Below are 559,017 nucleotides of genomic sequence, written 5' to 3'. Positions count from 1 at the left end.
CGGAATGCTTTTCATCCCTGCTGATCATTGATACCAACTTTGTAACTTTGAAGAACTAGTGCTTGAATGTTTGTTTTTCCTCCTCATCTTTCCCTTTTGTGGCCCCACTTACACTAAACATTTAAAGCAGTATCATATCACTTTAAACAGTCATGGCTTCCTCCCAAAAATCCTGGAAATTGTAGTTTAAGGATGCCGAGAGCTGTTATGAGACCCCTATTCCCAGTGTTCTCTGAAAAGAGGGATTGCCTGTTAAAACCACTCTGACAATTGTAGGTTTATGAAGGGAATAGTGGTCTCATAACCACTCTCAGCATCCTTAACGAACTACAGTTCCCAGGATTATTTGGGAAAGCCGTGACTATTTAAAGTGGCATGATACCAGAGCTTGGAAGTAATTACAAAAAAAAATCACTTGTAATTTATTACTTTTTTGAGGAATGAGTGGGTAATAATAATAATAATAATAAATTTTATTTTTTGAGTCGCCTATCTGTCCGGGTTAGCGGACACTCTAGGCGACTTACAATATCATAAAACACAATATACATCAACAACAGTCACAATTAATTTAAAATCAACTTCAGTTAATACAACAGAGAAACTAATCCACCTCAATCTTATAGGCCTGCCTGAAAAGCCAGGTCTTTAAGGCTCGGCGAAAGCCTATCAAGGAGGGAGCATGTCGAAGATCAAGGGGAAGAGAGTTCCAGAGGGTGGATAATTCCTTCACATTTTGATTGTAATAGAATAAGGAGTAATTTTATTACTGTTGGGGAGTAATTGCAATGTTTCTAGCATTACTTTTGGGTATTACTTGGGGGGGCAGCAGGGGAAGTCTTCTGCTCCTCTGATTTGTGGATGAAAATCATGTGCCTCAAACTGGGCTTCTGTGCAGTATCGCTCTTCCATCATGCTCTGTGGGTGGGTAGGAGGCAATGAGGGAGGAGGTGGAGAGCGAGATGGGGGTGGAGTGGAGAAAACAATTGTTTAAAACCGATAGAGGACAACTTAGTGTGCAGTAGCCAAGGTCAGCACCTTGTAGGCACTCTAGTTTTTTTAAAAGTAACAAGTGTAATTATAGTGATTACTTTTGAGTAATGGTAAAGTAATCAGTTACTTTCAGAACAATTGTAATGGTAATGGTAATTTATTCCTTTTTGGGGCCACGTAACAGTAATTGTAATTTATTCCTTTTTAAAAGTAATCTTCCAAGCTCTGGATGATACTTGTTTAAATGTATAGTGCAGATGGAACTTCAGTCATGTCTTTTAGACTGTAAGCTTGAGGGCAGGAGCTCTCTCTCTCTTTTTTTAATTGATTCATATGCCCATGTGGGAGTTTTCTTAGCTGAATTATGGGGCAAAATTAAATATATAGATAACCACTGGTCCCTGAGTGCCACCCAGGGAGAGAGCTAGTCAGTGAGTATCTGGCAGTGGCTCCTTGTTGTTCCATACTGTCAGTGTTATTTGCTTACTTCCCCACTTGAGTGGGTGGGTGAGCGACTAGCTGCCATTTCGGGGCTTAGAGTATCATAAAACACAATATAAACAAGGACATAAGGTAACAAGAGCCACCAGCTCTTTGGGGCAGCAAAAGGATGAAGAGGAGAAGACACTGCTGTTGATGATGCCTATGTCAAGAAACTAGGAGTGCGTCAAAAGTCAGTAGCCCCATTGAAGAAATCTTGCTCAGAGCACTCTGCCTTGAACACCTGGTGCTGGCTTTGAATGTTTAAATGAGCCTTGTGATGGTTTAGACTTGAGGACTGACTGATTCCTTTTCACGCCTGAAGCCCCGTAAGTAGGTGGAAAGGGTTACTGTTCAAGGATAGCATATCTAATAGGTTTGTCTTTTGTACTCTCTTTGCTGTAATGAAAGTGCCCCAGATCTTGGCTAGAGCAGCCCTTGAGGGAACGACATCTCATGGTTGTCAGAGCAAGCTGGTTTCTTTTTGCAAATACTTTTTCAAAATGCAAATCGTCTTTGGTATGTTATGTGAGGGAGAAAGGCTGGTGGAAGCAGAAAGGGATAATTCTTTAGCCTTCTGTGGTAACATAGAGAAGTAGTTCTACTATGATCTAAGAGATGGATTAACTACATGCTACCCAAGACAGCAAAGGCTGGTAAGTTTCAAATTTCTTCTGTTCTGAAAAAGAAAGCAAAACAAATGTGGCCACCATCGGTCTGCCTATATCTTATCTTAAGGTCAGTTTCTGGGGCCTTCTCTGAGTGCTCTTGCTGAATGAGGTTTGGTGGGTGGCTACCAGAGACGGCCTTTTCAGCAATGGCACCTCAGTTTTGGAACACCTTCCCCAGAGAGGCTTGCCTGGTACCTTCATTGTGGTCTTTTTGGTGCCAATGAAGACCTTTATTTTCCCAGACTTTTTAATTCTTGAGTTTTCAGCTTTAAAATTTGTTGGAGCTTTTACTGTTGTTCTCCCTTGCTAGTTTTAAATCTGGATTTGTTCTGAGGATGGTTTTATTTTGTTCTAAATTTAATGCTTATGTTTCATTATATTTGATATTGTCTTTTGATGTAAACAGCCGAGAGAAGTTTTGTTTTTGGGTGGTGTGTGTGTAAAGCATAGAGAGGTTTCATCATTTTGTAGTGCTAGCATAAACAAACCAAATGGAAAACCCAGATAGTACCATGGACTAGGTTTGGATACTGCTCTGTTGAGGGGCAGGATATTTTTTAAAGACATTGTTACAGGGTGTTGATTTTTTTTCATTCAAATAGCTTGCAAATGGAAGCCTCTCTGCCATGTACAAGCCCTGACATTTGGATTGAGATGAAAGTGGTTCAAACTTTTTTTTAAAAGGAAGCGAATACAGTCTTGCAAATGCATTTACACAAGTTACTAGCTTAGCAAAATTCTTACTAGCCTGCCCACCCACCAGTAAATACATGAATTAAAAAGCAAATTAAAATTAAAAACTGCTGCATATGATCCATGCCCTGCTGTAGCAGAATTCCCACAGAAAAAAGAATGAAGATAAAGAGAAACAGACATCCCCGTGTACGGAGAGAGATATTTTGTTAGTTTTTCAGAAAGACTGGTGATTTGTAATAATAACCCGAAGAGTTATAGTGTACTGTGCCCCTACATTTTACTGTTTCTATTAAATTCCCCACCTCTAGACAGTATTTCAGTGGCTTCTAATCTGAATTTGTGTTCTTGGTTCATTGATTAAATGTTATGTATCTGCATCCACTGGGTGTCCAAAAGCCAGGACTGGTTGTCTATTTGGACACAGAACTATTCCTTAAAAAATGCCTTGTTGAGGGGGAAGGAGAGTAGTGTTTCTAGATTCTTTATTGACAATCCATTTTATACAGGCTTGTAGAACTTAAGAGCTGACTGATGCATAAGGCTTCTTACTGTGGTCCATCAGAGGCTGAGGAATCATGCCAATCAAGCACCTACCAGGTCACAAAACATAGGTATGATGTTTGATGTGATAGGTCACAAGTCTTGACCAGTACTAAACATGTTCTTCCTAGGACTGGCGTCTATGCTATCTTCAGCTAGTCGTGCCAACCTAAAATTAAAAAGTCACAAGGCTCTTGCGATGGAGTTGAACTGGGAGTCACAGCTGCCAGCATAATAGTCTTGAATTGATAATACTCTGCTTGTTTGTAAAAATATAAACGTCGGTGGCGTAATGGAACAGAGAGAGTCTATACTGTAGTAGATAATAAAATGGGAAGAGTAGGATGCAGCTCCATGGTACTGTTGGCAGCCCGCGTTTCTGAGTTCTGCTTTCTTTTTCCAGTGCGTGATGGAACAGCGCCCTTACTGGGCAATTGGGGCATAGCGGGGGGGGGAGTTTTGCCCACAGCCGAGATGGCGCTGCGAGCATCAAGGTCCGCTCCCAGACTGGTTCTCTCCATATAGAGAGAAAAAAGTCTCTTTTATACTCTCTCTCTCTCTCTCTCTGCACCTCCAGCTCTTCCTGGTAGCCGGCAAGGGGCCGGAACCGGAAGCGAGCTGTCAGGAAACTGAAGGAGCCTCGGCGGCTGAAGCAGGAAAGGAGCGTGGCGGTAGTTTACAGGTGCAATAATTGACACAGTAATCGCTCGAGGAAGAGCGGGAGGCTCTCTGGCCAAGTGTTGGCACCGGCGCCCTCGCCCTCTGCGTGGTCCCCGAGCACGGAACGGGTGAGTGGGTGTCTCGGCGGCTGGGCTAACATCTGCCCTCTTCTTCAGTCAACGCGGCTTCTCCTTTTACAGGCGCTCCTGGGGCGCGATCGGAGGAGATGGCTATAGGAGTAAATGCTGCAAGGATTTATGAAAGCGGTGAGGAGAGGTCAGGGTGTTGACTGCAGGCAGCTGCTACATAAAGTCGGTGCTATTGTTTCCAGTTTTCCTTTAGTTGGTGATTCAGGCTGCAATCCTAACCGTGTCTGCTGAGTAGTAAGTCCTATTAAATTCAGTAAGGTTTGCTCCCAGGTAACTGTGGTTGTAGCCTAAACTCTGGTAATTTTTTGGTATGGTCTGGTTTCTTTTTTCACGAGTTTCAGACAGAGATACGGCTAGCAATTGAATGCTTATTTGTTGAACTTCCTGGGTCTTTACAGAGAAGTAACATTCCAAAACTGTGTACAAGCAGAAGTGCATAGCACAAAGATTTAGTTAGCTAGTGTTTATGAATGCTACAGGACTCTTAATCTCATTGTTGTAACAGAGGAACATGGTGGTTGTTCTGACCATCCTGATTAGGATTTCAATTCAGATCATGCAGATCTCTACTGTGGAGTACAACAGTTATGTTCAGAGCAGACAGTGTAGTACCTCATGCCTAGTAGGATGCATTTGGTCTAGTGGGAGGGCCTTGTTTAAAAAAGAATCTTGGGTAGCAGGGATGAGAAGGATCCCTCTCTGCTGGAGACTTTGGAGATAATAGGTTAGATAATGATGACCTAGATGGACTGGTGTCAGTCTCAGCAGCTTCTTATGCAATTTCTGCAATTTCATTTGTTACCTTTCTAGTGTGAAGTACAAGTGATGCAAACTTAATCTGTTCTGGGGTGCATTTGGTTACCTGAAAACTCAATTTCTTTAGCCCTCAAGGCAGCTTCATTTTTTAAAAATGGTCAGCTATACTTCATGTTCGTATGTTGCACCCTGTAAGATGTGAGGCAGCTGTGTCCTTTTATATTGTGCTTAAGAACATAAGAAGAGCCTGCTGGATCATGCTAATGGCCCAGGTAGTCCAGCATCCTGTTCTCACAGTGGCCAACAAGATGCCCATGGAAAGCCCACAAGCATGACCTGAGTCCAGTGCAGTTTGCACACTGCCTCTTACTATGGAGGCAGAGTGTAGCCATAATGCCTAGTAGCCATATGTAGCCTTATCTAGTATGAATTTGTCTAATCCTCTTTTAAATCTATCCAAGTTGGTGGCCATAACTGCCTCTTGTGGGAGTGAATTGCATAGTTTAACTATGCACTGTGTGAAGAAGTTATTTCTTTTGTCTGTCTTGAGTCTTTTAACATTTAGCTTCATTGGATGTCCATGAGTTCTAGTGTTATGAGAGAAGGAGAAAAACTTATCTCTATCCCACATTCTCCATGCCATGCATAATTTTATACACCTCTGTCACATCACCTCTTACTTACCTTTCCTCCAAACTAAAAAGCCCCAAATGCTGCAAGCTTTTGTCATAGGGGAGTCGCTCCATCCCTTTGATCATTTTGGTTGCCCTTTTCCAACTCTACAGTATCCTTTTTGAGGTGAGATGACCAGATTTGTGCTTCCCGCAATGTGTATACCTGGTGAAAATAATTGTAATTATAATAGTAATAGTTATTTATTAAGTGCCTACATTTTCTAAATATTGTTAAAAGGTAAGACAGTCCCTGCTCACAGGCTCACAATTTAAAAGACCAGGCTATGGTCTGAAGGCACATAAGGCCAGCTCCCTGGGTCAGGTCGGGTCAGTGCCTGGATGGGAGACCATCTGGGAACCATATGTAAGCCGCCTTGGGTTTCTATCATGAAAAGAAAGGCGGGCTAGAAATGTAATAAATAAATAAATAAATAAAAGCTGTGATACAAAAGGAAAAAAGAATGAGGAGGGAAGAGAAAATCAAGCATTGTAACACTTGCCCATTCACTGGCTGATGGTCTCCTCCTTGTCATGATGCTGTTCCTGGGAGGCAAGGAAAATAAATTCATATACCATGATGTGTGTTATGTGCTAAAATGAAGCTGCTCAAAAGGCCAACAGATGCTGGTGTAGTTCAGGAAACTAGGGGCAACAGTGGATGAGAGGTGATCATCCTGAGTGGGTGGGTGAGGATCACCCTTGTTTTTTCTGACATCAGTTGTTGTTAACATGCATACATAAGGAGAAAGCAAACTTTTTCCCACCAAAATCAACTTCTCTTGTTCATAGTAAGAGTCCAATAGCATAGAAAACTGCTTTGAACACACATGAAACTTAGCAAAGTGCCTACCAAAGGATTAAAGGCTTCACATAGGAGCAGTAAACAAAAGCAATGCATGTACGGGCTAGAAGACTTATCATGGTTTCATGTCGCACACATAATAATAATAATAATAATAATAATAATAATAAATTTTATTTTTCAGCCGCCTGTCTGTCCGGGTTAGGGACACTCTAGGCGACGAACAACGTAGGAACATAGAAAGCTGCATTATACTGAATTAGTATTGTCTACACTGACTCACCTTGGTTTCAGGCAGGGGATGTTCCCAGCCCTATCTGGAGATGCTGGAGAATGAACCTGGGATATTGTATATGTAAAGCAGATGCTGTACCACTGAGCCCTGTTATTTATTTAGATTTATATCTTACATTTCATCACTTCTGTGATCCCAGAGCAGATTCCTCCAGACATTGACATGCTGGGGTGCATCCAGAGGAAGGCAACCAGGATGGTAAGAGGTCTAGAAACAAAGTCCGACTGAGGAATGATCGAAAGAGCTGGGTGTGTTTAGCCTGCCGAAAAGACAATTAAGGGAGACATAATAGCTGTCATCAAATATCTAAAAGGCTTCATGTAGAACAGTGGTTCCCAACCTGGGAGCCATGACCACCAAGGGGGCTACGAAGTAATCCAAAGGGGTCGCGTACAGTAAAGAAATTATATATTTTTTAAAAAAGTCTTCACTCCCTGAATGCTGTCTGCTCCCTGCTGCCACTGCAAACACCTCTTCCTTGCTCCAAATGAGAGGGAGGACTTTTGCTGAAGCAGCAGGGCATCTTTCAGGCATGCTGAGGGCCTGTAAAACACATGGCAGACACCAAAGTAGAATGAGGATGGAGCTACCGGGAAGAAGAAGGAATTGCTATCGCTAGCTCCCATCTCTTTGCACTACCACTGCTGACAATGCCCTTGCTCAGAATGAGAGGAGATGCTTTTCTTGAAGCAAAAAGAAGCAAGGCTGCAAGGAAAGGCTGCTTTCCCCCTTCCTTCCTTGCAGCCAGCGTGCCCTTTCTTGGCTGCTGCTTCTCTGCCACTTCCTTTTAAAAATTATTCTTATTTGCGAGGCTGCCCAGATCTCGCCTTCAGCCCAGATGAAGCCAAGGAGCAGTGAGAAAGCCCAGGACTTGATCGCCCCCCATCTCTGAGGCTGTGTGTGTGCCAGTGTCCCCCTTTTTTCCACTTACATTCTACCCCCCGATCTCTCTCTCTCCAAGATGCTGTGGCAGTTGAGGGCTTCCCCTCTCCCACATGCCCGAATGCATGCAGATGCTTGCAGGAGGGCAGGTGTGTTTGTGTGTGCGCGCGTGTGCACACATGCTGAGCTGTCTTCTGCTCTGCTTTCATTCTTTAAGTGCACGCTAACCAAGTCATCAGTTCTGATGATCATTCCAAGGCCTAAAAGCACTAACCGCCCAACTTAATCCATCCACAATCTAGCATCCCCATCACCACCACATTGTTGCGGAATTCTTGTTTCGTTTTTTAAAAAAGCTCAGCAGCTCAACACTGTCACCCACTGGTGTTAGGAGACAGGACTGTACATCTTCAAACTGTGTGTGGGTGTCCAATTTGTTTGGACCCTTGCATTAAAAAAAGAAAGCAACACCCCCCTGCAGATAGAAGATTAGCATATCAGGGAGCTTCTAATGCAATTCATGATTCTGGGTTTCTGTCTGCAGGGAGCTTTTAATGGAAAGGGACATTTGGAGATATGATGTTTGCGACTCGCCGTCTGAAGGAGTGCACGCCACTTCTACCGATTCAGAACTGAACATAATAACAAAATCACAGTAGAAAACATTAGAAAGACTAAAGAAGGAGGCTCAGCGAATGTAGGATGAACTGGGAAAAGGCAAAACTGAAAATCAAATTTGCTAGGAAGTCATGAAGAGGGAAGATAGTCAGGTACAGAGGTGAAAGCACTGACACCCCTCCTCAATCTATCCACTCTGTTGTCTTCACAATCTAGTATCCCCATCACTATGTTTTTGCTGCTTCTTAATTATTATTATTATTATTTTAAAAAAACTCACCAGGATGGCTGAGGCTGGGGCCCACATACTGCAGCTGAAATGTATTTATTTATTTAATTATTGCATTTATATCTCACCTTTCCTGAAAGTTGCTCAAGGTGGTGCACATAGTCCCACCCCCTTTCCACTTTTATGCTTACACGAAAGCCTGTGAGATAGGTCAGGCTGAGAGACTGTCTGGCCCAAGGTCACCCAGTGGGCTTCATGGCTGGGTGGGGATTTGACCCTGGATCTTAATTCAACGCTGTCACCCACTGGTGTTGGGAGACAGGACTGTACATCTTCAGAATGTGGGAGGGGGATACCAAAAGGGCCGGCTCTAAAGGGCAGCCAGGTAGGGCCCTGGCTGAGGGCCCCTGGGGCTACAGGGGCCCCTTCCACAATCCACGGCAGGATTGCTGTTGCGGATCGCAGGACAGGAGCTTCCAAGCTGCCCGCCATTCCCCCGCTTCACCTACCTTTCTGATTTTTTTTGCGGCTGCGCGCACTGTGCATGCAGGGTTGCCATCAATCAAGATGGCGGCCGAGGTTTCCTTAAGGGGCTGAAGCCTCTGCCGCTATCTTGGTTGATGGCAGCAATGAACGCGTGTAGCAATGCACGCAGTGAGCGCAGCCGAAAAAACAACAGAGAGAAAGGTAAGAAGACCGGGGGAATGGCAGGCGGCTTTGGAGCTCCTGCCCTGCGATCTGCGGTACCAATCCTGCCGCGAATCACAGAAAGGGAGTGCTAGGGCCTGGGGCAGGCTGGGGCCGGCCCTGGATACCAATTTCATTGGACCTTTGCATCAAGAAAAGAAAGCAACACCTCCCTGTCTGCAGGGAGCTTTTTATGGAAAGGGATATTTGGAAATGTGATTTTGCCATGCACCATTTTTTCAATTAACAGAGACTAAAATTACAATTAGCCTGGGGTGGGGGGGTGTCATGAATTTTTTTGAGCTTAAAAAGGGGGTCCTGTAATCATAAAGGTTGGGAACCACTGATGTAGAAGATGTTCTTGTTCTCCCTTGCTCCAGGGTTCAGAGGAAGGGCCATAGTCTAGTGAAAGAGCATCTGCTTTTCACGCAGAAGGTCCCTTGTTTAATCTCCAGCATCTCTAGCTAGAACTGACTTTCAGTGACACTTCCAATTCTATAATCCATGATTGAAACAAACATTAACATTTCCAGAACTGTACAATGTTGCAGTGAAATGTCCATCTGAGACAGTAATCATAATCATGTTTCCACATAAAGAAATATATATTGAAATACAATTCTTAAGTTAAATGTCTTCATTCTTTTTCAGGTTATTTTACAAAATGGGAACTCTAACTGCACTTATTGGAATCTGGGTGAGCTTCTCCTTGGTAAAAGCAGATTCGAAAGCAGTGACAACATCTCTAACTACTAAATGGTCTTCAACACCTTTATTGCTTGAAGCAAGGTAAGAATGATGGCTAACTAGGGGTTTTTTAATAGCACTTTACATACATTATCTCAGTAACTCCATGCAATAGTCTCATAACATAGACCAGTATGGTCTAAGATTCCTATATTACAGATGAAGTGGCTTGCCTAAACATACCTAGTGAATTCATAGCTGAATGAAATTTGAACCAAGCAATTGTGAATTGCAGTGCAATAGGGTTTTTTAAAAAAATATAAAACTTAATCTAATTATTCTTCCTCCCACTTTCTTCAGTGAATTTTTAGCAGAAGAAGGTCAAGAGAAATTTTGGGATTTTGTTGAAACCTGTCAAGACTTTGGATCATCTAATTATAATGGTAATAACTGCTTTCCTTGATTGCTTTGCTAGTCAGATACAGAATTTTGTGCTGAATGTTGGAGGCTTTTTGTAAAGGCTCATCAGTATAAATGACAAACATTTAAGGACTTATTTGTCTCTGTTTCCATTTATAGCATAATATTAAATATAAAAATAGTAAAGATTGCCATTTATGCTTTAAAACTGTTCCCTCCCTCACACCTTAATAGAAAATGGTAACCAGTCAGAACTGATGCAGATATTATTTTGCCCTTTTAAGACAGACCTACTTGGTGACTGACCAAGCCAAATCAATCCACTAGCCACATTTTTCCCTCTCACGGGCTTAATAAGTCTACCTGTGTTGTTGCCTTCGTCAGACTGCAAAAATAGAATTGTCCAGCTCTGACAACACTCATCTTACTGAATCCCAAGTTGTACAAGCCTTCTTTAAGGGATCATGAGCGAGCTGTAGGATCATATGCTCTTTCCTTCTTACAAGTTAACTTCCCTTCGCACCTCACCCTTTACACTGGCACCAGCACTTGGACTGTGGACACCATTCCAGCCGTAATCAGGCCCATGTGTATTTGCATTGGTTCATTTCTGTTGATACTGTCATCTGATTACGAGATACAGCACAATTAGTAATGGGTAAGAATACTGAACAATTTTATTTTGGAAAGCAGCAATAGAATACCTCTGAATGTACCAGTGTTTCACAGGGGTGGTTTTGAATAGGTGATAGGTAGCATAATGGTGGGGATCCCCTCTGGCCTGTGGGTCAGATGCAGCCCATGAAGCCTCTCAGTCTAGCCCACCAGACTGTCCCCAGACCATGCTCCTTACTCACCCTGTTTCATGCCTGCTTTGAGCACCGTGTGATTGGGCTGGTGAAGCAATGTATTATGCCTGCTCCACCAACTCCATTTGGTCCCTATTGGCTGTAGAGAAGTGAAGGCACTTTTCAGCAGCCAGCATGGAAACCAATCAGACTGGTGGAAGCAGTGACAGTGCTGTGCTTTGCCACCCTGGCTGGCTATCATTTCTGTGCTGAGCGGTAAGAAGGAAAGCCATGGAAGTCAAGCAAGCTTAATGTGTGAGTGAGTGAGGTATGAATGGTGTGAGAAAGAAAAAGTGGTTTATAGGGAATGTGGTCTTTGCGGAGGTGGGGGCAGTGAGAAAGTTCCCCACCTCTGTACTAGAGTTTAATGCCTAATGGCCGTAATTTATTCTTAATATGACTTTGGAAGGGTAATGTGCTACAATAACATAAGGCATGCCATTATTATTCATGGAAATCTATACCATTTTGTTGTAACATAATTTAAACAAACTGCATTCTATTGAGAATATCTCATAAAACAGATCAGATGCATTCCAGAAGTCATATCTATAACGGACATGAATTCTAAATAGTTTGTAAATGTGCTTTATTGTAGTGGTGACCAATGAGTCTGAATTATCATGTTCAGAGAGAGAGTGTTTCTGCATGCAACTTCAGAGGGAGGCAGTCTATGTTCACAGTATTGACCATCTTGTAGTCATAGATTTCTGACTTGATGTGACTGCACAGGATGGTGATGCATTGCATTGTTTGGAATTGTGTTACTTGTTGCAGACAGTTACAGTATAAACCATGACAATTATAGATGATTTTTAAAATCCTCTCCTCTTCCAATAAAAACTAAATAGTTTACATTGTGGCTTGACAGGTACTGATTATTCCTCTTACTATGCAATGCTGCAAGCAGCTTCTCAGAACCTTTCACCTTTACAACAGAACTTGTTGAAATTTGCCTTGTCTTTGCGTTCTTATTCAGCTACAGTTCAAGCCTTTCAGCAGGTTAGTACATTGCTTTTGCAACATTTTATTCTTGGGTTTCATATGGACAGTAGCAATGCAAAGGGAAATGATAGGCATGTGCTCGCCTTGAACTAGCACCTTACCCCTTGTACTTGACAGTATTACAATGACTAGCACGTCTTTGGATATTGTGGTTGGAGCACTGGCTGACCTTGGGCCAGTCACTGCCTCTCAGCCTCATGAAAACCCTATTCATAGGGTCGCCATAAGTCGGAATCAACTTGAAGGCAGCACGTACATACATACATAATATACTGATGCACCATATTGAGCTGGTGGATAATATCCTTTCCCCCAGTTGCTTACCAGCCCGAGTACCAAGATTAGATGTGGTTTCTAGGCATCAGCAGTCTTCCACTTCTTAGCTGACCACTTCGCAGAGAAGTATTGGGCATTATATCAGTGCTGAAAAAAGTTAGTGTGGATACTTTCATTCTTTTTTTTAACTTAAATTTAGAACGTTTTATAACTGCAAAGAAAACAGCTTCAACATCTGCCCACCTACCATTCCTCATTAGCCATTAAGCCAACACTACCAATAAACACAAAACAAGACTGAGGGGAGAGAGATTGGGTGGGGAAGGAAAGGAAAGAAAGTTACTGTAAGATTATCCCTCTTTCTTTCATTTAGCTCCAAGACAAGAGACCTTTCTTGACTGATTTTAAAATGGAGTGATCTTTATTGTGTGTGGTATGTGTCTTTGGAAGAATCTGAGAAGTTTTATATACTTCCCTTGCTGGTATCTGGGCTGGAAGCAGAAAAGCAGTGCAAATGCCTTCATTCCACAACTCATGGCCAATTTTTTGATGGGATTCAATTACTGTGATATTATTTATTTATAATGGTTAAAAATGGCAATGCACAGATTATAGAAGCGGAGCGTCTCAAGATTCTGTTGCTTTTACCATGATGTGATTTGTTTTTCCCACTAAGGAAGGTTGATCTCCTATTATAACAGATACATTTTAATACAGATAGCAGCAGATGAACCCCCACCAGAAGGATGTAATTCTTTCTTTGTTGTACACGGAGAGAAGACTTGTGAATCTGCCAAACTCAAAATACTTCTACAAGCAGCTTTAGAAAGGTACTTTAATTTTGTACTAAGCCATCAACTATTCTTTTTATTTTGTTAAAGTGCGGTGATCTAATTGTGCATCAGTAATTTGTTCTGTTTTTTTATTTTATAGTTTTATGATGTTTTAATGATTTTATTGTACATTGTCTTGATATTCACTTTATTAGTTGGCAGTTTATAAATATTCTTATAAAATAAATAAAAACGGGCTTAATGAGATGCTTCTTTAGACATACTCTAGCCCTATTCTGTCTTCATCATTTGAGAGAAAGAGCTTGTGGGACATCTTGCCATTACATCATGTGCTGGCCCTGCCATTGGTGAAGTCTGAAGTGAGGAGCCTGCTGTCTGGAGTAGCCTCCCCACACCATTTAGAACCTTGATCACGCAGTGTTCTGAATCTCTGCTTCAGATGTTCCTGACTAATGTATGGGCTCTTGCTTTGCTCTCTCCTATACACTTTTACTCTTGTGAAAGAGCAAAGTTTGGGATCAAATGAATCCTTTTTTTAAGTTCCTTATTCATAAATCTTTAGTCTCCTTAGTACCAGAGCTTGGAAAAGTTACTTTTTTGAAGTACAGCTCCCATCAGCCCTAGGCAACATGGCCACTGGATTAGGCTGATGGGAGCTGTAGTTCAAAAAAGTAACTTTTCCAAGCTCTGCTCCTTACCCTAGCAACAGAACTTCTCATTGGCTTATCCCTAAATAGTGCTATTATGATAACTTCTCTGTACAAAAGTCTTTTTTTACAAAGACATTTGATGTTTTGCAGAATGCTTCCAAAAAGGATCATCAATAATAATATTTAAGCCTGTCTGATACAAAAATTATCTAACATGATCTTCATTACTTCAACTTCATGTGCATTTCACTAACTTGGGGCCAGAGCTTGGAAAAGTTACTTTTTTGAACTACATCTCCCATCAGCCCAATGCAGTGGCCATGCTGGCTGGGACTGGTGGGAGTTGTAGTTCAAAAAAGTAACTTTTCCAAGCTCTGCTTGGGGCTAAGGATCTCCTACATGATACAGGCCCTGTTTCCTTTTGGAGTCATTAATTCTAATCGGAGGATTTGCATTCCAAAAAGGAGTGCTGGTTATTTATTTATTCATTCATAAAATTCATTTCCCACCTTTCACCTTAAAGTCCCAGGGTGGGTTACAATGGTAGAATATACAATTATAAAAGCAGATAAGACAATTATAAAACTCATAAAGCCATTCCAAATGGAAAAGAACAGGATAAATTATGCCATTTTAGGAATTCCTTCAATTCCCTAATTTAGGGATACAGAGCATTAAGGGGCTGGAAGTTCCATATGAACATCTTATTTTAATTCTTTACAAATTACCTTTGACTGATGTTGCAACCTTCAGAATGAAGACTATCATAATTACAATTTAGATTTATTTCATGTGTTCAGTTATGATCTGCATGCATTGTATAATTTTGTTAAAGTACATCATTTATATTGGTGTGTTTATCTTATTCCAGGCCAAAGCCTTTTATATTCAAAGGGGACCACAAGTACCCAATTTCAAACCCTGACAGTCCGGTTGTAATATTGTATGCTGCAATTGGCTCTGAGGAGATGTCTAGATTCCACAAACTACTTGTATCAAAAGCCAGCGCAGGAGAAATCACCTACATTCTCAGGCACTACGTTGCTGTAAGTATCTATATGATTTTAGAAAAGTACATGTGATTTCAGGAATCTTTTTGGGAACAATATTTGTTATTGAAGTGGCATTTCAAAAATGTTTTATGAGAGATCTGAGATTGTAGGTGCTGTTCTTCTAAAAATTAGGCAGCAGTGCAAAGTCAGATTATTATTACTTGAAATATTGTGACATTTTGTGTGTTTTGAAGAGGGATTTCCTTTTATGATTATATTCAAAGATAGTATCTCCCTCTGTTCATAAAAAGCAACTGGGAAGTTGAATGTAGACTGACTGTTTTAAAGATCTAGAGCCAGTTAAGGTTCAATTTAAAGAGGTAACAAATTCAGGATATTTCTGGTTAGAGTTCTTCTTTTTGTCTGCCAGACTATTCTTATTGCCCCATATGACTTTTGTGGCATTCTCTTTGATGGCTCTCATACCAATTAGAGTTTTAGTAAATTAGCAGAGTTTAGCTTAGTGTAGCTTGCTCAGCCATTCTGTGCTGCTTGGGTGCAACTTTACCTGAGACAAAGCAAGCTTTTACCTTGCTTTAAATCACTCAGACTTAGACGTTGTTTCAAAATAAGAAGAGACTGCTTTATTAATAGAAATATATACTGGATAGGAAAGGTGGTACTTCTATCTAGCTATCTAAGTTGGAGGCTGCAATGACCATGTCTGGACATTACCCCTCATGCTAGAGGAGAGGAGACAAAGAGAACATGGCTCCTTCTCTGGTGGTCAGCAGAGAAGAGAAAAACAGGAAGATGAGTCAGAGGTGTGAAAAGTTCCCTGAGACATATCAGTTTACACAGAAGGAGGACAGATAGAAAAGATGACCACAGGTCAGAGGTAGCCTAGCCAGCTAGGACTATCTTTCTGTTTTCCCATGCAGAGAGGACTAAATGGGAGTTGCTGTTGTCATACTTCTAACACCCTTTACTACACTGAAATTTTTTAGCCAGCTCAGATTCTAGATGAATAAACATCAGCATCTCTTCCAGCTGAGAGGTGCTTTCAAGAAAGCAGGAACCTCTAGTTGAGCTTGTAATACTCAAGCCACACTTTTCATCCTCCTATCTGTCAGATATCTGAATTGGGCTGCAACTTTCTTATCTCGGGCAGGGAGGGTGTTTATGGGTGAGCCACAACACTTTTTGCTGCTTGTTCCAAGTTTAAGGTGGGATGGTCTACCAGGCATGGCCTGGCAAAGCTAAGAGAAATAAACCTAGTAAATGCCTTGTTTGGGCAATGCTTCCTTGCTTTTACCTCTTTCTACCCTTCCCTCTCTCTTGTAGAATCCAAGTAAAGAAAAAGTCTACTTGTCAGGCTACGGTGTGGAATTGGCCATTAAAAGCACAGAATATAAGGCCAAGGATGATACCCAGGTGAAAGGTGAATTCCTACCTTAAGAGCAGTAATGGTTCCACCATGAAAGGGAATATATTCCAAAGTTGTTTTTAAAGTTATCTTCATATGCTATCACAGTTGTTCTATTTATGACCAAATTACTCTTTCAGGGTGTTTTAATGACATACTGCAGTAATCTAAAGCATTCAGATTTCTTTGTATTTACTATCTTACCATAATAAAATTCTGCTCAAAGTGGCTTACAACAAACTGAATTACAAATGGAAAACCATTGAGCAGCAATGTCCTCAGTATTGAGAAAAAGTATCACCTTTCATTTTCTGTCCATCTGGCATTGGTCACATGTTGCCAGGATCCGCTGGAGCTAGACTGGGGAGCCTTTGGGTTGATACTCTGCTGTCTTGTGTTCATGATTATACTGATGTATTAGAGTGAGACAACTTGCCCAGACAACCCATTAGCTTCCCTTGACATGGCAGGATTGTGTAGGTTTCCCATTCAGGCTGGAGTAGGAAGGTTGTCCAGGGCTCCTTGACTCTGTGTATGGACTTGCTTTGGCTGTTAGCATGCTGTGTGCATGACATCCCCCAAGGCCCCAGTCCCAGGGAGTTACCTCACGCTTCTTGCTTTCCTCATGAGGCTGCCCAAGGTCTAATATCAAACACACATGCTTAATTGCCCTCTACAGTCCCCTCATTTTCTGACAATAAACACTGGTGTGTGAAAAGCAGCAAAGGTTCTAAATAAAGGAAAATCCATTGTAGTTTTTATCTAGACTCTATGCATCCTACTTAGTGCTAATACTCCCCCAAACTATAGCTTTCCAAAACATTTCTTGGAAACATAATGGGTATGTGCTAGTTCCAAATGCTATTTCCTTGGCGTTGGCTACTATGCAAAAACATGCAGTGAATAGCCCACTGTTCCTATTTTGTCAAGAGGCAGAAGAAGGGAGTGTCGGCATCATTCTGTTGCTTTTTGTGCAACAAGTGACTGCTGTTCTTTGGAGAAAGTATTTGACTTTGGCTGTCTATAGAGCCAGAGTGGGAGAGAGATCTAGGAAGCAGGAGGGAACAATCACAAAAGGTTTGGAGACTGAGAGGTCTCCAGTCCCTTTTAGAAGTTTGCATTTATTTATTTATTACATTTATACCTCACCTTTTCTCCAAGGAGCTCAAGGTAGCGCACATAGTTGTCCCCCTTCTCATTTAATCCCCACAACAACCTTGTGAGGCAGGTTAGGCTGAGAGGCAGTGTCTGGCCCAAGGTCACCCAGTGAACTTCATGGCTGAGTGGTGATTCGAGCCCTGGTCTCCCAAGTCATAGTCCAACACTCTAGCCACTACACTATACATTGACAGTGTAGAGCACCATCAGAATCTTCAGTGGGTGATAGAAATAGCACTGTAAGATCCTTGAAGAATGGGGAACATGGATTTTCAGGGCGATGTGGCTGCCATCCTTCACCAGGGAATGGCCCATTACACTTTGGTGCCTATTTTAAGAAATTACAGCAATTGTCTACTTATCAAATAAATAGGATGCACTCATTCTTGTGGACATCTGAAGTATTAATATTGTGTGCTGAAGTCTTGAATAGCTTATTAGACTCTGTGTTGTTTCCTGAATAGTATCATAATCGGTGTTACTTTCATGTTTCTATAGGTACAGATGTGAATGCAACAGTAATAGGTGAAAATGACCCCATTGATGAAGTGCAAGGATTTCTCTTTGGAAAACTAAGGTACATCATTATCTCGATAAATATGTTAATTTTTCTTTGCTTTTCCACCTAAAATGTTCCAGAAGCTGACTTGTAAGCAAGGCTGTAGCTCAATTGCAGAGCGTCTGCTTTGCATGCAGAAGGTCCCAGGTTCAATCCCTGGCATCTCCAGGTAGGCTGGGTGAGACCCCGCCTGAAACCCTGGAGAGAGGCTGCCAGTCTGTGTACCATAGACATTACTGAGCTAGAGAACCCATGGTCTGACTCTGTATAAAGCAGTTTCCTATGTTCATTGTAGCTGTACTCTCAGGCTAAAGGCTATAAGATATTAGGAAAAAGGACCCAAATCCACATCTATTAGGGACAGTTGGTTTTGTCTCATAATTTAGGTTTTCTGAATTCATTTTTTTATTTCAGGCAGTTGCATCCTGATTTGAAAGAAGAGCTGAAAGAATTAAGAAAACATCTTGTTGAAAGCACCAATGAAATGGCACCCTTAAAAGTGTGGCAATTACAAGGTAATACACCCATATTAGATCCTCCGCCCCAGCAAATTTGAAAAACTTTTAACTTGCTAGAAACTCTTAAACCGTACCTGTCTCATTATAAATTCACTGAAGATATTTATTGCGGTGTGTTTGCTTGATTTCATTGTGAAGTGCTCTTGTGTCAGCAAAGGCATTTATAAATGCAAGCATCTCTGGAACGGATAAAAAGTATGGGCACTAAGACACTTCCCATCTGTACCCCATTCCAAGGCAATTCCCTTCTGTGCAAAATCTTGCTTTTGGAGAGAGGGGAGGGGAAATTGATTGCGGTTGCATTTTTTTTACAGCTCAACACATTTTGGAACACAAGTTCCTTCAGGAATAATCCTTAAACTTTCAAATTGCATAAAATAGCTTCCTCGTGGCACCAGATAGGCAGCAATATTTCAGTTGTTCTACATATTTTGAAGAAAAAACCTGTGTTCCTAAAAGCATTTACCATTAATAAATCCTCTAAGACTGCAGTCCAACCCCGCATTGCGCCTGGCTGGGGTAGTGGTGGATTGGGTCAAGGTGTATCTCCCCACAGTGTGATGCCAGCATCAACCACCAGCTCTCCATTCAGGAGCTCAGAGCCCCCAAATGGGGTGTTCTAGGCAAGCGGCTGTGCCAGCCCCACTGCTGTCACTTGATGGCTCCAGGCCCAATCATTGCATCAGCTCCAGGCTGTTACAATGACTTGGCAGCCCCTTCTGCCCTGCCTGTGTTAAGCAAGAAGGCTGCAGATGTAGTGGTGGCGCTGCTGCTCCATCATGCCAGGCTTTGGATTGTCCTGGTAGTTGGCATTTATAGGAACAAGTTTCTCTTTTTTGCACTTTTTCTCTTTTCTGTACTTCCCTCCTGCCCCCGCCCCCCCCCCCCAGTTTTGCCAATTGCATTCTTTGCAGCCACATTATAGTTACGGCTCCTAGCTACATTATGGATACTCAAGGTGGCTAAGGCTGCAATCCTAAACACACTTAGGAGTAAGCTCCATTGGATACAGTGGTAATTTCTTTTGAGACGCATGCATATGGTCTCCCAGTAAAACTCCAAAGTCATTCAGATTCCTTTCCAGCTGATGAATGTTCTTCAGTGTAACCTTTTTTCAGATAAAAATCCAGTTGTGTGAATTGTGTACTCTGCTAAAAACAAATCAGTGGAGCAAAGTGGTGGATCCAAGGAAGCCCTTAAACATGAACCCAAGTTCAGCCATGTGATCAGTTTCAACCATGAGAGGGAATATTTGCATATTTGAGAGCTCCAAGAGATTAGGCTGATGATCTCAGCACCGTACAGAGTTAAGCTTTACAATGTTTTAGTTTTGAAGAACTGGCTTATGATTAAACTGTATTTTAATTTTAGATCTAAGCTTCCAAACTGCTGCCCGTATTCTGGCTGCACCTACTGTGGATGCGTTGATGGTCATGAAAGATCTAAGTCAGAATTTTCCCACAAAGGCTAGGTAATTGCTGCTGCTGCTGCTGCTGCTGCTGATGATGAAAGGGGTGGGGGGAATTCTGGTTGTTGAAACTTGAATCAAACTACTTATTTAGTTAATAAACTGATGGTAAGATACCCTTTGCATATTTGAAAGTATTAAATCTGGCCATCTTGGGTGTTCTCTAAAATTGGAGAGAGGTGCTGTGATACAGTAGGTACAACTGGAGGATAGAAAGAGGTTTCTGTGTTCTGTTCACATATACAGAAAAGATGCTGAAGAGGGAGAAAAGGCCTCGGTTCAGCAGCTAGGAATAAGAACACCATTGGTCACATTTGGGGGGAATGGGGAGAGAGAGATAATTAGACACTAATCTCTTCAGTGCGGGGGGTGGGTGGTATCTTTGAAAAGTCAGCATCTCTGCATCATCAGGACAATAGCATTCTTAATCTTAGTGTTAGAATGTTTTCTGTTTAAATAAGAGATGTTGAGACCATGATTGACTCAGGTTTTGCCTCTTTTAAGGGGTAATAACTTCCTGCTGAAATATGTCCTTTTGTATTGAAAAAATAAAAGGACGTTATTGTTGTATGATCATTTTTGGCACTAATTTTGAAGAGCTGGAGCTTTGCAAGGTTTAACATGTGTGTATTTTTCATTGATTGTGGTAGAGAGCTTGGATGGAATACATTTGTTGTTGACCTTACAATTACAACTTAATCTATATTGTATGAGTTGTACAGCATCCATTTACTTGTTGTAACTAACAGCTGTATGCTGTAGTGAGACATATTGGAGTGGAGCAGGGGTTTGTGTAAAACAAAACAGGAGATAAGACAGGCTATTGATTATAAAATGTGCATATTTTGGTTTCTGTAGGGCAATAACAAAGACAGTTGTTTCTTCAGAACTCAGATCAGAAATTGAAGAGAATCAAAAGGTAATTGTATGTGTTGTGTTTGAACCTCATGGTTGAAAAGGAATTTGAACCCAGATCTGCTGTTCTGACACTAGGCACTACACCACAGTGCCTCTCTGTATAACACAAACATTTTTTCTGAGTTCTAAATGCTTTAAAATGAACCTTTTGAAATGGTAGCTTTGCTTGAGGAACTCAGCTGAGTCTTCCAGCAAGTAATGCTCATGGTTGTGTTTCCTGCAGTAGCCTGTCTGTGTCAGACATGTTCCTGCCACACTGACTGCAAAATGGTGGCCGTATGGCCTATGGGGATCTGAAGAGGGAGGGATAGAATAAAACGGTTGGCTTTTGGCAAAATGCTGTACCTCTTTGTCACTTTCCCCGTGGACTTGAGTTTCTGCTTGTTCTGCAGCAGCTGCAGCCTAGGATAGAACCAGGAGGGAAAATAGTTGGTGGTCCTAGAAAAAAACAACCAAACCCGAAAGCTGTTCTATGCAAGGTTGTTAATTCTAAAACAGAGGTTCCCAAATTGTCATCCATGCGCTTTGTTCAAGTGTTCTGCAGCATGTCTGCAAAAGTACAATTGGAAGTTATACTGAGCACAGCACAGTACAATTGCTACAACAGGCAGAAAAACCATTAAGTAGTTCTCCAAGACACTTGGCAATTTTCAAATGGTCTGTGTGGGAAAAAGTTTAGGGACCTCTGTTCTGAAAGCTCAGAAACGGTGAGCCAAGTGGCTATTGACTGGTTTAATCTGGATTTTTGCCAAGGAATAGTAGCAAGCAGTTACTCAGGGAGAACTTGGTCTTGTGTGTTTTGCCTTTGCTTTTGAATGAGTCCCAATGTGTGTCAGACTAGCGGTTAAGTGGCTCCTGTGAAGTGTTCTGGGAATTCAACAAATATAAACTTTAATAATTGGCATAGCAGGAGCTATACAATCTCCTTAATTGACGTCATTTATAATTTCTCTGTTTAAAACTGAAACCACAGTGTAACTGGTAACTCCTGCATGATATCTCTTTTACTTTTTATCTTTAAGGGAAAAGTACATTACCTAAAACACATCTATTTACTGTAAGAAATGTTAGTGTGAAAGTGCAAAATATCAAGAAAGCTGTCCTACCAAGCTCTCTGAAGAGTCTCATTCTAGAAAATAACTACCTCAGAGGAAATGGGTTGTCACAACGAGAAAAGAAACCATGGAGCAAGCATATAGAATGTTGTTCAGAAACTCAATAGAATATGAACAACCACTTATAATTAAGTATAACAGGCTTTAACAGTGCAATCCTTTACATGTCTACCCAAAAGTAAGCCCTGCTGAATAAGGGGGCATAGGATTGCAACCTAGATTGTTCTAAATTTAGATTGAGGACTGAATTTGGGATTTAGGTGGCACAGACATGGAGTAGAATTACCTTTTGGTTTATCTGATTCTCAGTCTTGAGAGTCACTTGGCTGAAAGTAGAGAAGTAACTTAATGAGATTTTTAGTTTTGCTTCATTTAATCTCCAAATCTCATTGACCTGTGACAGCTTTGTGTCCCCATTTTGATTGCATCTGAGCATGAATAAAAATGGTGGCCACAGATAGTGGCCTTCATATTTCGCTTATAGTGCCTTAATTTCATGGGTACAGCATCTCTTCTTGCATCAGTCACTGTTGGACTTTCAATCAGTGACCCCTGCCCCACTCATATCAGCCATAAATAAATATCTCATAATGGCTAGTTTGATTCTACAGTATGATAAAGACACTTTGTTTAATTTATTTATTGGTCGAGTGTGTGAGGACAAGTTATTAGCTGATCCATTTCACTTTCCCTTGTCTTCATCGAAACTAGAATCCTTTAAAGAGGAGCAGTGATTCAGATGGAAGCAAAACTTGTAACTGCTCTGCATCACCACAGAATGGGCAGACAGCAAGCCTAGTTTTGTTTTCCTAATTACTTTAGTGCGCAATACAACCCCCTGGCAGTCAGCAGCAGGGCGCAATGGAGTGCAGAGCTGTTGCTGCATCTGGAGCCCCTCCATTAAGGTATGGGGGTTAGAAAAATATTGTGTTTCGGGGACCAATTCCAGCTTGGTGCAACAGAGAGGCCTGAAGGCAGCTGAACTGGCTTAGGATCCAGTGAATCCTTCGCTGGCTCAGCTCAGTTGAAAGTTTGGTGGTAGTGAAGCCCTCCTACTGGCAGAGCCCAGCATAGGCAGAGGGACACTTCTGCCTTATCTAGACTCCCTCCAGTGTGGCCGATCAGGTGTTTGGATTGCTTTGTTAATATCCTGTCATTCTATCCTTACAGTAACCTAATTCATACTGCTGCACAGATTAATAATGATAGCTGATTTGCTCTCCTGTAGCATTCTTGTTCAGTGGTAGGAAAACAGTCAAAGGATTAGCTCTTCCAAATCAAGACAGAGCCAACAACTTCCATCTCCTCAGGGTTTCAGTTAACATTTCAATGCACATCATTGAAATATTTGATCTGAAGTTATGTATTTAAAATCTTGCATAAAATATGATCAAGTGTAGTTTTTAATATTCTTTTAATGTCTTTGTTGCACATTTTTCTCAGTACTTCAAAGGAACCTTAGGTCTACAGTCTGGGGATTCTGCCCTGTTCATCAATGGACTGCACATAGATCTAGACACACAAGACATATTTAGGTATGAACTTTTCAGATTGTTCTTGTCTTAGATTATAGTATAACAGTGTAATAAAGTATATTGGCAACTGTGTTTTAAAGTTTTGTCTGATCTGTGCTCTTTCTAGCTTGTTTGATGTCTTGAGGAATGAAGCTCGCGTTATGGAAGGGCTGCACAGTTTAGGAATTGTGGGTCTTTCCATGCACAATGTATTAAAGCTAAACATCCAACCATCAGACTCTGACTATGCTGTAGATATCAGAAGTGCTGCCATTTCAGTGAGTATGCCTGATAAGATTTCCATCAAAAAGCAAAAAAAAAATCCCTTCTGAATTTGATCTGTTACTTGTCCCTCATTAAGGAATGTATTAAAGTATTTGAACTGTATAGATTCATATGTGGAACTGAAATAAGGTATAAGACTTTCCTCAAAGTATTTACACGTTAGCAGAAAATGTGCTCAAGTATAGCAGGTGATAACATACAATGAAAGGGAATCTGTGTACTGACACTAAATTGCTTGCATCCTGCATGAAATTCCAGATAATGGGTGGTATCCAACTAAATAGTTACACTAGTGTGACTTTTAGCTGCACAATGTAACTTCCTTGCCCTCTCCCCCCGCTCCCCCCCCCAGATCTCTGAGGGTTGGAGAACCCCCGTAGCAGATTTAGGGGTCGTGTGGAAGAGGAGAGGGCAGGGAAGTTATATAGCTAAAAGTCATTGTCCTAACAATTGCAGTTGAATTGCAATGGCAGTCTAAAGTAAAGCAGATTAGGGATAATTATCTTGTAAAGGAACTTGTAAAGGAACTTGTAAAGGAACTTGTAAAGGAACTAAGGTAAAGTTCTTGTTGAGCCAAAGACCCATGATGTGCTGAGCAGAAGATAGGATTATGTGCAAGGCTTTCAGTGCCCATTGTAAAGGGGCCACTTATTCCCTTGCTTCAGTACCCTGAGCTGTCCTGCCCATTTTGTCAAGGCTCACAGGAATTGGTGATGATGCTCAAGCACAAATTTGAGGTGGCCATTCTTATCCTATTCTGTAGAACTCCTAGCATTGCACAGCTATAGCAAGGGGATTTTACCTTATGGTTAGGTAATGCAATGATAAGATCATGCTGAGCTTCATTCCTTTAATTCATTGTTGGCCTGTACATTTGGCCTCTACTCAGCTATAGAGAAAAATATCAAAATGAACAAGATTTGTGCTTTGAGTTATTAATACAAACAGTGAAAATGAAATGCTATATTGTTGATGCATGTTTTTCATTTAGTATTTATCATGGCTAATTGTTTCGCTACAGCAGAATCCCTAAATTTTATGTTTAGGAAAATGGCAGTCCTAAGTTAATTAGCAGTAGCTTCTAGTAGTTCAAGCAACAACATTTTTATTTATCTTGTTTGGGTTTTTTTTAGTGGATCAATAATCTTGAAGTTGACAGCAAATACAATTCTTGGCCTTCCAGTGTCCAGGAGCTGCTGCGCCCTACCTTCCCTGGTGTAATCAGACAAATAAGAAAAAATTTTCATAATCTTGTAAGTATAACTTAGTGATTTTGCTCTTTTAGTCACTCTAAGTCTTCCAGAGTTGAACAACTTTAGATTTTGTTTATAACCATTTTTTTATTCTGAATTGTCACTTTATGATGGTTGAAAAGTTGGGCTTGGTGTTAGATTATAACATTTTATTTATTTATTAGTGGTATGCATTTATCATTTAGGGCAGATTACCGTTTTAAAAGGAGTAATCTTTTTTACCACTTTTTAAAAAAATGTAACAGAGGTAGGTAGAGAGTGGATGTCATTCAGTGAAACAGTTGAATGGAGGGAGGTGCCCAGAATGACGAAAAAGTTTGAGTAAAAAGTCACAGTTTTATTCCATTTATGTGGAAAAAGCCCTGGGCTTTTTTTATACAATTTTAATTTACATAAATGGAATAAAACTGTGACTTTTTACTCAAGCTTTTTCGTCATTCTGGGCACCTCCCTCCATTCAACTAAAAAAATGTAACAACATTTTTAAATAAATTTGGGCAGAACAGAAAGCTTATGTTGAAACCTCACATTAAAGGCCTAACTCCGGCAACTGAAAATCAGTCCAGATTAAAAAGACTTGCAATTCTTTTGAGGAGTGTTTGGGTTTGACGTGTTTTCAGCGGTTGCAGAACTGTCAGCGAGTTGCAAAGAGTGCCTTTGTTATGACTTCATCTGTGTGCCAGATCTGGGGAACAAAGCTGTGATTAATATGAAATCACAGTGGGAGAAGGAGAAAGCAGCTTCTGAAGTGTATTGAGCCATTTAGAGGTTTATCAGTTAAAAGCAGGACTTTAATGGGGAAGCAATGCGAATGCTGTACCCCTTGTTTGAAGTGCTGCAGTGCATTGCTACTGCTTAAACATCTGAACGATCTTCCATTACAGCCTCACATATAGTGTGCTACAATAGACTTTCACTTGTAAAGGGCTAAATGCAGCTGAAGAAACCTGATGGTTGTCACTGGTTTTGGCTTCCAGCTGTATTAAAGAGTGGCCGAATCCATTTAAATTTTGCAGTGCCTTGGTTTGCTTCAGTTAGACGTACCTGTATCCTTCAAGTTGTAAAGAAATTGGTCTAACTCTTCTGAAGTGATGAAATGGCATTCGAATCCTTATTTTATTACCATTTTCAGGTACTCATCGTTGACCCATCTCACGAGAGCTCGGCAGAATTGCTCAGCGTGGCTGAAATGTTTCTTAGTAATCACATACCACTGAGGTAATTTTTGCAATTTTGTGTGTGTAGAACTTAAAATGTTATCTTTGAGGGTTAGTAATGTTTGTAATTTACTGAGAAAAGTACATGTTTGGTGTGATGAAGGTCTGCTGAGCATTCATGCACCTCCCCTACCCCCTTTTCCCAACCACATGAGACCTTTCTGAGTCTAATCCTAGATAGGAGCTATATGGAAGTCCTGGTGGATACCAAGTGGATATGGGAAATTAGATGTGGGGCACATACTTGTGACTATGAGGTGGGATTTGCACACATATGCAATATCACTAGGCAGAGCTGCTGTTTTACCATGCTGCTTCCCTCATGGAGGGATGCTATAGATGTAACATTATACAATCATGTACTATAGTCCTTCCTGCTTGTGCATGAGTTCCTTGCACCAGCCAGATTCATAGCTCAGGCCATGGCTGCACCAGCATCATCCATGGTTAATACTAATCAAATTTTGCTCCTAACCCAGGATTTGAAACCAGAGTTTGATGTTGAATCCAAAATCTGGTTAGGAGTGAACCCTGGTTAGCATTAACCGTAGCTTAATATCAGTATATACATAACAGTTAACCTGCCTTAACGTGTGTGTGATGTGGGAGAGTGATTGCAGGAGAAGGAGCTCAGCCTAATAGCTCACTCCTATATTCCTTTGATCACTGATGGGTGGCACTGAGCGGCAGCCAATGCTGCTTGGTCATGTTCATGAGCCCAAAGACTTTCACTACAGTGGTTGTGCTCTGAATATTTGATTTGGATTTTAATCGTTGTTATTATTGTTGTTGTTTTTATTATTATTATCATTATTAGGATTGGTCTGGTTTTTGCGGTTAATGACTCTGACGATGTTGATGGGTTGGAAGATGCTGGGGTTGCCCTCCTTCGAGCCTACAATTACATTGCACAAGAAGTCGATAATAATTATGCCTTCCAGACAATTATATCAGTAAGTGGTTTTGGAGAGAATTAATGTAGCTATATTTGTGTATGTCAGCCTCCATGCTGTAGCAACAAGAGGAGACACTCAGTTTGCCTCTTCAGAATACATGGGTTAATGATGATGAAAAAGGTAATGAGCCTGCTGTCAGTGATATAAGGCATGTTCTGTTTGTGCATTCTTGACTGTCTTTCCTGGAAGGACAGCCCTATTGGGAGCTCCCAGAAGGATAACTTTTTTTTTGCCAAAGCCACTCTTCTCCCACTGCTCTGTTCTTCACAGTAGGCTGTAGAGTACCAATTACATATATCCCCCTTGTACTGTTTCTGATGAAAACCTGACAGAAGGGCTAGGTGGAGAATGATCTGAAACATTACTGAAGTGCATTTTCATGTGTTCTTTTCCTCACCCTGGAACTATAGTGATGGTAACGTGGGACTGGAGGAAAAAGAGCTGGGTATAAATAGTCCTTGGCTCCATGAGGAGACTGTGCCACTTCCTCCCTGCTCCTCTCTCCACCCTGGAACCTCTCCTTGATTGCTGCTGTACCTATGCAATGGAAGTCTTGCTTTTTCAATCCTTATCCCTTGGCCAGTGCCTGTATGTGTTTTAAAAAGAAATGAGTCAGAGTGGCTTACTCCATCCTTCCATTCCTATTTGTGTGCAGTGTAGCTTCTTCCCTTTGCTATTCTCACTGTTATTCAGTTTTAGCCTTCAACTTGATTGTAACAAATTTGGTTGTAATGGTGAATGGCTTTTTTAGAGGCTTTCCATACCACCATCAGTAATTCATTCTTTCCCCTGGTGAGATTCTGCGGGGCACTCAAACATTCTGGGTAAATAGAGATATTGAGAGAACTAATGATAAAACTTCTCACCATAAGAACCTGCAAAAAATTATAACCAAAGTAGTTTTCAATACATCCATCCATTCATCTTTCTATATATATAGATGAATATATATTGCTCTATGTATATTCCTCTTACTGTTATATATATATGTTCCTCTTACTCAGAGCTTGGAAAAGTTACTTTTTTGAACTACAACTCCCATCAGCCCCAGCCAGCATAGCCGCTGGATTGGGCTGATGGGAGTTGTAGTTCAAAAAAGTAACTTTTCCAAGCTCTGCTCTTACTGCAGACATCAACTTTGCACTTCTAGTCTGCACCAAGTATTGGGATATAGTGGTATTACGTTGCTCTGTGAAGTTCTGCACATAAGCAAACAATGACAGGGTCTGTCTCTTTTGCTTATGTTACTACAATTTAGGCTTGGGGATGATGGGATGAAAATACTAAGTCAAAGGCTCTGTAGATTATGTGGATTTTGAAAGTGGGTTTGAGGGAAGAGAGAACTGGCACCTCCTAGGTGTTCTGGGAGGGAGTACTATGCATAAGGAGTGGCAGGGGAAAATGGGGGAATGGTTGACATACTGATGGTCTTCTGAAAAATAAGGAGAAGAGGTAATGTTTTTAATTGTGTGTGTGTGAATGTTTTCTTAACAGATATATGGCAAAGTAAACCCAGGAGAAAAACTCAAGGTGGAGCACGTGGTAAACACACTTGAGAAGCAGTATCCCTATGTAGAAGTGAACAGCATCTTAGGAGTTGACTCTACCTATGATCAAAATAGGAAGGTAAGGCATTCATGTGTACAGCTTATGAGTTTTCATACCCCATAACTATCTTTTTTTAAATACCTTTGTAATAAAAATTCTGGATTGGGTCTCTCTGCTCCACTGACAAAAGAGGACACAAACTGGCATATGGTTGGTGTCTTATGCAAATTTATATCCTCTTTTGCAGGTGGGGTGGAGAGCCCAAAAATAAATCAGGGACCACACATAAGTAATAAGATGTCTTGATGGACAGAATATCAGCAGGTGAAGCTTGTCCCATAATTGTATTTCCATACATTGATCCATTAAATTCCTGCCTGCCATACAGCTGTTATAGCTGCAAGAGCACTACTCTTCTCCAATGCCAATTCTAGACAATGCAAAGAACTTGAGTTTCATGCATTGTAAACCAAATATGTTTCTGTAGGTTTTTCATCTCAGGCTGGCAATACCACATGTAGTGCTAGACCAGACATCTTGCATGTATCAGATGGTGGGGGTGGGGTGGAGGTCAGAAGAGACTTAAGATTTATATCAACCAAAGTTCAGGTGCCCATGTTTGGATAAATTCATAACTGAATTCTTAAAAAGTGTATTCTAAGAGCATCTGTTATGGTTATTTATTATTTAGCCCGATTTATACAAGGTATAAATAGTCACCTTTTAAATTTTCTTTTCATGAGCAAAACGGATTTGAACCTTTGACATGAATCATTTAAGTGTTTATACCTGTAGTAACAATGGCCCTCCCAGGAAACATGAAGTAGAAGGGTCAGGATTGGACCTTGAGATTGATAGACAAGTGGTCAAGGAATACCTAATCACTTTGAATGAGTTCAAATCGGCAGGGCCCGATAAACTGCATCCTAGAGTATTGAAGGAACTGACTGAAGAACTCTTAGAACCGCTGTCTATTATCTTTGCGAAATCATGGAGGACCGATGAAGTGCCGGATGACTGGAGGAGAGCTAACGTTGTCCCTATCTTCAAAAAGGGCAAGAAGGAGGAACCAGGGAACTACAGACTAGTCAGCCTAACATCAATCCCTGGAAAAATTCTGGAGCAGATAAAGCAGTCAATCTGTAAGCACCTCGAAAGCAATGCAGTGATTATTAGGAGCCAACATGGATTTATGAAGAACAAATCCTGCCAAACTAATCTCATCTCATTTTTTGATTGGGTAACCTCCCTTGTAGACTGTGGGAATGCTGTGGACATAATATATCTCGACTTCAGCAAAGTGCCCCATGATACGCTGATTAGCAAGCTAGCTAAATGTAGGCTGGATGGAACAACTATTAGCTGGATCCACAGTTGGCTCCAGAATTGTACTCAAAGAGCGCTTATCAATGGTTCCTTCTCAAACTGGGTGGAAGTAACGAGTGGGGTACCACAGGGCTCGGTCCTGGGCCCAGTGCTCTTTAACATTTTTATTAATGACTTGGATAAGGAGGTACAAAGTATGCTTATCAAATTTGCAGATGATACAAAATTGGGAGGCATAGCTAATACCGTGGAAGACAGGAACAAAATTCAAAGGGACCTTGATAGGCTGGAGCATTGGGCAGAAAACAACAGAATGAAATTCAACAGGGATAAATGCAAAGTTCTACACTTAGGAAAAAGAAACCAAATGCACAGTTATAAGATGAGGGATACATGGCTTAGCAGTACAACATGTGAGAAGGATCCTGGAGTTGTCGTTGATCACAAGCTGAATATGAGCCAACAGCGTGATGTGGCTGCAAAAAAGGCAAATGCTATATTAGGCTGTATTAACAGAAGTATACTTTCCAAATCGCATGAAGTACTAGTTCCCCTATTCAGCACTGGTTAGGCCTCATCTTGAATACTGCGTCCAGTTCTGGTCTCCGCACTTCAAGAAAGATGCAGACAAACTGGAACGGGTTCAGAGGAGGGCAACAAAGATGATCAGGGGACTGGAAACAAAGGCCTATGAGGAGAGACTGAAAGAACTGGGCATGTTTAGCCTGGAGAAGAGAAGACTGAGGGGGGAGATATGATAGCACTCTTCAAGTACATGAAAGGTTGTCACATAGAGGAGGGTGGGATCTCTTCTCGATTGTCCCAGAGTACAGGACATGGAATAATGGGCTCAAGTTGCAGGAAGCCAGATTTCGACTGGACATCAGGAAAAACTTCCTGTTAGAGCCATACGACAATGGAATCAATTACCTAGAGAGGTAGTGGGTTCTCCGACACTGTAGGCATTCAAGAGGCAGCTGGACATCCATCTGTCAGGAATGCTTTGATCTGGATTCCTGCATTGATCAGGGGATTGGACTCAATGGCCTTGTAGGCCCCTTCCAACTCTATGATTCTATGATCCCCTCCCCCCCTCATATTGCTGCGATCAACTTCACAGTTCTTCCATCTGCATTTCCCTAAAAAAGCCCAAGAGACTAGATGACAACACAGAACTACACTGCGGGGTTGTCATTTACTACTATTTCTTTCTCACCTCCCTACCCCATGCAATATTAGTACACCAGCACTGAACTGCTTTGCAGGAACTATGTAACCTACATTTCTGAAGCACAATTCCTCTGGGCCATCTGGCTCTGGGCTTGATACAACAGCAACCCCTGTACTCTACTTTACATAGCTTATTCTGAAAACATGGAATATGTTGCAGTGAAGTTAGCAGAGATGGAGAGAGAATAAACATATCCGTTTTTTATGTGTGTGTGTATTTCAGGAAGGACGTGGTTACTATGAACAGACAGGTGTGGGCCCCTTACCTATTGTGCTTTTTAATGGAATGCCCTTACAAAAGGAAAAACTAGATCCTGATGAACTAGAAACTGTGACAATGCATAAAATACTGGAAACCACCAGCTTGTTCCAAAGGGCTGTGTATATGGTAAGCTATGTTGCTTATAAACAGGAAATTCAAAGATCTCTTCTATGGTTGCTGAGTGCCAAGATTCAAAGAACTGTGCAACTAGTTCTATGCTTCTAAGCAGGCTATAGATTTATATTTCTTAAACAGCAATCCCTATTGCCACACAGGAAATCATTTTTGGGGGGGAAAGTTAAGAATTTCATAAAAAAGAGAATGACATGGCATAAATCTGCTGTTCTAAGAAATATCAAGATCGAAAGGGTTGTACATAAAAAGCAATTCAGCATCTTACAAAATATTGAGATACAATGTGTCCTGATATTTTTTGAAAATGACCTCTTTTTAAAAAAGATGTTTTGGCCCTCTGAGAGAACAAAGAATTAAATAAATAAATGACTTGACTTCTCAAGATTATTTTGATTTTCCAAAACATGTTTTTTGAGGATTTAGATCTACATTTTTGTTTTTCAGGGCGAATTGTCAAATGATCAAGATGTGGTTGAATATATAATGAACCAGCCTAATGTTGTTCCAAGAATCAATTCTCGGATCTTGACGTCTGACAGAGAATACCTGGATTTAACTGCAACTAGTAAGGCACACTGGCTGTTGAACCAATACAAATACAAATATAAAATTTTGTTAGTGTACAATAAGACTTGGTTTGGGCAGCATGCTAAACCCTAGTTTGTACTGTCCAATCCCCACCCCTTTCTAGCATAGTCACAAGGAGATCTGAAGTATCTGCTTTTATTTTAAACTAATCCCAGTTTGCTCTTTTGTCCAAAATGGGACAAACTGCAGTTTGTTTAGATCAGAAACCACAGTCTGATTAGATTTTAAAAGCCAGCATGAAACTGTGTTTCTTATCTAAATTAACTGCAGTTTGTCCCATTTTGGACTAAAGAACAAACTGGGATTAGTTTAAAACAGAAGCAGAAAAAAAGCATGCTGGCTTTTTAAAACAAATCAAAGTTTGCCCTGGTTCCGTTGAAATGACAGGCTGTTCTTATTTTAAAACAGAAGCAGATGCTTTCAGTCTCCTCATGACTCAGGACAGGAGACAAGGGAACACACAAGCTCAAGGCTCCCACATGCAACACTAAACTGTGGTTTAGCATTGTGTCCAAAGCCCCCTAAAGAGTTTGAAAGTCTTCACGTATTTTGTAGTGGAGAATGGATTTGCTTGGATATTTTTCTATCATTCCTTATTTCTAGCCTCTGTTACTTGACCTTGCAGTTGTTCTTGTCTATGCTTTATCTTTCTTTGCCTTTTCTCAGCCCTGTCCTTGGCCAAATACTATGAATTCTGTACGAACGTGAACATTGCAATCAGATAAAATAAGTGATACAAACAACATTTGTGCATAATGTCTTCTGAACAAGACTATATTTATGTCCTTGTGATACAACATTTGAATTTCTCCTGCTGCAATATTAGCTGTGGTGAAAACCAAAGCTAGGTGTATTTTATTTACCACAGATCTGCTATCCCAGTGTGGAATCTGTTATCCTGCACAAAATTTGTCATCCTCAGTCTCTGCTCTCATAGGTTGGTTAGGCCACAGGTTGGCTTTCAACAATTCTCCACTCCTTGTGTTTGTTTTTTTCCAGATCTACACATGTTGCATCACTTTTTCCTCCTCAACTTATTTTATGTAATCTTACCTAGACTTTCCTCTTGCTCTTCTTCCTTCAATTTTCCTTTTAATATTTGTGGACTAGATCACCAATTCTTCCCCTACACCTGCTTGGCTTCTACAATTTCTTGAAGCCATAATATAAATGGATGAAAAGACAGCTTGGATTCATCTGGGCAATGGCTGGAGAAGGCTCAGAAAAGAGACAGATATGTTGCATGCATGCACATTCCGTATATGGAACCCCCTCCCTCATTTTTACTCCTCCTCTGGTGGCCTTCAGGTGAAGATCTTCCTTTTCCAGTAGACCTGAAGCCATTCTGCCACCCCCTTAAATTTAATTCTTTGTCTGCATTCCCTCTGTCTTTAGTGTGGCATTTTTTTAAATTTTTTTTAAAGTAGTAGTTTTAAACATATTGTGAACTGTCTCAAGTATCTGGAAAAAACAGCAGGACATAAATTTTAATAAACAAATAAATACTACGTTCCTAGGGGAATTTTTAACTTGTGCGCCAAAGTGTTTTCGGTGTTGCAGTTACGTAAGCTTAGGCCTCATCTCAATAGTTGTGCACGAGGGGGAGGGCTCTTTAAACGGCCATATTCATTATTTCAGTTATAAAGCACACAATTATTTTCCCCCAATCTCCAGCTGCCATTCCATGCTTTATAGTTGCTTCTGCATTCCTAATAAGAGCAAAAAGGAGTTTGCTAAGCCTCATTTTAAAAAAGGAAGAAATACTCTGAACATGTGCAGTTTCACATTTTAAACTTGCTTAAATCATAGCACTGTTATGACTATGGGAATAAAATGGAGTTTGCTTCTGCTGCACTGAAGCTAAACACATTTTCTTGGGAATATCATTTCTTTATAGAAATGATGATATATTTTTAAAAGCAAAATAATAAAATGAGCCTCTGTAAGCATGTACATGCCAAGCCAGACATGCCCTGACTATAAAATTCTTTTTAAAAATAAGAAGAAAGGATGCCACAGAGACCAGCATCGGTCCTCCACATCCACACTAGCACAGATGCCAACATGGAGCCCATTTGCTTCTGCTTCCATCATCTGCCCCATCATATGTGGCTTGTCATTTGAGGAGGCTGGACTGTGGGGCTCTCGACTTTAGTCCCCAAGGTACAATCCTAGCTCTACCACTGGATATTTCAGGCCCCACTTTCCCACTGCAGCCCCTTGCACTTCTCCCTGTATTGCCAAAACTAATTTTGAAGGTTTGGAGGTTCCCCAGTGCAGTACAAGGAACTTTATCCGAAAGGGTAAATCAGTAAAGCCTTCATGTGTGCATTGATCCACGCTTGACATGTGAAAGAGTTCTTTGGATCCCACCTATTACTTGCAGGTGGTGCAAGCATGTGTGCATGCACACACACCACATACAGTATTGATGATAGCATGGTCAGAGGTGTGTAAATAAAATGTTAAAATATTGGTATATATCCTTGTGTGTATGGCTTTAATTCAATGACTGGCCTAGCATTCCTTTTCTAATCAAATCAGGTATTTGATTTTAAGTGGTGGTTGTTGATGAGTTAATTTTTTCTTTCAGATCATTTCTATGTAGATGATTATGCTAGATTTACCTTCTTGGATTCTAAGGACAAGGCAGCTGCTATAGCCAACAGCATGACTTACTTGACAAAGAAAGGTACAGTTATGGGAGTCCTGTCTCTCTTCTTTTTGATACTGCACGTAATGCTTACTGTGCTATTTCTTTTAGCTAGGATTCCTTTTTTAAAAAAAAACACAGCAGGCCATTTAAATATTTCTGGTGATGCTATATTACTGCTCCTTCTTTATGCTAGTGTAAATCTCATTTTGCCCTCTGGTTGATCCTTTTAACGTGTATGCATCCAGTTTTATTCAATCGAGTTCTTTGGTTCATCATGAAGCATGAAAAGACACCATTGATTTAGGAAATCATTAGGTTTTATTGTTTTAAAAGTCAAGTAGAAGTAAATTGCACAGGAACTGGACAGGATCAGTACAGATTGGTTCATAACATAAATATTTGCACAATATTTCTTTATCCTGTCTAACTTCCACACAGCATCAGATTTACTGCCCTCTTACTTGATTTCCCCTCGTAGCTCAGTCTATGTTTGTAACAGAATGAAGTGGTACAACCCTAAGGTGGTAAATTTGATGATAAATAAGGTGGCAAAGCTGAAGCCCCTGGTAAGTGCTGCAAGGACTAGGACCCCCTGACTCCAAAGAGAGGCTGCAGTCAATCTTCAGCGTCTTGCATCAGTTCCTGGCTGGGTCAGGGGGCATAAAAGCACTGCTGCCCTTGGGTGGTTGGTCTGCCGCCGGCGGGATCGCCACTGAAGGGGCAACACCAAAGGGGATCATCCCTTGAGTGTTGGCAGTGGTGTATCGTTAGCGTGTGCCCAGCTGGATAGAGCAAGTTGAAAGGATACCCACACACAGGCCGTTAATTGTTAAGAGTCTTTTACTGACAGAATTTCTAACAGGAACGGTTACAATACATATATGAATACTTTCCTTTACTCTCCTAACACCCCCACACCTTGTAGTTTCTTTTTCAAGGCTTTATAGACTGGGTTTGCACTGTGCCAGCTGCAGCCTCTGCTGTGAGCTGTCCTTGAGCTGCTGCACACCTTAACCCTTTACTTGTCTTTCATTTCTGTCTTTCTGGAAAACTAGACATATAGACTCCTCAGCAGCCTACATTGAGGAGTCCCGAGGTCGAAGGCGCTACCTGTTTCTATTTTTTTTAACCAAACTGAAGGAGATTGGTAGTGGGAAGGGTGTGTGGTGCATGTGTGGTTCCTATGCAGGGTGAGAGCCTGTGCAGTAAACTGAATGATAGGAGAAAGTCACCAGATGCCTTCAGAATGAGAGTCTGCAACTGGCAGAAGGCTGGCCCTCCTGGGTGTGAGATGGGGGAGAGTAGATGTACCCTGTGTGAAAGATATTGAGTGGGTTTGACTGTTTCCAATTCTCTCAGAGGCCTATTGGGATAACTGGGTCAGGTAGGTTTTGTTGGTAGGTTTCTGTTGGGTCCATAGCAGGTGTTCAGGAGGAGTCTTAATAAGGAGGAACATGGGTGATACCATCCCAATTTCAGTGATCATGAGTAGAGGGGAGGTACAGCCATGGGGAGGTGGTGAACTACCACAGAAGATGAGGGCAAGGCTATCTACTCGATGGGTTTCTTGTTGCTCATCTACTGTGCCCACTGGCTTGTGTGTGGTGTTGTTTAACACCAGATCAGTACACAATAAGACCACACTCATCCATGATTTGATTGTGGATGAAGGTGCCAGTTTGGTCTGCATTACTGAGACCTGGGTGGGTGTGCTGGGAGGAGTTGATCTGACCACTCTACAGGTAAGGGCCTCCTGCAGATACCATCTTATCAGCAGGTTCATTCCGCACAATATAGGAAACAGACCTTTAGTGTAGTGGCACCTACCCTTTTGAATTCCCTCCCCTTAAATATTAGATAAATGCCATCTCTGTTATCTTTTTGGTGCCTACTGAAGACCTTCCTCTTTCAACAAGCCTTTTAAGTAGAGACCTTATCTCAGTCTGTGTCTGTGTTGGAATTGCTTTTTAATATGTTCTTAAACCTTTTTTTAAATATATTTTTAAAGATTTAAAAAAATGTTTTGCTTAAATATGTTTTAAAGTGTTATTAGTGTTTTTGATTGCCACCCTGGGCTCCTACTGGGAGGAAGGACAGGATATAAATCTAATAAATAAATAATAAATTAGAGAACTATTTCGAATTGCATGTGTGTAATATTTTTGAATACTTCCCCATGTTTAAAAAAATTCCCAAAATGGTATCTAAGAAAAAAAATAACAAGGTGAGAGGCTCTTGCCCAGCCCACTCCCTGCTATGGTAGTTTTTTTTTAATTTGTAGAGAGTCTTTTCTGCCACGTCACACCACAGCCTTCACCAACCTGATGCCCTCTAGATATTGGCTGTGTTGCCTGGGGCTGATGGGAATTGTAATCCAAAATATCTGGAGGGCACCAGGTGAGTGAATGCTCTTAGAGTCTTCCCTTCTCTTGCCCTGCTGCATTTTCTATGAAGACCCAACAACAGTCAAGGCCTGGTCTTGTTTATTTTATATGGATATTATTATTTATTATTGAATTTATATCCTGCTCTTCCTCCCAAAAGGAGCCCAGGGTGGCAAACAACAAATGATAAAACAATACAAACATCTTTTAAATAAATCTTTAAAACAATTCAAATACAGAAACAGACTGGATATGCTGGCACTATGTTTCCATAGAGAAAATGGAAGTGGTGACTGCTTTCGAAAATAACACAAGAGCAGCTATTGATTGTTGGTAATTGTTGGGAGTAACATAGTATTGTGGCTACTGCAGATACATTACCACGCACAGACATATATATCCTAAAACCATTAATTTTCATTTCAGCACCACACTTCTATAGAAGCTTGGGGGATCCCCCCCATATTAGGGGTGTCCTTGGCCTCATTTTATACAGTGGCTTCTTGGATGAGTTTCAACTACTGAGATCTGGGGATGTAGGTGAAAGCCTTGGAGTAGTCTGGCCAGCAAGCAATCTGTGCTCTAGAACCTTGCCCTTTTGAGGCAAATGCTGTTCTGGGTTCCTTTACAATAGCCACAGTTAGGCAACTTCTTTAAAAGCTTCCTTGGAACCTTTTAGAGTCTGATTAGACCCTTGCAATTATGGGCCAATTTAATTTGTATTTTCTGGTCATTGTGATCAAGCAGGTAGTAGCTGCACAGGTCCAGGTTCTATCAGATGATACAATTCAGACTACAGACTTTATTTTGTCACAGAAACTGTTGTGGTCGCACTAGTTGATAATCTTTGCTCGCAGATAGAACAGAGTATCCAGTACTGTACTCCTTAATGGTTTTTAACATCAACTTATGGTATCCTCATGGTAGGAATGGAAACGAGGAATGCTGTTTTTACAGTTCCACTTAATTTGTTAGGTAGTCTGCAGAAGGTAGTGCTAGGGTGCTCTTTTGGGAATTCCCCTTTAGGGTAGTGCAGGATTCTCTTCCATTACCTTTCCTTTTTGATATCTACATGAAACTGCTGCAAGAAGTCGGGTGGAGATTTTGAGTTCAGTATCTTCAGTATACCGGTGATACTTGATTATATCTTTCCTTTTCTTGAACCTGAATGAGGCAGTTCTCAACCAGATGTCTGCAATTAGTAATGGGCTGAATGAGGTTCATTAAACTAGAGATAAATTCAGATAAGGCCGAGTTGTCAGTAGAAGACTCTCTTGAACAGGAAGGAGATGAGTGGATGTAGTTGCACCTCTCCTGAAAACCTGGAGATGCTCTTGGCCCCACTTTGTTTCAAGTATTGGATGCTACCCGTAGCTAGAAGTGCCTTTTTTCTTGCTTTGCTTTGTGCTCCAGCAATGCCCTCAGGAACCTGCTTTCATAACACCAGAACTCATGGATATTCAATGAATCTGAAAGTTGGAAGATTCAGGACAGACAAAATGCACCATTGGTCTCACCTGAAGGGTGATTTTCATAGGAGGTAGGCCATCAAAGTGGGTAGTGACTCCACCTATCGTTCGAAGGCAAGAATGTTTCTGAAGTCAAGACTAGGGACATCAGGCCCCTCCCACTCTCCAGTTCATTCGCAGCAAGTCCAAAGAGAGATATCTAAAAATGCAGGAAAAAAGGCCAACGGGCCTACCAGCAAGAACATAGCACAATAGCAACATTCATAATAATATGATTTTAACATAACCGTAATAGGAGTCTTGACTTCACTAATAAACATAATAAAATAGTGTAACATACAGGGATATCAAAAACAATCCCCAAGACTATCTAGACATCCAGGTTTCCTCCAACTGGGAGGGTCATGATGGCCTACCTCCTATGAAAATCACCCTTCAGGTGAGACCAATGGTCCATTTTCCATAGGAGGTAGGCCATCAAAGCAGGATGTACCAAAGCAGCCCATAACAGGGAGGGACCACCCACATGCTAATCATCATTAAGAACCTGTTGCAACACTCATCTGCCAAAAGAGGCATCGGCAGAGGCATAACGATCTATTTTATAATGCCTTATAAACGAGTGTGGGGTAGACCAAACGGCTGCTCTGCAAATATCAGCAACAGGAGCATTAGTAGCAAAAGCAGCCGTAGTGGCAGCTGACCTAGTAGAATGAGCTGTTACACTAGGTGGAACAGGAAGCTTAAGGGACTCATAAGCTAAGGTAATACATGCTCTCAACCAGCGGGATAAGGTAGAATTAGCAACTTTATGCCCCATAGAACGTGGATTAAAGGATACAAACAAAGACTCAGTCTGTCGTATATCCTGGGTCCTGGAGAGGTAGGTCTTGAGAGCCCTCCGAACATCCAACGAATGCCAAGCCTTCTCTAGATGATGGGTAGGATTCGGACAAAATGAAGGAAGAACAATGTCCTGGTTGCAATGGAAAACTGAATTGACCTTGGGGCGGAAGGAAGGATCAGTTTTCAGCACAACAGAATCCTTGTGAAAAACACAGAGATGGCGAGCAGAAGACAATGCACCCAGTTCCGACACTCGTCTCGCAGAAGTGATCGCAATCAGGAACAGGACCTTGAAGGACAGCAGACGTAAAGGCACAGTCCTGAGAGGCTCAAATGCAGGGCGTTGTAAGGCCTGCAGAACCTTTGATAGACTCCATGAGGGAAAATGGTGGACTACAGCCGGTGAACGTAGAGCAGTACCTCTGAGGAAGCGTTTGATGAACGGATGTGAGGCAATAGGGGCACCAGTGGAGGACACTGAAAGAATGGACGACAGAGTGGACGCGTGTCGACGCAATGTGTTGGGTCTAAGTCCCATCATGAGGCCCCTATGAAGATATTGCAGTACTTGTTGTACTGTAGCTTGTGAAGGATCTAGGTGCTGAGTCTGACACCACCTGGAAAAGGCCACCCAAGTATGTTATATATACGGGTGGTGGATGGTCGTCTCGAGGCTAGAATAATGTCAATGACAGCGTCCGACAGTCCAGCCGACCTCAAATGTCGCCATTCAAAAGCCACGCTGTTAGGTTGAGCCACTTGGGGTGCTGATGACATACTGGGCCCTGGGATAGGAGGTCTGGTCTGACTGGTAGTGGCCAAGGATCCATCACCGACATTGCAAGGAGATCCGAGAACCACAGGCAACAGGGCCAATATGGTGCTATCAGCACTAGCCGTGCCCTCTCGCGCCGTGCCTTCCTCAAGGTTCTGGCTAGCAGTGGAATGGGAGGGAAGGCGTACAACAGGCCATACGGCCACGGTATTGACAGAGCATCCACCGCTTCCTCTGTCATGTCCAGGTATCGTGCGAAGTACCTGGGGAGCTGGCAATTGCGACTGGAAGTAAACAGGTCGACTAAGAAGAGGTCGAATCGACGCTGGAGAAGATGGAAAACGGTCGGATGAAGTTTCCATTCTCCTGGAAAGACTTGTTGTCTGCTGAGCCAGTCCGCTGTCATATTCCAAATACCTCTGAGATGCTCTTCTTTCAAGGACTGTAGATTTTGTTCTGCCCAGTCGAAGATGAGGTAAGCTAGATCCTGCAGGGAACGCGACCTCGTTCCTCCTTGTCTGTTTAAATGTGATTTCGCAGACGTGTTGTCGGTGCGAATGAGGACATGGTCCAAGGGGAACAGAGATTGAAAATGGAGCAGAGCAAAGTGGACAGCCTTTAGCTCCAGCCAATTGAGCTCTGAGTTTGTTCTGCTGCGGTCCAAACCCCTTGAACAAACTGAGAGTTGCAGTGGGCCCCCCAACCGAGGAGACTGGCATCTGTGGTGATGACAGTCCTGTGGGGTTCTCTGAACGGAGTGCCCCGGGTGAGATGTTTTACCGTCGTCCACCAGCGGAATGACAAACGCAGTGTGTGGCTCAATGGAATTGTTCGATGGTTTGAGCTGGTAATGTCGTGTTGGAACGGCAGCAAGGCCCACTGTAGCTGGCGAGTATGAGCTCGAGCCCATGGAATAATATGAATGGTGGACACCAACATTCCTAGCGCCCTGGCTAGAAGCATGACGTCTGCGGATGTTTTGTGCATCAGAGATCTTGCGATGTCTGTGATAGCAGTTATGCGATCTGGGGACAGGAACACAGTCGCTTGCAGGGTGTCCAACATTGCTCCTAGATGTTGCAGACGTTGGGTTGGTTGTAGATGGCTTTTGTCGAAGTTGACTAGCCAACCGTGGGCCTGTAAGACATGTAGCGTGAGTGTTAAGTGACGATGAGCCCGCTCCCTAGAATTCGCCCGTATTAGAAGATCATCCAGATAGGGGTAGATGTGGACCCCTTGAAGCCTAAGGTAAGCCACTAGTATGAGTAGCACCTTGGTAAACACTCTCGGGGCAGACGAGAGTCCGAACGGCATGGCGCGATATTGGAAGTGCTGGGAGCCAAAGGCAAAACGAAGAAATTTTCTGTGGGCTATGCAAATAGGCACATGGAGATACGCTTCCTTTAGATCGATAGAAACCAGGAAGTTCCCTCGTGCAGGCTGTCTGTAATGGAGTGGAGGGATTCCATTTTGAACCTGCGATACTTTACGAAACGGTTAATGAACTTGAGGTCCAATACCGCCCTCCATGAGAGATCTCGTTTGGGCACAGCAAATAGGAGGGAGTAGACCCCTTCCGACCTCTCTGTAGTAGGGACTGGCTCTATCGCCGCTATGTCCAAGAGGTGATGTATCGCAGTCTGCATGATGCAATGCCTGGCTGGTGCCCTGGGGCAAGGGGAGGGATGAAACTTGTCTGGAGGTATTGCCCAAAACTCAATTGCATATCCATAACAAAAAAGATCTCTGATCCAGGAGATCTGAGTCAGACGTAGCCAATGTTTGCCAAATAGAAGAAGTCTGCCCCCAACTGGTATTATATCAATAGTGTCTGCGCTGTCGAGACCCTCCCCTGTATGAGGACGTTGAGGAGCCTCTGCGGCCCTGGTACTGACCTCTACCCAGGAAATGTCGGTTCCAGCCTCCTCTGGAGGAGCGGAAATCATATGTTGGGAACTCACGGCCTCATCCCCCGGGCTGCGTTCCTCGAAAGGGCTGAGACGTGCGGTACGAAGCGAAGCATCTAAAAGGTCTGCGCTCAATGTTTCTGACAGTGGCCAAGACAGGTTTTCGAGTGTCCTTAGGGTCAACAAGCACCGCCTTTAGTGCCTCCTCGCCGAAAAGTAATGACCCGGCATAGATTAACTCTGGCAGTAGAGTCAGCCTGCCAGTGACGGAGCCAGAGGGTCCGTCAGGCAACAACCTGAGCTGCCATGGCTCGTGCTCCTAGCTGATTTGCGTCCAAGGTGGCGTCGGCTACGAAAGCAGCTGTTTTTCGCAATTTTAGTAGCGATCTTCGCAGAGAGACAGGATCTGGATTGGGATCGTCGATGAGGTCATCCAACCACATCATCTGCCCTGGCGAAAATAGAGGCTGATGTAGATTCACGCATAGAAAAGGCGATGGCCTCATGGGTCTTGCGTAAAGCAAAGTCCAGTCTGCGTTCAGTGGCATCCTTTAAATGAGATTCTCCTTCTCTTGGCAAAAGAGATCTGGAAACTAAGCTGGAAATTGGCTTGTCTATGCCAGGGACGGCCAGTCTGGTAGAAAAGTCCGGGGCCAAAGGATAAAGTCTGTCTGCAATGTTATTAAATCGGCGTGCTTGTAAAGGGTGAGACCATTCGTCCTTGGCCAACTTAGCGATTGGGTCTGGCACCGGAAGAAAGTTTTCTGCTGGCGTGGGGGATTTCAAGACCCTGGCCCCTTTTAAAGCGGGAGTGGATTGAAGGCCAAGGGTGTTCAATGCTCTGCGCGCAAGGGGCTGGTAGTCCGAGGCATCGAAGAGGCGATAAGTTGTATCCTGCTCATGTTCCGAATGGTCACTCCATTCGTCTCCTTGGTCTTGAAGTGCAAATACGGACTCCTCCTCACAAGAGGCGTCATCAATAAACCTGCCCCTGGCAATGTCAAACAGGTCTGGGGAACCTGGTGGGATTGTTTCACTGTGTACAAAGTGTTGCCCACTGTGTTGAGGAATAGCGGGAACTTGTGATGGTGACTGTCTCTGAGCGAAAAATGATAGCATGCCCTGAAGTTGTGAGATGAACTCGTGGGACAGCTGCAGACCTGGAGATGTAGATGGTTGTTCTTGGATAGGCGGAAGTGCGGAAGGCCCCACAGGTAGTGAAGAAGAGTAAGCCCCAGATTGGCTGACCATTGGTTGTACAGGAAGGTCAGGAAAATCCTCCTCATCAGAGGAAGCAGCAGGAGAATGAAATAGGGTAGTTAACTGTGCATGGTTTGACCCCTCTGGAACTGGAGCAGAGACATAGCGGGGCCGCTTGGTTGTGCTGTGGCTGGCAAGATGCTTAGTTTTGGCGGCCGCTTTAGCATGCTTATGTTTGACCGCCTTAGTTGGTTTAGGCTTGGTCATCTGGTTTGTCTCTGGCTGTTGTTTCGGCTTGATTGCCTGAGTTGTCTCTGGCTGTTCTGCCACCATATACTTTAAAGGGTAGCAGTGCACGGCACACGACTGGGGCAGAATGCACAGACCCGAACAGGCTCAGTACACGGCACACGACTGGGGCAGAATGCACTGGCTGCTGGCTAAGTACACTGCCACGATGGGGCAGAATGTACACTATGAACAGACTTAATACACAGATGGGGTGCACGTCCAGATAGCGATGTAATATTTGTACAGCTTTGCAGAGTAACAACGGCACTAGTACTCGGCCACGGATGGGGCAGAAGGTACAGTTCAAACAGCTTTGTATGATATCAACAGCCTTGTACATGGCCATGGGTGGGGCAGAATGTACAGTCCAGACAGGGTTAATATGGTATCAAAACCTTGCACACTAGGTGTCAGATGGTCTGGTGCACAGTCAGTGTAGTATTAATATAGATGAAGCAGCCACAGGTTCAAAGTCCTTGTAGCAATCACAGTCTTTGTACTGGTTCAGATCTCAGCAGTAATCAAATAGCTGTCAGGGTCAGCAGCAGAAGAAGAGTAAATGGACAATAAGAGCCTATCTGCCACACACACACAAGGGGCACTTCATACAGTGGAAGCTGACAAAAGGTTTGGGCTCTGTTATCCACAGCCCGTGGAAGGGAGACCCCCCCCCGTTAATAATACTAATAGGCTAGTAGAAAGAGCGGGAAAATTTTGAGAGCCAAAATGGCACCCGCGAAAAAGGGCGGGAAAATTGGCCAATCAGGAAAGGCTTGTGGGGATGAAGAAGCAATGGCGGTCCCCTAAGAGCACTAGCGAACGAAAGAGTGGCCGCCAAGTTGAAAAAAGGAAAAGCTCTGGAGCCGCATATGGAAGGCTCGATCACGGCTGTAAAAGCCAGGACAAGGGGTCTGCTACGGAGACGGCCAGCAGAATCCCCAGTAGATTGAAGGCTTAGGAAGCCTGATTAAGCCTCAGCCGCAGCGGCGGGCGACGGGCGCGACGAGATTTAAAGCTGCCGCAGAGCGAGCCGGGGGGGCGGGATAGTTTAAATGAGATTCTCCTTTGGCAAAATGAAAAGCCGCAGTAGCAGGCGCTAGGATGAACTGCCGCGACGGAGAAGCCGCAGTCGAACTGGGGAGGCAGCGACCCAAACGGCCAGGAAAAAGGAAGCCGCAAGAGCAGGCTCCTGAGGGGGACGTGAATAGAACTGGTAAAAAATAAGCGGCGAAATCAGCCGGGAGCTGCAGCCGCAAGCTCCCGTTGAGGAAAGAGAGAACCACAGCCGCGGTCTCTCTGAGGGCCGTGATAGTAAAAACTGAACAGAAAAAGGAAAAAACAGCCCAGGCAAGGGAAAACCTCCCCCAAGGATTCCCCAGGAAAACAAACAGACGACGTAAAAAGCAAGACAGAGGGAAGGGAAGTGTGAAATACACAGACACTGAAAACTCCACACCCTGTCAGCCAAAAGACACAAACACAGAAAACACAAACGACTTAGCTAGACTCAATGCTAGAAAACTCAAACTTGTTCGGTACGAAGGCAAGAATGAACTGGAGAGTGGGAGGGGCCTGACATCCCTAGTCTTGACTTCAGAAACATTCTTGCCTTCGGACGATAGGTGGAGTCACTACCCACTTTGATGGCCTACCTCCTATGGAAAAGAAACTACTTCTTCATACAGTGCATAGTTAAACTATGGAATTCGTTTCCAGAAGAGGCAGTGATGGCTACCAACTTTGATGGCTTTAAAAGAAGACTAGACAAATTTGTGGAGGATAAGGCTATCATTGCCTACTAGCCATGATGGCTGTGCTCTGCCGCCATAGTCAGATGTAGTATGCTTCTGAAAACTAGTTGCCACAGGAGGGGAGAGTGCTCTTGCCCTCAGGTCCTGATTGTGGGCTTCCCTGGGCATCTGGTTGGCCACTGTGAGAACAGGATGCTGGACTAGATGGGCTTCTGGCCTGCTCAAGCCGGCTCTTCTACTGTTATGTTTCCATGACTCACTCCTTAGGAACATCTAGCTGAAGACTACTGTACACTCTTTCTACATGGGGCTGCCTTTGAAAACTCCAGAAATTACAGCTGATGCAGTATGAGCTCTATGCAGTATGAACAGTGAGTTCACTCCTGATACAAGCTGACCATAGTGCTCATGTCTGTCTTTAAAGAGATGTACTTGTTAGCAACTGTTAAGTGGACACACTGCAGGAAGCTGGTTCTGACCATTAGAGTCCTGCATGCCTGAGGGCCCTTTTTACTTACGTCTGTCTTCCCCAACTTGGTGACCTCCAAAGGTTTTGGGCTACAACTCACATCAGACCCAACTATGCTAGCCAGGCTGATGGGGATTGTAGTCCAAAACATCTAGAGGGCACCAGATTGGGGGAGGCTGACTTTAAGGAACAATACCTCATGTACCAAGATCTTCCAACAATGTCCTTTTAAAACTACCACTGTCTGAGGTATGCCAGGAGCCTGTGAAATCTGGGGTCACCATTATGATGGTGCCTATTTATGGAATAGAGGCAAAGAGAATCCTGCCTATCCACTTTCTAAAGGCAGAAAGGAAAGCTGATTTGAACATATATTTCCCAGAAGGCATTTGCCTTGCTGGAATGTAATTAGTGTCTTATATGGCAGCTATATTTTAACTGGAGAAATGCTGTTTTTAAAAAAATACTTGCCTTGGATTTTGGGGTGTGTTGTGGTTTTGGTTTTTTCATGTTAACTGCTTTGCGTTTAGAAGTGGTGTGTTAATTTTAAATAAATAATAGGGCATGTGATCTGTTCAGGGCAGGTGTAAACAATCGTATATGTCTTACCTGTGAAGATTCAGATTTTCCCCATAGTGTAGGACAGTGAAGTGGAGCTGAGAGACTCTAATTGCTGCATTCTCTTACATTAGATTAGACATGAAGTGGCACAGGTGGATTGGGGTATCTGGAAATTCAGGTGTCACTTGGCAGGTATATCAACTAAGGCTGCAATCCAGTATTCACTTACCTGGGAGCAAGTCCCGGTGAATCCAGTGGAGCTTACTTCTTAGTAGACATGTATTAGATTACAGCCTAAGTTTCTATGTAATGAGGACAAGGCATGACAAAAATACTTAATTTAGAATGGGTGTATGACTTCTTAAAATTAGAGAAATACTAAAGTTGTTCGTCTGTTTTCTATTACTGGGAATGAATTTATTCTGACATTAGTGGCTGTTTACAAGGTTCATGCATAGTTGTGGCTCTTGGATACTTATGAGGTGTGTTTTATGAACTAATTTTATCTTTTCCCACTCTTTCCTGTTTTACTTCTGTCAGGAATGTCCTCCAAGGAAATTTATGGTAATGAGCTTGAGTGTTTTTCTTCTTTTTTGCGTTATAAACCTTAATACTTTAAAGAATACTCATACCCCTTAGTTATTGACCTCAGAACCCGTAGGGAATGAAAAATAGATGCATGTTTTTTTAAAAATTTCTGGGTACATAATTTGAATCCATATAAAAAAAATTCATTTATTCACTAATGGGAAAAATCTTAAATGAGTATCTAAATAAACCGCACATTAGAAACAGAATTATGCATGTGCCTTATTTTGTGTACGTTCAAAAACAAACTTAATTTAACATTGTGTGTATATACATACTATTGTCTTTGATAAATACTAATATCACTGGGATACTTTGGTGTTTTGCCTGAATGACTTTTCTAAACACTCCATGTACCCAGCATGAAATTGAAATGCACATTATGATATGATCAAGAAGTTCAATTTCCTTCATTGAATGCATTGTTTTTCCTTGTACAGATGATTCTTTTGTTAGGCCAGTAACTTTTTGGATTGTTGGCGACTTTGACAAGCCATCTGGAAGGCAGCTTTTGTATGATGCTATCAAACACCAGGTACGTAGCAGTCCTTGCTGAAGAAGGGAAGGAAGGGGAACAGTATTGTCAGCATACCTAGGGAACTTGATTTTTTTTTACTTTTAGAGACAAGTATGAATAATTGCCAAGTTCTGTGTCTTTAAAGGAAGAGTAGCCATGGCTCTTTCCTACCACCATACCTTATTGCAACCTGAGACCTGAGTACCAGGCTCCGCCTAATTTAATTAAGGCTGAAATCCTGTATACACACTGACTGAGGAGTAAGCCCCATTGGACGTACTTCTGCAGATCGGTCAATTTAAAGTTAAAAAAAGCCCCACCCTAATCAAAATGCACCCTTGAAGGCAAAAACAACTGGATGAATACCTTGTGTCATGTCATATGTTCAAAAAAGGCAAAGGGTAGTATTCAATGCAAATCCTACTCAGAGTAGAGCTATTGAAGTTAATAGACATGACTGATGTGGGTTCATTAATTTCAATGGGTCTACTCTGACTAGGAGTTAGGTGAATACAACCCAAAATGATTTCTGTGCCATTATGGCCAAGGCTTTTATATAGCAAACTTCCATAACCACGTTGCTTCTGATTATACATATTTGGAAGACATGCTGCTAATAATCAGAAAGGAACACGTGTAGATGTTACAATTTTGATGTGGAGTTCCTCTTTGCTATAGTACTCTTAAACCATGTTTGCACATTATGGTAAGCCATAAATCATGGCTTACCATGCACAAGTCGTTTGTGCCCACTTTCTCCTTCCCACCGGTGCTGGAGAGAACAAGCCATGATTCCCAGTTTAACATTATGTTTCAACCAGTGTTCATGGTTTGTTTGACTCTAGACAAGCAAAGATTGGTAAGCTAAGAACAGACCTTGGTTTATTGTGGTTTGTTTCACTTGAAACAAACCACAATTCTTGGCTCAAACATAATGCAAGCCCAGGGATAGTAGTTTGTTTCTCCCCAGCGTGTGCGGGACGGAGCAAAACAAGCATAACTGGCTTACCTCTGCAGATACTGCCTCATTTGCTGGCCTTCAGAGCTTATAGAAACATTGTTTTAATGCACATTTCATTGTTATGCAGAAATCCAGTAACTATGTCCGGATTGGTGTGATTAACAACCCCAGTGAAGATCCAGCAAGGGACAACACAATCATTGCCAGGGCCATATGGACAGCCTTACAGACGCAAACATCTAACAATGCCAAAAACTTCATCACAAAATTAGCTAAGGAGGAGAATGCAAAGGTGTTGGAGGCTGGAGCCGACATTACAGAATTTGCTGTTGGAGTAAGTGTACAAACTGGCTTCTCCTGTGAGGTAGATTAGTAAAATAGGATAGCAATACTTAACTGTTCCCTTTTTAATCTCTTGTTTTTCTTCTGACATCATCACAGTTCATTTGTACAGATACATGTCTTGTCTCTTAACCAACTTTTACTCAGGATAATTTTCTCCTTCCAGGGTATGGACATTGATACTTTCAAAGCAGCCTTTGATTCTCCTAAAGTGGATTTCATTCTTTCACATACCATGTACTCAAGGGATGTTCTTAAACTGAAAAAAGGACAGAGGGCAGTGATCAGCAATGGAAGGGTAAGCAAACTGGATTTTGAAGAGGAGAACTTTTTCACTTGCAGAAAAAAAATGTTTACGTGTTTAGCCCATGCTGTTCCTAGTGCTCATGGAAGTTTAGAATTTTAATCTTACAACATAGCCAATAAAATAATATTAAAATCAAATCCTTTGGTCTGAGATGTGTCTGAAGATTAGTTAGAATTAAAAATTACCAGTACCTGATAGGTCTTTGTTCAGGGTGGCATTAATAGCTGAGCTACTCCCCAGATTTTATTTATTTATTTAAAGTCCTGTTATGGAGGGCCCCAAAAAGAATGAATGGCCTCAGACTTAAAATTATGTGATTTTAGCGGTTTTCTTTGGGCAGTGAACAGAGCTTTTCAACTATTTGAATAATGCGTCTCGGTCCCAGGAATTGTCTTGTTTATACCCCTTTATTTCGATAAAGCCCCAAACTTTCAATTTTTTGTTGGTAATTATTCAAGGTGGCTTTCACAACAGCATTCCGCTTCTGAGAATGAAACACTTTCCCACAGCAATTTTGATTAATCTCCCAGTACTGCATAACTAATGGATCCAAAGAGCACTTTGGTGACTATACCGTTCTTTTTTAATGTGCTTCATTTGCCAGATATCTGAATTGTAGGATGCATAGGCAACTGTATAATTTATAAAGGTTGGAGGGATACTGTTTTGCTTGCTCTGGAATTCACTTTTTTCTTAACTGACTGGCAGTGAAATGCTTTGTATCATATGATATCATATCATATGTGTGGATTTTTTGTATTGCTTGCTTGCAATATTTATATCCTACTGTTCTGTCTATCAGTGGCCCCCAAGGCTAGCAACAATATCAACAGGAATAAGTTTATCACTTGTTAGTGAATTAGGCCTTTCACAATATTAGTAAAAACAAGATTTAAAACTATTGCAGCTAATGAGCAACCAACCAGTAGATTGATGCTGCCACTAATAAAAACAAATGCATTTTCTATTATCATTGGACCCAAATACCCTCTGAAAAAGCAACATTTCCACTGTTTGTTGAAAGTTAAGCACCTAGAGAGCTAAACAAACTTGTTACAGGAGAGCATCACAGAGCCTGAGTGCCACCACCAAAATGGCTGTTTTGTGTGACTGCCTCACTTCACATCCCAGGATAACACTAAGCAACACCCCAGATGATGAATGGCTAGGTTCATATAGCAGGAAGCAATTGATACTGTTGCTAGCACAACTAGGGACAATGTGACTGTTCGAAGCTCCAAGAAGCCTTGTAAAAGGTTTTTGATTTGTTAAACTCTCAACTATAATGTGAGTTGGAATACTGTCCGCGTCACAGAGGTGTGTTGTTCTGGTCCCTCCAAAGTTTGCTTTGCTATAGACTTGTCTGTCTTAACTGCTCTAATTTTTGTTTTGTTTTTAGATCATTGGCCCATTGGAAGATGGTGAGCTTTTTAACCAGGATGACTTTCACTTGCTAGAGAATATTATTTTAAAGACTTCTGGACACAAAATAAAATCTCACGTTCAGGAGCTAGGAGTGGAGGAAGATCTGTAAGTAAAAATGAGCAAACTGCAAACAGTTTGGAAACGGGTTTCCATTTGTTGATTTAATTTCAATAATTGTTCTTGTTGGCTGGTAGAAACACAGCAGATGAAGGAGGGTGTTTTTTTTTTTTCATTTTGTGCCAAGGCTCACTTTGGAAGTTTTTTGTTTCCAAGTAAATTCTCCTCATAATAGGTTGGTTCCTATGAACTGAGGTCAGTCTTCATCTTGCGGATGAGGGTCTTTTTGCTTTTCCCCCTTTGAGGATCTGTGAATCTTCAAATGGGGTTTGCAGTATTGGGTGGTGGTGATGTTGGCAGAAGTTGGCCACTCTTGCCCAAGTAGAAAGGTGGGATCATTCTGTTTGTGCCTGGTACTCCTGGATGTAAACCAGTGACTATTTTACCTTCTCCTAAAGCATCTAGTATATCTCTAGTTCCTATATTAAAAATATCACGAAAGGCACGATATAAATGTAATGAATGAACAAATGAGGCATGGAGAGCCAATACATGAACAAATGAAATTTCTTTCTTTAGCGCAAGTGATCTTGTAATGAAGGTGGATGCTCTTTTGTCTGCTCAGCCCAAAGGAGAGGCAAGAATTGAGTACCATTTTTTTGAAGACAAATACAGGTAAAAAATTACATTGGTGGTTCTTTGACATTTATTTATTTGGGCTGTGCAAATTCACATGCTCTATAAACTATTGCAGATAATTTGAAAAAGAGCTAAACATTTACTTGGATTTCTTTACTTGCTATCATTAGAGTGTGCTAAGAAATCATTTGGGATGTAAGCCTTAAATAGGTATTGACAATTCAATATGATTAATATATTAAGCGCTCCTTGATGAGGGCGCGGGTTGGTGATATTTATCTGATAGTCCAAAGGGAAAAAAATACTCTAACATGGATGTATTGAATTGTCTTCTTTCTTTAGCGCAATTAGAATAAGACCAAAGGAGGGAGAGACATATTTTGATGTCGTGGCTATTGTTGACCCTGCAACCAGAGATGCACAAAGACTCGCTCCACTACTTATGGTGTGAATTTTCTATTGGTTTGTAGTAGTCTAATCAGTAGTTGAAGAACAATTGCCCTTGAGCATTTTCTTGTCTATTACTCTCCCTCAGCTCCCTCTATTACGGGAGGCAGGCTAATCATAAGCATGCTGTATGTGAAGCCTTCAGTGCTACAGAATAAATACCACAGAAGGGAGTTCATGTTTAAAACTCAAACACTTTAGCATTCTTTCATAAGAATGCTTTTAAATTATACAAAATGTTGCCTTTCCTTCCCTTGATTTATTAGCTTGTTATAGTAATTCTTGAAAATATGTTGTCTTTTTGGTGTAAAACTTAATGTCTGGAACTTAAGTTGTTCCATAATGGAAAGTAATTGTGTTTAATATGGAGAAAGCTAAAATATTTAAGATTGCTACTTAAATTAGATATGACCTATTTAATGGGAACCTCAGTTCATCATGTAACAAGATTTTCCATTTTTCCCATCTTGTCTTTTTTTTTTAGAGATCCACGTAACCATGCCCTTTATCCCAGATTGTGTCTAAATAACCATAGTATGATTACTGCAGAGAAAGTGATCTGAACATATGAACTTTAGCGAGGCAGTAGAGACACATTTGGGGTTATGGGGAAAGCAGAGCATCGCAAGAAGTGTACATGCTTAGCTGTGAATTTAACTTTATATGTCTGTTGTTGTTTTAAAGGTATTGAACAAACTAATAAACATGAACCTCAGAGTTTTTATGAATTGCCAGTCCAAACTCTCTGACATGCCTTTGAAAAGGTGAGGAATGGCTAACTTTATAAAACATAATAAAATGGGAAGCAAAACTATACTGCTTTTTAAAAATGCTATCAGTTTGTCTCTTGATGCTTCTGTCAGAAAGCTGTAGGTTCCAACTCTGTGTGGGCTGAAGTATGTGGACTTCAAGAAAGATGCATCAGCCACCACTTCAGTTGATGTGTGACTTCCATTTTGGAAGGAATGTTGTCTCTGTGTATATCTTATGTCACCTTAGGATTACCTTTATCACTGCAATGAAGTCTATGTTCAGTCAGCTTAGAAGCAGAGTTGCAGAAATTACAAAAATTAATCTGGTGAGAGTTAGGCCGATGCAACTGTCAGGGTGGAGGGGCACTTTCCTCTTCAGGCTGAAGGGTCCCCTGATGTTCAGGATGGCATTTCAAGAGACACAAGAAGGTTGTTGCTGCATGGGAGAGGGCGAGAACCTTACTGATCAATATGGTTCCTGCTTCATTTTGGTCTTCTCCTTTCTGTACTTCGGTGTCATTAATTCATTTCTCTAGTTTATGCCCCATTCCTTTCTCTTTTTGATAGATGGATGGAAAAGTGAGGAAAGGAATAAATGATATGAGACGTGCATAATTTTCCAAAATGTGTGGCTTGAGTTTTGTTGAGAAAAGGAAGAGCTGAAGCTCATCTTGAAACGCTGGAATCTAGAAGGCTGGTTGATTGTGGAAGTCCAAATATATTTTTTCCAAGCACTATGTTTTAAATGCTAGGCACATAGATTGGGAATGTGGAGGTTCTTGAGGTTACAGACTTAAAAGGCATAGCATAAAGACAACTGACTTGGCAGCTTTGGGGTTTGACATTTAAATGTTCTCATACTTGCCATTTTTAAATTTCAGTTTTTATCGCTATGTTTTGGAACCAGAAATCACTTTTACCACAGACAAACTTCTGGTTCCTGGCCCGGTTGCCAAATTCTTGGATATGCCTCAGTCCCCCTTGTTTACTTTGAATCTTAACACTCCTGAGAGCTGGATGGTGGAATCTGTAAGAACATCATATGATCTTGACAACATTTATTTAGAGGAGGTAAGTCCCAGTCAATGTGTATATCCACATTTGAAGAGGAGGGTTTGTTTCAGAATTTGAACTCTGCAGACAAAATAGTTTCATCAACAATAGCTTTACCCAAGGTTAAAACTATTTTGATTAATTGGTGTGGCTATGTTTGGAAGGCAAGCTGTACAGACACACTCCCTCTCTCCTCTGCCAAATGTTGGTTTTTGTTTCAGGGCAGACCACTGTGCCTTTCCTTACAGCCGTAAGAACCACAGACATCTTGAGGCTGAGTTCTCAGTTGCAATCAATGTGAAGTCATCTTTTGCATAAAGATTTCCTATCATATTTATTGGAGTTTAACTTATTTAAGCCATTTTGCCTCTCATGTATTTAAGGCAGGATGAGGAACCTGTGGCCCTCCAGATGTTGGATTCCAACTCTCTTCTGCCTCAGCCAGCATGGCCAGTGGTCAGGGATGATGAGAGTTGGAAGTCCAGTAACACCTGGAGGGCCACAGATTCCCCATCCCTGTAAGGAGTTTTTAATATCCAGATCCCCAGATTAATAAGAGGAAAAATGTTGAAGGTTAGCCTCACCTAATAATGAGTGATAACTTAGCTTTAGTAAAGCTATGCTGTTCCTCAATATCCTCCCCCTCCCCCCCAGATGCTTTGTTGAGGTTTTGGTAGTTATGAACATAATGACTTCCATATTGGTCTAGAGAGGTGGTTTTTGATCAGTTTGCTAAGATACACTTTGAGTGGGTTGCAATATATCTTTGTTCTTATAGTAATCCTGTGAGGTAAGTTAAACCTGAGAAGCCTTGGATTCTGTTACTTGTATTTTAGCACTGCAAAGAAAGGTAAGAGCCATTTTGGATATATTAGCCTAATGTGAGGTCAAGAACATAAAAAGATACCTTATTCCATCATTTTACAATTAATCCAGCAGTGCCTGTAACTTGAAGTAGAAATATGGTCACAGAGTTGAGAATTAAGAGCTTTCTTTACCATGCCTGTATCTTCTAAAAGAAATGGAACGTCCATATCTAAATTCCAACTGTGAAATATTGTGCATACAGGATTATAGTGATGATGCGAAGCCAAACACTGTCTTACTAGTCATATGTACTGTGACTAGAATACTTCGTTATCAAAGGTTGCGAGATTCAGAATCGAGCACTGTGACTTGTTGCTCATAATTTGTCCTGTGTTTCAGTTATATTCCTGTGTGACTAATTTTTTTGCTTGTTATGCTTTTTGACTGCTTCAAAAAGTGGTGGTTTCTTTTCACAGGTGGAGAGTGTTGTGGCAGCTGAGTATGAACTGGAGCACCTCCTTTTGGAAGGTCACTGTTATGATATCACTACAGGGCAGCCCCCTCGAGGGCTTCAGTTCACACTAGGAACGTCAACAAACCCTGTGGTTGTGGACACTATTGTCATGGCTAACTTAGTAAGTGCCTGCTTTGCTCACCAAACTAAAATAGAATGCCTGTTGAAACAGATCTGTAAATACTCCAGTTGGCCAGTCAGGTGACTGACGCATTAATATGGAAAATCAAGGCCTTTGTTGGAATCCTGAGAATCTGCGCTATATCCCATCCGCAGGCAGAGATGACTCATTTTTTCACATAATTTCTCCCAGGATAAATAAAAAAAATAACTACCGTACCCTTGACTTCATATAGTACATTTTTGGTTGGATTATGTAAATGAGGTAAATTCAGAAAGGTCTTGTGTCCAGTTTATTCCCCTACAAACAGCCTCCATCCTTTTGATTCTAAGTTTAACAAAGAAAGCCGATTGGGCTATTTGAAATATGGGTTTTTCCCAAGTGCAGTTCTTTGACCAAGGGCAACAGGATATTGGAGAATTATGAATACAAATTAGGTATTTTCTAACAAGATCAGTGGGAGGAGAACAAATTAACACTGTGTGAATTTCTTTAAGATACTAACCCCCAAATCACACTCTCTCAAATATATCACCTTTTGTTACTTATTAAAAAAAGAATGCTGCATATGTAGTTAAATGGGCAACTAAATTCACTTGCAAATTTCTGTGGAAGACTGGAATTATTTATGAATAAAAATAAGTATATGGTAGCTTATTAAAAGAACAAAATTATTGGTATATCCATAGTATCAAGCCCCCAGCTATAGTATCTAATGTGGTTGAGAACTACCTGGAAATACGGAAAAGAGGAGACTTTATTTACTATTGGTAGTCTTGTGGGTATGGTAGGGAACAGGGGGGGGAAATATTGAAAGCCATCTCTCATGGAGGAAAGAGTGATATTGGGCCCCAAGATAGTCTTGTTAGCAATGTTAGAAAGAAGAACATGCAGGCGGGCCCCGCTTATAGGACAGGTTCCATTCCAGACTTCTGCCGTAAAGCGGAACCCCATTGAGTATAATGGGGCATGTCGCGCGAAAATGGTGCAAAAGCGGCAAAATCAGCTTTAAAATGGGGAATGAAAGCTGCCACATTAGCGGAACGCCTGTAAGCGGAGCACCGGTAAGCGGGGCCCTACTGTATCCAAGAAAAAAAAGAAGGAATCTTTTTCCATGTGATTGTGGAGCAAGGCTCATATACTCTAAACAATGGGAAAACTCCCAAGTATCAAAATTGAGATAATGGTATTATGTTAAACTGTGGGATATAGTTGTATTAAGCAAACTGATTTGGGCATTATGGATAAAACATGGGATGCATAATAATAATGATGATGATGATACAGTAGGGCCCCGCTTATACGGCGGGTTCCGTTGCGGACCCCTGCCGTAAAGCAGAAATCACCGTAAGGCGGAACCCCATTGAGTTTAATGGGGTGCGTTGCACGAAAATGCTGCAAAATGCTGCAAAAGCGGCTTTTAAAGAGGGGAGGAAAGGCGCCGCATTAGCGGAACGCTGGGAAGCAGGGCCCTACTGTAATAATAATATATTTATCATCGTCACTGTCTTTTTTTTTTTTTTGCGAGGAGAGGGGAGGAAATTCAGTATACATTATTGGAGCCCGTAACAGAATATAGTAGTTGGTAATCCTTTTTCACTTTTGAAGGAATATTAATTTACTTCTGTGATGTAACTTTATGAGTCCTTCATTTTTCTTGGTTTTTTTCTGACATGTCTGGATTGTCCTTTCTCTCTGTGTTATGTATTTGGCCAGTTATGTTTTGTATTTTATAAATTAAAAAAAAACTTCAACAGAATATGGCAGATACAAAACAACAATCAAATAATGAAGATAATACACCATCCACCAGATAGACCAAACACTTGCTGATACAGCAGCAGGGTTTTCACAGAATTCACAAAGGGACAGGGAATTCCACATCCTGGACATTGCCAGTCTGGGCATGGCCCTCTGAAGCATCCCAAACTATTGCAGCTGTGATGATTTATTATTTATTTATTTGTTACATTTATACCCCGCCTTTCTTTTCATGATAGAAATCCAAGGCGGCTTACATATGGTTCCCAGGCGGTCTCCCATCCCGGCACTGACCAGACCTGACCCTGCTTAGCTTCAGCAGGGAGCTGGCCATGTGCCTTCAGACCATCTGACCAAATAGGAAAGTCCATGCAAAAGGAGATTAAATATCCTTGTCCGAAGTTGTTTAGGGCTTCTTAAGTAATCACCAGCACTTTGAATTGAGCTTAGTAACAAATCAGAAACCAATGAAGCTGATACGATAATGAATAGCATGTTCTAAGAAGGGCTGTAACTCAATGGAAGAGCATTGGCTTTGCATGCAGAAAGTCCCAGGTTCACTTTCCAGCCTCTTCAGGTAGGGCTGGGAGAAACGCCTCCCTGGAATTCTGGAGAGCTACAGCCAGTCAATGCAGAGCCAATAGTCTGGATCAGTATAAAGCAGCTTCCTATGTTCCTGAGAAATCTGCTCTGATCACAACATTTTGCACTGGTTGCAGTTTCCAGTTGTAGCTTTTCACATGCATCCTTTTGCTCTAAAAATGAGCAGCACAAATCTGCATAATTCAGTGTGCTCCTTTGCGTCTCATGACAGTCCTGCAAACCCCGGGGTATATTTTTCTGAAAATTATTCCCAGACCTCTTGATTTCAGCAAAGTTTATATTTTGCTATCAAAAGTATCAGAAACAAACAGGCAAGCCTAATGTTTCTGGTGTTTGAAATGTCTAATTCCTAAGGTCTAACTTGGGTCAATGGAACATCTTAGCTGATTGCAGGTTGGCATTCATCATATTCTTGGGAGCATCATGTTTCCTGTGCAACTCTTTTGTATAACCTGTTAGCAGAGGCATTTAAATCTGTCTCTTCATGATGTGATGCTTAATACTAAACAAACTGCCTATCACAGGTCTAGGACGCTTGTCTTTTCTCTTTCCCCTTTACAGGGCTACTTCCAGTTAAAAGCTAATCCTGGTTCCTGGTTTCTAAGACTTAGAAAAGGAAGGTCTGATGATATTTACAGAATTTACAGGTGGGGTGGTAATAATAATTATTGTTTTTTCCCCAGGTTTTTTTGCTAAAGTGGCATTGGTTATGTTCATTGGGGGTTTTTTCTGACTGCCAGTATATGAGAGTTCAATAGCTCACTTGGCTTCCCTTCACTTTGCTGAGCTAACAAATTAGCATTTGAGTGAAATGTGTTTCATATGTAAATATGTGTTTGTGTTTTGGTTTATGAATCTTTCTGAAATACTTGGGAGCATAGACTGTTTGTGAAGGAAAAGCATTGTTGACCCAAGCTCATGATGGAAAGAGTACTGAAACTAGCAACAGAACAGCACTCCTCCTGAAGTGTTGGAGCTAAAGGTTTTTCGTTATTGTTATCCATTTTAGCCATGATGGTACAGATTCTCCTCCAGATGCTAGTGAGGTTGTCGTTGTTCTCAACAATTTCAAGAGCAAAATTATTAAAGTGAAGGTGAGTTTAAAAATGACACAGTAAAACTCATATGTTCAGTAACATTTGCGGTTGTTCTCCTATATAATAGTGGGTCCTATGGGCAAAACAAAGAAATGCGGTCCTTTATAGTTTTGGGTAATTTAGCAAATGAGATGACATCTATATAATATCCAAGCTCAGTAATACATATCTTATCAGCCCATTAAAAAAGCAAGGGAAGTTTCATTTGGCCTCCTTAGGTGTCCATTAGGTGTGTGAAACTGCCCTCCAAGCATACTCCCAACTCATAGAAGGGCTGCTAATAAGGAGAAAGTGATCAGCGGAAGAAAACCAGGCAGGCAGAACACTATGAACTGGAGGGGGTGGGGAGGATGCAAAGAGCGGCAGCCTCTGCATGTCCTAGAATATCTTTAATAACCTTTTTGTGTTTTAATATAGTTGCCAAACGTGCATTTCTGAGTTTAGTGTATACATCAGAGATGGCAGACCTGTGGCCCTCCCAATGGTTGTGGATTCCAACTCCCTTTGGCTTCAGCCAGTGTGGTCAGGGATGATGGGAGCTCCAGGCTTATGTGCATCTGGAGGGCCACAGGTTCCCCATCCTTAGTATATATTAAAGAGGAAATGCATTCGTTTAGTTTTCTAATATTTCTCACCATGTGAGGTAATCCAGAAGTGATACTGTAGATGCAAAACGATATGAAATCAGTATGTGCCTGCATGTTTTTTATCTGTAGCTGTTTACCCCCATGTAATACTGTCTCCTATCCACACCCTGTATAGTACTTCTGGCTCCTAATTTGAATCTGTTGTTCTTGACTGATTTAGTTCTTATATTGCAGTCCTACTTCATTTGGAAAGCCTTGGTGATTTGCAAGATTTATTTTACTGTAGCTTGCAATTTGTATGACGCATGTAATTTAATGTTTAACCTCTTCAAGTCTTACAGCTAGCTAGGATTTTACGTGACTGATTTCTTAGTCAAACATTTTTCTCTCTCTCTAGATATTGTCTTAAATTTAGTTGATACTGTGGCTCATTTCTAATTGAAAAAATAAAACGTATCAAACCAGGTAGTTCAGAGAGCCAGTGTGGCATAATGGTTAGAGTGTTGGACTACGACCTGGGAGACCAGGGTTCAAATCTCCCATAGCCATGAAGCTCACTGGGTGACCTTGGACCAGTCACTGCTTCTCAGCCTCAGATGAAGGCAATGGTAAACCCCCTCTGATTACTGATTACCATGAAAACCCTATTCATAAGGTTGCCATAAGTCAGAATCGACTTGAAGGCAGTCCATTAGGTAGTTCAAAAGTAGGTTTTAGTCAGAAGCTTAAGCTTCTTCTCTTTATAGGTTCAGAAGAAACTGGATATGTTAAACGAGGATTTATTAAGTGATGGAACAAATGAAAATGAATCTGGATTTTGGGAATCTCTTAAATGGTAAACAGCTGTCCTATTCTTCACTGTCCTTCCAGTTTTGGAAGCATTCCTTCATACTGTAATTGCATGTGCTGTAAAATACCTTCAATCCTTATGTATCTCATTATAATGAAATACCATATCAGTACATTTAGAATCATTTTTAATTATCTGAGTAAGAATTTGGGGCATAGATCCACTCAGATCTGAGCGTCTACTTGTTAGCTGGATATCATCCTTTGATAGGAGTAGGTCTTACATTGCAACTAAATTAGAGTAGAATAGTAACATTAGTTTTTATATTTCTGCAGAAAAATTCATTGTTTTTCTGTAACAGACTGACTAATGTTAGGTGGCATGAGCTGTCATTGGCAAGTGCTATGAAATTATGCATTTGTTTTTGATCTGAATGTTTCATGTTCCAGAAAGCCTGAATCTTTTGTCTTCAAGTTTTGGGCACTATGCTTTTTCATGTTTCATGTTACCAGCATATTTTGGGTTATCAAAGACCTTTTGTACTTGGAATCAGTTGACAATACTAAGCATGACGAAGACAAGACAGCCAGTGCCTGCAGCAGTCCCGACAAATGTTGGTTAGGTGTAGGACATAGAATGGAAGTAGAAACCTCGCTGTTGTATGTGACATTGCAGATTGGTGTATAATCATTGGGGGGGGGTTCTCCACTTTTTCCTTTTTTAAGGGGGTTTACAGGTGGACAGAAGAAAGAAGAGGTGAAGCAGGAGAAGGATGATGTGCTCAACATATTTTCTGTGGCATCAGGGCATCTGTATGAGAGATTTCTCCGGTTAGTCCAGAATCAATAGTACATTACCAAATCCACTCTATAGATAGCCTTCATTAACTACATTTCTTTGCTTTGCACAAGCTCTATCAAAATATCCAAATTTATAATAGTTTCCTACTGCTGCATCAATACTAAATCTATGTTCTTCATATATAAATGGCTTTGTATATATATGGAGCAGCATGCATCTGATTCTATCCCTTGTACAGACAAGGTAGAAGGACACAGCATGCACTTAAGGTTTCTCTGCAGGTGGTAATGAGAAATCCAGAGTGCTTTCATCCTTGAGACTGATAAGCATTACCACAAGACTTCAAATAATACTGCAATAGATTTTCACCAAATTCTTCATCAGGTGTTTTCTGTTTCAGTGCATGTGGAGCTAGGAGAACTTTGAATTTCTCAAAAAGTGGGGTAGTTTTAATTTTTCTAGACTTTCACCCAAATCTCTTAATGATGCAATATCGCCCCCCCCCAAAAAAAATCATAGGTTTATCACTTGCAGAAATCTCAGATACTGAAAATGCAAACCAGGAGGTTTTATTTAAATTCAGTAACTCACTATTTTGAATGTTCTATACAGTAGGGCCCTGCTTTACGGCGTTCCGCTTTACGGCGCTTTGTTCATGTGGCGGTTTTCAATTAGGGAAAGGCCCTGCTCTTACAGCGCTTGTCCCGCTAATATGGTGGGTTTTTTCCGTCGTGCGCCATTTTGATGTCATTTTTGTGTGACGCGGCCCGTTATAGTCTATGGGGCCCCACTTTACGGCAATTTCCGCTTTACAGCGGGGGCCTGGTCCCTAACCCGCCGTATTAGCGGGGCCCTACTGTACTGTTTTGGAATTAGACAGGGTCCATTTGCTTGTTTTCACTCAAATTCCAAAAAATACTAGCCACATTGTTGCAGTGCAGTTCCTAGAGCTTATCATGATGGCTTTCTCTCCAGATGTTTCTACAAGAGCAACTTCAAACTTTCAGGTTTTCATGTAAGAGCAATTTTATGTTTCAGTAATTTTGCATTCAGTAAGAACATAAGAAAAGCTTGCTGGATCAGGCCAGTGGACCAGCATCCTGTTCTCACAGTGGCCAGACAGACTCCCATGGGAAACCCACAAGCTGGACCCCAGTGCAAGAGCACTGTCCCCTCCTGCGGCTTCCAGCAATTGGTTTTTGGAATCATACTGCCTCTGACTATGGTGGCAGAGCAAAGCCATCATGGCTAGCAGCCATTGATAGCTTTTTCCTCTGGGAATTTGTCTAATCCTCTTTTAAAGCCATCCAAGTTGGTGGCCATCACTGCCTCTGGTGGGAGCAAATACCATAGTTCAACTATGCGCTGCCTGCAAAAGTACTTTCTTTTGTCTGTCCTGATTTTTGTGATTGTCAAACTCCTCCAGAGGCCGTTTGTTTTAAAATATTTATAGCCCAACCTTCATCCTAAGATCTCAGATTTGCATAAAAATAAAATCACATATAAAACATTTAATCCATTAATTCAAGAACAGATGAAATAACATTATACACCAACTCCAGCTCATCTAAAAGCTCCAGCAGAACATTAAAAATTACCATAGGCTTGAGAAAATAATGGTGTTTTTAAGCTGGCATCTAAATGAAAATAAAGTAGGCACCAGCTGAATTTCAGAGGGGAGGGAGCTCCACGGAGAAGGCTTTGTCTTATCTCACTGCAATGTATAACACCTGGTGACAGAACACTCAAGATCTGTCAGGGAGGCTCTCCTGGCATCCAGGCAGGGTTGTACAGGAAGAGATCCTCCCACGTATGTAGACCCCAAGTTATTCAGGGCTTTACAAATCAGCAGGAATACCTTGAATTTGGACCGGAAACGTATTGGTAACCAGTGCAATTCCTTGAGAACCACTGACGCTGTACAAGTATGTGGTGTGTAGCAAATACCTTCCAAATGTGGTTGATGCTGATAAAAATATTTTCATTTTGTCAGTTGCTTTTTACAACAAAAAGTCTCAAAGCAACTTGATTAATCTCCAGATAAGGAGGGAACAAGATTATGGGTGGTGTCCAGCTAATCAGTTCCTCTAGTGCAACGAGTTTTAGTTTTAGTGGAATTTCCTCCTCCCTCCTCTCCCCTTGTGCCCCCTGCATGCCCCGTAAATCTGCTCTGGAGGGTTGGGGAAACCTCTGCTGGAGTAGATTGGGGGAGGGTGGGGAGAGAAGAGGGCAGGGAAGTTTCATTGTGCAGCTAAAATGCCTTGCACTAGTGGAACTGATTATCTGGATACTGTCCTATATGTGAAATACACAGCTCTTGGAGCAAAATCATACTTTGTTTTACAAAACCCTTTTACTTATTTATTAGCCTTTGTCCTTGTTTCATTTATAAAAAATAGAAGATTATTAGGTAACTAATGTAATGCTTTGTTATGACTTTGTTCACATAATGTATCTGGAATACAAGACCACACATGTACATACCCTCTGTGGTTTATTTTCTATATGAACATAGCTGTAATGCAGCACAAAATACAGACTTTGCCTTATGGCATATATTTTTAAGATACATATTTTTTAATTGGGCAAAGTATTTTTATAAGCAAGGTTGGTATATTCTTGATTTTCTTGTACAGCCATCAATAATTTCATAAATACAAATTACATAAAGGACTGAGATATAAGAGCATGACACTGTACACTGCTGATTGGTGTTAGTTCTAGATATTTAGAAGACTTTATCTCTCTCTGTCTGTTGCCTTAACAGTATAATGATGCTATCTGTGCTGAAACATACACAGACTCCAGTGAAGTTCTGGTTCCTGAAGAACTATCTGTCACCTACATTTAAGGTTTGTTGCAAGAAAATGCTTAATATTGTCTTTTTTTAAAGCATTTCTGCCACCCATCTGTTCCGCCCTACCCTAGTATGACTGTTTATTGATTGATCAGTTAAAATAAATGCATGTAGGAAAAAGGCATGGGAAGGGAAAAGGAAAACAAGCAAACACAGGAACTAATTCTTGAAGTTACACAGTAATTCTTATAATGATCAGCTTGCATGGAAACAGTTATGGGAGGAGAGGAGCCAAATTACAGCTGGGTTTCAGCCAAGTTGACTGAGTCTTGCTATCTTATCTCTCTGCTCAAGCCAGGTAGAATATACGTCGTATAAAGCGGCTTTAGTCCTCCTTCAGAGAGGCATTCTATTGGCAGTGCCCTACCCTGAGCTCCTGCAGATATTGCTTCATGGGCACATAGCGTAGAAGAACCTAGCAGTGGGACCCTATGCACTCTGCTTTGAGAGTAAATCCCACAGAATTCAGTTAGACATAACTTTCAAATAAATGTCACAAAATTGGGTTTTAAGTTGCTACCCCTGAAAGTAAATGTAATGCTTATTGGGACAATTTCTATGAAGGAATTTAAGAATATTAGAAGAATCTGCTGAATCAGGCTAATGGCCCATCTAGTCCAGCATCCTGTTCTCACAGTGGCCAACCAGACGCCCATAGAACAGTAGAGCTGGAAAAGCCCAAAAAGGTCACTGAGTCCAACCCTCTGTTCAAAGCAAGAATCCAACTTAAAGCATGCCTGACACTTCATTGGCTACCAAGCCCTGTCAAAATTTGTGGACTTCTTCTCTTCTGGTGCTTGTAGTTGCACCATTATTGATGGGAAACACCACTATCGTTATTATTATTAAATTTCATGTATGCCTTTCTCAAAACAAGACTAAAGAGAACTTGCAAAACATTTACAATATACAAAACCTATTATTATTATTATTATTATTATTATTATTATTATTATTATTTCAATTTATATTCCACTCCTGCTCCCAGAGGAGTCCAGGGCAAAATCTTAGTAGCAGTAGCAGTAGCAGTAAATAAGTTATCTGATAAAATATCTGATTTCTTTAAGGTTGATACTGTGTTTTCTTTTTCTTTTGCTATAAACATAAAGTGCTTTAAATATCGTTTTTATATCAGAAACTCTTAGAACCATTAACCATTGTTTTGTTCCAGGAATTCATCCCATACATGGCTGAAAAGTACAATTTCCAGTATGAACTAGTTCAGTACAAATGGCCACGATGGCTTCATCAGCAAACAGAGAAGCAGCGCATCATCTGGGGTTACAAAATTCTTTTTCTGGATGTGCTTTTCCCCCTTGCAGTTGATAAATTCCTGTTTGTAGATGCTGACCAGGTAAGTGGTCTTGAAGCCTTAAAAAGTACTAGGTCAGTGCTAATAAAATTTATGGGTGACTGTATTATAAATTATACCGATCTCCTCCCCTTCCTTCCTGTACACCTTGCTAGCATGCGCAGGAGAGCACTCTCAGAAAGTAACGTAACAAAGTCTCACCCAGGGGAATTTGCAGCTGGAAGCAAGACCTTTGGGGGGCAAAACGCAGCAAGTCTGAACTGAATTCCCTTGTGACTTCAGCAGGTGGTAGACAATCCCATATCTCTACTAACACCTGTTTGCAGTTTCCAGCAAGAGCTGACATGAATTTATTCAGACCCTTCTTCACAGAATGTTCTGTTCTAAGACTTCAATCCTCATTTGTTTGAAGATAAAGGGCAATAGTTGCTCTGCAACTATTTATAGGCCCTCTTCTCATATTCCTAGAGAATTTATTTGAAAGAAAGAAATAGATCAGAACAGGTTAAATTAAATGAATTACTTAAAATATATGCACTATGCTGTAGGTCTAGGCCATCTTTTATTACATTGCTTCTGCTATCTGATTGAGATGAAGGTGGACCTCCCCCTGTTCTCAAGGCAACTTCAGGGCTTGAGAAGTCAGGCAGTGTGTTTCTGATGCCCCTTTTCTCCTCTCAGAGCCCATGCTAGGATGGTGGAAGAGGGCAGCAAGTTGCTGAGAGAGGGGAGGGAAGTGCTTCTTACTACTTCACGTCATGTTCAATTCAGAGGAAGAGAGGGCAGATCCCGATTTGATAAAATAGGTGTGGCCTTGTTCCCATCTCTGGCAATGGCCTTGATAGAGGATGGGAGAGTAGAGGGTAGGGTTGAGGAACTAGGGCTGTCTTCTGTATTCCACCTGTCAATCTTGATGGGTCTTTAGGTAATAACTCTCATAACATCTGGAGGTTCTAGTCCCAAATTATCATCAGAACTGAAATTGAAGGTAGGGTATAAACTACTTTTCTTTTAGATTGTGCGTACAGACCTCAAGGACCTAAGAGAGTTCAACTTGGATGGGGCACCTTATGGTTACACACCATTCTGTGAAAGTCGCAGAGAGATGGATGGCTACAGATTTTGGAAGTCAGGATACTGGGCAAGTCACTTGGCTGGAAGAAAATACCACATCAGGTGATAGATGTTTGTTCTTCCTGATACTGTGTTAGCTGTTTCTTCAAGTACTTGAAAACAGTACATCACCAACTGCTGCTGTCTAAGTGGAGTTTGTGCAATTGTGTTGAAATGTACACACACTGAGTTTGTGTGTAGGATTTGCATATTTTGTGTTTCAAGTTCCATCACAAAATGTAGAGTGTCCGTTTGATATTTTAGGCAAGGGAAGCTTGTTTCCTATATGCTTTCTTTTTATAATAGTGAAGCTTTTGTGGCTATAAATTAGTTTATCAGAAGACATGTGGGTTTCCCTTCGACAGGAACAAATGCCAATAGATGATACATTCTAAGAACGTTCTTCCAATTTGCCCACTTGTGATTATATGTATTCTGAAAATACAATCTGAATGTATTTTGCATTTTACCTCTTAAGGTAGCATGAAATACAGTGACTCAAACAGCTGCTCTCTCTGTTCTTAGTGCTCTCTATGTTGTGGATCTGAAAAAGTTCAGGAAAATAGCTGCAGGGGATCGGCTTAGAGGCCAGTATCAAGGACTTAGCCAGGATCCCAACAGTCTCTCCAACCTTGATCAGGTACTTGTTATGCTTTCATTACAATAGTATTTTTTTAAGAACGTAATTTTTAAGGCATCTGCAGAGTTAGAAAACTGCAAAATTGGCACAAAGATAAGATGGGCAAGTGAGGAGATGATCCGAAAAAGCAATTATTGAGGCTAAGGAGGAGGACATTTTGAGAGGAAGAGGTACATGTAAACACTAGTTGTAGGTGAGTGGACAAATGGAAAACAACATAAATAAACTGAAGGGACCCTCCATGGTATGTGGGCTCTAGGATTGGTGTGGTAGAACCAGAAATGCTAGCTGTGGGACAGGAGAAAAGAAGGACACTTAACTGGGATTTTGTAAGTATGAACAAGTAAAAAAGAATGCAATACAGTTAGAGCTTCTTGGTTTTTGATTGACAATTTATGGCTGTAGACAGTTGCCAAGCTTGCAAAAAAAGAATAACTACTAGATGTTCTACACTGCTGGCTTACAGATTCTCACTTGGTCCAGTGTCTTCATGTTACAATTGTAATCCATGATCCTTGTCTTTTGTTCCTGAATCTCATGGACTGAAAACCACATGGGGTGATATTACTGATATTTGTGTTCCACAATATAATTTGTTGCCATGTATTTACTGTTAAGTTTGATCAGTCATTTGTTGATGTTATTGTCTGTCCAGAACTTACTGTGCCTTCTACTAATGTTAGTTCACATCTCATTGTAGGTCTAGTCAAAAGTCTTCTGAAAGGGTACTAAGGAAACAAGTTTACTGTGTTAAAAGAACTGCAATTTTGTTTTCCTTCTGACAGGACTTGCCAAACAACATGATCCATCAGGTGCCCATTAAATCACTCCCACAAGAGTGGCTTTGGTGTGAAACATGGTGTGATGATGCTTCAAAGAAAAGAGCAAAAACCATTGATCTGGTAAGGCTCCTTGTACACAACAGAGCAGGAGGGGGCACATGCCACACTTTAATCATATATAAATGTGTTTAAATTCTATAATGTATCAAAATAGTAAGGATATTTTTCCTATTTATGTTACTTTCATATTTTTCCAAAGAAAAGTGTTATCACTTAGGTGAGGGATGTCCAGCTTCTGTATTCTCAGGAGATATTTTAATTTCCAAGCGCTGGTCTGGGAGCCAAATGCAACCGTGACCTCTTAATAAAGTTGTTGCCCTCTAGCAGTAAGTGCTTCATAATTATGGACCATATGCAACCTGGCATAGCAATGCATAAAATATGTTCAGAGACCCCATAACCATTTCCTTAATTTTATGGAACTTTTCAAAGTTTGTTTAATCTGGAAAAATTGCAGTCCTTGCCAGTGGCCTGATTCTATCAAACTTTATGCTTCACATTAAAACAATCTGTGGTTTCTAGTAACCAAGGTTTGCTTGGAGAGAAGCAAACCACAAGCCCAAGTTTAGATATCACAACAAGTCAGACTTTGGTTTGATTCCCAGCAGTGAGCCAGGAGCAGGGGAAGAGTAGAGCAAGAACTTTTCAGCAGCATGCACCAGCATTCACCAGCATTCACATTAAACCATAGTTGGTTTTTAACTATGGTTTAATGTGACATGTGAACCAGACCAGTAAGAGTTAAATTTAAAACAAATAGCAGTATAGTTTTCATGTTGAATCATATTCACGGCTTAAGTTACACATCCACTATTCAGTAAGTTTTTCCTGTATGTGTGAAAGGCCACATATTTCTTGACATATGTGTTGCATTTCAGTGCAATAACCCAATGACCAAAGAGCCCAAGCTGCAGGCAGCTATGAGGATTGTCCCTGAGTGGCAGGATTATGATCAAGAAATTAAACAGCTTTATAGTCGTTTCCAACAAGAAAAAGAATCAGGATCACTTTTTACAACAAATGAAACTAAACAGCAAAGTCGAGAAGGTAAGTTCCCTTGTACAGCTTTTAAGATGCATCTGTTGTTCACACACTGATGTCAGATGTGCCTACTGAAAGTGTGGAATGGCATTAAAGCTGTTATCTACCACTTCCCAAGATGCAAAACTTCCTATGGTACATTTTAAGGCATAACTGCAGGGGGAAAAATACACTGTCGTGGTCTATCTAAGCACAGTGGAAAAGAAATGATAGGAATGCTCTTTACTTTGTTTCTTTACAATCATGAACTTATCCTATAACTTTAAATATATGAGCTTGAAGTTATTCTTTTCCTTTAATCCTTGCTGCGTTCAGCCTTTGCAAACCTCTGTCTTGGTTATGGAAAGAAACTTATTAGCCATGAGTAGCTGCTGTTGTGACAACTGACTGTGCAGGTTTTACTGTGTCGAAGATGAGACTTTTGCATCTTTGACCTTTGGCAAAATAGTGGCTTTTTAAAAATAGAAATCTGGGTTTAGAGCTACGATGATATATTTACATGTACCTTTCATACTGATTTTTCCCCTCCTCTCTTCTACAGAAATGGCAGCACATGTGGAATTATGATCCATGGTGACCAACCAAGTGAGACTATTTCATACAGAATTTTTCTATGAAATGCTAGTTTTTTCTAGTATGTTTGCAAAACTGCTGAGAAATGCTGAAGGGGGGTGACGAGATATATTACTTGCGATTTGATTTTGGCAGATGGAATAGAATCTAGATGATTGAGATTAGCATAACTGGTTTTCTTTACACCTGCAAGAGATGGAAGAGCCCATGGAGGAATATAGAATTTTGGCAATGATTGATGTATGCTGAAAAGCAGCAAGTCTCGTCATCTAGTTTTTGGCCACTATACCACTGGACATCAAGATTCTGGGTCACCTCTATCTTTCTCAAGAGCTCAGAAGAAAGATACCACTTTAGAGAGGGTAAAACACTGAGAATACCCAGGCACTTCCCTCCCTTGTGGTTTGAGGTAGAGCTAACTCTTTCAGGTTTGAGCAGGGCTTGTTATCATGCCTTGAACTGGCTGACACAGTCTCAGATGTCAAATGGATTCAGTTTTTTTTTCATTACCCCCTCAGTTCTGGGAGGAGAACCACAGTTACTTTAATTTAAAATGCATTGTGAATATCACAGATAACTTGCAATGACCAAAACGTCAAGGCAACCCAACCAACTTCAAAAATATACGTTTGCAAATAAATGTTTATTTTAATGAGGTGAACACTGTGTGGCACCTAACCTTTTTTTTAATTGCAAACCTAAGAGAGTTGTTATTGAAGACTGCAAAATTAATAGGGCATTAAGACTTCTGTGATTTTGTGGCTCTCATGAATGTTCTTTTGTTTATGCAAATATGTGGAAGCTTTTTGATTTATGTAAGTTTCTTAAGATTATTTCTCCTCAAACACAAGAGTGATGTCAGGTCAATAAAGCCTTAGAGTTCCTATATCATACTCTCTAATCCTCCTCTCTTGGGGTCCATGCCCTTCTTAATCACTTCATTTGTATTTTCCGTTAAATATTTTTTACTATAAAATGTCAGACTTCACACTTTCCAGATTCATTTCCAGCCAGGTTTTCCACTGCAGAAAACATTTTCCTCTGAATGAAAGACCTTTAAAGGGATGATTAACCTTGTGATTTCCTCAGTTCTCCTTTTCCAATAGCTTACCCCCACTCGCATCCCCCACTTTCATATGAAGTAGGCAACTCCAGCACAAAAGCACCATGCTTAGGATGCACTGAACAGCTGTTTGTAATTGTGAAATCACTACAGAAAATGTCAGAGAGGGTCAGTCTTTTACCTTTGCTAGGGGCAGAAGCTCTTCTCCCTCTCTGTCTAGCCCTATCTCATGACTAGGAAGCTGGTTGTTTTCAGAGTTCCTGCACCTTCTGTCTTGGGATTCTGCTTTTTCCTCTGATTTCAGTTTTTTTCCTGAGTACTTGCTATAGTTTCTTCCACTATCTTGGTGGGACCAGATGAAGGGGGGAGGGAGAGACATAGGGGGGTATCCCTTTTTTAAGAACTTTAAGTTGGCTAGAAAGCATCTTCCTCTTCCTTCATTTCTCCCTCTGCCCCAACTTTTCCTCAGCTCTAGCAGAGAAAACTGGGCTGGACACACCAGCTGCTTCAAACTTATCTGGGAGGAGACAAAGCTTCTCATGTTGACACTCTACCTACAGTGGCTTCCACTTTAGCTTCTGCGGGTCTGAGGCAGGAAGTGCAGCATCCAAGTAGGCCTGGTTTTCCACCTCTACCCCTGCCGAGGGTCCAGGTGCCCAACAAATAAGTTGTTCAAGGGTGGCAAGTGCCCCCTTTGATTGAGACGGGTTACAATAGCCTTTTGATCCAAGCTGCAAATTCCTCAAAAGGAAGAGAGAAGAAACTTGATAACAGTGAGCGTAACAGGCATTTCCAACAGAAGTCTTTAGCCACCTTTTGGCTAGAGTTCTGTATCCTTCAGCTTCCAGAAGATCAAGCGGGGCAAGGAAATAGATGCCTCTTTGCCTCATCTGAAAGGGTACAGGGCAGTGTGTGTACCCCCCCCACTTCACCTGGGGCCACCCAAGACATCTATCGTGCCCTTAACACACATGCCTATAAAAGCTGAGGACTGGCCAAAAACACCCAATGCCAAATTGGATAGACTACCTTCTGAACTCACAGACGAACGAGAATTTATTCTAAGTAAAAAAAAAGGGGGAGGAAATCCATCTCTGTGCAAGGAGCCCTTTACACAGCTGGGACGTACAAGAGCAGCAACATCCCTAGGATAAGGCTGCCCATGTGGTGGGCTGCAGCTTCAGGAACTCAGTCCCTCTATGGTATGCTCCGCCCAAGCACAGCATCTGCAAAAGGCATGCCTTGCCACTTCAGGGCTATGGCACGTGCCCTTGGCTGAACTGTATCTATAAGAGAGAGACTGGGGAGCAAGACTTCTGTGATAGAACAGGCTTCTATGGACCATCCTTGAACTGTGGATGAAAGATTTCTCTGTCCATTGACAGAGAAGGATGGCCTTCAGCTTCTCCATATTGGGGAAAAAAAGCAGTAAATAGTGTTTCTCATGTAGCCTGTAATGTAGAATGAACTGCAGCACTCCCCAGCACTTCACCTTTGTGAGGCATCACTCAAGATGGGGCTGTTCATCTCAGTTTTCTGAAAGTGAAAATAATTGCACTTCACTCTATACAGCATGGATACTGTGTCACCTTGCTACCAACGGCCTTTCTGGTCGATACCTGATTGTGTACATCGCTAAGCGTGCTGGGCCTAAGTGGCTCAGGATTAGGGCTTTCCAATTTTCAGTGAAGACGATTCAGCTGGCACACAATTGATTATTTGTACAGTACAATTTATAGAAACATCAGGAGGGCTGATGGTAAATGAGGTAAACATATTTACCATCTGAAATATGGTGTATGTAATGCAATGTGAAAATTTGTGGATGTCCTAATCAGAATGATATGCCAAACCTCTGACTGGGAGTGATTATTTTAATTATCAAAGAAATGTGTAATTTCTAGCTATTGAATGAACCGGAGTGACATTTTTTAAAAAAATTGAACTGCAGTTTGACATATGTACCACCAATGGAGCATAAAGCGTAACACTTGCTGTACATTTTTTTTAAAAAAAAATTATGGCACTTTGAAAGCTATTTATTAAATTTGCCGCAGCTATTGAGACAGCTTTATGTGCCTATTTAGCTTCATAAAGAGGATTAGTTTAAGTTCGACATGTTGTATTTTCCAGTTGTGTGTGAAGTAGCTTTGGAATAAAAAAATGGAAGTTAAAAAACAAGTAAATAGATACAGATATTTTCATAACTGGTGAGATGAGGATTTTTTTTAAGATTGGCAGTTTGATTTCCCCCTCTCTCTTTGCCCCAGCTTTTATTTAATACTCCTTTGCCCCGAATTAGGGTGGTGAGCATGTTATGATGGTCTGTGCTTAGATTTGTGGAGCCTCTTGGATTCTGAAGCTCTCTGAGGGATGAGAACTGCTTTGTCAGAGGTTTCACAACTTGAACTAATGAAGAACAGAATAAGAGTGGCTATTGATGCTGTTGCCTCTTTCATGTTCTCTCTGCTGCTTCAGCAGCACAGGGAACCTGGGGCAACGTCAAAGTAGCTGGCTCTCATTCAGATTTCCTCAGATTCACAGGTACTTTGATGGCCCACTATGAGACTGAAGATCAGCAGAGTTTCATCATTCATCACCTGTGCATTAAACCCCTATTTGACGAGGGCTCTCCCCAACTGAGAGAACTCTCTTTACCTGAAGACTTTGCCAGTACATCCCATTTGAGCATCTTCCAATCAGTGCAGAATCTACATATTCAGGCTGACTTTAAATTGTTTTATTTTAACATATTTGCATACCTTAAGCCTTGGTGCTTGGGTGGATATTAAATCTAAATTTCTAGGGGTTTTAAAGTATTTTCTGAAGAATAACTATAGCACATTTCCTATTAATTAAATGCTTACTTCCTGTGAATTTATCCTGTGAATATAGTCACCCTATATTTGGTGACTTTACCCACTAAAAATACTTAGCTAGGCTACTGCACCGTGGCCATTGGCTGAAGGAGGAAACTTCTGCTTAGATAGTAAGGATTCCAGTGGTGCGTGGCACCGCAGAATAGCAGAGAGGCAAATTGACACCAGATCCTATATAGAGTATGAGAGATCAAGGATGAAATGCAAGGACCCTAAGCATGGAAGGAAAGTTAAGAAACCTGGAGTAGTTATGCCAGTCAGGAGGCCCATCAAGTAAGGTGGGTTGGATCAGGTACTGGAGGCATGAGATGGGCAACAAAGCTAAGGGGTCTGGTTGGCTGTATTGAGCAATTTGATGTATATTAGGTACGTGCCTAATGCCAGCCTTGTTCCTCAACATGTCTGCTGTACCCGAAGAACTGCGGGCAAGTCAGCCTCTTGTAAAAGTAAGGTACTACCGGTTACTTTGAATTCTGTACACTGTTTAGACTGGCTCATTTTTTAGGCTTCCCTGCTTGCTATTCCTGGAAAATGGCATTAGTAATAAGAGTATAATTAAATCCAATTGGATAACACAATCGTTATTGCATCTGCAACACATAGAGACAGATCCCTCTCCATGCTGCTGATGCACTTGAGACTGAAATAATATCAAGTCAGCTTACCAAGCTATGTTTTGAAAATAATAATAATAATAATAATAATAATAATAATAATAATAATAATAATAATAATTTATTTCTAGGCCGCCTATCTGGCCGAATTAACTGCCACTCTAGGCAGCGTACATAGACTGAAATATAACGTAGAGTAAAATATAACATATAATACAAAACAAAACCCCAGTAGTCTATAGACATCCCAAGCAGCAGGTTCACGCACACATACACACACACGGTCTCTGGCCCCTTCAGCAGTTGCTGCTTTTGTAGCTGGAGAAAGACAGGGCCCCGCCCTTCCAGGCCAGGTGGAAAACAGCCAGAAATGCAGGGAGCAGGTCTTGCAGAAACTCACACAGGTAGATGGTCTCTGGCCCCTTCAGCAGTTGCTGCTTTTGTAGCTGGAGAGAGACAGGGCCCCACCCTTCCAGGCCAGGTGGAAATCAGCCAGAAATGCAGGGAGCAGGTCTTGCAGAAACTCACACAGGTAGATGGTCTCTGGCCCCTTCAGCAGTTGCTGCTTTTGTAGCTGGAGAGAGACAGGGCCCCACCCTTCCAGGCCAGGTGGAAATCAGCCAGAAATGCAGGGAGCAGGTCTTGCAGAAACTCACACAGGTCGATGGTCTCTGGCCCCTTCAGCAGTTGCTGCTTTTGTAGCTGGAGAAAGACAGGGCCCCACCCTTCCAGGCCAGGTGGAAATCAGCCAGAAATGCAGGGAGCAGGTCTTGCAGAAACTCACACAGCTAGATGGTCTCTGGCCCCTTCAGCAGTTGCTGCTTTTGTAGCTGGAGAGAGACAGGGCCCCGCCCTTCCAGGCCAGGTGGAAATCAGCCAGAAATGCAGGGAGCAGGTCTTGCAGAAACTCACACAGGTAGATGGTCTCTGGCCCCTTCAGCAGTTGCTGCTTTTGTAGCTGGAGAAAGACAGGGCCCCGCCCTTCCAGGCCAGGTGGAAAACAGCCAGAAATGCAGGGAGCAGGTCTTGCAGAAACTCACACAGGTAGATGGTCTCTGGCCCCTTCAGCAGTTGCTGCTTTTGTAGCTGGAGAGAGACAGGGCCCCGCCCTTCCAGGCCAGGTGGAAATCAGCCAGAAATGCAGGGAGCAGGTCTTGCAGAAACTCACACAGGTAGATGGTCTCTGGCCCCTTCAGCAGTTGCTGCTTTTGTAGCTGTAGAGAGACAGGGCCCCGCCCTTCCAGGCCAGGTGGAAATCAGCCAGAAATGCAGGGAGCAGGTCTTGCAGAAACTCACACAGGTAGATGGTCTCTGGCCCCTTCAGCAGTTGCTGCTTTTGTAGCTGGAGAAAGACAGGGCCCCGCCCTTCCAGGCCAGGTGGAAAACAGCCAGAAATGCAGGGAGCAGTTCTTGCAGAAACTCACACAGGTAGATGGTCTCTGGCCCCTTCAGCAGTTGCTGCTTTTGTAGCTGGAGAGAGACAGGGCCCTGCCCTTCCAGGCCAGGTGGAAATCAGCCAGAAATGCAGGGAGCAGGTCTTGCAGAAAGTCACACAGGTGAGTTATAATAATGGCTTGTATTATAGTAATTTCTGCTACCCACCCCTAACACACACAGGATGAACATTAAAAAGGATAATGCTAAAGCTGTTTCAGCCATCCACCCCACCTTTCCCTTTTTTTGAAGCATGGACGCAAGACATGGAAGTAATTGTTAGCCAGCCATTCAGCTTAAAATTGGAATGAACAAAGATTTTTGAGGAATTTATGTACCTTTTCTCTCACACACATATCCCCCTGTTCACTAGCACCATGCTGAGTAAAGCTCCTGATATCTGTTGATGTACAAAATGTTCAGTATCTACTGAATGTTACTCAAAATGAGGTTACAATTTATTCTCACAGGTCTGCTTGATACAATAAAGCCTTTTTCATCATTCGCCTTTAACTAATGTCTGATTTCTGGGGTTCCTATAAATGTATTAAATTTGGGGTCTGCATACTTGATTTTGTAATGTCCTACTATATCTAGAAAAGGCTTGTGGTGTGTCAGGGTTCTCGGTTAGCAACTGAAAAGTCATACAGGGTGTTCTAGTATTTGGAAGTGTTGCCCCTCCCATTATATCAAAAGATCTTGGTCATTTCAGGTGACAGGCTTTGTTTTTTCTATGCTGTGTCATGGGCTCAGGGGGAATACGTGACGCAGAGTCTAATATCCAAATGAGTAGATGGCTTGGCAGAACAAATGAGGGCAGATTTCAAAAGACAAGAAATATATACAGATACAAATTCACAATTGCACCTGCTCTTGCAGGAAGTTCAAATATCACCATGGGGTTTTCCATCTAGCTATTTACTCAGATGAACTGGGAGTTGAAAAGAGATGATTATTTTAATCGCATGGTACTGCTTAATGCCATATTGTACCATTTCAGACTACAGATGCTAGCCTTCTCTTTGAACCAATAGTTTGGTACGTGCAGGATTTGGTTGTCAATAGGAGGCTATTTAAACAAGCACCTCCCCTATCTGCAGCCAATGGTACAGCCATTGCGCCTTGTAACTCTTCTTATTACATATATTGTTTGTACACCAGACTTTGCTACTTTCAGATCATTATATGTGTGCCTGAAAACTAGTCCAAACCATTCTGCTGTGAGCAGGGAGTCTATATCAAGAACTGCCCAGTCCTGGTCTCAACTTGCTAGCTTTTTTTCTTTTTGAAAGGGGGTTGCAGTTTTCTCAACCAATTCAAATAAAGCTTATGGATCCTCCCTGTAGGTAACCTGGATCTTACACCAATCCTTATAGAGGGAAAGACCTAAAAGCATCAGGTATTATTAAATTATTTACTAAAGATGTAAAAACAACGGAAAAAGCTATCAAGTCATGAAAACACTCATTATTATGGATGGCAAGGATGGCAACTGTCAAAACAACTCAAAATGACTTAGCTCCTATTACATATTACAATGCCAAAGTTCAAGTTTTGGGGAAAATATGGTTAAAAATAACCATAATAACATATTCAAAGAATTGGGTGTTGTTGTTTTCTTATATTACATTCCCCAATATTCCATTCTCAATTATGTGTAGCTAAGGTCTATCTGTCATGCTAATATTTAAGGATGTATAGATTTGCAAATAGCATCCATGTCCCTATTCTGATGAAATGAAACCCCACTCCTGCTACCAATTATCTAGAGACGATACGTGGAAGCCCAGGATGCCTGTTCCCAGGCTCAGATGACCGACCACAGAAAGGTAACCATACACAACATGTTCTGTCCAAGGAGGCATGTACACAATGAGGCACTAGTGTACTGGAGAGACTTTGAACAAATCTTTAGCTTGTGTTACTTAACAGAGATATGCTTTACCATAACCTGGGCCTCAGCTTACTACAGTAAACTGGTAGGAAGCCTGTTCTACCGCTCTGGTTAGTCAGAGGCTGGAAGCAGTGCTGCTTATTCATTTTAGAGTTTTAAATACTGCAGAACAGGAAAGAAGGGTTTCCCTAACACAGTTTTTTTTGTTTGTTTCAGAATCCCAGACACCAGTATTTACGTATATGGCCAATTACGGGGGGGTGGGGGGAATTGCCTCTTTCATTCCCACTAGTTTCTACTTCCATTTTCCAGGTTGAGGAGCTACATTTATCATGTAAATGTTAGGTTACATGATATGTAAATGCATGTACATTTATATGCACTCCATCTGGTTTGTGTGAGTTCGCTGATATTTCCTGCTGATCATTAACTCCCTACCATACCTGATTCCTGGCTACATGTCAGCATGTCATCTGTTCAATTATCTAAATTCCAATGAGAACTGCTACACTTTGAGGACCACCATGGGCGTAAAAGGAGAGGAACAGAAAAAGTTACAGGCTAGTAACTCTTCAGTTTCTGCTTGTTTGAAACCTGTAGGTGGAGCACTTAGACTGTTGAAAGATTCTCTTCCCCAACTGTTATTCCCAGCAATGTTTTTAAACTGGGAAACATGTTTGTTCCATGTGGTTTGAAATGACATTTCATTTAGGAAAATTAACAGAGAAGAAAGGAAACTGGCACTTGGTGATCTCTATCAAAATTAGGCCTCGGTATGGGATATGCACAGTTCTTGCGTTTCATAAGGAGCCCCTAGAACTCCCTCTATGAAGGTTTGCTGCATGCTGGTCTTTAAATATGGGTCAATTAGGTTCAGGGGTGGCCACTGTGAATTACAGCTTTTTCACTACTTGCCTGGGGTGAGAAAGTGCAAGCACCATCCATAAAAACAAGAACCAGTGCAATATCATTACTGCCTTGTAAGTAGCTTTGGGCTCCGTTACCAAATTCTTCCAAGCTACACAGGAGGTGGATTGGATTGTGAAAGACCAACCCAAATTGTGTTTGCATTTGGAGAAATTTGTAGGGCAGTCCAATATCTCAGAGAGGAGGTCAGGTCTCCTGCTCCCCTGGTGCATTCACTATAGCTGCCCAATTTCCCTGCTTTTTAAAGTTTGATAGAAATATCTGTGGGCTATAGGTACGTTCTTAAAGTTTTTTGCCTATTAGAGAATTTTATTGTATTCCATAGAATTCAAACTGTAATATAATAAAATACATAGAAGAAAAGAAACAAAATCAATATGAATAGTTAATGCAATGGATGTGCTGTCACCCTTCTTCAACCACAAATCCACAGACATGCCATGGACCACCTGAATGAGGCTCGCCGACCACAGTTTAGGAACCCTTGCTCTAGACTTGCACTTTTGAGTGGTTCCAAGATGGATGTTAGAATAAGAACTGTGTTAAAAAGAACCAAAGAAATAACAACTGGTTTCATTTCATTTTTCTGATATAGCCTATACACGTTATATCTATCATACTTAATTTGGCCCTGAATTCACTCAGTCAGTCACGAAGTGGTATTTGGTTCCCCACCACCACTACTACTGGATTGTACCAGAGTCTTTGCTTCCAGCCTCTCTCTAGGAAGTTGGTGGCTACAGTTCTACCTTTTCCCTTTCTCTTGGCAGTTTCAGTATACACACAGTGTGTTAGCCCCAATGACTAAGAAATTACAAAATGCACAAGGGGCTATCTTTTGTTGCAGGTCTAGGGAATTGTTGGCCCTGAAACTAGAGCTTCATGCTTGCTAGGGCAGATGGGAGCTGAAAGTCAGCAACATCTGGAGGGCCAAAGGTTCCCCCCTCCTGTTTTATTGGGTCAGCTTGCAGATGTCTGAGAAGAACAGGATTCTTCTGAATCTACCTGACAAAGCGTTGCCTAACTCCAAAGCTTGCATATTTCTCTAAAGATTCGACTCGCATGTTAAGTGATAGTGCATGAGATTGTACCATCACAGAATGCACATGTAAATCACATATTTGGAAGTGTTTTCAAGTTAAAATCTCCCTGCTTGTGCTAAGGGAGATAATTTTCTAGCTTAGCTGTGAAATGCTAATTTTACATATTATGACAGGCTTTGCATGAGAACGCATTCAAGCCCATGGCCTTCCACAAGACACTGAGGAGCTACAGTCTGCTTCCTGAATATCTGTATCAGTGTTTCTTACTGCTTTGCATCTCAAGAATTTTTTCCCCCAGCTACTGTCTTTTGTGGAGAAGTTGACCTTTGTTGTTAGTTGCCATGCTGACAGAGGAGATCAGATTCACCTGGCCAAGCAGCATACAAAATGACCAGATAAAAGCAGTCTCTGAAGTACAAGCTAAGAGCAAGGAAAAACCAGCGGGGGGGGGGGGACGACAACGACGACTAAGGTCACCATTGTGGAAGCAAAACATTTGTTGCCTCCTGGTGGATACATTAGTTATTTCTATTATTTACGACCTGTCATAATTCACTTGTGGACAGCATTTGCTGTGTCACTGGAGAATTACAAGGTCATTAATAACTCATAGAAATGACTAATATACTTGCAGGTGCCCCAATAGAATTTTACAGCTGTCTGTGTGGGGTAGCAGCTACTTATTTACCGTAGACGTTTTGTAAAGGGTAACTTTGAATGAGGTGTGCAAGTGACTAGGAAGAACAGCTGCTATTGAAAACCAGTATCTCTTGCAGGCTAGCATTCCTCCAAATGCCCCAAATGGGAAAAGTGCAGTGTCTGGTGCAAAACAAGGGGATTTCATCAGGAAACAAAGACTGATTATTTCACTGTGTTTAACTTCTACCAGAGATAGACTAGATTGACATAACTGCAACTTAAGAACGTTTGACAGACTGGTTCTATAAGCTGCTGCTGCATGAAGCCAGCAGGACCAGGAGCCAGGATCTAAGTGCCAGAACAAGAGGGAGGACAGCCAATCACTTCTGCAGCTGCTGTGGGACCCAAACAGGATACTGGCAGCCCTAGTCTACCAGCTGTCATTGGTACTGGCTCATGAGTTGTTAACAGCTTTCCTTACAATTAAAATATTTCAATAGAACACCAAAATAAACATTAAAAACAGCAGCTGCATCATGAGATTCCCATAAGTAAGTAAGACTAGTAAGTAACAGTTGAGTCAGTATGCAGGGGAAGACCCTTGGAAGGATAGTAAAATGCTTTCGCCTCCTAGCAGACGATATGCAGAAGGCTTGCCCCGCAGGTTTCCTTGGACAGGGAGCTCTAGAAAATTGGGTGTTCTTTCCAATTCCTACATGGTTTATCTGTGGCTGCCCCATGTAGGGACAAGGAGGAAATTCAGTTTGGTTCGCATTTTGAAGCTACCTAATTCATGCTTCCCAAAATTATATGTCAAGAATGCCTGGTTTCTAAAATGGTACTGTGGCAAGGAATTGGGGGGGGGGATCTTGCCTGAATTAGGGCATCTGAGGCCATGAGACAGTCCTCACAGCTGAACTCAGTTAATTAGGCAGTAAGCAAGAACACCTGCTTTATCAGTCCGAGACTGGTAATTCAAGGCCAACCGGCTCCAGAAGATTTCATCATTAGAAAACCCTCTGATTGGCTAATTAATTCCTGGCTGTTGCTGGGCATTTTCCCTTAAGAATAGGATCAAGAGCTTAGGTCTTTGTTCCTCAATCTTCTTTGGTGCTACCTGATGTTGGGGTTCCATCCTCCATCTATTATTCAGGCTATACATCTCTGGGGAGATGTGGAACCATGATGTTACTCTGCTAGTTTACCAATCTTGTGTAAGTATAGATTAGGCTAGACAGCTTTGTTATTTTTATTTGTGATTTGAACTCTCTGTATTTTACCTAGCCCTTGGGGGTGTTTGGTTTAAGGAACCATTGTGTTGCTATACTTTTTGCATTTATATTTTATTCTAATAAAGTTACCTCTTATCTACTAGTGTGTGTTCATTTCAGGGGGAACTTGGCTCTGAATCCAGCACTTTGGCCAATTAGCCACGGACTGCCATATATTGGGGTATTTTGCCTTAAGTCTTCAAGACAAGGAGTGTATCTTTGGCTCTTGTCTTCTGGAATCCTTGGCAGGTCTATTTCTGGCACTTTGGGTTTCCCCTTGGCCCAGAGTGGGTGACCAGGTTTAAGGGGTGATGGTAGTCCACCTACCTTGCAGGGTTGTTGTTGGTTTACTCAGCCTTGGTAAGGGAGGCACGGGTTGTGTCCAGCCAGGATCAAGTGCCCTGGGTTTGGGAACTGAGTCCTGGTGAGAACTGGCAGCAGTTCTTGACACTATATGTAAACCAAAATGCAATTTTTACTCAAAATTTACTCAAAATTTATGCCTCTGAATTTTGCGTTCTCTAGCCCCAAAATGCATGTACTAGTGAAGACTGCTTGTAAAAATGTGTATATTAGGAGAAATGCACACTAAAATGCTGATAAATTTTCATGAAGACTCTAAAAAAATTGCAAAGTGATGTTTAAATGTGGCGAACTGAACTTAAGAATGAAAAAATGAGAAATAGAAAATGGCAGATTTGTCCATCCTTACCTATACAAAGAAATTTTTGGTGGTAAGAATGAGGTGTAACAAATCGGGAGGCAGTGGTCATTGGCAGTCGTATAAAAGGGTTGATGGTGGTTGTATCTTCCCTGGGTTCTTTACTTGGTACAGTGCTATGCCAAGGATTTGTAGAAATAGGGAGAACTTACGACTTTTCCTCAGCAAGTTGGCTCTCTAATATATGATGCTACTTTGGCTATAGTAGCACTGGAAGGGGCCCTGCAATTTGGTATCTGTTTTCAAAAGGGAATCTGCTAACCTAACAGTCTGGGATTGCTTCCCAAAGTTATAATATTTTTATGTCTGCATGAAAGAGGGAGAAATGGATTCTTATTTTGGACTTTCTTTGCTGTGCAAACATCTTTGTATGCACTATGGAAAAGGTAAAAATATGCCATAGTTGCATTGTCCTCTTTTGCAAGGCAAGGTAAACTCCTTTTATTAGACTTTTAAATGAATGATTTAATAATAATTTAATGAAGAGCGGAGCAAGTGATAAGATCAAGCATGATGTTGTTGTCAGCAAGGCTTGAGCTACCAAAGCGTTTATAACAAAAGAGATGCACAAGTACGGGGCCCCTCTTAGTGCTGACTCAGCGACTCATTATCTGCAATTAAGAATTAAAACGCAAAACTGAGATTGCTACTGGACACCAGGGTCTTGCTATCAGTCAAAGGTCAATCGCTGAGCACTTTCAGGGCAGAGCTGAATGTTTACTGCTAAAGAACTAGAGAACCACAGGGATACGAACAGCTGTACAGAATAAATAGACTGTCATTTTAAAAGAGATCCAATATACAAAACAAAGAAAATATCTTGATTTCTATCAAAATCTTTAACAAAGGATTTGGAATTGAGTTCAGGTAATGCCTACTGATAATGGAATAATTAATTATTAATTGGTGATGATAGATTGGGCCCCACTCTTGTGCTGAGCCATACCTATGAGTAATGTTTCCACAAGTCCATGCTGAACCGTCATTTTCATTACCAACCTAAACAATAAAAGGCTTCTGGTCATGGAGGCCCAGTGGTGATTATTAGGCGGTAGGGTGGCCCGGTGTTCTACTTTACAGATGACATAATAAAGAACAGTAGTGTAGTGGCAAATTCAGAAGTGCAGGGTCCCTTCATATCAGTCACAGCTACACACCTTCTAAAATTATATAACATTCTAAGATTGTAGAATAATCTGGCCAGCCTTGAATATTACTTCTCTATCACTGTCACCATTTGATTGTTCTGTCAGAGAGATTGCTTGAATTACTGCATTACCTCCAGGTTGAGCTCTATGTGGGGCTGCCCTTGAGGTTGGTTCGGAAGCTGCAGCTGGTGCAAAATTCAGAAGCACGACTGCTAACTGTTGGCAGGGTATCGCCAACATGGAAATCCACTGCTGAAAGAATTGCACTGGCTGCCTATTAGCCACCAGGCCAAGTTCAAGGTTCTGATTTTGGTGTACAAAGCCCTACAGAGCTTGGGACTAGGATACCTGAAAGATTGTCTTACCCTTTACATACACCGTGGACCACTGCACTCTGCAGGTGAGGGCCTCCTGCAGATACCATCTTATCAGGAGGTCCATTCCTCACAACATAGGAAGTGGACCTTCAGTGTAGTCGCACCTACCCTTTGGAATTCCCTCCCCTTAAATATTAGACAGGCACTATTTCTGTTATCTTTTTGGCGCCTACTGAAGACCTTCCTCTTTCAACAAGCCTTTTAAGTAGAGACCTTATCCGAATATGTGTCTGTGTTGGAATTATTTTTTAAGATGTTTTTAAAGATGCTTTGTTTTAATATGTTATAAAGTGTTGGACTACAACTTGGGAGACCAGGGTTCAAATCCCCACACAGCCATGAAGCTCACTGGGTGACCTTGGGCCAGTCACTGGCTCTCAGCCTCAGAGGAAGGCAATGGTAAACCACCTCTGAATACCGCTTACCATGAAAACCCTATTCATAGGGTCACCATAAGTCGGAATCGACTTGGAGGCAGTCCATTTTCATTTTTTTTCCAAAGTCTTTTGTTTTTAAGATGTTTTTTAGTATTTTTGTTTGCCACTTTGCGCTTCTTCTAGGAGGAAGAGCAGGATATAAGTTAAATAAATCAAAATATATAAATTTATTTAGTGTCTACACTTTTATCTGCTGCTGCTACCAAACTGCTTGATGATGTAGATGGTATGCTATCATTAGGATTCACTGTCTCTTCTTCTGCAATTTCAGAATTCTCACTCTTCACAACTTGTCTTGGCTTTTGGAGTAGGAACTAATAAAGGCTTACTTGCAGTTGACACTCACTGGGACTCTTCTCAGGGCTAACATACTCCCTTTCATGCTGATTGGCTCGTAGGACTCTGAAGACATAGGGACGCAGCTCCTAAAAAATTAAGAGGTCTAAGACCCTGTGGGACCCTGGATGACTATACCCCTGAAGGAGCATTTAAAGATTTAAAAAACCAAACAGAAAAATGGATGCTTTCCATCAACCGTTGACACCTAGAACAACAGATTACAACTTATGGTGACCCTATGAATCAGTGACCTCCAAGTGCATCTGTCATGAACCACCCTGTTCATATATATATATATATATATATATTGTGCAAGTGTGCACGCACATACACACACAGATATGATGCCCCCCCAAGCTACAGGTCTGGAAAGAATTGTTATCAAGAAAATATACACACATATAAACGCACACTCTCACACACATGCAGATATTTGTCCACTTTTTGTGATGCATTTCTTCTTGGTGGCAAGTGGCCATCCAATTAGACAGTTTTCATGAGAGTGGAAGAACTTTCCCTCAGAGAAAAAACATTTGGTTAAAAGGAGGGGAAGAGGGAATTTTCTTTTAAAAGATGGAAATGTATCAGGAACCACAAGGAAATAACGGTCTACTTTTATAAACATAAAGACAGCTGTACTTCCTGTATCTACATACTGGCTTCAAAATCTATGAAATCAGTGCTACTTTTTCCCTCATACAGATGTGCAGTTTTGTAGGCCATGTGCTGGAGTGCTGCTCATATCAGAATGAGAGGCAGTTCTACTAGAATGCTTAGGTTTGCTTGCTAACCTGTAAAGAGGGATATGCTGATAATTTTTGTGTTTGTTTTGCTGTTTTAGTATGTAAAACTTGTTCCAATAATCTTAATTTAATGCATGCCTGGAGAAGCATTTTGTTGCAGAAAGAAACAGGTCTGTAGACAGCCTAAAAATTCAGGGGGGCACAAAAAAGTGTGTGTGGGGAGAATTTTTTCTGTAATAAATTTAATTATTTATACACACCCCAAGCTACAGATCTGGAAAGAATTGTTATGAAGAAAACATATGAACCCTGACTTTAAGATATGTCTAGCCTTCCAGATGTTGATAGAGTCTAACTCTCAAAATGGTCAGGGAAGATGGGACTTGTATTTATTTATTTATATCCCGCCCTTCCTCCCGCGAGGAGCCCAACTACTGTTGTAGTCCAACAGTACCTGGAGGGGCACAGGTTAGCCACCTTTGTTCTAGATGATCAGTGATGCTGGACTTTACTTTGTTTTATCCCTATGCAGTAGTCTTCCATGTCCTAATCCAATGACTTTAATAGTAGTTCGCATTATAGCTATAATGCCCTCTGGGCAATTCAAAAAGAATGGTGAAGTATCCAGGCATCACATGATGGATGGCAGGATAGCTGTGTTTCTGTTTACTCACACACTTTTTAAAAATTAGGATGAGTAGTCTCCTGACAGGCAGGGGGAGCGTAAAGACAAGCTGCAAAGAACAAAATAAAAGAAGAAAGGGGTTAATGAAACAGCAGAATACTGCCGCAGAGTTGGGCTGTGTGGTGTTTCTCCTCCCCGCAACTACCTAATGACTGTGTGCCAGTTTTGGGTAAGGTAAAAATATCTTCTCATTAGATTGGGCTCCTCCTTGCAGGTAGACTGATACCTCCTTAAGCTGGGGCAATGGTTACAGTACGAATATTTCAGCACAGCTGCTCTCATCTTGTGAACAATGTTATGTTCCTGTTGGTAAGTAGCCAGTATCAACTGAGCAGGTCTCATTTATCTAAGAGGACATGTTGCCTTTAATAATTCTAATATTTAGTTAGAGTTATGGCTGTAATGTCCTCTGGCTATGTTAGTTAATGGCCTCTTGTCAGACTATTAATCATTACTCACATGGAACTGATTGTAGTCCCAAAAGGTGAATTCTACCTTTCTGAAAGTTTTGATTTTAAGTTTTAAGTTTTCATTTTATGTTGGAAGCAATCCTAGAAAAGGTATTAAGCCAACACAAGCTAGCTAGCATTATAAGCGTATAGCCTCACCTCATAATATGATGAAAAAACTTTTTTGGGGTGGGGAGAGGAGCTCGTCCGAGCATCTGGAGATATAATAAATCTGACAGCCACAGCAGTCTAAGAATCAAGCACAACTTCATTAGAAAAATGATTTTCTAATTAACTCATGAGAAAACCTTGTGATTCATTCACTGTAATAAGAGTTTGAGAGTTCAGACTTCCTCATCAGTGTCATAAAGTTATTGTCCTTTATAAATTATCACTTTCTCTACAGAGAATAACTTGCTAGATTAATTGGGTATTTAAACAGATAACTCTAATAATGATCTTTACATTTTGACATGCACTAATGTAACTAGTTTTAAGCAATGCTTAAGAAAGCTCTTTTGAATTAAATATAATTTGATTCAGGGGAATCTTCTTTCTTGAAGCTAACTTCAGTATTGATCTTTTTCTGAAAACGGAAACATTTGTTAACCTTCAGCCCTGCCAAGATCAAGAAATTTAGTTTTCCTCTTGTTAAAACCTCTAGACAGGTTTGTTTAGTCATATTGTTGGACAGAATTAAATGCTTTTTGGGTATGTATAGAGAAAAATCATAGGGTTTTCGTGCTAAGAGGTATTCAGAGGTGGTTTACCATTGCCTTTCTCTAAGTTTGGATGCATCTTAGTCTGGTGCCTCAGCTTTGACCATTCCGCCTTGGGTGACCCTGCTAGGAGTCTAGCCTCCTGATGGCATTGCTCTCAGCTTCTTCAACATTCTCAAACCCCTTCACCACATAGAGGTGTGATTCACTAGAAAAGACAATATTGCTGGGAAAAACAGAAGGGAATGTAAAAAGAGGAAGACCAAACAAGAGATGGATTGATTCCATAAAGGAAGCCACACACCTGAACTTACAAGATCTGAACAGATGCTAATGGAGGTCACTGATTCACAGGCTTGCCGTAAGTCATAATCGACTTGAAGGCATATAACAACAACAACAATAGAGAAAAATCACTGGAGCAGAAGTAAGGGAGGAGACTCAAATTTTTACTCCCTTGCACCATTGCAATTTTTGGTGGGTGGGTGTGGGGGGAGCTGTTGCTTTTGGCCAATATTAGAGGCTGTCTGAAAAACAAGACTTACTGATTCTGTATGCAATGCAAGGGGATAAATGTACTACCACTGCCCATTAACCTTTCAAGAGCTCTGCTTGAAAGACACCCACACCTAATGAGGTTCTCGCATGGAAACCAGAAATATATATTTTTAAGTAGATTATGATTAAAAACAAAGATTGGCAACAGAAGATTGAGAAGTTCCATACTTTGTGCAAAAACAAGACCAGGAGCAGACTGTGGTACAGATCATGAACTGGTCTTATCAGTAAAGCTAAAGAAGACCAACAAACCAATCATAATGCCAAAATACAATTTAAATAACATCCCAGAAGCATATAAAGATCAAATAAGGCTTTAAACTTAGTTGACAGAGAACCAGAAGAACTATGGAATGAAGTCAGCAACATCAGGGAAGAATGCAAAAAGACAATGCCTCTAGTTAAGAAGAGAGAAAGACTGCAATGGATGACTGAAGAAACTCTTAAAATGGTTAAAGAGAGAAGGAAAGCAAAAGCAAAAGGAGATAGAAACACAGTCAGAACCCTAAATGCAACAATGCAGCGACTAGTATGTAGGCACAAAGAGAACTATTACAATAGTTACTGTATAGAAATAGAAGAGGACAACAAAAAGGGTAGAACAAGAGCCCTGTTCCAAAAGATTAGAGAAATGAAAGGGAAATTTAAACCAAGAGTAGGGATGTTGAATAATCAACAGGGGAACACACTGACTGACTGAGATGAAATAAAAGGAAGATGGAAGCAATACACTGAAGAACTCTATAAAAGAGATGCCAGGATGACATATTCATTCATGGAGGAACCGTATGATGAAGAACCAGAAATTTTAGAATGTGAGGTGAAAGCTGTTCTTAAAATACTTGGAAGAAACAAATCACCAGGAATAGATGGCATACCAATAGAATTGCTACAAGCTACTGAGACTGAATCTGTCCAAATTTTGACAAAAATCTGTCAAGAAATATGGAAAACTAAACAATGGCACACAGACTGGAAACATTCAATATACATCTAAATTCCAAAGAAAGGGGATCCCAGGGAATGCAGTAATTATCCCATGCAAGTAAAGTAATGCTCAAGATTCTACAACAAAGGCTCTTACCATATATGGAGCGAGAAATGCCAGAGTTCCAAGCTGGATTTAGAAAGGGACAAGGCACCAAAGATATCGCAAAAATACGTTGGATAATGGAACGGACCAAGGAATTTCAGAAGAAAATCACCCTGTGCTTTATAGATTACAGCAAAGCCTTTGACTGTGTAGATCATGAAAAACTATGGAATGCGTTAAAAGCAATGGGGGTGTCCTGATGCACAACCTATACTCTGCACAAGAGGCTACTGTAAGGACAGAATATGGAGAAACCAATTGTTCCCCATCGGAAAGGGTGTGAGACAGGGGTGTATTTTATCACCCTATTTATTTAATCTATACGCAGAACATATCATACAGAAAGCAGGATTGGACCAAGATGAAGGAGGTGTGACAATTGGAGGGAGAAATATCAATAATTTAAGATATGCAGATGATACCATACTACTAGCAGAAACCAGTAATGATTTGAAACGAATGCTGATGAAAGTTAGAGGAAAGCACAAAAGCAGGGCTACAGCTGATCGTCAAAAAGACTAAAGTAATGACAACAGAGGATTTATGTAACTTTACAGTTGACAATGAGGACATTGAACTTGTCAATTGGCACAGTCCTTAACCAAAATGGAGACAATAGTCAAGAAATCAGAAGAAGGCTAAGACTGGGGAGGGCAGCTGTGAGAGAGCTAGAAAAGTTCCTCAAATGCAAAGATGTATCACTGAACACTAAAGTCAGGATCATTCAGACCATGGTATTTCCAATCTCTGTGTATGGATGTGAAAGTTGGACAGTGAAAAAAGCGGATAAGAGAAAAATAAACTCATTTGAAATGTGGTGTTGGAGGAGAGCTTTGCGGATACTGTGGATTGCGAAAAAGACAAATAATTGGGTGTTAGAACAAATTAAACCAGAACTATCACTAGAAGCTCAAATGATGAAACTGAGGTTATCATACTTTGGACACATCATGAGAAGACATGATTCATTAGAAAAGATAATGCTGGGAAAAACAGAAGGGAGTAGAAAAAGAGGAAGGCCAAACAAGAGATGGATTGATTCCATCAAGGAAGCCACAGACCTGAACTTACAAGATGTGAACAGGATGGTTCATGACAGATTCTCTTGGAGGTTGCTGATTCATAGGGTCGCCATAAGTCGTAGTCAACTTGGAGGCACATAACAACAAACAACAACAACAACAGATTATGATGATTTAACTTTTAAGGCCACATTCACACTACACATTTATTCCACTATTATTCTACTTTAAAAAGTCATGGCTTCTCCCAAAGCATCATGGGGAAGTGTGGTTTGCAAAGGGTGCTGAGAGTTGTCAGGAGATTCTTAGTCTCCTCACTGAGCGGCAGTTGCCAGAGTGGTTTAACAGTCAATCCCTCTTCACAGAAGGAGGGAATAGACATCCTTCTATTCACAGCTTTTAAAAAAGTGGGATTGGAGGAGTCTTCCTGTCCTTGTTTGTACACTGATGAGAGAGATTTTTTTTAAAAGTCTGGGTCAATAGATGGAACAATAGAGTTGTGGGGCAAACCTTGCTGCTGTTTTGAACTTAGATGAAGGCTGGGTGAGTGCTCCAGCACAGCAGGGGAGCAAAGATACCAAATATTTTAAAATTAAACTGTACAAAAATAATCAAATGGCACGCTCTTGTTGGTGGGAGTCAAGGTGTTTAGCAGTAATGCCACTGCATACAGTAAAAAACCAGTGCAATTCCATTCCTTATGGGGTTCCCGACTGCAATTACAGCATCATAGGGAAGGAAGAATGCATTTTTCCCAGTTAAAAATGTGCTCTGATTGGCAATTCATTTTCAACAGCTACCCTGTTCTTAACTGAGCAATGACTGAGGGGCCAGGAACATGGGATGTGTGTTCACTTACATATTCTTTGGCCAAGCAGAGGCGACCCAAGGCATTTTGCACTAGAGATGAAGGACAAGTTGCTACCCACTCCCTTCTACATACAGAAACTGACTTGACTGACAACTGAATTTCATTTCAGCATTCATGATGGGACAACTTCCTCCACTAAAAATGAGAGCACAAATGAGAGCAGTAGGTCGATTTAGGGAGTGCAGGCCAAGGCCACACAGTCCTGTTGTCCAACAGACGGGAGTGGCCAGGGAAAGAAATGGTCATGGGGTGGATGGCCCCCACATCCACCTCATCAGGTAACTGCCTCACTGTGCTGAATGCTAGGACTGGCCCTGAGTCCAACATTCAGGCACAGGACTTTTTGACCCTTTCCTCCACAGTAGTAACAGAGTTGACTCTGGCAGAGCCCTCACGTACACCTGCACCCCAGCTGCTCACTGCCATTTGCTTGTGTCATGCCAAAGACACAAAGATAGCCTGAATACTATTGTCCACACACTGGTAATCTCCAGGCTGGATTACTGTAATGTGCTCTATGTGGGTCTGCCCTTGAGATTGGTCCAGAAGCTGCACCTGGTGCAAAATGCAGTGGTGAGACTGCTCACAAGGGCAGGGTATCTCCAACATGTCACCCGCTGCTGAAAGAATTGCACTGGCTGCCCATTTGCTACTGGCAGGGCCAGCTCCGGACATGCCGGGGCCCTTGGGCACCAGCCTGCCCCGGGCCCCTCTGCTCCCCTTCCGCGATCCGTGGCAGAAGCGCGGATCACAGAACAGGAAATTCTGAACCGCCTGCCATCCCCCCGCTTCACCTACCTTCACCTACCTGGTGTCCTCCAGATGTTTTGAACTACAAATCCCATCAGCCCCAGGTTCATTTTTGTTCTGACTTTAGTTTTTGAACTTCCCATGATTCATTGTGGTGCTGTTTTTGGATAGGGCAGATATAACCTGTGATCGGTGCTTAGTTGTACCTATAGCCTGAATGGAACATATATACAAAAAACATTTTTGCGATAACACTAGTATTAAAAGATGCAATGATCTTCTGCAGAAACATGAGAGTTATAGCTAGCTTATGCCTTATTGTGTTCAAAAGGATACAGACATAACTTATTTTCTTTGTTTTGCGGCCATAGCCTATGCTTGCATGTCCCATATATTACCTCTCTTCTGTGTCAACCAAGTTGCTCATTCACATGCATGTGCACTTTTTACTGAAAAACAACAAACCCCCCCTCCCCCAGACAATCCTGCCTTCTTTTCCAGATATTTTTTGGCAATATCACCTGCTCCAGACATGAATAAGCTTCACTAGGTACAACAGTATCTTAGGCCACAGTAGTGGACAGCACGATGAAAATGTTGACCCAGTGTGCGGCAGCTGTGAAAAAGGCAAATTCCATGCTAAGGATAATTAGGAAAGGTATTGAAAAATAAAACAGCCGCTATCATAATGCCCGTTGTATAAATCTATAGTGCGGCCGCATTTGGAATACTGTGTACAGTTCTGGTTGCCTCATCTCAAAAAGGATATTATAGAGTTGGAAAAGGTTCAGAAGAGGGCAACCAGAATGATGAAGGGGATGCAGCGATTCCCTTATGAGGAAAGGTTGCAGCATTTGGGGCTTTTTAGTTTAGAGAAAAGGCGGGTCAGAGGAGACATGATAGAAGTGTATAAAATTATGCATGGCATTGAGAAAGTGGATACAGAAAAGTTTTCTCCCTCTCTCATAATACTAGAACTCGTGGACATTCAAAGAAGCTGAATGTTGGAAGATTCAGGACAGACAGAAGGAAGTACTTCTTTACTCAGCGCATAGTTAAACTATGGAATTTGCTCCCACAAGATGCACAAGAAGCTTGGATGGCTTTAAAAGAAGATTAGACAAATTCATGGAGGACAGGGCTATCAATGGCTACTAGCCGTGATGGCTGTGCTGTGCCACCCTAGTCAGAGGCAGCATGCTTCTGAAAACCAGTTGCCGGAAGCCTCAGGAGGGGAGAGTGTTCTTGCACTCAGGTCCTGCTTGCGGGCTTCCCCCAGGCACCTGGTTGGCCACTGTGAGAACAGGATGCTGGACTAGATGGGCCACTGGCCTGATCGAGCAGGCTCTTCTTATGTTCTTACAGAGAAATGTAGACTAGGATCTCCCTTGCCTTCTCCATTCTCCCAGAGGCATCCACTTGGTCCCAAACCAGGAGTTTTTAATGAGGCAGCGTGCTGGTGCCCTTCTCCCTGCAGGTATCCTGCTGCAGCTATTAATTTACTCTTGTTCCTGAGCAAGGAGCTTTTGCTAGCCATTAGCAGAAGCCAGATGGTGCTTTCATACTAATGAGGCCTTGCATTCTAGAGGAACAGAGAGCAACCCCTGATTCCACATGTATTTATTTCTTAGAAGCATTGTCGGCCAAAGCAGCAGGGATAGTGATTTTTTTGCCTCTGTCATGCACATTTGCACAGGATGCATAATATCTTGGTGGGACACTCTTTTTTAAATTGACATGTTCAGAGTGTAGATGTATTGCATTGCAGTACCTCATTGTACTGAAACATCCTTGAATACTGAACAGTTTTTTCAGAAGTGCTCACGAGTGGTCATTTTAAAAATGTCTATAGAAAACAGTTGTCATATTTGATGGCGAAGACATAGAATGAATATATCAAATATACTACCTCTAAGATTTGAATGAGAGCCAGTGTGGCATAGTGGTTAGAGTGTTGGACTACGGTTCGAATCCCCACACAGCCATGAAGCTCACTGGGTGACCTTGGGCCAGTCACTGCCTCTCAGCCGCAGAGGAAGGCAATGGTAAACCCCCTCTGAATACCACTTACCATGAAAACCCCATTCATAGGGTCACCATAAGTCGGGACCAACTTGAGGGCAGTCCATTTCCATTCAAGATTTGAATGTTAGGTTAAAGTTTATTTTCGTTATCACTTTTCAGCCAAAAAGTCTCTCACAGTGGGGCACATAAAGTTAAAATAAAACAACCCACAAAACAAAAAAACCCAGTGTCCACAGACGCACCCACCCACAAATATAAATTTATAAATGTTCACGTTCCAACAGCATTATAATGAGGATACTGCCTAATTCTGTTTTCTTCTAGCTTGTACAATTCTGCACCCATACTCTTTTAAAGTAACATATTTCTCTCTGCCCTGTACCCAACCCAGGGCAACTTTCATCACCTGTAATAGAACAAGGGGAATTTATTATACTTTTGAACAAGCCAAATCAATAGAGATCAGAGCCTGGAGAGACAGAACAAAGATAACATGTACACACCAAAGAATATTTTTTAGGGTTTATTTTAATCTGCTAACATCCAGTCTTGACAAAAAAAGAGAGAGAAAAACAGAATCAGGTGACTGTCCCTTTACTTTGCATTGTCCATTTTCATAGTAGTTGTTGAGGAGGAGACACGCTTCCTTCTCAGTAACACTTCTTAAAAAAGAAGCTATAAATAAATATATAAAGCTTTAAATGTTGCTTGGTTCAAATTAAACATTGCTTTTAGTTCCTGCAACGAACATGCAGACCTTACAGATTCAGTCCACTGGAAAACAATTGTTGAGATGTTCTCAGTGATGGTCAGAAGAGCGAGCTTTGAGATCTCAAGTGGGATGAAAATGTGGGGGTTGCTTTAGTGAGAGAGAGCAGAACTCTGTTCCTTGACAGATAAAAACACTCAAGGAAGGGAAACGGGTCCTGTGTATGAATTGTCCATGCAGTTCCTAATGCTTCTTATGCAGCAGTGGGAAAGCAGGGACTACATGATCAAAGCAAGCAACGTTAATAAAGATAGATGTCATTTGATTCCAAGAGTCCTGGTGACAAAGCCTGGCAATGCTGGAGAACATGGCTGGTGATTGACACAGGTATAGGAACGTCACAGTGAAAGTGTTTTTAAAAAGCACTTTAAAAGCAGTTCAAAAGATAATAAAAATAAGTTAAAAACATACTCCAACATGTACAAAACAAATCATCCTTTGAAAATAATTTTAACATAATATTTTGTCATAGCTTGGCTCTCAAGTTCAGCATGTGGAAGGGGCACCTGAGAAGGGGAAAGAGTGCAGGAACTGCAGGGCGGAGGGGAAGGGAGGCTCGTTTGCATATCATTTCCTTTGAGATGTTATTGGAAACCAACATGTTGCCGCAGGTAAAGCAAAACGTTAATATAAGGAAAAAACTGGTCTCCTTTCAGCACGAGGGCATGCAGTCAAGTCTCAGTGACAATTATTTGGTTGGAAAAATGCCCTGTGCCTTAAGAGACTTTAATTCAACCCTTGAATTTTGTTTCTCCTGGTGGAATGTGATAATGCATCATTCAACAAAAAGGAAAACTGAGAAGAGTGGCAATCTGAGGTGGAGGAAGTGGACGGTATGAAGATTCCTGTGGTGCTGCCATCACTTTGTTACCTTTTACCCTTCGCTATAGAGAGCTGCATGGCTCAAGTGGATTTTAAGGCTTTATAGAATTCCTAACCTCTCAACTTAGGAGCCTGATCAGAACTACCCTCAAAACACAGACCATCTACATGTTTAAACAAGACTGACATCCACATTACAATTAAGGTGCATCTGCATGGGAGCAACACTCACTTCCAGTCTGATGCTTTAGCACTAAATTGGAAGTTCTAATCTGCCCTTCCCCTAGACAGGTATGGTGTGTCATCAGGAGATGGTCTCATGTGGACATTGCACAGTACAAAGTGTGCTATTAGCCATGCCCATCATTCAAACAGCTGAGGGATCAGAGTGAGCTGAAGAAGATCCTGGAGGGTGTGCATTACAGGTGTCAGGTGCAGCTAGTGTCCATGATCCCCAAAGAAAGCCCTTTGCAGAGGCACCCTGAACATCTTTGTGACATAACCAGTAAAAAGCGTGGGGCTTGAGAACTACAGTGGACACTGTTGTGACCCTTTGCCTTTGGTGTAATAGTTCAGAGGTTAAACAGGTTACCTTGCACTGGCACGAGCGTGTCAGCCTACCAACGTTTCATCATTAAGAAACCACTGCGGCTTTTAAAATGCACAGGGCATGCTGCTGTATCGGGAAAACACGACTGACTCAAGGCAGAGACAATCTGTATAGGATGGAGAAACTGCCCCTGAGAAATGGCAATATATGCCCACAGTACTCCACCTACTCTGACTGGCTGAACAATGGCTAAAAAACACAACAGCCTTTCCAGAAATCATGGCATACTGAAAATTTAATTTCAGCTTAAACTGGGTTTTACAGTATTGTATCAAAAGTTTTACATAATTATATTGTATTTTAATTTCATCATTGTATAATCTACTCTTATTATATTGTATACAATGGAGTATATTTTAACATTGTCAAAGCCAATGGCTACTACAGTAATACTTTTTTGATGATGATATATACTGAAAATTATATTTGCTTGGATGGTAAGAATTGAAATTGGTCTGTTGCCCAGGTGTGCTGACTCCTGTGATTTCCCCAAATGCAGGAGACTTGACTGCATAATTTGTGATGAAGGCTTTAACCCTAAAACCACCCATAGTTCCCAGAAAAATCCCTATTAGCAGTTTCAAGTCTGCAGCCCAAATTGTAACAATATTAGACAGATGTCTATCAAGGCTGCCAGGGTGGAGACATCAAGCAATCCATGAGGTCAGGGTGGGTGCATAGGTTGGCCTAGTTCCTTCCCTCCACCCAGGAGCTAGGCCAAGGTTGCTACAAAAGCCTTACAGGCAACACCTTCTTCCTTGGATCAAAGCAGACGTGTGCTAGCAAGAATGCTGGTAGAGTGAAGAAGGAATGTAGCAGGTTATGAGAAAGAACTTATAGCAGATCAGACTCTTGGTCCATTTAGCTCACTAGTGTGTACACTGATTTGCAGCAGCTCTCCAGCAGAGGTCTTTCACATCACCATCTTTTTTTTTTTTTGAAGTGGAAATGCCAGGGGTTGAACCTGGGACCTTCTGCATGCAAAGCATGTGCTCTGCCATTGGTCTATGGCCACTTCCGAAGTCAGTGCCTTTGCTCAGCTCGAGACCCATAGGAACCCGGTGGCCTTTTTTCTCCCATGTTCTGCTAGTTAGAGTGTGTGTGTTGGAATTGCCATTATCCTGCATCTGCTCTAACACTCAGCTTGTGCGCTAGACCCAGGAGGAAGTGAGGCCCATAGCTTACCAGGCTGCATAGTAATCTGATATTGCATGGACCTCCTCTGCCTTGATTTGCTTGTTGCACAGATGGATTCCTCCTGCGGGAAGGTAGAAGGAGAAAAGGCTATTTGGCTTGGTGATAGATGCAGAGTCTAGGACTGAGAACTTTCCAGTTAACAGTCCCAGCCACTGCCTTCTGAGTGCCATTGTAAGGGAGAAGCCTGAAGAACTGGACCCACATCAGATGACATAACTAAGGACCTTCATCAGTTCAGCCCCGTTTAGTTTCTTGGTCACACAAGAGTGTGACAAAAAGACACTGGCTTTTACATAAATGATTTTCAAGCCAGCATCAGTTACTTACTCTATGCTTTTCAAGATGAAAATCAAGGTGCCTGATTTTTCATGGTCTGGAAACCTGCATCCTCTGTACAGCCAAGGGGAAACTTCTATGAAATCAAACTTTTCTACTGATACCGAATGTACTATTTACATTTAAACATATTTGGTGGGTCAGTGGAAGAAGATATTCACACAAGTGCCACGACATTGATAGGGCACATCTAGGTGTTCTGCACATACCTCAAGGGCCTGTGCCAGTCCCCATAGGTTGCAGTTTCTTAGCAGCAGTAGTGTAGTGGCAAATTCATAAGTGCAGAGTCCTTTCATGATAGTTACAGCCACACCCCTCCTATCCCCTTTTTTGTTGCTGGGTTGAGAATTAGATCCTTGTTAATTCTTTTCCCACAACAACAGACGCCCCTAGGAGCAAATCATCATGAAACGGAAGAATGTTAGCTACTAAGAAGAGTCTTCTCAGTGGCTGACTCACTTCCTTTCACTCTGATTGGCTCTAATCAGCAGGAAAGGATAACGAAGCATGTTAAAAACATGATTGGCTCATAGAATGCTGAAGACATAGGGAGCCTGGTCCCAAAAAAGTAAGGGGTCTAAGCCCCCCCCCAAGTCCCTGGATAACTACACCCCTGCTTACCAGCATGAGAACCACCCTGATGGATGAGACCAATGGTCCATCAAGTCCACTATCTTGTTTTCCACAGTGGCCAGCCAGATGCTTCTGAGAAGCCCGCAAGCAGGACATTAAGTCAACAGCCCAAGAGTGCTAATAATAGTCAGAGGTAGACTGCCTCTGAACCTGGAAGATCTGTTTATCATGACTATGAGCCATTGTCTCATCCCCTATAACAGTGGCAGCCAACATGACGTCCTACAGATGTTGTTGGACTCCTATCAGATTTGAATGTTAGTCATGCTGGCTGAGGCTGATGGGAACTGGAATTCAACAACACTTGGAGGGCACCATGTGGGCTCCCCCTATTGTATAAGGACACAAGAATCAGTGCAGGCCACCAGAGCAAAAGAAAGACACACACCAAGAAAAGGAACATTTAGCACTAATTTGTTCTCCAGGCTACTTAATACTTGTGAGGATTCCTCATCTCCAGCTTTTCTGTTTGGTACTCCCATTGCTGGAGAAAGCTGCCTTCACCTTCATCCAGTATTGCTACTCACCTGAAAGCATTCCTAATGATACTTCTTCTGGAAAAAGACTTGCAACTATGGCAGATTTGAAAGGCATCTAATACGTCTTGTGTTATGAAAAAGTCTTTGCTAGGCTGGGGTCTGCTCTATCTCCTCCTTAGTTCCCTCAGAGCCCTTTCATTGACCCCTTGCTCTTCAAAACGGCTGGCACTTCAAAACCCTCTTCTGTTTAAAGTCTAAGGGCTGCAATCCCTAGAATGCTTTGAGCACTACGGGAGAAGAACCGTGTGTGCAGCTGGAAGTGTTTTTCTGTGGCCTACAGACGTTGTAGTATATATGTGGTTGCTGTCAAGATAGGAAAACTTCAGCAAATGACATGGAAAGTGGAAGGGTGGAACACCGTCTCCAAAAATGTTTGAGACCCATTGAAGTCTAACGAAGCAATTCTCGTGCAGCAAATTTAAAACGATGCACCCTGTTTTAATTTTACTGTATTCGTGAAACATCTGGGGATCACATCAAGTAACAAGTCAATATAAATGACAGTAAAGTATATTCCCATTATGTTAAAGAGTTTTCTTAAAAAGCCACCAAAGAAAAGCCATTTGATGTCAGAGCAAAACTCTACCACACTCTTTTCTCCTCAGCCCTTGGGTTAATTTAGAGGACACCTTGGGCCCGTTTCTCTTGGCTTCCTACACTATCACAGCTTCTTTGCCTCTTATCCTGAGTTCCTTCCACAGAACCTAAATGTTTCAGTCCAAAGAAATATGACATGCCTACTAGTAAATGTCTTTGTAATGGGCTTAGATCAATGCTTCTGATTTGTATATAAGAAAATTCAGGTGAAGGGGATAAATTGGCAGAGCTGGGACCTGACATTGAGAGCCTCACCCCCAACCCCTACAGCTCAAGTAATCAAGATCTAAGCACAAAAGATCACACACCCATTCACCTTCCTTGGGCAGATTTAAGTGAAGCTGATAAAACATTATTCAGTAGTTTTATTTCCTTAGCTTATTGTTAAAACAATGTTACACATAGAAAAAGTTGGAGAAAAGCTACTGCTGACATTCCTAGAGGTCTAAGGTACCCACAGGGAGATCCATTAAGGTTCATTCAGGTTGTTGTGGAAATTAAATTTAGACACAACAAATAAATACTTAGCTTTTATCCTTGACCACACAATATGCGGAAGCAGATTTTGGCCTTCAGAACCTGCTAACAATTGTACAAAGTATAACACAGCAGGCTCTCCAGTATTCACACTATGAATATGGATTAGTTGCTGCAATCATTTTTATATTATAGATCCATAAGTATGAATGCACAGCAGAAAGCCTCTAGGTAAAGCTACATGTTCTGCATATAGAACAGCTGCTTCTTTATAGCGCACATACATTTTGTGGGAAAAGAGAATGTTAAATAGCACTTTTTAAAAGGGGTTTTAGTTACAGAATTGTATGGGCGTCCTGGGAATTAGCAAACTCCCATTCGTTCCCAAATGTAGGATTTTTAACATGCAGTCCACCCCACACCCCAAAATAATGTTTTTTTAAGAAATTCCTAGGATGAGATAAGTTTTCCTTGCCTAAACCTCAAGTGCATATTTCTGGCCAGCTGTGCACACTCAAAAGAACAGGAAGGCCTTCTTCATAGAAGCATGCCAGGCCCATACAAGGGATAACTCTAGCAGTGATTGACAGAAAGAACTGGCAAAGTACTTAAGAACTTGTGTGTCTTTCAGTGTGTGAGTAATTAGGAGCACTTGGGCATTTGGGCCGATCAGATAAACACTGAAACAAATGGGCCGGTTTTTCAATCACCCTGTAAGGAGTTGGATTTTAACTGGATTTTTATTTCCATATCATTCCAAGCCCTTTTCATTGACTGGCCTCTGAGAATACTTAGACATAGCAAACTATATGTTTAAATCAGGCAGGCTTCTATACAAGAGACATGACCTCCCTCCTTCTTGGGAAAAAAGCATGCCGCAGTTTGAAAACCAAAGCTTTGGCAACTGTGCAGACAACAGTAGGCTAGGAGAAGTGAAATCAATTAGAAGTCATGGGAAACATCAGTGCTGTATATCAACCTCTCATTCTACATTTCCAGTGATATGCTGAGTCCATCTTTTGAGTATCAGCCTGGTGCCAGCTTATTCAGACTTTCTCAACAACCTAGCCATTTACATCCTAGGGGGTAAGTAATAACAGAGAAAGAAGGCGGCAAACACAATTTGTGTGAGGTTTCCTCCCCTTTTTTAGACTAACTCTTCTGGAAAGGTTTAGCAAAGAAAGAAACAAGCTTTGGATGAAGGAGATCAAATTATCACTGGATGCTCTCCACACAAAACTTACATGGTGCAAAAAAGAAAAGGAATATTGTGGGTATTAAAGGCTGGTAAATGACATCAGACAGAGCCTGAAGCAGAGGATCAGTCAAGATGCCCAGTTTTTCAAATGTTACTGCTTTGTTAAAAAAGACAAAGGCCAGGCAGACTGTGCCTGTTCTGTAAAACAGTGGTACGCAATATTGCCTCTTAAGTTCAACAAAGCAGCATTTCTACAGCTGGTGGATTCAATCCAGCAAACATTAGTTGCATCTAAATCCCATTGAAATCAATGGAGCTGCTGCCTAGTTGAATACTTAAGTGACGCCCTACTTAAAAGCACACAACCTTTACTCTATAGCACTCACTGGTGCTGATGACAACATGTAATGCCAAACAATGACCATTTTGTATGTGTAATATCTGTGTCTAATTAAATAAAATGCCCTCACTGGAAGCAAAGGGTGTTTTGAAGCATATGCAAACACAAGCAGGAAATCAACCAACAATGAGATGATCAGGGAACATCATGGTCTCAGCAGACCATCTCCTTTTAAATGTGAGGGATTGGTGCACCTCCAAGCTATCTCTAGGAACAGATATGTATGTGAATATGTGAAAAGATCACCCATGTTTGATTTTAAGTGGGATTTAGTTAGCAGCTGAGTAACTGCCTGCAAGGCAAAAGCTGAGAATATTTGTGCACAAATCCACTAGTTGTGGTATTGCAGTGTGTAGGAGTGTGAGTGTGTGCATGCAAGTCACCAGTGTCATGTATCCAAACGTCTGTGCTTGATATGCGGTCCAGGCTGAATTCTGTTTGCTTAAATTTTTCTTTTTCTCTGTTTGCTTGTTTTGATGTTGTTCTTTCTCACCATGGTTTCCATTCGAAGCCAAGCAGCTGAAACCGAAGGGGTGAAGTCACTGTCTAGCAAATTCACAGCCATTTATTATGACTTTCACAACTGAAAACCTTACTTGTGCAAGGGAGAAAACATTGACAGTTTTGAAGATCAAATTACCCTTGCAGAGGGAGAAGAGTGGTTTCAAAGCCACTCTAGATTTGCATCTAGGAGGATACGAAACATTACACTGTATTTGGCATCAGAGCTGCGGGACCTACACTTGTGCATTTTAAACTCTGAGCTCTCTAGGATTGATTCCTTAATTTTTTTTGTTTTATTTTATTTTATTAAAACCCAGTTGGTCTTATAAGAAACAGTAAAAAGACTCTTTGTTTATAGAAGCATTCTACCTTCTGTTTTACAGACTGTGGTGTTTTTTTTTTAAATAAGAGATGTTTTTAATTCCATGTTCTTTTATTATGGAAACCCTAAAATCCTGTTCTCAGTATAAAAGTCTGTCAAGGCTACCACTTTTCTATAATATGGCTCATGTAGTCCTCTGTAGGCAAGCGTCCTTGCTCTTCTGTTTCTTCCTTGGGAAGTGCCTCATTAGACCGGTGAAGAAGCCTCTCTTCCCGATTCTTTATCCTCTGCTCCATCCTCTCCAGCTGCCGCTTGTACTGGTATCGCTGTTGGAAAAGGTCTTTTGCATAGTCGTACAGCTGCATGTCCAAGTCATTAAGTTCTTCGATCCTCCGTATGGTGTTGTTGTCCACTTCCACTCCACCTGCCCTTGTGCTGTTGTACTGCATGAACGGCCTGATGAATTTCAGATTGAAAGTCCTCTCAAACAAGTACTGTGTTTTCCTCTGGAACTCTGTCAAGCCAAAAAAGGCCATGTCTCTGAGATTCTTCTTGGCGCTTTCCAGCAGTATCTGCGCTCGCTTGTTTTCTGGTATGAAGGACATATTATAGCAACCCACCAAGCTCAGGTCAGCCAACATCCTCACTTGGCGATTGTTGGCTAAGTTATATGGGCAATCCATGAACTCCTGAAGAGTACAGCCTGACCAGTCTGTGCCTTCATAGCATGATGGCAACTCTTCGGGAGTTGGTGTCCGGCCATCACACATGTGCAAGGAAGTTTTCCAGGTAGCTCCTCGCTGGACATGCCTCCATTCACTGAGGTAACGGGATACAGGATCTCTCAGCAGAGTGATGTAATAAAACTTCCTGCAAGAAAGAAGAATTATATATAAGGATTCTATACATAATATAATTATCTGGCACTCTGAGACAACAGTCAATGAGTTGGTTTGCATGTCACTGTCAGCCACACTTAAAAATGTAACTATGGTTTACTGTGAATGAGCAGTATACAACTGCACACTGCTCATTCATGCCGCTTGGGTTCTCACTCACTCCTCCTTGTCCCCAGCCAGGAGGAAGCAAGCCAGAGTTCTGGCTTAGCATTACATGTGAACCAGTGTTAGTGGTTTGTTTCCTTCAGAGTCCAGACAATCCATGAGTGGTAAGCCAAGAACAAGCCTTGGCTTCCACTTATGGTTTGCACGTAACAGTAAGTCAGCACTCTCGTTTGCTTGCTTAAACATAAGAACATAAGAAGAGCCTGCTGGATCAGGCCAGTGGCCCATCTAGTCCAGCATCCTGTTCTCACAGTGGCCAACCAGGTGCCCGGGGGAAGCCTGCAAGCAGGACCTGAGTGCAAGAACACTCTCCTCTCCTGAGGCTTCCGGCAACTGGTTTTCAGAAGGATGCTGCCTCTGACTAGGGTGGCAGAGCACAGCCATCATGGCTGGTAGTGGATAGAGAAAAGTTCTTCTCCCTCTCTCATAACACTAGAACTCGTGGACATTCAAAGAAGCTGAATGTTGGAAGATTCAGGACAGACAAAAAGAAGTACTTCTTTACTCAGCGCATAAACTATGGAATTTGCTCCCACAAGATGCAGTAATGGCCACCAGCTTGGATGGCTTTAAAAGAAGATTAGACAGATTCATGGAGGACAGGGCTATCAATGGCTGCTAGCCATGATGGCTGTGCTCTGCCACCCTAGTCAGAGGCAGCATGCTTCTGAAAACCAGAATTACAACCTTGCTGGAACCTCTTCTAGCTTTCAACATAGTACAAGATTTCCATCCAACAAGAACATTCTTAATAGATTAGCTCATCCAAGTGAGGTACACAGACAATTAACAGAAAGTTAGATGAATCAAGTGCATGTCAGTGCTTTTATATAAAGAAATAACACATTTTTATTGTTGTTGTTTAAATATAAACCCAGTCTTCCTCCCAGTAGGAGCCCAGGGTGGCAAACAAAAACACTCTAAAACAACATAAAAACAGACTTTAAAATATATTAAAACAAAACATCTTAAAAAACATCTTTTTAAAAAAGCTTTAAAAACATCTAAAAAAGCAAGTCCAGCACAGCTGCAGACTGCGATTAGGTTTCTACTTAAAAGGCTCGTTGAAAGAGTAAGTCTTCAGTAGGCACCGAAAAGACAACAGAGGTTGCACCTGTCTAATATTTGAGGGAATTCCAAAGTGTAGGTGCCACTACACTAAAGGTCCGCTTAGATGATATCTGCAGGAGGCCTTCACCTGCACAGTGTAGTGATCAACTGGGTATATAAGAGGTAAGACGATCTTTCAGGTATCCCAGTCCCAAGCTGTGTAGGGCTTTGTACACCAAAACTAGGACCTTGAACTTGGCCTGGTAGCAAATGGGCAGGCTGTGCAATTCTTTCAGCATGTTAGAGATACCCTGCCCCAGTGAGCAGTTGCGCTGCCACATTTTGCACCAGCTGCAGCTTCCGGATCAACCTCAGGGGCAGCGCCAAGGGTAGCCCCACACAGAGTGCATTACAGTAATCCAGTCTGGAGGCTAGCAGTGTGTGAACAACAGTGGTCAGGCTATCCAGGTCCAGAAATGGCCACAGCTGTCTTACCAGCCAAAGCTGGTAAAAGGCACTCCTAGCCACTGAGGTCACCTGGGCCTCTAGCGACAAAGATGGATCCAGGAGCACCCCTAGACTACGGACCTGCTTTTTCAGAGGGAGTACGACCCCATCCAAAGCAGGCAACTGATGAATTATCTGAACTCGGGAACCACCAGCCCACAGTGCCTCCATCTTGCTAGGATTCAGACTCAGTTTATTGGCCCTCATCCAGCCCACCACTGAGTCCAGGCAGTGGTCCAGGGCTTGCACGGCCTCTCCCAATTGAGATGTTACAGAGAAATAGAGCTGGGTATCGTCAGTGCACGGCCTCTCCCGATTCAGATGTTACAGAAAAATAGCGCTGGGGATACCTGATAATCAGTGTACTGACACCTCACCCCAAATCTCCTGATGACCACTCCTAAGGGCTTCATATAGATGTTAAACAGCATCAGAGGTATGCTGCAGCAGCTTGATAGTACCCCACAACACAACTGCCAAGGGGCTGAAAGAGAATCACCCAATGCTACTCTGAAAACAACTCTGGAGATAGGAACAGAACCACTGTAAAACAATGCCTCCGATACCCATCTCACTAAGTCGGCTCAGAAGGATACCACGGTCAATGTATATATTGTAGATTTTACATGTGCATGAGCTACTTATGCTTCCCATAGTGGCCCGGTAAATATTATTTTCTATCTCCTACAGTAAAAAAATAACTACTGTGGAGGTACAGATGTTAGTATCTCTGATAAAATAACCCAATATCCATTACACTCAGTACAGGGAAAGAAAAATAGGTTCATTCATAATCTTTTAGGTGTTAGGCCTTTGCAAGCTTCAAAACAGTGCTTCAAATAGCGCTTTAAATTTCTAGACACTGACATAGTGTGATTAAGTTACAAGTAATGAATTACTTGTTTTATTACTTTTTTGAGTAACGAGTGGGTAACTTCATTACATTTTGCTGGCAATAGAACGAGTAGTAACTTCATTACTTTTGAGGAGTAATTGTAATGTTTCCAGCATTACTTTTGCACATTACTTGGGGGGTGGGGAGCAGGGGAAGTCTTCTGCTCCTCTGATCTGTGAATAAAAATCATGTGCTTCAAATTGGGCTTCTGTGCAGCATTGTTCTTTCTTCATGCTCTATGGGTGCTTAGGTGACGAGGGAGGAGGTGGAGAGCGAGACGGGGTGGAGAAAACAATTGTTTAAAAATTGACAGGAGTGGAAGGAGAAAAGAGCTGGAGGCAATATATATATATACAAAAAATATGTGTGTTGGGGTATCATCATTGCTGGGGGTGGGGTGAGGGGATGTGAGATTCTGTTATGCCATTCTGTTAATCTTATGGATTAAAAAAATATTCTACTACCCTCTCTGTGTGTGTACGCTTATTTTTAATGTTGTTTCAGGCTACTTAGATGTGCAGCAGCCAAGGCCAGGACCTTGTAGGCATTTTTTAAAAAAAGTAACTAAAATGTAATTGTAGCAATTACTTTTGAATAAAAGTAAAGTAATCAGTTACTTTCAGAACAATTGCAATTGTAAAGGTAATTACTACTTTTGGGGGACCATGTAATTGTAATTTATTACTTTTTAAAAGTAATTTTCCAAGCTCTGTATCTTTCTCTAGTATCTTAAGTGCCTTTAGCGATGAGAAAGCTCTCCGGTACAGCACAGGAACTGCGGTTGTAAACCACTTGACTGTACCACTTACGTTGTGGGCATGTTTTGAAAAAATGGTCCTATATGGGGTGGTGGGAAGTCATGGGATTTTCCACACAGGCATTATAGGCTGAAATGCTTCATTGGGTGACAAGAAAGATTAAGAAATGTCTTGTCTTTCTAGCCCAGGGTGGGGAACCCCAGGCGTGGGGGCCAAATGTGGTTCTCTCTGTCTGGCCCTTGGAACTCTTCCCAGGCCACACCCCCTCCCCAGGACATGCCCCTCACCCTCCTCAAATGCTTTTGCCTGGCTGGAAAATGTCCTTGAACTCTGATCATGCCTGTAGCTTGCCTGGAGGGAGAATGGAGAGATGCCGGGTGTGTATGTGAAGAAAATTTGGAATTTGTGTGACTGGAGTATAACCTATTGAACAAAGGTTGACAGTCACACTAGTTGCTCCACTCACTTGTTGCCTCTGGCCCTGTCCATCGCTGGCACATAGCCCCTGGAAGGTTGACTATGAGGGGATGCAGCCCTTGGGCTAAAAAGGTCCCAATCCCTGCTAAAGACTTTCTAATATGGCATGAAAATGGAAATGGATTGCCTTCAAGTCGATTCCGACTTATGGCGACCCTATGAATAGGGTTTGCATGGTAAGTGGCATTCAGAGGGGGTTAACCATTGCCCTCCTCTGAGGCTGAGAGGCACTGACTGGCCCAAGGTCACCCAGTGAGCTTCATGGCTGTGTGGGGATTCGAACCCTGGTCTCCCAGGTCGTAGTCCAACACCTTAACCACTACACCACACTGGCTGTCTCTGATATGGCATATCCAGACTGATTTCTCCTACTAATAGTATGCTACGGCTGAAAACTTGCCTGAAGAATGCAAAGAGGAATGAACAGACTCAATGCTGAAGCAGACCGAGACAATATGATACTATTTGGAAAAAAAACTAAGGAGAGGTTCACACCTGCATATTCATCAGGCAATGAATGCAACATCAAGTAAAAGATCACCTCGTGCTTTCCAGTGGAGGCACTTCACACATCTCATAGCAAGTTACGAGATATCAAGTGATGTACATGGATTATTCAGCCCTTGATGCCCAATTTTAAAAAATTAAGTACAAATCTGCCCTTGGTAAAACCAGCAGGCAAGTATTTTTCCAACTGTTCCAATATGATATTTTCTAAATAGGCAATTCCCACGATTGCACAAGGCAGACATTTCATTTAAAAGTGCATCAAAGGAACTGGCCAGGAAATCAATCTGGAAACAATGCTCAGTCTTTACTTCCTAATAATTCACCAGGGGCCTGAAGGCAACCCCCCCTGCCCCCGAAGTCACACTGAGAGAAATTTCATTTCATTTAATGGGCACTGGAGGAAGTCCAGAGTGCATGTCTTCCACCTTCTGCTTTTGTAAGCAGAGCAAATAGAAATGTCTCCTATTCAGGCTCTCCCAAGCCAAAGATGTCACATTGTCTAATAAGGAAACATAGAGGGGGATCAACTTCCCTTGCATTTCTTCTTCTTTTCATTTATTTTAATAGCAGCCCATAATAATAATTCATCTTCCCTGACCAGGATGCAGCTATGATTTAAATGATCAGAGCTATGAAACCCCTAACAAAGAGGGATAAGATATGACAGCGGAAGGCACCGGGAAATGATGACTGATGCCAGATGTTCCAGAGAGCGAGCGACAGATTCTAAACATGATAGCCTTTCAATTTTAAAAATGGTGATCTCTGGTGGGTGTATCTTTTTTTAGACTAGAGAAATTCCAGATCTCATTTTAAGATCCCCCCCCCCTCTTTCCAGGAGGTAGTATTTTATTCTAACTGCAGTATTGTCTAGAGTTAGGGCTCTCAGTCACGAAATGTTGACTACCTGGAAGTGGATGATGATTACAGTTGCACAAGAATCCAAATCCTTTGTCAAGAAAACCCAAACGCTAAATAAAATATAAATTCTATATATTAAAAAAATGTGCAAATTCTTTGCTTCTGTCCTAATTTGCATGACTTGCTCTGAACTAGATATGGAAGTTCTGGCACTGAATGATCTGGTGCAGGATGAGGGGCAGTTGGGTTTACTAGAAGCTCTAAAACAGACAGGTACCCACAGCAGGATACAGAAATTCTGGTCCTAGCTTTTTCTTGACATTATCTGAGCATTTCTTCCACAAGTGTTACGCCTAGGAACTTGTTTAAAAATTGAATATCCTCAAGAACCCGTATGATATGTCAGACTTCAGAGATGTTTATCTGCATAGCATCATTAATAGCGGCCTCGATAACAACATAGCCTAGTGTAAGGAAGGGCCACAGCTCAGTGGCAAAGCACGTGCTTTGCATGCAAAACATCCCAGCTTGAGTCCCTGGAATCTCCAGGTAAAGCTGAGACAGACGCATGAAACTCTGGACAGCTGTTGCCAGTCGGTGTAGACAATACTGACCTAGATGGACAAATGATCTGACCGAGTGTAAGGCCGTTTCCTACGTTTGATTGATGGATCCCAAATTTGTTGGGATATTTTAGAACAGGTTTCATCCCAGTGGGACAGCCAAGGCTGCCTGAGCCCCCATTTAGATTGGCTTACGCAGTGAGCCCTTCAGTGCCTGGTTAAAGGCAAGGGGATTAAGGGCTCTTTGAAGCGACCTGCGTTACACCACAGAATGGTACTCCCAAATGACTAGCCCATACTGACAATGAAATCAGTTATAATAGAGATATAAAAACCAAACGTTTCTTTGTTTATTATTGTTATTATTTATTTATTAGATTTATAGCTCACCCTTCCTCACAGTAGGAGCCCACGCACCCAATGAATTGCTGGAACCCAGGATTCAAAATATTTGCACAGTGTATAGCTTGTGTGGTTTTTTAGCTTGATGCAGGAAATGGCGTGGCTTGCCCATGTGGGCAACAGGGTGTGTGTGTTGCCTGGGAGGGGGCTCCCGCTCCATGAACTGTGCTGGCATCAGGGGGGGGGGCACACCCTGCCACCCGATGCTGGTGCAGATTGCGGAGCAGGAGGTACACCTGCCCAGCCCAGCTCCAGCAGCAGGTGTCCCTGTCAGCTGCTGGACCTCGGCGTGTGTGTGTATTTCACACACATATGCACACACTGAATTGCTGGAACCCAGGATTAAAAAAACACATCAATTTGATAATTTCCTATTATATCTTTCATGGTAATTCTGTTTCCATTAGTCTTTGATTACTTGCAAAAGCTATTCTTGTAATCATAGGGACATATACGACTAGGGTTTTCAATGGATACATAATGTAGCTTTTATAAGGTTTCCAACAGTCTGAAATGGAGTGTAATTGGAGAAGGTTTTACAGAAAACTCAGCTGAAGAGGAATTTTGCACCCTTTCTGTATAGAAGATGGGCAATTAAATCAGCTGCGATATAAGCATCACTAGAGGACACCAAACTTCTGTCCATCTCCTTAAACATTTCTAAATTTAAGAACTTACAGGAATGGGCATTTTGTTGCTCAAATCCCATGGTTTAAAAGATACCAATCAAAGCATGTTCTTCAGCGATGGCAGGGAAATACATTATTATTAACCCAGGCAACACGAAACATTTAGGAGGGCAATCCCAGGACTAGGCAGGTGATCTGGAAGTAGTAAAGCAGAACTTGAAGCAGTTGCTTCACATGAATCTCTCATTAAAAAACACACCCCAGTCCACCATTGAGCAATACCTTTATAAGGACCAACCAAAAAGTAACAAAAATGTGGCAAGCTTTTGGGTTCTCAAATACTTCTGAAACACCGTGCCTGAGAAAGAACTGAAGAACATGAAAACTTGCTGCAATTTTGTGACTTTTTTGTTAGTCCTAATAAAGGCAGTGCCCATCATGTATTTACCAGGTTCTCCCAGCAAAACCAAATATGTGCTAACTTGGGACTTTAATCCCAGCTGAGTAAGAGGCAGAGGCAGCAGAAGGATCCCTGACATTAGCTTGGACCAAGTGGCCTTTCGTCTTTCAGACAAAAATGGCATTTTGCTTCTATGTGGTTAAGGACATGAACAGAGACAGGCATCTGTCAGGAACAGCATTAGATTTATGACCACTTACTTCTCTCATCAACAGAGGTAAGTGCACTGACAGCTGATGCAGTTGAGTTGTTGAAGTGGACAAAGGATTGTGGTTAAGCTCTTTCCACCTTAACCACAATCTGTAACTAAAAACAAACATCCTAAAATCCAGCTCCAAACACTGTACTGACTGAGAGTGACAACAGCGCTTGAACACAGAACAACAATGCAGAGTCCAAATTTCTAAGACATCAGTCTAAAACCTCAAATACTTCACTGTATAACAGGCAATGTGACTGAAGTTGCTAAAGCTACAATCCTACCTGCTTATCTGGGATTAAGCTCCATTGAACTCAGCGGATTGTATTCAATGTAGTGCTAAATCAGGGTCCTGTTAGCGCAAGGATTACCACTAGCACAACAGGAGTTTTCCCCTCTCTACTTCCCCCGTGTCCCCCTAAATCTGTTCTAGGGGCTTCTCCCAATCCTCTGGAACAGATTTGAGGAGGGCGCAGGGTGTACAGGGGGAGAAGCCTTGTTGCGCTAGTGGCAATCCTTGCACTAACGGGATGAGTTAGTTGAATACTGCCCAATGGGATTTACTTCTGAGTAGAAATGTACGGGATTGCACTTAGTGATGGCTGGTACCTACTTAAACTGGTGGGGCTGCTAAGAGGTCACAGGGGTGTGGCCAATGAGAGGTCACAGTGACATGGCCAAGTTGTTTTGGTTTTCTCCTCATCCCTTGCAAAGATACTGTAGACACTTAAGCATTGCTGTTTTGCAAATAGTTAGCACCTAACTAAACTGAAATATGTCTTACTTTGGTTCAGAAGGGGACCCAGCTGTCACAGCTGCTTCTCTGCTGAACTTTTCTGGAGAAATATGGTGTGACCTCCACCTGTTCTGGCTCTCTCCCTATCCTCCTCCTTTGCAAAGAAACAGTGGACACTTAAACATTGCAGTTTTATTACTATCTAGCATCTGGGACTGCAATCCAATACATGTCTACTGAGAAGCAAGCTCCATTGGGTTCAATGGGACTTACTTGCAGTTAGCGTGTATTGGATTGCAGCCTGTCACAATTTGTAGTGTAGATTTATGCCAAAATAACCATACATTACTCATAGGTAAAGCCCCCATTGAATTCCATGGGGATTGCTCCCTGGTAACTATATACAGGATGGTGGCCTGAATTGGTTAGTCTTAAGGGTGCCACACAGGACTGGGTCAAAATAATCTGTTTCATCCAAGAGTACTTGCAAATGCTGCGCCACAACCCTCTCAATCATCTTCCCTAAAAAGGGGGTATTTGCAACCGGTCAGTAATTGTCACAGACCAATGGGTCCACGGTGGGCTTTTCCAGGAGCCGTCAGATCACCGCCTCTTTCATACATGTGGTTGTATCAGCAGGGCTGGACTCTGCCCTTCATTATGCTGATCTTTCAGATGCACCCAACTGGCTCCCCAAATCTTGCACTGCAGTAGGACAGAGAACTGGATATTCAGGATGGTTTAGCACCAGTAAGCCTTTTTTTGTTTGCTGAGGGGCTATCTTTGATGTTTGTCTTTTAGTTTTCCTTGTTTTATTGTTTATGATTTGGCTTTACTGTGTTTGATGTTATTGTGGTACACTGCCTTTGATTCCATTTGGATGCAAGGTATATGAATGAACTCTACTACTGAGCTATAGCCCCCCAGCCATTCTCTCTTTTGGTGGCCTGCAACTATAGCCCTATGATGCTCTGTCTTGTTAAATGTTTCCACTTCAGACTATCAGGCCTGCCAAGAAACAGGGACGGAAAGGGAAGTAGCATCAGAGGATTTGCAAACAGATAACCCAGAACCTGCCAGGATGAAATGCCTCAATGTGATGATCTCTCTGCTGACTTAAAACACTGACATCCTCAGTTCCCCATACTTGTACTGACTAAATTAAATAAATAGGACACTTACCTATATAAACCTAAGCTTTGTTTAAACAAATATTAAGCATGCTAGAATATATGCCTGGGAAGGAGTCAGCCTTGTATGCCATGCTCAGCTTTGCCTATATCACGACTTACAGGGCATTGCTTTAATCCACAATGTTTCTTCTTGGTGCTAATGGCCCGTGATTAACAATAAAACATAGCAGGACTTAGCTGGTCTAAACTTTTGCAAAAATATGCTGGGCTTTGAGTATCTAGAGAACAAGCTTCCTTGTACTCCTCTTTCTCCCAACAAAAAAAGAACATGACGAAACCTCTTGCTGTTTTGCCTAATTGGTTCTTTAGCTTCATGTACGCAATCAAGCAAATTATTGTGCTTTTATCGATCCCTTCTCCAAAGTTCTCCCTGCACCAGGCACAGTGTCACTTAATGAGCCATTCACACAGGAGGTCACCAATCGGCTACAGAAAGGGGGGGGGAAGGATTATCCCTGAGTTGACATTCAGGCAGCCTGCCATTCTAATGGAATTGAACATTTTACTTATTTATTTAGAATAATTTCATCATAATGATCTCAGGGTGGTATACATCTATACAAATATCCCTAAAACATAAACATACAGTAGTGTTTGAACAACAATAAATCAGAGTAATAAGGATATAAATAACATGACCATCTCCAAACTAACACTGCAAGTTATATTTCCTGCATAAAGCAAGCTAACCAAACTAACACTCAACAAAAGCCTGAGCATACAAATAAATTTTTATTTGGCACCAAAACGAAGAAACTGCACTTCTGTTGCTGTTATTTGGGGATTCTCAAGAGGTAGCCTCCACAAAGCAATACTTCTCCTTACATCTCCCAAATATGGGGGATTCAAGCCCACAACTCCCATTTTGCATTGCATGCTTCTTTCCCAATAAGCTACCTTGCAGGACACAGTGCCACCTCCTTTGACCTTTCTGGTACAATAAGTGTGTGCTCTCCTTGGCCCAACAGGCCCACACATCTCTCTCCTTCACAATATGCTTTTTCATCTCACATAGTTGCTTACCGGGTCCAAGCTTACCAGCTGCTTACCGGGCCCAATTCAAGGTGTTGGTTTTGACCTTTAAATCCCTATACGGTTTCGGCCCAGTCTATCTAAAGGAGTGCCTCCAGCATCATCAGCTATGCCGCCCAACAAGATCAGCCTCAAAAGACCTTCTCTCCATCCCATCAGTCAAAACAGCCAAACTGGTGAGGACTAGAGAGAGGGCTTTTTCAGTTGTGGCCCCCACCCTGTGGAACTCCCTCCCAAATTATCTCCGCCATGCCCCTTCCTTGATGAGTTTCCGCCAGGCCTTGAAGACCTGGCTCTTCAGGCAGGCTTTTGAGGGTGGCTAGATTTTATCTTCATTGTTTTTAGATTTTTAATGTCTAGGTATTATATGCCTATTTTGTACGTCGGCCAGAGTGGCTGGACAGCCAGCCAGATGGGCGACTAATAAATTCAATAAATAAAATTCAATAAATAAATAAATAGACCTGAACGTTGTGTGCATAGTATGGTAAAAAATTATTTTTACAATAATATGTAAAAAAAAATGATTGAAATTTATAGCAAAATTAGCGACCAGTGTTAAGAGGTTATTCATCTTTATGGGCCTAACATGGGTCAAATCATCCATATTTCTTGCCTGCCTAAAAGAACAGCAAAAACCTCACGTTATGCTTGCAAATGTGATATGGGGATACACACCAGCTAGCAAGAAACAGTCAGTAACTTACTCCCAGTAGATGGGCATGGCATGATAAATTACTACGAGGAATGAATCTAAGCAACACTGATATCAGTTGAAACCATGGCTGCAGTGTAGTGGTATGCCAAAAAAATGCACTGACCTGACACACATACTAGTTATCAAACACAAACACTGTACTTAATAAACATATCAAAGAGAGACATTTTAGGTAACATTCCATTCTAGCTGGATTGAAGGTGAACAAGACATAGTTCTTGGTTCAAAAAACTGGCAAGGAACGTATTGGGAACATGGCAGGATGGAATCGCTTCTTGGTGCATACAGTTTTTGACCGAAATCACTCTTCCACGCACAGGCACTGTTTAGCAAGTCAGAGCCCTCTTGCTTCTGTGTTATAGAGCTTCTTTGAGAAGTAGGAAATGGACTCCCCTATAAAGAAAGAGTCTGTTTGAAAAAGCCACTTCTCTAGAAGTCTCCTTTACCTTTTGACACCACACAATTTGATTTCCATTTTTCTCTTCCAATCTTACCTAACATGCTTTCTCTGTTGGAATGTAATTTAATATGTATATAATGATAGGTAGCAAATAGGTCTAATTTTCCTCAACCTGTTTCTTCTCATATGGCACTTATTAAACCTCTTCCTGTCCCCTTCTCCCCCCCGAATAAAAGCAAACGCTCAGTCTTTTGAATGTCACCAGTGAAAAGAACACACACATACATACACATTTCCCTGTATATGTGTGTGCTTATTATGATTATTATTTGATTTATATCCCGCCCTTCCTCCCAGCAGGAGCAAAACAAAGGTTGCAACACAAATTAACAAAAGCCTGAATAATTCAGTCCTCTTTTATTTGGTCATGGGGTGGGGACAGCAGCAAATAAGTCTCTATGCTTTTTATGTTCCCAGCAGTCACGGCCTTCTGCATATCAAGTGAACGTGTGCTTTGGTAGCTGCATTTATTCTGCAAGTCCCCTTTTTTAAAACTTGATGGATGGTACCCTTGGGAAGTTAAAAAGATGAATTGTTTATGATGTGAAATGCTGAGCAGCTTCATGAACGCGCTCTTCTGCTCACAGGTCATAACTCATTGAATGTTTTCTGTGGCTCTGTCACATGCCATATACTGATCCAACAGATAACACTGATCCAGTAGCTGTTTGCATGGCAAGCATGTCAAAAGACCAGGACTGTAAAAGGAAAGTAAGCAGCAATACAATACTGAGGGACGACAATTAATACTTCAGTAGAGTCATCCCAATAACAATAAATAAATAAATCAGATGCTATTGGACAGCAGTTGATTGCTATACTTTCAGTAAGTCAAACAAACATCATTTTCAAAGAAAATCTGTTTGTTGCACTTCAAGACTGTTTGCTGCAATTCAAAACTCCTGTAATAAAACCAATGTTTATTATTATTTTTAAAATATCTGTGCCCAATGAAGAACCCACTGGCAGCTAAGAGTTTGCAATATTCACAATACTAGGTGGTCTGATCAAAGCCGTAATTTTATCTCTTTCTGGCCTAATGCAGACGTAACAGGAAAACATGGACTACATGAATGAGTTGTGGTTCATGTGCACTCCTCTTGAATGTCAGAAGAGGAGACTGGAAGCATCTGCTTCAAGTTTCAAATGAATCACAGTTCCCTGGGTAATCTGAAATAGGGATATTGTGGTTTGAATAAACACTAGTACCGAGTCTAGTTAGTGCACAAACCAGAAACTTTTGAAAACGTATGCCACAATAATTTCCTAATGTTTATAAGGTGCTGTGTTGTTTTTGCTGCAACAGGCTAACAGAGCTATCCCTTTGAAATTTTATAATTAAAATTAGCTGCAGCTGCGATCCCTAATTACTTGGATCCAAGTTAAGCAAACATCATACTTAATTAAAGGTAAGCAAAGCAAAACGAAACAGAAATGAGAAAAGGGCCACTTCTGAGACATATATAGAGCCTGTATGGTGCAGTGACTAGAGCATGGGTAGCCAGCATGGGCTCTATGTTGCTTGACTACCACTCCCATCAGTCACAGCCAGCCCAGCCAATGGTCTGGGATGACAGGAATTGTAGTCCAACAACAACAACAAAAACTGGAGGGCACCATGTTGCCTATTCCTGAGCTAAAGCATCAAACTTAGGCTAGGGAGACCTGGGACCCTCTCAGTTGTGAAAGCCACTGCATGACCTTGGCCAGCTACTATCTCTCAGCTTATCCTAAGACTTGATCAGATAGATTAACAAGGAGAGGGGGAAAGACACAGCGTATGCTGCCCTGAGCTCACTGAGAACATAAGAAGAGCCTGCTGGATCAGGCCAGTGGCCCATCTAGTCCTGCATCCTGTTCTCACAGTGGCCAACCAGGTGCCTGGGGGAAGCCCGCAAGCAGGACCTGAGTGCAAGAACACTCTCCCCTCCTGAGGCTTCCGGCAACTGGTTTTCAGAAGCATGCTGCCTCTGACTAGGGTGGCAGAGCACAGCCATCACGGCTAGTAGCCATTGATAGCCCTGTCCTCCATGAATCTGTCTAATCTTCTTTTAAAGCCATTCAAGCTGGTGGCCATTACTGCGTCTTGTGGGAGCAAATTCCATAGTTTAACTATGCGCTGAGTAAAGAAGTACTTCCTTTTGTCTGTCCTGAATCTTCCAACATAAACATGCAAGTGCAGGTACCAAAAGTATAAAGAACCGAAAGCAGATAAAGAAGTATGGCTCGGGTGGAATGCAGACAGAATGTCAAGTCTTGGGCCATCTCCCTGCTCTTGGGTTGCTCATTTTCTTTCACATTCACTTTACTATCCATTAAATTGGGAAGATTAGTAACGTCTCACAGTGGGCTGTTGTAAGGATGAGCCAGACACAGATATTGTGAAGCACTTATTATTTAATTACCACACTGACTTGTGGAGAATCACAGTGCTGTAGCATCAGAGAAAAAGAAAACACATTCATGTAGAATTAAAATATTCTATTCCAAAATAAAACAAAGGCTGGGAAAGGGGGATAGATTTGCCAGATGGTGCTGTAAGTCATGCTCTGTCTGCTTCCGATTTCCCTGGCTAGGATATGTTCCTGAATGATTTACTATAAAGTGACTCAAACAACAGTCATCTGTAAATCTGCAGTAAAACACACCAGTTAACACAGCTGTTTGCAGAGAGTGCATTGAACTGATCACTGCCACTGCACAACATCCGTAAGTTACATTGGACCATGCAGAAGCCTCATTGAAATGGATGGAAATGAAGCAGCAGAGCTTAGTGGAATCATGTACCTCAGAACTACATTTGCTCTCTTTGAGAGGCTGATGTGTAGCAGCTGTACACATCTAGGCTTGCAGGAAGCAGGTGGTGAGAAGAAGACAATCTCCAGCAGCAGGGTGGAACTTCACCTTTTTGGAAGAAACCAGACACAATCTTATCTCTTATCAGTGTGGTGTAGTGGTTTGAGTGTCAAACTGGGACTTGGGAGGCCAGAGTTGAAATGCCCGCTTGGCCATGAAGCCCACTGGACCCTTTGGTCCAGTCACTGTCTCTTAGCCTAACCTACCTCACAGGGTTGCTGTGAGGATAAAATTGGGAGAGGGAGAACCATGCTTGTACATGACCTTGAGTTCCTTGGAGGAAAGGTGGGATATAAATATGATCATCATCACCACCACCACATCTCCAGAGAAGAAAAATGCGTAGCAATGCTCTGTGCACCTTAAGTGTGAACGATGCCTTTGCTGTGAACGACACCTACAGAAACTGCCAACACTGAAGTGGTTTTGCAAACAGGGGAGAAAAACATCTTGAAGAGATGGTCAAAATGGTGGCTAAAATATGTTCTTAAAAGTGCAACAGGAAAATGGCTCAAAATAGGAGATTGCTGTGCAGAAGGCAAGCGGCATGGAAATACACTGCAGATTGATCGTGGCAAAACTATTCATTATTCTAGTAGACTAACCAAGACCACTGCATTCTGGAAATGCAACATGAGACTTTACGGGCCTCATTAATCTTTTTTCGCAAACTGCTGATCTGGAAACAGCAGGGCAATTCGTGGTTTCAACTTCATTTGCCCAAAAATACCACAGCACATTTTCTCTGGAAATTAAGGGTCTCCTCCTGGTTTGCAGAGAATTTGCAGTGCACAATTGCTTTATGCCACATGGTCCCATGGTATCAGGGTAACTGAAGCATCTATGATAATGGTGCAGACATGCCTAATGGCTAGCAGAATAACCTGCAGTGGCTATTTAAATAACAAAAGCAATTATTCCAGTGTGGAAATAATCACATCCAAACACTTATCTCAAATATCCAGTAATGTGATGGCAAAATTGTTTAGCTAACCAATTTTAAGAGTACAGGAGCCGTCAAGCTGAATCAGACAAGTGATCCATCCAATCCTTTGCTCCTGTACATTTATTTCCAACTTTAGGATTACTTGCATGGCAGAAAAAGCCTGTACCTATAAGAACTGGGCTAATGGACTTCAGTAGAGAATTAAATCTCTCCATTGCAAGCAGTTTGAACCATTGGTCACAATTTCTTAACTGTTCAAAACACAAAGGATTGTACTTTCTCTTCAGCTACAGAAGGGTATTTCATAGGGGTTTCTCTCCTTTCTTACTTGCTTGTACAATTTCCATGTAGCAAACAGGAGAGGCAGACCAGGTGGCTGGTACTGGTATAAGCTAGATGGAAGACAGAAAGCTGACAATGCACAGTGAGCTATGTTTCGTTTCTTCCATAGGAACCTGAGAATTTTGCTTCTTTTCCTTCTAGGAGTGAACATCAGGTGCTCAGAAGGAAAAAATGAAGCCCTGTTGACTTTACTTTCTAAGTGTGACAAAGGTAATTTGTTGAGGCCAGAAAAAAATTAATTTACTCACAGAGAGCCCCTTTGTTTCCGATAAAAAATAACAATAGCCATAGATTTGTAGGAAACTGTACAGGTCTTTTTATCTGAGTTTAGAAATGTATGCCCCTATCTAGTACCTGGCCATGCACATTCTAGACTTTGACATCAAAAGTTACCGGGCTTGAATTCCTTTATCCTCCAATTTCACTGTTGCCATCTGTATAGGTTCCTTTGACATACTGTTCACAATTATGCAGTTGAATGGTATTTTACACTCCTCCCTTCCTAAAATTCACACTCATTTTCATCAGAACCCACTTCCGCTGCCCTTTCCCTTAACTTCCTTTATATTTTGTAATCCAGTCCTTTTCACAGATTGCAACTTTTCTTTTCTTTTGCTGTCAAGAAATTACACAATCTTCCCTAGGAAAACTCCTGTGCACTTTTGTAAGATGGACATGTTAAGAGTAATATGGTGGAAAAGCATGCGTGCATTCATACACTCTATACTTGCTTTTGTTTTACCCTGATACTCTTGACTAATATGGGCATGGGGCCTTTTTTCTGCATTGAACAGTTAAGCAAGTCCAAGTAGAATATCTGAAATTAGTTCTTCACAGCACCTCTTGCTCTCTCTCAGAGTATGTCCTGCTAGCTAACTCTGGAAAAAAAGAAAAGACAAGCTGTGTCTTAATCAGTTTGGTTTGATTCTTAAAAACCAAATCGCAAACAGGAGTTGGATAGTCTGATAGGAAGTGTGCCTAGCTTAGGAGTCACCAACCTTTTTGGACCAGAAGGCACACTTCAAATTCCGAGAGTGCTGCGGGCACTAGTCACAAAATGACTGCCATGTAGAACATGGCATAACACAAAATCAGAGAGAAGACATGGTGAAGCTTTTCCCATAATTGTATTTCCATACTAAACAAGACTTGATCTGTTGAATTTCTGTCATACAGCTGTTAAAGGCACAAGAATCCTGCTTTTTCCCAATGTCAACCTTAAACAACAGCCTAGGCTGCCATCCTGTATCCATTTATGTGGAAGTAAGTCCCATTAAGCACAAAGGGACATGTATACCATTGTACTGTAAGTTAACAATACAGTGAATTCTTAATGAGCCTCTGATCTCTATTTCTTGCACAGTAGGACGACATGCTTAAGCCTATTTACAAAGTTTTCACATTTGCCTTGGGGGTTAGGGGATTCTTTAACATTCACCTACGCTTTTTGTGTAGTAGTATTTGCAGAAAATAACTTCAAGGCACTACTTGATCTCAGGAGAACCCAGCACAAGAAAGATGCATTCTGGTTGCTAGGGAAAAAGGAAGGGCAAACTATGGACATTCCAAGGCCTAGAAAAAAAAGGCAAAGTGGGAAAAGCTCACTAAAAGGAAGGGCAAAGCAGCAAACATTTAGGACCCCAAGGATTCCTATTGCCTGGTGTCCAAACAGCTCACTTATCAATCACAACTCATTGGTTAATAATACTGACAGCAGGAGCAGCCAGGTTATCTCATTTCACATAAATTGCTTAGAAGGATACCAGCACATTATGCTCCATAACGTTCTTTCTAGGAGGGCTAGAGGCTTACTTTTTTTTTAAAAAAAAAGAAAGGTCAGATTCTGGCCTGCCTGCTGGGGTGCCACTGAAGGCCTTCACAGGTGCCATGGTGCCCACAGGCAAAGTGCTGGAGCAGGGCCGGTGCCAGAGGGCAGCCAGGTCGGGCCCTGGCTGAGCGCCCCTTTAGCCCAGAGGAGGCTGTCCTTAGGGTGGAAGTGCTCCCGTTCAGTGATCCACGGCAGCATCAGCTCCTGACCCTACCTGCGGATCAGAGAGGGAGCTCCCAGGCACCCCCCATACAACCGTACAGGCCTGCAACACCCATCTGCAAGCCCCACCTACCTCTCCTGTTGCGGTGAATGCTGTGCGCGCTGTGTGCCCATACCTGCCATCAACCAAGATGGTGGCCGAGGCTTCCCTAAGGGGCTGATGTCCTTGCTGCCATCTTGGTTGATGGCAGGCATGTGTGTGCATGTAGTGTGCATGTGTGCCATCAACTAAGATGGTGCTGGAGGCATCAGCCCTTTTGGGAAGTCCCTGCCGCCATCTTGGTTGATGGTAGGCATGTATGTGCAGTGCACCCAGAATTCACCACAGTGGGAGAGGTAGGTGTTGCATGCGGGCAGGTGCTGCTGGCCTGGGCAGGCTTGAGCCCAAGGGCCCAGGCATGCCTGGCACCGGCCCTGAGTTGGAGACCCCTGGCCCACTTTCTGGATTGTCACCTTGTAGTGGTGAGTGGGCTTCCAAAGCAGCTACTTTACTCCCAACTTAAGGATGGAAAATGGTATACCGGTGGACAGCAAAAGAGGTTTAAAGATGCTCTTAAAGATAATCTAAAAAATGTAACATGAGCATCAAGAACTGGGAAGTTTTAGCCCACGAACATCCCAATTGGAGGTCGGCTATTATCAAAGGTGCTATGGAGTCCGAAGAAGCACGAGTGCAGGGCGAAAAGGACAAACAAGCTAATCATAGAATCACAGAATCATAGAGTTGGAAGGGGCCTTGTAGGCCATTGAGTCCAACCCCCTGCTCACAGCAGGAAATCCACAGCTAGAGCATCTCCCGCACATAGCTGTCCAGCCTCTGCTTGAAGACATCCAGTGAAGGGGATCCCACCACCTCCCTAGGCAGTCGGTTCCATTGCCGAACTGCCCTTACTGTCAAGAAGTTCCTTCTAATATCCAATCTGAATCTACGTTCCTGCAACTTAAAACCATTAGACCTAGTCCTACCCTCTGGGGCAGCAGTGAACAAATCTGTACCCTCCTCTATGTGACAGCCCTTCAGGTACTTAAAGAGTGCAATCATGTCACCCCTCAGCCTTCTCTTCACCAGACTGAACATGCCAAGTTTCTTCAACCTTTCCTCATAAGACTTGTTCTCCATACCGGCTATCATCCTTGTCGCCCTCTTCTGAACCCGCTCTAACTTGTCTATATCTTTCTTAAAAGGAGGCGCCCAGAACTGAACACAGTATTGCAGATGAGGCCTGACTAATGTAGAATATAGTGGGACTATTACTTCCCTCGACCTGGAAACTATAGCTCTGTTTATGCATCCCAAAACTGTGTTTGTCTTTTTTGCCGCAGCATCACACTGCTGGGTCATGTTCAACTTGCGATCCACTACAATTCCAAGGTCCTTCTCACACGCACTACTGCTAAGCCGGGTATTTCCCATCCTGTACCCGTGCATTTTGTTTTTGTGACCTAAATGCAGAATCCTGCATTTGTCTTTATTGAATGTCATTTTATTAATTTCAGCCCAATTTTCTAGTCTATCCAGGTCCCTTTGGATTTTATTCCTGTCTTCCATTGTGTTAGCTATCCCTCCCATTTTCGTATCATCCGCAAACTTCATAAGGCTTCCCTCCACCCCATCATCTAAGTCATTGATAAAAATGTTGCTGTCCCGTCCAGAGCCGAAAGAATGAGGCTGGAGTGTGTGTGCAAGTAAATCTCGTTTTATTAGAGTAATGGATACATCAAAGGCATTGCGCTTCATAGGAAACCCTACGCTAACTCACTAGAGTCCCTAACTATACTCTAGACATGCTCTGCAGCGTGTGAAGGAAGTTGACTCAACGACCCCCCATTGGGAGCGGCAGGCTTATATAGGAAATGTTTTCGAACGTAATCTCAGACTCCTTCGTAATTCCTGTCTTTGCCCTGTCCGTTTCTCGCGGCGACGGGAACAAGGAGACAGGGCATCCAACAGCTCATCTGAAGACACCTGCTCCCGAGCAACGGGCTCGAGGTCAGGGGGCGGTGCCACACTGGAATCCTCCTGGGAACTGCTTGGTAAAGGAGGAGCTGGCACTGACTCTGAAGCTTCCCCCTACAAGTCCTCTGCATCAACTGGGGTCGGTGCGCTCGGCTCCTCGGAAAGGGCGTTACTCGTGGGAACTGGCTGGAAAACAATCCCCAACTCTGCTTCTTCTGGCTGCGGAGGTGCCTGAAACTCATGCCTCCCCCATTCCTGTCCCTTCTGAGTTGGCTGCAGCGCAACATCATCCCCCCCTCCATGCTTTAACCCTTCCCACCCCTGAGGTCGGTTTCTCTGGATAAGCCTCATGGAATTCTCTCACCAAAGTCGGAGCGTGCACATTCTCCTCTGTTTCCCAGGAACGTTCAGTTGGATCGTACCCCTTCCAATGAATCAGGTACTGAAGACGCCCTCGGCGTTTTCGCGAGTCCAAAATCTGTTCTACTTCTGTTCTACCAAAATCTGTCCTCCCCCTCTACCAACAACGGCGGTGCGGGCTCCACTCGCGGACGGTGAGGGTCGGGGGCAGTGTCCTTGGTCAACAATGCACTGTGGAAAACTGGGTGCATCTTGAAGGTGGGTGGCAATTTTAGTCTGTAAACCACAGGGTTAATCTGAGCCTCCACCTCAAAGGGCCCTACATGCCGATCTTGCAGTTTATGACACCGGCCAGGCATAGCTAGGAAACGTGTAGAGATCCAGACCTGGTCTCCCACTCGTATGAGGTCCCCCTCTCTCCGATGCTGGTCAGCTGCACGTTTGTAATCCGCTTTGGCCTGTTCTAGTTGCTCTTGGAGTAGCTGTTGGATAGCGTGAAGTTCCTGCAAGTAATCCTCAGCAGCTGGGACTGAGAGACTGTCTTTTGGGGCAGGGAAGGCTCGGGGGTGGTAGCCAAAATTGGCGAAGAAAGGAGTCTGTTGCGTGTGCGAATGCACACCATTATTATAGGCAAATTCTGCTAAATGCAGGTAGGACATCCAGTTGTCCTGCTGATACCCCACAAAACAACGTAAATATTGTTGCAACACTGCGTTGACCCTCTCGGACTGCCCATCCGTTTGGGGATGATGGGCAGACGACAGTCTCAGCTCACTTTGCAGCAACTTCCACATCGCTTGCCAAAAACGCGAGGTGAATTGTGTGCCCCGATCAGAAACCAGGCTGTCTGGCAGACCGTGCAGCCGATACACATTTTGCACGTACAACTTGGCAGTGTCTTGAGCGCTTGGGAGCCCTGCACACGGAATGAAGTGAGCCATTTTTGAGAAGGCATCAACGACCACCAAAACTGTGGTTTTCCCCTGCGAAGGTGGAAGGTCTGTTATAAAATCCATAGTAATCATTCGCCAAGGTCCTCCTGGAGTAGGAAGGGGTTCCAGTAGCCCTGGTGGCTTCCCAGTGGCAAGTTTAGCCCTCATGCAAGTGGGGCAAGAGCGAACGTAATGCTCTACGTCCTTCTTCACCTTGGTCCACCAGAACTCCCGAGTGACAGCTTGAATGGTCTTAAAAACCCCGAAGTGGCCTGCTGTGGGGGCGTCATGGCACTGACGTAGTACCCTCACTCGCAGTTCTCCGGGGGGCACATAAACAGCTTCCTGATGGTGCAGTATGCCATCCTTCCATATAAGGTCCTTCTGTTCTGCCTGGGGTGACGCGCCCTCTTCGACCCACTGGTCCTGCACGAAAGGGTCCTGTTGTTGCGCTTCACGAACTTCAGCTTCCCAAGAATCTTGGCAGGCCCCTACTACTCCCCGCTCGGGAGGGATTATGTACTGTAACGGTCTTGGGGTGGGATCCCTCAGAAATTCTGGCTTCCTTGAGAGGGCATCAGCTCGCTTATTCTGTGCTTGGGAGATATAATGAATTTTGAAATGGAACCGTGCGAAGAACTGAGCCCAGCGCACTTGCCTCTGATTGAGTTTACGGGCGGTATGAAGACTCTCTAGATTACGATGGTCCGTGTGCACCTCAATTTAATGCTTCGCCCCTTCCAGATGGTGTCTCCAGGCTTCAAAGGCATCTCTAATGGCTAATAGCTCCTTTTCCCACACAGTGTAGTTTTGTTCAGAGTCGGTTAACTTTCTGGAAAAGTAGGCACAAGGCATCAGTTCTCCCCCTTTCTTGGCCGGTTGCAAAAGAACCCCTCCGATCGCGACATCCGACGCATCCGTCTCTACCACAAAAGGGAGCGCCGGGTCGGCATGCTGTAGTATGGGTTTGGTAGCAAACCTTCACTTCAGGCTCTCGAAAGCCTCTTGTGCAGCTTCTGTCCATTGGAAAAGTCCTGAGCCCTACAGGCAATCCGTGAGCGGTGCGGTCTGATGGGAGTAGTTAGCTATGAAACGATGGTAGTAATTCGCAAAGCCCAAGAAGCGTTGCAAATCCTTCTTGGTCTTGGGGGGTTGCCATGTGAGTACACAATGAACTTTTTCTGGGTCCATTTCTACTCCTGCTGGAGAGATCCGATACCCCAGAAAGTCCAACGTGGTTAGGTCAAACCCACACTTTTCCAGCTTCGCGTAAAGACGGTGTTCCCGTAACTTCTGCAGTACTGCACGCACATGTGCGTCGTGTTCCTCGGGAGTATTCGAATAAATCAGGATATCATCCAAATACACTATCATAAAGCGGTCCACAAAGTCCCAAAAGATGTCATTCATAAAATTTTGGAAGACTCCAGGTGCTCCCGACAACCCGTATGGCATCACCAAATACTCAAACTGACGGGTCTTAAATGCAGTCTTCCATTCATGACCTGCCTTAATCCTCACCAAGTTGTAAGCTCCTCTCAAGTCCAGTTTCGTGAAAATTTTGGCGGAACGCAACGTCTCCAACATTTCCCTAATGAGCGGCAGCGGGTAACTATTGGGGATAGTGAGCTGGTTTAGGGCTCGATAATCATTACAGGGATGGAGCTCCCCCCCTTTTTCTTCACAAACAGCAGGGGTGCACCAGCTGGGAACTGTGAAGGGCGAATGAAGCCTTTCTTCAAATTGGCGTCCAGAAACTCCCTTAACGCTGCCAACTCTGGTTCAGATAGAGAGTAGATCCGCCCAGCAGGGATGTGTGCCCCAGGCACCAAATCAATGGCACAATCATAGGGCCGGTGAGAAGGGAGTTGCTCCGCTTCCTTTTTATCGAAGACGTCCCGAAAACTCCCATACTTGGTGGGCAAAGTTATCTCCCTTGGGGGAGACGCCCCTGCCAACACCTGTGGCTCCTCTTCAGGCTGGCAATGTTGATGGCAGTACTTGGAGGTAAAAACCACCACAGCTTCATCCCAAAAGATTGTGGGGTTGTGCCTAACCAGCCAAGGCATACCCAACACCACTGGGAAACGCGGCAAGGACGCCACATAGAACGACAGTTCTTCCTGATGCCCAGGGACCTTCACTTCCATGGACTCAATCACCCAAGTCACCCCCCCAGACTTCAGAGGCCAGCCATCTATAGTTTCCATTGCCAACGGCTGACTCAGTTCTCTTGTGGGAATAGCGTGGTGTAGCGCCAACTCTCGGTCTATGAAACAAGAGGATGCTCCGCTGTCGATCATAGCCTTGGCTGAGAAGCTGTCGCCTGAGAATAGGGTGATGCGAATGGGCAACAGAAGGGCTCCTTGGGAGGGAAGGGGTTGTAACGGAGGCTCAGTGTCTGTAGCACCCCCCAACTCTCTAGCCTCTACGAGAGCTGGGATGTGAAGTTTTCCGGCGGCTGGGATCTTCCAGTTTTGGCTGCACAATTTCTGGCAAGGTGTCCAGACTTTCCGCAATAGAGACACAGCCCTTCCCTCCGGCGTCTTTCCCTCTCCTCCTCTGTCAATCGCGGTCTAGCCCCCCCAATCTGCATGGGCTCCTCTCCCGAGACAGTAGGGATGCCAGGATTGGGCACAGGGCGCACACGGGGCAGCGGAGCAGCAACCTGACTCCGTGAAGGCTCCATTCTTCGCTCCAACTTTCTTCCTTCTAAGCTGCTGTCTATCTGCAAACTCAGTTGAATCAAACCCCTCAGTGAGTTGGGGTGTGTGGAGCGCGCCAGTTCATCCAACACTTCTGGACTCAGTCCATTTCTGTAGAAGTACATCAAGGCTGGGTCATTGTACTCCGTCTCCTGAGACAAAACACGAAAAGCATTTGTGTATTGCCCTAGAGACCCCCTTCCCTGTCTCAGGGTCCCTAACTGGCGGGCAACCGTCTCCTTCCTCTGGGGGTCTCGGAACATGTCCCCCATCACATTCTTGAAGGCGTCAAACTGGCGCAATATCTGGTCATTGTGAATCAAATACGGGGTGGCCCATTTTGCCGCTTCCCCTTCCAATAAACTGATGATGAACGCCACCTTTGCGTCATCAGTTGGGAACTCAGCTCTGCACACTTGAATGTACAACTCACATTGGGCTAGAAACGTGGCAAACTGTTCACTCTGGCCCCCGTATCGCACGGGGAGCCCCACTGGAGACTTCACAGGGGCTGCCGCCCCGGGAGGCGCAGCCTGGACTTGGGCGACCAAGGCATGGAGATTCTGGTTATCCACTTGCAAGGCTTGCGTTGCGGCTCTGAGGTTTTGGTTCTCGGCTTAGGGCTTGCGTAGTCACTCGGAGGTTCTGGATCTCGGCATACAAAGCTTCCATGGTGATAGGTACTCCCCCTCTTGCTCCGTTCTGGTCCATGTCATCTGCCATGGGAACAGGTTTGAGTAGGGATGGTGGTTGAGTCAATCTGTCCCGTCCAGAGCCGAAAGAATGAGGCTGGAGTGTGTGTGCAAGTAAATCTCATTTTATTAGAGTAATGGATACATCAAAGGCATTGCGCTTCATAGGAAACCCTACGCTAACTCACTAGAGTCCCTAACTATACTCTAGACATGCTCTGCAGCGTGTGAAGGAAGTTGACTCAACGACCCCCCATTGGGAGCGGCAGGCTTATATAGGAAATGTTTTCGAACGTAATCTCTGACTCCTTCATAATTCCTGTCTTTGCCCTGTCCGTTTCTCGCGGCGACGGGAACGAGGAGACAGGGGACGCGCATCCAACAGCTCATATGAAGACACCTGCTCCCGAGCAATGGGCTTGAGGTCAGGGGGCGGTGCCACACTGGAATCCTCCTGGGAACTACTTGGTAAAGGAGGAGCTGGCACTGACTCTGAAGCTTCCCCCCACAAGTCCTCTGCATCAACTGGGGGCAGTGTGCTCGGCTCCTCGGAAAGGGCATTACTCGTGGGAACTGGCTGGAGAGCAGGCTGCCCCCCTCACGCACGATCCTGCTCAGACACAACAATCCCCAACTCTGCTTCTTCTGGCTGCGGAGGTGCCTGAAACTCATGCCTCTCCCCTTCCTGTCCCTTCTGAGTTGGCTGCAGCGCAACAGTTGAAGAGTATCAGCCCCAGGACAGAACCCTGTGGCACTCCACTCGAAACCTCCTTCCAGTCCAAAGCAGAGCCACCGACGACCACTCTTTGAGTACAGTTTTCCAACCAGTTGTGAATCCACCTGACAGTATTTCCATGTAGTCCGCATTTGACGAGTTTGCTAATCAAAAGGTCGTGGGGGACTTTGTCAAACGCTTTGCTGAAATCTAGATAGATGACATCTACAGCATTTCCACCATCTACTAGGCTAGTGACCCGATCAAAAAAAGAGATGAGATTAGTTTGACAGGATTTTTTCTTGACAAACCCATGCTGGCTCCTTCTAATCACAGCATTGTCATCTAGATAGTTGCCAATGGACTCTTTTATTATCCGTTCTAATATCTTTCCCGGTATTGAAGTCAGACTGACCGGCCTGTAATTCCCCGGATCTTCTTTTTTACCCTTTTTAAAGAGCGGGACGACGTTTGCCCATCTCCAATTCTCCGGCACCTCTCCCATTCTCCAGGATTTCTCAAAGATGATGGCAAGAGGTTCCGAGAGTACATCCGCAAGTTCCTTCAATACTCTGGGATGCAGTTCATCAGGCCCTGGAGATTTGAACTCATTTAGGTTAACTAGGTATTTTCTGACTATCTCCTTATCAATCTCGAACTACAATCCTGACCCCTTACTGAGATTGCTACTGATGCAAGGTTGCACACTGTTCCCTGTTCAGGAGAAAACGGAGGCAAAATAGGCGTTGAGCAGTTCTGCCTTTTCCTTGTTATCTGTCAACATTTTGCCATCCTCATTGAGCAGCAGTCCCACCATTTCCTTGGTCTTTCTCTTGCTTAGAACATATCTGAAAAACCCCTTTTTGTTGTTCCTCGCTTCCCTCGACAGCCTCAGCTCATTCTGGGTTTTAGCTTTCCTTACGCTATTCCTGCAAGCCCGAGCCACTCGTCGGTACTCTTGGTGATGCGTCCTTCCTTCCATTCTTTATACATGCTCTTTTTTACTTTTACCTCCTCCACCAGTCTTCCGTGTAGCCACATTGGCTTTTTCCGATGTCTTCCGTTTTTCTTTCTCTTTGGAATTGTTTGCAATTGCGCTAAGCGGAAGGCAAGTCAAGAAAATCCTCATCGCGACTGTCTGCCATCTGGAAACTTATGTCCTCACTGTGGGAGGCTATGTGGATCTAGGATTAGCCTCCACAGTCACTTATAGACCAACCGTTAAAGACCTTATCTTGGAAGACAATCTTACTTGGTCACGAGTGATCGCCAATTAATGAATGAATGAATGGAGACCCCTGGTCTAGCTTGACCACCATTGCATTATTGTGTGTTTCTGAATCCTGTATTTGTAAATTGTTTTTGCAATTCCACAAAGTAATTATTACATTTGGGAACTAAATCACTGTAGAGGCTCTACCCTCTCCTATAGGAAAAGAGAGTACAACGGTATATTTTAAATGTAACAGGAAAAACCATTTTTTTTCATGACAAGCCTAATTCACAACTTAAGCCAGGATACCTGAAAGATCGTCTTACCCCTTATATACTCAGTCGATTGCTGCACTCTGCAGGTGAGGGCCTCCTGCAGATACCATCTTATCAAGAGGTCTTTGCAGGAAATAGTTGGACACAAATGGTCTGATCCAGCAGGCTCTTCTTATGTGAGTGAGAAAATCCCAGTTATTTTCTCTTGTCAATTTCCAAAGTGAATTATCATCGTGCCCTCATGTAGTGACACTTGGGATGCCATTGTGGGCCATTGTGTGTGTGTGTGTGTGTATATATATATATATATATTAACCATGTAAAATTGACAAGATGAAATAATTGTGTGATGACTAAATCATATCAGAAATGAGGTCAGTAGTGGGCTTTAGCACCCTTATAACAAAGATTTATTTATACAAAAAACCCAAACAAACAAACCTTCCTGTGAAGGGAATTTTGTAGTTTGGTGGACTAGGGGTCCTTGAGTAAAATGGAAGAACACAGGCTTGCAGCAAAAAGGTAGGCCTTTATTGGATGTCAAGCATACGTTTTGTCAGTCTCCCTCTTAGTGAGTGGAGAACTGCAACATGGCACTGTTGCCTGGGGTTTTTATACATTTCAGGACAAAGACATTAGCATCTACCAATCAGGAGGTTACACATCAGTATGACACAGTATGACATAGGCATTACAGTATTGCACAAGCATTGCACAGGTGTTGCACAGGCATTGCATAGGTACTCTACTTTCTGCATCATGTTCTAGTGAATTTGACAATGTTCAGTACTTCACACATAAAAGTACATTTTCACTGTGAGCTAAGCATTCCAGCTAATGCAATCCTTCCTACATCCTGGACAGCACAAGGATGTTCAGAGATGTTCAGTGTCTATTCAGTGTTATCATAATAGTTTAGAGTTCTAGCTGTTCCATACTAACCAAAACAGTCAAGGAAGACAGCTCCAAGAAGAAAAGGGTTCTGGCTGGATACTAAACTTATTAAATGTTAAACTAAACTATTAAAATATTATAAACCTTTATAGCTTTATAAAAGAATATATTTTGCTTATTGTTTGCATATAAAGAATTTCCTCAACACCTGGGCACTTTTGTACAAAATCAACCTCAGTGTAGCATGAAACAATAGTCACTTGGTTATGATGCTGCAATTCATACATACATATTCTAGTTAATGCAGAAGCAGCCAATGTCTCTGTTATTCTGTGAAGATCTGTGCATGAAAATAGGTTTTCATATCCCTAACAATCACAGAATGATAGGAATAAAGTAATATTAAACCAAGTAAGACTGACACACCCAGAAAATCTTCACCCTGAAATGCCCCCATATATGCTATGGGGCAGAGCAAAGAGTGCCTTAAAGGTCTGGTGATTCTGGTGTGCTGCTATTTAAGCAACAATCCACTAGATGGCACTTTGTTACTGTGGAAAGCTAGAAGTTGAAAAGAAACACTCCGAGAACATATTATAGTCTAAGAAGACCGTAATATTTCATATTATTACAGTACATCTACTCCAGTTCCCATGAGGGTTTCCTATGTCTCTTACATATTAAGGTCACAAGTGGATGTGTGTGTGTGTGACAATTGTGAGTGCCTCCATTTGCTGTGTAGGTCTCAGCTACAGGATGTGAGTGAGCTGATAAGGATCGGCAAGCAGAACCAACTGGGGTCAGGACACATCTGGGTACCAACTGCATGCTCTGCCAGCAAAGGTGGGCACATCAAGCCAAACAAGAACATCCTCCCCAAGAGGGACTTCTTGGCATATTACAGAACCTCCCTTCTGTTGTGCAGAATTCACAGGACATGCCACTGGTGTTCATGTTATATTCACATTTGAAGCTTGCACAACATATTCATTGCTTGCTAAAGCAGGGTGGACACAGATTTTTCAGCACAAATGCCCAAGTATTAGCATTTTAAATGTGCTGAAGCATGCATGTGATAGCTAAGCAGAGCAATTTCTGGAATTTTAATAAAGTACTTGAAATGGAGTGAGAAAAAATAGCAACAAAAGTGAGGTCCTTTTGTAGCTTCTATACTTTGAGCCAGTGAGGGTGCTGGGAATAATAATGCCTGCAAAATTTAGGGAAACCCCCATTCCTGGCCACTGCTTGATGGCAGTCTGTCCAGAATCCCAACAACACTGTCTATTTGGTTCAGAAGCACTTCTCTATTATGACTAGCATAATAAAGTCTCTTTTGAGCTTGTTTTAAGTACACTGCACATGGCCTACAAGAGGAAAGACCCTCTTTGCTTCCTCCCAGGGTTCTAACAGCTCTTTTACACTGTACTGGCAGAGAACAGTGATAAGGGCAAATCCCAGAGATGAGTGGAGGTTCTCAGTCAATAGCTGTATGCATGGTGAGCTATATGCATAACCAGTGAGGTATAAAGGTTAGAGTGTCAGACTAGGGCCTGCTTGGCCATCAAGCTCACTGGCTGACCTTGGGCCAGTCACCAACTCTTAGCCTTATTACTATTACTATTACTATTATTATTATTATTATTATTATTATTATTATTATTGTGTGTGTGTGTGTGTGTGTGTGTATCCCTGCTATTTATATATTTGATATAAACATATCAAATAAATAAGTATGGCACGAGCTTTGAGCCCTACTCGGACTTTCTTAAATTGTATTAGTGGAGGGGGCACAGACTCACATGCACTGCCCCTGCCCTTCCATCTTCAACCTTCCTGCACTGAGCAGGAATTAGCCTGCTTGATTGAGCATGCTTACAAGCCTCTCCTGATTGGGGACTCTGATTGTACAGTGTTCCTGATCGTGGGGAGGACCTTCCTGCATCAGGATGAAGGCAGTGCTTCATGCACCCTCACATCCCCTCCACTGATGCAACTAAAGAACTCTCGAATTTAGGTTTAGTCTTCCCTATAGGCAAAAGGCCGCTAAAGCATGCAGGCTTCTCAATGCAATGTGCATCATACATAAACATATAGATTATGATCCTCTTAAGCTCTATGTAAACACTATGTGAACTAATAAATAACCTACAAACCTTTGAAATAATAAAGAGACTTGGGCCAATGCATACAAATATGGCAGCTGCCATGTGGCATTGAAGGGGGGCTCCTTACATCTCACCCCATGGCAGCTGTCTCTACTATGGTGTAATGTTTGTGTTGAAGAATAGGTCATAATTGATTGTACACATGTCTCCCTTCACCCCCAGGAAAAGGCCATTAGAAGGATACAAGATTCCACTTAAAGTCTGCTCACAGATCTTTATTTAAAAATACGTGGGGATGACAATTCCTGATTTAACATTTAACATGTGTACTTCTCTGCAAGAATAGCTCCAAAAGAACTCATGGTGAGGCAAACACTGGGAAGAATAACCCGTGGTTAATAGTTGCAATTATAAAAGTGGTTTTCTGACTGCGATGATATACTACAGCTTTGAAATGTTGATCTTCAGATAAGGGGCCCTGTATCTGCAGAGCTACTGAGTTACTGCAATATTGATTTTTTTCTGTAAAGGAATTTATTTTCTTTCAGGTTAAAGCTTCTGGAAGTAGAGTTGTTCAGATCTCGTCCTTTTACTTAGTTACTAGTATAATTAGATATTCCACCACCCATGCTCCAAATGTTAATAGTTTTGAGCCACACAGTGAATATGTATTTACAGAAAGGCAGAATATTGGAGATGGTCAATATTTTACTATCTCTAAAGGGAAGTACGGATTAGTCAAGATAGCATCAAGCGCTGAAGAGAGGAGACCTGAGTTAAAATCCCTGCTCAGCAATGAAGTTTACTGGGTGAATGCTCCAGGCCAATTGCTATCTTTCAGTCCAACCACCTCCATCAGAGAGTGGGGACACAGGTTCCAGCCTTCTGGCCTATCACTTGTGCCTGTCCTTCCTAATAGCCCTGTTTTGGACTTCGCCCCAGGCATCAAGATGTGGAGGGGAGTGCTTAGTAATGCCAGGTGTCATTTTCCTCCTTTCCTTGTCTTGCAGAGGTTGGCTAATGAGGCATCAGGTAAACCTATGCATTGGCGCTGACCTCCACCTTCTTAAAGAAAGGACAGCATCTTGCATATATATATGGAGGACCTCCAACATCTTGCATGACATCCAGGGCCTGGAAAGAGGCTATCGCTGCCTTCCTTGCTTCCTTGGGCTCTGACTGAAATGTGCCGTGGCCACTGCGGTGCCCTTGGGCTGGTGGCTGTGAGTCAGGCAGTTTCATTACAGAGGTCCTGCTCCTGGTCAACCTCAGAAGGTATGCCTAAAATTGAATAATTACCTGTTTGTTGCTTCCCTTGAGTTCTGCGCAGGAAATAGTTGGACACAAATGTCATAACAATATTTTAACATCCAAACTGATGAACATAACAGGCCCTTGGTTTAATTATCCTTTTGATTCAATTACATTTCTTCCTATTGCTAATATATTCCAGCAAAGAAACTATGTGGGAAAATATATAGTATCAGGAGTTTGAATTGAAAATCTCTTTGCTTACATTTTCCTCTTTTGTCCCTGTGAAAAAAAGATTTTGGGAAGGCTGCCATGCCTCCTGCTATTCAGCCATAAAAAAAGTGTGAGAGTATGACGTGGAGTTGAAAAACACTAAATATCTTCCCATCAGTGCTAAGATGATCACAAGCCTCACAATGAAATATATATTCCCAGATCGACATATCGGAAGTGGGTGTTGTTTCCTTTGCATCTAGGTCCCAGGGTCATTCTGAGAATTCAAATTTGGGTGACCCACATGGCACTCCACTCAGGGAATGGGAGCTCTTGAGACCTCCTTCTACATCACACTTGCCTGAGGCTATCCCATCATCCTAAGCCTCTGGGGATGACTCCCCTGTGGCTTCTTCTGTTCCATGGCCACACAGGAGCATGTGAGTGCAGAATCAGTTATGGACCCTTTAAAGGTTGGCCCTCTCCAAGGGGGGAGGGTGCAGCCCCTGGAAATAACGGTGGTTCTGGCCCTTTGCTGAGACAACAGTGTCCATAGCTCAGCCAGCAGGAGCTGCCCAAGGTCCTGATCTGCCTGGCCTGGAAGAGGCTCTGGTAATTGTTATTACTTCTGCTGAGAGCTCCAAGTCCTATCAAATCAGAACAGCATGAGGGATATAGGATGTTCACACAGAAACAAACAATATTCATGGAACTAGTCCTGCCAACAAGCAGAGAAGAGACAGCCCATGTATAATAAGGTCCTCATGAGGAAAATGCTTTAGCAGCAACAGTTAAAAAAATTAAAACATATTGTCTAGATTTAAAAAATTTAAACTACTGACTGCAATTACGTTTATGATTAAAAGATCTACTAGAAACATACTTAAATTCATTAACTCAGTCCACACTTGCTACCTCAGGATAACAGCTGTTCCCTGAATATTGGGGCAGCAATATGCAAACTACATCTTCCTTGTGTTTGATCTAAATCTTTTGGAAGCTTCAGTGATTTGGCTGTTAACATCTCTTAGGTGATAATTAGCCTCCAGGGGCAGCAAACAATGATTGGGGGAGCAAATGCAGAGTGGAAACATTAAGTAGTGCAGTGTTTTGCTTTGGGAAGGATTTGTTACTTCTACAGATTAGGAGAAAGGAACAGTGGAATAGACAGAACCAATTCCAAACAGAAGCCCAGGTTTGCCTAACTGTGTCAGCAATTAGAAGCAATAAGTAGTAGCCTAGCTGGATGTAAACTGTTTAGGCTTTGCAAAACAGGGTTCACCTCTGGCCCTTCTTGCTTGAATGGCTCCAGTCCAATGGCTAGTTAGTATGACTGTGCTTTGTAATCTGCAGCTTGCTTTGGGCTCTGACCAATATTACACCATAATTGAAGGAATCGATCAATTCATTCATAAACTGCAGTCTGGAAAGGTAGGCTTTCACTGAATTTTAAGCCGAACTGTCTTTTGCAAAAGGCTATTCCATGCTAAGGGGTGTCATTATGAAGAATCAGTATTCATGGCTTGAGCTGGGTAAGGAAATTAACAAAAAATTTGCTAGCATTATTTATTCAATCCCCATTAAACATGCAAGAAATACTGGTTACACGGAAGTCCTGTAATAATCAACTAAAAATCATTAATCCATTGATAGCTATAACTAATAGCAGCTGCATTTCCAGAAGTTCCTATTGCAGATTTCATGTTTGCCTCTTCACCACATTCCATTTCTCTGGTGCTCAGAGTAGTTCCATCTCTAAAGCTTTTACCTCGATGGGAAATTTCCTGCCAACCCAACATATGCCGGTTTGAGAGCAAGGGCAGCATACAAAAGTAACCAACAAAGCCCTAGGCAGGTCCCTTTAGAGACACCTCAGGAAAAATGAGACTGTCAAGTTTGCCTGCTGGAATCATGACATTACAAAAAGAAAGTAGTAAGATAATGAACAGATTCACTGCTGTTTGGAAAAGGTGCTCATGCCCTTTATGACCCTAGTCATCCTATTCCCACTGCTTCGCAGAAAAGCTAAGCAGCATATCTGTGTTCATAACTGAGCTGGTATGAGAGGTGACAGCAAGGTGGATAGGAATTGGTATCTAAGGATACAGGTGTGCCACCCAGGATTTTACCAGGACAAAGGTGGGAATGTTGCAGAGTAGCAAATAAGCACCTGAGTGAGCTTTGTGTATTCAAATCCCTGCTAAATATTACACTTCCTTGGAATTACTCACACTGAGACTAAGCTTCAAAGTAAGAGAAAATTACTTAATTCTGGAAGTACATACCTGATAGAAAAGAGTTCTACTAGCTAAGTGGCAGATGTAAACACTAAGCCCAGTGTTTACCTTCATGCTGTGAGGAGAGAGACAGACAAAGAGAGGATGTCTTCTTTCTCTCTCAAGAGAAGAAGAAGCCGGAAGATGTGGTCAGCATCCTAAGAATAACATTTACACCAGGAAGGATTAGCAGGAGATCAAAGGACAGGTATAGCCTAGGAATCAGGAGGTCTCCTCTCTAGCTACCCTTTTTAACCTCATGCAGACCCAATCCACCAGTACGAACTGAACCACATATTCTAACAGGGAAAGCTTTCCTGAGATGGGATATCCTCTCATGGACCTTCTAGTAACAATGCATATTGAATAAATCGATATTCAGCTTAAGGCTTCCCTGCTGGACATTAGATTTTGTTTTTGCCTCTGATAAGACTCAAGCAGGACCTACTCTTCTTCAAGATTTATTCAAGACAGAATTAATGAGATAATAGGAAGATGGACTATGCATGACCACACTCTCCTATGGAAGGATAAACATTTATTAAATGAGAATACTCCTAATATGCGCAGTGGGATACTTAAACCAAGAGCAAAACCTCCAAGCTGTTCTGCTGCTCTATTAATTTCCTTTCAATGAAGACAAGGGACTGCCTCCCCTTCCACCTGATTGAAAGGGCTTGAGAAAATATTCAACAAATGTCTGTTTATTGATGGGTCTCCCACTCAATTATCTTTTGGAGTCTATCTCTACGGAAGTTCCTGTTTTCCTAGCCCCTCTGCTCTAGACAGACCCTTGCTTCCCAAGCATGTTAAAAACTCTTTTTGTTAGAGCATGCTGCATAAATCCGTTTATTTAATGCTGATCATTGACAATGACAATGAAGGTGGTATGGGAAACCTTGTAGGAAACATTCATCAGCTCCAATCAGAGTTTTTCAAGGTCCATGGGGTCCCATGTAGGAATTTTTGTATAAGTCAGCTACTTCTTTGACACTGATGATCTTTTGCTTTGGAGATTTTCTTTCTGTGTTGGAAGAAGATGTGGGAATCTTTTAAATGCCCCTTCTGTCTTTTTAGAATGATTGCTCCCATTTGCTCTATGGTTTTATAAGAAAATGTTTTTTTCTAAATGTAAAAGATCCAGTTCTATGTTTCCTCTTTGTTTATTATGTTAAATGAACTAAGAGAATTTTTGACATGAATTCCTGCAGAACATAGTCCTACACAGATCAGCCCCTTAAGCCACAACTGAATCTAATTCAAATTGGCTCTACCTATTGGGGACTTTTAAGAAGCAGAATCAGGTACTGTACAAATGGGAAAAGGAAAGAGATAAACAGGGCAGGATGAAAAAAAGTGTGTGTGTGGGGAAGCACTTGATGGGATATTTTCAACCAGGAAAGCTAGAGGACAGGAGTTAGGAAGGGCCCACTTCAAGAAGAAAGGGAAGGGAAAGGAATTCTGAGCAAATGGTGAAGGGCATAAGAGCATATGTTTTAACAGTTCATAACAAACTGATACGTTTATGTTACATATTAATGGCCTGTGTCATTTTGCATGTTTACATTTATTTGATTTATAAGTATTACATTTTTGCTTTGTGATTAGTAGCTATCTATGATTGATAGTGAAAGCTGATAAACAGACTGACTAATAAACTTTGTAGAGAAGAAATGGATTTGCGTTTCTGACAGTATTCTACTCTTGATGCTAAGGCACCACTGTGCAAGCTACAGAACATTCTGCACCCCACCTGTAATATTGACTGCTGTAAACTTTGTATAATAAATGCCACAGAAGACTGGCCTTTGTGGAACAAAGTTTACTTAGCGTTATGCTAGTCTGAGCACTAATACTGAATTTAAAATGGCTGCTGACCAAGGTTTAAGGTTTCTACTGATGTTTCCCACAATTGCTTCCCTGCGTGTACCTCTTCATGGAACACTTTGGTGCAAATTTGCCTTGGAGTGACCCCACACTGGGGTCCCACACTATATAGCCCCCATATAGACCCCACACTATATAGCTGGTTACTTCCAAAGTTCCCTCAGGATAGCTGGTGATCATTAACTGTGGAAATTGGTAATCTGACCTCGGTATGGGCGGGGGGCAAAAGACTCCTTCCACTCAGGATACTTTCTTTCTTACTATCATCACATCTTCTCCCCCTTTAGAAAATAATCCTCTCTGTGTTTGATTCTCTTTTTTATTTTGCCTCCTAGTGTAAGGTTAACATAGCCTCATTCTTTTTATTGATGGTTTGCTCTTTGTTCTTGTCCTTCTTCTAAAGACCGCAGTACAGCATACGTGTCCCCTCCCACCCCACAATTTTCCTCTCACAGCAATCCTGTGAGATAGGTTAGGCTGAGAATGACTGGCCCAAGGATGAAGGTTTTAACCCCCTCCCAAAGCCATCTCCCTAATCTAAATCTCTGCTATTGCTCCTGAAACAAATCATGTAGGCAGGTACCTGTACATTTATCCCAATGCAGCAAATAGTATATTGAAGGCAATTTAGATGGGAGAAATGGTGTGTGGGGAAGGGTTAAATACTCTCTCCCTCAGCATCACTACTTGGATCAGATCTGGAGGCCTGGAAGGCTATTTTTATGGAAAAACAAGAACACTGGAGAAACCAGATCACAGATTTTCCACATCTTGCCTCTTTGGGGCCTTTACAACTACTTCAACTGCTTTAATGTTCTGGCATTCAAGAAAACTCACTATCCTGGGCCATCTTTCTTAATGGTGTTGTCACTGTTGCTGTATTTGAGGTAAACTTTGCCAGATAAGCAACTATTCACAGAAATATTTATAGATTAACCTTGTTCTTTAGGTAAGCTAGGTATTTCAACCATGACACCTATTTTGGTTTTAACTCTGCTTTGGTTAACATATGTTATCTCTGACACTGCAAATTTGGACTTTCTGTGATTTAGTTCCAAGTTCTTCTCTTGACACTGGCCTAGAACCCCTCCAGCTTCTCATTACATTCTTCTTTGGCCTTTCCCCACTAGTAGCAACCCTGATTTTCAAGTCTCTACTAGTGTTCCCCAGTAATGAACCTTTTCAGAGAAAAGTCTGGTACTAGAAGTACTATCCCCATGTCTCCTTCATCTGACTGGAAGGAATGTCATCTTGAAAGAACAAGCAGGTTATTCCCTCTCATCCATGTCCTCGAACAAAGAGGCAATGCATCATTACAGAGCTATTATCCTGCATTAGACTAGCTAAAAAGGACAAATTGGGCTCTATACTTTACCAGTACACAAAAGAATGCTGCCTCATAGTCAGTACACGTTTACTCAGATGGTGGCTATTCACTCCAAGACAAGCACACAACGTCTGCTTCCATTAACAGAATAATATGCTGGCATGAAGAGAATTCTCAATGTTTATCATAAAAATGTGATCAAGCCTTTTGTTTCAGTCCAAACGAAGTCAACAGAGACTCATTCTCAACTGTAGCAGAGATGGCTCCAGAATAAAGTATTTTCTTTAAGTGAAACACTGGAATGGTTTAATTTATTTTGCTTGAGAAGAGAATTAAAAAGGTAGCCAACTCTCCTCCAAGAACCAAAAGTCGTGTGTGTGTGTGTGTGTGTGTGTAAGAGTTACTAATTCAAAAGGATTTTACTGTGTTGTCCCTGATGTTCAGCCCTAAAGTTGTCAGTGATGAGAAAATATATTTTTCTATGAGTAGGAAATTGCCTTCTTTTCAACTTGCAAACTGTCTCTGAGAAATGCATGGCCCTGGTAAGGGCTTTAGTATCATGCTCACACACACCAGGAAAATTCAGAAATATTTGTGTATTTATCACATTTCTATCCTGCCCTTCCTCTAAAGCGGTGGTTCTCAAACTTTTTTGGTTTGCGGCACACTGTAAAACATATTAAAAGTTTCTGGCGCACTTGGTGTACAAAATTAAAAATATATTAATATATTTTAAATTATGAATAAAAATAAACTATAGAAAACTATTACTTACCCTATACAAATGGGTTTCTTCTCATTTTTAAAATATACTTTTATAATATTTGAGGCACACCTAGTCACCTCTTAGGGCGCACCAGTGTGCCTGGGCGCACCATTTGAGAATCACTGCTCTAAAGAGCTCAGAGCATTCAGAGCCCTCCCCAGTCTCATTTATCCTCAGAACAATTCTCTGAAGTAGGTTAGGGAAGTGAAAGCGATGGGGCCAACATCACACAGTGAGGGAGGATTTGAACCGAGGCTTCCCAAATCTAAGTCTGCTATTTCTATCTGGTGCAATTACAGTGGATGCCATGAGATAAAGATATACAGAGCAACTGAATTCCCTTTCTAAAAAAAAAGTAATGCATGCCATACAGATGAGTTGGAAAAGTTAGTTTTTGCAAGAGCCTTGCACCAAAGAGGGAAAATTCTTTTTTGGTAGCTCAGTTTTAACTTAAAGGTGTAAGTTAAGAATACCAGGAAGGATCCCATTAATGAAAGAAAGCTCAGACCCTGAATTTTCAATCAGAGCCTAAGGCATACTAATTCAAAGTAAGGGTCTATTCATCTTACTCCTTTCACCACCAGAAACACTAGGTTGCCATGATACCTTGCAGACCAGCCATCACACCTGATGGAACATGCTTTATAAAACTAACATCCATTTTACACCTGAGTGAGCCTCAGCATTCTAACCATATCCCCCTTTCTAAGATGTTTCAGGATGCTGAGTATGGAATACCCACATTTCACCTTTGACAGCCAGCAAGTGTCATATTTGTTAATATGTATAATTTATTTAAAGATTGTGCTGGTCCTCCACCTCAGAAAGAGACCCTGACTTGCCAAACCCTACCTATGAAATACCATTTTTAAAAATCAAAAGCTAAACAACAGAATGAGGAGACTCAACAAAAACAAACTCTTGCAGAAGAGAAAAATGGATTTAAGATTTTAAAATATTTTTTAAAAAACCCTTCTAATCATCAGCTTAGAGGTGAAAAGCATTGCTTTCCATATAAATGTGTGTCTGTATAGGGGTATTTTTACATTATTGTCATAGATGTGTAAGTGTGGAAATATATTGAAATTGGTCCTTATAGTAGATTTTTTTCAGAGTAGGCAACAGAGTACTTATTGGATGTTCCAGGAGCAGACTTTCTCCTAGTTCTTGCTCATGGGATCTTCTCAGAAAATGGATGGCCAACTCTGAAGGAATGTTTTTCACTTGTTTTTGCTCCAAGTTATTCCAAAAGTTCTGTTATGAAGGTACATTTTATCTTGCAAGAAGGGAGATAAATCTGGTTTTGTAGGGAACCATTTAGGACACCAGCCATTTCTATACAAGCCCCAATGAAATCAACAGGAGTGGAATAAGAGCATGTAAAAAACCTATCAATGAAACTTTATATCAGGAAAACCTCCAACTGGATTTTTTCCTTGATTTTTAAAGAGTCTGACTTCTAAAACAAACCTGAATGTCTGGCTGTGATAGATGTTTTGTACTAGCCAATCCAGTAGTGTTTAAGAGTGGGGCTCAGGTGTTAATGAGGAGTCTGAAGAGCCAGGACTGGCTCCATTCCCCATGAATACAATCCTTTAGTAAAGCTGTGACAACCTCCTCATTTTAATCCTACAGAATAATCAGACATGGCTGACATCATTCACCTCTATGGACTATACACGGAAATAATGGTGCAGTGGAGACAAGATTAGTCTCTGTGGTGTTATTGAAGACCAAGACACCCAGAGAAGATGGGGGTCTGGCTATAAGGGGTGCACTGTCTAGCAAATGCCCTTTGTGCATACAGTGAGGAAAAAACCTTCATCAACAGATCAGGGCTTGCATGAAGATGAACATCTGCTGATAGGATGATGATATATAAAGCATATAACTTATCTGATGTTGACATAAACGGGGGGGGGGTTATGGACATGACCATGAAAAATATACTCCATGAAGAAGTAGAACACAAGACATTGCTATGTATGGGAGCTTTAGAAGTGGCTTAAGACCTAAATATAATCTTAAGGATGCGTTTTGTATACCCATTTATTAGGATTTAGACGGTGTTCTGCTGAACGTACTATAGTGGTTTGCTGGCTTCACTGGATTGGTTTGGATGACCTCAGGACTGCAGATGGCATTGTGAGTGGCTTGCGTCTCTGTTTCTTGCTGAAAAAGTATAAAAGAAATAGCTAGCAGAGGGACATTTCTAAGTGAGAACTATCTAACACAATTAGCTTCAGTTGTGATAAAGACTGTTGGGGTTTAAAAACTGAGTCGTACTTATTCACTTTTATGTCTGAATTCCTGTTCCTGTACAGCCCTGATGAGGACATGTGTCAGTGCTTACACCTTGCACCTGCTCTCTTCTCATCCCTCCCACTGTAATGGCAGGCATTTTGCTAGTACCAAATATGAACTGCTTGAAACCCAACTTTTATTCTAAAACTTGTATTTCCTTTGCTTTGAAACAGCAGCATTGTTCTATAAAATGAAAAATGTGGTTCTTCTGTTGAGGTGGTGCACTCATTGCTATTTGGTTGCTGTGAGAAAGACCATCATGAAAGAATCATGGCTATTCCTACTGCACATAACAAAAAAAAAGTTTATGAACAATAGCACCCACCAGGCCCACAGTGATTTCTTCCTTGTTGTACCACTCCATTTTAAAAAGGTGTTAAGCATTAAGCCCAAGCAAAACTACCCCTTCCCTTGCACTCTGCCACAGCAATGTCCCACAATTTATGAACTTTTTGTTGTCCTTGTAGTTTTTTGAAAGTGCTGTGTTTCGTCTCTCTGTTGCGAGAGTGAAGATCTGGTCTGCCTCCATCCCTTCCATGTGGATTGGATAGTGCATTACTGCCTGAATTGGGATGTGAGGGACTTTCTGTAAAGCGTAACATCTGTTTGGGGTACCGTCCAGGTGTTCCATTATTCTCTCCTCTTCCTTTGTCTTTTAGTGACAGCGATATTCCACTGGTACCGGCAGCCACAAAACATTCAAACAAGAGTAATACAGAACAGCTAGTGTGATTGAAATCATCATGGGGGAAAGGCACACACGTGTTAAGGCCAATGAATTCAAATCCTACTGCTCCCAATAGTGATCATCAGATGTCTTCAACTCTGAACAGTACCATTTATTATTATTACTTCTCACGTTCAATAGTGGGTTTTTGCCAAGCGGCTTCTAGGGCATTAGGCTGTTGAATGAAATGAAAAAGCCTATTTCCGATTCCAATGTGGAACATCAACAATTATAATAGAAATCATATTGTGTGTCCTTATGAAGTACTGAAATCTAGCTGTCTCAATTATTACAGCAGCAAAACAGGCAGCAGAGAATCTGGTGTAGGCCACATAACAAATGAGGCCACATCATAAAGAGGGACAGGCTTGGTTGGGGTCATTGTCAACCTGGTGTTTAAAATTCACATCTGACATGTAGGAAAGAGGTATCTACAAACTGAAGCCACCAGGACTCCCCTGTTGAGAAGCTGCCTGCAGGTTTCTCCCAAGATCAGTGACTTCCACCTTAAGTAATGCAACCCCTGGTGCATTTAGTTCTTCTCCCTCCTTCAGAGAAGGCCACTTTCAACATGGCACAGGATCATCGTTCATCTTAGCATGAAAATAGCAACTGCCACAGTGGTACAAGAAATCAAAATGAGTTTTCAGACTGAAATCATACAATGTACCATGTCCTTTTATAGCCAGAGAAGGAAATACAACCCTTGTCTTGAAATCCCGCTTCTACCATGGGAACAGAACCAGAGTTCTCTAAGGCCAGGCTTGCTGCTTTTGTCTCACTGAATATTTTTTCCCTCTCTCTAAGGCTGGCTTTGAAAAAGAAATTGTCTTTCCTAAACTGTGTGTACATCACTTTTCTTATATAGCTAGAATCCCTTAGAGGTGTAAAACTAACAAGGGCATCCAGGGATGAAGAGGTGACTTTACTAGCATGATAAATTATTATCAGTAATGGGGCAGAAGATGCATGGAGTCAGTTTGTGGGCTTTCACCTCCAGATGTTTCCCTTCCTACAGCTATTAAGCACATTAAAGCTAGATGGAAATTGGTTTATGCTTTTCAACGGGATCCCATCTTGTTGCTGTGTAAAATTAAGTAAGAAAGTTTGTTTGTTCTATTGAAATATCAAGTTGCAACTGTAAAAATAAAGAATGCCTCACAGGACCATTAAGAAAAAGCAGGGGAATGTTTCACTTCTAGATCACTGGTTTAAATTAAGACCAGATCAGAATCCACAGAAGATAGTCATGATCTTAATTGCTGATGTTTTGTGCTATTTGAATGTTATTTGAATGGAATTTTGTTATATTGTTGTAGATGTTGTTAGCGTATAGATGAAAACCACCCTGCAAGGGTATATATACCCTCAAAGGTGGGGTAAAATGAATTTAACAACAAATATGCAGGAGCAGTGTCTCTCACTTCAGCTCAAATTTACAGCAAAGCAGCATTCTCTCTAAAGAAGCCAAAAAGCATGCATCAGGACTGGAAAGAACTGAAATACATTGGTTAAGCAGACTGGGAAATTTTGTATACTGCTGGCAATGCTGTATTTATTCAGAGACTGATGATCAACCAGCATCCCATTCAAGTGGACTGCAAGCAGATGCAACTGAAAGTCAGGTTTCTGCAATGAGAATAATTTTTTATCTAACTACAGAATTTTTTCAGCTCCATTGAAATGACTACAATAAAAGCTTAGATCAATGAAGATGAACTGCATGGCCAAAGTGTGATACCTGTTTAATGGCTGGAAGTAGCATATACAGGGATGAAGCAACCAATTGGCTCCTGAACCCAAATAAAAGATCCCACACCCCTTTTGTCTATCAATACAGCTGCTGCTGCTTCAGCCCTATAGAAACCACCATTGTCATTCTGTGGTATTGTACTTTCTGCAGTGAATGTTCTGAGGCCAATTGGCTGAGCAGGCACCATTTTGTCTGTGGATATTCCAGCTGCTTATGAAAGAAAGCTGTGAGCAACAAAATGATCTCTCCAGGTTCTGTGAAGGAAGGGAGTCCATTTGGCTGGGATTAAACCTCACACAAACCCTAGAGAAGGAATCATATGGGGAGGCTAAGTACTGGCAAACTGACTGGAAGGAAGCCTCAGAAGGTAGAATGCATAAAGGGCAGTGTCTAGAAACAGGCTGGCTGAAGAGAGGGACAGAGTAGGCAGTGGAATTCAAAAATCTGAGGAAGTGCAGATGGAAGAGACAAGAGGCCTGATGAAAAATGTTGGTGACTATATGATAAGGATTCAAGGAGGTATAAGGTCACCAAAATAAACGTCCACATTCACACCATACATTTATTTCACTATTATTCCACTTTAAATAGTCATGGCTTCCCTCAAAGAATCCTGGGAAGCGTAATTTGTGAAGGGTGCTGAGAGCTGTTAGGAGACCCCTATTCCCCTCACAGCGCTACAATTGTCAGAGTACTCTGGGAAGAGGGACTGACAGCTAAACCACTCTGGTAACTATAGCTTTGTGAGGAGACTAGGAGACTAAGTGTTGAGATGGTCCTTAAGAATAATTCTGTGTTCTGCCTAAATGGGCAGTGAGAGCCAAAAGAAATGGAATTCATTTTGATTTGACCTCAGCTGCCATTTTTTTTGGCTTCTAACCAGACATTTATTGCCTCTCACAGTATCTTCTGCTACAAACTCATTAGCTTCCATGTTCCTGCCCTGCTAGCACTTGGCAGTACCAGAAAGCTAGGCAAAAATGCATATGAAGAAAAGGCTCAGATATGGTTGTTTAATGGAGTAGTAGAGTGCAGTGAGAGTATGTATGAAATGGAGATTTAAGAAAAAATGTTTGGGGAGGACTCATATTTCAGTGGCAGAGCACATACTTTGTATGGAGAAGGTCCCAGATTCAGTCTCTGGCATCTCCAGTTAAAAGGGTCACATAGCAGGTGGTGTGAAAGACCTTACAGTCAGACATTTACAATAAATTGTCAAGTATGTGAATTCAATATATGGCTAGAAGGGAACATCAGCTATGGCTCCATTCAGCCGCTCCCCCTAGTTATGCTTGTAGGAAATATGCATTACAATGATGTGCTGATCTAAGTAATGGTAGCCTCCTTGAACAGGCATGCACATTCTCTAGATAATTAGACCCTTTAAGAAGCTGAATCCTCCAAACTATTGTTGTAAACAGCAGCATTTGACATGATGACCTAGGACTGAAATAATCTTGAACTCTGGTCTGATTAAACATCCATGACTTAGAACTGCCTCAGGCTCCCAGGCAGAAAAGGAGGGGGGAACCCCAGGTTGTCAAAAGGAAAAAACGTAGCTGATGAAGTTCCAAATGGATTTAATAAAAAAAAAAATTAAAAGAAATGTGCCCAACCCATTTCGGCTAGACAAATCTCAGCCTTTGTCGGGCAAATGTGGAATCTACGAAGTCATTCAATAGTCAAAAAATATACAACTGGAGCAAATAGGCTATGACTTTTATGTGTAGAGTCATAGCCTAGCTGCTCCAGTTGCATATTTTTTGACTGTTGAATGACTTCATAGATTCCACATTTGCCCGACAAAGGCTGAGATTTGTGTAGCTGAAATGGGTTGGGCACATTTCTTTTTTTTTTTATTAAATCCATCTGGAACTTCATCAGCTATGTTTTTTCCTTTTGACAACCTGGGGTTCCCCCCTTCTTTTCTCACCTCTGCCTCTTTGGATGCCATCCACTCCTGCTACCAGTACAAACACACAGAGAGATGAAGATGCAGGTGTAAAATCAGGGGGCATGTTGGTGTAATTTGAAGGATCTGGGGACACATTATATACACAATTCACACCACAGCTTTACACATGTGCATTGAATATCCTTTTGTCCCAGAAACCACTATATTCTACAACAGTGTTCTTCAACCTTGGGTCCCCAGATGTTGTTGGACTACAACTCCCATCATCCATGGCCATCCCATTGGGGATGATGGAAATTGTAGTCCAACAACATCTGGGGACCCATGACTGAAGAACCCTGTTCTAAGTTCTGTCTTTTATAACATTTTGTTTCCAATTTGTCCATTAAAAAGCCAGGATTTGCCCTATGTGTTTGCAGCCCTCCGCCCTCTGTGTTGTTGTTTTGCAGTGGAGAGTGTCCTGGCTGATCAAGCTGTTGTTGCCACACAGTGGAGTGGATGAGGTTGGTTGCTGTCTTTTGTTGGCTGCAATGACGAGGAGGGGCAAGCAACAAATGAGGGAGCATCTGAGCAAATGGCTGGTGGTAGGAAAGAAGCAGAAAGGGGACACTGGACTATCATCACCGACCTCACAGCACTGCTTCATCATCCTTTGCCTTAGCTGCTGCCTCCTTTTTTCTTTAGGCAAAAAATAGTTGCTTGTTTCATTGCTTTTTTTCCAACCCATCCTTGATCTGTGGCACTAATTGGTGAAACTAAGAATCTATTGTGTGTGTTTTATGTGTGGCATGTTGATTTAGGCTAAGATTAAGCTTGATTTCTTTGTCCCCCTTTGGAGGTTTAGGACTTTTGCAACTCAAACGATGGAGACCTATCACCACATTCTGTGCCGTTCTCTGCCCACTCAGTGTGAAGTGGCTGCAAAAAAGGCAAATGCTATTTTTGGCTTCATTAACAGAAGTATATTTTCCAAATTGTGTAAAGTGTTGGTTCCTCTCTATTTGGCACTAGTTAGGCCTCATCTTGAGTACTGTGTCGAGTTCTGGACACCACACTTTAAGAAGGATACAGACAAAATGGTTCAGAGGAGGGCAACAAGGATGATTTGGGGATTGGAACCAAAGCCCTATGAGGAGAGACTGAACAAACTGGGCATGTTTAGCCTTGAGAAGAGAAGACTGAGGGGAGATATGATGCCACTCTTCAAGTACACAGAGGAGGGCCGGGATCTCTTCTCGATCATCCCAGAGTGCAGGACACGGAATAATGCGCTCAAGTTGCAGGAAGCCAGATTTTGACTGAACATCAGGAAAACTTCGTAACTGTTAGAGCAGTACAACAATGGAACCAATGACCTAGGGAGATTGTGTGCTCTCCAACACTGGAGGCATTCAAGAGGCAGCTGGACAGCCACCTGTTGGGTATGCCTTAATTTGGAGTCCTGCACTGAGAGGGGTGGTGGTGGACTAATGGCCTTATAGGCCCCTTCCAACTCTATGATTCTGTGATTCTATGAGTGAGGGGACACTTTTTGGAAGGGGGCATGGAGCTGCTTTTTCTCCTTTCCTGCACTTCTGCCCAACACCATAACTGTTCCAACCATATCTGAGGCATGCACATCCCCATTCCCCATTGTCAGTTTTGTGTTCAATAAAAAATGCCGCAAGACTCTTTGGGAAGTATTCAATGAATAACAGCATTAGTGAAGGGATTTGTGCTATGGCAACGTGATATTTCACCCCTCTTCTCCCCTTGCATGCCATCCTTGTGCTAGCACTATTCTTTCATTGAATACCACCCTTTGTATTTTGACCCAGTCACACTTGGTGAGGCTTGGACACAGCCTTTTTTGAATTCAGAGGTGGGGTGGAGCACATCTTAAAAAGCTAATCCAATTTACTGGTCTTCCCCACTATGGTGAATTCTAGTAATTATTGCTAAATTTTCAGCTACAAATACATAAATTAGCATGTGCAAATTTGTATCCTCTTTGATCCTCTTTTTGGTGATGAAATCTTCTTTTTTGGCAATGTGTAAGTGGCCACCCTTCTTCACCTGCAATGAATGCTCTGGTCCAGCACATAGGATGTGGATTCTGTGATATATATGTCTGGTTGTATGTATGTGTATGTGCATGAGTACATGTATGCATGTGGTGGAGGGAGAGGCTCTGACAGAAACCAACAGTAATTACACACATAGGAACCCTGCTTGCATCAGGCCAGCAGTCAGTTCTCACAGTGACCAACCAGATGCCTATGGGAAGCCTACAAGCAGGACATGAGTACAGTAGGAATCTCCCGCACATGTTTCCTAGCAATTGGTATTTCATTTTAGAGATAAGATCTATAGTTCCTTGTCTTTTTCTTAATTTTAAGGGATAATTATTGCACAGTAGAGATGATATGCAAACAAATGAAACTATACGGAATGCACAGCACTACATTTGAAAGATGAGAGGCATCAGGGCTCAAATATTCCTGAAAGTCTTGCTTCTTAGTCCCAGATCTGTGGAAATGATTGAGATGATTCAATAGTGTGGTAACACACTGAAACTATTAGGGCATTTTCCAGATAATACTAGAAATGTGATAGGTACCATCCCACCCCAATATTGGCTTAGTCCTGGCTCAGATAGAGCCCTGAAGACAAGAAACTCTGCTCATTGTGCCTCAAAATGTATTTGGACTCAAAACTTGTGGACGGTTGTACAGTTCTGTGGTACAGATTTCAAGAGCCAGCACATATTGGCCAAACCATACCTGAAGCATTATTTGTACCTAAAGTGCAGGGTTTTTAAAATACAAGTTGCATCAGCTGGGGTGGTTGATAATTAAAGAGATCATAGCTAGCATAGACAAGGTATGTAACCCTTCTCTCCTCTGCGGTGGTTGAAAGAAAAATCCCTCTTCTGAAACTGGTATTTGTTTTGAAGGGAAATCCCCCCCACTGGCCCAAACTAGACATGGTGCTGAAGACAAAACCTGATCAGCCATCCCATTCAAACTGGGATGTGGAACCCTTACATCACTACACAACATGTTCCTCTTGACCTTCTGGAAACCTCCTAAACATAAAATAACGCTACCAAAGATCACAAAGAAGCCTGAGTTCTGCAGCAGCAACAGCAGCCATCTATGGATAAACATCCAAATCTGGAATCAACTAGATGAAGCTAAAATATTAAACATATAAATTTGAGCTCAAAGCCCTATGCAGCTGCTTAAAATGCTTTTTGAGCAGCCAGTCATTTCAATAGTTGCTTTGTATTGCTTTTAAATGCTTTTACATTGCTATATACCAACCTGATGTTTTGCAAGAGGGTGGTATATAAATACTTGTATATATCTACGTATGCATAAATAAATAAGTCTGCAAGGGTGAGATTGTGCTGGGACCATCAAGGGGCAAGCTTTTCCACCTGCTTTGCTCCCTCATCCCTTCTCTTAGTGACATTTTTCTGGGGACTGTCCTTTACCAGGAAGATGAATGCTTCTGGTTTTTAGCTGTTGTTGCTTTTTAGAAATGCTAGGATTTTGTTGGGTTGAATTTTTGTAAATTGTATTGTTTTATTTGTATTTGTGTTTTTCTATTTGCGAGTAAGCTGCCTTGGGGGCCTTTTCGGCCAAAAGATGGCCTAGAAATAAACCATAACAGGACATAAATAAAATGTATTAACTTCTAGTGAAGGCAGTTTGTTCTGTCTTATTATTCTTGTCCCTGCAAGGACATGGCTCTCCCTTTCAACATTCTGTTTCAGCTCAATAAACCTTCTGATGTTCCCTCAGAAGTACCTTCAAAGCTGCCTGACCTTGATAACCTGTTTGATGATGTTAGGTCACATGAATATGGAATCGGCAGCAGTATTTATCCATGCGCAAGAGCATAGGGAGATTAATCAAGCATTCATTTGCCCCAACTAGAATAGTGAGTCTCTCAATTACACCTGAAGGCTTCACTGATCCCCCCCCTCCAAAAAAGCAGGTCTTTCTCTGTTCTATCAAGGTTAATGCTGATTTCCACAAAAGGGCCATACTGACCACTGAAACATAAAAGAAAAAATGGTACACATGTTGAACTGCATTTACCACATAAAAGAGGTGACGTCAAGCTTTTCATAGACATCTGTTGCTTTAGAATAATAGCAACAGTTCATAAGGAGCCTTGGCATACTTTTTTTTAGGTCCATAAATATCATTACCCGTAGGAGGACGTTAGTCTCTTTCTTTCAGACTTGAAGCAACACTTACTGTGAAACCCTCTTGTCTCATAAACACTGTACAGTGAAGCTGAATAAGAATCAAGGGTGTCCCACAGAGATAATCCACTGTCATGTATATTTCCTGAGGGGCTGAGGATTAACATTCACAATAAGTGTGTAGGCCAACATTTTCCACCCTCTTTGGTAAAACTGCAGTTGTTGAAAGGATACTATGCATATGAAGTCATATACTGTTGCCTGAGGCACACTGTCCAGGATTTTTTTTTTTTTAAATTCTAGACTGTCCTTCATCCAGATGGTTTCTAGGGCGATGAACAAAAACAAGAGCAGCAGTAGCAACAATACGGTATAATAAAACATCACATCAACTTCGCTTATCTTTCATAAATATAAAACTGAGAGGCAACTATCAAACTATAAAGCAGGCAGAGGTGATAAAAACCAATTTAAAATGTTTGGGCAAATAAAAATGTCCTGACTTGGTGCTAGAAATATGCCAATGCCAGTCAAACTTCTTCAGGGAGGGTATTCTAGAGATGGGGTGCTGCCACATAAAAGGCCATCTCTTTCACAGATGCATAACAAACTTTCCCAATTAATGGTACTCAGAGAAGGACCTCCTTTGATGATTTATTATTTATTTATTAGATTTATATCCCACCCTTCCTCCCAGTAGGAGCCCATGATCTTAATGCATGGTCAGGCTGGTATGGGAGGATGTGGCTCTTTCAGGTATTTGGGTCCCAAGCCACTGAGGGCTTTAAATACCAAGACATTGAATTGAGCTTGGAACCAAATAGGCAGCCAATGTAATTCTTTAAGAATTGTTATCATATGGCTCCTCCTAGCTGAAGCAGACAGAATTCTAGTAGCTGACTGAAGCTTCTCAGCCCTCTTCAAGAGTAGCCCACATATAACACATTAAAGTAACCAAACAGAAGGTTACCAGACCATGAATTACTGCAACCAAGCTATTGCTGTTTAGAAATGGCTGCAGTTGACAAACCAGCTGAAGCTGGTAAAAGGCACGCCATGACCAGGGCCTCTGAGAGGAATTTTATCAGGGGGTACAAAGTTTCTTTTGGGCCCCTTTCCTTCTCCATTAGTCATTCTGTTTTTATCCACTACGGTTTTATGCCATGAGCTGTAGCCTGTAAGGTAAAAAAGGGTATGGAAGACGAGAGAGGGGTGGAGTGGAGCGCTCTGTTAATTTTCTGCGTTTAAGGCCTTATGCTCTTATACTCCCTCCATGATAAATATAAATAAATATAAGTAAAATAAAAGAGGATCAGAGATAAGAAAGCACATTTGATTTGAACATCTTTGTTTATGCTACAATACAGATAAGGAGAAAGAATTCACCTTGAAACAAGGTAGATAAACTTACTATTTACTTTAAAGAAAGAGCTTTCCTGGCCTTTTTTTGTGAAAAATTTTGAATCACAGCATGAAAATTAATTGTTCTGGAAATGTTTGATTTAATACTTAGCCTGGCCAAATCCACAAGATGTTCCTGAGACATTGTAGACCTTAAATAATTCTTAATTAGCTTAAGTTTGCTAAATGACCTCTCTCCAGAAGCTACTGTTGCTGGAATTGTTAATAGTATTCTTAAGCTAACACAAACATTTGGAAACAGGTCACCTGTTACTCTGTTAACAAGTTCAACAGATCTAATGGCTTTAACTGTGCATTTACAAAATTTGCTTTATGTACTGAGAGTAAATGTTGCATATCTTTTCCAAAATCATCACCATTAAGGTCAGCAGGATATTGCTCTGATAAAGATAAAGCTTTTCTCTCCACATCACTTTCGGACATGGTGAGATATTTCCACAAGAAATCAAATTTTTCTGCCAACTGCTTAACAGAACTGAAGCGGACAGTTAATCCTGCTATAACATTGTCTACCAAAACGTAAAACACACACTTTCTGAAGTAGGCCTCTTCTGGAGTATCATCTGTGTCATTCATTTCTTCCAAGTTAGCATCAGGTGTGCCTTGCCCTCTTGCGCCTAACTCCATCACATCTACGGGAGAGTTTTATTTCTATATTTAGGTTTGATGCAACCAATTTGGCTTCATTCCACATGCATTTCCAGTTCTTTCGAAGTTTTGTCAGTCCTGTGAGGAGAGTTTCTATGTTTGCTACTTCAACATCCAGTGTGGCATCTCTACCTTGGATGACCTTGTTGCAAATATCTATGCCAGCTAATATTTTGTACCACACGGCTGACATTAACACACAGGCAAAAGATGTCACATATAATAAAACTCCATGGACTTCATTTCTTGGTTTGGCCGTCAAATTTAGTTCTAGGAGGTCTTCCAGTGCTAATTTAATGCCAGGCAAGTGAGCTGCAAAAGGCTTTACACATTCAACACGATCTGACCATCTTGTTTCAGACATACCATGAAGAGAACAGCCAATATGGTTTTGTAGTAATTCCCACCGCTTAGCACTGGAACTGAACAGGTGGTACACAGTTTGAATTGTTCCGAAAAAGGTTATTGCTTCAGGTATGCATTCAGCAACGTCATTTCCACATAAGTTGAGTGTGTGATAACCACAAGGTAAAAAATTGCTGTTGAGCATTGTTCTTGTATTTTTGCTTGTGCGCCATTGTATTTTCCGGCCATATTTGCCCCATTATCGTAGCCTTGAGCTCTACAATCACTGAGAGGAATAGCATGTTCTTTCAATGTATCAGTTATCAACTGAGCAATTTCTTCCCCTCTTTTGTTGCTACAATCTGCAAACTTGAGAAATCTTTCTTGAATCTCATACTGTGTTTCTTTTAAAAGTACGTATCTCAAAAGAAATGTTGTTTGTTCAATATTGGAAGAATCTGGTGTAGAATCTACTATTATTGCAAAGTACTTTGCAGATTGCCTCTCAAGCAAAATGTGTTGTTTCACAAGATTTGAGCATTCTGCAATAAATTCATTTTGTGAGTCAGGGGACAGATAATGAACTTGAAGCTACTCACTCCTTTTCTGTGACTCCTCTACACTGAAGGATGGGGTCCCACCTGGAGAGCAGTTCAATGAGTCCTAAAAAGTTTCCATTGTTTGAATCACAAATTCGATGGGATGAACCAGTAAATGCTAGACCACGCTCTCCCAAGAAGAGTACAACATGGATGATGCGCTTTAAAAGGTTGCACCATTTCACAGCTTCAGTTTTGATTGACGCTTCTAAGATGATGTCAACTCCTGTCTCAGACAGCAGGCGCCTTTCTAGTTCTCGCCAAGCTAGGTAACATTCTCTGTGACTATTGCCTTTTTCATGTTTTGGGATCCTGTAGGAAAGTTTCCGCCACTTCCCATTAGAATCCCAGCCTTCAGCAGATACCAGTGCAGACTTAGACGCAGAAGTGCTAGTCTTGACTGTCTTGTGCCAAAATAATTGAATGAAAGCAATATAAAGCTTGTTTCTGTTGACTCCAGACAAGCCAGTCTCTTATATGTAGTTCTCCATTAGTGCTTTGAAATTTCAGTATGCTTTCTGGGAACACTTGATTGCAGGTGTCTTTTGGGAATGTTTTAGGCAGAGGGATGTGACCATTCGTAACATACTTTTCTATTTCCTTTTGAGATGGAAACTCCGTTGTGATACATCCAATGTCAAGGCCTACATTATGATTACTCCTCTCATCTTCCAAATTCACTTCCACATGCGTCTGTATGTGTTTCTTTCTGTTTTCCATTTTCATTTTCTGCATCTGCCCCTTCATCAAAATACCGTGCATGATTACCCAAATCAACTGCTCCTTGTTTGGGGATGAGGTTTCCAACAGTTTCTTCTTGCTCCAATTCTGTAGGTGAGTTCAATGAAAAATTTTTTGAAGCCGCACTTAATCCAAATTGAAAAAGTGTTTGTTGACCCCTTTTTTCATTTTCCTCTCGTTCTTTCTTGTCTTTTCTGGGCTCCTGATTTGTGAGAATACATTTTGGAGAGATGATTTTCTCATTGTGATAGGGTTTAAAGGTTCACACTGCTTACCTTATATGAGCCCTCAAACCGCATTTTTCCTTTCATACTAAAGGGGAAGGGTTAATCTAGCTTCCTAATGACCACACCCTCTTAAGGTCAAAGTATCTCTTCCTCTTGTTACCTTGGCCACCAAGCATGCTCAGTTTCTTCCAGAGTAAGTTTAATAAAAAATGAAAAAAATCCTCAAGTTTGATTATTTGTATTTTCAGAATCCAACAGAAATACAAATATTTGTTTGAACAATGTTATGCTTTTTTGCACAAGTTAGGGGGGAAAGAAAAAAAAGCACCATTTGTAGCAGGTTTGCAGAATGGGAGCCAGCAGGAAATGACATAACAAAGAGAGGAAAAGGGAGCTCCCCTCCTTTGGCTCCCGGGCCCCCTTTTTGACCCCGGGCCCAGGTAAGATGTACCCCCTGCACCCTCCTCTCATGGGCCCTGTCCATGACACCAAGGCCACATGGGTCTCAAGTGACCATGATGGATGAAGAAGCATCCCCAAACTGCAAACAGAGCCACACTCCTGTCTCTCTCTCCTGACCGAAGCTTATCCATCAGGGTGACCAAGGCTTTTTCAGTGCCATACCCTAGTCTGTACCTGGATTGAAACGGGTCCAGATAATCCATTCCATTCAAAAGCATTTGGAGTTGAACTATCACCACCTTCTTGAGCACCTTGCCCAAGGCTTGTCATATATTCTAAATCAGCACAAATAGTTGGAGAAATGGAAATGTGTGATGGGCTCATACTCTTCTACTCTTCCCATTCCGATTTCCTCCTCATTTCCAGGTTGCCCTAACCACAGTTTGCTGTGGTGTCTGAATGGGGAAACGACAGTTAGTACTAGCTTCCAAAAATCTGCAAACCCACTTCAAACCATAGTTTCAAACTTGGGGTGTCACAGCAATTTGGATGTCATAGCAAATGATGCCCATAGCAAGCTACATAACTAGGGTGGGGAGGGTGAGACCTGGGAGTTTTCAAGTGTCATGACCCTTGAATCTAGCAATGATCTGGACACTGAGTGGGTGGCTGCAGGGGCATCAGATAGGGAGCCAGTTAGGGTCAGGGCTCAGAGATGACTGCTGACAATAGGAAGACCACTGCACCTGAAGCTGTTGGACAGGAACACCCAGAGGAACCTCCCAGACAATCAGGGACCATAGGGGCAGAGCCTGGATCCTCATGGGCACCTTCCCCTGAGGAAGCAGATGCACATCACCAGTTTGGTGGCACAGGGAGTGCACCAGGAGGGAAGCTATGGAACAGAGGAGGAATGCCCATCTTTGGGCCAGAGAGTTGGCCCTTTAAGGATCTGAAGTTCTCTACAAGGGGGTGGAGCTTGCAGCAGGTTTGCTGGACCCAGGAGCTTAAAAGGCCTCAATCTACTTCTAACCTTTGTTGGAGCAAGTTGTTCCATGGTCTCTAGCCCCCCTCCCCAGCTATGTTCTCTGTCGGATCTGTCATTGGTAGTAGAGGAAAAAGAGGGTTTTGCTGTAAAACCATAAATATCATACACCAAAAATGATGAACGTTGTTGTATTTTCTTTTATTTTATTTCTTTCTTCATAAAAAAACTTTTTCTTCATAAGACTGCCCAACGCGTTTCGGCTTTGGTTAATAGCCTTCGTCAGGGGCTACGACATAAACATATTTACACATATCATTTTTTTAAAATTTTTTACACATAATGACAAAATATTTTTCACTTTAAAATTACTTACACTTCACTTCCCCTAGTGACGTCTCTTTCTTACTGTTATTCACTTCATTCTTACTATTCTATTATCTGAAGATCTCTTATAAAAGGCTTCGTTTTACATACGAATCACTACTCAGCTGTTTTGTGTATTCCTTGACCATTGCTTGCGTTTCTCTAAAAGGGAGCGTCTCCCAATTCATTTATGTTTACAAAAGAGGAAGAAAGTCTATACCTTCGTTTAAGCCTGAAGGGGATAAAGTTTGTAAAGTTAAAATCCACCACATTTCCCTTTTTAAAAGTAGTTTGTTGTCTTGTTTTCGTATTTTTTCTACACCCCAAAAACTAAAGTCTTTTACTGTGTGGTTATACTCTGAAAAATGTTCAGCCAACGAAGATCCCTGTCTTTTACATCTTATATTACTTAGATGTTCTCCTATTCTTGTTTTTAAAGACCTTGATGTCTGTCCTACATATAATTTGGGGCAACTGCATTTTATGATGTATATCACTTGTGTGGTTGTACAAGTGGTAAAAAGTCGTAGAAAAAATTCTTGTTGATTTAAAGGGTTTGTAAAAGATAATTTCTTTTCTGTAAATTTACAATAGTTACAGTGTCCACAGGCATGATGTCCTGTGGGCATTGTGGCATCAAATATAGTTGTTTGTATTTTTTGATGTTCTGTATATGTACTCCTGATTATATGTTCTTTTATATTTTTTGTTCTTTTGAATGAAGTTATTGGTTTTGCTGCACATCCAGGAACATGTCTCAAAATATCCCAATATTTTCTAATGCTATGTTGTAGTTGTTTGGTGACATGATTGTAAGTTAAGCTACAATGCATTTGTTTTGTAACTTCTTTAGTTCGTGGTTTTAAAAGGATATTGCGATCTTGTTGTGAGGCTGCTTTGAAACTATTTTCTACTTTTTGTGTTGGGTACCCTCTGTTTATTAATTGTTGTTTAAGGGACTGTGAATGATTTTCAAAATCTTTTTTGTCAATGCAGTTTCTTTTAATACGTAGAAATTGTCCATATGGTAAATTATTTTTCATGGTTGTTGGATGTGAGCTTTCATAATGTAAATACGTATTCCTGTCTGTAGATTTTTTGTACATATTTGTTATTAATTGTTGTCCACACTTAGTTATTTCTAAATCTAAAAAATGTACAGTGGTGTCATCATATACAGAATCAAATTTTATATTGGGGTGTCTGTTGTTTACCCATATGAAGAATTCTGCTAATCTTTGTATTTCACCTGTCCAAACAAAAAATATGTCATCTATATATCTCAACCAACTCTTTATATTTAATGTAAATACACATGAATTCATAATTTCCCATTCATAGTCTGCCATAAACAAATTGGCTACTTCTGGTGCCATGGGACATCCCATGGCCACACCTGTCTTTTGCCAATAAAAGTCGTTGTTAAACTTGAAATATTTTTTTTCTAAAGCTATTTCTGCTAGGGTACACAAAAAGTGAGATGGTAGATGTTTAACAGATCTTTTTTCTAATGTTTCTCCTATAATTCTTATTGCTGATTCCTGAGGAATATTTGTATACAAGGAACAGACATCCATAGTCACCAATTTGTCTTCTGGTTCAATTTTTAAGTTTTTAATCTTATTAATGAAGTCTGTTGTGTCTTTTACATAAGATGGAATTTCTTGCACAAAAGGTTTTAAAAAGAAGTCTACAAATTGTGACAGTGGCTCTAGAATCGAATTACATCACGAAACTATGGGTCTTCCAGGTGGTGGTAACTTGTCTTTGTGTATTTTTGGAAGTGTATAAAAGACTGGTATTCGTGGATTTATATTGTGCAAAAATCTTTTTTCTTCTTCATTGATATATCCCATGATCAGTCCTTCTTCTAATACTGTCTGGATAAGATTTGAAATATCTCGAGTAGGATCGGCTACGGATCTGTCATTGGGCCAGAACAGGACAGCAGGGCATTAGTTTAAAGTATCATCTAAACTGAGCCACTATGATGTTAATTCTAATCCACCTCTACCTCTACCACCTGTGTTTTTGAACTGTATATTTAATTTTGTAAACAACCCAGAAGACAACATTGTCCTATAGGGTGGCCTAGAAATCTTCTAAATAAATAACACAACAAGAGGAAGAGCAAGATTGACTGGGCTTCTATCAAATTATTTCCTTATTCACGTATCTCTCACTAAATACCATGCTTTTCTTTGTTTATAGCAATATTCTACAGTTTGGGTGTATGTGGAGGAAGAACAGCCACCAGAATGTCCTATAAGGTATGCATAGTTTCCCCCATTTTCCCGTGGCACTATCATTATAACCATATCATTGATTATTTAATTTCAAAGCTTAAGTTGATATATTTTGCATAACATGGACAGTCTTAGTTTTTAGTCCTTACTAATTATATTAATCAGAAAGTCTTTGACTCCCATTTTATTGCTTTCCATTGTTGTCGGATAGGTACAAAGCTATGAGCTGCTACCTGTTCTGTCATTTGCCTCTAGACTATAGCCAGATTTCAGCACTCTGCCAGACTTGCATAGTAGGTGTGCTGGCAATTACCCTAAAATAAGTACTGTTGGATTCCATACGGGAAGGTGAGAGAAAAAGCCTCATGATCTTCAAGTTTCCGCAATGGATGGTTAAGGAGATGAGCATGAATCCTCACTCGGGGGTTTGAATTGCCACTCAGCCATGAACTCACAGGGTGACCTTGGACCACTCATTGTCTCTTAGCTTAACCTACCTTTAGAGTGGTTGTGAGGATAAAATGGAGACGTACACAACAAAGAAAATGTAGCAAATAAATGTAATAATAGCAAAATAGGCAAAAATAACAATGTAAGAAGGGTGGTTTTTTTCTTGACTGGCGCGGAAGATGGGCACTATCCCAAACAAATCTTTAGCTTCTTTAGTGGCAGGAAACTACTCAGCTCTTGTGACAAGCATTTGGCAAAACTGCACCTCTTACACTGCTAAGCAGTGCAGACATAAGGTAATATCATCAAGGGTACATCGATTTTGCAGGCCACTCTCAAAAAGGCGAACATGTATTATAAGTACAGCAACAAGTTTCTTGTATTTATGTTACAGTAGATGAGGCACAAGGGACTGCCACTTCAATTTCAGCATATTCAAAAGCATGCTAAAATCTCTACCAGTTGAGCTAAACTGAAGAGAGTTTGTTTGTTAATCAGAACAGTAAGAACATATACCGAGTCAGACCATTGGTCCATGTAGTTTAGTGTTGTCTATACTGACTGGCTGTGACTCTCCAGAGTTTCATACAATGGTCTTTCTCAGCCTGGGGATTGAACCTGGAATCTTCCACATGAAAAGCATGTGCTCTACCATAGAGCCAGGTCTCTTCCCTCTGTTTCTCACATTATAGATTAGAATGCACCACAAAGTACATAGCAGTTTAATTTTTTAAAAATTATTTCTTATATTTTTATCTTACTTTTCTATGCACAGTATCCAAAGTAGCTTTACAAGAAGACAGAATATATCACAACACTCAAACAAGATGAACAAAATTTAAAGTCTAACACCTTAGGTTTTCACTGGCTACTTCCATCCATTTCATCACACCTACAGTTACTGTAACGCCCCATGAAGCTCTGGCCAGCTACATCAAGTCTCTACTTGTTTCTAATTAGCTAGTACAGATTCTTAGTAATGTTCAATGTAAATCATAATATTCTTAAAATAAGCCCCAGATATGTTTTGCACCACCCAACTTTTGTACATTGGTTGGATGCATTTTGAAATGTTTCAGAACGCAAAATAAAACAGGGGCTTGATGCTTAAAAATAAACCAAGGTGCAGGCAAATTAATGCCCTTTAATATCCAGACAGGATGTTAAATGGGAATGAACTTTGAGCATGAGCCAAAAATAAATGAGAGTTCCTGACAGATCTGTCACTGGAAATATTATACAGATAATCAAATACAATGCAACTTTCCCATATGTGCATTCATGGAATACAGTATATTAAAAGTCATCCCATAAGTGCCAAACTGCACTGGAAAAGGCCCACATAATTAAAAAAACCATCCATCTAGTCCAAATATGTGCACTTCAACTGGATGCTGTTAATTTGGTTGTCCCTCCCACTTTCCTCTTCCTGATCATGACCTTCAAGATTATTTTTCATGTTAAGTTTTCTACTTGCTGTTAAAAATCTTAGATCTATGCATGATAGTGACAGCAAAGTTACCTTACCTGCAGCACAGATAATTACAAAGTACAGAGGATGGTGATTTCAGATCCACCAGGAGGACAAAGCCAGGCCAAACATGTGAAAGGAAAAGGAGAAAAAAATGTTAGTTTTTTTTAACAGTAACCAAAGACAGATTTTTTAAGAAGTTCTAAAAAAACATTCAGTTAATGAAATATAGCAATAAAAGACTAACACAACAAGGAGGGGTTGTTGTGAGTGTGAAATGTTTTTTGCTTCTACATAGGTAGGAAAAAAGTTTGGTGACTTCTAGGGACAATGAGGAAAGGCCCTTGTGTGTTTAAAACTTTACATATATTATTGAGTTGTAATTGAGAATGAGGTATCTCAATATAAAAAAGGGAAATTGAGGTAACGTGGCTATTGCTTTCTCTTATACTCAGTGGAGAAACTGACTTCTCCTGGGCACGCTGGAACCTGCTAGTTGATAGAACAATAAAATTTGATTTTGATTAATAGGCAACTCACTGCAGCAGGAAGGCTTAAAAACATTTTGTCCAGTTGGAATGCAGGTGGAATATGCCCACTATACCCAAGTGAGGGAAGGGGATGGAATATATTTTCTAATCATGTGTAAATCTAGTAAGAGATCCTTTGAGAAACAGTTTTGGGAGCTTGTTGTGCTGACTAGAATTTGGAGGACCTAGAATGCTGCTGCGGTGGATGAGCACTCTCAGTGTTGCACCTTTAGCATATTGGCTCATAGATGTTTTTTAAACAAAGCTGTATGCTTTCAATCCCTATCCTCCAAAGGGTATCCTGAGTTTCCCAATGCGTGAAGAAGGAACAAGAAACAATATATGCTTCAATATTCTTCCACACGTACATATTCATGCAATAGTGCTGTGGTTTCTTGGTAATAATCCCATGTGATGTTAATCACGACGGTCACCGTTTAATTATTACAATTACATTTAATCAACTGATGAACTATCCAGTTCTAATAAATAATACAGTGTCACGATACAGAGGCTATGTTGACATTATTTTATGAAGCATCCATATCAGGGTCATGGAAAAATATTTGAGAATGTGTGTATAGTGTCTGATGAAGGCTCTGAGGCCCCATCTGCACTATACATTTAATGCAGTAATATACCACTTCAAACAGTCATGGCTTCCCCTAAAGAATCCTGTGAACTGTAGTTTGTTAAAGGTGTGGAGAGTTGTTCGGAGACCCCTATTCCCCTCAGAGAGCTACAATTCCCAGAGTGGTTTAACAATCAATCCTTCTTCTCTGGTTGGATAAGTTCAGTCTATGGAAATAGTAAGAAAGGTGGAGGCAGTATATTTATTAAATAAACACTAGCTATGATCTCATTCTTCTTGAAGTATTTTAAAAGAATGATGAATGAGATATAAAAGAACTGTAATGAGATATGCATTATATTGGGTTCACGGGGTCACTGAAATAAGCAGGAGTGTAGACTATCTTTATGACTCATAAGAGAAAGCACGTCAGCCTTCTAACAGGGTGCCGGCTAACATGCCATTATTCTGTGACAGATCAAGTTCTCTGGTGGAGGTAATTCATGCAAACCCTACTGAGAGTGAATGAATAAGGGGGAAAGCAGTTTAATAGCTCTAGTAAATGAAAACCCAGTGCTGTAAAGTGCTGAAGAGGATTGGACTGGGTTAATTTGGGAGCTCTCAATTCTGCATGAAAACAAACTCAGGGGAACCAATTTACTTTGCTCAATTTTTTTCCAAATAAGAGCTAACATTTTTGAGAAACTTAAGAGGGTCTGTGCAGTACTGCATATTATGCCTTCCCTGGAGGGTCCCTGTACACCTTTCTTATTATCAGGAATTGTTTCCTCTTAACACTCATGAATCATGAAATCAGGATTCCCCAGATTTAATAACCGTGTCCAGGCATTCATTCTGAACAAGGGAGTTGTAAAACAAGGGAAGGGGTGAAGGGAACACATGCAAGCCCTGCCCCCTATGTTCAGAGCTTGGAAGATTACTTTTAAAAAGTAATAAATTACAGTTACATGGCCCAAAAAAGTAGTAATTACCATTACAATTACAATTGCTCTGAAAGTAACTGATTACTTTACTTTTCCTCCAAAGTAATCACTACAATTACATTTCAGTTACTTTAAAAAACACCTACAAGGTGCTGGCCTTGGCTGCTGCACATCTAACTAGCCTTAAAACAACATTAAAAATAAACAAACACATACAGAGGTAGTAGAATAATCATTTTTATTCCTAAGATAGCAATGGTGGTCTCTCCGCTGGTAAGGGTGGTGGGGAGGGAGGCTGAGGCCACTACTCAGATCTTTGCACGTCAAACCAAGTGCAACCCCCCCTCAGCCAGCCAGCATAATCTCTCTCAATTAACCACCTCCCAGACCCTGCCCTGCCACCAACTAAGGGACACTCACCCAAGCAAACATTTTCCCATGAGATGCAAAAATGTTAAAATACTGCAAATGCAGCACAGTAGCCAGAGAGGGTGGTGGAGGCTACTTTGTGTGCCAAGTGCAAACACAGTATTCACACACACACACACACACACACACACACACACACACACACACACACACACACACACACACACACACACGTGTCATCTTTCGCCTCCACAGTTCTTTATCTCCATTCTGCTGCTGCCTCCTCCTCCTTTATCCATGTTCTTGACCTCCCCTCCACTCCATTCTTCACCACCACTATCCGTTTTTTTTAAATAATTGTTTTCTCCACTCCACCCCGTCTCACTCTCCACCTCCTCCCTCGTCGCCTCCTACCCATCCACTGAGCATGAGGAAAGAGAGACTGCACAGAAGCCCAGTTTGAGGCACATGATTTTCATCCACAAATCAGAGGAGCAGAAGACTTCCCCTGCCCCCCCAAGTAATGCCCAAAAGTAATTCTGGAAAAGTTACAATTACTCCACAAAAGTAGTAAAATTACTCCCAGCTCTTTTACAATCAAAATGTAAAGGAATTACCCACTCGTTACTAAAAAAGTAATGAATTACAAGTAATTTGTTACTTGTAACTAGTTACTTCCAAGCTCTGCCTATGTTCCAGTGCATGCTGCCCTGTGCACTCAGTCCCTGGTCTCACCCTTGTTGAGTGGGGATGGTCTGAAGGGGGGTTACTCACATTTGCTTGAATATGAGTAGAACCCTCTGTGTGATCAGAGACCTAGCTCACAAAAGCAAGTAAAAGATGGGCTGCTGCAGAGCTTTGGCTCACCTTGGTTAACTTTACAAGGTCCCACTTGCTGCAAGCCTCTTGCAAGCTTCCTGGCCCAGTTGCATATCTGAGAAGGCCCATGGCAATGATGCTATGTCATTGCCATGGACATCCCATGCAATGTGGCTGGGCTGGGAGGCTTGCGGATGTAATAAATAGCAATGAGACTTTTTTCTAAAATGCGGAAAGTGGGTGGAGACCCTCAGTGACCTTCCCATAGGAGGAAGGGCAGGATAGAAATTTAATTAAAGTATTAATTAATTGCTTAATTAACTGAGGCAATCCAAAAAAAGTCCATCCTGAAAACTTCAGAAAACTTTGCTCACCCTCCAAACACAACTGAAAATCCTCTCACCTTTGCAGATGAATTTGCAGGGGGGAGGAGTTTGATCTTTAAAGCCCTTCATGCCTTGACCCAGGGCACCTATCTTTATGGAAGGCTGTCTGTACACCAGTGGTGGCTGGTGGCTCCATGTCAGTGAGGCAGTAGAATCTGCTCCAGGCTTTAGTCTGAACTTTCGAGGTGCTTCAGCACCTTGGATAGCTCTTTGAAAAATCAGACTAAAACTACTGCCCCATTGACATGGATTCACTGGCTGGTACTGCGGTACATTCAGGGCCAAACGACAGATTATGGTAAATGCATAGCATTCAGCTTCATCTTTGGTTTCCCTTTAATTAATTACAAGTGTTGGAGCCTTATCAGGACTGCAGGTCTCAGGGAGGTGAGGTTTATTCTTTCTCTCCCCAGCTGTGATGCAGACAAGAATCCCATCCTTCTGTCATTACCGCCCTGGGCTCCTACTGGGAGGAAGGGTGGGCTATAAATCTAATAAACAAACAAACAAACAAATGAATGAATGAATAAATGAATGAATGGACAAGGCTTAGGAAAAATGTTTCCTGTGCCGCCAATGGAAACTTCTTTCTAAATCCCATAGTTGCCCGTGAGAGGAGGAGACTTAACTTTGAGTAAACATGTTTAAAATTGCATAACAAGGCTGCAACCCTATGCCTGCTTAGCTGAGATGGTGGGACTTACTTTCAAGCAAATATGTTTAGGATTTTGCCGCACTTCTAGGCCTCTTTTGCATTATTTATTTAAAGTAATATGAAACAATTTTAAACAGTCATGACTTTCCCCAAAGAATGCTGGGAACTGTAGTTTGTTAAGGGTGCTGAGAGTTGTTAGGAGACCTCTATTCCCCTCAGAACTACAATTCCCAGAGAAGACAGGTCGACTGTTAAACCACTCTGGGAATTGTAGCTCTGTGAGGGGGTCTCCTAGTAACTCTCAACATCCTTAATAAGCTATAGCTCTCAGCTTTCTTTGGAAAAGCTGTGACTGTTTAAAGTGGTATAATAGTGCTTTAAATGCATAGTGCAGATGGGGCCCTAGTCATCCTACTGCAGGGAGCTGATCTAGATGACCTTTGGGAATACAAATCTATTGGTCCAGAAAGTAAGCTGTTGTATGATCAAGTTTCTTTGAAGCTGGAAGAAACTTTCAGATCATCAATGATGGAATTAGCTTCTTACATACATTATTACTTGTGAGACTTAATAACAGCTTAAGTAAGAATGCTTTGCTTTCCTGCCCACTCTTAAGACCATGCCTGCATAGTAAATAAGAGTCTCCATGCAAGATACTATGGACACAAATGAGTATTATTATTGGGAATGAGTCACAGAAATTTTGCATGTAAAGAGCTAAACTCTGTATGTTTTGTGTTCTTGTATGCAGAGGCCAATCTCTTTCTGCTGACAAAGCCAAAAATCTATCTTTACATATCAAAGTTATTGCAATATCTTGAGCAACTCTAAGCGGTTCATCTAAAAGACAAGCTTGCACAAAACAGACAGCTTTCTGTTTGTGTACATGTTATTTGGAGCCCACTTCCATTAGCTAGGTCATTATTCACACCAGTCAACTGCCGTTGCAGGACATCAAGATGAAAATGCTCTCTGAACTGTCTAAGGCGAACAGGATAGCTTGTCTAATGTAAAACACAGTATTTTTCTCCTCTCACTGGATATAAAAAGAAAAACACAATAAAACAATAATGATGATCATATTTGGAAGAAGAGAGAACTAGCTCAATAAATGAAGTGTAATTATTATTTTTAATCACATGATCTTCTATTTCAGCTTTCAAATAGATCCTACAGCTTTGCCCTCTGAAGCCTTACTGTTTTTTTAAAATGCAATAATGAATAATTCAACACAGCTGCAGCCGAGAGTTAAAACACTGCCAATGGTATCAGTGCTGTGATAAATCTACAGGCTGCCCCGCTTCAAAGTTCCCAAATCTGCCTATTAATCACAACACTTCTTGCATTTTTCTAATTTCACAGGCAGCAGCTTGTGTATAGCACTGAACAATTCCCATTTGCCCTAATCTGTTCTACCAATGTTCAAAGGACAGCCTGACCCTGTACAACATGGCACCATGGAAAAGGTACAAAGTTTGTTCAGGTATGATGACTATTCTCTGAGATAGCACGCCAGGCTGTCAGTCATGGGGCTGAGAGGAGAAGGCAAGTGTTTGAAGAATGTGCCTGTGGGAAATATGCCTAGTTATAACACAGTGTGTAAGATGAACGAGAGAGGGCTTCTGTCTTAAGCAAAGGATGTAGTATTGATTTCCTGAAAACTGAATATCATGCTTAGTATGGAATCAAAGATATATGGCTTAAGTGAAGGAAGTGCAATTGGAATTTAAAGAAAGACTAAGATCAGCTTGTTCCTGATCTACATTTCCATGTGATCTTTACACTTTTGTATATATACCAATATAAAAACATTGAGAAAATATCCCACCACAAAATTTACATCCACCACCACCACAAGATATACCGTACGTAACTCCAAATATCTATCTGTTTTGAAAACTTCTTCCCGGGGCAGTAAGGTGGGTGGGAAATTCTGTCCCTTTCTCAGGATTTCACAAAGTATTTCACTCTTGCAAAGCCTTTCAAATTATTATTTTTTAGCTAAATCTGTATGAGTTTTTATTTGTTTATATTTTGGTTAACAATGCTAGAAATATTTATAAATGATCACAGCTTTTTAAAAATGAATATTTAAATATTACACTGTTAACTAACATCAAGTATCAGCTACATTGTTCTATGTTAAGACTAGGCTTATATATTAATGTCCCTGTTATTAAGGCAAATGGTATACTTTGGGATTATTATTTTATCTTTTGAGACATGTTTTATACTTTAAAGAGAAAAATCCCTTTGAAAAAGCTGGAGGTGAAACATTTAGGTTTAACTATTGCACTGCTTTTACTGCACAGTCTCACTTTGGTGGTGCTGTAGTCATCACGGCAACTGAACCTTGGCAAGAGGGATAAAGGCATTTGGCTGTCTCCTGCCAAGACAAATTCCCTACTCAGGGATTCCTTTACTATGAATAAAACCATGCACAAGTCTGTGCCTGGTGGTCCTCCACATCTTGGACTCCAACTCCCATCAGCGCTCAGCTGTCATGGCCAATTGTCAGGGAAGATGGGAGCAACATTTGAAAGGCTGCAGATCCCCCACCACTGTCTTAGTGCACAGCAGCAATGCAGAGTCCCTTTGTCTTCAATGCTGCCCACCACTGCTATTCAAATGCCTTTATGTAGCATACCAGTAAACTGAAGGTGCCACCAGGGAGCCTTGCTAGCACAGAATAAAGGTAACTTTTCCCATCTGTTTTCAAGAGCCAGTGAAGCAAGCACAGCAGCTCAAAGTATTAAGCTTTTGCGGTGAAGCAATTTCACTTTCTTCCATTACTAGCTGCTCTTTCTCTCTTTCTGCTTCCTATGTTGCTAACCCATTGTGCCTGAGGATCTTCCAATGGATGTCTTGTGGAAAATGCAGGAAAGCATTGTTTTATCCACTCCATGCTACTTGAAGCATTCCAAAGACGCAAGACTCCATGATGAAGAGTCATTGCCTTCTTTATTGCTTGCCTACAGTTTTTGTGAGCCTCTATGGGCTAGAAGCAGAAATGACACACTTTCTTTCTAATCAAAGGCAGAATTCTGATTTATTTATGTCACTCCAGGGCCTATGGCTGTATGTGGGAGTGGGGGGAGGAAATAACAGATCTCAGGATGTGACACTGAACTCTACTGATTTGTATTAATAACAAATTTTGTTTAATTATTTGCTTGATTAGAGTGAAAAAGAATACTAGGCCTATTTTGAATCCATAGTATAAATGAACTAAAATTACCCTGCTTGTGTGCTGAAATGCTGACAGTAGAATTACTTGTGTGTGTGTAAAGAGAAATGCTAATTTGCTGAATTGTAAAAGTATTGTTTGTGTAAAGCTGTGTCTGCAAAATAGATAACTGTGTTCTCACAGGCTTTTAGTTGCAAATGCACCTGTGCCGAAGAAAGTATCAGACTATGTTGCAAACTATGTTGCACATGTACAAGGTCAATATGAACATAACAAGTTTGGAAAAACAACTTCTAAATATGGTTATTAGGAGGAAATGGGCATGGATTAATGATGTAGTTATGATGTAGATGTGATGAAATTGATGCATGAATAATTAGTAAAACAAAGCTTATAAAAAGGCCAGCACAGCAGAGTTTGTCAGAACTGGCTTGGCCCTTCTCCACGTGCACGTGTTAGAAATAAATATACTCCATCCTCCATCTTGTTTCGTTCGTTCTTGAGCTCTATTGGGTGAGTATTTGGGAGCGAATCCTCAGCCACTAGAACCCTAAAAGGGACTAGGGCGTATTGTTTATAACAATTTGGCGTTACTCCGCCGGGACATCATCTTGTTGGCATTCCTCTTTGCCTTGGACGTGGTCCCTGCAGGGGGTTGGGAATAGCGCTCCAGGCTATATTCAGCCTGCCCAAGCCTGTGGGAGCGGATTGGGGCGACGAGGTATTGCCATGATGACTCCCTTTTAAATCGAAACAAGGTTGGAGAGGATTGGAGAAGAGCAGGGGGTTTCAACGTTCCAACGTCTCTTCGAAAGGGGTAAGAGCCCACTGGGCCTAAGTGTGGAGAGAGTGGTGTGTGAAAGTGTGTGCATGAGACAGGGCTTATCCGCAGCGGTTTACCCTGAAGCGAATGTGGACCTCTAATTAGTGCGTTTCTCATGTCCTCGCGAGAGGCTGAGCCACGAACAGAGGGAATCCTAAGCCACTAGGACCCTAAAAGGGACTACGGCGTATTGTTTATAACAAGGAGATTCACAATAAAATTTGAAGCGTTTGACAGTCCCATTCTTTGACACATGCTGCTGTGTCCCATCAGGGAAGACGCAGTGGGGAGAGTGAGCAAGAAGGGAGCTAGAGATGAGAGAGAGAGTGTGTGTACAACTATAACCTGGTGAAAGAATGTCTGTATCTGTGTTTAGTGAGGGAAGGCTAAAAGTGGAGTTTTCAAAGAGTTCTAGACGTGGGGAAGGTTTGCAAGGTATTTGCAGCTTATAGGGGAGGGGGGGAGAAGAAGGGTCCTACTGTTTTAAAATTATGCACTAAGCAATGGGCCTGGCTTCCATGTTGCCTTTTGCCTGTCACATGGCTTTGAATCAAAAAGCCATTAAAAATACACCTATTCCAATCAGAGCCTTTCCTGTCACAAATACCCTGCATTTTATGCTGAAGTGACAGCAGTTCCCTTCCACCAAATATGCATGTATGCCACATGCAAGTGACACATTCAGAGCAGAGATGAAAAGTGGGGAAGGGAAGTCGCAAGCAAGCCCATTTAACTGCAGTTGCAAGAAAAGAGATCTCTGTGTCACTGAAGAGCAGTCTCTTGCCCTCCTGGGAGTGCTCAGGCCATCCTTTAAATGGGAAAAGACAGGCTGGCAATATCATACACATATAAAAGAGTTTGCCAAAAGTGATCATCAGTTGTTCCTCTTGAAGATTATTAATTTAATTCCTTCATAATAATCTCCCGAGAAATGGGATTCAGCTGCTCTACAGCATAAATTAATGAACATGGCTGAGTCTGCAGAAGAAAATATGGAGCTTCAAACAACTTTCTGGGTTGTTGCTGTTTTAAGTGACATGTTTTAATCTCTGACTTGAATCGTCCCATTTGTGAGCTTCAGAGGGGTAATTGTGACAGCATTTAAAATTGCTTGCCTCATTCTCTAAAACTATGATCGATGTTCTTTTAATAAAACTAATAAAGTATTGGTCAGTTGAGACACAGAAGAGAAAGGAGATTAGGATTATTGAAACTCCATTGGATCCCCAAACCACAGGTCACAAGGCACTCCCACCTATACAAGAGGGACTGCAGAAAATCTAGTTTGGGTGAGTGAGACAATCTACAAATACCCTGCAAATAACAGCTGGGGGAAGTGCAAGCAATATTTTGTGAGAGTGCCTGCTATCCCTGGCTACACTTTTGATTAATCCCCACACTTATTATACACAACAACATTGATTTATTATAATGGCCTGGGATGCATTTCAAATATTTAGATACTACCAGCCTCATACATGGTGTTGCTTGGGAATTATAAGAAACAACAACAATAATAATTGCAGTTCTGAAATCAGTGGTTAAAACTGTGCAGTTTTGATTCTGACTACCATCTTGATTCAAAATGGCATCTAATTGTATCCAAACAGACAAAAACTTGCTTCATGACAATTATGAAAATTTTGGTTATGATATCTTAAGAGGTGTCCAAATGCATAGCAAACAAACAAACAAACAAATTTCCACAATATATAGTAGATAAATGCAGGAAAAGAGTGCCATTGGTTGCAGGTTGATACTGAAATAGTATTAACACAGGGAACAAAGAGATTGGGATAACTGAACTCTGGAAACTATAGCCCTACCATGGCTTAGCATGAACACGTCAGTGTGCGGGCTCTGAGAGAGGAGATTGTGGCCGCTTTGCTCCTGCCTGGACTTTCTTCTATTCACTGCACTGAGCTAAGCCATGGCTTAGATTACCAATGTGTCATCTGAACCTGTGCTCATGGCTTAGCTTTCTCTAGACCAACCACAAGCTGTAAGGTTTGTTGTTATGGGTTATGACTCATGGTTTGTCTGGGAGAACTAAACCATGAGCCCAGGTGTGGACGACATGCTAAGACAAACCATGGTTTATCTCAGCACTGCACAGCAGCAGAACAGGAGAGCTGCTGGGATCTCATCTCCCAGAGTCTTTGTCTCTTGTACATACATGCTAAGCCATGGTCTGGCTTTGTATGATGTGCAAACCAGGCCACTGTGTGGCAGCTGGATGTCTTGCAAGTAATACTGTGCCTACTGCAAATAAGCACCCGATCCAAATGACAGGCAAAACTGATATATTAGTTAAACATAATTGGCAGAGAGAGAGAGAGAATATGAAAGAAGGTACAAATGAGTGGTTTTGAAAGGCAATTGAAACATAACCCTTCATTTGTAACTGGCTGCATTTTAGTTTTAAAAGGAAACTATTGGTTTATGCATGCCTCTTCACTTGTAGAAATTAAGCTGGAAAGGCCGGAGAACTGATCAGAAACATTTCCCACAGATAATAAAGATATGTGAATCACCTTAGCTACATTTCCTACCCCCCTGAGCCATTTGCAAGGGAGCTTTCTAGAATATTACAGGCCAATTTCTTGTTTTTTCTCTCCAGAATATTTAACTTTCCAGGTGCTAGTTTATTTTATTTCACATACTGCTTTAAGTCTATACTTTCCTTGCTGTTACATTACCAACACATTTTTTTAGGGCCTGTAAGACCTTGTTCAGGTTTTTTTGGGTTCATTTTATTCACACAATGGAGGCCTGTATCCAACATTTTGTCATGTAAATTCCAATGCATGCTATTCTTTCCCCCTTCCACCTGGATATCCAAACAGCAAACCAGCCTCCTTTCATTACCTTCTCACTAGTCTTTTCCTCTCTCCAATCATTTTTCTTACAAATATGTCTGTGCCTTTCTCACCATGTTTTCACCTGACCCTTTCCATATCTCTTCCCCCTGTCTGCCTACATTCTTGCTTATCTTTCCCTCTTCCTACCCTTTCACTCTAGTGCATCTCTTTCTCCAGGTCCAGCCCAAGAGGCTTTGCTGCCTGAGGCAAAGGAAAAGATGGTTCCCTCTAACCTGTCCTCAGATGGATCCTCTTAGCCTCTCCTCCTACAGAAGCTGGCTGGGTTGGTAGCTGAATCTCACTTTGGTGCTGGGAACGAGAATCCATTCTCCACCATCCCTGAGATCAGTAGGCTAGTTTAGGGGCACAAAGCAGGCTTCGTGGCACACAGTTTGTTTTCTTGCAGAGGGGAATGGCTTGGGGTGGGGTGGGGGTCAGGAAGAACAGCTCAGCTGGGACGGCTATCACTGCTGCCCCCCACCATCTGATGCATGAGGCAGCCACCTCACTTTGCCTAATGATAGGGCCGGCCCTCTCTCCCCACTCCTCTTCCTGTGTCTCTCCCAATTCCTCCCTGATGCATGGGCCATTTATAACAAAACTTCACCACAAAGACAAGACACGATGTGTTAATATGAAAGCAAGATGGGAGGAAGGGGTGGATAGAGGTGTATATCATAATCATGTCATACCATTTTACTAGCAATTCATATTTTTGAATTCTGGATGGTGCAATGGTCTGCAAGCAGAAAGACACAGTCTGCTTTCTCTGATTTATACACAAAGGAAGTGCCACTGTTGATACAGACTGATGTTTCTGGCAGCAACTTGTCCTGTTGCTCTTAAGGACATTTCCATGTTTACAGCTACATCCAGAGCTTGTCCAGCCAATCGCTATCACATTTTTTATCTACAGTCCAACCGAATATATATATTCTTCACATTTTCACATTCCTTTCAGTCTGACAATCTGGAATCCGACTGTGTGGAAAAAGCAGAACTCAGAAGCCTCTGCTTGCCCTTATTTTTTCTCCCAGGAGAACCATGGCCTTCCTTCAGCCAATATGTGATATTGCAAAAGTGGTATGGAGAGGTGGAAACAAGCCCAGATTAAACAAACCAGTATCTTTCTTCCCATAAGTGGACTCCTTTTTATCTTAAGAATCATCAATAAACAACGGCAAACATAAACAAGCGATAGATCATCTTGGAGATAAACTGACCTCTAAACTGGCAGGCCAGCCATCCCTGAAGAAATCTACTGCAGACGAGCAATACAGTTTATTTCAATTCAAACCACTTTGCACCAGTTCATCAACAATAAGAACAAGCTGTTTGAAAACTGCCAGACAAATGGGCTTTGTGAAATCTTCCTGCTTTGCGAAGTAACGCTTTTAGGCAGCTAAACTGAGGAAATCTCCCCAAACCAACTAACTAATAGCTTGCCATCAGCTGCAGCTTACAGCAGTGCTTCAGGATAGAAAACCCTTTTCTCTCCTGACTGTCAAAGGGAAAGCATTACACTTAAACTGGAGGAGAATAATGTTAAAGAAGGTTGTGTATGTTTGGCTCCTAATTATGAAACTTGTTCACATTATATAGAAATGTTTCTGTTTTTATCTGTCTAGAGGTAGATCAGGATCTACTGGTAGGTCTGGCTGATTTGCAGTAGTTTGGTAAGGTTTTCTGACACACAATAGCTCAACAGCAGCAAATTACAAAACAACAGCAACAACAGACCCTCTCTCATAGCTAGCCTTCTGTTAATCACTTATCTCTTAGTTTCAGGGTTCCTCATCTGTAAATTATGAGTATTAATGGGTTTCCTTTGACCAGGTCTTTCTGTAGCTTTGTTGACCAGTTTTGGAGTTTTGAGTGAGAATCCCTGACCTGCAGTAATTCAGATGCAGATCTGTAGTCTGGTTATCCCAGTTTGCAGTTCATGATGATGAGTAGGTAATTGAGATTACAACCCAAATCAGTGGTGTATATGTGTGAGTGTGTGTGTGTGTTGGATTATACAAACCAGCTCTGCCAGCCTCTACTTATGGAGTGATGCTAGTGTCACTCCTCTGGCGTGGAGCTCCCCATTCTGCCTGCTGACAGTGTAGGTGGTGGAAGCGCCACCACTGGAATTTCTACCACGAGTAGCCTGCGTAAATCCCAAATCGAGGTGTTCCTGGGTGGGTGAGGGGCTGAGCTGGCCCAAGAGGCACTGGATCCTGAGCAGGCCCCACTCCCATCACTTGATGGCATTAATCACTACGCCAGCCTTAGGCTGTTATAGCATGGACTGGGGTTTACTTGCTCTCGCCTTCCACTCCAGCCAGTGTGAGTAATGGGGCTGCAGAAACGGCAATGGCTCTGCCACTCAGTCATGTGTCACTGCTCTCTGGCTAGGGTTAACATTGTGATTCTGCCCCCAGAACTACCATTTTGCACCCTGCAAAGCCATTATTTTGCTCTTGGCTCTGGTCAGTAGATCTCATGGTTCTAACAAATAGTGACTACCCACCCCTGCTCTACAGCACTTTGGCATAAGTCTCCTCCTGCTCCGACAAGGGATTCTGCCTGGTCTTCTGGCTGCCCTTCCCGGTTGAAAGTAGTGGGGCATGGAGGGACAGGTGTGCGATCTCCTTGCTGTTCATTTATTTATTTCATTTATACTCCACCTTTCTTTCATGCTAGAAACCCAAGGCAGCTTATATATGGTTCCCAAGCGGTCTCCCATCCAGGTACGGACCAGACCTGACCCTGCTGAGCTTCAGCAGGGTGCTGGCCTCACGTGCCTTTAGACCATAGCCTGGCATTCATGGGCATCTTTTTTCATTTCCATAGGCCCTGGAATGCCTATGCTGGCAAGTAGGTATAGGGACTCTGGTCCACCATGCAGCAACATCTTACTGCTTGATGAGAGTCTGACAATATCTGTATCTCTTGATAAGAGCCTGACAGCTGTATCTTCTGAGTCATAGGACGTTTTTGAGCTATTAACAACTGATAAGAGATGCATGATAGAGGCTTGTTACTTTCACCTGTTCATAGCCTACACAGAGCTAAGTCTATTTAAATATGCCAACATATTGACAAGTTGAGAAGAGGGATAGCCACTGAGAACAAATTTCTGGAAAGGAGGTCTATTAGTGGCTATTAGCCAAGGAACTTCCACGTTAAATAGCAGTATGCCACTGAATAGTAGTTGCTGTGGGACAACAAGGGGCCCTGCTTATAGAGTTTTCAAGAGGATCTGGCAGGCCATTGTTAGAAGGGGGGGAAGATGCTGGATTAAATGGCCTTTGGTCTGATTCACCATGGCTCATATGTATTTATGTCAAGTGAACTCTCAGAGGACTGAACTCCAATCGTAAAAAAAAAGTCTCGTGTGAGCTTCCTGTCAGTGACACTATGAGAGAGGACAACACAGGGCACAGCTTTATTATATTGCTTAAAATTAATAGGTAGGAGAAGATTAAATAGTTATTTTAGAAGGTTAAATATTTTTATTCACCTACCTTGTACTTCCTTATGGTACAATAAAATATAGATGTAAAATGTTGTAGAAATTTCAAAATATTAAAATATTTAATATGCAACAAAATATTGCAGCATAGACTGCTCCTGTTCAAGGTTCTAGCCAGCCAAGCCAGCTGTGTTGCCCTCTTCCAAGATACTACATTCCATTTCTACCACCACTCAGGTTTTCAGTTCCCCCACAACAGTGAATCAGAATTCTGTTCCCACTTAACATAATTCAGCAGTTCCATTGAGCTGTTTTAGGCTTGTTGTTGTTTTTGTACTCTTGTAAACCTTGGAGTTTCTCCAAGCCTTTTATTATCTTCCTCTTGTACATGGATGATGACATTTTGGCTACATAGGGCTTGACACTCAGAGAATGAGTTTGCTATTAGTACATAGGATGTAACTGGATGACATAGATACTTGATTTATGAGAACGTTTCATGCCTCCTCTATTAAAGCCAAGTCACACAGTAAACTTCAAAGGTAGCCTGGAATCTCTTCTATGGAAGATATCGGAATTCTAGGATTACACACATACACACAATGGCTCAGAGTATACATAAATAGCACAAAAAATACTTCAACCTAGTAGTATTTCCCTTGGATCCACCCCTGCGTCACAGCAATTAAAATATAATAATATGTTACAGTTGCTTGCTATTATCTGACACTGAGGGGAACTTAATCTAATTCCCAGCTAACAGGTGTCTATTTGGGATCCACAGCAAGTATGAGACATGAAAAATAATAAGAAATCATTCATACTTTCAGGTTACAACCTACACCTTAGCTGCCCTGGGCTCCAACTGGGAAAGGGTGGGATATAAATCTAATACATAATAATAATCTCAATGATATCACTGGCAAAACTTCATTTCCAATCCTTCCCAATCTTTAGGGATCATCAAGTGAGAAACCAGCTTATCCTCCAAAGTGAGGCATCACCAGAAAATGAACTGTTTCCAGATCTATGATATCCTTTTGAGGTGAGGTGACCAGAACTATACACAGTATTCCAAGTGTGATCACACCATAGATTTGTATAACGGCATTACGATATTGGTAGTTTAGTTTAGAATGTTGTTTAGAAGGCTAGGACTGGCAAGGGCAGCTACGAGAGACCTAGAAAAGGTTCTGAAATGCAAAGATGTATCACTGAATACCAAAGTCAGAATAATTCAGACCATGATTTTCCCAATCTCTATGTATGGATGAGAAAGTTGGACGGTGAAAAAAGTGGATATGAGGAAAATCAACTCATTTGAAATGTGGTGTTGGAGGAGAGCTTTGCAGATATCATGGACTGCAAAAAAGACAAATAATTGGGTGTTAGAACAAATTAAACCAGAACTATCATTAGAAGCTAAAATGATGAAACTGAGGTTATCATACTTTGGATATATAATGAGAAGACATGATTCACTAGAAAATACAATAATACTGGGAAAAACAGAAGGGAATAGAAAAAGAGGAAGACCAAACAAGAGATGGATTGATTCCATAAAGGAAGCCACAGACCTGAACTTACAAGATCTGAACAGGGTGGTTTATAACAGATGCTATTGGAGGTTGCTGATTCATAGGGTTGCCATAAGTTAAAATAGACTTGAAGGCACATAACAACAACAAGCATGATTTTACAGGAGAAACTCCCTTTGAACATGCATGCAAATGATCAAACCTGCCCTCTCCTCCTCCTATCCCCTCCCTTTTGCCCCTTCCCTCCCCCCTTCCTTCACTCCTTCACGCCCCCTTCCCTTCTAGTCCCCTTCCCTCCCCCACCTCCTTGGTCACTTTCACCTATTCTAAGCATAATTGCACAGGAGTAAATCCCATTGAACTCAATAAGCATGCAAGGGTCAGACCTGCCTTTCACCTACCTTTCCCCTTCCTCCTCCCCGTCTCCTCTCCTTTCCCCTCTCTCCTTCCCCTCTCCTCTCCCTTCCTCCTCCTCTCATTCTCCCCTCCCCTCTTCCTTCTTCCTCCTTCCCTGCCCACTCCAGCCCTCCCTCTCTCTTCTCCCCCCCAATGATCAGTTTTACCTATCCTAAGCATGATTGCACAGGAATAAATCCCACTGAACAATAAAAATGCATATGATCAAATCTGCCCTCCCCCTCCTGCCTACTCCCACCCCCTTCTCCCCTCTTTCCTTCCTCCCCTACCCCTGCCCTTCCTCCTCCTCCCCTCCCCATCCCCGTGTGGTCCATTTCACCTATCCTAAGCATGACTGCATGGGAGTAAATCCCACTGAATTCAATAAGCATGCAAATGATCAATCCATTCTCAGCAAACTTGCACAGGATCCCATTTCTTACCTCTCAGATTAAAACACAGAGAAATTCACTAATAGACAAAAAAACCTTGTGGTTTAAGAATGTATCTATAGCCAACAGATATTTCTAACAAACTTTAAAAAGCAGGGAAATTGGGCAGCTATAATGAATGCACCAGGGAAGCAGGAGACCTGACCTCCTCTCTCAGATACTGTACTGCCCTACAAATTTGTCAAAATGCAAACACAATTTGTGAATTGCTTGCAAGGCACTTGGAGGGTAAAGTTGCTCACCTCCATAGAAATCTTGATGCCCCGTCTGCATCTACTATAGTCCCCAGTGAGGTGTTCAGTGCAATGTCTGTTGTAACTTCTTGGGATCATTTTCAGTTGATGTGGCCTGATGACATGGATAAGGCACTTGTGATGATGCGATCAGCAATGTGTCCTCTTGACCCTTGTTTTTCTCAGCTTATTAAAGCTTTCTAAGGGAGTATGACCAAGTGGATCCAGGATGTGGTCAATGCGTCTTTGTGGGAGGGAGTGGCCCCAACTGCCCTGAAAGAGCTGGTGATCCGACTGCTCCTGAAAAAGTCCACCCTGAACCCATTGGCTTGTGACAACTACCACCTGGTCACAAATACCCCCTTTTTAGGGTAGGTGATTGAGAGGGTTGTGGTGCAGCCATTGCAAATACTCTTGGGTGAAACAGATTATCTTGACCCATTCCAATCTGGGTTCAGGCCTAGTTGTGGGACAGAATCAATCTTGGTAACCCTGATGAATGACCTTTATTGGGAGAAGGACAAGGGAAGTGTGACCTTGTTTTTCTTTTTTGATCTCTCAGCAGCTTTTGATACTATTGACCATGGTATCCTTCTGAGCTGACTTAGTGAGATGGGTATCAGAGGCACTGTTTTACAGTGGTTCCGATCCTACCTCCAGGGTCATTTTCAAAGAATATCATTGGCTCATTGTCTTTTGGCTCTCTGGCAGTTGCACTATGAGATGCCACAGGGTATCATGTTGTCCCCAATGCTGTTTAACTTCTATATGAAGCCCTTGGTCAATCTCTGGCCCATTGGCTTAATTGTATATGCAGCACAGCAATGGCTAAAACAACTCAATATCATCAACCAATGGCTGGAACCATTGAAAACCATTGAAAACCATTAGAAAAAGGCCACATCACCCGTCACAGTACTGGCTGTCATGGTGCTGTGAGCAGGAGGTTGGCAATGGATGTCTGCAGCTCCCCTAGACAGGCCTTCAAATTCCCTCGCAGCCCAAACAGTAGGAACCTGCAAACAGTTTGTTAAATTACTACAAGAAGATGTGATATTGGTGTGACAGAAAAGCCCTCCCTCCCTCCATTTTTTGTTAACACCATCCATCTTTTATAAAACCAGGCAGGCTGACAGAATCATGTACCTAGAGTAGCACTACTAGGAAATGTGTATTTCAGAGTAATTACCAAGATGTCCTTTGGTCTAGAAATCACTTGCTGAAGGTGCATGTCAGATGCAAATGACCATCCTTGACCAAAACATTTACCCTTCTCTTATCTTAATTGCCCATCCATTCCTTTGAAGCTGTAAACTCTGCAAGTCTAGACTCTTTAATCTTATAAAGAACCATGACTGAGGAAAGTTTTTAGCATACTAAGTGAAGGTTGCTTTCAAAGGAAATAGTCTGAGTCATCAGAGTGTGGAGGCCTTGTGCAATGGTTTGGGATAAAATTAGCATTTAAAATTGTTTCAACACCACTCCCACCTCCAGAAGCTATTTGGGCCAGTACTCCAAAGGCTAACTTCCCTTTCCCTAGAAAGAAAGACTAACCATGTTATTGTTGTAGCAAATAGCAAAAACAGAATTTTGTTGACTAACAGAATCTAGAGTCAAAGATGGATACCGGATGGAACCAGCAAGGCAGCTGTTCTCTATTCTTTTGTTGATTAATGTTATGTTCCTGTTTTAGCTACTGATGCAGTTATCTAAGCATCTTTTAAAATGTCTATTCATTGATCTTAGGATGTTTACATCTCAACAGAGGTATCCCAAAGATCTAGAAATCACTTGCATAAGATGCTTGTCAAATGCAAATGACTATTCTTGAACAAAATATATACCCTTCCCTTATTCTAACAGCCAATCCATTCACCCTTGGCCAATCCTGGGAGGGGGCTTTGTGCCAGTTGTGAATTTGGTGAAAAATGTGTGAGGCCACTTCTTACACCTGTACAGGACACACAGCCTCCCTCCTCAGCTGATCTATCTGGGGAGGGAGCAATTTGCATCCCCAACTTTTCTGTCCACTCTAGTGTCATACCTTGCGTTTGTTTTTGCAGCCACTGCCAAAATTGGTACGGTTGGGATGGAGGGGGGGGATTTTGCTTAGGGGCTGGATCAGCCACCCTTAGTCTACAGGGGCCTGTAACAAAATGCTGTACTGCATCCTCACCTCCCAAATTTCAAATTTCAAAATTCCAGCCAGCCATGCCCTCCTTTAGGATATTTACCCTGGCCTTTGACACCTGAGAGGAATACTTTTAGGACCCAGCCTATTTTGTGATCGTAGGTTGTTTTTGGCTGTTTTAATGCTGTATTTTAAAATTGTTAAAATCTGCCCTCGGACCTTTGGGTGAAGGACGGGTAATAAATGATGATGATGATGTCCACCACCACCTCCTGTAAAAGGCTCAGGAAGGGCATGCCATTCTCGGCTCCCACACCCTGGTTTTTCTTTTCAAATTTAGACTCAACACTCTGTGTCTACTAAACATGTTCAGTCCCCACTAGGTTGGGGGTTTTGGGTGGGAGTGCGTGGGATTTGATTGCTTTATATTTCAAAAAGGGATTTCATACTTCTGTAAACCTTGGGCTCTCCTGAGCATGGTGATGCCTCCTTCTTTTTTCTGTGTTCCTATTTTGGCTCATTTTCCATTGGTAGCATTCATCACCAGAATTTGCTGCTGGAGGAAATCACATGACATTTTCTGTTGCTATTATGCAGTCTTGCTTTTATCCTATCAGTTAGATCAGAGGGCTTCCAAACTTTTTTCTCCAATGGACCACTTGAAAATTGCCACGTGTCTTGCTGGACCACTTAATGATTTTTCTGCCTGTAGTAGCAAATTGTAATGCACTGTGCTAGATGCTGTATAATTTTTAATTGTATTTTTATTGCTACTTATATATTGTATTTTATTGTATTCCACAGAATTCAAAATCTAATACAATAGAAGGAACAAAATAAGCAATTGACACACAATTAAAAGTCAATATGAATGTTTAGTGTGATGGATATGCTGTCTCCTGACTTCAACCACAAATCCACAGACACGTTGCAGATCACAACTTGCAGACCACTGGTAGCTCATGGATCCCAGTTTGGAAACCCCTGAGTTAGATAAACTGATGCTACTACAGATCCCTCATTGTCCTATTTCAGAAGTAGCCAATGGGGTGTTCTCCAGATGTTCTTGGACATTGATTCCCATTAGCCAATTAGGAGGTGTTTGCATCAGTGAAAGCAGTTTGCTTATTGGAAGATACTTCTTGCCAGCCCCTGATGAAGGCCTAAATACACAAAGGCTGAAACGAGTTGCACTTGGATTACAAATAAACTCTTATTTTTCTAGCATTTTGGTTTCCTTCCTCATATTTCCCCGGGAGTTGTAGTCCCAACAACATCTGGAGGACATGACATTGGCTACCTCTATCCTATCCTATTGTTCTTCCAGTTCTTGCTGCAGCTGTGGTTAAATCTTTTGCAGCTACAGTATTTCAGCAATTACTCTTGACAAATTTGTCCACACAATAGGAAAGAGATTTGTTGTATATTATGTAATATTCTTTCTCTCAACATTTTAGTTGGCAAATATCTAGCATTCTTTTAACCCTCCCGTGGAGATATTAAAGTCAAGGTTGAGACAGGACAGCTTTTCTCTTTTGGCACCATTAGCCATTTGGGGAGTTCTGTCTCAGAAACAATCAGTACAAACGTAAGTATTAAAAAAAAAAGCTAAATAGCAAATACTCTGAGAAGAAAGATGGGCTGCAAACAGATCATAACTTTAAAAGGAAATAACTTAAAGTTTTCAGAAATGCTGCACTGCTCCTGCAGAAAAGGACTTCTCAGGCCAGGACAATCAAGAAACAATCACAACAATTGCTTTCAATAAAGTGTAGCATTGTGAATCTGAAGTTATTTCTGTGAGTGACAACATAACGGGGTAAATGGTGTATGATGAGTTAGTACTTGATTCTGTGATAACATAGCAAACTAATATAAAAAAAGCAATTGCCATTCATCGTGGGAACACTGGAAAGGAGAAAAGGTGCATTTATTGCCTATTTTAAAAAAGTTGGTTTCAGATGTAGTGGCAATAGTCTATTTTTGTGCCATTATTTTGCTAATGGTCTGATCCTATAGCTTCTGTTCAGACAAGCATTTAGGAAAGAAAGGTGAGGGCGCTTGTATGTAAGCCTAGAGATTCAATAGTAGTGGCTGCTTCCAGTGGCCAGAGCAATAGGAACAGGGACAGCCAATGGAGGAGTGATAGAAGGTGGGCAGATCCCGTGTGTGTGAATGACTGGGGTGGAGTTTGCAGCAATAAAGTTAGTCTCCTCCCCGCCACCCCCGCTAAGATTTCTGGTTTACTGAAGCTTAAGCAAATGGAGGTTAATAGTGTTTCAGATTACTTTCCAGCTGACTTTCAGGTCTCTGGCAGCTGGCGAGCTGTTGAAAGCACTCATTTGGTGGTGGTACAACAAGCCAAAACATTCCTTTTAACTGAGCAGAGGATTTTTAAAAAATCAAACATAATAATTCCATGGTCCCTAACTACCTTTAATTTGAAACACAGCCTGTTGATTGCCTGGTGGGATGGGTGAAAGACTGGGGTGCTGAAACAACAGAACACTCTTTTCTCACAGCAGAAACATGGAAGAACATACTCTTTCTCCTTTGCTTAAAAGAAGAACAAAGTGACACGTGACTGCTGTTCCTTTGCCAAACTGTAAAATACAAAGTCTTACGGATGAAATAAAAACCTGAAAATAAAATATTTGCCACTGCTATGTTCCTTTAAGCATCCTCAGATAACTCAGTCACAGAAACTCTTCAAATAAATTTGATTTGATCATCTGGAATTCATCCCATTCTTTTTAACAAAGCAGAATACTTAGACAGTATTTGGCTTGTACCATTTAACAGTAGAAAATACCTGGAAGTCATCCTTTCATTCATGGAGAAGCAGAAACTTGAAATGTTGGCTTCTGGCCTATTTCAGACATCTTGCACCATGTAATATTTTAAATGTATGAGTAGGCAGCAATGTTGAAAAATGCATTGGGTTCCTAAAATGCCAGTTATGCCAAGCACCATAAAAGTGAGTTGGTAACCAGGGCTGTTTTAAGATGAATGAATACTCAATCCAAGTTAGTTACCTGTAATATAGCAACACTAATAATCTGGGTATATTGCTACATTTTCAAAGGCAACTAACTACTCATGTAATACAGGCCCTGTAACTAGACCCATTCATATTATATATATAGTGTACTCAGCAGGTGGATATAATTAGTGAAAGCAAATTGATCTTAAACTGTTTTGGAGGGGCCAGGTGATGTATGGACTCTGCTGCTGTCCAGTTGCGGCTGTCTGCCACAATTCAACTAAAAGCCCATGCAGAAATGCAATTCATGGAGGACAGGGCTATCAATGGCTACTAGCCATGATGGCTGTGCTCTGCCACCCTGGTCAGAGGCAGGATGCTTCTGAAAACCAGTTGCCGGAAGCCTCAGAAGGGCAGAGTGTTCTTGCACTCAGGTCCTGCTTGCGGGCTTCCCCCAGGCACCTGGTTGGCCACTGTGAGAACAGGATGCTGGACTAGATGGGCCACTGGCCTGATCCAGCAGGCTCTTCTTATGTTCTTATGTTCTAAGCCATTCCCAAGCCAACAAACAGATTCAACACATTTAAACATCCATCTCCCCTTCTCTCTCTTGCATTTATGTAACAAAATTGCAAATTTTGAATGTAATTCTTGAATGATTATAATTTGTGGGCATTTTAGTGCTTAAAACTATAAACTATACATACACACACACACACGAGAGAATGATTATTTCTATCTGGCTCTTCTTACAACATTCTGCTAGTTTCCTCTAATATTACCTTCATTCACATTCTATTCCTTGGGGCATTTTAGTCTCCCACCTGATTACAACTATTTCACCTTCCTTGTTTCATAATTTTACTCAAGCCATGCTGAACATGAATCCAGGATCTTCTAAAGCCCCCAGTTCCCTTAACTGCAAGCCAAAGGTTTGGTGTGCCAGTAGACTTTTTGTGCTCCATAGTCACATTTCTCTACCTACATGAGGTAATGAGGCAAGGGATACATATTAATTTTGTCTGGAATATAGTCATTTATTCGGTCCTAGGCAACAGGCCAGTGATCCCTAATTTGTGCTATTACCCCAGTGCAGTGCGTTCACGTTGGATACATGATAAATTTGTGAGCGACATACATGAAGGGAGGTCTGGGGCTGTAATCTGATGATGCTTTATAAACTGGAGGGTACCACACTATTTTGTTGAGGAGTTCCACTGAAACACTGAAGCTACACGACTTCAGAATGCATTTTCGTGGTCATGAATCTCAGCATGCCTATTAGACAGGTAGATCCTTCTAAGAATGCCTAGTTTGTTGTAACTGGAAAACACAGAGGCTAAATAGAGATTTTGACTCTTACCTGGGGGACGCTAGCTATTAGCCTAAATGGACTTAAATCTGCTTAAATCCTATGTGTTAACAACATACTGCAAACGATGTGTGAGCAAACTATAATCAGATAATAGGGAAAATATGGAGGGAACAAGTACCAGTTTGAAACAGTCTGAGACAGATTTCCAAAAGAAAACTACTGTAAGTCCTGAAATGTGTGATTTCAAATGGGGATAACATTATTTTTTGTTTCTAGAAGATCCTTTTTGGCAAGATATTTTGAAGGTTATTTAACCATTCATAGCTCTTTCTGAACCTAAGATGAAAATGCTGTAAATGCAAACTATTCATTCACTGTATTAACTAAAGGATGGCAATATAGCTACAGATATAATGGTCACACATTACATATTAATGTATTATAATTAATTCTCTCGAGGACTAATGCAGGCTTGGCCTGGAACTAAAGCAGCTGCCTAGAGGGATTCTCTGCATGGTATCCCATTTAAATAACCTAGAAGCAGATACTTATCCACTTTTAGTCCTTTCATAATGTTTGCATGGAAAAAAAGTGAAAGAGGCAATGGTGGAGGTGAGGGGTGCACAGCAGAAAAGAATAAAAACAAAAACAAAATGTTGTCTGGAAGTTAGGAAAAGTGAGTTTCCCGTAGCACAGCTCCAGGGGTGCTTTCTGAGTTTCTCAATGAGGACTGAAAGAACTGGTGCTTACCAGAGGAAACCAAGCTAAAGAGATTATCAGAGTTTGCAATTGTATGTAGGGTTTGTTATTTTATATGCTGCTTCCCATGTCCATCTCTATGCCAGAGATGGCAGGGGAAAAAAACTTCCTTTGTTTGCTGCAGCCAAGGAAACAGGGGACAGAGATCGAGTTTGTATTAATACTGTAATGCAAATAACACAAAAGCTCTCTCCAAGACACCCCCACTGTTTTATCTAGTTTACTGAACTATTCCATAGGAACACTTATGTCTTTCAACACAGTCCTCAAACTGCGATTTAACAAACTATCAAACTATCCTGCTTAGCTAGGTACAGACTTTTGGCATTATGGGAAAAACAACAACTGTAGCTCCTTAAACAAAATCGGTGATTAGTAAAACCTACTACAATGATCCTTCGTGGCGCAGAGTGGTAAGCGGTAGTAATGCAGCCGAAGCTCTGCTCACGGCCGGAGTCCGATTCCAATGAAAGGAGGAAGTCGAATCTCCGGTAAAAGGGGTCGAAGTCCACTCAGCCTTCCATGCATCCGTGGTCGGTAAAATGAGTACCCGGCATATGCTGGGGGGTAAAGAAAGGTCGGGGACGGAACTGGCAATCCCACCCCATATATATGGTCTGCCTAGTAAACGTCGCAAGAAGTCACCCTAAGAGTCGGAAACGACTCGCACTACAAGTGCGGGGACACCTTTACCTTTACTACCATTGGGATTTCATCCTAGATAAACCTGCTAACCTACTGTGTACTATCAAGACCCAGCAGACAAGACATCTGGGCCAATGTTTGCCCTGATGCTATTGGTCTGATACTTAGAGCAGTGATCACCTAGACATGGAAATTGGTGAAGATCTGAGGTGTAAAGGGACCTGGGCTATCAGGAGGCATCCAGCATAAGCCATAGCTACATTTGGAGCTTGCCTTCAAAAGGTGGGGCCAAGAAAAGTTTAGATATTCTCCTAGTGTATCAGTCACCCTGCAGTTCTGGAATTTCCTGAACAAGCTATCAGGTCTGGTCTTTGGGGCTGAAGTTGTACAGACTTTTTTCTTCTGAGTGATTTCAACATCTAAACTGAGGCTATTGCATTAGCATTGGTTCAGGACTTTATGGCCTCCTGGGGCTACACCAAATTAATTTTCTACCCTTCACATATGAAGGAACACACACTGCATTTAAAGTTCTCTGCTGACCTGGAAATAGGTATGGAGAGTGTACAAAAACTATTGCCTTCTTAAGAACCTAGATTGTCGAAGACATTGTTCCAAGGAGTGGCAAACCAGTTAGAATGGTCTGCACAGAGACTTAGAGCCTGTGAGATTCTAGAATTCTCTGGAGATCTTTTGCAGACTGTGAAGCTCTATATAATGTAGTGGTGACAGGTGCTAACAAGTCATTTTTTGGTGCCATTTCAAATGGGAAGTCCCACCCAGAGTGACTGTTCCAGATACAACACAATCAGGTTACAATGGATTGTCAGGACAAGTGCTGTAATACATTTGCTACAGATTTTACAGGTAAAACCACTTGTATTTTGTTAGTTTGGAGTTTTGGCTCTATCATTTATCTGTTTTTATTGTGATAGTGCACAATATATATTTTTAAAATGCAGGTATGTATACATGTTATTGATCTACTGCTTGTATACCACACTCAGACATTGGATTAGCTGTATAAAAATGCCCAACTGTTTCCAATTACCTCATACTTAAATCACTTGTGGTGGTAAGAGAGGCATGAAAGCGTATTAGCTAAATACTTAATTCTGTTGGGGAGAAAATGTTGGTAACTGGAAGGTAAGGTGATGCTATTTCCAAAATACTGCCTCTCACCTTTAATAACAACAAAGTTGGCCACTGCTTTTCCTTGGATGATGCTTCAGGGGCTCTCAGCCAGGATTGTGACACCCAAGGAACACAACATATCTCTGCTTTATCATTATGAGGATGCTTCAAAGTCCACCCATTGCCATGCTACCAGTATTGCTGACAGCCAAACCCCAGACTCATCCTCTCAGCACCAGGAAGAGCAGTTGTAGAAGGCTTGGGTTGAGGCAACCTCCTTAGCTGGAAAATTGACAGTTCTGTGGCTTTTGTTGGGCAGCTCCCAATGTCCAGCCTGAGGCCTTCATGCAGATTTCAAGTGCTTGGGATAGGATAGAGAACACATAATCTGTTTTATATCAGACTAATTGTCCATCTAGCTCAATATTATGTACTCTGACTAAAAGGTTTTTTTCCAGGACTCGGGCAGAGGTCTTTCACATCCCCTGTTAACAGATTATTTCAACTGGAGATGCCAATTGGAACCTTCTGTATCTAAGTATATAAGCTCCGCCCCCCCCAATCTGCTTCATTCTAGTTACTCTGACCCTTGTCTCTAGGGGCTGCCAACACTTTCCTGTACAGGCCTGGTGACCAGGTTAGGCCCTAGCCAAGGGCCCCTGCAGCCCAGAGGGGCCCTTGAGGTGCCCCTTATTAGGGTGGGAAGGTGGCACTCCTGCACTGAAATCTGCAGCAGCATAAGGTCATGCTACATACAGACATCCGTGATATAAGCAGTGTGGGCTTCAGTAGAACCATCCGCTCCACCTACCTGTCGTATTAGTGAGTCAGTATGTACACATGCATGCCATCACCAAACATGGCAGTGGGGGCATCCCTAAGGGGCGGACGCCCCCACTGCCTGTATTGGGAGGGGGTGCTGGTTGTATGGCACTGCTTGTCCAGAGCAGGCTGGTGTCCAAGGGCCGAATCATGCCTGGAGCCTGTATTCCTCACCAGGAATTGCCTCCGTTGTCTCAACCACACTCCTAAACCAGGACATGAAGTTTACATTCCTGATAGGATAAGAAGAGTGGCTTATTCTCTCTCTCTTTCTCTATTCAGTGTCAGTATTTGGGGCTCACAGAATAAAGGTAGCATCAACATTGTTAGGGCACTTCTCAATAAACAAGTGTCCTGAAATTTGGTATTTGTGTAGTCCAAGGGTCGAGTGAGATAGGATGTTAAAGGCATCTTTGTATTTAACATGCAGGTTTTAAAAAATGCAAACGGAGGGGGGGGAGGGAGAAAGCCGATAATGATTACGATCACTGTATAATACAGGGGAAATTTAACCTTTTGCACTGCTGCTGTGGCCCTAAAACTGCCCTGAATTGATTTAATGTCACATCTAGCTTGGCCCCAAGGCATTCCGATTGTTGATGGTTGGGGTGGAATCAGAAAACAGGGCATTTGGAAGTTCTTCTTCAAAACAGGGGTCTTTTTTGGACCTAAGCTTCTCACAAAACAGCTCAGCACTTGCTGCCTACATATGCCTAAAAATAGAAGCTCCACATGCTGTCAACACACTTTATTCCAAAACAAAATAAAAACAATTACAGAACAGATACCTAGAAATAATTTGCATCCTTCCAGCTGGTGTTTTATTAACAAACCATTACTGGCACCTTCACATTCTTTCTATTTCCAATTTCTGGGCAATCCACATTATTTATTAGGAAATTTCCGCTCTATTAAATTTCCCATCTGCCAAGTTTTATAAATCTCACCACTATGTTCCCTTGCTTTCTCTCCAGTTCATGCACCTGTATGTTTGAAAAGTTGTCCCATCTTTATGCATGTACTAACATACTAGCCATTCTATGATTTGTGGCTATATTCCAAAGCAAAGGTCAAAGGTCAAACAGCTAATGGTTGTTAATAGTGAGCTATCTTAGACTAAACCAACCTAGTAATTTCTTTATGCCAGAGATGTCAGGCATTTCATAAAGAAATTAAGCAGATGAAACTTTTTCTGGCATGGAGGTAAAGTTAGAGGGAAAGCTTCACCCACTTAATTACTTTGGGAGGTATTCAACTAATCCATCTTGTCAGCAAAAGGATTTCTGTTTGCACAATGGGACTTCCACCCCCTCATCCCCTCGTGCACGCCCCACATCCTCCCAGATTTGTTCCAGAGGGTTGAGGGACCATATTTAGAACATATTTGGGGGCTGCACTGTGGGAGGAAAAGGGGGGTAAGTCCCTCTGCGCAAGCAGAAATCCTTGAGCTGACAGGACACTTAGTGGTACATTGGATACAACCTACTATGTCAGGATACTGTTAAGGTGCAGGAATAATGCCAGTATAAGATAGGGACATATCTAAAGTTCTGCACTGCCACTTTGGTGGTTGATGCCAAATGTGGCAAACAAACAAAACCCTGACAAGAGGTTCCCTATCATATAAATTTTGTTCCTGTTTACCGAGGTTGAGGAGTAGTAGAGGGCTAACTGAGGATTAACACATTATCAACATAGTTGCCACATGGCTTATGGGAAGTGGCTGTGTTAAACTGGTATCCCTGAACCTGCGAAAAACACTATGTAGACATGTTCCAAGAACAGGGTTAGCCAACACGGTGCCCTCCAGATGTTGCTGGACTATAACTCCCATCATCCTTGGCCAGTGGCCATGTTGGCAGGGGCTGATGGGAGCTATAATGTGGCAACATCTGGAGGGCAACACATTGGCTTACCACTGCCTTAGAGGAAATCACAGGACCCCAACAGAAATACAGCACGCTTTAAAATGACATGCACGTTCTTTAATCTAGACAGAATACAGACTATCCAGGAACATTTTTTAATAAGACCCTATAAAGATGACAATAAATCCTCCTCTAGTCAGCTGGCACTGCAAAATCTGCCTGAGGGGAATGGTGCAGAACAGAAAGACATTTACCTTTGCCACTGGAGTATACTAGAACAAGACATGTCCACCACGCCGCGTCACACTCCCACCCTGAAGGCCAGACACGCTATGGACCCTCCCTGCTCTGCTGCCCTGATGAAGGACCAATTTCTATCAGTGAACTGACATAGAGTCTCAGTCTTAATAATAATCCTGTCCTACACTTCAACTTGATTCACAGTCCCAGGCGGAAGATTAATCCACTAAGCCTCTGAGCTCCTAGAAATGATACAGGCAAGAACCATTCTCAGCCATCCTCCTTCTCACATGATAAATACAAAAAATAAAATAAAAATTATAAATGCTAGTATTTGGCTTCCTACCTTACAAGTAGGGTAAAACTCTGATCAAGTTAGTATGGGCTATGCCAAGCCTTTTCTTCATGCCAGTTTTGGGGTGAGGGGGAAACAGAGGAGTGGGCAAAATGACTCCTAGAACAGTGTGTTCTCTGTGGGAACCACTTCAGAAAAGCAACTGGGAGGGGAGAGACGAGCATGTAACCTTTCCCTGCCAGCTCTTCAACCTCAAGGATTTTAAATGAATACTTGCCATCTCATGTTTTTTCAAACCTCCACATCTCAAACCCCATGGAGGGAAAAGTTGCTTGAGGTGTGTTTCAGAGAAAGGGTGGGCAAGGAAGGATTAAGCATCTCTGTCTTTCTGTAATCCGAACTGCTTCCTTTCAAAGTAACCTCTCCAGTTTAAAAAGTGTTGTTGGGCTACTGTTCTTGGGTGTCTGTAGGGATTTTTTCAGAGGGTGTGTGAGCAAAGCAGAACACTGAAAGGGAGAGCAGACTAGTTTCTTACAAAAAAAACCTTCCTGAACATTTTGCCCCATAGCTCATGTTCTACAAATGCTAGATCCTTTTTTTTTTTTAAAGAAAGCTGGGAATCTGTTGATTATGGTTCATGGGGGAACAACTGCTTCCTCATTGCCCCCACTGCTGTGGACACACATGCTACCATTTAGTGTGTACATATGTAACTTGGCCTGAAGTAGTGCTTTCCCCAAAGGGTCCTGGGAAATGTAGTCTGTGAAGGGTGCTGAGAGTTGTTAGGAGACCCCTGTTCCCCTCACAGAACTACAATTTCCAGAGTTCTCTGGGAAGAGGGACTGACTGTTAAACCACTCAGGGAATTGTAGCCCTGTGATGAGAACAGGAGTTACCTACAACTTTCAGCACCCTTCTCACGAACTACCCTTCCCAGGATTCTTTGGGGAAAGCCATGACTGTCTAAAGTGGAAAAATAGTGTCATAAATTTATGGTATGAATGTGGCCTAGTAATTTGGAAGCATAGATAATACATTCCTGGCTATCCTATGGCCAGTCAGTGTGAAGACTAAAGCTGTGAGCATGCTAGTCACCTATAGCAAAGTGTTTCCATTGGCCACACCTGGAGGGGCAACAGGCTGATCTGCTGATCAGTTGCAAAATCTGTGTGAAGCTAAAAAAAAAAAATGCACTCAAGCTGATCCCACCAGGTTTTACAGTAAAAAGAGGCAGGGTTTGACTACCCATTTTCAGAAGAGAACGGTGTAGATACACTGGAACAGGCAGAACAATAAGTGTGTCTCTACCCTGAGTTAGACGCGTGAAAAGAATTGACCTCTCATAGCCCAACATCTTACTCTATCTGTGTCAAGCAATGTTACATTGTTGTTGTTTTACAGATAACGTATTGGGGAAACTGTCAACCGGTGACGGTATTATTATGTAGTAAGTGTTTGCAGAATTGTATACCAGTATCTACATGACAATTTTCTCCCCCCCCCAATTCATTGTAAGTTTGTTCTTTTTGTCTAAGGTAGGCACAAACAGAAGAGTTAAATTCAGTGACTCAATTAAATAGAGGAAGGGTCAGTGACCTGGCTGAAGAGAATGAATGATTCGTTGAACCCCAGAGGTCAAGAATCAAAGCAACAGGGAAAGTGGAAAGGTCCATGTCTTAATAGAACAGTATCTGCAAGATCATTCTTAGCAATCTCTCTCAGCTGGGAAGGAATGGGGAGACCAACACAGGTGGCACCAGAAATGAGCAAAACAAATACTTTTGCTTGCCCTATTAATAATATGGCTGCAAACAGTAAAATCATAAGAATGTAAGAAGAGCCTGCTAGACTAGGCCAATGTGTTCTCACAGTGGCCAGCCAGATGCCTATGGGAAGCCCGCAAGTAGGACCTGAACATCTCCCAAAGTGTAACTGCAACTCCACTGGGATTGCATATGCCTATAAGCTGTTGGCTCAGTTACCTCCAAATGAAAATGAGGCTGATGGGGAGAGGAAGCGAGCATGAGCAAGAAAGACAAGTGGCAGAGATATAGGAGTGTAGGAACTGAACAGAGCAAATACTGTATCTAACTGAACGGAGGCGACATGGCAACATAGCTGTCTAAACTAGCAATATGGTTTCTTCAACCCTTGGGCAAAATGAGGTGGTGGAATAAGGAGGTAAAATATTACTATATTCCAGATTCAGAAGATAAGCCTTCTGCCCCCACCTTGAATGGAAGAATCACTAGAAGCTAGTGATACATTCACATTGGCATACAGTTGCATATCCCTTGAGTCAAGCAGATCTCTTAATGTGCTGCAGAGTCCTTGGAGTAGGATGGGCTGTATGGCTGAACAAATAAGTAAACAGACACTGCTGCAGATTAGTTTGAATTTCTTGAGAGCTAAATCAGACTGAAAATACGTTTAGGGAATTGGCAAGCTTAGTCAAGACATTTATTTCTGAAAAATTGATACAATAAGCCATAAGCAATAAGCATGACATACCTTTCCATCTGCCTTCTCCCTTCTCCCATCAGTTTGAAGGGAACGGAACTACAATAATACTTCAGAATGGAATATTATGTAAGGCCCCTGAAGAGCATGACCCGGGCAAACAAAGACTGCATGGTTGCAATTTGCTCTAATTAATTAATTTCTCTGTAAATCACTCAGAAGAGCCTCGATTATTTCAGCACCTTCCTAATACTGCCTGAAGGCAGCTTACGCAAGCTCACATACCCTCCCCATTAGCTGTCTGAACAATCATCTATCTCACAAAGAACAAACTAATCTCTGACACATCCTCCTCAACCTCAGTTCCTTTCCCAGAAAATTAAAATTAAATTGCTGTATATAGTCTTTCACTCCTCTCTTGCCAGAGCTTTTCCCATACATTAAGAATTATATTCATTAATAGGCAAAAAAACCCTTGCTGTTTAAGAACATACCTATAGCCCACATATATTCCTATCAAACTTTAAAAAGCAGGGAAATTGGGGAGGTATAGTGAATGCACCAGGGGAGGTGGAGACCTGACCTCCTCTCTGTGATATTGTATTGCCCTACAAATTTGTCAAAATGCAAACACAATTTGGGTTGGTCTTTCACAGTCCAATCCACTTCCTGTGTAACTTGAAAGAATTTGGTAACGTGAATTTATCTGCTTTTTAAACCGGGAGGTAAGAAATGGGATCCTGTCTAAGTTTGCTGAGAATGGATTGATCATTTGCATGCTTATTGAGTTCAGTGTGATTTACTCCCCTGCAATCATACTTAGGATAGGTGAAACTGACCACAGGGGATGGGGTGTTGAGCCTCGGCTCTCCCTGAAGGAGCAGGGAGGGGAGAGGCATGAGTTTCAGGCACCTCAGCTGCCAGAAGACGCGGAAGACCAAGGAGTTATTGTCTCTGCTCGGGGCCTTGCGGGGAGAAGTGAACTTGAACTCCAGCCAATTCCCACGGGTAGCACAAGCTCCGTAGAGGAGAGTGCGCTGCCTCCAGTTGTTCCCAAGGGCCCGTCAGGGGACGCCCCAGAGGTTGTACCAGCTCCTCCCTTGCCATGCAGTTCCCAGGATGCTTCCAGCATGATGCCACCTCCTGACCTCGAGCCTGCAGCCCAAGAGCAGGTGTCTTCTGACGAGCCATTGGAGACACGCCCACCACCATGAAAAACGGACAGGGCAGAGACAGGACTTACGAAGGAGTCAGAGATTACAATTGAAAACGTTCCCTACATAAGCTGGCCTCTCAAAGACGGGAGTCGCTGAGTCAACTTCCTTTGCATGTTTATTGAGTTCAGTGGGATTTACTCCCATGCGATCACACTTAGGATAGGTAAAACTGACTGGGGGGAGGGAGGGCTGAAGTGGGCAGGGGAGGAGGAAGAAGGAAGAGGGGAGGGGAGGAGGAAGGGAGAGGAGAGGGGAAGGAGGGGAAAGGCAGGTCTGATAATTTGCATGCTTATTGAGTTCAATGGGATTTACTCTTATGCAATCATGGTTAGGATAGGTAAAACTGACCATGGGGGGAGAAGGGGGAGGGGGAAGGAGCAGATTGGAGGGGGCAAAGGAAGGGGGAGGGCAGGTTTGATCATTTGCATGCTTATAGTGTTCAATGGTATTTAATCCCATGCAATCATGCTTAAGATAGGTAAAACTGACCATGGGGAGGGGGAAGGGGAGATTGGAATTGGATGGGTAGGGAGGGGCAAGAGGGAGGAGATAGGAGGGAGGAGATAGGAGGGAGGAGAAGGGAGGGTGGGTTTGATCATTTGCATACTTTTTGAGTTCAATGGGATTTATTTCTGTGCAATCTTGTTTGAAAATGGAAATGGACTGCCTTCAAGTCGATCCCGACTTATGGTGATCCTATGAATAGGGTTTTCATGGTAAACAGTATTCAGAGGTGGTTTTACCATTACTTTTCCTCTGAGGCTGAGAGGTAGTGACTGGCCCAAGGTCACTCAGTGAGCTTCAGGGTTGTGTGGGGATTCGAACCCTGGTCTCCCAGGTTGTAGTCCAACACTGACCCAGGGAGGGGCGGGGAGAGTAGGAGGAGGGGGAGGGGATTGGGTGGGTGGGCACTGGGCAGTGGAGAAGCCCCTTTCCTTTCCAAAAGGAAAACATTGTGAATAGTATCATTGCTTTTTTGTTTCCCCCACCTTTTTATTCTACATCAGGTACATGTAGCCTCCCACCCAAATTTAAACCAAAGCTGGCCCTGGCCACATCCATACCAGACCTTTATTTCACTTTGGAAAGTCATGGCTTCTCTCAAAGAATCCTGGGAAGTGTTCTGAGAGTTGCTAGGAGACGCTCTGTTCCCCTCACAGAGCTTCAATCAGAGTGGCTGACTGTTAAACCACTCTGGCCACTGGAGCTCTCTCAGGGGAACAGGAGTCTCCTCTCAGCACCTTTCACAAACTACGCTTCTCAGGATTCTTTGGGGGAAGGTATGATTATCTCACGTGAAATCAAAGTCTGGTGTGGGCTTGGCCCCCTGATTAGCCAAGCCCAGCAGCTGTAAGTCTGGCTTTTAGAACACTGACAGTTGGTTCTTACTGAGCATGCCCAACACGATCATTCAGTCTAATGCAAAATTTCTTAAATTAATTAAACATCAGCCAGGGATTTTTTTAACTTTTAAGCTGCAGAAGATGAAGGTCAGAGTATGGGGCAACGTCAGTAATAGGATTACAGGTACTCTGTGAACATGGCTGATTTTTAATGAATTTCAACAGATTATGAGAACTCTTGACAGAAAAAAGTCCAAAAGGGCTCTCAGGGTTTTTCCTCTCTCTCGATTCTCTCTGACTGTTTTGTGTATTGCCATGAAAATTTAGAGGGTTGTTAAGCAAGCGTTTCTGAGTTCAGGACTATAACTTTTGTAAGGTTTTGTTTTGAAATAAGCTTATGGGAAGCATCAGAATGGCATGGGGGTATTTGCAATTTAATATTGCGGAATGTGAAAAATCCACTCTCGTGGGTGTATAATATTGCCAAGACTGGAATATTACAGCGAAACAAAAGTTTTAAACTTTTCTCCCATATTCTGATTTGGTAGCTTCTCATTTGAAAAGCTATTATTTTATTCTCAATTTCCTTAAATGTAAGGAAAAAAACTTTATGGAGGACATTTTGTCAAAGAACTAAACCTATGAAAATGAACCAGGTATAGCTCATTTGTATGTAATATTTTGATTAACATCTGGCAACATGTGGAAACGAGAAATGATAGGCATGATTGACCACCGCTCACTTGGTCAAGTCACTTAAACATTATTCTAACCACACAGGAGTCACCAACAGAAAAGGTACTTGCACTTGACATTTCAAGCACCCTCTACAGAGGTGACTTATTTTATGTTGGGTACTAGTTTCAATTTCTCTCCAAGTCTGTCATTGCTAATATCTGAACCAAAGGTATGCTTTCAAAGGCTTCTCTTCTCACCTCCCCACAACAGTTTCTTGCATTGCATTTTGGGGTGGGTGGGGTGGGGGTGTTTCTAAAACTGCCCTGAAACTGGTGGATTTGTTTATTCATTTCATTAATATGCTGCCTCTCTTCCATGGACCTCAAGGTGGCATATATCCTCACAAGTTTTATCTAGTGGTGGTCTGCGGGGAGGGGCACAGTGGTGCTCCTGGTTTCCCAACACTCATCACTGCTGTTTACCAAGAGGCAGAGGGACAAGGAACTCACTGGCGCAGGTGTGGCAGTGAAGCAAATCTGATGCTCCTGCCACTGTGCCTGCACCACACTGAATTCCCCATGGCTCATCCCTGCCTCTTGGTAAGTGGCAGTGATGCACTGTGTCAGGAAGCCAGGTGCTTAACATTGCCCTGCCTGTGCCACACCGCCAACTGCTTCTTGTTTTATCCCAACAACCCTGTGAGTCAGGTTAGACTAAGATTGTTTGGCCCAAAGTCACCCAGTGTGCTTCATGGCTGAGTTTAAACCATAGCTGAGTGGGAGTCTCTCCAGTTCTAGTGTCCAACACTTAACAACTATACCACACTGGACCCTATTCTCAAGCGAGTGGCCCGTAGGTTAGGTGGGTTGCTACTGAAAGGAGGACAACCAGAAGTCCCACTTCATGCCTAGAGCTTGTCAGCACACAGCCCTTTGACTTGGGGCCAAAGTGGGCCACACCTTGTTAAGTGCCTTAACGTGGAGTCAGCATTGGGTGGGGTGAGATTTGCAATATGATATAAATTCCCTCAGCTGTAAATGGAAGGATGATACGGAAACTAAAAGGAAAGCTAAGCAAGAGCATTCCTCTCTCTACATCAGGGATTGAGAACCTGTTGGCCTCTAGATATTATTGGACACTAATTCCCATCAGACTCAGACAGCATGGCCAATGGCCAGGGATGATGGGAACTTGAGTCCAGCAATATCTGGCCAACAGGTTCCCCACCCGTTCTAAATGAAATGCATTTCCTAATCAGCATGAGCCTTCATTTATGTGGGTCATCCACTATAAAAACTGATACCAGTGGCTCTGAAAGAGTGGGCTTGCACTTGGCAACTGGAGAACTAAGGAGAGATTGGATCCAATTTCTACTTGACACCTGCCACCTGAGTTTGCATGCAACTCAGCAGGGGGAGACACCTGCGAAAAACAGAAAAGAAAAAGCTTGCGACTCCTTGTCTGAAGAATAAGAAGACGCTAGTGCAGCATGTCTCACTTAACAAGAACTGATGGTCTCAGAGCAAAAACAGATGGCACTTCCTCCATCTCCCATAAAAGAGGCAAAAGGAAAATGATTGTAGCAATCAGCTCTTGCAGTTTATATGGAAAACATTATTGCATGAAAGGGAATGGCCATAGCTCAGTGGCACAGCACATGTTTTACATGCAGAAGATCTCCAATTCAATCCCCAGATCTCCAGGAAGAGCTGGGAAAGATTCCCTGACTGAAGTCCCAGAGAAGCACTGCCAATCAGTGTTGACAATACTGAGCTAAATAGACCAATGGTCTGACTCTGTATAAGATAGCTTTCTTTGTTCTTATGCATTCCCTTGTGTCCAGTGACTAGCCTCAATTATATAAGTGTGACACAAGCAGAGAGGAGTGAAAAAGGTGTGGTCTGGTGCAAGGAATAGTTTTAGTCACATAAACCTTCATGGCTCTACCATGCCCGTCTACTAGCATTTCACAATAAAATGGGATGTCCCACATTTTCTGTCACTCCTAGTATCAGCTTCAGCCTAAGAAATCCAGACCTGACAAACAGAGTGGCCATGTGTCCTACTTTACAGAGGGTAATCCTCTATTTGAAGGTCTGCCTGGTACAAGGCCAGTTTAAAGATCTGTAAGAAGGGAGAAGAGGAAACCAGGCCTTGAAGCACCTGGACAGCAGTAGGAGCAGCCCCACAGTCTACCTGGCCAAAGTCTTCTGCTCTATAATGAGACTGATTATATTTCCATTTAAATGATAGTAATTATTTCTAAGTTTGCATATACGCATATAAATTAGCATATTCAAATTTCATGCAAATCCATGCCATCTTTTTTGGCAATGCACAACTTACCACCACACTGAGAAACCCAAATTTACTATATTATTTGTTACACTGCTGTAACATGCCCCATACCTTGTGATGAAGGCTGCATAAGAAATCTTATAAATAATAAATAAAAATGGAAATGGACTGGCTTCAAGTCAATTCTGACTTATGGTGACCCTGTGAATAGGGTTTTCATGGTAAGAGGTATTCAGAGGTGGTTTACTATTGCCTTCCTCTGAGGTTGAGAAGCAGTGACTGGCCCAAGGTCACCCAGTGAGCTTCATGGCTGTGTGGGGATTTGAACCCTGGACTCCCAGGTCACAGTCCAACACTCTAACCACTACACCACACTGGAAACAAGTAAATAAAATGTTACAAATTAGGCTTCACTCAAAGGAGATTATGTCAAAACCTTGAGAGTTATATTACTAATGAGATCTGGGGTCAAGTGCTGTCCTATTCAGATAGTCCCACGTGTGAGATTCCAATCACATGAAGGGGAGATTCCAATTGTATGATGTGCTCCCTGGCCCTGTCCTCTCTGTTACATCACTGTCACTGGTTTTGTTGCCCTCCACGCACTGGTGGCTCAACTTCTGCAATGGGAAGCCTTCTCTACTCGTGTGGGGTGCCTGCGTGATTTAGAATTTTGGTTAAGAGATTAGAAGTGGGCTAGAGTATTGAACATTCTTTCCACCTAGTCTGTGGTGGTCTCACTGTTTTCTCCAGAAGGTTCTGTGTGTGTAATACGAGGTCAAATCAGTTTGTCTCTATATGCAGGACTTTTCAATGCATTTGTCATTTTAATAGCTACTTCATACAAGGACATTAATTCAAGGAATATTTGGATAGTTGCTTTCTGTGGTAATTTTAAAATGTGACCAGATTTTCAATACATTTTGTGATTAGAGGCTGTAACTGACATTCATCTGTTTGGTGTACAAATGACAGCTGTGTTGTCCTCTCACATATTTGATACAATCATGAGCAATTATATTTTTAAAAAAGAAAAAGAAAGGGGAAAAGGTGTGTTTGCATATGTGGGGGTCTGACAACACCTTGAGGATTTTATCCTAGCAACATGGATGAGGAATAGGAGCTAATTACTAATGGATGTTTCAAGACATTTGTTGCTTTACAATCTTCAGCTCTGGTTTTCAGGAATCAGGTTAATGGCAGATTTAGAAGGGGACCTTTGTGCTCTTTAACACTGATCTGCAAGCTTGTTTTTCTGTTGTTAAGAGGACAAATAAGCATTCATTCCTCCAATCCTAGCTCCTTTCTGACAAATAGGGCTTTAGCAATAAGTTCAGATGTGTTACTTTTTGTGAAAATGTGCTGCAAGACAAAGCTCTGGCCATTTGTAGCATATATCTGTTAAATAATCTGTCTACCTTCACCCTTCCTTCTCTCAGGGCTCACCAAATTTCATGGGAATTTGGATCAGCATAAGGCCCGCACTCTTCAAGTTTGTTCTGAGCAGTGGTATAGTTGTCCAGGGTCTCAGGGAGTCTTAGACCTCTTACCTTTGGGGGAGCAGGGTCCCAGCAGGGTCCCTATGTCTCCAGCAACTTATGAGCCAATCAGCATAAAAGGTTAGCCACAGAGAAGAGTCTTCTAGCATGCTTCATTGTCCTTTCCTGCTGATTGGAGCCAATCAGAGTAAAAGGAGGTGAATCAGCTACTGAGAAGACTCTTTTCAGTAGTTAACACTCTCCTCTTTTGTACTTATTGGCTCCTAGGGACGTCTGTTGTTGTGGGAGAAGGCATTAACAAGCATTTCATTCTCAACCCAGCAGCAAAAAAAGAGGGAACAGTGTGGCTGTGGCAATCATGAAGGGGCCCTGAATTTGCCACTACACTACTGGTTCCAAGCAAGGAGCCTCCCCATCCTGATTTTAAAAAAAACAACTAACAGAATAGTCTCATCTGCCCTTCAAATGTGAAAATCCTGGCTTTGAATTTCAATCATATGTTATTGGTTTTGTGTTAGCTACTGTAATAGAAGTATATGCTATCTATTCTCTTCTTTCATTCTTCCACAATCTACCTTGTATGCTGAGCAGACTCCTCCTTTCCTCAAAAGTATCTGATGCATATACTGAGTCACCCATCAGCTTTATGAGATTCTGATCAAGAGATATAGCCTGTCTTTACAAAGCAAGTGCCGCTTTTCCTAAACTAAGCTGCCGGGCTTCTGTAGAAAGTATGGTATGTGGCGCAGTGTTGGAGGTGATGCTTGGAATGGGACATTCAGAATATGAACTTCTCTCATTCAAAATGCTGCATATGCCTTCCAAATTTAGGCCTTGGGTTGTATTGCCATGCACTGGAATTTGCCCTTCACTGCTGCTTATGCCAGCCAGCCTTTCCTTCCATCTCCACCTCAACTTCCCCTTTCCCAAACTCCACCTCATTGTTGTGGAGGAGAGACAGTACAAGGTCTGTCTGTCTCTCTCTCTCTCCCCTTTGTTCTCTGGCATCTAGAATGGTGCAACAGCATACTCAGAAGCCATTTTGCAGGCTTCATGGGGGTTGCCTAATCCATTCACTTTTTGAAATCCCTTATGAGTGCTCAAAAAGACTGTAGGATTGTTTTGAACATGCACAAGGAAAGATCACAAAAAGCAAGCGGACACCAGGGCAAGCCATATTCATCCACCACTAATGTACAGTGCTATTCATATCATATTGCCATATTAACTAAAGTACTACGGATGGAATAACTGAAAAACTCTGTGGGCCTTTTAGCAAAATTATTACAGAACAACAGCTCTGAACTGGGGTGAAAACTTTCAATAGTGTTGAGCCACAATTGAACATACTGAACTGCGGTTAATTGTGAGCTGAATTATGCACTTCTCTAATGGTCACCAGACTTCAAAAGCAGGGAGGAAGCCCATATCTCTGTCCTAAACGGAGATTAATGACTACAATGACATGAATCTTTCTGGAAAGTACCTGCATATGGTTAAATAAAAGGACAGTTGTATAATCCAAATTGAGGAATATCCTCTGCCAGAATATAAATTCACTAATAGGAAAAAAACTTTTGTGGTTTAAGAACGTACCTATAACCAACATATATTTCTATCAAACTTTAAAAAGCAGGGAAATTGGACAGCTATAGTGAATGCACCAGGGGAGCAGGAGAACTGACCTCCTCTCTGACATATTGTACTGCCCTACAAATTTGTAAAAATGGAAGCACAATTTGGGTTGGTCTTTCACATCTGCAGTTTAATGTAAAATCAGACTGATTACAGTATGTTGCTACTTAAGAAATGACTCTTGCTATTGGAGAAAATCAACTTGGCCTGTCGAAGATCATAGAATCATAGAAGAGTAGAGTTGGAAGGGGCCTATAAGGCCATCAAGTCCAACCCCCTGATCAATGCAGGAATCCAAATCAAAGCATTCCCGACAGATGGCTGTCCAGCTGCCTTTTGAATTCCTCCAGTGTTGGTGAGCCCACTACCTCTCTTGGTAATTGGTTCCATTGTCGTATGGCTCTAACAGTTAGGAAGTTTTTCCTGATGTCAAGTTGAAATCTGGCTTCCTGCAACTTGAGCCCATTATTCCGTGTCCTGCACTCTGGGACGATTGAGACGAGATCCTGGCCCTCCTGTGTGTGACAACCTTTCATGTACTTGAAGAGTGCTATCATATCTCCCCTCAGTCTTCTCTTCTCCAGGCTAAACATACCCAGTTCTTTCAGTCTCTCCTCACAGGACTTTGTTTCCAGTCCCCGATAATCCTTGTTGCCCTCCTCTGAACCTGTTCCAGTTTGTCTGCATCCTTCTTGAAGTGCAGAGATCAGAACTGGATGCAGTATTCAAGATGAGGCCTAACCAGTGCTGAATAGAGGGGAACTAATACTTCACGCGATTTGGAAACTATACTTCTGTTAATGCAGCCTGATATAGCATTTGCCTTTTTTGCAGCCACATTGCACTGTTGGGTCATATTCAGCTTGTGATCAATGACAATTCCAAGATCCTTCTCACATGTTGTACTGCTGAGCTAAGTATCCCCCATCTTGTAACTGTGCATTTGGTTTCTTTTTCCTAAGTGTAGAACTTTGCATTCAATTGTTTTCAGCCCAGTGCTCCAGCCTACCAAGGTCCCTTTGAATTTTGTTTCTGTCTTCCACAGAATTAGCTGTGCCCCCCAATTTTGTATCATCTGTAAATGCTGCAGAGCACTGGGTCCAGGATCAAGCCCTGCGGTACCCCACTTGTTACTTCTGCCCAGTTTGAGAAGGAACCATTGATAAGCACTCTTTGAGTACGATTCTGAAGCCAACTGTGGATCTACCTGATAGTTGTTCCATGCAGCCCACATTTAGCTAGCTTGCTAATCAGAATATCATGGGGCACTGTCAAAAGCTTTGCTGAAGTCAAGATATATTATGTCCACAGCATTCCCACAGTCTACAAGAGAGGTTACCCCATCAAAAAACGAGATAAGATTAGTTTGGCAGGATTGGTTCGTCATAAATCCTTGTTGGCTCCTAGTAATCACTGCATTGTTTTCAAGGTGCTTACAGATTGACTGCTTTATACTTTGCTCCAGAGTTTTTCCAGGGATTGATGTTAGGCTGACTGATCTGTAGTTTCCTGGTTCCTCCTTTTTGCCCTTTTTGAAGATAGGAACAACATTAGCTCTCCTCCAGTCATTCGGCACTTCATTTTATTTATTTATTTATTTTTATTTATTTAATTACATTTCTAGACTGCCCTATAGCAGAAAGCTCTCAGGGCGGTGTACAACAGTCCTCCACGATTTCACAAAGATAATAGACAGCGGTTCTGAGAGTTCTTCAGCCAGTTCTTTCAATACTTTTGGATGCAGTTTATCGGGCCCTGGAGATTTGAACTTGTTCAAATTGATTAGGTATTCCTTGACTGTTTATCAATCTCAAGCTGCAATCCTGCACCTTCAACTTGTACTTCACTGCCAGGAGGGTTATAGACCCTCTTTTGGGAGAAGACTGAGCCAAAGTAGGAATTGAGCACTTCTGCCTTTTCTTTGTCATCTGTTATCATTTTGCCATCCTCACTGAGTAGCTGTGCCACCATTTCCTTTCTCTGTCTTTTACTATGGACGTACCTGAAGAAAGCTTTTTTGTTGCTTTTAGCATCCCTCGCTAACCTCAGCTAATTCTCAGCTTTAGCCTTCCTGACACCATCCCTGCAATTCCGTGATACCTCCCTGTACTCTTCCTTTGTTGCCTGGCCTTCTTTCCACTTCCTGTACGTGTCCTTTTTTGTTTTCAGGTCATCTCTAAGCTTTTTGTGAAGCCATATTGGCTTTTTCTGCTGTCTTCCCCCTTTTCTCCTTGTTGGAATTGCTTGCCATTGCGCTTTTAGAATTTCCTTTTTTAGAAACTCCCACCCTTCTTGGACTCCTTTTCTCATTAGGGTTACTTGCCATGGAACCGTACTTACCATTGTTCTGAGTTTATTAAAATCAGCTTTCCTGAAGTCCAGGGTGTGCATATGGCTACTCTCAGCTTTTGCTTCCTTTAAAAACAAGAATTCAAGTATGGTGTGGTCACTTTCCCCCAGAGTTCCTGTAACTGCCACTTCATCCACCAAATCATCTCTATTGGTTAGAGTCAAGTCCAGGATAGCTGATCCTCTGCTTGCTTCCTCCACTTTCTGTAGGAGGAAGTTATCTGCAACACAAGTCAGAAATTGCTTGGAGTGGCCGTGTTTGGCAGAGTTTGTCTCCCAACAGATATCGGGATAATTGAAACACTGGCAATTTGCTTTTCAAAAGTTACATTCTCGTCTTTTCCTTGATTGCGTGGTCGGTAGTAGACTCCAAGCACCACATTCCTTTTATTACTTGCCCCATTAATTTTAATCCAGATACTCTCGGTGGAGCTACTAAGCTCATCTTCCTGTATTTCTGTATTGTTTTCAGCATGCATGTGTTCACCCTGCTGTGCTTAAACCACTCCACTTAAGAAAAGGTGGGCATGGTCAATTAAAAACATAAAGCACACCTAGAATTTTGCTAGAATATATTTCACCTCCCACTGTTTTATGTTGTGCAAACTGAGACACTCCTCATATCCACTGGAAACTATTCTGCAGAATAGTCAGTGCCATTTTTCCACAATTGTTTTTGGAGGTATTTTAGTGTTGCAAAGTGTTGCTGTACTTCACATATTCACAGAAACAGAAGCAAAAGAAAATGATTTACTAAGAACTCTATAAAAGAGATGACAGGAGGACAGATTCATTCACGGAGGAACCATATGATGAAGAACCAGAAATTTTAGAATGTGAGGTGAAAGCTGCTCTTAAAATACTTGGAAGAAACAAATCACCAGGAATAGATGGCATACCAATAGAGTTGCTACAAGCTACTGAGACTGAATCTGTCCAAATTTTGACAAAGATTTGTCAAGAAATATGGAAAACTAAACAATGGCCCACAGACTGGAAGCGTTCAATATATATCCCACTTCCAAAGAAAGGGGATCCCAGAGAATGCAGTAATTACTGAACTATTGCCTTAATATCCCATGCAAGTAAAGTAATGCTCAAGATTCTACAACAAAGGCTCTTACCATTTGCAGCCTACCGCCGAAATAAAGCACAGACACCATTCATTGGGTTGAATCATGGGCCACTTTATTAAACAGAATCAATTAGAGTAATGAACCTGCAGAGGGAGAAATAAGTGTGGGAGCATTCTGCTGATCCAGGCAAAGCCTGCTTGCAGCTAAAGGGCAACCAAACCCTGCCTGAGCCCGGGGCTGCCCTGTGCCAGGCCCCAGGTCAGGCCACACCGTGAAGATGTGTAGGGGGGCCAACCCGCGTCACCACCCCCCGGAGCCCTGAAACTCCGAGTGGATGAGGCACGTTGGCCCCAAAGACGGCCCATGTTCTGCCCCCAAGCAGTATAGCCCTGAGCTGCAGGCTCCCAGACCACCTATCACCCACAAAGGTGCCTAAAGGTGTCACCTAGCTGCCCTTTCCCTTTTAACCTTTCCCCCGCACTTCCTCGCCACAAAAGGGGGACAAGCCTCTGCTGGCCAGTATGGCTGCCCATGGTGCGCCATCTCCCCTCCCCCCACAACAGCTGGGGGTGGGCATCTACCCTCCGCCCTGGGGGCCTTGCCCTTCCCTTTTGGCCCCCCTTGCCCATTCTTGGATGGCATCCTTAGCTGCCTTGAGTAGTTGCTGCTGCCGCAAGGCCGATTCCCAGTGGAGGGCCTCCCATGGCAGAAGCCTCTCCGCCGCAAGGCTGCTGGGCCTGGAGCCTTGCTGCTCTTGCTGCCACCGCAAGGCCGCCCCAGCCGAAAGCCCCGCTGCCACGGCTGTTGCCGCCAACGCTGCAAGGCCTTGCCGTGCTGCAGGCCTTGCTGCACCAGAAGCCTCGCCACCAAAATTCAAAAGGAGGGGAGGAAGCTGGCGGCACGTCCTTAAATGGCCTTCCGCCGCCCCACCCCCTATCGGTGTGCCACGTCAGTGCGCCACGCACTGTGTGCACGCACCCCCCCAGAACATAGCAGCCCGGCTACGGCTGCAGCCGCAAACTCGCCCCTTCACCTGGTAAGTCCCGGGCGCGGAACGGGGATATGGAGCAAGAAATGCCTAACATCCAACCTGGATTTAGAAAGGGAAGAGGCACCAGAGATCATATTGCAAACATACGTTGGATAATGGAACGGAGCAAAGAATTTCAGAAGAAAATCACTCTGTGCTTTATAGACTATAGCAAAGCCTTTGACTGTGTAGATCGTGAAAAACTATGGAATGCTTTAAAAGAAATGGGGGTGCCACAGCATCTGATTGTCCCAATGCGCAACCTATACTCTGCACAAGAGGCTACTGTAAGGACAGAATATGGAGAAACCGACTGGTTCCCCATCGGAAAGGGTGTGAGACAGGGCTGTATTTTATCACCCTATTTGTTTAATCTGTACGCAGAACATATCATATGGAAAGCGGGATTGGACCAAGATGAAGGAAGTGTGAAAATTGGAAGGAGAAACATCAATAATTTAAGATATGCAGACGATATCATACTCTTAGCAGAAACCAGTAATGATTTGAAACGAATGCTGATGAAAGTTAAAGAGGAAAGCACAAAAGCAGGACTACAGGTCAACGTCAAAAAGACTAAAGTAATGACAACAGAAGATTTATGTAACTTTAAAGTTGACAATGAGGACATTGAACTTGTCAAGGATTATCAATACCTTGGCACAGTCATTAACCAAAATGGAGACAATAGTCAAGAAATCAGAAGAAGGCTAGGACTGGGTAGGGCAGCTGTGAGAGAACTAGAAAAGGTCCTCAAATGCAAAGATGTATCACTGAACACCAAAGTCAGGATCATTCAGGCCATGGTATTCCCAATCTCTATGTATGAATGTGAAAGTTGGACAGTGAAAAAGGCGGATATGAGAAAAATCAACTCATTTGAAATGTGGTGCTGGAGGAGAGCTTTGCGCATACCATGGACTGCGAAAAAGACAAATAATTGGGTGTTAGAACAAATTAAACCAGAACTGTCACTAGAAGCTAAAATGATGAAACTGAGGTTATCATACTTTGGACACATCATGAGAAGACATGATTCACTAGAAAAGACAATAATGCTGGGGAAAACAGCAGGGAGTAGAAAAAGAAGAAGGCCAAACAAGAGATGGATTGATTTCATAAAGGAAGCCACAGATCTGAACTTACAAGATGTGAACAGGGTGGTTCATGACAGATGCTCTTGGAGGTCGCTGATTCATAGGGTCGCCATAAGTCGTAATCGACTTGAAGGCACATAACAACAACAACAATAGAAAACGTAACTAAAATTGCGAAGTAAAACAAACATATTTAAAGTGACTATCTGAACTATACCAACTGTCTTAATAATGTAGCTTCCTCCCTGCTAAAAGATCAGCACAGCACATATCTTGTTTCTGTTATTTGGGCTGATTGCAAGCATGGCCACCACTCACCATATGCTCAGAGGCACATGTGACCAAATTCTTCCAAGCTACACAGGAAGTGGATTGGACTGTGAAAGACCAACCCAAATTGTGTTTGCATTTTGACAAATTTGTAGGGCAGTACAATATCTCAGAGAGGTGGCCAGGTCTCCTGCTCCCCTGGTGCATTCACTATAGCTGCCCAATTTCTCTGCTTTTTAAAGTTTGATAGAAATATCTGTGGGCTATAGGTATGTTTTTAAACCACAAGGTTTTTTTTGCCTGTGAGTGAATTTCTCTGCTTTTTCATCCAGGAGGTAAGAAATGGGATCCTGTGCAGGTTTGCTGAGAATGGATTGATCATTTGCATGCTTATTGAGTTCAATGGGATTTACTCTTCTGCAATCATGCTTAGGATAGGTAAAACTGACCATTGGGGGGGAGAAGAGGAAGGGAGGGCTGGAGTGGTCAGGGGAGAAGGAAGAAGTAAGAGGGAAGGGGAGGAAGAAGGGAGGAGAAAGGGAGAGAAGAGGGGAAGGAGGGGAAAGGCAGGTCTGATCATTTGCATGCTTAATGAATTCAGTGGGATTTACTCCCATGCAATCATGATTAGGATAGGTAAAACTGACCATGGGGGAGGAGGGAGGGGAGGGGAGAGGAGAGGGAAGGAGGAAGGGAGGGAAGAGGGGAGCAGAAGGAGGGGATTGGAAGGGGAGATGGTAAAGGAAGGGGATGGGAAGGGGCAAAAGTGAGGTGATGGGAGGGAGGAAGAGTGGAGGGGGGTTGACAATTTGCATGCTCTCTGAGTTCAGTGGGATTTACTCCTGTGCAATCATGCTTAAGATAGGTAAAACTGACCAAGGAGGAGGGGAAGGGGAGAGGGGAGGGGAAGGAGTGGATTGGAAGAGGATGGAGAGGGAGCAAGACGGAGGAGGAGGGCAGGCTTGATCATTTGCATGCTTTTTGAGTTCAATGGGATTTACTTCTGTGCAATCATGCTTAGGATAGGTGAAACTGACCTGGGGGATGGGGAAGGAGGGGGAAGAGGGAGGGAGGGGAAGAAGTGGGCAGGAAGGGGAAGGAGAGGAGAGAGGGAGGGTAAGGGGCGGAGATTGGATGGGTGGGCACTGGGCAGTGGGGAACCCCTTTCCTTTCCAAAAGGAAAACACTGTGAACAGTATCATTCTTTTTCAGGGTTTCCCCCACCTTTTTATTCTACAGCAGGCACATGTAGCCTCCCACCCAAATTTAAACCAAAACTGGCCCTGGCCACATCCACACCAGACCTTTATTTCAGTTTAGACAGTCATGGCTTCTCCAAAGAATCCTGGGAAGTGGAGTTAGTGAAGGGTGCTGAGAGTTGCTAGGAGACGCCCTATTCCCCTCACAGAGCTTCAATCAGAGCGGCTGACTGTTAAACTACTCTGGCCACTGGAGCTGTCTCAGGGGAATAGGAGTCTCCTCTCAGCACCCTTCACAAACTACACTTCCCAGGATTCTCTGGGGGAAGCCATGACTGTCTCAAGTGAAATAAAGGACTGGTGTGAGTGTGGCCCCCTGATTAGCCAAGCCCAGCAGCTGTGAGTCTGGCTTTTAGAACACTGGCAATTGGTCCTTACTGAGCATGCCCAGGCTTATCATTGACTTCAATGCTAAATTTCTTAAAAAATTAAAAATCGACAAGGCATTTTTTAACTTTTAAGCTGCAGAAGATGAAGGTTAGAGTATGGGGCAACGTCAGTAACAAGATTAAAGGTACTCTGTGAACATGGCTGATTTTTAATTAATTTCAACAAATTATGAGAACGCTGACAAAAAGAAGTCCAAAAGGGGTCTAGTTTTCTTCTCTCTCTTTTTACGCTTTGAACTCTCGATCCTCTATGACTGTTTTGTAGAGCGCCATGAAAATTTAGAGGGTTGTTCAGCAAGCATTTCTGAGTTCAAAAGTATACGTTTTGTGTTTGAAATGAGCTTATGGGAAGCATTGGAATGGCATGGGTGGGTATTTGCAATTTAACATTGTGGAATGTGAAAAGTCCATGCTGGCTATAGTATACAGCCACTCTTGTGGCTGTATAATATAATCAATTTGGAATTATCTCTTGCATGCACCTATGGTAGGAGGCTCTTTGCGGGTTTGCTTCTCTTCTTCCCTCCCTCCACTTCCATGGAGGTTGAACCTTCGAATCCTTAAATTGGGAGCCTCTATTCCAAAAGATCAATCAGTTCCACTAATCCCACACCTTTCTGTTTCAAAATAAATTATATACTATCAGAAGTCTCAGTTTGGTAAGCTCCTCCCAATAGTATTAGTTCCTATACAAATCATTAGAGCAACTCAGCCCTATTAATAAGATATTCCTTCTGCTTCCTCTATCCCTTAAAGCAATCACAGCAATTAACTGTATGGATTATATTATCATAAAAGTGCAGCTTAAGTTGGATAATTGTGAGAAGTGGTACAAGCATGTTAACATTTAAAAGGGCTAAAAAAGGCAGTGAAATAATGGGCTTAGTTCATAGGAGTCAGCATTACAGCCCTCCTCCAACAACTCCATTTATTATGAATTCCCTTCAGTACTTCCATCTAACAAAGCAAGACATCCCAGCAGAGAAATATAAAAGAACAGAAGCAAAACCTCTCTCTTAGAAATTGTTTTGAATTCAAATAGTGCTATAAGAAGCTGCAAACAGCAAGTTTTAAATGCTGAAGTGCTCTGATAATATAAAGAATGGGAGTAAATAAATTGAGATGCCGACAGGGATTTCTTGTCCTGGTACATAATTTCTTCCATCGCTTAGGACATGTGCATGCACACTTGAGATTACAGGTTATTAGAAATCTAGCAACAACCACCCTGTGCCCCAAAGGAATATAGCCCTTTCATTCACTGTTTGTGTTGGTGCCGATATGCAAGAGTGCTATGTCTCCCATCAGGCTTTTTCTTCCCATGATGCATATTCCTCAAAGAAGAAAGAAAACCAGCTCCCCCCTTAACCATCTCCTTTGGCATCTGGCAAGGAGGGAAAAACCCTGGGGATAAGCTCCTTGCCTCTTCTCCCTTCTGGACCTCACACACATACATAACAGATTGCATTCAACTAAAATCTATTCAGAGTAGATCCATTGAAATTAATACACCCAAGTTAGTCATGTCTATTACTTTTAGTGAGTCTACTTTGAGTAGGACTAGCATTGAATACCATTCAATATCACCAAACCAGTTATGTGTGTGCACCTTAAGTCCATGGGCTCCTTTATCCTCAACATTCTGTTTAGTGCAAACCATAGTTTGCAATTATATCCAAACCGGCAAACTATGTTTTTAATTGATTTTTACAGCAAATTTAACAAAGAAAGAAAAACAGAGAGAGAGAGAGAAAAGAAGAAGAAAAGAAACTATGGTATAAGCTTGACTTCCGAAATGGAATTGGATGGCCAGGGCTTGATTGTGATTTCCTATTCTAGTTTAAAGGACAAGTACAAATCATACATTGTTGATTCAGATGTAATAGCAACCTATGCTTTGTGCTTAACCTTAAGTAAGGAAGGGAATCCTGAGCTCTGTTAAACACATAGCTAAGAGATGGGGAACCAGTGGCCCTCCAGCTTTTGTTGGATTCCATCTCCTGCCAGCCCCAGCCAGCATGGCTGATGGTCACAGAAGACGGGAGTTGTAGTCCAAAAATATTTGGAGAGCTACAGAATTCCCATCCCTGACACAGATAAAGCAATTTTGTAGAATCCAGTAAATCCCTGTTGGCAATCATTAAAGGAAAGAAAATCATTCTTGCATGTGCTTCACATAGAAATAAATAGGTATGGAAGAACAGGGCAGCTTATGTGGGGGGAAACCATGCAATAAAAATGAAATTCTCTTTGGCTGTGGATAGAGCTAGCTGTAAAAATTAATTAATTAATTAATTGATGGTGATAAGGTAGCATGTCATTCTCTCTAACTCAAAGAAAACTCTCTCTAACTCAAAGACTTTCCTTTTCTCCCAGGCATTTTAACAGCATGTGCTGAGCTCTGACCCCAGAGCTTTTACCTAGTCTATCTGTGCTTCATGGTTTTAAACTTTCTATGGTTTTTAAAATTGTATATTTGTTTTTAATGTTCAGTGTTTTTAATTTTTGTAAACCGCCCAGAGAGCTTTAGCTATGGGGCGGTATATAAATGTATATACATGTATCGTGCAAAATGCGGCGGCCAGACTGATAACTGGGACCAGGCGGCCCGCATGCACTGGTTGCCTATATGTTTCCGGGCTCGATTCAAGGTGCTGGTTTTAACCTATAAAGCCTTGTACAGCATGGGACCACAATACCTGATGGAACGCCTCTCCCGATATGAACCTACCCGCACACTGCGCTCAACTTCGAAGGCCCTCCTCCGGGTGCCTACTCAGAAAGAAGCCCGGAAGGTGACAACAAGAAAAAGGGCCTTCTCAGTGGTGGCCCCCAAACTATGGAATATTCTTTCTGATGAGATATGCCTGGCGCCAACATTATTATCTTTTCGGCGTCAGATAAAAACCTTCCTCTTCTCCCAGGCATTTTCAGCATTTTAGTAGTATTTAATATGCATTTTAGTGTGTGTTTAATTATGTTTTAATTCTTGATATTTTAACTTGTTTTTAAACTGCTTAATATGAGGTTTTAATTGTATGTCAGATGTTTTTTACCTGTTGTAAACCGCCCAGAGAGCTTCGGCTATGGGGTGGTATATAAATTGAATGAATGAATGAATGAATGAATAAATAAATAAATAAAATGCGTAAAGCTGAAGGCTAGTCCCCATACTCTTCTAAGCTTTTAGGCATGATTCCTGAACACGAAATATCTACTTGTGTAGGGGGTACAGGGATTTGTATGTCATCCCCAACATCCCTGTTCCTGCTTGCTCAGTCCCCAACCTTCCTGTATTGACTGAGGAAGATCTGAAAGGGGCTTCTGTCCATGTTAGGTTGAACGTGAATAGGGTCACAGGAACATAAGAAGCTGCTTCATACCAAGTCAGACCATTGGTCTGTCTAGCTCAGTATTATCTACAATGATTAGCAACAGCTCTCCAGGGTTTCAGACGGGGACATTCCAAGCTCTACATGGAGATGTCAGGGATTGAACCTGGGACCTTCTTCATGCAAAGCAGATGCTCTGCCATTACGCTATAACTCTTTCTCTTAAAATAGTAAGCCTCTATGTGACTGGGAATCCTGCTGTGCCCTATTCAACACGGGAAGGCTAGGAACAGAGAGGGTGGGGCTGGCACATATGGTCATGTGCATTCTACCTAGATTGATATTTCTTGTTTTGGCACAATGCATTAGTACTTTAGAGGGGCAGGATTGGAACTGAGGGACCAGGGGAAGTATGACTGCACGGGACAGATCACTGAAGTGAGCCAGAGACTGCAGATGAATGGCAGCTCTCCTTTCCCTGTCTGTCTACATGCACCATTGGAGATTGCTAATTCCTTCTCTTTTTGGAAGTAGGTTCCAACAGGGAACTTTCAATCTGCTGAATAGGCTTGACTTGTAATTCTTGCACCTAATTAATGAATGGTTTATAATGGGAACTTTGAAATCTCAAAGACTTATGATACATAACAGATCTTCACCAAACCTGCTAAAGGGACACCTTGGCTTTCCCAAAAGTATTATTTGAACAACTCAAGGGAGAAAGTTCAGCTATGTTTTGGGTATGCATATACCAGAACTAATACCAGATGCTAATCCTTAAATGAAAAGTTTTAGAACTACTTTACTCAGCCATTCTTTGTGAGAATTTCTTGAAATTTAATCAAATTATACTCCTTACAGGGTAGATTCTCCATGCCAAATTCCCTACTGACAGGACCAATTGTATTGTTTATTATTAATAGAATTTTCAGTCTTTATAATGACAAAAATTTGGGGGGGCGGGGAGGATAATTCACTTATCTTAATTATAGTGTGACTCCTGCAGCTCTAAAATATGAAACATGCACGCAAACTCTGGCCCTGCTTTGAGGGATTTGTGTGCCTCATCATGCTCACAACTTTTGAGCTAATAAGCACCATCCTGGGAGGCAAGGCGAGGGAACAGGCTTTTGGCAAAGAGAGCATGACAAAAGAGCTCAAGATTCAGCAGGTAACTTTGTGGTAGCATTGGACATTTTGTGCTATAATGGAGTTGCCTGCATAAATCCTGGCAGAAGGTAAAGTGGAAGTCCCTAACTTCAGAGATGTGTGCCTGGGCTCCCTAGCTGTACCAGGCAGTTACCCAAGTTGCCTAGGTGTTGAACCTGGCCCAAACTCCAGCAGACACAGAGAATATACTCAAAAAGAATGTACTTAAATTATCTAGAAATGATGCAACCCCCTGCAGCGGTTACATTTTGCGTCACACTGCAAAAGGTCACAAAGCTTTCAATGCAAAATGTACAATAATCAGCAACCTAAAAAAAGAACTCTATTCCTTTCCCCATAAACTCAGGAGGGACTGTTTCCAAGGTGAAAAAACAAAGATTTATAAAGTAAAATTTCTCCCTGTATCTTTAAGTGGGGTGCCAATATATGATTATACTATATATGAGAGCCGAATTTTGGGCTCTGACTGTATATATTACATACACTTATCCATTGATTTCTGGCTATTATATTGTATGCATTTCCAATACTTACATGCATTTGTAAGAATACTGAGCTATGGCCATAATACTAAGCACATATTGAAACAAACTGAACTTATTTCCATTTAATGAACCTGGATCCAGTGTATATGAAGTGTGCGAATCTCTGGTCATGAAGAAGCTCTCCCCTTCTCTCATTTGAGCTGCATATGTTATGGTATGATTTTATCCTATGCAGAGAATATTCCTTAGCTCATAGAAAAAACCTACCTAAAGCTTGTGGCCATTGCTATATGTAGTAAAGATACAAAATCAGTTATAACTCAACTGTGGGCCAGGAATGCTGCAACACCATTCCAATATTCAATAAAATCAAAACAATGGTGTCCAAAAATCCTACAAACAGGTTTTTTAAAAAATAAAAATAAAAACACATGTATGTTCAGAGTAACACTGAAGCCGTGAGATACCAGAAAACGGAGATAAAGATAAACCTATTGCGGAGAAAGATCAGACAACATGAAAATAAAGGATTAAGCTTGGGAATACATTGAGGCCTTCTAAAGCTACTGGCAGAAATTCTGATCTGATACCCCCTTCTCTGAAGTCTTAATGTTGCTGCCCAAGTGAAAAATGGCAGTTTCAACTATAAGGGGTATAAAAGGCAACACAGCAGACCCACTTCCACTTTATCTAATATGGAAAAATTAATTGTACACATTTAATCTGTATGGGTCTCATTTCCCATATAGGTCTTTCACAAGCAACTCCCCAGATAGGAAGCACCAGTAGAAGGAGGAAATACAGCCTATTGCATATGCAAATATATGTGTGAATTTGCAGTGGACGGGTGGGAAGATTTGCAGCTGAACAGGTTAATGATAAAACCACTTGCATTATTTTCCACCAAGCCATACAGCTGAACATGCCAGGAAGCTTGAAGGACAGACGGGAAGGAGAGATTAAAAAGAACAAAGGCATGCTGGCTTCTTAAAATGTTTCTGGCCAGACTGATAGCAGCACTGGTTACAAAGCCAGGTGCTGCAGTATGAGAATCTTGAATTTGTGTCTCCTTAAAAAAACAAATCCAAGCTGTCACCGCCCTGAACCATTTGGGAAAACAGACATTTGGGAGACAGGGGGGAAAGAAGAGGCCATTCCTCTGACTGGGCTTTGGGATCTGAATTAGAGGATTCTCTGCATTGTTCGAGGGGCAGAAAAGAATGAGGACTGTATGAAGGAAACATGCAAATAAGAAAAAAAATAGACTAAAACTCTGCAGCAGCAGCAGCAGCAGCCCCCCTTCATTTTCCTTCCTTTTTCCCCTCCTTCCCATTTCTTAAGACACAACTAAGCACTTTGAAAAGGCTTTTTGTTAAGAACTTCTGTGCAGATGGCTTCTTATCCCATTCGGAGGCACTGTGGTTCTTAATACAGCTGTCACACTCCTTGCTGCTTTAACAAAAAAAGGGGGTGGGGGTGGAGAGGATAATACTAATAAATTTCTGCCTAACAGAGCGCACCGCCACTGACAGCCACCCACTGGGGATGTGGGCTTGCTTCGGACACCCTGCTGGCTCCAAGAGAGGCCCAGGACTTTAAACTGCTTTCACGCCACATTAACATCCTGCCTGGCAGAGGCAGAGCAGAAGAATCCAGTGCTGCCTGTCTGATCCCCAGAGCTATCAGGAATAGGAACAGGCTGTTTTCCTCTCTTACCCATCCTCCTCTCTTTGTGGAAGTACCAACGAACAATAGGTTTCACTCAATCCAGTGTGGAAGAGGATTGGGAGAGGGAATCACCCTAAACTCCCCCTTGGTGATCTCAAGCAAATGATAGTGAAAACCAAGGCCCATCTGTGGATACTGAGCAGATTTTGTCCCAGTTCTTCAGGCTCATCTATAAGCCTACTTTAGAATCCCTGCGATTTAATGCATCTTTAAGGAGTGTCATTGCATTACTTCTCTCTTAGTTTACCTTCCCCTTCTTGCATTACCAGCTGTTTTCACCAAAAGCCACATTTTATTTCATATTCAAACATTCTTTAGATTTTGTTTCAATGAACATATTTTTATTATGCTGATATTATAAAATTCACATGCAGGCACATGCGTACACACACACACACACATGCTCACAGCTCTCTGCTATAAATATAAGTTCCAGATCTCTCTTCTCATATTATTTAACTCTCCTCTGCATTAATATACTGCACTGCCAATGTGCCATTTTGAGCCAATGCATAGCCTGTTTTCATGTGGGGGCATCATACAAAATTCTGTTATAACAATGGCAGATTCTGTGATTGTAATAAATATGTAGTAGCAAATTTAAACTAATTTACACAGGGATTTGATATTTTGGGTGGGATTCAATGCTAGTCCTCTTCAGAGTAAACTTATTGAACTTAGTAGACATGACTAACTTAGGTTCATCAATTTCAATGGGTCCACTCTGAGTCGGACTTAGTTGAAGACAACCCTACATGTTTAACTTCTTTTTTTGTCAAGAACTAGGATTGAAAGAGAAGTTCAGTTAAATTCCAGGGACAGAGATGATGATATAAATACTCAGGAGTTATCTAGGGCTTTTCCCAAGTGTTTAAAGTGCTTCGCACACACAATCCCAGCAACTATTATACAGTGCATCTGTTGGGCCTAATCATTGGTCAGAATTTAAGGGGCTTAAAAAGTTTAAGGAAGACTATGTAAGGCAGACATGAACGCCTGAAGACCTTTCTCAATCGGTATAAAATCATAGCCAATGACAAATGTTAAGTAGAAGGATGGGTAAATAAACTGAAACCCAGCCTTAAATAGCAAACTGCTTGTTTGGGGCTTGAAAAAGTGTTCTTAAGTGACAAACTAAAAATATTGAAAAATATTTTGTTGCATCTCCCTTGAGTGCTTTATAAGTATTAATGACCACTTCTTTCTAAGTATCACTTTTAGAAGCATCAGTTACAATAACAAAGACCACACCTACATTTCCATCATATTTATCCATGATCCAGAGTGCAGCTTAATATTAAAGTAAGCACCTGTTTGCTGAGAATACCAGCTGTCTTGTTTTATAACTGAACCTAGCTCCTTCAGAGGTTTTGAGTTTCTGAATAGTATAAGAGGAGCCAAATCTATATGGACCCACCCAAAAACCCCTAGATGTGTGGGACCAAAAGCTACAATGTGGAAGAATTGTGCAGCTACTGAGCCACCCTTGGCAGGAGCACAGAACAGGGCCTTTTCTACTGTGGTTCCCCAATTATGGTAATCCGTCTCAAATGAGATCAGACCACCCGCATCTCTTGTGAATTTCAAACTGGCCTTCAAGACTCATTTCTTTATCACGGCCTATGAGAATGCCACATGTTGATCTGGATGGGCTATTTTTACGTCTTGGTATTCCGATATATAGTACTGTATGGAAGTGGATATTTAACGTGCTTTAATTGTTTTTTTTGTGGAATTTAATGGACATATGTATACTGGGTTGAAAACTGCTTTGGAAGGCAATCTGCCTGAAAAGAAGCCTCTTAAATAAATCAGAGGGAGTTTGAAGAACCACTTTATAATGCAGTGCATGGAATCTGGGGAGGAGGGGGAAGAGTCAGAAGCTGTCGCAGATGCCTGAAAGGGGGTGTCTTTCTAAATGGTGGGCTAGAATGTGTTTTCTAGAAGATATGGAAATGTTTTTAGGTCACTATTTCCAATATTTGATACCTAGGCACGTTTATTTTTTCCAATCTTAAAACTGGAGGCATACTTTACTTTTAAATTGTACGGCCACTGAAAAATGCATATATATTTTCTTTCTTTTCTTTTTTCTCCAAATTATTTTTTACTGAATAATTATACACCTGGGAGAACAAAAGAAAAAAAGGAGGGAATACAACAATAACAAGATAACAAAAGCAACAGAGTGTGTTGTATGTATTACAAGCATCCCAGAAATAAAGATGACCATATGACCAACTCTGCGGTTTAAAAAACAATTTGCCTCAGTGTGCGATATCCTCTCTACAAAGAGACATGAGAAACTAGGGGAGAAACAGATTGATTTCTGTTAATAAAACTTAGAAAGGGAAATCAAACTGTGTAACAGTGGTCTTTCTTAGAGGTGCCTCTGACCACTTCTGCGTGTTAGGTAAGAGACTCAGGAAGTGCTATTGACCAAACTCTTGTCAGCCATCCTGAAAGGAAAAGGCCTGCGGTATCTTTCCAGTGCAATACTACTCCCATGCAAGCTGCTGCTAATAAGAGTGCCACCAGCTCTCTGAAGTGTACTTTTGGGTTAAGGTCAATTGCAGGGCTAAAAGAGTGAGACTCAGATCAGGAGTGAGGGAACGACCAATGATCTCAGAAAGTGTGGATAAAACCTGTGCCTCAAAATTCTGCATGTAAGAACACTTCCACCAGAGATGTACAAAAGAACGTCTTTCTCCACCCCGCCTCCAGAACAATGGAAGATGGCAGGTTGATTATATGAAGTCGTATCACAGTCCAATGGCATCTGAGGACTACTTTCAGCATGTCTTCCTTGATTTTTGCTGAGATCATTTTAAAGGAGGACAAGTCCAAATGCAATCCCAAGCCTCGTCTGCAATCATAATTCCCAAGTCATCTTTCCCAGGCATTCTTTAAGGCTACAGTATTGCCCATGGTTTTGCTTATCATCAACTTGTAAATCAAAGAGGCTGTCTCATTGAGATCTAAGTCTGACTGAGTACATAAATGTTTATAAACTATTTGTGAGCATAAAATCTTCCCTTGCCTATATAGTTGATTAATAAAGGCTAAGACTGGAGTCTTTTGAAGTCAGTGATGTTTCAGGTCTGCTCTCTTAATGGATAGAGCTTCTGGCAAAATGAGGTGACTTCATGGTAACAGATCATGCACCCTGTGGAGACCAGTGTCTTCTCACTCTGAAACTGAATGTATTTATCAATGTCCCTGAAAGCAGGGTGGTCAAGAAAAGGGACTGCCTGTGAAGGCAGAGGTGCCAATGCTTTGGACCATCTCTTCCACACTGACATCGTGCAACGGAGAAAAGGATTGTCTATCTTCCTAAGAGCCTGCCATGATAAAGAGAGGAAGGGGTGTGGTCTCCAGACAGAGGGGAATATAAGGGGAGTTTCAGTGTGTATATTAATTGATTTTAGGCTGTGTTTTTGTTTTAATGAATATTGTTTTAATATTGTACATAGTGTACAGCACTTGATTTTTCAAATACTAAGCAGTTTAGAAATGCTTTTAAATAAAATAAAATAAAAAATGATTTCCTGGATGTCAGGCCCAGGATGTGACTCAGGAACCAGACCAACGGCTGTAGTTAATTCGTGTTTTATTAGGGTAATGTCCAAACAAAGACTGCATTTTCTCATGAAGCAATACAGGGATACAGGTCCTGCGGCATTGGGAGAAAGTTGACAGAGCAAGGGACTTCTTCCCGCCTGTTCTTTAAGAAGGGGCCAAACGGGCGCGCAATCTTTCGCTCCTCCTTAACTGCCCCTCAGGTACTGCCCGCCTTCCCCCCTTCTCTCCTGTCTTTTCAGCTGTCTGTGTGTGCGCGGTGAGGGGGGAAGCATCACCCCCTCCTCTTCTGAAGTTTCCGATTCCAGGATGGGGGATAGGGGAGGGGCTGATGGTAAACTGCCTCCCCGCTTTTCGGCTGTGAGCAGCCCTCCCTCTTTCCCCTCTTGCTCTGAGCCTGAAAGAGGGGGAGGCGTGAGAATGTCCAGGGAGGGCACAGGCTCCCCGTTGCTAAGCGACCTTATCACTGGCAGTTCCTCTGTTTCGTCTTCGCTCCAAAAGGGGGAAGTTCCTCCCCCTTCCCTCTGCCATCCATCCGAATACTCTTCTCCCAACTCTCCGGGATCCAGCTCCCCGGGATTGGGACCCCAGCTCCGCCTTCCGACACCATCCCCCCTCCCAGGCTGTGCCCCCCTCCCCTTGTCTGGCTTGGGACGGTGGGGAAAACGTTGATGGAAAAGTTTTACCAATTCTGGAGCATGCACATCAGCTGCATCTTCCCATGATCTGTCAGCCACCCCATAGCCTTTCCAGTGAATCAAGTACTGCAGCTTGTGGCGTCTGATCCTGGAATCTAAGATCTCCTCAACTTCAAACTCAAGCTGCTCATTTACCAGGAGTGGAGCTCCGGGAGGTTCCTCCGGCCGTAACTCACTGGGAGGGGCGGCTTTCGTTAAGAGGGATCGATGGAACACAGGATGTATTTTAAACGTGTCAGGCAGCTTCAGTCGGTACGCCACGGGATTGATTTGAGTTTCTGTTTCGAAAGGACCCACCCTCTTGTCTTGTAATTTTCTACATTTGCCCGGCATCTGGAGGAAGCGGGTGGACAGCCATACTTGGTCTCCCGGTTGAAGGGGGGGGCCCTCCTTCCTGTGCAGGTCAGCAACTTGCTTGTACTCCGTTTTGGCTTCGTTTAACTGCTGTTTCAGTGTCTGTTGCGCCGCTTACAATTCCTTAAGGAAGTTCTCAGCTGCCGGTACCAGCATTCCTTCTGAGCTGCTTGGAAAGACTTTAGGATGGAATCCATAATTAGCGAAGAACGGGGTTTGTTGAGTGCTGGAGTGCAGAGAATTGTTGTAGGCGAACTCTGCAAAATGCAAATATGATACCCAGTCAGTCTGTTGATAGGACACATAACTTCGTAAATATCTTTCCAAAACGGCATTCAAGCGTTCCGTCTGCCCATCTGTCTGGGGGTGATGGGCGGAGGAGAGTTTTAATTCCGTCTGCAACTGTTTCCACATTGCTCTCCAAAATTTGGCTGTGAACTGAGTTCCTTGGTCTGAGACTACGCTGTTTGGCAATCCATGCAGCGGTTAGACTTCTTTTATGAATAACTTGGCCGTTTCTTTAGCCTCTAAGGCCCCTGCACAAGGAAGAAAGTGTGCCATTTTGGTAAGCAGATCCACCACTACTAAGATGGCTGTCATTCCCCCCTTTCAGTCCACAGTCTCTGGCCACATGGCCCGGCTTTGAACAATAAAAGCATAAATGTCCCCGGCGTTGTCTTTCCTTTTCTTCTTCCGACAGTCTTGGCCTAGCCCCTCCCTGTCCCTCAGTTGCATTACCTGCCATCCCTGCAGTGGGAAGGGTCTTGTTGCGGGATGCCGAGGCTGAGTATCTCGGGACCTCCTGCTTCCTTTCCAGGCGCCTTCCTTCCATCCGGTGATCTATCTGTAGGCATAGCCGGATGAGCCCTGGTAGGTCAGTGGGGGGGGAGGTCCTGGCCAACTCATCCAGGATTTCAGCATTTAATCCACTCCGGTACATAAACATCAGGGCGGCGTCATTGTAACCAGTTTCCTGGGACAGAATTTTAAAAGCGTTAGTGTACTCGGAAACAGTCCCTTTAGCTTGCTTCAGAGCGCCTAGTTGCCGCGCTACTGTTTCAGCCCTTGGCGGGTCTTGAAACATCTCGGTCATCTCCTGTATAAATCCTCTGTACCTTCCTAAGACAGTATCCTTTCTCACGAGATACGGAGTCACCCATTTTGCAGCTTCTCCCTCCAGGAGGCTAATCACGAAAGCTACTTTAGCCCCATCGTCTGGAAATTCCGTGTGCCTGACATCCAGATATAACTCACATTGAGCCACGAAGGTTGCCAACTGATCACTTTGTCCTGCGTATTTTGGGGGCAATCCAATGGGAACCTTTACTACGGCAGCTGGAGGGGATGTTCGCATCTGGTCTATCATGGCCTTCAAGGTTTGATTATCCGTCTTCAGCGCCTTGACTGCTGCTAGCAGGGCTTGAACATCCGTCTGCAAATCAGCTACCTTAGTCCTCAAGAGTTCCACTTCTTCCGTCTCAGAAGTGGGGTTCGTCCCCCCCGCTGCTCCCTTTGACATCTTGTCCCAGTCAAGTGAAGAGAGCGTTGAGGGTGATTTAGGTGGCTCTGTCAAGCTGTCAGGCCCAGGATGCGACTCAGGAACCAGACCAACGGCTGTAGTTAATTCGTGTTTTATTAGGGTAATGTCCAAACAAAGACTGCGTTTTCTCATGAAGCAATACAGGGATACAGGTCCTGCGGCATTGGGAGAAAGTTGACAGAGCAAGGGACTTCTTCCCGCCTGTTCTTTAAGAAGGGGCCAAACGGGCGCGCAATCTTTCGCTCCTCCTTAACTGCCCCTCAGGTACTGCCCGCCTTCCCCCCTTCTCTCCTGTCTTTTCAGCTGTCTGCGTGTGCGCGGTGAGGGGGGAAGCATCACCCCCTCCTCTTCTGAAGTTTCCGATTCCAGGATGGGGGATAGGGGAGGGACTGATGGTAAACTGCCTCCCCGCTTTTCGGCTGTGAGCAGCCCTCCCTCTTTCCCCTCTTGCTCTGAGCCTGAAAGAGGGGGAGGCGTGAGAATGTCCAGGGAGGGCTCAGGCTCCCCGTTGCTAAGCGACCTTATCACTGGCAGTTCCTCTGTTTCGTCTTCGCTCCAAAGGGGGGAAGTTCCTCCCCCTTCCCTCTGCCATCCATCCGAATACTCTTCTCCCAACTCTCCGGGATCCAGCTCCCCGGGATTGGGACCCCAGCTCTGCCTTCTGACACTGGAAGGCTTTCTCCTCCTTGCAACTGCGAGATAGCCCTGCTATTATTGCCACCTTTGCAGGGCCGGCGTAACACAGTAAGCAAGGTAAGCATGGCAGGAGGGCGCAACGTTTGAGGGGCACCAGAGGCGCCCCTAAGCCCAGAAACTTTTTTTAAAACACCTGGAAAAATTAATAATAAATTACTAACATTTGAAATGAAAAATGAACACAAAAAAATATAAAAGGTAAGGGTGCCAATTTATAATTTGCAGGGGGGTGCCAAACAAGCCAGTGCCGGCCCTGCACCTTTGCCTAGACATCCAGGGACCATGCTTTCTGTGCAATGGTGATACTTCTGGGAGTTGACTGTGCCTGCCAGACTGCACCAGGGAATCTGCGTGCATTTTTACTCCCTCCCTCGGGATGATGTCACTGCTCGTATACTGGTGGCAAGAAGGAGCACGGATCACTGTTACTCTTTCTGACAGGCAGAGTCATGGGTGCATCTAACATAATTATTCAATTTTTACAAGGCACCCTCTTGCAGCACAGTTTGGGACTCACTGGTTTAGAAATTAAAAGTTTTCAGAATTCTTTAATGGCCCCCATTAAACTGGTTTGTCATACTTAAATTTCTATCCAAAGTGTATAATCTGAAGCACACTCAGCTGAAAGTAAGCTCCGCTAAAAACCAACAAAACTTACTTTCCTTATTGGTTTGTCTCAGCATTCATCCTGAATGTTGTATCAGTTATGTTTATGTAAGACCATGGTTGGTTCACACATAATGCATTTGTTTTAATCCATGCATTGTTTAACACACTACAATTGAACAATGAGTTGTCCTATAGATGATCAAACAAACAATAAACCACGGCTTCAGTTCATGGTTAGTTGGTAGTAATCAATCTACAGTTGAGTCACTAGGTCGGGTTCACACAAAACGCTTAGCCATGGTTTAATTAGCCATCGTTTAATAAAACATTGTTTAGTGTTATGTGCTTACCAAGTCAATGGCTCAATTCAGACAGCATACTAAAACATAACTTGTTTCCAAACAAATCATGGTTTGCTGAGAGTTGCTTTCTGAGAGTTGCTTATCTATATTCACTTTTTGTTCATTCTGCACTTCTCTATATATGGCCATATCTGCAATTAGTCAATTCAAACATCATGCCAAACCATATTTAGCACAAACTATGGTTTGCATATCCACTTTAAACCATGGTTTCTGATACTGGTTTTGTTGTTGTTATGTGCCTTCAAGTTGATTACGACTTATGGTGACCGTATGAATCAGTGATCTCCAAGAGCATCTGTCATGATGAACCACCCTGTTCAGATCTTGTAAGTTCAGGTCTGTGGCTTCCTTTATGGAATCAATCCATCTCTTGTTTGGCCTTCTTCTTTTTCAATGGGTTGTCAATTTGACCATAATACCAAACAGTTGCTTGGTGTGATGTCTGCATTGAGACTCTTTATCCACAGCTAATACAATCAGATTTCAAATGTATAGCCCTCAATTCCCAATCATGTGAATTTTTATCCAAGAAATAAAAGCCTTGGCTGAAATGTGATATGGTGCCATTGGAAGGTCACTTTTTCTAAGAAAAAACACACACAACCCAGTGGAATTATGAATAATACCGTCCATCTGGAGACTTGAGTACAATCATCAACTGTCTGTTAAATTATGAAAATGCACAAACATATTGACAGGACATTTTCTAAAGTCATTCAAACCCAAACTGGCTATTGAGGTTTTACTAAATTTCAAAAAGACACTAGTTAATTGTTAGCTCATTACTTATGAAAATAAAATTTTGCAATGGTTTAAATGAATCTGTTACACTTTTGCCAAGCAAGATAGCTATGCCTATTTCTTGTTAGCTAATTGACAATGAATGGGTCCAACTGTAGCAGTCTTAGAAAGAGAACAAAGTGGCTCCTTAGCATGTAATAAAACTGGGTAATAATAAGAAGCTGTGTAAAATATCTCAGTCTTTCAAATAAAGTAATATATATATTTTAAAGAGAAGCATGTTTAAAATACAAAGGACTCTTTTAGATTCATTCCATTCAAGGATCATAATTCTCAATTTAACCTTTATTTATTTATTTAATTTGTATCCCGCCCTTCCTCCCAGCAGGAGCCCAGGGCGGCAAACAAAGCACTAAAAAACTTTAAAACATCATAAAAACAGATCTTAAAATACATTAAAACAAAACAGCATTAAAAACATTTTTTAAAATGTTACCTCTGATCAAAGAAACATGAACTCCTACATTATTTTTTAAAATAATTTTTGCCAGATTATCACATGGTGCCAGAGAGTACCTTCAAGTTGTTTCAAGCCATCTCTTCCTTAATCTAAATAACTCACTGCTGAATTTGCACTTTCTAATATTCATTAGCAGTTTGTTACAGTTTCCTCCCCCGCCCAACAAAGAATCTCTTATATTTTCTGTAATAAAAGCTCCGGTAGAGCAAGATACAAGTATTGTTATCTTAAACTTCTCTCATTTGGGACCACTTCCAGTAATTTACAATATAGTTAAACCACCTCTTTATCTTTGTTCTAGCCCAGGGATGAAGAACCTGTGGCCCTCCAAGGGACAGAGAGAGAGAGTTATTGATGAGACAGATTCCCCATCTCTAATCTACCCTCTAACAAAGACTTCACATCTTTCCTCACATGAGCATCTACCTCTGCTTTGCATTAACATGGAGCTGCCCAACTATAACAATGCCCTTTCCAGTGTAATTTACTCAGAACTCAAAGCCCAAAATAGATTTCCTTAAAGAGAATATAAGGATTGAATGAAACTGTCTGAAGCTGGTCTGGGGCCCACATCCTCCTAATCTATGACACCCAGCCCACTCCATCTTGGACTAGGACCTGGGAGACCTGTGTTCCAATCCCCACTCAGCCATGAAGCTCACTGGGTGACCATGGGCCAGTCACTGCCTCTCTGCCTAACCTACCTCACAGGGTTGTTGTGGGGATTAAATGAGAAGGGGGAGAATCATGTCTGCCACCCTGAGCTCCTTGGGGAAATGGTGGGATATAAATGCAATAAACAAACAAACAAACTTTTTATTTCACTGGGATCCAGGGATTCTAACTAAAATTGAACTGAAAAGTGGATGTAATCTTTATTTATTCCCAACAAGAACAAAACCAGAAGTTACTATATTAGAGTCTTTATGAACCCCAAACTAGAAAATCAGTTTTTTTGGGGGGGGGGAAATCCTGTTTAAGTGATAATCACTGACCCTAAGCAAAATAAGTAATAGGCACAGATTCCCCACGCCTGCTTTAGGGGCAGCTTGGATCTACAGCAATTAGGTCTGGAGCATTCCAGATACTGCAGGTCTAATTGTCCCCACAGGAGAAGGGATCTGGTACTATTAGAGTGAGCGAGCAAGGAAATGGTTGCCTTTTTATTTATTAAATTTATATTCCACCCTTTCTTCCAAAGAAGACCAGTGGTAGATCATCTCCTTTGTATGAAAAAAGGTCCAGGTTCAATCCTGGAATTTCTAGGCATGGCTGGGAATGTCTCCTGTCTGAAACCCTGGAGAGTCACCACCAATTAGTGTGTAGACAATACTGAACTAGATGGACCCGCAGTCTAATTCTGTATAAGGCAGCTTGTTATTTCCCATCTTATTGTATCTTTCAGTATGTAGGGATAACTCAGAATCAGTATTATTATTTTGCCTACCTCCCTTTTCTGTTTAGCATGCTTAGACATTTAGGATAATGGTTAGAAAATTAGGGCAGAACTGAATGTTCTCCCTGATCCCCTTTTCACCTTAAAAGTAGCTAGTTCTGGGAGCGGGAACTTTCCTCCTGAAAAAACACATACATACAATCTTACTTTTTTGTGGCAGTTCCTAACAGTCCCGCCACACCCCAGCTGCTGTTTTAGTGACATTTTTGTGTGTGTTTCATCATCCTCACACAATTCTAGCCAATGAAGGATGTGATAATGCATCTATGCTAAGTATCCAATCAGATTTCTATCTGACTTCATTAAGGGCAAATGAAACCCATTTAAAGTGCCATTAATGCTTTCTAAACTAGTCACATGGACAATCCTAGTCCATCAGGGATCATACTAATAATTAATGAAAAACCCATACTAGAGATTTAAACATGTCTCCCCCAAATAAGCACACACATGGCCTCACTTTCTAATCTAGTTTGTTGATGCTAAATGTTACAAAATAATCTCTCACTTCACGAAACATGGTGGGACTAAGGGCATATTACGTCTGCAGGATGAGAGAATTTGCATAAATAAAACCTGTTGCCAAACCTAATAATTATGCATAGAGTTTGAGCCAGATATGAACATGGATTATACAATAGAATATTTTGTTTACACATTTAAATTAACAATGACAGAAAAGGTCCTGCATGTATTGCCAGGTATTTTGAAAGGATATGAGAAGTTAGTTTTAGGTATGGCAGCAACACTACCTTCAGCATGAGAAAAGTACTGTAGTTTAAATGTGCATAATTACCATCAGTTCCGCCACTGGGTGCATGCAATGAATGTGAAGGAGTGAGTGACAGCTGCCTGGGATTAAGAGAGAGAGAAAAGAAAAGCCAACTAGTCCCAGGTCCCTCCCCTTCCATAACCAGCAGCCATTAAATATATGAAGGGGAATGCATTTTGCAAGGCTCAGACCATCTTCACAGTGAATTTAATACCTGACAATCAAAAAGAAAAAACACAAGAGCCAGGCTGAAGTATGTCCCCCCTACCCTCAAAAAAAAAGTGAGGGGGGAGAAAAGGATTTTCTGCCTTTAGCTCCTTTAACAAGTCAATTCAATAGGGAGATTTTTGGAATTCCTTCTTTTAACCTTACTCTTGGGAGAAGCATCACTCTTAAGGTCTTCGATAAATGCAGGTCAATCAGTACCCTTCAAGGTACAAAATGTATATAATCAGAAGATTTTCTAATTCACTCCACCTTCCTGGCAACCGGACAATAAGGATGGGAGAAAAAAACAGAAAAGACAATAAGAAAAGAAATGGAAGCAATTTAGGTGATCTAGAGAACAAATACTAAGGACAGCAATATTTCTTCCTTGAAAATTGTGTTGGAACTATTCAAAAGGAAAGGCGGAAGAAAAACTTCTGTCCTGGTAAAAATAATCGTTGTCTTATTTATTTTAAACAGAGCAGCCATATTAAGTACGATAGGATCGCATAGGCTCCAACAGTAGTATGGCAAATTCCACAAGAAGACTGGGTAGAGCGTAGCTCAGAATTACTTGGCAGTAATCTCAATACTGCAATTTACTTTCACAGAAGATTAAAAGCCATCTGTACTTTTAAGGTTGTAAGATTGAACATAGAAGCTTCTTCGAGTGCAGTCCTATCCCTGAGAACTGATGATTAAGAAGCCTAAGGAGGAACAGGATTCTGCCAGTGCAGATACAGTTAAGCTGGTGGAATTCCCCTGGACTACTAGTGGAAAGCTCTGCCAGTGTTGGTGAAGTTAAGATGATGGAGCAAGAAAAAGTGGGTTGTGTCATGGGCAGGATGTGGGTGCGGTATAATTACCTAAGCCTCTTTGTTTCCATAACATGCCAACAACAATGGCACAATTTTGTAACAGGTCTGGGATTTGTTTAAGCAAATTTCCTCTCACTAAACTCAATGGGAGGGAACCACCTCCAAAAGCTACCCCCATTGCGTCCTATCTCACTTTCCCTAAAACAGAATGCTGGATGTGGTATAACTCAGGATCTTTTAGTCTGCTCTTGAGTCCTGTCTTGTGCAGTCTCCAAGCAATCAATCAAGATTCCTTAGGACTTTCCAGTATGGCTCCAATTACAGAAAATCTTCTTTAAGGAGTGCATGCAGCTCCATGTGGCCTTAAGGTCCATGGCTAATCCAAAGAAAACATCAAATATGGATATGCAGGCAAGGGTGGGGCACTTACTGGGGTCGCAACCTATTGTATTATAGATAGGGCAATTACTGGATCAGGTTGAACAATGGAGTCTCTTGGGAAGAAAAAGTTACAAAACTTGGGTTCCTGAGGAGAGGGGTTATTCGAGACAGTGAGTGAATAGACAACAGACAGTGGGTGGGGCTAGAGGAGGGAATGAGTATTTTAAAATAAAAGGTAGAATGCTACTACAACAATCCAAGTTTCCTATCACAATTGGACAAAGGGGCAAAGGTATGAGGTTAATGAGGCAATCAGAGCAAGTCCATACAGTACTATATTTGGACTTCTATGCTGAGTGCAAAACGGAGGTGGTGTTCTATGTAAAAACTGAGATACAGGCTACCAGCCTTAAGAAAAACAAACAACAAATGATTAGGTTAGTAGTAGGAAAATGCCAGTCAGAAGGAGGTTTTTGTCTCATGTGGGCTAATTAATTGTCAAACAGAGGGACATATTTGGGTTGTCAAATGAAAGGTGCAGAGTCAGGCATTAACATACACCTGGAGTTCTTCCCTCTCCTAATGTGTCCTAAGGCACATTTGTCTACCACCAATGAGCCTGCACAGCCATCTGCAGCGAAGGTGCCCCTCAGCATATACAGAGTGCTAGCTGAACCACTGGTAGCAGGTTCAGGGACACTGAGCTGCAGGTTCTGCCTATCGTTTCATGCTCTCTGTGTGTCTCCCCAGGCTCTCTGCACGCACGACAGTTAAATAATTTGGCTGTGGCTTGTTCCATGCAGACCAAGAACAGTCCACCCTCTGACCTTCAGCAGCGACCAGGATGCTCTGGCTGTTTTTCATGGGGTTACTGATGTGCTTGCTCTAGTCTATGCAGACTTCTGTTCCCTTGCATGTTTCATGACAGAGATTTATGCAACAGGTGAAGGTGCTCCTAACACGGTCCTGGTGCCATACACTGCACCTGCTACCCTGCTGTATTTAGAACCACTTACCAAGGTTACCTGCTGGAGGGACTGGTTGGGATTCTATTGAGATCTCCTCCATCCCAGATGTTGTTCAATAAAGGTTTTGACTTTGCTTCATGTCTTATTACTTTGTTGCCAGAGTGTGGTAAATAGAGATTACATTCCCCAACCCTAGTTTGATTTGGCTTCAGGAGGGGACTGTGGGGGGACAATCATAGAACTTGATGGGCTCAGGAGCAGTGGCCCCTCCTCTTTCTGCTTACTCACATTCCCTGGACTTTGAGAGGAATTCTCAGGGTGCCTAAGTGTGATAGGTGATGCTACCAGGGTGTTGGAGGCAGTGAGACTGGGTGGTAGGGATGACAGACAGATAAGGAGGGAATGGGATGCTGAGCGCTTATTGGGAAGCCACTTGACGGGGCTAGCCTATCAAGGAAACAGAGGGGTGAGAGTGGTTCCATGGGTTGCCATGGGCATGGGGTGATCCAAAAGGACTGGAAGATCCATGCTATTGGTCCAAGAGATGCTCCTCCTGATTGGGTTATGTGTGCCTATGTACGTGTGGAGGGCTCTTCTTCTTTCCTAGCTTGTAATCCATCTCTGATAGGACTGGGTGCTCCTGTTGGCATGCCAAAGGTGAGTGGGGGACATTTTCCCACTTCCCCTGCTGGGGCTTGTCTCAGCCTCCTTAAGCCCATGCCCTAGTATTTATTTTATTATTTATTTATTTATTTATTTTATTACATTTTTAGACCGCCCTATAGCAACAAGCTCTCAGGGCGGTGTACAACAGGGTAAAAACAGATTAAAATACATGTGGGTATGAGTACAATACAATAGAAAACATTTTGAAAAACAAAATTAAGACAAAAGATTAAAATTAAAATAAATGAAAATTAAATTTAAAATGCCTGGGCAAAGAGGTAGGTCTTTACCTGGCGCCGAAAAGATAACAAAGAAGGCGCCAGGCGTATCTCATCTGGGAGGGCGTTCCATAATTCGGGGGCCACCACTGAGAAGGCCCTAGCTCTAGTTATTGCTCTCCGGGCCTCCCTATGTGTTGGAACCCGGAGAAGGGCCTTCGACGTCCAGCTCAGTGACCGGGTAGGTACATAGCGGGAGAGGCGTTCCGCCAGGTATTGCGGTCCAATGCCGTTAAGGGCTTTATAGGTAAGAACCAACACTTTAAATCTGGCCCGGAAACATATTGGTAGCCAGTGCAGCTGGGCCAGGACAGGTGTTATATGATCAGATTTTTTAGTCCAAGTAAGAACTCTGGCCGCAGCATTCTGCACCAGCTGAAGTTTCCAAACCATCTTCAAAGGTAACCCCACGTAGAGTGCATTACAGTAGTCCAATCTAGAGGTTACCAGAGCATGGATAACTGTGGCGAGGTTCTCTCTGTCCAGATAGTGTCATAGTTGGGCTACCAGCCAAAGCTGGTAGAACGCATTCCGTGCCACCGAGGCTACTTGAGCCTCCAGTGACAGGAGCGGATCTAATAAGACCCCCAAACTACGGACCTGCTCCTTTAGGGGGAGTGTAACCCCATCTAGGGCAGGTCGGACATCACCCATCTGGGCAGAGAGCCCCCCCACCAACAGCATCTCAGTCTTGTCAGGATTGAGTCTCAGTTTATTAGCTCTCATCCAGTCCATTATCGCGGCCAGGCAGCGGTTTAGTACATTAACCGCCTCACCTGAAGAAGATGAAAAGGAGAAGTAGAGCTGCGTATCATCAGCATATTGCTGGAAACGCACTCCAAATCTCCTAATGACCTCACCCAGCGGCTTCATATAGATATTAAAGAGCATGGGGGACAAAACTGAACCCTGCGGGACCCCATATTGGAGTACCCAGGGACTCGATTAATGCTCCCCAAGCACCAGCTTCTGGAGACGATTCTCGAGGTAGGAGCACAGCCACTGCCAAGCAGAGCCTCCAACTCCAAAATCCGCAAGTCGCCCCAGAAGGATACCATGGTCGATGGTATCAAAAGCCGCTGAGAGATCAAGGAGAACCAACAGAGTTACACTCCCTCTGTCTTTCTCCCGACAGAGGTCATCATACAGGGCAACCAAGGCTGTTTCTGTACCAAACCCCGGCCGAAAGCCAGTTTGGATGGGGAAATGCGGGTGCTGTGGTGCCATATTGCTATGTGCTATATGATATGGGGGGCATGGTAGGGAAGTGTTCAGAGCATGCCCAAATCATTGGGCTTGTCCATATCCTGTCCCCATGAGTCACGTGGATATCATTGCAACCTCCATCCCTGATTGGCTCTGGTAAACATCTGACTTCCACTGTGGGTATATGAGTGGCATACCTGTTGTTTTTGTCCCAGTTTTGTATTTTCTTTCTGGTGTTTCCAGCCTACCACCCCAGGCTGAATGAGTATAAGAAGTTCTGCAGTTGGGGGGACGGTGTATTTGCAGCCTGGTGTAATTGTGAGCGGAAATCTCTTTGGTTTATGCTTCAGGCCACAGGTGGGTGGACCAGAAAAAAACCCAACAACTTAAGGGAGAAATAAATTTGAAATAAATGTGAAAGTCACAGCAGATAAAGAGTGAATTACAGCCAAACCTATGAGAGATGAAAGACAATAAAATAAAATAAAATAAAAATAAAAGCATTGTACATAAATGGATTTTAAGGGAGGGCAAATATAAGAAACAATGTATGAATAGAAAAACATGATCTAGTGATTACATGGGAAACCAAAATGGGAAATAAACTGTATTAAATGTGAAGTGGCTATTACATGCAAGGATTGCAGCATGCAAAATTAAAATTACCTACAACTTAACTACAAGGACAGGAAAATGTATTTTCTTATTGTTTATGTATTACATTTCTATCCTATCTTTTCCTTCAAGGAGCTCAAACTGGCACACCTGGTTCTCATCCTCTCCATATTATCCTCACAACAGACAAGCTTAGACTGAGAGACAATGACTGGCCCAAGGCCACTCAGTGAGCTTCATGGCTGAATGGGGATTTAACTCTGGTCTCAAAGGTCCAGCACTCTAACTACTACACCACAGTGGCTCTCAAACACATTGCAATGATATCAGGATACAAGATGTCATGGAGTGAAAGGCGTGGAGCTTACATAGAGCTGCTGCTTTTGGCTGTAGCCGTGTGTTGTTTTGTAATGTGTAGTTCTACCCTCTGCTATATATCATGCATGAATCAGATTAGAATCTGTACAAGGCAAGCCCATGTTGTAGGTACCACTTTCACATAAAGCAATCTGGTAGTAGCCATTCAGGGGATTGTAGCCCATAAAAGGCACATTTCTCCAGAGTCTTCAGCCATTTCCCCTGTATCTATTCCACTGTCATTTATATTTTCCCACTGGGTCATTTATATTTTCCCACTGGGTCAAGTCACTTAAACGCAAACATACATTATTTCAGGAGTTTTCAAAAATTATTCAATTCAGCATTTATGCCCTGCCTTTCTATGATAAAATCAAACTCAAGGCCATGTATAAATACAAATATATACTTTGCACAAAATTAAAAACAATCTTAATAGTACAACAAAATAAACATGTTTAGACAGTCATAGATCTTTTGAGACAGGTAATGAAGGGAGGAAACTCATCAAAATGATGCAGCACATTTGCAGATAAGGCAGCCACATCAAGATAAGTCTTGCCATCTGTTTTTAGGAGGATTGCTATGAGTTTAGGAGGATTCTTGTTCTAATCCAAGCTGATCCACTGATTCATTCTTTCACCTTGTTAGACTACAATAAAACTGGTAACAGGTTTTATACCTCATTCAGAATTTGTTCAAGATGTGGGGGCTGGTATCTCAAGGTTTTTATATCACATCCTATCTACATGAACAAGGAATTCCATGGTATTTCAGCCACTCTCCTTTTGCTGACTATTTTGGGTCATTTGCAGCTCACTGAGCTGGTTAAGACATAACAATCAATGATAACAATCCAATAACCCTAGTTTTATTTCTTGCTAGTTGTGACTGCATGCTCCCTTTGCCCTAATAAGATCAGAGGTTTGTTAACACCACAGTTTCCTGTTGCACTCAAACTGGGAAAGTGGGATTTCATCTCAAACTGCAAGCCAGGATATAAAATTATGACTAGATCCTGGTTTGGAAATGGAGATTAACCCCAGTTTCTCAGACCAGGTAACTGGACACTGTCTTCCCTGAGGTTTTTTCAACTGTGGCACGAGAGCAGGGAGAAGAGGAGGAAAGAAGGGGAGAAGGGAGCATGTAAGCAAGTATTCATTCTTAGTCTAATAAAGCATGGTTTAATAGACCAAGATTTGATCTTTGAATCTAGATCAGAGATGGGGAACCTGTGGCCCTCTAGATGTTGTTAGGCTCCAACTAACCTCAGCAACAGGGCTAGTGGTCAAGGATGATGGGGGTTGTAGTTCAGCAGCATCTGGAGGGCCACAGGTACCCCATCTCTGATCTAGGTTACTGTGAATTCCACCCAACACTCCTACTACTATATAGTTATATCAGGATGAAAAAGGGGGGACAGTCAAGATCTTGCCAGAGGTTCCCAATTCTGTTAGCTCACTTCAACCTCCAATTTTCCCTTTGAACATTAAATCAAAGGGGAGTATGTTTAGGTGAGTGTTATCACAAGATATACTAATCATGTAAAAAAGACCCTTCTCCAATACTGGTTTGGAGCCAAGTGGCAATACTTTTAAACCAACAAAAACCCAGGAGGATGAATTCCCTGAAGAAAAAGGAGAAAACCCTGGCTCCTGACAAAAGCTACTAGCATTGTAATGAAATGTAGCCAGTTTTGCTCTGAGCACCCTTTTCCATCTGTTTAAGATTTCCTGCAAACCTCAACACTATCTTAGGTCTCCTAGGAAGGGAGTAGTAATTTTACAAATGCCAGGAGCAGCCTTTCTATTTCTGTTCTACCCTAGTGCAACTTCTGTGGTAAACTTTCCACCTCCTCTGGGAATCTGTACATTTTAAATGAACCTTAGGTCACTGTGCTGCCCTGTGCTCTTGTGCCCTTTTGGCAGAACTGGGAACATCTGTCTCCTTTGTATAGGTTCCCTTGCTCTTTTCCCTTTCTCCCAGGTGAATGTAGGGATTGCCAACTTTTTTGGACCAGAGGGCACATTTCAAATTTTGAGAGTGCTGGAGGCACTAGTCACAAAATGGATGCTATGGGGGCGGGGCATAACTCAACAGAGCTGCCAAGAGGTGTGGCACAGAAGCTTTCCCCATAATTGTATTCCATACTAGAATAGGCTTGACCTGTTGAACTTCTGCCTGCCATACAGCTGTTAAAGGCACAATAACCCTTTTTGTAAAATGCCTATCCTTAACCAAAACCTAGTCTGTTATCCTATACCCACTTACCTGGAAGTAAGCCCCATAAAACACAGAGACTTACTTCTGAGTAGACATGTACATCACTATAGTATAAGTTAACTATACAGTAAATTCTTAATGAGTCCCTGGTCTTTAGCTCGTGCAGAGCAGAAGACTTTCTTAAGCCTATTTGCAAAGTTTTCATATTTGTCTTTTTTGGAATGGAGGATTCTTTTAACATTCACCCACTCTTATTGCGTAATAATACTTGCAGAAAATAATTTCTAGGCACTACCTAATCTCAGGTGGACCCAGCACAGAAAAGATGCAACCTGGTTGGTAGGGGAAAAGGGCAAACTATGGAAATTCCAAGGATCAGAAAAAAAGTCAGAGCAGCAAAAAGAGCACCAAAAGGGAGGGCAAAATAGTAGCTCTTTAGAACCCCAGGGATTCCTATTGCCTGGTGTCCAAACAACTCACTTATCAATCTGACTTCACTCATTGGCTAATAACATCGACTGACAGGAGTAGCCAGGCTGGCTCATTTCACATAAATCGCTTAGAAGGGTACCTGTACATTTTGCTCTATAACTTTCTTTCTAGGAGTGGTAGAGACTTAAACAAACAAACTCAAGATTCTGGGCTACCAGAGGGGCACCAGTAAAGGCCTCAGCAAGCGCCATGGTGACTGCAGGTGACAGATTGGAAGACTCCTGATCTATAGCTAAACACAGTCAACAGTGTCATGTTCAACAGAAAAACCTCATGTGTTCATGGGCATACAACCTAGCAACCCAAATGGGTAGCCTCAAAGATCCATAGTTCTGTTGCTAAAATGCAATCTGTTTTAATGTTTGTTGCAATCAGACCCACATTCTGTCATGTTGGAGGAAGGGGAAGTGCAGTCTGCAGCTAGCAAGAGTCCTCTATCTGCTCAGATAAGTGTGAAAGTCTGACCTCAAAGTTTATCATTATTACTTACTATAATTTATTATTGTTTGTATTTATTCTTAAATAAAACAAGAAAATACAAATACAGAACTGAGTGTGCATTTTGACACTGTAGGGACTGAGAGGCTATCAGGAAGCCTGAACTATTGGGCCTCAGTTATGACAATACTGTCTTACATGGCCTGAAGCACAGCTCAATAACCAATCTCTCACCTGTGTCTATATGTTTTTTTCAAAATTGGGGTAAGGGCTCTGGCCTGTTGTTGTCATGATGGTTCTCTGTTGGTCTGACAGAGCTCCTTATAGTTCCTTTGGCCAGATCTGGGTTTTTCATAGACTCAAACTTGACTGGCATTACTGAAGTCCTAGGTTTAGGACTAGCTATGCCACTGTTCCCCCCCCCCCGATAGATAAACTGCAAACAAACAGAGGACATGTTAAAATGTATTCAACTAACTTTTACTCAGAGGAGACCTATTGAAATTAATGGATCAACATGACACATGGCTATTTTCAATGGGTCTACTCTGAATAAAAGTTAGTTGAATACAACCCTATGCTTTTTTCCCAAAGAATTGTCTTCTCATGGTCACTTTCCCATATGAGGTTTTTCCCTTCTCAGTTGTGCTGAATATACATAATATGTTTAATGCAACTGGGGTCCATCCTCAATCCTACTGAAAGACATGAAGCTAAAACAGTACACAAAGCATTGCAATGGGCTAGTGCTAAGTGTCTGACAAATGGATCGGCAGTTCTTTAAGAAGCTTCTTTTCTAATTTTTTCTCCATAAACTACAAAGTGGCATTTGACTGTGCAAAAGAAGAAGAAAAAAGAAAGGTCAAGGATCCTAGAAAAAAAAATGAAGGCTGCATTGCCACAGGCAAGGAATGTTGGGCCCACACATGTCAGAGTGTTTCTTCAACCATATCAATGAACAGATCATCTTTGAAATAGTCACTGCTGGCAATACTGCTGAATTCTATCTCAGCTGATTTTTTTTAAAAGATTTGCATTTTTAGCTAAACAGGTTTTTCTCTTTTATTTTTAAGTCAACAATTCATTTCAATATTTGCTGCTTGCAATAGCATATGAAGTATGGTTAAAAGCTACCAAAGCAATTTCCCACCACATCATAAATCTCCCGTGGCAGAGAATAGATCTCAGCAGCTTCCAAGTGATATTTATTTCTTTACCCATTTAGCCCTAGAAGTCTCACCAGTGTTCATGGTATTGCAACCTGTGCAGCAAAATTCAACAAGGTAAATAATGAGCTGTCACATTAAAAAAAGTTTTTAAGGTGGTTTTTTTTTTTACTTAATGGATCAAACCTCTGCAGAACACAACCGTTATAAGCTACAAAACATAACTTGTTTTGCTAGACATGTGTTTCATTGAGGATGCTGGCTAGTCCTGTTTATAAGCCTTCATAATGTAATTGTTGAACTTCAAAGTGCTTAACCTTTACAGGCTATTGTGCTCTTATTTTACTGCAAGATAATTTTATTCTTGTATGAAGCCAAGTAATTAGACAACCCATGTATTGCTGTAGTAGGCTTCAGTGTGTTCATTTCCGAACACCATACTGCTGTTCAGGTCCTTTTCAGATTTTTCTTCCTTTTCCTACCAATTGTGGTGAGTTGCTTTCTTTTTTAACTTTAGGTGAAAAGTGTATTGAGTTAGGCAGAGACTAAGGGGATCTTTGACTGCCAGTTGGGTTAGCCATTTGGAATCTTGGGCAGCTGGATTTCAGCACTGTGGAACTATTGTGGAACAAACACAGTTTTGCTGGGGGTAAGGTAAATATAAATTTGCCATTCATTCATTTGTGAAGAGGATTCACAGGAACAAAGAATTTGTCACATGAAGAGAGAAGCTTTGGTGTCACTCAGTTCAGGATGATTTGTAAAATAAGATTCCATAGTCATAAGGAATTGTTTAAGGAAGCCCATATGTGGATTTCCTTTTCTGCCAATATGCTGCCAGGAGCTTCATGACTGCAACAAATGTTTTCTGGACCACAGGTGCATAGCCCATAAACTGGGAATCAGACCTACAGTAGTTTTAAATTCTGGCAGAAAAAGATCGATTTGAATCTTCTTTGCTCCACTTCACTTTCTACTGTCTCTGTGGACTTGCAAGTTAGAGGGCAGAAATGCCATTTTCCATCCTTGTCTCTGTGAAAATCCTTTTAAAAAATCTCCAAGCTGTCTTGAAATTCTCTCCTAGTTCTTTACCAGTGGCACTGGGCCTTAGAAGCAGCAGAGGTAGGTATTCCCAATATCATGTTGTCCAGTTGAATTTATATAGAGGCTTCACCAGGCACATCAAGAATATTGCTTGAGTTCCTGGAGTAAACTATGTTAAAGTTTTTCCTTGGCACAAAATTAGTTTGATGCATGAACATTTAAAAATCTGGGCTCCTGAATCAGGCTGAAGCCCTGTAATGTTTGCACTTGGAAGGCTATGCACTGAACAAAATCAGTACAATTGGCTGAGAGTATGGTGCAAAACAGACATAAGGTTTTCTATTGTGAGTTAAGGAAATATGGGAAACATTCACACTTTTTATCCTATGTTATAAAAAAAAGATTAACTACATACTTACATTTTTCCATAAGCAAAACTCAAAGTTATTTCATCACATGCACAAGAACTGTCTCGGTGGCAGGTAATATGTGCATACACCAGCCTTTTCCGACCTTGCAGCCTCCAGATATTTTGGACTACAACTCCCAAGAGCCCCAGCCAGCATGGCCAATAGTCATGGATGATGAGAGGTATAGTCCAAAATATCTGGAGAGCATGAGAATGGGGAGGGCTGGCATAGATGGTGGAAGGCCTGAAACTGGGACGTTCCAGTGGTGTGGTAGGTAGGGCTACCAGACCTCTATTTTTCAGCCAGAGACTCTATTTTTGGGGGGTCTCCTCCAGGTGACTCACCTTAATCTCCAGACTTTCAGCTTTCATTTAAAAAAAATGGGTCAGGTTGGGCTGCATAGGAATTTCTGTTACTATGGCTGACGGGCTGCCAGGATGGTTTTGGTTTTTGGTTAGGAATCCTGACTGGTTGTGGGATGCTGAGTTTTCTGCCTTTCTCATAGGAATCTTATTGTGGTTGGTATGGTATTGCATTTAAGAAACCATCACTGTTCTTTTTGTATTTGCATTTCATTTACCTTTATTCTCACTCCCTTTCATCCATAGAAGCAACAACAGTGGTTACATGCACTCTGCTCAACCTTCTTAAACCCACTGATGATGCACCTTGTTGTTTGTTTCTTGTCCAATAGCAGTAAAAGATAATTTACATACTGGGCAGCGTGGCTGCAATTGTTGTTGTTCCCAAGCTGCTACCTATGAAGGTAGACCAAATCATGTGTGCTTTCTCTCTGTCAATTATATTCACTGGAATTGGGTTGGCTGATAAACTGAGTTTATAGCAGCCCACAGGCAAGACAGAAAAGGGTAGAGAATCTTATTCATTACTCAGACCTCTTTCTGAAGTGAAGGGTCAAATCTGTAAAGAAATCTGGATGTTAAAAGGTAGGGGCAGGGCATTCCAGGTAGGGGGTTGCCAACCCTACTTGGATATGGATATCTTTGCAGAGAGGATCCCTAGTCAAGCTTTACCAACAACACAATCCAAACCATATCTACTGCGAAGTAAGTCCTATTGAGTTCTATGGGGCTTAGTCCTTTAGGAAGTGTGTTTAGAATTGCAGCCTTCGGGGGCATCCATCAGGGCATCCTGAGTGCTCCCATCTAACATCTCCACAACACTATGCTCCTTTCTTCCTACAATGGCCTTCTGGTGATTGGCCTGGTCTGGCCTGAGGGCACTGAACCCTTTTTGCCAGAAGTGAATTGGCAGGATTAAATGTTCCCTACCCAGGCTCCATCTTTTAGCTAAGATTTCTATCTTAATTTCCCATCAGATAAATGTTTTCGTATGAATTGTATGCACCAAGCAACTGTGGTTGATGCTTAATGTATCATGCTTAATGACATCACATGGACCCACCCCATGACAGCACTTGGACCTGCCCCATGACGTCACTCGGGGATCCGACCCCCCAAATCTCAGGGTTTGGGATGCTTCTGACCTGGCAACCCTAGTGGGGGAAATTATGTGAGATCCTTTTTGAGTTCAGACCCCTTCCCTGGGTCCCCATTGTGGCCCACAGGGAACTCTTACTGCCCAGGCGGATTGTTGGCCAGAGCCAACAGCATGGCTCCCAACAGAGCTGACATTCAGCCAGGCCAGCAGCTCCCAAGCAGGAGGAGAATGCCATGGAGTTTTCTGCTGCCGCAGCCGCCCCCCCACCAGCTGCCCAGCAGTTGGAGTGCTCTGCCCATTGAATACCATCCACAGATTGCACCAATTATTAAAAGGGGGAATGGCCATCCCTTCACCCTATCTGGCTTCTTCTTTTCTAATTTACAGAAAGGTGGGACCTTAGAAATTCAAGAGAGATTTTCAGTTCCAGATACAACTGAACCAGTTGGCCATGGAAATTAGCAAATCCACATGTACAAATTTACATTTACTTTAGTCTCAGTCTCCCTTGGAAGACTATTTCTCCTTGTTACCCTACATGATCACTACAATCGGCTGATAAGGCCCTCCTGGTTGTGCCACAGCCTGCAGAAGTATAATTAGCAACCACCAGAGGGAGGACCTTTGCTGTGGTGGTGCCAGTACTACCTTGCCTCTGAGCTTAGGTGAGCACCACATTCATGACATTTAGGTGTCTTTTTAAACAAATTTGTGCTGTCAGGCCCTTGTTGGTGCTTGATTTTAGGATATTATAGTTTTAACTGTGCTCTAGTTGTTTTTCCTCTCCCTGTATTTTAATGTTTTTATATTGTTATGCATCATCTCAAGACTTGATTAGGGAAGTTTTAAACAAACTTTTAAAAAGGTTTTTAATATACAAATAAATAGTATGCATACACACAGAGAGAGCTTTTATTACCTCTCACGAGCACGATAGCTGGCAGTAAAAATATAGACAAAATGTTTCAAAGAATAATATGGAAGTGTATTTGCAATCTTAATTATTATTCATCACTTTTAATGTCATGAACTTAAAACTATTTATTTCAACCCCAAGCTGTAATTTAAGCACACTTGCTTGGAAAAAAACATCCCAGTGAAATCCATGAGACTTACTGCTAAGTAAGCCTGTTTACGATTGGGACAATAGGTTGGATTTTTTATTTATTTATTTTTTTGCCTAAGTGGCTTGGTGCTGTAATTTTAGCTACACATTGCAGCTTTTCCTCTGAGAATTTCAGTGTTTTTCTTCATCTGTGCAGAAAAGGAACTAAGGAAGAATGTGTTTTAGCTGTCTGTATTCTGCAACAATCAAGGGACCATTGCAGGCCCGAGGGGTATGGGAAAAGGAATGACAGGATTCTTTTAATTAGGTTGAAAACCAACTCGGTAAGAATAGCCTGTCTGCATCGGTAGCTCTGACTGAGTGCTCTAAAGACAGTGTGTGTATCTGGTGGGGGGTAATTATTGTTTGTGACGATTTGACTGACAGGCTTGTCCCCTTGAGGAGAATCCAAAAATGCTGCTTTCTGACAAACCATGAATGGAATAAATTTACTTTTTGACGACTCCATTTAAAGAAAGCACAGTAGAAACTGGTTAACCTGGTAATAATAATAATAATAATAATAATATTTATTTTTACCCCGCCCTTTTTCCAAAACTGGAACTCAGGGCGGCTTACAAATAAAAAATACACATAGGTAAAAAAACATACAAAAAATACAATTAAAATAGAATTAAACTATTCGTGACATTAAAACCATGAAACATACACTTAAGATACTAAGACAATTTAAAACATTAAGAATAGGACCATAGAACAATACAACAGACCTTATGAGGCCCTATCTTAAACATCTTCTAGTCCAAAAGCCTGTCGGAATAAAAAAGTCTTTGCCTGCCAATGGAAGGATAGCAAGGAAGGGGCCATTCATGCTTCCCTAGGAAAAGAGTTCCAGAACCTGGGGGCAGCCACCGAGAAGGCCCTACCTCACGTCCCCACCAATCGCGCTTGCAAAGGTGTTGGGACTGAGAGAAGGGCCTCTCCTGAGGATCTCAACGCCCGGACAGGCTCATATGGGGAGATACGATCTGACAAATAGCCTGGACCTGGGCCGTATAGTGGCGATGGGGTTACAGTCATCTCAGACATCCAGTCTCTGAAAGGTGGCTCAGGTAGATTAGCTGGAGAGGCAAGAGAAGGAATTTAAGGAGCATAATCAAGTTACTCCCTCTCCTTGCTGCTACATACCAAATATTTTAAAGTTTAGGAAGGTTCCAAGTAATCTTTATAGATTTGATTATGCATTACTCTGCCCATGATTTGCTGCTACTGTCATCTGTTTTTGCGCCACAAAACTCAATAAAAAATAAACTTTAAAAAAACCTAGATTAAGGCATAGTCCAGGGTTAAGACACAGAAGATATATGTCTTGGAATACATGTTATTTAGTATAGCAATTCCCAACTTTTTAAAAAAGCAGTGCCAGAGGGGGCCTTGCCGCCTCTTAACTCAGGCAGAGAGTTAGTGAAAGATGCAGACAATAACAAGTGGAAGGCAGGTGAACTATTCACCACAAAGTCTGCAGGGAGGGGTGCTCAGTCCCTTGATTCAAGCATTTCATATCTGAGGGAGACAATTTCCTATTAGGCAGATGGCAAGCCTGCTTACCATAGATCTGATTCTGGAGTACAGTGCCACATGATCCTCATCTGGAGGTTACTATCATTTTCATTAACATTGTGGATAAGTAAAATATTAATTTTAGAGATGATGTGACAACTATAAACGCTGCTTATTTATTTTATTTTTCTGCCACCCTGGGCTCCTACTGGGAGGAAGTGCAGGATATAAGCCTAATAAATAAATAAGTTTTCTGTTTAGCAAGATTTATATAGTGATATAAATCACTATATAAATATAAAGATATTATTTATTTATTTATTTAATTCAACTTTTATACCGCCCATAGCAAGGCTCTCTGGGCTGTGTACATCAAATAAAAACACTTCACATATAATTTAAAAACCAACTGGTCATCAAGTTACAAAAGGATGTATCGTATCACTGTCTGTTAAAACATCAAATACAAATACTGAAATATTAATATATTAAGTGTTAAAAATATTAAACAATAAAACATTAAAATGCCTGGGCAAAGAGGAAGGTTTTCACCTGGCGCCGAAAGGATAGTAATGTAGGCGCCAGGCGAACCTCGTCAGGAAGGGTGTTCCATCGTTCGGGGGCCACCACCGAGAAGGCCCTCTTTCTTGTAGTCGCCTTCCGGGCATCTCTGTGAGTAGGCACCCGGAGGAGGGCCTTCGATGTTGAGTGCAGTGTACGGGTAGGTTCACATCGGGAGAGATGTTTCATCAGGTATTGCGGGCCCGTGCCGTGTAAGGCTTTATAGGTTAAAACCAGCACCTTGAACTGGGCCCGGAAACATATAGGCAGCCAGTGCAAGCGGGCCAGAACCGGCGTTATATGTTCCGACCGCTTGGTTCCAGTTATTAATCTGGCCGCTGCATTCTGCATGAGCTGCAGTTTCCGAACCGTCTTTAAGGGCAGCCCCACGTATAGTGCATTGCAGTAGTCCAATTTCGAGGTTACCAGAGCATGAACAACTGAAGTAAGATGTTCCCTGTCCAGATATGGGCGTAGCTGGGCCACCAGCCTAAGTTGGTAAAAAGCACTCCGTGCCACCGAGGCCACCTGCGCCTCAAGTGACAAGGACGGGTCCAAAAGGACTCCCAAGCTGCGCACTTGATCCTTCAGGGGGAGTGTAACCTCATCCAGAACAGGTCGAACATCCATCTGGTCAGGGGATCCATTTACTAACAGCATCTCAGTCTTGTCTGGATTGAGTTTCAATTTGTTCGCTCTCATCCAGTCCATTATCACGGCCAGGCATCGGTTTAGCACCTTGACGGCCTCACCTGAGGAAGATGAAAAGGAGAAGTAGAGCTGCGTATCATCAGCATACTGATGAGAACGCACTCCAAAACTCCTAATGACCGCACCCAACGGCTTCATATAGATGTTAAAGAGCATGGGGGACAGAACTGATCCCTGCGGAACTCCATATTGAAGCGCCCAGGGCATCGAGTAGTGCTCCCCAAGCACCACTTTCTGGAGACGGCCTGCAAGATAGGAGCGGAACCACCGCCAAGCAGTACCTCCAACTCCCAAATCCGCAAGCCTCACCAGAAGGATACCATGGTCGATGGTATCAAAAGCCGCTGAGAGATCAAGGAGAATCAACCGAGTTACACTCCCTCTGTCTTTCTCCCGACAAAGGTCATCGTACAGGGCGACCAAGGCCGTCTCCGTGCCAAAACCAGGCCTGAAATCCGATTGAAATGGATCCAGATAATCGGTCTCATCCAAGAGTGCCTGGAGTTGGGATGCAACCACCCTCTCCAGAACCTTGCCCAGAAATGGCACATTAGCTACCGGCCTGTAGTTATTCAGATTTTCTGGGTCCAGGGAAGATTTCTTCAGAAGTGGTCTCACCACCGCCGCCTTAAGGCAGTTCGGGACCACTCCTTCACATAGTGAGGCATTAATCACCTCCCTGGCCCAGCCAGCAGTGCCATCCCTGCTAGCTTTTATTAACCAAGAGGGGCAAGGATCTAGCACAGAAGTGGTTGCACGCACCTGTCCAAGCACCTTAAAGTGATATAAATTTATATAGTGATATATTTAGCAAGATTTATATTTATATACAGAGAGCCAGTGTGGTGTAGTGGTTAAGGTGTTGGACTACGACCTGGGAGACCAGGGTTCGAATCCCCACACAGCCATGAAGCTCACTGGGTGACCTTGGGCCAGTCACTGCCTCTCAGCCTCAGAGGGAGGCAATGGTAAACCCCCTCTGAATACCGCTTACCATGAAAACCCTATTCATAGGGCCACCATAAGTCAGAATCGACTTGAAGGCAGTCCATAATAATAATAATAATCAAATATATATCTAAGCAGTTTACAAGACTGTATAAAATATTACTTAAAAATATAAGACTTTAAAAATAGCACACAATAAAATTATCAAAATATAGATAAAATCAACCACTTTAAAAAGAAAATACACATAATAAAATTATACATTAGGATAGACATGCCTAAACAAAAAAGTTCTGAGCAGGCATAGAAAACAATACATCTGCCTAATATTATTTGGCAGGGACTTTCAGAAAACAGGAGCTGTCACATGAAAAGATTGATTTCTCGTAAGTGTGAAAGAGCATTACATGGCACTTGTAGAAGGTGCAGTGTCAGAATATAGTTTTTAAGAGGGCCTGAAAACTTCGATAGTTACTCAAGATGGTGGCTCCACCTGATATCAAAGGACAATAGATGGACCACAGTGATGCTCCTAAACCCTTGGCATTAGAGCACATTCAAGTCCTCTGCTTTCACTGTCTGTGTGATGTTGAGAAGGGAGGGATGGCTAGATCAGTGTGTCACACCTCATTAGCTGGTTTGAAAACAGGAGCCAGGAGAGGGGACACACTTGATTAGCATAGATCTGGAGTGTTTGCTTTTAACAATGGATAAAATGGGGGAGAGGGGGGCAGTGATGCTGCACTATTACAGCCCAGAATGTATTTCAAAGCAAATTTAATAGTTAAGCAGGAATAATTAATGGATCTATGGTTCAAATGTATTGCACATGCCAGAGGAGAAGGCATTTCAAATATGCAAGTCAGGCTAATTGAAGGCATACTGGTCTAGGTGAAGCTTTCCAGTTTTTGCTTCTCACTGTCAAAATCACTAGGAAATGCTTTCTTTCCAAAGTTGGGCTGCTTGGCTGTTGATCTAGCAAATACGTAGCTCCCTAAGTCACTATGCACAAACTTTACCATATCCAATTATTCTTCCAAACTACATGCAGGGAAGTAGGTTTTACCATGTGGGCCAGTGGAGCTAACCCCAACACTGCCTTCTATACACCACATGCTTTGAATCTGTATGCAGGTGAGTTGGTGCTTTTTCTATTACTGGCACCATTAACAGGGATGTTGCTCTCAGTTAAAGCAATCCTTTGCTTCCTTGAGCTTAATTAGGAGCAGGTCTGTTCAGTCTGGCACTGACGGTGTTTTCTTTTCAGTGGATGGTACTTACAAGCTGAGGGTGCTGGTGCCTTCCTTCTTCCTCCCCCCATTCCTTGCAAGCACCCCACCATCATCTTCACAAAAAAAACAACAAAAAAGTTTGCAGAGCGAGTGCTTCCTAAAGGCTTTAGTCACTCTTTAAAAGGTCTGTATTCCAATGCAAAGAACTCTCAGAAATTGCAGCCTTCACTGTACCACAGTGTGGATAATAAAAGTTAAACATTGAGGGGAAAGTTTAATAACCCAAAAATAGCACAGACTAGCACCACTGTAGGTCAGAATTAACTTGAAGAATAGCAAAGGAAAGCGTAGGCGGCTTTTGTTTGTGTGCAGATATGCAGATACATACACAGAAAACAAGCCATTAATTTTACTATGAAAGAGAGGGGGGAGAAGGGAATATGCCTCTACGTTTCCACACTTCCAAATAAGAATCTTGACATCAATTTCTATGGCAAAGGTCCCCAATTTCAAATGGATCTTGGGGTTCTTTATGGTATGTGTGTGTGCGCGCATGCGCGCACCGAGTGCTGCTGTGTACTGGATGAAAATATAAAGCGAAGGCTCGAAAACTGAATTTGAAAATAAACAAAATTGAATGGCTTGTAGCCATTTAAAACCCTGCCCACATCCTCCTCTGGATCCCTTAGCTGCTGCAAGTGACAGCTTATTTCACCTCCCACTCTTCTTAATCAGCTGGCAAAAGGCACACATCATGCACAGTTGGGCCATTTTGTCTGACAGCCTGTCAGACTGCTGCCTTAGGATTCTTTCTCCTTGTTACAGATTGCTCCTACTGGCAGGTCTAGGATACCCTGCCACATGGCCTCCAGCTTTCCCTTTGCTCTAGTTATTGTTCACAGTAGAGTCTCCCATGACACCCAGACCAGGGCCTATTACTCAAAGTCTTCCTCATTTTTGCATCTAGGCTAGCTAAGGGTTCACCTACCTTCTGCAGCCTTCAACCCCCCTCCTCTCTCATTAACTGCCCTTTTCTTCAGGCTGCATTTTCCCTTGGGGAGAAAGGAGCAGGTAGTGGATGACAATTGAAGGAATGTGTGCCTCAGCTAGCCTGCATATAACAATGGGAAAGATTTAGAGCAGGGGTAGCCAACATGGTGACCTCCAGAATTGTGGACAACAGCTCCCATCAGCAATGGCCAATGGTAAGGGACAATGGGAGTTGCAGTTCACTACATCTGGAGGGCACCACATTGGCTACCCATGATTTAGATTAACAGTGGGCATAACAATTCTGGACCAGTTAACAGAGAGTACAGAGGTATGAGATATTCAACTTAACTTGTGTTCACTATTTTCATTGGGGAAGGGTAAGATGAAAATGGGTACTGATTGCTTGCAGCCTGGATATTCCATATATACAAATGGAAGAAGTTTTACCTCCTGCTTACAAGTGAATTTCTGTTTTTTCAACCTGGCATCCCTACAGACAATTGACAAGGAATACAGTGACAGTTTTTCTTAGAAAGATAACAGTATTCTTTGATATTCCTGAGACCACCCAATATTTAGAATATGCTACCACTGAAGGGTCAAATGTACCTGATATCCCATAGCTGAATAATTCAAAGCAGTAATTACCTATGCTGACATTTGCTGGCTTGTCAACTCAGCAGTCCCCTAGATTTTATATGATTTCAGTAACAAATTAAAGAGGAACAGGAATCTTCCTTCTCATTACTCCTGCCACTTAGGACTTAAAATGATACTTTTGTATTTGGACCATCTAGCATTTAAAATGCAACACACAGCCTAAAATGTCTGACATGGAAATTGATTCCAGGTAGGCAAAAATGTGAAAAAAATGTATAGATCATCATGTATATGTATAATGCTCATAGAGATGTCTGTCTGTTTAATTATGTGTACACGTTTCTTGTTCTATGGGACTAACACAACTACCAAGACTTTGATCTGTCTCAGACACTATCACTGAAGGCATTCATATCTTGTTATTTCCAGATTTTAAAGATAACATATTATAATAAAAATTAACTGGCTTTCCTCTTCAGCAGCTGGATTTGGTTAGGTCTTGAATTCAATCAGATTATACTTTAAAAATATCTATGGGTAACTCAAGAGAAAGACTATTTACTACGCCTATAACTAAAAACAGTTCAGTCTGATGTAGGGTTGCCGCCAGAAGGATCCCAAAACCTATATTTCAGGAGCAGGCCCAAGTGATGTCACAGGGGTGGGCCCTAGTGATGTCATTAAACATGATACATTAAGCACCACAGTTGCTTGTAGCATACAATTCAAACAAAAACATTTCTCTGCCTGGAAATTAAGATAGAAATCTTAGCTAAATGAGGGTATTCCCAGGTCCAGCTGAAGTGACGGGATCATTGCTTCTCATCTGCTTAGAGAGCCTGGGTAGAGAACGAACATTAAATCTACCCTACTTGCTTCTGGCAAGAAGGGTTTAAATGCCCTCAGGCCAGGCCAGTCACTAGAACGCCACTGTAAGAAGAAAGGAGCCTGGTGTTGTGAAGATGTTAGATGGGAGCAGTCAGAAGTAAAGATGGATGCCCCTGAAGGCTGCAATTCTAAACACACTTACTAAGGGACTAAGCTCAACAGGACTTACTTCTGAGTAGATATGGTTTGGACTGTGCTGTTGGTAAGGCTTGAATGGGGATCCTCTGCAAAGATATCAATATTCAAGCAAGATTGGCAACCCCCTGCCTGGAATGTCCACTATTAGGCAAGAAACAAAGTGTCATGGAACCAACGAAGTGCATCATCAGTGGCTTTAAGAGGGTTGAACTGAGTGCATGGAACCACTGTTGTTGCTTTTTTGGATGTAAGGGAGTCAAGTTAAAGGTAAATAAAATGCAAATAGGAAAAGAAAAACAAAAGACAGTGATGATTTTCTAAATGCAATACCATACCAACCACAAGATTTCTATGAGTAAGGCAGAAAACTCAGCATCCCACAACCAGTCAGGATTCCTAACCAAAACCCAAAACTAAAAAAAATCCTGGCAGCCAGTCAGCCATGGTCACAGAAATCCTCATGCAGCATAACCTGACCCAGGGGCTGCAGTTAGTGCAGAATGCTGTTGCATGATTGCTGACATGAGTGAGACCCTATCAGCCCATAATACCTCTGCTCTGAAACTTGCACTGGTTGCTGATTTGCTACCAGGCCAAGTGCAAGGTGTGCTTGTTACAGGTTACAGGTGCCACATAATATTTGTTTTGCTCTTGTAAGATATCAATCCTTTAGAATGGCAGCACATATGCTTTGGAACTCCCTGCCTATTGACATTAGGCAGACGCCTTCATTGTACTCTTTTCAGCACCTGCTAAAAACATTTTTGTTTAGGCAAGCCTACCCAGGCATATAGAAGCCATTATGTTTTTTATCTGTTTTTAAATCATTGTTGGTATTATTATTTTGATGTTTTTAAATACCTATCTCAAACTGTTTTTGCCAATAATTATATTGTTTTAATTTCTTCTATACACCGTTTTGAGGTTTTTTACAATAAAGCAGTACATAAATGTTGTAAATAAAATACATAAATAAATTTTGGAGTCACTGTGGCCCTTGGGTCTCTTTCCACGTTAGGAACAAAGGAATCTGCCTTATACCAACATAGGCCAGTTGGTACCATCTAGCTCATGTACCATGTTGATACTTTCTAGGTACCATCTATTGATGATGTGGACTAGCATTTGCTCTCTAGGTTTCCAAGCAATAGTCTTTTCCAGAGATTGAATTTTGGACCTTTGTATGCAAAGCATATGCCTTACCAGTGAGCTACAGCCCTTCTCCTGTTTTTAAAAAAGTATGTTTTAAAATGTTTCTTTTCAATTCGCTAATGAATGCACAGCATACCTAGGGCAGATCCACACCATTCATTTAAAGCACATTCAACACACATTTGAAGCATATGAATCCCACCACAGAATCATGGGAACTGTAGTTTGTTATGGGTGATGGGATCTATAATTGTGAGGGGAAAACTACACTTCCCAGGATTCTTTGGGGGAAGTCATGGGCTTTAAGTGTGAGTTGGATGTGCTTTAAATGTATTGTGTGGATTGACTTCATAAACTTTGCTTGCATGTAAATCGTTTTAATTAATTTTTTAAAATGGCAATGAGCTATAACGGTTACTGGGTGATCATGGGCTACTCACCATCTCTCAGCCAAATCTGCCCCTCAGTATGAAAACAACAGAGGGGAACCATGACCACGCCGAGGAAGAAGGGCACACTTACAATGCAGAGAAAATAAAGTACAGCCATAGTGTGATATCAGATACTAATGGGGACATAGTATGAAGAAATATTTATATAAGCATGAATTCAAAGATGTTTATTTACACAACCTGCAAAGATATTTATACTGCAATCCTATGCATGTTTACTCAGAAGCAAGTCCCAATGTATTCAATGGGGCTTACTCAAACAGGGAAGCATACACAGAACTGCAACCTCACCCAACCTCACCCAGTATTCAGAATCATGCTATTTTAAGGTGTTTTTCAACTGTTTTATACTTGTTTTTATGTTTATTGGATTTTAAAGGGATTTATTTCTTATTGTCATCTGCCTTGGTTTCCAGTAAGCAGCCCTGCCTCACAGGGATGTTGGAAAGACTCCACATACACACACACTGGAGATGTAAAATGCATACACCCTATAAAATAGTTGCTCGTTAAGAACATTTTTAAAAAAACAGTATTAGCTTCCTACGTAATAAAAGTAGTGACATCTAAGTAAGCCCTGCCTAATTGCTTTAAAAAAATGGGATTGGAAGGAGAGAGAAAGATTTACAACACAAACACAATTCTTTGCTATTTTCACTCAAAAGTTCCATTGATTTACAATACAATCCTAACCATGTCTACACAAAAGTAAGTCCTATTGAATTCAATGGGTTTTACTCCCAGTATGTGGGATTAGCATTGCAGCTTTACTCCCAGAAAAGTGAGTACAGTAGGGTCCCACTCATACAGCAGGTTACGTTCCAGGCTCCCGCCAAAAAGCGAAAACCACCGGAAAGTGGGGCCCTACTATTCCAGCCGCCGTGCTCCAGCTGACAGCGATCAGCTGCAGCGCACGAGCTCCCCGCGCTACAGCTGATCACCCCGCTGGCACCACCATATTAGTGGAACAGCGAAAAGCGGGGCGCCGAATAGCGGGGCCCTACTGTATAGAATTAAAACTTTAAATTGGAAAGGTTTTCAAAACACTGCCCTCTTCAACAGCCCAGTAAAATGTAAACTTGTTTGACCTCACATAATTAGAAAAGCATAATACATTGCAGTTGCATTAAGATCTCCTGCACATGAAAGAGAAAAACTTTTGCTATTGATGAAAGGTATAAACTTGCCAAGAATTTCAGACAAGCAAAAAAAAAAACAGTATTCTGGCCTTGCCTGGAGGTCAACAAATCCCTTGTCAATCACAACCCTGACTTTACTTATTGGCTAAAAAACTGAAAGAGCGGAGATTAGAGCAACTGGCTTCTAAGAGAAGTTACAGTGGGCAGCGGCTGACGCTTTGGTGTATACAGGCGGGCCCCGCTTATACGGCAGGTTCCACTTTGGACTGCTGCTGTAAAGCAGAAATCACCGTAAAGCAGAACCCATTGAGTATAATGGGGCGCGTCACGCGAAAATGCCGCAAAAGTGCCACGAAAATGCCGCAAAAGTGCAAAAACGGCTTTAAAATGGGGAATTTCCCCTAATTGAAAGCCACCGCATTTGCGGAACGCCGGGATGCGAAGCGCCAGTAAGCGGGGCCCTACTGTATCTCATGAACCAGACCACCTAGAAACTTTTAAATGAAAGCTGAATGTCCGGAGATTGAGGTGACTCACCAGGAGACCAAGAGTTTTGTTGTTGTTATGTGCCTCCAAGTCAATTATGACTTATGGTGACCCTATGAATCAGCAACCTCCAAGAGCATCTGTCATGAACCACCCTGTTCAGATCTTGTAAGTTCAGGTCTGTGGCTTCCTTTATGGAATCAATCCATCTCTTTTTTGGCCTTCCTCTTTTTCTACTCCCTGTTTTTCCAGGCATTATTGTCTTTTCTAGAGAATCATGTCTTCTCATTATGTGTCCAAAGTATGATAACCTCATTTTAGCTTCTAGTGATAGTTCTGGTTTAATTTGTTCTAATACCCAATTATTTGTCTTTTTCGCAGTCCATGGTATGTGCAAACTCTCCTCCAACATCATATTTCAAATGAGTTGATTTTTCCCTTATCTGCTTTTTTCACTGCCCAACCTTCACATCCTTACATGAATACCATGATCTGAATGATTCTGACTTTAATATTCAGTGATACATCTTTGCATTTGAGGACCTTTTCTAATTCTCTCATAGCTGCCCTCCCCAGTCTTAGCCTTCTTCTGATTTCTTGACTATTGTCTCCATTGTGGTTAATGACTGTGCCAAGATATTGATAGTCCTTGACAAGTTCAATGTCCTCGTTGTCAACTTTAAAGTTACATAACTCTTCTGTTGTCATTACTTTAGTCTTCTTGACGTTCAGCTGTAGTCCTGCTTTTGTGCTTTCCTCTAGCTTTCATAAGCATTCATTTCAAATCATTACTGGTTTCTGCTAGTAGTATGGTATTGTCTGCATATCTTAAATTATTGATATTTCTCCTGCCAAAGTGCACACCTCCTTCATCTTGGTCCAATCCTGCTTTCCATATGACAGGTTCTGCATATAGATTAAACAAATAGACTGATAAAATACACCTGTCTCACACCCTTTTCGATTGGGAACCAATCCATATTCTGTCCTTACAGTAGCCTCTTGTCCAGAGCATAGGTTGTTTATCAGGACAATCAGATGTTGTGGCACCCCTTTTCTTTTAAAGCATTCCATAGTTTTTCATGATCTACACAATCAAAGGTTTTGCTGTAATCTATAAAGCACAGGGTGATTTCCTTCTGAAATTCTTGGTCCATTCCATTATCCAACGTATGTTTGTGATATGATCTCTGGCGCCTCTTCCCTTTCTAAATCGAGCTTGGACGTCTGGCATTTCTCACTTCATATATGGTAAGAGCCTTTGTTGTAGAATCTTGAGCATTACTTTACTTGCATGGGATATTAAGGCAACAGTTCGATAATTACTGCATTCCCTGGGATCCCCTTTCTTTGGAATTGGGATATATATTGAATGTTTCCAGTCTGTGGGCCATTGTTTAGTTTTCCGTATTTGTTGACAATTTTTTGTCATAATTTGGACAGATTCAGTCTCAGTAGCTTGTAGTAACTCTATTGATACGCCATCTGTTCCTGGTGATTTGTTCCTTCCAAGTATTTTAAGAACAGTTTTCACATCACATTCTAAAATTTCTGGTTCTTCATCATACGGTTCCTCTGTGAATGAATCTGTCATCCTTGCATCTCTTTTATAGAGTTCTTCAGTGTATTGCTTCCATCTTCCTTTTATTTCATCTCGGTCAGACAGTGTGTTCCCCTGTTGATTATTCAACATCCCTACCATTGGTTTAAATTTCCCTTTAATTTCTCTAATCTTTTGGCATAGGGCTCTTGTTCTTCCCTTTTTGTTGTCCTCTTCTGTTTCTATACAATAACTATTGTAATAGTTCTCTTTGTCCCTGTACTGTTGCATTTAGGGTTCTAACTGTGTTTCTGTCTCCTTTTGCTTTTGGTTTCCTTCTCTCTTTAACCATTTTAAGAGTTTCTTCAGTCATCCATTGCAGTCTTTCTCTCTTTTTAACTAGAGTTATTATCTTTTTGCATTCTTCCCCGATAATGTTTCTGACTTCAGTCCATAGTTCTTCTGGTTCTCTGTCACCTAAGTTTAAAGACTTAAATCTGTTTTTTTATTTGATCTTTATGTTCTTCTGGGATGATATTTAAATTGTAGTTTGGAATTATGATTGCTTTGTTGGTCTTCTTTAGCTTTACTTTGATTTTCGATATTACCAGTTCATGATCTGTACCGCAGTCTGCTCCTGGTCTTGCTTTTGCAGAAAGTATGGAACATCTCCATCTTCTGTTACCAATTATATAATCAATTTGATTCCTATATTGACCATTTAGTGATGTCCACGTGTACAGTCGTCTTTTCGGTTGCTCAAAAAATGTGTTTGCGAGAAACAAATTATTTGCTTCACAGAATTCAATAAGTCTTTCTCCTGCTTCATTTTTATCTCCTAAACCCCATTTCCCCACAATTCCTAGTTCTTCTTTGTTCCCTGCTTTTGCATTCCAGTCCCCCATAATTATCAGCACATCTTGTTTTGGTGTGTGATCAATTTCTTCCTGTACTTCTGCGTAAAAACCTCTCCAATTCCTCTTCTTCTGGGTTTGCCATTGAAGCGTAGATATGATGGTTATATTAATAGGTTTCCTGTTTAATCTCATTGATATCACTTGCTCAGACCTTGCATTATAGCTTCTAATTGCTTTTGCTACATCACTGCTTACTATTAAAGCAACCCTGTTTCTTCTTAATTTCTCATTTCCTACATAAAATATATTTTCTTCAATAACAGAGCAATAATTGCTGTATGGTAAAAAAAAAAAAAACACCGTTTTCAGTGCATCTTGTATACTATAGTCAGTGTGAATTTCCATGGTTAATGGTCACTCAAAACAAAATGGGAGAGAAGAGACCAATTTCATAGTTAAGTTTTTACTATTTCGACTTCACAAACAATTGCAGCTGCAGCTAGGACTGGAGTTTCCCATGCTCCCCATTCAGTACTTAAACACTAAACCAGACGTGAGGGAAAGCACTCTCCTATATGCAAAAAGGTGAGGAAGGACTGCAGCTCAATAGCAGAGCCCAAACTTTGCATACAGAAGATCCTAGATTCAATCCTTGCCACCTCCAGTTAAGGATTTCAGATAGCAGGGCCAGGAGACACCTTTGCCAGATACCAGCTGCTTCCAACAACAGTAGACAGCATTGGGCGCCGTAGATCAACGGCCTAACTCTGTATAAGGCAGTTGTTTTTAACCATCCTTGCTGCTTTGCATAACGCTTATGCATCCCAGCAACATTACTTCATTCATGTGGGCTATATAAGCTAAACATATCTCAGAATAGCCTTCATCTCCCATCAGTTTCAAAGCTAAAAGACCATCTCTGCTTGCAAACATAAGTTGCAATTTGGCACGTATCTAAAGCAAGCGAACAGTATCCAAGAAAACTTCACTTAATTAAAACTGGCCACATTAAGAACAATATAGAAAAGCCTCCAGATGCTTTGAATTCTGGGTTTAGGTATAATACATGTAAGGAAAGGCCAGCTATAGGTTACACATTTCAAATGATTGTTAATTACACAGCAGAAGCTAACCAATTTTCTTAAGAGTCGCTCTGTCTCTAACAAGGTCTTTTTCACTAACAACAACAATTACAACCAAGGTAAAGTCCCCAGCCAGAATCACATTATACATACTTTTTCACTCTTGGGAAATGCACTTGACAACTGATTTGAACAGGATACTGTCTGGGATATGATACAGACTAAGCAGGGGCAGGTGTTGCAGGGTACTCTTACTAAAGTGAACCCCAGCTGGCCAATAAACAATGCATTGCATTCCTGATGTATGTGTGTGTGATTCAATAGTCTGCTTCTATACATAAGTTTGGAATTAGAGTCCCAAATTTAGTGAAACCAAACTTATTCCTGAAATTAATCCTATAAAAAAATACCCCTGACTCCACTGAATAGGATTGCAACAGATCTTCCAAACAAGTATCAAGTGATTTTAAATATCTGCTCTAATGGTCATCATTTCATAAGGTCCTCACTCTAGTGTTCTGATAGAAAACACTAAGCCATGTTATTATTATATTTATTATTGTCTTTATTTATACCCCACCATTTTTCCAAAACTGGAACTCATGGCGGCTTCCAGATAAAAAATACATATAATTAAAAACATACAAAATCTACATTAAAATAAGATTAAACTATTTCCAATATTAAAACCATACACACATATAGCTAAAAGAGTTCAAACTAGTTTAAAAATAATATAATAGACATTAGCAATGCAGCACCCTTCTCGCCCTATCCTTAGCCTTCAATTCCAAAGGCTTGTTAGAATAGGAAGGTCTTTGCTTGTCGGCAGAAGGACTGCAAGGAGGGGGTCATTCTTACCTCCCTAGGAAGGGAATTCCAAAGCCTAGGGGCAGCCACCGAGAAGGCCCTCTCACGCGTCCCCACTAGTCGTACTTGAGAAGATGTGGGTATTGAGAGAAGGGCCTCTCCTGAGGATCTCAGGGCCCGGGCAGGCTCATACAGGGAGATACAGTCTGATAAATTGCCTGGACCTAAGCCGTATAGGGCTTTATAGGTCATCACCAGCACTTTGAATTGTGTCCGGAAACAGACTGGCAACCAGTGGAGCTTTTTTAACAGGGGGGTAGTATGGTCCCTGTAACCAGCCCCAGTTAGCATTCTGGCTGCAGCACGTTGTACTGAACTACGTTGTTACTGAACTACAGTTATACAAGACAGCTGCATTTGGCACTGAGGCAGAGTCATCTAACTGAACTCTGATCCTAAAAAGGAAACATTCTACCTGACCCATTACTTTAGGTGTGGGGTAACTAATGTGGTACCCTTCAGCTGTTGTTGGACTACAACTTCCATCATCCCTGTTGGTCATGCTGGCTCAGATTGATGGGAGTTGGGGTCCAACAACATCTGGAGGGCACTATGTTGGCTGGAGAAGTCAACCAAGAAGACCCAGCCAGATGTGCAGAATCTTTGTACAGCATGTCAGGAAGACCTCCTCTGGCATAAGTTAACATCACACGAAGATTATGCAGATGTTAATGCTAAGTCCTCTGGTGAGCGCAGGAGCACCCTTATGGTGGCCTTGCAAAACATCACAGCCTGTAGAGTTAAAGCAGTGGAAAGCAAAATTAGTTCAATCCTGTAAGGGTTAGTGAGTTGACCAAGATATGTCTATTTCTTGTCGAAGATGTAGAAATTTTCATTTTCCACAGATTCCCTAGAATTCTCATACCCCCCCCCCAATTTCCAGTGGACAGTGGGACACTACGGTACATTTAAAAATGGGTCAACAAGGTCCTAACTTCCTTTTGCAAATCATATTCAAAGGGATGATCTTAACTAATCATCAATGCTGTCTGCCCCCAATTTCTCCCTATTCACAGTTTCTTAAATTTAAGGATGACTGAAAAAAGGTGGGTTGCAATGGGGTACCTACATGGCGACTTCCAGTAATCTGCACAGAGGCACTGATATTATCATCTGCATGTGCACTCTAGGTGCCCCTCTGTACATATAGCATTGGACCCACCCTGTTCCTCAACCGAGAGGTTTATAAGTGCAAGAGTCTTTCCCCTTTGGCCACCACCTTAATGGGTAATAAATGGAGTTTCCAGCCTCTGACTTGCCCGCATAAGACTTGTATGCTTATTGGAAATTGAGGAAGAGGAGGAGGAGGAGTTGTACCTCCATGCTCATCTTGGCTTCTTGTTATACAGCCATGAGAGTGGATTTATACTGTAGCCAGTGTGGATTTTTCACATTCTGCAATGTTAATAATAATAAATAATAATAAATTTTATTTTTCAGCCGCCTATCTGTCCGGGTTAGGGACACTCTAGGCGACGAACAACAGAATAAAGCAATACATATACATCAACATAATCAAATTTTAAGCTAAAGAAACCATCCGTTGATTCAATTATAACATAAATTAATCTGTCCCAATCTTGTAGGCCTGCCTGAACAGCCAGGTCTTCAAGGCTCGGCGATAACTGGACAAGGAGGGAGCATGTCTGAGATCAAAAGGGAGGGAGTTCCAGAGGGTGGGGGCCACAACAGAGAATGCCCTCTCTCTGGTCCGCACCAGCCTAGCTGTTCTCAGCGGTGGGACTGAGAGAAGGTCTTGCGAGGCTGATCTCGTCAGGCGGCACAATCGGTGATTCTGGAGGCGTTCCTTCAGATATACTGGGCCGAAACCGTATAGGGTTTTAAAGGTCAACACCAACACCTTGAATTGGGCCCGGTAGACAACTGGTAACCAGTGAAGATCTAATAACACGGGGGTGATATGCTCCCAGCGACGGCTATGCGTAATCAAGCGTGCCGCCGCATTCTGTACCAGCTGTAATTTCTGGACCGTTTTCAAGGGTAACCCCACGTAGAGTGCATTGCAGTAGTCTAAGCGAGAGGAGACCAGGGCATGTGTCACCTGAGGGAGCAGGTGAACAGGAAGATAGGGACGCAGTCTCCGTATCAGATGTAATTGATACCAAGCTGCCCGGCTCACTGCTGTAATCTGAGCCTCCATGGACAGCTGGGAGTCAAGAATGACCCCAAGACTGCGGACCTGGTCCTTCAGGGGTAAACTTACCCCATCAAGCATCAGGTCAGTAATTCCTAATTTCCTTTTATCTCCCACAAGTAATCTCAGTCTTGTCGGGGTTCAGCTTCAGCCTATTCTCTCCCATCCATCCACTTACGGATTTCAGGCATTTGGACATGGTGTTCACAGCCAACTCTGGTGAGGACTTAAAGGAGAGATAGAGCTGAGTGTCATCTGCGTACTGATGGCACTGCAACCCAAAACTCCTGATGATTGCTCCCAGCGGTTTCACATAGATGTTGAATAGCATGGGAGAGAGGATAGAACCCTGTGGCACTCCACAATGAAGAGGCCAAGGGTCTGAAACCTCATGCCACCCGTTGCTGCCTATCCGAGAGATAGGAACGGAACCACTGCAGGACAGTGCCTCCTATTCCTAATCCCTCTAGGCGATTTAAAAGGATACCGTGGTCAACGGTATCGAAAGCCGCTGAGAGGTCCAGGAGGACAAGGAAGGTGTATTCACCCCTATCCAATGCCCTCCGCATATCATCTACCAGAGCGACCAAGGCTGTTTCCATTCCATGACCAGTCCTGAAACCCGATTGGTATGGATCTAAATAATCTGTTTCTTCCAAGTGTGTCTGTAATTGCGCAGCCACCACCCTCTCAATCACCTTGCCCAAGAATGGTAAATTAGAGACTGTGCGAAAGTTGTTTAACTCTTGGGGATCCAAGGACAGTTTTTTTAAGATGGGCTTTATTACCGCTTCCTTGAGGGCTGATGGCATTGCACCCTCTTGCAAGGATGCATTCACCATCGCCTTGATCCCTTTGCCCAGTCTCTCTTTACAGCTCATGATGAGCCATGATGGGCAAGGATCAACCAGACAGGTGGTTGGCTTCACAGTACAGAGCACCTTGTCCACTTCCTCAGAGAGAAGAGGCTGAAACCGATCCCAACAGACCGGAATGCAACTGGCCGACTCTGGCCCACTTCCTGTCTCCATGGCAAGCGGAAGCGTGCTCTTCAGACGTTCGATTTTATCGGCAAAGTGTTTAGCAAAAGTATCACAGGAGATTTTAGAATGTTCCATGGGTTCCTGAGCAACTGGACCGACCAGGCTTCGGACCACTTGGAACAATCTCCTGGGACAACACTCTGCCGATGCAATAGAGGCAGCAAAGAAATTTCTCTTTGCTGCCTTTGTTGCCACCTGGTAGGCAGCTATTGCTGCTCTAACCCGTGTTCGATTGCCTTCAGTGCAAGATTTCCGCCACCGGCGCTCAAGTCGTCTCACCTCCTGTCTCAGACCCCGCAACCGTGGTGTGTACCAAGGTGCTGTCTGAGTTCTGTTCAGGGGGAGAGGACGTTTCGGAGCCACCCGGTCCAGCGCCCTGGCGATCTCGTTATTCCACTCCATCACCAGGGATTCGACCGGGCGACCTTCAGTCAGCTCCATATCCCCCAGCGCATTCAGGAATCCTTTGGGCTCCATCAGGCATCTGGGGCGGACCATTCTAATAGGTCCTTGTCCCCTGTGGAGGGCGTGCGGCATCGAGAAATCTATATTCACCAGATAGTGAAATTGAAAATACCCCCCTTCCCATTCTGATGCTTCCCATAAGCTCATTTCAAAATTAAACCTTACAAAATCTATAGTCCTGAACTCAGAAATGCTTGCTTAACAGCCCTCTAAATTTTCATGGTGATACACAAAACAGTCAGAGAGAATCGAGAGTTCAAAGTCTAAAAAAGAGAGAAAAAAGCCAGATCCCTTTTGAACTTTTTGTCAGAGTTCTCATAATCTGTTGAAATTCTTTAAACATCAGCCATGTTCACAGAGTACCTGTAATCCTATTACTGACCTTGCCCCATACTCTGACCTTCATCCTCTGTAGTTTAAATGTTTAAGAAATACCTGACTGATTTTTAATTACTTTTCTTTTAATTTTGCATTGAACTGAATGATAGTGTCGGGCATGTTCAGTAAGAACCAGCTGTCAGTGTTCTAAAAGCCAGACTCACAGCTGCTGGGCTTGGCTAATCAGGGGGACACACCCACACCAGACCTTGATTTCACTTGAGATAGTCATGGCTTCCCCCGAAGAATCCTGGGAAGTGCAGTTTGTGAAGGGTGCTGAGAGGAGACTCCTATTCCCCTGACAGAGCTCCAGTGGCCAGAGTGGTTTAACAGTCAGCCACTCTGACTGAAGGTCTGTGAGGGGAACAGGGCATCTCCTAGCAACTCTTGGTACCCTTCACTAACTACAATTCCCAGGATTCTTTGAGAGAAGCCATGACTCTCCAAAGTGAAATAAGGTCTGGTGTAGATGTGGCTTTGGTTTAAATTTGGGTGGGAGGCTACATGTGCCTGCCGTAGAATAAAAAGGTGGGGGAAACGCTGAAAAGCAACGATACTGTTCACAATGTTTTCCTTTTGGAAAGGAAAGGGGCTTCCCCTCTGCCCAGTGCCCGCCCACCCATCCAATCACCTCACCTCCCTGCCCCTCCTCCGGGTCAGTGTTGGATTACGACCTTGGAGACCAGCTTTCGAATCCCCACACAGACATGAAGCTCACTGGGTCACCTTGGGCCAGTCACTGCCTCTCAGCCTCAGAGGAAGGCAATCTTTATCATCATATGACATTGACCAATAAAAAGGCTTTGAAATTAATAAAAATAAATTTAACACAGATTTCTAGGATGATTAATGAGGGAAATAAAATTGTCTAGATTAGATTCTCTGTAGAAACATTAGTAACACATGAAAGAAGCAAAGTAAGAAGAACAACAACAAACATACAAAAATATAATTCTCCATCTTTGGAGATGGCAGGTGTTGCCACCACTCACCATATGCTCAGAGGGACATGTTACCAAATTCTTCCAAGCTACACAGGAAGAGGATTGGACTGTGAAAGACCAGCCCAAATTGTGTTTGCATTTTGGCAATTTGGAAGGCAGTACAACATCTCAGAGAGAGGGTCAGTCCTCCTGCTCCCCTGGTGCATTCACTATAGCTGTCCAATTTCCCTGCTTTTTAAAGTTTGATAGAAATATCTGTGGGCTATAGGTACATTCTTAAACCGCCAGGTTTTTTGCCTATGAGTGAATAAATAGCTTGTGCACAAACTGTCAGTGACGAATACTGTGAACAAACTTCCAGTGACTAAAATTGGCTGCTTTTCCACCTGAAGTGGCCACTTCAGTCTACTTCATGATAACAGCCAGTCTTGTTTGTTCACTTGGGTCCTAAAACTTTGGGGTGGGGAGAAGGCATTACACTGCACATGAACTGCACTGCTTTGTCTTTAATAGAAAATAACTGGGGGTAAATTGGGTATGGAGACAATATTAGATCAGAATAATATTTAAGTTGCCATCCTCCTAGAGAGCAAGTCTCGCTGAACTTGATGGGACTTTCCCCCCCTTAATAAAGATGCTTAGGATTATAACTGCACATCACATATTCATCCTGTAACATGAAACGCTTCTGAGGATTATTAAAACACACCTAAGCTTTCTCAGCTTGAGCTGCTAGCTTCAAAGCTGGGCCAAGCTTTCACTATTTCCTCTTGTGGCCTTTAGAGTGCTTTCTTCTCCTCGTCTCTAACAGCACTCTGGCTATTGTTTCATCAGCACCTTGGTTAAGGCAAGAACACATAAAATCCCATTTAGCGCTTATGTTTTTGAAGTACCAATGTACTTCCACACTCAGTTAAGTCTGCCACACAGGAAGTATGATTGCCAGAGGCTCAATTTAAAGAAGTGTCCATGCCAAGCAGCAGGCTGGAGCCCTTCCCCACTAGCAGATCTACGGAGAAGAACAAGGCATCCAGCCTGCTGCTTAGCAAGTGGGGCTGCTGCCCTCCTAGTTGTGAATAGATCCATTCATAATTAATATTTCAGGGAAAGCAAATACTTCATTGAAGAGGCACTTGCTTTCCCAAAAGTATGTGTGTGTGGGGGGGGAATGGAAGTGGGATCCTAATGCTTAGGGTTGCACTGCATATCACATATTCATCCTGTAACATGATTCACCCCAGAGGCTTATTAAAAAGCAACCAAGCTGCCCTCTGGGCGATTTCTCAGCTTGAGTGGCTAGCTTTAAAGTTGGGCCAACTGTAATTTGAATAGTAACTTGCTTTGAACTTAGCACTGATAAGTGTGGTATATATTATTCAAATAAAAATAATACAAGCAGGGACTCTACAGGGATAAAGTATGGACTAGCTAATGTGCCCGGGACATCTCTAAGGAAAAATTGCTGATGCAGATCCACCCTCATTATCTAGGATCAACAGGGCAATCTCTCAGAAGTAGGCCAATACCCATATGTCACTGTTTACATTTCTTCCCCACCCCAGTATACTTGATTTCTGAGACATTTTTTATTTTCCTCAATCCTCATGTTTTTTCTCCCCAGGTCAATTGTTCTGGAATTCTTGCAAACAAAATGACCTGGTTTGCACATCACAGTAAGCCAAACTATGGCTTATTGGGACTGCACAAATGTGCAGGCTCCTGGAGAGGAGCTCACACCTGTTATGCTCCTCACCAGTCTTCTTTTTTTTTTTACTCCTGGACTGCACTGAGCTAAGCCAAGGTTTGGCTTAGTGGATCATCCGAACTTGGACTAGTTGTTAAGCTCTCTCCTTGCTAACCATGAGCTGTAGACAAGGTTTACTCTACCACTATTATTCAATCATTCAGCAGCCTGTAGTGGATTCTCGACTACAACTGTCCAGAGCAGCAATAAGATCTCAGTGGGATTTTTTACCTATCATCCATGTATACTATTAATTTTTTGAAGTACAGACACAGCAATGGCAATCTAAGGAGAAGGGCAATAGTTCAGTGGTACAGCATCTGCTTTGCATGAAGTAGACCCCGGGTTCAATCCCCGGCATCTCCAGGTAGGGCTGTGAAAGTCCCCTGAAACTCTTGAAACTGCCAGTCAGTGTAGAGAATATTGAGGTAGGTGGACTAATGATCTGACTTAGCATAAAGCAGCTTCTTATGTTCCTATGATCTGCATCCATCTACTTTTTATCGCAACTTCCTTCTGTCAAGATATGAACCTGCAAAGCTTGACAGGATACCATGAAGAAGATAATCACCTACCTGTTCAGTCTTTAAAGGTTTCCCAAAGAAATCACTGGGATTTTGCTTTGGAATAATCCAAGCTATTTGACCTAATATTCAGTATATCTGAACAAGGCATGCTGACGCTATCCTCAAGAAAAAGTGCTGATGCTATATTTGAAACAACAAAGTCTTTTGCTAGTAAAGGTAGAACCTGATGTGAACAAAGATTTAATTCTTCAGCACAGCATACTTGCCAAATGTTCTGTGTATGAATACAATCAAATTAAGAATCATTCTTGACTAATAAAAACATGCTTTCAAAACTTAAAGCCAAATTAGCAGAATCATACTTGTAATGCTTCCTAATATGGTCCTAATGCTATTTTATGGAAATACTCACCACTGCCAATTCAAGAATTTAAAGCAACTCTAGGTTTCTTTATGGGTTGTTAAAGTTTAAAATACATATACTGCATATTGTTCAGAGAAAAAGTGCCTTAAAACATTTGAGGAAATTATCAGAGAAAATTTAGGGTTAGCAAAAAATTTCTAAGAGGCAAAGAAAACAAAAACAGCTGTAATATTTAATGGTTTCCCAGGAGCCATTCGTTATAGCAAGTTAATTCAATTTCACTCAGAGTATTTATTGGAACTCCACCTGACAGCACAATGCAAATAGATGGTGAAGTTATAAAACAGGTCAGCATTGATCCAACATATGATTTGAGATTGTTCCCCCTTGTCTGCATTTGGTATGGTCTTGTGACATGAATTACTTTGACAATGGGGATCACTATAGACACTAATTTATCTCCATTCCAGGCTCACTATGTTCTCAAGCCAGTGGGAGAAATATATGGTTCCCTGGCCTTTCAACACAATTGCCAAAACATTAACTCTGAGGGATGGATGAGTCAGCTTGCATGCTGCTGTGCAGTATGGAAAGAATTAAATCTGTTTGTAGGCCCAAACCTGTTTTTCAGTTTTGAAAATGTCCTCCTTGTAGCCAGTTGTTTAGAGAAGTATTAATAGCATGATGCTGATCTCTCCTCCTCTACCAGTATCCTCCATTGTTTGATGTTTTCGTTGAGGTTGAGGAGTCTGTGGTCCAACCGACAAATGGCAGTAGACAGGTGACCGTGTGCACAACTCCCATTCCATTTCTGTTGAGTCTGCACAAGAGAAGTTCCCTAGGGACTTCTTAGATAATAAGTTGCAATGAAATAGGCCTGTTGGACAGTTTATGGCTGGAATCTATACTTACAAAAATGAAACACTATTTCTTCTTCTACGCCCCTCCTTAGGAGATAAATGGCAGGTTATGATATATATTTATTCTCATTATTATCTCAACAACCCATAATGTAGGTTAAGCTGAGAGTGTGTGCCTTGTTCATGGCCTCCAAAGTAGGTTTTCTGGCTAAGAAGGAATTATTTGGAAGGAAAAAAACACCAATCAATAGCAGAAAACACAAAAAACACTGTAAAGAAACCTGCTGACCTGAACAAACCCTACAGACAGACACACACAACTTAAGTTAGCGTTAACTACTAAATGCTCTTTTCCATTCGTGGAATATTAATAGCAGCAGGACGAATCTAGAAGCAGCACAGTATTGCCATGGTATTGGTAGCACAAAAACCTTAATTGCAGGATCAGATACTATCTCAGGCCCTTAAAAGACAAGTAGTAGCATGCACACTATTTTGAGTGCGTGAGAGTGAGAGCGAGAGCGAGAGCGAGCGAGCGAGAGAGCGAGAGAGATGTTGGTTGGTCTATTTAACATAAGGCATTATCTCCCTGTAAATCCCCCTACACTAGCTGTAACCAGTCAAACAGAAACACACAACACCTGCATTACTGCTCTGTATTAAATTAGGCTGCTTTATCAGATGGCTTGAGATTACTAATGGGAAGCAAGCTGGGTGGAATTGATGAGTATATCATGCTTCACTGGAACCACTGCTCCTGAACTGGTCTTATGAACAAACTGAGAACAGTCCTTTCGGGAATTTCCCCCATCGTCTCTGTCAAATCACCAGGATACTCATAACAAGCAAGCACCAAAGAAGCAGTCCCTCTCCTAGGGAAATATTAACCTAATTTTACAAATTCATCTTAATAACAGTTGAGTAAGCTGTGCACTGGCTCAGGATTTCAGCCTTTAAAGATCCTGGGTTGGATGCAGACTTAAGCAGTATTATGCCACTTTAAACAGTTACGGCTTCCCTCCAAGCATCCTAGTAACTGTAGTTTCTTAAGGGTGCTGAGAGTTGTTGGGAGACTCCAATTCCCCTCACAGAGCTAGAGTTCCTTGGGAAGAGGGATTGATTGTTAAACCACTCTGAGAACTGTGGTTCTGTGAGAGGAACAGGTCTCCTAACAACTCTCAGCACCCTTAATAATCTACAGTTCCCAGGATACATTGTGGGAAGTCATAACTGTTTAGTCATAATGCAACTTAAAATGTACAGTCCAGATGGGGCCCAAATCACAACAAAGAGCGCGTCCACACTATTGCTACTTTGTGGGCCAGGTACAATTGCATAGCAGCAAATTCACGTTGGACAATTAAAGTGTATTTGATTCTCTTGGACAACAAACATTCTCCCCCACCCACCCCCATAGGACTTTTTGCAGTAAGGAAAGCAACAGAAAAATGCACTGAAAAATGTGGGATAACAACATTTAGTTGCTGAATTATACAGCCATGAGAGTGGCTGTATACTATAGTCAGCGTGGATTTTTCACATTCTGCAATGTCAAATTGAAAATACCCCCCATGCCATTCTGATGCTTCCCATAAGCTCATTTCAAAACAAAACCTTACAAAACATAGTTCTGAACTCAGAAACGCTTGCTTAACAACCCTCTCAATTTTCATGGTGATGCACAAAGCAGTCAGAGAGAATAGAGAGTTCAAAGTCTAAAAAGAGGGGGGGAAACCCAGACGCCTTTTGGACTTTTTTCTCTCAGAGTTCTCATAATCTGTTGAAATTCATTAAAAATCAACAATTTTCACAGAGTACCTGTACTCCTGATACTGCCCTTGCCCCATCCTCTGACCTTCATCTTCTGCAGTTTAAAAGTTAAAAAAATGCCTGGCTGATTTTTAATTAATTTAAGGAATTTTGGCTGGAACCCTATGATAATGTCTGGCATACTCGGTAAGAACCAACTGTCAGGAGTTCTAAAAGCCAGACTCACAGCTGCCAGGCTTGCCTAATCAGGGGGCCACATCCACACCAGACTTTGATTTCACTTGAGACAGTCATGGCTTCCCTCAGAGAATCTTGGGAAGCTACACAGGAAGTGGACTGGACTGTGAAAGACCAGTCCAAATTGTGTTTGCATTTTGACAAATTTGTGTTGCGTAGCGTGTTAATGCCAAAGCTAAATGCCTGGTGTCCAGCGTACCCTTATGACCACAGCCGAACAGAATAAAGACGGACCACAGCGAGTCATGTAGAAAGGATCTTTACTGTTTCTTTAGGCACTCAATGATTCAACTCTCTTACTTCTATCAACACCCCCCACACCTTGCGGTTTCTTTTTCCAAGGCTTTATACACACGGTTCGCTCTGTGCCAGCTGCAGCTTCTCCTGTGAGCTGTCCTTGAGCTGCTGCACATGTTAACCCTTTCCTGTCTTTCTGGAAAAGCTAGCATACTACACTGTCCAGTAGCCTACAATTTGTAGGGCAGTACAATATCTCAGAGAAGAGGTCAGGTCTCCTGCTCCCCTGGTGCATTCACTATAGCTGCCCAATTTCCCTGCTTTTTAAAGTTTGATAGAAATATCTGTGGGCTATAGGTACATTCTTAAATTGCAAGGTTTTTTGCCTATTAGTGAATATTTTATATATAACGAAGCTATACAGGTAATGTGCAATGCCAACCTACTATTTTATTTTGTATTTTTTTTCTGGAGGGCGGGGAAAGGGAGATTTGAAAGGTTATGATACTTATTTAACTGTTCTTACTGGGGAACCCTTTGGTTTTTTAGGAGGTAGGTTCCTGAAATAAAACTGAAACAACTGCTTGACATGACGTCGTCTAACCTTCTCACAGACAAATCAGAATGAATGTTTGATAAAAGAGCTGACAAGCTGATAACCTCCCCACAAACTTTGTGCAAACAAATCAGGATGAATGTTCAATAACCAGCTCATCTGGAAACAAACTAAGTTCCTACTGAATCAACAGGAATTAAAGTTGTCGTGACTAACTTTTCACATTGATTTCAACAGGATCTAAGGGTGACCAACAGTGAGTTGTAGTCAACTAAACCCTACTAAGAGTAGGCCCACTGAAATTAATGAACCAAAGTTAGTCATATGTATTAACTTCAGTGGGTCTACTCTGAGTAGGACTATTTATTTATTTCATTTATTAGATTTGTATCCCGCCCTTCCTCCCAGTAGGAGCTCAGTAGACCAGCACTGAATAGTCTAGATGCAACCCTCTATCTTAAGGGAGAAAAGAGACTACACTACAAATAATTTTGGGTCCTTATCCTACAATTCAACAGTTCTATGTTTGGAAAGAGACTGGTCATTCATGCTGTCAATGTAAAAATAAACTCATTATGGATGGGCCTGCATATACTACTGACGGGGGTTGCTTACAGGCAATAAAAAAAAGCTATTATGAAAGAAGACAACACGTAATGGAAATGTTAAACAATAAGGCTGTAGGTGATAAGAGTAATCACTGTGTGAAGAAATGCTTGTCTCTGAATCACTGCATCATTTGTAATCTGGAGAGAGAATATGGTTCTGTGCGTTGCAGATATGGCATCAGTGTTCCCAGTTTTATGCATGGAATGCCATATACAACAAGCAAGTTAGATAGTGAATGCGTTCAGATGAAGAGCAAAAAGAAAACGTTTTGTTTCTAATATATAATTTCCTTTGCTATGCAAGTGTAACAGAAGCTGTCCAACTTTATGCAAGGATACAAAGTGGCACTTTGATAGTATCCCCTGGCACTGGCATGCAATGGCTTTTAGTAACATAAACATAGATTGTTATCATCAAGCTTTCCCAGCTGGATGAATAGGTCTCTGCCATACATATCCATTTTGTATTGTTTTAAAACTCAACGTTATTTTTTTGACTTTTTAAGCTGGTTTTATTATATTTTGTCTTGGAATCTATGTGGAAGGTGATTAATAAACAACAACAACAGTGATAACCACAAAAATAATCATTAACAGAAATCAGAGCCAACATGTCACAGTATGGTCTTTAACAAAATCCAAGTACATGGAAGGAAAGCCTAGAAAGAACTTCAAATGTGCGGCATCATGGAAAGTCCTTGGGATGTTTCCATTTCTACTTCCCAATATAAAAGGTGACAGGCTTTCCTAGAGGCAAGCTATCAAGGGCTATGATCCAACAGCCCTTTGGAGAAAACCTCTGTGTATTGGCCAAATTCTTCCTCAGCAGTACCTCCTCATGTTGCCTCAGAGGGTTTTTATGAAGTTGCTCCAAGCTTTGGGAGTTGGTTATCTGGTGGCACAGGAGCATGCTTTCAGAAATGTTGCAGCACAGCCATTGTAGGCTAGTCCATTAGGGTGAATGGGGCACTTAGCCAGTCCTCACCTGCCTACCTCCTCAAAGTTGTCCTTGAAGGAGGAGGATGGGGACAGAAACCAGATTGACTTGGTTCTGGCTCCACCTACTGTTGGTCTCCCTGCCTTCTGCCCTGCCCGTTGCAGTGGGCACTAGCCACCACTGAGCACAGCCCTTTGTATTAAGGCTAGGACCGACAACTCATTACAGCTTGTTACAGTTGAGTAGCTGGTATTAACTCATTAGGGGCTGAGTAGCAAAAGCAGAGAAGCAACTACCCTAAAATGAGTATCTTTTCACAGCAGTCCAATCGGAGGATGATATTTACAACAGGAGACCTTGGCTCCAAATTCTATGACTAGTTATAAAAATATTCTATATAATTAGTTACTAATGATAAAACACCACACATCCCACAGGGTCTTTTATACAGAGTGTCTAAAGCTGCAGCCCTGTGCACACTTACCCTCAAAGTAAGCCCCAATGAAGTCAATGGTTCTTACTTTTGAGCAGGCATTTATTTATAGTATGGATGGGATTGAATTGTAAAGCAACCCTGCAATTACTATAAAGACACACTGGATGAGACTATTTAATGCCACATGTTCAGACCAACACAAAAGCTATGACAGTTTGTACCTATAATCTATGTCAGTCTAAGCAATCAGATAATGCTGCTGTTATTAATAATAAAAGCCTCTGCCTTGCCCCACTCAGACCCAGTGAGAAATCCTGATTTGAAAGCGTTTTAAATGCTCCTGAGTCTCAGCCGGTAAAATCCATCAGCCCTCACAACCTCAGCTGAAACAAAGCACTGCAATGACTTTTTCCAAATTCTTTTGGGTAGTTGCCAGGCTAATCTGTCTGCTGTAAATACAAGGCTCCCCACACCTCTCAACAACAGAACATTTACAGATTACACAATGGAGAAACAAGCTCAGATGGCACTGGGAAGTAACTGGGGAAAAACATAACATTTGGCATAAATTTGCCTCTCTCTCCTGCAATGTTCAGCAATGCCAAATAATCTTCCACTGGTCAAATTCTGGAATGTGTAGCAAAGTTTGAGCATATATATACCGCCAGAGATAAGATCCAGAGCCAGACTTTACTTTTGTCCCAGTTTGTGAGGAAACTGAGGGCCATATGCAACAGGGAAAAACAAGCATTCAGTATTTACTTGGAATGGAAAATATTTATTCAGTCCAGCTTGCCAGTAATGACCCACAGCCGTGAAACACAGCAAGGGAACAGGAATATGAGGCAGAAATGTCACAGGGGCCACAGAAAGCCTTGCAGTTAGCCAATCATTTATCTGCCCACAGAAGTAACCATTGCTTCTCAGCAAATAGCTTGCCAGATTAATCACTTAAGAAACCTTTGTGAAACACAGGTGTTTAGGAATTGGAGAGTAAGCAAATTTGGAGCTGCATGGGGGGGGAGGGAGAGAAAATCAAGGCAAAGCTTATGTACCCCCCATGTACTGTATAATGTTGACAAACAGTATAACAAGCATAACCTGTATGGAGAGAAAAACCAATGAATGGGCAAGAACTCAAAATAAAATGCATGGTTATCATTGTTAAGTGTAAAATAACTGACAGGGCAAAGAATGTGAACACTATACCAAAGAAATCCTTGCTAGAGATTCAGTCACCACCATGAGTGAAACTATCAAGAATTTTGAGACAGCTCAGTGGCAATGGAAGAGTAGGATAGATAGTTGCAGAAAACTTAAAACCTGAATTGGAGTAGATAACAACAATACCGAACAAATTAATAAGTGATTTGAAGGGGGGGGGAATCAGGAATCCACTCAGACAGCAAACAGAGAGAACAGACCCTTCAGGGCTTGTGATACTATGACTAGCATTGAACTACAAATAATCAATTAAAAAAAATCCACAGTACAGCAAGGTGAAAAGTCTTAATTCTTATTGGTCTATAAATGGTATTTTTGCAGTATATCTTCTGATGTCTATTACTATAAAAATCAGTAGATGCAATACAAAAATATTGTTGTATTTTTTTAAAAAAGCAATTGGTTGCTGGTTATGCAAGGCTCTTGTGACAAGCAATGAGTGTCAAGGGGCCCTTCCGCATGATCATGCAAAGCAATTGGCCCAAAAAGCCTTCATGAGACATTTTGCAAGTCCCTTCTGAAAGACATCACCACACCATCCCATCTATTGATAGTGGCTGGAGGAGCAGAAGAGAAAAGAGGAAGGTTTGCTTGGAAGGAGACAGCACTGCTGCAGGAGGGCAGCTGTGTCATCATTTGCCTTATTTTCCAGTGATGGCAATGGGAGCATGAGCCAAGGATAACAATATAACAATAAAAAGAGAATACAATGGAAAAATACTGTCTATATTATTTATTTTATTACATTTATACCCCACCTTTCTTTTCATCACAGAAACCCAAGGTGACTTACATATGGTTCCCAGGTGGTCTCCATCCAGGCACTGACCAGCCCTGACCCTGCTTAGCTTCAGCTGGGTGCTGCCCTCATGTACCTTCAGACCATAGCCTGGCACTAATGGCTATATAATCGTAGGAGAGGATAATACTCATCACTTGAGAAATATGAAGGCTGGTTTAGTACCCTGATATGGGATTTGAACTTCTTACTTCTTTAAGAATTTCACACAACGGTGTCAAGTAGCTGTATTGTAAATTACCATTCTCATCTTGGCCAATATAAAGTGTAGCTGGGCACAAAACCGAAGCACACCAGATTTTATACAACAGCATCTTCCTGGTACAAATCACCGTCTTTTGGGGAAAGGGTAATTTGAGGAAAGGCATCTGTGCAGCAAGTGAACTGTACATTTATTTCACAGACATAGAAAATCTCTTTTACATTTTGGCTACATTTGCACAGTCAAATCTCAGCTTGATATGCCAGCTTCATGCATGCCCCTTTGTTCCCATACTGTTCTTTGCTTCATGTGCATGAGTGAGCAAGCCAGGGAGCAGCAATTAATCAGAGCTTCCCACTGGGTCTGAACCGGGAACTATGGTTAATGGCGTCCAAACAAGATTGGATCTGGAAAACAACTTTAAACCATGGCTTCGTAATCTAGTTTGTTTGGAAGCTATTAACCAGTTTCCTGGCTTGAATGTGACGTTGGATCGAAGTGGCTGCATGCAAGCTCAGTTTATTAGCCTGAGATTTGATAATGTAAGTGCAGCGTTTGGTTTTTTTGCTATTCTACACCGGGGGGGGGAGAAGCCTCCTTCCAAACTAGCAGCAACTAGCAGGACATTCATTGCTGCCAAGTAATCCTATGAGTTAATGTTTGCTCATGAATGTTGGCAATAAATCATACTACATTCAAATTTAAGCTGCTAGGGGGATTAGAAAATGACTGAGAATTAATAAGATCTAAGCACCATCCTTATAATTATGTTCATTCTTAATAAATAGTTGTAAGTATTCTTTCTTCTGCAGTTGTAAAATGGTTATGAGAATTTTGCAGCCAGTCTAACAAAACAGAGGCTTTTTATAAGGTGGAAAAATGGAACTGAAAACAAACAGAACATATAAATTAATGTTTGTGAACCCCTGGGTAAATAATAGTAAAAACAATGAAACAACCAAGTGTTTTTAAACACTGAATTCAGACTCCTGTATTTCTGATCAAACACCACAACTAAAATGAAGGAACTGCACCTTACAGCTTTTTCCAAATAAATTTTTTGCTTCCGCACAATGAATGCACCAATGTTCTTCAAGGTAGTACTTCCGACAAAGAAATATCAAAGTCCCATTTTGTCACGAGGAAAATACAATTGTTTTATGGAACGTGACTGCAAGAGCATCATACCTGTTGACCTAGTGAGCCATGACCTGGGTAACACACAATATTCATTTTTCTTTAAAAGCTTTCTTGGAAAGGTTGAGCTCACTCCCATATACATGCCTGAATCCACTCCACAGATACAGATGGATTTTTAAGGAGGTATGTGTCTGGTCATCTACCATCCAAATCTGGAATGTATACAAATGCAGGTATTTCTAATGACACCATAATGGCTACTAACTATTAGTAGTTAGACGGCACCAACAGGGAGGAAGGGTGGGATATAAATTTAATAATAAATAAATAAATAACCACAATGAGTATGTTCTGTCTCCACTGTCAGAGACAGTATGCCTTTGAATACAAGTTGCTTGGAATTGTAAGCGGGGAGAGTGTTGCTGAGCTTAGATTCTACTTGCAGGCTTCCCATGGACATCTGGTTGGCCACCGTGAGAACAGAATGCTGGACTAGATGGGGCACTGATCTGATCCAAGAGTCTCTTCTTATGTTAATTTTCGTTCTTTACTAAGACTTCTTAAACACAGCAATGAAAGGACTTCAAAATTCCAGGCCACAGAATATTATAGTGAAGGACTCCACAGTCAAACAACAAGAAACACATATGAACAAAGGAAAAAACAATAGTGAGTGAACCTATTCAAGAAAGCTAGAACTATATAACTGGAGGAACAGCTATTATCCATAACAGAAGAAGAACCAAACAGTTAGGAGTGGAAATGGAAAGTTGTCAATGTGTCTGCTTCCAGCAACCTCATCAATTCACTAGGAGAAGTTGACTGCATCTGCTACTCAGATTCTGAGGAGACTTTCCAAAACCAATTTAATAATAATAATTATTAACAATGTTACATACTAACACTAAAAATAATTCCTCCTAGACAGAGTAAAGAAATGTTAAGGGGGAAAATCTGCCCTGGCCACAAACTCTGTGCAACAATAGATTGGCAGAGGCACCCTCTAAATATAGGGAAGAAAAATAGCCAATTGTGTAGCTCTTAATAAAAGGAACAGGTTTGTTTGTGTGTGTTTCTACCTGGCTGAGAATCCACACCGCTCCAGAGTTCGGCTGATGAAAGACAAAGGTGGAAGCAGAGATGAGAGATGCTTTGACCATATGGTACATTTCTCTCCATTAATCATTTGGGTAGACGTCAGGGTGAACAGGAGGCCTGACAGAAGAGCAGCTATCTAATAATTCAGTGACAGACTAAAAACAAGGTGAAAGAAGATAAGGAAGTCCTGGAGACAGACATGAAATTAATATCAGTTGTAGCTTTATCCAGGTTTAGCTAACAGCCAAGAAACCTGCAGACCCAAATTGGCCACCATCTCATTAAAATCTCAAATGCTACAGAAACATGGGTTTTGCCTACAAAAAATAGAGAATGTGTCATATTCAGAGGAACATCATACATCTTGGATTTATTATGTTTAACCGTCAACCCATATGTACACAGCTATTAGGAGTATGGTTGGAAGAAAGGGGAATTTCAAAACACATTTTCCTTGAAGGAATGCTCAACCTTACAATAAGAGGCTTGCCAATCCAGATCTTCATTTATTCATCACAGCCCAACAAACACACACAAAACTTACTTTGTTGGCTGCATGGATGGTCAAAATGGCCTCTCAAAGGCCTTTTTAGTGACATAGTTTTATTAAGGTATAAATGCCCTTTTTAAGTGGGGGGATCCATTTTTTTACAAGGGAGATTATTTCCCGTTTTCTGGCTACATATTAAACATGAAAAAAAGAGAAGATGCATTTCAAGATTCAATATGAACTTAAAAAAATCTCACCTGGGTAAATGGGAGGACAGCAATTTTAGAAAGACCCTTTGACAAGCTTCTCATTAAACGTTTACAAGTGGGTCTTTCAAAAAAATGCTGCAATGTATCCCAGTGATTGGAAATGTCATTTTATAAAGGAACTAATTCCAGTTCCAGTTTGTTCTTTTAAAAAACGAACTAGTTCAGTTCAAGTTCATCCAAATAAACGTTTTCATTCATAAACAGCCCCCCCGAATTCAGAATGTTACAAGCTACTGTGCTGAAATATAGGGTCCAAAAGTAAATCAGGAGCTCCACATAAGTAATAAGACGTCTGACAGACAGAATGTCAACAGGTGAAGCTCCCCATAATTGTTTTTCTAAACTAGAAAAAGCTTGCTCTGTTTCATTTGTGCCAGACACACAAAGGCATAAAGTATCATTCACATTATTACTATATCTGTAGTTTTTGCGGCAAGCTGCTCCTGTTGGAAGAGATTGAAACTCTTCAGCAGGGAAGATATAGGAAATGCTTCACATTTCTTCTTTCTGATTTTAGCAACAGTGATTAAGAGTCCTTATCAACAGCAGTGCCTCTGCATCTAATAAGCCTTAGAATGTTGCCTCAACATTTTGATTTCTAACTTTCTTTATAGATGCCTGATTGATTCGCTTTTCTTTCTTTTTTTCTATGGAGTCTTCTGTATCTTTAAAAGTTGTGCAGGGGGAAGGGAGAATTCCACCTCATGGTTTTTCCCTTTACAGGGTTGCAAGAACACCTGCACTTGGCTGACTTTCTCTTCTCCTAAAGATACAGGATCAGTCTCAGGCCCTGAGCCTGGCAACCCTATCCCAGACATTTCTCCCCTCCTCCTGCCACTTCCTGGCCTCCATTCCCTAAACACTGAACTTTTTTTGCAATGGCTGTAGAAACTAATTTCCCTGCATTCCCCAGTTTGTGCCAAGCCTGTTTTAAGATATGACAGCAGCAGATGATTGAGGAAAACTGTTTTTGATGGCAGTGGAAACTTGAAACCCCCTTTTTTTAAAAGGTAGGGCTCAAAATCTGAGGGACAAGAGCAATAGACATGCATTTAAGTTGCATTTCATTAAGACACTGAATACTGAGAAACAACAGAGTCCCCTGTGGCTGCTACACTGCATTTAGATTTAATGTCTTTCCCCTCCAGTGACCAATCCATCCCCCAACTTCTTACAAATGATGACTTGTGGGTCTTAACCTTACAAGCAAGGATGCATGTGACCCATTAGTTACCCTGTTTAAAGGCTTTTGTATGAGCTGGAGCCATGGTTTTATATGGAGGCTCCAAATCACAGCAGCAGATGGTCTCACAAAACATATCCTCCCTTCTGCAAACCATCAGCATTCTCTCCTTATTGCCTAAAAGATGGCTTATATTATCTTAGGCTGGGCTGTCAACAAATGTCACCATGGATGCTTTGCGTGTTTGCAGGATAGGTTGTATGATTTGAAACATTATTCCCAAACAATGAACTGAGTCAGCGAGTGGAACCAAAATACTTGTCCTTATTTAACATGTGTTTTAAATCTCCCTTGGAAAGTATGTATTTCTGTTCATAACCAATGTTTTTAAAACAATAAGGAAATGTTCACAGAATGTGTACTGTGACTTACACCCATCACACATTGTGGGTGTGTGGATGTATGTACAGTCATGCTGGCATGCGGTTTTGTATTATTTCTAGCTTTCAAAAAATCTCTACCAAAACTGCATTTTGGTAAAGCAAGCTGGCAAAGACAATTTCCCTGTAAAGCCAAACTAAGAACACCAAATACAGATTAAAGGAGGCTTATTATGACTGCAAGTAGTAATCCGGTTCTTTGAAACTACTGTGCTTTCCCACAACATTACAATGGTAGTAGGATATTCTCTGGATTGCCTGCCCACAACATCTAAAGTTACTTCCATGCTATGTTCTCCTTCTGGCTCCTATGTGCTCGCTCTTCCCATGCCACTTCATCTCCACCCTGCAGCAACTGGCCTTGTATCAATCAGGAATTCATACTCTGGGAGCCCATTAGTCTTGGCTGTTAACAATACGACAGAAAAAATGTGTCTCCCTCCTTTGCTGCAATCCCATACCCCACCTTGCGGCGTCCATAGGCCATTTGGGAAAAACAGCAGCCAAAGTAGGATGAGCAGGATTTGCCACTGCAAATTTACACAAGTGGCTCTCAATTCAATCTCTTTTGTAATTTAATGAAAAACAGGAAACCTGCATTGGCTGGAATGTTCATTTGCATTATAAGTGCCTCTCCTTTGCTTTTTCTTCCTCATGAAGAATGATCAGAACTAACATAAACAGGATGAGAGAGGCCCCTCACGTGAAAATGCCCTTAACCTTGGAAGGAGCATGGAAGACTGCAATCAGCTGGCCTTCCTGCAGCACCATAAGCCCTCCTAGTGGCACAGGTGGTGATAATACCACAGAGATGGGTGGCAGAAGATGTGAGCAATTCCTTACAGAGAAGATGCAGTTTACTCTAAAAAACGGCAAAGGGTTTTCGTCTCCTGAGTGAAGGAGTAAGAAACTGAAGGAATCTCTAATGCAGGGATCATCAACCTTTTGGGGCCTGTGGGCACATTTGCAAAACAGAGAAACAGTCATGGGCAACTCACACTCACCCACCCACCAGCTGTTCTATTAAAAATGCTTCTTTCCAGCCTGTTTTCAGCACGGGAAGGGGACCGCATGGGTACCAAGGAAGGCCTATGCAGGTGACCCTTGCTGTAATGAGAAGCTTGGTTAAAAACCAAAGGCTTGTGAACTCTTGGGAAAATGTATGTAGATAATTCTAAGAAAAATAAGAGGAACTAAGCAGAGGTTTCCTGGAAAAAACAATGCTAACTCAGCTGGTGCAGGGTTTTGTGTGATTTTTCTCTTATAGATTATGCGACTGCATTAGGACTCCAGGAGAAAAAGGTTTATGGGGCAATAAAACAGTAATGCATCAGAGGTACTCTAAACACTGTTAGATAGTCCCTTAAGCACAGAAATACATGCTGCAAATCAGCTTTATTAAGCACACAAATCAGATGATAACAACATTGGCTGCCTACATGCTGCCTGACCAAGTTCAAGTTGTTATTACTTGTTTACAAAGTAGAAAACAACTTGTAACTAGGACCATCATACACTTCTGCCCAGCTCCTGTGCTCCATGTAGGATCTTCTGGTGGTACTGAGAGCTCTTACTAATCGCCTCGGGTCTACCAGTTGTAGAGCTTTCAGTGTTTTGGTCCCTTTAATGTGGAATTCATTACCATTTGAGATAAGGCATGCTCCAACAATCTACTCTTTCTAGATGCCTGCTCAAGACTTTTTGTTTGTTTAGCCAAAACTTTTCTGAATGAAATGATTAAATTATTGGCCATTAAATGATTAAAACCATCTTCTAGTGTTGTATTCTTATTTTAACTGCATTACTTTTGGTGTATATTTTACACTCGCTTTTGGTTTTCTGTATACCACTCTGATGGATTATAATGCAATCAGCATACAATCTCTTTAAATAAATAAATAAATAAAACCTTTTAAAATGCTAGATAACATTATTTACAAGTTAGAAGGAACTAAAATGTTCTGGGAACCTCAATTGTTCCAATTTCTATCAGGGAGAGATCAGGTGGAGCTGATATATTAGGTGCAATGTATGGTCAGTGTACGGGCCAGTTGAATATAGAAAACCACCAACAAGCAGCGGCTGATAACAACAGTTGCAAAATGACTTATTTGTAGGACACACACTTGTTGCTCCAACCTGTCTGTGGAAATGTACATCTGTCTCTTATTTCTCAGGAGAACAGAACAATGATAGCTGGGATGCATCAAGCAGCATGAATATTTCACATGTTAAGCTGTTAGCTTCCATTTGATCACACTATCTCCAATGGACCATATCTTCTATAAATATGCTAGCATTTCCAAGTCTTCAGCTTCACCAGGGATATTGAAGAAGAGGTTTTGCAGAAACTCCTTTCTTGACTCTGCCTTCCCATGTGGCACTCAAACAAAACCTGAAGACCAGGTTCACACTCTGTGCATTGTCCTTTGAAATGTAAGACCTTTTATTTATGTGATGTCAGTGAAATCCCCACATTGTAGTATAAACATGTTATGGAAATCTGTTCAAAAGTTCCTGTAATGGTTTAAGAGCAATCCCTTTAATATAAATTCAGCATGCAAGCTTTACTGTGACCCTGTGGGAGACCCATGTACCACAGAGTTAGGCAAAGAGTTTGAAATGTTCTTGCATCAGCTTTCTGCTTTCCAGATTACATGTTCTTATAGATCACCTTCTTTGTATCATTGGTGCCAAAATCCAGGCTCTTACCATATTCACACCCTAGTATTTCACTTAAGTGAATGGATGTATTACATTATATTTGTTGATGTTTCATCAGTTTGCTTTAGCTGTTCTGCTTGCCACTTTTTATTCTGTTTATTTCATTTTTTTTGTATTTTATTGTTATTTTTATATAGTTGTCAATTGTCCTGGAAATCTAGTCTGAATAAGGGTGATTTTATAATATGAGCGCTGATACCTCTTTTTTTGCTACACACATACACACAAACACACACCAAACAACATTTGCATACATAAATAGTAAAAAACTACCAGTAGAGGTGTGATGATCTTTGCACTAGTAGGACAGTTCTAATATGTCATCTTACACTGCACTTCCAAGTGTAGTAAAAAGGAGCTAAAGAAGCATCTTAAATGGCAAAAATTGTCTGCCAATGATTTCCATGTTTAAAACCAAGGAGAGCTGCATGGCAAATATATGTTGTTAATAATATTGTTAAGTATGGAAGACTGAAATTGTTGCAAAAGGAGCACTCAGACTTCCCCTTTCCCAGAAGAAAAGTTGCACCTATATAGCTTCCCATTGCAGGCCAAACGTTTGGTGCTGGCCAAGGTGCTTAATGAAAGATTTTGTTCTTCAGGCTTCTGCTCCTCTGGCTGCTGCCTATGTCAGAAAGCTCTCTCTGTTACAGACATTAACACGAGAATAGAACCAAGAAGCCTGAAGCAATGATATAAGGAATGCTACAGGTTTGGGATATCTTTGCCATCTGTTTTGAGAGGAGGAGTAGCAGCAGCCCTGCTGGCAGGCTAGAATTTCCCTAGAGTGAATTCCGAGCTAATTTATCCTGTTTTGGTACACAAAGAAAGCAATTCCTTGTGTAGAGGATCTCTCACATGGGAACATTCCTACTTGTTTTTCTCTTGAAAGTCTAGGAGGAATCATCTGGATAATCACCTAACTTTGACAATGGAAGAAAATTCTGGCATTCTTGTCAGCTGACTAGCAAACCTAACAACCACACAGATCATTCAGCACTACAAAACAAAGCAGTATATTATGAATTCTGTTCTCCAGAACTGAAAGGAGTTTGGGCTCCAGCTTGTAGCAATTATCAGGGCTGGAAAAGTTGCCCTCATTTATTTATTTATTAAAATGCATATACTGCTTAATGTAAAAAAGGTCTCTAAGTGATTTACAAAAGACATTAAAATTATTGATAAAACAGTTAAAAACAAGCAATAAGAACATTTTAAAACAAATTATGGTAGTTGGAAGCACAGTCAAAATGGCTCTATGAAAAGAGGCAGCAGGTTGAAGCCACAAAAGCAGTACACAAGGAGCTGAGATAAGGCAGAGGAAGGGTGTGAATAAAGGGCAGGCAATTACGTAGTTTAACAGCCAGTTGGCCCTCTGCATAAAGCATGGATTGCCAAAATTGTGCCTGCAGGTACAAGTGTGCCCACTAGTACTTCCTACAGTGCCCATATAAGGTCTCAGTAAATACCCCCTCAAAAATCCACAACACACGAGAGCATTTGCTCTTCACACTCAGTTCCTATTTGCACTGGCTCAGCCTCTCTACATTGAACAAGCCTCCTTAAATGTCTCTGCATTTCATTGGACAGCCACCCTCCCATCCACTCTGGACAGAGGACAGTTACATTACTCTGTGTGACGTAGGCACCTTTCCATCCACTGATGGAGAGGGATAATGGGGTGTGTGTGCCCATACCATTTTATAGTCCTGTCTCTTTTTCTGCTCTTTTAGATGTGGCAGTCAATATACCATGCCCCACAGCAGTCATTTGTGTTCTGCCACACCCCATGGCAGGCATTTTTGTGATATGCCACACCTCCACTGCAGCTATTTTGTGACTTTCACCCAGGGCACTTTCTAAAAATTCCAAATGTACCCACTGGCCAAAAAAGTTGGCAACTGCTGATGGAGGTAAATTGCTTAGAGTAAAGTGAAGGGTCAGGCTCTGGAACGTTGAACTGCAAAATGAAACATGAGTTGAGTTGGTTTTATTACGGTCACAGACCAAAAATATACAAATATATAGACATACATACAGTTAAGACAAAACCAATTCACTAAAATTTTATAAAAATATGAGGTTAGAATTCTTATGTAAAATGGTGAAAGGAACAATATTCAATTGCAATTTAACTTAACGTACTAGTTGGAGAACAGAGATATTTAATATATGGCACTTTGCTACTTTCAGGGAGATAGAATTCAATTTCGCTATAGTTTTAAGTAGGAGAAGTTAAACTTTTCCTGATGGAAATAGTTATGGCACAGAATTTTGCTGCAGAATCTGTTACATGGGCAAATTGATCAGCAAGAAGATACTTAATATAAAAATCCTCGCTTCTTCCTGGCAAATAAGTAATTAAAGGCCTGAACAATTGATTTCTAATCTCATTATAATACGTGCAGTGAAAAAAGACGTGGATTAAAGATTCTACCTCACCATCATCGCAAGGGCATTTTCTTTCAATATATGGTATGTTATTATATCTGCCCTCCAAGATCGCAGATGGTAAACAATTTAGCCTTGCCAGCATAAATGCCTTCTGATATTTGGGTATAGATAGATTAGACAGACATGCTATGGGTAGTTGAGGATTGGTGTTAAACATATGTTTTTTAACCAGCACAAAATGCTGTAAATTGCTTAGAGTAAAGTGAAGGGTCAGGCTCTGGAACGTTGAACTGCAAAATGAAACATGATTGGTGACAAAGTCAGCAAGGTTCACTGTAAAGGCAATGACAGAAGGCTTAAAATGCCTACAGTATCTCATTTTGCCAGCTACTTTGGTAGTGTTCAAGAGTGGCTTCATGGACCCACAACACAATATTCTGGCCAGCTGCCCTAGTGGTCAAGAGAACCTGGTTGCCAGGGTCTGAGGTGTAAGACCCAAACTGCCTTGCATTCTGTTATTATTGGAGAACCTAGACTTTATGGATTTTCTGTAAATTAGAAGAGGACTTCTGGAAGTGATGTAGCTCTTTATACATAAGTTATGGTTTTCTCATTTAAATAAATAGATGAATTACTTCACCATGGAAACAACATTTCTTATGAAAAGAAGGTTCCCCAGAAATTTATTTTTGTCATGATTCCAAAATATCAGCAAACTGAAAAGAACACAACAGCCAGACACACAGACCTGCACTGCACATGAAGTATGCATCAAGCCTAAATAGAAGATGTTCTGGGCAGCCAGAAAACACAAGGCAATGTAAAGATCATTTTGTTTTGTTCTTTTGTTACCACAAAATAAATATGTTGACATCCAGATGTTCAGATGGTTGCTTCATTGCCCAAATCATTTGTGTCCAACATATATGCAATCTAAACATATCAAAGAGTAATAATGACCAGCCTAAGATCTTTGCAAGTGGCTCCCTTTTTAAATTGAGAATAGATATGAATTCCTCTGGGAAGAATAAAGCTCCCTCAAAAAGGTGTTTCAAGGGAACGATTAAGAAACAGAATATTTCTATGTTCACTCAAAGCTGGGTGTATATAATTAATTGATGCGCGAGTCAAAAATACAGCACCACAGACCTAATTTCTTTGTGCAAACGGCAGCATAACATCAATTATCTGAAGAAGTTCCTCATACCAATCTGGCAAGTGAAACCATGCCTGTACAATCCAATATAGGCTTAGTTCTTACATTAGGGGATCAAGATAGTTATTGTGCTCCTATAACTCCATCTTATGATGCTGGGAGGAAGGGATATAAATTAAATAATAAATAAATAAATAAGAATACACTAGCCATGTGGAATGAGTCACTAGAAAAGACAATAATGCTGGGAAAAACAGCAGGGAGTAGAAAAAGAGGAAGGCCAAAGAAGAGATGGATTGATTCCATAAAGGAAGCCACAGACCTGAACTTACAAAATCTGAACAGGGTGGTTCATGACAGATGCTCTTGGAGGTCGCTGATTCATAGGGTCGCCATAAGTCGTAATCAACTTGAAGGCACATAACAACAAAAAGCCATGTGGAAGAGGGAGAATCATATGGGAATAATTAGAGGCTAGATCAGGGGGTTTAACCCAATCAATCTTGTTCAATGCTGGAGCAGCACAGGATGGGGCTGGAGAGAAGCAGCCATAATCTTGCTCCCATAATATGAGAACTAAGCCTTTAGCATGGTGCATTAGAATGGTTAAAGTAGCCAGGTTAGAGCTGCTTCATTTACACAGGCTGCCACAGAACTGCCTTCACACAGTTAAATTCCTAGCTGCAACCACACTGCTCTATGTATGAATATGACCCAGAATAAGTTGTGTCAGGTACAAACATGCACCCAGCTTTAGCAACTGCTGCATGCCTGCTGTTTTGCCAGCACTGTCTTGTCCAACCCTGTGTGTTATCAAAGAATGCAAGACAACAAAGAGACTAGAGACCAAATGATTCTATAGACAGTGTGCAAGGTTACCCACCTTTATAAATTGGAATTGAAAATATCCAGAGGGATTAGCATACAAACCAAGATCACGTGACCATACACTGATTTAGCCGTTCAGGAAAGAGTTCAAAGATATGAAGCCTGACCCCAACTTTCCAGGATCATGTTTGTCCTTCACAGGCAAAAACCACAGAAAGAATTAAATATGTAGGCCATTTTTAAAAACTATGCAGACTGATCATATCAAACTGTGCACAAGACAAACGTGAGAAGCCTAGAAGGGTCCTTGCACCTTCACCTCCCACTTCTCCATTATATATACTGCAGTATTGTGTGCTGTTGTGAAATGATTGTTTTTATTGAGGTTTTAAATTGCATGACAGTTTATCTGTTGGTATATGTTGCTGTACACTGCTGTACAGTGAAAAGCGGACTATAATTTAAAACAAACAATCACTGTAGCATAGTAAACTAGTAGTTAGGGAAGACACAGTCTAAGTTCACACAATGAAAAATCCCCCTAGTGGAGTAACCCCATCACTGCAACTACAAGCAGGAAAAGGGAGCTAGGACATTCATGGTGGTGCCTGCCCATCCATGATGTTTCTCTATAAATAAATAAAGTGAGGAGAGAGGAAGAGAAGCAACGGATAAACAAAGCCTCCTGGGGATTTGGTACTGGTGTGGATGTTGTAGCTCATAATTACTTCCTCTTTGTGGCTAATTCACAAGGGGGATTTTGAAAACACATGAATCTGGACATATGCACTTAATTACACACGTTTCTCAATTAAAAATAGAAAGGTAATCAATACACATCTTGTAGGTATGTCTCATAATTCTAAAGAAATGCTTTGGAACTATTAGGTGTAGTTACATGCCTTATTAATTAGGCAACCAGGGTCTTTCCTTGGCCAAGAATACACACATACCAAAATGCCCTTTGGTGTGCAAAGAATTTGAGTCCTCTACCTGGAAAATCAGCAGATTTGCATGAAATAAGACCAGTGGAGGCTTTGTGAAGCAGTATGTAAAACTTCATATTCAGATTACCTTAGATACACATTTTCTGCACACATCCAATAGGAATTTCTTTAGACAAAGTAACTGGAATATGTAAATCACTTCATTGTGAGGCCAACATGTTCACCAATAGTGTACAACAATGGAGGAAAAGCAGGGAAGGATAAGAACAGCATGCAAAGACTTACCTAAATGCATCAATCGAGTCACAAGTCGGGAAGGATGATATCAGAGTTGCATTTTAAAAAAGAGAAAGAGAAAAAGGAAATTAATAATTCCAATCACTCTGATGACAGATGCTATATTTAGAAACAACAAAATCCAGTGCTAGCTTGGAGGGACAACAGAAGAGACAGCTGTTGCTCGACTTCCATTATAAAAGTAGCCAGACAAATGTTACAGCTCAGCTTTATGGGGTGAGTTTAACATATTACAACCAGTTCTGTGCAGAGCTAGAGTTGCTGAAATTGCTGCTTTGATTTTACAAAGAACGAGTCTAACGAATTTACCCAGCAGTGGTTCAGACTATCTCAGCAAGAATGACCAAGCACATAATAAGAGACTCAGCAGTAAATCCAACAGCAAAGCGCAACTTGGAACGTCTCGGGCATATTTCTTTATTTGACTCTGTAGAACATCCTATCTCAATGTCTCAGGACAGAGAGGAATACTTTGAACTAATTATTTATGTAGTATAGGTATCTTAAACACATTATTTGGCACACAAATATTTACTTCATTTTTCTAACCTGCTTTATCCTGAAGTCTTGACTTCTGTACCATATACTAGGAGGGGTCCCTTTGGTGGCAAAACTGAACCTGAGCCATAATTTGGCATTGACATCAAATAAGAATAAGCCAGTGCTCTGAAACATGAGATCTGTGTACATGCCATAGGGATAAGAAATTATGGTTCTCCAGATATTGTTGGTCTCCAGCTCCCAACATCCCTGACCATTGGCCGTGCTGGCTAGGACTGATGAGTGCTGGAATCCAATATCTGGAGAGCCACAGTTTCCATCCCTGCCATATAATATAGCATATAAATGTTTGGTCAGTTTAGTCACTAGCTTGCCCAGCTGAATTTTTTAATTAAATCTCCTGGACAACAATGAGTTTAGGCCCACTTGGAAATTTTGGACACAATGCTTACCAACTGTCCCAGAGTATGGAGAACAGAACATGTGACCTAGATCGATGGATATGTCTGCAGTTACTCAGAAGCAGTTTCCATACTTGTGAGATCTGAAAAATTATGTAGCTCATGATAGCATCTAATTGCCATAAGGAAGCAGCAATTGTATCCTTCAGTTTAGTGCAGTTATGCTAAATTCTCCACATGTCTTTGGGGACAATGGAGGTACATAGATTTTAAATGACTCTTAAGTTACTTTAATGAGGAACCAGAAAGTCAATTTTAAAAGCACACTTCCGCTGTTTATTATGATAAAATCAGCCATGATAGTTTTTGCTTGCTTTGGGTCAGTTCGTGAAGACAGAAGAACTGTGATGGTAGCATATATCTGTCATGCAGAAGTTTCTCCAAAGGAACCACATGGCAGTAGAGAACTAAACTGGTGCTTCTGCTTCAAGTTCCAAAGAGCTTTCATGTGGGAGGTTTTTGAATTCTCACCTCAGGTCCTACTTACACATTTAATAAACCAGGTGTTGAACTATGACCTGGGAGACCAGGGTTCAAATCCCCACACAGACATGAAGCTCACTGGGTGACCTTGGGCCAGTCACTGCTTCTCAGCCTCAGAGGAAGGCAATGGTAAACCCCCTCTGAATACCGCTTACCATGAAAACCCTATTCATAGGGTCGCCACAAGTCGGAATCGACTTGAAGGCAGGCCATATCAATTCCATTTTCCATGTTAAAACAGTGATCATTTAATAGCTGAGCTGCAAGTAGATGCAAAAATGTGTTTTTATTGTGAGTTTTTTAAAGGACACAGATTCATATATGCAGCCAAATATTTCAATTAGCTATCCTGAGTTCTTGGGATAGGGAGGGAACATAAGTGATGACTTGGCCACTGCACTCTATGCTCTGGTAACTTCCAGATTGGATTATGGCAACACACTCCATTTTGAACTCACATTAATCCCTGTTTTAAAACTGCTGCACTGGTTGTCAGTTTCCAGGCCCAATTCAAGGTGTTCACATTAGTGTTAATGGCTCAGGCCCCAGATATCTTCTTTCCCTACAGACACTCAGGGGTCTTAAGATTGGCAGAAGGGGCTATTTCATTACCTTTGGAGGTTTGCAGGCTGGGAGACGGCATTCTCTATGGCTTCCCTAAGCGGTGGAATTCCCTCCCCACAGAAGTGTGTCTGGCACCTTCGTTGTATAGTTTTTGTTGTATGCTGAAGAAGGGCCTCTTTACCTTGGCCTTTGACAATGACCCTCCCTTCTTTGGATTGTAAATGGTTTGAGCTAATTTTAATGATGCATTTTTACACTGTTGTAACCTACCCTGGCAGACCTTGTGGTGAAGGGTGGGTAAGAAAATAATCCTAATCCAAAAAAATAAATAAATACATCTCCGTCCTGGAAGTATAGATCTGCCAGCCATGGTCTTGGCTGTTTTTGGGGGTAGGGGGGTTGGCTTGCTTTTGATCAGCTAGCAAAGACAGATGAATGTGCCTCTCACAGTTCTGCTATCATGCAGATTATTCCTCATAGGAGCTGGAGCTGCAGAAGACATAGTTGATGCATGGTTGATGGCGTATAGACTTCAAAGGAGGCAAAGGATAGCAGAAGTACAGCCAAATCAGCAGCAAAAATGCAGCCCCGTAAGCAGGGTGTGTATGTGTGTGTTCTGACTTACGGTGTAAACTGAAGTATGGGAAGAGTTATCACAAAGAAGACCCCATATATGTTGAGAAGAAAATGGAAATATACACGAGGGCAAAGTGAATGACAGGGACAGCTAGAGAACTGAATGCTCTACTACTCTGTCAAAATTTGCTGTTCAGCTGCGGCTGATTTTCCAAGGAAGCAAATGCAGCACTTCCCTCAGAGCATGAGCTCTGAAGGACGCCAATCAGGACATTATTTCCATATCAAAGCAATGCATGAGCCCTCAGCACCCTGGACAAGAAAAACTAATTCTTTGTACATGGGCTGGTCAAGCCAGGAAACTGGTTGCATGCTTTCTCTTAAAAAAATAAATATAAAAAAATAAATTTGATGAGGATAACCAGCCATGAGGCTTGGTGTCAATCTATATAGCTCAGCTGAAATAGCAGCAGCAAATACATTGGTGTCTAGCAGCCCTTCTGAAGATGCCAGCAAACAATTAGTCCCAGCCAGCAAAGCCAAGGCAGAGAACTGTCTTAAAAGGTCAATTAGGCGCTTCAAGCTTGCAGCAGACCTTTGACCTTCAGCTGCCAGTCTCAACAAGACCTTAGTTGCTCCCTCCCATGCATCTCAACACTTCCCCCTTCTCTTCCTTTCATTCTCCTCTTTTTTCCCCTTTTCTTTGGCAAAGGAATTTCTCAAGGGTGCTTCCATATTCAGAGCAAGCACAAATGTGTGACCTAATCAACACACTGAGCCCTAACAAAGGAGAGCTACATCCAGCTAACGTGTTCTTGAATGGGGTCCAGGCCTCCCTTCCCGCAACATTCCCAAGGAATTCCAAAATCTGTTTTGATCTACATTGGAAACACGGTGCTTGCTAAAAGCACCTCTTCTTTCTCCAAAATCCTGCAGCAGGTGCAATTTATTACCGCACACAGCCCAGGGTGCAAGATCCAGCACCACTTGCATAGAAGGAAATGTTAAAAAGAAGTCCCTCAATAGGACTCTTATGGGATGGTGAGGAGAAATCTATCTTATAAGAAGGAAAGGCAAAGAGGAGGAAGAGACTGATTCAGTAGTAGGGACCAATCTTCCACCCTCTTGTTTGAAAAGGGCAGCTCGAAAGCTACAATATAATTATGCAGCCCTTGAAGTGGGGTATTTTCTTCTTACTGACATCCCAAAGGAAGTGGCAGAGATCTGGAAAAGCCTGCAGAATATGGAAGCTTTCCCACCCTTTAAAAGAAGAGGAAAAAAGGGAGCTTTGCATTTCTGCACTTTATTTATTTTTGCTGTAAAATACAGAGCACAAAAGCCCTGTGGGTATCTGGGCAGCCAAAGACTGCTGCTAAGGACAGGCAAAGCAAAGCAAAAAAGAAGAGGGAAGAACGGTCTACAAAGGCAACACTTTTCCATAACAAGGACAAGGCTGCTGTGTTTTAGAAGTATTAGTTCTGGCTTCAGTCACAAGCATAAAAGAATTTGGCAAGCCCCATCCAGCTCCCTCATTGCTTCAAAACCACAGACTGTTCTGGCACAATCAGCAGGCCCAGCTCAGAAGAAGGCTGCCAGCTAGGATGGAGGTGTTTCATCAGAGCATTTTCTGCTGTCTGACCCTACTGTGCTGGAATCCAGCAATAACTAACATCTTTGATTTTTTTTAAAAAAAACATTGTCTGAAGTTTCTTTGTTGCCAAGATTCCTCCATCCATCCCCCCTTTGCTCTGCATCACCCCCCCCCCCATATAGACCCAGTATAGGCAATGCTACAAGGAAAGTATTTTCAGCTCTGAATTTTCATTTTCAGCTGCTCAGTTTCCTGAGTAATTCCCCCCCACACACAAAAATGGGTCTCATTTTAGAAGTAGGAAGAGGACAGCCTACAGCTATGGCAATCTTTCCCAGACAGGGGATTTTTGTACTGAACCACATTGTCTTAGATCTACATGCCGTACTTCATATGTTGTTGTTATGCGCCTTCAAGTCGATTACGACTTATGGCAACCCTATGAATCAGTGACCTCCAAGAGCATCTGTCATGAACCACCCTGTTCAGATCTTGTAAGTTCAGGTCTATGGCTTCCTTTATGAAATCAATCCATCTCTTGTTTGGCCTTCCTCTTTTTCTACTCCTTTCTGTTTTTCCCAGCATTATTATCTTTTCTAACGAATCGTGTCTTCTCATTATGTGTCCAAAGTATGATAACCTCAGTTTCATCATTTTAGTTTCTAGTGATAATTCTGTTTTAATTGGTTCTAACACCCAAGTATTTGTCTTTTTCACAGTCCATGGTATGCGCAATTTCAATTTCTGAGTTTCCCATTTGCTCAGTCTTAAATTCAGTTCTCCACATTTGCACATCATCTTGCAATCTTTTTTTTTAAACTTCTTATGAAAAATTTAATGCACATTTTTCCTAATACATACATTTTGTATGCAGTTTTGAATATACACATTTTTGCAAGAAATTTTATCTAATAGACTGCATGTTTGTGTGTTATTTTCCATAATATATGCATTTTTGTACACATTGGTTGGAGAACTGCATCACAAAATTTGGAGAAGTGCGAATTACAAACATCAGCTGTATTTCGGATTGTATACCAGTTCAAAAAGTGCAAATTAGTTTCTCACTAAAATGCAAACAGAATCAAATCTATCCCCCCATCTCTGATCTGTCATAATTTGTACTCAGACAAATGGATCTATGTGGACAAAACTGCCATTTCCCATTTACCCAATCACGCTCCACCAATCGGATTTCCTGTAATATAGGAATATTTAGCTTTTTATAATGGTTAGGAAAACAGTAATGTCTGGTTTTTTCCAGCTAAGGACGTGTATATAACACATCTCTCATGACATGGAAACAGACATGATCTTCTGAGTTGTGTGTGTGCAGAAGTGGAGGGAAGAAAAAAGCATTGTGCAACAAGTAGGATGGACACACTTTTCACCCTGGGAAGCTCCAGACAGCAAAACCACATTTGGCCAGGACCCTATTCCACAGAGGACTTTGCTTAATGGATAATCCAGCCTTGATCTGTCTTGTGCTTTGAATGATGATAGGAAATATACATTGCTATGATTCCAGTCGACTGAAATCATAACACATGCTCTTTATGAAGGAAATGTGAAGACCGACTTTAAAAACCTCTGAAACATTCATCATATAATGTTCAAGCCTTGGAGTTGCTATATAATCTTTGGTTAGTCACTTGTCTTCTGCATCCCTCCCCTCTCCCATGCTCCTTTCCTCACCCTTTCCAAACCTTTTCTAATTTAGTTCTTCTAAACATAGGTTTTTTTGGGAGATGTTTATTGCTCAACACTGCAAGGTCCAGAACAACAACTGTCTTATGAAAGGTGAGATAAATGTGGGTACCTGCTGCCTGGACACAAAAATAGTTGGTGCTGGTGCTTAGGAATTTGAAATATTTGTTTAGTCGTGATCATTATTAATACTTACTGACAGAACTAACATGTCTACAAATACCAAGACACACATTTGAGTTAGTTTCAAAAATTAGTTGGGTAAAAGGTCAAAAGTGATAGATGAATGACGCAAGGCAGACACGGTAACATATTGGATGAGGTCTCAAGGGAACACACTGTATCTCTTGTTCAAGCTACCCGTGTTAGGCTTATTTCTGAGTCCTTAATTAACTTCTTCCTCTCTGACTGCTATTACATCATCTACTGTTTAATGTCTGAAATGGGAGGTGCGGACATGTGAGATGTCACATTTTCTGGCCTGGAAGCCCTTCCTGCAAATCCAGGAGGTACGAGGCCTGATTATTGTTAAGGGAAGGGAAATTACCTTGCATAGGCTTAAGCATTTCCTTGTTGCTGCTTCAAATTTCCTGATGCAGTGAAAACCAGTTCCAAGAGTAAGTTGTGTTTAATTTACACCTCCTCAAACATTCTTGCTAAAGAGAATTTATAACTCTGACTCAAAAGAATGACTTTGCAATACAGCACACTGTGAAAAAAATATGGTAAAAATCTTTTTTTTAAAAGTCAGGCAAAAACTAACAGCAAAGCACATTCAAATGTTTGATTTGCAACATTGAAATCTTGGTGTCTGGATACCTAAGTGCACACTGCTCAGCTTCCCTCTCTCTGTCTGTCAGCTATATCTAAACATACACGCAACACGCACATGTAAAAATCACAGTCTAAGGAATGGGGAGCCTATGGCCCTCCATGTGCTGTTGGACTCCAACTTCCTGATCAGTTGTCATGGTGGCTGGGGCTGATGGGAGTTGTAGTCCAACAGCATCTGGAGAGGCACAGGTTTCCCATCCCTGGAAAGACTGGAATCACAGTGAAGTCACTCTTTGTCGACACTAGGCTTTAAAGCTGTATGTTGGCCTCATTTCCAGTCTCGGTAGCACAAGAAAGTGGGAGTTTATGTTAAGCTGGTGGAATATCTGACTTGCAACTAATCCAGCAAACAAGCAGGAAGAGAAAAGGAGCACAAGGGAAGGCAAGCAAGGTACAGAGAATCAAGGTTATGCAGAAAGCCCCTAATCAGCCACAGAAGGCAACTGTATTCCCTTTAGCCAGCCGGTGTTGCTCTGGCAATAGGAACAGACGTGAGCAGCAAAGACCACAAAGGAACAACTGAGCTGCTTAAAAATAATACAACAGGAAAATAATATGTCCAGGCAATACAAGGACCAAATGAAACCCATAGCCAATGCCTTGGAATACAAATCACCAATAAACATTCCTCCCCAACTAGCTCAATGGTCCAGCTGTCAAAGGGAATCACAAGGTCACACGTTCTACACATATCCACGCACGTTCTTGCCTGTTCCCTTCTACTACTTGGAACTGTTACAATAGCTGTTCAATACAAAACCCAACCAAAACATCCCAAGTCACAAGGGCTCTCCCCCACCCGTCCCTATGCCAGCCTCCATTTCAGTGCTCATTTGCCTACTGCTTGCCACAGAAAACAGTTTTTGTTAGAGGAACAGTAGAAAGGCCTTTTCCCTCTTGGAATATTTAGGGAGATGGAAGAGCCCCAAGAACAAATGCAAGGAAAAAACAAGGAAATTCAAGTACTGTTAACATACTGGATGTGGCTAGAAATCCTATTGGAATTTGGTGTGTGGGGGTGTGGGGGTGTTTGTGTGTGCAAGTTTATCCCCCCCCCGTTTCTTAGGAAACAACTTTTTCCAGTTCTTTATGGACGACTCAGGGCAGGGTCTACCGAGCCAATGCCAGTTTTCTGTTATCCAAACCATCTGATATACTGTCAAGCACATAACATTATTTTCCTGTCAGTAAGGGACAGTTAATCTCCACTGCTGGAGCACAGCAACTATTGACAGTTTGGGGGCAGGAAGACTAGATTGGGATCCTTGTTTTTACCAAAGTAGTAACATATCGATGTCAGAACATAGGAAATTCAACTAAAGGTTAATTTGCACAGGTTTCATTGGCTATCTGCTTAGACAATTTGGTGGCTTCAGTCATTTAATACTAGATTAAATTCAAGTTTAATCCAGGTATCCAGACAAGGCCTCGGTCATTTTAAGACACCGACAACTCCACAGTAATGAATAAGGAAATTCCTACATGGTCAGACTAGCTGAGTTAGCCAATGGAACAAGGGGGTGAATCATTATAATAGCAGCCTCAAGTTCACGTAGATTTTTTGTGTGTCTTGTCTATGGGTACCAGAGCATGAGGGACAGTGAGTGAACTTGTAGAGTCAGCATAGATTTTCCTCAGAAGTTACAGGCAGCACACAAGGGGAAGGGGGAAAGGAGGAAATGGGTATGGGTAGAGATCTGTTTTCTGCAGTTGCTGTAGCTCAGTGACAGAGTGAGGCATGAAGGGTGATCAAAGCAAATTGTTTTGAAGTTAACAAAAACATTTTTTAAAAAAATCAAAAGATGGCTGGCAAGGTGAGAATCTGTTCAGCACATGTTACAAGAATAGCCAAATTTAAATAATAGCCATAAGAGCACAGGAATTTCCTCACTGTATCTGAGAGAACAGCCTTCTTCTAAAGAATGTAAATGTAACATAAGCAGCCCATGTTCAAGAGGATGACTTCGGGGATGGTGCTCCTGTTATACTGTTTACATTTAGCAGTCCTCAGCTTGGTGGTGCCTGGATGGGAGACCTCCCAGGAGCCTGAGGCAGAATACTCAGACTTCAGAAGGAAGAACAAATAATCTAACAAGTAACAGAGAGGAGCCCAATCTACCAAAGGTTAAGTTTTGACTTGAAAGCAACAAGACAAGTTAGGAGCAATTAACTTTAGCTGTAATGGGGCCAATTGATAAAAGTAACTCTCCATACCAGTGAAGTCCTAATTATTTGTCCAATGTTCACAAAGGGAATGGATATGATTGAGAAGGATTGCGGGGGTAGGTGGGGAGAAGGAGTCCGATAAAGATTCAGAATTAAAACCCTATAGAGGAAAGGTTGATGGAATTGGGCACATCTACCTTAGTCAAAAGAACAAGAAAGACATAACAGAAATTCAAATATCTGCCATAAAATGTCAGATATGGGAGAAAGACTGAGAACGAATGGATTTCCCTGCCTCTCAAGGAAGGACAAGAGACAATAGTTTGTGGCAAAACCCATTTAACCTGAATAGCAGAACAGTTGGGACATTAAACAAGTTGGCTTGGGAAGTTCCAAAATCTTAATCATTGGAGATTTAAGTTGGCTTCTAATGGCATTTAAAAGTGACAATACGAGATGTATGTGTTAAATGAGGATATTTCTGTAAGAGGAGGAAGCAGGCAAGGACCCCAATCCTCAGCCAAAGAAAGAGGGCCACAGTAGGAGAGCCAATCATTCTCAGGAAATCCGAGGCAAACACCCTTGGAGGATACACTTTTACCACAATGTGGCCCATGAGGCAGGATCCCATATCCACCATACCAGCTTCCTAGACAGTGTGGTGTACATGTTAGTGTAGGTAGCAAATGTATTTCTCTGAAAGTACATAGGTGACAGAGGTTCTAAATCATACAGGGCCTTGTAAACCTATGGGAAGTCTACCCAAACTCTTTAGCACAAGTGTAATCTGCTACCATCAGGATGCCATCACATTGTGATTTTCCCTGCCCCCAACTACACTGCTACCTCTGGAGGTGAGAAAACCTGTAGTGCAGTAACATCACATGACACATTGTGAATTACTAGACATTACTGGCAGAGAGAAGGAGATGCAAGACTGCTACTTTTGACAGCAGCCACGTACATGCCATAGTGACTACTTCTGGACAAAGTTTCCACATGACTCACCAATGGGAAAAGATGTCAACAGCTACAGTGGTATCACGAGAATCCAGGAGCATCTTTCAGCTAAGAAACAACTCCAAAGTACCTCAGTAACAAAAGGCAAACGTCCATAAGAAGCAGTAGCTGACACTCCATCTGCCCCTTTCACCACTGTTCCCTCGCTCAGACTTGGAAACGTATATAAAATAGAAATACACAACCAAAATATGAGAGAATTCTCAATTAAAAAAACCAAACTCTGCACAGTGCCTTTAGTTTTAAAACTCTTCTGTTCAGCACAACCCAAGGAATGCACAGTCTGAGCTTGGCCCTCCGATAGACTCACTCCTGTTCGTTAGCCCCTCAGCTCAGATTTCTGTATTGTAAGTATAATATGCCATCCTTCATGCTTTTGAACAACTGGAGACATGTAACAGACTTGCGCTGAATTCTTTGTCACTATCCTGGAGGGCATGGAAGTAAAAAAAAGTTAATGAAAGAGCCTGTCACTGTTGGTACATTTATTTATTTTCAGAACTCCAAAGAGGAATTGGAGAATGTGAAGACACCATTGCCATCCTTTCAGCTTGCTCTGAGAAATAACATGAGGTGATGCTCTTCAATTTTCTTTCAAAAGCAGCTGAGTTTAGTGAACTCTTTTAATGAGGATTAGAGGTGAGGTAGAGAGCAAATGGTATCCTAGCTGAGGGGAACAAATGCATTCCATTTTCAGTACCCTGCAAACCCTCTGGGCTGGGAGGCTCATGCATATTTGCCATGTTTTCCACTTAGACAGTAATTTCAGGAGCAGCTTATCTCATTCTAGTTTATATGGCTTTAAGAAATACAAATATTCTATGTTCCTTACTGAAAGCTCTGATCTGTTTTATCTACAAGGACTTTGAGAATTCCAACCCCAATCAGACTCATTTTAAAATCCGAGGACATTGTTCACATGGTACCCTCCAGATGTTGTTGGGCTACAATTCCCATCATCCTCGACCACTGGCCACACTGGCTGGGGCTGACGGGAGTTGTAGCCCAACAGCATCTGGAAGGCACCATACTGGCGACCCCTGGTTTACATTAACAACAATAACCATGCGGCAACTGGAAATACATTTAAACTCACTCATACGCATGCCTGAAAATAATCCAACAAAATAATTATACAACAACCTTGTATAATATACAGGAAACAGAGATATGTGCATGCATTGTTTCACCTTCAGAACTGATCAGATGTGGGGAACCTCTGGCCCTAAAGATGTTGCCAGACTACAGTTCTCATCAAGTGTCTGGGGGTGATGGGAGTTGGAAACTAATAACAACTGAAGAGCCATTAGTTCATGGCAAGCTTGTTGGAGGCATCTTAAGTTACTTCTGTGCAATTTAAGAACTTAAGAGGTGCCTTGTTTGATCACACCACGTTCCCTCTAGCCTACTATTCTGTTTCCAACAGTAGCTAGTCAATTGCTTCTGGGGGTTCTTGCAACCGGGACATGAAGGCAATGTCCCTCTCCTGGCTGTTCTCCAGCAACTAGTATTCAGAGTTATATTACCTCTAGATATGGAGGTTCAGTTTAGTTGTTGTGGCCAGTAATCAGATTTTACCCTTTGTGAATTTCCATCCTCATTTTCTATCTGGTGGATTGTGGCCAGGATTGTACAGGCTGATCTGTGTGGGACAAATAGATGAATAGTCCTCCCTGATGATAGGAAGGTGGATTAAAGTGTTCTTCGGACCCTAAATTCAATTTTTACCACACAGTAGGGGGAAATTGAGGCTCCTGGGACCAAGATCCAATATTTCATGAGACTTCTCTGGGTAAGTAAGGTCTAAAGACTATACAGTGCAATTTTATACATACCTACATAGAGTAAGCCCAATGGAACTTATTTCCAGGTGAGGCATATAGGATTGCAGCCTATCAGTAACGGAAATCAAATGAAGGTTTCCATTGCAGATTCAGAAGAAAATCACCCTGTGCTTTATAGATTACAGCAAAGCCTTTGACTGTGTAGATCATGAAAGACTATGGGATGCTTTCAAAGAAATGGGGGTGCCAGGACATCTGATTGTCCTGATGTGCAACCTATACTCTGCACAAGAGGCTACTGTAAGGACAGAATATGGAGAAACTGATTGGTTCCCCATTGGAAAGGGTGTGAGACAGGGGTGTATTTTATCACCCTGTTTGTTTAATCTATATGCAGAACATATCATATGGAAAGCGAAATTGGACCAAGATGAAGGAGGTGTGAAAATTGGAGGGAGAAATAACAGTAATTTAAGATATGCAGACAATACCATACTACTAGTAGAAACCAGTAATGATTTGAAACTAATGCTGATCAAAGTTAAAGAGGAAAGCAGGACTACAGTTGAAGTAATGACAACAGAAGATTTATGTAACTTTGAAGTTGACAACGAGGACATTGAACTTGTTAAGGATTATCAATACCTTGCCACAGTTATTAACCAAAATGGAGTCAAAACTCAAGAAATCAGAAGAAAGCTAGGACTAGGGAGGTCAGCTATGAGAGAACGAGAAAAGGTCCTCAGATTCAAAGGTGTATCACTGAAAACTAAATTCAGGATCATTCAGACCATTCCCAATCTCTATGTATGGGTGTGAAAAAAGTGGGTAAGAGAAAAATCAACACATTTGAAATACGGTGTTGGAGGAGAGCTTTGCACATACCATAGACTGTGAAAAAGACAAATAATTGGGTGTTAGAACAAATTAAATCAGAATTATCACTAGAAGCTAAAATGATGAAACTGAGGTTTTCATACTTTGGACACATAATGAGAAGACATGACTCACTAGAAAAGACAATAATGCTGGGAAAAACAGAAGGGAGTAGAAAAAGAGGAAGGCCAAACAAGAGATAGATTGATCCATAAAGGAAGCCACAGACCTGAACTTACAAGATCTGAACAGGGTGGTTCATGACAGATGCTCTTGGAGGTCGCTGATTCATAGGGTCGCCATAAATCGTAATCAATTTGAAGGCACAAAACAACAACAAATAACTAAACAGCCCATAAAGCAGGGAATCCAGAGACTATGGCCATGTCAGTTTCTATTCAAGAGTTTGTCTAGCCATCTTTCTCGTTCTCTCTCCTACTTATTATTTTATTACCATTCTTCAGATTGCTGACATCTTTGTTTTGTGCAATATGGTGGATTTTGTGCAATTTGAAACTAAATCGTGTATCCGAAACATTTTTCACAGAGGCAGCGGTGGTACCTGGAAGGATGGAGGCAGAGTCATTGGCTCAGCTTGCACATCAGGGTTTGGCTTTCTGTGAATGTGATTAACTGGGCTGTTCCACTCCTTCCTGCTACCATGCAGAATTAACAAACCACAACTGCCTAACATTTGAACCATGGGTCGTGGTTTGCTTCTCTCAAGCAAACTATGTTCAGTAAGCCATAAACAAACCTTGGCTACAGATTGTGGTTTGTTGGAAGTGAAATAAACCACAACCTCTGGTTCAGATGTAATATCAAACCAGGGGTCTGCTTTCTCCATGTGTTAGTGGGGAGGAACAAAATGGGTGTGATCAGCTTGTGCATGGTAAGCCATTGTTGAAGACAGAATTGTTTATAAATCCCTTAGCTATAAACAGAGTGTATACCTGTAATTAAAATAGCAGATATGATAAAGCAGTCTAGAAGGATAAAGCTACATGGTGAATCCTAGTGGAATTAGTTGCACACAGAGGCAAGAAATATCATCACATAAAGCACTTAAAAGTATATTCCAACAATAACTGAGAAGTTCTGAAATCATACACCTGTGGTCCTGGCTGAGCCATCAAGTGTTTAAAGTCATGTAACATAAAAAGCACAGTCCCCCAGCAGGTTGCCTTTCATCATTTCTGCAGCAAAAATAATTCCCCCTAGCAATGTCTGACCTAATTATATACAGGTGAATGTACAGAAGATACAACCACAGGTGTCTTTGTCTCGGGAGACCTTGCAAACAAAGCACATTCAAATGTCCATTTATTGAGACAGTCTCCTTATGCACCTCTGAATGCACATGGAAGAAACACTGCTTGAAAGCTAGGCTTGTCCTTGATGGAGAAGGATCCCGATATGGGAATGCTTTCAAACAAACAGTTTATTCCACCTATGTGCTGAGATAGCATAGTTGTGCAGGAGAACTATAGCACTTGCCTCTCAGAACATATGAGTGGGCTTTTAGCACCAACATATGGCTTCTATAAATTTCAGTTTGAGACAAGACATCATATTCAGGATGAATAACTTTGACAAGCAAGATAGGCATTTCAAAATACATATACTATGGGGATGAAAGCCAAACTAAACCTCAACTTTAGCATAAAATAATAAAAGGAATATTGAAAGTTACCTTGTAGTGAGTCAAACCACTGGTCCACCTCACTCAATATTGTCTACATTGACTAACAGCAGCTATTCATGGTCTTAGTCAGGGCTTTTTCCCAAGTCCAATCTGGAGATGTCAGGAATTGAACCTGGAACCTTATGCATGCATGTGCTGTATCACTGAGTGATGGTCCTTCTCCATCACAGACACAGACCCTTCAGCTGAAAGTATAGTATATGGCCACAACACCAATAAGTTCAGTTTGGCTTTGTCCAGCCACACTGAAAGGTAACATGCCTGCTACCCGAATTGAAGGGTTGAACATGGGGCCATCTTTATGCAAACCATGTGTGCTACCACTGAGATATAGTTGGAAGTTTCACTTCAGTCAATGCAATAACAGGGATAGGTGCAAAGTTCTATACCTAGGAAAAATAACCCAAATGTAGTTATAAGATGGGGGATATTTGGCTCAACAGTATTACATGGGAGCAGGATCTTGGGATTGTTGTTGGTCACAAGCTCAACATGAGCAAACAGCAAGAAAGGCAAATGCTATTTCAGGCTGCATTAACAGAAGTATAGTTTCCAAATTGCATGAGGTATTGGTTGTTGGAAGTTTCACTTCAATCAATGCATTGTCTCGCTGTGTGCTCTGAACCTATTGACCATTAGGGGCAATAGATATAATTAATCAGCTGAAAGGGCCCCTGCTTGAATTCTTGTTACTTTCCTCAAGTTTAAGCATGCCTCTGATTGGTTAGACAGATATTCTCAGGGCTATCATCACTTTCGGTTCCTCTTCCTTCTTCCCACAGTTCTCCCTCCCTCCCAGCTAGTATAGATAATTAGGCCTTCCTATCCACATGTACTTTCTTAATAAAATACGTTTATTTTGTTTAAGATAAACACCACTCTTTCATATTCTTTTATATCCCCAATAAACTCTGCTGTATAAAGCAACTCTCTTCATATATAATCTGTTCCCAGGGCCCAGGTCACTACAAATAAGACAAAACATTCATGTGTAGCTGGCAGATGTTGCGTATGATTTTCTTGCTTAGCCATTATGACAAAACTAGTGAAAGGTTAGGATACTTTTAATAAAAGGGTTCTGCAACATGTTATAAAACTCTGTTCAGACCTGGATGAGAGAAGCCTTTGCATTTCATCATTCATGCAGTGAGAGAAGCGCCATGTGAGGAGAACCCCAATGGAAACTCTGTCCTCCAGTTACCATCATGTGGATTCAAATGACCCTCATCAGACTTAGCAACTAGGATAGATGAAAATTTGGTTACTGTTTAACAATTTTCACAAGGTATCACTATGGTATTGTGAGGGGGAGGGGGAACCTTACATCTCTGAAGTGCTACTCACTGAGAATCATTTGGCTAATAATGGTCAGACCGTGTGGGAGGAAATTCTGGAAACAGCAGGATAAAGAGAGCTCCTGTATCTCTCCCCATGCCCCCTGTCTCAAAATCTCAATGGACATATTACATTACAGGGCTGAGCTCAAAGATATTTAAGGCTGAACTTTCAACTTCAAATTGAAGGCTTCTGTGTATCACAACTGGTGTCTAAACTTGAGAAGTAGATTTAAGGGGAGTATAGAAATTCTGTGAACTGTTTTGAGAGCCCTTACTCACTTTCTACCCCACCCCACATAGTGGTCAGGCTGCAACAATGAGAATGATTTTTGGGGCCATCAACCTCTACGGAATGCCTCCCTCAATTCAACAAAATTGTCCCTCTCTTCATCACCAGCAATGGAGTGATGAATGAAGAGGGCATCGCACTACAGCAGGGATGGGGAACCTACAACTCCAATTCCCATCAGTCCCAGCCTGACCAATGATCAGGGATGACTAGAACTGTACTGCAACAACATCTGGAGGACAACAGGTTGCCATCTCTGCACAAAAGTCTTAATTCATAGAGGGTTTAGAAAATGTAGATGCAGAAGGGGTAGCAAGTTTGACTTAGAAAAGATAGGCTTCATATAGCATTACTACGATGGGTGTACAGAACATTTAAATAAAACTTCTCCTCTCCTCTCTCCTCACAAATATGGTCCAAGGTTTCCACTTAAAGAAAAGCACAATCTGAAGATTATGTCTAGAACAGTTTTCAAGGCAAAGCCTCCATGCACCAGGAGCTCTGTCTTCTTAAAGTGCTTCTTTACCCAAAATGTGACAGACCGTTATACCCTGGTGGCATGTCAAGTTCCAGGTCATTGGTTTTGAGGCAGAAGCTGGTTAATTATTTAATGGGGAAGTGCTGTTCAACATGAAAACTGCAACCACTGTGGGTTTTTTCTTATTCTAAATGCACCTGCGTTGTATTTTGCTCACTGACAAGCCTGTTCCTTTCATTTAGGCCAAATTTTAGTGAGAAAGCTCTAGAACACTTACTAGCTAAAGGCAAGCCTATGCCATCAAATAAAAGAAATTCTGTACGTCTAAACTATTTCCAGCTATTGTAGAAATAGAACTTTTACTAAAGTGCAGTAGCAAGTAGGATGTTGTCTTAAGGATTTCCTACAGATTCTTATTTATTTATAGAGGCTGTGGACTGGGGAGTGAGGAAAAAATATTAAATAAAATCCCTCATACACCTTCTCTTCTGCACGTTTATACTTTCCTGTGAATCAGTTCAAACACCTAACAGCAAAACACACACACAGTACAAACAGGTCAAGCCTCTTATTAGTGTAAAATGGCTATATCACCAACCTCCAGGCTGATAGTGGAGTCCATCCACTGTTTTAAATACTTTTTAAAAAATGACAGTTGGGGGAAAAGCAATAGTAGTCTTTCATCAGACCTGAATGAGAAATTTCCAAGAGATATTGTGAAATCCTTTTTCAGAGCTGTAGTGTGTGGTAAAGAACGGTCTGAACTATTGTAGCTGTACTAGGGCCTGGCCTGGATCTGGATCCATGTATGCTGTTCTGAACTCCCGAGACTAAAGGTGGAAGATAAATGCAAGAGACAAGCAGAGGTCACTGTGCAATCTTTGCAAAGTACACAGTACTTCTCTCTGTCTCTTTTTCTCTCACACACACTTGGACAATTGCCCTGATCCAAAACTGAAACACACATGCAAAAATGGAACTGTGTGAATGTTTGCCTGGGCAGAAATCCTGCTTCAGAAACCAGGGCTGCATGTATGCCATCCTGGCCAGATGGTGTTCGATACAGCTAATAATTTGGTATTTTCCCCACCCCACACTGCAGACAAAGAAGGGCTGAATCTAGCTCCTGTGCTCTCCAGTCTCTCTTCAACCCTAGTTCCTGGACTGGGCTTTTAGCCTAGGAAAACATGCATGTGGCTCCCCTTTTGTAAGTTTGTTTCCTCCTGTTCAATTGAATGATTATGTGTATGGTGCAGTTCCTACTGGACAAATGCATGGTAAGAGCAGGATTGCTACAGGGAAATCAATGAACCTAAAGCACAGAATGGGGAATGGCCACAGCTGGCAGAGCATCTGCTTTGCATGTGGAAAGTCCCCAGTTCAAGCCCTGGCATCTCCGGATAGAGCTGGGAAAGATTCTTCTCTGAAACCCTGGAGAACTGCTGCTAGTAGTGTAGACTATACTGAGCTAGATGGACCAATGTTCTGATTCGGTAGAAAGAAGTTTCCTGCATTCCTAACCCCCTTTAGCTGGGATGGTGGCTCGGAAGATGGCAGGTGGAGCCAAGCTGCTGTTGCTGCCACCGAGGAAGGGTCACCAAGTAAGATCTGGGCAAGGAGCTGCTTTCCATTTGGGGTAGAGTGCATGAATATATGCATGAATCTTAGAGTAACCCTCTCCACATCTACTCCCTCCATCTTTCCTTTTGTTTTTATTTATTGTATTTATGAGTTGTTTTTCTCACCGAAGCGGTGCAAAGCAACTTACATTAAAACCAGTTAAAAACAACCAATCAAACAAACAAAACCCCAAAACACACCAGCGCAAAATAAAGGACAAGGCTACAGGTTCCGCCCCACTAAAAGAGGCTGCCAATAGCTAAGGCTCCGCACATTAAGGGCCAAAAGCCTGGGTAAAGAGGAAAGTATTCGCCTGGTGTCTAGACACAGATAAAGCTAGATTAGTTGGTTGATCTCATCTGCCACCACACTGAGCCTTTGAGGGAGACATCAGATCCCAAGTAGATCCCACCAGAGATCTTTCAAGACCAGAAAAGATCTGTGAAGTAGGGAAGGGGATATGACAGATTCCTGCCACAGAATTGGCCCCACTCCTAGAGAGAGGTACAGATTTTTTAAAAAACAACACCTCTCTCTGAGAAAGAGGGACCCTTCTGCCCACTTTTCCTCTGCACATGGAGGGTTGCAAAGGCCACTCAGAGCAAGCAAGTATATAACTAAAAGGGAATCTTCTCCCTACTCTCTCCTAAGGCTCCAAAAGTTGTGACAGCTTTCAAATTATGACAGGCCAGACTTACCACTACCTTAAACAGACTTCCAAACCATCCTTTATTTAAACCAAGGGTGGGCAACTTTTGCCCATGCAGTGCCTATCCCAGCCAGCATGGCCAATGGCCAAGGATGATGGGAATTATAGTTCAGCAACATCTGGAGGACCACAGGTTCTTTAGGCCTGCTTTAAATGCACAAACAACATGTGGAGGACCACAGGTTTTCTTTTCTTCTTTTCACAGAGCATCCTTTCTCTTATCACCTTACCAAGACAGCCAGTGCTTATAGAAGTAAGTCCTACACAGTTCAATGGGACTTATTCCCAAGAAGGTAAATAAACTTAACTGTGGAATAAGCCCTACTGAACCCAGTGAAACTTATATCTGAGTAAACAGCCACAAAGTGCATCACACTATTAGTGTGGTAGACACTAGTGTTCCCCCTACCAGTGAAAGGTGCAGAAAAGTGAAGATACAGAAAAGTGTGGTTCTTTTGAGCTTAGGGTTCTTTATACCACTGTGCATGATGCATACATAATGGACAGAGATTTTAATGTTTTATTTTCTTCTCCTTCTCCCTACTATGAGCTCTGCCCACTTTTGGCTCAAGCTGCACTCACAGTTTTGACTTGGGGCCTCGACTTTTTTCCATGCATCAGTGGCTGTTTATAGAAAAGCAATTCCCCACTGCTGCCATATAGGATTCTTGTATAACGTTCCCAATAACATTACACAGCTGGATTACGGAGAGAGCTCCATGTTCATAATGGATGAATTACCCAGTGCTTTTTTTGATAAAAAATGAGGTGCCAGTATGCATGTATTGATAAAAGTGCTATAAGTGTCAGAACATAATGGCTGCCATGGGCAGCAAAAAAGAGGTGCCAGTACTCCCTACCAATGAGTACTATCACAAAAAAAGCCCTGGTATTACTTATTTTCAAAAAAGGAAGACACTTATATACACACTGTCTATGTTAGATTTTGAGATCTAGAAATCGGATCCCTACAGATAAGAACACAAGAAGATTCCTGCTGCATCAGACCAGAGGCTTATCTAGTCTAGCACTCTCTTCTCACAGTGACCAACCAGATGCTGATCTCAGTATCATGTTTCCGCCTGTGTTCCCCAGCAACTGGTTATTCAGAACAGAGATGTGAAGGCCAGGGAAAAAACCAGAAAAATTTTGGGGGAAACACAACCTTTTTTTCCACCCCCGTTTTATTTTATTTTTTTTGCTTTGTTTTCCAGCTCTTTATATCTCTAATTCAGAGGCCTCTGGTACTGGAGTGAAAATATAGCCATCATGACTAATACCTTGTCCTCCATTAATTTGTCTAATCCCTCTTTAAAGCCATTCATGTTACCAAATTCTTCCAAGCTACACAGGAAGTGGATTGGACTGTGAAAGACCAACCGGAATTGTGTTTGCATTCTGACAAATTTGTAGGGTAGTCCAATATCTCAGAGAGGAGGTCAGGTCTCCTGCTCCCCTGGTGCATTCATTTTTTTTTTAATGGACTGCCTTCAAGTCGATCCTGACTTATGGCTACCCTATATATAGGATTTTCATGGTAAGTAGTATTCAGAGGGGGTTTACCATTGCCTCCCTCTGAGGCTAGTCCTCCTCAGTTGGCTAGGGCCTGCTCAGCTTGCCACAGCTGCACAAGCCAGCCCCTTCCTTGTCTGCAACTGCCAGCTGGGGGGCAACTGGGCTCCTTGGGACTATGCAGCTTGCCCATGGCTGCACAGGTGGCAGGGCACGTAACCCCTGAGCCACTCACTGTGAGGTGATCTTTAGCTGGACCTTGACACCGAGGAGACACGAGCGGGGATTTGAACTCACATACTCTGGACTCCCAGCCACTAGCTGCCCTTTTAAAAGTCTGATAGAAATATCTGTTGGCTATAGGTACATTCTTAAACCGCAAGGTTTTTTTGCAAATTGGTGAATATATTTGTATGTTAGCAAGGCTAGTTCAAGCAGGTAGCTGGAAATGAGTGGAAACAGATCCTAAATCATCTGGAGGATTTATCAAAAATTACGTAAGCCATGGTAACATGTCCTGAATTATCTAACTGACAGGGAATAAATGCTCTAGGATGAAGTACAGATTCCCTACTGGGGATGCAGTGTAGATTGCACCTGCAAACAAATACAAGAGCATCTGTAGTGTATGAATTGTGAATTGATCTTAAAGTATTCAAACTGGATTGCCTATATGGAAAAAGAAGAAAGGCATGGAGAAGAGAGAAAATGGGGCCAGAGAACTGATGAAGTCATAGAGATGCAATACAGTGCAGGTGAATAACTGAATGGGAATAACATTACCTAGATGCAGACAAAACTATGAATACTGCATTAAAATGGGAGCAGGCGGTTGCCAACATAAGACAGCACAGGTCCATTTGGCCAGGCATTTTCAGCTACTCCATCTCCTGGACAGGTTAATCTCCTTCACATCCTTTTCACACTTGTTTTTAGTGTGGGTTGCCCTGTGCTTACTTGCTTGGATTAAAATCTCCTAATCATGAAAAATGACGCTAACTTTGTTGTCTTCCTGCAAAGAAATAAAAGCAGGGTCTGTACAAGTGATAATTTCCTGTGAAAATATCATAGGCATGAAAGATAGACATTCACAGTCTATTATGTCACAAGAACTGTGCTGGCTCACATTAATTATCATGCAAAACCCGAATTCACAGACACATGCAAACAGCAGTGAAAGATCAAAGACAGAGCTGCACTCAATAACTCCCTTTAAAAGCTTCCATTCATCAAAGAGAAAACTGAGGCTTGAAAAAGGCTGTATATAACTTGGAACACAGAGGAAAAGAGCTTTCTTCTGAAATATCTCAGGAGCAATAAAATTGTTCTATATACTTTCCTATTACACTAGAATGCCAGAACAGGGATCAGGAAAGAGCCACAATTCTGGTTCTAGCCTTTGCACAGAATCAGAATAGTTGTGTCAAGCCTTTTCAGCCTCCCTTTGTCAGTTCCTCCTTCTTTTTCTACGATCTGACCATACTTTTAATCCTTGGATGTACAAACAGCAGCTCTTTTTCTCCTGCAATCCAATAAAGCACTTAAGCACAAGTTAAACATGTCTTACTCTACTGAACACAATTAATGGCATTTGACTTGGCTGGATCAGTCTTCAGCACTCAGCTAACCTTGTCACCACATGACATCTAAAGACTAAATCAACTCTTGGTGGCTTGATGATATAATAAGATTCTTATTGCTAATAATATCAGGTTTTTTTAAGTAAGTAGTTATTATTTCCATTTTACTGACGGGGATTGGAAGTTGAAAGGCTTGTCCTACGCAGTATGGCCTTTCCATTAAAAAAATCCAAGTTCTTTGAAAAGAAAAACAGCATGAATAAATCATGCAAATTGAGCATAATTTTTATTATTAAGCATAATTTATTCAGCTTGTGCTAAACATGGCATTATGCAAAACACTGAAATCCATCCCCTATTCCACAAGGAAATCCTGCCCCTACCCTGCACCTGCCTTCTGAGATTTCACCAGATAATGCTCACACCTTTCCAAGATTTAGCTATAAAAAACATTTGCTTTTCTAAAACAAAGAGTCTGCGATTTCTTAAAATGCTGAATTGTGCAATGTGGTCACACACATGGGGAATATACCCAGGTCTGCCCAATGAATTAATCCTGGATCCCAGCACCATGTCCAAACTTGCACTACACCAGGTCTGAAATTAGATTATTCTTTTCTACATCTGCAGCATTTTCTTTTGGGCTTGTAAGGGAGAGTTTTAATTTGCAGGGTTGTCAACTCAGCATCTGTCATGGTCACTGCACAGTTGTTTAAAAAGTGGTGGGGGGAAAATCACAAAATGCAAATTAACTGAAATTTCTCTCTTCTTCTGTAGAAAGACAGAGCTCTGATGTGTGGCAGACAGATATTTGCCCTGTACTTCAGCTCAGCCACCAGCAAAGGCTATCTGATCAAGAGGGACAAAGCAACAATAGAAAATCCATTCACTTGTAGTTCTGGAACATCACAGGTCTATTAACAATTGACTGATTAGCCTGTCGGACACAAGTCAGACTTTCTCAAATCTCTCTCTCAATAAACTGTTAAAAGTCAATACTGCACAGAATGGAAATTCAATTTAAGGTAAGGGGGAAAAATGACTAATTATTCTTTTTGGAACTCCATTGATCTTCCCAGCTCCGGGCACTTGGCAAAAGGAGCTCCTGACAGATCTGAATGCTTGAGATGGAAAGGTACTTCTTTCAGAAAGACGCCAGAATGGATAAGAACTAAATATTAAAAATAGAAATAAATGATTCACCCTCCCCAGTGGCAGACATTCCAGGCTGCTTCCAGAGAAGGTTAAAGAGAGTTTACAGAACTAGAAACAATCACATCAGCCAAAACCACAGAACAGGGTTGCTAGAGTGCTTTGTAAGAAAAAAAAAAAGTAACTGTTTCTGTTAACAAACGAAAGAGGAACACACAAGTAATTGGATGGGATTGTACTCCCTCTGAAAGAGCAGGTCCCTAGTCTGGGGGTGCTCCTGGATCCATCTTTGTCACTAGAGGCCCAGGTGACCTCCATGCCTAGGAATGCCTTTTACCAGCTTTGGATGGTAAGACAGCTGCGGCCATTTCTGGACAGGGATAGTCTGACCACTGTTGTCCATGCACTGGTAACCTCCAGCTTGGATTACTGTAATGCGCTCTTTGTGGGACTACCCTTGAGGTTGGTCCAGAAGCTGCAGCTGGTGCAAAATGCAGCAGTGAGACTGCTCATTGGAGTAGGTTATCACCAACATATCACTCCGCTACTGAAAGAATTGCATTGCCTACCTATTAGCTACTGGGCTAAGTTCAAGGTTCTAATTTTGGTGTATAAAACCCTATACAGCTCGGGACCAGTATACCTGAAAGACTGTCTTAACCCTTATATACCTAGTCGATCACTGCGCTCTGCAGAAGAAGGCCTCCTGCAGATACGAGGAGGTCCGTTCTGCACAACATAGGAAGGGGACCTTTAATGTAGTGGCACTACCCCTTTGGAATTCTCTCCCCTTAAATATTAGACAGGTGCCATCTCTGTTATCTTTTTGGCGCCTATTGCAGACCTTCCTCTTTCAACAAGCCTTTTAAGTAGAGACCTTATCCCAGTCTGTGTTGGAATTGCTTTTTAATATATTTTTAAACCTTTTTTAAAAAGTTTTTAAAGCTTTAAAAAAAATGTTTTTAAAGATGTTTTGTTTTAATATGTTTTTAATGGTTGTTTTTAAAATATATTTTGAAGTCTGTTTTTATGATGTATTAAAGTGTTTTTAGTGCTTTTGTTTGCTGCTCTGGGAGCAAAGGGCGGGATATAAATCAAATAAATAAATAAATAAATGAGAATTCTATGGGCCCTTTAAACTTTATCCACATAGGAAATATTTTTTCTGTGAGTGCTTCAGTGTGTCTGCGATAATATTTAAAATAGCACAACCATGTGTGGGGATCCTGACCATGAATCTGGCACCCTGCTGTGAAGGATGTGCTGAATACATGGGGGAGGATGCGGAACCACATCATGGCTGGATCATTTAAACATTACCCATGCCCTTCCACAGCTCCCCAAGCTGATGCCCTGCATATGTTTTGGACAACTCACATAATCCTCAGCCAGCTGACTGAGGGGAGTTGTAGTACACAACAGCCATGCTGGCTAGTGCAATGTGTTGTCTGGCACTGATGGCAGTTGTAGTCCAAAACACCTAGAGGGCACCAGCCAGTAGGCTGTCCTACTGACATTAACCCTAAACACATGTAACTGAAACTGCATATGCTTTCCCCATTTTCTCCTGCCTCCTTTTCCCTCCCCTTCCTCTGTTCCTCTTATGTTGAACAGACTAGATTGTAAGTTCCTCAGGGCAGGGGCTGGTCTTCTTGTACTCTGAAGAGCACAATGTACATAATGATGCTATATAAATAAATAAAATATTCTAGCTGCTTGGAAGGCAAACATGGAAAATAACATTTACTGGGTTCCACTATTTTCACAGTGATCCAGAAAATAACTAGTTTCCTTAAGGATTGTGTTCTGTATGGTCATGCAGGAAATTTGTGCATTACAGTGCATCTGTTTTCAATGTCTAGCACAGCCTTTCCCAACCTTTGGGTCCGCAGATGTTGCTGGACTACAACTCCCATCAGTCTCAGCCAGCATAGTCAATGGTCAGTAATTATGGGAACTGTAGTCCAGAACCATTTGGGGACCCAAAGGTTGGGAAAGGCTAGTCTAGCACACAATCGACATATACTCCATTGGCTATTTTGGGGTCCACATTTTCCAAGAAGTAAATGTGCTATACTGCAGGTGGGACCCACTTTGAGCTATTACATGGAAAAGCACTCAAGCAGTAGTATTTGCTGCTGTCTTGATGCTCTGGGCGTTGAAAATCTCTTCACCATTTTGTAATCCTCACCCAGTCCACCAGTCCAGGCAGCTAGGATTATAAACAATCATCTGTGTCTCAAAAATACTAATGTTATGGGGGTGTGGCCAAGGCACGATGGCAATGGATGGCTACTTTCTAAGAGAGCTCTTGTGCTAGGGCGGATTGAGGGCCTCCCCACTGGCCTTTTTTCGGGACCATACTCACAGTTTTTCCCTTACCCACATCAGGGGAATGCTTGCTGGGCATGGGAAAACCAAAAACAGGAGCTTAACAGCTTTTTTTCCACCCACGCGACCAAGGCGATGGAGATGCGTAGCAGCAGCAGTCGGCGGAAAACAAAATGGCAGCTACCCAGTTGCCATCCTCTCAAACGGCATCTGCAGGCCCCACTTTGACTAGTGATGGAGTAAACCTCCATGAGGAATTTAATCTACAACTGACCTCCTTGCAAAAGGTCCTCACGGACACTTGGAGTGAAGTTAAACTAGAAGTTAAACTGGATGAGGTTAGCAAAAGTGTGGACAGACTCGTGGATACAGCAACTGCTGCCTTCGATTTAAGTATGGCCAACAGCAAAACACTGAAGCAATTAAAACAAGTGATCAAGAGTAAGAGTAAACTGGAAGAGATTGAGAATTGGGCCCGCACACAAAATTTGCACATTCGTGGGATTGATGAGGGGGAGGAAGGAGACAATATGAAAGAATTCCTAGCTGCATGGTTTAAAACACTGCTGTCTCGCTTAGCAATTTCTCCCATTGATTTAGAACATGCTCACAGGGCTATGTCACTCTGTCCAAGGGAAACCCCCCCCCCACAGGAAATTATCATGTTTTGCTCGATACGCCACCAAGGAGGCTATCTGGCAACAGCTATGTGCCCTCGAGCACATTACATACAACAACCAGCCTGTGATAATATTACAAGATTCGTCACCAGACACAGGCGACACAGGGAGTTCAAATCATTCACTAATAAATTGGTGGATGCAGGAGTGAAATACCGATGGGGCTTTCCCTTTCGATTAATTGTACAAAGAGGCAATGCCCTGTTCAGTGCCACTAATAAAAAGGAAGCTGTTGACCTCTTAACTGCACTGAACATTGAACCCCCAGACCTCCCCTGGGATCCAGATTGGAGCTCTGAGGTTGATGGTGACGAGGAAACAGCATCTGATGGTGGCTGGGAAATCAGTAGGAATCAGAAGAAACAGAAACATCAGAAGTCCCAGCTGCTCAGAGGAGGTCTGATCCAACTGCCTGATAGGGCACTTCGCTCCACCTCAGGGAAGCATTGTTGACATTGCAGTTGTATTGCCTTCTTTTAAGAAACGAAGAATTTTGACTCACACCAGTGGGGACACTTTCTTTGCTTCAGCTTGTGGGGACACTTTCTTTGCTTCAACTTCTCAACTTGACAGCCCTCAATAGGAGTATCTCTTTATGTTGATACTGTATTTCCCTCCCCACCAGGTGTCTTGTACATTCGGGTGTTAAAGCACTACGCGACTCCTGGGTGCTATAGCTTGGGAATGTGTTGCCATAGGACAGCACTCAGGTGAACTGCACAGAGTTTTTGTGTTTTGCAGTTTAGCCAGTATACTGGCAATGTTTATGGTTTTGGGTTACTGATTTATAATTGTAATGTTCTCTTGTTATGGTTGGACGAATATAAGGGTATGTTAAACATAATAAGCATATATAGGCTCTCTGGGAGTCTAATACAACTGTATTTAGTTTTATACTGTCAGAATTTATAGTAGTTACCCTAAATGTCAAAGGGCTAGGGGAGATGGTCAAGAAGCAACGTATTACTAAATATCTTAGAGACATGCAGCCTAGTGTGGTTTTCCTTCAAGAAACACACAAGGCCTCTCAAAAAGATGTAATGCTGACATACAAGTGGTTTGGCAAGCAGTTCATTGCATCAGGTCATCTAAATCTCATGGGGTAGCTATTGTTCTTAAGGCTGGTCTTGCCTTTGCTGTGATGAGAATTTTGAGGACAGAAATGGCCGGTCCTTTTTGTGGAGGATACATTAGAAGGGAGGCAGTTGGTGACATTTTGTTCATTCTATGCTCTGAACAAGAATCAATAACAATTCTTACAGGAAGTCCTGCAAAAGGCAAGAAATTTTACCAAAGAAGAGTTGGTAGTAGGAGGGGATTTTAACTGGGACACCGGAGGGGTTACGTGGAAGGACATACAGGGGCTAGGGGCTGGTCACCAATCGCATCTCTTAGGCACTAAGAGTCAAATGCAAACCAAACTGAAATTGTATAAGCTGTTTCAAAAACACGGAGCGGTTGATGTTTGGGGAGACACTGATCCAGCTGATTTCAGTTATATTTTTTCTCCCCCAGGCATCAACCATACTTGAAACCCGATAATATTGTTCTCTCTCCAGTTCTCATGCAATGTGCTGTTTCTTTTGATATCGGGGACATCTGTATCACCGACCATGCTCCTGTCATAGCTTCTTTTACTGGAATCTTCCTCTTCTACTTTCTTCTGGCTCTCTAACCAAGTGCTGATCACTCAATCAGATACTAACGGAAAGATTTGAGAGGCAATTCTTAATTATCTGAATGAAAATAAATCCCCTGAAATCTCTAGTACATTGCACTGGGAAGCCCTGAAAACAGTTATTAGGGGTACCTGCATGAAAGAGGAATGGGCACTGGAAAAAAGGAGCAAATTAGAATCTGCTAAGCTATCTACTAATTTGGAATGTTTGCTCCAGCAATACAAATCTACTGGTTCCCTCAAAATTTATTAACAGATAGAAGCAAAAAGGCGAGAACTTGATTTGTTTGAGGTCAACAAAACCATGATAAACCTATTATATCTTAAGCAACATTTTTATGAGTTTGGAGGCAAAAACTCTAGATTGCTAGCAAGATAACTGAAGAAGTGTCGAGATGCCACTAAAGTGACTGGAATTTAGAGACAAAATGGGGAGGTAGTTAGAGATACACCTCAGATATGATCAGAATTCATACAGTTTTATACATCTCTGTATAGGTCTGAGCAACCAAATTCTGAGCGCATCCAACAATATCCTGCCGATTCCCACGTTATCTACACTACTGATGAGGAGGGATGGTTTTTAAATGAGCCAGTAATGCAGGAAGAACTTCTGGAACTTCAAAAACTAAGGGTGGTCAGAGATCAGAGTAAGAATGATAACTTTTTTGGAACATGGTTCGATTTTATTGACTATACCAACCAACCAGAACATGGACGCTCTCCACCTTCGGCTTATGCACGGCAGTGGATTTTGTAATGCCACTGTACCTCCTTCCCTCTGCCCTTTTTACTTTTTATTTTTTGATAATTGATTTTGACTGTTATTCCTGGACAACCTAGTAAAGCAAGTGATACAGGTTAGACCATGCCCCACATTATATTACTGCTTCTGTATTTTGATCCGCCCATGAGCTTTATTGTATAAATTCTTTTTCTGTATATTAAAAATTTCAATAAAAATATTTTAATACTAATGTTATGTCGTCTTTATTGCAAAAGCAGGTGTATGGCATAAACATCCTAGTTTCTTTCATGACACCTCTGAGTAATCATATCAGTCTCTATCAGAAAAGGTAAATGAAAAGAGAAAGTGAGGGGTTACTCTTTAAATAGAACTATTGGCAAACTGGAAGCCTCATTTTCTCCATCCTGTGCCTAGACAGTTTGGAGGTAGAGAAGTTATGCATACCTGAGCAAGTAAGGAGCCCATATACAATCTCTGGTAAACAGATCTTTTTTCTCAATGTGCTAAGAGAAGAACATACAAGTACTGTGGCTGGTGCAAGCTACCTACTGTAGAGGAGCCCCAGGACTCTGAGGATGGAGAACATAAGAATGCTGGATCAGTCCAAAAGCCCATCTAGTCCAGCACTCTGTTCTTACATTGGCCAACTAGATGCCTCTGGGATGTTCACAATCAGGACCTGAGCACACCACTCTCCCACTTATATTCCTAGCAACTGGTATTCAGAGGCATACTGGCTCGAACAGTGAAGACACAACACAGCCATGACGGCTGGCAGCCATTAATACTACTAGCCCTTCCCCTGGACAGTCTTGGAAAGCACAACCTCGTCTCTCCAGAAATTTCCACAGGTGAGGAACAATCACCCCAAAGGACCGCAATGTTTCCATCCCAGCTTTTCTTACTGACTTCCTCAGACACAGCTGAATCCTTCCCAAATGACTACCTTAATCTCAGAATCCTACACCACCAATACACCAGTCCCAGGGGCAGCAGCGGAAGACATCACAGTTCTGCCAAAACTTCCCAGCTAGCATGGCTAGAGGTCAGGCATGAGGGAAGTTGTAGTCCCTTCTGGTTAACCTAGTTTCTGGCTGCCAGTTTGTTGTTCAAGGTGCTCTATTGCAGGGGCTGCCTGGAGTTTTGATGGACCACTTAATAAACTTCCCACCCCCCTCAGCACCAGCATCATCAAAACCAGCACTGTATTATGAAAATCACAGGCCCTAGGCCAGGGTCTTATCAGCCTGTTCAATAAATCTAGTCCTGGTCAAAAATTCTGTTGTTTGGGTGGGGTGGGTGGGTGAATCAATCAAGTGTAGGGTCAAATATAGATATCCTACCTGTTCCACAATGTCTCTGCAGATCACTTGAATGGAGCTCGCAGACCAGTCTTTGAACTATGTTTTACTTTATTCCCGATCTGCTATGTCCTGCAGTCCATCTTTGACTGGGACTGCAGATAGCTTTCAGCCTTGATCTCTCCTCCATGCCTGGGTAGTAGCTCTACAGATACCAGAGAGATAAACAAGAGGAAATCCTCCCAGGGCTCTAAGTCCCCTCTTTGGACATGGCCTTCCTATAATAAGAACTAACAGATGGAGTTTGTGAGGCCAAACATTAGACAGAAACATAACGAGTCAGCTGCACTGGCGTGAATCATTGTTCTTCTCTGGGCTCCAGCTGGCCATCAGCACTGCTAAAAGGATATACTTATTTATGAAAAAATTAACCCTCTCTTCTCGTTTATTCTGCGGAAGAAACATTAAAATGTTAAAATGCTGAGATCAAGAGGGGGTGTTGTTTTTCGGTCTTGCATATGGACTATCACTCACACCGGTCTTTGTGCAAGGGTGGGAAGACTCATATCACGAGTTTCCATCTGAAGGCACACTTTTTGGACTATACAGATCAGAAGCCTTATTGTAACTGAGTTAGTCTCTATGTTATTGTTTAGCTTTCTTGCTTAGTGTTTGGTGTTTTTGATGTTTTTTGCTTTGTACGTCACTCAGAGTGGCTGGGTAGCCAGCCAGATGAGCGACTAAGAAATCGAATAAATAAATTAAATTGTCATAGCCTAGCAACCTTTCTCCCTCTCCACACCAACATGACATATTATTTGTTGTTGAAAACACAGCAACTTTTTAAGAAGTATGTTTTAATGGACAACTAACTGGGATCCAACAACCCAACCCTGCCAACACTTTCACATTTTTCTCCTTACTTACAGCAGGGATGGGGAATCTGTAGCCCTCCAAATCCCATCAGCCCCAGTCAGCTTGGCCAATGGCCAGGGATGATGGAAGTCAGAGAAATGGGCTGCAGTACTGCCATGCGGTATGAGCTGCCCAAGTTCATATTCTGAGTCACTTTAAGTGTGAAGTTCAGTAACTTCTTTAATTACATGGGAAAGAGCTACATGAATGGCTCCACACACAATAGTTATGCCATACTCTCAGACCTCAACCATTTGGGACCACATCACAGAAGAGAAGCACATGTGGGACTGTCTTCAATGGGCATCGTTCCTTGTTTGCTTATATGGCTTTGACTAGGAAGAGTCAAGGCAGAACTTTTGTGTCTGGCCAAGGCACAACCACACACACAGTAAAGGTAGGGAATGGGAGTCCACACCTTTCAAAGCCACGCCTCAAGGAGGCCAACCTCACATTCTTGGGTTTCTTCCTGCCTATGTTATACCAATTCATGGACACTTCCACTACTTTCCAAGCCACAGTGAGCATCTATTAAAGCTTCAGATCAAGTTTTTTCGTGGTGGATGCTATTTATATAGTTGCTAATTGTGTATTAATTAATTAATTTTAAAAATTACTAATAGCTATGTGGCTGGAAACCCACTTTCAAGAGTTGCAGCATTTTTCCAATTACTTGCTGGTGCCATTCTACTGTAGTTTAAAATCCCCCCCCCAGTTCTTATTCCACCTCCTTTCCATCACTCAAAGCCAATCTGATCATTGTTCCCTCAGGTTGCTTTTGCTACGTTTTCTACTCTTCCATCCCAATCTAGTTAATGTGTCTAATTTGGAAGGAACCAATATTGTTCTCATGGAAAATGATGGGAACCCTTCCTGGGATCAGAAACTTGGAGGGGAATGTCTTCTTGCCTGAAAACCAGAGAACGAACTTTATAAAGCCAACATCAAACCAATTAATTTCCAACAGCATCAAGTCCCATTGAGATCCATTCATATGCAGTATACCGAGTCACACCATTAGTCCATCTAGCTTGGTATTGTCTACACTGTCTTGCAGTGGCATTCTGGGGTTTCAGGCAGGAGTATTTACCAGCCCTACCTGCATGCCATGCCCTTGAACCTGGGACCTTCTGCAGGCAAAGCAGATGCTCTGCCACTGAGTTACGGCCCTTCTCCAGTCCTATGGACAAAGGATTTTAAGGACAATTCGGATAAGTGGATACTGTACATCTCTCAGCATTCAATAACTTTCCTCTCAGATGCATGTGCCAACTGCCTCCACTGGGGGGAAAAAGTGTGCTTGATCTAATATGAAAGCTCTGTGCTGTTTGATCTCAGTGGCCATGTTGCACATATGGAAGCCTGTGACATGATGCCATAGTCACTACCTGATGGATATATGCATATGTGATTTCACAGACTGGGAAGAGCTAAACAGTCAAGTCTTCAGCTTTGCCAAGCACTCACTATGCAACTTCTGCTTGCGTTGGCAAGTCGTTCTCTCTCTCAGCCTCAGTTCTCCCTCTATAAAACGGAAATCATTGCAACTTTCCTCACAGGCTTGTTGTTACAAAGGCTGGAGGTATACACTGTGAAGCACTTTGCAAACTACAAGCACACCATACATGAAAAACAGTAGTAATAAACAAATGGAAAAGACATAGTGGCATGTCTTGGTGAACTGTGTTCCATGAGACTCAGGAAACTGTGGCAAAAGCCAACTTTTTTTTTTTAAGGGGGATTCCTCTGCTTGCAACAAAGAATGAGCAATGAGTGGCTCTTCCTCCGCAAGCCCTATGATCAGCTTCAGAGGCCCTGTTTTGTGGCTCATCACCTCTGGAAGTATCAGGGACAGAGCCTTTTCGGTGGTGGTACCAAAACTCTGGAATGCTTTCCTTGGGGTGATCTGACAGACTCCCTCCCTTCTTGCTTTTAGATGGGGTTAGAAAACTTACCTGTTTAGATAGACTTTTGAAATTTCGTGTTTGCTGTGCTATGTCTCAAGTTGTTTTCAGTTATCTTAATCTTATGCTACTGTTTTTAGCTTTCACTGGTAGATCTGGCTATTGTTTGAAATATTGCTTTTTAAAAACATTATTGATTGATTCACTGAAAGCTGCTTTGTGTTCAGTTTACTGTAGAAAAGCAGGATAGAAATGAAACAATGACAACATTTCATCTTTTCCAACACTGTCCTTAAAGAAGCATCAACAAGTCCAATTATATGACAAAAGAAAGTTATTCTCTCTGTTAAACTAGCAGAAAGCATGATTTACAATAAAGGAGATTACTATAACACAGGCAAACACATACTACTGTCACCTCTCTCTATACAGACACGCACACACACACATATATATATACTTAATAGATCTGGGCTTTTACCAGAGTCTTAACCATGCAGGAGGCATGCTGCCCATATCAGCAACTGAAAACATACCCCCAGCTGCTCAAGCTTTCATTTTGGCAAGACTGATCTCTTGGCAAGTCCCCAAAGGAGCCAAACTGATTATAATATAAGGTTTTCGGCCTTGAACCTAACCTGGTAAAAATGAAACATCTTTTTGCAAATTGCAGTGTTTTAATTTGCACCAATTTACTTCATGATGCCATTTTTTCTTTGTATGAAAGCAAATCCATTTATCCATTCATTTGCCATTATTACTGAATCAGGGACTATATTATATTCTACAACAGTAATGATATGCAATTGATCTTCTTTATTCACTCTCCATTGTATACAGAGGGCAAATGAAGTTAGCTGCCTTTTATACATCTTCAGGACGCAGTTGGTTCTGGGACAGCAGAATTTGTACCCCAGCAAAGTGTCCAGTGTCATGAACCCTTCTGAGTACTCTGAATTAGACCAAGAGAGGCAGGCGCTAGAGGTAGAGGACGTTGAATGGGAGGGAGAGGGGGATGAGATAGCAGACCAGAGACGGGTAGATGGCTCTGTTGCTGAAGCTGGAGCCCCAGAGGCTTGCTCTCCTCCGCCTGTGGAGGAGAGGAAGTTGTCAGAGACTGCAGAGGCCACTTCCCCACCGGGGGACAGGGAGGGTTCCGGGGTGCAGTCTGATGTGACAGCAGAAGGATTCAGAGGTGGCGGCAGATCCAGCATTGTCTCCCAGAGACAGAGAGCGCAGAAGAGATGAGATGCATCCCTCTAGACACAGCATCCGCCTTCAGGCCAGGAGCAGGGATTCTCACAAGTAACTAGGCACTTCTGCCTCCACTTCAAAGTTTTGCAGGTAGGTGGGGAAACTTGTTGGAGCAACTTCTCACCTCTTGTGCAGCCTTGAAATTCTTACTAGTTTTGGACTTGTGAACTTTGGGCCTTCTTCCTACAGTCGACATATTCCTGCTAACGCTTCTTGTAAGATGTCCTGGACTATATCTGGATCTTCTCATGGGGTTGAGTCTGTACTCTTAATGTCCTTTAATAAAGTATCATTTCCTTACTTATAAGTAAGTGCACCTGATTTCTTTCATGTTTGGGGTGGCCCAGTGGGCTTCCAACAAATCTAAGCTTTGCCTGCCAGTCTTGTGATTCCCCAGCTACATACCATAGCCTTCTGTGAGCCAGATAAACCCCACAAAGTTTGCAACTCTGCATGGCACAATATCCAGAAAAAGACCCTAAAATACCGTTCAAAGCAGCCTTTACATAGATCAGTTTCTATCAATCTTCTTATTTACTAATTAAAAATATTTATATCACACTTTCAACCTCAATTTCTTGGACAATGCTTCCTTTCCAAATCATTTCATTAAGCGTACGGTAGGGCCCCACTCATATGGCGGGTTACATTCCAGACCCCCACCGAAAAGCGAAATCTGCCAAAAAGCAGAACTCCGTCAATAAAATGGTGCCCGACGGCCAAAAAACACCGTAAAAGCAGAACAAGCACTGCATGAGTGGGGCCTTGCTCTAATTGAAAGCTGCTGTGTTAGTGGAATGCCAAAAAGTGGGCTGCTGAAAAGCAGGCCCCTACTGTATTGGCAGAGTACAATGGGGAATATAATATATGGGAGCATACTGTCAAGGTCAAGGTCTGCTTTGCATGTTAGAAGTTTTGTTCATGGGACAAAATCTGTATCTGCTTACAAGTCAGGTACAGGTATATTAAGAATCTGTGAACACCATGGCTCATTCATTTTGGATTCACGAACATAAAATAGCACTGTCAATCAACCAAAAACTGGTTTAGATGCTAGGTTTTTAACAGATTAATTAATTAATTCATTAAATCTACATACTGCAAAACCTCAAGTAAGGTGCCTTTTTTGAGGATTTTGAAGAGGACAATTTTTTGAAGAGTAAGTGCAATTATAGTTAAAGAATTGCTGCCACTCATGCTTAGAAAACAAGTCAATCTTTATATTTTTTAAATAAAATTAAATTTTGGGAACACAAAACATTGTGAACATAGTGTCCAGATCATGAAAAGTAACGGTATTGATCTATTCAGCTTTGGTCAGACCTCACCTGGAGTACTATTATCTACTTGTGGGCACTGAATTTTATGAAGGATATCAGTAAACTGGAGCATGTAAAGGGGAGGGCAACAAAGATCACAGAATCGTAGAGTTGGAAGGGGCCTATATAAGGCCATCAAGTTCAACCCCCTGCTCAATGCAGGAATCCAAATTAAAGCATAGCTGACAAGTGGCTGTCCAGCTGACTCTTGAACGCCTCTAGTTTTGGAAATCCCACCACCTCCCCAGGTAATTGCTTCCATTGTCATACTGCTCTAACACTTAGTTTTTCCTGATGTTCAGTCAAGATCTGGGTTCCTGCAACTTGAGCCCATTTTTCTGTGCCCTGCACTCTGGGACAATTGAGAAGAGATCCTGGCCCTCCTCTGCATCTTCTCTTCTCTTCTCTTCTCTTGGCAAAACATGCCCAGCTCTTTCAGTCTCTCCTCACAGGGCTTTTCTTCTAGTCCCGATCATCCTTGTTGCCCTCCTCTGAACCTGTTCCAGTTTGTCTGCATCCTTCTTAAAGTGTGGTGTCTGGAACTGGATGCAGTACTCAAGATGAGGACTAACCAGCGCTAAATAGAGAGGAACAAATGAAGAGTTGCTTTATGCAACAGAGTTCATTTGGAAATATAAAAAGAATATGGAAGAGAGTGGTGTTTATCTTAAACAAAATAAACTCATGTTATTAAGAAATAACACATGGACAGGAAAGCCTGATTATCTACACTAGCTGAATTCAAAAAGCAAGGAAATAGAATTGTGGGAAGAAGGAGGAGGAACTGGAAGTGATGATAGCCCTGAGAATACTTGAGGAAAGTAACAAGGAGAGAATTCAAGCAGGGGCCCTTTCAACTAACTATATCTATTGCCCCTAATGGTCAACAGATTCAGAGCACACAGAGAAACAATGCACTGATTGAAGTGAAACTTCCAACAAGCAATACCTGACACAATTTGGAAACTATACTCCTGTTAATGCAGCCTGAAATAGCATTTGCCTTTGTTGCTGTTTGCTCATGTTGAGCTTGTGATGAACAACAATCACAAGATCCTTTTCGTATGTAGTATTGCTGAGCCAAGTATCTCCCATTTTATAACTGTGCATTTGGTTTCTTTTTCCTAGGTGTAGAACTTTGCACTGTTAAATTATTCCTGTTAAATTTCATTCTGTTGTTTTCAGCCCAATGCTCCAGCCTATCAAGAACCTTTTGAATTTTGTTTGTGTCTTCCTGGGTATTAGCTATCCCTCCCAATTTTGTATCATCTGCAAATTTGATAAGCATTCCCTGCATCTCTTCATCCAAGTCATTAATAAAAAGGTTGAAGAACACTGGGTCCATGACCGAGCCCTGCAGTACCCCACTAGTTACCTCCCCCCAGTTTGAAAAGGAACCATTGATAAGCACTCTTTGAGTACAATTCTGTCACCAACTATGGATCCACCTGATAGTTGTTCCATCCAGCCCACATTTAGCTAGCTTGCTAATCAGAATATCATGGGGCACTTTGTCAAAAGCTTTGCTGAAGTCAAGGTATATTATGTCTACAGCATGCTCACAGCCCACCAGGTAGGTTACTTGATCAAAAAATGAGATAAGATTAGTCTGGCAGGATTTGTTCTTGATAAATCAATGTTGGCTCCTAGTAATCACTGAATTGTTTTCAAGGTGCTTACAGACTGACCACTTTATAATTTGCTCAAGAATTTTCCCAGGGATTGATGTCAGGCTGACTGGTCTGTAGTTCCAGGTTCCTCCTTTTTGAAGATAGGGACATTAGCCCTCCTCCAGTTATTCACCACTTCACTCCTCCTCCATGATTTATCTACACAGTGGTTCTAAGAGTTCTTCAACCAGTTCCTTCAATACTCTAGGATGCAGTTCATCGGGACCTGAAGATTTGAACTCTTTCAAAGTGATTAGGTATTCCTTGACCATTTGTCTATCAATCTCAAGCTGCAATCCTGCCCCTTCAACTACATGTTTCCCAGGAGGATCATAGACCCTCTTTTGGGAGAAGACTCAGCCAAAGTAGGAATTGAGCACTTCTGCCTTTTCTTTGTCATCTGTTATCATTTTACCATCCTCACTGAGTAGCTGTGCCACCATTTCTTTTCTTTGTCTTTTAGCATGGATGTACCTGAAGAAAGCTTTTTTGTTGCTTTCGGCATCTCTTGCTAACCTCAGCTCATTCTCAGCTTTAGCTTTCCTGATGCCATCTGTGCAATTTCGTGCTACATGTCTGTACTCTTCCTTTGTAGTCCTTCCACTTCCTGTATGTGTCCTTTTTAGTTTCCAGTCATTTCTAAGCTTTCTGTGAAGCCACATTGGCTTCTTCTGCTGTTTCCCTCCTTGTTTCCTTGACAGAATTGTTTGCCATTGTGCCTTTAAAATTTCCTTTTTTTAGAAACTTCCACCCTTCTTGGACTCCTTTTCTCATTAGGGTTGCTTGCCACAGAACCTTACTTACCATTGTTCTGAATTTATTAAAATCGGCTTTCCTGAAGTCCAGGGTGCACATATGGCTACTCTCAGCTTTTGCTTCCTTTAAAAACAAGAACTCAAGGTTCTCAAGGCATGGTCACTTTCTCCCAGAGTTCCCATAACTGCCTCCTCATCCACCAAGTCATCTCTATTGGTTAGAATCAAGTCAAGGATAGCTGATCCTCTAGTTGCTTCTTCCACTTTCTGTAGGAGAAAGTTATCTCCAACACAAGTCAGGAATTTCTTGGTGGGCTGTGTTTGGCAGAATTTGTCTCCCAAGAGATATCAGGGTAATTGAAGTCCCCCATGGCTACTACATCATACCTAATCGAAACATTGGCAATTTGCTTTTCAAAAGTTTCATCCTTGTCTTCTCCTTGATTGGGTGGGTTCGAATTAGACTCCAACCACCATGTTCCTTTTATTCCTGGAGAACAAGCCCTATGAGAAAAGTCTGAAGGAACTGTAGCAGGGGTATGCTTAGCTGAAAGAAAAGGAAATGATTAAGAGGCAATATGATAGCCATCTTCAGATATTTGGAGGTCTGTTGCACTATTGCACTGATGATTGAACAAATTTGTTTTCAGTTGTTCTAAAGGGTAGAACCCCACATTACAAGGTGAAAAAATGATATAGACAAAACATTAGAAAGAGCTTTCTAATAGTACAAGCTGTTTTGACGGTGGAACAGACTGCATTGGGAGGTGGTGAATTCTCCTTTGTTAGAGGTTTTTAAGTAGAGGCTGCTGTAGTAGGATCTCCTGTATTAGCAGGAGGCTGGACTAGACCACGGTATCCTTCTGGATCACCTGGAGGGGTTAGGCATAGGGGGCACTGTATTGCAGTGGTTCCATTCCTTCCTCTTTGACAGGCACCAAAGAGTAGCATTGGGGGATTTTATTTATTTAATTTCATTTATAAACCTTCCTTAGCCAATGGCTCCCTGGGCGGTGTACAACATACAATAATAACAATAATCAACAAAAATCGCAAGATATAAAATACAGATACATAATAAGACTACCTAATGTTAAGGTAATTAAAACATTAAAATACATACAAATGAATTAAAATGCCTGGGAGAATAGGAAGGTTTTGGCCTGGTGCCAAAAGGATAACAGCGTAGGCGCCAGGCGTACCTCCTCAGGGAGACTATTCCATAATTCGGGGGCCACCACCGAAAAGGCCCTAGATCTTGTCATTACCCTCCGAGCTTCTCGATGAGTCAGTACTCAGAGGAGGGCCTTAGATGTCGAACGAAGTGCATGGGTAGGTTCATAGTGGGAGAGGCATTCCATCAGGTATTGCGGACCCACACCGTGTAAGGCTTTATAGGTCAATACCAGCACCTTGAATCTGGCCCGGAAACAAATCGGCAACCAGTGCAAACGGGCCAGAACAGGTGTAATATGTGAGGACCGATTGGTCCTCGTCAACAGTCTAGCTGCTGCGTTTTGCACTAGTTGGAGTTTCCGAACCGTCTTCAAGGGCAGCCCCATGTAGAGTGCATTACAGTAATCCAATCTAGAGGTCACTAGAGCATGAACAACTGAGGCGAGGTCGTCACCGCAGAGATAGGGGCGTAGTTGGGCTACCAATCAAAGATGGTAGAACGCATTCCGAGCCACCGAGGCTACCTGAGCCTCAAGTGACAAGGAAGGATCGAAAAGAACCCCCAAACTAGACCCATGGCCTCTCACTTGTGGGGTGCCACAGGGCTCCATCCTCTCCCTGATGCTATTTAACATCTATATAAAGCCGCTGGGGACTATCATCAGGAGATTTGGGCTGCAGTGTCACCAATATGCAGATGACACACAGCTCTATCTCTCATTTAAATCTTCACCGAGGTTGCCTGTAGAAACCCTATCCAAGTGCCTGGAATCGGTGAGTGGCTGGATGGGAAGGAATAAGCTGAAGCTGAACCCTGACAAAACCGAGGTACTGTTCGTGGGAGACAAGGGAAGGTTAGGAGATTTGGACCTGGTGCTCAATGGGGTACAATTGCCCCTAAAAGACCAGGTCTGTAGTCTCGGGGTCGTTCTTGACTCCCAACTGTCCATGGAAGCTCATGTTTTGGCTGTGAGCCGGGCAGCACTGTATCAACTCCATCTGATACGGAGGCTATGCCCCTACCTTCCCAATCATCTGCTCCCATCAGTGGTACATGCCTTGGTCTCCTCTCGCCTAGACTACTGTAATGCGCTCTACGTGGGGCTACCCTTGAAAACGGTCCGGAAGCTGCAACTGGTACAGAACGCGGCGGCGCGCCTGATTAAAGGCAGCCGCCAGTGAGATCATATCACTCCAGTGCTAAAAGAGCTGCACTGGTTACCAGTTGCTTACTGGGCCCAATTCAAGGTGTTGGTTTTTACCTTTAAAACCCTATACGGTTTCGGCCCAGTCTATCTAAAGGAGCGCCTCCAGCCTTATCAGCTATGCCGCCCAACAAGATCAGCCTCAAAAGACCTTCTCTCCATCCCATCAGTCAAAACAGCCAAACTGGTGAGGACTAGAGAGAGGGCTTTTTCAATTGTGGCCCCCACCCTGTGGAACTCCCTCCCAAATGATCTCCGCCATGCCCCTTCTATGATGAGCTTCCACCGGGCCTTGAAGTCCTGGCTCTTCAGGCAGGCTTTTGGGGTGGGCTAGATTTTATCTTCATTGTTTTTAGATTTTCAATGTGTAGGTATTATATGCCTATGTTGTACGTCGCCCAGAGTGGCTGGACAGCCAGCCAGATGGGCCACTAATAAATTCTATAAATAATAATAATAATAATAGATGACCTTTAAGATACTTTTCAAGTGTATGATTCTACTTGCGCAGGATTGTGTTGCAAGGTTCCTTTTCATCAGCATCGATTCTGGTGCAGCACATGTGTGCAGCTGGACCATCCAAGTATCCCAAGTCCCAGAGTCTCTGCTTGTTATCAATCCCATCCATCAGTCAGGGCGGGGGGGAGGGGTTAAAACTGCTTTTTAATTGCACTGATTAAATTGATTACAACTTGTAACTCTAGGAGTAAAAGATCCCCACGTTATGATTTTAATTGTAAGAGTGAACTGTGAGAGCATTCTCCTGAACAAAAATTGTGGTGCAGTAAAAAGCCCTCACCCAGGATACAGTAAATTCTGTGGTCAAAATCTTTGTGGGGTTTTATATTATACTGTGTATCATGTAGCAACCCTTCAAAAGATTGATTTCATTTCCTCCAGAATGTAGGTTACAAGAGACTTTTAGGTCTTTCCGCTTCCCACCACATTTCTTTGTTCATCCTCATGAGGGCACCAATTTATCTCCACACAAAGTCAATCCATCATTTGAAGAGAGCTGCTGTGCTTGAGCTCTTGTCTCTCACTGTAATATCAGGTGCATGTTTCACACTTACCTCTAAAGAATTAAATCAGGGCCTGTCACTGACCACATGATTAGGGCCACTTGACCCTGAGCATCTTATCTATCATTGTACAGAAGGAATGTACCACTTTCATCACATTTGATGGTACAAAGGCTTTTCCCTTACATAGAAAAATTTAATCCTCAACAAAACAGAATTGTGTGTAGGCAGCAGTCAGCATTTCTGTAGCAAACCATCAACTAGGGGAATGGCAGTGATCCTAAGTGCAATTACCCAGGAGTAAATTCTAAAAGAATCAATTCAAAGTAAATTCATTTATTACCTATACTAAATATTTTATACCACCCTTCAATTAAAAACAAGAACAAAAACTGAAATTGTAATTAAAAGGGTGCAGGAAAATGGAAAGGCTTTGGCTGGTGGTGAAAGGACAACCAAGAAGGCACTAGGTGGATCTCTCTGGGAAAAACATTTCTTAATTGGGCTCCTGCTGGGAGGAAGGGAGGGATACAAATTAAATAAATAAAATAAATAAATAATTGAGGTACCACCACTAAGAAGGCCCTCTACCCGGTAGCTGCCTACCGCACGGGAAGGCCATCCAATCAGGATCTTTATGTGGCAGGCACATATGGAGACAGATGGCCCTTCAAGTATCTTTCATGATGAAGATTACAACCAGTTCTTTGAATTTGTTCTGAAAACAGACCAGGAGCCAGTTCAACTGGCATACCACTCCTGTAATATGATCTTAACACCCAATTCCAGGCAGTTGTTGCATTTGAATACTGTTGCATCTGAATACTGTGTTCAAAAGCAGCCCCACATCAAGCACATTATAGCAATCTTAACCTGGAGATTATCAGAGCATTGATCACTAACATTTAGGGTGAGGGTCTTTCACTGGGCTCCCTCTGCCAGCACTTTGCTAGTGTCAAGAAGATTTTGCCAGGGTGCCAAACCTAAAAACCTTTCATATCTGTTTTCTAGTGTTGGACTGTACATGAAAAGAAGCAGTTCAGAAGCAAACAAGGATGGCACCATTCTGAATCTGTTTTTCCATGTATATTTTTAAAAGATGTGTTTGAGAAACAAAACATATACCACACCACACACATCACATCTACCATCCCTTTTCATGTACTTAATCAAAAGCGAAGTAGTCACCTGTCCACATGTATGTTGTTTTAAATGATCATTTCAGCTTTTCTGTGCAGTGTACCAACATCTCTTTTCTAATCCAGTCTAATTGTGGCATGGGGAAGAGGGAATGAATTGGACTAATGATGAGCCAGTTTTCTGAAACTTTGTCCCTTTCCTTCTTAACAGGTACAGTTACTGGCATGCTGAAAACCAATTAAATTAGTAGTAATTAGCCACTGAACACCAATGCCTCTATCAGCTAATTACTAAAATCACCCCAGTGACATTAAGACCTAGTAAACTCTTTTTTAAAAAATAAAATACTATCAAAAGTATGCATTCTGGGTGCAAATTCTCTTGGGCTCAATCCAGAGAAAGCTAAGAGTATTTAAATCCCACTGAAATCAATAAAGTTTGAATGCAAAATTAAGCACTTAATAACCATTGGTTCAATGGGACATAACTCTCTTTTGATTATGCTTAGTGGAAGCAGTCCTATGCTAGTATAAGAAGTAGCCTATGTCCAGCACTGTCAAATGATCAAAACTAAAAATAGGAACAAAAAGCAAAACAAGAACAAAAAACCCAGAAGAGAACAGCATTTATTTATTAATTTCAAAAATGCCTTATAAGGATTATATGAAGTTAAACAAAATTAGAGGTGGAGAAATGTCTTACCTGGTACAATGCAAGAGATTCACAGAAGCTAGAAAAGGCTTCCCCATATACTTACTTTAACACATCAAGAGGAACCCTCATGGGTGCTAGAAGAATGTGCGCCTTATTCAGCTAAAATAAATGCTGCTTGCTGTTAGTAACTAGGTGTATGGAAGCACATTTCAATGGTTGAGTTCATAATGCAAAAACTATGGTTAACCTAAATGGAAACTTCTGGTCTTCCTCACAACCACACCAGAGGAGAGGAATAGAAGAGGACGTGTGTGAACCTGAGGCTTGCTACAGCTCGTCCTCCAAACACTAAACCATGGTTTTGCATTACCTGCAGATGCAGCCAGTGGCTGCCATTTGTGTCAGGTAGATTCCCAACCAAAATTCTGTATGCACAACCGTGCATGTCTCACTCTTTCTCCAGAAGATGTCTTGCCACGTCACACAGCAGGGTCTTCATGGCAAGGAACAATGCCTTAGTAGCGACAAGCTGGTCATGGTGGGAAACATAGCCAGTTTAATTTAACAGAAGGGATTCACATCATGGTGCACAGTTGTCCATTAGCAGAACAAACACCACTCTCTCCATTGCCACCACCACCACACCCTGTACTTGGCAATTGAAGCAAATCTCCCATGAAAATACATTTCCTATAATGTCCTGGTCATGGTTGGAGGAAGCTGCAGTACATTTCCATAAAGCCACCATGTGGAAAATTGCCTTGCTGTTCAAATGGACTAATGTGAAAGAATTTCCTTTTTCTACTTGAGAGCCTCAATCGTTTAAAAGAGACAGAGACTAGAAATATTATCACGTCACTTGCCAGCAACAAGGAAGAGAGCTCAAAATTAAAGCTGCAAATCAAACACCTTTAAATAAAAAGCAAACCCAAGTTGCACATTACCACCCACTGGAAATAATCATGTATACACAGGAAGCTACCAATCAGAACTATTATTGTCATTACTGGGTGCCCCTCTCAAAAAGCCAGGCCACAAACACCGGCAAACACTCTTCTGGCTAAAAACCTGTTATCACCCAACTTTTCACAAATTTCCAGCTACTAACTAATGAGAAACCAAAACTAAATTCAATCTTGGACAGAGGTAGAAACAAATCTATAGTTCCACACTAACAAAGACTACAGTTTTAGAAACAAAAACATGTAGGATTATATTTCAGCTGAAGCTCAGTGTAGGCTTTAAGTGCAGTTTACAAACTAAAACATGAATGTAGACTTCAGCTCAATTTAAAAGCTCAGTTTTTAGTTCAACTTTAAAACCTTGAGTATAAGTTTAGAAAAGTGCAAACTAAGGCAGACTCTTGCATTCTCAGATGGGCTCAAACAGACCACATCCTCTCCTTAACTATCACTCATTATCCACTACCCAGATTAAAACCAGCATTCCCAGAAGGCTAAACTGATCTAAATTTTTATTCACTGGAGTTTGATGCAGCACAGTAGGTGATTCACATACTATTATCTAATTGGTGGCCTCAGAAGTTGGGAGAAGCTAGCCAGGAGTATAAAAGTAAAGTAGCTCTATGAACAAGAGGGAAGTCCCGACTGACAAAGTGTCTCATGCCCAGTGACAAAGTCAAGGTAAACAGTTAAGTGAATTATGCAGGTGAATTCACAGACAGGTAAATTAAGCAGCTGTGTAAGTTTAGCCACAGAGGAGGAGGACAGGGCAGTCAATTCTACCCCTTTTTTCATCTTACAAATCCCAACTTTTCTCAATGAATAAGCCCAATAAATGAAACAGTTATGAAAGCAGGAAGTCAAAGAGAGAGAGAGAGAGAGCGCTATCCAGTCATGGGTGTGTCAGGGGCAAGTTCATTCCCTTCAGACTAAGGTAACTGACATGGAGAATCTGACAGAGATTTGTGGATGAGCCCTTCGGAAACATGATAGCAGTACCCCACTCCCATGATGACAGCATTTAGAGCTTTATAGCTTAGAAAAAAGAGGCAAGTAAGGGGATTTGATAGAGGTTCATAAAAGTATGGCTGGTGTGGAGAAAGTGTACAGAGTTAAGTTTTCCTTTCTCTCTCATAATATCAGACCCAAGGGCCATTCAATGCAGTTGAAGGGTAAGAAACTCAGGACAGATAAAAGGAAGTATTTCTTCACATAATACACAGCACATACCATGGAATTCTCTACCACAAGATGTGGTGATGGCCACCAGCTTAGGTGACTGTGAAAGGCAAATTCACATAAATTCGTGATGGATAAGGCTACTAGCCATGATGGCTATATATAAGCTCCAGAATCAGAGGCAGCATGCTGGTAAACAACATGGGAGAGGACTGTTGTCCTCATATCCTGCATTAGGCTTCCAATAGGTATCTAACAGACCACTTTGAGAAACAGGATGCTTTTGGTTTGAATCAGCAGGACTCTTCTTATGAGAATTATCACAGCAATGTGAATAAAGCATCAGTCAAGAACATCACCTTGCCATTTGCAAGCAGAGATGAAAGTTGTGAAGATAAAGATGTGAGACCAGAAAGTGCCAGTTCATAGCACCATGACAGCAGGATTTGCTGCTAAATATGGTGGTGGTGTAAATATCATTGCCTTATAACATAGACTAATCCAGGTTGGGCAGTAACATCTACCCATGCTGAATGCATACCATAGCTGTATCAAATGTCATCATTTGCAGCATAGCCTCCTTTACCATCAGCTGCCTGCCAGCCTTGCTTGTATGTGGTTACTATTATTTCAATGCATACATTGAAAGCACATCCCCCCCCTAAGAATCCTGGGAACTGTTGTTTACCCTCACAGAGCTACAATGGTTAAACTACAATCCCCAGGATTCTTTTTTCCAGGGTGTGCGTGCTTTGAACGTATGGGTTGTACTGTGTATGCAGCCATACCTGCTATGCAGAAGTATAGTATTCGGGCACAGCAGCGTTTTGTGTGGGTTTTTTTGCATGGGGAGGTGCTTTCTGATGCTTGCAGGGCTGGTTTCGGATGTCAGAATGGCTGGACATCAGCCAAGGCCCACACCAGAGCAGGGGTCCCACCGTTGACTCCCAGAACCCCCCGGTCATTCTTGTCTTCCTCCTCATTGTTCCGGTATGTTCAGGTGCCCGTTCAAAGCAGCACCTACTTGCCTTGCCCTCTTCTTTCCAGGCAGTGGTGAGGACTGGGACGAGACAGGGACCATATTCATGCCATATATTTTTCCCACTATTATTTCACTTTATACTGTAAGTCATGGCTTCCCCCAAAGAATCCTGGGAAGGGTAGTTTGTGGAGTTGGTAGGAGACTCCTATTCTCCTCACACAGCTACAATTCCCCAAATGGTTTAATAATCAGTCCCTCCTTCTAGGAGAACTCTGGGAATTGTAGCTGTGTGAGGGGAACAGGGGTCTCCTAACAACTCTCAGCACCCTTCACAAACTACACTTCCCAAGATTTTGCAGAGGGAAGCTATGATTGTTTAAAGTGGAATAGTAGTGGACTAAATGTATGGCACGAACGTGGTCAGAGAAGGAGGTGAATGGAGAATGACAACAGTGGCAAGAAGTAGGACCCAGTCAGGGAGGGAGGCTCACTTAGTACATCTTGCCCAAGTTCCTCCGTCCCCAAAACTGGAACAGACAATGGCTCCTTCAGAAAGCCTGTGTAAACTCAAGAAGGGGCAAAGGAGCATGAAGGCAAAATAGGAGGTTTACCAAGCCATCTGAGGCCCACAAACAGATTTCCTACAAAGGTTATGTTCTGCTAGAGCAGGCCAAAGAGCATGGAGGGAGACCTTCTCTAACTAAAGGTCAGAGCAATAAGAAATTTGATTTGAGATTTGGTTTTTCCTATTTCCTAAAGGTAACACATTAACCTATTCAGTAGCTTCATGCATCCTTGCCGCTTAATTTGATATCCAGAGCTGGAAAGTAGTTTTCAGCTAATCAAGAAATTAGATACACCAACTTCTGAGTGAAGACGTTAGGACATGATCCAAGTATCAAAACACACTGCTAGAGAGACAAGGCCAAGGCTGGAAGGCCATAAAATTGGCTCATGCTCTATTTCCTATTATATCTACTCACAAAAGCCCTTGTCTAATGCCCAGAAGCAAAGTAGTTTGAACTGAGCTCAAAGAGTCTTGCCCAATGCCCCAATTAAAGAATTTTTGAATCAAACCCAAATTTCAGATAATTTCTTTCTGAAAGAAATCACTTAGATGCTGAGGACAGCTTCACACACAACTTCTTTGAAGAGGCAGGGCAGGAAGCACACACTTGTGTACACTATAGTGTGTGGAAGATAACGTGTTCACAATTACAATTTGTTAGAAGCTGTGACAACTCTGACACAGATAAACATCTGTATGATTTTTGAATGTCTGCATACATGATTCTTTTCCTTCACTGAAAGGAATGACTATGTAGGACAACATCTACACAGAGATTATCTCTCCTGGAAACAGTCACATCCATACGTATTCATGGGCCTCATTCAGATCATCTCATTTCTTCTAAAAACTTCCCTAGAGGAACATAATTGGATACTGGATACTTGGGTAAGGGCTGGAGCTCAGTGGTAGAGCATATGCTTTGCATGCAGAAGATCCCAGGTTCAATCCACAGAATCTCTACATGGGGCTGTGAAAGACCCCCTGGCTGAAACATTGGAGAGTGGCCACCAGTGTTGACTATAGTGAGCTAGATGGACCAATGGTGTGACTCAGTATAAGGCAGCTTCCTACGTTCCTAACATCATAAATTCGTTTACTGTGATACATGAAGAGATGGGGTTGAGAGTGATGGTGGGGGACGGAGGGTAGAAAAATATTTAATTTAAATACTGTGGGTGTGGGATATTTGTTCATGCCAATTCTTTCTCAGTTGAGTTTCATGAAAACAAACCCTGTGTTAACCAGTAACACTCATATATCTGTTTGTGGGAACTGAAAAGGACTTTATTAAACTATAGCTGGACAAATTAGTATTTTTCACATCTGTTTATCCAGAATACTGTTCCATCCCGTTTCTGCATTAATTTGCTTTAATTTAAAAAAATTCTGCATGAAAATCCTCATTTTGAATAGTACAGTAGGGCCCCACTCATACGGCAGGTTAGGTTCCAGACCCCCGCCGAAAAGTGAAAACCGCCAAAAAGCGGGTCAGCTGTAACGCGGGGGTCTGGAACCTAACCTGCTGATCGCGCAGGAGGAGGAAAAGATCAGCTGTAGTGCGCTCCAGCTGATCTCCCCCTCCTCCAGTGAGATCAGCTGGAGCGCAGGGAGCTCCAGCCCCCACTCCAGCTGATTGCCCCGCTGGCACAGTATTAGCGGAACGCCAAAAAGCGGGGCCCCAAGAAGCGGGGCCCTACTGTACTTAAATACATATTTCTACATTCATTTTGATACTTTATTAGATGTGAATAATGTCAGAACATGTGAAAAACGCAAAAGCTAACAGATTACTAAATTCTGTTACTAACTGACCTTAACCACAGCATCTCCTAAACTACTGCACAGATCAGAATACACAAATTTTGAATTCTTCAAGCTTCCCTACTTTAAACCAAGCAATACTGAATATGGTGAATAATTTAGTATCTAAGAATGAGCATCTACTATGGAGAGCTTTAAAGAAGTGTAGCATAGTGCAGAGCAAACTACAGAACAGAGCTACAAGGCACAATGTAAAATAATGGAAGGAAACTGATATAAGAACACAAGAAAAGTCTGCTGGATCAGGCCAATAGCTCATCTAAGTCCAGCATCCTATCCTCACAGTAGCCAACCAGATGCCCATGGGAAGCCTGCAAGAAGGACTTGAGTGCAAGAGCACTCTCCCCTCCTGCGGGTTCTGGCAACTGGCTTTCAGAAGCATACTGTATCTGACTATGGTGGCAGAGCACAACCATCATGGCTAGTAGGCAATGATAGCCTTATCCTTCATGAATCTGTTTAAACTTCATTTAAAGCCGTCCAAGTTGACGGCCAAGTTGGCATCACTGCCCCTTGTTGGAGTGAATTCCACAGTTTAACTATGTGCCATCTGAAGAAGTACTTTCTTTTGTCTCTCCTGAATCTTCCAACATTCAGCTTTATTGGATGTCCGTGAGTTCTAGTGTTATGCGAGAGGGAGAAAAACCTGCTTTCTCCATGCCACGCATAATTTTATACACTTCTATCATGTTGCCTCTGACTTGCCTTTTCTCTAAACTAAAAAGCACCAAATGTGCACTCTCACAGGAGAGTCATTCCATTCCCTTCATCATTCTGGTTGTCCTTTTCTGAACCTTCTCCAACTCTACAGTAACCTTTTTTGAGATGAAGTGACCAGAACTATGCACAGTATTCCAAATGCGGACATACCATAGATTTATACAATGGCATTATATCAGCAGTTGTATTTCCAATACCTTTCCTAATAATTCCTAGCATGGAATTTACCTTTTTTCACAGCTGCAGCACACTGGGTCGACATCTTCATGAAACTGAATCCTGAAAAGACAGAGGTGTTATGTGTTCCAAGTTTTCAAGTCCAGGAGATGGGAAAATGGCCTGTTCTGGATGGGGTTGCACTCCCCTAGAAGGCCAGGTTCACAGCTTGGGGGTACTCCCGGATCCAATATTGTCACTATTTTCAGTTTTGACTGGTTTGCCAATTACGGCCGCTTCTGGACAGATATGACTTGTCAAAAGTATTCCATGCTCTGGCAACTTCCAGCTTAGATTATTGCAATGCGCTCTATGTGGGGCTGCCCCTGAAGATGACTCAGAAATTTCAACTGGTCCAAAATGCAGCAGCAGCATTACTGGCTGGGGTTGCTTTTAGAACTCATAAAAACCCTGTTCTAAAACAGTTGCACGGGTTACCAGTTCGTTTCCAGGCCCAATTTAAGGTGCTCACATTAGTGTTTAAAGCCCTAAACAACTCGGGCCCCAAATATCTTAGAGACCGTGTCAGGTGTTAAGATCAGCAGGGGGGCCTTCTTGGTAGTTCTGCCACCCTCAGAAGTTCAAGGGGTGGTGGCCTGGGAGAGGGCTTTCTCTGTGGCACCCCTAAGTTGTGGAACTCCCTGCCTACAGAGGTGCATCTCATACCTTTTTTGTACAGGTTTCGGCGAATGCTAAAGACACACCTCTTTACCCTGGCCTTTGGCACTTGAGATGTATGTTTCTAGGACTCACACTATTCTTGTAGATGTAATGTGTTCTAACTATTTTTAAATACTGTATTTTAAATTTCTGTAACCTGCCATGGAACTTACTGGTCAAGGACAGGCAATAAATTATCATCATCATCATTTAATAGCGTTATTATTGCTATAATAATACTAATAAATTGGCTAGAGAGAAGTTGCAGCATTGTTACATTTTCCAGATATTTAAAAGTAGATTTCAGAAAAATGAAAAGGAACAATTTCTCTTCATATCAAGGCAAGATGTCGAGGCGGTGTAGCCTCTCTGTCTAATCCTTGGGAGTCTTCTCAGGCCACAACCCTTGCTCCACACCCCATACAAGTGCTTTTGCCTGGCTGGAATGCATTCTTGAACTGTGATAACGTCTCTTGCTTACCTGGATAGAGAAGTGTGTATGTGTGCGTGCATAAACCTCTGGCTTCTGCATGGCTCAAATATAGCCTACTGTACAAGGGTAAGAATCACATCCAATGCTCTGTCTACTTTTTGCCTCTGGCCCTGCCTACATTTTACATCTGGCCCCACCTATCTCTGGCATGGGGCCATCAGCCTGTCTGAAAACAGGCTGCGTTGGACCCCCCAAACTTCATCACCGGTAGACTTGTGCAGAGCTACTAGTAGCAATGCTAGAGGAACCAAGGTAGGGTCAGCATCTCTAGAAGAAACACAAAAAGGGGTCCTACGGTTGTATGTGTCTCCTCCTTAAAGGGCACAAAAGCAGTCAGTCAGAATGAGCATACTTCAGAAAAACAAAAGCCTGTCAGATGCTGAGATCACAGAGAGACAGAGGGCTTCTAGCAGCCTAAGCGGCCTCAGTTCTAGTGTGCTGCTCTAAATCTCTGGCCATATTCTGTGCTTTTCTTCTAAAGCTGGGAGGGGGGGCAGGGAGAAGAAGAGCCTTTTGAAGAGTGAACCTTTCAGAGGAGCCTTAAAGGCATGTTTGTGGTTCACCCAATTTAGCCCTTAACGACCAAGCTATCTTTTGGATGTGGAGGCTCTGCTCAAAGAAGATCTGACAAAAAATAAAACTAACTGAAATTCAATAATGAGGCTTTTCCTTTTAAAAAGACAAGAAAACTCCCCCTAGTAAGAAACAATATCACTTCTGACAATATCTACTTTTAAACATTAAATCGCCTGCTTTAAATTACTGAGATCTTAGAAGGGGTGGTTATTATGGGGAGAGGCGACATTGTGAGAAGGAGAAGAATGGAACACAGCAGGTAGAAGATTTTTGTTCAAGTAGCTTTCAGCAGTGGCTATCTGTTTCTGGCACAGTCTTTTCTATTTGTGCTCTCTACTCACTTAGTGAAAGCAGATCTTGGAAAAGTTACTTTTTTTGAACTACAACTCCCATCAGCCCCAGCCAGCATGGCCACTGGATTGGGCTGATGGGAGTTGTAGTTCAAAAAAAGTAACTTTTCCAAGCTCTGAGAAAGTTTAGCTTGATAAGGGTCACTGAGTGGCTAATATATAATTAAAGCAAAATCAAACCCCTCCCCACCCACATTTCCTACAACTGCATGCCTGCCTTCCAGATTTATGACCTCTCTGTTGCTGTGATTAAAATAATAATGATTTGTTTTTGTTTCTGCTAAAGGCTGATTATTTTTTCTCCATTCCCTTCCACAGAGGGTGGAGGCTGCTGAGCACACCAAAGCATTCCATGTTGTATTCAGTAGTTAGTCCTAGGAGCGAAAGCCAGAATCTTAAGTCTGTACACAGACACAAGGCCATCACAAAGAGGTGAAGGAAGTCACAGATACTTCTCATCCAACTAATCAGCATCGTGCCCTTTTGATATTATTTATTTATACCAAAAGAGGTGTCAAGAGGTTTCAAGGCGACTTGCAATCAAAAATACAATGCAAAATACAAAACTATGCATAAAGTTATGCAGTAACCATACACTAATTTCCAAACAACCAATAACCCCACTCTTCCCCATCATCGTCATCAACATGATCACCATTAAAACGATCCAGTTTCTAACATTTGTACCATCAATTACCACTAGATTTAGCTCTATCTATATAGACAGCTGTGAAATCTATGGATCTGATGGGCATTCATAAGACTGGTCCTGAGAGACACTGTCTCCACCCACTTTTAACAGAATGTTCTTGAATAAAGGCAATAGACAACTGCTCACTATACCCAGAGGTCTCTAATGTTTCTCAGAAATCCTAAGAAATTCTTTTGTGTGTGTGTGTCTGTGTGAGTGAGTGAGTGAGTGAGTGAGAGAGAGAGAGAGAGAGATTATGTCTGGTGCTCTCAATATGTCAAATATCAAGATTTCACTCATTTCATTTTACCCTGGTCTTACACCTCAAGCGCCTGGCCATGCTCGTACTGAAACTGAGCATGGAGTTGAATCCGGGCAATACTGAAGTAACAGTGCTGGGCAGGGCTCTAACTGGGAGGAAGGGCAGGATATAAATCTAATAAATTAAATAATAAATAATAATAAATAAAGCTACTTGTACTGAGAGCAAGCAGCATGTAGGTTTGAGGTAACTGACTACTCTTGCTATTCTCTAGGCCTGGAACAGCCAACATGGTGCCATCCAGATGTTCCTAGAACATAATTCCCATAATCTCTGAGCAATGACAATGCTGGCTAGGGCTGCTGGGAGCTGGAGTCCAACAACATTGGGGGGGGCACCACTTTGGCTACCCCTGTTCTAGACTGCAACAATAGTTAAGGTGTGCTTTTCACCAACTGGTGAGAAGGCCACGGCTCTTTTCTCTTTCATTCAAGAGAAACAACTTTCATCGGACGTTTACAACCTCAAGGTTAGACCAATATAATGCACTCTTACATGAGGCTGCCTTGCCTAAATGGTTGCAGCTTAATACAGCCTATTGATTGCCTCTTGTGACAATTGCCTCAGTCAATCAACAGCTACCACTTAATAGTATGAGCCATACAGATGACAGCTGAGACCCACAGATATATTCTCAGTGGTTTCGCCCTTTGTTGCCACACTTTTACCAGAGGCTCACTAAAACCCAAATCTAGGAATTTATTTATTACGTTTAAATTAATATGTTATCTTCCCACCAAGAACAGTCCTTGGCACAGGGAAACAAGACAACAAAATGAAAACCCTATCAAAACAACTTAAAAATGAATGCGATCTGGAATAAGAAGAATAAACAACTTTGAGATAGGGGACAAAATGAGATCAAAACCATAAAATCTGACAAGTTAAAAAAAACTCTCTTAAAGGTAGCAACACAGTGGACCTGATGCATCTCTCTAGGGAAGGAAATCGATACTAAAGAGACCCCACTGAAAAGCAGTCTTGTTTCTAGGTGAGATAACTTCACTGCCAAGACTGGTAGCACCCACAGAAACATCTCACCAGCAGCATTCATAGAGAGGTTCATAAAGGAAAATGCATTCCATAAGAGATTCAAGACCCAGGCCACTTAGGGCTTTATAGTAAAAATCAGCACCTTGAAATTGGCAGGTAGTAAAACTCGCTGTCAGTGCAGATCAAAAAACCTCATCTCTAGCTAACAGCTGCACTGCCACATTCTGAAATACACAAACTATTTCAAGGGCAGCCTCACATACAGCACACTGCAATAGTCAAGGAAAAAAGACACCAGGGCATACTTGACAGTAGCCCAGTTCTCAGCCTCCAGAAAGGGGAGCAATGACAAACAGACAAAGCTGGGGGGGGGCACACATAACCCCCCTCACAAAGCCATCCCTGGCTACAACCAACACTGGATGTCTAAGAGTAATATCAGATCCAGGAGAATTTTTGAGCTGTACGCCTGTGCCCCAAGGAGTGTGACCCCCATCAAGACCACTGGATCCAGCCACAACAATCAATCTTGTCTAGAGTGAGTTTCAGTTTATTCATCCTCATCTAGTACATTATTGATCTCAAACAGTCATTCATGGAGGACCCTGTTACACTGCAGATAGAAAAGGAGAAATATAGCTATGTGTTACCAGCTTACTGAGGACACTGTGCTCTGCACCCTTGAATAACCTCTCCCCAATTTCATGTACTAGATGTTAGCATTAATGGCAGACAAGATATAACCTATGAAACATCACATGCCAGTTCCTACCAGTAAAATGCCACCCTGGGCTCCTACTTGCTCCTACTGAGAGGAAGGGTGGGATATAAATTAAATCAATCAATCAATAAAATAAGTACTCTCTCAGCACCATTCTCTGGAAGCCTCAATGTGCGGTAAAAGCAGAACTACTACAAAGCTGTACCTCATATTCCTGACCAATTTAAGAGGTTCAGAAGGATGTTGTGCTTGATAGCATTGAAAGCTGCTGAAAGATCCAAGAGAATCAACAGGGTCACATTCTCTGTCTCCTGGAAATGGCTGTCTGCAGAGTGATCAAGACAGTATCCAGCTGAAATAATGGCCATAAACCAAACTGAAATGGATCTGTTCTAGATCTGTTTTGTTCAAGAGCACCTGGAGCTCATAAGCCACCACTGCACAATCAGCTTGGTGAGGATGGTCAATTAAAAACTGGCCTCCAGTCTGCAGACACCTGGTTTCCAGAGAAGGCTTCTCTAACAGTAGTTTTACCACTACTTTCTTAAAGTAGAGCTGGCATCAGTCCTTTACACCAAGGATGGACAACCTGTGGCCTTCCAGATCTTCTGGGACTCCAGCTCCCATCAGCCCCAGCCAGTATGGCCAATGGTCAGGGATGATGGGAGATGGAATCCAGCAACAGCTGGAGAGCCACATGTTCCTGATTCCGGCTTTAGACAAAGATGTTTAAATAACGAACAAGAGGGAACAAGTCAGCACAAGGAAGGATAGGCAAGGGTTGAGAAGGCAAAGTAGAGAGATGAGTAGCTCCAGTACTACAGTTCACACCCCCAGGTGTTAACAAATAAAACTCATCCAATAAAACTGGACATGTGGAAGCTTCTGTTATATACTCTGCCCCCCCCCCCAAATCCAAGTTGGAATGGATCAGAGTGGTTTTGTCAACCAACTACTCCACAACATGTATTACTAACATTTCTGAAAAGCCCCAAACAGAGAGGACAGAGGCTAAAGCAACCTTCTCTCACCACTTGGAAAATCTCTGCTAAATAAGACTGAATGGGAACAATGGTGACAAAGGGACTTCCTTCCTTTTGCTACCACTACCGCCAGAGAATAAGCCTCCAAGTTTTTCAGTCATATTCATAATGTGTTTTCTTCCACTTTGATTTTAGCTGCCTTGTTGCCCATAACTCAACAGTAAAACAAGGAGAAGTCTGGGCTGTTACAAGAGGAACTATTGTGCCAACTGCCCAAAAGGATTTTCCACTAGTGGGCAGAGTCGGACAAAAGCCTCTGGATGCCATTCTCATTTATTAGCACTCCATTCCTGCAGAGGTTAGATCAGGAGTAGCCAACCCAGTGCCATCAGCCCCAGCAAGCATGACCAATAGTCAGGGATGAAAGTTGTAGTCCACAGCATCTGGAGAGCACCAGGTTGGCTACCACTGAGTTAGACAGAGCTGTAACTCCAGTTTTATCCAGGTGGCGATTTATAGAGGCATTGATGCCACTCCCACCCATAGATCACCTCCATCTTGTCCAGCATAAACATTTAAGAGTCAGAGTGTGACACACATACAATCACTCATCTGTCCCAGTGGCAGCTATGAGATCCCAAGCCTCACCTATAAAAAGTGGGTCTTGTTGTTAATGATGAAATTCCTTGCAGTACACACGCTCACTTAATATGGGCTGTTTTAAATTTTGATGGCTGTTGCTGTTTTAGTTCTTTTACTGGGTTTAATTGAATATTTGCAGCTTTGTTTCCACCTGCTAGTAAGTGCTCTGAGAGCTTGCTAGAACTTTAAAGAAGCAAACAGGAAAGCAGCCCTTCCTGAAGCCTGATTGGATGACAGCCTTGCACTCCAATCTACAGGTTTGGGTCAGTCCCCATCCCTTGCTGCATATTCTGTGTGTATGTGTGTCCATCTGTCCTCATTAGGACTCCCTTGTCTCTAATTCCATCTGCCTTACCATGTTACTTTCATATCTAGCCTGAGCTTATGGTTCTGCTGTACTGATTGCCTCCCTGGTTATTGGTCCCTTGCTCATCTTCCTGACCGTGGTAACTGGCTGCTTCTTGAACCAACAAATGGAATGGATCTCTCAGACATGCCTCTGGCTGTGCTCCCATTTGCTGGCCAGGCTCCCAGCAGCAAAACAAATTCTTCCAGAACATGATAGTCCAGCTCAGTGGTTTGACCTGCTTTCATACTGCTCTGTACATAACAATCATGCATAAATGAATACCTGTTTAGAGGCAATAGATTTTAATAGTCACACAGAGCCAATAAATAATGGTGCACATTCTTGAGCACCATCTACTGGAATATTTCCTATTTATTCTGCACAGTTATGTAGACTTCTGGCAGACAAGGCCTCAAGATAGGATAAATCTGGATAATTCAGCTGGCCATCTTCCACGCAGAGCCTAAACTGGTGCAACATCTAGTTTGTTTCAGCCAATGTTTCACACAATGATAACAGAAGAACTACAGTCCTTAAAAGTCCACATGGTGTGGCATGTATCTTTCAGTTATCACCAACAATCCACAAATCCACTCGACAGTTCTCCAGAGGCAAGGGTTCCCCTGGTGAGAAGGACAATCAAGGAAGCATAAATCCCATTTCCTGAGCCCTCACTTGTGTGGCCCTTTGGAAAAGGTAGGAAACAGCAGGAGCTGTCTTGCACCCATTTCTTATCTTACCTAAACCTCAGTGTGATCCAGAGAAATCTCCCACTTCTCTCCTGTGCTTGGCAGAGGGGCTCAAGACACACAGTGAGGGAGGTGGGTCTTCTCTCACCCACACTGAGGGCTAAACCACAACATTATATTGTTCGCACTTTAAAAAAAAGTTCTTAAAACCGCCTGCGAGCCATCATAGTGCAATAAACACCACAGGGAGGGGGGGCGCCAGCAACTAGCAATGTGTAGAGGAGGCATTATCAGCGAAAAAGAGCCCCAAGCCCTCCAGTGTGGATTAAGAGCACACTCGGTACTGAGGCCCTGGGGCTGCTATTTCTTGAAAATAAAAGTGACCAGTTTAAGCATGTTTCTAAAAAAAGCATTCTTAATGTGCTGTATAGTTTGGACCCGAGGTTTCAATAAGGTAAAGAATCTACAGTAGTGTTCTCCCACTGTTCCTTAATTTCTCCCTACCCTAGCACAAGTAGGGGTATAGTTGTCCAGGGTCTCAGGGGATCTTAGTCCCCTTATTTTTTGGGGAGCAGGGTCCCAGCAGGGTCCATGTCTCCAGCATCCTACAAGCCAATGAGAAGAGTCTTCTAACATGCTTCCTTATCTTTTCCTCCCAATCAGAGTGAAGGGAGGTGACTCAGCCACTGAGAAGACTCTTCTCGGTAGCTAACACTCCCCTTTCATGCTTTTTGCTTCCTAGGAACATCTATTGTTGTGAGAGAAGGTATTAACAAGGATCTCATTCTCAACCCTACAGGGAAAAGGGAGGGGGCGTGGCTGTAACTATCATGAAGGGACTCTGCACTTCTGAATTTGCCACGCTGCTGAGCACAAATGAGAGAAACTCTTGCCCCTTCCTAGAGCCAGGGAGAAAAAAGGAGCCTTATCTCATTTGCACTGAACTTTGGACAGGGTTAGCTAGCAGGGGCAAGACAGCAGCCCTTTCCCACCTTCTCCAAACTACAGTGTGAATGAGAGAGGTCCCTGCCTCTGCCTTGAACCTTTTGGCAAGTACAACAGCCTAGGAAACAGGTAAGGTCATAAGATGCTTGCGGTGAAGTCTGGATAAAAAAGGACCTACAGGGATAATATCTTCCCCCTGCTTATTAGTTTCTCTATACCTCAGCACAAATGAATGAAATACCTTCCTCTTTCTCAAGCGGTCTGCAGGCACCAGAAGGCTTGGGAAAGGAAGGAAAGTGGTTCTTTATTACACCCACTCTTTATTGTACCCACTCTTCATTGCAAATGCAATTCCAGAGCAGAATATGATGAAAACTGGTCGACATATTAAAGAAAACAATGGAGATAAATGATTTCTAGCAACTATATAATAAACATCCATCCTGGCACTAGAATCCACCAAAGACTTAAGTGGATAACCAGGTCTTCAGAGACAGCACCAGCCGTATCTCAGAGGGGAGAGAGTTCCAAAGCTGGGGAGCCACCACTGAGAAGGCCCTTCCACACATTGCTGGTGAGGAGCATGAACAGAGGCTGACAAGTGAGTCAAGGAACATTTGCAGACCACTGGTTATCACATTTATGCATTTTCATGTAAATGGAACAGACTCTGAAAGACTGTAACCGTGTTAGTGAAATCAGACATGGAAAATCTGCATGGCCGCGAACACCTGAGCTTTCATAGAAAGTTTTCAAAACAAAAACTACCCATACAGCAAGCTTATTTCAATATGGTCTTAACTGTGGTGCCTGTGATGAAGGCAGCCAGGAATTTTCAGAGAATAAACAAGGACTGAAATATAATCGGATGTTCTCGAAAGTTTTCACCATGTTTGGGAAAGTAATCATAGTGCAAACAACATTCCTGTTTTTCTCCTTCTGTTGATGGTCCTGCCTTTAGCAGCATCAGCAACATTGGGGGAGAAGATAAGCCAGACTTCCTGAGAGGTTAAAACCAGAGACAAAGTCCTAATTGCATTTCCCCTTATTGTGTTTCACCTCTTTTGACCATGAGGGAAACTTCTAAAATAGGAAGTTATTTAAACTCCACAACAGTAAAATCTAGTTCATAGTCAGGTATTAAATTTAGGTCTAGAGCTAACATTAGATATGAAAAAAAGTTTCCTTCCCCCAGAAACAAAACAAAAGACAGGAGGTGCTTTTGGGGACTTACAAAAGCAGATAAGATTCTTAACATAATATTTTTTAAAATATCTCTGGATTTCTTAAGGTCCTACCTAATGCTATAGATCGAGAGCCAGTGTGGTGTAGTGGTTAGATTGTCAGTCTACAACCTGGGAGACCAGGGTTCGAATCCTCACATGGGCATGAAGCTCACTGGGTGACCTTGGGCCAGTTACTGCCTCTCAGCCTCAGAGGAAGGCAACGGTAAACCCCCTCTGAACACTGCTTACAATGAAAACCTTATTCATAGGGTCGCCATAAGTCGGGATCAACTTGAAGGCAGTCCATTTCCATTTTTCAATGCTGTAGATATATAGCATGTTCGTATTGCTTTCTCTAGGAACAATTCACCCCTAATGAAAGTTAAATTGCCAGTGGCACAGATGGAATTGGGTAGGAGGAGGGAAGAGAAAGAAGATCTTCTGTGATTGCTCAGCACGCACAAAGACCTGGAGGTACCACAACTGAAGTGTAACCATCCTACTGCAAGGGGGAAGGGGCTGCACAAGAGACTATGCAATGTAACACAGAAGCAATGAGGACTGTTTCATACATTAGTTTATTTATTTATTTGTAAAAAATATTTAGAGATTGCAATTGCATAAAATAAAATCAAAGCGATGTACAATAATATTCTAGTCTTGGTGTACAAAGCCCTATACAGCTTGGGACCAGGATACCTGAAAGACTGTCTTACCCCTTATATACCCAGTCGATCACTGTGCTCTGCAGGTGAGGGCCTCCTGCAGATGCCATCTTATCAGGAGGTCTGTTCTGTACAACATAGGAAATGGGCCTTTAGCGTGGTGGCAGCTACCCTGTGGAATTCCCTCCCCTTAAATATTAAGCAGGCGCCATCTCTGTTATCTTTTCAGCGCCTATTGAAGACCTTCCTCTTTCAACAAGCTTTTTAAGTTGAGACCTTATCCCAGTCTGCGTCTGTGTTGGAATTCTTTTTAATATGTTTTTAACCTTTTTTTTAAAGATGTCTTGAAAGCTTTTTCAAAAATGATTTTAAATATGTTTTGTTTTAATGTATTTTAAAGTCTGTTTTTATGAGGTTTGAAAGTGTTTTTAGTGCTTTTGTTTGCCACCCTGGGCCCCTGCTGGGAGGAAGGGCAGGATATAAATCAAATAATAAATAAATAATATATATATCTACAATAAAAACCACATTAAAAACCACTGGCTAACTGTAGAAAAAACCTTTTTTCTTTCATGGTCTGCATAAGCCTGGTGGCATAGAAAAGTTTTTAGTAAACGTTTAAAAATTAATACTGAGGTTGTCTACTGAATCTCTATTGCAGGGGTTCTGAACCTAGAGTCCATGGACTCATAGGGGGTTCTTGAACTGGACACACACACAAAATCAGTTTTCAAAGCAATAAATCAAATTGTACTGATTTATTTATGGGGGTTCATAGCTTTCATCAGTTTCTCAAAGAGGCCCATGACCCAAGAGCCACTGCTCTTATTGAAAGAGCATTCCGAAATACTGGGCCAATAGCTTGGAAGACTCGATTTCGTGTTGAGCCTCACCAACTCAGGGGACAACTAAAGCCACTCCTGCACATGATTATGCAGAGTCAAAGCACAGTTTGATACGAAATGTATCCTCAGCAATCCTCCACAGCTAAGTGGCAAGTGTACTTTTATGGTACTCACTTTGTCACATTCGTAAGCCCTGTTCAAGCGTTCTGTTGGGATGTAAAACATACAAGCAAGCAGCGAAAGCAATAATGAGCATGCTAAACTCTCACTCTCCTGAGCACCCTCCTATGCCTAAAGGGCAACGGTCTGAAGAAGGGAGCCTCCTCTACTCACACAGGCTCCTTGCACGATTTAGAATCTTGCCTAATAGTGGTTCTGTGTCAGGCAGGGAGACTCAGCTCCCAATTCAGATCTTCTCCCTCCACAGGTTGGCAGCCAACAGGCATAGCAGTGGAGGTCAGAGCTTAGCATATTCATCCCTACTTTCTCTATTTGTGCATAGATTCCATATCTGAGCAGAATGCCCCAAAGGGGCTATACCTTTCCTCGGCTTAAAATCCTAAGTAGTACAAACGGAAAGGTGCTCACAGATGCAGACTTAGATTTTCCTGTCCAGCCCTGCAGATCTCCCCAGTAGTGTCTCTGAAGAGCCAGGGAAACCACCTGAACAGCAGGGAATGGGGCACTGTGGGGCTGATGCAGGGAAGGAAGAAAATGCCCCCAAGTGTCCCTGAACATCTGGAAAGGAAAGCAGCAAACATACTTGAATCAGAACCATATTTAAGTGTGGTTGGGGGTGGGGAAGCATTTCTGTTAGGCTGACATTTTAAAATCTGCACAAGCCCTTGATGTAACTTGGATCTTCATATCATTTTTTAAAAGGACGTATGGCTTTTCCCCGGAAGGCTAAAAAAATAGTTCTCAAAAAATCTGGCCTAGAACAATATTTATCAATACAGTATCAAGTATTTCGTGTTATGGTAGTCAGAACAAACAAGAATCACTCTTGATTTCATTTAAGGAATGTTATCTCAGACCCTGCTCTTGAAATTTATCTGAAGCAGTTATGGCTCTGGTCCATGAGCTTCCTCTTCTGGCTCTCATCTTCCCAGTTCCACCAGCTAATGGTATTTTGACTGTGCTTATATGAATTGCCTTAAATGTTATGATTTAAAGTTCTTGCAATTTCTCTTTAATTGTTCAGACCTTCCTGGTAACGGTTGTTAAGAAAAATAGCTGAAGACACGTTAGTTGCTTCCACAGTACTCAAGGTCTGGGAACATCTGGTACAAAGGATGCCAGAAGATGCTCACATTATCAACTCAATACCACTTCTCCCCCATTCTCTTGCTTCCTTTAGACTTTGAATATGTTTCCTTCCATCACAAGCAAAATACACCCCCAGCTGCACAGACACACACATTTTATTTTAAGGAGGAACAAACTGAGACACAGTAAATGTTTCCTACACATCATTCCTAAAATAACCAGTTGAGATTTTTAGCAACTGTTATTAATAAATCATTTAAGCCACACTTGACAACCACACCCACCAGCTGGAAGTGGAAATGCTGAGGAATGCAAAGAACCTTGTCATCCAACTTCTACACAATTTCATTAATCTTAAGCAAAGATTAAAAGCCTAGCCTGTTGCTCAGTGCACTCTTGCTACTCTGGAAGAAACTTCCTCTGGCAAATATTCTTCATTATGGCAGTAGCTCAGCGGCAGAGCATCTGCTTTGCATGCAGAAGGTCCCAGGTTCAATCCGGTCATCTCCAGGTAGGACTGGGAATGTCCCGTCTGAAAATCCTGGAAAACCGCTGGCAGTCAGTGTAAACAATACTGAGCTAGACAGGCCGGTGTTCTGACTCAATATAAGGAAGCTTCCTATGTTCTCTGGGTGAGCTCCTATGCATTTCAACAAAAATGCAGATGAGTGGTTTAACAATCAATCCCTCTTACCAGGGAACTCTGGGAATTGTATTTGTGTGAGAGGAGTAAGGATCTCCTAACCACTCTCAGCACCCTTAATAAGCTACAGTTCCCAGGATTCTTTGGGGGGAGCTACGACTGTTTAAAATGGTATGATACTCCTTTTAATGCACAGTGCAGATGGGGCCATAGAAACTAAGAGTAACCCCACCAAGGGTGCCTCAGCTTTGCCACAATAATTTTGCAGTGATTTTTAAAAGAGATGTGTGGAGAGAAAATGAAGTCATAGAAAGGTCAAACTGTAATAAAAGAATGTTAGCACAAAGCCTATGCAAATGTGCACCATTAAATCCAGTGACATAATTACTGGATCTGGTCTCTTAAGGTGTGGTCTCTGGGTTGTTCACAGCGTCACGATTCTGTTATTAGTCCATATGTGTGCGTGTGTGTGTGCTGGCAGGTGTTTTAAAAAGGTGTTCCCATTTTAATCAGTTGCATTTTAAAAAGAGAATGCTGTTTTATTGTATGCTGCCTTGGGTTCATGGTTAAGCAGTATAAAGCTGCTTTATAGTCAATATGTATAAAATACAGGTGCTGAAACAGGAAAACCAGCCCCAGCTTAACGTACCCAAAGCAACTTCTTCCAGGCCAAGTTCAAGATTTGAACTCAGGGCTGCTGCCATGCAGTACTATTTGTTTATTGAGTCCGCTCTACCATTATCAGCATGTGCACCATGATATTACAAACACTTCCACTGCCTGGGAGCCTTAACCTATGTCATGAAATTGATTCCCGCTCACAATGCCTGTATAGCTGGCCACCAAGGCAAAATTGCAGCTCAACCAAACAGATTTCCTAAAACAACAAAGTAAAATTAACAAGAATCTGATCAATTTCAGTGCAGCTTTTCACAACCTTGTAAGAGCAACTGTGAAATAGCTTTAAGATTACCCTTTTATTCTGCTATTTGGAGGCTGACAGACAGGAGTTCAAGATACCACAAAGAGAAAAAAAATAGAAAAAGAGAGGAGAAAACAGAGCAGATATACCTTTCCACACCAACTCAAACTTAACTACAACCTCTACATTCAGATAACAGCAAGATCTTTCTGCTTTACAAGAAGGGACAATAGCTAGGGGGCAGATCACCTGTTTTGCATACAGGAGGTTCCAGATTCAATATCCAGTATCTCCAATTAAAAGAATCAGCTAGAAGGTGACAGGAGCAGGGGTGTAGAAGTCCAGGGTCTTGGGGGACCTTGGACCCCTTACTTTAGCAGGTTAGCAGGGCTTGTGTGGTTGTAGCTCATTGGCAAGGCACACGCTTGGTATATGGAAAGCCCAGGTTCAATTTGTGGTATTTCCAGTTGAAAGAATTTGAGGGGGAGGGAGCCCCAGCTCAGTGGCGCACCCATGTTTTGCATGTAAAGGATCCCACGTTGGCTCTGATAGGCTGGTTTGAGAGTAATTAGAGAGGGAGCAATTATATGTATCCTCCAAGTGTTTTTCTGAAGTAGAGCATGCCAGCGAGTTCTTTGGCAGCTACTTCCTATCATCATAGCAGACAACACACTTGAACGTAAATAATATTAGTTTTACTGTGGCAGAATTACTTTGTTCCTCAAAGTTAAGATGTCCATATCTGAAGCCTGGGAGATGGCCGGTGAGTTGGATTTGGCATCTGTCTGGGGCATCAGGTTACTGGGAAGGGCTGTGCCGCAGCAGTAGAACATCTGATTTGCAAGAAGAAGGTTCAATTCCCAACATCTCCAGGTTAGGCTGAGAAAGACTTCCTGTTTGAAACCCTGGAGAGCCATTGCTAGTCAGTGTATAGACAACACTGAGCTAGATGGAAGATAGGTCTGACTTGGTAGAGCAGTAAGGCAGCTTCCTGCATTCTTCTAGTTTCCCTAATGTCATCTGTCACTTACCCCATCTATGGTATGTGGCATTTACTATTCTGGCAATTTTATTTTTCTCTTGCACAATTTGCAGAGATTGTGACTTAGCACAAAAATAACATTGCAGGCAGTGGGGCATTTGGTCAAATAAAAAGGGGAACCTGGCACAAAAACTGTGATAATTTTCTTTCCCTATCAGCATGCAGACTGTGCAATTTTAATTGAGGCAGTACAGTATTATTGGCTGCTACAAAGTCAATATGGCAACCTAAAACCTGGCTTGTTCGTTCAGCATTGCAGCTAGTTTCCAAAACCAAGTATTCAAGCACTCTACATCTTTGTAGACTTGTGGACTTTCTAAATGTTTGCAAATGTTCTCTTTTCTATTGGATTGATTGGATGATAGCCATGCTCAGAAGTTCTGAGCAAAAATCAGGACATACTGCTAAGTACTACACAATGTATGTTTACAACCCAGACAATACAGAGGAAGTGCTGCTGTTTCCATGGTGCAAATGAATCCAGATAAAGATCTTTGTTTAAGGCATTGACTCTTGATACTGACTGTCTCTGACTGCTTACTGATGGGCAAATCTGGTAAACTCCTGAATGATGATGTTTTTTTGCCAGTTTAGATTTTGATCAGTTTTGTACCATCTCAGTTTTGGGTAGAGATTGTAATTGTGACTTTAGATAGTCATTTACAGGATGAGTTGGAAACATCTCTATTAATTTCTCAACAGCAAACTCACGGAGTGGCCTTAGGTAAACCTCCATCTTAGCCTTGGCCCCTACATCCCTCTAATCTGAAATATGGAGACTGGCCTACCTTACTTGTCTGTTGTAAAGATTAGATGATATGACATATGTGAAGTGCTTTAAACGCTTCAGAGAAAGTGCTGCATAAACTGTTACTATTACTGTAGGATACTGACAGTATGATCCGCTTGCTCCTAGCAAAACATCTCTTTGTGTCCCTACCTATGGAGTTCTAATCCGTTCCACAGCCTGTTCATCATTGCACGGGAACCTTTAGGACAGTGCACCTGTCAAAAGCATTTTTCACCAACTCATTCTGGTGAGAAGGCTGCTGCTGTTGCTTTCAGATGTTTGAAAAATTACTTAGTTATTAATTTATAGACCACTTAAAGCCCAGATGGCTTCTAAGCAGTTTACAAAACATAAAAACCAATTGCACAACATTTTTAAAATATAGAATAATTTAAAATACACCATAATTAAAATACACAATGAAACAGTTCCATTAAAACATTAAAATGTAAACTACCATGATTAAAATGTTGGCCTTCCAATCATCATTCATGCCATCACACCAAAACAGAATCCTTCCCTGCCCCCCGGGCTACCCTTGATAAAATGGTTAGAAACTGGTATAGAGCACAGCACCTTGCTTCCTAATGGGGATGGGGGACTGGGAATGGCATCACATGAGCAGTGCAGAGTCCGCCCCCCTTTAGGTTTCCTGGTCAAATGCTGGACTTAAAGCTATCATTTTATTTATTTGTTTATTTTATCTGTATTTATGAGATGCCTCAAAATAAATTCTCTAAGCACTGTACAAAAATAAAAACCATGAAAACGTAACTCTAAAACCATGTTATATTAAAAATCTACAATAAATTTAAAAGAGAAATCAGCATTAAAAATCAGGTATAAAACCTGCATTATAAAATACCATACACAGCACAGAGCTGCTCTGTACCAATCAGGCTAGTGCATTGCAAATTCTTCCTGTGTTAATGAGTATTTTGTATGTCCATGTATATTATTTTCTTTATTTGTGTACCAATGTTTATTGTTACATGTTGATGCTTCTTTTGAAAACTAATTAAAAACTTATTTCAAAATGAAAAGAACTGAAACAGGCATCATATACACACAATAAAGCCACAAGCAATACTACAATATTTTAAAAGGCCTGGGAGAACAGAAGTCTTGGCATGGCTAAGACAACAATTTGAGGGCCAGGCAAGCTTCTCTAGAGAGAGCATTCCATAGCAGGGAAACCACTACTAACCCCCAATGCCTTGAGGCCACCCTCCAAGCTTCAGATTGAGGTGACATACACAGAAGAACCTCCATATATGACGTTAAGGTATGGGAGGAGGTGTTTCATTAGGAACTGAGGTCTCAAGCAGTGCAAGGCTTTATAGCTCAAAACAAGCACCTTGAATTAGGCTCGTAAACTATTTAGAAGCCAGTGCCAGCAAGAAAAGACTGGTATCTGTCCTAAGTAGCTTGGGCCCGATATAGTTAGCAGATTACCTCCTCTATTATAGTCTACTGCACTTTCTAAGATCAACCAAGCCCTGCTCCACACATCTCATTCCATGTAGCATAACCAGATGAGGAAGCTATAAGTACAAGATGCTCTTGTAGCTACTTATTTATTATTATTTATTTATTATTTTATTTATACACCACCCTTCCATCCAGTAGGAGCCCAGGGCAGCAAACAGAACACTAAAAACACTTTAAAGCATCATAAAAAGACCTTAAAATACATTAAAACAAAACAACGTTAAAAACATTTTTAAAAACACTTTAAAAACATTTTTTTAAACAGGGTTAAAGACATATTAAAAGACATATGAAAGGCAATTCTAACACAGATTCAGACTGGGATAGGTCTCAACTTAAAAGGCTTGTTGGAAGAGGAAAGTCTTCAAAGGGTGCCGAAAAGATAGCAGAGATGGCGCCTGCTTAATATTTAAGGGGAGGGAATTCCACAGGGTAGGTGCCACCACACTAAAGGTCAGTTTCCTATATTGTACAGAAAGAACCTCCTGATAAGATGGTATCTGCAGGAGACCCTCACCTGCAGAGCGCAGTGATCGAGTGGGTATGTAAGGGATAAGACGGTCTTTCAGGTATCCTGGTCCCGAGCTGTATAGGGCTTTGTACACCAAAACTAGAACCTTGAACTTGGCCCGGTTGCAAATGGGCAGCCAGTGCAATTCTTTCAGCAGCGGGGTGACATGTTGGCGATACCCTGCCTCAGTGAGCAGTCTCACCGCTGCATTTTGCACTAGCTGCAGCTTCTGGACCAACCTCAAGGGCAGCCCCACATAGATCGCATTACAGTAATCCAGCCTGGAGGTTACCAGTGCGTGGACAAGAGTGGTCAGGCTATCCCGGTCCAGAAACGGCCGCAGCTGTCTTATCAGCTGAAGCTGGTAAAAGGCACTCCTAGCCACAGAGGTCACCTGGACCTCCAGCAACAAAGATGGATCCAGGAGTGCCCCCAGACTATGGACCTGCTCTTTCAGGGGGAGTACAACCCCATCCAAAGCAGGCAACTGACCAATTATCTGAACTTGGGAACCACCAACCCACAGCGCCTCCGTCTTGCTAGGATTCAGACTCAGTTTATTGGCCCTCTTGCACGGCCTCCCCCGATTCAGATGTTACAGAGAAATGGAGCTGGGTATCGTCAGCATACTTCCCAATTATGGCATTTCTTCTGTCAGCAATATAACTTTCCAGAAGCACTCCAAGAAGTTTTTACTTAGGCTGACTTTTGGTGTTCTGTGACAAACCAACATGGAAATTTTTTAAATCTATCTTCATATTGTACTTTGCTATTTTGCAGATTTTGCTAGCTGCCAGTCAGAGAGATTGGATAAAGTTTTTTTATTAAGTGAATTAAATGTATATATATATATATATATTTTAAAGGACATTTATTCTATAGTTTACATTTAGGTTGGATAAACAGCATTGCTATTTTCCTTGAGCTCCGAAGACAGATACGATACAAATCTCGATAAAACAACCTGAAGCCCATGGTGTTAAGGCTACAAAAAGAACATTCAGTCCTCAACAATCCATCGTAATTTTAAGAGGCTGCTGCACAGGCCCACTACCAGCAGGCAGCCAGGTCAGGTGCTTGCCCAAGGGCCAGAGCTTACAGGGCCCACACACACCAGCACTGGGCCTGGCACTCTTCCTATCGCCTGCCTTTGTTGTTGCAGGGGCCTGCCAACACTGCTCCCACTTCCACCTCTCCACACTCACCACCCCTTCAGCGACTGGAGGCTTCAGGTGCTTTGCCATGAGCCTTACACAGGCACTGTTGCCAGAAACACATTAGGCCGTGCCACCTCAGAAGCAGCTTCCATGGCACGGGAAACGGTGCCTCGCAGACACCATAGTCACTGCACAAGGCACCACGGGAGAGCCAGGAGAAGTTTCCTGCACCATGGAAACGGCTTCTGAGAGGAGTTTTTGATGGCGGTGGCTGTGGAAGGGTTTCTGGTGGCGGTGGCCGTGAAAGGGCTTGCGGTGGAACACCCGGAGCCTCCAGCTGCTGAAGCGATGGGCGAGCAAGCATGGAGGAGGTGGTGGTGGCAGCAGCAGTAGCAGCAGGCTCCAACAGCAATGAAGATGGATGGCAAAAGGAGGTGAGCCCGTGAGCCCTCAGGAGGGGACAAGAGGTTCACTGTGCCCAAGGACCCCCCAAAACCTGGAACCTGCCCTGCCGCTGCTAATGGATCCTTCAAGATTTGCCTGATATAGAAAAGAAACAGAAATTCTAAACTCACCAATGAGTTTCTGTTATTCTCAAGTGAAGGAGGCCAGCTAGCTAGCTAGCCTCCTCCACTCGAAGTAAGAATCTTCAGGTGTCTCTCTCTGCTGTGAATGGCGTGGGTACACTGCAAGATCAGCATGAACAGAAGATCATTTTGCCACAGGCAAATGAATCTCACTTCGTTCAGTCTTTGTCATCTCATTGCATACTTTGCAGAGATCGGCTCTTCTGGATAGTGAAAGCAAATATTAACTCATTTAGCTCCAGTGACAATAAGCAAACATATTTATGTTTAGAGTAAGACATGCCTGCAGGCTCTAAATGAAGCCTGCTCATGTTAGCCAGACCTTTGTTGTCTTTTTCATTGCAACCTTCTTCCCTTTCTTAATTGGTCAAGTTTATTAGGCAGTGATGAACTAACTACAAAACCAATAACTGACCATAAGAACGCTAGTTTAATTAAAAACAGAAACGTTTTGGTTACATATCCTATACAAAAGAAACAATGCACTTTTTTTCTTTTCATGACAAAGAGATCAAAATATATTTCCTGCACGTTTATAGCAAACTCATGCCGATAACTGAGTAGCATAAAATACTTGTTGGCTGCAGCTTCCAAAGACAATTAAGTAAGCTGGATGGCAGCTGTGTTGCTCCGTTTGGCACAAGACAGTCAAGCTCCTTATGGCCTCTTAAGGATGACAAAGGGATTAATATTGGAGGCTGGGTGCCATGGAATTTGAAGGGGCACACAATGACAGCAACAGCATAGCCAGGACATGCTAGAGAAAGAATGGACCAACCCTCTACTTATCTACACTGAAACAGCTTCAGCAGAAACAGAAACAGAGCAGGGTAAAGGAGACAAACCAAATAGGCCAGAGACTATCATATAGCCACTAGGCACCATGAAAATCCACGATGGTCTGGTCTTTATAGCTTGTCTTTAATCATTCCCATTTAAATTCCACACTCCTGACATATTTTGAGGTTTTAATGGATTTTTACTTTTGTGTGGTTCAGTAGAGGTGCGCTCAATTTGTACAAGCAGAGGCCACCACCAAGTAAAGGCAGTCGATTGCCATACATGTTTAACATCTCCCCAAAGACCTGTCAGTTTTCATAGATGCACTACCCAGTGGGCACCTCAGATTTCCATACTTCAGCAGGCTGAACTGAGGTAATAGCAAGATTGGCAAGGTTTTTTTTTATATTGTACATACGGAATTGTACTAAGGTTTTACAGTAAGGCTGGGGTGGCTAACCTTTTTTTGGCTCAAGGACTATATATTGAGGGTTTACCATCACTCCGAGGGATACATGCCAACTTTAGCACATTCCACATGCACATACCCACTTGTACAGTGCCTGCACACATAAATACACTCAGGAGAGGGGGAGGGGATGGATAAGTACCTACACACACACAGAGTGTGGGGAGACAAAGACTCAGAAAACAATTGGGAGCAGGCCAAGAAGCAGGCAGACAGTCACACATAGCAGCATTATTGCTCTCTACTGCAGCTGTATTGTAGGAGCGCCTCCTCTTGCCCCAGCACTTCCCTTGGGGGCAGAAACACAGTGTTTCTGTTTTCCAGAGCAGCATTGGGGTAGGAGAGTCTCTGCACTGCTCTGGGGAGGTGTAACAATGCTTCCTCTTACTTTTAAAAAAGGGCTATTTCCCCCACTGGTATGGCATCATTCTTACAAGGTCTGAGGCAAGAAACAAGAAAGAATGCTTCTTCCCATTTTCTAAGCCTCTCTAGACCTTCAAAAAAATTCAGCCAAATTATTGAGGGGGCTTTGCAGGCCACCAAAAATCTCTTGGGAGCTAGATATGGCCTGTGGGCCATGGGTTAGCCACCCTTGCAGTAAGATAACAATACATTAAGGCTGCACACACAACATACATTTAAAGCACATATAAAACACATGACTTCCCCTAAAAGAATCCTGGGAACTGTGGTTTGTTAAGAGCGCTAGGAAATGTACCTCTGTGAGGGCTAAACTACAGTTCCCAGGATTCGTTAGGGAAAGCTATGTGATTTAAAACGTGCTTTAAATGTATGGTGTGTACACAGCCTAAGTATGTAAGACTTCCTGTTTGGAAACAAAATTTTCACTCAACTCAAGTTTCCTTGGGAGCAGAAAAGGCAGACATACATATAACCGCTGGTTTATGTCTGTACACAGTAAAAAGCTTTGGTTGCAGCTGATACTTCAGACACAATCGTAACAAGAACGAGAACAGAAACTTGGCAATCATGTGGGCTATTCCCATCTCCCAGGGAGTCAGTAGCCCAGAAACTCTGCATTCTAGTTTACTGAAAAATGTGGATTTGAAGAGACACTGCCTGGGGAGGTCTCACCACCAGCACATCAACTTGCTTCAAGATTCATCATGCCCAAACCAGGTAAGTTCTCAGTTATACAGAACATCATGTCAGTTTCTTGCAATATCTCTATTGTGCTGTCATGCAAGACAAACAAGAGGTGTGGCATACCAGCACTAACATGAAGAAAGCAAAACTTGATCTCCTAACCTGTACATTGTGGACAAGGAAGTGAAGGTCCATATAGCTGAAAAGCCCAACAAATTTTTATTTAAAACATTTATAGCCTACTCTTCATTGCAATCCCAATCCCAAAGTGGATTACATAAAAAGCTAAAACATGCATACATCACAAAGCAAATACATCACTGATTCCATTTTGTTGGGATTCATAAGCCACTTAGAGATTTCTCTTCAAACATGAAGCGGTATATAAACTGAATAAACAAATAACATGCTCAACAATAAGTGATAACAAACAGGCTAAGGCACTAATATCTAGTAAATGCCTGAGCAAAAACCTGCATCATCAGCTGGCATCTAACACTCACAAGAGTCAGTGCTGGTCATAATTCAGAGCTGGGGCACCTCCACTGAGAAGGCCTTCCCTTGCATTGGCCTTATGTTGTGTTTGTTATGAACAGAGCAAAGAAGAGTAAGATGCATACTAAACTTCAGCAGATGCTGGGTGCCCTGCTGAAGCTTGTGGAATAAAATTTAGAAGAGCTATCTGTAAATTGCAGAATGGCTTCAGACATAATTGTAGGGGGGGGAGGAAGAGAGAGAACAGAAAGTGTGTTTTGCACTTCCTGTTTCTGCATTTTCCCATGTTGTCTGAAATACAGGGCTGGTACCAGAGGGTGGCCAGGTTGGGCCCTGGCTGAGGGCCCCTGTGGTCCACAGTGGCTTCTGAAGGGTCCCTCATTAGTGTGTGAGTGTAGTGCTCCTGTTCCGCGATCTGTGGCAGTGACGGCTCCTGACCCTGCCATGGATCGAGGAGAGGGAGCTCCTGGTTTTTATTTGTTCTCTCACTGGCTCTAGCACAGATCTCACAAGATCCCACTGCTAGGCAGCACCACCAGCCACTCCCTATTTCACAATATTGCCTTGAGACTTTGCCTTAGTCTCCTTCTGGCTTATTGTTACTTTGTGTCTGGGTGCACTTACAGGCCACAACCCCCCTGTATCTTTGTGTCTATAAAGCATACAGCCCTGGGTTGCTCTGGATACTTGATGATGTTACACTATCTCTTCACCGCTGCCACCATTTGATACTGTTTCTCCACCTTGGTAAATACCCTGCCCACCCTTCTGGTCTGTGAAAGCCCCAGCCAAGGATCAGGCTTTTGGTAAACCAAGAAAATATTTATTTGTAAACACCAGGAAATAACAAGATTATTTAAGGTATATTTAACAAGCATATGGTTTCATATATTGTGTTACTCTTTATGTTTCTAGTCATATATAATCTGCCTCAATACCAGCCTAGTACAATCCAACCCACAACTCCCTCAACTCCTCACAACCCAAAACAACAACCACCCTCCCAACTGTCATCCTCTCATTTATAACTTCAGCCACTCAAACGCTCAGCCAATCATCATACAGCATTCTCTAGCATTCTAGCCCATGTACTCCCCCCTCTCACTCAGTCCACTTACCATATATACATTAATAAACCTGCACTTACCATATTTACAGTAATATCTATATACAGAGACATCACAAGCTCCCAGGCACCCCCCCATACAGACAGCGTGGGCTTCAATAAGCCTGCACACACGCCTCACCTACCTCTAGGTTTGACATTCATTCGCTGTGAATGTCATGTGCACTGTGTGTGCATGCCTACCATCAACTAAGATGGTGGCAGGGGTTTACCTAAGGGGCTAACATCCCTACTGCCATCTTGGGTGATGGTAGGCATGAGTGCGCAGTGTGTACGTCATTCACAGCAATGGGAGAGGTAAGTGGGATGAGCGGGTGCAGTCATGCCTGGGCCCAATCATGCCTGCCACCCGCCCTGCTGAAATACATCTCCTCTTACACATCCATCTGAAAGGGGGGAAAGCATGGAAATGAGGAGTGCCAGACACTTGTACTTCCTACTTCTCTTTGGCATAAAAAAACAGTCTCAGGCATGCCAAAATAATGATACCGATTAAAATAGGGAAGGGAACCCATTAGAAATCAAGCCATGCAGTGTATAACCAAATGAGACAATGTACCCAGTGACTATAGACACAAGCTCAATTAAGACATCACACCAAACCATGGCTTCCACTAACCATAGTTCAGAGACGAAAACAAATCATGCTTGAACTTCCAAAACATGCATTAGAACTACTTATCTGGTTTAATTTACTGTCTGCTCAGATTCACATTTCTGAGCTGCAGTGACCTCCCAAAATAGAGTGACTGTGGCAACTATGATTTGGCTGAACTGACAACCATAGTTTACACAGTCACACCATCTTGGGAAATAGCACCTCAGAAATTGCAAACAGTATGGTTCCCAATTCTGGATTTCTGGTTGATCACAAATCACGTCAATTTGGACATCAAGATAAATTCTAATTAAGCATCCTTTATTATATTTTGGCATGAACTGAAGTCTGAATTGAGCCACTGACAGGAAAACTGTAGAGTCTGCCAGCTACTGCTCACTTTGCGTCTGTTCCATTAGCACCTCTCAGTCCCAAGACACACTGTACATATAGGCAAAAGGAATGTTTACTTTTGGTAAATCTATTGAACTGCTCTCAGGATTTGATACAGAAAAACAGAGGATCTTCTCTTTCAGAAGAGCACACATTCAAGGGCAAAAAGATAGATAACTTACCTGAAGGTGTGGGCCAAACATCCACAGAGTTAGGTGTGCTGCACTGTGGGCTAAGTGTTCAGAACTCTCTAGAAGCAAGGCTAGTAACTACTGGGCAAAAAAGTGTCTATGAGTCAGAAAGAAAATGCTCAAATGGATTGCTTATATTATTTTATTTATTTATTTATTTGTTTGTTTATTTATTTATTTATTAAACTTGTATACCGCCCCATAGCCGAAGCTCTCTGGGCGGTTTACAATAACTAAAAACAAATATACAATTTAAAATACATCTTTTAAAAACAATTTAAAACACAATTTAAAAATTTAAAACAATATAGAACACATGCTAAAATGTCTGGGAGAAGAGGAAAGTCTTGACCTGGTGCCGAAAAGATAACAGTGTTGGTGCCAGGTGCACCTTGTCAGAAACATCATTCCATTATTTGGGGGCCACCACTGAGAAGGCCCTCTCCCTTGTTGCCATTCTCCAAGCTTCCCTCGGAGCAGGCACCCGGAGGAGGGCCTTTGATCTTGAACGTAGTGTACGGGTAGGTTCGTATCAGGAGAGGCGTTCCATCAGGTATTGTGGTCCCATGCCGTGTAAGGCTTTATAGGTCAATACCAGCACCTTGAATCGAGCTCAGAAACATAAAGGCAGCCAGTGCAAGCAGGCCAGAATCGGTTTTATATGTTCGGACCATCTGGTTCCTGTTACCAATCTGGCCACTGCATTTTGCACAAGCTGCAGTTTCCGAACAGTCTTCAAAGGCAGCCCCACGTAGAGTGCATTGCAGTAATCTAATTTAGAGGTTACCAGAACATGGACAACTGAAGCCAGGTTATCCCTGTCCAGATAGGGACGTAGTTGGGCCACCAACCGAAGTTGGTAGAAGGCACTCTGTGCCACTGAGGCTACCTGAGCCTCAAGTGACAGAGATGATTCTAGGAGAACCCCCAAGCTACGAACCTGCTCCCTCAGGGGGAGTGCAACCCCATCCAGGACAGGTTGGACATCCACCATCCGGTCAGAATATTTATTTATTTATTTATTTATTGCATTTGTATACTGCCCCATAGCCAAAGCTCTCTGGGTGGTTTACAACAATTAAAAACATTAAAAACAAACATACAAATATACAAATTTAAAAACACTTAAAAAAGCAATTTAAATATTCATGGTTTGCAATAATACTATACAATAAATGACCTATGATAACATATTTACAGTACTTGACCTCACAAGTAAAATATTTTCTCCACTTTTTTCCTGTAGCATGGAAAAGCAGGCTTTAATTCTGTGTATTTGACAAAGCATCTGTTCAATTTTAAGAGACAAGTGTAGACTTCATTATTTTTTCATTCAATTCATATTTCAGTTTAAACAAAGTCTTTTAAGGGACACAATATAAAATGTCAGTTAATTTTTTTAAAATAATAATCTGGTGACTCTTTGACTCAGTTTTTATCCACTTGTACTCTTCATACTTAAAGAAACTGTGTTCTATATATACATGTTATATGCAGTAACAATGTGTTCTGGACTGGTCATTAAAAGTGTCACACTGGATTTTGGAAAGGCTTTTGTACTTGAACAAGAAGCGGTGACAGGACTGAAAGGGATGAGGTTAATTTTTAAAAAAGTGATTTACAGTATGGATACTCCCTGACCCCAATCAATGTACAATCTATGTTTTAAAAACCTAGACACCTCATCTACAGGAACAGAAGAACCAGAAATGACAAATTCCACTGTTGTGAGTTCTCCATCTATGGGTCAACTAGGACCAGGATTAAAGGTTTCTTACGTTTTCCTCTTTCAAGAGTATATGTATTGCCACCTGTCAGCTGCCATTGGGCTTCTTTGCAAAGATGCTGAAACCAAACCCAGATTTTGTTTTGGTGAGTGTTATAAATCCTACAGTAGGGTCAGTTAGCTTGGGTGGCTGGATGCCAACCAAACAAATTACATCTACTCTGCCTGTTAGACTGTATTTATAAGACTTATGCCTGTGTCTGCAGTTCTTGATTTCATTAGTGTGAACAACTGGAGAAAGTAAAAGAAAAACAACAACAATCATGCTATGGGAATCGGTGATAACTTGAAAGCCAAATAAAGTTTGCATCTGGTCCTGTTACAAGTCCATTTCTTAACATTGGTAACAACAAGCAATTAGCATTCAAAATCCAACCAGAACATTCAGCTTCTCTCTCCCAAGAAACCAACCAGGAGATCAACTTTTAGGGAAATAAAAAGTTCTGTCTAACCAAACTTCTTTGTAAGTATCCAATTTAAGTGGACATTTTTGCATTTTAAAAGATTAACAAACCTCTGTACAGTATAGGAAACAGCCACCCTCTTTCAAATGAAGAGAGAAATATAATTGAAATTAAGTCTGAACCAAGCCTCTGGATCCTTGTGCTGGTGGTTTTTGAGGCAATCTATGTGCTGAGAGAAAGTGGCCCATTTCAGTTTGAGACATGCTAATAATACTGATCCCGTGGGTGCTTTCCCAAATCACAAAACTGGCAAAATACAATTACGCACATGTCCTGGGCTCATCAAGAGGCAACTACCGTCATGCATCACAAAATCTGCCTAGCTTGCAATGATTCTGCAGAATGTAATAAAATACACTCACCTACCCATCTGGGTCTGTTCCTCTCTAAAATAAAAAGGTTCTAGAAGTGCAATGCAGGTGGTCTTTCTGGGTAAGAGAAAACCAAGGTAGAAATATCTCTCATAACACAACATTGGGGAAATCTAGATTTGTGTTAGTAGATTTGTGTTAGTTTTTATGTCAAACTTGGGAAGCACCCCCCCAACCACTGAACAGCCCCATTGATGTTTCACTTGAGAGAAACTTCAGAAGGATGGGTTCCCTTGCCTTCTGTTAGGCCAGTCATGGCTTCCACATGCAAACAAAAGCAATGTAAGCTACAGCAACATCAGTTCTGCCATCCTTATTGTCAACTTTTTAACAAACGCATACATTCCTCAGCTCCAGGAAACACACTTTTAATCAAAATGTAACAGCCAAAATTTCATTAATTCTCTTCCTTCCTACTGAAAGAGCTTCCTTTTTATGATTTGAGAAGAGTCTGTTTGCCTGATCTGACATAAGATTGGCTCATAGAAAGTTACCCTAGGACAGCAAACACTGTTTTGCACTTCCCCATACCAAAGCTTCAGAAATGGAGAAGTTCATAGGGCTAGAGACACTTTTGCCCCAAGCTGATTCTGGAAAACTCAAGAGACAAGTATAGCAGCTTTCTTTGCCTTTAAACAACACTGTCATTGCCTCTGATTTTCTTAATGTCTACAGAGAGGGAGAGGATGAATATGACTTGGACTGGTAAGATGCATACTTTAGGATCTTTTGCACAGACTAACACTAGATGATCGTGCATCACATCCTTGTTCATTCTTGAGGAAATGAGGTTCACAAAGAACTCTTCACATCACAGATTGCTTAGACCCACTTTCTAAACATTCATACCACCTCAGTGGCCTTCTGGACTTTAGCAGAAAATGATGCAAGCTTTCTTAGTCCTATACGCAAGCAAATCAGTTTTTGATCTGGTTACTGCAATAGCTTCCATTCCTCTGTTGTTGTGTCCCCCCCCTCCCCGTTTCCACTTATAATCTATTTAAATGCAACTAATGGCCAACAGTAAAACTACAGAGCCAGGAAGTACAGTATTTTACACCCTAGTTCAGGATGCAAATTGAAACAAAGGCCTGGCTGTTAAGACTTCCTTTGAACTTCATAAAGAAGTTCATTCTCTTCTATGCAGTGCTTTTAAACTGCAATTCCCAGTCCTCATGGAAAAACTGCTGGGTGAGTTTATTCCTAATTTTTCTCAGCATAGAGCTGGGGAGATAAAAGAAGAGATTAAAATCTAAACAAACAGGTTGTATTCTGAGGCCAGTCACTGCGAGACAAATTATTTGGTGGCATTGGGTAGCTTTTGCCGTGGGGATGTGGCAAGAAGTTAGGGAACCTTTCATCTAGAGGTCAACAGATTAACACAGATCATGTTAAAAGTTACAAACCATCCACAAGGCACCTCTCAACTCAGACTGCCTCTCGGATCAAAGAAGCAGATGCCCATCCTACCAACTTCATTTGAGGCAGAAATGACTGTGTGTGGTGTTTAGCAAATCCTTAGAGAGGGCAATTGAATCCAAAGGTTCAAGAGCATGAAAAGGCTAATCACTTCTCACAAGTAGCCCTGGCAATTTTGTTATTTGCTGATCTCTACAGGTTGTATCCAGCTAAGCCATACTCAGTAAACCCATTCAAATCAATGGATTTGAAGTCCATTATTTCAACTTTGAGTATGCTACAACATACATTTAAAGCACAATTATACCACTTTAACAGTCATGGCTTCCCCCAACGAATCCTGGGAACAGTAGTTTACCCCTCACAGAGGTATACCCCAGCATCCTTAACAAATGACAGTTCTCAATATTTGTTGGGAAAAGCCATGCGCTTTAAATGTATGGTGTGGATGTGACCTTAGTTGAAAACAATACTTTTACCAAATGTTGAGAGTCACTTTGAGAAAGCAGCAAAGTCAGCAACTGTTTCCAAGGAAAATCGGGGGGGGGGGGAGGAGGAGAGAATTGCCAGCCCTCACTTCTACAATCACCACCTAGCCTGTGCTCAGTTAGGAACAAGAGAACTGTCAGCTTCAACAGCACAAAGAGTTTCCCAGAGTCAAAATGTGACAGTGTACAAATCTGACTGAGGAACTTGCAGATGACAGCTGAATAAAGCTTCAGCTTATTCCAGAATCACAATATTTTGTCAATTCTCTGTCTACCCAGCAGAGTGGGAGGTTCCAGGGCCATCTAGAGTTCTGTTGAATGACTAGCTCTGTGGTTCTTAGCATCTGGCCTGTATCCAGTCTTGCTCCAGACCTCATCTCCCATCCTGAAATCTGGAGACTAAGGGGAAAACCAAGCAGCCTCTCACAGCACAATCCTATGCATGTTTACTTGGAGGTAGGTTCCACTGTGCTTAATGGGACTTATTGCCAGAAAGGTTTGCATAGAATTAAAGTCTTATAACGCAATCATGCAATCCTATGCGGGATGATTGGGATTTATTCCCAGGTTGGTGTTTATAGGATTACAGCTTCAGTAAACTAGGTAGAATGAGGGTATAAGAGTGTATATATTTTGACTGAAGGTATTGGTTCTACTTTTTATGTATTTGTATTTTTTTGTGCTGATGCATTTTATCACTTTTGATATTATCCTGTGTTCCAATTATAGCAGTTGCTGGAAACCACAGAGGGGAGAGTGCTCTTGCACTCAGGTCCTGTTTGCAGGCTTCCCACAGGCATCTGGTTGGCCACTTTGTGACTTGGATGCTGGACTAGATGGGCCACTGGCCTGATCCAGCAGGCCTTTATGTTCTTAATTTTTGTTAAGAACTGGGTTAACGGGCAACTAATACATGTAAATAATAAAAGAAATAATGGAATAAATTCCATTATAATAATGGAATAAATGTTCCATTAGAATCAGAGGTGGAAGACACATCAAAAGCCACCTAGTCCCATTCCCTGCGGATGCAAGAAAACCTTGTTATTTTATTGAAATGTTTTACTTCAGGAATTTATTGGTATGTGCTTGGATCCCAACTTTCTGTGAACACAACATATCTCCCCGAATAGGGCTTTGCCACCTCCCCTCTTCCTCCACAGCCCCTGAAAATCTGCTCCTAAAACTTGGGCAACTATTGGGATCGGTGCGGGATATGATGCAGAGGACTATAAATAGAAGTTGGGTTGGCAAAAATTGCCTCTCCCCTAAGTAAATGGAGGAGCAATTTAAGATCCAAGAGTTAGTGGTACCAGTAGTAGTAACTGTTATTATTTATTATTAGTTACCCACCCTGAAGTCCTAGGGCGGGTTACAGCAATTTAAAATCCTGAAAAATTCATCCTTTATGAATTTGGTATTATGATTCTTCATTGTTTTGTCTTATGCATTGCAATGAAAAATTGATCAACACTGGTTATTGCAACATTTGTATGGTTAGATCATTTCCCACACTGTTTGGTGTTTGTTTTTCACTATTATTGGATGTGTTTCAGTATGTTATTGTTAGTAGCTTTGGGATTCCTTTTGGAAGGAAATGTGCAGTACAAACACCAAAATGAAATTACTTGTGTTGCATGAGCCACAGAGAGAACCTTGAAAGGCCAGATGCAGGTCAATGTTGCCTGCCCTTGTTTAGTTTGATGGGTTTGGGTTGTATTCAGCATTGTGCTAAGCAGAACGTTCTATCAGCGCAAGTGATTTTTCCTTGTGGAATGGAACGTTCTCCCCTTTTCCTCCCTCTACATGCCCCCTAAATCCCCATAAGCAGATTTAGGGATAGCAGGGGGCATACAAGCAGGGAGTAGAGGGGTGGGAAATTCCCTCACACTATTTGAAGTAATTCTGCTAGGGCAATAATTTAGCTGAATATGCCCTTTGATGCTGGTCCATCAGGCAGAGATATGCACTGTAATATTGCTGTGGACAGTCTTCTTTGGCAGTGATAGAAAGTGCACATCTTGATATGCTTAGTCTTCTTTTTACCGTGGTTCATGCACCGTGATGCTTTTGTCTAAATCCAGGTGCAGGCCTCTCTGAGAGAGCATTTGGATTGCAGTTCTGCCAAACATGGGGTTGTATTCAACTAAGTCCTACTCAGAGTAGACCCACTGAAATGAATACATCTAACGACAGCCAGTGTGGCGTAGTGGTCAGAGTGTTGGACTAGGACCTGGGAAACCTGGGTTCGAATCCCCACACAGCCATGAAGCTCACTGGGTGACCTTGGGCCAGTCACTGCCTCTCAGCCTCAGAGGAAGGCAATGGTAAATCACCTCTGAATACCGCTTACCACGAAAACCCTATTCATAGGGTCGCCATAAGTCGGAATCGTCTTGGAGGCAGTCCATTTCCATTTTTCATTAATGTCAGTGTGTCTACTCTGAGTAGGACAAGCATTGAATACCACCCAAGATTTGTCATCCATGTGTCACCATAAGAGAAAAACAAAGCCAGACTAGTTATGTGGTACTTGTACTGAAGAACATACCTTCCTGTGCTCACTATAGTCATTCCTACCTAGATCTAGGAAGCCCAGCCTTGCTGGCTACAAAATCAACACTCACATCACAGTCAGTGTCAGACTGAGGCACTGCAAATAATGTGGAAACACACAACTAAACTTCTGTTTTGTTGGAAAGACAGAGCTTTTACAGGCTACACACACACATACACAAATGCCAGAGATTTCGATAAGGGGGCATCCTTTTGCTTTTGGGAAGGGGCAGAGAACATGTTTTCTTTGAGACAGCTATTCATTTCAGCAGAGAGCGACAGCATTAGACTGGATAAAGGCCATTCATTCTTGCTTCTCGTGCGGCAAGACTACTTGTATCTGCCACTTCACTTTGGAGAAACCTATTTAAGGGAAGCTTAAAAAGGCAGGTGAGTGGAGGCGAAAGCAGAAGATTAATCCTGTCTTTTCTGATTTCAAGTATGTTAACAGGAGGAATTGTTGACCGATTATGATTATACTTTAATGCTTCTACTCCTCGTCTCTCCAGTGTTTCCATTAGGAAAAAGAAAAAAAAATGGTCAGGAACTGACGAGTCAGCAATCTCCTGCAATTTGTCTCAGCAATACAACACAGATCCCTCTCCCATCCTCTTACCCTAATACTTTCTATGCCGTCACTTATATCCTAATGGTAATCATTACTGAAAGGAAAAATGGACCATAGGCAAGTGCATCCCACCCACCCCCAAATTCTTTATTTGCAAGATTTGGTTGGAGCAGGGAAGTGGTTTATGGTAGATGGCAGAGATCACAAGCACTTAGAGATGGAAATAAAATTTGTATTTTAAGATGCATGCAAATCTCACACACGGGTAGCGTGTGTTGGCCCATTTTACAGTGAAGATGCTGTTTTGATGAAACAGATACTGAAGAACACCCATAAAACTAATTCTATGCAATATCTTAAGACAGGGATCACAAGCCTTTTGGGGCCTGTGGGCACATTTGCAAACTGGGGGAACCGTTGTCAGCACCACACTCACCCACACATACAACGCTATCAAGGATGTAACACAACCTGTTCTACTGGCTACAACAGAATGCTTCTTTTAAGCCTAATTTCAGCTGGGGAAGGAGGAGGAACCCTGTGGACACCAGGAAAAGCCTCTACAGGCACATATATGCCCATGGTCACCACGCTAGAGACTCTTGCCTTAAGAAACAGTGTCCTGGCATCAAGTCAAAGTTGCCTTGACTATCAATTTTTAGGCTGTCATAGAGTTTTATTTTCAGAATGAGGGTTTTTTGGAGGAGAAGGGTCAGAATCCAACCCTTGCTAAGGAAAATACTAAAAGTATCTGGCTTCTGAGAAGGGTCTCAAAGTGTTTGACTCAGTTCTGTCTCTCAGCATGGCCAATATCTAGATAAGGGATCACCTGGGAGCTTCATGCATGCTTGTCTGAGTTGAAATGGAGGCATACGGTGGATTTATTTGAAGAACATTTTAGTGAATGCACTGAAGTTCACATTACTTCCATTTTCAGTCCACACAGAGACTGTTTGATAATGTGAACACATAAAAAATTGATACTTATTTATCATGCTTGCACCGTTAAAAGCTTACAAAAAGAAAAAAAGAGTGTTAAAAATATTAAAATGCATTGAAGAAAATGCCAGTGATGTAATCTGCAGCCAAACATAATCAAGAATCACTAGTTCATAAGCTGGAGAACAGTTATGCAACATGCTGTGGTGTCAGCATAAAAATCACTAATTGCAAATCATCATTTTCTTCTTAAAGATGACAGGCAATTGCTAAGAATTGCTTTTCTAAAAGGGGCTTTCAGCTGTTAAGATCAGCTTAGCATTAACACAAGGTAAAATAGAACAGAGCAGGGTAAATTTAGATATATTTCAGATGCCACCTGTGTAAAGTCAACAATTCTGACAGAAACCAAGTGGCTGTGATTAAAATGAACAGAAGACAAAGACAGGGCCTTTGCAGTAGTGGCACCCTACTTATGGAACAGCTTTAGGAACACAGGAAGCTGTCTTAAATAAATCCAGACCATTGGTCCATCTGGCTGAGTACTGTCCATGCTGACTGCCATTAGCTCTCCAGGATTTCAGGCAGAGTTATTTATTTTAAAATATTTCTATCCCGCCCTTCTACCTTATAATAGGGCACTCAGGGTGGCTTACAAAAATAAAATCAAACACGTACATAATAAAATTGTAAACAGTAAAATCACAAAAATATTAAAATAAATTAAAATACATAAAATACAATTAAAATACATAATCTACTACACACACACACACACAAATATATAGGGAGTGGGACTAAAGGGACTACAAAGGTAAAATTTAACGTAGAAGGCATAAAATCAGTGTCAGGCTCTACCTTCAGTCCCTCCCAAAGGCTCTGCGGAACAAGATCGTTTTCAGAAGTTTCCAGAAAACCAACAGGGAGGGCGCAGAGCAGACATCTTGGGGTAGGGTATTCCAAAGCTTGAGGGCCACAGCTGAAAAAGCTCTCTCCCGCATACCTGTCAGTCTAACATCTTTTATTCCAGGCACGCAGAGGAGACCAGAGGCAGATGATCTTAAATCCCAGGCAGGTACATATGGGCATAAGCGGTCCTTCAGGTATATTGGTCCAAGGCCGTTTAGGGCTTTAAAGGTCAGAACCAGCACTTTGAATTGGGCCCGGAAACAAATTGGGAACCAATAAAGCACAGGCATGATATGCTCCCTGCGCCGTGCTCCAGTTAACATTCTGGCTGCTGCATTTTGAACCAACTGCAATTTCCAAACCATTTTCAAAGTCAGCCCCACATAGAGTGCGTTACAGTAATCAAGCCTCGATGTCACCAATGCTTGTGTCACTATGGCCAAGTCAACTGCCTCCAGGAACAGACGCAGCTGGTAGACCAGTTTGAGTTGGCCAAAAGCACTCCTGGCAACCGCAGCCACCTGATATTCAAGTAGCAGGGCAGGATCCAGGAGGACTCCCAAACTGTGGACCTGCTCCTTCAAGGGGAGTGCAAACCCATCCAGAATAGGTTGCAATCCGGTCCCTGGTAAAGTTTTTCCCTTGACCAGCAGTACTTCCATCTTGTCTGGATTAAGTGTCAGTTTGTTAGCCCACATCCTGCCCTTCACAGCCTCCAGGCACCGGTTTAGGATGAGCACTCCCTCCCTGCAATCAGGTGGTAGGGAGAGATAGAGCTGAGTGTCATCAGCATATTGATGACATTGTACTCCAAATCTCCCGATGACCTCTCCTAGGGTTTCATATAAATGTTAAAGAGCATGGGAGACAGAATGCAGCCTTGTGGTACCCCACAGGCCAACGGCCAGGGGGTCGAGCAGTAGTCTCCCAGCACCACTTTCTGGGTCCTGTCCCATCAGGTACGACCGGAGCCATCCACCGTAAAACAGTGCCTCCCAATCCCACCCCAGCTAGATGGCCCAGAAGGATACCATGGTCGATCGTATCGAAGGCCGCCAAGAGGTCCAGCAGCACCAACAGGGATGCACTTCCCCTGTCTGATGCCCAGCATAGGTCATCAAGCAGGGTGACCGAGGCAGTCTCTGTCCCACGACCAGGCCTGAAGCCTGATTGAAAAGGGTCTAGATAGTTCAATTCATCCGGGAAAACTTGGAGCTGAGCAGCCACTACCCTCTCAATCACCTTGCCCAGAAAGGGAAGATTAGAGACTGGGCGGAAGTTGTTAAGATCCGCAGGGTCTAACGAAGGCTTTTTAAACAAAGGTCTTATCACAGCCTCCTTCAACAATGTTGGCATAGAAGCTTCCCTTAGGGAGGTGTTAATTAAATATGCCAACCAGTCAGCCACTCCCCCTCTGGCAGATTTGATTAACCAGGATGGGCAAGGGTCAAGGGAACAAGTAGTGGCCCTTGATTCTCCCAGAATCCTGTCCACATCCTCAGGCTTTACAAGCTAAAAAGTATCCACAGAAAAATGACAAGAGGAAGCTTCAGGGACATCTGGCACAACTGTAGTTAATGAGGAGTCCAAGTCAGTCCGAATGCAAGCAATTTTATCTGCAAAGTGCCTCACAAACATGTCACAGCGAGTGACTGAGGACTCAGAGTCTAATGTAGGGCCAGAGCCCAAAAGACCCCAGACCACCCGGAAAAGCATCACCCGACGACACTGAGCAGACGCAATGGTGGCAGAGAAGTGCACTTTCTTCGCTGCCATCACCACCACATGATAGGCTCGAAAATGACCTCTAGCCTATGTTTGATCGGAAGCGGACTGAGTTTTTCTCCATTGTCGCTCTAGCCATCATCCCTGCCATTTCATCAGGCCCAAGTAAACCTAGGTGTATTATGGGTGCTTAGGAGCAACAGTGTCTACCGCCCGGGTCGCCTCCATATTCCAGAGATTGACCAGGGCTTCAGCAGTATCACCAGCCATGCTGGGAATATCCCCCAGAGCATTTTAGGAAACCATCTGGATCCATGAGTCTCTGGGGGCAGACCATCTTAATCGGCACTTCACCCCTGCGAAAGTGAAAGGGGCACAAAGTCTAAACCTTGTCAGGTGGTGATCTGTCCATGACAACGGAGTCACTAAGAACCCCTCCACCCTCAGACCACCTTCTTCCTGTCCCAAACAGAACACAAGATCAAGTGTGTCCTGAGCTGGACCTATGAGTCTAACCTTGGCATGTATGTTGAAGTCACCCAGGACAATCAACCTGGGGAACTGCAACACCAAAGCCGACACCAGCTCCACCAGCTCAGGGAGGAAGAGTGTTGGGCAGTGGGGTGGATAGTACACCAACAGAATCCCCACTCTGTCTCCCTGACCCAACGCCAGGCACACACATTCAAAGCTGGCGGTGTTAGGGACAGGGTACCTGATAGGGGAGATGGATTCCCTGCAGACAATTGCAACCCCACCTCCCTGTCCCCTGGATCTAGGCTGCTGGAGTGCCACAAAACCTGGTGGGCAGAGCTGGGAGAGACCTACTCCGCCTTGGTCATTTAGCCAGGTTTCGGTAATACAAGCAAGGTCAGCACATTCATCCAGGATTAAGTGCTGAATTGTTGTTGTTGTTATGTGCCTCCAAGTCGACTACGACTTATGGCGACCCTATGAATCAGCGACTGGTTTTATTAGTCACTGACCTTGCATTCATCAGCAGGACAGTAAGATCTAGGGAGTTCCCAGCATAGCTACCAGTGTCCCAAGGGTTGGAAGAGGGACCAGAAGGGATGCAAGCAAGAAGATGTCTTACATCCCTTCCCCTGTAATGACCAGTCTGCCTCCCACCGCTATTACATCCCCTGCCCAGTATTACCTCAATGGCAGGCCCCCGACTACTCCTACCCTGGCACATGTTAAAAGAAGCCTGACACTGGTGGGAGGGAAGCATTGGCTACAGGTGGCTCTTATGAAGGGGAGCTCTCTTCCCCACCCTCTGGCAGTTGTCTTCTCCCTTGTTAGCCCCAGCTGGCTTCAGCTGGCACCCAGGCCTTGCAGGAGGTAGCAGCTAACACCTGAGGAAGCCTGCAGATGGAGTTTTGCAGGAAGCAACAGCAGCAAGGTGTAGGTTCTGCTGGGTTTCTCTCACCTTCCTCAGCCCTCCCTAGAGATGTCAGGGATTGAACCTGGAACCTTCTGCAAGCAAAGCAGTTGCTCTACCACTGAGCTATGGCCCTAGAGAGGTTTGCCCAGTGCAGTCCTCCTGATCTCTTTGGTGCCAGGTGAAGACCTTTCTGTTCAGTTTTTAAATCTTTATTTTAACTTTGAGGCTGAGGTGAATTTTGTTTTCTTGTTGTATTTATATTGCATTTGATTTTATGTTTTCATGTTTTATTTTGTATTTAGGCTGTTTTTGTACTTTTTATTGTAATCTTCCCAAAGAACTGTATGATATTGGGCGGTATACAATTATTATTAATAAATAATAATAAAGTAGATCCATGTGGTTAGATAAGTCTCCAATCTATCCCCACTGGGTTTTGAGAACCCCCTGCAAGGAACATCTTCAAAAGTTGCTTGTCTCCATTCACTTTCTGAGGCCTTCCTGTATTACTGCTTCTGACCATAATTCCTTTAAGGGTACTGGCGAACACTTTGCAATACTCAGTAGTCCCAAAGGTAATACTTACCAAACAGTAGCTCTATAGAATGCTCCGAGATGTGCAGTTGAAAAGAAAAACACCTTTCAATGAAGAACAAAACGGGAGCCACACAACCATTACTAGGGAAAAGGAACACCACAGAGGTGAAAATGGAAATGAACTGCCTTCAAGTCATTTCCGACTTAAGGGAACCCTATGAATAGGGTTTTCATGGTAAGCGGTATTCAGAGGGGGTTTTCCATTGCCTTCCTCTGAGGCTGAGAGGCAGTGACTGGCCCAAAGTCACCCAGTGAGCTTCATGGCTGTGTGGGGATTCGAACCCTGGTCTCCCAGGTTGTAGTCCAACACCTTAACCACTACACCACACTGGCTCTCATCACAGAGGTAGACCTCATCAAAAATCCTCCATGGAAGAGGGATTTGAACATTTCTTGGATTATGATTTAAGGAAGCAGGTTTTCAAAATACAAAAGTGACACACGTTTTTAAAGCAGGCCTCCAAGTATGCTATGACAACCCATTCCTAACTATACTTACATGCTCATGAGCTGGTAATCATACATTTGTATAGTGCTTTCAAGCATTCAAAGTGTTTCATGTGCATTATCTAGTTTTTGTCCTTACAACAACCTTGCCATTATCGTTGCAAGTATGATTATTCCACATATTACAGATGAGGGAACTGAGGCTGAAAGTCAATGGCTTGCCTATGGCCACCTAGTGAGTTCATGGCAGAGGTGAGATCCAAACCAGTGGATTCCCAATTTGTAACTCAGTCTCTTAGCTACTACACTAGGTAAATGTAAGACATTCTGATTCCTGCAATAGACAAGTTTTGTTTTAAAGACAAAAATGCATGACTGTGGCTGGTTTGATTTTTATCTAGGCATTGTTGGGTGGGAAAGGATATTTTATTACTTTGTGATTATTTGTGGATGAACATTTTAGTGCTAATATGCTGTACTGTTTTAAAATTTAAAACAATAAATTTTAAATTTTAAATTCAAATTTAAAACAATACATGATAATAAAATGATATCTTTGATATGCACTGCTTTTATATTTTTCTGCTTTGAAACTCCTTTGGTTGTAGAAAGCAATGCATAAACTGAATAAACGGAACTGAATTAAAAATGCTGTTTGCTTTACAAATGATTTTTTTTTAAAAAGAAAGCAGTTGTTTTATTGCTCCCTCCATTTGTAATAACACATGTTGTAACAACAATGTCTACTCGCTCACAAACATAACTAGTTTTAGTGTAAGCAAAAGAAGGCTGGTTCAAATGATGATCCAATCAGTAACAGACACAATCCTACGCATGTTTATTCAGAAGTATGTGCCACTGAGTCCAATGGGTGTAGTCCCAAAGAAGGGGATTGCAGTCTAAATCTAATTTTTAGGAAACTAATTTAAATCTAATTTTGACTAGAATCTCCATGCAATTTAAAAGTTAAACCTTTTTCCTATATAGCCTTGACAGGATTCACAAGTGATATATTCCAGGCTTAAATATATTTTTCTTAGCATCACATGTTAAATTGCCATGAGACATGAGGTTCTGGATGCCAGCACTCCTCAAAAGGATTGAGGGGTGGGTGGAATAATGTATTCCTTACTGTATGTGCTTTGAAATATGCTCCCATTTCTTTAATGAAAGGAAAAGAAGGGACAAAATATCTAGCAATTACAAAGGAGGAATTAAGATAATGAAATACTGCACAGACAAATCATTCAGACTCCCACAGGAACCATGAAAAACAAAGTGGACATCATCCTGCCAGGGAAAAGTACTTTTAACATTTCATTACTTTCAATGGGAGAATGAAACACATGCTTAATATTATTCCCATTGATTTCAATGGAATGATAAAGTGCTTATTTTTTGGCTGGATCATATCCAGTTTATTTATGAGCAATACCAGTTCCAGAACAAAAAGAACTTGTACATTCTGCCACACAACTGTTGCTCTCTTCATTTAAGAGGGGATTTTGGAAAAGTCCAGATGAAATGTTCCCTCCCTTGCCTGCCAGAATATGACAAGAGGTTGACTCCACAGCTGAAACCATTGTGATAACTGAAAACAAAGACAGCTGGTTTTCTCCATAAAAACAAAACAAAAAACCCCCCGCCCATTGCCTTTCAAAAAGAGCCCCTTCAGGAGAAACACAGTTCCCAGTCAACCTCCTTTGCCAGATAGTAAAACAAAATCAAGGTTCCTAAGAAAGATTGTATCAGCTCTGTTATAATTTTTGCAACAGAAAGTAAGAAACATAAGAAGCTGCCCTATGCAAAGTTGGTCCATTGGTCCATATAGTTCAGTACTGTCTGCACTGACTGGCAACAGCTGTTCAGGGTTTCAGGCGGGAGACATTCCTAACCCTATCTGGAGACGCTGGTGACTGAACCTGGGACCTTCTGCATGCGAAGCAGGTGCTCTTCCACAGACATAGGCCTGGTTCACACAGAATACGTACTAAGTCAAACCATGGCTTAGCACAAGAGAACTAACTTGGGCTCCTGAAGAGATTGCATCCACTTTGCTCCTCCCCAGTCATTCTGCTGCAGCACTGAGCTAAACCATGGTTTGGCTTAGTTGGTCATCCAAACCAGGGCTCGTGATTTAGCTCTCTGCAGACAAGCTGCAACAAGGTTTTGCCCTATGCTTTTCAGCTCATGGTGTCTCTGGGGACAGCTAAATCACAAGCCCTGGTTTAGATGACATGCTAAGCCAAGCCATGGTTTAGCTAAGCACAGCAGCAGAATAACTGGGAAGGAGCCAAGCGGCCATGATCTCCTCTTGGGGAGCCTGAACATTTGCTCGGTCCTGCTACGTCATAGTTTGGCTTAGTGTTACTTGTCAATGAGCATGCTGGTTTTACAAGTGCAACACCCCCCCCCTCCCGAGATATGCAATGAACTGGACAACAATTTATTTGAGGAAACACGCAACTCAAGCTTGCAGGGTTTTTTTGGTTTGTTAGGCAAACAGGTACACCATAGTCATGCCCTATCTGACCCATGAAACACCAAGAGCCACCATAAATACAAGCGTGAATATACATGAGGATGCATCTCCCCACTGCTAGACTAGGAACAGGATATCAAGCAAGGACAAGGAAAGCAAGCAGCAAGTGTAGCTCAAACACAGAAGACAAAGAAAGCTGAAGGGGTGGAGAGAATGTAAGAGCAAATGTGGTACAGTGGTTAGAATGACTGATGTGGGAAACCCAGATTCAAATCCCTACCATCTCTCAGCCTAACCCACCTCAAAAGGTTGCTAGGAGAATAAAATAGGGGGAGAACCATACTCATTGCCTTCAGCTCTGTGGAGGAAAGTTGGGATAGAAACGCAATACATACGTACAGGGCTCATTCATCCTGCTTGCCGCCTTCATGATGGCAAAGGGAAGCCAGGTTGTGGTGAGTGAGATGATTCTGAAGCTGGAGCTGCAGGCAGCGCAAGGAAGCTGACACTCTTCCACAGCCTCACCGCATCTCAGAACTGGAGATGGGAGGCAGAGCAGCCTGGATTTCCCTCCATACCCTCCAAACTTGGAACACCCACTGGGCACCAAGGCAGAGCAAAATGTGGGGACATGGAGGCTAGCCTCTATGCCCAAGGGGTGCTACAAGCTCAGAGAGTCCATTGGGCACACGGTGGCAGAGCAAGCTCTATGCAGCTTGGGACCAGGATACCTAAAAGATGGTTTAACCCCTATAAACCCAGTCAATCACTGAGCTCTGCAGGTAAGGGCCTCCTGCAGATACCATCTTCTCAGGAGGTCTGTTCTGCACAACATAGGAAGTGGTCCTTTAGTCTTGTGGCACCTACCCTTGGGAATTCCCTCCCTTCAAATATTAGACAGGCATCATCTCTGTTATCTTTTCAAGCCTACTTCTCTTTCAACAAGCCTTTTAAGTAGAGACCTTATCCCTGTCTGTGCTGGAATAGCTTTTTAAGATGTTTTAAAAGTTGTTTTTTAAAGATGTTTTTAAGATGTTTTGTTTTAGTATGTTTTAAATTCTTTTGTTTTAAAATGCTTTTAATGTTTTTGTTTGCCACCCTGGGCTCCTTCTGGGAGGAAGGGCAGGATAGAAATTTAATAAATAAAATAATAAATATTCAGAGAAGAGATCTGCTGTGCTCAACAGTCTTCTGAAGCAGCAGAAATCCAGCTGGGTGGCAATTCAAACCCAGGTCTCCCTATACACCAGGGGTGAGGAACTGGATCTGGCCGCCCATCTATCAATTATCTGACATTACTAAGACATCAGATGACCTTTTTTTGCCCACAGTGGTCTTGCAGAGCCCCTTTCAAAGTGCTACCTCATGGAGCACTTTGAAAGGGGCTTCTCCTGACCCTCATTTGATTGCTGGGTTGTCAGAAGCTCCTTTCAAAGCACTATTTTGCACCTCACTCTGAAAGGGGCTTTACAGGCACGTCAATCAGCTGACTGGTGGTGTGTGCAACCCCAACCCCCCCTTTGGCTGTGCCAGGTTTTTACCTGTCCCACACCTAACATTATAGATGGTGGTTGGGGCTTAGCAAAAAATAGTCTTGGGGACTATTGTTTTGTGATGTGATTTAAATTGTTTTTAACTGTTTTTAATGCTGCATTTTAAAACTGTTGTGACCTGCCTCGAGACCTTTAGGTGAAGGGTGAGTAATAAATTTAAACAACAACAACAAGGCTCATGGGTCAGAGGTTGCCTACCTCTGCCTATAAACTCTATATACTACACAGTGTTTAAGCATTACAGTTCTCCTATGAGGGCAGCGCAATAAAAAGCCCTTCTGCATGGCACCACTCCAATTGGTGGGCATAATGTTTGGGAAACTGCCTGCCATATGAATACCAAAGTACATAGGAGTTTTACAATCATCACAGCACATTCCTGAAATTGTTGGCACTGGTATGGAAAGCATCCATCCAAAAAAACAACGTTCACAAGGAGAGCCGCTTTCGAATGTTCATCTCCCATGTGGAGCCTGTGTCCCTAGAACCTTTGAATCAGCTCTAGTCTTGACCAACTTCTGTACAGAAAAATAATTTGCCATATAAGCCCCTGATCTTATTCCATCCTTCCAAAGCATATTACCTTTCCTTTACAGAAAGAGCTCTTATGGAAAGTACGAGAGACAACTCTTAATAGTGCAACTCAATTCATATTTACACAAAATGAAGTCCCACCGTTGACTTCAGTGGGGTTTATTTGGAGGTAGATGGCAGTCTAAGAGGGCACCGTTTACATTCTGTGCTATCTGAGAAGTTTTGTGCTGTGAACCCACCTGAATACTTCATTGAATGAAGCACTGGGAAGCCAACTGAGCCCAGCCCCAGCCCAGTAGCCACTCCCTATGAGCAATGCAGGGATGGCACTCCTAAAGGGCTATCTGAGTCACCTGGGCCTCAATCTGAGGAAGGGCCCTTGATCCAAGGAAGGGTGGCCGTTTTGCAAAGTAGCACTTAAAACTCAGACTAATTCATGCAGGCATAAAGACAGGGCTAGCTAAAGTGAGCTCCTTGCCTCATGCGGATAGGAAGGGGGCGCTTGCCTGTGGTGATGGTGGTAGCTGCAGTAGCAATGGTCACAAGTAGTGGAAACTACAGCAGTGTAGTGTTTAGTTCACCAGCCAATAAAATAGCACTGGGCAGTTCTGAGTAGAGGCTGTGCCAGATGGGCTGCGTAGGCATGGGGAAAATGCTCTCTAATGTCAGCTCTCTAGAGGGCTACTACCAGACAGAGAACAATACTGAGCTAGATGGGCCAATAGTGTAACTCACTGTAAAGCAGCTACATATGTTCACAGGACAATTTGGATGTTATGCCAGGGCTGTGAACTGCCTCCGAACTTTATTTATTTATGCATTTATATCCCACCTTTTTCTCCAAGGAGCTCAAGGTGGCGTGCATAGTTATCCCCCTCCTCACTTAATCCTCACAACAACCCTGTGAGGTAGGTTAGGCTGAGAGACAGTGACTAGCCCAAGGTCACTCTGTGAGCTTCATGGCTGAATGGGGATGTGAACCCTGGTCTCCCAGGTCCAACACCCTAACCACTATCCCACAGTGGCTCCGCCCACTATGCACCTTCTGTTGGCTTCAAGCACCAAAGTATCTGAACAAGGCAGATGTTTGATTGATCACGGACACTTTGCACTCATTTCTCTGCTCTGACACTCGAAAGCAGGGTCTTGCTGTTTCTTTTAAAGCTTGAGAGAGAGAGAGAGAGAGAGAGAGAGAGAGAGAGAGATTTATACCCTGATCCTTGAGGGTAATTCTTTGAATTTAAGAAACAATCAACCAGGCCACTTGATAACAGAGGGTTTTTTTGGTAATATTATTCTAATTTTTAGATTGTGATCACAGGAGGGGTGTTCCTAACAGTTTTGCAAGCAGTGACAAAGACAAATGAAAAGCTCAGCAGGTAGAGTTCTGTGACATATTCACATAAATGTGCACACAAAACAAAGATTAAGTAAGCCTCCGAAGGAAGCTCATTTTTTTTTTTAAAAAAAAGTCAATTTGGGGAGGAAGGGGGAGGCAAAGAAATAGAGGGAGTGGGAGGAAAGACACAGAAAGAAACAGGGGGGAAGAAAAGAAATGCAACATAGTTCTGTTTGCAGTAGCAGAATGTGGCAAGCTTTCCACACCAACAGCATGCTTGCGCTAAAGAGGTTGAAGAGGTGTATGCTTCCAAGCAAAAAACAGGATGCTGTTTGTCTCCATCTCCTCCTGCAGAGTGAATAACTGCTTGGGGAGGAGGAATTTACAGAGGAGAAAAGGGTTGAAACACCCACACCCAGCGAGCCACCTCTCCACTCTTCAGAGAAGCTATGTGGAGGTGACTAATTAGGGAGGCGGGGTGGGGTGGGGTGGGGGAAAGTCTAATCACAGAACTACAAAATGACCACCTGCCTCTCAATACACATGGGACAAAGTAATCTACTTTTGCATATAGCGGAAGGAGCTAACTGCATTCAGCTGTAATCCTATGAACACTGACCTGGAAGAAAGTGCTCCTTCTGAGAGGAAGGGAGGGATATAAATTTAATAAATAAATAAACAAGTCCCATTGAATTCTGTGGCTCTTACTCCAAAGTTAAGCACAACAGTCCTGTGCATGTCAATGCCTCAGTGGCTATCCTCCTTTTTGAATTGTCAACAATCAATCACAGCTACCCAACTATCACTTCATTGGGGCATATTTTGTCATGAGGCAAAATCCTCTCTTTCCCACTGTGAGGCAGCTTTATACACACGTGAGTTATTTTTGTTCTGTTGTTCTTCAAGCGCAAGAGGAAAAGGGTTCATAAGCCAAATGTGCATCAAATAATCCACTCCAAAACACACTGAGAACAGGAAGACCAAAAAAAAAGAAAGAGATGTGGGCTCTTCACTTCATCCAACCTTCCCTGAAAACACAAAAATGCATTTGAACACGCAGGACTGGACTCAGTGTGACGTCATCACAGAGACATGGAGAAATAAAAGAAGAAATTTAGGTGTCGGTTGTAAAAAAAAAAAAAAAGGCCCTGGTGTCACCAAGTCCAATTTGGAGCAGGGAAAAACATCAACAGTCATTGCTTTCAGTGCATGTACCAGGCAATGGAATGTAGTGTAAGAATGCACTTAGCAGTGCTAAAATGGCACTGCTTACAATGTTAACAATCTTTTAGCTCATGATTTGTATATATATGAGCACTGCTGAACGACCTTCAAGAATGCCTGTAAGACACTGGGAGGGTGCATTAGAGAAACTCAAGCGCTTAATTAAAAAAAAAAAACTAAACACACAGAGAGCTTTTCCTACACAGCTCTGATGCAACAACTCAGAAAGAACATTAGTGGGTAGCACGACAGAATGGAAGAGACTGCTACATCAGTTCAAACGTAATTCCAATCACTACACTTGAGAAAGAGCGATTAGGACTACAGCCCTATAACCCTTACCTGGGAGTAAGACCTGAACTCAGTGAGACTTTTTTGAGTAGATATGAATAAGATTGTGTTTTAAAGCAACTAACAGCCTGATTCTATGCATATTTGCACAGAATTGAGCACCGATAAATAGAAGCTGCTTTCTGATATACATGCTTAGGATTGCTGGCAAAGATTCTTCCAAGTGAAACGTCTCTGAAATAATGGATCTATTGGCTGCTTTTTCAAATAAAAATATTGAACCCAATTTCAACAGGGTGAGCTCTGTGAATCCCAGAATCTTGCATGTGCTTCAATGAGGGGAGATTGCCCAACAAAAGGTATCACCCAATCTATTTTCCTGATCTCAGCAGGCTCTGTAATGTGTGCCAGACATGAAAAGCATAGGCTGTTCCATTACCCTAGATACATTATTCAGAGGGGGGAAATGAAGTGATACAGTCACCACTGTAGTGGAATTAATGCAAGAATGAATCCCTTTTCTATGCCAACAAAGGAAATTCGCTCCACCAGTGGTTTTACATAAACAGCTCTTGTTTATGAAGCCAGATTTCATTACGATCAGGAGAAATGTTATCTTTCTGTGGACATGCTGAAATGGACCGCAGCACAATAGGCCTATGTGATAGGACAATATTACAAAGTCAGCCGGCAGCTCTTGTTTATCGTTATCAAAAACATTCCCTTGTATGCAGTTAATGAATGGCCAGGGCATTGCATATTAATAGAGAAAGGTTATGAGCAACTGATTGCTTAAACCTCCTCATCACCACAAGCCCTTCATGGCTGAACATCAAGGCCTTCTTCAACCTTAGCAGGGCAGCATCAGTCAGAGAAGAAACAAACAAACTAAACAAGAGGCCAAAACTGAAGATCAGAATGTGCATGTTGGGGTATAATGTAATTTTTTTGGCAAAACATCAGTTTAAGGCTACAAACCTACCTATCCATTCTTACCAATCAGATCACTGTAAAACATGATAGTTGCTAAGTGCTACTAGATTCATATGCCAGGGAAAAGGAAACCCCAAACCAAGAGTCAGTGCAAAGCCAAAAATACGTAATCCCTTAGATTATAAAGTTCATCATAAACACAGCCTTAAAAAAGCACTTCTGAATTCTCTGGGATTCACTTTCCAAAAGAACAGCATACACAGACAATGCAAGTCAATTTAGTGGTCACTGCTACCCCTGCAAACACATAGCAAAAACCTTTTTCCCACTAGCCCATCTTTTCATTGTTCCCACAAAAGAAAACCATTTTAATATCAACGTATAAGTTTTAATCCAAGGGAGAGACATGCAACTGGATCTACCCATAAATCGGTATACTGATCTCTATGTAAGGTTAATGATTTGCTAGCTCAGAGTCAAAGGTCAGACTCCCCCCCCAAACACAAAAGCCCCAAGAACATAAACACTCTACAATTTCAACTTTGCAAGATATTTTCGTACATCACAGTGCTTCCCCAAATGTTCATACAGTAAACATGGAGGGCATTGTTTGTGACTGTTTACACATGTCTGTCTTTACAAAACAAGAAACCTAAATAGACTTGGCCCTTTTTGGATAAGTTCCTTGTTTTGATACTGCTGAGCAACCTGCATAATAGCGAACCATACGACAGTGTTAGAGCAATTAATGATGAAATTCACCAAGATGAGTTAAAAAGACAGCAACAACAGCAGAATCAATAGATATAATAGACATGCAGTACTGCACAATGAACAAGTCTAACTGAAATGGGGCAAGAGAGAAAGAAAGAAGAGAGCACAGCAGTAGTGAAAAGAAACAAAAATATCCAAGGTTCTGCCTCCTAAGGCTGCCTACTCACTGAAAGGATTATAAAGGATATTAACAATATACATACACAGCACATGGCATTAACAAATGTGAACATAAAATCCTGCGGAGCTATGGGAGCAAAACTTTGGAACAAAAGGCTCTAAAGGGTAATAACAATCAATGATTTACATTCACAAGGTACGACAATGACTGAACAATAGCCCTTTGAATGAGACTCCAACACGTTAAAATTGCAGAGGAAGGAAACAGAAGCATCTCTTACGATTTAAAGAAATAAAACCAGCTTTGAGAATCAGGACTGACCTAGCCTACAGGAAAAGACCCAAGGGATGTGAGCAAGAAATAAGAGGGGCAGGGAACATTTATTTATTTATTTATTTATTTATTTAAAGTTAGGATACAAGTGGAAGAGAGTGTGTGCATGGAGGGAGGGGCAGCATGTCTAGTGACAACTTCCCTTGCTCCCCAAAAGTTGGTGTTTAGCTGTCCATCTTTCAAAGTCGCACTAATTCAGATGAAAGGAATGGACGAGCAGAGAAGTGTTTCGGTTGTTACAGCATGGAAGGACTGGGTTCAAGTACACATAGCATGAAAAGGGATATGCAACCAGATCAGGAAGGAAGGATGCTTTGCAACAAGGTAAATTTGTGCCATCTGAAAAAAAAAAGGAAGGACTGGGTGCACAGGCTAATCAAGCAGGTATGCAAGCAGGTGGGGGGGAGGTTGGATGAACAACAGAACCGTCTAAGCTTTAGAGAAAAGGTGTTAGGTTTCAAGGGAGGGATACAGCACATGACAAGGGCATACAAACATGGATATAAAACATTCTTTCAATAACAGTCTGTACAGCATCTGGACAGGAGAGCAGATCACAGGAGAGAAAAATGCTACCAGTAAGGTATGCTGTGTAAGGTCCAGATGCTGCACAACAGTGCTTAGCATAGTATGAAAAGGGGGGGGGGGGAGATACTTGACATGTGGAGCATAATGGCCAGAATACAATGGCCATTGCAATGTGCCTCATACAGGTGGGCTGAAGACCAAGAGCAGCTCTGACAGCCAGAAGGGTCAAGATCATGTGATGCAGGCTGCAGAGCAAGGGAAAGATCTGTGGTAGGTGAGTCACAAGGTCCACAGGCAATATTCTGCAGCATTCCAGTGAAGTGGGAATCCCAGAATTAGATGAGGGGAAGCTGTCAGCATGAGACGGAAGGAAGGCAGAGTGAAAGCCCCAAGGCTCAAATTTGCCTGAAAACTACACAATCTATCTCAGAATTTCTGTAGCCTATTCCCAGTTGTCTGCATTATGTATTAATGAAATTATGTATTAATGAAATGTATCTTTAGCCTCTCCTTCAACATGCAATTCAAGGCACTCTGCACATACTCAGAAGCCCTTTTCTCTAAAGCTAGTCTGCAAATAGAGCAAGGGAAGAGAAGGAGACCTAGCAAATGCATATCAGAACTCCAATATTTAAAATGGGTTATAGGAGCAAGCCCATGGTCCAGTTAAGGTCTGTGGGCAAAGCAAGCTCTGGACAGAACAGCTCAGGAAAGGACGGAAGAAGTATAAGGTTTTGTTGTAAGGGGAGATGGATATTATGAGGCACAAGCAAGGTCCAGTGAGCACAATATGAAGGCATACAAGCTGCTACAAATAGGGTTGCCACCTTTGTTTCTCTTGTGGCTCCTGGCACAGATTTAACAGTTGCACAACAAGCGGAAATTGCACGGGTGCAGCGCTCCCCCTGCATCAGCATGCAGCAATGAATGATCTGCTGAATTTCTGTCTAGCGCACAACTATTAAAGGTGCACATGGTGGTGGTGGGGAGCAATAACCCTAGCGATGATGGGATCTGCTCTGAGAACAATTCCAAAGAACTAAACCAGCATCTTGAGAACACACAACGGAGCCTCATACCATGTGCCCAACTTGCAACTCTGTTTTCTGTCTACCAAAGCTACCCCTGAAGCGGGAGTAACAGGAGCAGTGCAGTGAATGCACACTGGCACAGCTGGCTCTTTGGTGAATGATTCGGGGGCAGCCAAGCCACATGTGTTCTGTGCCCCCACCATCACCACCACAACTGTCTGCTCAGTATAGCCAGTGGCATACGCAGGCTACAGGAACGGCCAAGCTGTGGGACCATAGGCAATGATTGGTCAAGGAGATTCAACCAGCAGGTCAGGTGTGTGCAAAAGGCGAATGTCAGACCAGGGCTGCAGGGAGTCAGGTTCAAATCCCCACTCAACCGATTGGCATGCTGGGTGAAGTGGGGGCCAATCACTCTCTCTCACCCTAACCTACCTCACAGGGTTGTTGTGAGGATAAAATGGGTGTGTGGGGGAGGGAACAGACTCAATCGATAATTAAATAGAAAATGAGGTATACCCGCGAGGAGGGCGAGAGAGAAAGCCACTCAACCCTTTGCCCGCAGATTTCCCTCCTCCTCACCTGGGAGGTTTGGCGGCGGCGCTCTCCCGCTTGTCCAGCACGCCCGGCACGCAGTTGGTGAGCTCGGTCCAGTCGGCGTGCAGCCCGCAGCTCCAGCCGGTGGAGAAGCGCGAGAAGAGCCAGGTCTCCCGTCGGTTGGGCCGGTAGCAGGTGCACTTCTTCTGGCCGGGCCGGCAGTCGCAGGGCACCTCCAGGCGGACGTTCTGCACCAGGTGGCGGCCGAAGGTGGTGCCGCCCGTCTTCTGGATGTGCAGGAAGACGATCACGTCGTCGCCCTTCATGTCGAAGGCGAGCTGGCGCTCCAGCTCCCGCACGGGGAAGTAGTACTTCTTCACGTAGTGCGGGTCCGGCGTGGGGAAGAGGTCCAACTCGTCCTGGTACGAGCGGAGGCTCGGCGAGCCCAGGCTCAGCCCCGGCCCCACATACTGGTACAGGATCAGCATGAAGCACACGGAGCCCGCCACGATCAGCAGGAACTTGCTGTTCCGCTCAACCATGGTCCTTCCAGCGCGCTTCATATGTCACCATCTCCCGGGAATGGGGAGGCGGCGGCGGGAGCTGTTGGTGCTGCTGGCGGCGACGGCGCCCAGATCGGCTCCGCTTTCCCTTTCCCCGCTGCCTCCAAAGAAGCCAACAGCAACCACCACAGCCAAAAGAACCGAGGCGTCCCTTTGCAAAAGAGGGATGGGGGGGATTCCCCTCCCCTTTCCTATCCCCCTTCAGTCAGATCCGCGAAAGGGGGGCTTCCTCCTGCAAAGCGGGGAGGGAAAACCCCCAGCAACTGGGGAAGGGGGCAGAGAGCGGTTCCAAAGGTCCCCCTCCCCCGGTTCCACCTCCCTTACAGCCCCGTCCCGCCTCTGCCTACGGGACTTTTGTCTCCTCCTTCACCCTGGCTCCAATCCCTCTAGGCAGCCGTGGACCCTCACAACGCGCAGCTCCTCTGTCTCGGGTACGGCTGCCGGCGGCGGCGGCCGCTGCTGCTGCACGCTAGTTCAAGTCCTTCCTGCCTTGCTTCCTATACTGCAAAGCCCCACCATGATCCGAGCCCAGCATGCACAGCGCCGCCTCCTCTCACTCCGCTCCCAGCTGCAGGCGCGCACTGGAGAAGGGAGAGCGGTGGCGGCAGCGATAACACACAGGCACGCCGCAAAGCCAGCGCTTCTGAAGCTTCCCGAGTTGCAAGCGCCCGCCCGCAGAAGAATTTTTTTTAAGTGGTTGATGCTGCTGTTCTTGCGTTCTTTTTGAGCTCTTTCACTTCCTCTTTCAAAGTCTTCCAATGGGAAAGCGCAAATAGCGGGGCGTCTCAAGTTCAGGGGCAACTGCGTCCAGAGACTGCGCCTAGGAGTGACCTTTCTATCTATATTCTTCATTAGCGCCACTCACAGGAAATAAAAGGGGCGTTTAGTTCTTATCCCAAAAGGTTATTCTCCCCTCTCCCCTTAAACAAAGTCTACATGTTCTGTTTGAGGGTCTTCCTCGGTTATTTCCCGCCCTCCGGAGTTCTTGAACAATCTCATGGCTGGCAGAAATTCAACAGGTGCTGTTTTTTGGCCGGCATAAAGGTATAGCAATGAGTTGAGATTGTCCTCTTAATTTCTACCTGTTGTGGAACTATTAAAGACAGGGGAGCCCTGCCAGGAAAAATACAGTGGTTGCATTTCTGCTTACTGGTTTTGAAAGGCATATTTGAGAACCAGTGGTGGTCAAATGTCTTTCTCAGAATACAGTCTTGACCTAGGCCACTAAATGGTGAGGTTTTAACAACATCCTGGCTTTTTTACATTTATTCATTCATTCAAAAAAGCCTTCTCATTTTGGAGCCTTTGAGAGTGCCCACAACAAGAGTTTAAAGCTTTTCTGTGCAACCAGGAGCAGCAGCAAGCGTGGGGAGTATCTGTGTTTGTAGAAGTTTCATGATTCAGTCTGGAGACCTCTCAGATGCAAGAAAACCAAATATATTGTCATTGAATAACCCAGAAGACTGCCTCTGGTTATGCCCTCTTCAGTGCTCAGCTCAGAGTCACCCAGGTCAGGGACAGGGACATAGGAACCTGCCATCCTGAGTCAGACCATTGGTCCATCTAGCTCAGTAATGACGACGGGGGCAGGACTGTGAAATCCAGAAGTCCCTAGTTGTGAACTGGTACATCGGCGGTGGATACAGATTCAGACAGATCCTTTGTTAAAGACTTTATTTTGGAAGGCAATCTTACTCGGTCACGAGTGATCACCAAGGAGAAGAAGTCTACACTGATTGGCAGTGGCTCTCCAGGGTTTCAAGCAGGAGTCTCTCCCAGCCCTACCTGGAGATGCCAGGGACTCAACCTGGGAACTTCCGAATGTAAAGCAGATGCTCCACCACTGAGCTATGACCCTTCCTCAACTTACTGGGCTTCCCCCAGGCACCTGGTTGGCCACTGTGAGAACAGGATGCTGGACTAGATGGGCCACTGGCCTGATCCAGCAGGCTCTTCTTATGTTCTTATGTTCTTACTTGGAGACAACTTGGTGGCCCTCTGGGTGTTTTTGGATTCCCATCAGTCCCAGCTGGCATGGCCAATTGTCACTGATGATGTGAGTTGTGATACAACAGAATCTGAAGGGTTGTATGTTCCCTATCCATGGCCTAGGTGCAGGGCAGCCAAATCACGAGGAAGAAAGTTCTGAGCCACAGTTCTCAAGCCTCAGTGAACTCAAAGGGATTTACTTCAGAGTAGACATGCGAAGGATTATGCTGTCAGAGCCACAATGTGACAATTGCTGGATGAGACTCCAAATGTCTCTCTATTTTCATTCTTTCTGTATTTGCATTTACCACTTCAAGGAAAGTCTTTAAATACTGCCTTTCAACTTAGCCATTGAAAGAGGGAATCTTGTTGCTACTTTGTTAATGTCTTTCCTTCCTCTAAAAGGCAAGCACAAGCAGCAAGAGAATTTTCATGAGAAATAAGTTTCCCCTCCCTTCCAAATGTAACTGCCCCCTTCACATCAGTCACAGTAATCCCTTCATTGTGATGTCACAAATGGCTGCTATTCTGATGTCACAAAGGCAGGATTATGAGGATGGGAAGTGGTGGAGAATACATAGCAGAAGCATGCAACAAACTGAGGGCCATGATTAAGGAAAACATGAAGGAACCTGAAATGGCTGTGAGGGCACATCCAGCAGCATCAGTATTGTCTACTGGAAACTGAGTTGGCACAAGCTTTTATGGGGTTTCAAAAGCAATGAAGTTGGCACCCAAAATGATTACAACTCTTTTAAAACAACAAGCTTGCATAACTAGGCTTTGCAGCTCCGGATATCTTGTCACCAACTGTGGCTTCACAATTGCTGGCTATGGGGAAGAATGGAAGAAATCACAACACACAGATCCAAATGGAACTAATCTTCCCCCAGGAAGGTTTTTCTCTCTGCTGCTCTGAAGTGTTTCAGAGGTCAAGGGAATCCCAGAATATGAGCAGTGAAACTACCATATTTTCAACAGTAGTTGTAAATATATGGCAGTAAACCTCATGGTATACCAATGGCAGTGGTAATTCCTGATTGAGGAGAAAGCGCAACCAAGAACCTTTCTACAGAGTACCAGCTCTGCATGTGTTTGTTGGGCTGGGCAGGTTTGTGGTCCTGTCTCAAAGCAGTTTCAAGAGCCTTATGCATCCTTCTAAAACCCATAATGATTGCTGTTACCAGGTTGTAGAAGAAAATGTTGTTTATGGGTTCCTTCAAGTTCCCCATTCTTATTTCCCACCCTGCTCCCCATCCACTGCATCTGATCACTCCTGCCAGAGTTTGCAAATGATGTAGGATCCTGGGTGATGGTCAGATGAGGATTCTTCTCTGGTAATACAAGAAAAACTGAAACTACATGCAAATGACTATCACTGGACAGAGGCAAATTACTTTAAAGTCATTTTTCATCATGGTTGTTATACTGAAGTTCTCTAAGGGTGGGTTTCGAGTTTACTGCTTGTGCAGTTTAAAAGCTCACACTGGCGCTGGCAATTGCACAGAAAGCCCATCTAAAGGGGTGAGGGACATGACTGAGATTTAAAACTTTTGCATGGTGTGGAGAAAATGGATATAAAGATAAGTTCTCCCTCTCTCATGATACTAGAATTCAGAGACATCCAGTAAAAGTGATTAGCAGGAGATTCAGGACATCATACATTTATGGCATTCATTGGCACAAGATGCAGTGATGATCACTAGCTCAGATTTATTTATTTATTTAAAATAATTCTATCCCGCCCTTCTACCCTAAAATAGGGCACTCAGGGCGGCTCACAATAAAATCATACACAATAAAAATACAAAAAAATTAAAATGGATAAAATACATAAAATACAGCTTGTTATCCCAAAATTTACCAGATGCATATTGTAAACTGTGAGGTCAGAGGAAAATGAAATGCAGAATTTCTGCATTTCATTTTTCTCTGAGCTCAGTATTTAAAAATCCCCCTCCCAACCATGCGTGTGTCTGTGTTTGCATGCATACACAACTTGGGAGATCACTTCATATAACCAATGACATGAACGTCAGTCCATGAAAGCTTCTGCAACAATGCATGTGCTTAGGGTTGAGTTCACATGTGCCAATGTCACTTCAGGATCTTAACTTCAGGGCTGCACGCGGGTACTCATCCAGTAAAAGGAGATAAGACAAATTTATGGAGAATTAGGCTATACATGGCTACTAGTTATGATGGCTAGATGGGCCTTCCAAATTCAGAGGCTAAGGAGCAACAAGAGGAGGACATGGTCCTGTTTGGAGACTTCCCAGGGGCATCTGCCTGGCCGCTGTAGTGAACAGGAAGCTGGGGTACATGCACCTTTTGTTTGATCCAGTGGAGCTCTCCTTACCTCCTTATGTCCTGTCATCTCTTGCATGATACCATGTAAAGGGGGGGGCGGGAATCTCAACATATTTTTGCAAGCTTACATTCCCAGCCAGATGTGGAGGCCTGGTAAAATATATTTCACACCACATTGCTGAAACCTACAAATGACTACCTCTCTACGTGAGTGTAATCACTGCTCATTGAGTTCATAGGCAGCCACTGTGGCACAAAAGGTAATCCAAATAATCTCTTACAAAAATATGATATGAGAATCCAGATGTAAATGATACACCAAAGCTAGTTATCTCTTTGTAAGATCTATTTTCCATAAATAAAAGTTAGAAGGTAAACTATATAGCAAAGGTTTCTATTTAAAAACTATTTCCAAAATATAGGCTGGAATAAGATGACTGTGTTAGTCTTAAGGTATTAAGGTATATAGTAAGGGAGAATTACGGAATTTAGCTCTTCCCAAACTAGAGAAAATAAAGTCTTTATGGCACCCCAAAGAATCACACAGGCTCATGCTGTTTATTAGCTTTGATTCACCCCCTTAAAAATACAGCTTTCTCTACATTTTTTGTATCTTATTTCAGAATAATTATACCATCATTGTGGAAAGACCACAGTGGGCGTTTGGAAGTCAATTTAAGTTTGGGCATTTATACCTTGATTTGGGAAGTGCTGGCATTTATGCACTGTTTTGTGTAAGTGGCTGAAGTATATGTGAGGCTATAAAGAGCCACAAAGCAGTTTGTGGTATTGATGTTTGCCTCTGGTTGTAAAAGTATATAACTAGAGGAATAACCCGCTGAGTGTTAATTCTGAGCAAGGGTTATTTATTGTGGAATGAGTTAGCGGCAAATGTGAAGGATGAGGAGAATATTAAGAAACCTTTGTTTACCTGTGCCATGTTGATTAACAGTGGTAAAAGTAGAGCTACACTAATAGATCTCCCTCTTAGTTTATATAGTTGGCAAGTATATTGTTTGGTGACTGGAATAAAATGCGCCATGCAGTTTATAAATAGGAGTGTATTAACCCCGAAGAAGGGAATTCTTGTGTAAAGTCGATACTTTCTGTATTATTATAGGACAGTTATTCCAATTTTTTAAACTAAGGACTACAGTTGAGTTCCCCAGCCCCCAGAAGATTCAAACATAGGACTCAGGTGTAAGTTCTGAAAGGCAGCCTGCTTTAGAATGATCTGAACAGACATCCAGCTTCAGGGACAGCATGCCAGTAGGATTAGAAATCAGTAATTGGGAAGACACACCCTCCTTGAGAACTTACCTGTGGCAGCCCTCCAAGCTTCTCCCTCTGGCCCTTGTCAGGCCACACCCCCTCCATAGGCACACCCCCTTTCCCCAGGCCACACCTCTCGGTGGATTTGCTTCACATCCTCCTTGAGTGTTTTTGTCTGTCTGGAACGCGTCCTTGAATTCTGATTACAACCTTCCCTGTCTGCATGGAAGGCGGCAGAGAAAGGTGTGTGAGTGCAAACTAGCTTACTGTACAAAGGGAAAGTTTATATTGATTGCTCCACCCACTTTGGCTTCTGGCCCCACCCAGCACCACCATATGGCCCCCAGAAGGTTTCCCAGAAGGGACTGTACCATAGGACAGGTATACTGGGAGTTAGTGAGCTGAAAACCCAACAAAGATCCAGAGGAGATGGGACACCTACATATTTACTGCCAGCTCCTCTTTTTCCTGGCTGCTGCTGGGTCTCTGCTTGCAGCTGGATTTTTTCTCTCCTTCCAAACAGACCCATCCTCCTGAGTAGATCCCTCGTGATGAGCCTTCTGGCAGCCAAATGGTCATTCCTATGGCAACTCCAGGATTCCCACTGGATCTGATGCCACCTTAGCTCTCAGGGATCATGGAGTGAAAGGGAAGAACTGGGGATCAAGAAGGCAGGACTCAGGATCTTGTTGGTGGAGTTATGGGGAGGCAAAGACAGAGCTAACACAAGACAGCAAATGTGGCTTAAGGGCCTTTTCTCAACGGCTTGCAAGCAAACCTGCTCACTCAGCCCCAGACGATGACAATCTGACCATCTCAAAACAAATTACAAAATAAATGTTGAGTTGCTCAGGATCATGTGAGAGGAGGCACCACGGCACAATCCATGTAATCTTTTTTTGTTTTGTACAGCCATGTAACAGTTGTACACTTATGCTGTTTAAGTTGAGTTTGGTATGAGACATCAAATGCCTTTGACTAGCAAGTAATTAGACCTGTAATATGCAGTTAGTAAAAGGTTATGAATACTGAAGGGGAACAGTATTCATCTTCATTTTCTATTTCTTTTTAGGTTTATTACTACTGTTGAGATTTTAATGTTTTAATGTATTTGCATGTTTTTATTCTGTACGTCGCCCAGTGGCTGGACAACCAGCCAGATGGGCGACTAACAAATCTAATAAATAAATAAATAAATATCTTTTTTCTCATTGATTTCTGTTTATGGAACAACCAAGCTCCTTATTCAATCCCATGTTCCCAACCGGGCAAAACCTTATTCACATTGCACACCAGTTTGCTGTTTTTGACATTACACAAAATGTGTCTTAACTGCATGTTAGAACAACCCATGGCCATACCATTAGGCAGAATGAGGTGGCCACCTCAACTGGCAGATGCTGGTTGCAGCCCCCCTGCTCTTCTTCCTGAGCCCCTCCACCTATTCTCCTGAGTGCCCCACCCCCATCAAAGCAATGGCAGGTTTTGCTTACCTGGCCCGGCTGTTTGTTGTATCTAGCCACCTTCTCCTAGTGCAGGGGTAGCCTTCATGGTGCCCTCCAGATGTGGTTGGACTACAACTCCCATCGTCCCTGACCATTGGCTGTTGCGTGCAGGGGCTGATGCAACTTGTAGTCCAAAGACATCTGAATGGCCTCATGTTGGCTACTGCTTCCTAATGCATCACAGTGAGGCAGATAAAGCAACTAGCCCAGCCCACACATTCTTGCAGGCATGTGTAACTCTGCTCTTGTTGCACTTGCTGGCACCACCAGTGCTGCACGGCAGCCTTTATTTGAGTGAGCAGCCCCTGGGTGGAGAAATGGGTAAGCAGCAGCGATGAGTTGGAGGACAGGACCGTGTGCAATAGGGCCTGCTTCTAAGCCAAATGTGGGGAACCTTTGGCCCTCCATATGTGACTGAACTACAACTCCCCTCATCCTCAGCAAGCACGGCCAAAGGCCAGAGATGTTGGGAGTTGCAGTTCAGCCATTTCTAGGGGACTAAAGGTCTCCCAGACCTCCCAGGGTAGGTTTTCTGAATCTACTCCACAATATCCTTTTTGGGGTAAGAACTGTACACAGTATTCCAAATGCGTCACACCATAGATTTGTATAACAGCATTATGAAACCAGCAGTTTCATTTTCAGTTCCTTTCCTAATGATCTCTAGCACAGAATTTTCATTTTTCACAGCTGCCACACACTGGGTTGGCTGGTTATCCTTGGAAACCATCAATCTAATCTACCTAAGGAAGAAGGGATAAAGAAATTATCAGGTAGGTTTCAAATGGTACAGAATCATATGAGATTGAAAGAGTCAAAGTTAACAGCAGGGGTTTGATCCATTTAGGAGTAGACATATGATCTCACCAATGCCAGAGCTAGAGGCTTTATGCAGACAGCCAAGAAAATCTGCTATATCTGAATTGTCTCCTTCATTCTCCAAGTCCCTAAGCCCTCATCTGCATGACAATAATTGCCAAGTCTGGTGACAGATACATACACTTTCCTTCTGATTCATTCTTGACATTGATTTAGCTGTTCTGAAGATATGAAAGTTATAAATACGTTGAATGCTTGGTTTAGAATTGTGTTGTCAAAACACAAAGTATTCTCCAGTCAATAGCCTGTAGAGGAGAGTTGTGTGCAGCCTGGAGAAACAGCATTTTTAAAAACATCAGACAGGTTGTTTTCCCCATGTGGTAAGACTATCTGGGGTCAAGGAGGGAGTCCCAGGGAAGCCTGCAGGTCATTGGAAACTTGCATGCTCCATTCTTCTCCTAAAGCGGTGTTGGTGGTGGTCAGCAGGGGACGGTGTGGTGGGGTTCTGTCACTTGCCTGACCTCTGCTTGGTTGCATCGCTGCTGCTGCTTACCAGGTGTTGGTGGGGAGACAATTTGGTAGCAAGTTTGGTTCGGTGCAAGTGCATCAGCAAAGCCAACCTAGTGTTCACATTGGTGTGTTTGCACCATGCTGACCTCGCCGCTGCTTCACCCCTCCGCCCCTACTTCCCAGTAAACAGTGATGACATGACTGGCTGGAGGTCAGGTGAATATTTCCGCCCACCATGCCGTTCACTGCTCCTGGTGGTGGTGGTGACTCTCCAGCTGTTCTTGGGCGGCCAACCCTGACTATGGATCATGCTGGCTTGGGCTGATGGGAGCTGGAATCCAACCACACCTGGAGGGCCACATATTCCCCACCACTGCCCAAGAGAAAAGAGGTATATGGAAGTTGTGTCTCTGGATCACATCTGGATGGACAGAACAAGGGTTTCTATCTTTGGAAGGCGGGCATATTAATCTGATACAGCAAGTATAAAAAGAGTTTATACTTATGCATCTTAAAGGCATATTATGACACTGGCTTTTGTGGACTGCAGTTCACAAAGCATCCAATCGTCCGTCAAAGCTTATGCCAGAATAAACCTGCTGAATCTTTTGTGCCAAAGATTCTTTGCGTATGTGTTTCATGGACAGAGGTTTTTTCCCATTCATAGTTTCATAAAACCTATTTAGTTTCTACCTATTTTGAAGCTATTAATGGCATAGAGTCTCTTTCCATAAATAAGGTAGTAATCCTCACTGGATGCACCCAAGTTCTGAACTGAGACTATTTTTGTTTACATTTTCAAGTTTTAAATAGCAAATTAAAAGAGCAATAGGTAGCATAAAGCACAATGAAAGCACATGACTTCTCCCAAAGAATATTGGGAACTGTAGTTTGTAAAGGGTGCTGGGAACTGTAGCTCTGGGAGGGTAAACTACAGTTCCCAGGATTCTTGGGGGAAGTCATGTGCTTTAAATGTGCATTAAATGTCCTTTAAATGTATGGTGTGTGGATGTGGCCCTATGTAGATAGAGTCACATCCACTCTATAACTACTGTATCAAATTCATGTGTATCTCATATCTGTGAAGACAGTAAATTATACAGCTTTGTAAACAAAGACATATAGGAATAACAGTGTCATTAACTACTACAGAAGTTTATGATTCAGAATCATTTTATGACATCAAGAGTTATTGTCTCATAGGGGCTATTTATTACTGAGTTACACAGAACTATAGAGAGTTGTATTTATACTATATTGTGTTAATTTTCCCGCAATATATCATTCCAATCCTGAATTGCGTTTCTAGCATCTTTTAGTACAGATACCCTGGTCAGAGGTTGACATCTTCCTGTTTTACATGTAGCATTAAAACAAAAGGTAACATGCTTCCTTGGCATTTAAAATCTGTAAGCTATTCCAGCTAATAATTTAAGAGCTATTGCTGTTTTAGACTGGGAACTTAAAATTGTAATTTGTTTAAAAGAAACTGAAGAATTGAAACCTACATATCTTACCTTTAGAAGTTGAATCTGAAGCAAGAGTTTTAAAAGAAACATCTCCCACCCTCTCGTTAAATGGAGCTTCTTGTCTGAGAAACAAAAGATCAACCTGTGAGGCTTCCTTTTGGAATCTCAAACTCTGTGCAATGTTGGTTTGCAGAGCGTGGGGGCAGCACCGTCAATAACAATCCTGATATATTTACAAACCAGTTGACGTTACAAAATTATGGGATTTTCCACATTCAATTCTTTAGTTGTGATTCTGTCAGCATCTTATCAAAACACCCTTTTAGAAAGCATGAAATCAGATCTTGGGAATTAAGGAACGTCAACATACAAAACAAAAAAACTCTTAAAAGATTGCAAGAGGCAAATAGCTCCTAACAATTTTTTAATTGAATTGAATTAAAATAATACTCTTAAAGTAGCTTTCTTTGGGGTATTCTAAGCCGCAAGAGTTAGCCAAATATTACTGAACTACAACTCCCCTTATCCTTGGCCACTGCCCATGCTTGCCAGGGCTGATGGGAGTTTTTATTATTATTATTATTATTATTATTATTATTATTATTATTATTATTATTATTTCCATTTATAGACCACTTGCTATCTAAAATATCTCAAAGCGGTTTACAATAGAATACACAAGGTACAATTAAAAACATATCAAATTAATTTACAAAGCAAAATACATAAACAATATCCATAAACATATACATAAACACAGTATAAAAGTCAGAATTCACCAAGGGAAGCCCGTAAGCTGCCCTCCCCACTCTATAAAAGTGTCAGAAAACTGAAATTATATTGACCATGGAGGAGGGTGACAAGCAGGTAAAAGGTTATGGCTCCAGGACTCAAGCCTCGACAGGCCTGTGTGTCCATTGTTCTGAAGGCGGAGCATCTCTCTGGGAGGCAGGTTGTGGTCAGAGAGCAGGACGGGCTTTAGCTGGGGGCTAAAGAGGGTGGCCGTCGTGTTCATGTTGATGGGGACTGCATGTGACCCACACAATAGGGAAGATCAGAGACCCACTCTGCCTTGTCTGCATAGTTCCTGTGACTGGTCCCATGGCCAGGAGGACCTGCCTCCAAGGGGGCCTCCTCTGGATCTTCCTCGGTGGTGTCTCCATCTGCACCTGCTAGTTGGGTGGCCAGCAGCAGCAGCACGAAGAGGTGGGGGTAATGGTGGGAGAAGTCCAACCTCAGCCTCTCCCGGACGTGCATCCTCATCGTGGCTCCATGTGGGGTCTCTCCAAGCCCATCAGAGCGTGTGAGCATCGTTTGGTGCTGTGTCTTGAGCAGCTCCTCCAGCACCATGTCTTGCGAGTGTTGCTGTGGTGGGGTGGCTTATTAAATACAAACAGAGGTTCCTCGTTGGTGAGGCTGGTGACTCTGTGCATGCTCAGGCTGTTTATTTCTGATAAACTGAGTTGTAGTTCAGCAGCATTTGGAGGGCCTAAGATTCCCCACCCCTGCATTAGAGGGAAGGTTTCTAAGCGCAAAAAGAAGAGGGAAATCAATTACTGATAGAAGGCAAGCGTTTGTCTTCATGTTACTTGCTTGTGAGAATATGGGCCTATCCTCAGGTAAAGAGGACCCTCACGGGTATGCTACTCATGGCTTAGAGTCCAGCCTTTCCCAACCGGTGTGCCTCCAGATGTTGTTGGAGCACAACTCCCATCAGCCTCAGCCATTGGAAAGGCTGGCTTAGACAAAAGCAACACAAAACACAAAAAATTTAAGTGGGACCCCTGAGCTGCAAACATCCGTTCTTCCTCCTTTTCTCGCTCTCTCTCTCCCTCCCCCATTTCTTGTATCTTTGTTATGCATTATAATTGTTGAAAGCCACTATGAGAGCCAATTTGGGGTGGAAAGTGGGGCATAAATATACAAAATAAATGAAATAATGCAACAGTCACCAGGACTTTTGATTCTGAAGTGTTCACAGCAATGCCTGGGAGAGTCCACGGTGTAGATAAGAGGTGGGTAGGCTGCCTACATGCAAAAGTCAGAGCTTGAAAGATTACCTTTTAAAAAGTAATAAATTACAGTTACAATTATATGGCCCCAAAAGTAGCAATTACCAATACAGTTGCTCTGAAAGTAACTGATTACTTTTCCTCAAAAGTAATCACTACAATTACATTTCAGTTACTTAAAAAAAACACCTACAAGGTGTTGGCCTTGGCTGCTGCACATCAATGTAGCCTAAAACAAACTTAAAAATAAATACACACATAGAGAGGTAGTAGAATAATTCTTTTTATCCATAAGATAGCAATGGTGCTCTCTCCGCTGGTAAGGGAGGTGGGGAGGGAGAGAGAGGCCACTACTCAGATCTTTGCACGTCAAACCAAGTGCAACCCTGCCCCTCAGCCAGCAAGCATAATCTCTCTCACTTAACCACCTCTGGGACCATGCCCTGCCACCAACTAAGGGACACTCACCCAAGCAAACATTTTCCCGACATGCAAAAAAGTTAAAATACTGCAAATGCAGCACAGTAGCCAGAGAAGGTGGTGGAGGCCACTTTGTGTGCCAAGTGCGCATGCACACACGCACATGCACACGCACACGCATGCACACACACACACACATACATTGTCAACTTTCACCTCCACGGTTCTTTATCTCCATTCTGCTGCTGCCTCCTCCTCTTCCTTTATCCATGTTCTTGCCCTCCAGCTCCTTTTTCCCTCCACTCCATTCTTCATCACCACCATCCATTTTTTAAACAATTGTTTTCTCCCCTCCACCCTGTCTCACTCTCCACCTCCTCCTTTGTCACCTCCTACCCACCCACAGAGCATGAGGGGAGAGCAACGCTGCACAGAAGCCCAGTTTGAGGCACATGATTTTCATCCACAAATCAGAGGAGCCGACGACGTGCCCTGCTTCCCCTCCCCCAAGTAATGCCCAAAAGTAATGCTGGAAACATTACAATTACACCACAAAAGTAATAAAATTACTCCTTGTTCTATTACAATCAAAATGTAAAGGAATTATCCATTCGTTCCTCAAAAAAGTAATGAATTACAAGTAATTCGTTACTTGTAACGAATTACTTCCAAGCTCTGGCAAAAGTACAGTTGAAACATCTGCATCACTGCTCACAAACAGTGCTAGTTTGTAAATCGGGCCAGGGAACCTCTAGCCCACAGGCTCATTTGGCCCACCAGGTCTCCTCATTTAGCCTGGCAGGCCTTTTGGCCAAGTTATACCTGTCTGCCACTTACCTGATGTCATATATGACATCAGGTACGGGCAGATAAAAAGACGTCTGGCCTGGGCCAAAAGGGACTTCTGACACTTTAGGAGCCCCAGGTCAGCACTTCTGAAGTCCCAACACTCAGTTGAACGTCAGGGCTGCAAAGCGCTGTGCAGGGCTCTTTGCAAGCCCATGCAAAGAGCTTTAACGTCTCAACAATCATCTGATTACCTCACTCTGACTGGCCCTGAAGGCTTCATATCCCTTCTCTAGGATGTTGCCAGAGCTCATGGGTGCAAGGACAATGTGGGAGCAAGGAAAGAAGCAGGGAATCTCTATCTCGTCCAAAATTCCAAAGGGTCAAAGAAGAGAAATCCTGGTGAAAATTTATTTTTTTACTTAATTTTTATACCGCTTCATACATCAAAAAAGCCTCTATGCAGTTTACAGTATAATCAAAAATCACAAATACAATAAAAACAAAACTCCATATTTAAAATAATACAAAACATCTTAAAAGATCTTTTTAAACATCAATATAAATGAAAACAACTAACATAATAATTGAAGTAACTACTGGCAGATCAAAGCACAAAAATACAACAGAGACAACCAGCCCCACCCTCCAAATCCCCAGGCATATTGTGTGTACAGGTAGCAGCATCACTCACACTTCTGCTGCTACCTCTCCAACTTGTGCTCTCACCAAATGGTGGGGCAAAAGTACATGTTCCCCGACCCTGAAGTTCCCTCCTCTCACCAGGGAGCACCCACAATTATTCCTCGTCCACACAACACCCATAACAACAACAACAACAACAGAGAGTGACACCCTCATTGTGAAAATAATCTAGAAAGGTTGATCCGCAAGTGGTATTCTGCTGAATATCGTCTTCGAACTCCCCTGCAGGGCAAGGCTTGTGTGTAACAGAATTACAAGTCTCAATGAGATGCACAGGGTGCTTGTAAATGCTGCATTCACTTGGGCTTCTTTCCTTTATAGAAAGTGAAAGGAATTCAGACTGGAAGCATATAGAGTGCCTTGCAAAAGTAATCAGACCGCTGACCAATGCTCTCATATTACTGAATTACAAATGGTACATAGTAATTTCGTTCTGTATATTTTATTTTGAAACACTGAAACTCAAAATCAATTATTGTAAGGAGACATTGGTTTTATGCTGGGAAATGTTTGTAAGAAACATAAAAAACTGAAACATGTTGCTTGCATAAGTATTCAACTCCTGTGCTGTGGAAGCTCCCAGTATACACAGATGAAAGGAATTATCATATCGAGGACACAGTTACCTTACCATTGGCCTCCACCTGTGAACCATTAAAGTTGCTGTCACATTGTCAGGATAAACCCCCCACTGTTGAAGGATCATTGGTCAGGCTGTGGATCGGAAGGAAAATGAAGACCAAAGAGCATTCTACAGAAGTGAGAGATAATGTAATACAAATGCATAGATTAGGAAAAGGGTACAAAATAATATCCAAGTGTTTGGATATCCCAGTGAGCACAGTTGGATCAATAATCAGGAAGTGGAAGCTGCATCACAACACCCAGGCATTGCCAATAAAAGGCTGTCCCTCAAAACTCAGCGCTCAATCAAGAAGGAGACTTGTGAGAGAAGCCACAGGAAGGCCAACAATCACTTTGAAGGAGCTACAGAGTTCAGTGGCTGAGAGTGGAGTAATGGTGCACCAGTCAACCATATCAAGAGCTCTGCATAACACTGGCCTGTATGGGAGGGTGGCAAAAAAGAAGCCGTTACTCAAAAAGTACCATCTGAAAGCCTGTCTGGAGTTTGCCAGAAAGCATGAGAGTGCCCCAGCTGCAATGTGGGAAAAGGTTTTGTGGTCAGATGAGACCAAGATGGAGCTTTTTGGTCAAAATTCAAAGCACTATGTGTAGCACGAACCTAACACTGCCCATGCCTCAAGACATACCATCCCTACAGTGAAGTATGGTGGTGGCAGCATCATGCTGTGGGGATGCTTCTCATCAGCAGGGACTGGGTATCTTGTTAAAATCGAAGGAAGAATGGATGGAGCCAAATACAGGGAAATACTGCAAGAGAACCTGCTTCAGTCCACTAAAAAACTGAAGCTTGGGAGGAAATTCACTTTTCAGCAGGTCAATGATCCGAAGCACAAGGCCAGAGCAACATTGGAGTGGCTCAAGAACAAAAAGGTGAATGTCCTACAATGGTCCAGTCAAAGTCCTGATCTCAATCCCATTAGGAATCTGTGGTGCTCTTTGTGGTCCACAAGCAATGTCCAACCAACCTGAATGACCTGGAGCAAATCTGCCAAGAAGAATGGACCAAAATCCCTCCAACACTGTGTGCAAAGCTGGTACATACCTACCCCCAAAGACTTAAAGCTGTTATTGCAATGAAAGGTGGCTCTACCAAATATTAATGTGTGGAGGTTCAATACGTATGCAACCAACATGTTTCAGTTTTATATGTTTCTTACAAACATTTTCAAACATAAAACCAATGTCACCTTACAATAACTGATTTTGAATTTAAGTGTTTCAAAATAAAATATCGTACAGAATGAAATTACTATGTACCATTTGTAATTCAGTAATGTGAGAGCCTTGGTCAGGGGTCTGATTACCTTGCAAGGCACTGTACATTGCCCTTTCTTTACAGCTTGAAATTGAAGCATGCTTGTCAAGGAATGGAAAGCACAAGGGCAAATCACCATGTCATGTTTTGCAAAGTGAGACAGTGGAAGAGAAAAAGTTGAACACCCTCTTCTAGAAATAGGAAGTGTTTGCAATCTAATAAAAGGCCAATACTAAATGCATACAAACCCTAATGAGTTTGGGGAAAAGAATAGGTTTTTCTTGTAGTCTCTGCCTGAAAATTAGTTTTGCTGTGTATGCTTTATGATATGAATTTCTATACCGCCTTTTCCCCCAGGTGCTGAATTCAGTATTTTGTACTGAAGTAAGACATTAGGCCAGCCCTGCCATTAGGCAAAGTGACGCAGCCCCCTCAGTGCCAAGAAAGGGCAGCAAATGGTTATTTATTTATTATTGTTGTATTTTTACTGCAAGGGAAAGAGAGAGGAGATTGTGACTTGCCAAAATAACTTGGCTGGCCTTGAATACTATTAGAGATGGACAAATCACGTATTTCCATCCCAAGACAGTTCCAGTGTTTTGTAAATCCAGCTCCATTCTGTCCTTTCTGCAGACAGATTGTTTTTGGAAAAATCTGAAAAAAATCTGCCTACTTTACAAAAAGAAAAACTTATGAGGCAATCCGAGCATGGCTTCTTTCTTCTTTTTAACATGTTTAGCATTTTAAGCTGCTCAGAGCAGCTCCATGGCCGCAATGTAAAACAAGCTCCTAGGAAATGACTGTACAGGATAACATGCAATCCTTTCCTGGGGAATTGTATGGAAAAAAACATGTTCAAAGAAGACTGACTCAGCTCTTGGACCACCTTGTAAGTATAGTACGGACCCATGTGCAGCTTAGTCTATTGATGATGTGGCTTAATCTGCAGATTGACATTCCAATCTGTGCATGGATCCAAGGGGTAGGAAAATGGGAAAGTTCTCTTCCAAATGCACAGTGAACTGGAATCCTCCCTATCCCTACATACTATGCGCCTTGATGGGATAGAGCTTGGGGTGGTGGTGGAGGGCACCATTTGCTATTCCCGTGCAGGCAGCAAAATGTCTACCAAGGACAAGGTCACAAAAGCCAATATTTTGTTGGTCAGTGAAGCAGGCTGTGAGACTCACAGACAGGGTTTTTAGCAAAGAGAGTGAAACCTGAAGCAGAAGGGTTAAGCCGTGAGAACAGAGCGCCAGGTTTGCCAAGGTCAGTAGCTGGCTGGGAAGCCTGATAAGGTGGGATGCTTGGAAAAACTCAGTGTGGGGGAAAAGCTGTCTGTGAAGAGAACTGTGTCTAATGTCTTTGCCTAGTAAAGACTCTTACAAGAAACTTGCCTGGCTTATTCCTGTTCTATGCTACTCTTGGATTCCATCCTTGTATGATCTATACACGCACATGCCAACAGGGGTTATGGGCCCAGCTTATCATACAAGGTAGCGGGTTCGAGAGCAGTTGACGTGACTTTGGTGCAGAGAGAAACAAAGTGCAAGAGAGAGGCAAGTAAGAGTGGGCAACATGGCTGTAAACCTGTTATCCGGGATGCCGATGGAGAGACTGAATGCTGTAAACTACTCCAGCTGGAAATGGAGAATGAGAGCAGTTCTGATTAAAGAAGATTTGAATGATGTTGTAGAAAAACCCCCTCCGGCAGCTCCTTCAGCAGCGTGGTTGAAGAAAGACGAGAAAGCGAAGGCTTTCATTACTCTGGGGCTGTCTGATTCTCAACTGTTGCTGGTGAGTAATGAGCCGACAGCTAATCAAATGTGGGAGAAGCTAAGAGCCGCTCATGTGCAGCAAACTGCGGGGAGCAGGCTGTGTTTAGCACGGAAACTTTATCAGATGCGTTTTACAGATGAAGTGACTATGACAGAGCATCTGGCTGAATTTCGTAGATTAAATGCTGAGCTGCAAGATAGAGGAGTGCATCATAGTGACATTCAGATGGTCTATATACTGTTATCTTCATTTGATCAAAAATGGGATGTCATGGTCTCGAGTCTGGAAACTTTACCCGACGGACATCTGAATTTGGACTTTGTAGAACAGAAACTTCAACAAGAGTGGAATAGAAGACAAGAGAATAAGAAAACTGAGTTAAAAGAGACTGTGGCTGTACAACAACAACAAAATCAAAGAAGCAGGCAAGAGAATAAAATATGTTACTTTTGTGGGTCCCGTGGACATATACAGAGACATTGTTTAAAGAAGAGAAATAACAGGGACTTTGGAAGTCAGAGAACAAGCGTGAACTTTGTTACTAAGGAGGACAATAAACTCTTTAACTCTAAGTGGCTTCTCGACAGTGGAGCGTCTAATTGCCTAATCACAGACTCTAGTTTATTTTACACTTCAAAGCCGACGCAGGAGAAGATTTATCTGGCTGACGGATCGACTCAGGACGCGATTGCAAAAGGCACGCTCAGGTTGAGTAATTTGGGAACTATATTAACAGATGTATTATTGGTTTCTGGTTTAAAATATAACATTCTATCAGTAAGAAAATTGGCTCAAATAGGTTGTAAAGTTACATTTGAAGGGGATAGATGTTTTGTGAGAAAGGATGGTGAAATATGCATGCAAGGGAAATTACAGAACCAAATGTTTATGGTTGAGTGCAATCTTGATAAACCCATGTGTGCTTGGATAAGAATTAATAAAGGTAAACATGATAATTGTTTACATGAATGGCACAGAAAATTAGCACACGCACATTTCGAAAAGGTACAAAACACCCCAAAGCATAGTCAAGATTTGAAATTAACACATTGTGAGCATGTGGATGAGTGTGAGGTATGCTATAAAACAAAAATGACTGTGACTCCGGTAAATAAGAGCTGTGAAAGCACGACCACTGAACCCTATCAGCTCATACATGTGGATTTGGCTGGACCTTTCCAGTGCTCAAAAGGTGGAGCAAGGTTTTATTTAGTGATTGTGGATGATTTCTCCAGATTTACACATGGGTTCTTATTGAAAAAGAAAAGTGAAGCAGAAGAGAAATTGAAGGCATTTATACAGAGGACAGAGACACAATATGGGGTTGTTATCAAAAATATCAAATCAGATCGAGGTGGAGAATTTACCAGTAATCCATTTAAAACATATTTGGAAAAGAAGGGAATAATACAGAGTCTCACTGCTCCCTTCAGCCCATCCTCCAACGGAACTGCAGAGAGGAGGAACTGGTCATTGCAGGATTCAATGAGAGCCATGCTAGCAGATGCTGATATGAATAACACTTATTGGGGTGAATGTATTCTGTACACTGTTTATATTCAGAACCGTCTCATGCACAGAACAATAGGCATGTCTCCCTATGAGAAACTGATTGGAAGAAAGCCCAGGGTGAAACACATAGAACGTTTTGGGGCAAAATGCTGGGTATATGTTGCAAAACAGAAAAGGCATGGTAAATTAGGCTCAAGAGCTCAGGCAGGACGCATTTTGGGATTTCAGAATTCATATTATAGAGTTTGGTTGCCTGAGAAACAACAAGTAGTGTTAAGCAGAAGCATAAAGGTGATAGATAAACCTTGGAGAGACAGTCAAACAGTTATACTTGATAGTGCAAGCAAGCAGGAAGCAGCAGATGTTCCTTTTGGGCAGCAAATTCCATTAAGAACTGCATTGACTGATCTAATACACGGTGGCAAACGTACTGTAAAAAGGCTGAGAGGTGAAGACATGGCAATGCAAGATACAGAAATGCCAAGTACAAGTGCAGACACAGGTGCAGGTCCAAGTAAAATAGAGAGTGAGGAAGAAATGGAAATAGATAATGTTAGAAGGTCAGAAAGAAAAACGAAAGGTCAACCACCTCAGAGATTCACATTTAATGTTACACAACAGAATAATGAAACAGATAAATATCCAGTAGAATGGGAAAAAGAAGGACCAATAGATAAAGAAACAATGGATCTCATGTGGAAGTTTTGTGTTGAGGAATGAAATATAAATGTATTATCAAATAAAAGTGAACAAAATGAATCTGTAAAACCTGTGTGAATAAAGGAATAAAGAAACAAGAACTGAACTGAAAATGTAAATAGAAACTGTAAGAAAACAAACCATGTACTGATATGTATTGTAATGAAAAGTTAATATTGTAGAAATGTAATAATGAACAATGAAGTTTTGTAATCTGTGAGTCTCAGGTGGGGGCTGTTGGTCAGTGAAGCAGGCTGTGAGACTCACAGACAGGGTTTTTAGCAAAGAGAGTGAAACCTGAAGCAGAAGGGTTAAGCCGTGAGAACAGAGCGCCAGGTTTGCCAAGGTCAGTAGCTGGCTGGGAAGCCTGATAAGGTGGGATGCTTGGAAAAACTCAGTGTGGGGGAAAAGCTGTCTGTGAAGAGAACTGTGTCTAATGTCTTTGCCTAGTAAAGACTCTTACAAGAAACTTGCCTGGCTTATTCCTGTTCTATGCTACTCTTGGATTCCATCCTTGTATGATCTATACACGCACACGCCAACATATTTTAGCTCAAAGAAATGCTCCTTCTAAGGCAGTCATTTCCAAAAACAGTGAAAAGTCTCGTGGCACCTTAAATATGAATACATTTATTACAGCATAAGCCATCATGGACTACAGTCCACTTCATCAGATGTAGTCTATGGAAGCTTAAGCAATACTACAATTATTAGCCTTCAGAGTGCCATGAAACTATTTGTTGGCTTGCTGCAATAGACATAAAAAGGCTACCCCATGGAAATAATTTCCTAATGTTTTGCTAAGGAAAGGCAATCTTGTCTTTTGGCATAAATACTGTATATTGTTCTCTTCCCCACAGTATGGCCCAAGTGCATTGGGTATCAGATCTTGCATTTCCTGAAGGATACCTTACCTCTGTTTGCTTTCAGTTAATACGGATAAACTCACTCAGTTCATATGCAACCCTAACCCAACTTCCCTGAGAGTAAGCCCACTGTATTCAATAGGACTTATTAATATTTTATTTATTTATTTAAAATATTTATATACTGCTTGATCATTTGCATTTCTAAGCAGTTTACAGAAGAACAAGCCATACATAAAATAAACAATAAAATCATCATAAAACCAAGTGCTACTTGAATAGTAGAAATAGAATAAAATTAAATAGATGTGGCTAGGATTGCTGCCTAACTCAGCCTTCCCCGACCTGGTGCCTTCCTGATGTTTTAGGCTACAACTCCCATCAGCCCCAGCCAGCATGGCCAATGTTCAGGGATGGCAGGAGTTTTAGTCCTAAGCAACTCGAGGGCACCAGGCTGGGAAAGGCTGGGATAACTGCTCTATTTTATATCGTGGTGAAAATATCACTGCAGTGTAGCAAGTACCAGACCTAGGAGATAGTGCAGATGTAAGAAGAGCATTTAACACTGCATACTGCAGCACATGGCTCCTAAGATTAGATTGCAATGCTCTTTCAGCATGGAAACAAAATTTGGAGTGTGTGAGTAGCCACTGACATTTCAAGTGGAATTTTGAATCAGCTTAAAACCTAGCAAAATATACAACTTGACAATATACAGTTAAACTTTTCAACCTTCTCAAATGCTTGTATTTATTCAAATCTTGATTTTGAAATAAAGGCTGTTTTCCCCTCGTTTCTGCTCTCACTGTACTACCACAGCATGCCTCAGAAAGATAATGCCTTCCTAATATTTCTCCTGGGCATTGTAGCTGGGTGGCAACCTTTTGTTGTTGTTATGTGCCTTCAAGTCAATTACGACTTACAGTGATCCTATGAATCAGCAACCTCCAATAGCATCTGTCATGAACCACCCTGTTCAGATCTTGTACATTCAGGTCTGTGGCTTCCTTTATGGACAGTGGTGTCACTAGGGTTGGTGTCACCCGGTGCCAGTGGCGTCACTAGGGTTGGTGTCACCCAGTGCGGTAACTCATGGTGTCACCCCCATGGACCTCCTCCCGTACCAGACCATACAGAATCCTTAGTAATGTTTTTTGTACTAATGTTACTCGTAAATCGTAATTCCCATATATCACTGAATGTAATGGCAATAGTAGTGACATAAACAACTAGCAAAATTAAAATTACACCTTTAATTTACAATATCATACGCACAGCCCAAATTCTTGCTCTTATCACTAACGGGAGTTAATTATCTTGCATATGCCCATAGTAAATTTTCAGATACTTTCAGACCCTCAGCAATTTTCAAGTGGTCTATGTAGAAGAAAAGTTTGGGAACCCCTGGTAGAAGACATCTGCTTATGTTTCTATGCTGCTCTCACCCCTCATTTAGGTGCCTGGGATGTATGCGTGTGGACATACGTCCTTACAATTATGGAAAGTGATTCTTAATAATAAGTCTCCAGACACAAAGTTACCTAGGTATTTATCAGTTGTTTAGTAGAAAATTCAGAAGTGCAGAGTCCCTTCATGATAGTTGCAGCCACACACACCCTTTTTTGCTCCTGGATTAAGAATGAGATCTTTGTTAATGCATTCTCTCACAACAAACATCTGTAGGAGCCAATCAGCATGTAAGTGGAGAGCGTTAGCAACTGAGAAGAGTCTTCTCGGCGGCTGACTCACCTCCTTTCACTCTGATTGGCTCCAATCAAAGGAAAGGCAAGGAAGCCTACTATAAGACTCTTCTCAGTGACTAACACACTCCCTTTTCATGCTGACTGTAGGATGCTTGGAGACATAGGGACCCTGCTCCCAAAAAAGCAGAGGGACTAAGATCCCCTGGGCGACTACCCTCCTGGTGCTTATGGACATGACCGTAATATATTTTGTGACGTGCAAGTTCGATATTATTTATTAAATGTGTTTAGGATTACACTGATGGCATTCCCAAATATGTACTTTCACACACACTTTGGTTTTCCATAACACAATGTTTGTCCAAGCCTCCGCACTTGTGGGGGCACTACTTGCACACCCCTTCCATAAGCACATCAAAGTTGGATACACACCTGAACCAAGACCCAGACAAAAGGGCACTCAAAACAAAAAGGTAATTACAGTGGCTGAGTAGATCTTGTACAGTGGTTATACTGACTGGGCAGCCACTGTCCTTCACATTTTACAAAATACTTTTTCCTATACAAAGATTACATTTCTGTGTATGAAAAAGTAATATATGAAGTGGTCTCAATAGTGAGAAAAGCTAAACAAGTGAAGGTGATCCAAATGTTTTTCATTCTCACGTTATGAAGCCAGCTGCCAGATGATGTATCACCTTCCCCACGCATGCAGTGTAGACTGAAAAAACAGCACCCAAGCCACCATTCAATACGTGCATGTGTTCTTTCCAACATGAATCTACAGGTCTCAAAAAGTAATGTGTGACAAAGTCCACAAACACCTTATAACATGCCTCAAACATTGTATCTTGTTCTACCAGCATGCCTTCACACCATCACTTTGCCAAAACATAAGGATAGGTAAATTGCTTTTAGGGAGGTTCACAATTATGATTTCCTATTTATTTAATCTAAAAATATTTAAAATACATAAAAAACAGCCAGGGGAAGATATTGGAGAAATATAAAATAAATACAAATAAAAAAGGGGGGGAGGTGAAGAGACCTTAAATGTGCTACTCACCATCTCTCAGCCTGTCCTCCCCTCAGGATGAAAACAACGGAGAACCATGACCACCCCCAGGAAGAAGGGCACATTTAAAATGTAGAGGAAAAAATCATCTACAACCATAGTGTGAAATCAAATACTTATTGGGACACAGTATGAAGAAATATTTATATAAACATGACTCTCAAATATGTTTATGAATTACACAATCTGTAAATATATTTATAGTGCAATCCGATGTTTGTTTACTCAGAAGCAAGTCCCAATGTATTCAATGGGGCTTACTCAAACTGGGAAGTGTGCAGAGAACTACAGCCTCAAATGATAAGGAACTTGTTCTTTCAACTTGTTCTTTTAAGTTGAGACCTTATCCAAGTCTGAGTCTGTGTTGGAATTGCTTTTTAATATGTTTTTAAGCCTTTTCTTTGTTTTTTAAAAAATGTTTTTTTAAAATGTTTTAATATATTTTAAAGTCTGTTTTTATGAGGTTTTAAAGTGCTTTTAGTGCTTTTGTTTGCCGCCCTGGGCTCCTACTGGGAGGAAGGGCGAGATATAAATCAAATAATAAATAAATAAACTTCATTCACCCAACCCAAAATTCAGAATCATGCCTCTTTAGGCTGTTTTCCAACTGTTTATTCTTGCTTTATGGTTATTGGATTTTAAATGGCTTTATTTCTTGTTGTGAGCTGCCTTGGTTTCCAACCCTACCTCACAGGGGTGTTGGAAAGACTACACACACACACTGCAGATGTATAAATACATACAGCCCATATAATAGTTTATTGTCAAACCAGCTGGTCATTGCAGAAAAATCAGTATTAGTTTTTAAAAAATCAGTATTCGTTTCCTACAGAATAAAAACTGTAATACCTAAGTAAGCCCTGCCTACTTGCTTTAAAATAGGACTGGAGGAGGGGAGGACAGAAAGACAACACAAACACAATTCTTTTTTACATTCACTCCAAAGTCCCATTGATTTTCAGCACATTCATAACCATGTCTACTCAAAAGTAAATCCTATTGAATTCAATGGGATTTACTCTGGAGATATGGGATTAGCAATGCTTTTACCCCCACAAAAGCAAGTATTGGGAAGGTTTTGAAAACACTGCCCAGGATCTGACTCCTACACACAAGAGGGGAAAAAACTGAAATGTATATACTTACCCAATTTATGAGATTTTCAGATAAACGGGGGGGGGGAACCACCATTTTCTGGCCTTGTAATGAGGTTTACTAGACACTGCCACAGGTCAAACAAACACTTCACTGATTGGCTGCAATCCTGAATGGGCGGGGTTAAAGCTACGAAGTGCTATACAGCAGTTTAAAAAAAGATTTAACGGGGGCAGCTGACGTTTTTATGTATATCTCGAGAACCGGACCACCTAGAAACTTTTTTTTAAAATTAAAGCTGAGAATCACCCCCCTCTGATGGTGTCACCTGGTGTGGTCCGCACCCCCCACAGCCCCCTAGTGACGCCACTGGGGGGCGGCTGACGTTTTTATGTATATCTCGAGAACCGGACCACCTAGAAAATTATTTTTTTTTAAATTAAAGTTGAGAGTCACCCCCTCTGATGGTGTCATCTGGTGCGGTCTGCACCCCCCGCACCCCCCTAGTGATGCCACTGTTTATGGAATCAATCCATCTCTTGTTTGGCCTTCCTCTTTTTCTACTCCCTTCTGTTTTTCCCAGCATTATAGTCTTTTCTAGTGAATCATGTGTTCTCATGATGTGTCCCAAGAATGATAACCTCAGTTTCCTCATTTTAGCTTCTAGTGATAGTTCTGGTTTAATTTGTTCTGACACCCAATTATTTGTCTTTTTCGTGGTCCATGGTATCCACAAAGCTCTCCTCCAATGCCACATTTCAAATGAGTTGATTTTTCTCTTATCTGCTTTTTTCACTGTCCAACTTTCACATCCATACATAGAGATCGGGAATACCATGGTCTGAATGATCCTGACTTTAGTGTTCAGTGACACATCTTTGCATTTGAGGACCTTGTCTAGTTCATAGCTGCCCTCCCCAGTCCTAGCCTTCTGATTTCTTGACTATTGTCTCCATTTTGGTTAATGACTGTGCCAAGGTATTGATAATGCTTGACAAGTTCAATGTCCTCATTGTCAACTTTAAAGTTTCATAAATCTTCTGTTGGCATTACATTAGTCTTCTTGACATTCAGCTGTAGTCCCACTTTCTTCTTTAACTTTCATCAGCATTCATTTCAAGTCATTATTACTAGTTTCTGCTAGTAGTGTGCTATCATCTGCATATCTTAAACTATTGATATTTCTCCCTCCAGTTTTTACACCTCCTTCATCTTGGTCCAATCCTGCTTTCCATATGATATGTTCTGCATATAGATTAAGTAAATAGGGTGATAAGATACACCCCTTGTCTCACACCCTTTCCGATGGGGGACCAATTAAACAGGGCTTTTCTGGCATAATAAAGTCACTTTCAAAAAGCAGAAGTCAGGAAACAGCATCTAGAAATTATAATATAATGATATGCCATATCTGAACCTGCTTGTTTTGCTATCAGATGTTTCCATGCAAGTTATCAAAAGAACAAAAACCGTTCCTGTGATTAAATAACGGAATTCTGTTCTGTGTAGTTTGTGATTTTAACAAAAGATTAATAACTCTTGTGTCCCATGTGTTAAATTAGAGCTTCTGTAAATAAATTGGGTGTGTGTGTGAAATGTGGAAATAATAAAATCAAATAGGCTTAAAACTCATTATTTGTTCCAAGGCTATCCACCAAAAACTAAGTATCCACAGGATGCTGTATTTTACACAGACAGTCTCAGGACCATTTCTCAAGTCTTGGTGGTACAGAATTGTTTCCAGCATATGCCCCAGTTTCCATTAAAACAAGAAATAAGAGGTTGATTGATTACTGCATGGGAAAATATGATTACTCCCAAAGTTTTGCTGAAATCTTTGCATATATCATTTGCTCAAAAGTAGACAAGTGTCTTCGTCTTTAAAATGCTAGCCTTCCAAGAAGGTTTTAGGAAGAGAACTGTATAAAACAGGGTGAGTTTATAGATTATGCATGGGAAACAGTCTAGGACTCCAATCCCAATAATTTTCATTTCAAGGACTCCTTGTCACACAGGAATACTGTTTCTTTAACTAGAGTTTTCTTTAAAGAAAGAAATGTAAAGGAACAACTTCAGCTGTTGAAAGTACAAGAAATAGACAAGTAATGCACTTCAGTGCATTTAAGTGGTGTATATTTAACTCTAATGCATTTTACACAGGAAAATAGGAAGCTGTCTTATACCGAGTTGGACCATTGGTCCATCTTGCTCAGTATTGTCAATAGTGACTGGCAGTAGTTCTCTGAGATTCCAGATAGGGTTGTCTCCTAGCAATACTTGGATATGCTGGGGATATGCATTTGCATGCAAAGCAGATGCTTTTCCCCATATGAAGCCAAGCAGATGAAGATTACTGTTCTGGGCACCTATTTTTGAGAGTAAGTCTTACTGAACTCTGTGCTGGGGCTTGCTTTTAAGCAAATATACTTTGGATCAGGACAGACTTCTTAGAGGCAATTGTAATTAAGTGGCCTATAAATTGTCTAAATAAGTGAATGAATTAAATATATGATTATTGGCTCTGTGTGGGCCTTAGTGGCTGCTGTACAAGGTGATGATATTGACTTAAGCATAGAAAGACATACAAGAAATAAACTGAAGAAAGGAGAGTTGAAAAGCGACTAAGGAGACTGGTCGTGGCATGATAACACAGTGACAAGGAGAAGTGGAAGGCAGGCAGGAAAGGAGGTCATAAGGAAACCCAAAGAAAGGTGAGGGACACTGTTTGAATAGCCGTGCTCTTGCACCATAAGGGTTTATACCATTAATTAGACTTGATATAAGGAAATCAGGCCTCTGCATTTCACCGAATGCACCCTGTTTCCTCTCAATAAATTCAGTAATAGCATCTTGCAATGCAGATTTTGAAATGAGGTGCATGGAAGCATAGCGAAGGTGTCTGTTCCTTCTTTTATCTAACATAAAAGTTCTGTTGTCTGCTGAACTTTGACACAGACATCGATAACATGTTTATTCAACAGGGTTATATATAACTCTAAAGCAGGGCTTCTCAAAGACAACTGGAAGGCCGGAGGTTCAGTTGGACTTAAAGGGACAGAGCACAGCAATTCGGATGGCTAGAATGTTAAGGATTGTGGTAGCCACGTCTAGGCCCTGCCATTCTTATATTGAGAGCATACTTGATTGCTGCTTGGTTCCCAAAAACTTGCGCCTCCTATTGCATTTAGTAACCTCATCACTCTGTGGCATAGTTTTACACAGAGCCCATTCTTGTGAGCAGCTCTGTCACAATGTACCCAATGATAACAGTTGCCTCATGCATGATGGGGCAGCAGTGAGATGGGTAAAGAACCCACTTGCAAGAATTGGTTGCACATTAGTTATAATAATAATAATAATAAAATTTTATTTGTTAGTCACTTATCTGTCCGAATTAATGGACACTCTAGGCGCCTTACAGCACCAAGATAAAATGCAATAACAATCCAAAACACAATGATCAATTAAGACTAACATCAAAAACATCAAGTAATACATCAGCTAAGCTACCCCAAAATTCCTATAGGCCTTCCTGAATAGCCAGGTCTTAAGAGCTCGGCGAAAACCCATCAGGGAGGAGTAGGGTTGCCAGGTCGGAACCATCCAAAAACCTGAGAAAATGGGGGCTGGCCCTAGTGACGTCACGGGGCGGGCCCTAGTGATGTCACGGGGCGGGCCCTAGTGATGTCACGGGGCAGGCCTAGTGATGTCACGGGGCGGGCCCTAGTGACATCATGGGGCAGGCCCTAGTGACATCATGAAGCATGATACATTGTATCAACCACGCTTGCGTGCAGCATACCATTCAAAAAAAAATTTCTGATTGGAAATTAAAATAGAAATCTTACCTAAAAGAGGTCCAGCTGAAGTGACAAGGTCATTCCTTCTCACCATCTTAGGGAGTATGGATGGAAAATGGAAATGGAATGCCTTCAAGTCGATCCCAACTTTTGGTGACCCTATGAATAGGGTTTTCATGGTAAGAGGTATTCAGAGGTGGTTTACCATTGCCTTCCTCTGACTTTGGACACATATACTTTGGACACATAATGAGAAGACATGATTCATTAGAAAAGACAATAATACTGGGGAAAACAGAAGGGAGTAGAAAAAGAGGAAGACCAAAGAAGAGATGGATTGATTCCATAAAGGAAGCCACAGACCTGAACTTGCAAGATCTGAACAGGGTGGTTTATGACAGATGCTATTGGGGTCGCTGATTCATAGGGTCACCATAAGTTGAAATTGACTTGAAGGCACATTAACAACAACAACTGAATTAAAGATACAAAAAAGGAAAGTGGAAGGTGTTTTATTTTATTTTTTACAGCCTGGAGAAGTGGTAAGAGGTAAAGTCAGGAATGAATGCATTTTTTTAATGAACAAGATAGCATGTTGAACTATCTTGTAAAAATGAACTAAGAGTGCTTGCAGCAGCTATGCTAATGCAGAATGAGCCAGTTGTTATCTGCATGGTGCTATGAAGTCAGTTGTATGTTAACTGTATGCTCATGCAACAGATGGTATAGCACAGTGGGGAGGAGAGCCTGGCTGGGAGTCCAGAGTCTATGAGTTTAAATCCCCGCTCATGTCTCCTGGATGTCAAGGGCCAGCTAAAGATCACCCCCACAGTGAGTGGCTCAGGGATTATGTGCCCTGCCACCTGTGGGCAAGGTGCATAGTCGCAAGGAGCCGTTTCCCCCAGCTGGCAGTTGCGGACAAGGAAGGGACTGGCTTGTGCAGCTGTGGCAAGCTGAGCAGGCCCTAGCCAGGTGGGGAGTACTAGCCTTAGATGGTAAACCGCCTCTGAATACCGCTTACCATGAAATCCCTATTCATAGGGTAGCCATAAGTTGGAATCGACTTGAAGGCAGTCCATTTCCATTTCCATGCATATAATTAAACAGATGCAGTCAAGTTTTTGGACTTTATTGTGATTGCTGGCCAAGCAGGATAGGGCTCATGGGAGTTTTAGTACAATATCTGGAGGATGCTACTTTGGCTGCCTTTGGGATAATAGATGGCAGCCTTAAGTCTGAAATGGTGTTTGGAATTCTGTAGAGACCGGCCAGTACACATTATGTCATAAGGCCAATTCTTAACCATTTGGCTGTGGCAGTTACCTGAAATTGCTCTTTCGTGGGCTCTCACAAACACCACCAAGCTTTTCTTTTAAAACAGACCAGCTTGTTTAAGTACATACAAAGAATAAAAAAGGAAGTCAACTGACAAGAACAAGACACTTTTTTTCTAAGCAAAATTGATCAAAGAAAAAAAGTATGCTTGTGTGTGTGCCTGTGCGTTTGTGTGTAACACACACACACACACACTTACATGTAGCATAGAATCAAAGAGCTAGAAGGGGCCTTTTAGTCCTTCTAGTCTAAGCCCCTGCTGGAAGTCCAAAACCCAGAACAAGATCAGGTCTGTTCGCTTAAATTGCCACATTAGAGACTTAATGAGACAACACGAGTCAGTTTAATGGGAACTTTCCCACAATAGGGTGACCATATGCTTAGATCTGATAGACCTGAAGCAGCTGACAATTTAGGGCAGACTTCCTCAGCTTGGTGCCCTCGAGATGTTAGCTGGTGGCAGCTGTATGCCCAAAGATATTTGGAAGGCACCAGGTTGGGGAAGGCTGCTTTGGGGAGATGGGAAATGTGCAGAAAAATGGAACAATGGGACACATTCCTATTTGTTGTCATTTCAATCTCACTCCCACATCCTGTCAAGAAAAGACAATTACATGATGATTCTGTCCGTTTCCAGCAGTGCAATTATCCAGAGGAAATAGTAAGAAACTGAGGATTAGGGCCAAACTCTCTCTTTCTCTCTCCAGCCTCTCTCTCTTTCTCTCTCTCCAGCATCTCTCTCTCTCTCCAGCATCTCTCTCTTTCTCCAGCATCTCTCTCTTTCTCCAGCATCTATTTATTTATTTATTATTTATTTATTTATTTATTACATTTATATACCGCCCCATCTCTCTCTCTCTTTCTCCAGCATCGCTCTCTTTCTCCAGCATTGATCTCTTTCTCTCTCTCTCTCTCCAGCATCTCTCTCTCTCTCTCTCTCTCAGCATCTCTCTCTTTCTCCAGCATCTCTCTCTTTCTCCAGCATCGCTCTCTTTCTCTCTCTCTCTCTCCAGCATCTCTCTCTTTCTCTCTCTCTCTCAGCATCTCTCTCTTTCTCCAGCATCGCTCTCTTTCTCTCTCTCTCTCTCTCCAGCATCTCTCTCTTTCTCTCTCTCTCTCTCTCTCTCTCTCTCTCTCTCTCTCAGCATCTCTCTTTCTCCAGCATCTCTCTCTTTCTCCAGCATCTCTCTCTTTCTCCAGCCTCTCTGTCTTTCTCTCTCTCTCTCCAGCCTGCTACCCACAGCAGCAGTGGACGCCGGACGGGGCCAGCTCCTTCTTAGCCCTGAGGACGCCCGGCCGCTTCACCCCTCGTGCTGTGGGTGCTGCTGGGCGGCAGCGGCCGCGATGCGCTCCCCAGCCAGAGACGCTGCGGCCACCACCGCCGCCGCCGCCACTGCCAAGCTCCATTGCGGCCACTCCCGCCCAGCGGCGCCCACAGCAGGAGGGAGAATGATAGCGCCGCGCTCGCCCGACTGGCCTTTTAAGCAGCGCCCGCCTCGCGCGCCCAGGGCCAGCCCCTCGTTGCTGCTCCCGCCCGCCCCTGTCCAAGACAGGCTGCTGCCTGGGAAGACAGAGCCCAGCCCCGGCGGCACCAGCTCTCCCTGCCTCAATGACAAAGGGCGGGAAGGTGGCCAATGAAAAGCCGGAGATCATCCAGTTTAAGCAAAGTATTGCCGGAGGCCGGAGACGGCCCCTTTTTCCCTGAAACTCCGGCCAAAAAACGGAGACCTGGCAACCCTAGGGAGGAGGCATGTCGAAGATCATAAGGGAGAGAATTCCAGAGGGTGGGGGCCATAACCGAGAACGCCCTCTCTCTGGTCCGCACCAGCTAGCTGTTTTGACTGGTGGGACCGAGAGGAGGTCCTGTGTGGCTGATCTTGTAATGCGGCCTAATTGGTGATACTGGAGGTGGTCCTTCAGATAAACTGGGCCGAAACCATATAGGGTTTTAAAGGTCAGTACCAACACCTTGAATTGGGCCCGGTAAACCACTGGTAACCAGTGCAGATCTACTAACACTGGAGTGATGTGATCCCGGCGACGGCTATGCTTAATCAAGCGTGCCGCCGCATTCTGTACCAGCTGCAATTTCCGGACCGTTTTCAAGGGTAACCCCACGTAGAGCGCATTACAGTAGTCTAAGCGAGAGGAGACCAGGGCATGTATCACTCGTGGGAGCAGATGCAAAGGAAGGTAGGGCCGCAGCCTCTGTATCAGGTGTAGTTGATACCAAGCTGCCCGGCTCACCGCTGTAAGGAGGCCAGCCAAAAGTTGCACAGTCGAGGAAAAACACATGAAGACTGGTCCTCCCCTCCTTAACAACCACTGCTGGCAGTGTAGTGATCCATTCAGAAAGCTCCTTGTTGGTCACAGCTTATCATTTGGCAATCAGTGTCTTATACTTATTTTACAAACTTTTAAAGTGTTCGTGATCCTTCGTGGTGCAGAGTGGTAAGCGGTGGTAACGCAGCTGAAGCTCTGCTCACGGCTGGAGTTTGATTCCAACGGAAGGAGGAAGTCGAATCTCCGGTAAAAGGGGTCGAGGTCCACTCAGCCTTCCATCTATCTGTGGTCGGTAAAATGAGTACCCGGCATACGCTGGGGGGTAAAGAAAGACCAGAGATGGAACTGGCAATCCCACCCCATATATATGGTCTGCCTAGTAAACATCGCAAGACGTCACCCTAAGAGTCGGAAATGACTCGCACTATAAGTGCAGGGACACCTTTACCTTTTTTAAAGTGTTCATAATGCCAGTGTTGGTGTGGCAAATCATTTACTATGTATAAATGTAAAAAAACCCAACAAAAAGTCTAAATATTTAGCAGTGGATTACCATCAGCTGGTGACATCCTGTGTTCTAATAACTTTCACTGTCTTATTTACTCTGCCTAGTTTGGGTAGTTGAGGGGTGCCTTAGAATAAAAGTGTCATTTCAGTGCTAGCATTAAACTAAGGTTTGTGTCCATAAAGAAAGTTTTCATTCAACATTATCTGTTCCCCCTGATGCAACAATGTGACACATAGAACGTGCTCACATTCAGAATTCAAAACAGGGATAGTTTTGGTCACTGTTGCCACATCATGTCCATGTTCAGATGATCACATCTTGGCTTAATATTCAGATTTTGCCTGCTATTATCAATAACCCTTTTGCCTGTGTATGGAGTCTCTTTGCTCTTCCATTTGCAGTGCAAGCAATCAAAACAGGAATCCTGTAATTAACCATGACTTTCTGTTTCATCCAAATCGGGAAAAGATGGTTACCAGCTTTGGAATAAGCCAGGATATTAAATCGCGTCCAACTGTGGCTTGAAGAGAATTATTGCCAGTGCTGCCTCTGCCATCACCACCACCCACAGCGTAAAAAAAGAAAGAAAGAAAAAGAATGCAGCGCAGAAACAGTCCTGAACACTGTGGCAAATTTCACCTGTTCCTTATACGTCACTGAAATGGTTCCCCAAACTAGCTATTTGCAAAGTATTTTCATTCAGCCTTTTTTATAGGACTGCTCCGAATGTTCTGGAGTAAACATTTCCAGAATGAAAAATTGGCTTTTGGTGGGTCTGATATCATTCCCAAAGAACACCTGAAATGCAGCTTTGGTGCAGTACGTATGTGTTTGAAAACAGTTGTTCTTTAGGGTGATAACAGCAACGTCACATATCAAATGTGGTTACATGTCACTGTTGCTAAGAAAAAATATTTTTTCCCCTTTTCAGTAATGTAAGATTTTTAAAAAGTTTTTTATATCTATAACAATAATAAACATTCAGAGAAATGGAAGTGCTGTTTTCAAACAAAAAAGGGTGCCAAAGCTGCAGCTTTCAGTGTTTTGAAGAGCTCATTCTGGGGTGCCTCTGACTAAATGCCAGCAACTGGAAGGGATAGCCACTAGGGATGGGAGAGAAACTCAATTCAGTTTGCATTTAAAGCCAAATTTATCAAATTCACACTTTCTAAATCAACACAGGAACCAAGACATAGCCATGGCATTTGATATTTAATTTTAAGAAATGTTTGAAAGTGAGTTTGATTACTATTATATAATAAACAAAACAACTGATTCAACAACCGGTGTAGGTTTTGAATGTTTTGTATTGACATATGGTGCTCTTACAAAGAGGTAATTGCTCACACCTTCCTTGAGAGGTAGGACAGGCTGGGAAGCATGCTTCCAGTTATTGATGCATCAGTCACCACCTCTTAAACTGGAAGCACTTCAGAGTTATGGGGGTGAACCTGAAAGCAGAATGTTTAATGAGTCTTCTGGTTGCTGGCAGCCCAGACTCAATACTTTATCCTCATTTATTTCTCATTTACAAACAAATAGTGTGAATTCAAAAGGACTAGGCATGTGAGTGAGATTGATCTGTGGCTAGATATTTGGTCAACTCCAGAGCCCAAATTAAGTCATTTAGTGTCATCGCCCCAGGCCTATGGAATGCTCTGCCAATAGAGATTCAGCAGACCCTGCTGTTGTGACTCTTAAACAGCATGTCTATGTCACCAGGCTTATGCAGGCAATTGAGAAGATATCTTTCTACAATAGTGAATTATTTTGAAAATTTCTATGGTTTTATCATGTATTTATGTATGTTATAAACTGCTTTGATTTTTTTAAAAAATTAATAGCAGTATATAATTATTTTTTATAAATAAATATTAGGGCTATCCCAATTATTATTATCATTATTATTAGCATTTATTGCCCTCCCTTCACCTACAGGTTCCAAGGCGCATTACAACAACTTTAAAACACAGTGTTAAAAACAAAACCAACCAGAATCACAAAATAGGTTGGGTCTCCAAAATATACGTCTCAGGTGTCAAAGGCCCAGGTAAAGAGATGCATCTTCAGCATTTGTCTAAAGCTGTACAGCGAGGTTGCCGGACGTACTTTTGTGAGGAGGGAGTTCCACAACTTAGGGGCTGCCACAGAGAATGCCCTCTCCAAGGCCATCACCTTACCACCTGAGTTTCTGAGGGTAGTGGAACTATCAAATGTATTCCAGGAAGGGTGATAAATAACAGCAGAAAACTAGTATCCAGTCAGATATGGTCCTGGGGTTTGCCAGGTCGAACATGGACACAGCATGGCAATATTTAGCATCTTCCCTTCTAGCCCATGGAAGTAGCGTTAGGAGATATACATCTGAGGAGACATCTGTTTGTCTTTCCTGCCAGACCCCTTTGTTTGTATTCAGGCAAAGTTCAGAATTATGTACTTAGCCTGCTTTGCTCTTATGGATGTATTAGTCTTTAGCCAACATAAGAATTCCAGTAGTGGACAAAGCGGTGAGGCAGTGCCTCTTCCCTGACCTCCTGACAGCTCAGTTGTTCCTATTTGCTGAGAGGGATGCAGTCAGCATGGTTGGTGCAAACACACTGGCAGGAGGACCAGATTGACTGTGCCATTTCATTTGCACCATGCTGGCTTCTGTGCCACCTTACCCCTCCCACTCTCCAGCTATTGGGAGTAGGATTGCCAGGCTCAGGGCCTGAGACTGATCCTGTACCTTTAGGAGAAGAGAAAGTCAGCCAAGTGCAGGTGTTCTTGCAACACTGTAATAGGAAAAACCACAAGGTGGAATTCTCTCTTCCCCCTGCACAACTTTTAAAGATACAGAAGACCTCTTGGAGGCCGGGCCTGGCAACCCTAATTGGGAGGTCAGGTAAGTGCTGCTGCTCCACCACTCTGTCCACTATTGAATAATTCTTAAAGGGATAGAGGCTTGGAGCAGTGATTTTCATCACAGTGTAGCCTTAGGTGTTGTGTATCCATCTACAGCTCTGTTAAAATATTTGTATTTTTGGTCCCTGATGTTATCTGTGGGATGGATTTGAGCCCATAGAAAATATCAGTCAAGCCATCTTCTTGGGATTATTTCCATGTGGTCTTTCTAAATCCATTTTATGCCACCATCTTCAAGTATACTTGGATTCCTGCATTTAACTTGGATTCCTGCATTGAGCAGGGTGTTGGACTTGATGGCCTTGTAGGCCCCTTCCAACTCTATTCTTATACAATTCTATGAAACTTTCAGTTTCTTCTGGTTGATTTCCATTGTAGTGCCTGTCAGTGTAATTTTCCTGAGTGTGTTCTGGAAGTTAATCCAGGTTGATGGTGAGTTGATAATGGCTAACAAAATCAGAGAAATTGAGTTTGTGGTTGAGGCCTTATCAGTGCCTGAGGAATAGACCTGAGGTACACAATACAATAATGAACTGAGTGGGCCAATATTTGCCCCCACTTTGGCTTCTCTTGGATTTATAGACAAATTATGGTGCCAATAGCTGAAGCAGACCATGGAAGATAAGCATCTGTGCAGCTTGGGGCCTGAGCAAATGTTTCACTCTTGGCTGGAGCCTACATTTTGTGTGTGGTGACTGATGTGATATTTATAAATCCCTCTTTCTGCAGATTAGATTCTGGTCAGTTTATTGAACCTCTCATCTGATACACTGCACTTGTAAAATGCATGGCCTTGAGTACAAAAGTGTTGATGCAGACTTTCCTATACTCATTGTTCCAATAGGGCAGAGAACCTTTCATGCCTTATCTTTGGAAACAGATCAGCACTCTTCCAATTTGCTAACGATACACATACTTCCTAGTGATTATCAGTTAAAGAAATGGATCTGCAATCACCAACAATACTGTTTTCGATGTTGGCAACTTCAACCTCTTCTCTTCTTGCCTTCTCCCCTCATACATCACTGCTTCCTAGTGACAGGGCTGTCTTTGCCATGCAGCAGGGTAAAACAACCTATCTCTGGCAAGCACCAGAAGGGGAGATAGATGAAGGGAGGAACTGGTGTCTGAATGGGATGCAGCAAGGCCTTTTAAAGTATTGGCTCTAGCAGGGTAGCATTTAGCCTTCACTTCAGTCAGCAAAATGTTTTGGGCTGGCCTAGCACTGCATAAATTGATTCAAGAAGGACTTACTTGCCTGCATTACATTTGTGTTACAGACAATCTTGATTACTTCCAAAGAAACATAGTAATAGGTTACAGATACACCATACATTTATTATTATAGGCCCACTAAGTCTTTTAGCCTGAGTAGACGCGGGGACAGAGTTGACTTCTGTGCTTGTTGCAGGGTTTGATCATGTTCTCTGTTTCTCTGTTGAGTGGATCATCATTGCAGATAATCTGTTGTTTCAAATTAAGGTGTTTGTCAACAAGGAGAAGCCTATCCCTGAAGCCCTGAGCAAAGGAGGTGGAATATTGACAGTTACAAAAGGAACACTACTTAACATCTTAATATTCAATCGATTTAATGCATTTTACATTTAATATTTTAGTACTGAGTTTTGTAGTTGTTTATATGTTTAATTATGTTTAGGTATTTTTGGTATAATTTTTAACTTTAATATATGTTTTTAAATTGTATATTGGATGTTATATGTTGTGAACCGCCCAGAGAGCTTCGGCTATGGGGCGGTATAGAAATATAATAAATAAATAAATAAATAAATAAAGCACATAGCTTCCCTCAAATAATCCAGGGAACTTTATTTACTCCCCAGAGCTACAATTCTCAGCACCCTTAACAGACTAGAGTTTCCAGGATTCTTTGGGGGCAGCCATGATGAGCTTTAAATGTTTCTTAAAGGTATGGTATGTACACAGCCACAGTCACTTTGTTTATATATCACATTTTCCATAAATACATCTGTATTTGCATAAAAACAGTCAAAATACAGTAGCACAATGATACATAGTTAAAAAATAATAAAATATGTAACATAACATTAAAAACAATTACCATTTCATTTAACAGACATCATAATGTAAGTAAGCATAAAGCTCACCAATAGATCAAATAAAAATATCCAAGAGCTTCATATCCAAAAGTAGCTCCAAAGCTGATAAAGCTCTTGGTTTCTCTGTAGTGTTCCCATGTTGATTGTGTGTCTTGGTTATAGCTGTAGTTATTATGTAATAGACACTGTCATAATCGCTACTTCTTAAGTAGCAACCAGAACCTATATAAGTCAGTGCTGTGGCTATGGGCTTACAGATTCCTGGTTGGGCTCCAAGCAGTTTTACTGACTGGCAATGGTCCAGGAGTGAGACCACAAGTTCTGTCTGTCCCTGGACAGCAATAAGGCAGCTGAGACATCACTTCAGGAAACATTAGAGCTCTTCCTGGGACCATAAGTACTGCTGCAGTTTCTGGTGTCATCTCTAGACCCAATCCCAGCTGCTAGCTCGAGAGGCTTTAAAGATGCAGAGCTCTTCCTTGCATCTTCCATTCTGATGGTACTATATAGCCTTTTGATGTGCTTTCTATCAAGCAGGTGGGGATTCACTGGGGTGTGTGTGAAGGATCATGGGTAGTAAGTTGGTGAGTTCTGAGGAAGGGTCTTCAAATTCTTACTGGCATCAACAGAGTTGCTGATCACAGGGATGGCTGAATCTGTCAATTTTGGATTCTCTCCCGTCTTAAATTCTGTTCTCCACATTGCCACATCTCTCTGCAATTTTTTTTAAAGTCCTCATGAAAATTCACCAGCGAATTTCATTTATGTTTGGAATTTTGCCTAATATACACATTTTTGCAAAGCATTTTCCCTAATATAATGCATTTTGTATGTTGTTTTCACTAATATATGCATTTTTATGCACACTTTGTCCTAGTATATGTATTTTATTTTACTTTTAATTGGCTGGAGAATTGCACTGCAAAATTCAGAGAAGTATGAATTCTGAAGGATATTTGTGTTTCAGCTCATGTATTGTTCTGGAAAGTGCAAATTACATAGGTTAACTCTGAAATGCAAAGTGAATTAATTTTTTCCTCCATTCCTAGCTGAAGTTGTATGCAGGGCTGGCTACTACCTCTCTTTCCTTGGCAGAGATCTAGGATTATTTTCCCTGTTACTGATGGATTCAGGAAACCCTTGAGATCTGAGGCAGCTCCCTTCTTATCTTCATTGTTGGAGGAACCATTTGCACAGCCACTGTGGCTGAAGTCACAAGGATGGAACCGTTGCCATTAGGTCTGCAAGGCTTGAAGGGATCACAACTCCGGAAATGATTGTTTAAACATGATATTCACTAAATGATGTTGCCGCACAGAAATCTTTCTGATTGCTTTCATTAGGAACTCATTGTATAATCATGGAAGAGTACTAAAGGGCCAGCAATTCCAATCTCCTTCCAAAGACAAAGTATGCAGGCCTGGTTCTAAAGGGGACCAGGTAGGGCAGTGGCCCGAGGGCCCCTGAAGCTACAGGGTAACAGGGAGGCCCTCAGCGGCCCCTCCGCTCCCCTTCTGCGATCCGCAAGGATCTGCACCCCCCACGCTCCCTACTTACCTGTCTCCTGGCTTTTAGTATTGCCCTTAATGAAGATGGCGGCCGTGGTTTCCCTAAAGTACTGAAGCCCCTGCCGCCATCTTAGTTGATGGCAGAGATACATGTGCATAGCACACATGCATGCCATCAACAAAGATGGTGGCGGAGGCTTCATCCCCTTAGGGAAACTGCGGCTGCCATCTTGGTTAATGGCAATAGTAAAAGACAGGAGACAGGTACGTGGGGCTGCACGCACGAACACAAACACGCACACACGCCGGGGCCAAGGGCAAGCTGATGCCCAAGGGCCCAGCATGCCTGGAGCCGGCCCTGAAAGTATGTTATACCAATATTGCAACAGCTAAGGTCTTCTTAACAGGGATAATGGTTCTTGGAGGCTTGACTTCTGTAACACTGATTATTTTTATAAATTGACAAAATTTGCTTACAACAAAACTAAACTCTGCTTCTACAAACTGTAAGGAAAAAGAAGTAAGAAAAAGGAGTAGAAAAACCCAAATACTTTCACTTCTCATAATACTCAATAGGAGTTACATAAAAAGATATCCCTTTAGGCCTTGCCCTGTGTTACACCCAAACCATTCCCCTTACAGAGACAACACACAGTTTTACTAACTTAAAGTTCCATTCCCCTATCCCTCATAACAATTCTCTGTCAAGACTTTTTTAAAAAAACTTCAGCCCAAAAAAAGAGATTTCACAGCCTTGCTGGGCAGCATTTGAAATGGTTTCCTCCCCCAGAGCCTAATTATTACACTTCCCCCACTTCCCTGAGACATGAGAAGTTCCAGGGACAGCTCTTGGCTTCCTTTTGGAGGAGAGGTACTTGAGACTTAGGAAAGGGAGAGAAATTCTATTCAGTTTACATTTCAAGCAAAATCAGACAAATACACACTTTTTGATACAATATCAGAACTAAAATACAGCCAGCTTTCAAAATTCACACTTAGTCAAATTTTATGATGCAGTTCACCAACCAAACAGTGTTTACAAAATGCATATATTAGAGGAAATTTGCATAACAATGAATATATGAGTGAAAATAACATATAAAAATGCATTATATGACAAGAAATTGCTTGCAAAAATGTGTACATTAGCCAAAACTCGTGGTGGCGAGACTGCTTACTGGGGAAGGGTATCGGCTAGATGTTACCCCACTGCTGAAAGAATCTCACTGGCTGTCTATTAGCTATTATTTATTTATTTATTTAATTAATTTATTTCGTTCAATTTATATACCGCCCATAGCAAAATAGCTCTCAGGGCGGTGAACAAACAAGGGTAAAATACAGTACATCATAATGGTAAAAACAAAAACATATACAAGACACAAACCGAGAAACATTTTCGTAACCATTCCCAAGTCCCATAATTGTATCCCTGCTAGATGTATAAAATATAAAAGTAATGAAGGTAAGGTGAGTAGATGTACTGGGCTAAGTTCAAGGTTCAAGGTTCTAGTTTTGGTGTATAAAGCCCAATACAGCTTGGGACCAGGATACCTGAAAGACCATCTTATCTCTTATGTACCCAGTCAATCACTGCACTCAGCAGGTGAGGGCCTCCTGCAGATACCATCTTATCAGGACGTCTGTTCCGCATAACATAGGAAACGGACCTTTAGTGTTGTGGCACCTACCCTTTGCAATTCCCTCCCCTTAAATATTAGACAGGTGCCATCTCTGTTATCTTTTTGGCGCCTACTGAAAGCCTTCCTCCTTCAACAAGCGTTTTAAGTTGAGACCTTATCCCAACCTGTGTCTGTGTTGGAATTGCTTTTTAATATGTTTCTAAACCCTTTTAAAAAAAGATGCTTTTAAACTTTTTAAAAACTTGTTTTTAAAGATGTTTTGTTGTAATAAATTTTAAAAGTCTGTTTTCATGGTGTTTTAAAGTGTTTTAGTGCTTTTTGTTTGCTGCCCTTGGCTCCTACTGGGAGGAAGGGTTGGATACAAATCAAATAATAAATAAAACTGCATACAAAAATATGTTTTTAAGAGGAAATTCACACTGAAACGCTGGAGAATTTTTATGAGGATTTTTTTTTAAAAAATCACAAATTGCTGGAGAAATGTGTAAAACTGAATTTAAGATTGGAAAAATGAGAAACTGAGAATACCGAAACGGAGAGATCTTTCCATCCCAACTTGAGATGTAGAGAGTTTTTGTAGTGTTTGATTTAGAAATATCCAAGAAGAGCATAGGTGGAGGCAAAAGGTGAAAATGAACAAGGAAGATTGACTGTCTTGAATGGCTGATGATTTCCATGACCACAGGGACCACCACGGTGTAATACATGGATCCCCAATGTGGCACCTGTAGAGACAGTAATGCCGTTGAGGTCAAGGTGTTGGTGTTAACCTTTAAATCCCAATACAGTTTCAGCCCAGTTTATCTGAAGGAGCACCTCCAGCATCACAAATTATGCCGCCCGACAAGATCAGCCACGCAGGGCCTTCTCTCAATCCCACCAACAAAAGCAGCTAGGTTGGTGGGGACTAGAGAGAGGGCTTTTTCGGTGGCGGCCCCCACTCTCTGGAATTCCCTCCCGTTCGATCTTCGGCATGCCCCTTCCCTGGATACCTTCCGCCGAGCCTTAAAAACGTGGCTGTTTGGACAGGCCTTTGGGACCGCCGGGATGGGCTAATTACATACTGAATGCCCGTTGTTGTGTACTGCATATGTTGTTATTTTTGTTACTGCTGATTATATTGTATTTTATTGTAATTATTGTATTTTATTGTAAAAATTAAATTTACATTTACATTTACATTCCCCGGTACTGACATTGCTGAGCACCCCCACTCACTGATCCCTTGGTCATGAGGTTGTGGTCACCTTTTTGTCTCTTGAAAAGTACATAGAGCTGAGGAGGAAGTTGGAAGAGTGATGTTCTTTCACACTTAGTGCTTTTAAAGATTCACATTAAGTCTGCTGGATCCAACTTTTATCTAGCTTCCTTGGAAAAGTGAAGCATGCGCGTATGCACTTTTCTCTGTCTGTCTTGGGATGGATGGGATGACATGGGGGAGGAGGGAAAGCAGTGACTAGGGGAAGGTGGCTACGGCACTCAATCAAAAATCCAGATGTGCCCACAGGCCTGAAAAGGTTGGCAGGTCATAGTGTAATGTAATGCTGTAGTTCAGCCTTTCCCAACCTTTGGGTCATCAGCTGTTGTTGGGCTACAACTCCCATAATCCGCAGCCCGCATGGTCAATGGTCAGGAATGATGGGAATTGTAGTCCAGCAACATCTGGGGACCCAAAGGTTGGGAAAGGCTGCTCTAGTTCATGAGTAACCTCTTAAAAAGGAGTCATCTTCCTTGCAGTTATGGTTATTTCTTAAAGCTGACTTACTATATCTAGTTCTCTCTCTCTCTCTCATGTGTGTGTGTGTGTGTGTGCGTGCGTGCGTGCGTGCATAGTTTTCCCCTTTATTTCTGGCTTTTCTCTCTCTGAACTGTTTAGGGAGTGACCCCCATTTATTTCTGTTGGAGGTGAACTCTGAGTGGGGTTATAAACTTACAATGAAAGAAATTTTCTTTTTCAAGTGTTTTGGAAAGCTTCTCATTAACTCAACATGTCATGGTAGCAAACCTATTATCTCTCTGCCAGGAAGTGCAGATGGATGGGGAATGTATAAAACAAGCATTTATGCACCAATAGAGAGGAAACAGAACATTCCAGGCACTTACGAAGGAAGAAGGGCAGTGCAGTGGGTGGAACATTTGGCTGCATCCACATGGCTCTTAAGAGAATTGAAGCGCTAGTTCAGAACGTCCAGCACATCTGCTACCTGCTGTAGGTGTATGCACAATGCTTCAGCCCACACTGCTGTCCCACCAGTCCACATAGCATGGGAAGTAATAAGCCCTAATTCTTGGTATTGTCTACTTTTCCATGAAGAAGTAAGTGGGCTCTCTATGCTGCTTTTTGAACGGTAGCATTTGAATAGTACACAAGAAAACACTGATGCTTGGAAGGAAAATCAAACTATAATTTCCTACTGACAGATATATTCTTTTTTAAAAATATAACAACTAGTCACTTGCCAGTGGGATTGTCACCAATGGAACCCAACCATGCGCAGAGCAACCGGTGTAGCTTCTCCTTCCTTAATTGTGCTTTGGTCTGCATTTATCATTTCAGTCAGGAGTTTGCTTCTTCTCTAGCTGTGTGATGCACAAAAGAGGTCACAGCTCACAAACAGCACATACTTTATATGTAGTATTCCCAGGTTCAATCCCTAATTACAGCTGGTAATAACAACATCAACAGCAATTTGTATAGTGCTTTTTAAAAATGGTCTTACATTGCCAACTTAGTGCCCCTGGGCACATTGATGAGGTTGAAGAATTCTTCTGGTGCTGACGAAGCCTCTGAGTTCTGCCCCTCACTGCTCTTTTCTTCATGATGTGGTGAGGAAGGTTACCTTTATTCTCCCTTTTTATGTATATAGAGCTGACAGAGGAAGCAGGAAAGCATGACACTCTTCCAACTGAAGGGGTTTCCTTTTTCAGCTCTATGTGCTTTTCACGGTGGAGATTAGTACCTGATCAGCTGAACATAAAGTAGGGCAACCGAGAGGGAAGGAGAGAGGGGAAGGGTTGGAGGAAAAGGGGAGGGATCTGGGAAACTCAGGGGGTGGGGAGAAAAGGTTGAATGCCACAGACATCAGGAATGCCAGAGACAGAGAAAGGATTGGAAGAGAGAGTGTTTTAATTCTGCTGGATCCAGCTTTTACCGTTCTCAAATAATGTGTGTGCGCGCTCACATACTTTGTCTGTCTGTCTGTGCCATGAGCCCAAAAAGACTGACGACTCCTGCTGTAAACTTTACAACAAACTTGTATAATTATTCCCCATATTGCAGTTGGTGGTACTGAGGCCAAGACACAGTGGCTTGACTGAGGCCTGCTAGTGAGCTGAGGGCAGAAGCACAATTTGAACTGGGGTCTTTCTGATTTGTGCCAAACAACCTATTTATTTTTTATTAAGCCCAAATCAAGGTGTTAGTACTAGCATACACAGCCCTAGATGGCTTGGGACCCAAGTACCTAAAGGAGTGACTTCCCCAGTATCAACCATTTTGGGCCCTATGATTGGCAGGGGAGACCTTGTTGATGATGCCACCTCTGGCTGCTGCCTGGTCAGTGTCAATCCATGACAGGGCCTTCTCGGTGATGGTTCCCTTTTTGTGGAATGTCCTCCCTGCTGAGGTGTGCCTGTCTCCTTCACTGTTGATTTTCAGGAGAAATTTAAAAACATTCCTGTTTACCCCGGCATTTGATGGCTGAGAGATACTGAAAATGGAAACAGTAAAATTAATAACTGTGGCTATAGGTGATTGCTTTTAAATGCTTTTGAATGTTTTAGATGGTTTTTAATTGTTTTACAAAGGTTCTTAGTCAGTTTTAAACTGTACTATTTTAACTTTTTGCTGTTTGACACCTTGGGCTCCTTGGGGAGGAAGACTGGGATACAAATATAATAAATGAATAAATCAGTGGCAGTTGATGGTTCCATGTCAGTAGGGCAGTGGAATCTGCTCCAGATTTTAATCCAAACTTTCAAGGAGTTGTCCAAGGTACTCAACTCAGCCCCTTCAACAACTCCTTGAAAGTTTGGACTAAAATTGAGAGGGAATTCCACTGCCCTACTGTCATGGAACCACTAGCTGCCATGGAAATAAATATTATACACTCAAGGCTCATTGTTACCCCTCTTTTCTCCAAAGCCCTGCTCCTTAAGGAATGAGATTGTTATATCTTCAGTATAAGAAAGGCAACCAGTAGAGCACATTGGTTTCTTTATTCCAAAACCTTGCTATACCAAAGGAGAGATGCCTGCAATTTGATTGCTCCCTCTGAGCAGTCCTGGAACTAATGTAGTTTGCCCTAAGCCTTGCATCTAGTAGATACCTTTCTTTTTCTCAGTGGAGTGACAGTTTTAAAACAGAAGCCAACACTGTTTCTGAAAGCACAGGAACAAAAGATTACATGGGATCTGTTTGCAGCAGTAATAAGTGGTGAAATGGGTTGGTGGAGAGATCTGAAAGGATTCCATTGATCATCACTGACACAAAGACCAGAATTGTGACATATGTAAATAGATGAGTTCCTAATCCCACAGAATTTCAAACCAGCTGAAACAGACAGGAATAGGTGTTCCCTTCCCCTCAACTCAGATGTTTTAGATAATATTTTTAGTCATCACCTGGGAAAGCAAGCATCTGACCCTCCCCTTTTAACAACTGATGCTAAATTGTGTCTAGCAATCTGAATTAAATACTAACAATAGATTCCTTATGTAGCGAGAAGAGAGTGAAGCAATTCTGGTGAAGATTGTAGTAACTGGTTAAAAATCAAGTAGCACAGCTATGGGGTAAACTTCTCCTTAATTATTCTCTCACAGAGTGACTGAGCACATTTGAAAAGATTCTGCAAGCACACAAAATGGAAAATGTGCCTCTGACTGCATCCGTTTTGCATCTTGCACTCTATTTCCTGGGGCTCTTGCCAACATTCCCTTCCCTTCCCTTTCTTCAGTTTAACCCATAAACCAACAGGAGTTTCATCTACATTTGCAAGTCCATTACTGCAACTACTTACTTGATCTCTATCAAGCTGAAGGCCTCTGAACTTTAAATCTATCACTGTCCTACAAGGATAGGATAGTGCATCCTGTTAGACATAATCTCCTCTGCTTGCTTTTAAAAATATCTGTGTGAATTCTGGGAGAGAGAAAAAAACACCCCACAAACTTTGCTGGCTTAAAGTGGATCATCTAATGAAGACCTGCCATAAGCCTCAAAGGAACCACAACTGAGCTGTCCTGTCAATGCTTCATTCCATTAATTTATTGGATGAAGATTATTTGCCAGCCATAAAAAAGGCCAGGATAACATTTAATCATATGAGCTTGCAAGAATGGACAGTTCCAGATGTGAAGAGAGGATCATCTTTATTTTCAGCACATGCTATCTTTTTATTTTCAAATCTGCTTTAAATAATACACATCCCTGTGTGAATCTCAGTAAAACTATGCAATTTCATTTCAGTGCTGCGATGGCACAAGGCCTCTAGGCTGCCTGATGAGAAAAAGAAGAAAAAAATTAGAATAACTACTGTGCCTTTATTACACCTCACGTTCTCATGAACAGCAGAACACTCCCACTTCAGAGAACATGCTCCAGCCAAGTTTGTCATTTAAGCTGATGTTCGCTTGTATGGAAGTCTTCTGGGAGATTACTTTTGTGTCAAGAAGGAAAATAGAAACAACTGCTCCAGGCTTCATTTGTGTTACAATTAGGGTTGCTAAGTTCAATCCCTGAGACTGATCCTGTATCTTTAGGAGAAGAGAAAGTCAGCCAAGTGCAGGTGTTCTTGCAACCGTGTAATGGGAAAAACCACATGGTGGAATTCTCCCTCCCCCCTGCACAACTTTTAAAGATACAGAAGACCTCTTGGAGGCTGGGCCTGGCAACCAAGAGGTCTTCTGTATCTTTAAAAGTTGTGCAGGGGGAAGGCAGAATTCCACCTTGTGGTTTTTCCTATTACAGTGTTGTAAGAACACCTGCACTTGGCTGACTTTCTCTTCTCCTAAAGATACAGGATCAGTCTCAGGGATTGAACCTGGCAACCCTAGTTACAATCCACTGTGTCATTTAAATTCAAATAAAGGCATAGGATGCTACCATTCAGCTGCAGAAACTACTGCCAGCAGCGCAGGCTGGGCTGACATTGGTAGGGACTCTAGGGCAGAGAGGAAGTTCTAACCTTAATGGACAATATAAAAACTGACAAATCACCGGGCCCGGATGGCATCCACCCGAGAGTTCTCAAAGAACTCAAAGGTGAAATTGCTGATCTGCTAACTAAAATATGTAACTTGTCCCTCGGGTCCTCCTCCGTGCCTGAGGACTGGAAAGTGGCAAATGTAACGCCAATCTTCAAAAAGGGATCCAGAGGGGATCCCGGAAATTACAGGCCAGTTAGCTTAACTTCTGTCCCTGGAAAACTGGTAGAAAGTATTATTAAAGCTAGATTAACTAAGCACATAGAAGAACAAGCCTTGCTGAAGCAGAGCCAGCATGGCTTCTGCAAGGGAAAGTCCTGTCTCAGTAACCTATTAGAATTCTTTGAGAGTGTCAACAAGCATACAGATAGAGGTGATCCAGTGGACATAGTGTACTTAGACTTTCAAAAAGCGTTTGACAAGGTACCTCACCAAAGGCTTCTGAGAAAGCTTAGCAGTCATGGAATAAGAGGAGAGGTCCTCTTGTGGATAAGGAATTGGTTAAGAAGCAGAAAGCAGAGAGTAGGAATCAACGGAGAGTTCTCCCAATGGAGGGCTGTAGAAAGTGGAGTCCCTCAAGGATCGGTATTGGGACCTGTACTTTTCAACTTGTTCATTAATGACCTAGAATTAGGAGTGAGCAGAGAAGTGGCCAAGTTTGCTGACGACACTAAATTGTTCAGGGTTGTTAAAACAAAAAGGGATTGCGAAGAGCTCCAAAAAGACCTCTCCAAACTGAGTGAATGGGCGGAAAAATGGCAAATGCAATTCAATATAAACAAGTGTAAAATTATGCATATTGGAGCAAACAATCTTAATTTCACATATACGCTCATGGGGTCTGAACTGGCGGTGACCGACCAGGAGAGAGACCTCGGGGTTGTAGTGGACAGCACGATGAAAATGTCGACCCAGTGTGCGGCAGCTGTGAAAAAGGCAAATTCCATGCTAGCAATAATTAGGAAAGGTATTGAAAATAAAACAGCCGATATCATAATGCCGTTGTATAAATCTATGGTGCGGCCGCATTTGGAATACTGTGTACAGTTCTGTTTGCCTCATCTCAAAAAGGATATTATAGAGTTGGAAAAGGTTCAGAAGAGGGCAACCAGAATGATCAAGGGGATGGAGCGACTCCCTTACGAGGAAAGGTTGCAGCATTTGGGGCTTTTTAGTTTAGAGAAAAGGCGGGTCAGAGGAGACATGATAGAAGTGTATAAAATTATGCATGGCATTGAGAAAGTGGATAGAGAAAAGTTCTTCTCCCTCTCTCATAATACTAGAACTCGTGGACATTCAAAGAAGCTGAATGTTGGAAGATTCAGGACAGACAAAAGGAAGTACTTCTTTACTCAGCGCATAGTTAAACTATGGAATTTGCTCCCACAAGATGCAGTAACGGCCACCAGCTTGGATGGCTTTAAAAGAAGATTAGACAAATTCATGGAGGACAGGGCTATCAATGGCTACTAGCCGTGATGGCTGTGCTGTGCCACCCTAGTCAGAGGCAGCATGCTTCTGAAAACCAGTTGCCGGAAGCCTCAGGAGGGGAGAGTGTTCTTGCACTCGGGTCCTGCTTGTGGGCTTCCCCCAGGCACCTGGTTGGCCACTGTGAGAACAGGATGCTGGACTAGATGGGCCACTGGCCTGATCCAGCAGGCTCTTCTTATGTTCTTATGTTCTTAACCAGTTTTGCAGTTCCCTGGGTTACAATGACCTCCCCTTGACATTAAAATTTGATACAATTTGAAAGTGAAAGCATAAAACAGACAAAATGAAGCAAGACACACATGCTGGGAGGAAGGGAGGGATACAAATTAAATAAATAAATAAATAAATTACTGAAACCATCTTACCTGTGTAGAACATTTACTTCTTCCAGCCAGAATCATTATTATGCCAGCATTTGATTCAGTAGGAAGTGCTTATATGGACCATCAGCTACAGGCTTAAACTACAGTTGGGGCTACTTGCCTGTCTCCCTCTTCCTTTCCTCCCTCTCTTAGATGTGTTACCTTCTGCTAACATTTAGATAAGCTCCTTTTTTTTGTTACTCTCTTAAGTGCCATGTATGCTCATATTGCTATCAATTGTGGATGTATGTATTAAATATAAAAGAAAAAATATTATGAAACAATATGAAAAATAGCAGATGTCAAGTGCTAATGTAACTTTAAAATCTGTATCACCAAAACCCTTAAAATGCCTGAAATCTCGTAAAGTGATCAGCAACCTTTCTTTTCTGTCTTGTGATGATTATTTGTTCGGTGGGGTTATCTGGGGAAAAAAAAGAATGGTGGCTTTCTCTAATACCCATTGTATGTCACAAGTCCTACCAGAGTCAAACTTGCACAGCATGCAGACCATTCTGTGCTGTATTGCCCCTGCCTGGCAGGCAGCAATCACTCCAGGAACACTATCAGCATAGGGATATCTTCAGCTGATTTGTGTTCCAATTTGAATAAGTTCCAGGAATACCAGCGCTTGGCCCCCAATACATTCTCTTAGCGCATTTCTAGTCCAGTTATTTTTTCGCTTGGAGAAGCGATTCATTGTCCTGCTCAGACAGCTTTGATAAGGAAGCCAGAGATGATCAGGTCCTTTTATTAGTTAGTCTGCAGTTAACAATGCCTATCACATAATTGCATGGGTTCAGGTTTATTTCTAGCTATCTTGCAACATGGAGTTTTAAAAAGAGCAAGCCCGGGTTCACTTTCTCCAAATGCAGCTCACGCAGGTGTTGGAACATAGGCAGCCTTGCAGCATAGGGAAAAATTGGTCAACTTGTCATTTTAAATCTGGAAAATGGATGCAGACTGAGTGTGTAAATATAAACTGCATAGAGGCACCAGCTTGCTACTGAGTCTACTGTTGTCTTCACACAGTAACCTCAATATATTTCTAGATTCCTTTCTCTTTATTCTGCCTTCTGCACTCCTCCAAACCCAGCAGCAATCATCTGTTCTACATCAGATGCTACATCTGCATTATACATTTAAAGTACTATTATGCTACTTTAAACAGTCATAGCTGTTGACCTCACACATCATTCTCAGAGTGCTAAACAATCAATCCCTCTTCCCAGGAAACTCTGGGAATAGGGAACTCCTAACAAGTCCCAGCACCATTAAGAAACTACAGTTCCCAGGATTCTTTGGGGGAAGCCAAGACTGTATAAATTGGTATGATACTGTTTTAAATGTATAGTGCAGATGGAACCAGAGTATGCAGAGATCCTATCAATTCCTAGAATTTCCCCCTGTCTAGGTGTCTTCTGTCTTCCCAAGGGGAACTCAGCACCAGACAGTTTGAGATGAAAATTATCATACTAATTATTTCTCAACATTGGATCTTGCCTTCTGGTTAAGAATGAATGAAACTGTGAACTTAGTTTCTCTCATTTTCTAATTTTTCCAGTCTTAAGTTCAGTTTGCAATTTTTTAAAAACTCCCTACAAAAAATCATCTGCTGTTTTGTGTATATTTCTCCCAAGGCACACATTTTGTGCCTAATGCAATATACAAATTTTTGCAAACAATTTCCCCTAATATTAATATATGCATTTTTGCGCAGACTGTCCCCTAATATGCACATTTTTGTACATGCATATTTTTGTTGGAGAACTGCACTGGGAATTTTGAAGACGTGCAACTTTCAAAGGATATTTGCATTTGGGTTTGCATATTGTTTTGGGAAAAGGCAAATTAGGTTGCACTGAATGTAGAGTGATCATCATCCTTGATTGTTTGCAGACCTAGTCCTTGCTGCCGCCCAAGCCAAAATGGCCTTGACAGGGGATGGGAAGGTTAAAACATCTCTTTGCCCCTCCTTTCTCCCCCACAGTGCTTTCTGTCCCTTCATTCTCGTTATTTCTACAAATACAGGTTTCAGAACATGCATTTGCCCAGGTAAATATGCGATTCTGGGGGAGGGACTTCTGTCAGAAAGGGTGTGGCCAAATCTCGTGAGTATTTGCTGCTGCTTTCCCCACTCACTGGTACTTAAGCCTGCTAGATGCTTGGCTAGATGTGAGAGCCAAACGGCGAGAGCTAAAGGACTGTTGTGAGGTTCTCAGTTGGAAGCCATTGGGCAAGCCACTAATCAGCTTGGAAGAACAGATGCTTACTGACGTGCTATTATTTGGATAGAGGAATGTCTGTACACTAGTAAGGTGAAGAAACCTAAAAGATCAAATATGATGAAGTAGAATTGCCAAATACTAAACAGACTAAATTGGCTCAATATTTTCTGTCACCTGATAATAATTTTGGATCTGTAGAGTCTGCAATCCTAGTGGCAAATCACTTTGAGAATGGTATCTAGACGTAGGCAAGCAGGTACCCCAAGGATGTAAGAAGGAAGGAAAAAATGGTAATATATACTCTTCACATCAAAAACATTATACACCAAAAAGAAAACTGGAGCCACTAGAGCTGCTTGGGAAGAGTAAGCCAAACAGTCCAGACTATTTATGAACAATTAGACTATGTTATTAGGAAGTTGGACTATTTGGCTGTGGGGCACAATTGCTATCAAGTATCTACCAATACTAGGCTGCAGGAAGTACTTGAAAGGAGTAAGCCAGTGCCTGGTGATGGTTCAAAGAAGTAAGAACTTTAAGTCAAGTGAATATTGTCATGTTGAAACCATGTGATATTGCAGTTGAGGTACACCCATGCAGGGAATCACTTGCCAAATAGAGTTCTGTGCTTTGGGTTAAACATCGGAGATTATTGCTGGGTCCATTAATGGGTAATACAGATTTAAAATTAGCTAAGAGAATCTCAGATTGCAGACAACCTCTGAGAACTCTTTTTATTTTTGAAATGAAATGGATTCCGTCTTTAAAGATGGGAATAAAAGCTAAAGTAATTCAGAAAGCAGTATTCTCTATATGGTATTTTGAAGACAAAGTAGCCATATCTCTGTCACCAGTTAGAGAGGAGTATGTAAGAGGGAAAGTATTCTTACTTCCACTTGAGATCACAGATTTCAGTACAGATCTTCTTCACTGGGATGAACGAATCAGAGTATGTCCTGGAAGTACAAAGATTATCTATAATTACTCTAAATTAATTCCTTAACTGTGTACAGATGAAAGCAGAGCAGTCTATAAGAGTCCATGAGAGTTTAGAGATTTGCTAGATTGGTCAGAGCCAACAGAAGATGTGTTAAAACTTTTGATATGCTCTTTTGCTTGCCTTCCCATAAGGGAACAACAGCAAATATGAAGATGAACTAAGATGCAGGAAAAGTTGGGCAATATAGAGCAGAATAGTCATCTTAATGTTCATGAAACAATTATAAATCAAGCTTGCCAAAAAGCTATCACACCCAAATGTTTACTAACACTAGGGGCTCACATTACTCCTCAACCATGCCCCCCAACCCCTCACCAATCCCTGTATCTTTAGACCTTACCAACCCACCTTGAATGAATGAATGAAACTTTATTTTTAGCCCGCCCTTTTTCCAGACTGGAACTCAGGGCGGCTTACAAATAAAACTACATGTAGTTAAAAACATAGAAAAACATACAATTAAAATACGATTAAACAATGCACAACCTTAAAACCTTAAAAGGCACTTAAAAATCTAAAAACAATTTAAAATAATACAAATAATAATATAAAACAATAAAACAAGCTCCTTAGGCCAGGGGTAGGGAACCTTATTTTTGCTCCCACCTGTGGGCCAACTTTAACACGATTGATACTTGCCAAAGTTGGTCCACAGGGTGGGAGCAAAAAAGGTTCCCTACCACTGGTCTAATGAGTTAGTGTGGGGGATTTAGAGCTGGTTAAGCCTCCCTTTCACTTTCCTCCCTCCCCTTTAGAGCTGGCTAAGCCACTCCTACTTTCCCCCTCCCTTTTTAGACTGGCTTGTCAGGAAGGTTCCTCCATGGCTTGCCTGAATTGCTCCCTGCTGCCTCCTCCCTTCTCCACTGTTGTGATATAGTCTGCAGTGCCACCTGTATATTGGCATGGATTCAGGGCTTCCATTTTTATTTATATAGAAAAGGATAATACTGGAACATTCAAGCTCAGAGATTCAGAACTGCAAGCCCAATTCAGAATATGGCTTTGCAAAACATAAAACAGATAATGCAACTTCAGATAACCAGCTAAACTATCGAACCTTAACTCTGCTAGAATTAGGGAGTCCTTCACCATTTGTTAATGGCACAAATAACCCAGAACAGGTCTTACCTGTAAAGAAAACTGGATGTGTTTTTTTTAGATGCAGAGTCCCTGAGGAAAGTGGAATCAATAGACGTAAAACCCCCATGATTCTGGGCTAAAATTGTTGTCCTGGAATATAGCAGGCTGATCCTCTAAACAACATGATAAACAATATTTGGATTTTTAAAGTCATTTTGACATTGTACTTTTACTAGAGACTTGGCAAGCTTAACACATAGTGCTTAAGGGCTACAGCTGTCACTTCCCTGGTAGCTACTCCCTCTGCTAAGGGAGGAAAGACCATTAGAGAATTCACGTGTTTTATTTCAACAAACATGAAGGAATCTATAACACCTATGATTTCTTGCAACTCTTTGACAGATTCTGTATTAAGTTCCCACAAATCAATCTGATGGTGGTCAATGTTTACATACCACCCTGCTCAAAAAATCAGTTGTGAACAATACCTGGGTGAAATTATTTATTATTTATTTATTATTACATTTATATCCTGCCCTTCCTTCCAGCAGGAGCCCAGGGTGGCAAAGAAAAACACTAAAAACACTCTAAAACATGTATTAAATATATTAAAACAAAACGCTTTAAAAAGATATTAAAACAAAACATCTTTTTAAAAAAGCTTTGAAAACATCTTAAAAAGCAATTCCAACACAGATGCAGACTAGATAACTAAACTGAGTTTTTGGAATCTTTATATCCCGCTGCAGTCTTTATTATAGGAGGGGAGTTTGATGTACACATGGGAGACAATGATTCAACTTTACATGTCCATTAGTGCTAGATTTTGGAACTGGACACTCATATGGATTGGGATAGTTGTCAATCTTCCAAAGAAAACAAATGTAATTATGTGGGACTCCTCTTAGCTCAGTTTACAAGGGGCAGAGATTCGCAAATACTAAATGGTACTGCCAATGCAATGGGGAATATATCATTTTTTTTTCAAACTATGGTGACAGTGTAATTGATTATATACCAATCTTTGAGATTGGCTCCAATACTGAAAGTGATCATGTACCATTTACTATCATAGAATCATAGAACAGTAGAGTTGCAAGGGGCCTATAAGGCCATCGAGTCCAACCCCCCACTCAATGCAGGAATCCAATTTAAATCATACCTGACAGGTGGCTGTCCAGCTGCCTCTTGAATGCCTCCAGTGCTGGAGAGCCCACCACCTCCCTAGGTCATTGGTTCCATTGTCATACTGCTGTAACAGTTAAGAAGTTTTTTCTGATGTTCAATCGAAATCTGGCTTCCTGTAACTCGAGCCTATTATTCCATGTCCTGCACTCTGGAATGATCGAGAAGAGATCCTGGCCCTCCCTCTGTGTGACAACCTTTCCAGTACTTGAAAAATGCTATCATATCTCCCCTAAGTCTTCTCTGCTCATGGCTGCCCAGTTCTTTCAGTTTCTCCTTGTAGGTCTTTGTTTCCTCTGGACCTCTTCCAATTTGTCTGCATCCTTCTTAAACTGCGGTGTCCAGAACTTGACACAGCACTCAAAATTGTAGAAAATGAACAAGAAATAATGCTTATTTGGCTTTTGTAGAATCTGCTTGGCTTAAGGAAAATAAAAACAATACCGATGACTTAGTGAACATTCCTTAGGCACGTACTTTGCTGTTTACATAAGCTGGCCTGGCTATCTCTTTGTCTGTGTAAACTACCTTGGCTTGCAAAACCGGTTTTGCAAGTGCTTCAAATGGCACCGAGTGAAGAGACAACGCCTGTCTCAGGAATGTGGCCAAGAGCCAAAAGGACCTTATATGGAGAAGATCGGGAATAAGGAAGTAGGCTGAGCAGGCAGTTAATGTATGCATGATGTATGTGGTGCCAAGGGTATAAGACCTGGCTGCGTCCAGGGAGGGGCAGACTCGGCTTTGTTCGTTTCTCCACTTGCAAGTGCTTCAATAAAACTCTGGCTTTACTTTTAAGACCGTTTCGTCGTTCCTTGAGTAATATTGAAACCTTGTACTTGGGAGTGGATCCTCGCCTAACAATAAAAGAAATATTGTGGGCGTTTGTTACAAGTGGCGACCACGAAGGGACAGGCAATTGAGCGCCCCACGGCGTTCCGGAGGCAACGTGGCCGAGCGGAAAGAGCGCTCTGGGCCCCGTTGAGGCCTGTTCCGCGTGGTTGACGGGCACGCCGGGGCGCCGGGGTAAGCGCCAAGCCTCTCCATAGAAATCGAAACGAGTAAAGCCAGACTTCGGAAGGGGTAAGTCGGCCGGAACAGGGCCGAAGAAATTTGTGAATGTAAGAGTGTGTATGAGGTGTGCATGAGACGGGACGAATCCTAACGGTTATCCCGAAGCGAGAGCAGACCGGCCAGTAGTGCGTTTTCTGCGTCCTCGCGAGAGGCCGGGCCACGACAGCAGGGAAGCGCAAGTTGTCTGTCCTTTCTGTTTTCGTCCGTAAGTCCTTGTCTGTGTTCTGAGAAAGAAAGAAGGGGAACCAGGGACCGAAAAAGGGTCACTTGACAAGGGAAACGGGGACCGGGAGGGTCACCTGATAAATAGTTACAGACAGACAGGGTGGGTTTTTGTCACCTGAAGGACGAGCGTTTCCTATTAGACACCAAAATAACCCAAGCATGGGACAAGGTGCGTCGAAAGCTGTTGCCAAAGGGACAGCCCAGAAGACGAAGCGGAGGGGTGGGCAGCCTTTAAAGGGAAAACCGGGTAAAACACCGCTTGAATGTGTATTGAGTGATTTCTTGAGCTTCAAAATTGGGGTTGTTTCGGCAGGGGGTCCGGTACCAACACCGGAGAAATTAGAACAGTTTTGTCTTATTGATTGGGTGGAATTGGGAATTTTGTGGCCACCGGGTGGGACTTGGGACAGTAAGAAAATCAGTCGCCTAATATCCACTCTGTATGATGCCTTACCAGAGACGGCCGACTCTTGGCATTATGCAGAGGGGTGGAGGGCAGTAAGCCGTAATCTGCCAACAGAATGTGCGCTGGAAATGGTCATGACTCAGTCCAAAGGGGAAAAACCTGTCCTGCCGGACAGCGATGATTTTAATGATCTGGCCATTAGGAGGAGGGTCGTGGCACCACCGGCACCACCTGAGGGTGCAGGTGAGGGCCCAGCTCTAGCTCTGCCCCACCCCCACAACAAATAGTGCCCCCTCCGCAGCCACCACCAGGGAACCCGCCTCCCTATGCTGACCAGGCAGGGGCTCCACCACCAACTGCCCCGCCTGAGCACCCCGACCAAGCGGAAAGAGTACGGGAGGAGTTGGCTCGGTCCCGACAGTTACGGGAGGAGTTGGCTCAGACCCAAAGGGAACGTGACGTGGCACACGAGAACATGTTAAGACTCTATGAGAAATTGGCAGAGAGGGAAAGGGAGGAGTTACCCGCGGCTACTGCAAAGAAAAGACAAGAGCTGATAAATGCTATAAAGACAATGGAGGATCCCATGACATTAAGAGGGGGAAAGCAATACGGGAGGAATAGATCCAACTCAGTTTCGGAAATAAATTTTGTGGCACCAATGAGGGAGGTGTTGGACGCAAATGCCCAGGTCGCGTTTGTGCATGCCCCATTTTCCACTTCAGATTTATTTAATTGGAAAAACCAAATGCCGGGGTTACGGGAGGACCCAGATAAACATTATCAAATGTGGGACTCCATTTTTGCCAATCACAACCCCACTTGGGTGGATATACAGACATTTTTGAATATGCTGCTGACACAAGAGGAAAAGAGCCTCGTTCTTTCCCAGGCAAGGGCGGAAGCAGCCCGAAACCAAAGGACAGGAAATAATGCCGCTGATCTGGCACCTGAAGTGGTCCTCCCTATAGCAGATCCTCGATGGGTACCTACCCCCGGTGAGGCACACCCACTGTTAACCAATTACAAAAGACTCATTCTTTATGGGGTGAGAAATGCCATACCGAAACCAATGAACATGGCCAAGTTGTATCAGGTACAGCAGGAGCCAAAGGAGTCACCCTCCGTGTTTCTAGAAAGATTAAGCACCACAATGCGGAAATACACGTCCTTAGACCCAGATTCGGAAGACAATCAGAGACTGCTGATTACTCTATTTATTGGCCAAAGTTGCTCGGATATTAGAAAGAAGCTACAGAAGATAGAGGGAGTGATGGGCATGCACATGGGACAGATAGTAGAGATTGCTTACAAAGTATACGTGAATAGGGAGGAGCAAGTGAAGAAGGAAGAAGGGAAGGTTAGGAAGAAAGAATACGGTATGATGGCAGCCGCAATTGTGGAAGGAGTTACCCACGCCACTCAAGGTACAAAAGGGGGGTATGGATCCCCGAGACACGTCAGTCAGCGGGGAGCCAGGGACCGCCCCACACTACAGAAAGACCAATGCGCCCGGTGTTTCAAAAGGGGCCATTGGACTCGGGATTGTAAAGTAAGGACTACAGAGAATCGGGAATGGGGACCTGACCACCAGTTATGGCAGGAAGGCAAGAGGGCAGAACAGCCAATGCGGAAAGGCCTACCCAAGGAAATGGCACAATTTACAGAAGAGTATGATTCTGAATGAAGGTGGACGGGATACAAGGGGGGTCCGCAGGCAGAGCCAATGCTAAAGTTAACAATCAATGGAAACCCTTTACAAGGGCTGGTTGATACGGGCGCCTCTTTCTCAATGATGCCCCGGACCTGTTCCCGTCAAAAGATACCCCTTACGTCTCAAGTTGCCACCGTGATGGGAATAGAAGGCAACAAGCAGAAGATACCCGTCTCACAACCCCTAGCCGTCAAGTTCCACGATAAAGGAACAGAGTTTAGTCATCAATTTTTGATATCATCTGAATGCCCACTCCCCATTTTTGGCCGAGACATTCTAAGTAAGCTGCAAGTCCGCATCACGTTCCAAGACAATGAATTACACGTACAGGTCCCCAAGCGGAACGAATGTGCCTTCCAAATGGCACTTGCAGGAATAAAGGAAAAGAATGTCCAACAGGAGCCTCTCATGATTCCCAATGTACACCCAGACGTATGGGCAAGAAAAGACAATCCGGCAAGGGCAAAGAACGCTACTCCGGTCCAAGTACGATTGAAGCCCAGATCCGCCCCAACGCCAGTAAAGCAGTTTCCCCTAAGGGCTGAGGTCCGACAAAGTCTACATAAAATGATCATTTTGTTTTTGGAATATGGATGGATACACCAGACCACTAGCCCACACAACAGCCCGATATTCGGAGTCCCCAAGGAAGGACGGCCAGGCCAGTATAGGCTAGTCCAAGATTTGAGAATTATCAACGAAAAAGTTCTGGAAGATGTGCCTGTTGTACCGAATCCACACACACTGTTGTCATATGTACCCTTTACATCTACTACCTTCACCGTCCTCAATTTAAAGGATGCCTTCTTCTCCATCCCGCTACATGAGGATAGCCAAGATCTATTCGCCTTCCAATGGGAAGCCCTGGAGGAACCACGGGCCTGTCAGCTCACTTGGGACGTGCTCCCACAAGGATTCGTCAGCTCACCAAGCGAATTTACCAAGGCGTTGCAGAGGGACCTGGCTGGATGGTACCGAGAAAAGAGACCATCGACGCTGCTGGTTTACGTGGATGACTTGCTGATATGTAGCCCGACAGAAGAAGCCTGTACCGAAGATGGAAAACACCTGTTAAATTACTTGCATAAATGCGGATACCGGGTTTCAAGAGAAAAGGTCCAATGGAATCAGAAGGAGGTGACCTATCTAGGGTACCAGGTCTCATCCCAAGGGCGCCGGCTATCTGATGAGCGAAAAAGGGCTATTTGTGCTGTCCCACCACCAAGGGACATTAAGACTTTAAGATCCTTCCTGGGACTGACAGGGTTTTGCCGACAATGGATCCCAGGGTACAGTGACTATGTCGGACCTCTGTTTGAACTCCTCAAGAAGGACTCCAGGTGGCACTGGACGAAAGAATGTGAAAAATCATTTCAGAAGATTAAAAATGTGTTGCAACAAGCTCCAGCTCTTGCCTTGCCCAATGGAAGTAAACCTTATAGACTGTATGTGGCAGAGCGAAAAGGCATGGCAATGGGAGTGCTGACACAGAAAATGGGACCTGACCACCTCCCAGTGGGATATTACTCATCAAAATTAGATCCAGTAGCCCAAGGGTGGCCTGCTTGTCTGAGGATTGTGGCAGCCACAGCAGTGGTGCTAACAAAAGCTGAGAAAATCATGATGGGCGCGCCAGTAACAGTCCTTGGCCCTCATGACCTCCAGAGGATCTTAGGAGAAGCAGCATCAAAGGTTTTAAGTCTGAGTCGCCAAACTCAATATGAACAGCAACTACTGGGTCGCCCAGACCTAACACTGAAAACCTGCAACACCCTGAATCCAGCAACACTTTTACCAGAGCCAGGAGAGCTCGAGCATGATTGCATTGAGACCCTAGATACCACCCTATGCCCAAAAACTGACTTGACAGACCAACCAATAGATGGAAGACACGTGTTCATTGATGGGAGTTCCCGGGTAATAGACGGAAAGAGGAAAACAGGATATGCAGTATGTGAAAACATGAAGTTTCTTAAAAGTGGCCAACTACCCTCGACGCATTCCGCCCAGGTGGCAGAGCTAACAGCAGCAATAGAAGCATTAAAGATGATGAAGGACCAAAGTGTGACCATCTATACGGACTCCAAATATGTCTTTCAAACAGCCCATGCATTTGCAATGATATGGAAAGAAAGAGGGTATGTGAAGAGTGGAGGACAGCCGGTGGAACATCGAGAGCAGATTATCAAATTTCTAGACGCCATCCAGGAACCGAAAAGAGTGTCCATCGTGCATGTGCTAGCTCACGGAAAAGATAAGAATTCGACATGGAGACAGGGCAATCAATTCGCAGACCAAAAGGCGAAGGAAGCAGCACTTGAAGACGATAGCGACACGGCAACAATGTGTGCAATCCAACTACCTCTTCCCACCAAGGTACCAGAATACTCTCAAAAAGAAGAGGAAAGAGCACAAGGTCAAAAGGCTATAAAACTAGAATCCGGATGGTGGCAGATACCAACTGGACAACTCATCATCCCACGGCAGATCCTCCGTCAACTCATACAGGATTTACATGCGCAAACGCATTTGGGTGGAAACGCGCTGGGAGGTCTCCTAATTCGCCAGATCGTGGCACCAGGACTGTATGAGGAAACTAAAAGAGCCGTATTCAACTGTGCTATTTGTGCGGCAGTCAACCCAGCACCAAAGCCTCCTGTGCCAATGGGAGGAAGACCATGTGCGTATTATCCATTCCAACGGTTACAAATCGACTTTGCAGAACTGCCCCGCAACCAAGGCTATAAGTACTTGTTGGTAATCGTTGACCAACTAACGGGATGGCCAGAAGCATTTCCCACTCGTAATGCCACTGCAAATACTGTTGCTAAAGTCCTACTGAAGGAAATCATCCCACGGTATTCCCTACCAGAGACTTTTGAATCAGATCAAGGACCCCACTTTGTCAGCCAGATTGTGAAAAATATAAGTTCCGCTTTGGGGTTTGACTGGAAGTTACATACCCCGTGGCGGCCCCAATCATCCGGTCAGGTAGAACGCGCCAATCGGACAATTAAGACACTGCTGACCAAGGTGTGCCGAGAGACATCACTAACATGGGTTCAAGCCTTACCATTGACTCTGACCATTATGCGAAACACTCCCAGAGGAAAAATTAAATTGACACCATTTGAGTCCCTTTTCGGACGACCTCCCCTTGAGTCACGGCCCCAGACAGAAAGGGCTCCCATAACAGGGGATGTGGGTGCAAAACAGTTAAAAGAGTATGTAATTGCCTTGCAGGATGTTCTCTCCTCTCTCCACAGGCATAGTCGAGAATTCCAGAGACTTCCATTGGATTTGGCAATCCATAATTACCGTCCAGGCGATTGGGTCCGGGTCAAGCAGTGGAAAAAGGAGCCCCTTCTACCAACCTGGGGACCAGAGAAGCAAGTCGCCCTCGTGACGGAGGCAGCCGTAAAAGTATTTGGAAGCGACAAATGGATCCATGTTTCCCGTATAAAGAGAGCATCTGAACCACTTACCATTCAGGAACCAGAGAAGAGGGTAGCGAAGGACCCTCCAACTGGCGGGGTGAACAATCAAGAACCCAAAGCTAAGTGGTCTTCGAGGGTCGTGTCGGGCTCTGACCTGAAGCTCAAGTTCTCCAGGAGGAGGGACAGTTTATAATCATGAATCCAGTATTACAATTTCGACTGGGGACGGTTTTCTCATGTTCCCTAATCTTAATTATATTATTGTGTGTAAATTTCTTTAACCAACCTCGATCTCACAATGAGCAGTTGAGGAATATCAGGTCCGCATCCATCGAGATGGACAGGACAAACACATTTGTTGAACTTGCCCATCAGGTGTCCAAAGTATTTTATCTCAAAAACTGCTGGATTTGTGGGAGCCCAAAAGGTTTTCCAGAGTGGCCATGGATTGCATTCCCGGTAGCACCCCGGTGGCTTTTAAGTAATGTAAGTGAAGTGCATGTCAATTTAAGCACCTGGACAGAACCCCATATCTGGAAGTTACATGGGGCAGGAATAGGTAAATATTGTATTCATCAGAATATCTCGGGGGGATACAGGTTGGACATAGTAAATGTAATTGGACCCTGGAATGGAGAGAGTACTGTTCCTTTAGCAACTGTCCAGTCACAAATTGTACTAAGTTTGCCTCTCAATGGAATAACACTCATATCCAATTGAGGAATGGCACATGGTGTTCATGTATTCCTGATGCACGCAATCGAAGTTCATGTAGATCTAAATGTGATGATCCCAACGTAGATATCCAAGTAAATGAATGTCAGGAGAGGAATCTAACAATTCCTACAATCTTAAAAGAACAGAGTTGGTTATGGACACACCTGAATGGAATGGTTACCAAGGGATTACATAACTATTGGACTACATGGAATCAGACTAATAACTACACTATCTGTAAATATAAAAATGACTCTTGCATATGGAGATGTAGTTACGAAGAGAGAGGGTACCGGATAAGGACAGGACCCCTTGGGGCAGAGGACAGTTATTATATCCCCTACAAAAGGAAATCCCCGATCTTGCACAATAGCACTAGGCCTGCGTTAAAAGGACATTATTGGATTTGTGGGAGTAAGGCGTATGCCATTCTCCCCTTAAATTGGACCGGCACTTGTTATGTTGGAGTCATACAACCCCTCTATACCATAAAAGGAGGTAGTTTTAATCCTTTAATTCCAGTGTTCGATGAGGAGCGAACTGATAAGAGAAAACGCTCCATAAATGTTAACTTAGCAAGAGGACAGGACAATGGATGGAGGGATGAATGGCCACCTGAACGCATCATCGCCACATATGATCCAGCCTCCTGGGCACAGGACAGTATGTATGGATACAGGACTCCTATTTATTTGTTGAATAGGTTGATCCGGCTACAAGCTGTGGTAGAAATCCTCACTAATCAGACGGCAAATTCCTTAATTCTGCTTGCTGATCAATCAACTCAAATGAGAGAGGAGATACTCCAGAACCGGTTGGCCCTGGATTATTTATTAGCAAAAAAGGGTGGGGTCTGCGGACTCCTCAATTTAACGGAATGTTGTCTCAAAATAGATGACAATGGAAGAATTGTAAAAGATGTGGCAAATAGGATGAAGAAGCTTGCACACGTACCGGTACCTGGAAAGGGCTCGATCTTGGGGATTGGAATTCATGGTTCAACTGGTTCAGAGGAATGAAGACTATGGTTATACTAGTTATGCTAATTTTAGTAGGATGTATGCTTTTACCCTGTCTGTTACCAATAATCATGAATGGCATTCGTAGCATAGCGGACAATGCAGCAACAAGAAGTAGTATGCAACTGTATGGAAAAATAATGTATCAAAGGGTATATAAAGAAGATCCATGGGAGGCAAAAGGAGGGAAGAAGGAAGAGCCCATTTAGTATAATGTAAAATGGGCTCTTGAGGGGGGAATTGTAGAAAATGAACAAGAAATAATGCTTATTTGGCTTTTGTAGAATCTGCTTGGCTTAAGGAAAATAAAGACAATACCGATGACTTAGTGAACATTCCTTAGGCACGTACTTTGCTGTTTACATAAGCTATCTCTTTGTCTGGCTATCTCTTTGTCTGTGTAAACTACCTTGGCTTGCAAAACCGGTTTTGCAAGTGCTTCAAATGGCACCGAGTGAAGAGACAACGCCTGTCTCAGGAATGTGGCCAAGAGCCAAAAGGACCTTATATGGAGAAGATCGGGAATAAGGAAGTAGGCTGAGCAGGCAGTTAACGTATGCATGATGTATGTGGTGCCAAGGGTATAAGACCTGGCTGCGTCCAGGGAGGGGCAGACTCGGCTTTGTTCGTTTCTCCACTTGCAAGTGCTTCAATAAAACTCTGGCTTTACTTTTAAGACCGTTTCATCGTTCCTTGAGTAATATTGAAACCTTGTACTTGGGAGCGGATCCTCGCCTAACAATAAAAGAAATATTGTGGGCGTTTGTTACAAGATGAGCCCTAAACAGTGCCGACCAGAGGGGAACTAATACTTCATGAGATTTGGAAACTATACTTCTGTTAATGCAACCTGCAATAGCATTTACCCTTTTGTGCAGCCACATCACACTGTTGGCTCATTCAGCTTGTGATCAACAATTCCAAGATCCTTCCCACATGTCGTGGTGCTGAGCCAAGTATCCCCCATCTTATATCTGTGCATCTAGATATAGAACTGTGCACTTATCCCTGTTAGATTTCATTCTGTTGTTTTCAGCCTTATGCTCCAGCCTATCAAGATCCCTTTGAATTTTGTTTCTGTCCTCCAGGGTATTAGCTATCTCTCCCAATTTTATATCTTGTATATTTTATAAGCATTCCCTGCACCTCATCCAAGTCATTAATAAAAATGCTGAAGAGCACTAGGCCCAGGATTGAACCCTACGGTACCCCAGTTGTTATCTCCCCCCAGTTTGAGAAGTAAGAAAGGATAAGTTCTTCAGCCAGTTCCTTCAATGCTCTAGCACGTAGTTCATTAGGCCCTGCAGATTTGAACTCTTTCAAATTGATTAGATATTCCTTGACCATTCGTCTATCAAACTCAAGCTGCAATCCTGTCCCTTCAACGTCATGTTTCCCAGGAGGGTCATAGACCCTGTTTTGGGAGAAGACTGAGCCGAAGTAGGAATTGAGCCCTCCTGCCTTTTCTTTGTCATCTGTTATCATTTTGCCATTCACATTTAGTAGCTGTACCTGCATTTCTTTTCTCTGTCTTTTACTATGGATGTAACTGAAGAAAGCTTTTTTGTTGCTTTTGACATCTCTCGCTAACCTCAGCTTATTCTCAGCTTTAGCTTGCTATCCCTACAATTCTGTGCTACCTGTCTATACCCTTCCTTTGTGGTCTGGCCTTCCTTCCACTTCCTGTATGTGTCCTTTTTTTTTGTTTTCAGGTAGTCTCTTAAGTTTTTTGTGAAGCCACATTGGCTTCTGCTGTCTTCCACCTTTTTTCCTTGTTGGAATTGTTTGCAATTGTGCCTTTAACTTCCACCCTTCTTGGACTGCTTTTGTCATTAGGGTTGCTTGCCATGGAACCTTACTTATAATTGTTCTGAGATTATTAAAATTGGCTTTCCTGAAGTCCAGGGCATACATATGGCTACTCTCAGCTTTTGCTTCCTTTAAAATCAAGAACCCAAGTATACTTGGTCACTTTCCCCCAGAGTTCCTGTAATTTCCACTTTATTCACTAAGTCATCTCTATTGGTTAGAATCAAGTCAGGGATAGCTGATCCTCTAGTTCCTTCCTCCACTTTCTGTAGGATAAAGGTATCTCCAACACGTCAGGAATTTCTTGGAGGGGCCATGCTTGGCAGAATTTCTCTGCCAACAGATACCAGGGTAATTGAAGTCTTCTATTACAACTACATCATGCCTCCTTGAAACATTGGCAGCTTGCTTTTCAAATGTTTCATCCTTGTCTTCCCCTTTATTAGGTGGTCGGTAATAGACTTCAACCACCATGTTCCTTTTATTCCTTGCCCCATTAATTTTAATCCAGATACTTTTGGTGGAGCTACAAAGCTCATCCTCCTGTATTTCTGTGCAGGGATATATGTTTTTAACACAGCGCGACTCCACCTCCCTTTCTATTCCTCCTATTCTTTTTGAACAAGCTATATTCTTCAGTTGCTGTATTCCAGTCATGGAAGTCATCCCACCAAGTTTCAGTTATACCTATCAAGCCTAATTTACCCTCCTGTATTAAGAGTTCAAGTGTGTCCTGTTTGTTTCACATACTCTGGGCATTAGTATTCAGACATCAAAGACCATGTGATTTACAGCCTGGCTTCCATCGTACATTTTAATGAAAATTATTATTGGGCCCCATTAGAGCCATTCTCTCAGTTCTTGTTACTGTGCATAAGCCTTTGTCAGTCATTACCTCCAAGTTTATGTCTCCCTTCCTCTTAGGATTCAGTTCAAATCCCTCTTGATGAAGTTCTCCATGCTGTGGCCAAACACATTCTTCCCTGTCCTTGTGAGGTGCAACCCATCACTTGCCAGCAGTCTATCTTCCAGGAAGTCCCAGAATCCAAATCTCTCACATCGGCACCACTTTTGTAGCCAGTCATTCACCTGGAGTATTTTTCTTTCCCTTTCTATTCCTCTTCTAAGTACTGGAAAGATGGATGAGAAAACTATCTGGGCCCCAAAGTCCTTGAGTTTCCTTTCCAGAGGTTCAAAGTCTGATGTGATTTCTTCATAGCTGCTTGGCAGTATCATTCATTCTTGTATGGATGAGAAGAAAGGGATATCTGTCAGTGGGTTTTATGGGTGATGGCAACTCTTCAGTTACATCTCTAATCGGTCCTCCGGGGAGACAGCATACCTTGGGAGTCCATGGGTCTTCTTGGCATGCTTGCGTAGGGAGTGTCCCACTACTACTACCCTTCTCTTCTTCTTGTCATTGGGTGTGGTTTCATTGCCTCTGCTGGACTGAGTTTCAGCCTCTTCACTGTTGTGTGGGGTCTCTGTAATTCTTCCTCCTCAAACTGTCCTCCAGTCTCATCCTCAAGTTCCTGAAAGTGGTTCCATAGTTCCACTGGTGCAGGATGTCTTCTAGCGCTTCCGTTCCTGTCACCCTTTTCCATGGAGTTTCTTTCACTTCATTGTTCCTCTCCTCAACACTCTCCTCTTCTGCTTCAACATGCTGTTCTTCCATGTCCTGCATTTTTCTTTGCTGTTGTTGTTACAGCATTCTGTCTAAGAAGTCCTTGTCTTTTCTCATACTCTTGAGTGTGGCCTCCTGTCACTCCAGGCCTCTCACTTTTTCTTCTGACAGCACTACCAGTTTGCACTTGTTGCAAATATATGTTATGTTGTTCTCATGCAAGAAAACAAACATTGCACACATCTTGCAGGTCACCACCACTGGAATGTCCTTTCCGTCCATAGTCTCTATTACCTTTTGTTTCTTTTTTTCTACTTGTATTGGAATATCCTGTGCTTTGTTCTGTCCTTGAAGGTAAACAGGAGAGTCTCACTGGTATGTGGTGCACACTACATATTTTTTTGGTTAGGGACATCCCCTTGACTTCCCCACCGAAGTCCACTACCAAACTACTGTTAGATTTCCCAGTTAACTCACTCTGTTAGCTCTCTCTGTCTAGTTGCACTTATCAGCTATCAGGCCACATCCCTTCAGTCAACAGTTATCAGGCTACACTCCTTCCAGTCAAGCTGCTACGAAGCTCTTTCAGAGCCCTTCAGAACACACAGTGATTCAGAACCCATGGTGACTCAGAACCAGGGCCGGTTCTAAAGGGCAGCCAGGTGGGGCACTGGCCCGACAGCCCCTGGAGCTACAGGGGGCCCGAGCCACCCCTCAGCTCCCCTTCCACGATCCGTGCCCCCCCCACGCACCCCCACCTACCTATCTGCTGTCTTTTACCATTGCCGTTAACGAAGATGGCGGCCACAGTTTCCCTACGGTACTGAAGCCCCTGCCGCCATCTTAGTTGATGGCAGAGATGCGTGCATGTAGCATGCACGCGTGCCATCAACAAAGATGGCAGCGGAGGCATCGTCCCCTTAGGGAAACCACGGCCGCCATCTTCGTTAAGGGCAATGGTAAAAGACAGCAGACAGGTAGGTGGGGGCGTGGGGTGGCTGCGTACATGCCCACGTGCACATGTGTGCACACACACACACACCAGGGGCCAGGGCAAGCTGATGCCCAAGGGCCCCGGCATTCCTGGAGCCAGCCCTGCTCAGAACACATAGCCTCCTGGGCTTACTCCAGGTCACTCACCTCTTTGCCTTTGTCTCTTCCTCCCTACACCTCCTCTGACAAACTCCTGTTAGCTTTCCTTGTTCGCTCGCTCTGTTTGCTCGCTCTCTGAGAGCTGGCTTGCTTGCATATCCTTTGGACCAGCTGAGACAGCTCCCTCTGCTCTGCTCAGTTAGGAGTCGGGAAACTATAACACTGGCATTCTTAGCAGACAGTAATGCCCACTTAAAATCTTAGTTTCTAATTAATAAAGAACTATGTGTGACTGTTAATAAGTGAATTAACTGGTCACCTGAAGCTGATTCATCTCTGATTCATCTCTTGCAGACAGAATTTTAGTATTTAATCATTTTAATCTTTTTATCTTTTATCTTTTTAATCTTGTAATACTAATCATTTTATCATCTTATATTTTGTTTAATTGTATTTTGTTTTCATTGTGTCTTATATGTTTTGTGATTTTATTATTATGATGTATGTATTTTATCCTATTCTGTTTACCGCCCTGAGAGCTACTTGCTATGGGCGGTATATAAATGCAACAAAATAAATAAATAAAATAAATATTGCTCATGCTGCTATTTGTTCAGCAAAATCAGCCATGGAGACCATAGATTCATTTCAAAACTTGATCAATGAATTACAAGTTTATTTTTAAAAACACAAATTCTGTGTCTAGAAATACCTCTATAACAACTAGTTGGTTTGATAATGTAAATTGGCCAAAAAACGAATGAAGACAATTTACCAAGAATATAGAGACACCAATTTTGGCTCTTTGTTAAATGAATATGTTATCTGTAGGTGAATGTATAAAGCCCTGATTAAAAAGAGAAAATGGCAAGCTGGAAAAAATACTGGCAAATGCTGTTAAAAGCCACTTATTATAAGGGTACTTGCCTCTTTTGGCGTACGCTACCAGGATTACTGGAGAATGTCTGCATGGCTCCAATGTGCGTTCCAGGCCCTGAAGAATGGATGTACTATGACCAGTCATTGTTCTGATAACAATGTGAAGACTAACTAGGGTTGCTATATCCCAGTTCCACAAATCCGTATAGGCCGGGCCTGGCACCCAAGAGGTCTTCTGTATCTTTAAAGGTTGTGCAGGAGGAAGGGAGAATTCCACCTTGTGTTTTTTCCCGAACAATGTTGCAAGAACACCTGCACTTGGCTGACTTTCTCTTATGCTAAGGATACTGGATCAGTCTCAGGCCCTGAACTTGGCAACCCTAGAAGGAAATAAAGCAGGGTGATCTTTGGTGGGGAAATGCCTGCCAATCATTTTGAAGAAGGATATGTATTAAAAATAATTTTTAGCCTTGTCTGGATTGCTGAACAGAGGATCTGGCAGGCAACCAGGTCAATGATGCTGCGTTCCAATACAACTTTACTTGGGAGTAAGCACCAATTAACAGGGTGGGGGCAGGGCTGAAAAATGTAAATACTAATACCTCAGCCTTTTCTACAGAGAGATTTGTTTTTATATCATGTATCTGTTCAGGGGAGGGAGCATTTGGTGGATTCAAACCTCTTTATTCCATCCTCCATGATGGTAGGCAGACACTCCCATTGCATTCACCACTTAAGACACATACCGCCCAGAGAGCTTCGGCTATGGGGTGGTATATAAATACAATAAATAAATAAATAAATACCCCGAGACTAGGGATGGAATCCTCTTCTTTTTTATGTCTGGTTTTTAAGTGTGGCCTGTGACGCCCTTCCCTGGCTCTCCCTGTCAGGTTCCTACCTGCTCGTGGTTACTGCCTGTCTCTAGGCACCACCAGGGACTCCACCAGTCCGGACTGTCCTTTTATATGGTTTCTCTCCCCGCTCTAGCACAGATCTCAACAGATCCCCCTGCTAGGCAACTACCAGTCACGTCCTAATACTAGTATTCCCAGAGACTCTGAATACTGGTATTGTTATTCTCTTCACCGCTGCCACCATTTGTTACAGTTCCCCTTCAGCCTTGGTCATTACCTTACCCTCCCTTCTGGTCTGTGAAACCCCAGCCAAGGATCAGGCCTTTGGTAAACCAAATTAAGTATTTATTAAAGATAACAAAGCTAACAAGATTAACAAGATTTCTTCTTAAGGCACATAAGCATATGGTTTTACTCAATACTAATCCAAACTCCACCCCCCTCCTTCTCCACTCTCTCCTGGCAAACAACTCTCTAAACCCCACCAAGCAACCCACTCAGTTCACCTCATCCACCCCACAGATTCCACTCTCACTCTTCCTTTTATACGTTCAGCCATTTTAAACACTCAGCCAATCATCTAGGCATTCTACTGCCCATTCACTCCCCCTCCTCTTTCACTCCACTTACCATGTATCTTCTAAACAACCAACGCTTACCATATATACATTAATATAGGAACATCACATGGCCCCCTAGTGGTTGTTAATGATCCAATTCCTTTTTCCTCTGATATCTTTTCATTTTTCCTGTCCTCTGATTTTCTTTTTGCTTTGCAGAGAATTATTGATATTATATTATAATAGCAATTTATTCACGAGTCTCTACTGGTATTGATCTTTATTCTGAACTCTGTAATTATTGCCTATTTACATTCCTTTTCAAGTGCATTTGCAGAGCGGATTAAGGCAGATAATCAAGTCAGGGTCTTTCCCCCTGCTGCTTACAATCAACACCTCATTGCCCCCTGCTGCTTTCTGTCTGTCAGTTACAATCAACACTTCATTGACACCAGTGAAAGGGAATACGCATTTGAAGAGCCCACATAGAAAATAGACAGATAAAAGTATCACACACACTATCGATGATTTCAAAGCAATTTTTTAAAAAAATCAGAAAAAGAAGAATAATGAATCAGAAATTAGGTGTGGAGAGTTGCTACTTCAAAATTCTCTCTGCAAAGATAGAGAATATCAGAAATAGTAATCCAATGGCAAATCTGATTATTGCAGCAACAGAGCCCATTGCTACCTGAGACACAGAGGTTATTGAGATGAAGGCTGCTTCTGCTTGCTGACTCAACCTGAAAGTGTATGGATAAGGGGTGGAGCTGCATGTGTTGATCAAGTCAGCATGTGCAGTTTTAAAAACTGGCTACATTCTGCATAAGCAGCAAACAGGCAGAATAGCTGTGGTGTCCCTCATTAGCTAAGAACAATGGAATAGGCTGATTTCTCACAAAATGGGCAGAAAACTGCCTCCACATTTTGCCTTGTATCTCTGGCTCCACAAGGGCTAGAAACTTGCCCTTTTAACAAAATGAAACCCGGCTAACTGGACAATAAGGCAACCCTAAGACTGACCAACTATTAGAAAATTTACCTCAGTGTCTTCCATTATCAGTAACTTAGGTAAATAATCTTATATCCCAGTTAAATAATAATAAAGCACTGGGAACATATTTCATACCATCAGAACTTTTAAAGTCCAATATGAGCTGGTGGACTTCTCTGTTGGCTGTTGTATTTACTTGCCCCAACTCAACAAGGATAGTTCCTGGAACTAGAGCACTGCTGTAATTGCCCCCATATTCAAAAAAGATTCTAAAGGTGATCCAGCAAACTATCACCCAATTAGGTTCCTATGTGTAATTGGCAAAGTTTATGCCAAGCACCTGCATAATAAACTAACCAACTGGCTAAAAGAGAAATCTGTTTTGTCAGATGATTTTTAGGCAGGGTTTAAGCAGGGTAGATCTATTATAGATCATTGTTTGGTTCTAAACCATTTGATTAATAAGTACACAAAAATAAAACAAAAACACCCCCATAGGTGCTTTGTATGCAGCATTCATTGATCTAAAGGTAGCATTTGATTCACTTTTCTGTACAAGAATTTGGGAAAAATTGGCCTCATCAACAGTGCGGAAACTGAGGTTCATGTACTGTTGTTTTGTCCTTTGTACAAAGATTTGTGTAAAGAGTTAATCATCCTTTTATTATTGTCCCATTCAGGCAGGGCTGGCCTCAGATGGGCACGGGCCCTTGGGCACCAAACCGCCATGGGCTTCCCACCGCCCCCCTGTGCAGACATACTTAAATAAACCACCTCTTCTGTCATTGTGTCACTGCTTCGCTGCATCAGCGTGCATGCCTGCCATTACCCAAGATGATGGCAGGCATGTGCATGCAGCACACTGATATGGCAATTCAAGAGGTGGTGTGATGAGGTGTATTTAAGCACATGCTGGCTGTGCATGCATGTGGTAGTGGTGTAGCCTGGGAGAGTGGAGCTCCCGCTCCATGATCTGCATCACTGTCCAGTGGCACCCTACTACCCAATGCTGGCAGGGATCATGAAATGGGACCTCCACCTTCCCAGCCCCACCCACAGGGGCCCTCTACAAGCTGCAGGGGCCCTTGGCCAATGCCCAACTTGGCCACCCGCTGGTGCTGGGCCTGCAGCCAAGGCATTCCGCCAATTATTATGTGACTTTTCTCTTTGTAGATCAAGACAAGCTGGTGACCGCAAAGACTGCAAAATTCTGAGCAACTGCTATTAAAAGAAGGGCCACTACAATGTTATTATTTTTATATGTTGTACACAAATTGCAGCAGCTGGTCTTTTAATTTAATTTGTTAATGTTACCTGCTTAGTGGTGCTTATACATTTTTGTATTTTATATGCAAATTGCAAAGAATGATGCAAATAAATATCAAATACCAATCAATGTGGTTCTGTCCTTCTTACTAACTTAAACAAACCTAAATGTTTGTGGCCCAGGAAATCTCAGGACCTCAACAGAGATCCATCCAGTGTGACTCACATATCCCTTCATTTTTTTAAGACTTAAAATTCACTTGGAATGTGAATAATCTGATCATCTTGTTCTAAGATAAAGTACTGAAAAGACTGTGCATTTGCAGCATATGCTTAATGGTGAAATACCAAGATATAAGTAGAATCTAATTATATATTATATATTTGCAGAATGATATGATATTCATTTAGAAAATGAATCTCAAATTTATTCCCCCACCACCTTATTTATAATATTGCTAAGGAGTGGCCAGTGTGGATGGGTGGTGGTGCTCACCTGGCCCTCTGGCACTGGCGCTGTTGTGGCTTACCAGGAGGAAGAAGGGTCGGCATGGAGGCATTGGTGGCTATGCCAGATTGGATCCACTGGAGCATCCGCACTGTGCCGACCTACCCACTGCCTCTCCTTTCCCTGCAGCGATACTGATGCTGAAAGGCCAGGTAAATGCTGTCCCCCGTCCCTGATGGCTGGTTCTGATATTGATGTTTTTAAGCATCACTTCAAAGCAGTACAACTAGAGAGTGTCCTAAAAATATGAAGATTGTGCAGTCATGTCATCTGGTTGTGTGTGTGTGTGTATATATAGACACTCGTATTACACATGCGTATCCTAGGAACATCAGCTGCCTTATACTGTGTTAGCACAGTGTTGTCTACTATGACTGGCAGTTGTTCTCCAGGATTTCACAAGAATCTTTCCCAGGTCTACCTGGAGATGCCAGAAATGAAATCTGAGACCTTCTGCACACAAAGCATATGGTCAATCAGTGAGCTGTCTTGGATCAACTGTAAGAGCAGTAATAATGTCTGTTTTGTAAAATGTCTCATGCTGGTGGTTGTTCCACAGTTGACTGACAAACTAAATTGCAAAAATCGTGTCTGGAGTCTCCTGAACACCCTGCCAAACCAGAGGAGAAAAATGGAGGAGGTTATTTTTGAATATATACGAAGACTTCATCATAATTTGTAAACTAAGAGTGTGAAAAGAATAATTGTAAATTGCAGTTTGGAAAGTTTTAGCAAAGTTCAGATGAGATTAACTTTATGCTGCATAGCTGCACAGAAATATTAGACCCTTTGCTTTGCCACTATTTGATCCTTTATTGATCTGCTCCATGCCTTTCCCATTTTTGGTACTGTAGGTTATTCCATTCCTGAATGTGCACAAATAAATCCCCTGCTGCATTAGCCATTTATCTCTGGGCTTGGTGAGATAAGGCAAACTTCACTTTGTTTACTCCATGGTGCAATAAGTATGTGGTATACAGCTTCTTTGCTTAGAATCCTGCAGTCATTTTCTAACGTTGACCTTTTATCACAACCAAGATCTGCTGTTGCCAGCTTAATGTCATTATTTATGTTGCTGTCTTGCTTTATAGATCCATGTGCCCCAAAGGACAGAAGAATTATAACAGTTAATTCTGCCCCCTTTCAGGCTTTTGATCAAAGTGAAAATTAGGCATGATAGCACCAGGACTTCTCATGAACCCCTCTGGTTAAAGGCCAGCACAGAGATAAGAAGCCCATTGATTTCCATGGGCTTAAGCACACTTAACTCTGTGTTGGTTTGCGGCTAGTGTGTTTATGCAGTGATAACTTATGCACTGCATGTTTCACTTGTGCAACATAACATACCACAACTCTTTACATCACACCTTATTGTTCAGCTCAATATATCATAAGGTCATTGCTTGCATAAATTTGTGTCTGATGTTAATACATCATTTATTTTGTTCTGTTAACTCCATCATATTTTGCTCCACACTTTCAGAGTTATGAATACACAAACTGCGTGTCGTTATGAAGGGTAGGGTGTGTCCTGAAGGAAGGGATATACATTCCAGGTACCCCATGTCAAGGATGGAAGGTTTTGCCCATACAGCAAGTTAGTGAGTCAGAATTTACCTTTGCAGAAGCCATGTTGGTTCTGCTTCAGCAAGGCTTGTTCTTCTATATGCTTGTTTATTTTATTTTGAACATAGTTTCCATCAGTTTCCCTGGGACAGTCGTTAAGTTAACCGGCCTGTAATTCCCTTTTTTAAACATTGGTGTTACATTGGGCACTTTCCAGTCCTCAGGTATGGAGGCGGATCTGAAAGACAAGTCCAAATGCAGAGATGCTGAAAGACCACCACCTTCCCTACAGACCCTCTTGGGTGTTGAGATCAGCAGAGAGGGCTCTTTTGGTAGTTCTGCCACCCTCAGAAGCTCAGGGGTAGTGGCCTGGGAGAGGGCATTCTTTGTGGCAGCCCCTAAGCTGTGGAACTTCCTCCCTACTGAAGTGCGTCTGGCAACTTCATTGTACAACTTTCGGTGAATGCTGAAGATGCACCACTTTACCCTGGCCTTTGACATCTGAGATGTATATTTTTAGGATCTACCCTATTTTCTGTGATGTTGTTTAGGTTGTTTTTAACTGTTTTAATTATGTATTTTAAAATTGTTGTAACCTGCCCTGGGGCCTTTGGGTGAAGGGTGTGTAATACATTCTAACAGCAGCATCTAGAGAGTCACAGGTTAGTCACCCACCAACCCACTCCTGACATGTACAGGATATAATTTCTTACATGTGTTGTTATTTTAATGGAAAGGGCGGTGTTTGCTTTGAAAGGTGAAAAAAAGGGCAGCCAAAATGATCAGGGGGCTGGAGCAATTCCTTTATGAGGAAAGGTTACAATGTTTGGGGCTTTTTAGTTTAGAACAAAGGCAAGAAAGAACGGAGGCTGCTAGTAGTGTATAACAGAGTGCCTGGGTTTCTCTGTCTTATATCAGTGTCATCTAACGAATGCTGCTGAAAGAATTGCACTGGCTGCCCATTTGCTACCAGGCCAAGTTCAAGATTCTAGTTTTGGTGTACAAAGCTGGGGACCAGGATACCTGAAAGACCATCTTACCCAGGGCTAGATTAAGGCCAACTGATGCCCTAAGCACAGCCCAACAATGGTGCCCCCCTCGGCCCTTCCATTGCTTAACTGACAAGACATTAAGACTAAATAAGTGTTGAAGGTGAAATAAGAGATTGAAAATTCAGTTTTCTTCCAGGCCAGACCCCACAACTATATTAAATAAAAACTGTTTTTTTTTAAATTTTATTTAACACTAAATAGCAGTAAGCAATATAAGCAAATTATTTACTTATAACTAGGGCAACAGAAAAATGCAAATTTTCAACACTGTTTTATGCATTCCTTAATAAAATTGTTATAAGGGAAACAATGCAAATACAAAAATTTATTGAAAATGATTTTTAATCACCCTCCCAAAGATTATAAGGCAAAATAAGTTCTGATATTATCTCTACTGAAATTATGTGATCTCGAGAGCATACTTTTCAATTTTGAAAATCCTCTTTCTACAGAAATCGATGTTGGTGGACAATTTTTAAAAAAGATATTCTAATGGAGAAATATCATTATTTGTACGAAACAAAGCATCTTTTATTTCATTGCTTTCTAACCTTGAATATACATAGCATTTCAGCATACATGGATCAAAAGATGCAAAATAATGCTTATTGACATTGTTGCCTACTTATAACTTTATTTATACTTTAAAAAGTTTTCTCCTAGATTTTTTAATTGCAAAGTCTTTGATCAAGTCCTCAAAACTAATCTGGCATAACAAATCTGCTTCTATACTTAGTAGAGACAAGGCATCCAGCCTGTCTTGTCGCATAGTTGTTCTGTTGAGATTTTTAATATGCTTGAGCTGAGAAAATGAACGCTCAGCTGTGCAATTTGTGACCATTAATGTTAAAAATATATGCAAGGCAATATATATATATTTATAATGATTAGAAAAACACTGAAATTCATGCAGAAAAACATTGGTAAGACAGTCAAACATACTGAACTCTAGGTCTATGTCTGACACCTTCAAACTTTTAAACTTTAGTCACTCACCATACCAAAGAAAACTTTTTTTAACAATTCAGATTAAAGTCGAACACGGCAGATAAGGAGAAGTACAAAAAATTCGACTAAAGTCGAGTGTGGCAGTGAAAGAGTTGAGAGTTAAGGGCATGATAGCTAGGGGAAAAAACTCTGTGGTGCCCCCCTTCCCTTGGTGCCCTAAGCACGTGCTTATTTAGCTTAATGGTTAATCCAGCGCTGGTCTTACCCCTTATATACCAATTCGATCACTGCACTCTGCAGGTGAGGGCCTCCTGCAGATACCATCTTATCAGGAGGTTCGTTCTGCACAATATAGGAAACAGACCTTTAGTGTGGCGGCACCTACCCCGTGGAATTCCCTCCCCTTAAATGTTAGGCAGGCGCCATCTCTGCTCTCTTTTCGGCACCTTTTGAAGACTTTCAACAAGCCTTTTAAGCTGAGACCTATCCCAGTCTGCATCTGTGTTGGAATTGCTTTTTAATATTTTTTTTTAACAATATGTTTTTAACCTTTTAAAAGATGTTTTTAAAGCTTTTAAAAAAATGTTTTTATCATTTTGTTTTAACATATTTTGGGGTCTGTTTTTATGATGTTTTAAAGTGTTTTTAGCACTTCTGTTTGCCGCCCTGGGCTCCTGCTGGGAGGAAGGGCGGGATATAAATCAAATAATAATAATAATAATAATAATAAAGCTGAACTGTAAAAGATTTAGGACAGGTAAGAAGTACTTCTTCACACAGCGCACAGTTAAACTATGGAATTCACTACCACAAGATCCAGCGATGGCCACTAACTTAAGCAACGTTAAAAGGAGATTAGACAAGTTCATGTCTATCAATGCCCCTAGTCATGATGGCTATATTGCACCTCCAGAACATGTCTCACAATACCAGTCACTGGGGTACAGCAGGGGAGAAGGTTGTTGCCCACACATCCTGCTTGTATCCTTCCCATTGACATCTGGCATCTTATACTTTGCTTCTTATTTGCTTATTTGGTTGGCTGAGTCCCATCTCAGAGCCGCAGCCACTGAGCCTTGCACACTGTCATCCGATGCATGTTTTACTCAGAAGTAAACTCACTAATTGTGAGTCCCAGGTAAATGTTCACAGAATTGCAGTTTTAGGTTTCAGTCCTATGAATGCTTATATGATGATGTATAGAACACAGTGAGTCTTACTTTTGAATATGCATCCATAGAATCGAGTTTTTAATGTCCTTCCTTTGATCGTTCCAGGAGCCAGTTATTGCCAGGCCAGTCTGCCATTAGGAGACCTCCCCACTGTAGAAATGTGGGTCAAGACCGCTTACTAGGGCATCCTCTTGTCTCTTTCATCCCGGTACAAGCTCTCTGGCAGTGCTCGTAGCACCTGAATAGGGTCGGCCCAAACATTTTGCTGCCTGAGATTGAGCAGCAAATAATGCTTGCCTCACCCCCAAGTGCATAGTGCCTAAGACTAGTCAGGTTGTTTTGGCACCTGAGGTAGAAAGTCCTGCCAACTCCTCTCCCCTACCCTGGCAGTAAAAATACAACAGTAATAAATTAAATAAATAGCAATTTACTGTCATAACTTGCCACATTAGCTGCCTGAGGTGACCACTTCATTCTGCCCCATGAAATGAACACCCCTGGACCTGATCACACACCATCCTAGTAATTATATGGATGGGACGTACCACAAAGATTATGACTGAACAAATGTCTCTTTTGCAATTAGCTCAGGATTATAATTGTTTAGATAGTCAGTAATATCTGTAGACCACTTGTAGAGGTCAAAATGGTTGCAAAGGTGACTGAAAAAGAAAAGGTAACACTTGCAGAAACTAACCAATTTAACAATATAGTATTTAGCAATCAATTTCAACAACTAGAAATGGGATTATAAAACACCACGCTTTCTGGGGGATTAAAAGTAAGTGTACTGCCTTCAAGTCGATTCTGACTTATGGCGACCCTATGAATAAGGTTTTCATGAGGCTGAGAGGCAGTGACTGGCCCAAGGTCATCCAGTGAGCTTCATGGCTATGTGAGGATTCGAACCCTGGTCTCCCAGGTCATAGTCCAACACCTTAATCACTACACCACACTGGCTCTCTCTGCGGGATTATTAAGTGATATTTTAAAAAATGTTTTTGACTTGCCACTTAAATTTTTCCATTACATTTTTTGTAATGAATACAATAACTAGAGGATTGTAGGAAAATCTTCACATTAATTGGATACACTCAAAATAGAGTTGACATTGTAAAGTTAAAGGTATGAATCCCCAGGTATGAATCCAGGCAGCATGCCATACATAAGCTTAGATTTGGCTTGACTGGGTACGAGATGACCTCTCTTAATGAATAGCAGCCTGTGAGGTCAAACCAATTAACCGATAAGCTTTTAATTAAAAGAGTTGCTATTGCTTAAAGATCACTGTCTGAAGCCAGAAAAAATGCTTTCCAATTTAGTTGTTTTCTGTAGAACCAGGGAATAGAATAGTGAATGCAGAATCCTGGGTTCAAATCCCATCTCAGCCATGGGTGCACTGAGTGGGCTTGTCCAGCCTTAGTTCTCTATCTGTAAAGTGGGAATAACAGTGTGACCTTCTTCCTTGGGTCATTCTGAAGTGAACACAATAAAGAATGCAAAGAATTTATGCAACATTTAAGGTGTTTTACAAATTATTATTATGAGTTATTACATGCAGTAAAAATAAGTAGTTTGGGGTAGTGGAAGAAAAAATTAAGATTTACAAATCAAAGTTTCTTGACCTGCCTTCTACCTTGGAGACAGAGACTTACCAACCTAATTTATTTATTTTACTAGTGAAAGATCCATCACTGTGGATGCAGAGTGACAGACAATTAATCACTTAGCAAATCTTAGCTCCATAGAATTTAATGGGAGGCTTAGCTGCTCAATACTGCCTGGATTCTATTTCTTGACCCCACTGGCAACTGTCAGCAACTGACTTTTAGATACTGTTATGTGGTCTTCACCTACCTGAGTGGCAGCAGAGGCTGGTGCCCACTGAGACTGGTAGGTCAGAAGGCAAGTAGGCCAACAGTAGGCGAAGCCAGAGCTGGTAATAGGCAGAGCCACCTAACTTGGTTTTGTCTCCATCCTCCTCCCTGCTGAATTCTACAAAGGCAGCACTGAGACTAAGGAGGAGGAGGAGGAGGAGCCTGGCAGCCAGTGCTACCCCACAGACTGGTTGTAAGTAAGGAGACAGGCAGGTGAGGGCTGGCTGAGGGCAAACTGTGCTTGGTGGGTCAGTGCCCAATTTACCCTCATGGACCGGCCTCCACTGGTGAGTGGTGAAAAGTTCCAGGGCGGTGCTTCCAAGGGTTTGGCTTCCTTTGGATACAGAGAGCATTAGAAATTTATGTTGTTTTCATAATATTTAATTACCATGATATAAGTAGTGTGTAAGTGGAGGTAAGGAGCATTGACTCTCCTCAAATGAAGTACATCCATTGCTCCACATCAGATCTCCAGACAGAGTTACCTGAATCACCCCCTCACCTTCACTGTAGTTGTTTACTATGCCCTCAGGTCTTCTGGCTTTCATCTCTATGCCACCATTTCCTCACCAAACCATATCTGTACTAGAGGGCTTAAACACCCAGAACTGGGAAAAAAACCATGGTGTCAATATCTGCCTAAGTCTAGACCACCATTTTCAAGGTATGCACGAGTGCATCATCGCAACCACTTCTCCTGGTTTGTGCTGTTGTGCATTTGGAACAGGAGGAAAGTGAGGCAGAGCTGCACAGCTTTAGGGAGTTTTTAAAGCCAAGGTGCGCTTAAACAGCCACAACTTAAAACGGAGAGCTTTATGAGTTAGGGAGTTGGGAGCCTTAGCAAACATCATCGCCTTTAATTGTTCCAGTTTGTCTAATGTGTTATGAATCTTCATTCAACATCCTTTCAAAGGCAGATCTCCCTCACACCTGCTTGCCTTGCTGTTCTCACAATAAGAGCTGTCTCAGCTTCACACCTGCCAGCTTTGCTTTAACAGATTCTGCTGCTTTTTATCATATCGGCAGTTTTTGTAACACTAATTAAAAATAACTGTGCATATATTCAGCCCATTGCCATTTTTTTCTGACAAAGCAGTAATCCAGTTCTTAAGGGAATGGAAATATATTCCAACACATTTGTAGTCTTTTTAAATTTCATCCTGCCATGTTTGTTTTTATGAGATTCTCATCTGGTCAAATAGTTTACATCCCTAAAAACATGTTCATGGTAACTATACAAAGCCTGAATGTTGTGTTCACTCCCCAGCCCCCTTTCTTAACCATATGGCTCAAGGCATAGATCTAAAAGGGAAAAGACCATATAAATTAAGGAAAGCTTTAACTATAGCCAGAAGGTTTAGTAAACAGACATGTTTTATCAGAGAATATTTAACCATGCTGAAGCCTTAGGTGTAGTAACAATAATCATTAATCTGGTAGAATTCAAAGCTGTTGGTCTCTGTCCAATTGTGAGATTCTCCACATAATGCTAAAAAGTTTGCAAGTTTCCATCACGTGAATTCAGACACATAGTCTGTCTTGCTCCACAAAGTGTTGTCACCTTTAACCTGGCAGATAATGGGCAGTCCAGTCTTTTACCACATCAGTGAAGCAAACTGAGCAGGACTTCAGGAGGCTTATATTGCAACCACATTCTAATTATAATGATATTTCTAGTAACATCTTTTTCCATTTGTAAATATTCTTAGAAAACAGGACACCAATGCCTAGTAGTTGATATGAGCCTGTATAGAATACACAATTTTAGGTTTCAGAGCAGAAATACCAAATAAAATGCACCATATTTCTACAAAACAACATATTGTAGTTTTTTTATTGACAGAAATTATTTGACCTTTGCTGCCTCCAGAAATCCTTTTTGTGTCAAATATAGTTTTGAATAAGAATGCAGGATTGATTGAAGTTTGTTCAGATCAGGATGGGGAACCTGTGGCCCTTTACCTATTGTTGGACTCCACCTCTCATCAGCCTCAGCTAGCATAACCCTGGTCAAGGATGATGGGAGTTGGAGTTCACCATCTGGCGGGCCAAGGTTTCTGCATCCCTGGTTTAGAAACACAGTTCCACCTTCACACTCACACAGATATGGACACACTTAATCCATAATATGTCTGGACCTTTTATGGACAAAGTTACTTAAAATATAGGACTGCACCACATTTTCCTGAGGTTGTATGAGATTTTCTCTGAAAGAGCAGTAGTGTCCTAGGTTATACTGCCTATTGTTGCAAAATTACAATCCTTTCTCATCTCTTGGTTAAACTTTGGTCAAAAAAGAGACCATAAGACTGTAAGAAGAGCCTACTGGATCAGGCCAGTGGCTCATCTAGTCCAGCAACCTATTCTCACAGTGGCTAACCAAATCCCTGTGGGAAGCTGGCAAGCAGGACCTGAGAAACTGGGGACTCAGGAGAACCACCTAGAGGGAGGGCTGTCACCATTGCCCCCAGCATCTGCTGCCTGAGGAGGGTGCCTCACTCTGCCTAATAGTAGGGTGGCTACTGAGGATGGCTTGGGTTTAAAGGAACAATGCACAGTTAACAGTGTGACTGGCAAAGTGGTTAGAGTGTTGGACCTGTGAGACCAGGGTTCAGATCCCCACTTGGCCACTAAGCTGACTGGGTGACCTTGGCCAGTCACTGCCTCTTAGCCTAACTTTCCTCACAGGGCTGTTGTGAGGATAAAATGAAGAGGAGGAGAAACATATACCCCACCTTGAGCTCCTTGGAGGAAAGGTGGGGTATAAATAAATAAATCACTGAAATGGAATACAACACACAGCCTTTGTCCATGTGTCTGCAGGTATGAGTCAAGAGATGAAATGACCTTGCTTAAGGTCATGCAAGAAATACTCCCACTTTTCTTGAATCTGAATCTTAATCACATTACCATGTTTCCTGTGAGAGTATCTCTCTCATCAGGCTAGGCTATCTTGACATCATACAACCTTTACAGCAGAATAGGAAAGCATGGGGCAGATAGTGGCTTGTGTGTCATGGAGATAATCTACTTTATTACAAAGACAGATGGGACTCCTGCTATTTCAGTGACTGGAAAGCACTCTGACAATGACATATTGAGGAGCTTGCTGCTGCCATTCTGTGCCAAAATTATTTGCTACCAGAATTTCTGGTGACAGTTAAATACATGCTGGGAAACCTCTAGAGATGAAAGAGTCTCTTGTGAAGGGCCGGATATGTGACAAGCAAATAGCTTCATCCCTTGTGAAGTACAGTTTCACACCAATCATTTTAATATAGTAGGATGTGAGTGCTGCATCTCACAGGCAAGGATCTCATCAGCAAAAAAATTGCTGTTTGGCTCAGGATGGCTGCTTATTATATAAATACCTTGGAATGACACATATCTGCATTTTCACTTCCTTTCCCCTAATGGATTGGGAAAGCAATAACTATTTTTTTTCTACCTAGGCTGAGATTTCTCCGCTCTTTTTATCACTCAGTGTGATGCGTCCTTCTCTGGCTCTCCCTGTCAGGTTCCTACCTGCTCGTGGTTACTGCCTGTCTCTAGGCACCACCAGGGACTCCACCAGTCCGGACCGCTCTCTCTTATGATTTCTCTCCCCGCTCTAGCACAGATCTCAACAGATCCCCCTGCTAGGCAACCACCAGTAACGTCCCAATACTAGTATTCCCAGAGACTCTGAATACTGGTATTGTTATTCTCTTCACCGCTGCCACCATTTGTTACAGTTCCCCTTCAGCCTTGGTCATTACCTTACCCTCCCTTCTGGTCTGTGAAACCCCAGCCAAGGATCAGGCCTTTGGTAAACCAAATTAAGTATTTATTACAGATAACAAAGCTAACAAGATTAACAATATTTCTTCTTAAGGCACATAAGCATATGGTTTTACTCAATACTAATCTGAACTCCACCTCCCTCCTTCTTCACGCTCTCCTGGCAAACAACTCTCTCAAACCCCACCAAGCAATCCACTCTTTCTCTTCTCCTCCCAGATTCCACAATTCACCACCTCACATTCCCCCAGATTTACCTGTCATCCTTTCATTTATACTGTCAGCCATTTTAAACATTCAGCCAATCATCAAGCATTCTATTGCCCATTCACTCCCCCTCCTCTTTCACTACTTACCATGTATACTCTAAACAACCAGCACTTACCATATATACACTAATATATAGGAACATCACACTCAGCATAGTAACAATGCTACAAAAATAACTGAAGTCACCCAATTTTATTTGTTTGTTTGTTTATTTTCTATCCCACTCTTCCTCCCAGAAGGAGCCCAGGGCAGCAAACAAAAATGCTAAAACCACTTTAAAACATCTTAAAAACAAACGACTTTAAAACATATTAAAACAAAACATCTTTAAAAACATATTAAAACAAAACATCTTTAAAAACATATTTTAAAAACAACTTTAAAAAATCTTTAAAAGCAATACCAACACAGACGTGGACTGGGATAAGGTCTCTACTTAAAAGGCTGGTTGAAAGAGGAAGGTCTTCAGTAGGCACCGAAAAAATAACAGAGATGGCGCGTGTCTAATATTTAAGGGGAGGGAATACCCAAAGGTAGGTGCCACAGCACTCAAGGTCCGCTTCCTATATTATGTGGAATGGACCTCATGATAAGATGGTATCTGCAGGAGGTCCTCACCAGAGTTCAGTGATCGACTGGGTATATAAGGTTTCTGATGGTCCTTCCACATAGTGAGTGATCTGATCTAGCCTGTGAAACTGAGGAAGATTTTATTTCTTTATTTCATTTTTATTCCATCTTTCCTCCAAGGTGATGAATATGGTTCTTCCTCTCCCAGTTTTTCTTCACAATATCCTTGTGAGGTAGATAAGGCTGAGAGGCAGTAATCGGCCCAAGGTCACCCAGTGCGCTTCACAGCTGAGTGCGGATTAGAACCCTGGTCTTCCAAGTCCTAGTCTGACACTCTAATCACTGCACCACATTGGTTCACGCTGCTCTTGTCACTGCTTTGATGTTGTCAGTACTTTTCACCTGGCCTGGAATGGGTAAAGTCTGACTAGCCTCCTGCTACATATTTATTTTATTTTTTAGTTATTTATTTAAAATATTTTCTCCTCGTTCTTCAGTCAAAAAAGATCCCAGAATAGCTTACATAACTTTAATAACAAATGAGACAATCCTTGCCCTCAGGCTTATACAATCTAAGAGGACACAACATAAAAGGAGAAAGGGATGAGGAGGGAAGAGGAAAACAAACATACCTAGCCACCAGTTCTTAAAATTACATTGCTTTTATACAGGGCTGGCGCCAGGCATGAGTGGGCCCTTAGTCACCAGTCTGCCCCAGGCTGCGCTGTAGCCCAACACTCCTCCATATTGGCGGCACGGTACTAATGAGCCCACTCACACACGCTATCTGCCTCTCGTCTTGTGTGAATGATGTGCGTGTGTAGCATGCATGCCTGCCACCAACCAGGATGGTGCCCAGGGTGTCACCCCCTTAGGGAAGCCCCCACGGCCATCTTGGATGATGTGCACATGGCGCCCAGCATTCACACAGATAGGAGAGGTGGGTGGGGCATGCATGCGGGCTTATTGAAGCCCGCACTGCCTATATTGGGGGGGTACCTGAGAGCTCCTTCTTCATGAGCCACAGCAGCGTCAGGTTGCAGGACCTGATGCTGCCATGGATTACAGAATGGGAGTGTCACCCTCCTACTCTAAGGAGGGGCCCTTGAGAGGCTCCTCTGGGCCACAGGGGCTCCTCAAGGGCCCAACCTGGCCATCCTCTGGCACCAGCCCTGCTCTTATAGAAGCAGTTCAGGGAGAGCTGGTATTTCAGCTGTCAATTGGAACTGTAATTTCAGCAGCTTTCATGAGGCAGGCCCTGCTTTCCATCTGTCCTTTTGCTGTCGCCAGATGGAATGGTTCCTGCTACTTGGAAGAACTGCCTTGGGTGGCTTCTGAAGAACACTGCCAAAGAGAACCCTTGGGAGTTTCCTGAGGTACAGCCCAGATTATTGAAAGGTTTTCCTGAGCCCCCCTCTCTTTAAAAAAAAATTCTGACGTATATTGCACTCAAGCAATAGTTGGATCTACCTTTTTAAAGTTGTGTTACGTTGAAGGAACTTGATCATCTATACTTTTACCAGAACAACCGTAACCCTGTTGTAAAGCTTTTTACCATGATGCTAATATGTAACCAGCATTTACACCAGGCTACAGAAAAAGCTACTATTTTGTGACCTTGTAAAATTTTTATTTTGGTTTTCTAATCCTTTGGAAGCTGTCTACTTCTCTTCTGTGTTAGTGCTTACATCTAGCCAATAAATAAATAAATAAATAATCTAAAGGGCAAATGGCAGCACATCTACCACACTATGATTCCAAGGGACATCTTAAACAAGAGCCTGCAGTGGCTGGACTTCAGCCCCTTACCACCTGCAACACCAGCACTTGGGTCCCGCAGACAGGCTCCCTCAGGCTGTCCTGTTACCGGCAGTATTACTGAATCCTGTCAGGAGACCCCACCAGTCATCATCACTGTTTATTTGTATGACGCCTTTCCATAACAATTTATGCACAACATGAACAGAAAAAAAGTTACACAATTCACTATAAGAAATAAATTAAAATGGTCAATAAGTTAACAAAAACATCTTTAAAGATACAATAAATTGATACATCCTTATAATTTCTAATAAAATCCAACAATAAAATACAGAAGCATAATCCCAAGACAAAAAACTGACCAGCAGAAATTAATTTTTTACCCAAACACCCCTAAACAACACCCCACAGTCAAGGTAGTCTCTGGAATCTTCAGGTAGTGATACCATTTATAGCTGCAGTCAGTCAAGGCCCCACCCTTCCAGGCCAGGTGGAAAGAGGCCAGCAAGCAGGGAGAGGGTCTTATAGCCAAGATGGTCTCTCCATATTCATCACCCAAAGCCAGCCCCTCACTCTGAGCAACGTTTTGCACTATTAGGTATGCAGGTAGCCTTCCCTTGGTTGATCAGCCATTTAACCGTCCAGCCCATCTGTGACTCTAACTCACTTGACCATCACCCACTATGTGTTGCAGAATAAAATGATTGTACAGAAGGGCTTTTAAAAGGAAAAAAATCACCATGCGAAAGAGAACATTTATTGCTATGCATAGCATATACAGTGGGCTTAGTCTTGAATCCGTTTGCTAGCATTGCAGGACTGCAAAATAGATTTCTTTTCTCTGTGGCTATTAATTGGATTTAGATAAGAAGGTTTAGAGATGACCATTAGAATTTGTAGGGGAAATGAATCAAACAGTATCTTTGATCTTATTCTGCTGAAGACATAGACTTACTCCTAAGATGTTTTAGCTCAATAGCAGTTTTAGACTTGTCCTGTTTATGGGCCTTGCATAGACTCTAGAATATGGATGAAACAAAAGGTTCCATATGTCCCTCTGGCATGGGTAAGATCAACATTTATTTTTCCCTTTGGGCCTTTTTTCACCTGTAGTTGCTGATCAATAATTTAATCAAGTTTTCCTCCACCTCACTGTCATTTATGTACTAAGCACATTATGGGGCAATCTCTTTTCAAGGATTGCACCAGTTTATCCTAGCTGAGAATATGGCTTTCTAGCCATATAGCTATGATCAGTACAGAAATATGGATGCAAATCCATGGCTGCTTCAGAATGTGCCATGAGCATCTGTGATTGTATCATTTCATTGATATGTGCATAAAATCCAGTTCCACTGATTGGAGAAAAAGTGGGTTTTCCTGGGGTGTGCACTGTTGCAACATGATTTGATTGGTTGTGTAAGACCATGCAATATATTGAAAATGCAGTACCTTGGAGAATGCTGTGCACTGTTGCAATTTTATCACCTCTGCTTTACACACAACATGCAGTGATGAGGCACTATGGTCTGTTATATTTTAGTGCTGAAACAAGCACTTCTAAAATTAAGGACTCTGATCAATAGTCTTTTGATAGAGGAAATACCACATTCCCACATTCTTTCTCCAGAAAGGAATAAAGGAAATAAAAAAGACTGCCATAGGCTTCTTGAAGAGCATGTTGGTAAATAATGGGAGGTAAGAACTTATGGCCATATCATTCATGTTCATTAGTAGATAAGCATTACAAGCGTATGGATAGATGTCTAAAACCTTTGACATGTCAAAGAAAACCAACACACATTACAAATGCAATATAGCTGAACATTTCAGCACATATTAACATGACTGTATATTTGCACTCTATCCTCAGTAATTCTGTAGTTATATTTTGCAGGCAGAAAATGTATTATGTTCTTTTACATTTAGATGAATGTATTTATTTATTTTCTTAAATTTATACCCTGCCTTTCTTCCATCATGGAACCCAGGGTGGCATATGTGGCTCCCAGGAGTCACCCATCCAGGCACTCACCAGACTTAGCCCTACTTAGTTTCAGCAAGGTGGCTGCATCCCATCACCTCCAAACCTGCCATGGGGCTAGGGATGGAGTGAGCATTCACAGCAGGAGTGGTCACAAATGCAAGTGCACAGCCCATCATAAGCAGGCCCCACTAGATTTTGCTGGCTTGAGTCCTGCTACCCTGTCCTATCGCCTAAGGCAGTGGTTCCCAACCTGGGGGCTGTGACCCCCAGGGGGGCCACAAAGTAATCAGAGGGGGCCACAAATAGTAAAGAAATTGATTTTTTTTTTTAGTCTTCACTCCCTGGACACTTTCTGCTTCCCACTGCGGCTGCAGATGACACCTCCCCCTTGCCCCAAACAAGAGGGGAGGATTTTTGCTGAAGTGCCAGAGTGTCTTTCAGGCACACCAAGGGCAGGCATCTGCCTATAGAACACATGGCAGATGCCAAAGGAGACTGAGGGTGGAATTACCAGGAAGAAGAGGGGAATACTATCACTGACTCCCATCTCCTTGCACTGCTGACGACACCCTTGCTCAGAATGAGAGGAGAGGGCTTTTTTTCTGAAGCAAAAAGAAGCAAGGCTGCAAGGAAAGGCTGATTTTCCCCTTCCTTCCTGGCAGCCAGCTTGCCTCCCTGGGGGGAGGGGGTCACAAACAGGTCCTGTACTCATAAAGGTTGGGAACCACTGCCCTAAGGGGCAAATAACTCACCATGAGGACTAGGGATGGCAGAGAGCTCCCCTGGAGACAGAAGAGTGAACTGGGGCCCTCAGGCATTCCTTCACATGTTTCAAACTTCCTAGGAATGTTTTGAGGCCTCAAATAGGATGCTGAAAGTGAACCAGTTCCAGGGGCGTCACTACCGGGGTGCAGGGGGTGCAGATCGCACCCGGCTGACACCATGAGGGGGGTGACACCCAGAGCCACCCCGCCCCGTGCTGTTGCTCAGCAAAGGAGCTGAGAAGCGCTCCGGGTCCTCCTCAGAGGCGGGAGGGCAAGACCGGGAGCAGCATCGGCGGGGCAAGGGAGGCACGCCGGCGTTCCCAGGCCTGCTTCTCTGGCTGCGTGCCCCTCCGGCGCATGCCCTCCTAGGGGCATGGATGGGAGTGGCTGGCCTCGCGTGCATGTGCGCGCTCAGCACAAGATTTGGGGGCTCACCAAGGGCCCCCCGGCACCCGTTCCGGTGCGCACCAAAAGCAGGCGCCCGCTCGCTGGCGGTGAAGCCTGGATGGGCCTTCTACTATCAGCCTGGAGCACGCGTGCGCAACCAGCCACCCCTGTCCATGCCCCTGAGAGGGTGTGCGCCGGAGGTCTGCACCCCCCCGCACTCCCGCTAGTGACGCTGCTGACCAGTTCAATTTTGGGTTGAGCGGCCTTGTGCTTGTCCATTTCTGGACTCCTACTGGGATATAAATCTAACTACTACTACTACTACTACTACTTTCTCTCTGAGACCAATGGGAAATTGGTGCACCACAGTGGCAGCTGTAACAGTCCCATTCACTTACAACATATGACGGCAGTGGACTTGGACAGAAGCAGAAGGGTGGGAAGAAAAAACAAATAGGGAATAAATAGACAATTTGGCCAAATGTAGGTCATGTTCAAATAGCAGGTTTTTGTGCTACTCCTGGTTGAGCACTGCAGCACTTAACTGGGAATGCGGAAAGTATCTTGGGTAAAACAATTTAGAACACCACCTATAAAAGAAGCTAGAATGAAGATTGCACAAGTGGAATTAGTTCCTGTCAGCCATGCTGTTGTGCTCAGGTCTTGCTTGCTGGCTGCCCATAGGCATTTGGTTGGCCGCAGTGGGAACAGGATGCTGGACTAGATGGGCCACTGGCCTGATCCAACAGGCTCTTCTTATGTTCTTATGGGGATTGAAAGGGGGCACTGCTGTTTTAACTCTGCAAATCTGGACTGCCATGATGAGAACAGCACCTTGGTCCCAAAAACAGAAGTTGTCTTGAAATGCCTTTGGTATGCAGCACTTTCAGTAATATCCTCATCAGTTCTGAATTAATATTTAATCTTTGTGAGGTGAAGCATCATTGACTTCCAACAGTACTCTCAGCTATCTTTCCAATCTGCCTTGAATTTGAAGAGACCACCCTAACTGCCAGCTACAGAGGCAATTCAAAATCCAAATGTCAGTGATGGCAAGCCTAAAATAGAAAAAAGCAAAAGATAGAACACTGGGTTTCTGTTGCTGTGTTGTATTAAGCCCCTGCGTGATATTTGCAAAAACAATTCTGTGTCGTCACAGCTAAATCTAAATGTGGTGATGTGTGTGTGTACTCCAGAAGCTTATACAGCTTGAAGCTTTTTTTAGGTAGACAGTTGAGAAGACTTAATCTTACTTGTTAGTAAGTCTAGCAAAGAAGTTTTTTCATGACAAAGATCGATCTCAGCAGAATGTCCTCAAGTATTTCTCATAAATCATTGCAATAGAAAGCTCAATTATTCTGGGAGAATACAGAAAAGCCAAAAAAAATGACAATGTTTAACCATCTCACAACTTTGTTTTCAATAACTCTTTTTTTTGAAGACCTTCTTCATTAGCAGTGCCAGATTATTCTTTCAGATACATGTTTTCTGAGTAATTGTCCACTTAACAATCTAGTGCCTTAATCATAGTATACTGTGGAGAGCTCTTTACTTAGATGTATGTCTTTCCTGGATTTGGGTGTATGTTCCAGACACAAGGATTCCGGGAACTTCAGTTAGCAATTATGTGCAACTGGTTCTTTCATGTCAAAAACCAATGGTAGAGAATGAGTGCTGCTAGCTTTAGAGCTATTCCTGAACTATTTTACTAGAAAGTAGGAACTTCTCTCTTGAGCATTTGCACATGGCAGTGGATTCAGCCTTTTCTAGGGTTGGGAGAGAAATTAAGTTCGGTTCGTCTTGTAATGCAAACCTAACAAATTTGCACTTCTTGAAACAATAAACGAACCAAAACACAGCTATCCTTCATAACTTGCCCACCTTTGGCTTTTGTGATGCAGTTCTACAACCAAAAAAAGCATACAAAAATGCATATATTAAGGGAACATGTGCATTACAATGTTACAATATTAGTGAAAATAACATACAAAATGCATTATGTTAGGGAATCTTGCAAATAAAAATGTGTATATTAGGAGAAATGCACACTAAAAAGCTGGTGATTTTTTGTGAGGTTTTCTTTTCTTAAAAAAACCTCAAACTGATGCAGAAATGTGGCAAACTGAACTTAAGGTTGGAAAAATAAGAAATGGAGAGAAACTGAAATTTACAGATTCATTCATCCCTAGCCTCTTCACATTGATTTGTCTGCTAAATTACCCCTGTGTATCTGCCATGGGATCCTTGCATGCTGCCGAGGATTCTGGGCTGTGCGCTGTTTATAGCGGGAGCCGTGCAGGGAGGTCGTAAGATGAAGCAGAAGATGTGCAGGCAGGAAGAAACTAAGGCAGCAGAATGAGAGGGGAGAATGATGAGGTTTGGCAGGATTTGTCTCAGATTGCAGGTGAGGAATGCCACTTTTGAATCTTCCATTACGTAAAAAATCACCTCTTTGAAAACCGACATCTAGCATAAGGGGAGAGGTAAGAGTGTCCTTTTCACATGTTCTTCCCCACAACTTCAGCATGCTGGAGTGGAAGGTCTGAAGTGGTGAACCTGCTGGGATGGATCATAGGTCAATGGTAGAGTATCTGTCTTGCATGCAGAAGGTCTCAGGATCAATCCCTGGCATTCCCAGGTAGGGCTGGGAATTCTACTGTCTGGAACCCTGGAGAGCCATGACCAGTCAAAGTAAACAATGCTGAGCTCTGACTTGGTATAAAGCAGCTTCCTATGTTCTATATTCCTGTAGATTCTCCATGTGACTAAGAACCCTAATTGTGTATACCAGACTTCCCTACTTCAGACTTTTCCCCATAACGCATGGATGGCGGCAGAATGTGTGTGACTGAGGACATAGCTGCGGGGACCGGGGTTGGGGCCTGCTCTCCCTTTCACACAGTTGAAATTTCAACACAGTTGCAGTTGTGTGAGGAGAGACTGCCCCAAAAGGGCTATGCTGTGCTGATTTTCTTTGCAAGGACCAGCAATCAGCTGATGATGGCAATGGCATAGCTCTTTGCAAGTGCTACTGATCACTAGATTGACAATGCCTGCAAAGCCCCGTGCCTGTATCAGCACTGATGAACAGCTGATTGGTGATGTGGGCACAGGAAAATGCTTCACCTGATGTCATGGTGATGTCAGATTAATGACAGGTAGGTCCCACCCACCTGTGAAAATTCTCCATGATGGTTGGGGGAGGTCACGATCTGGCCTATCAGCCGGATCTCGTTCCCCATCCATGCCCTATCTGCTTTGTTTCCCCTTTTCTGCTTTTTAGGTTTTAGTTTCTTCCTCCTATCCATTTCCTGAAAACAAGATTCTTAATGGAGAGCTGTATACAACTTAACTTTTGAGCTTTTATCTGTTCCTGAGGTAAAAAGGGAGATTTTATTAAATAAACATAACTATTCAAAAGAGGAAAAAATATAAACACTATCCAGCCAAATCCCACAGGTAATGCTTTATCATATTAATGCATTTCCTGGGTGCACTGCATCTTAACACTCCTGAAGAGGGCTATTATTATGGAATAATACATGCCTGATCATAAAAAAATATAGATAATTATGCAATTATCAAATATTCCAGCCACCTGGTTTTATTGACCTAGTCAACACTCTGATTCACATTTCTATAGCAACTTGAGCCAGTGTGGTTGATATGTAAATTATAAACATGAAGCAGTTTGAGGAAAATTTATGAACTCCTATTTTGGCTGTGAAAATATAATTCCCCCTCCCTCTCCCCCTTTCCCTTTTCTGCTAGCTTCAAGATTTGCAGGTTAAACAGAGCCTCATTAATTCTGCAGAGGGTATCGGTAAAAACTATGGAGATAATTTAGAGACCCAATATGTAGATAACAAATCTAGGAAACTGCAGCTGCAGCAACAAACTGCACTTTAATGCCTTTCCTTCCTGACTCCATTGTATTCTTACCAGGTAGATTCAAATGTTCCTTTAGAAAATCATATCAGCCGATAGCTCTAATAATTGAGATACGCTTCTAATGGAAAGCTTGATGACAGGCCGTGCAAGCCAAGTGTGCACTTAATGACAGGCAGGTCTTCTGGACTTTATCGGAGGAAAATGCTCATGACTTCATGCCACTTCCCTGCTACATTAAACTGTTGCAATCCATATGAGAATTAATTATTTCCCCAGAATGTAGCCAGCCTGATTGGACAAGAGCGGCACTACTAGCATAAGTTACACATTCAAAGGGGCTTCATGTGTTTAATGTATCCATGTTTGATTGGATACCATAGATAGTGCTAAGTCTGCTAACAAATAGATCCAGATAGTGTCCTTTGAGGCCTCCAGTCCTGGCATCAGTGGTGGTCAGGGAGGCGGTGCAGACGGGGCAGCGCTGTTCGCCTGCCTTCCCAATGCTGAGCATCACTGAGAGGGAAAGGATAGGGTTGCCATATTGCCCGGATAGCCGGGTTTTACCCAGATTCTATGCATGCCACCCGGCGCCCGGCTAGCCCCTTACGTGGCCCGGATTCTCAGCTTTAATTTTTTTAAAAAATAAGTTTCTAGGTGGTCCAGTTCTCGAGATATACATAAAAACGTCAGCCACCCCCCTCGACTGTTAAATCTTTCTTTAAACAGTACTGTACTATAGCACTTTGTAGCTTTAACCCCGCCCGTTCAGCACTGCAGCCAATCAGGGATTGTGTTTCAGTTTCATTGACCTCAGGCAGTGTCTAGAAAACAAAATGGTGGTTTAACCTCCCCCCCCCCCCGTTTATCTGAAAATCTCATAAATTGGGTAAGTATATACATTTCAGTTTTTTTTCCTCTTGTGTGCAGGAGTCAGAGCTTGGGCAGTGTTTTGAAAACCTTCCCAAAACTTGCTTTTTGTAAAAGCAATGCTAATCCCATATGCCCAAAGTAAATCCCACTTAATTCAATAGGACTTACTTTGAGTAGACATGTTATGAATGTGCTGAAAATCAATGGGACTTTGGAGTGAATGTAAAAAAGAATTATGTTTGTGTTCTAACTCTTTCTGTTTCCAGTCCAATTTTAAAGCAAGTGCGCAGGGCTTACTTAGGTATTACAGTTTTTATTCTGTAGGAAAGTAATACTGATTTTTTAAAAACTAATACTGATTTTTCTGCAATGACCAACTGGTTTGACAATAAACTATTATATGGGCTGTATGTATTTATACATCTGCTGTGTGTGCGTGTGCGTGTATGGAGCCTTTCCAACAACCCTGTGAGGTAGGGTTGGAAACCAATGCAGCTCCCAACAAGAAATAAAGCCATTTAAAATCCAATGACCGTAAAACAAGTATAAACAGTTGCAAAACAGCGTAAAGTGGCATGATTCGGAATTTTGGGTTGTGTGAATGAAGTTGCTTATCACTTGAGGTTGCAGTTCTGTCCCTGTTTGAGTAAGCCCCACTGAATACGCTGGGACTTGCTTCTGAATAAATAAACTTAGGATTGCACTATAAATATCTTTACAGTTTGTGTAAATAATAAATATATTTGATAGTCATGCTTATATACATATTTCTTCATTTATCATATTTTTGGTTTTTGGTTAGGAATCCTGACTGGTTGTGAGATGCTTAGTTTTTTGCCTTACTCATAGGAATCTTGTTGTGGTTGGTATGGTATTACATTTAGGAAAGTGTTACTGCCTTCTGTGTTTTTTTTTCCTGTTTGCATTTCACTTATCTTTAACCTCACTCCGTTACAGCCATAGAAGCAACAGCAGCATATGCAAGATAATTAACTCCCATTAGTGATAAGAACAAGAATTTATAATTATTATTTCAATTAAAACAAGAGGCTTATCAATACTTTGAAGAGGACCAGATATTTATTTTCTTTCTGAGCCCAGGACTGGGTCTTTCATGATGCCCAGGGAGCAGGAGAGTAGTCAATAAGACAGACATCCTGGCATTGGTAATCTAATTAGCAAGGTATGTGTGGGGTTGTTGCGCACTTCCAGGCCCAGTTTCATTTTGAGTATGGAGGTGGAACCTGTGTAGATGTGGTTGAGAAATTTTGAGTTAAGCAAAGCTCTGCTTTTATAAAACCTAAGAAACATACAGATTCTTTGAATGTCTGAGTGCCTACACCAGTGGAATACTGGAGGAACTTGTAAAACTTGCTGCAACAGTATTTAGAACTGAGCATGTGGTGTGAAAGACTCCTTTTCCTAACATTTTGGCTTGTTTTTCTCCACTCACCACATCTCTGAAATATATTGTATATGTTATGGTTAACCGTGCTGCTGCCCTGACTTACTTTATGTTTGTTGCTATTTTGTGTTTTTATTATGTTTTTATATTGATTATGTATTTTTATTGTTTTTATTATATTTGTAAGCTGTGCTGAGCTCTGTTTTTAACAGCAAAAGGGCAGGATATAAATTCTCTTAATCAATCAATAAATACTCCATAGTGTTGGAAACTAGAGTCTAGGCATTTAAGGCTGAAAATGTTGCTTAAAAAAAAAGATTTCTCACATCTTTCCCCAGTTTTTGGTGGTAATTCCTAGGCACAAAAACAAAACAACTGGACAATCCAAATATTAATATGCAAATATTTGCATAATATGCAAATAATATGCAAATAATTGGCATAATATGCAAATTAACCTGCCCGGATTTGTGGAACTGGAATATAGCAACCCTAGGAAAGGAGGAGGTGCAGAGAATACAGTGCAGTGGTGGCATGGTGGCAGGAGTGCTGTATTGACTTTGCCACTGTGCCCGTACCATACCGTGCTGAACATATTATTATTATTGTTCAAGGCCCTCAAGGTGGCTTACAAAGAAAAATAAACACAGGTATAAAAATACAATATAACAATACAATAAAAATACAATAAAAGCAATACAATTTACAAACATTAAATTAAATAACAAATAATATGTTTGTGGCAGGGCTCTGTAGAAACTGGGATAACATTTTATTCTTTCAGACACTGTAAGTTTTCTGCGTTTCAGGGTAACACGCTCAAACAAACTGTAGCATGCTGCGTTAACATCTTGGGGCAATCTTTCTCATCACAAAGGATGACTGCTTTTCTTATTTGCCAAAGAATATTTTTAGCTCATTGCTAGAACTCTCTCTGCTGCATATATGCATGTTACAAATGGTACTTTAGGAGATTATGGGATACTGTTGGCAGAAGACAATGAGTTAAACATTTTAAAATGCATAGTTTACATCCTTGAGTAATATTGAAAAGTGAGTAAAGGATCACTTGGGGTAATAGAACAGAATGCAACAGTCTCTGTGGATTCATACAGAGGAAGGAACAATATTGATCATTACATTGCTAAGGGTCATTGAGAATGTGGTCTCTTCCCCCCCCCCCGGTCAAACCTATGTCTTGCCTATGCTTCACTGCAGGACTACATATTCCAAAGTAACTTCTTATGTTGTTTACATGGGGATTTGCTTGTGATCCCATAGTAGATGTGATGGGCAGGTAAATTTTCTCACTCTTCTGTGCTTAATAATAGTGCAGTAGTTTCACAACGCAGAAAGAGAGATTTGGTTGTGCCACTAAGTGCCATTAACTTATCTCAAATGATAGAACTCTCCATATGGATGCTAGAGAGCTCTTGGAGATCTAAATGGGAGGACTGCAACATATGCAGCTATGTTTTTATGATGCTTGTATCATCTTTAAAACAGGATAGTATTATTTCAAACAATTAGTTTGCCTGAATAGGGATTTGGATCCAGGGCTGTTTACACACCATGCATTTAAAACCCATTCAAAGCCCATTTAAAGCACATGGCTTCCCCTAAAGAATCCTGGAAACTGTTGTTTATACCTCACAGAGCTACAATTCCCTGAACCCTTATAATAATAATAATAATAAAATTTTATTTATGAGTTTCCTATCTGGCCGAATTAATGGCCACTCTAGGCGACGTACATTACACAATAAAATACAATATAAAACCACAATCAATGAGTAATCTAAAAAAACCCCTTCCAGTTAATAGCAGCATAAAAATTAATCCACTCCAGAGATCCTGTAAGCCTGCCTGAATATCCAGGTCTTCAAGGCCCGGCGGAACCCCATCAGGGAAGGGGCATGGCGAAGGTCAGAAGGCAGGGAATTCCAGAGGCTGGGAGCCACAATTGAAAATGCTCTCTCTCTGGTCCACACCAGTCTAGCAATTTTAACTGGCGGGACTGAGAGAAGGTCTTGTGTGGCTGATCTCGTCAGGCGGCATAACTGATGATGCTGGAGGCGCTCCTTCAGATAAACTGGGCCGAAACCGTATAGGGCATTAAAGGTCAACACCAACACCTTGAATTGGGCTCGGTAAGCAACTGGTAGCCAGTGTAGATCTACTAACACCGGAGTGATATGATCATGGCGACGGCTGTTCTTAATCAGACATGCCGCCGCATTCTGTATCAGCTGTAATTTCCAGACCGTTTTCAAGGGTAGCCATTACAGTAGTCTAAGCGGGAGGAGACCTTAACAAACTATAGTTCCTAGGATTCTTTGCAGAAGCCATGTGCTTTAAATGTATGGTGTGTAGGCAGTCCAAGGCTTCTAGGGTTCTATTAACTAATAGGCAAAAAAACCTTGCGATTTAAGAACATACCTATAGCCAACAGATATTTCTATCAAACTTTAAAAATGAGGGAAATCAGGCAGCTATAGTGAATGCACCAGGGGAGCAGGAGGACTGACCTCCTCTCTGAGATATTGTACTGCCTTACGAATTCATAAAAATGCAAACACAATTTGAATTGGTCTTTCACAGTCCAATCCACTTCCTGTGTAGCTAAGAAGAATTTTGTAACATGTGCCTCTGATTATATGGTGAGTGATGGCAACACCTGCCATCTCCAAAGATGGAGAATTACATTTTTGTATGTTTGTTGGTGTTCTTACTTTGCTTCTTTCCTGTCTTTCTACTGTTTCTACAGAGAATCTAATCTAGAAAATTATATTTCTCTCATTATTCATCCTAGAAGACTGTGTCAAAATTATTTTTATTAATTTCAAAGCCTTTTTATTGGTCAATGTGATATGATGACAAACACAGCCTTTTGTGTTTCAAACTGGAGGTTATGTTCTATTTCTATTTTGGGTGCATTCACATTTGAATCTGAAACTGCAATTTGATGTAAAATCAGACTGATTACAAAATGTTGTTATTTAAGCAATGACTCTAGCTGTTGGAAAAAAACAAACTTGGCCTGCCCAAGATGTATGTTTTCAGTCTGCTATGCTTAAACCACTTCACTTAAGGAAAGGTGGGCATGGTCAAACATTGTGAACAGTATAATTGTTTTTCAGCGTTTCCCCCAGCTTTTTATTCTACAGCAGGCACATGTAGTCTCCCACCCAAATTTAAACCAAAGCTGTCCCTGGCCACATCCACACCAGACCTTCATTTCACTTTAGACAGACATGGCTTCCGACAAAGAATCCTGGAACTGTAGTTTGTGAAGTGTGGTCAGAGTTGCTAGGAGAGGCCCTATTCCCCTCACAGAGCTACAATCCCTCAAAGAGGGGTTGACTGTTAAACCACTCGGTCAGCGGAATAGGAGTCTCCTAACAACTCTGAGCACCCTTCACAAACTACACTTCCCAGGATTCTTTGGGGGAATCCATGCCTGTCTAAAGTGAAATAAAGGTCTGGTGTGGGTGTGGCCACCTGATTAGCCAAGCCAAACAGCTGTGAGTCTGGCTTCTAGAACATTGACAGTTGGTTCTCACTGAGCATGCCTAACATTATAATAGACTTCAATGTAAAATTTCTTAAATTAATTAAAAATCAGCCAGACATTTTTAAACTTTTAAATTGCAGAAGATGAAGGTCAGAGTATGGGGCAAGCTCAGTAATAGGATTACAGGTACTCTGTGAACATGAAGGATTTTTAGTTTATTTCAACAAATTATGAGACGACCACTGGCAGAAAAAAGTCCAACTGGGGTCTGGACTTTCTCTCTCTCTTTTTACACTTTGAACTCTCAATTCTCTCTGATTGTTTTGTGTATCACCATGAAAATTTAGAGGATTGTTAAGCAAGCGCTTCCAAGTTCAGGACTATGTGTTTTGTAAGGTTTTGTTTTGAACTGTGTTTATGGGAAGCAGCAGAATGGCATGAGGGGTATTTTTAATTTAACATTGCAGAATGCAAAAAATCCATGCTGGCTAGAGTATACAGCCACTCTTGTGGTTGTATTGGTCTTCACTGACTACAACTGAACAATCTTGAACTTTGACAAAGATAGGGTATTCCAATTTATTGTTACATGCATTTGGTAACAATTGCTGTTAAAAATGTGCTCCTGAAGAAGGATTGGTTCTGAAACACATTGGGCCTGAATTAGGGTTGACAGGTCCATGGCCTGAGACTGATCCTGTATCTTTAGGAGAAGAGAAAGTCAGCCAAGTGCAGGTGTTCTTGCAACTCTGTAATGGGAAAAACCACAAGGTGGAATTCTCCCTCCCCCCTCCACAACTTTTAAAGATACAGAAGACCTCTTGGAGGCCGGGCCTGGCAACCAAGAGGTCTTCTGTATCTTTAAATGTTGTGCAGGGAGAAGGGAGAATTCCACCTTGAGGTTTTTCTCATTACAGGGTTGCAAGAACACCTGCACTTGGCTGACTTTCTCTTCTCCTAAAGATACAGGATCAGTCTCAGGCCAAGAACCTGGCAACCCTAGCCTGAATACATTTGATTTCAAGCATCTGGGGTGTTTTCCTCTTTCCCCCCTCCATCTTCTGCTTCTGGCTAACTTAGTTTGAGAAAGTTCAAAAACTGGGTGTATATTATGATCTGTTTATTTTAAACATGAGCTACTTTGATTGTCTTGAACAGAAAACAGACAGTTACCACACCTGGGATCGAGCAATCCTCCCATCTAGAGCAATCTAGCCTATAGCACCTTTTCCAAAAGTTGTTATTGACAGTTGGTGATGCTGCTGCTGCTGCTGGAGGCGAGGAGTATTCCAGGACCTGAGAAAAAAGATCCATCTACCTCTTGGGCAGATGTAAACCATCACCCATCCCATTTAATTCAGCACCTCTATAACAAGCAGGCACATTCAACGAAATCCTACTGAGAGTAGAAGACCCCTTAATATTAATAAACAATAGGTTAGTCGTGCTTATTAACATCATAGGGTGTACTCTGAGTAAGAGTAGCATTGAATACAACCCATTGTTCTTTGGATGGATTTTTGAGTTATTTATGGTGAGGTGTTTTGGTTTGCTATTTTAAAAATAGATATTGTATTTATAATGACATTTTCATTTCATTTGGCCTCTTTTGGCAACCAAACTACTGAATTACCTTAGATTATGAGTCCCACAGGTTGGGAAGAAAAACCTTTGGCCTTCCAGATGTTGAACTACGACTGTCATCATCTCTGACCATTGACCATGCTGGCTGGGGCTGATGGGACTCCACCTATGGAGGTCCACAGGTTCCCCATTCTTGCCCTAGGGGAAAGGATGATTAACATTTAGAAAAATTGCGGTTAGGTTTGTGAGACAAAGTGGGATTTAGATCAATCAATCAATCAAATAAACAAAAGTGGAATCTGCATAATAAGCTCATCAAAACATATTCATTCAACTGTACGCAATTGCCATTCATGGTTCCCCAGAATGTAGTGAAATAGACTTGGGATTCTAGCCATTCGTTTCCATTCAGCTATCCATTTCCCAGTTTCTTCCCCCTCCCCACCCAACAGCCAGTTAGCTTTCCATAGCTACGAGCAAATGCAGCCATCATTGGGCTCTTTTTGGAATTCTCCCCAAATCTTGTCCGCAAATACTTCCTCAGATCTTGGGATTCCACCAAGCCTGCGAATAACTCCTCCTTAGGTATGGGCAGTACTGTTTGGGCTACCTAAGCAACTATGCTCCAAGCCTGAACATTAGAAAGAGAGAACATGGTTGCTGTCATACCCAGTTTTTAAGCCTCTTCCTGTATGCAAGTGCTTTTCATAGCATAATGTTTGGCATGGCTGTCAAAAACAGCGAAGTTGGAAGGACCAAGGAAGTTATTTTACTCTCTGATCTTTTTCATTTCTCTCCCTTATGATTTCAGATGAGCTGCTCTTAAATTCCAAGATGCAGGCTCCCAAGTCAAATACAGGCTGCTTCTGAGTAATCAGGCAGATCTGCACATCCGTATGAAAGCATTGGCAATTTAAACAAATTACATCTCCCCTTATTGCCTTTGCCCTTTTGATTCTGAAGTGTGTTGTTGATGGAGACTTTTATTTCTTCCTTCCCAACACATAAACTATAAAGCTTTTAGCTATGAATGTTCAAAACTTAACAAACAAGGGCATGAAATTTAGTGGAGATCTTATCATCCCTGCCCCTCTCCCCCGCAATGGCTGGGTGTGAAGAACTGGCCATAAAATCAGGATGTCTCTTAATATATAAATAAATTATGATTGTAGTCCCTCAATCTCTAAGAAGTTGGCTGAAAAACAGATTTACAAGGCTGAGTGGCATTTACTTTCCTATCTGTCAATATTTGAAAGGACTTATTACAGTGCAGTGCCAAGTTTAAAAAGAATTAAGTGGTTAATGGAAATATTAAAATGGAATTAATCTAACTAACTAAATAAACTTGGTAGTTTGTGTTCTATATGCTTAGAGGTGGCTTTAATGCACTTGCTGAAACAAAGCCATGGAATAAATCTGGTCTTGTGCTTTCAGTTTTGGTGTAGTTCATTATTAATTTCCTCCTCTAATATTCTGTTGCCAAAAACTACTGCAGCTTACTTACGGCTGGGTGGTCAGGTCAGAAGCATCCCAAACCCATAGATTTCATGGGTGGGCCCTTGTGATGTCATGGGGTAGGGCCCTAGTGATGTCATTAAGCATGATATGTTAAGTATCAACCACAGTTAAGCATACCACTCACAAAATTTTCTCTGACTGGAAATTAAGATAGAAATCCTAGCTAAATTCCAGGGTGTGGTCAATGCATCATTGTGGGAGGGAGTGGTTCCAGCCGCCTTGAATGAGACGATGATCTGACCACTCCTGAAAAAGCCCACCCTGGACCCATTAGTTTGTGACAACTACCGACCGGTTGCAAATATCCCCTTTTCAGGGAAGGTGATTGATAGGGTTGTGGCCCAGCAATTGCAAGTACTCTTGGATGAAACAGATTAACTTGACCCTTCCCAGTCTGGGTTCAGGCTTGGTTGTGGGACTGAATCGGCCTTGGTCGCCCTGATTGGGAGAAGGACAGGAGGAGTGTGACCCTGTTATTCTTACTTGATCTCTCAGTGGCTTTTGATACCATGACCATGGTATCCTTCTGGGCCGACTTGGTGAGATGGGTATTGGAGGCACTGTTTTACAGTGGTTCTGATCCTATCTCCTGGGTCGTTCTCAGATAATAGTATTGGCTGGCTGTCTTTTGGCCCCCTGGCAGTTGTGCTGTGGGGTGCTGCAGGGTACCATCTTGTCCCCTATGCTGTTTAACATCTATATGAAGCCCTTGGGAGTGGTCATCAGGAGATTTGGGGTGAGGCGTCAGCAGTATGCTGATGAGACCCAGCTCTATTTCTCTGTAACATCTGAATCAGGAGAGGCTGTGCAAGCCCTGGACCGGTGCCTGGACTCGGTGGTGGGCTGGATGAGGGTCAATAAACTGAGTCTGAATCCTAGCAAGACTGAGGCAATGTGGGTTGGTGGTTCCTGAGTTCGGATAATTGGTCAGTTGCCTGCTTTGGATGGGGTCGTTCTCCCTCTGAAAGAACAGATCTGCAGTCTGGGGGTGCTCCTGGATCCATCTTTGTCGCTAGAGGTCCAGGTGACCTCCATGGCTAGGAGTGCCTTTTACCAGCTTCGGCTGGTAAGACAGCTGCAGCCTTTTCTGGACCGGGATAGCCTGACCACTGTTGTCAACGCACTGGTAACCTCCAGGCTGGATTACTATAATGTGCTCTATGTGGGGCTGCCCTTGAGGTTGGTACAGAAGCTGCACCTGGTGCAAAATGCGATGGTGAGACCGCTCACTGGGGCAGGGTATCGCCAACATCTCACCCCACTTCTGAAAGAATTGCACTGGCTGCCTATTTGCTACTGGGCCAAGTTCAAGGTTCTAGTTTTGGTGTACAAAGCTCTATACAGCTCGGGACCAGGATATCTGAAAGACCATCTTACTCCTTATATACCCAGTCGATCACTGCGCTCTGCAGGTGAGGGCCTCCTGCAGATACCATCTGATCAGGAGGTTCGTTCTGTACAATATAGGAAGCTGACCTTTAGTGTGGCGGCACCTACCCTGTGGAATTCCCTTCCCTTGAATATTAGGCAGGCGCCATCTCTGCTATTTTTTTGGTGCCTTTTGAAGACTTTCCTCTTTCAACAAACCTTTAAGGTCGAGACCTATCCCAGTCTGCGTCTGTGTTAGAATTGCTGTTAATATGTGTTTTTTTCAATAATATATTCTTAACCCTTTTTTAAAAGATGTTTTTAAAGCCTTTGTTTTTAAATTTTAAAATTTTAAAGTGTTGTTTTGTTTTAATGTATTTTAAAGTCTGTTTTTATGATGTTTTAAAGTGTTTTTTAGCGTTTCTGTTTGCCGCCCTGGGCTCCTGCTGGGAGGAAGGGCGGGATATAAATCAAATGATAAATAAATAAATGAATTCCCAGGTCCAGCTGAAGTGATGGGATCATTCCTTCTCATCTGTTTAGGGATCCCGGGTAGGGAACATTTAATCTAACCTAGCTGCTTCTGGCAAGAAGGATTTAAGTGCCCTCAGGCCAGGCCAGTCACTAGAAGGCCATTGTAGGAAGAAGGGAGCCTAGTGTTGTGGAGAAGTCAGATGCGAGCACTCAGAAATAAAGATGGATGCTCCTGAAGGCGGCAATTCTAAACACACTTACTAAGGGACTAAGCCCCATAGAACTCAACAGGACTTACTTCTGAGTAGATATGGTTAGGATTGTGCTGTTGGCAAGGCTTGACTAGGGATCCTCTGCAAAGATATTGATATCAAAGCAGGGTTGGCAACCCCCTGCCTGGAATCCCCTGTGTCTGCCTTTTAACGTGGCTGCTCCAAACCTCTTTACAGACTTGATCCTTCACTGCAAAGAGAGGTTTGGGAAATGAGTAAGAGTTAAGAAGATTCTCTACACTTTCCTGCCTATCCTGTGGGCTGCTCTAAACTCACTTTGACAGCCAATCCAATTCCAGTGAATAATAATTGACACAGAGAAAACACACATGATTTGGTCTACCTTCATAGGCAGTGGCTTGGGAACAACAGCAATTGAAGCCACATTTGCCAGTATGTGAATTCTCTTTTACCACTCTTGGGCAAGAAACAAACCATCATGCAACCAACAAGGAGCATCATCAGTGGACTTAAGGAGGTTGAGCTGAGCACATGAAACCACTGTTATTGCTTTTATGGATATAAGGGAGTGAGGTTAAAGGTGAATGAAATGCAAATAGAAAAGAAAAATAAAAGACAGTGATGATTCCCTAAACGCAATGCCATACTAACCACAAGAAGATTCCTATGAGTAAGGCAGAAAACTCAGCATCCCACAACCAGTCCAGATTCATAACCAAAAACCAAAAGTAAAAAATCCTGGCAGCCAGCAGGGCTGGCTCCAAAGGGTGGCCAGGTGGGGTCCTGGCTGAGGGCCCTGTGGCCCACAGGGGCCCCTGATGGGTCCCTCGTTATGGTGGGGGAGTAGTGCTCCCCTTCCACAGCAGGATCACTGAGGCAGATCGCAGGGAGGGAGCTGCCCGCCTGCTCGCCGGCATGCCCGCGCCCACTCTCTCCCTTACTGGCCTGCCCACTGGTGTGCTCGCCTACCCTCCCCCCAGCCCCCCTGCCAGCTCGCTCACCTGCCCACCATCCTGTACCTGCTCGCTCGCCCACCCGCTCTTCTGCCTGCCTGGTAGTAGGTAGGTAGGTGGGGCATGCATGTGTGTGTGTGCCAGGGCCCAGGGCAGGCTGGTGCCCAAGGGCCCTGGCATGCCTGGTGCTGGCCCTGGCAGCCAAGGTAACACAAATCACCATGCAGCACAACCTGACCTGGGGGCTGCTGTTAGTGCAGAATGTTGTGGCACAATTGCTGCCATGAGTGAGATCCTGTCAGCACATAATATCACTGCTCTGCACTGGTTGTCAATTTGCTACCAGGCCAAGTTCAAGGTGTTCTTTCCATGTCACAGGTGCTACATGGTTCTTGTTCTGCTCTTATAAGAAATTGATCCTTTAGTGTGTCAGTACCTATACTTTGGAACTCCCTGCCTATTAACATTAGGCAGGAGCCTTCATTGTATTCTTTTTGACACTTGCTAAAAACATTTTTTGTTTAGGCATGCCTACCCAGTCATGTAGAAACTATTGCACTTTTTATCTGTTTTTAACTCATTGTGGTTTTATTATTTTGAATGTTTCTGAATACCTGTTTTTAACTGTTTTTGCCAATAATTGTATTGTTTTAATTCCTTCTGTAAACCGCTTTGAGATTTTTTTACAATAAAGTGGTATATAAATGTTGCAAGTAAAATACATAAATAAATTTCAGAGTCACTGTGGCCCTTGGATCTCTTCCCACTTTTAGGAACAAAGGAATCTGCCTTATACCGACTTAGGCCATTTGGTACTATGTAGCTCAGTACTGATGACATGGACTAGCATTGGCTCTTCAAGATTCCAAGCAATAGTCTTTTCCAGGGATTGGATTTTGGACCTTTACATGTGCCCTACCACTGAGCTACAGCCCTTCTCCTGTTTAAAAATTGTCTTTTAAAATTGCTCTTTTTAATTCACTAATGAATGCGCAACATACCTAAGGCAGATCCACATTATGCATTTAAAGCACATTCAACACACATTTGAAGGACATGAATCCCACCACAGAATAATAGGCACTGTAGTTCATTAAGGGTGGTGAGAACTATAACTGTGCGGGGGAAACTACGCTTCCCAGGATTCTTTGGGGGAAGTCAGGTGCTTTAAATGCAAGTTGGATGTGTTTTATGTGGATCTGCATTACTTCATAAACTGTGCCTGTGTATTAATCATTTTAATTATTTTTTAAAATGGAAATCAGCTACAAAGGTTACTTGATGACCCTGGGCTACTCACTATCTCTCACCCTAATCTGCCTCTCAGGGTGAAAATAATGGAGGGGGACCATGACCACCCCAAGCAATAAGGGCAGATAATAACGTACAACAGTAGTGGGAAATCATATACATATTGAGACATAGTATGAAGAAATATTTATATAAGCATGCATGTCAAAGATATTTATTATTTATACAACCTGTAAAGATATTTTTCATGCAATCCTATGCATTTTTACTCAGAAGCAAGTCCCAATGTATTCAATGCATTCAAACAGGGAAGTGTGCACAGGACTGCAATCTTAAATAAGGAACTTCACTCATCCAATCCAGAATTCAGAAATATGCCACTTTAAGCTGTTTTGCAATGGTTTTATGGTTATTGGATTTTAAATTGATTTATGTCTTGTTGTAAGCTGCCTTGGTTTTCAACCCTACCTCACAGGGTTGTTGGAAAGAATCTATATACACACACACTGGAAATGTAGAAATACATACACCCTGTGTAATAACTTATTGTCAAAACCAGTTGCTCATTGCAGAACACTTAAAAAACAATCAGTATTAGTTTCCTACCAAATAAAAGCATTGACCTTTGGGTGAAGGGTGGGTAATAAATTCTAATAATAATTTTGGGTGAAGAACATAATACATTCTAATAATAATTCTAAGTAAGCCCTGCCTAGCTGCTTAAAAAAGGATTGGAGGGGGAGAGAAAGATTTACAACACAATCCTTTGCTATGTTCACTCAAAAGTCCCATTGATTTACAGCACAACCCTAACCATGTCTACTCAAAAGTAAGTCTTACTGAATTCAGTGGGGTTTACTCCCAGGTATGTGAGATTAGCATTGAAGCTTTACTCCCAGAAAAGTGGGTAATGGATTAAAATTTCATATTGGGAATGTTTTCAAAACAGGCTATGAATTAGAGAAATAAATTGCTGTCTTAACAGCCCAGTAAAATGTAAAAACTTGTTTGACTCCTTATAATTAGAAAAGTATAGCATATGATACACTCACTCAACTTTTGATGTGCAGACAAACAGGAAAAAGAAACTTGTTTTCAAGATTTGCAACGGGCTCTGGCTTTTGCCTAGAGGACAGCAAAACTCTTGTCAATCACAGCCCTGACTTCACTTATTGGCTAAAAACCTGAAAGGGGGGGATTAGAGCAGCCGACTTCTAACAGACACTGTGTTGGGGCCCAGAGGCATTCTGGAGTAATGAGGATGGTGGTTGCTGCTGCAGGTGCTTGACTCAGCACTTCTATTCAGAATACTGAGGGGGGAAACAAGTTTATTTTTCCAAAAAGTAATTAAAAAGGAATGAAGGCATCAGCCCTGGTGGGCCTTCTGGGAGCTGTGGGCAGTTGCATTTGCCCCACCATGCCAGGTGTGGACATCAGACCTGCTGTTGTGTGCCTGAGGACACAGCCACGTGGAAAAAATAGGTGTCATTTCTTTGTGTGAGCGACTCTCTGGTGCTTGGACTATAGGTCTCAGAACAAAAAGAAAATGGTCAAAAAATCATGATCACGTACAAGAAGATCTCTGTGTCTCTCCCTCTGTTGCATGTGTTGCTGATTTGTTGCACTTACTCTTTCCTCTTGCCAATTAAACTGTTAGCTTGTATTTTAGTTCCAAAAGGAAAAGAATGAAAAGGAATAATAGCTAAGCAGCTGATAGACTTCAGCAATTTCTTTTCCAGCTTGCATATGGACAATGGAAGTGCTTCAGAGTTAATTTTCAAATTAAAAAAGGTAAATGTTTTGAGAGTAGCTGAACAGAGTTCCTTTGTTATTTGGGAAGAATGAGAGGAAATTTGGAATGCCTTGAAGGAGCTGTGAATTGGAGAAAGAGAGATGGTCAGAAACTACATCCAACACAAAACTCAACAGCAGATCTTAAAACTAATCACATAAGCTATGGATCACATTGCCAACGACAAATCACAATGCATCTCAGAGGAGAAGAGAAGCAAGGCAAAGAGATGGGCCAAATGCCTGGCCATTTTCCTCTGTCAATCACCACAAACTCTTAATGAGTTAAAGGGTCGGTGGTCTCTCTCTCTCTCTCTCTCTAACTTCCAAGAGCTGAGTAGCTACTTTGTTCACAGCCCACCCAATCATTTCTGAAGTAAGTAAAGCATGGAAATTGATGCAAAACTAACAGACGTTGTAACTGTCACAATGAAGTGTCGGAAATTAACAAAGATATAGGCACAATTGTATTTGTGAGTCTGGGAGTCGTCGACTCACTTAATTCCCATTTCATAAGCAAAACAACTAATATGTTAGGAAAGGGCTGGAAAATGCTTCAAATTAAGGTAGAACTCACCCCTACAACTCACAATTGCACAGTGTGTCAGCCATGATCACTATTCCAATCTGACTGCCCTTATCATAAGCCCATAAATAATTAGACCACCATCTTCATGAGGGGCTCCTGCCTGCTGGGACACAATTAATAGAAGAAACCACCAATAGTTGCCTACCTACTGCACACTAATATCCTATCCATCCATTTGTGCTCCTTTGGGCTTTGGATACCATCCATGAGATATTCCAAAGCCCTCCTTTACCCTTTGTAGCAGCACCTCTATGACGTGCTAGAGAGCCCAGGGGACACAGTTTGCAAGTCCTACAGATCCTCCGCACAGCATCCTCTTATCAAAATACTCTTCCAGGGTTCCAGTGCATTGTCTAGTTAAGGAAGGCCCTCTGGTGGCAAAATCCAAGGGAAGGTAAGTTTTTGGTTTTTAAAAAGTTGGGGCCTTATATCCACCAATTAAGACTGATGCTGTTTAAAGCATAGTTGGATGCAAACTGGTTACCTGTGCAGTCTGATCCAGCTCCTCTTGCAGCAGTTGAGAAGCTGATGACTTCTTTGGAAGCAGAGTGAATCCTAGAATGCCCAGCATAGTGTTTTATCAGTTTCAGCAACTGAGAGAAAGAGAGAGAGAATTTCAGGGCAATTAGCCTGCATTGCCTCAGGTGGTGTTTTGAACCATTCAATCCAAAGCCGAAAAGTTTTAATCGCTTGAACGTGAGCAATAATCCCCTAGACAGCCACTGCCCAGACTTGTTGGGTGCTTTAGTGATAGTGCCCTAAAGAGACAGACAGTGCACCTGGGTGTATAATATCATTCTAATCTCTTCTCTCCCTCCCACCTGCTCGGAGCTAGCAGGTCTGCAGACAAACGAACAATTTATATGGTCAAGACAATTTAACCCAAGGGTAGCCAACGTGGTGCCCTCCAAATGTTGTGGAATATAACTCCCATTATCTGTGACTATTGGTTGTGGTGGCTAGGGCTGATGGGAATCATAGTCCATAGCATCTGGAGGGCACCATGCTGCCTTAACCCATAGCCAACTTTCCTATTGTCGCTTTCCCCTTTTTATTTTTAGTTTTTTATGTGTTGTTTTAATTGTATTGTTCAAAACATATGATACAAAGCTGCTGCCAAAAAGAATAAAAAATAAAACGGGCAAGAAGATGGTGATCTGAAAGAGAGGGACTTCACATCTACTCGGTTGTCATGGTTGGTTCACTTCCTGCTGAAGTTTAGGGTTACAGTGACTGTTCCCCTTTGCAAAGGAGGAGAACCTATTAGAATTTATTTATTTATTTAAAATATTTCTATCCTGCCCTTCTACCCTATAATAGGGCACTCAGGGCGGCTTACAAATATAAAATCAAACACGTACATAATAAAATTGTAAACAATAAAATCACAAAAACATTAAAATAAATTAAAATATATAAAATACAATATGTATGTATATATAGATATACGGGGTGGTACTAAAGGGACTACAAAGGTAAATTTTAATGCAGAAGGCATAAAATCAGTGTCAGGCTCTATCTTCAGTCCCTCCCAAAGGCTCTCCACAACAAGATCATTTTCAGAAGTCTCCAGAAAACCAACAGGGAGGAAGCAGAGTATGGGGTATGATATTCCAAAGCTTGGGGGCCACAGCTGAAAAAGCTCTCTCCTGCGCACCTGTCAGTTTAACATCTTTTATTCCAGGCACGCAGAGGAGACCAGAGGCAGGTGATCTTAAATCCCGGGCAGGTACATACGGGCGTAAGTGGTCCCTCAGGTATATTGGTCCAAGGCTGTTTAGGGCTTTAAAGGTCAGAACCAGCACTTTGAATTTGGCCCGGAAACAAATTGGGAGCCAGTGGAGTTGATAAAGCACAGGGGTGATATGCTGCCTGCACTGTGCTCCAGTTAACATTCTGGCTGCTGCATTTTGAACCAACTGCAATTTCCGAACCATTTTCAAAGGCAGCCCCACACAGAGTGCGTTACAGTAATCAAGCCTCGATGTCACCAATGCTTGTGTCACTGTGGCCAAGTCAACTGCCTCCAGGAACGGATGCAGCTAGTAGACCAGTTTGAATTGGCCAAAAGCACTCCTGGCAACCGCAGCCACCTGATATTCAAGTAGCAGGGCAGGATCCAGGAGGACTCCCAAACTGTGGACCTGCTCCTTCAAGGGGAGTGCAACCCCATCCAGAACAGGTTGCAACCTCGTCCTTGGTACAGTTTTTCCCTTGACCAGCAGTACTTCCGTCTTGTCTGGATTAAGTGTCAGTTTGTTAGCCCACATCCTGCCCTTCATAGCGTCCAGGCACCGGTTTAGGATGAGCACTCCCTCCCTGCAATCAGGTGGTAGGGAGAGAGAGAGCTGAGCGTTTGTCCTCAGGGGCTAATGGTTCCCCACCCTTGGGCTACAATGGTTCATCCTCAGAGGCTAATGTATTCCAATGGGTTCTGGGGAACTCCAGGGCAGGGGTGGGGAACCTTTTCAGCCTGAGGTCCATATTCCCTTTGGGGTAGTGGCAGCTGGTGGCTTCATGTCAGTGGAGCAGTGGAATCTGCTCCAGGTTTTGGTCTAAACTTTCAAGTAGCTGTCCCAGGTCCTTACAATCTGAATGGTTTGGGGTCATTAACAGTCTGACCCAGTAGGAAATATGGAGGAGCATCCTATGACTATGTTTGCAAGGCAGCACAATCACTCAAATCCACCACAATCTCAGTTCCAGGATTAGTGCACATCAATCAGTGGATGTGTTCAGATTCCAGAGCATAATCTGGTCCTATTTTGTTGGATAACTTGTCAGTTTCTGGAGGATGTGTGCAAGTTGCTTGGCCCTTCTGGTTGCAGAGTATTCCTGCCTGCTGTGCCACCTCACAGGCTGCCAGTATAGTATATGTCCCGAAGAGGAAAACATCCGACACATTCCTGGGCAAAAGACTATGTGCCAGTTAAAATTCTTAGTAGTTTACTGTGAAGAAAAAAACTTGGTACGGAATTAGAAAGTTCATGCTTGTGGGATTTAAAATCTTCCCTGGGGTAATAATAGAGCTTGATTATTTTTCTTCAGAAAGAACTGGCTTAAGAAGATAAAATGTTGAATCCACAAAACTCCTCAGCAGTTGGCTTTTAAAAATGGATTTGCACCAGTGCCAAGATTATGAACACATGTAGCTGCCTTATGGTGAGCCAGACCATTGGCCAAGCTAGCCAAATTCTGACTGCCCTAGTTGTCAGCTGCTGGCCAGTGTCTCAGGCAGACTCCTGGCTTCAGCTCCCTGGGATGCTTTGGCTAGATAAACCCACTACTCACATGAAGGTGTAAAGGGTGTGGAAAGGAGCAGCTGGGCCACATCTGTATCCCCCTGACAATGTGGCTCCTTCTGCCCCTGTCATCCACACATTTGCACGAGCATCTGAAGTGGGGAAGATGTCTTCATGCGGAGGCTTCACTGGGTTCTGGAACGCTGACTGCTCAGTGTTTCAGGATCTGGGGAGTCTACATCGGTTATCTTCCCTGCCTCAGATATCCATGCAGACACATGGCAGGTAAGGTTGGGGCTGGGAGGAGCTTCATGTGGTTGGGAGCAGAGTGAGAGCCACAACCCTGTAGCCCAAGGGTGGGGAACCTGAGGCCCTCCACATATTACTGGACTCCAATTCCCATCAGCCCCAAACCAGTACAGCCAGTGGTCAGGGATGATGGGAGTCATAGTCAAACAACAGCTGGAGGTCTACAGGTCCCTCACCCTTACTGTAGCCTCTTTCTCTACATTACCCTTTCGTGAGAGAGATGTGTAAATGGGGCTATGCTGAGGATTGAATCTGCTCTCTTCTGCATGCAAAGCATGCACTCTCCTAGCACACTATTACACCTCCTCACATTTTCACACCTGAAGTGATAAACCAAAGTAATTTCCCATTTCTTCGAGCTGCCTTTGAGTATCTTCTTATATTGTTTTTGGTGAGAATCCACTGTTGGATTTTTCCCTTCCAAGATAAGTGTGTTTGTTTAAGATGTTGGCAAAACAAACAAGTCCAAATGCAAAATTAGATTACAGTAGGGCCCTGCTTTACGGCCCTATGTTTTCCGGTGTTCCGCTGATGCGGCGGCTTTCAATTAGGGGAAATTCCCCATTTTAAAGCCGATTTTGCTCTTTTGAGGCATTTTGGTGTCATTTTCGCGTGACATGACCCATTATAGTCAATGGGTTCCACTTTACGGTGATTTCTGCTTTACAGCGGGGTCCTGGTCCATAACCCGCCGTATAAGCGGGGCCCTACTGTATGTGGTCCTGAGACCCCTACTGTGGATCTGGCCTCATAATGGATCTCTCACACTGGCCTCAGCACAGGTCTCTCACGATCCCACTACTAGGCACCACCACCTGACACTCTGTAATGCAATACTGCCCTGAGAATGTGCCTTAGTCTCCTCCACACCTGAAGTGATAAACCAAAGTAATTTCCCATTTCTTCGAGCTGTCTTTGAGTATCTTCTTATATTGTTTTTGGTGAGAATCCACTGTTGGATTTTTCCCTTCCAAGATAAGTGTCTGGGTGCACTTACAGGCCACAACCCCCTTGTATCTTTCTGCCTTCAAAGATTACAGCTCTGGGTTGCTTTTGGATACCTGCTGCTGTTACAGTATCCCTTCACCACTGCCACCATTGTTACTGTTCCCAGCTTTGGTATTTGCTGTGCCCACCCTTCTGGTCTGTAATATCCCAGCCAAGGATTAGGTGTGTTGTTAAACCAAAACTCTATTTAATGACACAAGGAATAAACAAGATTACGTTAAATTCAGTCAACATGCCTGTGGTTACATATAATAGTTTTCTCTTAATATATCTTAGTCCTAAAACCTGCCTCACTTTGCCTAAACACAAATCCACCCCTCCAAAACCCAGAACCAACAACCCCCCCAACTGTCATTCTCTCATTTATACCTTCAACCACTCAGACGCTCAGCCAATCACAACTCAGCATTCCTCAACCTTCCAACGCATGTACTTCCCTCTCTCACTCACTCTACTTACCACATTTACCCTACAAAACCGACACTTACCATAATTACTGTACAACATTTATGGGGACATCACAGAGACCAGTTCCTGAAATTATAAGGCAAACAAAAGATTCTTCACACAATATAAAATACAGACTTTTCCTTTCTAAATTGTTTAGGCTAAAATGGCATATCCCTAGTCAGTCATAAACTTTAATATCAATGTCATGTTCTAAAGCAATTTTATCTATTCCCAAAATCAGAATGGGCAACCCAACATTCTCCTGAAGACCTAGATTTTCTTTTACTCTCTGGATTAGGATACTTACCTGAGTGCAGTTTAGTGTATCCAGTTCCAGTTAGGGATGGACAAATCTGTCAGTTTGGGTTTCTATCAGTTTCTCATTTTTCTAATCTTAAATTCAGTTCTCCACATTTCCACATCAGTTTGTGCTCATGAAAATTCATCAGCATTTCAGTGTAAATTTCTCCTAATATACATATTTTTGTATGCAATGTTGCCTAATATACACATTCTTACAAGGCAGTGCTCTAATATAATGCATTTTTGTATGTTGTTTTTGCTAATATATGCATTCTTTATGCACACTTTACCCCAGTACATACATTTTTCTATACATTACTTGGCTAGAAAACAGAATTACAACATTTGGAATTGTGCAGATTTCTAAGACTGGCTATGATTCAGCTCTCATATTATTTCATGAAGTGCAAATTAGGTAGTTTTGCCTTTAAATGTGAACTGAATTGAATTTCCTCTCCATTCCTAGTTCCATTATTGTTCAGTAGCCATACAGTCCATCTCCTTCCGCAGTATATATACAAAATGGCAAGAGCTTTATTTTCTTAGCCATTTCAATTATATTCAGTCCATTAACTAAGATAGTTAAGACACAGTAAAGATCATTTCTTGGAAACAGAGCATAGAGGGATAAAGAGTAAGAGCAGGAAGGAAACATTATGGAGGTTAAAAGTTTGTGCTTCTCTCTTTTGAGGAGGAAGCCTTCAAAGCCACAGCCGTCCAGCAATCTATCATTTAAGCAAAACATTTTACTGGAAAGATTCCTGACAGGTATGCTATACTTTTCAGTGTTGCAAAGGATTCTGGCCACCTCTTGAACAGCTTAAGCATCCTTATAATCTGCAGTCGACAAAGATGCTTCTTTGATCAGAAAAGAAGCTTCTTTGAGCCTACAGCATATTGCTAAATCATAGATGGGGCTGCCAATATTTGGCCTTGAACGATATTCCTGTACCTTTAGCTGCATACATTGCAAAGAAACGGTTGTCAATTGTGTAGCACTGTGAGAGGAGACATCACACCTGAATAGGAGGTGTCCTCTGGTAGTCTTCACAACTTACAACTCCCATCACCCCCAGTTAGCACTTATAAGAACATAAGAACATAAGAAGAGCCTGCTGGATCAGGCCAGTGGCCCATCTAGTCCAACATCCTGTTCTCACAGTGGCCAACCAGGTGCCCGGGGGAAGCCCGCAAGCAGGACCTGAGTGCAAGAACACTCTCCCCTCCTGAGGCTTCCGGCAACTGGTTTTCAGAAGCATGCTGCCTCTGACTAGGGTGGCAGAGCACAGCCATCATGGCTAGTAGCCATTGATAGCCCTGTCCTCCATGATTTTGTCTAATCTTCTTTTAAAGCCATCCAAGCTGGTGGCCATTACTGCATCTTGTGGGAGCAAATTCCATAGTTTAACTATGCGCTGAGTAAAGAAGTACTTCCTTTTGTCTGTCCTGAATCTTCCAACATTCAGCTTCTTTGAATGTCCACAAGTTCTAGTATTATGAGAGAGGGAGAAAAACTTTTCTGTATCCACTTTCTCAATGCCATGCATAATTTTATACACTTCCATCATGTCTCCTCTGACCCGCCTTTTCTCTAAACTAAAAAGCACCAAATGCTGCAACCTTTCCTCGTAAGGGAGTCTCCCCTTAATCATTCTGGTTGCCCTCTTCTGAACCTTTTCCAACTCTATAATATCCTTTTTGAGATGAGGCAAACAGAACTGTACACAGTATTCCAAATGCGGCCGCACCATAGATTTATACAACGGCATTATGATATCGGCTGTTTTATTTTCAATACCTTTCCTAATTATCGCTAGCATGGAATGTGCCTTTTTCACAGCTGCCGCACACTGGGTCGACATTTTCATCGTGCTGTCCACTACAACCCCGAGGTCTCTCTCCTGGTCGGTCACCGCCAGTTCAGACCCCATGAGCGTATATGTGAAATTAAGATTGTTTGCTCCAATATACATAATTTTACACTTGTTTATATTGAATTACATTTGCCATTTTCCCGCCCATTCACTCAGTTTGGAGAGGTCTTTTTGAAGCTCTTCGCAATTCCTTTTTGTTTTAACAACCCTGAACAATTTAGTGTCGTCAGCAAACTTGGCCACTTCACTGCTCACTCCTAATTCTAGGTCATTCATGAACAAGTTGAAAAGTACAGGTCCCAATACCGATCCTTGAGGGACTCCACTTTCTACAGCCCTCCATTGGGAGAACTGTCCGTTGATTCCTACTCTCTGCTTTCTGCTTCTTAACCAATTCCTTATCCACAAGAGGACCTCTCCTCTTATTCCATGACTGCTAAGCTTCCTCAGAAGCCTTTGGTGAGGTACCTTGTCAAATGCTTTTTGAAAGTCTAAGTACACTATGTCCACTGGATCACCTCTATCTATATGCTTGTTGACACTCTCAAAGAATTCTAATAGGTTACTGAGACAGGACTTTCCCTTGCAGAAGCCATGCTGGCTCTGCTTCAGCAAGGCTTGTTCTTCTATGTGCTTAGTTAATCTAGCTTTAATCATACTTTCTACCAGTTTTCCAGGGACAGAAGTTAAGCTAACTGGCCTGTAATTTCCGGGATCCCCCCTGGATCTCTTTTTGAAGATTGGCGTTACATTTGCTAATTTCCAGTCCTCAGGCACGGAGGAGGACCCAAGGGACAAGTTACATATTTTAGTTAGCAGATCAGCAATTTCACATTTGAGTTCTTTGAGAACTCTCGGGTGGATGCCATCTGAGCCCGGTGATTTGTCAGTTTTTATATTGTCCATTAAGCTTAGAACTTCCTCTCTCGTTACCACTATTTGTCTCAGTTCCTCAGAATCCCTTCCTGCAAATGTTAGTTCAGGTTCAGGGATCTGCCCTATATCTTCCACTGTGAAGACAGATGCAAAAAAACCATTTAGCTTATAGACTAAGGTATTTATGATAGCATCAGATTTTGTGGATTATAGTCTACTTCACTGGATGCCTGAAGTGTTATCCTGAGTTACAAGCTTTTTTTAGGGGGGGGGATTGCAAACAGTGAGGTAAGAGAGAAATGAAATGTAGAAAAGTACAGACAGTGTTAAGTACCTAATTCACAAGACAATTAGTTATAATACAGACATCTTGGCATTGGTAAGCCAATAAATACAAGTGTGCTTAAAAATCCTTTGTCTCTCTTCAATTCACAAGTGATGGCACTGAACCTCTTGATGTACTACAGTACATTCAGTGGTTTCATGTTGAAGTTGTGCTTTCATACTTAAGCAAAAATAGTAAAAATAGACAACAGGGAAGGCCATCGAGCCAGTTAAGACTTCCCAAATAAGGGGAAGAGCGTTAGTCCAGCGGTAGAGCACATGCTTCACATTCAAAAGGTCCCAGGTTAGTCCTGCGATTGGGGAAAAACCCGTCTGAAACCTTGGAGAATTGTTGCCAGTCAATGTGGATAATATTCAGCTATCCCAGTCTGTGTCTGTGCTGGAACTGCTTTTAAAGATTTTGTAAAGCTTTTTTTTTTTAATATGTTTTTAAAGATGTTTTGTTTTAATATGTTTTTAAGGATGTTTTGTTGTAGTATATTTCAAGTCTGTTTTTATGATGTTTTAGAGTGCTTTTAGTGCTTTTGTTTGCCACCCTGGGCTTGTACTGGAAAGAAGGGTGGGATATAAATCTAATAAATAAATAATAAAATAATTAAAATGGATCAATAGTCTGACTAGAGATGTGAAGGCCCGGGGAAAAAATTGAAAACTGAAGGGAAAAATCTTTCTTTTTGAGACTGTTGAGCTTGCTGGATGTGTGACTGATCCTGTCATTTCTACTTCAAAGCTTTATTCATCATTATGGGATCTTCCTAATTCTATTTTCTGCACTGTGTGTGTTTTACAGCCTGATTCTATGAGATGCTGTACTAATGCAGTCTCTCAGAGCAGGAATGCCCAACTGACCAGCCAAGGACAAGACACAGTCCATGTGAGAATTTCATCCAGCCCCTACAACTATCTACATGGAGTTCTACTTTGTGGATCCCTGGAAAGTTTTAAATCTGCAGTGAGAAAACTAGACTTTATATATTATTGTTCAATTACACACATGCTCAGTTAATACTATGATAGAACTAGAAGTAGGGATGGGAGAGAAATTTGATTCAGTTTGCATTTAAAGCCGAATCTATTAAATTTGCACGTTTCAAGACAATATGAGAACAGTAACATAGCTATTCTTTGAAATTTTCACTTATCCAAATTTTCTGATGCAGTTCTGCAACTAATGTTTACAAAAATGCATAGATTAGGGGGAAATGTGCATAAAAATTAATGTATTAGTGAAAATAACATACAAAACTTAATTATATTTAAAGAAATTACTTGCAAAAATGTGTACATTAGTTAAAACTGTATGCAAAATGTGTTTATTAGGAGAAATTTGCCCTAAAATGCTAAAGAATTTTTATGATTAAAAGAATTCACAAATTGCTGCAGAAATGTGGAGAACTGAAACTGAGAATCGATATGGACAGATCCTTCCATCCCTAGCTGGAAGGAAGGTCATCAGTCGAACCCCGTCTTTAACGCAGAATCTACAGTGTAGGATGCAACTACAGCATCCATTCTGTATGCCTGCCCAGCCTCTCCTTAAATGCGTTCAGTGAAAGGCAGCTGACTAACAGCTGCTGCAGCCCATTCCACTGTCAAACAGCTTGCACGCTTTGGGAGTTTCTCTTAATGTTTAGCCTAAATTTGTTTGCCTGCAGTTTCTGCCCATTGGTCCTAGTCCTGCTCTCTGGAGCAAAAGAGAACAAATCTGCTCCATCTCCTGCATGACAGCTCTTCAGATACTTGAAGATGACGATTATGTCTCCCTTTAATCTTCTCTGGGCTAAATGTACCCAGCAATCTACTGTTCCTTATAGGATTTGGTGTCCAGATTGTACAACATCTTGGTTGTCCCTAAAATTTGACACCCAGAACAAGTGGATACAGTAGTCCAGGTATTTATTTATTCATTCATTCTCTGATGTTGTTATGTGCCTTCAAGTCGATTACGACTTGTGGTGACCCTATGAATCAGTGACTTTCAATAACATCTGTTATAAACCACCCTGTTCAGATCTTGTAAGTTCAGCTCTGTGGCTTCATTTATGGAATCAATCCATCTCTTGTTTGGTCTTCCTCTTTTATTACTCCCTTCTGTTTTTCCCAGCATTATTGTCTTTTCTAGTGAATCATGTTTTCTCACTATGTGTTCAAAGTATAACCTCAGTTTCCTCATTTTAGCTTCTAGTGATAGTTCTGGTTTAATTTGTTCTAACACCCAATTATTTGTCTTTTTCACAGTCCATGGTATGTGCAAAGCTGTCCTCCAACACCACATTTCAAATGGGTTGATTTTTCTGTAAGGCATTTGTAAAGATTCCATCAAAATTCAGAGGGACCAAATATGACCAGGTGAATTTGAGGTTCTGCCTAAGTGAAAGCTGGAAGAGGAGACAGACTTGGACATCTCAAGGAGAAGAACTGAATTTCACAGACGAGCCCAGTTGGTAGCCCAAGCAAAGCTCCAGGAGCTGAGCTTGCCTTGCTAGACATGTTTCCAGGAGGATTGGAGAGAACTAGTGGGCTGCTTGGTGTGCTGACCAAGGATAATGCTGTTGTTGCTTCCACTCTGCAGAGAGTGGCTCAGCACAAGGGTGACCAGTATATAGACCATGAGGTTCCTAGCTCAAATGCTGGCCAATCCTTAAGGGAGGGACGCTTTGCATATAAAAGGTTCAACCCCTGGCATCTCCAGTTTAAATGATCAGGTGATATGAAAGACCTCTGCCTGAGTTGCTGGAGAGTCACAGCCAGTCAGAGTGGTCAATATAAATAGACTTCCTATATTTGCCTAATCTCTAGGCTCAAACTGGATATGGCACTACAGAAAATGTGGCCCTTGCTAGTAGCCATTCTCCAGTATTCCTCATGTCAATAAGCAATTATAAATGCATTATATAACATAACTACAAGTAACACATTCTATTTTTTCAGATTTGGCATTTGGTACTGAGCAAATAACTCGTAACTGATCTAGGTTATCCTCTCTGTTCAAGGGGAATGTTGTTATGCTTTACACGTTGTACAAGGGTTCAGTAGTCTGGAAGCCATCATATTCCATTGAACTCTTATTCCTATGGCTAAAACTCTCAAGTAGTCCTGTTGTCTGGTTTTCTTCTTTTTACTTCAAAAGAACGGCTTTTATAAGCAATGTTGGGCTTGCAGATGAATGTTTGCAGGTGCAGGGCCACAGACAAGAGTGTTGGGGCAAGAGCAATACAGATTTGATTGCACAACTGACTTGGCTCAGTATGAAAATGAGATTTTTAGTCTCTGCTTGTGGCTGCAATAAAAAATGATTTGAAAAGTTTGGCATTTTATCATAGCCTTAGCTGAATTCTTTCTGGTTCTTTTCTCTTCCCCCAGAGCATTCCCCCTAACTTTAGTGGAATGAGTTCTGGAGAACATCAATTACAGTAAAAGGCATTTTATTCCCAGATGCTGCTGTTACCAGTGGTTTACAAGGAAATAATATAGATGTAATTGTGTGGTAAGAATAGAGTTGCCAACACTCATTTTCAAAGGGTTAGGCTGGCTGCAGTCAGTCAATGGTGGTGTAGTGGTTAGAGTGTTGGACTTAGGAAACCATGGCTCAAATCTTCACTCGGCCATGAAACTCCCTGGGATGACCTTGGACCAGTCACTGTTTCTCAGCCTAACTTGCATCACAGGATTCTTATGAGGATAAAATTGGGAGGAGGAGAACTATATTTGTGTACCACTTTGAGCTCCTTGGAGGAAAGGTATGTTATAAATGTAATAAATAAAAATAATAATAAGTAGACATTTGACAATGCAGTTTTAAAATCTGATTCCATTCACATTTAAATGTGACCCTACCTAACACACACTTTACAAAACAACACAAGAGCTGAAACACAGCTATCCTTTGAAATGTGCACTTTTCTGAATTTTGCAATGCTGTTCTTCAGCCAAGTGATGTGTACAAATGTACATATACTTGGGTAGTGTCCATGTTAGTGAAAATAGCATAGAAAAATGTTTTAGGGGAAATGACTGTTTTAGGTGGAACTGCTTTGCAAAAATCGTATGTTAGGAGAAATCCATCTTAAAATGCTGATGAATTTTCATTAGAACTTAAAAAAATTCACAAACTAATGTGGAAATGTGGAGAACAAAACTTAAGATTGGAAAAATGAGAAACGGAAAGAAGCTGAAAGTGACAGATTCACCCATCCCTAAGGCTTAAGCATGTTACTTGGAAGTAGGACCCACTGCATTCAATAGGACTCAATGTGCTTAGGTTTGCATCCTAAATCTGGGAGTACGAATACTGGTTTTTGGCTTTGCAGTGTGTGTTTGTTTGTGAGTATAGAATCAAAGAGCACAACTGACTGTGCATGTTGCATGCTTATTCTGGTGCATAGTTTTCACACCATATATATTCACACCTAGCCCTTTCCCCCCTCTCACACATTGCCTGGTTTAGGAGCAACACTGCTGTGTAATAGCTAAGAATGGTGAGATGAGACCAGCCAACTACAGCAGCAATGGGGCATGGGATGGGAAAATCGCACATCCTTATTTTCAAGATGAACCTGACAAGCCCTTGTCAAGAATGTTGAAAAAAACCCTTGTCCTGGGTGATAATCTCTTTCATCTTCTTGAGAGGATCCCACTGGCATGGTTGCAATCACAGCAGTACAGCAAATTACTAGGAAAATGGTATTTTAATAACCTTTTTTCGATAGTTGATATTTCATTCCTTGTTTGACTTGCACTTCTGAATTTTGTAATAAAAAATACAGCACAACCCTTTCTTTCCGTGCAACTTAGGTGCAGTCCTAACAGCTGTGTGTTAAAACCACTTTTAATAAAAGAGAGTGGAGTAAGCTAAGAAATTAAAGCCTGGAATCTCCTGGAGATTTCAAACTGAGTGCAATACTAACTCCCAATATTTTCTGTGTTTATCGCAAGATAGCAAAGGGGAGAAGAGACTACTCCTTCCCCCCTCTATTATTAACTAGGCACCTTCAAAATTCACATTGGCATTTTCGCCGGGCCTTGAAGACCTGGCTCTTCAAACAGGCTTTTGGGGTGGGTTAGGTTTTATTATTATTGGTTGAGATTTTAATATTTTAATGTAACTATATGTCTTAATTTTGTACGTTGCCCAGAGTGGCTGGATTGCCATCCAGATGGGTGACTAATACATTAAATAAATAAATAAATAAATAAATAATAGTGCTGATAAAATACAGAGTCAGACATGAAGGGAAAAAAGTTCTACAAAGACACTTAAAAAAAAAGTAGAATTCTTTGCAATCAAACTGTATTACCTTTTAAATCAGTTGTACCTGTTCCGTACACATCACTATTGAACAAATATGTTTGGATGCCATAGGTGGATACAAATACCTTGAAAGACAAAAGTACCTTCTGCGAGTGCCTTAGGGCACAACTAGAGGTGACTGTAAGAACTCCATCATCAGAGCTGACATGGTTTCTTTAAAGGGCAAATGCAGCCATGGGGGCCATGATTCAGACTGGGGTCCTGATGGGTGAATGAAAGGTTTAAGCCTCCCCCGTCATGCTGTCCCCCTCCCGCCCCCAATCTGAATCATTCTCCTGGAGCTGATACTTTCCGTTTAAGGCAGTGGTTCTCAAACTCCACCCTCTCCTCCGACTACTTGCTGGTGATCTTAGTGGATCACTTAATAACCCCCCCCTTTAGCATCACCATTAGGGTTGCCAGGTTCAGGGTCTGAGACTGATCCTGTATCTTTAGGAGAAGAGAAAGTCAGCCAAGTGCAGGTGTTCTTGCAACACTGTAATGGGAAAAAACCACAAGGTGGAATTCTCCCTTCCCCTGGCATAACTTTTAAAGATACAGATGACCTCTTGGAGGTCAGGCCTGGCAACCTTGTGGTTTTTCCCATTATTTATTTATTTAATTAATTTAATTTATATACCACCCTAAGCCCGAGGGCTCTCTGGGCGGTGTACATAACAATGAAGCAATCAAAAAAAATATATAAATACAATAATACAATAGAATCAAACCAAACAAACGTAAACAAAAATAATAAAGCAACAGCAAATACATCAATAAATATGAATAGTACGCATTAAAATGCCTGGGAAATATTTAAAGGTTTTCACCTGGCGCCGAAAAGATAGCAGCGTCGGCGCCAGGCGCACCTCATCAGAGAAACCGTTCCACAGTTTGGGAGCCACAACAGAAAAGGCAAGAACACCTGCACTTGGCTGCACTTGGCTGACTTTCTCTTCTCCTAAAGATACAGTCTCAGGCCATGAACCTGGCAACCCTAATCACCATCATTGTCAAAGCTAGCACTCTATTATGCAAATCATGAACCATAGCCAGGCCACTGAGGAGGACCCCTTTAACTGGTTAGAGTTGTTGGCACCAGCTCTGAATTAAGAAAATCATAAGTCTTAGGCCAGGACTTTGATAGACTATAAATCCAGCCCTTGGTAAAATGTCCTCAGTGCAGTGGCGGATGGTGACCATTGAGACTGGTGGGTTGGAAGGTGCGGAGCCCAACAGTAGGTGGAGCGAGAGCCAGTGCACAGTAGGTGGAGAGAGAGCACAGCTATCTTCTTCCTCCCTGCAGAGTTTGACAAAGGCCACACTAACAATAAGGAAGAGGAAGAAACTGACAGCAAAGGGCTACCCCCTGGACTGGTTATAAGGTTGTTAGGTGAGGCCTGACTGAGGGCAGACTGACTTTGGTGGGTTGGTTCCCCACTTGCCCTGATGGGACAGCCTCCACTGTCTCAATCTCTGTTATCAGAAAATATAAATCAAGTGCAGGGCCAAGTACAGATATTTTTGACTGTCCCACAAACTTTCCACAGACTACCTAGAGGGAGCTCATGGACCACATGTTGAGAACTTCTGTCTTAGGAAAAACATACAGGTACTATATAGATACTTGGATTCTTTTTTCTGTAGGGCAAAGAGCAGGTTCAGGGAGGGGGAGATTTGAGTTAGAGAAAGGATATGGTGCGGCAATCCCAGTCCATATAGTGGGTCCCAAGACTGCATTTATCCTTCAGAAAAACTGTGAGAGAAACCCAGTTATGGATCACCTGCAATCTCATCTAATTTTTGCCCTTAGGTTGAAGACCAAACTAGATGTGGTGCACGAGAAAAGTAATTAGGAAAAGTAATTAGGATATTTTATCTTAATCCTTAAAAAAATTAACTAGAGGAGCCTGATGTGGCTGCTTTGAGAAACAGGTTGCAGGAAACCAGATTTTGAATGGACATCAGGAAAAACTTCCTAACTGTTAGAGCCATACGACAATGGAATCAATTACCTAGAGAGGTAGTGGGCTCTCCGATACTGGAGGCATTCAAGAGGCAGCTGGACAGCCATCTGTCGGGAATGCTTTGATTTGGATTGCTGCATTGCGCAGGGGGTTGGACTTGATGGCCTTATAGGCCCCTTCCAACTCTACTATTCTGTGATTCTATGATTCTATGACACTCACATTCTGGCAGAGTGTTTTTAACCCTTTCCTCCCTTGCCTTTCCCTGATCCCCTTCCACCATCCTAAGCTATTTACTTAACAACAAAAAACCAACAGTCACAGGGAAAAAGGCAGATACGGTATTGGCACCCATCTTCTTTCCTGTGCTGCGCTAATAGCTGCTTTGGGGGAGAGGGGGAAACTGAGACTGGAGATAGGGCAAGGGAGGAAAAGTCTAAAACCTTCCCAGAGTCCAGTAGTGGCTGGCAGAGCAATGGTGTGTGTGTGTGTGTTGCTGCCCTGGCTTCCAAACACTGTGCATTGCTGCCTGTGACTGAAAAGGAGAGAGGCAAGGCAATGGGGAGCTCGACACAGTGCAGATATAGCATTGTGGAATGGCTCAGCTGCTGCCCTTGCACCACATCGAGCTCCCTGCTGCCTTCTCCCTTGGCAACTGGCAGCCCAGTGCACCACTGGGAAGCAAGGCTGGCAATGCAGCACCATCCGTGTCACTGACAAAGAGTCCCTTTCTTCAATGCGAAAGAAAGAAAGAGAAATCACATCTTTGCTCCTACCTCAGTATTCCACAACTAATACAACATCAGAAAGCAACAGTCCCATGTTAGGTTTTGATGCCCTGGAAGAATTTCTGCCTGAGGAGGGTCTGGAGGGTGTGCACCTTAGAACAAGGCAGTCAAAATATTTCTGACTGGAAAAAAGAGCCAGCAGCAGGGGAGTTGTTGGTTTTTAAACCGGAGTGGGGAATCTGTAGCCATCCAGATGTTGCTGGACACCCATCATCCCTGACCCTGACCGTTGGCCATGCTGGCTGGGCTGATGGGAGATGGGACAGTCCAACCAAAACAGCTGGAGGCTCCTCATCCGTGTTCTGACAGGAGAAGGTCCTGGCCTGGAATAAAGAGTACCATCTATAATAAGCAAAAAGTGTAGCCATTGGAGGCTGTTGTTCCTATTGGTCCCATACCAGCTGTGGCAGGCCTAAAAGTGTGTTATCTGCTCAAGGTATCCCACTGGGTTTCCTCTGTGTTGTACCCTCCTCTCTCATCATTGCTCAAAGGTGTGGATCTCTATGGCAGGGCTCTGATTAAAAACCATCTTTTTAATTGTTCTCATAGTCCAGCTTCTTGTAGCACCATCTGGTATGATTGCTGTCTTGCAGTGTAGGTCACTACAGGTCACGGTGACCTTCCAACCTGATCTAATGCAGTGCCCACAGCCTCAGCAGCTCTTCTTAAAATAGCTACTGCCTCAGCAATAAAAGGCCAGGCAAGCCAGCACTGTACACATGGGCATATTTTATAGGTAGTTTAGTATTGAACATTTCATAGCTCTTTTACATGGTCCTTCTGGAAAGGGGTCATTTCTGCCTTTTAAAAAAAATTGGGGTCTCCACTCCTTACTTCTAGATTTCAACATTCTGGAGATATCAGGGACTCCTAAAATGCCTTTCTTTTTGGCATTTAGAAGTTTCATTTCAGAAGTTAAAAATGAAGTTACATTTATTATTTGTGACTTTGTGGCTTGCAAAAGAGGCACTAGCTAGCTACTCAAAGTGTAGCAACCCCTGTGAGCATCATGCTGCCAACATGAGGATAACACTTCTAATGAAGTGGGCTGTAGTCAACCAGACCTTATGCCCCAATAAATCTGTTAGCCTTTAAGATGCCAAAATAAATTTTTTTTTGTGCACAAAGATTGGTTTATTTTTTAATAATGCTACACATCAACAGAAGAAACGGGCAGCCCCTCAACAAGGCAGCACATGTTGGTGGCAGTCTATGAAACAAGTCTTCTGTGAAAGCCCCAGTCATTGGTAAGAAATGTTTTCTATCAGCCTTCCCCAGTCTGGTGTCCTCCAGAAGTTCTGGACTAAAACTCCCATCAGCCACAGCCAGCATGGCCAATGGTTAGCAATGATGAGAGTTGTAATCCAACAGCCCTATGGAGGTTACTAAGTTGGAAAAGGCTGCGCTATATTTTTCTCTAGCTGTCATGGTTATCAGGCACAGGCAGACTGAAGCAAAGGCCCTTCTGAAAACAGGATGTGGCATCTTTGTGGAAGACCACTGGCCTTCTTGGGTCTAAATAGGTTTACATGCTCTTGGCCTTACCCCACCCTTTCCTGCTATGATTGGTCACTGCCCTTTCCTATATAAACCTCCCCTTCCTGCTTAGTAGATTTACAGTACAAGTCTACGTGGAAGTAAGTCCCAGTGAATTCAGTAGGGCTTCCTCCCAAGTTGGTGGGTATATATAGGACTTCTTCCTTAATCTGTGCAATGAAGTATGCAGTTCACAAACTCAATTTTTCTTCTGCCTTTGCCTGTTCTTGCTTTGCTTTTTGACTGTAAGCCTTTCTCTGTTTCTCTGTCTGTACCAGGGCTAGCCAATGTGGTGCCCTCCAGATGCTGTAGGACTACAGCCTCTATCATTCCCTGACTACTCACCATGCTGGCTGGAATTGATGGTCCAGCAACATCTGAAGGGCACCACATTGGCTGCCCTTGCTCTATACCAGGTGTGCAACTGCAAGTCCCATGGTCATTGGCCATGCTTGCTGGGGCTCATGGGAACTGTAGATCAACATAAGTCCAAGGTACTGGTTTTGCTGTTTTAAAGCCCTACACAGCCTGGGACCAGGATACCTCTTCTATACTCAAATCAATCACTGTATGGTCTCTTCCACATAATATAGGAACCGAGCCTTTAGTGTTGTGGTACCTACTCTTTGGAATTCCACCTCCTTAAATATTAGCTCCTGCTTGTGGGCTTTCCATAGGCATCTGGTTGGCCACTCTGAGAACAGGATGCTGGACTAGATGGGCCATTGGCCTGATCCAGCAGGCACTTCTTATGTTGTTAAACAAACATTGTTCCTGTTGTCTTTCTGGTGCCTACTGAAGACCTTTCTCTTTTGGCAAGCCTTTTAAGTAGAGACGAGGGATGGGGGAGAAATTTGATTCAGTGTGCATTTGAAGGCAAATCTATCAATTCCACCCTTTCTGAAACAATATGAGAACCAAAACACAGCCATCCTTTGAAATCTGCACTTATCCAAATTTTGTATTGCAGTTCTCCAACCAAATAATGATCATAAAAATGTATATGTTAGGAAGAGGTGTGCATACAAATCAATATTTTAGTGAAAACAACACACACAATGTATTATAGTAGGGAAATTGCTTGTACATTAGCCAAAACCGCATACAAAAATGTGTTTATTATGAGAAATTTGCATTAAAATGCTAATGAATTTTCATGAGGATTTTAAAAAAATTACAAATTGCTGCAAAAATGTGGGGAAATGAATTTAAGACGGGGAAAATGAGAAACGAGGAGCCCTGAAATGCACAGACCCTTTCAGCCCCAGTAGAAACCTTTATCCCAGTTTGCAGCTGTATTGGATTTGTTTTTAAGGTTTTTAAAAATATGTTTTTATTGTTGTGTCACTTGTTGTTTGCCACCCTGAGCTCCTTTTGGGAGGAAGGGTGGGATATAAATTTAATAAAGAAATAAAGAAACATCTGGAGGGCCAAAGGTTCCCCATACCTACTCTATACCTACCTGAACAAATGATGTCACTGAAGTTCATAACTTCTTGGTTTGGAAGACTAACCTTGGTAATGCTCACATTCAATATGAAAGTGATTTGAAATTTTCAACCCGAGCCAGAAAAACAGCCCTCCATTCCACACCTTCCCATCCTACTCAGTTATCAGGCAGTTGCTGTGGTGGCAAGATGGGCAGAGATCTCTTTCCCTCCTCCCCTCTCACTTGGCACCTGGAAACCAATTTCCAGATGGCAGAGGAAGAAGAGATGGTCCTCCTGTTCACTCTTGGCAAAGCACTATTAGCCACAAGGTAAGGTGGTTTTGAGGGCTTGGAGATCTCAAGAGGCTTGGGCTTGGGGTCTCAGAGCCGATGGGTTGGGCAATGACAAGTGAATGTTGAACTCTAGGAAGGGAAAATACTTTGTGTGAGCATTCTCCAATGTCCTTGGTTACTGCTGATCCCACTCACTCTAAACTGAGTCTGGGGGGCATTTATTTGTCCATCACTATCCTAGAATGCCTTTTGTTAGTTGAGTTCAACTTTGGCTTCTATCCTGCAATGTTTGCATTGCCCTTTAGTCAGACAGATCAGTCATTTGCTGGAAAAGGGCTAGTGATGGAAGAGCCCTCTGTCTTTCTCTGTCTCATCTTGCTTTGTAAATGGCTCAGTTTTCTGGAGAAAACCCAGGTCCTCCCTTCCCCCCCTTAGAGTCCTTTCTGGCTCATAATGTGAATGCATAAGGACTTGTTGGAACTTCTTGCCAGTTCGCCAGTTGCCCTTTTGTGTCTCCAGACTGTCAGCATTTTGTGAGAGCGATTCAAGTGCATACCGGAACTTCAAGTATGTGCAATTCAAGTGGATTAAAGTGCTATGCCACCCTTTAAAAACAAGACACAATTAACTCCTTGAGGATAGAAAAGTGATGGGGAAATCCACAGAATAGTGGGGGATGAACTGATGATTAATGGGAAGACGTGCAAACCCTCTATAAGGACATCAAGATGAATGCAAGAGGAATACTTATTGTGGTATAACTGCCCCACAAGCAAATCATAATGAAAGCTCAATAAAGACTGGACATATTGTAACCACCAAGTAAGCTTTGTGAAAGCAAATCAAGATGAATGTTGAATCAAGAGGTCACCTGGAGGGGCCCCTTGGGAAAAAGTGTGGGTGGCAGCAAAGGGGGAGGACCGCATATTTAAGGCTTGGACACTTGGATGAAACATCTGCTGCTTCCAGGGAGCATGGGAAATTGTAGTTTCTAGTGCATCCCCACTGGCAATCACCCACTTTGCCATGTTACGTTTTGCAGAAAGGATGGGAATAGCAGCAAGGACAATCGGCTGATAGCAGTAAAGGCTTGCACTGAGGAAATCCACTATGAGCTGAGCTTGAAATCTGGAAGTGTTTTAATGCTCAGTTCATTATGGGCTCAAGGCTTCCTGAACCTGGAGTGTTGATTTCTGACACCCCATCTAATTCTAAAGTTTGATGTCATCTCTTAAAAAAAAAAGTCCAGCCTTCCAGAGATCCAGGTCCTTCTTCTCTCCTGAGAGACCTGATGCTGCAGTGAAGCTCAGCCACTCCATGTGTACCAATTTCTTGGGTTCTAGGGGGTTCCTTGTTAATGAATAATGCAAACACAATTACAATTTTGTAAAATTGTAATCAGGTTGCAAAAATGGCAACAACAATACAATGTAACTCAACAGAATATAACATATGTCTTCAGAATATCCCAAAGTTCCATGCATCCAATAAGACACAAATGCAGAAGTTGCTGGCCAAAAAGTCCAGGACAGGAAGATGAGGGGTTCCCTTATACAAAACCGTTAAGCCCTAAAGAAAATACAAGATAAATATAAATACATAAAGCCACTAAAAGGAATTTACTCTTCCATTCCCTCCTAGACACATAAATTAAAATAGCATTACCTAATTCAAGGTGACGAGGGCCTACTTCTTGCTCCCTGGCAATAATACCTCTGTTCCTCTCCAGCTCTCTCTCTTTCTGATCTAAAACTCACAAGTATAGCCCGTTTCTTAAGGTTTCCCCACCCACTTGGCCAAACAAATAATCCATGGAGGTTACACATGCACGATGACACTATTCCATGCACAGAAAACATATCATTATAAATAAATAGTATAAATCAACTGACTTCATCAAATGCACATGTAATGCACAGAGGTGCAGATTCATTAAGGATGTGCAAAAGAACTAAGTGGCACTACTTCTAAAAATATTTATTTTAAAAACATAAAGAAAACCTAAGAGCAACATAATTGTGACTCCAATTATGGGTGTTAGCATAGAATAGCTAGAAAGTAAGTATTATCATACTGCCTGATTTTGCAAATAGGTCACTCTGTCCTTATATTGTATACCTTTGGGCTTTGCATAGAAATGTAACTGACCTGTTGCTACACCTTGTATTTCAAAGCTTTATGCCCCCACTGTTTTCAGTTTTTCTTCACCTTGTGCCCAACTCATGTGCATATATTATACAGCCACGAGAGTGGCTGTTTACTATAGTCAGCATGGATTTTTCACATTCCACAATGTTAAATCGAAAATACCCCCATGCCATTCTGATCCTTCCCATAAGCTCATTTCAAAACAAGACCTTACAAAACTTATAGTGCTGAATGTGATGTTCCTGTATTAGTGTATATATGGTAAGTGCTGTTTGAATAGAAGATACATGGTAAGTGGAGTGAAAGAGGAGGGGGGAGTGAATGGGCAGTAGAATGCTGGATGATTGGCTGAGGGTGGAGAAGGGCGGAGAGTATAAATGGAAGGATGACAGTTAAATCTGGGTGGATGTTAGTAGGTTGTTTTGGTGGGTTTTTGAGAGGAGATTGTGTGGAGAGTTGGTGGATGTGAGGAGAGGGTGGAGTTTGGATTAATACTAAGACCAGTACCTCAGGGATAGATGAAACCATATGCTTAAGTGCCTTTATAAAGAAATCTTGTTATCTTTGTTATTTAATAAATATATTTGGTTTACCAAAGGCCTGATCCTTGGCTGGGGTTTCACAGACCAGAAGGGAGGGTAAGGTAAATACCAAGGCTGAAGGGAAACAAATGGTGGCAGCGGTGAAGAGAATAACACCACAAGTATTCAGAGCAAACCAGGATTATCTGCATTGATACAAAGGGATTGGGACAGCTTTAGCACTCAGTCACAGAGGTAACCTGATAGAGAGACTCAGGGAGAGTCTCTGGGACTACTGGTTATAGGACGTGATTGGTGGTGCTGCCTAGCAGGGGGATCTGTTGAGATCTGTGCTAGAGCGGGGAGAGAAACCATATAAAAGGACAGTCCGGACTGGTGGAGTCCCTGGTGGTGCCTAGTGACAGGCAGTAACCACGAGCAGGTAGGAACCTGACAGGGAGAGCCAGGGAAGGGCATCACACGTGGTGGCAGTAGCGGTGGGATACGAACAAAGGAGACTACGTCACAGGTGTTGGCTGTAGCAGTGGTACGAATACTAGAGAAACCCTAACAGTGGTGTGGCAAACAGAAATAACAAAACAAGATTATTTGTGAGAGTGACTGGCAAAGAGTGTGTGGCAAAGAGTGAGTGAACTCAAACACCATGGCTGAATATATAAAAATGAAAAGAGAGGACCTGGTGGAGAAGTGCATAACATTCAATTTACCTCACGAGGGTAAAGGGGTAGATGAATTGAGGGTAGCACTTATAGGATTTGCAACTGCCCAGCAAAAACAACCTTTCAGGGAAGAGACCCCAGAAGGATACTTAAGCAATCCCGCTAATATAGAGTATTTGAGAGAGAAGTTAAGATGGGAGGCTGAGGAAAAAGACAAGCAGAGGGAGTTGGAAACTGAGAGATTGAGGATGGAAGCTGATGGGAAAGATAAACAGCGAGAGTTAGAAACTGAGAAGTTGAGGATGGAAACTGAGAGATTGAGGATGGAAGCTGATGGGAAAGATAAACAGCGAGAGATAGAAACTGAGAAGTTGAGGATAGAAACTGAGAAGTTGAGGATGGAAGGTGCAGAGAAGGAAAAGCAGCGGGAGTTGGAATTTGAGAGAATGAGAGTGGATGCTGAATTACAGGTAGAAAAGTTAAAATTTGAAAGAGAGAAGTTTCATTCTGATGAAACAAGAAAGGACAGAAATGAAACAAAAATAAAAATTACTCCAAAGGACTTTGCTGTCTATGAGCCTGGTCAAGATCCTCAAATTTATCTCACAACCTTTGAAAAGGCAGCTCAATTGTGGGGGCTATCTGAAGATAAATACATGCAGTATTTATCAAACCTGATCAAAGGGGAATTGGCAGAGGTATACCAATATTTCCCCTCAGACAGGCCCGTCACCTATGCTGAGTTTAAAGAGGCAGTATACAAAAGATTCAGACTGGGACCTGACTACTTTAGAAAATTATTCCGAAACTGTCAGATCCAAGCAGGGAGGTCTTTTGTTGAACTGGGAGCAAAGTTGATGGATATATTTGGAAAGTGGATGAGTAGTGCAAAAGCTCAGTCAGTGGAAGAGGTGAAAAGCCTCATGATACTGGATCAATTATTCCATCAGTTACCACCAGAAATAAGGCTCCTTGTCAAAGACCGTTCCCCTACATTGGTGCAGGAGGCCGCAGAGATGGCGGATCACTTTGCCTCCAATAGAACTGGCTGGGTGGGGAAAACATCAAGAGAGTTTAAACCCAGACCATATAATGGTGGCAGAAAGGATGTGGTGCCACAGCGAGTGAGCCCTCCAGTAAAATCTGAAGGGCACAGGACACCCCAGAGTGGATCTGTGTTCCCTAAAATGGAGGAGAAATTATGCTACAAATGTGGTAGACCGGGGCACCTACGTTTTCAATGTGAGGTTGCCAACCCCATTAGTAATCCTGCTCAGACAAGGGCAGTAAAGATAGAACCAAAAGAGCTAACAGAGAAAAAAGGTTCAGTTCTGCCAGATAAACTGGACAGAAGTAAAAGACTTGGATTCGAGTCTAAGAGAGGAAGTGTGTGTTCAAGGGGCAAATTATTGGGCATTGCTTGATACTGGTGCCGCTCAGACATTGCAGAGGCCAGATTTAATAAAATCTGAGGAAATATTACCTCAGGAAACAGTGACTATCCAAGGAGTGAGGGGAGATCCAGAAAGCTTACCCATAGCCCTAGTGAAAATGAAATGGAGAAATAAAGAGGGAAAATATAAAGTCGGTATTAATGCCCACCAACAAGAACCAGTGATACTGGGAAGAGATGTTATGGGGGCACAAGGGAAAATATATGTGGTGATCAGACAGCAGCTTGGCAAAGAAACAGAAGCCATGTTAACACAGGCTGAAAAAAACAGGGTGGAGCCTGTTTTCGAGCCTCAGGTCACCATAGCAACCACTAGCAGGCCTGCTGAAGGAGACAAACTGTATCAAGTGGTCTCTGATAATAAAGAGACAGAGCAGTTCAGGGAAGAGCTGCATAAAGATATAAGTTTGAACCAAATAAAGGAGCAAGCCCTGACCCAACAGATTCCTTTCACTGACAAACTGAGCAATCAAGTTGTGTGTGAGAATGGGATTTTATATAGACTGTGGATGCCTGCTGAGAGAAAGGATGAATGTGAACCAGTGAAGCAATTGATAGTACCTAGCAAATACAGAACCAGATTGCTAGAGGTAGCCCACGATGTCCCATGTGCAGGACATCTGGGAATAAAAAAGACCAAGAGGAGATTGGCTGCACACTATTATTGGCCAAATATCTCCAAAGATGTAAAACAACATTGTCTATCTTGTGGTATATGCCAAAAGGTGGGAAAAAGTGGAGTAAAGACTAAGGCACCCTTAAAGCCCCTTCCTATAATAGGACAACCCTTTTATAGAGTGGGAATAGATTTGGTGGGCCCTTTTCCCAAACCCACAAGGCATGGCAAGAAATATCTATTGGTGGTGGTGGATTTTGCCACCAGGTACCCAGACGCAGAAGCACTAAGATCTGTAGAAGCCCCTGTAGTGGCAGAGGCTTTGTTAAAAATCTTTATGAGGCTGGGTTTCCCTCATGAAGTGCTGACGGATCAAGGCAGTGTATTCATGGGAGAAGTGATGCAATGTATGTGGAAGTGTTGTGGTCTAAAACATCTAAAGACCACCACTTACCATCCAGCCACTAACGGATTGACTGAGAGATTTAATGGAGTTTTGAAGGGCATGATAAGAAGCTATGTTCAAGATCACCCACAAGACTGGGATGAACGTTTGGGATGCTTCTTATTTGCATACAGAGAAGTCCCTCAGGAGTCAACAGGCTTCTCACCCTTTGAACTCATGTTCACTAGAAAAGTGAGGGGACCTTTGGAACTGTTAAAAAATTCATGGGAAGGAACCCTGGGAGAGTACAAAACATCTGTAGTAGATTTTGTATTGGAATTCCGCAATAAATTAACATCAATGATGGAAGTAGTGAAAGAGAATTTGAGTCATGCACAGGAGAAGCAAAGTTACTGGTATGACAGAACAGCCAGGGAACGTGTGTATGATGTGGGAGATATGGTTATGGCGTTCATACCCAGGAAATATGACAAATTACAGGCTAACTGGGTGGGACCATATACCATAAGAGATAAGCTTGACACAGTGATGTATGTAATTACCACAGACCAATTAAACAAAAACAAAGTGGTTCATGTAAATATGTTAAAGCCTTACCATACCAGGGATGCAAAGGTGTTGCAAGTTACCTTATTCCCTGAGGGAAGTGGGCCTGAACTTCCGGATTTGGTACAGGAAAGCAAAGACAAAGGAGGGGTAGATCAATTGGAATGGTCAGAGGAGGTGAAGGAGGAAGTAAAGGAAGAGATTCTGAGAGTTTTGAAAAACTATGGGAATCTCTTCAGCAATAGACTTGGCCGAACCAGTATAGCCAAACATTCCATTGATACTGGAGATCATGCCCCAATCAGATCTATGCCGTACCGCGTGAATGGGAAAGTTTTGAGTGAGATCAAAAAGGAGGTCGAAGATATGCTGGAACTAGGAGTGATCAGGGAATCTATCAGTCCCTGGGCCTCAAGTATTGTCCTGGTTCCGAAAAAAGATGGAACGACAAGATTTTGCATTGATTATCGGCTAATCAATAAAATTACGGTCCCAGATGCGTATCCTATGCCTAGGGTGGACGCAATGTTAGAGTTGTTGGGGGCAGCAACCATTATCTCTACGTTAGACCTCTGTAAAGGATTTTGGCAAATGGAACTAGACGAGCAATCCAGAGCCAAAACTGCCTTCAGTACACCAGATGGGTTATATGAGTTTGTGACCTTACCCATGGGACTAAGGAACTCACCAAGTTCGTTTCAGAGGCTAATCAATACTGTGTTGCGAGGCATGTCAGATTTTGCAGTGGCCTATATCGATGACGTGGCCATTTTTAGCAAGTCAGTGCCTGAGCATGTCCAACACCTGACAACAGTATTAGAGGCATTAAGAAAGGCAGGCCTCACAATAAAAGCTAAGAAATGCCAGTTTGGGTTGAAGGAGGTGGTCTATTTAGGACATAAGGTGGGGAGTGGGAAAATCACCTCCTTATGGAGCAAGGTGGAGGCAATACAAGCGTGGCCTATCCCCTTAACCAAAAAACAAGTAAGGGCATTTCTGGGTGTGGCTGGTTTTTATAGGAAGTTTGTGAAAAATTTTGGGGAAATAGCAACCCCCTTGCATGAATTGACAAAGAAAAAGTGTTCTGAGCGTGTGGTATGGACGGATGAATGTCAGAAGGCTTTTGATCTGCTGAAGCAAGCCTTGTGCCAAGGACCCATATTAATAGCACCAGACTATGAGCAACCATTCATCGTGGCTACGGATGCGTCAGACCTCGCGCTGGGAGTCGTCTTGCTGCAGGAGAGAGAAGGCACCAGACATCCAGTGGTGTATCTGAGTCGCAAGCTGACGCCGAGGGAGAAAAACTATTCGTCGGTCCAAAAGGAGTGCCTAGCGATCATGTGGGGACTGAACAAGTTGCGCCCATACGTGTGGGGACAAAGATTCACGGTAACAACGGATCATCGGGCCTTGTTATGGTTACAGACTATGAAAAACCATAATACTATGCTGCAGAGGTGGTCCTGGGCCCTACAAGACTATCAAGTGGATTTCCAGTTCATCAAAGGCAAGGACAATGTATTGGCCGATGGACTGTCAAGGCAGGTGGCTGGGACTGCAGTGACGTGACCAGACGGAGGAACAAAGAAAGACATTTCCCCAGAGAGACTTGTTTTACTTATTAACGCGACGTATGAATCCTGGAACAGGAATAATACTTTGCCGTTATTTTAAGGGGGGGGGAAATGTGGTGTTCCTGTATTAGTGTATATATGGTAAGTGCTGTTTGAATAGAAGATACATGGTAAGTGGAGTGAAAGAGGAGGGGGGAGTGAATGGGCAGTAGAATGCTGGATGATTGGCTGAGGGTGGAGAAGGGCGGAGAGTATAAATGGAAGGATGACAGTTAAATCTGGGTGGATGTTAGTGGGTTGTTTTGGTGGGTTTTTGAGAGGAGATTGTGTGGAGAGTTGGTGGATGTGAGGAGAGGGTGGAGTTTGGATTAATACTAAGACCAGTACCTCAGGGATAGATGAAACCATATGCTTAAGTGCCTTTATAAAGAAATCTTGTTATCTTTGTTATTTAATAAATATATTTGGTTTACCAAAGGCCTGATCCTTGGCTGGGGTTTCACAGACCAGAAGGGAGGGTAAGGTAAATACCAAGGCTGAAGGGAAACAAATGGTGGCAGCGGTGAAGAGAATAACACCACAAGTATTCAGAGCAAACCAGGATTATCTGCATTGATACAAAGGGATTGGGACAGCTTTAGCACTCAGTCACAGAGGTAACCTGATAGAGAGACTCAGGGAGAGTCTCTGGGACTACTGGTTATAGGACGTGATTGGTGGTGCTGCCTAGCAGGGGGATCTGTTGAGATCTGTGCTAGAGCGGGGAGAGAAACCATATAAAAGGACAGTCCGGACTGGTGGAGTCCCTGGTGGTGCCTAGTGACAGGCAGTAACCACGAGCAGGTAGGAACCTGACAGGGAGAGCCAGGGAAAGGCGTCACACTGAACTCAGAAATGCTTGCTTAACAACCAAGTAAATTTTCATGGTGATACACAAAACAGTCAGAGAGAATCGAGAGTTCAAAGTATAAAAAGAGAGAGAGAAAAAACATCTCTTTTGGACTTCTGTCAGAGTTCTCATAATCTACTGAAATTAATTAAAAATCAGCCATGTTCACAGAGTACCTGTAATCCTATTACTGACCTTGCCCCATACTCTGACCTTCATCTTTTGCAGTTTAAAAGTTTTAAAGATGCCTAGCTGATTTTTAATTAATTTAAGAAATTTTGGCTTGAACTCAATGATAATGTCAGGCATGCTCAGCAAGAACTAACTGTCAGTGTTCTAAAAGCCAGACTCACAGCTGCTGGGCTTGGTTTAAATTTTTGTGGGAGGCTACATGTACCTACTGTAGAATAAAAAGTTGGGGGAAACCTTGAAAAAGAATGATACTGTTCACAATGTTTTCCTTTTGGAAATGAAAAGGGCTTCCCCTCTGCCCAGTGCCCACCCACCCACCTTTTACCTATCATAGCCATGACTGCACAGGAGTAAATCCCATTTAACTCAATAAGCATGCAAATGATCAGACCTGCCTTTCCCCTCTCCTCTCCCTTCTTCCTCCCCTCCCCTCTTCCTTCTCCCCTGCCCACTCCAGGCTTCCCTCCCCATGGTCAATTTTACCTATCCTAAACATGATTGCATGGGAGTAAATCCCACTGAACTCAATAAACATGCAAATGATCAAACCTACCCTACTGCTCCCCATCCTACTTGCTCCCCCCTCCCCCTCCCCCCTCCCCCCTCCCCATCCCCTGTGGTCAGTTTCACGTATCCTATGCACGATTGCAGGGGAGTAAATCCCACTGAACTCAATAAATATACAAATAATCAATCCATTCTCAGCAAACTTGCACAGGATCCCATTTTTTATCTCCCAGACTAAAAAGCAGGGAAATTCACTAATAGGCAAAAACTCTTGCTGTTTAAGAATGTACCTATAGCTCAGAGGCACGTTACCAAATTCTTCCAAGCTGCACAGGAAGTGGATTGGACTGTGAAAGACCAACCCAAATGGTGTTTGCATTTTTACAAATTTGTAGGGCAGTACAATATCTCAGAGTGGAGGTCAGGTCTCCTGCTCCCCAGGTGCATTCACTTTAGCTGCCCAATTTCCCTGCTTTTTAAAGTTGGATAGAAATATCTGTAGGCTATAGGTACATTCTTAAGCAGCAAGGTTTTTTGCCTGTTAGTGAATCTATACAATGGAAGATTATAGTTCTCGCATTTAATGTGGTAGATTCTAGTTCATGGACACTTAATGTCACAAGAAATCTGTTCATCTTTAAGCGGTCATAAGACTCCTTCTTTGTTGTTGTCACAGATTTAAAAAGAGTGACACCATTGGAATTTATACCTATATAATATCAATTATAACTGCTCTGTAATCAATCATGCTATTTACAAACCTTCCATGAGTCATATTGTGTCCCTGTCTGAATCTCCTCTAAAAGAAATTTTCTGGCTTAGGCAGAAAAACTCCTCCATCCAGCCATAAACAGCAGCTATTGTTTTGTTCAGCTTTTTGCAGCAGGTTCCAATCATCTGTCCACCTTTTGCATTGATCATCCAAAGTGTCTCTGTGTTCAAAGCTGTTGGCATTCTGCCTTACTCACTATTTGTTTCCTTTCCAAGCTTTTGTTTCTTCCTTTCCTTATCCAACAGTTTTTTCTTTTCTGCTCCTCTTACCTCCAAATGGTATTTTGCTTTAAAATTCTCCAAAGGTCTTTTCCCTTGAGCTTGCTCTCCATTGGTCTAGCTCAAGGATAGGGAACGTGTAGCCCTCCAGATGCTGCTGGACTATAACTTCCATCCCTGGTCATTGGCATCCTGGCTGGGACTCATGTAAGTTGGAGCTACTATGGTTAGGTTTGAGAAATTGTTTGTGGTGGTGTTCTCCTTGGTCTCTTGGAGGCTGTTGATACTGTTGACCATGGTTTCCTTCTGGAGCAATTCAGGGAACTTGGGGTTGTGGGACCTGTGCTTCAGTGGCTCTGTTCCTGCCTCTGGAGATGCTTCCAGCAAGTAGTTATGGGAGGCTATTGTTTGGCACCATAGCAGTTGTCCTGTGGTGTTCCGCAGGGTTTCACCTTGTCTCCCATGTTATTTAACATCTATATGAAGCTGCTGGGAGCTGTCATCAGGAGCTGGAGTGAAGTATCATCAGTATGCAGATAGTATCCAACTCTATATCTGTGTTCTATAGAATTGGGAGAGATGGTTGAGGTGTTACACTGGTGCCTAGAGGCAGTAATGGGCTGGATGTGGGCCAGTAAATTGAGGCTGAATCCTAAAAGACAGAGGTGTTATGTGTCCAAAGTTCTCATGTCTAGGAGATGGGAAGATAGCTTGTTCTAGATGGGGTTGCACTCCCCTGAAAGGAGCTGTTCTGCACCTTGGGTGTACTCCTAGATCCAACATTGTCACTGGAGGTTCAGGTGATTAGGAGTGCCTTTTTTCCAGCTCTGACTGGTTCTCCAGTTTTGGCCCATTTGGACAGAGATGACTTGGTCACAGTACTCCATGCTCTGGTAACTTCCAGACTGGATTATTGCAATATGCTCTAAGTGGGACTGCTGTTGAACATGACTCAGAAACTTCAGCTGGTCCAAAATGCAGCAGCCAGAATACTGCCTGGGGTTCCCTTTAGAATTCATATAACCTGTTTTAAAACAGCTGCATTGGTTGCCAATTCATTTCTGGGCCCAATTCAAGGTGCTCACACTAGAGTTTAAAGCCCTAAATAACTTAGGCCCCAAATATCTAAAAGACTACCTCCTTCCCTATAGACCAGCCTTTCCCAACCAGTGTGCCTCCAGATGTTGTTGGACCACAACTCCCATCTTTCCTGACCATTGGCAATGCTGACTGAGGCTGGTGGGAGTTGTGGTCCAACAACATCTGGAGGCACACTGGTCGAAAAAGACTGCTATGGACCCTCTTGAGTGCTAAGATCAGCAAAGGTGGCCATTTGGTAGTTCCACTGCCCTCAGAAGCTTGGAGTGGTGGTGGCCCAGGAGTAGAGTTGCCAGGTTCATGGCCTGAAACTGATCCTGTATCTTTAAGAGAAGAGAGAGTCAGCCAAGTACAGGTGTTCTTGCAACTCTGTAATGGGGAAAACCACAAGGTGGAATTCTCCCTTCCCCCTGCACAACTTTTAAAGATACAGAAGACCTCTTGGTTTGCCAGGCCCGGCCTTGTGGTTTTTCCCATTACAGAGTTGCAAGAACACCTGCACTTGGCTGACTTTCTCTTCTCCTAAAGATACAGGATCAGTCTCAGGCCCTGAACCTGGCAACCCTACCCAGGAGAGGATTTTCTCTATGGCAGCCCCTAAGTTGTAGAACTCCCTCCCCACAGAGGTATGTCTGGTGAAGGTGTACATTTCTCAGATAAGCAAGTAACACCTAGCTGGTAGATTAATCGAAATATTGCAAGAGATCCTAGTTCATCTGTGAAGATGAACATGAAAATGGACAGTAATGATCTGTCTGGTTAAATAAAGAGCAGTTAATTCTGTCAGCTATGAAGCCTTTCCCTTCAAAGTAGCACCACTGGCAGTGAGTGCCTTCAGGTTTGTGGGTACTGTTTCTTAGGCTCTGTTTTATGCTGCTAAAATGGGAATGGCTTAATATTTTCTCATCCTTAGGATCTTGTAAACAAGGGTAGCCTCTCACTGGATATATGTAGTGGAGAGCAATCAGGGTCATTTCTGACCTGGATTTCTGAAGGGTCATGGGAAAGCAACCCAAAGAGTGACAAGACCCATCTGGCTCAGATTCTAAAGTGGATAGAGGTGGCTGGAATGTTCCCTTGACATTGTCCTTATTCTGGGCTGGAAGTTTGTTGAGAAGGAGAATGATGCTGTTTCAACTTAAGAAATTATTCCACTCTAGAAAAAAAGTAGCCAGTTTAGCAGCTCCCATGAGATGTGCTGAACTGCAGTTCCAGCTATCACAGCACTGGAGTGAGATGTGTTCCGTATTTGGCAGGTGGGATTCATTTTTGTGCCATGCTTTCCTGAAGTTATGTCATATGCTAGGGTCAATTATTCCTAATGGAAGGGCCAGAAGCTTAAGAGTAGGGGGAGTCTGTGGAGTTCAGACTATCAGAAACTCAAAGCATGGACTGACTTTCCCCTGATTTCCTTCAAGTACTCTTAGCTATCTCTCTTGTTCACAGTCATAAATCAGAACCAACAGGGGAAACCAACCCCATGGATTTAAATGATTAATAAAGTTTAAAAAATACATTTGGGCTTCTTATGCAGTAAATCATCTTGCCATCCACATTTTCAAGCTTCTGTGTGTCAAACTAAAAGTTGAAATCCCTTTAAAAATGGAAGACATGGGTATCATGTTCAACACAAAGAAGCCTTCAGTTACAAAGCAGGGCATGCGCAGCAGCTTTTCTTGTGTGCCTCAACTGCTGCTGTCATGTGAGCAAAGGGGCTGTGGGCTGTCACAAGAAGCAGGAGTGGCCAGAGAGGATCTGAGGCTCACCTTATTCCAACTTCACTTCAGCTGGACAATGCCTGATCTTGATGACACCAGAGACCACACAGGGCTACCCCACATCCCCAAAACAATGGGTGGTGCAGATCTGTTGGAGTGGGTGGCTATGCCTGACACTGATGTTCAAGTGCCAAGGGAGTTCCCCCACCCATGCAAATTATAGTTGTGATAGGACAATAGCAGAGAATAAAGGGTTAAAGTCCTGTAACCCTCCCATGCTAGGGTCCTTGTCTGGATCAGGTCCCTATGATGGCAATGTGTGTAAATTACCCTCCATTTAAACTTGATATCAGGTGATTGACAGGTGGGTTGACAGTGAGCTCCTCTGGGTTTGGTTATAGCAAGGGAGTTCCCATTCACCCCATCAGCTGATCAGCACTGTCAGTGCACCCCTTTGATGTTGTCATCTGACATAATCATGGATCAGGTGATTGATAGGCAGGCATGGTGGCTCACAGGAGTTGGAGGAGCTCAGGAGCTCACCCACCAGATCCCTGATTTCAAGACATACATACTTAGCAAATGTATGTTGCCTCACCTTGAGCTTATTTAGCAATGTTAACATCAGACAAGATGAAATGTATAGAATTCATGCTGAGAAGTGTTGCTTCTCTTGAAAGCATTTTCATGCATTCATTGTACGTTTCTGGAAAGTTCTTGTGTTCCATCTCTAAATTACAGGATATGGATTGCTGATCTATCAAAAAAAAGAAGAAGAAGAAAGAGAGAAAAAGATTCTTTGGGATTGTCTGAAGAAATTATTTATACAAAAGAATAGATGCTTTGTGGTATATCTTCTTGCAGCTGCAAAAATAATATGGGCAAAAGACTCAAAATGATTTACTCACAGCACTAAATGCTTCCAAATCACTCTTTCAAAAGCTGCAGTTCCAGGCACTGCTGTTTACTGGTGTTTTGCTGGGTAGGGGGACAGAGGACAAAGAAGAAGGAAGAGCAAATAAATTATATTTTTGACCAGTTTCCTACCCTAGCCTCTTTGTACCAAGATAGTTGGCCTCTTTGTAGTTTCTTTAATAAATCATTGTACTGTTAATTTCCTGTGATTCAACTATCACGCTAATCCTCATTATGTTGGTCCAAATGGTGACATTTCCAGGTGTTTAGAAATGGCATGCTTATTGTCTAAGGACTCTTCCAGACTAGGGTTGCTAGGTTCAGGGCCTGAGAATGATTCTGTATCTTTAAGAGAAGAGAAAATTCAGCCAAGTGCAGGTTGTCTTGCAATACTGTAATGGGAAAAAGCACAAGGTGAAATTTTCCCTTCCCCCTGCACAACTTTTAAAGATACAGAAGACCTCTTGGAGGCTGGGCCTGGCAACCAAGAGGTCTTCTGCATCTTTAAAAGTCATGCAGGGGAAAGGGGGAATTTCACCTTGTGGTTTTTCCCATTACAGTGTTGCAAGAACACCTGCACTTGGCTGAATTTCCTCTTCTCTTAAAGATACAGAATCGTTCTCAGGCCCTAAGCCTGGCAACCCTATTCCAGACTGTCCCTATTTTCAGGTGGATTCAATCATATACCAGCAAAATCAAGATGCACAATTAATGTTATTTTGGAACACTTGTACAACAAACCTGCTCCCCCCTAACCTCCCCCCCCAGAGTTTTTACAATAAGGAAAGTGATGGGAAAATGCACTGGAAAGTGTGGAATAACACTTGCTTGATGCAACACCTTATAACTTCCCCATCAACAAACTTTTCTACAAATAAATCAAGATGAATGGACCAAACCAGGTGTAGAGTTCAGATTCTTTCTCCTAGTCCTTCTCACAGGTTCACAGAGCACAGAAGGACAAGGCAAAAGCAGCTTATCCAAGGCGTACATCATAATTTCTCTTTGACAAAAACTGTGACAAATAGACCCAGACTACTTACTTCCAGGAGCATAGCAAAGTGTATCTAACACATCACTCTAATTTAATAGATGCATTGTAAGGGCTATTGTTCAAATTCAAATTAAAAAACATTACTTTCCACCCACATATCATAGCATCATATTAACATTGAAAAACAACAACTGCACAGGACAAACGTGAAAGCTTAGGGTGATGAATAACATATAGCATTTTCTTCCTTAGCACTCAGAATAATATCAAATTCCTTAAGCTCAATTTTGCTCAGGGTTTGAAAAGCAACTAAAGTCACAGTGTTTCTGCCAAGTTAACCCATTTTAGTTGCAAAGGTAAATGATGCCTGCATTCCTTGACAATACTTTCCCCAAATTGCTTTTGAATTGCGGTGATGTCATCTAAATGTAATGTGTTTCTAATAAATAATGCATTAGGAAATTCTGATTTTCCAGAGGTACACAAACAAACCAGTCTTTGGTTGCTACCAAACACTTTGCTTTCACCTTTTTCAGTGTCCTGCTCCATTTTTTTTACTTGTTTTCATAGCACAGAATTGCTATGAAAGAAAATATTTGTTGTGAGATGCCAAGACATTAATTTAATCTGCAAGTCTGGAGGTATGTGGTTCTGTAACTAGACACATGTCATGGTAACTTACTAAGAATGGAACAGAGACACATCTTTTAGTCACGGAACTCTGTGCACGAAAATCCCTTCACTCACCAAACCGCAACTTTAATGCAAATAATGGCTGTGTTTCCTCCTAGATGGGAAACTGGAATACATTCGTGATGCTAAACTGGGCTGAGAAATCACATACTTTACTAGCAAAATAATTCATAAGTTGCTTCTATTTGAATGATTTGTGTGTGGAATATTCCGTGCACTTCACATGGGCACAACACAAAGAGCTTGATCATTTGGTGGCACTCAGTTTGGAAAGTGGATCAAAACAGAAAAGCACCTCAACTTGCATGGTTTTAACATTTGCCATTTACTGAGCCCCCCCCCTGCAATTTATACTAAGGGACCCTCCAGACATCCTTCTTATTATGCATTCATGATTATTTGGGTGGTTATATTCCATGGCTAGGGGTGGCTACACCAGCTTTGAATGGTAAGACAGTTGCGCCCGTTTCTGGACACGATAGCCTGACCACTGATGTCCATGCACTGGTACCCTCCAGACTTTATTACTGTAATGTGTTCTATGTGGGTTGGTCTGGAAGCTGCAACTGGTGCAATATGCAGCATCGAGACTGCTCACTGGAGCAGGTTATCACCAACATGTCACTCCGCTACTGAAAGAATTGTACTGGCTACCTATTAGCTACTGGGCTAAGTTCAAGGTTCTAGTTTTGGTGTATAAAAGCCTTATACAGCTTGGGACCAGGATACCTGAAAGACCATCTTATCCCTTATATACCCAGTCGATCACTGCACTCTGCAGGTGAGGGCCTCCTGCAGATATCATCTTATCAGGAGGTCCGTTTCACACAACATAAGAAACAGACCTTTAGTGCCGTGGCACCTACCCTTTGGAATTCCTTCCCCTTAAAAATTAGACAGGCACCATCTCTGTTATCTTTTGGTGCCTACTGAAGACCTTCCTCTTTCAACAAGCCTTTTAAGTAGAAACCTTATCCCAGTCTGCATCTGTGTTGGAATTGCTTTTTAATATATTTTTAAACCTTTTAAAAATGTTTTAAAAGCTTTTTTAAAAATGTTTTTAAAGATGTTTTGTTTTAATATGTTTTAATCGTTTTTTTAAATATATATTGAAGTCTGTTTTTATGATGTTTTAAAGTGTTTTTAGTGCTTTTGTTTGCTGCCCTGGGCTTCTACTGGGAGAAAGGGTGGGATATAAATCAAATAAATAAATACATGATCCTGCTGTTTGCACCTGCAAACATTTCGGGATGGGCATGCCTCGTCCTTTCCACTTGATGTATGTTCCATAGCGTACTGCTGAAATTCAGTAATTTTCCTACTACAAATTTTCTTGGGTTTTTTTTTTTGTCCTTCTTTTGTAGCACTATAGCACAAGAGTGCTCCCACAAGATGCAGTAATGGCCACCAGCTTGGATGGCTTTAAAAGAAGATTAGACAAATTCATGGAGGACAGGGCCATCAATGGCTACTAGCCGTGATGGCTGTGCTGTGCCACCCTAGTCAGAGGCAGCATGCTTCTGAAAACCAGTTGCCGGAAGCCTCAGGAGGGGAGAGTGTTCTTGCGCTCGGGTCCTGCTTGCGGGCTTCCCCCAGGCACCTGGTTGGCCACTGTGAGAACAGAATGCAGGACTAGATGGGCCACTGGCCTGATCCAGCAGGCTCTTCTTATGTTCTTATGTTCTTAGTGCCTGTCCAGGTGGTAATGATGCTGTAACACTGAGGAAACATTGCAGAATAACTAATGACTCTGAATTATGTGTTAATGGTCTAGTATAAATCCACCATTAATGCACTATTGTTTCAACAACAACATGTTGCAGAACACACATGCAAAAACAAAAAACAACCCCCACCCCACCATTCTGGAGGGACTCAAAGGCTGCAATCCTTTGCATGTTCAGAAGTCCAAAGCTACTTCCAAGTAAATAAATATAGTGTTGGGTTGCAAATCTGCTTGTGTAATCAGTTCTGTTTTGTGATTATATGCTTAGCTTGATTGGCTGGTTTGTGCTAAAAGGTTGATGAGCAGGTAAAGCAAGTTTTTTCAAACAGTTGTTGCACTTCACTATAAATGGTTGGCTGATCAGAATGGCTCTGTTCTCTCATATGTTCTGTACCATTAAAAATAGTATATTTTGAAGTAAAAACAGTAACTTTTGGAGAGTAGTGACATAGAGTCCACAGAAGGAATAGTTTATCAGGTATGGGGAAGCTTGGGCCCTCCACATGCTGCTGAGCTACAACTCCCATTAGTCTCAGCAAGCATGGCCAATGGCCAGGGATGATGGGAGTTGCAGTTTGGTGACATCTGGAGAGCCAAAGCTTCCCCACACCTGGTTTAGGTGGTTCCAAGACTCATGGCACCTTTGAGCAGAATACAAGAGGAACACTAATGGTATTCTGTTGTGCTGAGAGGATGTTAGAGGTATTCAAATAGGAGGACTCTTTTTAACTAGAGATGGACAGAAAAGTGAAGAACTTTTAAAAATGGACTATTTTACAAGTACTTGCAATGACCTTGTTGAGGGATTAGTCTAGAGGCCTGCTTTCCTGGACAGTAGGCTTGCAGGGATAGTTTTCCTTAACATTTTCTAATAGCACCACACACAACAACAGATTAAAAGGTTAAAACAATTCTGCTGTCAAAAAGAAATCAATAATGCAATTGCAACCTTTAAATACACAGGCATTTTAAATGCATAGTGTGTACACAGTTTACTGTTTAAAGCCATTTAAAAATTGCTGGGGATCCCTCTGCCTCTGTATTTGCTATTTTTTATTATTTCTTTCAACTCAGAACTGTAAAGAAAAGTGCAAAGCAAATGAGTTTTAATTATAAATTTTCTAGATTTGTTTGTTGTTATGTGCCTTCAAGTTGATTGCGACTTATGGCGATCCTATGAATCACCAACCTCCAGCAGCATCTGCTATAAACCACCCTGTTCAGATCTTGTAAGTTCAGGTCTGTGGCTTCCTTTATGGAATCGGTCCATCTTGTTTGGCCTTCTTCTTTTTCTACTCCCTTCTGTTTTTCCCAGCATTATTGTCTTTTCTAGTGAATCATGTCTTCTCATTATGTGTCCAAAGCTGCCCTCCCCAGTCCTAGCCTTCTTCTGATTTCTTGACTATTGTCTCCATTTTGATTAATGACTGTGCCAAGGTATTGATAATCCTTGACAAGTTCAATGTCCTCCTTGTCAACTTCAAAGTTACATAAATCTTCTGTTGTCATTACTTAGTCTTCATGATGTTCAGCTGTAGTCCTGCTTTTGTGCTTTTCTCTTTAACTTTCATCAGCATTCGTTTAAAATCATTACTGGTTTCTGCTATTACTATGGTATCATCTGCACATCTTAAATTATTAATATTTCTCCCTCCAATTTTCACACTTCCTTCATCTTGGTCCAATCCCGCTTTCTGTATGATATGTTCTGCGTATAGTTTAAACAAATAGGGTGATAAAATACGCCCCTGTCTCACACCTTTTCCGATTGGGAACCAGTCGGTTTCTCCATATTCTGTCCTTACAGTAGCTTCTTGTCCAGAGTATAGGTTGCGCATCAGATGCTGTGGCACCCCCATTTCTTTTAAAGCATTCCACAGTTTTTCATGATCTACACAATCAAAGGCTTTGCTGTTTTCATTCATTGGTGATCACTCGTGACCGAGTAAGATTGTCTTCCAGGGCAAGGTCTTTAACAATTGGTCCGTAAGTGACTGTGGAGGCCAATTCTGGATCCACACAGCCTCCCACAGTGAGGACATAGGTTTCCAGATGGAAGGTGGTCACGATGAGCATTTGCTTGACGTGCCTTCTGCTTAGCTTGTTTGTCCCTTTCGCCCTGTAGTCGTGCTTCTTCAAAGTCCATACCACCTTTGATAATGGCAGACCTCCAATTGGGACGCCCATGGGCCAAGGCTTCCCAGTTCTCGATGCTCACATTACATTTTTTTAGATTAGCTTTGAGAACATCTTTAAACCTCTTTTGCTGTCCACCAATATTCCGTTTTCCATCCTTAAGTTGGGAGTAAATTAGCTGCTTTGGAAGATTGTGATCAGGCATTCGAACATCATGGCTGGTCCAGCGAAGTTGATGTTGGAGGATCATTGTTTCAACACTGATAATCTTTGCTTCTTCCAATACGCTAACATTAGTCCGCTTATCTTCCCAAGTAATTTGCAGAATTTTCCGGAAGCAGCGTTGGTGGAATCTTTCAAGAAGTTGGGAGTGGCGTTTATAGATGGTCCATGTTTCACAGTAAGGTACAGTAAGGTCGGTAGTACACTGGCTTTGTAAATATCCTGATCCTCGAACACTCTACGCTTCATTTGGGAGAATGCGGCACTTGCAGAGCTCAGATGATGCTGAATTTCAGCGTCGATGTCAGCTTTTACAGAGAGATGGCTGACAAGATTAGAAAAGTGATCGACATTCTCAGTGTTGCACCATTAAGCTGGATTGATGGCGCTACAGAGGGATTGGTTTCCACTTGCTGATGAAGCACTTGGGTATTTTTGATGTTAAGCGAGAGGCCAAGCTTTTCATATGCTTCTGCAAAGACATTTAGGATAGTTTGAAGATCTTCCTCTGAATGTGCGGAGACTACATTATCATCGGCATATTGAAGTTCTACGATAGAGGTTGTAATTACTTTACTTTTTGCTTTCAGCCTACTGAGATTAAAAAGCTTTCCATCTGTTTGGTATGTGATTTCCACGCCAGTGGGAAGTTTCCCCTCAACAAGGTGTAGAATCATGGCGATGAAAATAGCAAATAAGGTCGGAGCAATGATGCATCCCTATTTGACACCTGATCCCACTTGGAATGGATCACTTTGAGAGCCATTGTTATCCAAAATTGTCGCCGTCATGTTGTTCTGGAGGAGTCGCAAAATATTCACAAATTTATCAGGGCATCCAGTTTTCAGAAGGATGGTCCAGAGAGCAGTTTGATTTACAGTATCAAAGGCCTTAGTCAGATCAATAAACGCCATATACAGAGGTCAGTTTTGCTCCCTGCATTTTTCTTGAAGCTGTCGTGCAGTGAAGATCATGTCCACTGTCCCCCTGGGGGACAGCTTTGCTGTAATCTATAAAGCACAGGGTGATTTCCTTCTGAAATTTCTTGGTCCATTCCATTATCCAACATATGTTTGCGATATGATCTCTGGTGCCTCTTTCCTTTCTAAATCCAGCTTGGACATCTGGAATTTCTCACTCCATATATGGTAAGAGCCTTTGTTGTAGAATCTTGAGCATTACTTTACTTGCATGGGATATTAAGGCAATAGTTCTATAATTACTGCATTCCCTGGGATCTCCTTTCTTTGGAATTGGGATGTATATTGAACGCTTCCAGTCTGTGGGGCATTGATTAGTTTTCCATATTTGTTGACACTTTTTTGTCAAAATTTGGACAGATTCAGTCTCAGTAGCTTGTAGCAACTTTATTGGTATGCCATCTGTTCCTGGTGATTTGTTTCTTCCAAGTATTTTAAGAGCAGCACATTTTCATCTCACATTCTAAAATTTCTGGTTCATCATACGGTTCCTCCATGAATGAATCTGTCATCCTGGCATCTATAAAAGAGATGTGTATTGCTTCCTTTTATTTCAACTCAGTCAGTCAGTCAGTGTGCTTCCCTGTTGATTGCTCAACATCCCTACTCTTGGTTTAAATTTCCCTTTAATTTCTCTAATCTTTTGGAATAGGGCTCTTGTCCTACCCTTTTTGTTGTCCTCTTCTATTTCTATACAATAACTATTGTAATAGTTCTCTTTGTCCCTATGTACTAGTTGCTGTATTGTTGCATTTAGGGTTCTAACCGTGTTTCTATCTTCTTTTGCTTTTGTTTTCCTTCTCTCTTTAATCATTTTAAGGGTTTCTTCAGTCTTCCATTGAGGTCTTTCTCTCTTTTTAATTAGAGGTATTATCTTTTTGTATTCTTCCCTGATAATGTCTCTGACTTCACTCCATAGTTCTTCTGGTTCTCTGTCAACTAAATTTAAAGACTCAAATCTGTTCCTTATTTGATCTTTATATTCTTCTGGGATGTTATTTAAATTGTATTTTGGCATTATGATTTTGCTCTTCTTTAGCTTTACTCTGATTTTCAATATGACCAGTTCATGATCTGCACCGCAGTCTGCTCCTGGTCTTGTTTTTGCAGAAAGTATGGTGCTTCTCCATCTTCTGCTACCACTTGTATAATCAATTTGATTCCTATATTGACCATTTGGTGATGTCCACGTGTACAGTTGTCTTTTCAGTTGCTCAAAAAATGTTTACAAGAAACAAATTATTGGCTTCACAGCATTCAATAAGTCTTTCTCCTGCTTCATTTCTATCTCCTAAGCCCCATTTCCCCATAATTCCTAGTTCTTCTCTGTTCCCTACTTTTGCATTCCAGTCCCCCATGGTTATCAGCACATCTTGTTTTGGTGTATGATCAATTTCTTCCTGTACTTCTGCATAAAATCTCTCCAATTCCTCTTCTTCTGCGTTTGCCGTTGGAGCACAGACTTGGATGATGGTTATGTTAATAAATTTCCCGTTTAATCTAATTGATATCACTCACTCAGACCTTGAGTTATAGCTCCTGATTGCTTTTGCTACATCACTTCTCACTATGCAGGTGGTTATTTTTTAAAAATGTTTATTTTCTATGATGCTGAATGCAAGATCAGTGCTTCCAATCCAGTGTAGTTAATTCTGCATGCCTCTCCCTGTCAACTCATTCTCTAAGCCTAGGCAGTCTAGGGAGTGGAGTTGGCTGCCCATTGAGCCCATCCTTCTTGGTTTGCAATGCCAGGTAGGTTAGCCACTTGTGATGCTATCTCCAGGCTTGGTTGGGAACGATAGGCAAGCTTATGTTGGCTCAGATGCACCTGGTTAGGTTTTCTAGTTTGCATGAGCCTACGGCAAGTGAGTGGGGATGGGCAGTGTTGCAATGATCCATACCTGTGACTGTACTGACCACCCCACAGCCTATCCCACCCCCTGTCTAAAGCATCTGAGATGATCTTAGAGATGTTGTTGAGGTTCCCAAATCTTGTATTGCTGAGAACTCCTTGTTGGGGCCAAGTCAGGACTTCTTGGCCACCACGATAACGATGGGTCTGTCTCAGTGTCCAATGCATCCAGCACATATGACAGGTCATATTGATAAGTGCTGTGGGTGGGTATGTACTAACTACTTCCGTATCATGGTCAGATCACTATTTGGTGAGTGTGGATACTATTCTGCTCCTTAGCCCCTGCAGGAATGGGGGAGCAATTAAGACAGCCTGCCACTAGTGTCTGGCTGAGGGATCTGACTGGCTTCCAAAATGTCTTAGGATGTTGCCAGTTAACTTCATTGGCTGTCCTATCAACACCTAGCTGATGCCTGGAATATGATAAGATTTCAAGTGCCCTCCCCCATGTTCTCTTCACAAATCTCCCTAGTTGTAGACAATGAAGCAGCAGGGAGGACAGCATGAGTGACAGTGATGGAAAATCATAATCCATCCAACCAAACACAGGTGAGAGCCTATTTGCATGAGGTGCTGCCACAGAAAGAAATCTCCAGAGGAAATCTGATATTTGTTTGCAAGTCATTGGATTAGGGCCCATCTGTCTCTCTGCAACACTGGCCTGTTCATTCATTCACCCCATGCTATTTTTCTGCATCCACTGAGGCATCCTTCTATATTATCTCAGATTTTTTTTTTTTTGCTGGCCTCATAACTGAGTGACAGAAACTCTCCTAGAGCTAACCCTTTCAAAAGTGGACATGTTGATCACATTTCCCACTCCTGAGATTCAAGGCATTTCTTCCCTCTCTACACAGATTTTTCATCCCTGTCATTTTTGCACCATGGCCTCCAAATGAATGTTCAGTAACTCACTGACATTTACATAATTGCCCTCGGAGACTAGAGTTCCTCTTTTCCCCTTTTCTGGCAAAGTGTAAGCTCCATTGGTGACTGACAGTTTCCCTTCTGTTTTCTAATCTTCACTTGAGCAGTTTCAGTTGCTTTGGTTTCTCACAGTTGCTGGGTGCACCAGAGCTCATGCAAGTCCAACAACAGTACAGACGTGGGTCTGCCAGATGGCAAGCTGTGAAATGAGGCCAAGGCTTTTTTTTTGCCCAGGATTCTGTTTACAATGAAGAAATGAGAAGCATTCTATTGGAAGGCAAGACAGAACCTGCATCCATAGGCAGAAGGAGAAGAACAAGTCTCTGATTTTTTTTTGGAGGGGCGGTACCCTTTCTGGAAGGAAAACATAACCATCTTCTTCCCTCTAATCTCACAACTTTTGAGCAAGTCAGTGCCAGTGCACAATTGGACTTAACAGCCCAATTGTATGTATGTTGCTCAGAATGAGGTCCCATTGTGGTCAATGGTCCTCATGGGCAGAGAAATCCTAACAGGAAGCTGGTGTCACTTAGGCCGGTGTAATGCTAGCCTACGTTACCTCTATTCCAAATTTGGTTCAGGAGCCTCTGGGAGGAGCTACTGCCAGCTGAGCCAGCAGGTGAGTGTGGGCCTGAGTTCTGAGGATTGGGCCTTTGGTCACATGACTGAGCTCAACAGGGCTTGGAGCAGGTGCAAGTCTCTTCTTGCCCTGTCCTGCCCTCCCCACACCCCTGCCGCTCTCCTGGAACACCCCTTTTTGGGGGATTTACGCTGGCTTAAGTTCCACTGGCAGAGCCTTGGATGAACCTGCAGATCCCTGACTGAAACGAGGCGAGGAAGTTATGTTAGCATAGCTCTGGCTGAGAAAGCCTAAGATCCAGACATTTTCATCTTGGTGGATCTTAGGTTTGGATTGCTCTGGGGAATGTGGAGGTACTGTCATGACTTAAGAGCCACTGACACACATACCTTCCATGAATTTGTCTTTGAAAGCCAGTTAAGCTGGTAGTGTTTTGCTTTTGTTCTTTTTGTTTGTCTTGAATTTACTGACAATCAGTGTCACTGAATGACTCACAAAATGAGAGCAGAACTGGAATAAACTAGACAGGATTTGTTTGTTGCTCAACACATAGCAATTAAATAAACATTAAGATACAGAGGTCTAGTAAGCCAGTATTTGACTTTGTGGTCAATTCAAGGCATGATGATCTGAAACTCAGGGAACCTAAGCTTACCTCCTAGTTCAGCCATGCACCTACTGGGTGAGGTGGGACAAGCTACTGTTTGTTGTGTCTGTTACACTGCCTACCTCTATTTCTCATCAGTAAAGTGGAAATAACATTTCATAGTGCTGCTCACACAATGGAAGATTGATTAGTGTGGTCCATCCCTGGAGATTTACGTAATCTCAAGGATTCCTAAATACTTTGATGGATTTTCTAGTTGGAATGTCTGACACTCCTGCGAGGCCCTGATCATGCTATGGAATTATAAGATAGAGAGGACTGACAGGATCACACTTAAGTGCACTCTTCAATATTGCATAGTTCAAAGTGCACCCTGGTTCTCCAGTGACGATGAGCAGATCAGATGATGGCTGGAGCTCAAGTGATGAAAATCTTGTAATAAAGCTGACCGAACAGAGGCTAGAGCACATAATCATGCCTATCATGTGATGATGCATGGTGGTGAAGAAAACATACTTCTCTGCCACACTTGCATCTATTAGTAGCCATCCAGCAGAGTTTTTTAGAGGGGACAAGGGACTAGGCAACTCTGCGTCACAGACTAACAGCTGAACGCTGCTGAGACAAACCTTGATATTGCTGTTAGTACAGTTTTGGAAGAGGTGTCTAGAGAACCATCTGGACTTGTTGCTTGGGATCATACTAATCAATCTGTTGTTTGGGATCTATTTCAGTTATTGCAGTCCGAGGACATGAAGGACATGCTCTCATGATCCTTGCCCTTTGTGGCTTATTAAAGCTAGCTGGAAAGAACTGGCTTAGTTGGTCCAAGGAGTCATAAATGCTTCACAGGAGATGGGAGAGGGTTCCAGGTGCCCTGAAAGGGGTGGTGGTGTATCCTCTCCATAAGGGGCCATATTTAAACCTTGAGGTTCTGAACAACTATCACCTAATTGTCAACATTACCTTCTTAGACAAAGTGTTTGAGAGTGTTGTAGCTCTGCAACTTGTGACATACTTGGATGAAGCAGATGTTCTTGATTGATATTCATCTTTTTTCAGGCCTGGTTTCAGCACTGAAGCAGCTTTGGTTTTCTGGTTGATGACTAATTTCAGGAGAGAGATGGGGGGGAGTGTAACCTTGTTGGTTCTCTGTAATCTCTCAGTGACTTTTGATGCCATTGACCATTGTACATTCCTGGTGCAGGTTTGTGGGTTGGGGGCATGGCAATCACTTGGTTCTTTTCCTACATGCAGTGACATTTTCAGAGAGCAGCTGGGTCATTTTTGCTTGGCTCTATGGCAGTTGTGTTGTGGGGTCCTGCTGAGTTCTAGGCCACATTCACACTATCCATTTATTCCCGTTATTTCATTTTAAACAGTCATGGTTTCTCTCAAAGAATCCTGGGAAGTACAGTTTGTGAAAAGTGCTGTTAGGAGACCCCTATTCCCCTCACAGAGCTACAATTGCCAGAGTGGTTTAACAGTCAGTCCCTTCTCCCAGAGAACTCTGGGAATTATAGCTCGGGGGAGGGGGATAGGAGTTTCCTGCCAACTTTCAGCACCCTTCACAAACTACACTTCTCAGGATTCTTTGGGAAGCCATGACTGTTTAAAGTGGAATAATAGTGGAATAAATGGATAGTGTGAATGTGGCCCTGTTCTGTCTCCACTACTTTTTAATATCTATATAAAGCCACTGGGAGCTGTCATCAGGAACTCTGAGGCTTGGTGTCATCAATATTTTATATTTATTTATTTAAGATACTTGTATAACACTTAATAATTAACATTTCTAAGCAGTGTACATAAAATCACAAAAAATAAAAATAAACTACACAAAATATAAGAACAATATGCACATGACACCCCACTGTATACCTCCATACTATCCAAACCAGATATAGCAGTGTCAGTGCTCAACTAGCACCTGGAGATAGTAATGGATTGGATGATGGCTGACAGACTTAAGCTGAATCCTGACAAGATAGATGTGCTGTTGGTGGATGGTTCTTGTGGCAGGGAATTGGGTGTTCAGCTTGCTCTGGATGGAGTCAAATTTTCCTTGAAGGAGCAGGTACACAGTCTGGGGGTGTTCTTGGATCCATCTCTGTCACTGGAGACTGAGGTCTGCTTCCAGCTGTAGTTGGTTCACCAACTACAACCATTTCTGGACTAAGATAGCACTGGCCACCATTTTGCACACTTTAATAACTTCCCATCTTGATTACTGCAATGCACTCTATGTATGGCTTTCCTTGAAGAAAGTAGAAATTGCAGCTAGGGCAGAATGCTGCTGCTCGAGCATTGCCTGGTACTTTGGTACAATGCCATATAACACCTATCATGCTTGGATCTGCACCGGCTACCTAAGCATTACTGGGCCCAATTTAAGATATTGATTCTAGCATATAAAGCCCTGTATGACTTGGGTCCCTAGGTACTTGATGGCCTACCTTTCCCCATATCTGCAAACATGGGCTCTTAGTGCGGGGGGGGTGTTCTCACTGTTCCACCGGGGAGTGTTACTCATTGTGTGGGGACCAGGACAGGGCCCTCTCTGAAGTTGTGCCCCACCTATCAAACACACTCTGCTTGATGAGTTTCCATAGCCTAATCAGTACATCTGTGTTCTCTCAGGCATTCTGAGGATTTGGTTAAGCGTACTTTGGCGTTTAGGATTTATTTATATTTTTGGTACAGAAGTATCACTCTGTTGCTAATTTATGATTGTTTTAATTGTGTTTTATGGTTGCATGTGTGTTATTTTGTTGGTCACAAAGGAATCTGTTTTGTGACCATAGTGTGGTGGGAAGTGGTTTTTAAATATTGTAAATGAATAATAAATATGGTACTTTGAAGAAAACTTGAAGAAAAGATATATTTGTTTGAAATTTTGCCGATGAAGTTTGCCACATATACTTCTACTAAATAATTAGTCAAAGATTTATTTCCCTAAGTGCAGTATAGTTTCACAATTTTCATGGTAATTTTCCCTGTGAAATTATTTAATGTACTCTAATATATGAATGCACCCTTAGATAAGTAAGAGCACTATACTGTGCAGGATACATTATAAGTGAGAAGAACTGTACTTTTCCCACTTTCAGAAGCGTGCCTGGGGACAATTACATGCAAAATATGCAGTTCTTGGGTTTTATGGCAGGGAAGTGGGAGGAATGTGTATGTGTGGGATTAAATATGTCTTCTGCAGCTTTTCCTCTCCCCCAATGCAGAAATTCTTCTGCGTCACTGTGTATTTAGAAAACCAGCTCACTTCAGAATGACCTGAAATAAAAGGAGGAGAGTTCTGTGGCAGCTAGATTTAGAGGATACTCTACCGCAGGGTGTGTGTGTGTCACCAGTCACAAAATGGCTGCCCTGAGGCATGGCATAACACAAACTTAAAGAGTAGTCAGTGATGAAGCTTTCTCCATAATTGTATTTCCAAATGAAGAAAGCCTCGACCTGTTGAATTTCTGCTACTATACAGCTGTTAAAGGCACAAGAGCCCTGTTTTCCCCCCATTGTCAACCATAAAACAAAGCCTAGGCTGCCATCCTGTACCCATTTATCTGGAAGTAAGCCCCATTAAACACAGAGAGACTTACTTCTGAGTAGGCATGTATGCCATTGTACTGGGGCAGAGCAATCCAACTTGGGGGAAGCTGACGTATGTTGTGCTAGAACAAAGGTTCCAGCACATCCAATTGCCATTCAGGAGCCTCTGGGTTGCCTGAATGCCAGCTCAGCCAGGAGCTGCATGCAGGAACCAGAAGGTAAAAGCCTGCTATCCTAAATACCCCTACTGATGGTGGGAGGGGGAGCCCTCCCCATTGACTTCTATTGTAGTTATTTTCTTAGACCAACCTTTTTCCCAGTGTAACTTTTGCCTGGATTGGGACCTGCTGGAGTGCTCCAAACACAAGCTGGATGTGGCCTAAATCCCCTCACCTTGGCCCCTCCACCGACGCGCCCCCAACATGCTCCTCTTTTTGGCCTACGCCAGCTTATGCCGGCTTCACTTGCACCTGTCTTGGCTGAGCTGGCTAGGTCCTGGCTCAGCCAGAATGGCTGGGCTGAGCCCTGGCTGAGCTGGGTTGAGGGACTTACACTGGTGTAGCCTGGCTGAGCCTGGACCCAGCTGGCTCAGCTGGTGATCCACCGCATCCAACTCCCCTCAGCCCGGTGTTGGATTTGTTGGGATAAGCAAGCTTGCATGCTTTGAATAGGGAGATGTTCTTTCTAGCCAGAATTTGGGGACAGCTCTATGCTTGTTTACTGTGATGTAACTGCCTGTTGATAGGTGTTATTTCCCTTCTTCTCTTCCTCTTCTTTGTTAAGAGATGTTGTTCGCTTATTAGCATAATTCTCCATTAAGCCACAGGAGAGAGAGGCCTCCACAGGTTCTCTCCCAGACAATCCCAATCATGGACTAAATCTACTGCCTACTTCTGTCTTCTCTCTCCAAGCTAGAGCCTATGTTTCCTGAACACAGGGCGGGCGTAACACAGTAAGCAAGGTAAGCATTGCAGGAGGGCGCAATGCTTGAGGAGCGCCAGAGGCGCCCCTAAGCCCAGAAACTTTTTAAAAGACACCTGGAAAAATTAATAATAAATTACTAATATTTGAATTGAAAAATGAACACAAAAATTATAAAAGGTAAGGGCGCCAATTTATAATTTGCAGGGGGGCGCCAAACACGCCAGCGCTGGCCCTGCCTGAACATATGAAAGATTGTGAGTAAACATTCTTAATACTTTTTACTAAAGAAGACTGTCTCTGTTGTTTTTATGCAGCTAGTCTGTATGAGGGGAAGGTGGCTGGCTAATTCTTATTCCGCTTTGTAAAATATATACTCTGCTAAGAAATAGAACTACTGAACTGTTTCTATTTCATTTTAAACCAAATAGGATTGCACCCTAAGTTAACTATACACTGAAGTCTTATTGAGTTCCTGGTCTTTAGTTTCTGTAAAGCAGGAGACATGCCTAAGCCTCTTCATAAAGTTTTCACATTTTGCCTTTTGGGAGAAGGGGGATTCTTTAACATTCACTTACACTTATTGTGTAGTAGTAACTGCAGAAAATAACTTCTAGGAATACTTGATCTCCAGCACAGGAAAGATGTGTCCTGGTTGTTAGGGAAAAAGGAAGGGCAAACTTTGGAGATTGCAAGGACTAGGAAAAAGATAGAAGCAGGAAAACTGCACTAAAAAGGAGGACAAAACAGCAGTTCTTTGGGAATCCAGGGATTCCTATTTGTGTCCAAACAACTCATGTATCAATCATAGCACTGACTTCACTCATTGGCTAATAACATTGACAGGCAGGACCAGCCAGGCTGGCTCATTTCACATAAATTGCTTAGAATGTACCTGCACATTTTGCTCCATAGCTTTCTTTCTAGGAGGGTTAGATATTTACTTTTTGAAAAATTGTAAGCTCAGATTCTGGTCTAACTCCTGGGGGCACACCCACCTACATTTACTGTGTAGTGGAATCTGCAGAAACTAACTTATAAGGAGTACCAGATCTCAAATGGAGATTGCAAGCCACTCTGGCAAGGGAGGGGGAAACTGCAGTTCTTTAGGACCTCAAGGATTCCTGGTGTCCAAAGAACTCACTTATCAATCACAGACAATGAATGCATATTTTTATTGTATAGTCTTAGGAGGTTGTATAATCTTAAAAGGGGCATGGCTGTGAGGGGTGGGAGGGCACATGTGGTTGCTGTCATGAAGGGATCCTGCACTTCTAAATTTGTCATTAGACTTCTGGGTGGTGTACACACCCTGGAAGATTACTTTTAAAATGGAATAAATTGCAATTACTGTCACATGGCCCCAAAAAAGAATAAATTACCATTACAATTACAATTCTTCTGAAAGGAATTGATTACTTTACCATTACTCAAAAGTAATCCCTACAATTACAGTGAAGCTACTTTAAAAAAAACTAGAATGCCTACAATGTGCTGTCCTTGGCTGCTGCACACCTAAGTAGCCTAAAACATTAAAACTAAATACACATGCAGACAGTATAGAATAATTTGTTTTATTCATAAGATTATAGTGGTGGTTTCTTCACTGGTAAGGGAAGTGGGAAGGGAGGCAGAAGCCACTGCTCAGAGCTTTACGCATCAAACCAAGTGCAACTCCTCCCCCCCGCACACTTTCTCAGCCAGCAAGCATCGTGTCTTTCACTCAACCACCTCCTGGACCCTGCCCTGTCACCAAGTAAGGCACACCCACCCAAGCAAACATTTTCCCCTGGGGTGAAAAAAGTTAAAACACTGCAAATACAGCAAAGTAGCCAGGGAGGGTGGCAGAAGCTGCTTTGTGTGCTAAGTGCAAACACAGTATGCACACACACACACTGTCTCTCACCTCCACAGTTCTTTATCTCCATTCCGCTGGTGCCTCTGTCTACTCCTTCATCCTCGACCTTGCCCTCCAGCTCCTTTCTCCCTCCCCTCCATTCTTCCCCACCCCTGTCCATATTTAAACCAATTTTTTCTCTCCGCTCCTGCCCATTTCACTCTCCATCTCCCTCGTTACCTCTTAAACACTCAAAGAGCACGAGGGAAGAGCGATGCTGCACAGAAGCCCAGTTTGAGGCACATGATTTTCATCCATGAATCAGAGGAGCAGAAGACTTTCCCTGCTCCCCCTCCCCTAGTAATGCCCCAAAGTAATGCTAAAAATATTACAATTAAACCTCAAAAGTAATAAAATTACTCCTCGTTCTATTACAATCAAAATGTAAACAAATTGCCTACTAGTTCCTCAAAAAAGTAATACATTACAAGTAATTTGTTTTTCCTAACGAATTACTTCCAAGTTCTGGTTGTGTATGCCTCAGTTGCAAGGGTGATAGTAGTGGCCCATTTTTTCTTGCTAGTGCTGTTAGAGCACTGATGGAGGAGGAGGGGCAGCTGTGAAGGCTTCTGTGGCAGCAACAAAAAGGTCTCCAGGGGCAGCTCTCTCTCTGCCGGTGGAGAGGGGGGATCAGTAATATCCTGGCCCCTGGATATCCTCCTAGAGATAGTCAGATTGTGCCCTATGTTGGAAGTTTCACGTTAATCAATGCATTGTCTTGCTGTGTGCTCTGAATCTATTGACCATTAGGGGAAATAGATATAGTCAGTCAGTTGAAAGGGCCCCTGCTTGAATTCTCTCCTTGTTACTTTCCTCACATTTAAACATGCCTCTGATTGGTTAGACTAATATTCTCAGGGCTGTCATCACTTCCAGTTCCTCTTCCTTCTTCCCACAGTTTTCTTTTTTCCTGCCTTTTGAATTCAGCTAGTGTAGAAGATTAGGCTTTCCTATCCATGTTAATAAAATGTTTAAGATAAACACCACTCTCTTTCATAGAGGCTCCTGTTGGGAAGAAGGGTGGGATATAAATCAAATCAAATCAATCAATCAATAAAATTATTTTATATCTCCAATGAACTCTGCTGCATAAAGCAACTCTCTTCACCCTAGGTGATAAGGATATAGAGTGCTAAGGATGCTACATTTTGGCAGACCTCAGTGCCATTCAGTTCATTTATTGGCCTGAGGAGCTATACTTGCAGCGTCAAAGTATTCAGGGCATGGTTTCCCAAAGAATCTACCAAGGAGAAGGATGGTTGAGAATCAGGGTATTCCAGGCAGAGAGTTATACTATGGTGTTGGAACTGGATATCAGAATTGCTTTGTTTCATGCATAAAATCATTTTGTGGCTCTGGACATGTTTCAATGTTTCAATTTCAAATCAAGACTCATTTGTAATTGGAACTGATGGCGACTTCATTCATAGCGCTGTTAGGATGCTAAGTTTACAAAGCACTTTGTGACCAGGTTCCATAATGGGTATGAAAAGCTGGGTACATATATGTGCTTAAAAACGTCATCCAGAGATGATTCAGTTAAACCAAAAGAACAGATAGGTAAAGAGAGTGCCACAGGGCTCTGCAGTACCTCTTGAGTTTTTAGCCAACCTGGACACAGATCATTCTGCAGAGATTGCACGATGGGAGAAGCCCCACTAGAGGAATGAGGAGTTTCCTGTATTACAGTACTGATTGGAGAGGCAAGAGTGGCCACCCATGATCATGCCAGAGCCTATTATAATATTTACATAAGATGGAGGCACATGGAGGTACCCCATGTGACTCTGGGTCTGTGGCAAGAAAGTTAGTACCCAGGTACTCATATTTGGGCACTACCTGTAGCTGTTTCAGCAATGACATGAGTTGACACTGGGCAACCATTTTGCCTGCCAGTTGTAATCCCATTATGACTGTTCACTAGAACATATCAGGCATGAACTATTCTGGGAATGTATCTGGCTTTATAATGACTGCAGAGCCATTCAAAAGTCACATGGATAGTCTCCATCCTACTTGCTTTCTGCCAGTTTCTGTGCCCTGTAATGGGTTTGTGCACTGTTGCCATGCTCCTTCCACATGGATTCTATTGGATCACTCTTTCTGTCTTGCCAACTCAAAGGGGATAAGCCATCAATGGTTGCTAGCCATGATGGATACGTTCTACCTCCACTGTTGGAGGCTGCATGGCTCTGTGTTCCAGTTGCTGGGAATTGCAAGTGGGGACAGTGCTGCTGTACTCAGGTCCTGCTTGTGGGCTTCTCATAGGCATCTGGCTGGCCACTGTGAGAACAGGATGCTGGGCAAGATGGGCCTTTGGTCTCATCTACTAGGGCTCTTGTGTTTTTTTCATCCCTCAAAATAGCAAAGTTAGTACAATAAAAAAAAATCTTCAGAGAGCAATGGCACTGGAATAATATTTTGACAGAGTATATATTTTACCCTAACCTCTTTAGTTCAATGGTTTTTTTTACTCATCTAATGTTTCCATATAGTTTAGATTTCACGGGAATGTTTTGTTTCTGCTTATGTGACCTCATAAAGTGCCTCTTCCTCTTAACATCACTGGAAGAGGTTTTCCTTTAGGGAGAAAAACATTAAGTGCTAGAAGGTGTTTGATTTTAGGAAGAAATGCAAGCAAGTGTATACTGGAATCCTGCTGGGTTTTGAGAGGACACTGAAATAGCATGTATATTTAAGGAGCTTTTAAATCACTCCAGTAATCAGAAAGGTTCCTAGTTGTTGCATGCTTAAAGGCATAGATTTTCCAGAATGTAGGCTTCTGCATCAGTAGACCTTATGAAAGAGATGATTGGTTGCAAGGTAGAAATAAACGCTTGTGCCATTTGAATTTTAATGTAATCTACCCATGTGAGCAACCGACAGTATCTTGCTGCCAGAGGACTAAATTGCATAGGAGAGACTCCTGCATCAGGCACATAATTCAAAGGAAACCCTAATTTATATGCTAATTAGCCCACATGTTAAGAATTACAGGGTTAATTAAGCATATCATCCCACCCACAATTTTATCAGTGATAGACATGGAGGTGCGGAGCAGAAATCTTGCCATTTGATCAAATTAACTACCAATAGCGATTCTTTAGGGGTCCTCCTTTCAAAGTAAGGCCAGCAAGTTAAATCACATTTCAACCAAAAGAACATCACGACTGCAGAAGTTTTTATGCTAAAAAAGACATTGGGGGGGGGAGCATTTTACAGGGTGTTCTACATAGCCTGAACTTTATGTTTAATTAAACTGGGTTGGCTTCAGTTATTGAACATGAAATAGCTGCTAATTGATTGAGAACACAGCCACTGAGGTTCAACAGCTTTGTAATAAATGCATCTCTTATGGCACAGTTGTTAAAGCTAAATATATTTTAATCATCAATTTTGTATTTAATTAGGATCCTGAACCCATCTCATTACATAAAAATTAAATCCTTATTTCAGACTCTTGGAGCCTGACCATATAACTGCATGCTGGGCTTGCTGACACGTCATTTTGTTATGCAGCTTTTGGCCTCTTTGTAAGAAACATGCTGGAGAGAAATGTGAAAATGATGTGTCTTTATCTAGAATGGATGCAGATGTTAGGTTGAGAAGCTGCATGAAGATAGGTCTTATTATTGGCGTGGCTTCAATGTGTGTAAGAAGAATGGGCATAACAATTCCTGTTTGGGGAGGGGTGTTGGAAGTGCAACAGCAGGGATCATTTAGTTTGTAGCTTAAGGGTTAATTCTGTTAGTGTTAAAGTCAACTAGTCAAGAAGGGGATGGATGGAGGTGTTGCCTAGCAACCAGGCAGAGTGGCATGATCTTCACTGAGGTAGCACATTCCCTGATTGGCTGTGTAGTTCTGAAGGAGTTTTCCCTCTGTGTTTGGTTGTATGTCTTCTTGCTTTGTACAAGGCTGCTATGTATAAGAAAGACAAAACCTCTCTGTTTCTTTCTCTTCAAATTATACACTGCTTTTGTTCAGTTTGCACAGTAAAGTGTTATCAGGACTTTTCTCTCTGGACCCTGTCTGCATTATTTAAGTGATTTTTCTAAATAAGGACAATATTTTTCTGTCAGGTTCCCTGATGCAACACAACAACAACAGTTGATGTGCCCCAAAACACAAGACTATATTATTATTATTATTATCTAAAATTTATTAGATGCCTATCTGGCAGGTAAATCCTGTCACTCTAGGCAACGTACAGTAAAAATAAAATACATATCGAAATACAAATTACAGCATACTAAAACAAATTACAGCATATAAATAAAACAACATAAAAATCAGAATGAATTATGACAGCCAATCCACATCCTACACTGAATGGCTATAACAGATATCCCCACCAACTTAATCAAAAAGCCAGGTCTTCAGCTGCTTCCGAAAACACAAAAGTGATGGAGCTAGGCGAATGGCCACTGGCAGGGTATTCCATAATAGGGGAGCCGCAATAGAAAAGGCTTTGGACCTAGTGCCGGCTAGTTTAGCCACTCTAATTGAAGGAACCAGGAGAGATCTAGCTGCTGGAGATCTAGGCCTTCTTCCCCACTTCTGCCCACTGTGATTTTAAAAAATGTTCTTCAAATGCCTCTGGATTTCTTATGCTTTAGCCAAGGGCCTACGCAAGGTACTGGTTAGAACAGGGTTGCCAACCTTTTTGGGCCCATGTGCCCATTTGCAAACTGGAGAAACGATTGTGGACATGACACACATTTAGAAACTAAGCACACACTACAACCTACTCTATTGACTACAATAGAATTCTTCTTTCAAGCCTAATTTCAGCAGGGGAAAGGGACGCTGTGGACAAGAGGGAAGATCCAAATTAGCAACCCCTGGCTTGGAATATCAAATTACAACTGGAACTAGTTCAGATTATCATTCTTCTAGGTAACAGCGTTTTGGGAAGGGGGGTTGCAGTGGAGAAATGGAGGAGAGGTTGCTTATTCCTCTTTGATCCACTACTTTTCCATTTCACCTCTCCCTTACCCAAAGTTCTTCTCCTCTACAGAGTATAATACATATTCCCAACTCAGCTATGAAGCTCACTGGGTAACCTTGGGTAAGTCACTCTCTCAGCCTAAGCCACCTCACATGATTGTTATGAGGATAAAATGGGAGGTAATAGAGTGTCCTGTTTCAAGTCCCATGGAGAAAAGATAGAATATAAATTTAATAAATAAAAAATAAACCAAGTTCCCACTGGAAAAACAAATATTGGAGGGGGGCAGGGCACATTTCTGCTGCAGGGGAGGAGACCAGTTTTATCTCATGTATTAGATTCCTGACAGAGAAGTAGATTTCACGTTTTGTTTCAGTCCTCAACATATTTTCTCTGAAGTAGGTCCTATTGAACCCTAAGCATTCTTAGGATTGCAGCTTTATTTTAATTTCCAGAAGATTATTCAATAATAATTTGTATGCCCAATTTTCCTTCAAGTAACTACTGAGATCAAGCAAGGAGGTGGGTGAGGTTCAAGCTGTTTGTCTGGGAAGGCACATGCCCCTGGTATCACCTCTGGTTCCATCTTCTCCTTGCATGAGCCATCACTGTCACTTGGTTCTGTGATGTGACAATTGACTCCTAATCCCCCATTTTCACCCACAACATCCAGACCTTCTTGCCTTCTCAACAGGCTTCTAACCTTTATGGAGGGAATCTGCCAGCATGGAGGTTAGGGTTGCCAGGTTCAGGACCTGAGACTGATCTTGTATCTTTAGAAGAAGAGAAAGCCAGCCAAGTGCAGATGTTCTTGCAACACTGTAATGGGAAAAACCATAAGGTGGAATTCTCCCTTCCCCCTCCACAACTTTTAAAGATACAGAAGACCTCTTGGTTGCCAGGCCCGGCCTTGTGGTTTTTCCCATTACAGAGTTGCAAGAACACCTGCACTTGGCTGACTTTCTCTTCTCCTAAAGATACAGGATCAGCCTCACAGCCGCCCCTAGGCACCGGGAAGCAGGGCAGTTGCCCCGGGCCCCACGCTTTGCCCCCCCCCGCGCTTGGTGATGAGAAGCTGGGCTGCGGCAGGGTTTTTTTCTCTTCAGCCGTGCAGTCTTGCCAGCCGCTTCCCGCTCTTGCAGAATCTCCCGCTCTTTGGCTGCATGCCTGAGCGGTTGTTCCCCTCTCCGCTCATCAGCTGTGAAGCGGGTGTGTGTGCGGCACTTAGCTAGCTAATTTTAGGCAGGAGGTTTGAATCCCCTGCCTGAGTGGCTTCCTTGTGCTGCCTGCTGCCCACTCATCAGCTGTGCAGCGCATTTACAGGCAGCACTTGCCGGCTTATTCTGGGCGGGAAGTTTGAAAGAGAGAAAGAATGTGGGGGGCCCCCAACTATGCTTTTGCCCTGGGCCCCGCACATGGCAAGGACACCTGATCAGCCTCAGGCCCTGAGCCTGGCAACCCTAATGGATGTGAATGTAATGGTGTGTGATTGATCAAGACATTTGTTGTTGTTGTTGAATCTTTATATATACACATTCTATTTTATCTTTCATTAAGGGGTTCTAATCTGGAATCAGCAAACAGTTCCTGCATTTCTTTCCCATTTCCCTCCTGGCTTTCTTCCAACTTCCTGCACAGGCATTTCTGTCTAGTGTGATTAACCATCTAGTACTGAGATTAGGGTACAATATCTGAGTGACATTAATCACTGTATGGCATATTCAAATAAGCACAGTCATGTGGATGATATTTACATTTCTCCTCATCAGAGAGAAGGAATGAATCTATTCAGGCATGCCAGAATCAGACCAGAATAGATCACATCTGTACCTGAATTGGAACCAAACGAAAATAACTGTAATGATTTGACTCACTGCCCAGAATCCCTTGGACCAGAAGATGCATGCCGAGTACCTGTGACCCAGCCTTCACCAATCTGGTGCCCTCCAGGTGCTTGGGAGTTGTAATCCAAAACATTTGGGAGGCACCAGGTTGGTGAAGACTACTGTAATCCATAGCTAAGAGAGCTGCCATCTGTGACAAAAAGTTCAAGGGTATTTAATAGCAGGCCTACCTACACAACTTTCCCTGGGGCACATAGTGGCTATGTTTTCGGCTGCAGTATAAAATGTGGAATACATTTACTTTCTAACAGTACAATCCTAACCATATCTACCCAGAAGTTTGTTCCACTGAGTTCAATTGGAGTTTCTCCCAGGTAAGAGGGGCTAGGACTGCAGTCTTAACTACTTATTTACTACATTTATACACCACCCTTCCTGCCAATGCAGTCAAGATGGTTTACCATTTTAAATAATGGCTTTCAATTTAAGAGCCGTGGTACATAAAGAAAAAGGAATGGGAAGGGAAGGGAAGAGGAGCATAACCAATTCAGGTTCCAACTAATCTTTTACATAATCAAACATGAAAGCCACACAGCTCATGTTACACTGGGCCAAAACTGGCCAGTGGATAAGAAAACAGGAAACATAAACAAATGCTCATGAGATGTGGCTGAGTATACATTTCAGTCTTTTCTTCTGGTTATGCCACATGAGGATTAATTTAAGATGGAATTATACTCCTTTGATCTTTGTGCTAATTTGGTTTGCGCACAATCAACTGTTTTTATAAACAGGCGAGTGGGAACACATGGGAAGGATCAGAGGACTGGAGGGTGACAGTAGCAGACTGTCCAAAGGTCAGCTTTGGAACATTTGCTGCTTCTGTTTGAATGAGCTCCTGCTGTGGCATATGCAGCCAGCAGCTAGAATGTACCCTTCTGACATGACATGGAGAAAAATAGGTGCACTCATTTCACATCAAATATGAAAGACATTCATAGCTTACTGCTAACGAGACAGCTAGGCAAAGCCCACCAAATAATTTGGAAAATGTTAGTGCCAAAATTAGAATGGTAACTGGATTATGCCCAAAGTGAAATTTCATGGCAAGTTTGGAGTTCTCTTATTGAATAAAATATCCAAGGTATTTCAAAAGAGGGAAAGCTATTTTTAACAAAGGTCCAGTTTCTCAGGCAAGGGTCTATATATCAAAATAAGCACATTTTCCTGCAACACTAGCCTTCTCCAGAGACAAGCAGGAACATGAGGGACAAGTCCGACCCCTTAATGATGCTGCTTAACTCTGTCCAATGTGTGACTGAAGGAGGCTGCCTTACTCATGCATAGTCTCCAACATAGGATGGGAACCCTGAATGACCAATGCTCCGAACTCTGTGTCGGAAACTCTATGTGCAAGTAAAGCACTGGGTGATGAGGTGTTTCCCTCATCCACTTCTCTGGCTGGGTTTTCCAGATGCATGTTTGTAAGGTGAAATTTGTTTGTTTGTTTATTTAGCATTATACTTATATTAGAAGCAATTTATAACAAGCAGGGGACGCCTTTCCTCCTAAAGGCGCTCAAGGCGGCTGTGACGCCCTTCCCTGGCTCTCCCTGTCAGGTTCCTACCTGCTTGTGGCTACTACCTTTCACTAGGCACCACCAGGGACTCCACCAGTCCGGACTGTCCTTTTTTATGGTTTCTCTCTCTGCTCTAGCACAGATCTCACTAGATCCCCCTGCTAGGCAGCACCACCAGTCACGTCCTATAACCAATGTTCCCAGAGACTTTGTCTGAGCCTCTCTCTGTCTGGTTACTTTTGTGACTCCGTGCTTATGCTGTTCCCAACCCCCTTGTATCAATGTAGATAACTCATATAACTCGGGGTTGCTCTGGATACTTGTAATGTTATTATTCTCCTCTTCACCGCTGCCACCATTTGTTACTGTTGCCCTTCAGCCTTGGTAATTACCTTACCCTCCCTTCTGGTCTGTGAAACTCCAGCCAAGGATCAGGCCTTCGGTAAACCAAAATAGTATTTATTAAATAACAGAAATAACAAGATTACTTTTCTAATGGTACTTAAGCATATGGTTTCATCTATTCCTGTGATACTTATCATTAACTAGAACTCCCACTCCCTCTTTCTCCACACTCTCCTGACATCCACCACCTAACACCCACCTCCAAACACCACCAAAACAACCCACCTCCAAACACCTCTAAACACCTCCAAAACAACCCACCCAGATTCAACTGTCATTCTTCCATTTATACTCTCAGCCATTCAAACGCTCAGCCAATCATCCAGCATTCTACTGCTCATCTACTCCCCCCTCCTCTTTCATTCCACTTACCATGTATCTTCTATACAAACAGCACTTACCATATTTACATTAATACAGGAACATCACAGCGGCATACAGGACCCCTCCCCCATTTTAGCCTCACAACAACCCTGTGAAGTAGATTAGGCTGAGAGAGTGACAGGACCAAGATCCCACAGTGAGCTTTATGGCTGAATTGGGAATATCTGTCATGAGCCCAATGGAATGACCTTGAAGCAACAAGGAAAAAGAGGAGGAGATGGAATGGGATTTGGAGGAGGGCCTTAGTGGACAGCTCTATCCTTGTAGCTCCAGTAACAACTAACAAGACGTTGCCCGATCAAGAGGATGTCCTTTTACCTACTCTTCACCCCCTTCTTCTCTCACTCCATCACCACCACCGTGCACCCCTCCGGACCTCAGAGAAGTGTCTCTGCTGCCATCACCGTGGACACATAGGTAACTGCACTGGCAGGCTCAAAGGGTAGGGCTGTTCCACTAAAGAGGAATGCTCTCATGTGTGTGCGCTCCCATTGTGTGACACCTTCCTCACGCAAGTAGAGCGACCTACCCACACTTATTTAAAGGTTGTAAAGGGGTATGTCTAACTGCTGCAACAACTTCTTAGCGCTGTGTAGATGTGCCTAGTTATTCTGTGTAGAGATGCTGAATCCTGTGTGGGTCGTAAGCTGATTCATGAAGCACTGAATTAAATTTTCCATTAAAGCTGTTAAAGAAAAGCACACCTTTGCATTTGTTTCTGACTTCAGAAGGACTGGGCAGGACAATACCTGCCATTCTTTGCAAAGGAGAAGGATCTTGAGTGAGGTGGGGGTGGAGTTGCAATGGAAAAGTGGTAGATCAGGAAAGGGTAAGCAACCTTTTCCACTGATCATTTCTTCACTGCAAACCCTTTCCCAAAACAATTTTACCTAAAAGAAGAGGGTGGACGATGGCCTTATAGGCCTCTTCCAACTCTACTATTTTATGATTCTAAGAAAGCGCTGTCAAGATTTTTTCACACTTATTTGCATTTATTTATCACACTTATTTGCATTTATTTATCACACTTATTTGCACTTATTTGTCTTTGGTTCCATCCATAGTGAGAATGAAGACATGAACTTATTAAAAGGCTACACATAGAGGGCATGGAAAAACTTGAGCCAAAGCCCCTGCATTCCCCACAAAAATGTGGGGAATTTTTAAACATGTTATATCCTATAATAGGACATCAGTGTCATGAAATTCATCTCTGCTGCCACTTTCAGCTCACAAGTAGCAGCAAAGCAAACAGGAATAATTTATAAAAGGACTTCGTTTAGGGAACCTTTCAGTGTTCAGAAGTTATTGCAGATTATGCTCTTACTTTGTGAGAGAACTACATAATTCACTGTGCTCCCCCCCCCACCGCCTCCAGCAGTAGACCCAAAGTCAAGCTTCTTCTGCTGCCACTTCCTTTTAAGGTCAGGGATATACTAAGGCAGCCTTTCCCAACCAGTGTGCCTCCAGATGTTGTTGGACCACAATTCCCATCTTTCCTGACCATTGGCAATGCTGGTTGAGGCTGATGGGAGTTGTGGTCCAACAACATCTGGAGGCACACTGGTTGGGAAAGGCTGTACTAAGGGATGGTCCAGCAACACAGGTGTAGCTACCTGGGATAGAGCAATTTAAAGGGACACCCACTGTGGGCCATGCTAATGTCTTACATGAGCTGGGAGTTCATTGCCAGTGACATCATAAAGTGTTCTGGAGTGCACTCTCAGTTTGCATCAGGACCCAGTTGCCCAACCCCTCTAGGGAAAGAAAACAAACAAACAACCAAACTAATATTCTGAGCCAGCTTTGGAAGCTTTCCTAGACTGATCAGCATAGCACAGGTGTTGAAGATGCCTTTAGTTAGCAGATTCTATTTAGACATAACAAATCTGAAGATATATGATGAACATGCATATTTCCCAGTGGCTCTTACCAGTAACAACGGGAGCTTCTCCGTAACCTAAAAATTGAAATAATTTTTTAAAAATGCCTACTGCACTTTGATAAAGCGTAGAAATAAGCATTTATATAGAAGGCACCAATAGAGTACAGCCCGCCCACACATACCTTCAACACATCAGTCATGCATTTGATGTTCATCTGAGATCCCAGAACCATTGTGCAAAGCAGTGGTCCTATTAGCCAGCATGGTGGGCAAGACGGCGCCACGACATTCTCGCTGGTGACACCTCATTTATGGAACTCCCTTTTGATTGAGCTTTGGCAATCCTTTATATTAGCTATATTTTGATGACAAGTGAAAATGTATTTATTTGTCCAGGCCTTTGGAACCTGATGATGTTGATGGCAGTTGGAGTTTAGGCTCTGTGTTTGCTGGGTTTTTTTTATAATGGATGTATGATTTTATATATTTTAGTTTTTAGTTTTTTTACCATTTATATTGTATGTGCTCTTATCTGGAGGAAGGAAAGGGTAGAAAAACTCTGAAATAAATGCATAAATCAAACCACGCTAGCAGCTAAGGACAGGCAAATCTGTCAATTCCAGTTTCTTTCTGTTTCTCATTTTTCCATTCTTAAGTCCTACTGTCCACATTTCCACATCAGTTTATGATTTTGTAAGAAAAGATTACACATTTTTATATCCAATTTTGCCTAACGTACACATTTTTGCAAGGCAATTTTGCCTAATGTAATGCATTTCTGTTTGCTATTGATTTTCACCAATACATACATGTATATGCACACTTTACTCTAGTGTGTACATTTTTGTTCACATTACTTGGCTGGAGAACTGCACTGCAGATTTCAAAGGCTGGCTGTGTTTTGCTTCACATATTGTTTTTGAAAGTGTGAATTAGGGAAGTACACCTTTAACTGCAAACTGAATCACATTTCTCCCCCACCTTTACTAGCAGCATATAGCTCTATCTAAAAGCATTCCAGGAAAAAAACAGCATAAAAACATCAGTTTTAAAATACCGGTGAGAATTAAAAAAAAACCCTTCACCTGGAGTTCAAATGACATTAAAGTACACTAATGTTATCTTGAATATGAGAAGCATCCACCTCATCATGTGCAGCCTTTTCATAAACCCATGGTAATCAGTTACTCAAACAAATGCTTGAGTGAGTCTCTTGAAAGGGTTCACATATTTTATCCATTATGTGGGTATGAACCATCATGTTCACTGGCGCTGGACTGGAGCTAACCCAAGTACAGCAACAAGGGAAAACATGCATTTTTAAAATAACCTGGAACCGTCATTAGGATTTTGTTGTGTCCCTTGAAGAGTCCCCTTATCTCAGTAGGGGAGGGAACAGCTTGTTGTTCCTGTTGGACAGCTACATTGTTCAAGAAATTGACAAGGACATGAAGCAGACTCCTGGAGCACTTTCTTCTATTCCCTCTGGCTGTTGCTATGCATTAGGAATACAACTGACTACTTAAAAGTGTGAGGTTTTAAAACACAATGTATGTGCTACTTGTGCCAGTAAAACCAATGGCAGATGGCTTTGCATTTTCCGTGTGTAGGCAACTGCCCTCATCTACCCACATTGGAAGTTTCACATGGTGAAATCATAAGATAAAAGTACAATTAATTTGAATCCACACAATGACCCAGTCCAGTTGCTGATGCAGGTGCAGCTCCTTACATTCTTCTGTTGTCTTTGAATGGCACATCTGTGCTGTACGAGGCTTTTAATTTTTATTTCTAGAGCAAGACAAAGACAGGGCCCTGAATAGACAGGGAAGTGTGAGGATCCAGTGGGTCCTCTGCTGACTGCAGAGCCAGGAACCTTGTCAACTCAAATCCTTAAGGGAAGAGGAGAATATATTTTTGTGCTAGGTGCTTGGGTCAAGGAAACCATATCTATATTTATTTTTATTTATTTATTAAATTTATATACCGCCCGACTAGCAATAGCTCTCTGGGCGGTGAACATAAAACAGCATAAAAATACAATAAATAACAAAACAATACTAAAATACAAGCAACAATACAAGCAACAATCCAACACATTGCCAGCACTTCAACTGTTCCAGGCCATATCTTTTCTAATACCCCCTCCCCTACAATATGCCTATTTATCAGTAGCATTGGCACATACATCTCAGCTGTGTCTATTCATCAGGTACAGACACTAATTTTAGTACCCATTCCTGGTAAATTACATGGTTTAGCCTTTTAGATATATTCTTTCTTTCTTTCTTTCTTTCTTTCTTTCTTTCTTTCTTTCTTTCTTTCTTTCTTTCTTTCTTTCTTTCTTTCTTAAATGTATATCCCACCCTTTCTCCCAGAAGTAGCCCAGAGCAGCAAGCAGAAACATTAAAAACAGTCTTTAAAACGAAAGACTTGAAAACATATTAAAACAGAACATCTTTAAAAACATATTTAAACAGAACATTTTTTTAAAAAAAATCTCTTTTTTAAAAAGCAGCTTTAAAAACATCTTAAAAAGCAATTCCAGCACAGACGTAGACTGGAATAAGGTCTCTACTTAATTAAAAGGCTTGTTGAAAGAGGGAGTTCATCAGCAGGCACCAAAATGATAACAGAGACGGGGCTTGTCTAATATTTAAATGGAGGGAATTCCAAAGTGTTGGTGCCACAACACTAAGGGCTGGTTCATAGTAAATACTCACATTTTGCCATCGCAATAGCTTTGGAAGGTTTACACTCCCCAGCTTCCAATACATTTTTTTTTACTTTCAATTTACATGGCGTTCCTTGTGGCCCCACCCCCAAATCTGCATGTTTACTCCCTCTGGAGTATTGCCAAAGGAGAAGGAGAGGGTTTTTTTTCATTGTTTCTTGTCAATTGGACACTGAAGCAAGAAGAACGTGGAGGGGGGGGAACCACCCCTTTTCAAAGTATTTATGAAATGCAATTTTTAGTGCAGAAGTGTGTGGGCGTGCATGAGTGTGTGTGTGCTTTCTGCAGCCTCAAGCGACTACCTGGTCCTTACTTACTCAGAAGTAAGCCTCAAAAATGCTTACCACCGCTCAGGGCTCATCACTGATAACCGTAGAGAGGTTCCTTCTGACAGATAGACCGTTCAAGTTGTTAGTTGTTATGCACTCTGGGCTCTCCCGAAGTCATTACTACCCTTCTCTCTCGATTTTGCTACTGAAGAGGGGAAGGGTTTTTTTGGTCAGTTTCATTGTTTCTTGTTAATTACACGCCTCTCTGCAGGGGGGGGAATTGACATGAAAGTGGGGGGAGTTAGTGAAAGCAAAGTAGGGCATTTTTTGCAGGTGGCAGAGAGACAGGGAGCCTTCTCCTTTCATTCCTGCTTCTGATAGTGAACTGGAGTATTCCTCTCACATCTTTCTTTTTTAAAAAATCTACTATTTTGCGATTAAATATAAAATCAAATGTTAAATGAATAATATTTCCACAACAACAATTTTGCAATATTACACAAACAAAGTTTAGAGGAGGTTTTTAACTGAGCTTCCTTGAGCTGAAAACTCTCTCTTTTCCTGCCCAACAGCTGATAGGGATGGGAAGGGGAGGTAAAAATCTGGGAACATAAGGAAGGGGAAATAAAGGTTCTCTCCATCCAGGCAGCGCTCTCTCTCTCTCTCTCTCTCTCTCTCTCTCTCTCTCTCTCTCTGTGTGTGTGTGTGTGTGTGTGTGTGAGCACACATGCACACATGCACTAAAAGTTGTGTTCTTTTCCTCCCAGCCTGAAACAACCCAGACATTTATTTTGCTTGCACTTGGGGGGCATTAACATTGCCCTTTTGCACACCCACAAACCTGCGTTAACGTTATGGGGGGAGTGAAGGGGCGGAAAGGATGGTTGGAGCGGCGGAAGTGGCTGGCTAAGCAGACGGAAATGAAATGGAGTTGATGGGGAGTTTAGTGGGTGGAGAAAGGGGAGTATCTGCAAGTTATGATGCACCCCTCCAGCAGGAAACATCTGAATAAGGGACTACATGAGCAGGACACACCAAAGCAGAGGTGGTTTTTTCCTTACTATTCGGATTTTCAGCAGATTGGTTTGATTTGCATTTAAAGGGAAATGCAGTGGCTTGCCTTCCCTTTCCAAAAGACGGCATGCGATCACTGCAAATTAAAAGGGAATGCAGCCAGCCTCGATCTCATATTAAATTGTCATGTGAATGAACCCTCTGGTGGTTAATGCAAAGGACTGAATGATCTTGGGATAATCTTTGTTGCATGTACGTCTGTACGGCCTCAATCTAACAGCTAGCACACATTACACCACACATCTGTTCCTGATGTGCCATGAACATCTTTTCACTTGACAGGATGATAAGACCACTTGGCTTCCCAAGTGGTTACCTGTACACAGTGATATCACTTGGTAGAAGGCGGTTTGTGTTTACTTGTAGCTGGTTGTCCCTGTGCCAGCTCCAGCAACAGGGCAAGAATTGGGGATGGATTAATCTGTCAGAATGAGAAACTGAATTAAACTGAAACTGACAGTCTTAATTTTGGTTTGCCATATTTCCATATCAGTTTGCAATTTATTTATTTTTAAAGTCTTTACAAACATTTGGTAGCATTTTAGTACACATTTATCCTAGTACACATGTGGTAGCATTTTAGTACACATCGCCCAATGTAAACAGTTTTGCAAGTGATATCCTCTATATTTTATATATAATATAATGTATTTTACATGCTTTTTTAAATGCACAATTTCCACTAATTGACTTTTTTTTACACCTTTTGGGAGCTGCATAGCGAAATTCAGAGATGTTTAAATTTTGAAGGGCACCTGTGAATCAATTTGTATATTGTTTTGGAAAGTGTGAATTAGTGTGGTGTTGTGGTTAGAGTGCTAGACTGGGACCTGGGAGGCCAGGGTTCAAATCCCTGATGGGCCATGTAACTCACTGGGTGACTTTGGTCACTGTCTCTCAGCCTAACGTGTCTCACAGTCAACAGTTGTTGTGAGGATAAATTGGAAGTGGAAGAACCATGTTTGTACACCACCTGGAGTCCTTGGAGGAAAGGTGGGATATAAATGTTATAATACATAAATAAAAATATGTTCATGTTAAAATGGGAACCAAACTGATTCCCCCCCTTCCCTAGCAACAATGCAATAATAAACTGTGCATTTGGGTTCCACCCTCTCACACACAGGCACCACTGCTACATAGGGTTGCCAGGTCAGAAACTTCCCAAACCCTGAGATTTCAGGGGTGGGCTCTAGTGATATCATAAGGGCGGGTCTGTTCAAACAAAAAAAATTCTTTGATTGGAAATTAAGACATAAATCTTAGCTAAAAGATGGAGCCTAGGTAGGGAACATTTAATCTAGCCTACTAGCTTCTGGCAAGAAGGGTTTAAGTGCCCTCAGGCCAGGCCAGTCACCAGAAGGCCATTATAGGAAGAA

General features: G+C 42.3%; 2 protein-coding genes and 3 long non-coding RNA genes across 10 annotated transcripts; 2 read left to right on the top strand and 3 right to left on the bottom strand.

The window, feature by feature from the left end:
- Positions 1-3,935: 3,935 nt before the first annotated feature.
- Positions 3,936-70,126, top strand: UGGT1 (UDP-glucose glycoprotein glucosyltransferase 1). Of its 5 annotated transcripts, XM_061636394.1 has the most exons (42): positions 3,936-4,168; positions 8,143-8,368; positions 9,784-9,921; positions 10,180-10,262; positions 11,959-12,089; positions 13,086-13,198; positions 14,684-14,858; positions 16,149-16,245; positions 17,887-17,965; positions 18,362-18,462; positions 19,837-19,936; positions 20,792-20,852; positions 23,410-23,501; positions 23,608-23,758; positions 24,899-25,018; positions 26,151-26,236; positions 27,053-27,188; positions 28,686-28,817; positions 31,519-31,683; positions 32,137-32,257; positions 34,874-34,972; positions 47,130-47,153; positions 47,618-47,712; positions 48,783-48,989; positions 49,164-49,295; positions 50,704-50,834; positions 51,366-51,461; positions 51,768-51,870; positions 52,557-52,636; positions 53,506-53,695; positions 54,961-55,119; positions 58,045-58,130; positions 58,493-58,577; positions 59,914-60,002; positions 60,683-60,787; positions 63,526-63,610; positions 64,787-64,969; positions 65,943-66,103; positions 66,566-66,680; positions 67,466-67,582; positions 68,401-68,569; positions 69,105-70,126. In XM_061636394.1, the coding sequence occupies exons 3-42, from the start codon at positions 9,797-9,799 to the stop codon at positions 69,128-69,130; spliced, it is 4,605 nt and encodes a 1,534-aa protein (XP_061492378.1). In that variant the 5' UTR covers positions 3,936-4,168; positions 8,143-8,368; positions 9,784-9,796; the 3' UTR covers positions 69,131-70,126. The 5 variants fall into 5 exon arrangements, with proteins under 5 accessions (XP_061492378.1, XP_061492377.1, XP_061492381.1 ...); XM_061636393.1 differs by lacking the exon at positions 8,143-8,368 and having other exon boundaries at positions 3,937-4,168; XM_061636395.1 differs by lacking the exons at positions 3,936-4,168; positions 8,143-8,368 and adding an exon at positions 4,187-4,306.
- On the bottom strand, positions 47,617-49,251 carry LOC133389195 (uncharacterized). Its single transcript, XR_009764040.1, has 2 exons — positions 49,053-49,251; positions 47,617-47,729 (listed from the first exon to the last, which is right to left on the bottom strand). It is a non-coding gene; the product is annotated as an uncharacterized LOC133389195 (long non-coding RNA).
- A 23,259-nt stretch (positions 70,127-93,385) lies between the features above and the next one.
- On the bottom strand, positions 93,386-384,406 carry HS6ST1 (heparan sulfate 6-O-sulfotransferase 1). 2 transcript variants are annotated; one of them, XM_061636390.1, is made up of 3 exons: positions 383,085-384,406; positions 332,995-333,045; positions 93,386-102,111 (listed from the first exon to the last, which is right to left on the bottom strand). In XM_061636390.1, exons 1-3 carry the CDS (start codon positions 383,600-383,602, stop codon positions 101,403-101,405), a joined length of 1,278 nt encoding a protein of 425 aa, XP_061492374.1. In that variant the 5' UTR covers positions 383,603-384,406; the 3' UTR covers positions 93,386-101,402. The 2 variants fall into 2 exon arrangements, with proteins under 2 accessions (XP_061492374.1, XP_061492376.1); XM_061636392.1 differs by lacking the exon at positions 332,995-333,045 and having other exon boundaries at positions 383,085-384,399.
- Positions 384,407-512,503: 128,097 nt separating this feature from the next.
- LOC133388449 (uncharacterized) lies at positions 512,504-556,332 on the bottom strand. The gene is made up of 5 exons (XR_009763810.1): positions 556,285-556,332; positions 525,351-525,420; positions 525,041-525,199; positions 521,398-522,188; positions 512,504-512,670 (listed from the first exon to the last, which is right to left on the bottom strand). It is a non-coding gene; the product is annotated as an uncharacterized LOC133388449 (long non-coding RNA).
- Positions 521,494-525,477, top strand: LOC133388450 (uncharacterized). Its single transcript, XR_009763811.1, has 2 exons — positions 521,494-521,833; positions 525,184-525,477. It is a non-coding gene; the product is annotated as an uncharacterized LOC133388450 (long non-coding RNA).
- Positions 556,333-559,017: the final 2,685 nt, after the last annotated feature.

The sequence above is a fragment of the Rhineura floridana genome, chromosome 7 (assembly GCF_030035675.1).
Source record: "Rhineura floridana isolate rRhiFlo1 chromosome 7, rRhiFlo1.hap2, whole genome shotgun sequence".
In the NCBI taxonomy this organism is placed as follows: domain Eukaryota; kingdom Metazoa; phylum Chordata; class Lepidosauria; order Squamata; family Rhineuridae; genus Rhineura; species Rhineura floridana.
This window is presented reverse-complemented; position numbering and strand designations above follow the sequence as displayed.

Excerpts from the sequence above, each read along its gene's own strand:
- UGGT1 (XM_061636394.1), top strand. The coding sequence starts at position 9,797 with ATGGGAACTCTAACTGCACTTATTGGAATCTGGGTGAGCTTCTCCTTG. Across the intron at positions 10,263-11,958 it reads TGGATCATCTAATTATAATG|GTACTGATTATTCCTCTTAC; the intron begins GTAATAACTGCT and ends GTGGCTTGACAG. Across the intron at positions 52,637-53,505 it reads TCTGACATGCCTTTGAAAAG|TTTTTATCGCTATGTTTTGG; the intron begins GTGAGGAATGGC and ends TTTAAATTTCAG.
- HS6ST1 (XM_061636390.1), bottom strand. The coding sequence starts at position 383,602 with ATGAAGCGCGCTGGAAGGACCATGGTTGAGCGGAACAGCAAGTTCCTG. Across the intron at positions 333,046-383,084 it reads GCCGCCGCCAAACCTCCCAG|GATTCAGTTTCATGAAGATG; the intron begins GTGAGGAGGAGG and ends CTGTCTTTTCAG. Across the intron at positions 102,112-332,994 it reads TGCTGCAGCTGTGAAAAAAG|GAAGTTTTATTACATCACTC; the intron begins GTAAATTCCATG and ends TCTTTCTTGCAG.